The sequence below is a fragment of the Eschrichtius robustus genome, chromosome 13, assembly GCF_028021215.1.
Source record: "Eschrichtius robustus isolate mEscRob2 chromosome 13, mEscRob2.pri, whole genome shotgun sequence".
NCBI lineage: Eukaryota > Metazoa > Chordata > Mammalia > Artiodactyla > Eschrichtiidae > Eschrichtius > Eschrichtius robustus.
The window spans coordinates 15,138,095-15,625,681 of record NC_090836.1 but is presented as its reverse complement, the minus strand read 5'-3'; the positions used below and the strand labels follow the sequence as shown (position 1 = coordinate 15,625,681).

The following is a 487,587-nucleotide window of genomic DNA, read 5'->3' as shown; positions in this document are numbered from 1 at the left end:
AACGCATGTTTGATTTAAAAGACACATTAAATGTCCTTTTTTTAATTTTATACATTGAATTTTACACAATCAATTGGAAAAAAGGTTCTAAGAAAACAATGAAACACAGGTAGAGAATAAATAACTATAAAAGACTGATTCTGATTTATTTTCTTTGTGTCCTTAGTACACCATCATGCTACCTTTTTTTTTTTCTTTAATTTATTTATTTTTGGCTGTGCTGGGTCTTCGTTGCCGCGAGAGGGCTTTCTCTAGTTGCTGCAAGCGGGGTCTACTCTTAGTTGTGGTGCGTGGGTTTCTCATTGCGGTGGCTTCTCTTTGCTGAGCACGGGCTCCAGACGCGCGGGCTTCAGTAACTGTGGCGCGTGGGTTTAGTCGCTCCGCGGCATGTGGGATCTTCCCGGACCACGGATCAAACCCGTGTCCCCTGCATTGGCAGATGGATTCTTAACCACTGCGCCACCAGGGAAGTCCCCACCATGCTATCTTTGATAACAAAAATGTCCTGATCTTGTGGTAGAGAGGCCCCAAAGTGAAAAAAATACAAGTAATGAATGCGTATGTTCACAGCAATGCTTAAATTATACTGTTTCCTAGTGGATACCATTTTTCTTCCTTGAGTGGGACACTACAGAGTTGGATATTAATTGCTCCTACAAAGGTGGTTTTGCTCTTTACAATAAGCATTAAGACATGTCCTTGGAGCTCTGTGACTTCATCATATACTACCTAAAAAGGGAGAGAATAATGAGAATATAAATCAGATACGCTTAAATGCATCTTTTAAAAAATACTGCTTTTAACAAAAATATTTGCACGCTGATATCTTGTACCTTGGAATGGACAGGTTAATGTTAGAATCTTTCATTTCTAACTCTAATTCTGAAGAGCTAAAGTTTCTGCTAACATAAAGGAGTTTTAATGACAGAATATTTCTCTAAGAAGCTTAGAATTTACTCTGATTCCATTAAAAATTGTCTATCCCAAATTTAATAAGACTGTAAATCATCCTCTAGGAATAAATTTAAATACCTGTCACCTTTCAACTGTCCTTGGATTTATTGTGCAACATGGGACCTTGAACACTATCTTTCTTTGTTGAAGGCTAATGAGGAAAGCAGACCAATCTCCATGATTTCCTTGTGTTAATTTAATGTAGTACAGTATTTCCTTCTACATGTGAAGCAGTCACTCTATGGTTACTTTAATTTATTTAAAATTGTTTAATTTTTAGTTATGAAAATATATGCTCATTAAATAAAATATGGGGATGAAACAAAAGAAAGAATAAAAAAGAAAGGAAAGATTTCTATTTCTACCATTAGGAGATAAGTACAGTTAACACTTTGATGTGTTTTTTGTTTTCTATATATAATTACTTTTTAAGAATCTGAGCTGTAATTATGTTGTGTGTATAGTTTTGTGTTTTTCTCTTTTTCACTTACTAGTCATGTAACTATTTTTAAAAAAGAGAGCTGTTCAACTGTGTGTTTTATAACATCCAAGAAGTAAGTCACAGGCATTACCACTGGGTGCCTGCAGTGGTAAAGAAGCTTTAAAAGTGTAGTACTATCAAGAAATTAGTTATACATCAGAGGAGGGGAGAGCTGTGTAAAGACCCAATATGGTTGCCAAGGAAACTCCTTATAACACATTTGGAGGAGTTTCATATGATGATACAAACATGCTTGCTTTTTACAGCTAAACTACAAGATAGAAAGAAGCGTTCTCTATATATACAAAAAGGAATCAGAGGAAACAAATTGAGAGGAAAGGCCTTGGAATCCACTGGGAGGCCTGCTTGGTGTGTATGGATGCAATTTCTAGCCCATCGTACCGCATTTGCCTACCATTTACGAACCCATTAATTTATCAATGAAATTCCATTCAAGATCAATCTGTTAGCTGCTCTGAACAATGATTTACTTATCAAGTAAATAATAATCCAGTCAAGGGAATGAGATACAATATAATATGCTAATCCAGTCTACTCTGCTTCGTGTGACATCTCCTGGCTACCAACTCTTCTAGAATCCTGCTCCCATTCCAGACAGGAGATTACCTTTTAAGTTTCTTAGGACAGCTGATTCAAATTATTCCATTTAATTTATTGAGTTCCCCTGAATAGTAAAGGATTTTAAGGGCTGCCTTAAAAATTTCAAAAGCCTACCAATGTAATTCATCTTTCATCGCAAAGGGATGCTCAACGTGGACCCTGTGAACCACTCTCGTCTCCTGAATGCTTATCTTCCCAGGACTTCAGAGTAAGCGCCTTTCCTTTTCTTTACAGTGGTTATTTTGAACTGTCTAAATTATCCTCCATTTTCCTCCCCACAATACGTTCAGCAGATGAACTCATCTCCTACTTTACAGAGAAAATAGATGAAAGGGCCCTCGAAGTGTTAGTGTGTGTGAAGAAAAATGGAATAGTTCTAAGCATTAGGCCTTTGGAAAAGTCTGGCTTAAGAACTCTGTGAATCACATAAATTAGTGCTAAAGATATAACTTTCTAAGAAACATATCAGTATCAATGATTCATATTTATATAAATCTGTTGTCAACTCCAGTTCTTCCTCCATTTACAATGGGGTTACATCCTGATAAACCTATGGTAAATTGAAAATATTGTAGCCGAAAATGCATTTAATATACCTAACCCACCAAACATCATAGCTTAGCCTAACTACCTTAAACGTGCTCAGAATGTCTCATGTAATTTACTGAATACTGTACTGAAAGTGAAAAACGGAATGGTTGTCTGGGTACCAAACGGTTGTAAGCGTATTGGCTGTCTACTCTCGTGATTGCGTGGCTGACTGGGAGCTGTGGCTCGGCATCAGGAAAGAGTATTCTACCACATATCGATAACCTGGGAAAAGAGCAAAATTCAAAATTTGAAGTATGGTTTCTACTGAATGTATATCTCTTTTGCACCATCGTAAAGTAAAAAAAAATTCAGGTTGAGCCATCCTAAGTTGGGGGCCATCTGAATGTGTTTTCTCATTCAAATATGGTGATAATAATATTTACCTTCTGGCATTGTGAGAAAGAATAAAATGAGATAATAAATATAAGCCTTATTACAAAGCCTGATACATAGTAAACACTAATGAATTACAGCTGAAAAAGATCCATCAAATACGCAAAAAAAGAACAGTTGTTTCTTGGTATTTTGCCTTCCCTGACTGGAGATAACAGTTGTACACAAAATTGAGTCTCCCAGGTATTTAACAAGCTGAAATTCTTTAATAAATGACAGGAATTAATTGCCTTCCTGGTTAAAATACAAACATTTGAACTCCAAAGTTTATATTACTTCATGGATTTTTTCCCCCGTGCTTCATTATGCAAAAGCTATTTTCTTGAAAGTGACTGAGGTTTTATAAACATGTAATCATTGTACATTATAGAAGATATATATATATCTGTTCTAATTGCTTTACTGCATCCATAACGTTGTTTAAAAAAATAAGCGCTTTTTTCTTCCAATGCAATGAATAATTAGTGGGTAATGCTAAAGAAGTACACAGATGATTATATTCTTTGAGTCTTTTCACCAAATGATTTAATATGTACTGTGCCTTAACATAAACAGAACCAAAAATGCACAGCTCTTTTAATTTCACTTTATAATACTTTTTACCCATAGGCATGTGTCAAGTCTTCATTGCCTTCTGACAAACATTGAATTTGTAGGTTTGAAATTGTCACATCAAGTAGAAAAACACTGTTTAGGGTAATTTAATTAAGTAGGATAATATCTAAGAAAGAAATACAATGTAAACTATTATATACAGAATGGTTAAACAATAAGGTCCTACTGTATAGTACAGGGAACTATATTCAATATCCTGTGATAAACCATAATGGAAAAGTATATAAAAAAAGAATGTCTATATGTGTATAACTGAGTCACTTTGCTGTACAGCAGAGATTCGCAGAACATTGTAAACTGGCTATACTTCAATAGAAAAAAAGGAAGGAATACAATGTACAACATACATTGAGTATAACAATATAATTCTGTTTTAAAATAGAATCTGTATTTCTAATGAATCATTAAAAAAATAATGGTTCTTAACCAGATGCCAAAGGTCGTAGAGTAGAAAGAGCAATGGCACTGGAGTCAGAATCCCAGCTCTGCTTATTAAAGGCTGTAGGGCAATTCCAGCAGCGCTCGGACCATCAGCCCCGCCCCATCCTGAGCCCAGTCATGTCTACCACAGGGATTTGCATGGGAGAGGGGTTCTTAGGAAGACTGCTGGCAATCCTGTTGGGAATCACTCTGGGAAGTGTCAAGGTGACAAGTTTGGCCCTGTATCAGAGCTTTAGTATCTGCAGGGTGGATACTAAAGGGACACTTGGCAGTGGTCCTGACCCAGCCACTCTCAGAATATTAGGGAGAAAGAGGGTTATGAATAACAATTGAACGGACTATTTTCATGAAAAGCTTTTTAAGGTGACGCGATGTAATATTCACTTTGTATTCCTCTAAGAGACTTAGATAAGAAGGGGAGTGAGGTTGTTCTCTCCCACTTCCCAGACCATCGCCTGGCTTTGGCAGTTTGAGAAATCCCAGAGTGGCTGATGTAGCAGTACACAGGAAGCAAAGCAGGGGGAGAGGTTAAAAACAAGGTAGGTGCCATGTGATAATTTACTGGGCTCCTTAGAAAGCACATACAGTTGGCCCTCTGTATCCATGGGTTCTGCATCCATGGATTCAGTCAACCACAAATCAAAAATATTCAGGGAAAAAATTCCAGAAAGTTCCAAAAAGGAAAAGTTGAATTTCCAGCAACTATTTACATAGCATTTACATTGTATCAAGTATTATGAGTAATCTAGAGATGATTTAAAGTATACGGGAGGATGTGCATAGGTTATATGCAAATATTATGCCATTTTATATAAAGCACTTGGGCACCCATGAATTTTGGTATCCTCGGGGCTCCTGGAACCAATCTCCCTGCAGATAAAAAGGGATGAGGGACGACTGTATAAGGTGTTGCTAAGAATGCACAGAAATAATTGAGGGATTTGGCACAGAGATGGGGGTCTATATCACAGCTGAGGGGGAGAGAAAGTAAAACCACAGTTAAAACTGGTGCACTTTTTTTGCATTTCTTATAAATAAAGATTTTTATATTGATACACAGCATAATGGGAGAAAAATTAAAATACTGTTAGTGTTTTTCTTCTCATGGCTTTCTAAATTCAACCAGCTTCCCTGTCAAATTTGTTTATATGATGATCATTACTATTAGTCACTTATCCATACACTAATTCACATTTCCTCTCATTTGGGTTATGTATAAATTGGAGTGTGCTACGCATAGACTATGAACTATTGTTTTTGAAACAATTTTAAATGTGTTCAATGTATAAACAGTGTGTGTCCAAGCTACAAGTATGGGCTGATGGAGAAAAGTATTGCAGTGATTTCTAATCAATGGGCCATGAATGTGTGGGACTCAGAATTATTGCAAGCCGTGAGACAATTTATGGACACAGCAAGCATCATAAAATAATCTCCACACATGTGCATTTACTACTGGTTTTTATAGTACATATAGCTTGAGATAAATAAAACACAAATTTATTTAAACTCCTGGATTGTTAGTGGCTTTTCATCATTATGTGTTTCCTTAGATACAAATGCTGAAGTACAGCATGCAGTCTGAGAAGTTTCTTGATATTCATGTAGGGGGTCTTATACCCAGAACGTAAGGAAACTAGGGATATATAGTTGGGAGGTGTATACCTCTAGCTGTTGACATCATGACAAATAATAAAATGTCAAAATATATTTCCTTACTAAAATATCTATTATTTGAATATATATAAATGTTTGATAGTTTTACATTTTATACAGTACACATAAAGTGTCACTTATAAAACTATCCCAAATATTTAATTCCACAAATCTTTTTAGAAGTAGCTAAGTTTCAAAGATACTAAGAAAGATAAAACATTTTCCTTGTCCTCAAGAAGTTTTCAATGTACTAGAAGAAAAAAGTCTGTGTAGGAATAAATAAGAGATGGTAAATGTGGTGTAAGAGACAGGGAAGAGAGACTGGTTCTCAGAGTCCATATTTGAGGTAAACCTCAAAGTTGGCAGAGAAGGGCAGGAGGGTGAACAGCTACATGAGCTCTATCACAGAGGTCATAGGGATTATTCAGGGAATGACAAGCTGTCTGATGTGACTTGAGAATATGACTAAGTATGGGGCAATGGAAGGGCATGAGCAAACAAATGTTCCTTACTTATTGTTGTCAAAGGTGCAAAAGACATTTAACATAGGAAGAATTGCTTTTTCAATAAATGGCGCTGAAATAACTGGCATTCATAGGCAAAAAAAGTGAACCTCAACCTAAACCTCACACTTTCTTCAAAAATCAACTAAAAATGAATAATGGACTCAGATGTAAAATGTAAAACTATAAAACATTTAGAAAAAATATAGGAGGAAATCTTTAGAACTTAGTGCTAGGTGAAGAGTTCTTAGACTTGCCACCAAATATGCAGTCTACAAAAGAAAAAAAATTGATAAACTGGGTCTCATCAAAATTGAAAATTTTTACTCTGTGAAAAACCCTGAGAAAAGGAGGAAAAGTCAAACTACAGACTGGGAGAAAATATTTGCAAACCACACATCTGACAAAGGACTATTATCCATAGTATATAAAGAATCTCAAAAGTCAACAGTAAAAATGAGTAAAAATGCAAACTATCTAATTAGAAAATGAACAAAGACACAAAGAGACATTTCATGAAAGAGGGTATGCAGATGGTAAATAAGCACATGAAAAAAATTCAGCATCATTAGCTACTAGATAAATGCAAATTAAAACCACAATGAGCTATCACTCTATACCTTTCAAAAGAACTAAAATTAAATATAGTGATAACACTAAATGCTGGCAAAGATGTAGAGAAATTGGCACAAACATTGCTGGTGGGAGTGTAAAATGGTATAGAAAAGGAGTTTGACAGTCTTTTGAAAAACTATGTATGGCATTACCATATACCATATACCCCAGTAATTACATCTTGAGCGTTTGCTTATGTTTACACAAAAACCTATATATCAATGTGCACAGCAGCTTTGTGTGCAATAGCCCCAAGCCAGAAATAACCCAGATGTCCTTTAATTGGTAAACAGTTAAAGAAACTGTCATACCTCCATGCCATGACTGCTACTTAGCAGTGAAAATGAACAAACTATTGATACATGCAGCTACTTGGATGGATCTCTAGGGAACTATGGTAAGTGAAAATGTAACAAACTGTATGATTCCATTTACATAACATTTGAAATGACAAGGTTATAGAGATAGAGAATAGATTAATAGTTGCCAGGGTTTGGGGATGGGGCGTTAGAGGGAGAAGAGTGTCTGCGGCTATAATAGGGTAGCACCAGGAATCACTGTGATGTAATGTTCTGTACCTTGACTGTGGGGGTGATCACACAAACCTACACGCGTGACATAGATGCACAGAACTAAACATGCACACATATACATAAGAACACATATAAAACTGGAGAAATCAGAATAAGGTCAGTGGATCGTATCAATGTCAATTTCCTGGTAGTGATATTGTCAGCAGTCAGGCAAAGTGTTACCATTGCAGGAAAGTGGTTAAAGGGTATTTGAATTCTCTATATATTATTTCTTCCAACTGCTTGTGAATCTACAATTACCTCAAAACAAAAATTTTTTTGAAAAAGTATATAAGGATGATATTGGTCCAGAGACAACTCAGGAAAATTACTGAGTCAAATTTGAAAGGCTGTGAATGCCACACTTGGGATTTTGGATATTATTCAGCAGGCAGTAAGGAACATTTGAAAAAAGTTAAGTAGGAGAATAATAAATATGAGTAGTTTTTGACACCTTAGATAGAAATTTGAATGATTTAATTGAAAAACACAAGATAGGAGGCTGATAGGAGGCTATTATATTAGCGAAAGTTGCAAGGCCTTCAAACAAAGAAGTAGCGATGGGACACAGAGGAGAAGATGGATTGAAGAGGCAGGTGGCTGCACAAGTAGAACTGACAAAACTTGGGGATTAACTGGACTTGTGAGTGAGGGAGAGGGTGATGTCATTAGAAAGTTTCTTCCGAGGAGATGGCAAACAGAGTAGGAAAGCCTGGTTTAAAAGTGCGTAGGAGGCATCCTAAAGGGGCTCTTTAATAATCAGGTAAGAGTATAGGTTTAAAGCTTGGGAGAGAAGCCAGGGTTTGAGGAATAAATTCAGATGCAACCTTCAAGTGATAAATGAAAAGTTATCAACAAATGAAAATTTGTAGATACATAAGATGCTTTTGAGTGTATATATCAAGAGATGAGGGTAGGTCATGGAACTCCAGCAAATAAATATTTTCAGAGGAAGAATGGCAATGAAGGAAAATGAGAGAGTGGTTAGAGAAGATAGAAGGGAATTAAGAAAAGGTAGAACTCAATGAAGTAAGTCAGAAACAGAAAAACAAATACTGTATAATATTGCTTATATGTGGAATCTAGAAAAATGGTACAGATGAACTTATTTGCAAAGCAGAAATAGAGACACTGATGTAGAGGACAAATGTATGGACACCAAGGGGGGTAAGGACAGGTGGGATGAACTGGGAGATTGGGACTGACATGTATACACTACTATGTATAAAATAGATAACTAATGAGAACCCACTGTATAACACAGGGAACTCTACTAAATGCTCTGTGGTGACCTAAATGGGAAAGAAATCCAAAAAAGAGGGGATATATGTAATACCTATAGCTGATTCACTTTGCTGTACAGCAGAAACTAACACAACATTGTAAAGCAACTATACTCCAATAAAAATTAATTATGTTGATTAAAAAAAGAGAAAAGGTAGAACTTAAGAAGCAAAAGGGAGGTGTAAAGAAAGAGGAAGCAGTTAACAGTGCTGCCGTCTAACTGTTCCGGAGAGGAGAGCCTGATGGCTCATTGGATTGAGCAATTAGGAGTCTTTTGATGCCATTTGAATAAAACAGCATCAGTCAAGGTCAGAATCCACACTGCAGAGGATTAAAGGGCGAGAAGGAAGTGATGAACCGAGAGCAGGAAATGTGTTAATTTTGCAGAAGTTTGGAGGTGATAGCGAGGGAAAGAAAATTTGGATGCTTTAGAAAGGCTGACTTGAAGGGTTTATTTTGTTTTGTTTTTTTAAGATTTCTGAGTTGAGGATCCAGTGGATGAGATAGCCTTAAGAAAAGGTGAGCAAATAATTAAGTGAGCAAGGTATAGAGGAGATGGGAAAGGATGGAATCAAGAGAATAAATGTAGGGTTTGCCTTAGAAAGAATTAGGAGATCAGATGTTCAAATCATATACTACAAATGAATTAGAGAGCTATATAAAATATAAATTAACTTCAATGTAATTTGTACTTTGTACTTCTTTATTTTTTTCAGTGTTTCAAAAGAGATTTTATAAAGTTTATTGCTATACACAGGTTAGACTATGATAAAGTTATTAGGTAAGGAAAACCAGGTAAAGAAAAACTTGTTAGAGAAAATGAGGTGGAGTCAGGGATAATGTTAGTAGGTGAAACAAATGCTGTAAAGTCTTGGGCTCTTGATGGAGGCTAGCCACAATTTGAAAATTGGTTCATAAGCACTTTGAAAGCAGTATCTGTATTTTCCAGTTCCTATAGCATCAAGAACGGTGATGGGCAGACAGTGGCTATTTTGGGAAATGTCTTCCCTTTATGGAATAATGCTGCCAATTACTGTAAATTTTCCATATTTGGTCAAGCTGAAAAATGGCAAGAAAAATACAAAACGACTGGACAAGAGTTGACTCATACTTACAATTTCATTGTAAGTGGGGTCGGTACATTTTGGAACAGATTTTGTTTTCCTCCTCCGAACTTCACTGGGATACGGTAAAAGATAAAATTCAACATGTGCACTGGGCGTGGAGCCATCTGGGAGATGCTGCAAAGGAAAATGGTTATAAATATTAATGTGCATCACTATTAAAGAAAACAAGTACACAGCTACTAAATTTATCTAGACCAAAGGCAGGATCAAGATTTATTACAGTCACTGTTTATCAGAAAATAAGAGAACAATCAAAAGAAATACATCATTGCTCAAAAATAATCCCAAAATACAGTTTAAAAGAGTAAAACTGTCCATCTTAAATTAAGTGTTGTGTCAGAGAACTACATTTAAAAGTCCATTAAATGTGATTGGCTTTAGCTTTTTATAGTAAAAACTAAATTTGCATTTTTTTTTATTGGAGTATAATTGCTTTACAATGTTGTGTTAGTTTCTGCTGTACAATGAAGTGAATCAGCTATGTGTAAACCTATATCCCCTCCCTCTTGGACCTCCCTCCCACCCATCTAGGTCATCACAGAGCACCGAGCTAAGCTTCCTGTGCTTTATAGCATGTTCCCACTAGCTAAATTTGCATTTTTGACAGAAATGGTCAAGAGATGAATATAACCCACAGGCACAGCCAGGAACTGAGTGCCTCAGGAGACTGTACACCACTTGAAAATAAATAATTCAAGTTTAGCACATAAGATGTAGCATTTAATGATATGTAAATGCATATTATATAATATCACATTTTCAAACAGAAAAATATCAATTAGACCTACAAGTTTAATATATTTATAAGACTTTAAGAGTTATAATAATTTTATTATCTAAATTATCCTAAAATATATTGGATAATCCTTTTAAAATTGTGTCCTGTGGAGGTCCCAAAGTTGCCTAAGTTGCTGCCTGATGGGTAGATCAATGATGTCAAATGAGTAGATCTCTGGACCCCCTCTCTCTAGTTTATCCTAACACCCCTGCTCCCCCATCCTGGTTTCAGAATGTCTCTCTTCCTTTTCCACTTTTTTCTTATGGATATTTTTATTTCTTAATAAATTTGAAGAATGAATACTCTGTTTTAAAAATTTGGAAACCACTGTACTTCAGAGAAATGTGTTCTATCTTTGTGACCAAATGGAGAACAAATTGTACTAAAAAACTATGCATATCTAGTTTGATAAAATGAGAAATGCTTGTGTAATTTATATTTAAGTGGAGATTTGAAAGTCACAATTGAGGAATTAAATGGTTCTCTTGGTGAATACATTCTAACTATTAAATCAGTAATTTCCAACAAATATTTTTATATTCTGAATCACAGCGCCATTCACATGTAAACATCCAGTGCCACCCCCAATGTCGTTAGCTTTAATTTTACATCTTTCTTTGGCATTCAAAAAAGCATACTGGAAAGTAAGAAAATGTGACATATATTATTATAGGACCAACTTTTATTCCATTCTAATTTACATGGTAAAAATTATGTCATTAGGAAAATCTGGCTCTTTATTATTATTTGCAAATTAGATAAAGTGCATCTGGACACACCCACATGTCAAAACGCTAAGATTGTCAAACCTGCTGCTTTAGATGGTGCTCAAGGTATCCCTGTCCCACGCAAAACCCTCCCGCAGGAGGAGCTCTGAAATGTATCAATGGCACAATGGAATTTTCTGTGACACAGAAAAAAACATTGCTATTAATATTTGAGAGTTGATTTGTGTGTGTGTGTATGTGTGTGAGAAAAATGAAGGGAGAAAAGTGTTTTTGCTCTGTGTAATTGTCTCTCTTTTCTACCATTGGGCACTGGGCTTGAGGATACCATACCTATAATCATTGTATGTTTCATCTTAGTGGTTAGAATCATGGTTCTGGAAAAGGACTTTTTGGTTGCAATCTGGGCCTCCAAATTTCCCAGCAATGTGGCTTTTGGTAGATAACTTTTCTGTGGATCAGTTTCCTAACCTGTTACATGAGGATAAAGGTGATATCTGTCTCAAGGCATTCAAAAAATTAAATAAAATAAACCATGTAATGTGAGTATAGTGCCTGAAATAGAGTAAGATTCAATAAGTGCTTGTTACTATTTTTATTTTCTATAAATTGAACAAGAATACACTACATGCATTGATTAGACAAGATATGCCTAATGTACTATGACATTTATGAGCAGGGTTTCTCAATCTTGGCACTAGTGGCATTTGGGGCCAAATGATTCTTTGTTGTAGGGGGCTGTTCTGTGCATTGAGGATGTTTAACAGCATTACTGACCTCTACCTACCAGACTGCAATAGCACCATCCTCCCAGTTGTGACACCAGAAAAGTCCCCAGCCATTGCTAAATGTCCCCTGGGGAGCAAAACTGACCCCAGTTGAGAACCACTGATGACTCCCAAATAAGAATCTGTAATTCATCCTTAGGATCCCAGCCTAGTGACCTGTAAAGAGTTCTACAGGTACCTTATACTCTAACCAAAATCTATCTTCTACCTTTCCTCACCACTCCAAAACAGATTTTTTCAACTTGTTAAAATTGCATTAAATGATACAATATCATTTCTCCAGTGTCTCCCTTATCATTGATTTTCAAATCCAAGTATGTACCAAGATCAACATCCTCCCTTTTTGCCCTAGCTCATCTGCCACCACAGATCTTTATTTCCTGACTTATAATTAGATTTTAATTACTTTTTTATGCCCCAGTCTTCCCACTTCATTCCTTCATTCATCCTGTATATCACTGTTGCATTTAACCTTCCTGTAAAGCAGCTTTTTTTTTTTAAATAAATTTATGTATTTCTTTATTTTTGGCTGTGTTGGGTCTTTGTTTCTGTGCGAGGGCTTTCTTTAGTTGCGGCAAGCAGGGGCCACTCTTCATCGCGCTGCGCGGGCCTCTCATTATCGCTGCCTCTCTTGTTGCGGAGCACAGGCTCCAGACGCGCAGGCTCAGTAGTTGTGGCTCACGGGCCCAGTTGCTCCGCGGCATATGGGATCCTCCCAGACCAGGGCTCGAACCCGTGTCGCCTGCATTGGCAGGCAGATTCTCAACCACTGCGCCACCAGGGAAGCCCTGTAAAGCAGCTTTGATCCTGTCACTTTCCTTCTCAAAACATTCAGGGAGTCTCCACTGCGGTAGAAACTCCCAATCACAGAAGGGAAAAAGTATTTTGTATACCAGCCTTCACCAAGCATTTAGCAATTAAAGGTTTGGGCTTCTGTTTCCAATTAGTGTCTGACAAGATCCTTGAATATCCTGTTGTTTTCAGAATAATAGAACAATTTAAGTCAGGGATACATTCGATCTGAGCAGCTCACTTAGTCTGTCCTCCGCGGCTGTAAATGCAGACATGGATTTCTTTTTAAGAGAATCCTTTCTCCCCCTATAGCAGCTGTCTTATCAACACTTTTTTTTTTCCTCTTCTTACTGGCACTGTATCCTGATCCTTAAAGATCTTATCTAATTTATTAAAGAGATCACTAGGTGTCTTTTCATCAATACATTTTACTGTTTGCCCTTATGTTTATGTGAATTAAATTTTATTTTTAAATGATTAAATAGCTCCTACTTGTCCATCTTACCCCAGAATTTTTACTCTGGTTGTGTTTTAGACCTTCACAAAGACTTAACACTTTGACTTGAAGAGTCATAAGGCTTGGGGTTACAGAGTTCTTAGTCTGAGGCTCAATCTAAACAATGAGAAGTTTCCTTATGTCACCCAGAGGCTGTTTTTATTCACGGTGGACTGAGGTCAAGCAGCACTACCACTTTTTTTAGAATTCTGGCTAATATTTTTACTGTGCTCAGGTGATGTGAAGTCATCCAAATTTGATTTTTTTTGCTCAGACTAACTCAGACTTATATATTCTAGATTTCCTGTTAAAATGCTTATCATTTTCTATGTTTAAAAATGGTTTTATATATGTGTTAGCTTCCTTATGAGATGAGAAATTATTTAAAAGGAAAATCCATGTCTTGTTCCATACCTCCCCTCCCCCCATATTTGCTTTGTGTTTTGCTCCATTGGTTACTGTACTCTACTACCTTAACCCCACCCTCATTTCTTTCTTCCTAAGCTTTCAGTATGTTTCTGAATCTCCAATTAAAAATTTTAAATCCTCACTTGAGATTGGGCTTTCCTTTACCTTATTCGTTTCTTTCTTTTCATAGCTATGTCTTCCTCACAGCATTCTTTTCTTTTATAGGAGTCCTGTCCCTAACACAGTACTTGGCATATAGTGAATACTCAATAAACAGTTATCAAATGACTGATTAAATGAGCTATATATTCATAGTGCCTAGCTCTTTGAAAGTACTTCGTAAGTATTTGCTGAATCATCATTTATAATGCAATATAAAAACCAGAAGTCTTCCTAACTTCCTAAGATTTAAGTAATTTCTCTTACCTATTGCAATATTTCTTATTGTGACCAAACAATAAAAAGCCCACTGCAGGGTAAAAAAGATGTATCTTGGGGTCTATTTCCAAGGTCTGTCCTAGGTGCTTACCCTGAAGTCTAAGCTGTTTGAAGGCATCTCTCTGCTAGAGCTGATCTTCTCAAGCACATCATTGCATCAGGAATATATGTGTTAAGTTCTGTTTGTTATGTCCAATATCTTAATGCTCCACTTCGAAAACTTTGACTTTATCTCACCTCTCAGATCATGTTACACAATTAGATGCTTACTACCTTTTCTTACTCATTTTTTCTCCAACTGGAGCTAGACTGAATTTGTAACATAATTACTTGCACTCCTTCTCAGAACGAATCCTTGGTCACCATTTCTTCCACCTGGAGACTTGATCTGTAATTGCTGTCCTCTTCCTGAGACCGTGTTTACTCTTCTGTGATAGTCCTCTCCACCTCTCCAGACTTCTCCCACTAACTCATTAAAAATCTCCTTAACAAAAAGCACAGTGGGTTATTTAAATCTCCTTCTAGGAGTTAATGATGACCTGACAATTTCTTGGGGGCTTAATATACGGTGAAGTGTGAACTAAAGTCATATTTTTGTGCTACATTCCTATGCCCTCTCTCAACTTCCTATAAGTTTTCCCCTCCATGTCCTGCTTTGTGGAGTACATGGAAGAAACAGAAAGAGGTACATTCAATTTAATTGGAGGAGTGCCTTATGGGGACCTTTGTGTGGAGGCAGGGAGCTGGACCCACATTAGCACCAAGCACTCCCTGCAGAGGAAATAAATATGTCTCATACATGTTTACTACTATACTATTTTTTTTCACATATCCGTAGGTGCTTTTGTTAATACAATTTTATAATTTAAAAACACTACTGCATTTATAGTAGTTTTAAAAATTATTTTGTATTTCTTAAATTTATCAGATAGCAAAAGGACTTAAATGACATCTGAGAAATCAAATTTTTTTTCATTTGTTTTGTTTGTTTAAAGAGAGGTCCCTCTAGTTGAAAAGCCTTAGGATATTCTTAGCATTCACTGGTGGAAGAGACTTCTCTCTTAACTGAAGAATGAAATATAGGGGATTCTTAGCTAGATTATTATTTTAGGTTATAAACATTAAAATTATGTATATTAGTAAATATTCACAATGTTGACGTCTAAATAATATTGTTAATAATTAAATATACCAATTTTCTGCCTTCATTTCTTGCCTCAGTTTGCACGCAGCATTTCAAATGGTTTTCAATGCTACTTTTTTTTTTTATGATCAATGAATGAAAGTATCTTGAAAATATGGTTAATTTATCAAAACTGAGAAAAAAAAAGTAAGCAGTAACATGTTGGTATAAAGACAAAGCAGAATATAAGTTGTTTGTAAAGTAAATAAAACCATCTCACATTGTAGGGTATGCCAGCAACTCTTTGGTATTTTCATATGAGTATATGAGAAATATATTTATTTTTCATACATAGTAGTTATAGCTACCACATACTGAATATTTAATTTATTTAAAGCACTCTCTTAAAATAATCCTTGAGCCAGTATTGTCTTTATTTTATTTAAGAGGTTTTTCTATAAAGCCTATGCTCTTAACCACTACCCTACACAGACTCTCTACAAAGAATGCAAAGGAAACTGTCAGATTCAAATTAAGAGCACTTCTAGATCAAATTTTATCAGGAACGTGATGAAGGTACATGGTTTAAAAATATCAGACACTTTGGAAACGTCTGTAGATTAATTCAGAGTTTAATTGTATTTAATAGGTTATCTTTTTTATGAATAATTTATGAGAATTTTCCATCAAGTTTTTTTTAACTTAAATGTTTCCAATCATAGGATAATATAGGCTTTGGAAGAACTCAACCGACAATGATTAAAATATGATGGGACTATCAAAACCTGAGGTCTATGCCAGAAACAAAACAACATAATAAAAAAGCATTTTCCTCATCTATGTGCCTGCCAAATTTCAGTTCTGAAACTGAGGCTAGCCATCATGAAGAGGGTCTTTTTATAAAATGACAATGTACAACAAAAGTACGGAAGTACAATAAAAGTGTTTCTGATATGTGGTTTGCTGTATGCTTCAGTTAAAGAAATGGTGGAATGGTCTTTCCAATCTTTCTGTGTGTTAATGCATACAGAATGGGATGATTTAAGGTATTCATGAATTCAATTAGGATGGTCTGCTTCATTTCACACCAATTTAAGCCTTTAATAGAACTTTTATCATCAATAGGTGATTTCCAATAATTTTTTAAAAAAATCAGCTCAAAAATCAAACTGCCATGTGTCTAGCACTTTGGATGGTCTTGGAGAGGACACAGAAAAGTGATCAAAATAGTTTCTGCTTTCAAAGAAATAACAAATTCTTTGGCATGATCATCTGGTGTTTTATATATATATATATATATGTATATATATATATTTAAATTTTAATCCTCAACTTGATGTAGTTAACAACCAAACAGAAGTCACAGTCTAGTAGATAGAATTCCTTTTCTGACTCAATACATACAGATTGAATTGCTTCTAGAAGTCCAGAATTCTAATTATGGCTCCAGAATTTATCACTGAAATGTCTTGTTTGAAAAGTTTTTCCATTTCTTAATAACATGTAACAAGTAAGGCATTAAACCTCATTTATTTTTCACAGTCTACTCAATAGCAAATCCTGAAGAACTGTTTGTAAGTTAACTGGTAATTAATTTTTTTTCCTTTTTTCTTTTTCTTTTTTGTTTTTTTTACAATTGCACTGAACCACTCTAAATGATTGCAAATTTCCTAACCCTTAGCCTCTATCCGCAAGTGCTGAGAAAATTGTACAGATAAGAGACAGAATATGTTTTGTTAGAGATTGCTGAGGAATTGTGAAGAACAGATGAAATACTGGAAGATTAGCTTTATGATATTAAATTTGATAGTATGGGAAAAAGATGGATTACAAAAAGCAGAAACTAGTAATTTAGAGGTAAAATATGAGTTTTTTACCCATATACCTCAAATATTTGTCTTGATCGTGTCCAACTAAACAGTTTTATCATGATTTAAATAAAGATATAGATATATGATGTACAGGTGTTAATAATCTGAGTGTTATGGCCAATATGCTGGAACAGATCATCAGGACTGAGTTATGAGGGGCTGGAAGGATGAACTATATCTAACAAAGTTGAAAACAATAGACTGAATGTCAGGTTCTTCTTTTGGGAAAACTCACTCTGCAAATCCAGGGTATGAAATTCTTGTTGCTTTCCTTCATTGGAATATGTATTTTTCTTTTGTTGCTGAAGGGTATATTCCCTGGCTATAGAATTCTAAGTTGACAATTCTTCTCTTTCAACACTTTAATGATGTTCCACTGTTTTCTCACTTCAATTTTTTCTTGCCTACATTGTTTTATTGTTCTCCTATATGCCAAGTATTTTTCTCTAGCTGTTTCACTATTTTTTCTTTGTCCTTGGTTTTTAGCAGTTTGAGAACAATATATAAATTCATGCTTTACTTTGAGTTTTTCCTTTTGGTACTCACTAAGGTACTTAAATTTATAAATTTATGTCCTTCACTAAACTTTGGAAGTTTTTGGCCATTATTTCTTCAAATATTTTTCTGCCCCTATCTCTTTCTTCTGTCCTGGGAGTCCAGAAAACAAATGTGACCTAATGTTAGATCTTTGGGTATTTTCCCACAGACCCCTAAAATTCTATTCTTTTTTCCAATCTTTTTTCTCCACATTCTTTAAATTGGATCATTTCCCTTGATCTATCTTCCAGTTCACCAACCATTCCTCCCATCATCTCCATTCTTTTCTTGAGTCCCTCAAGCAAGATTTTAAATATTAGATATTTTATATTTCAGTCCTTAAAAGTATATTAGTACTTTTAAAATGAAGCTTATAATTAACTTTAATATAATTAATAGAACATGAAAATAACATAATATTAATATAACATTATATTAGTTTCAGGTGTACAACATAATGATTTGATTATGAAGTCTAGTTTACATCCATCACCACACAGAGTTCCAAATTTTTTTTCTTATGATGAGTACTTCTAAGATCTACTCTCACCAACTTTCAAATACACAACACAGTATTGTTAACTATAGTCAGCCTGCTGTACACTATATCCTCGTGACTTATGTATTTTATAACTGATAGATTATACTTTTTGACCACCTTTACCCATTTCACACCTCCCCCGACCTCTGGCCGTCACCAATCTGTTCTCTGTATCTATGAGTTTGGTTTCATTTTGTCTAGATTCCACATACAAGTGAAATCTAGTGGTATTTGTCTTTCTCTGCCTGACTTATTTCACTAAGCATAATGCCCTTAAGGTCCATCCATCCATGATGTCACTAATGACAAGATTTTCTTCTTTTTATGGATGAATAATATTCCATTGTGGGTCTATACAACATTTTCTTTATTCATTCATCTTTTGATGGACACTTAGGTTGCTTCCACATCTTGGCTATAGCAAATAATGCTGCAATAAACATGGAGGTACACATACCATTTTGAATTAGTATTTTCATTTTCTTTGAATAAATACTCAGAAATAGAATTGCTGGATCATATGGTAGTTCTATTTTTAATTTCTTGAGGAACCTCCATACTATTTTCCATAATGGCAACACCAGTTTACATTTCCACCAATAGTGTACAAGTGTTCCCTTTTCTCCACATCCTTGCCACCCTTGTTATTTCTTGTCTTTTTGATAATAGCCATTCTATGTGTGAAGTGATATCTCACTGTGGTTTTGACTAGCATTTTCCTGATGATTAGTGATGTGGAACACCTTTTCATGTACCTGTTGGCCATCTGGATGTTTTCTTTGGAAAAATGTCTTTTCAGATCATCTGTCCAGTTTTTAATTGGCTTGTTTGGTTTCTTTGCTGAGTTGTATGACGTCTTTGTATATTTTGGATATTAGTCCTTTACTAGATATATGATTTGTTAATACTTTCTCCCATTCAGTAAGCTGTCTTTTCATTTTGTTGATGGTTTTCTTTGTTGTGCAGAAGCTTTGTAGATTGCTATAGTCCCAGTTTTTTATTTTTGCTTTTGTTGCCTTTATTTTTGGTGTCAAATCCGAAAATCATCACTAAGCTCAATGTCAGGGATCCTTTTTCCTATGTTTCTTCTAGGAGTTTTATGGTTTCAAGTCTTATATCCAAGTCCTTAATCCATTTTGACTTAATATTTGTGTAGGGTATAAGATAGTGGTCCAGTTTCTTTTTTTTAGCATGTGGCTGTCCAGTTTTCCCAGCACCATTTATTGAAGAGACTGTGTTTCCCCACTGTATATTTTTGGCTCATTTGCCATAAATTTGTTCTTTCTCAAGATTGCTTTGGCTATTTGTCCTCTTTTGTGGTTCCATACAAATTTTAGGATTGTAGGTTCTGTTTCTCTGGAAATGCCATTGGAATATTGATAGGGATTGATTCAATATTGATTCAATACTGATTGAATCTGCAGATTGCTTTGGGTAGTATGGACATTTAAACAATGTTAATTCTTCCAATCCATGAGTAGGGAATATCTTTCCATTTACTTTTGTTTCTTCAATTTATGTTGGTGTCTTATGGCTTTCTGTGTACAGGTCTTTCACCTCCTTGGTTAAATGTATTCCTAGGTATTTAATTCTTCTAAATGCAGTTATAAGTGGAATTGTTTTCCTAATTTCTCTTTCTGATTGTTCACTATTAGTGTATAGAAACGCAAGTGATTTTTATATATAGGTATTCTCTGCTTTTTTGGAAGTTTGCTTTAGGCCACTTTGCTTTTAAGAAAGACTTACATTAGCACCTGTTTTTGCTAATTGAACAAAATCCGAAGAGGATTTTCACTTTTACAAGTAAAGGTGAAAAGCAAAAACAGTGTTCAGCGTTTCTTGGGGGGCAGCAAGCTGTTATAGAGGTAGCGTGAACCCTGAGCAGTGAGAGTGGCACTGCTAAGCGCTTTTCCCAAGTGCTACACTCAGCATCTCGGCATCAAGCCGCTGTAGCTTTGACCTGTGTCTGTGAGCATGTGTGCTTTATCTCGATTTATTCTGTGAATTTGTTAGCAAGATGTGGCCTAAGGTAATTGCTTCTTCATTTTTGCCATTTTGGCTTACTAAAGATTTTGTAGGAATGCTCTATTTTTGGATATCGAGGGAAACGTATTGATTTATTATCTTGCAATTTTACTGAATTCATTTATTAATTCTAATAGTTTTTTGTGAAGTCTTTAGGGTTTTCTATATGTAATATCATGTCACCTATAAATAGGGACAGTTTTACATCTTCCTTTCCAATTTGGATGCCTTTAATACCTTTTTCTTGCCTAATTGAATAAAAGTGGTGAGAGTGGGTATCCTTGTTGCTGATCTTTGAGGAAAAGCTTTCAAGTTTTTACCATTGAGTATGATGTTAGCTGTGAGCTTGTCATACATGTCCTTTATTATGTTGAGGTACACTCTCTCTATATCCTCCCTATTGAGAGTTTTATCATGAATGAATGTTGAGTTTTGTCAAATGTCTTTTCTGCATCTTTTGGGATGCTCATGTGACCTTTAGCCTTCATTTTGTTAATGTGATCTATCACATTGATTGTTTTCTGGATGTTGAACCCTTCTTTCACCTCTGGAATAAATCCCAGTTGATCATGGTGTATGACTTTTTTAACGTATTGTTGAATTCAGTTTACTAATATTTTGTTGAGGATTGCTGCATTTATGTTCATGAGGGATACTGACTTGTAATTTTCTTTTCTTGTAGTGTTCTTGTCTAGTTTTGGTATCAAGGTAATGCTGGCCTCATGAAATGAGTTCAGAAGTGTTCTCACCTCTTCCATTTTTTGTAAGAGAAGGATTGATAGTAATTGGTGCTAATGTTTGGTAAAATTCACCTGTGAAACTTTCTAGTCCTGGTGTTTTCTTTGTTGGGAGGTTTTTAATTACTTATGTGATCTCCTTACTTGTTAGTGGTCTGTTAAGATATTCTGTTTCTTCATGATTCAGTCTTGGTCGGTTGTATGTTTCTAGAAATTTATTCATTTCCTCTACGTTGTTCAATTTATTGGTGTATAATTTTCATAATTTCTGATTATGCATTTCTTTGGTATCACTTTTAATATCTCTTCTTTCATTTCTGATTTTATTTGAGTCTCTCTCTTTTTTTTAGTCTAGGCAAACGTTTGTCAGTTTTATTTATCTTTTCAAAAAACCAGCTCTTAGTTTCATTGATCGTTTCTATTATTTTCTCCTCTTTATTTATCTCTGCTTTGATCTTTGTTATTTCTTCCTTTCTGCTAACTTTGGGTTTAGTTTGTTCTTTTTCTAGTTTGTTGAGATGTAGAGTTAGGTTGTTCATTTGAGATCTTTTTAAAAAATATTTTATACCATTGTGGCTGAAGAGATTGTTGGTATGAATTCTATCTTCTTAAATTTGCTGAGGTTTTTTTTGTGTGTGTGTGAAATATAATATGTTCTATCCTGGATTATGTTCTGTGTTTGCTTGAAAAGAATGTGTATTCTGCTGCTGTTGGATGGAATATTCTGTATATATATGTCTGTTAGGTATATTTGACCTAAAGTATGGTTTAAACCCAAGATTTTCATATTGATTTTCTTTCTGGATGATCTATGCATTGTTGTAAGTAGCGTATTGAAGTCCATACTATTATTATATTGTCTATTTCTCCCTTCAGATCTGTTAGTATTTGCTTAATATATTTTGGTGCCCCCATGTTGGGTGTGTATATATTTATATTTCTTATACCTTCTTGATAAATTGATCCCTTTATCATTATATAATGAATTTGTCTCTTGTTACCATTTTTTGGCTTAAAGGCTATTTTGTCTGATAAAACTACCTCGCTCTTTTTTGGTTTCTAATTACACGGAATATCTTCTTTCATCACTTTACTTTGAGATTATGTGTGTCCTTAAAGCTGAAAGTGTCTTATAGGTGACATATAGTTGGATCATTGTTTGTTTTTCTTTTTTATCCAACCAGCCATTCTATGTCTTTTGATTGGATAATTCAATCAATTTGCATGAAGAGTAATTACTGACAGGTAAGGACTTACCCATGTCATCTTACTGTTTTCTTGCTGTTCTTTTGTTCCTCTCTTCCTCTCGTGCAGTCTTCTTTTGTAAATTGATGATTTTCTGTAGTGGTATGCTTTGATTCCTTTATCTTTATCCTTTGTGAATCTACTGTAGGTTTTTGCTTTGTGGTTACCATGAGGCTTACAAAAAACATCTTATAGATATAATAATATTTATGCTGATAGCTTTACTTCAATCATATACAAAAACTCTACCCCTTTATTCCCCCCATTTTATGTTATTAAAGTCACAATTTACCTCTTTTTATGTTGTTTGTTCATTAACAGGTTATTGTAGCTATACTTATTTTTAGTACTCTTGTCCTTTAACCTTTATACTAGAATTAAGTGGTTAACACTCCACCATATTATAGTATTAATCTAACTTTGACTATATACTTTACCAGGGTTTATACATTTTCATATATACATGTTACCAATTAGTATCTTTTCATTTCAGCTTGAAGAACTCCTTTCAGCATTTCTCGTAAGGCAGGTCTAGTGGTGGCAAATTTCTTCAACTTTTGTTTGTCTGGAAAAGTCTTTATCCCTTCTTCATTTCTGAAAGACAGGCTTGCCAGGTAAAGCATTCTTGATTGGCATTTATTTTAGTTCAGTACTTTGAATATATCATCTCACTCTCTCCTGGTCTATAAGGTTTTTGCTGAGAAATCTGCTGATAACTCTACGGGGGTTCCCTTGTAAGTTACAAGCCTTTTATCCTCTTGTTGCCTTCAAGATTCTCTCTTTATCTTTGAATTTTGACAGTTTTATTATCATGTGCTCTGGAGAGGATCTCTTTAAAGTTGAGTTTGGTGACCTATGAGCTTCATGAACACGAATATCCAAATCTTCCCTCAGATTTGGGAAGCTGTCAGCCATTATTTCCTTAAATATACTTTCTGCTCCCTTTTTCCTCTCTTTTTCTGGAACTCCAATACATCACATAGGCTTTCTTCACTCTCCTCTTTTTTTCCTTTGTTCTCCCCTGACAGGATAATTTCAAAGTTCCTGTCTCCTATCTCACAGATGCCCTTTCTGCTTGATCCATTCTCCTGGTGATGCTCTCTGTTGCATTTTTCATTTCATTCATCATATTCTTTAGCTGTAAAATTTCTGTTTGGTTTCTTTCATAAAAAATTTCTATCTCTTTGTTAAATTTCCCATTTTGTTCATGTATTATTTTCCTGATCTTTTTGAATTGTCTTTCTGTGTTTTCTGTAGCTCATCAAATTTCCTTTAAATAGCCATTTTGAATTCTTTATATCAGGTAAATCACAGATCTTCAGGTCTCTGAGTTCAGTTACTGGAAGATTAATGTCATCCTTTGGTGGTGTCTTGTTACCTTGATTTTCATGTTCCTTGAAATTTTGCATTGTTGTCTTCCTATTTAAAGTGGCAGTCACCTCCTCCAATCTTTACTCTCTGCCCATTTCAATGTATCCAAATTCATATTTTTTGCTACCACAGTGTGGTGGAACTTCTTCTCTGCATACCTGCACTTCCACAAAGGCTCTTTTATCCATGGATGATTGTCTAAGACAATGCTTTCCAGGAGCTCCTGCACCATGGCTGAGAGGAGCAGGAGTCAGTTCACAGGCCACTGCAGGGTCCTCAGCTGGGACTGAGGTCTGTGTGTCTAGTACCTGAAGCATAGGTAGGTGAGACTCCTCCTTGATCCCTTGGTGGATGGTGCTGGGTCTCACTTTGTCTGTGGATGGATGCTGAATTTTTGTTGTTGAGTGGGAGACAAAATGAGGGATGTCTTTTGCCACTATTATGCTGATGTCACTCCTAACGGGACTTCAGAAAAGTCAGGAAGGAACCAAATTATGAGAACCAATGTCAGGGCCTTAGCTTATGTTTTTTTGTTTGTTTGTTTTCTTAAAGTTAGAATGTAGAATTAAGGGAGATTTTGGATAAAGGATAGAGATTAGGGTAAAAGGCTTTCATTAAGAAGAGAGACTGATTAAATAAAATTTACATCATGTGGTGTCCTGTACATTGATGGCTATGTCATCTGGGGAGATGGTGAGTGTCCAGAGCTGTTGAATATTTAGAGCAATAATTCTCAGCAGGAAATCACTTTATTCTTAAGTGAGACAGATGTGATGATCAAATATTTGTCACTTGACCATTCTCAGTTTAGTATCAAGTATTATAGAGAGCAAAATTCACAGAGAAAATCTATTCAATTGTAAATACAGCTTAAACTAAACTGCTGTGGACTGTGGCTATTTTTCACAGTGACATACACTTAAGCAAACATTTACTTATTTAACAAACATGTATTAAGGGCATAGTATTGTGCTAGCACTATGAAGTATACAAAACATATTTCCCACAGCTTTTACAATCAGTAAATTTTCAATACAATTGAAACTACAGGATGAGCCAAGATGATAAGTTTCAAGAGCTGAGATAAGGCAGTGAATATCAAATGGATGGTATATAGAGTAAATGTAACAGGAGGCCAAAGAAGGAATGATAACTAGGAACAAGAGTGGCCCAGGAGCTTCAGAGAGAGTAAGAGGTTTGAGCTGAGCCTTGAAGTTGAGTTGGACGTAGAAGGTAAATAGAAGGTAAGCAGAAGTATGATATAGTGAGCTAGAATGACTGACGTGTGTCTAGTCAACAGTGAATGTACCATCTAGAATATAACACAAGTTTTGTACTGTGGATGGTGGACATAAAAAGCAGGTTATAGCTAGACTGCATAGTATCTTAAATATTAGGCTAAAGTTTTTTAAATTTACAGAGACTCTATTAAAACTTTTTATTGATATGATTAAAATGGAGTTTTAGGATGTTTTAGGCAGAATAGAGAAGTAGGAAACAAGGAAAGGAATACAACAGGAATCAACTAAAATAATCTATAGATGAATTAACAGAGACTATAGAGTCAAATTTTAACAATAATAAAAGTAAAAGGAAACTAAAATGATTTGTTGATGATTACATATAGGAGTACTGGAATAAGTTAAAATATAGAAAATAAATTATAGAGAAGTTTTCATCAAGAGTTATTTGGGGACGGTGCAAGTAGTTCTGAGTGAGAGTTGGTTTTAGTGGAAAGTAGAGGACTATAATTTAGGATTGTTGAGTTTAAAGAGATGTCAAGATATCAGAATGTAAATGCCTATCAGGCAGTTGGAAATATGTAAATTGAGTTCAGAGAAATATTAAAAGCAGAGACATAAATTTAGGAGTAATTCACATAATCTTTGAAGTTTCAAAACTGAATAAAATTTCTTAGGAAATTAGTTTGAAGAGTTAAAGCCCTGAACACTGCAAAATCTTCACATTTAAGGGCTAAAGATGAAGTCAACATCTATTAAAGCACTATGTACCTTATCTAGTTTAAATTTATAAGTGCTAAGGAAGCCTCAGAAAGAGATTTAGAGAATGTACAGGCAGTGAAGTTTTATGGAGAGCCTGAGAAGAGAAAAGTTCAAGAAAGAAGAACTACAGATGTTGGCTATTGGAAAGAGATCAATGACCATTATCATACCAATTATCATAGGTCTATAGAACAATTTATGGTTTGTTTTATTAAGAAATAATTGGTAATCTTTGAGGGTTAATGTTTCTTTAGTTAAAAAAAATCATGAAACACAATAAAATATCTATATCTGGGCTGGGTACTCTTCACTATCCATTGCTTTGCATCTTATTCTTTGAAACAGGAAATCAATGTTGTAATAGGCCAACTCTGGAAGAACAATTTTTTATTCATGGAATATAAACCAAATATAATCCATGAGATAATTATTATTAGAAAATTGCCCTTTATCAAGAAATTGACATTTATTTAGATAAAGTGAATCTAGGATGGGGCAGTGACAAATTTCTTTTACAAATCTAGATTTTAAAAAATTGAAAAGAATTGGGATAGTCAGAGAACTTAGCCAAGTTAGTTTAAAAAGATGCACAAGATTGATGGGCCAAGACAGCAGAGTAGAAAGACCCTAAGCTCACACCCCCTCACAGACACACCAAAATTACCACTATTTACAGAACAACGATCAACAGAAAAGACTGAAACCTACCAGAAAAGATTTTCTACAACCACAATGAGACAGGTAGGAGGGGAGGAGTCACAATATAGTCTAGTCCTATACTCCTGGGTGAGCAATCCACAAACGGGAGAAAATTAACAACTTATTGACCGGAGATGTATCAATACGTTTTCAGAGAGTGATACAATTAATATCACCATGTGAAGTTGTTAGAGCTTAAAATTGATCAAGGGTTCATTATACAATTTATGACTGTCATTATCATTCACATTTTGCCCCATTAGGTTTTTGTTCCAAACTTGTGTATATTATAAATTCAAGTTTATTACCGTAAAATTTTCAAAAATGACACATAGCAAACCTTTGAGTGAAGAAGAAATTTTCGGTGAATTTTATGCAGATACTTTCTCTGATTGTCAGAGCGACATATACACTAGTGTCTCAGAAGATGACAGTTCTTCGGAATATAGTTCTGATTCAGACAATGTGAATATTAGACCAATAAAAAGACAAAAAACCTTAGTGGTTTATTCTGATATGGAAAGTGAAAATGAAACGGTGCTGGAGAGTGCTCCTTTGCGTCTACAGAAGAGTGGATTGAAGACAACATTTCAGGAAAATTAGATGACTTTACAGATATGTCAGGTGTAACTACTGAATGTAATAACCCGCAAAGTGTTAGTGAAATAACAGAATTAATTTTTGGTAACGACTTTTTCGAGTTGGTCGCTTCTCAAACAAACTTGTATCCCCGACAGAATAAAAAACCATACAAAAAGTATGATAAGGCTTTAAAATGGACTGATGTAACCAATAGTGACAGGAAGATGTTTCTTGGATTAATAACTTTGATGGGACAAATAAGAAAGTCACACTGGAAAGAATATTGGTTGACTGATCCCTTACTTGAAACACCTATCTTTCCAAAGATTATGACAAGAAGAAGATTCAAACACATAACGAAATTTCTTCACTTTAATGATAACTCGGAAACTCCACTTCCTGCGGACAGAATTTCAAATGTTAAACCTCTTTTGGATTATTTTCTACCAAAATTTCAATCTATCTATATACCCAAACAAGAGCTATCACTTGACGAGGCAATGATAAAGTGGTGAGGATGCCTCAGATTCAAAACCTATAATGCCAGAAAACTTACAAAATATGGAATTTTGGTCAGGATGGTTAGCGAAAGTGAAACTGGATATATATGCAACCTTGAGATTTACACAGGTGAAGGAAAGAAACTGCAAGAAACAATATTATTGGCCCTACAACTTTACCTTGGTTCATGGCACCAAATTTACTGAGACAATTTTTACAACAGTGTGTCCACATCTGAAATACTGTTGAAAAATAAAACCAGAGTTCATGGGACTATAAGAGAGAATCGTGGTCTACCAAACCAATTAAGGAGAAATCTAAAAATATACGGAGGGGAGAAATGACATTCTTACAGAAGGAAGAAGTGGTTCTTCTTATATGGAAAGACAAGAGGCTAGTTCGCATGGTGACAACTATTCATGACGCCTCTATAGCATCTACAGGAAAGGAAGACAGGAGGACTGGCCATCAGATAACTAAGCCCACTTGTATATTAGAGTATAATAAATAGATGAAAGGAGTTGATCGAACTGATCAATATCTGGCAAACTTCAGTGTCCTCTGGAAAACTAGAAAATGGTATAAAAAAGTGGGTTTCTATTTGAGTAATTGTGGTTTATTCAATGCGTTTAAAATTTATTGTAGCCTTAATGCACAGAATAAAATGACTTACACTCAATTTTTGTTAGCAGTAGCTAGAGAATGGGTAACTGACCATCCTGGTGAATGCAGTGGTAGTCCTGCACCTGGTCCTTCTTGTGGTGTTTCTAAAAGAGCCTCCCGCAAAGACCCACCTTGTCGACTATCAGGTAAAATAAAAGAACATATTCTAGAGGGAATAATACCCACAGGACTAAAAAAAAAATTGCCGCCAGAATGTGTGGAGTCTGCTCTTCCAGGGGAAAGTGCAGTGAAACACGGTATATTTGTAATAGATGTTCTGTTCCCCTGCACAGATGTGCCTGCTATACTGCCTATCACACTCTAACGAAATATTAGAATGCTTTAGTAAGACATGTACAAAGTTTCAAGTAAATACATTAAGTGCAAAAAAAGTGGTTGATATTTACTCAAATGCAGGTGTTTCGATATTCACTTAGGTAAAAAATCGTCAGCCACAGGCGTTAGTTTCTGCAAAAATCCACTGGTCAATAATGTGTTAAAATTGCAGAAGTTCTCCCAAAGGAGTAAGAGGTCTGAGCCCCACATCAGCTCCCCGGCCTGGGGGTCCTGCATCGGGAAGACAAGCTCCGGAAGGCCAGCCAGCAGGTCTTACTTTTGGGAGTCCCAGAGGGCTGAGGGAAATAGACTCTATGCTTAAAGGGTGCACACAAAATCTCACAAGCTCTCGGATCCAGGGCAAAAGTGATTTGAAAGGAGCCTGGGTCAGACCTACCTGCTGATCTGGAAAGTCTCCCAGAGAAGCAGGAGGCAGCAGCAGCTCTCCCTGATGACACAGACGCTGGCGGCAGTCATTTTGGGAAGCACATTCTACCACATGGACACTAGTGCTGGCAAGTGCCATTCTGGAATCCTCCCTCTAGCTTATTAGTCTCAGGACCCAGCCCCGCCCCCACTCCCAGCCTGTAGGTGCCAGCACTGGAACGCCTCAGGCCAAGCAACTAACTAGGCAGGGACACAGTCCCACCCACCAGCAGACAGCTGCCTTAAGACCTCCTGAGCCCATAGCCTCCACTGGACACAGCCCTTCCCACCAGAGGACACAGGAACCAGCCCCACACACCAGTGGGCAGAAAGCAACACCAGAATCTTTGGCTCCACCCACCAGCGAGCCTGCAGTAGCCTCAGGACCAGCCCCACCCACCAGCAGGTGGACCCTAGCCACAGGACAATGGCAGCTCCACAGTCTACAAACCTAGTGCGCCCACCAAGGCCAGAACCTGCCCTGGGACCAGCTGGGCCCTGGCCCTGCCAACTAACAGGCCAACAGAAGCTTCGGGACGGCCCAGACCCTGTACCCAACTGTGTCAGGAGGCCTCTTCCCCATTCCCCCCCTTCCTTCCCAGCAATCTGACATCAACTCTGGGATTCCTGGGTGCTACAACCAGAATCCAGAAGCCAGCTCTGCTTGACAGTCGTCCAGCACTAACCCCAGGACCTGGCTTCAGCCATCAGTGAGCCAGCACTAGCCTCAGGGCCCTGGGGTGCTGCAGCTGGCTGCCTTGTGACAGGCCCCATAAACCAGTGGCTGGCAGCCTCTGCACAAGGCAGGGCCTGGCAACCAACCAGACTGGGGGCCAACCAAGCCCACCAGACCACCCTCAGTAGTCAGCCCACCACAACAGAAGGACCCACACAGCCCACATAGGGGGCACCCTTAGAACATATTGCTCTGGTGACAAGAGGGGAGTGCACTGCCGGGATGCATAGGACGTCTCCTACAAAAGGCCACTTCTCCAAGGTCAGGAAACATAACTAACCTACGAGATACATAGAAATAAAAACGGCAAGTTAGGCAAAATGAGGTAGCAGAGGAACATGTTCCAAATGAAGGAACAAGATAAAGCCCCAAAAGAAGCACTAAGTGAAATGGAGATAGGCAGTCTACCCGAGAAAGAGTTCAGGGTAATGATTGTAAACATCTTTTAAAGAACTCAGGATAAGAATGAATGCACAGAATGAGAAGTTAGAAGTTTTTAAAAGGATACATAGAACATTGTTATTTTTACATGTCAAATATTGCCATCATCTGTGATTTATTTTCACAACCCTCTTTTGTTACCTTCACCAAGTCTATGTGTTGTCTCTTTTACACCAGTGGGCAACACAAGTCACTTGGTGCTAAGTACAGAACTCCCATTGTATGCAGAGTGCCATTTATAGGGTAATTAGCCATGAGATATGTTTCTCAAAGTGTGTCCATGGACCACTCGTGTCAGAGAACCTTCTGAAATGCTCGTATTTGGGAGCAGGAGAGAAGAAAACAAGTCTAGACATGAAAGAGTAGAGGAATCCATGAGACCAGGAGAAGACTGTAAAAGGCAGATGTAGAAATTCCAACCCAAACTACAGAATCATAGTCACTGGGAGTTGCATCCAGGAATGTGGATTTTAAAAACAAGAACCCCCAGACTATACATACATAGTAAAATTGCAAGAATTCTTTAAAATAAAAAATAAAACGTAATAAAATTTTAACGTGTGTGTGTGTGTGTGTTTAGCCTGGGTTCTTGTTGTGTTTGACTACTTCTCTCTCTCTTCTGTTAATTTCCATACAGTAATGATTTTCTGCGATTTTGTGTCTTATGAAAGGATTAAACAGCACTCCATTTGAGATATATCCTGATTTCCCTGACATGACTTGCTCCTCATTTGAAATGACTTCTTATTCCGTTACAGAGTAAGAGACTCTCATAATGTGAGCGTATTCAGTATCAGAAGGGAGTCTGGCATCCTTATTGATTACTTTTAGAGCCTTCTGGAATGGGCTTATTCTGTAGCAGGTAGAAGAAAACAGTCTAGAAATGAGACAAAACTAGGGGAATCCATGAGACCAGGAGAGACATTGTAATATATAGAGAGACATTGCAGAAGTCAATGGAAGAGATCATTTTAAAGTGGGCTACATGGGAAAACACTAGAAAGATTTAAAAACATATTTCAAATCTAAATGGTTTTTCTATGTTTCTCTGTTAAATAAACTGAAAAATTATTGAAAATAATCTTGGCCAAGCTTCTAGATACCTGCATTACTTTGTCAGTCTCTGTTCACTAGGATAAATCATATTGTGCTGCTTTGAAAGGAAAAAATTTTAGCAATTTTTTTTAGCTTGTGAATTCACAGGAGGGAAGTAATTCTTAGAGAAAGCTTCAAGGATTTAACATAAGAACCAATTCTTTTCATCAAACTCACTATTAAATATAACAGAACTGCAGGCAGAATAATTCATTTTAATATTAAAATCAAGCACAACTTCTTTAGTCTGATTACTCAAGCATGTGAAAATACTAAAGTTTAAAAAAATAAACAATTAGTTAAAACTTGAAATGAGAAAGAAAATATGATGAGAATTTACAGATAGATTTTTCTGTCATTTACATTATAATGTTATCTCTGTCTTCAGATAAGCAGAAGAAATAAAACAGTCATTTAAGAGAAGCTGTGAAAAATGCAAAGCGTGAGAACTTTGTTGTGATGATTTGGGGAAGGTGAAAAAAGTCTTAGTTCTTAGTTGTTCACATTAGAAGTAATTTAACATTCTTTCATTTAACACAGTATTCATTGAGCACCTACTATATACTTGGCCTTGCTTTAGCCTCCAGGTTTACAGCAATGGTACAGGGCAGTGGAGAAAATAAAGTAGGAAAGGAAGTTTGGAAGCACCAACCAACAGGGGTGGTTTTGCAGTTTTACATATGGGAGTCAGAGAGGACCTCACAGAAAAGGTGACAGTTAAACATAGTTGTTTAGGACATGTGAGATTGAACCATGAGAATTTGAGTCATGGGCCTGGGGAAGAGCAGTCCCGATAAACTGAGTAGCAGGTACAAATGTCCTGGGGCAGAAACATGCAAAACCATTCAAGTCATAGGAAGAAAATCACTGAGGCTGGAGTGGAGTGATTCAGGGAGTCTGCAGCATGAGGTGAGGTAGAAGAGGTCAAGGACGCCAATACTTGGCTTTCATTGTAAGTGGTATGAGATTCCTTCCCCAGAGGCGTATGAGAGAGGAACGACAGGATTTGACTTTTATTCTCAAAGGAGTATTCTGGATGCTAGGTTAGGAAGAGACTAAAAAGATATAAAGGCAGAAGCAGGGAGACCTGTTAAGAGGCTACAGCAATAATTCAAGTGACAGATGATGGTAGCTTGAACCAACGGTGGTAAGCAGTGGAGGTGAAACATGGTGGGATTCTGGGTTTATTTTGAAAGCTGAGCTCACAGAATTTGTTGATAGATTTGGATGTAGTTTGTGAGAGCAGTCAAAAGGACTCTAAGGATTTAAACCTGAGCAACTAGTAGGATGAAGGTGCCATTAAGAGGTGAGACAGGCTGCCAAAGAAGCAGGTTTGGGGGGGCGATAATCAGAAGTTTGATTGGATGTATATTAAATTTGTGCTGCCTATTGAATTTCTACTAGAGTTGTTGAGTAATCAGTTGTACATATAATTCTGGATTTTAGGGAGACTTTCAAGCTAGAATTATAAAATATGGAAGAAAAAGACATGTAAGTGATATTTAAAGCCACAAGCCTGGAAATAAAAAAAGAGGAGTTCCAGGGCTATGTTAAAAGATTGAGGAGGAGAGAAGAACCAGTAGGGAGCATGACTTCATTATTAACAGCTTTCCTTCCGAGGGCACTGGCAATGTACAGGCTCTAGGGGCCCTAAGTGGTTTTCAAATTTTTATAGGATTCACCTGCTCATCTTCCATTTACCCATAACTTGATCTAAATCTTAAACTCTTGCTCTTAGTCACTTACTCCCCACCTTTATGCCTGCATCACACTGGTTTTGAATATACTTATTGGTAGTGCAACTTCATCTGAGTGTAAAATGCATTTTTGAAAACTGTCAAAAGTAATTGGGCGATTTAGCTGATGAATAAAATGGGTGACCAAGTTGGTTAATACTGCTTTTGATCAAACATTAGGCATGACTATTGAATAGTATCAACAAGTTTATTGTGTGATTTATATGCAGATCTAAAAGCAATGTCAACAGGCATGTCCTAAAATGTTTTGAGCAATGGCATTACTGAAATATATGTATAGTTTCCAAGAGGACTGTTTTCAATTGACAATTATACATCATACACATATATAAGTTCTGTTAACTTGATTAACACTATTTCTTAATAGTCTATTATTTTATCATGTATATTTATACAGATGCTTAAAGTCCACGAACACACATGCAGCTATAAAAAATATCTAACTTAATCTTCATTTCCCAGCCTAACAATTTCTTAAACAACTGCTATTCTCAGCTAAGCTGATTAATTTATCAAAAGCAATCGAAAATAATTATTTTAATGAGTAAAAGTTCTACAAAAACACATTTAATAATATTTGCCCAGCTCTTACAAAAATTGCTGATTGCAAACGCCACAGATTTACAAACAAGCATCCTTGGATATCTGGCTAATTTGTAAAGGATGCAATCCCTGAAAGTTATGCCAAATATTTGTTCAATGAACAAATATTTATTAAGTTCTAGTGTGTTCCAAATGCACGTCATGTTGAGAAGAGTTTGCTCCTTTAAGTCCTTCAAAGTGCATCCTTAGAGATTTATATGCATAAAGGAGAGAGCTAAAGTAGTGCTTCTGACTTTCTCCACGTTGGTGGAGTCTCCTGGGGAGTTTCACCATGTGGAGGACCTGTTTTGCTAGGCTAGCAAAAGACCAGAGAAATGGGTGAGGCTTAGAGTTACCCTTTTCTGTTTGTTGCACCCAGATTCAGACCTTTAATCAATTACCTTGTGACAAAGAAAGCTCCCTCTCTTAGTTAATGACATGGCCCAGCTGCCATCCTTACCTCTCTGACTCGACCAATCTTCAGGAAGGAATGGGGTCTAATAGAGAAAGCAGCTTTTAGTTTTCCTTAGAGGCTAACTACCATTGACGTTCTTGGTTCTGGGGATGCAAAGATGGGGTCCCTGTCATCAAAGAAATTATTACTTTTTGAGGGAAAAGAAATATCCTTGGGCAATTACATCAGAATATGATAACTGATACTCAGTGGCAATCTGTGGGAAAACACTAAGAGCTCCTGGCTTCCCAGAGAAGGTGCTGGCACTATTCAAAGAGATGAGTCAGTCTTCCACAAAGCTCAGCGTGGTGAGAGAGGTGTAAATTCTTGGGACATAGCTTTTTTTCTTTTGGCTCTTAATACTCTAGCTAGTCCTGCTTTTTCAAAGCTTTTTCACTAGATTTGTCCTGACACTTCATTTTGAATAAAGTCTGGGTTTCATTCTAGGACTTTCCCTGTGAAATATTTTATAGCCTTCCCCCAAGGATCACAATCACACTGAGGCAGAACACTGTAACTGGTCCATTGTTCCTTACTTACACTCGGTGGCTGGCCCCATTTCTCTCACGAATGTTCACATTAATTGCTTAAAGGAAGAAAGTGATTTCTAAATGTAGGTTTACATGTTTCTTATTAGATAAGATAAACTCACAACGTTTTTCATGTGCTTCACAAGTATGGTCAGCTTCGCATCCTCGTATGTTATGACTAACTGCACCTTAGGCTTCTTGTCAGGAAACTTCTCACCTGATGAAACAGTAGAGTTTCAGTGGGTTAAATTGGAAGTGGCTGATCACAGGATAAACTGAACATTCAAAGACTAAAACAGGACCAATGAATAATATGAAAAAGAAACATTCTTCATATCACACTGAAAACATAATACTCTTCAGGAAACTGGGTTGGTTAAGATAGGATTTGTGTCTAATCTTCCTGAATCTATTCTACCTCCTCATATTCTATGTTTTGTTTCAATCGATACCATTATTTTCCCGATTATTTAAGCCTGAGACCTCAGTGTCATTTTTGGCCGCAATTTTCTCCTCAACATTCAGTACAATGAGCTTAAAGTATTAGAGAACATAGGGGTTGAAAGTGTTGGCTTTAGAAGTCAGTGAAGTCTGGGGTGCAGGTCCCAGCACTATACTAAAGACTGTGTCAACATGACTAAGTTAATCGACTTCTGTAAAATGGAGATAATAGTTATCTACTTCAGGACAGTTGAGATGATTAACTGATAACATTCAAAAGTTCTCACAATGTAATCTCTCAATGAATGTTTGCAACTACTCCATATATTTACACTCAGCTCTTCCTTTCCAGTTCTGCTGTGCCTAGTTCAGATGCATATGGATCTTTTGCCTGAACTACTAGAACATTCTCTTCCCCTCCTCCAGAACCCAAATGTATTTGTACACAATTACCAGTATAATCTTCCTAGGGCAACTTTTATAAAATTACTCTTCGATCAAAGTACTGTTCATAGCTTTCCATAGCTTATGAAAAAGTCTGAATTTTGCAGCTTTGTATTACTGCTTCTTATTGAATCTGTTTATTTCCCATTATTATTATTTCATACTGCAGTCCGTATGTTCAGTTCTACAGACATGCTCTGCTATTTCCTTCCAGACATTGCTCATATTATTCCCTTTATTTAAAATGATCTCTTCCACCATTTTTGGCTATTGAATTTTTACCTATCTACAAGGCCTAATTAAAATGCAAAAGAGTTTCTGTGGTCACCACCCTCTGAACTCCCCTAGCACAGCCCTTATCACTTAATATTTATATTGTAATTATTACTTTACATGTCTCAATTTGCTTAGTGGATTACAATCTCCCTTAGGGCTTACTTTTTTTCCTATTTCCCCAAGGGATATATAAATCAGTGCTTGCTCCATAAAGTTGCACTTAACGTTTACTTAATGACAAAAGTAATCTCAATTTTCCTTTCAAGTTATATCATTCCAACATTTAAACGAAGGCTTTAGTTTTGTTTTTTGTTTTTTTTTTTTACCACTCTGATGTTTAACATTTGGATTCTGAATCACCCAAAAGGAAAAAGAACTCCCATTACAAATGATATTGATGTTGTAATAATAGTAACACCACATACTTTTAGAAACCAGAAACCAAAATGTATAGAGGCTTTAGTTTTTTAATAAAAAATTTCCAGTTTATAGCCCAAGGATTAAGCATAATTCACAGTTTTCTAATATTTCCCTTGGTAATCTCTGATTGTACGTTTTCTGAGGGAACTCAGAAAGAAGAAATTTACTACTAATAAGGAATTTGGCAATGTTTTGTGGTGGGCTCATTGGGGTCCACATTGTTTTCTGATAGTCAGTTTTAGCTCTCTAATCCTAACATTTGAAAATTAAACCTGAGCATTATGTTTCTTCTCCCAAAGCCTTTTGCATGTTTATTAGAATAGTTTACACATTCTAAATAGGTAATATTAATTAATTTTATTGTTAATGTGGATTATTGACATTGAAATAATTAAAATTCACACTGAGTGTTTCTTACAACTGAAATGGTAATTACGTAAATATAATAAAAACATTCTTCCTTAAAATATCTTGATTTTGATGACTGAGTGACGCTGTGAGTTTGAGACACTACGAGATAATTTTGACTGTAGTACTTGCGTAAATTGTATTTCATAATACAAAAATGTAGTTGAACTTTTGGTATGAGTATGCTAAAAATGCTGATACTTTTTGATGCACAATGAACATAATTTTTGAATTAAAGAGTGAAAGGATTATTAATTAGAAACAATGTGTTTAATTAGAGGAGCTTTAATTCAGACAGGAAATTAGCATAAATTTATGGGTGAGTGTCTAAATGATAGTCATACAACTGTTACTTGAATTGACTGAAGATGATATTCCACCCTAAACCTTTCATGCAAGATTAGTAATCACAGTATCCATCAAAACATGTCAGACTTTAGAACCCACTGAAAATACAGGCCACTAGGAAGTCTTAGTAGTCAATGTAGTAATAGTAGAGGTACTTAGGATTTTTAGAATTCTTATTGTGTGCCAAATGTTGGGCTAAGAGTTTCACGTACGTAAACTCACTAAATCCCCACAGCAAACCTACAAAGTTTGTGTTACCTCCATTTTACACATGAGGGAGCTGAGGTATTTTGGTCCAAGTTTAGGCAGGGTCAAATGATCTCTAAAGACTATGTTTTTGAACATCATGCTGTAAGGGGCAACAAGGGGTCAATAACCTAAGGGAAAGAATTTAAATGAAGAGCCCAGAGAGGGAGACTTTTGAGAATAGCTTCACAGGGACAAGAAGATGCTAGAATGTCTTGATTTTTCTGCTTCAAGTTATTCTGGGGGATCTAATCATGCTTAATCTAACCATTTATAGTAACCCCAAGAACTGTTAAAATATTATTGATCCAAAGAATGACTGTGTTGAAACGCTTGAATGCATGGTACTACAGCAGCTAATACGGGCTTATTATGCATAATGTGTCCATTAATGTTAAAAAATATCATTTCAAAATTTAACTTCCTTTCAGATATAATATATTCATATGATTCAAAAATGAAAATTTATTTTTAAAGCATACAGTAAAAAGCCTTCCTCCCACTCCTAACACCTATTCACCCACTCCTCCCATTATTATCATTATGTTTTTTTAACATCTTTATTGGAGTTTAATTGCTTTACAATGGTGTGTTAGTTTCTGCTTTATAACAAAGTGAATCAGCTATACATATACATATATCCCCATATCTCTTCCCTCTTGCGTCTCCCTCCCTCCCACCCTCCCTATCCCACCCCTCTAGGTGGTCACAAAGCACCGAGCTGATCTCCCTGTGCTACGTGGCTGCTTCCCACTAGCTATCTATTTTACATTTGGTAGTATATAAAAGTCCATGCCACTCTCTCACTTTGTCCCAGCTTACCCTTCCCCCTCCCTGTGTCCTCAAGTCCATTCTCTACGTCTGCATCTTTATTCCTGTCCTGCCCCTAGGTTCTTCAGAACCATTTTTTTTTTTTTTTTAGATTCCATATATATGTGTTAGCATACGGTATTTGTTTTTCTCTTTCTGACTTACTTCACTCTGTATGACAGACTCTAGGCCCATCCACCTCACTACAAATAACTCAATTTCGTTTCTTTTTATGGCCGAGTAATATTCCATTGTATATATGTGCCAAATTTTCTTTATCCATTCAGCTGTTGACGGACACTTAGGTTGCTTCCATGTCCTGGCTATTGTAAATAGAGCTGTAATAAACACTGTGGTACATAACTCTTTTTTGTTTTTAACATCTTTATTGGACTATAATTGCTTTACAATGGTGTGTTAGTTTCTGCTTTATAACAAAACTCTTGTGTCTCCCTCCTACCCTCCCTGTCCCAACCCTCTAGGTGGTCACAAAGCACGAGCTGATCTCCCTGTGCTATGTGGCTGCTTCCACTAGCTATCTATTTTACATTTGGCATGACTCTTTTTGAATTATGGTTTTCTCAGGGTATATGCCCAGTAGTGGGATTGCTGGGTCATATGGTAGTTCTATATTTAGTTTTATAAGGAACCTCCCTACTGTTCTCCATAGTGGCTGTATCAATTTACACTCCCACCAACAGGGCAAGAGGGTTCCCGTGTCTCCATACCCTCTCCAGCATTTACTGTTTGTAGATTTTTTGATGATGGCCATTCTGACTGGTGTGAGGTGATACCTTGTAGTTTTGATTTGCATTTCTCTAATGATTAGTGATGTTGAGCATCCTTCCATGTGTTTATTGACAATCTGTATGTCTTTTTGGAGAAATTTCTATTTAGGGCTTCTGCCCATTTTTGGATTTGGTTGTTTGTTTTTTTGATATTGAGCTGCATGAGCTGCTTGTAAATTCTGGAGATTAATCCTTTGTCTGTTGCTTCGTTTGCAAATATTTTCTCCCATTCTGAGGGTTGTCTTTTCGTCTTGTTTATGGTTTCCTTTGCTGTGCAAAAGCTTTTAAGTTTCATTAGGTCCCATTTGTTTATTTTTGTTCTTATTTCCATTTCTCTAGGAGGTGGGTCAAAAAGGATCTTGCTGTGATTTATGCCATAGAGTGTTCTGCCTATGTTTTTCTCTAAGAGTTTGATAGTGCCTGGCCTTACAGTCAGGTCTTTAATCCATTTTGAGTTTATTTTTGTGTATGGTGTTAGGGAGTGTTCTAATTTCATTCTTTTACATGTAGCTGTCCAGTTTTCCCAGAACCACTTATTGAAGAGACTGTCTTTTCTCCATTGTATATTCTTGCCTCCTTTATCAAAAATAAGGTGACCATATGTGCATTCTATTGATCTATATTTCTGTTTTTGTGCCAGTACCATACTGTCTTGATTACTGTAGATTTGTAGTATAGCCTGAAGTCCGGGAGCCTGATTCCTCCAGCTCCATTTTTCTTTCTCAAGATTGCTTTGGCTATTCAGGGTCTTTTGTGGTTCCATACAAATTGTGAAATTTTTTGCTCTAGTTCTGTGAAAAATGCCATTTGCAGTTTGATAGGGATTGCATTGAATCTGTAGATTGCCTTGGGTAGTATAGTCATTTTCACAATGTTGATTCTTCCAATCCAAGAACATGGTATATCTCTCCATTTGTTTGTAAAATCTTTAATTTCTTTCATCAGTGTCATAGTTTTCTGCATACAGGTCTTTTGTCTCCTTAGGTAGGTTTTTCCTAGGTATTTCTTTCTATTTGTTGCAATGGTAATTGGGAGTGTTTCCTTAATTTCCCTTTCAGATTTTTCATCGTTAGTGTATAGGAATGCAAGAGATTTCTGTGCATTTATTTTGTATCCTGTTACTTTACAAAATTCATTGATTAGCTCTAGTAGTTTTCTGGTAGCATCTTTAAGATGCTCTCTTTACATAGTATCATGTCATCTGCAAACAGTGACAGCTTTACTTCTTTTCTGATTTGGATTCCTTTTATTTCTTTTTCTTCTCTGATTGCTGTGACTAAAACTTCCAAAACTATGTTGAATTATAGGGGTGAGAGTGGACCACCTTGTCTTGTTCCTAATCTTAGAGGAAATGGTTTCAGTTTTTCACCATTGAGAACGATGTTGGCTGTGTGTTTGTCATATATGGCCTTTATTATGTTGAGGTAAGTTCCGTCTAAGCCTACTTTCTGGAGGGTTTTTTTCATAAATGGGTGTTGAATTTTGTCCAAAGCTCTTTCTGCATCTATTGAGATGATCATATGTTTTTCTCCTTCAATTTGTTATATATGGTTTATCACATTGATTGATTTGTGTATACTGAAGAATCCTTGCATTCCTGGGATAAAACCCACTTGATCATGGTGTATGATCCTTTTAATGAGCTGGTGGATTCTGTTTGCTAGTATTTTGTTGAGGATTTTTGCACCTATGTTCACCAGGGATATTGGCCTATAGTTTTCTTTCTTTGTGACATATTTGTCTGGTTTTGGTGTCAGGGTGATGGTGGCCTCGTAGAATGAGTTTGGGAGTGTTCCTCCCTCTGCTATATTTTGGAAGAGTTTGAGAAGAATAGGTGTTAGCTCTTCTCTAAATGTTTGATAAAATTCGCTGGTGAAGCCATCTGGTCCTGGGCTTTTGTTTGTTGGAAGATTTTTAATCACAGTCTCAATTTCAGTGCTTGTGATTGGTCTGTTTATATTTTCTATTTCTTCCTTGTTCAGTCTTGGAAGGTTCTGCTTTTCTAAGAATTTGTCCATTTCTCGCAGGTTGTCCATTTTATTGGCACAGAGCTGCTTGTAGTAATCTCTCATGATCCTTTGTATTTCTGCAGTTGTTACTTCTCCTTTTTCATTTCTAATTCTATTGATTTGAGTCTTCTCCCTTTTTTTCTTGATGAGTTGGCTAACGGTTTATCAATTTTGTTTATCTTCTCAAAGAACCAGCTTTTAGTTTTATTGATCTTTGCTGTTGTTTCCTTCATTTCTTTTTCATTTCTTTCTAATCTGATCTTCATGATTTCTTTCCTTCTGCTAACTTGGGGTTTTTTTTGTTCTTCTTTCTCAATTGCTTTAGGTGTAAAGTTAGGTTGTTTACTTGAGATGTTTCTTGTTTCTTGTGGTAGGATTGTATTGCTATAAACTTCCCTCTTAGAACTGCTTTTGCTGCATCCCATAGGTTTTGGGTCATCGTGTTTTCATTGTCATGTGTTTCTAGGTATTTTTTGATTTCTTCTTTGATTTCTTCAGTGATCTCTTGTTATTTAGTAGCGTATTGTGTAGCCTCCATGTGTTTGTATTTTTTACAGTTTTTTTCCTGTAATTGATATCTAGTCTTATAGCATTGTGGTTGGAAAAGATACTTGAAACGATTTCAATTTTCTTAAATTTACCAAGGCTTGATTTGTGACCCAAGATATGATCTATCCTGGAGAATGTTCCATGAGCACTTGAGAAGAAAGTGTATTCTGTTGTTTTTGGATGGAATGTCCTATAAATATCAATTAAGTTCATCTGGTTTAATGTGTCATTTAAAGCTTGTGTTTCCTTATTTATTTTCATTTTGAGTGATCTGTCCATTGGTGAAAGGGGGTGTTAAAGTCCCCTACTAGTATTGTGTTACTGTCGATTTCCCCTTTTATGGCTGTTAGCATTTGCCTTAGGTATTGAGGTGCTCCTATGATGGGTGCATAAATATTTACAATTGTTATATCTTCTTCTTGGATTGATCCCTTGATCATTATGTAGTGTCCTTCTTTGTCTCTTGTAATAGTCTTTATTTTAAAGTCTATTTTGTCTGATATGAGAATTGCTACTCCAGCTTTCTTTTGATTTCCATTTGCATGGAATATCTTTTTCCTTCCCCTCACTTTCAGTCTGTATGTGTCCCTAGGTCTGACGTGGGTCTCTTGTAGACAGCATATATACGGGTCTTGTTTTTGTATCCATTCAGCCAGTCTATGTCTTTTGGTTGGAGCATTTAACCATTTACATTTAAGGTAGTTATCGATACATATGTTCCTATTACCATTTCTTAATTGTTTTGGGTTTGTTATTGTAGGTCTCTTCCTTCTCTTGTGTTTCCTGCCTAGAGAATTTCCTTTAGCATTTGTTGTAAAGCTGGTTTGGTGGGGTTGAATTCTCTTAGCTTTTGCTTGTCTGTAAAGGTTATAATTTCTCCATCAAATCTGAATGAGATCCTTTCTGGGTAGTCATCTTTGTTGTAGGTTTTTCCCTTTCATCACTTTAAATATGTCTTGCCACTCCTTTCTGGCTTGCAGAGTTTCTGCTCAAAGATCAGCTGTTAACTTTATGGGAATTCCCTTGTATGTTATTTGTTGCTTTTCCCTTGCTGCTTTTAATATTTTTTCCTTGTATTTAATTTTTGGTAGTTTGATTAATATGTGTCTTGGCATGTTTCTCCTTGGATTTATCCTGTATTGGACTCTCTGTGCTTCCTGGACTTGTTTGACTATTTCCTTTCCCATATTAGCGAAGTTTTCAACTATAATCTCTTCAAATATTTTCTCAGTCCCTTTCTTTTTCTCTTCTTCTTCTGGGACCCCTATAATTCGAATGTTGGTACATTTAATGATGTCCCAGAGGACTCTGAGATTGTCCTCAATTCTTTTCATTCTTTTTTCTTTATTCTGCTCTGTGGTAGTTATTTCCACTATTTTATCTTCCGGGTCACTTATCCATTCTTCTGCCTCAGTTATTCTGCTATTGATTCCTTCTAGAGAATTTTTAATTTCATTTATTGTGTTGTTCATCATTGTTTGTTTGCTCTTTAGTTCTTCTAAGTCTTTGTTAAACGTTTCTTGTATTTTCTCCATTCTATTTCCAAGATTTTGGATATCTTTATTATCATTACTCTGAATTCTTTTTCAGGTAGACTGCCTATTTCCTCTTCATTTGTTTGGTCTGCTGGGTTTTTACCTTGCTCCTTCATTTGCTGTGTGTTTCTCTGTCTTCTATTGTGCTTAAGTTACTGTGTTTGGGGTCTCCTTTTCACAGGCTGCAGGTTCATAGTTCCCATTGTTTTTGGTGTCTGCGCCCAGTGGCTAAGGTTGGTTTAGTGGGTTGTGTAGGCTTCCTGGTAGAGAGGACTGGTGCCTGTGTTCTGGTGGATGAGGCTGGATCTTGTCTTTCTGGTGTGCAGGACCGTGTCCAGTGGTGTGTTTTGGGGTGACTGTGACCTTATTATTATTTTTGGCACCCTCTCTGGTAATGGGTGGGGTGGTGTTCCTCTGTTGCTAGTTGTTTGGCAAGGTGTCCCGCACTGTTGCTTGCTGGTCCTTGAGTGGAGCTGGGTCTTAGTGTTGAGATGGAGATCTCTGGGAGAGCTTTCACCGTTTGATATTACATGGAGCTGGGAGGTCTCTGGTGGACCAGTGTCCTGAACTCAGCTCTCCTACCTCAGAGGCACAGGCCTGACACCTGCCCGGAGCACCAAGACTCTGTCAGCCACACAGCCAGGTATGTGGGGAGTTTTTTGCCTTTTGGGAAGTCTGAGGTCTTGTGCCAGCGTTCAGTCGGTGTTCTGTAGGAGTTGTTCCACATGTAGGTGTGTTTCTGATGCATTTGTGGGGAGTATGGTGATCTCCATGTCTTACTACTCTGCCATTTGAAGGTCTGCCTCCCCATTATTATTTTATTCGTTTTCCATATATTTCTCCAGATGGACACATATTCTTCCAGAATTTCTCCATATAAGTAAATATGAATAAGTATTTTTATTCTTCCCCGTTTTTCCAAAAAGGAATAGCATATTTACTATTCTACACAACAGTCTTGGAGATACTTTCATGCCAATAATACAAAGCTTCTTTATTTTTTAAATATACTTTCACATTATTCCATCATGAGGAAATAGCATAATTTATTTAACACTTTACCCATTGACAGGCAAGTGGGTTGTTCCGAATGCTTTCCAGATGTTACAAACCATGCTGCAATAAATAGCCTTGAATGTGTATCATTTTGTACCTGTGCACAAATACCATAGGATAGATTTCAACAGCAGAATTGCTGGGTCATAGGGTATTAGCATTTTAGTTTTGGTAAACATTCCCAAATTGTCTTCCATGGAGATTGTACCAATTTGCATTATCACCAGCAGTGTATGAGTGTCTGCTGATTTATAACCAAGCTTGTTAATTAAATTTTTGAATTTTTGCCCATCTGATGAGTTAAAATGGTATCAGTGTAGTTGTAATTTGCATTTTTCTTATGAGTGACCTTGAGGATTCTTTCATTTGGTTAAGAGCCACTTGTATTTTGTGTGTGTGTGTGTGTGTGTGTGTGTGGATTATTTTTTCGTATTCTTTACACAGTTTTCTATTTGGTCATTGGTCTGTTTCTCACCAATTTATAGGAGATTGTTACATGTTAAATAATTAACCCTTCATATGTGATAAATTGCAAATATTTCCCCCATTTTGTCACTTACCTTTGCTTTTCTTGAGCTTTGCTACAGTGTTTTATATCATGCAGAATTGTTATAGCTTCTGAATTTGTAGTCATAGCTACAGCAGCTCATTCCAAGATTAAAAAGGATTTTTTCCATTTTTTCTTTGTCATATATATGGTTTCATTATTTACATTTAAAATCTTTCACTCATTTGGTATTTATCCTGGCATATGGTGTGAAGTGTACTATGCCAACATTATTTGTTGAATTTTCTCTTATTTGTTTGGGCAACTATTAAATTCCTGAATATATCTAACTCTATTTATGGACATTCCATTATGTTTTACTTGCTTATCTACTTATGCACTGACACCACACTGTTTAATTATTGATGCTTTGTAATGTGTTTTTATATCTGATAAGGCTAAACTCACCTCTTTGTTTTGCTAATTTTCCTGGCTTTTCTTTGTTAATTTTTGTTTATGAACTGTAGAATTAGCTTATGTAATTAAAAATAAATCTGTTGGAGATCAGTCAAAATGGTGGAGTAAGAGGATGTGGCACTCACCTCCTGACATGAACACATCAAAAATACATCTATATGTGGAACAATTCTCACTGAAAACAACTAATTGGCAGAGGACTCCTGTACAACCAAGGCTGTAAGAAAGATATACATGTAATCAGGTACGAAGGAAAGAAAAGCAATTGGGTTGGGATCTTTGTCCCTGAGAGGGGCCCAGAGGAACAGGGAGGATTCTTGGGCAGACACCTGCCCTTGGGAGTGAGCAGTGAGAGCCAGATTGGGCACCCCAGTCCTGGGGTCCTATACAGGGGAGAAGCGCCCCCTTGGCTGGTTGGAGGACCACTGGAACTAACAGGGGAGCTGTGAGAAGCCTGAATTCTGCTCCTGAGGAGCACATGCATGCTGGCTTGACCCCAGGAAGGGCAGAAAGATCTAGTGGTTGCTGGGTTTCCTGCAACCACCTTGGTGCATGCCCCAGCCCATGTTGAGTGAACACTCCAGCCCCATTCACTTCACATCATCGTGTGGTATTCGATCTGGGGCAACCAATACTGGGGATAAGACACAACTGAGGGATACAGAGACTACCCAGAGCTTGGGCAAGCCTGGGTGGAATGGCAGAGGCCATCATTTGTGCTTCCTCAAGAAGCACATCACAAGCAGCCCAGATCTCTGAGAGCAGCCACTCCACCACAGCTCATGCCCTGGTACATGTTGAGAGTCCACGCAGGCCCTGCCTGTCCTGTGCTGTGGCTCCACAGTGGAAAGGAGGGTGGTGGAGGCTGGTGACAGTGACTGATTGAGAAGGATGACGAAGACTTGCACCTAAGGCTGCACCTGAGCTGAGTGAGGGAAAAAATTGCAGGTGCCTGCACAGGCAGTGCAGCAGAGACAGCTAGGACCTCTGCTGTGGCTGACACAAGCTGACAGCCTGCGTGGACCCCCTTGCTTCAACATTCCCTCACTCTGGGGCAAGGGTTCCAGTGTGGGGCTAGGGGAAAACCCACACTTAAAGGCAACTGTAATTTTTTTTCACACTCGACTCCAGCTCTAAGACCCTCCATTTCCAGCCCCACCCTCTACCAAGGTGGTAGCTGTCAGCACACCCTGAGGAAAGATGTGATTTGCATCCATGTCAAATCCAGCTCTCCCACTAAAGGCACTGGGCACATACAGTATGTTTAGGGATGTTCCCATATAGGAACACCCCTTCAAGACTGCAACAGGTAACTGTTTCATCTAAATTCATAGAGGCAGAGAAAGTTAAGCAAATGAAAAGGCAAAGGAACTGCTCTCAATTGAAACAGCAAGAGAAAACGGTTGAAGAAACAAATAATGAAACAGAAATAAACAATTTACTAGATAAAGAATTCAAAGCATTGGCAATAAAAATGTTAATTGAATTAGGGTAAAGAATACATGTACACAGTGAAAATTTTAACAAGTAACTAGAAAATATTTTTTAAAAAATCAGAAATGAAGAATTCAATAGCTTAAATTAAAAAACACACTAGAAGGAATGAAGAGCAGATTAAGTGATACAGAAGAAAGCATAAGTGATCAATGAAACCAAGATTTAGTTTTTTTAAAAGATAAACAAAATTGATAAACATTTATCCAGGCTCACCAAGAAGGAAAGAGGGAGTACCCAAATAAACAAAATAAGAAATGAAAGAAGAGAAATAACAACTGATACCACAGATTTTTAAAAAATCATAAGAAAATACTACCAACAGTCATATGCCAACTAATTGGATAACATAGAAGAAATGGACAAATTTCTAGAAACATACAACCTGTCAAGACTGAATCAAGAAAAGCAGACAATTTGAACAAACCAATCACTGCAGTGAAATTGAATTTGTAATTAAAAATCTCCCAGAAAACAAAAGTCCCGGATGGCTTCACAGGGGAATTCTACAAAACATATAAAGAACGACTATTACCTATCTTTCTCAAACTATTCCAAAAAATTGAAGAGGACAGAAAACTCCCAAATTCATTCTATGAGGCCACCATTACCCTGATATGAAAACCAGACAAGGACAATACAATAAAAGAAAATTACAGGCCAATTTCTTTGATGACTGTAGATGCAAAAATCAACAAAATACTAGGAAAGTGAATCCAACAATCTATGAAAAGGATGATACACCACGATCAAGTTGGATTTATTCCAGGGATACAAAGATGGTTCAACATTCACAAATCAATCAATGTGATACACCACATTAACAAAAGGAAGGATAATAATCACATGAGCATCTTAATAGATGCAGAAAAAACATTTCACAAAATTCAACATCAATTCATGATAAAGCTTTCATCAAAGTGGGTAGAGAGGGAACATATCTCAACATAATAAAGTCCATTTATGACAAACCCACAAGTAACATCATACTCAATGGTGAAAAGCTGAAAACTTTTCTTCTAAAATCAGGAACAAGACACTCTCACCACTTCTATTTAACATAGCGTTGGAAGCCCTAGACACAGCAATCAGACAAGAAAAAGAAATAAGAGACATCCAAATTGGAAGGGAAGAAGTACATCTGTCACTATTTGCAGATAATATGATACTTTATATAGAAAAACCCAAAGTCTACAGCCAAAAACTATTAGAATTAATAAAGGAATCCAGCAAAGTTGCAGGATATAAGATTAATATACAGAAATCTGTTACTTTTCTATATAGTAAAAATGAACTATGAAAGTAAAAAAAAACAAATCCCATTTACAGTTGCATCAAAAAGAATGAAACACCTAGGAATAAGGTTAACCAAGGAGGTGAAAGACCTATACTCTGAAAACTATAAAACACTGATGAAGGAAATTGAAGGTGATACAAAGAAGTGGAAAGATACCTCATGCTCTTGGATTGGAAGAATTAATATTGTTACAATGGCTGTACTATCCAAAGCAATCTAGAGATTTAATGTGATCCTTGTTAAAACACCCATGACATTTTTCCCAGCACTAGAACAAATAATCCTAAAATTCATATGGAACCCCAACAGACCCTGAATTGCTAAAGCAATCTTGAGAAAAAAGAACAAGGCTAGAGGAATCATACTTCCTGACTTCAGACTATACTGCAAAACTACAGTAATGAAAACAGCATGGTAGTGGCACAAAAACAGGCACATAGATCAGTGGAACAGGATAGAGAGCTTAGAAATAAATCCATGCACCTGTGATCAATTAATCCAGGACAAAGGAAGCAAGAATATACAATGGAGAGAAGACATTCTCTTCAATAAGTGGTGCTGGGAAAACTGGACAGATACATGTTAAAGAATGAGATTAGAACATTTCCTCACATCATATACAAAAATAAACTCAAAATGGATTAAATACCTAAATGTAAGATGTGAAACAATATATCTCATAGAAGAGAACGTAGGCAGAACACTCTTTGACATAAAGTGTAGTAGTCTTTTTTTGGATCTGTTTCCTAAGCCAAAAGAAATAAAATAAACAAATGGGACCTAATTAAACTTAAAAGCTTTTGCACAGCAAAGGAAACCATTGACAGAACGAAAAGGCAGCCTACTGAATGGGAGAAAATATTTGCAAATGATATGACTGATAAGGGATTAATACCCAAAATAATATAAACAGCTCATACAACTCAACATCAAAAAAACAAACAACCTGATTAAAAAATGGGCAGAAGGTCTGAATAGACATTTTTCCAAAGAAGACACACAGATGGCAAACACGCACATGAAAAGATGCTCAACATCATTAATCATTAGAGATATGCAAATTAAAACCACAATGAGATATCATCACCTCACACCTGAGAGAATGGCTATCATCAAAAGGTCTACAAATAATAAATGTTGGCAAGGACATGGAGAAAAGGGAACCCTCATACACTGTCGGTGGGAACATAAATTGGTGCAGCCACTATGGTAAACTGTGGCGATTCATCAAAAAACTGAAAATGGAACTATCATATGATCCAGTATTCCACTCCTGGGTATATAACCAGAGAAAACAAAAACACTAATTCAAAAAGATACATGCACCCCAATGTTCTTGGCAGTAGTATGTGAGCCAACACATGGAAGCAACTCAACTGTCCATCAACATATGAATGGATAAAGAAGATAAAGAAGATGTGGTGTATATATATATATATATATATATATATATATACACACACACACACATACACACACAATGGAATACTACTCAGCCATAAAATGAATGAAATTCTGCCATTTGCAGCAAGATGGATGGACATAGACAATATTATACTTAGTGAAATGTCAGATAAAGACAAATATTGTATGATACCACTCATATGTGGAGTCTAAAAAGTAAAACAAAAGAATGTATATAGCAAAACAGAAACAGACTCACAGATACAGAAAATAAACTGGTGGTTACCAGTGGGGAGGGGGAAAAGGGGAGGGGCAAGATAGGAGTACGGGATAAGAGATACAAACTATTATGTATAAAATAGAGAAGCAACAAAGATATGTTATATAGCTCAGGGACTTAAAGCCATTATCTTGTAATAACTTTTAGTGGAGTATAATCTATAAAAATATTGAACCATTATGCCATCACATGAAACTAATATAATATTTTAAATCAACTATACTTCAATAAAAAATACTTAAATCTGTTTGTAGTTTAAAATTTTATATTTCAAAATTAAATTGGAAATATCTGACATCTTTATGATGTTGAATCTTCCTACCCAAAGTATGCTATGTCTTTCCATTTGTTCAAGGCATCTTTCAATAGTGTTTAAAGTTTTCTTCATTTGGTATGGCACTTTTCCTGTTAAATTTATTCGTAGGGTTTTTTTTGTTTTGTTTTGTTTTGGTTTTCTGGGGGGTTTTTTTGCTGCCATTGTAATGGGGGTCTTTCTTCTATTATATATTCTAACTAGTTATTACGTATATGTAACAATATTATATATATATATATATATATATATATATATATATATATATATATATGCAATAGATATATATATATGAAGTTGGTACCTGATACCTTTGTTGAATTTCATCATTTGTGATAGATTTTTAGTTGATTCTCATTTTTCTAGGTATGTGATCATATTACTGGCAAACAGTAATTAGTTTTGTCTTCTCTTTGCCAAAGTTTATGCTTCTAATTTTCTTTCTATTTAAAATAGCTTAGTCAGTTCACAGATATTTATTGACCTATTATGGACAAGGCACTGTTCTAGGCCTTTGGAACATATTAGACAAAATCCCTCTCTTGGCAATTCTATAGTATTGGGGGAGATGTAAAAAAAGCAATAAACATAATAAATAAGTAGAATTTATAATATGCTGAATATGATTAATGATAAGGAAAAAAACACAACAGGATGAAGGCACTGGGAGCTTCCAGAATACGAGGCAGATTGCAATATTAGATGGGATGATCAGGGTACTTCTCATTGAGACGGCAAATTTAGAGCAAAGACCTTCAAAAGAGGGGACGGAGGAATCACATGTTGGCTAATACTTTCAGTACAATGTAATGTAATCGTGATGCTCAAGGGCATAGTGCCTTATTTTATACTCTAGTGGAAATAGTTTTCCACTATTTCTCTGCATTCCTTATGTGGGCTTTGGATAGCCAAGATAGATACATTTTCTCCTGTTAAGGCATTACCCATTTATTTTTATTTGAGTGTTTTATCAGGAAAATTTATTGAAATTTATCAAAAACCTTTTCAGTGTCTATAATGATGACGATGCTATTTTCTCCTTAAATCTATTAATATGATAATGTGTATTATATACTATGTGCATTACCAGCATTGAAATGTTCTGGCATTTATGGTCATGGTGAATTATATTCCTTTAGTGTGCTGATGGATTATTTTGGCTAATATTTTATTTAGAGTTTTCCATTATATTCAGAAGTGAGGTTAACCTGTGATTCCTTTTTTTTTTTTTTTTTTTTTTGCAATCCTTGTAATCCTTGAAGCTACTGGCATAACTACTTTATTTGCTTCATAAAAGTAATACAGAAAATTTTCCTAACTTTTCTCTGTTCTGGAATTGTTTAACTAACAGTGGAATTATCTGCTTTTTAAAAGTTTGGCATAGTCCCTCTGGAAATCATCGGAACTTGGTACTGTTTTAAAGGTTGCTTTTTGAAACTTTTTCTATTTATTCTATCTAATTTGATCTTTTCTGGGGTAAATTGGGTTTTCCTAGAACACTGCCTATTTCAGACATTTACAAATTTATTTTTGTAAAGTTGAACAGAGTCTGGTACTACTCTTCAATTTCATCTCTTTCTATGGTTACTTCTTGCTTCTCCTTTTGTATTTTGTGTATTTGCATTTGCCTCCATTCTTTTGATTAGATTAGCTAGTGGCTTATTTATTTTATTGTTTACTTTTAACTTCCAGATTTATTTAATCTACTGTTTTATGTGTTCTAAATCATAAATCTACTTTTATCTTTGTCCATGTTTTTCTTTTTGTCGTCCTTTAGTTTGTTTTGTGCCTCTTGTTCCAATTTCCCTCTGAGCACTGCTTTATCTTTCTCTCATGGTTTCTGAGATGCGGTATTTCATTACTGCCCTTCTTTGGAAATTTTGCAATTTTGATTTATAAGTCCTTTTGACCCAAGAGATGTTCAAGAGAGCTTAATTTTTTATGTCTCCAAATTTAAGTATCATTTAGCTTTCTGAATTTTTCCATTGATTTCTCACTGTATTGTCTCATGATTAGAGAATATGTCATACTATTTCTACTTTTGAGGATATATTGAAATTTCCTTTCTGACCTAATATATAACCTCTTTTCATGAATGTTCCATGGGCACTTAAAAAGAAGATATATTCTCTATTTTTAGGATAAAGAGTTTGACACAAATTAACAAAATTTGCCTTATTAATTTTACTATTTAGTTTTTCTATGTGTCACTTATGTTTTTCTACTCAGTCTTTCATAAATCAAGGGAAGCAAACTAGAATATCCTATTACTAGTTTGTTTTTGTGTGTTTCTCCTTGTATGTTCCATAATTGCTGTTTTATACATGTTGCTGTCATATTTGATATGTTGTCCTAACTGCTTATATCTTTATTGAGAATTGTACTTGTTATAGTTAAGTTCCATTCCTGTTTAATTCAAGGCTTCTTGGACTAAATTCTGCCTTTTTTATATAAGACTGTGGCTTCTGGTTTCCATGTCCTTGCATTGCCTAATATACCTATGTCTTTATTTTAATTTTCAATCTTTTAAGATCACTTTAAAGTGATTTCTTTTAAGTGTGTTTTTACATTAGAGTTACGCTTTTCACTTTCACTCCAATTGGAATATTCTTAATAGATGAGTTAAGCCTATTTATACTTATTGATATAATAGATATGTTTTCTCTTTGTTCTTATTGTTTTAAGTTATTAAAGAAATAGAACATTTTTGTTTTTAAAGAAAGTCTTTCACAAAGTAATTTGTTTTTATTTTTATGTACTTATGATACTTAGGGAAGTTTTAATTTTTGTTCTAGAGGTTACTTTTATTTAATATTCTTTTCACAATATTTGTTTCCTAATAGAAACAAAGATAAAATTAGTGTGCATAATCTTTCTCATCTACTTTGATCTACCACCCAATTATTGATATATTCAATGTTGTGATCTTTCTCAGTGTTTCTCTAACACTAATATTACATATGCTAAGATTTTTTTATTGCTTGATTTGTTAGATTTTAAGTGATTTCTTTTGACACCAGCTATTAGACATGGGGTAATTAGAGAAAGTCCTCTAACTCTCATCTTTTTTCCATCTTTTCCTTCTCAGATCAGCCACAAGTAAAAATCTAAAATAATCTTCTAATTAAAAACATGAGATTATATGATATAGTATAGCAAAATGCATATTTTAAAGCTCTCAGTTGAAAATTTGAAAAACAACTTAATACAAGCATTTATTTCCAAGTAGTCCTAACCCTTCACCTCTTGTCCTTCCATATCATTAAAATTTAAATTGAAAACCTGGATAAGATACTTCAACCTACAGATAATTGGTCTGGGCTTTGCCACAGCAAGTAGCTAGAACATTAACCAGAGAGACCCTGCCATGGAGACTGCATGGCTTCAAGCTCCCTTTTAAATTAACATCTCAAAGGAGAGGTAGTGATGTGAGGTAATGATTGAAAACTCCTGTTTGCCATCATTTGTAATTATCAATGGAGTCTAAACAAGCTCATTAATTCATCCTCTTAACGCTGGCAACTGTTGTCTTTGATCATGTTCTACTCCATTACCTATGACATTGTTTCTATATCTTGACAAAAATCAATCTTCTGTGTGTCAGAGTTGTGTACTGGTGGATAATTTTTATTTTTCTGGAGGTATTGTTTGGCATGAGGGCAATATTAATTTGTGGGGAGTTTAAACAGTCTGTCATTAAAGAATATACAAGATAAAATCTATCAACTTTCTGGTTAGTGCCCTGGTTGGGTGTAGTGTCTGTAATATTTAATGCAGTAACTTATAGATTTTTTTTCCAGGTGATAGTTCAAGAGAATTCTAGTGGTTGGGAAGCACTGAATTCCTTGTGCCAGGGCTTTTCCACATAAAATGGTGAGTGAAGTAGCATAAATTTGGGTTTTGATTTCTTCTCTCTTGTCCTTTTTAAAAAAATGGCAAGCTACCTTGACAGAGAATATTAACATATCTCGCATTATTGTTCTTTCTATCATCAGTTATTTGCTCAGTAATTCTTTATGAGCACGTAGAGAAGGCCAGGCACTGCTATGCACTGGGGTTACAATGTTGAGCCATAAAGACATGGATTATGTGTTCATGGATTTTTAGCCTACAAAGAAGCACACGACATAGTTATCATTGCAATACATATTTTGAGGAAAAAACATTATAGGACTATATAGCAAAGACAATTGAGATGAGATCTGAAGGATGCAAAAAATGATGGGGATGTTCTTGGATTGGAAGAATCAACATTGTGAAAATGACTATACTACCCAAAGCAATCTACAGATTCAGTGCAATCCCTATCAAATTATCAATGGCATTTGTCACAGAACTAGAACAAAAAATTTCACAATTTGTGTGGAAACACAAAAGACCCTGAATAGGCAAAGCAATCTTGAGAAAGAAAAATGGAGCTGGAGGAATCAGGGTCCCTGACTTCAGACTATACTACAAAGCTACACTAATCAAGACAGTATGGTACTGGCACAAAAAACAGAAATATAGATCAATGGAACAGGATACAAAGCCCAGAGATAAACCCACACACATATGGTCACCTTATCTTTGATAAAGGAGGCAAGAATATACAATGCAGAAAAGACAGCCTCTTCAATAAGTGGTGCTGGGAAAACTGGACAGCTACATGTAAAAGAATGAAATTAAAACACTCCCTAACACCATACACAAAAATAAATTCAAAATGGATTAAAGAGCTAAATGTAAGGCCAGACACTATCAAACTCTTAGAGGAAAACATAGGCAGAACACTCTATGACATAAATCACAACAAGATCCTTTCTGATCCACCTCCTAGAGAAATGGAAATAAAAACAAAAATAAACAAATGGGACTTAATGAAACTTAAAAGCTTTTGTACAGCAAAGGAACCCATTAACAAGATGAAAAGACAACCCTCAGAATGGGAGAAAATATTTGGGAATGAAGCAACTGACAAAGGATTAATCTCCAAAATATACAAGCAGCTCATGCAGCTCAGTATCAAAAAAACAAACAACCCAATCCAAAAATGGGCAGAAGACCTAAAGAGACATTTGTCCAAAGAAGATATACATATTGCCAACAAACACATGAAAGGATGTTCAACATCACTAATCATTAGAGAAATGTAAATCAAAATACAATGAGGTATCACCTCACACCAGTCAGAATGACCATCATCAAAAAATCTACAAACAATAAATGCTGGAGAGGGTGTGGAGAAAAGGGAACCCTCTTGCACTGTTGGTGGGAATGTAAATTGATACAGCCCCTATGGAGAACAGTTTGCAGGTTCCTTATAAAACTAAAAATAGAACTACCATATAACCCAGCAAACCCACTACTGGGCATATACCCTGAGAAAACCATAATTCAAAAAGAGTCATGTACCACAATGTTCATTGCAGCCCTATTTACAATAGCCAGGACATGGAAGCAACCTAAGTGTCCACCAACAGACGAATGGATAAAGAAGATGTGGCACATATATACAATGGAATATTACTCAGCCACAAAAAGAAATGAAATTGAGTTATTTGTAATGAGTTGGATGGACCTAGAGACTGGCATACAGAGTGAAGTAAGTCAGAAAGAGAAAAACAAATACCATATGCTAACACATATATATGGAATCTAAAAAAAAAAAACCAAAAATGGTTCTGAAGAACCTAGGGGCAGGACAAGAATAAAGACGCAGATGTAGAGAATGGACTTGAGGACACAGGGAGGGGGAAGGGTAAGCTGGGATGAAAAGAAACAGTGGCATGGACATATATACACTACCAAATATTAAATAGATAGCTCATGGGAAGCAGCCGCATAGCACAGGGAGATCAGCCTGTTGCTTTGTGTCTACGTAGAGGGGTGGGATAGGGAGGGTGGGTGGGAGACACAAGAGGGAGGAGGTATGGGGATATATGTACACCTATAGCTGACTCACTTTGTTATACAACAGAAACTAACACACCATTGTAAAGCAATTATACTCCAATAAAGATGTTAAAATGATGGGGAGGACTTCCCTGGTGGCGCAGTGCTTAAGAATCTGCCTGCCAGTGCAGGGGACACGGGTTTGAGCCCTGGTCCTGGAAGATCCCACATGCTGGGGAGCAACTAAGCCTGTGCGCCACAACTACTGAACCTGCGCTCTAGAGGCCGCGAGCCACAAATACTGAGCCTGCGTGCCACAGCTACTGAAGTTCGTGCACCTAGAGCCCCTGCTCTGCAACGAGAAGCCACCGCAATGAGAAGCCCGTGCACTACAACGAAGAGTAGCTCCTGCTTGCTGCAACTAGAGAAAGTCCATGCACAGCAATGAAGACCCAACGCAGCCAAAATATAAATAAATAAATAAATTTAAATAAATAAATAAATAAATAAATAAATATGTGACAAATAGCAAAAACTTCCTTATTAAAAAAATAAAATGATGGGGAGGGTGGAATAGGAGTCAAGTGATCTAGGCAGAGAAAGTTGAATCTGTGAGGTACTGAGGATCTTGTCCTAGTTGAAGAATTGGAAAAAGACAGGAATCAAGATGGGGAAGGACCTGATAGACTGGAAAGGGAAATTGGTGGGTGCCAGATTCTGCTGAGATGCATCAGGAGGATTTTGGTCTTTTTCCAAAGAGCTGGGCCAGCTACATAATTTGTGGGGCTCAGTGAAATAAAAATGCAAAATGAAAATTCAGAGCCCTTTTTACAGAAATTATTAAGAATTTCAGTATAGTGACAGCAGAATTGTTCTAAGCACTGTGCTTTGTGTGACTGCATAGGTTACAAGCCCATGATGTTGCCCCTGCCTAAAGGCAATGAGAAGCCAAGGAAAAGTGTTAAGTAGAGGAGAGAAGTGATTGGCTGGCACTTGAAAAAGATAAATTCTTCTGTTGTTCTACCGAGGCACATTTAGTTAGTGAGTAAAGGCAAAGGAATATGAGTATCTCCCAGATGCAGGACTACAAATGATTTCTAATATGATCTTTATAAGTCATGTGCCTAGATACATAGGTGTCCAGAATCCACTCTCAATTCATTAGTTGCGGTAGTAAAATGGTAAAGTCTGGGATTTTTGCTTAAGGTCATCCTATTTAAACCATTATTTTAATACACTTGAATAATTTTATCCTCTAATCATTTAACAACATAAGCTCAAAGTTTCAACTAGTTGACAAGAATTATGCTTAAAATAATATTGTGCTTCTTGTTTAGAATCAACTGATATTCTGTGACAGAAGTATTAACATTAAGAATTCATAAGTATGAAAGAGGAAATAATTTAAAGAATACAAGAAGGAACAACTTCCTGCTAATCCTTGTTTGTTGTAATGATTTAGAAGGTGTGTTAGAATGATTTAGAAGGTGAGTTAGAATGATTTAGAAGGTGTGTTAGAATGATTTAGGAGGTGTGTTCTGTTGTTTTAAGATAACAAGCTGTATTTCATAGGCAGCCTGTATTTAAAAATATTGAGAATCAAATCTTTTGCTCATTACCACTGACGAAACAAATCCTGAGTATTGTATGATGTAGTAAGATATAAGCAAACCAGACAAAAAAGAATTCTCAAGCAACCATTTTAGTTTTTACAATAAGAATCCTAAATTTTTTGTGTGTATGTATTTTAAAACACCTTATAACAATCACCAAATTTAAAAACTTGATAGTGATCTACAGTTTACTTTTTGAAACACAGAGAAAGAATTTTCTTTAAGGCATTTAATGACAAAATAGAGGGCAATCTAGTAGCTTTTTCTTAAAGTTTGACATCTCTAGAAATTGGCAACTTTATTATTATTGGTTTTTTTAATCTGTTTAAGGCAAGTTTATAAATATTGATTATAAAAATCTCCCCAGCAAATACTATTTTTTAAAAAAAGATATTTGCTGTATAATTTGTAAATTATGACAATAAAAATATTTTATATTGTGGGCATCATTTTTCTTTAGATACATGCTATAAAATGTAAGAAATTACCTTACCATATTGTTTATGGTTTGGCTATATAAAGCAACTTAGAGAGTAACGTTACATGAGTAAAATGTGGGGAATAAAAGTGGTACAATTCTCATATATTAAATTAGGATTTATTAGTATAGAGCAATGCATAGTAGGGAAGTGAGTCCTTGATTTAAAGTTACTCTCAGTCTAACAGGAGAAACAAGGCAGACACAAAAATAAATATGTAACAATAAACAGTCACACTATAAGACCTGACCTGGCTGTACAGAACTGTACACCTGAGGGTTAAACATCTAGGATGTCAGATACAGGCAGAGGTAATGAGCAGATGGGCTTAATCTTAAAGGCAGAGAATTGGAAGGTGGATAAAACTCAGACTGGGAGTTGCAAAGGAAAGGGGGGTGAGCCCTAGCAAATTATGGGTTTGCAAATTTTATGTGAGATAAAAACCAATATCAGTATTAGATGGCCACTGGCAATGGAATTATATTACGAATGCTTAAGATTGATAGGACATTCTAATATTTTAACGGCTGAGATGCTCTTGGCTTCACATAAGAGAAAACTACAGATAACTTAAGCAAAAACGGAGATGAACAAATGGGTAAAGACCCATCCCCAAGCATGGAATTAAACCTAGGCCTCTCAAAAAAGTAAATAATATTTTAAAATGTCAAAAAAAAAAAAAGATTGATAGGACATTCAAAAAGAGTCTCTGCCAATCTAGGAGAGATGATAGAAAAATTAATTAGAATTAACATACATTTGGCAGAGAATAGGGTGGATAATTGTGCTGGTCTAGTTTGGGATCCTGGTAATAAAAGAAGACTTCATGAGGGAGGTGGAATAATTATTGAGCTTTAAAAGATAAGAGTGAAGCTGCCAGATAACTCATGATCATTATTATTGCCTAATATTTATTTTTGTTGCTTCCAAATATGTTGAGTAAACTGTAAGAATTACCTGCAGGGGAAAACAGGACTTCTGCCTCTGAAATGCAATTCCATCTCAATGCACAATGAATTGAAATGAGTTAATAGTGTGATACCATGTAGTTATTATAATTGGACAAATATATCCGGGTTTAATTTAACTTGATGGACATATTCTGAGGAGTTAAAAAGATTTTGAAGCGGTTAGAAAAGACTCTTAAGGCCTTATTCTTAAAAAGAGATTTTAATTTGAAAAATAAAAAAATATAGTTATGATTTTTTGTACAATTATATTGAAACAATAATTGTACATAGAAATAATGATAAAATTACTTGCCTAGGTCCACAGGTGATGATTCTTCCATTGTTTGTTCCACAGGCTCAGAGAGGAAAAAACTAAGTACACAATCACTCTGAAAAATAAGGCAAAATTAAATATTTTTTCATATCTTACATTTACTTATTGTTCCTGTTCCCTAGTATTTAAAAACATTGACCCTAATATATAATGTTTATAGATACCTGTTTTATTTATAGATATATCTATATTTACAGATTCCATAAATAGAAAAATATATACTGGGAAGTTTATTAAGTTAATGCTATAACTTTACCCCAAGTTAAACTTAACTTTCATGAGATTAGATATCTGGTTATTTTATATTTCTTTAAGAGGCTCAGGTGTGCTCTGCTTTTAGAGCTCACCATAATGTTTACATTCTTGAACTTTACAATTATGCACGAATCTCACACCTCCTTTTCCTAGAAAATGTGTACCATTGGACAAAGCTTTTGAAGAAAAATTACTCTCAGTAGGACACAGGTACTCAGTGAAAACCCATTACTCCTCAAGGTTCAATTCTAGAAATGCTCACTAATTACTGGCTACACCAATGCCATAGAGGAATGTTAGGGGATATTTAGAAACAGAAAGATGCAAAAGGTGACCCCTCTCTTTAGAACACAATCTAGTGGAGGAAACAGATTGTATTGAATGCTTTAATAGAAATTCTAGTTCTGTTTAATTTTAGAACAAAGAAGTGAGTGTGCTTCTCTTTTAAACTGAGATTGTCACAAACAAACTGACATTTAACCTGGGCTCCAAATAAATGGGCTAACTGGTGAATCAGAATAACTTTTCCTTAGTGACACTGACACACATTTTGTTTTAAGCCATTATATGACCAAAGCAGCCCTTCCTATATTATTATCTGAAGGGCACCACTAAATAATTGATTATTTCTTTTGACTATCATAAGCTGATGCCATAGTACCTGCAAAGCTGCCTGACATTCTACCCAGTTAGCCTTCATTCTGTGCAATGGCTCTTTAAAACCTCTTCAAGAAACTTAAACTTCCAACTCTGACTCCTTCTTTGCTGATGATTTTGTCTCCACTCTAGAGAAAATAAAAGGCAGATGGAAACTCCTATATTTCCTGCTACAAAATCTACAGCTGCACAAAGCCACTTTTTCTCTTTTTTTCCTGCTACACGGGAAGAAGTGTCTCTCTTCTCATCTATTATAAGTTGAATTCTACCCTCCGAAAATTTATATGTTGAAGTGCTAACCTACAGTAGCTCAGAATGTGATCTTATTTGGAAATAGGGTAATCGCAGATGTAATTAGTTAAGTTAGGATGAGGTCATACTGGTGGAGGGTGGACCTCTAATCCAATATAAAAAGGGAAAATTTAGACACATTCATGTAGCAAAGATGCTGTGAAGAGACATAGGGAAGAGATGGCCATCTACCATCTGTAAGCCATGGACAGAGGCCTGAAATAGACTCTTCCTCAGAGCAGTCAGAAGGAACCAACCCTGTCGACACCTTGATTTCAGACTTCCAGCTTCCAGAACTGTGAGACAACGCATTTCTGTTGTTTACATCACCCAGTTTGTGGTACTTTGCTATGGCAGCCCTAGCAAACTAAGACATCATCCAATGCTGATCACGTCTTTCTGTGTCCTAGATTCTATTCCTTCCTCCTCAAGAACCTTGTAGAATATCCCAATCTATACTTTAGTGTCTTTTTCTTCCTCCCTTCCTCCCTCCCTCTTTCTCTCTTTCTTTCCATCCTTCCTTCCTTCCTTCTTTCTTTCTCCTTCCCTTCCTTCTTTTCCTTTCTTTCTTCCTTCCTTTCTTCCTTCCTTCCTTACTTCCTCCCTCCCTCCCTCCCTCCCTCCAATATCAAGTATGGCCAACTCTCTCCATTTTAACAACTAACAAACAGATGAGTCAAACCACACAAAGTACACTCACACAAAAATAATGTCTTGTCACTAGTGCTCCTTTCGAGTCCTATTATTTATCTCCTCTTTGACACAAACTTATGGGAAGAGTTGTCAGCACTCACACTGGTTCCTCTTCTTCAACTTCCACTCACTTTATGATCTATCACACTCAGGTTTCTGTCATTAATCGTCCTCTGAAAATGCTCTTACCGTCATTTCTCTTTTTTAAGGTCATTTTTTCCCCTAAATCCAATGGAGATTTTCTTGGCCCTTATATAGCTACTCCATTTTTAGTGAAAAGTTCTCTTTCACTTGCTTTCTTGATAGTAAGTTCTCCCAGTTTTTCTTCCATTTGTCCTGCCATCTCTTCTTAGACTTTTCTCAGGCTCCTTTTCCTTTTGCTTATAACTTAAGTTCTAGCATCCCTCACTTCTAGGCCCATCTCTCTCATTACTCTAACACGTTCTTTCCGTGTGATGTTATCCCTTTTGGTGGCTTCTATAATGATGCACAAATCTAGACATTTATCTCAGATCTATGTCTTGAGTCTCAGCCCTCTACATCAAAGTGTCTTTTTATTGGCTTCTTTGACCTAAAGATAATTAAAACCCCCAAACTACACAACTACATGCATTTTCTTTCCCCTCGATTTGCTACTTCTTCCTGTATCCAGGCTCAAAATAAGGTATATCGTTTTGGACTCTCCATTCTCCCTACCCCACACAAAAAGTTAAATGATAAGTCTTATTAATTTCACCTCCTAAATATCTCACTTATCCATTTCTTCCTTCCAGGTATACTGTCGTCTTCCTTGTTCTAGTATCATCACTTCTCACCTAAGTTACAGCAAGTGTTCCCGACTCTTATCTTGCTACCCTTTCATCCAGTCTATTCGTCACGCAATTGCGAAACTGATCTTTCAAAACAAAAATCTAATAATTTACTGCTTAAAACCCAGAAGTGACTCCCCATTGCTCTTAAGCAAAAAGATCAACTGCTTAACAAGGCTTGTAAGACCTTTCTTGAATGGGATCTTGCGCATTTCCCTATCTTCATCTCTCACCATTTCTCTTCTACTATATTAACTATACTGAATTATATTTCCTCAAGTGTGTCATGCTCTCTTATCTCTCTGTTTTTCTACATGCTCCTTTCTCCATCCTTTCTACCTCTATCCACCTATTTGCCCAAGTTTTATCACATTCTCTCTTCTCTACTCTTTTAGCCTAGTCAGTGAGATATCAAGAGCAGAGATCATTTATTCACTCATATTTAATATAGTATTTTTACTCAATAACTATTTATTAACAGAAACTGAGATCTGTCTTCAGATATAGAATACATTGGTCTTCTAATGCAAATATTTTTATCTATGTAGCAGTTTTATGCATCATTGTAAACTAGTTAATTAGCAATTTTTATCTCTACATATTGATCTCTTGTTAACTTGTATAATAATCTATCCTCGAGAAATATATGCATCTTCAGGAAGCTGACCAAATCAGGTTTTTTAGTTTGAAAGTCTGAAATCAAATTTCAGAATTTGTTGAAGGAAATCTGACCTTCTTTGGCTTTTGACAACCAGTCAATTATTATTCTCTGGCAACATTTTGACCTCACCTCCTAATGGTTATTAAACTTCAAGAGTAGGCAGAATATCTTCCCAATTAGTGTCTGAAATGTCACCAATAGCTAATTATTCTCTTGTATTTACACTGTCCTATCCTTGAAACCTACATTTGTAATTCCAGGTGTGGGTGACATGCTGAATACTAATTTCTTATTGTAGCAATATTGTTTTCATTCTTGAGGAGAAGCATGAACCAGTGTCAATGGAAGGAAGAAATCAATAAAAATGATTAAGAAGATAGAAAAAGTAGTATTGCTTGATTTCAAAATAATCAATTAAATTTTTTCCTCAGATTTGGTTTTACTTATATACATGTATCCCACAGCTTTTTAGCACATTGCACTATTGGATAGTTTGAAGAATTATAGAAATGTTAGTGCTACAGTTGCTTTCACTGATAACCTGAACCTGTGTTTTCAGTTGGGTTTGTACTGACCACCAAGCAGTGTGGCTACATTTAGTTGTGTAGGTTGTATACTGAGCAACTCTAGGGGTGCCATTTTTACATTGACTACAGATATAATCCTAGTCCGCAGGGCTTTCCATATGTAGAGCTGCCAGATATAACAAATAAAAACAGATGATGCCCATGCAATATTTGCAATATACTTACACTAAAAAATTTATTTGTTTATCTCAAATTCAAAGTTAACTGGGCAGTCTGCATTTTATCTAGCTATCTGACAATTTGAGATGCTTAAAGATGTATGGGCACACTTTTGGTTGTCTCAGTGACTGGAGGGTACAATTGGCAATTAATGAGCAAGGCCACTTATTTTAAATATTCTGAAATACCTACAATATTCTCCCATTATTAAGAATGTTGTTTTTCTGGGGACTTCCCTGGTGGTCCAGTGGCTTGTGCTCCCAATGCAGGAGGCCTGGGTTCGATCCCTGGTCAGGGAACTAGATCCTACATGCTGCAACTAAGACCTGGTGCAGCCAAATAAGTAAATATTTTAAAAAAAGAATGTTGCTTTTCTGTTTAATTCTTCAAATGGTAATAGTTTTCTGGAGGAAAAGCTCTGAATTTAACTACTTCATTCTAGAAATGAGAAAACTGAATGCCAGATAGCATAAGTGGTTGACTGATTGTGATTAGTATAAAAAAAAGAATGTAGAGTGTAATCAGTAAGCCCAGGCCCACCTGTGTTACCACTGCCAATGATCTATAGACGTGAAGGATATATATGGGGATAGGTGGGAGATGTGCCTAGAGAGAGTTTTGTAGGAGTCCTAGAGCATGCTGGTCTTCTGCACAAGCTTAAATGTACTGGGACCTATTGATGAATTTTAAACAGAAAAACATCGTGATCAGATATTTCTTAGAAAGTTGACAGCGCAGCATTGTGGAGGAAAGAAAAAACAGCAGTCAGCCTTGGAGAATGTCATCAGCAAAGCTCCTTATAAGCTCAACATATTATATTCTCTGAACAGTCCCTTCTGCTTTCCTTTTAAGTTCCTGAAATGGTAGTAGTGCCGTCTCACATTCCCTTTATAACCCTGGTCCTGGGGATGGGGTAGGTAGCCTCCTTGCATCTCCTTGATCTTCCAATCTCCACACTTTCTTTCCGTATAAAAATGCCCTGCTTTGAATATCCATGTCTACTGACTATACAGCCCTCTCCCTCTTGTTGTTGCACTTGTCTACTGATCTCTAGGTCACTGACCTTCATTCCTACAACATTTTAAACCCTGGAACATTGTCATTTTCTGCAATAATACTTGTCATAATTCACACTTATTTTAACATCGACACAAAGCATCCTTCTTTATGGTAGATTCTTTGCTTTTAACTCATCTCATCCAATAATCTTGTTCTGCATCTTACTCCATCACTCACTCCTGTTCTCTTGATCTTATCTGGATCGGTGACTGAAGTTCTTCCATTGTCTTGATTTCTAGCCTCTGAGTCTACAGCCACCCGCTCCCTCCTTTTCAGCTCTCTTCCTCTAGTTATATAACTCGAACAATCTGTTGACCTTTTCACTGAACCTAACTCCTCTCATTATTCTCATATCTCTCCTTGGCCAATATGGATCTCACGGTCAATACTTATAATAACTCTCTCGTATACTCCTTTTAACTCCTTTGACCCTTTCTCCCGTTATTTTATTATTCACTTGGCAAAAAACAAAAACGAAAACAAAACAACTCTGGTTCCTCTCTGCCAACTCTGCAACTGTAACAGGTGTGCTGAATGTTGCTGGAGAAAAGCACTCAACCGTGCTTACCGATCTTACTTTCACCTCATGCCCACTACCCACAAGTTGGTGCTCAATTTTCTGGCAATTTTTCACATCACTACCCCATTTATTCTTCCATTCACCCATAGGACTATTTAATACCGTAGCCTCACTCCTCAAAATGCCAACATGCTTTTCCCTTCTTTCAATCTGCTCAAGGCTGTCTTTTTTTTAATTGGCTGCACTGTACGGGCTTGAGGGATCTCAGTTCCCTGACCAGGGGTTGAACCCAGACCATGGCAATGGAAGGGAATCTTAACCACTAGGTCACCAGGAACTCCTATGGCTGTCTTCTTGTTTACAGAAAAAACAGAAGCAGAAAAGAATTTCTATAAGCGCCCAATATCTATCATCTTACCTTACCTCTGCCATTTCGTCCACTACATAGGTGGACTGCCTGTGCTTTAATTTGAGACTGATTTGGGCACTAGATCGCATGCCCTCTTCTCTAGTCAAGGTCATCGCTCCGGTATCTGGCTAACTGCATCACCAGTTTTTGCTTCTTCAGTGGATTTTCCTACCAGCATACACATATGCTATAATTCATTTCAGTAAACAAAATTCTTACATTTCCCTGCACACTGTTTTTTTCCTATTCATCTTTAGTAAAGATTCTGCAAGGATTGTTTTCCACTTTCTATCCCAAATTTCTCTCTTCACATTCTCTTTTGAACCCATTCTAATACGGTTTTTGTTCCCAGCACTCTCACCAAACTGTTTTTGTTAAATTCACCAATGACATCTATTCTGCTAAAATCCAGTGGTCAATTCTCAATTTTTGACCCATTAGTAGCATTTGAAACAGCTTGTCATTCCTTCTTCTTTGAAATAATTTCTTATCTTGGATTTCAGGCACCACGTTCTTTTTTTTTTTTTTAAATTAATTACCTCCATGAGTCATTTATTTATTTATTTATTTATTTATTTATTTATTTGTTTGTTTGTTTGTTTGGCTGCACCACATGGCATGCAGGATCTTAGTTCCCCGAGCAGGGATTGAGCCTGTGCCCCCTGCAGTGAAGCGTGGAGTCCTAATCACTGGACCACCAGGGAATTCCCAGGCACCATATTCTTTTGGTTTCCAACAGATTGGTCTTTCTCAGTCTCTTTTGTTGATTCTCTTCCATCTTCTCAAACTTTAAAATTGGTGTGCTGCATGGTCTCGTCTTCAGACCTCTTCTCTTTTATATTTACATTTTCACCCTAAGTAACATCCAGTCTCATGGCAATGAAAACCAATTATTAGCTGAAACTCCAATATTTATATTTCCAGCCTCTCTTTTCCCCTCAACTCAAGACATTCAACTTTCCACTTGACACCTCTACTTAGAAGTCTCACAGGCAACTCAAACTTAACATATTTTGATCCAAGCTCCTGAAAACCCTCATTCTGCACTGCTCTTACTACAGTTTTCTCCATCCATCACAGCAAACATTCAACCAATGCAAGCTTGTATGGCCATGAAGGTGGGTTGGTGGCCTGCACTTATTCTGATTAATCAGTTCCTGTGCCCTAACAGTTGTTAAATATTTGGAACATCCCTCCTATGTAAAACATTATATATTTGGTGAATAAATTAATACATGGTTGGTATTTGTCTTAAGGACTCTGAAGTTATTGGACTTTGATCTCAATGATCCATGTAAACACATTAGGTTATATTAAACACTCTATGAGGTTATACATATACATTTTTTTGCTAGAGTAGATGTTTATCTAACTAATATAGGATTCTTAATGTCTAAAAATGTGTTCTTAAATTAGAAATTCAGTCAATAAAGAGCAAACTTGAAAGCCAAGTGAGCAATTTTAAATCAAAATCTGCATCAGCTTATATTTTAAATTCAGAGCTCGCATTAATATTTTGTTTACCAATTATATTATTAAGACATTGGTAATTTAAAATCATTGATTTTTGAGACAGTTGATCAATTCAAAGTTGCTCAAAACCTAAGTGTTTTTCCAGTATCCTATGAACATATTCTTATTCTCAAAGACTACAGAGAGTTAAAGTCCTTGCAAAGATAAGAAATGATGTAATATAACACTGAAATCAATTTTTTCCTTCTTTAAAATAACACATTAAGAATTCCCATTTATTAACAGAGCAGCCAACATCTAGAACTGACTGCAAGATTTAGTTTCAGTGAGTTAAAACAATAAGCTAAATCTCTCTCAAACTCCATGAAGCGCCGTAAAAATGTGAATTTAAAAATGAATTCCCATAAGCGTTTTAAATCAAAGTTGAACAGTAATTGTATTTTATTGCTTTTTTCATAAAGCAGCTTGTCATAATGTCCAGTCTTTAATGTAGTTCAACCCACTGTATTTGTAACGGAGTTACATGGAAGAATGACACTATGAAAAATAGTGAACTTTTAAGGAATCTTTTATAATTCTGGTTCTCAAATGTCATCAGCATTTTACCAGACTCTGAAAAATAATCTTGGTTTTACTGATGATACACATATGACATTTATCCTGCCTGCATCGTAATCTCAGCCAGCTCCAAATAGGAAAAGAGCAATGTACTGACAAATGTAGTAATTAACATCTGGGTTTAGCAAGCAGGGAACAAGAAACATATGTTCATTATTAAGGTAGGATTTACCCATTTGGATTTATTTTGACATATGATTTCTGCTTAAAAAAATAATATTGCTTAAGCCATGATAGCATTCCTTATTTTAAGGGACTTCTAGAAATAAGCAACAATACTGAGAAGAGCTAAAAATCACAATGAATACATGGCTTTAAAAAGTTTTAAAGCAACTGCTGTTTGTATGTCTCAGCTAAACTCAAATGTGGGTACACATTTCTTTAGGTACTGCAATCATTTGCTATAACTTTTATTACATATTTATATTGCCCTTTATAAAGATCTTAATTTAGTTCACAACACAATTCAACTAAAACAGAGCAAAATTTAAAAAAGCAAAAGGAATTCCTGTTATCACAGCTTGTGGAATGAAACTACAAACACTTCAAGAAAAAAAGAAGTTTCAATGAGTTTGGGAGAAGGGAGTCAAGCTAAACAAACAAAAACCAGGTAGATATAGGACTAGAATGTCTAAACTGATGCTTGCAACCTCATTAGAAGAGATATTAAAACAGTGTATAATTGTAGTCCTCATTTATATCTGTTTTCTTTTATCAACCAATTTGTGTGCAGGGATGAAAGGGGAGATAAGAGAGATGAGGAGAAGAGAGAGATGGTCTCAGGGATTTACAGTCATCCCTCTATTTGGGCTGCTCTTGTGTTTTTAGATCAAACCCCCAGAGACATCTCTCCCACCTAACTTAACTCTGATACCTGAGACTGGGCTACAAACAGACTCTGCATCTCATTTCCTTGACAAAAAGCAAGACTGCTTACAATTGAGTATGCCTCAGAAGGGTATATAATACTTGATTTTAGTAAGGTAAGGTTGTTCAATTTCATATTCAAGCTACATCTTCTACTTTCTTTTCTCTCCCTTTTCCACTCACTGCTATGTATTATTTATGTTCATGTCTGTATTTATCACCATATTATAAACTCACTGAAAGTAAAGTGTATATTGCATTACTTTAATCTTTCCAATTTGTTCTCTACAACTAAGTTAAAGCTTTTAATCTAGAGTGTTATACATAGTAAGTGATCAGTAAAAATTAAAAAATCGTTACAAAGTTATGTACAGTGATATAAAATATTTTTTAAAAGTTACAAATAAATGTATCACATAACTAAAAAAGAATGTGAGTTTTAATGTATAGACATAATAGGATTATTTGTGTTTCCTATACTGTCATATGACAAGCAGCTATGGAAGAAGAAAAGTGTTTTTATAAGGATTTTTCTAGGGTCAGAGATGAGGATTAACCTATCACAGGAGTATTCAGCACAAATATAATAAATTTACTTTAAATCTCTTATTTTATTAGAAGAGGAAAAAAACTTACGTGTGTTTAAAAATTTCCTCTAAGTTGTTCATATCATTTAAAATAATTACAATATTTATGTTACATACCTGGTTTTATATATTTTAGTGTTTATAGACATAACTGTTAAAACATATGAGGGAAGAGAAGAACCTCATCAATAATACAAAATTTTAAAAAAGCTCAAAATAATGTGAATTATTTTGGGATTATTTATGTGATTTTTAGGCCAATAAAGTTTTATTTAGTTGATCTTAACATAAGTTTTTATTCCTTGAATATAAACAAACTGAATCAGGGAAGCATCCACCAGCATATGGAGACAAAGCTTTCACTGTGGTCAATCCATTTGAAGATAATTGAAAATTGATGACATTATGCATCAAGGAGAACCAGGGTGATTAGTCAGGTCACATAATTAAGGCTAGTCAGCATCTGCTTATGTCCCTGTCAAATTATTACTGTTCAATGACTGTGTCATATGTAGAGTGAGTATTGTATCAAGACCCATAAAGTTCCTTAGGAAGAAAGGAAAGAAAAACCCAATGTGTGAAGTTGTGAAAGGCTTTATGAAGCCACTAGAACACATCAACATAGAATACTGACAAAGATTGTAAGCTTCTCAGAGCAGTGTACATATGCGATTCAGCTTTTGAATTTCGAGAATAGAATTTCCCAAACCTGGCTGTGTATTGGAATCACTTACGTTCTTAAAAAACAACACATACAAGGGAATCCCCATAAGGTTAACAGATCTTTCAGCAGAAGCTCCGAAAGCTAAAAGGGAGTGGCAGGACATATCCGAAGTGATGAAAGGGAAAAACCAACAACAAAGATTACTCTACCCAACAAGGATCTCATTCAGATTCGACAGAGAAATTAAAACCTTTACAGAAAAGCAAAAGTTAAGAGAATTCAGCACCACCAAACCAGCTTTACAACAAATGCTAAAGGTACTTCTCTAGGCAGGAAACACAAGAGAAGGAAAAAACCTACAAAAAACAAGCCCCAAACAATTAAGAAAATGGTAATAGGAACATACATATCAATAATTACCTTAAATGTAAATGGATTAAATGCTCCAACCAAAAGACATAGACGGGTTGAATGGATACAAAAACAAGACCCATATATATGCTGTCTACAAGAAACCTACTTCAGACCTAGGGACACATACAGAATGAAAGTGAGGGGATGAAAATAGATATTCCATGCAGATGGAAATCAAAAGAAAGCTGAGGTAGCAATTCTCACATCAGACAAAACAGACTTTAAAATAAAGACTATTACAAGAGACAAAGAAGGACACTACACAATGATCAAGGGATCAATCCAAGAAGAAGATATAACAATTGAAAATACTTGTGCACTCAACATAAGAGCACCTCAATACATAAGGCAAATGCTAACAGCCATAAAAGGGGAAAATCGACAGTAACACAATACTAGTAGGGGACTTTAACATCCCACTTTCAACAATGGACAGATCATCCAAAATGAAAATAAATAAGGAAACACAAGCTTTAAATGACACATTAAACAAGATGTACTTAATTGATATTTATAGGACATTCCATCCAAAAACAACCGAATACACTTTCCTCTCAAGTGCTCGTGGAACATTCTCCAGGATAGAACATATCTTGGGTCACAAATCAAGCCTTGGTAAATTTATGAAAATTGAAATCATACCAAGTATCTTTCCTAACCACAACGCTATGAGACTAGATATCAATTACAGGGGAAAAAAACTGTAAAAAATACAAACACATGCAGGTTAAACAATACGCTACTAAATAACCAAGAGCTCACTGAAGAAATAAAAGAGGAAATCAAAAAATACCTAGAAACAAATGACAATGAAACACAATGACCCAAAACTTTTGGGAGGCAGCAAAAGCAGTTCTAAGAGGAAAGATTATAGCAATACAATCCTACCTCAAGAAACAAGAGAAATCACAAGTAAACAACCTAACCTTAAACCTAAAGCAATTAGAGAAAGAAGAACAAACAAAACCCAAAGTTAGCAGAAGGAGAGAAATCATAAAGATAAGATCAGAAATAAGTGAAAAAGAAATGAAGGAAATGATAGCAAAGATCAATAAAACTAAAAGGTGGTTCTTTGAGAAGATAAACAAAATTGATAAACCATTAGCCAACTCATCAAGAAAAAAAGGGCAAAAACTCAAATCAACAGAATTAGGAATGAAAAAGGAGAAGTAACAACTGACACTGCAGAAATACAAACGATCATGAGAGATTATTACTACAAGCAACTATATGCCAATAAAATGGACAACCTGGAAGTAATGGACAAATTCTTAGAAAAGCACAACCTTCCAAGACTGAACCAGGAATAAATAGAATATATAAACAGACCAATCCCAAGCACTGAAATTGAAACTGTGATTAAAAATCTTCCAACAAACAAAAGTCCAGGACCAGATGGCTTCACAGGCGAATTCTATTAAACATTTAGAGAAGAGCTAACACCTATACTTCTCAAACTCTTCCAATATATAGCAGAGGGAGGAACACTCCTAAACTCATTCTATGAGGCCACCATCACCCTGATACCAAAACCAGACAACGATGTTACAAAAAAAGAAAATTACAGGCCAATACCACTGATGAATATAGATGCAAAAATCTTCAACAAAATACTAGCAAACAGAATCCAACAGCACATTAAAAGGATCATACGCCATGACCAAGTAGGGTTTATCCTCGGAATGCAAGGATTCTTCAATATATGCAAATCAATCAATGTGATACACCATATTAAAAAACTGAAGGATAAAAACCATATGATCATCTCAATAGATGCAGAAAAAGCTTTCAACAGAATTCAATATCGATTTATGATAAAAACTCTCCAGAAAGTGGGCATAGAGGGAACCTTCCTCAACATAATAAAAGCCATATATGACAAACTCACAGCCAACATCATTCTCAATGGTGAAAAACTGAAACCATTTCCTCTAAGACCAGGAAAAAGAAAAAGTTGCCCACTCTCACCACTATTATTCAACATAGTTTTGGAAGTTTTGGCTACGTCATCAGAGAAGAAAAAGAAATAAAAGGAATCCAAATCGGAAAAGAAGAAGTAAAACTGTCACTGTTTGCAGATGACATGACACTATACATAGAGAATCCTAAAGATGCTACCAGAAAACTACCAGAGCTAATCAATGTATTTGGTAAAGTAGCAGGATACAAAATTAATGCACAGAAATCTCTTGCATTCCTATACACTAAAGGTGATAAATCTGAAAGAGAAATTAAGGAAACACTCCCATTTACCACTGCAACAAAAAGAATAAAATACCTAGGAATAAACCTACCTAAGGAGACAAAAGACCTGTATGCAGAAAACTATAAGACACTGATGAAAGAAATTAAAGATAATACCAATAGATGGAGAGATATACCATGTTCTTGGACTGGAAGAATCAACATTGTGAAAATGACTCTACTACCCAAAGCAATCTACAGATTCAATGCAATCCCTATCAAACTACCAATGGCATTTTTCACAGAACTAGAACAAAAAATTTTACAATTTGTATGGAAACAAAAGACCCCAAATAGCCAAAGCAATCTTGAGAAAGAAAAACGGAGCTGGAGGAATCAGGCTCCCTGACTTCAGACTATGCTACAAATCTACAGTAATCAAGACAGTATGGTTCTGGCACAAAAACAGAAATATAGATCAATGGAACAGGGTAGAAAGCCCAGAGATAAACCCATACACATATGGTCACCTTATCTTTGAAAAAGGAGGCAAGAATATACAATGGAGAAAAGACAGCCTCTTCAATAAGTGGTGCTGGGAAAACTGGACAGCTACCTGTAAAAGAATGAAATTAGAACACTCCCTAACACCATACACAAAAATAAACTCAAAATGGATTAAAGCCCTAAATGTAAGGCCAGGCACTATAAAACTCTTAGAGGAAAACAGGCAGAACAGTCTATGATATAAATCACAGCAAGATCCTTTTTGACCCACCTCCTAGAGAAATGGAAATAAAAACAAAAATAAACATGTGGGACCTAATGAAACTTAAAATCTTTTGCATAGCAAAGGACACCATATACAAGACAAAAAGACAACCCTCAGAATGGGAGAAAATATTTGCAAATGAAGCAACTAACAAGGGATTAATCTCCAAAATATACAAGCAGCTCAATATCAAAAAAACAAACAACCCAATCCAAAAACGGGCAGAGACCTAAATAGACATTTCTCCAAAGAAGATACACATATTGCCAACAAACACATGAAAGGGTGCTCAACATCACTAATCATTAGAGAGATGCAAATCAAAACTACAATGAGGTATCACCCCACACCGATCAGAATGGCCATCGTCAAAAAATCTACAAACAATAAATGCTGGAGAGGGTGGGGGGAAAAGGGAACCCTCTTGCACTGTTGGTGGGAATGTAAATTGATACAGCCCCTATGGAGAACAGTTTGGAGGTTCCTCAAAAAACTAAAAATAGAACTACCCTACGACCCAGCAATCCAACTACTGGGCATATACCCTGAGAAAACCATAATTCAAAAAGAGTCATGTACCACAATGTTCATTGCAGCCCTATTTACAATAGCCAGGACATTGAAGCAACCTAAGTGTCCACCAACAGATGAATGGATAAAGAAGATGTGGCACATATATACAATGTAATATTACTCAGCCATAAAAAGAAACGAAACTGATTTATTTGTAGTGAGGTGAATGGACCTAGAGTCTGTCATACAGAGTGATGTAAGAGAAAACAGAAAGAGAAAAGCAAATAACATATGCTGACCCATATATATGGAATCTAAAAAAAATGGTCTGTTGAACCTAGGGGCAGGAAAGAAATAAAGACGCAGATGTATAGAACGGACTGAGGACATGGGGAAGGGGAAGGGTAAGCTGGGAGGAAGTGAGAGTGTAGCACTGACATATATACACTCTCAAATGTAAAATAGATAGCTAGCAGGAAGCAGTTGCATAGCACAGGGAGATCAGCTTTGTGCTTTGTGACCACCTAGAGGGGTGGGATAGGGAGGGTGGGAGGGAGGTGCAAGAGGGAGGGGATATGGGGATATATGTATATGTATAGCTGATTCACTTTGTTATACAGCAGAAACTAACACAACATTTTAAAGCAATTATACTCCAATAAGTATGTTAAAACAAATAAAAAACCCCAACACAGATACCTAGATACAGTCATACCTTGGAGATATTATAGGTTCAATTCCAGACCACCACAATAAAGCAAATATCGCAATAAAGCCAGTCACATGAACCTTTGGTTTCCCGGTACATACAAAAGTGATGTTTACAATATACTGTAGTCTGTTAAGTGAGCAATAGCATTATGTCTAAAGAAAACCAATGTTTATAACTTATTTAAAAATACTTTACTGCTAAAAAAATGCTACCTATCATCTGAGCCTTCCGCGAGTCAGAATCTTTTTGCTGGGGGAGGGCCTAACCCTGCTGCTGCTGCTGCTGACTAGTCAGGGTGGTGGTTGCTGAAGGGCGGAGTGGTTGCAGCAACTTGTGAAAATGAGACAGCAGTGAAGTCTGACCCATTGATGACTCTTTTTGACAAACGAGTTCTCTGTAGCAGGCAACGCTGTTTGATAGTGTTTACCCACAGTAGAATGTATTTTGAAATTGCAGTCAATCCTTTCAAGCTGTGCTGTTACTTTATCAACTAATTTTTTTGTTGTCACGTCAACAGTCTTCACAGCATCTTCACCAGGAGTAGATTCCACCTCAAGAAACCACTTTATTTGCTCATCCATAAGAAGCGACTCTTCCTCATCTGTTAAAGTTTCATCATGAGATTACAGCAATTCAGTCCTATCTTCAGACACCACTTCCAATTCTAATTATCTTGCCTATCACATCTGTAGTTACTTCCTCCACCGAAGTCTTGAACTCCTCAGTCATCCGTGAGGGTTAGAATCAACTTCTGCCAAATTCCTGTGAATGTTGATATTTTGACCTCTTCCCATGAGTCATGAATATTCTTAATGGCATCTAGAATGGTGAATCCTTTCCAGGAGGGCTTCAATTGACTTTGCCCAGATGCTCAGAGGAATCACTGTCTATGGCAACTATAGCCTTAAAAAATGTATTTCTTAAATAATAAGACTTGAAAGTCAAAATTACTCCTTGATCCATGGGCTGCAGAATGGATGTTGTATAAGCAGGCATGAAAAAAACATTAATATTGTACATCTCCATCAGGTGCATTGTCAATGAGCAGTAATATTTTGAAAAGAACCTTTTATCTAGGCAGTAGCTCACAACAATGGGCTTAAAATATTTAGTAAACCATGTTGTAAACAGATGTGCTCTCATCCAGGTTTTGTTGTTTCATTTATAGAGCATAGGGCACAGTAGATTTAGCATAATTTTTAAGGGCCCTAAGTTTTTTGGAATGGTAAATGAGCATTGGCTTCAACTTAAACACCAGCTGTATTAGCCCTGACAAGAAAGTCAGCTTGTCCTTTGAAATTTTGAAGCCAGGCATTGACTTCTTCTCTGTAGCTATGAAAGTCCTACATGGCATCTTCTTCCAATAGAAGCCTGCTTTGTTTAAATTGAAAATCTGTTGTTGAGTACAGCCACCTTCATCAATTATCTGAGCTAGATCTTTTGGATAGCTTGTTTCAGCTTCTACATTAGCACTTGACGCTTCACCTTGCACTTTGATGTTTTAGAGACTTTCCTTAAACCTCATCTACCAACCTCTGCTAGCTTCAAATTTTTCTCTGCAGCTTCCTCACCTCTCTTAACCTTCATAGAACTGAAGAGAGTTAGGGCCTTGCTCTGGATTAGGCTTTCGTTTAAGGGAATGTGTGGCTGGTTTTCTATCCAGACCACTACAACTCTCTTTTATCAGCAATAAGCCTATTTCTCTTTCTGATGATTCATGTGTTCACTGGAGTAGTACTTTTAATTTCCTTCAAGAACTTTTACTTTGCATTCACAACTTTACTAAGTGTTTGGTTCAAGATGCCCAGCTTTCTGACTATCTCATCTTTCAACATGCCTTTCTCACTAAGTTTGATCATTTCTAGCTTTTGCTTTAAATTGAGAGATGTGCAACTCTTCTTTTCACTTGAACATTTAGAGGCCACTGTAGGTTATTAATTGGCCTAAATTCAATATTTTTGTGTCTCAGGGGATATAGGGAGGCCCAAGAAGAGGCCGAGAGATGAGGAAAAATCAGTGACGTGGACCAGAACGCACAACACTTATCAAGTAAGTTCAGAGTCTTATATGGGTGCAGTTTGAGGCACCTCAAAACAATTACAATAGTAACATCAAAGATCATTCATCACAGATCACCAAAACAAATATAATAATAGTGAAAAAGTTTGAAATATTGTGAGAATTACCACAATGTGACACAGAGACACAAAGTGAGCAAATGGTGTTGGAAAAATGGCACCAATAGACTTGCTCAAAGCAGGGTTGCCACAAACCTTCAATTTGTAAAAAAAGCGTAATGCCTGTGAATGGCAAATAAAGTGAAGTACAATGAAACGAAGTATGCCTGTACCTCCCTTTACTGATATGATGAGCATCTCTAAGGATGGGCCTCAGAACATACTTTTTAAAACCTCTTCATGTTATTCTCAAACAACTGATCACTAGGTACTATTTTTGCACCCTTGGCCAGAAAGTATACAATATAGGCAATCAATAAACATTTGCTGAATGATGGAGACAGTAGATTTTGAAAGTGGTCCCTATTGTGCCAGTGCCCACGTTTAATTTTTGTTGATTTTATCTTCGTTGATATAGCACTAACTTATTTACTTTGTAGTATAGAAAGGATGACTAATAAACAGATGTAGGATTTACATCTTAGGAAGATATTTTCTTGTACTCCAAATACTCATTGTACAAAATTCAATTAAATTATTAGGAGGTTGTTACTTTGGGAGAAACTCCTATAATATCAGCTTCCTTTTGTTTGATACTATTATGGGACAAAATGGGATTGCTCTCTTTGGGAGTCCAGTGTTAGAAGATGGTTGACATATTCTCACTTGGAGCATTTCTGGAATCTGTGATTTCACAGTCATATCTCATGTTTGATGATATAAATATCTCTTCTGTTTTCTTCTATTTCTTCTCCTTTTTTTTCCCTCACTCAAATCCTAGATCTTAATTCATCCAAGATAAAAACAATGAGGTGTTTGAAATTTCTTCAACCTTCCTTTCCCTAAATATTGACCAACAGAGTTTAAGAACAATATAAAAACAACTCTTCTTGGGGCCTCTACAGTAGTACTTATTAGCACATTAGCAAATGTGAATGTGATGAAAACTGTGAGGTACACGTTTGGTGGTCTTGTTCAGCTTTCTCTATGTAGCTGTGATTATGATAAGCAACAATATTCATTAAACCTTGTTGTGATAAACTGCACTTTGCAAGTCTTCCCTACCTGTATATGTCTGACCCCTTTGCTTTTCCCCTTTCATAACAATCCTCTGCTAACAGTTCTATATGAAACCATACTCTAGGCAGATATACTTAGGAGTTCCCTATTGAAAGCCTGCTGCCATCTGAAGACAGATCTCAATATTTATCCTACTCACACTAGGACCAGAAATCAGAAGCCTCTCCACTTTGCACTTACTTGCCTCTGCTTAAATAGGCCAAAGCCTAACACTTTCAATGGTTACTAGATATTTTGTCAATTATCCTGAAAAGGCACAATCTTTAAAACAGCTTTAGTATAATCAGTAAGGCAGCTCTCAACATAAAGATGACAATCCCATCCACTATCCCCTCAGCACTTACCCTTACAGACTGTTGCCATATCCAAGTGCCCTTCACTATAGCAAAGTGAATGGACATGACCTTCACAGAATGTCAGTTAGTAAAGAACATTAAGATTTCAACATACTACATTCCTGAACATGCAAAAAAGCACTTGAAATCCAATGAAATAAATTCAGTTGCCTTGATCCTATAGGACAGAAGCTTATCTTATAACTCATTTCCCATTACTCACTGATTGAGACCTGAATACTAAATATATTCAAAAGATATAATACAATTTATATTGAGCATGCTAATACAATAGATAAATTCATGAATATGCAAGATACCTACACATAATTATTTAGTATACTGTAGCTTTCCTATTGTCTAATGCTGTTTTCAACAATCATTTTACATCTTTGTTTTCAGTTGTCCTATTATTATACACGGTTCTGTTCCCATGATGAACAGATACTGTTCATTTTTTCTCTTTGTTCATAACAGATATATTACAGATGTGCTCTGAGTGATCTTTCTGAAGGGTAAAATCATGAACCAGTGCACTATTAATGCTTATCATTTAGAGCATGGCCAGGCAGTGTTCCTGGGCTTGGCACTAGGTAACCTGTGGAGACTGTCCTCAAGCTTGCAGCTAGCAGGATTCTCAAGATCATTCTCTACCAAGCCAGAGGTCTCTGTTCATGGGGTTCATGTGGGATTATACAGTGGGGTGAGAAAAAAAATCAAAATTACATTCATATTTATTTTATAATATCATCCAAAATTTTTTCCAAATTTTGCATTATTTTTCTACAAATTTTAAAGCATTTATCATTTATTAGTGTAGTAGTTTATATATTAAAAATAAATAAATTGTATGTTTTGGAAACATGTGCTAATTTAAAATAAAACTGGTAAGGTATAAGAATAAATAAGTTAAGAGACTGCTAAATACTTTCCGGATGCAAAGTTTCACTCTCCTAGGTTTTGAAAAACAACATAAATCCTATAGGTTAATATATGTTAATAATTCTGTTATTTTTCATTTAAAATATATATTAAATGTTGATGAGATTATAAGTTTGCTATATACATGGGTAAAAATTAAATGAATATAATCATTGAGTTCTTTAAGCTTCCAAACAAGAGAAAAGCATGTAACCATAATGCATGCTTTGTCCTTGTAGTTCCCCTTGTCTAGCATAATTTTTCCCCAGTTTCCATTTACTAACTTCTATTTGCCCTTTAATAACAACTTGAATGCCATACTCCCTGGGATGGCTTCTCTACTTCACTGGGAACTGGGTTAAGTATACCTTCTTAAGTGCTCAGGCACTTGTCCTTTGATACAAAACAGCATCTCTAGCTGAGCTACCAGCCTGGAAATAATATTGTAGCACAATGTGCTTGAGTCCAGATTTGCAAAAAAATCAATGATATAGTAGGGTACCTTAGTATCTACTACATTGGAAACCAAATGTCTGATCATGTCCAAACTGGGGGAAAAAAAAAAAAGGAAAGATGACCAGAGTCTGAAATAATGGTTCTCAAACATTGTCATCGATTAGAACTCCCTAGAGGGCTTGTTAAAACACATTGCTGGACCTCATCCCCAAAGTTTCTGATTTAATAGGTCTAGGATGGGACTGAAATTTTGCATTCTTATAAATTCCCAGATGAGGTTCTAACCACAGTCCAAGAGCTGAGCTTTGAGAACCACTAGTCTTAGGAGCTGGTGATAGGGATTTAAAAGCTTCTCCTCTTGACCCTGACTATATGCAATCTAAAGCAGTCATTATTGACAATTGTGATTTTTTTCTAATAGCCTTAGGATGCTTGTGATCTGAACTGTGGAATTTTCTTAAGTGGGTCTATTCATCATCAAACCACAATATTACCCAACTGGGAGGTATAGCAATAAGCCAACATCCTGAATCAGCAAACCTACAGTTAGGAGACAATTTTGAATACATTCATTAATATATTTTATTTTTAAATTTCAGTAAGGTTTCCTTGATATATACTGACTTAATCTACTATACAACATGTAATTAAAACAATTCACAATCTGACTGGAAAGTAATCTCATCTAATGTCTTTCCCAAGCTCCACATGGAGAAGGAAGGCTGTTGAATTGACCACCGAGAAAAATAGGGTTCTTTGACTCAATTAAGTCCTGGTTATGGGGTCGGTTGTAGTCCTCCTGTTACAGTGCCTGTAACTTACTGAAGTTCAAAGTATGTCTGTATATACAGCATGATATTATATATGTGTTTCTTAGGTCAAAGTATAACCAGAGTGCTGGTAGGATTTAATCAAGACTGCAGAAAAATGATCAAGTCACTATGTTGTACACCTGAAACTAATATAATATTGCAAGTCAACCATACTTCAATAAAAGGAAAAAAGACTAGAGTCCAGGAATGGTCTGTTAATGTCCTAATCAAGGCTGCACTATCGGGGTGCCTGGATAGAGCAGGAGGAAATAAGAGGTTCTCAATATTTTAATCAGGCAACCCATACTAGAGGCAGTCAGTGTAAGTAGTTCTGTTAAACTCTCACAACTCAATCAACAATAGACATTTAAAAAATGCTAATTATTGATATAATTAAAAGCATGCTAAATGTGGGGGAGAGGATGAGGAAGAAGAAGTAGAGCTATTAAATCTTCATCTTATGACATTTATAAATTTAAAAGTTGCTTTTTTCTTTTCTTTTTATTGTATCTATATGAGATGATAGATGTTAACTAAATCTACTGTGGTAATCATTTCACAATATATGTAAATCAAGCCATTGTGCTGAACACCTTTAAAAAACGGACATTATTAATTAGCATACTGAATGTCAAAGGATTTTGTTCATAAAAATGGTAGCTTGTTGACTAGTACGATTAATATTAGAAATGGGCTCTCACTGGTGACATTAAAGTTATTCCAGACATGTGGATTAGCTAAAGATATTCCATAAATAGTCTCCATTCTTGAATCAAAAGGCAAAAAACCTAACAGGCCTTGTACCTTTTACCCTTAGAGATGATGTTTTAGATAAATCGCTAAAAGATCCTATGTCTAGCCAAGAACTCTGGAGGATTCTGTTAGCTTGGTACCTGCCTTTGTAACTTACATTTGTCTCACAGGACCTTGCAAGCAAGATGGTGATAGGAATTTAATAGTAAAGGGAGCTAATCCTGCCTTGAGTCCTCAGAAGGAGTTGGAACAGTTGTGTGCATGTGTAGGTTGTATGCACATGTGTGTATGGGGAAGGATCTTAAGTCTTTTTTTGATGCATATGACAGAAGGGAGCAAAATTGGGGTCTGGCATGTCTCTTCAATTTTCTAGGCCACTCAGAATCACTGATGAGTAGTACCAAAACCTCACCAAGAAATCCTTAAATACTTTTTTTCAGATGGGAATTGACCACAGACTTAGATCCTCTGAAATAGTTACCTATGAGAGACAAGGTTCATCAGAACACAGGATGTGGGGGAGGAGGCAGAACAGCAGATATTTCTGAAAGCTGAGGGGTAGCATGACTGCAGCTGTAAGCTCCTATTTTTAGTGATATTAGATTTGGTCATTTAGTCCAGACCTCCTACAGAGAATAACTGGAATAATTAAACAATTTGTTTTTAAACTTTGCTTGAAAGCATCAGAGAGCTAACAAGATAGTGAAGAATTACCAGGCTAGGATCTGGGGCAAGACAGTCTTGGGGAAGTGAGCTTGGGTTTTGGCACAGCTTTTCTGTTGTGGGTTTTTATTGATATAGGTTGGAGCAGTGGAATGGCTGGGAGGTAGAGCAGCACTTTTGACCACCTTGCAGAGTTAAGAGGAAAAGGAATGGAATCCAGAGCTGCCAAGTAGATTCTTGGTGAGTCTGCCTTACCTTGGGTTTAGATCCAAAGTGGTTACATCTAAGGAATAAGGATGAACCAGTAATAGTGCTTCACAAGAGCTACAGTTCAGTTTTGAATAATCTGAATCCCTGCAACTGAATTTCAGCAACCCTAGATTGTTAATGTACTCAGATATTATAATTCTCTAGACCAGGATAACAGTAACATAGGCATCCAGTTTCTACAAAGGACATTGCAGTACAATATGTGGCCACAATAAAAAGGAAAATAACCAGGCTCACAATGGAACAAGACTACATGATTAAAAACCAGCAGAAACATTAGAAAATAAAAATGTACATGCAGTAGGTCCCAATATTAGAGTTTTTAGGAAGATTTTAAATAACTGTGCTTATGATTTTTGAAGAAATAATAAAAAGAACAGATTTTCAGCAAAGAACTAGGAACTGAAAAAAAAAAAGGAAATTCTGAAACTGAAGAATAATTGAAATTAAGAACTCAAAGAATGGACTTAACAGTATGTTAAACACAGATCATTAGAGAATAAACAACCAAAAAGATAAGTTAGAAGAAGCTATTCAGAAACTAAGTCATAGAGGACAAAGAATTAAAAATACAGGAGTAAAAGTATGAGACATAGAGGGTACAATGAAAAGGATAGACATATATGTGATTACAGTCCCAGAAAAAGAGGGGAGAGGAAATGGTATGAAAAATATGTGAAGTGATAACGACTGAGAACTTTCCAAAAGTGATGAAAGACATCATGGCACAAATTGAAGAAGTGCTGAAGCTCAAGCATCATCAGTAGAAACAAAGTCATATCTGAGCAACTTAAAGTAAAACGGCAGAAAACCAACAGTAAAAAGAACAATATTATAAAGAATAAAAAGACTTTTTCAAAGAAGCAACAAATATAACAGATGGATTCTAAACAAAATCAATGGAAGCGAAAAGACAATGAAATGATAGCCTTAAAGTTTTTAGAATAAAATCATTGCTATCCAAATGCTCAAATACCAAATAGTCAGCAAAAATATCCTCCAAGAATGAAGGTAAAATAAAAACTTTTCAGACAAATGCAAATTTAGAGGGTTTTTTTTTTTTAGCAGCAAATTCATATTAAGGGGAATAGTAGATGGTGTTCTTCAGGTAGAGGGAGAACAATCCCAGACGGAAATTCAGAGTTACAGGAAGCAATGAAAATGAGATGTGTGAGTAATATTAAATATTGATTGCAAAAACAACAATAATAATTACTTATGAAGTTTATGGATACAGATACAGATATATATTTTTAGTACAGCATATAAAACTCAAGTGGGTGAAATAGACTTAATCCATGGTCCAGGAAAATTCACAGTGAAAATTTTATAAATATTTTAAAGGAATGATAAAGAAAATATAATACTGTATATAAAAACTTGTGGGGTGCTATTAAATCTTGATTAGGAGAGAGGATTTAGAGTTTTAAATGGGTAAGTGAAGATAGGTTGAAAATAAACAAATTAACTATCTGAGGATGTTATAAATAGAAAGGAAGCAGAAGGAAGGAAATAATAAAGATAAAAAATAAGTGAAACAGAGAAATAATAAAATAGGGTCAATAAATCCCACGTTTCATTCTTTACAAAGATTGGTAAAATTCATAATCCTCTGGAAGTATGGATCAGGAAATATGTGTGAGAAATTGAAGAGTGAATACCTTTTCAGATCCTATAAATGTTAAAAAGATTATGATAGGATATTATGAATAACTTTATGCCAATAAATTAGCACAAATTCCTATAGAAATGTAACTTAACAAAGAGACCCAAGAAGAAATAGGAAATGTGAAATGTCTTATAGCTCTTAAATAAATTGAATCTCCAGACCTATATGACTTTACAAATGAAAGACATAAAACCAATTTTATACAAACTGTTCCAGGGAGTAGGGAAAAAAGCAGTAACTCTTTGCAACTAATATTATGAGTCCAGCATGTTCTTGATTCTGAAACCTGGTAATGACTTTATAAGAAGGAAAAACTCCAGGCTAATCTCTGTCATAAATAAAGATGAAAACAAATGCTAAAGAAAATGTTAAATCAAATCCAATAATACATAAAAAGTATAATACATTACGTCCATGTAGAGTTTATCCTAGTAATGCAAATTTGTTTAAAATTAGAAAGTTCTTCAGTGTAATTCACCACATTAGCAGAATAAAGGAGAAAACTAGGATTATTGGTGATCATTGTTCAGCCCAGTAGATTCAGAAAAAAAATTTGATACATTCAACCTTCTTTGTAAAAACTATTGGCAACCTAGGAATAGAAGGAAACAAAATAATAAAGGGTACCTACAAAATCTACATACTTAATGAGGAAATATTAGACACTTCTTCCCTGGATTCAAGAATAATGTAGGTATATCCACCATTACCACTTCAATTCAATATCTATTGAAAGCCCTAGAGAGTACAAAATAGCAAGGAAAAGAAATATAATATATGAATATTGGAAAGAAAAAATAAACTCTTGTAATCTGCAGACAATATGATTGTAAGTTGAAAATTCAAAAACAATACAGATAATTATTAGAATTAAAAGTGAAGTTAGTAAGATTGTTGGGTAAAATGTCAACATACTAAATCAGTTCTATCTATATACTGGTGAAAAAACAGGAAAAGGATTTTTATAAAAAGTACGATATCTAGTATAACAAAATACTTCTAAGCCCTCTATGCACAGAAAAATAAACAATTATTGAGAAAACATTCTAAAAATACTTGAATAGGTATATGATAATGGATTGAAAGATATTAAGATGCAATTTCAACTAAAGTCCTGGTTGGTTTTTGCATGGAATTGACAAGATAATTTTAATTTGTACATTTGTTGAATAAATGTAGGACTAAAAATGTTATCATAAAGTATTTAAAAAATATTCCCAGTAATAATACATGAAAGAGTCCATATTTTATGTAAAAATATAAAAGTAAATTGTAACATACGTTTGCAACTTCGTACGATCCATTTAGTATCTGTTCCATGTAATGATTTAGATCTCTGAATCTTTTGTGATCTGAATTTGTAAAAGGTAAGTGCCACCAATGAGGAAACCTATTTTAAAAGAAAAAAGTACATCTTCATTAGTTTGAAAATTGGCATCTGTATCTTAGAATTGTTCATAAAGTTAAAGCTGCATCAGATGGAAGGGCCACTGAAAACTTTTTTAAAAAACCATAGAACGCATGATTAATTCTGAGAGTTTTATTAACATGGCTGTGGTCACTTGTGCTATTTTAACTATCATTAATATTAATACCAATTTAATTTAACATACTAAATTAATATATATTTCCCTTCTTACTCTATTTATGGCAGACCACACAATTTGTCCTTTAAATACATGTGGGGAGTTAATAAATACTTTCTGAAGTTTAATGATTCATAATTTTTCAAAAAGGTCATATGGTATTGTTTCCTCTGGGTTCACGAGGGACATTGCTACACTAAGTAGATTAAACATTTTACCAAGCATATGCTTCCATCTGGTCTTAGTCTTTTGGAACAAAGTATCACTTCCCCCAGGGGTCTAGCTTGCAGAATTTCCTCTTCACTATCTTATGATTCATCTTGACAGGCTAGACGTTGATTAAGACCAATTATTGGTGGCATGACCTGTTAATGGGAAGCATTTGGCAACGCGTTTTGCTGGTTAAATGTATCTTTTTAGGAACTATCTAGCAGCTTCCTCTGACTGCAGTCTTGCTGTTGCTTCCTTCCTCTTCTGCTTCTTTGGTACAGACCTTCCTCTGGGCAAAGAAGCATGGGGGATGGTGAAGGGTTGTTAGCAAACACACAGAAGTATGTGACAACTGCAGGACATCCCATCCATTGCTTCCTGTTGGAAGTGTCAGGGAAGTCCAAAGTAATATTTCTGTGTATTTAAATAACTGACATTTTACTTTTTTACTCTTGCTTTACTCTTACTAAGGCTTAAAGTATTAAAAATTTTCATCCAGATTTAATTATCATAAAAATTATTACCATATATAATTAATCAAAACATAGAAATACATTTGATAAATAGGTGGATTTTGCTGGTTTTAAATATTAACTTGTATATCTGTGGGTTAATTTTCTTTATTGTTAGAATAAAATGGAGTTCAACATTAGTTCTATTCCTTTTTTTATAGATGTATGTACTAAAAAAGTCTTGTGTGTAAATAAGTACATAAGAATTAAGGAATTCAGCTCTAGTAATGTCATTCAGTTGTTTAAAATGCTTTTGAGTTACATGTCAAATATAACATAATAATCAGTTCTTGAAAATGATTTTTTAGGATATTTTATCTGACGTTGCTACCATGCCCTCCCTCAATTTTGTTCACACCAAAGATTAAGAAACACACGACCTGCAAACAGATTTGATACCTGGTTATTAGAGTAATTCATTTTCTCAATACCAACACCAGTATTTTGATTTGCCCTTTATTTAATCCTCAGAGATTTTTTACTCCCTGGGACAGTGTACCAAAATAAAATTCTGGATGGCTGGGAGAAGAGCAATGGTGAAATTAGGAGAGGGAAAGGAAATCAACCTTTCTCAAGCAGGTGACTTTTAAAGAAGACCATTAATTTCAAGGAAGACTCCTATGCCTGTGTATTCTCAGAAGTTGGAAGAGGTACAAACAGCCTGATTTGAAGACCACTGTTACATGCTATGACTAATTTGAATTTTATTCTTTATGGCTCTAACTTTCTGATCATACTTTCCAGATTGGGTTTACATAATTCTCATAGAGCTTCTCTTAGTAAATTTAGGAGTCAGAGGAAATCTTGCCCTCATCCTTCATCTGTATGCATCGCTATAAGCCAGAGCTCCTTTGGGACTGTTAGCATACAAATATTGTTCAAGGCACAAAGGACTAAATATTCCTCCTCTCCACACATTGCTTGAATGGTTTTAAAATCAATTAAGGTCCCATTACCAGGCAGGAGTTGTTGAACAAAGCAGAATCCTAACTAAAGCTGAAAATCGAGAAGAGGCATATGGAGAGAGATTATTGGCACTTTAAAGTTTTACAAGTTATACTAATATGTATTGGGGAGAGAAAAGAGTAAAACAGAGACATTTTTGAAACATAAAAGGACAGCCATTTTACAAGAATGAACATATTTTTAAATCATTAATTATTAGGGTGCAATGGAAACCACTAATGTTGAATTCAATATTTGCAGTCAAACTGAATATTTTTGCCAGTATTTCCTTTTCCTCAGTTATTACATTAATGTTTTCTGATAACTCTTAAAGCTGATGTTGTCTTTAAGTTTCCACAATGACATCCTTCCCTCTTAGTCTCTTGAACGTGCTCTTACTCTGATGACTTTCTGATGTTTAAAGCATCTGTATTTCAAAATCTCTGTGACATCTGCAAGTATAGTTTTTCATGAATGTGAACTACACAGTCTTCAAAATAATGCACACTCTCTCTCCATCCATTGGCAACGTTGTTTAGATTTACATTTTGGTAAGTGACTAAATCCTGAAAGTCTAACAAAAATCCACATGTACAAAGTATGTCAGGTCTGGTATGAACACTCATATTGTTAAAGGACCATTTACTCAACAAAAATTCTGGTACAGCTGGCTTTCCCTGTCTGCAGGTTCTACATCTGCAGATTGAACCAACTGTGGATTGAAATGTTAAAAAAAAAAGCCCAGAAAGTTCCAAAAAGCAAAATTTGAATTTGCTGCATGCCAGCAACTATTTACATAGCATTTACGTTGTCTTTACAACTGTTTACATAACATTTATATTGTATTAGATATTATAAGTCATCTGGAGGTGATTTAAAGTATACAGGAGACTGTGGGTAGGTTATTTGTAAATACTACGCCATTTTATGTATAGAACTTGGGCATGCAAGGATTTTGGTATCCGTGGGAGGGGTCCTGGAACCAATCCTGTGGATACCAAGAAACTACTCTATAGATAAGATAACATTTGATTTGCCTAAGTGCAAATATCATAATTTCTAAGAAGTTCACCTTTTTAAAGTCAAGGTACACCTCTGGTCAAGATACACACTCAAGTCTATAACATAAATTTGGCTAGTTCTAAATAATGAATTTTAGAAGGTTTATTTGAACAGAAGTATTTTCAATTACATTATTTATGCTTAATATTTTTAAATTATAACATGAAATGAGCAATGGTTTTCAAGACTGCAAAATGAAGATAATGACAAATTAAATTTGGATAACCCAAGTCCAAGTTAATAATTAACCATAACAAAAGTGAGTTGATGTTAATAAGTTTACTTGTATACTAATTGATATTGATAAATTTTTCTGGTACAGCAAATAAATATATCAGAGCTTTTTATTGCCGTTACCTGTTGAAAGAGAAGAAAATATCCAATTTTGTTTTGCATTTTCAATTTCAATTTTATTTTTATAGAAAACACTAAAACAATTAAATTTAAAAACAGGCAAATAAAACAATTTCCCTGATAATCAATGAAAAATAAAATTGGTTCTGATTTTTTTTGTCTACAAAATCAATGGCTGAAAGCAAACAAAATTGAAAACCTTTATTCTGTTTTATGAGACAAAAGTTTCTTTAGTCTGAGAGCAATAGAGACTCTGCTGGGATAGGTTCAGTGGCACTGGAATCAGAATGCTGTGTTGTGTTGCCCACAAATAGAAAATCCCATAACCATGACTTTTCCTTACGATCAGGGACAAGTACTAAAGACAAAACACTGTGGAGGACAGTCCTTACTCTGGGAGGGCCAATGATGCAAACTGCTTTTGAAGTTGGCTGTGAAGTTTTGAAAACTGGTCAAATGATTTTTCTGTCAGGCTTGTTTCATTGTTACCATGAGTCACCTGGATTAGATAAAGCTGCAGAAAATAAAGAGACAAAATCAGAAGATGGCAATATCAACCTTCAATACATTCTAAAATTCTGTTTCATGTAAACTAAACAAAGTAAGAACCTCTCTGCAAAAAAAAAAAAATCATCACAAAAGATAAGAGATGCAATTTGTAAAGGCAAAATTACCTATAAACACAGTATATAAAAATATCATAATCTTAGGTGCTGGGAACAGACTGCCTAATTTCTGATCTTTTTTTCTTGTGGACATTTTAATTAGGTCTTGATTTATAGCCTACCACAGGGCAGAAACTGTTCTCTTTGGTGGTTCTCTACTAGTAGCTCTGGTTATCATGATTTCTCCTTGGAACATCCGCCTTAATGGCACTTCTGTTCAACTGTAACTGATTTTTCAGTTGTGTAGCAAAAAAAAAAAAAAAATCATGGTATGAGGAATGTGTAGCATAGTGAAGGGAAGTGTGAGATGTAGTCAAATGATATTTAAGTCAAGATGACAGACTTGAGACTTACATGCCTAGTTTTCTTGCTGAACCCTAAAATTGTCACTCTTTGGATTGACCTGGTTGCACTCATCGTACAGGATTCCTGGGAAAAAGTCTGCGAAGTAGATTTGGCAGGATTTATGGCTGTCATTTGTGCGAGCGTGTGGATCAAGTTATTCAATTTAACAGGGAAACACTCCAGACTTTCCTTTATTTTCCTAGAGAAATGAAAAAGAAAAGATAGTGAGTAACATTCCCCTGAGTTGACTCATTTCATTTGAGTTGTTTCCTTGTGTTAGATGTGGAAGAAAAAGTCAAGGACCATGCCTATTTATTTGGAGTGCAACTATTAAACATTATTTTTATAAACTTCAAATTCACATCTTGAGCTGTTAGCAAATATAAAAGAAACTTTTGTGGTGAAGTATAAAACTGTAATTGCAATATTTGTATTTTGACTTATTTTAAGTTTGTTTTTGATTTTTAGGGATGATTTTTTTAAAAATCAATTTGTTTATAATTATTTAAAATATTTACACAATTCCAAAAGTTAAATCTACAAAACCGTATATTCCAAGAAGCCCAACGTTTAACCCTGAACTCTTTACACTACTCCCTTCTTCCCCCATATGTAGACATTTTTTAAAAATTATGATTTAACATTCATTGTTTTATTTTTAATTTTATTTTTGTGTTTATTTTTGTTCCTCTGTCAACTATCTTACAAAAAAGTTGTATAATATAATACTATATTTAATATACACATATTTTATATGGAATGCTTTTCACTCTGTTTTCTTTTTCCTTTTTTTGGTTTGGTTTTGGTTTGTCTCTGCTTTACTATTATTATTTGTATTTAAGAAGGTTTGCAATTGCGTTCTAATGGTATAATAAATACCTTTAGATAATATCCTTTATCCCCTCTGCACCATCTGGTCCAGTATATGACTTGCAGTGTTATCCTTTTTATCCCAGTTAATACAATAAAGCAAACATTATGCTCATTCTACTTTTCATATGTGCTTCCTATTCCACTTCCTTTATAGAGCTATTCTATCCACATCATATGGTATCTATACTATACATATTATACAGTCTCTCTTCTAACTATCATTAAATATCATCTGCTCTACAAGTCTTTATGTCACATCCCTCCAGTCATTTGGACTATCTGATGGTCATTTTCCGATACATTCCTCAGGAAGTGCTCAAGGAAATAAGTTTCTGAGTTCTGGGTGTTGATAACAGTTTTTCTGTGGCCTTTATGCTTGAAAGTCAATTTTGCTGGCTAAAATGCCCTTGGCTCACATTTTCTTTTTTGAGGGTCATAAAAATATTATTTAACTTTCTTTTGGAATAAAGGATTACTGTCCAAAACTCTGATGACATACTGACCTTCTTTCCCTTACAAATGACTTGAACTTTTTGCTTAGATGCTTAAAGGAAGTTTTTTTTTTTTTTCCTAAAAGTCCAATAGTTTTTCCAAAAATATGTTTCAGGTTTGTTATTCGGGGTAACTTTTCTCAATATGCAAAGTGCCCTTTCAATATGTAATTTCAAGACTTTTCATTTTCCAGAAAACTTCTTGAATTATGATGCTAGTATTTATTAAAATACTAAATATACAATTCAGTTTTGATAATTTTTTTAACATCTTTATTGGAGTATAATTGCTTTACACTGGTGTGCTAGTTTCTGCTTTATAACAAAGTGAATCAGCTATATATATACCTATATCCCCATATCTCCTCCCTCTTGCGTCTCCCTCCCATCTTCCCCATCCCACCTCTCCAGGTGGTTGCAAAGCGCCGAGCTGATCTCCCAGTGCTATGCGGCTGCTTCCCACTAGCTATCTATTTTACATTTGGTAGTGTATATATGTCCATGCCACGCTCTCACTTCGTTCCAGCTTCCCCTTCCCCCTCCCTGTGTCCTCAAGTCCATTCTCTACGTCTGCATCTTTATTCCTTTCCTGCCCCTAGATTCTTCAGAACCATTTTTGTTTTTAAATTCCATATATGTGTGTTAGTATACGGTATTTGTTTTTCTCTTTCTGACTTACTTCACTCTGTATGACAGATTAGGTCCACCTCACTACAAATAACTCAATTTCGTTTCTTTTTTATGGCTGAGTACAATCCCATTGTATATATGTGCCACATCTTCTTTATCCATTCATCTGTCGATGGACGTTTAGGTTGTTTCCACATCCTGGCTATTGTAAATAGAGCTGCAATGAACATTGTGGTACATGACTCTTTTTGAATTATGGTTTTCTTAGGGTATATGCCCAGGAGTGGAGATGCTGGGTCATATGGGAGTTCTATTTTCAGTGTTTTAAGGAACCTCCATACTGTTCTCCATAGTGGCTGTATCAATTTACACTCCCACCAACAGGGCAAGAGGGTTCCCTTTTCTCCACACCCTATCCAGCATTTACTTTTTGTAGATTTTTTGAATAATGGCCATTCTGACTGGTGTGAGGTGATACCTCATTGTAGTTTTTTTTTTTTTAATTTTTGAATTTTATTTTATTTACTTTTTTATACAGCAGGCTCTTATAAGTCATCAATTTTATCCACATCAGTGTATACATGTCAATCCCAATCTCCCAATTCATCACACCACCACCCTTACCCTGCCACTTTCCCCCCACTTGGTGTCCATATGTTTGTTCTCTACATTTGTGTCTCAATTTCTGCCCTGCAAACAGGTTCATCTGTACCATTTTTCTAGGATCCACATATATGCGTTAATATACGATATTTGTTTTTCTCTTTCTGACTTACTTCACTCTGTATGACAGTCTCTAGATCCATTCACTCTCAACAAATGACCCAATTTGGTTCCTTTTTATGGCTGAGTAGTATTCCATTGTATATATGTACCACATCTTCTTCATCCATTTGTCTGTCGATGGGCATTTAGGTTGCTTCCATGACCTGGATATTGTAAATAGTGCTGCAATGAACATTGGGGTGCATGTGTCTTTTTGAATTATGGTTTCCTCTGGGTATATGCCCAGTAGTGGGATTGCTGGATCATATGGTAATTCTATTTTTAGTTTTTTAAGGAACCTCCATATTGTTCTCCATAGTGGCTGTATCAATTTACATTCCCACCAACAGTGCAAGAGGGTTCCCTTTTCTCCACACCCTCTCCAGCATTTGTTGTTTGTAGATTTTCTGATGATGCCCATTCTGACTGGTGTGAGGTGATACCTCACTGTAGATTTGATTTGCATTTCTCTAATAGTTAGTGATGTTGAGCAGCTTTTCATGTACTCCTTGGCCATCTGTATGTCTTCTTTGCAGAAATGTCTATTTAGGTCTTCTTCCCATTTTTTGATTGGGTTGTTTGTTTTTTAATATTGAGCTGCATGAGCTGTTTTATATAGTTTAGAGATTAATCCATTGTCCGTTGATTCATTTGCAAACATTTTCTCCCATTCTGAGGGTTGTCTTTTCGTGTTGTTTATGGTTTCCTTTGCTGTGCAAAAGCTTTGAAGTTTCATTAGGTCCCATTTGTTTACTTTTGTTTTTATTTCCATTACTCTAGGAGGTGGATCAAAAAAGATCTTGCTGTGATTTATGTCATAGAGTGTTCTTCCTGTTTGCCTCTAAGAGTTTTATAGTGTCCAGTCTAACATTTAGGTCTTTAATCCATTTTGAGTTTATTTTTGTGTATGGTGTTAGGAAGTGTTCTAATTTCATTCTTTTACATGGAGCTGTCCAGTTTTCCCAGAACCACTTATTGAAGAGACTGTCTTTTCTCCATTGTATATCCTTGCCTCCTTTGTCATAGATTAGTTGACCATAGGTGTGCGAGTTTATCTCTAGGCTTTCTATCCTGTTCCATTGATCCATGTTTCTGTTTTTGTGCCAGTACCATATTGTCTTGATTACTGTAGCTTTATAGTATAGTCTGAAGTCAGGGAGTCTGATTTCTCCAGCTCCGTTTTTTCCCTCAAGACTGCTTTGGCTATTCAGGGTCTTTTGTATCTCCATACAAATTTTAAGATTTTTTGTTCTAGTTCCATAAAAAATGCCACTGGTAATTTGATAGGGATTGCGTTGAATCTGTAGATTGCTTTGGGTAGTACAGTTATTATCACAATATTGATTCTCCCAATCCAAGAAGATGGTATATCTCTCCATCTGTTGGTATCATCTTTAATTTCTTTCATCAGTGTCTTATAGTTTTCTGCATACAGGTCTTGTGTCTCCCTAGATAGGTTTATTCCTAGGTATTTTATTCTTTTTGTTGAAATGGTAAATGGGAGTGTTCCTTAATTTCTCTTTCAGATTTTTCATCATTAGCGTATAGGAATGCAAGAGATTTCTGTGCATTAATTTTGTATCCTGCAACTTTACCAAATTCATTGATTAGCTCTTGTAATTTTCTGGTGGCATCTTTAGGATTCTCTATGTATAGTATCATGTCATCTGCAAACAGTGACAGTTTTACTTCTTCTTTTCCAATTTGTATTCCTTTTATTTCTTTTTCTTCTCTGATTGCCGTGGCTAGGACTTCCAAAACTACTTTGAATAACAGTGGTGAGAGTGGACATCCCTGTTTTGTTCCTGACCTTAGAGGAAATGCTTTCAGTTTTTCACCATTGAGAATGATGTTTGCTGTGGGTTTGTCATCTATGGCCTTTACTATGTTGAGGTAGGTTCCCTCTATGCCCAGTTTCTGGAGAGTTTTTATCATAAATGGCTGTTGAATTTTGTCAAAAGCTTTTTCTGTGTCTATTGAGATGATCATATGGTTTTTATTCTTCAATTTGTTAATATGGTGTATCACATTGATTGATTTGCGTATATTGAAGAATCCTTGCATCCCTGGGATAAATCCCACTTGATCATGGTGTACGATCCTTTTAATGTGTTGTTGGATTCTGTTTGCTAGTATTTTGTTGAGGATTTTTGCATCTATATTCATCAGTGATATTTGTCTGTAATTTTCTTTTTTTGTAGTATCTTTGTCTGGTTTTGGTATCACGATGATGGTGGCCTCATAGAATGAGTTTGGGTGTTTTCCTTCCTCTGCAATTTTTTGGAAGAGTTTGAGAAGGATGGGTGTTAGCTCTTCTCTAAATGTTTGATAAAATTCACCTTTGAAGCCATCTGGTCCTGGACTTTTGTTTGTTGGAAGATTTTTAAACGCAGTTTCAATTTCATTATTTGTGATTGGTCTGTTCATATTTTCTATTTCTTCCTGTTTCAGTCTTGGAAGGTTATAGCTGTCTAAGAATATGTCCAGTTCTTCCAGGTTGTCCATTTTATTGGCATAGAGTTGCTTGTAGTAGTCTCTTAGGATGCTTTGTATTTCTGTGGTGTCTGTTGTAACTTCTCCTTTTTCATTCCTAATTTTATTGATTTGAGTCCTCTCCCTCTTTTTCTTGATCAGTCTGGCTATGGTTTATCAATTTTGTTTATCTTCTCAAAGAACTAGCTTTTAGTTTTATTGATCTTTGCTATTGTTTTCTTTGTGTCTATTTCATTTATTTCTGCTCTTATCTTTATGATTTCTTTCCTTCTGCTAACTTTGGGTTTTGTTTGTTCTTCTTTCTCTAGTTCCTTTAGGTGTAAGGTTAGATTGTTTATTTGAGATTTTTCTTGTTTCTTGAGGTAGGCTTGTATAGCTATAAACTTCCCTCTTAGAACTGCTTTTGCTGCATCCCATAGGTTTTGGATCGTCGTGTTTTCATTGTCATTTGTCTCTAGGTATTTTTTGATTTCCTTTTTGATTTCTTCAGTGATCTCTTGGTTATTTAGTAACGTATTGTTTAGCCTCCATGTGTTTTTGTTTTTTACGTTTTTTTCCCTGTAATTCATTTCTAATCTCATAACGTTGTGGTCAGAAAAGATGCTTGACGTGATTTCAATTTTCTTAAATTTACTCAGGCGTGATTTGTGACCCAAGATATGATCTATCCTGGAGAATGTTCCATGAGCACTTGAGAAGAAAGTGTAATCTGCTGTACTTGGATGGAATGTCCTATAAATATCAATTAAGTCCATCTTGTTTAATGTGTCATTTAAAGCTTGTGTTTCCTTATTTAGTTTCATTTTGGATGATCTGTCCATTGTTGAAAGTGGGGTGGTTAAGGTCGCCTACTAGTATTGTGTTACTGTCGATTTCCCCTTTTATGGCTGTTAGCATTTGCTTTATGTATTGAGGTGCTCTTAGGTTGAGTGCATAAGTATTTTCAATTGTTATATCTTCCTCTTGGATTCACCCCTTGATCTTTATGTAGTGTCCTTCTTTTGCCTCTTGTAATAGTCTTTATTTTAAAGTCTGTGTTGTCTGATGTGAGAATTGCTACCTCAGCTTTCTTTTGATTTCCATGTACATGGAATATCTATTTCCATCCTCTCACTTTCATTCTGTATGGGTCTCCAGGTCTGAAGTAGGTTTCTTGTAGACAACATATATATGGGTCTTGTTTTTGTATCCATTCAACCCATCTATGTCTTTTGGAGGGAGCATTTAATCCATTTATATTTAAGGTAGTTATCAATATGTATGTTCCTATTACCATTTTCTTAATTGTTTTGGGTTTGTTATTGTCGGTCTTTTCCTTCTCTTGTGTTTCCTGTCCAGAGAATTTCCTTTAGCATTTGTTGTAAAGCTGGTTTGGTGGTTTGAATTATCTTAGCTTTTGCTTGTCTGTAAACGTTTTAATTTCTCTGTCGAATGTGAACGAGATCCTTGCTGGGTAGAGCAACCTTTGTTGGTTTTTTCCTTTCATCACTTTAAATATGTACTGCCACTCCATTCTGTCTTGCAGCGTTTCTGCTGAAGGACCAGGTGTTAACCTTATGTGGATTCCCTTGTATGTTATTTGTTGTTTTTCCCTTGCTGCTTTTAATATTTTTTCTTTATATTTAATTTTCGATAGTTTGATTAATATGTGTCTTGGTGTGTTTCTCCTTGGATTTATACTGTATCGGCCTCTCTGTGCTTCCTGGACTTGTTTGACTATTTCCTTTCCCATATTAGGGAAGTTTTCAACTATAATCTCTTCAAATAGTTTCTCAGTCCCTTTCTTTTTCTCTTCTTCTTCTGGGACCCCTATAATTCGAATGTTGGTGCATTTAATGTTGTCCCAGCGGTCTCTGAGACTGTCTTCAATTCTTTTCATTCTTTTTTCTTTGTTCTGCATGGCAGCAGTTATTTCCACTGTTTTATCCTCCAGATCACTTATCCCTTCTTCTGCCTCAGTTATTCTGCTATTGATTCCTTCTAGAGAATTTAAAATTTCATTTATTGTGTTGTTCATCATTGTTTGTTTGCTCTTTAGTTCTTCTAAGTCCTTATTAAACGTTTCTTGTATTTTCTCCATTCTATTTCCAAGATTTTGGATATCTTTACTATCATTACTCTGAATTCTTTTTCAGGTAGACTGCCTATTTCCTCTTTATTTGTTTGGTCTGCTGGGTTTTTACCTTGCTCCTTCATCTGCTGTGTGTTTCTCTGTCTTCTCATTTTGCTTAACTTACTGTATTTGGCATCTCCTTTTTGCAGGTTGCAGGTTCGTAGTTCTTGTTGTTTTTGGTGTCTGCTCTCAGTGCCTAAGGTTGGTTTAGTGGGTTGTGTAGGCTTACTGGTGGAGGGGACTGGTGCCTGTGCTCTGGTGGATGAGGCTGGATCTTGCCTTTTTGGTTGGCAGGACCGTGTCCAGTGGTGTGTTTTGGGGTGTCTGTGAACTTATTATGATTTTAGGAAGCCTCTCTGCTAATGGGTGGGGCTGTGTTCCTGTCTTGCTAGTTGTTTGTCATAAGGTGTCCAGCATTGTAGCTTGCTGGTCATTGAGTGGAGCTGCGTCTTAGCGTTCAGATGGAGATCTCTGGGAGATCTTTCGCCATTTGATATTACATGGAGCTGGGAGGTCTCTGGTGGACCAATGTCCTGAACTCAGCTCTCTCGCTTCAGAGGCACAGGCCTGACACCTAGCTGGAGCACCAAGACCTTGTCAGCCACATGGCTCATAGCACATGCTGAACTTTAGGCCTTTCTGATACTGTTTTGATATATTACTTTGGTTTTATTTTTCAGGAAGTTCTTTATATGTATACTGGATCTTTATTGACTTCATTTCTTTTTGTTTTAAAGGCCCTCCTTTGTTTTTTTTTCATCTTTTTTTCCTCTGGAGGTATTATCTATTGTGCTGTTTTTATTTTCTTCCGTGTTCTTTCTAGTTTACTATTTTTAAAAGTATGCTTTCTTTTATTTTCTAATTTTTTGGAGGTTCAATCACTTCATTTCTGAGTTTTCTCTAATTGTAATCTATATTGTTCCAGCATATTTTATCATTTTCTTAATTTCTTTTAGATCAATTTGAAATATAAGGATACAGTTTATCCCTTGTTAGGAATGTCTTTCTTGCATATTTTCATTGAAGAGATTTTATTTTGCATCTTATTTCTTTTTTAAAATTATAATTCTGTATGACATTCAGATATGATCCATTTTGCTTACTCATTTTAATATAAAATTAAACTTTCAGGAAGGAGTAGAGGGTTTTCAAGGGTCTGAAGCTTTCTTTTCTGTTGCTATCACAGTGGTAAAAACACTGTTTCATACTTTCTGAGATATTCCTCTTTGGCTTCTCTCTTTGCCCCCAATTTTTTCTGGATTGTGGTTTTCCTTTGCTCCTATGATCTTTCTCCTTTCATTTGGATTATAGTTCCAGCAGTTTCTCTTCAGCATACGACTTTTTCTAGGCAGGAATCACCAGTTGCCTTTGAGAGTTTATAGACTTCTCCAACCTTTTCAGATTTGCCATGGAACCTTTGCCCTTCCTTGTGAATTGAAGTGTGTAAAAATCCTTCCCAGTTTCAGCTGCTAAACAGCTTATCAAATGGACCCGCTCAGGTTTCCAGTGAGTACCTGTGGGCTCTGTGGAGTCCTGTTCTCAGGTCAATCAGATTAACATGTTGCTTCCTTAGCTTCCTCCCATAAGATGCTGTTACAAAAGCCTTGTAACTTGATTTGCCCCATCTGCTTGTATTTTAGGGTTCTTAGGAATACCTTGTTACTTAGTTTTGTTATAGATGTTGCCCATAGTTTTGGGGTTTTGCTGCCCTGTTTGATCTGTTTTATGGAAGAAATTCCAGGGACACTAAAAAACTTGATTTTTAAAAAATAATATATAATTCAAGCCATACAGTAAAATATTAAGTAAAATGTGAAAAGTTCCCTTCATCCATCTTCCATTGTCACTCTCCTCCCCCAAAATAACTACTACGAACAATCTGGTAGTATTCTTTTGAGCTTTCTCTATACACTTGCACAAACCAACAGACACACAGCCAGACACACTATTCTTACTCCTGTTACATGCCAGGTGCATGTTGGGATATAGCAATGAAAACAAAAACAGACGGAAATGTCTCCCGTTAGAGAGATTATATAATGTGGAATTCAGACCATAATGAAATAACCATGTAAAAATATAGGATTTGAGAAAGTAATATATACCATAGAGGAAACTAAAATAGAAATTGGGGAGAGGGAATATGGGGTAGGGAACAGTGTTGCAATTTTAAGTAGGATGGTCAGGCATAGTCTCACTAAAAAGAGAGTTGAATGATTTGACAAAAGCCTTAATTTGCCAAGAGCATAGGCCACGGAAATTTCTGATAGAGGAAATTCTAAGCAGAAACAACAGCTCATCCAGAAGCTCAGAGGTAGATGGATGACTGGTGATTAACAGACAGCAAAGAACAGCAGAGTGGCTGACAGAGTGAGGAGTGGAAGAAGGGAAACAGACAGATAAAGGGAGCATGATTTTGTAAGAATTTTGAAGTTGTGTGAGATGGAAGTAACAAAGACAGGAGTCAAAAATCACAATTACATGAAATGTTGTAATTTGCTTTTTTAACTTAGTAATATGTTCTGGAAGAAAAGCTTTATAGCAACTCATGCATAGTTAAGTGGCCCCAAAATATATGTTGAATGAACAATCTAATTCAGAAAATAGAGTTAACTGATTTTTTTTTAATGATCTATCTGGAAGTATAGATGTACAATGATTAATTTAACCAATTTTGTTTTTTCATTGCAAAGACCATTCTTTCCTTACTGATTCAACTTTGTCCAGTACCAAGGGTATATATGTACATAGGCTTGTTTCTGGCCTCTTCGTTCTGTTGTACTCTTCAATTTGTCTATCTCTGGGTTAATACAACACTTTCTTAAATAGCTAGAACTTACAATAAATCTTGAAAATTCTTTTACCTTGTTCTTTTTCAGGTGTTTTTTTTCATGATTTTAGGTCCTTTGACTTCCCGAATATATTTTAGAATCACCTTATCAAGCTTACCAATACACAAAATAAATGTGTAAGGATTTGTGTGACATTTCATTAAACTATAAATTAATTTGGGGAGAATCAACATCTCTGCAGTATTGAGACACGCAACCACTAAACATGGCATATTTCTCCATTTAGTTGGGTCTTATTTTACATCTTTCTGTATAATTTTAGAATTTTTTTCTGTGGCTGTTTTCCATATCTTTTGTTGGATTTATTGTGAATTGTAAATTCTAGCTTTTTCTAAATTTTATTTTAACTAATTATTTGTTAATATATGAGTAGATTTTTAAGTCATTAACTCTAACAATACACTGTATATTCTTTTGAAATTTGCATGGACACAGTCATGTTATCTGCAAATAATGACAGAGTTTTCTGTCACCCTTTGCACTGCTAAGACCTCCAGTTCAATGTTAAATGGAAGTGGTGATAGCAGGCATTTTTCATTTGTTTGATTACAGAGGAAAAGCTTTTAATGTTTTACCACTAAGTATAATGTTTTCTGTAGGTTTTTAGCTACAGGTTTAAGGACATTCCTTTCTATTTCTAGAGAGTTTTAAAATAATGAGTGATTCTAAATTTTAATAACTGAATTTTCTGTATCTATTTAGGTGATCATATAATATTCCCTCTCTAATTTTTTCATTACTGAGTGTTGAATGTTTATCTTGTAACCACTTACTGTACTAAATTCTTATTTCAAAATTTAAAAAAATTATATGGAATTGTTTTATTTGTTTTCTTATTCAAGTGGAAAATAACAATATAACAAAGCTTAAATATAGAGCTTTACTAACAAGATAGAGGCATTATTATATTTTTCCTGACATTAATGGGAATGCTTATAATTTTTCACTTAAAAAAGTATGTTTATCTAAGTTTCCTTCTCTTCTGAGCTTACTAAAATATTTCCATGAGGAACAGATGTTGAATGTAATCAAACACTGCTTTTCTTGGTTGGCATCTATCAAAGTTACCAAGCAATGCCTTCTTTACAACAAATCAGCCATGCCCTCAAAGTTAAAAATGTAGTTCAATAATGTTTAATAATTTCCCCCTCATTTTTATAAAACTTCAAGCCCATTTATCTTGTTCTGGTATTAGACCTAAAAAAAAATCCAAAATTTTCCATTATTATACATCAACATTGGACAAAATTTGCTACGAAGGGTTAAAATATGACCCTGATCATTATTCATTTCCACAGTGTTCATTATTTTTAAAGATGTCCTTTGACTTTATGAATTTATGGGTACATAATGCAGTATAAAACATTCCTTTCTTTATCAGTAGTTCAACGACATGAAGGTAATAATAGCAGTAAGAGTATAATACTAATCATGATTTACAGAGACCCTACCATTCTCTCACTCATTCAACAAATAGTTACTGAGCATATTTTATGTGTTGAGGTGGAAAGCTCTAGGATGACAGCATGTACTCACTTTTCATGAAGGTAGGCTTATGAACCATAAATCTTAAGTTCTGATGTACTCACACTCACATAATCTCAACTATGTCTAGGCCTTATTCTTACATTGCCCAGCAGTTAAGATGCAAGAAAGCTGGAGATGAAGGATGAACTTTTACGATAAACTTGGAGTTTTAATGCAGACTTTCATCTAAATGCATCTCCAGTTTCTCAAGTGGCAGATTTAACAGGTCAGATAAAATAATGTTGTTAAATATGACCCAATTTAGGACTGGGGACCTGAAAGCAGTAAGTTTCAGGCCTCTACGAGGATCTGATTTATCCAAGAGGCAGCTCTCTGATTTATCTATTTTAATGGCAGCTTCAGCGGGATTATGCTTTGGAGTATCCTTATGTTATAAATCCAAAGCAGCATGTAGAAGGATTCAGTTCTCAAATTTCCTAAGGAAATCCTCCAGGCAGTCTTGATAAACACTTCTAACTTCCTGCTAGGCACTGTTCTTTGTAATGGGACATAGAGGTGAAGGAGAGAAATCAGATTTCTGCCCTCAGGGAGTATATATCCTTTGGCAGGCACTGCACTAAATGCCTTATGTTAATCTTTTCATCCTTAGAGGTGAGCAGTAAAATTATTTTGGCAACAGATAAGAAAAAGACCTCGAGAGGTTAAATGCATACCAAAGGTGACATCATTTAGAAAGTAGCAAGGAAAAATTCTAACATATTTAGAAAGTCTTTGCTCTCATTGTGGATTATTTATAATGAACAGTCTTCCAACTTTGTCTTTAAGTGAAAAATAAGCCAATAAATGAGTATGGAATTCCCAGGTGGAACAAAGTCACTAAAACAACGATCCTTTAATTTTTACATAGGAATAACCCTTAGACAGAAAAAAAAAAAAAATTAACAGTATTTCTTGCATCTAGGGAACACAGTCCAAAGGGGCATACATTAAGATAAAATTTCTTAAGCCATAGGTCCCCTCTTAAACATGTGTACAAATTGTATCCTACTTCAGAACAGATGTGCCTTTTTATAGGATACAAATATTTTAAATTGCTTATCATCAGAAACAACTGCTACTAATAGGTTTCCTAGCTATGTGTGTGTGAATGGGCAATGGAGTTTATCAGTCTCAGAAAACTGGGTTAAATCCAAGAGGTCTAATCTTTCACATCAGGTTTAGCCTATAGGCAGATTTGTTTCCTCAGGTTAAATATTATATTTTTTGAACTCACATTTATATTAATATGTGACTACAAATGGCAAACGTTTCTTTTCGTTTTTTTTTTAAACACCTTTATTAGAGCATAATTGGCAAACGTTTCCAACTGCTTCATGAGCTACATCAGAGTAACCATTGAAGAGAGATGCCTAAATGTGTGAAGTGGCGATCAAGAGAAGGTTCTCGGGCAACCCTTGACAGGAATTTCAACAAGAGCATATTTCTATTGCTGAAGTCGTTGATATCATTTTGCGGTTTGATAGAACACTGACCTATTTCACTGGTCAGTTTCTTTAAGAGTCACAGGGAAATATTTCTCAAGTGACTTTTTCTGTGAAGGAATTTGCATGAGAATGTTCTTATTTTACCATTGACACTGTAATTTTATCATATATAAATGGAAGAGTTTCAAGTGACTCACACTCCCCACGAACAGATTTCTTCATCTAACTCTCAAACTTCATTTTTGCTGCAGTGAGTGATTTTGGCACATGTAAAGAAGACATTACTTTTCCTTTTCTTTTTTGTATTGGAGTTACTGAGTGTCTAGCTCTGAGAGTCATTCTTAACTATTCAGAGGGAACAATGAATTAATACAACTTTGTCATAATTTCTTTTATTCCATGAAGAAAAATAATGGTTCAGTGTTGAATTTGTAATCTATAATATATCTGACCAGTACTTTCTCATAGCTAAACCAATAAAATATGCTATCAAGATAATTCCTATTTTGTTACAAATTTATATTGGACCAATAAGTATTCAGAATTACTCAAAATATTTTTTAACCAAAAAATTAACATTTTAAATGAATTCAATGAATAATCATTGCTGATGCAGTCTTAGTACACAATTTTTTAAAAAGTCCCTCTCTATGCACTTTTATTTAAAAAAATTCAAGGTTGTCTGACATGGAAAAGAGAGCACCTGATGATTTTGGTTGCATATTTACGTAACATGTATGTACATTTGTGTGAAGACAAAAATTTAAGCTTCATGTTCTAATCTTTTAAATAAAACATACTGAAAAAGGGTATCTCACGTTAATCCTTGTAGCTTTGAAGGCATGGTACCCTAATTTGGGAAACACAACTTTAAGCATTTAGATTTTTTTTACTATATTCTTTCAACTAATCCAAAGACACTACAGTTAAAGAACATCTATATTATCTGAGATTATCAGTTTTGTATGTAGGACTTTTTTTTCCATATGATTTTGTTTAGGGTCCTGGGAAGAGAACCCATTATGCAAGAAATCAACTTCGTTCTCTTTTGAACTCATCAGTTCTGCCCGTGATCCAAGAAATTCAATTAGCTTTCAATCATTTCATCTAGGAAACACAGTTGATGACTAGACCATGCCATTCCCTGGGATTATCTATAGAATCAAAGGAAGTAACATATAAAAAGTTATTGGAAATAGAATAATATTATGCAAATATTATTTCAGAAAGCTTACTACCAAATAAGTAAAAAAATGAATATATATATGAGCCCAAAAGGTAGTAAACTACAGATAGAGAGATACAAAGGAAAACACATGTACAGATTTATGGTTCTGTGAAAACTGACTTGTGGTAAACTCTTTTGAAATCCTCTTTCAAATCCTTTTGAAAGAGATGTTAGGGATTAAAACAAGAGGCAACTTTAGAGTTTCTTATCTTTTTCTCTTTTCTTTTCACTTTTTCTCCTGCTTCATAGTTTAGAACTTGGCTTAAAAAATGAAAGATTTTGCTGTTTTCCAAGTTGAAGTTTCAAGTCTTCATAATTCATCTACAAGGTCAGCAAGTCTCATGCAAATGTCATCACAGGCCCCTAACTGCATACAAACAAGAATTCCAGGCTCCATGGCTTTGAATACAATAAGTAATTCCTACACTTTCTTATGGAGGCTCCTTACAAAATTTAGCCAAATCAGAGCAAATGGAATAAAGAAACTAGGGAAATATTGATGGGCTGGTCTTACTATGTATAAGTACTATGCCAGTGAAATGACATTCCAGGCTTCTATCCTCACCTCCCCTCCAAAAGCTACCTTATTTTATTGATGTATTGTAAAAGCTGTCATATCTGCAGTTTAAAAAATGTAGTTTAAAAAGTCAATTTAGTTCAGATTAGTGCTTATAATGAAATTTTTAAAAATGGGACACTATCACAACGAAAGGAGAAATGCCACTTATTTTAACTTGCATTTCCCTTTGAATCTGCTTTCTTCATTTAAGGAAAGTTGGACGTCATGATTGTTAGTTCCTCTAGGTTCTGTTTTTTTGTTTGTTTGTTTTTTCTTACAAGTATTTACTTCTGTAGGTATCCACGGTTAAGCTAAGGCAAAGAAAAACTTTGACCCACATTTATGGAATTACAACAATCCATGAGATGACAATTTGCAAAGTACTAAAAAAAAATCAAGAAACTTTAATGATAAAAGAACCCAGGGATCTGCATTCCTGTCCTGTACTCCGTTTCTCAATTCTGAAGAGAAACCAGATAGAAAGCCATTGAATTATGTTTTGAGACATTTGAGCATAAAGAGTCTTGTCTCACCCTATAGCCGTGAGAAATAAACAGGAAGGAATACAGGGAAAACTGGGAATTTCTGGCATTGTGTCTGCACACTCTAGGTGGCTCAGAGACTCTTGACTCCTGTGTTTGTGAAGTGAAGTCCAGAAGCACTCTCTCTGGATGCTATCAACATTTTCAGCAGCTTCACAGTTGTACTTGTTGGGACAGTCATTGTGTCTGCTCTTCCCAATGGCCCCTCATAATTAAGACTGTTCTTTCTAAAGCTCAAAGTTCAGAGAAGAAGCTCCAGGCTGTTCTTTGTGATGGGGTGGCCCATGTTAAGAATAAGGATGGGCAACAGAATCCATGATGGCTTGGCATGAAGGACCCTGTCCAGTAGGGTCAAAGGCAACTAGTTAAGTCAATTAGACTGTCTCTCTCTGGAATTTATATCAGAGAATACTGGCCAGTAGGGAAAAAGAAGCAGAATATGCTAGGTAGAGATAAGCAGAGGAGAAGGTCTTCATTTCCTTTAGAAACTGGTCGGCCATATTGGTTTCTGGAGTTTGTTACGTTACAGTTTGAGTCCACGTATACCCTGTTCCCCAAGGAAACCAGATAGAATCTAGTTCTTGCTATCAAAATACCTCACTAATGCAAATAATTTGTTATTCTGAAGTCTGGAGTTTTGTTTTGCTTCAAGCTGTCTTCAAGCTGCTCTTCTCTTTAGCTGAAGAGCGGGGGATCTTATACTTACTAAACCAAAGAATCTGCCTGGCAGGCCAAATGGAATATAGGGGAATACATGGAAAATTTCTTCTCACACTTCTGGAGGAGGAAATGGGTAAAGTAAAAAGCATAATCTGCATGTGGGAGGGGAGGTAGGCCAGGAAATTTATGCTTAATGGTCCGAGTCTGGTCTGTGAAATAGGTTATCTGTTTCTAAAGACAGCTAACCCGAGGTGTGAGAGTGATTGAAAATTCTGAAACAACCCATTTGGACGGCATTTTAATGGATGGTTGCCTTTGTTGCCTAGCAGTGGGCTCGGCAGAGATATTACATGAGAATATCAATTTGCAGGGACTGAGTCATGATACTTTCTTGACTCTATTCAACAGAACTCAGCCGCAAGGGGACTAAAAGAGTAAGGGAAGCAGAGAGAGGAGTTGGCAAGGATGTGAAAAACCTTTGTGTCCAGTAAACCAATTTTATTTTCATTTTTCTCTAAATGCCATTCATTGTAATATAATTTTTTAATGCCACGCAGAGTACAGCATCCTCTGAAACTCTTATGATCAGCTCTTAACCCAGAATGTGAATACCCAAGAGTGAAGTAAGATCCTGTATTGTTCATAAATAGAGGACTCCCTCAGAGAGGCAGGAAAAGCCATTTCTTTCTTTCAAGTCTCAAACAGGGTCAAGAGGGGCAGCCTCTTAATGCTAATACTGTGGTCAGGACTCGGGCACTTAAGGTATCCACACATGCTGTGTCTCAGATGGCTTAGTCCTTATTCATGACCCAGATCTGTGAGCTTAGTGGTGGTGGTGAGAGTGGGTGGATTTTTGTCTCATTTTTATCTGTATCTTAGTAGTATCCAAATAAAAAGTGGCATAAAACACTTCCAGCTTTTCAGAACAAAGAGAACAAGGTATTTAAATATACGGGGCCTCTCAAAAGTATATCCGAGTTAATGACACTCATTGAAGCACCAAGACCAACGTTGGATCCATTAATGAACTTGATTTCTTTTTTGGTAAATTATGTGCACTGACATTTACACTTCAAGTTTTTCCTTAAGTTTTGATATCCATATAATATCAGAGAACATAGCTTAAGATAACAGTATTATTTACACAGAAAAGTAAACAAGTGCACATAATTTTTAAGGTTCCCTTATTATTTTTAATTCACCAGCCTACTTTTATAAATTCACTCTATACATAATGTTTAAGAATTAACAAAAGAAATATTGTATAATTTTCTTTAGAATTTTAAATATCTAAATAACAGAGAGTTTAAGTAACTTTTTTAAATGGTAAAGAATCACAGTCACATTCAACTGAGGCTTCTTGAACCTCAATAATAGGTTCTTCAAAGTGCTGGATGGAATGTGTGATAGAAAAGATCCTCAACATTTGATCTACATATGCTGACCAAGGAACTTAGAGAAGAGCTGAAAAGGAAATCACAAAACATATTAAATCATATCTAAAAAATAAAGGTACATAATTGAGATTTTAGGATAAAAGATACTACTGAGACAGGCTCTTGGAAATTAATGGTAGGGTGAGTCTCATGGGAGATTTCTCTGAGAAGAAAAGTGGAAAACAATATAGAGAGGTTCAAGGCACCTGGTAATGGGCCAAAACAGAAAAAAGAAAGAAGGTGACAGCCTTGGCATCATCAGTCAAATTATCCCATGGGGGTCTCCCAGGGCAGTCGTTATAGCAGATCCTGAACCAAACACCCAGGGGACACTTGGTGGTAGCACAGAGATAATAGTTCTGGGAAGGGACTCTGTCCACCAAGGCTCGGGATATTCAGGAAGGAGGATTAGTGCCCAAGGAAGGTTATACGGTCACCTTGGTGAAACTGCAGCCAACGTGGGCTCTGAGGAACCTTGAGAAAACTGTGGTCTGAATTATGAAGCAGCACATACCCGGAAGCCTGCATATGGGAGGGGTGGATTTGAGCACACAGGGTAGAATTTAAGACCCCACACTCTGGAGCATGACTCCTGGATTCGAATTGTGGCTTTGTCTCCTGCAGGCTGTATCCTCTGGCAAATCATTTTATTTCTCTGGGGTCTCAATTTCCTAATCTAAAAATGTAGATAAAAGTGATACTACCTCATAGACTTGTTATGATGATTAAATAAGTTACTGTATGAAAAGTACTTAGAGTAAGGCTTGAAATATAAGAAGCACTGTATTAAATGTTAGCCATTGTTATATGACTTCTATACACTTAATGTTTCATGTTTAAATTGTATTTTCTGTTAAAGTAAACTTTTTAATATATTTTAAGGGACTAGAACTTGTTTCACATTCAGATACTTTTGGACTTTTGGAAGTGGGGAAGAGGGAATATGTCCCCTGCTTTACTTGGGACATACTGATATAACCAACAAGCATATTTACTTAGGTGATATACTAGACAGTATGTAATTCAGTAATAAATGAAGCATATCATGAAATAATTCATGTTCTGTAGAATTAAAGAAGAAAAGAGTAGTTGGTACTAGAATAATCTGAGAAGATTTTGTGGATGAGGTCCAGAGTCTCAAGGGATGGGTAGGACTGAATCAGACCTAGATCAGACACCCCCTCTATTCTAGTAATTTTATGATTCTTAGGGAGCGTTTTTGATGAGGCTATGCATGTGAGTTAAACAGACAAAGCAGGAATGAATGTATATTGACAACGTGATCTATCCTGACAAGAATTCATCTGGGAATAATAGAGGTGGTGTGGATGAACCTTGATAAAGACAATCAAATTTATAAGGTCCTCAAAAGTAAGAGGTAAGAAATGGCAAGTCAAAGACAATTACTGAAGAGAAATGACGTGCCCTAATTTAGATGACTAGATGCCTTTTAAGTCTGCCATGGAGAACAAGTTATTTACCATAAAGTTGTAGAAAGAAGTTTAATTAACAGAACATACTACATAACATCTGAAAGTGAGAAAATTAGCCTGGCAGAGATATGCAGGCAGGATACTGAGGTCTAGCTCACTGCTAGGAAGATACTGGCTTCAGCTCTATTTGCTGTATTAGTTCACATCCTCTTAAACAGGAAGGGAAGCATGAGTCAACAGAGGCAAGCTCACCCATCTCTAAGACTCTGCCCCTTACAGATCTGAGTGTGTCAGATGAAGTTGGAGGATGTGGAGGGATGGGACTCCGGCAGACAAATAAAGCCTATTTATCTTTTTCCTGTGGCCATGGCCTGAAAGAGCTTTTTTCGTCCAATATATAGTTTTCTCCTTTGTTTTAAATTGTAGGAGGGATAATTTGTGAACTGCAGCACTATGATTGCTTTGTCCAAGCAATGACATGTCAAACACAGGCTGCAGCCCAATCACGTTTTTAACCTCCACCTTTCCTGGCCCTCTCTATGCTCCTCCCGTATCTCCCCACCCTGTCTCAATGACATGTCAATAATTGTGCCTGCCTTACTGCCACCCACTTTAAAGAAAGGCATCCCGGTCAGACCCTGATGGGATAGCCTGAGGGGACTATTTTTGGTACCATGTTAACCCATCCACCTCGGGTATAGTTAATGGGACAAGGGATGGCAGCTAGACTGAAAGGCTGATTCCTACTCATGAGATCCCCAGAGCTCTCTTGAACTCCAAAGGACCTTCCAGGCTCTGTGACAGATGTCCTTCTGCTTTTCCTGAGGCAGGCTGTCAGCCCTTCCTTGGGATTTCTCATACAAGTCCCTTGTCTCCATTAGTTGAGGCAACTTGCGAGTCCCTCATCCTTGAAACCAAGGATCTGAAACAGCTCTGCCAGTCTTCAAGCTAGTGTCTTTGGCCACAGACAGTTGTCAACTAATATTTGTAGTTTTCTAAGTGGATATAAACAAAAGCTTCTTTCAGAGGTAACTTTACTATTAAAGGGCATTTTCAAGACTCAAAAAACCTACCAGACTCACCGAAAGAATTTCTAATGGTAGAATTTCAGAAACAAACCAGATAGCAGGAAAGAATATTTTTGGCAGGGGCTCTGCCTGGAGTTCCTTAATCATATATACTTTCCAACAGTAAATGTTGAAAAAACCCTAGAGCATGCGATCAAAGTCTTAGCTTTGGGCCCTAGTCCTAGCTCTATTTCTTGCTACTTCTTTTAATCGTGGGCAAGCCTCTTAATTCTTTGGATCTCGGTTTTCTAGTTTGCATATTTATTGTCAGAATAAATTAACTATAAGGGCTCTTCCTGCTCTAATATTCTGTGATTCTGTCATATTGCTTCTACTCAACCACAAGAGCAGCCTATACATTCAAGTTCATGAAACAGAGATTCCTTGCAAAAGTGAAATTCTCCAAGTGTTTAGGACATGCATCCCCATGAACTCCCCTGACTCCCTTGGAATGGAGACAGATTCTGCACTATACATTCTGGAAAAAGGAGAGAAAAGTAATACCTGTGTGGGAACTATAAGTACTGTTTTCTTCTAAAGGGCAGCGCATATATCTATTAAAAACTATAATTTGTGTTTCCAAATTTCCAGTTGAAAATATTAGAAAAATTAAAAATTAGACTCAAATAAGTTTCAATATCAAGAAATTATAGGAAAGGACACTGTATTTCTCTATTTAAAATATTTACTAGGATAATAATTACAGCTAACATTTATTGAGCACCTAAAATTTGCTAGCAATTTTGCTATACATTCAAAAACTGAAGTTCAAAAGAATCTTATATTATAAAATGTACCACCCTTCTGACAATAATTTTGAGTCTAACCGATCATCACTGTGTTGTGCCCAGACTCTGAACTTGATGTACACTAGTGTTGCCCCAGACTTGCTTAATAAAAACTATATTAAAAATAGAAGATAGTCACCAAATATTCCAATATTTGTATCATCTTAGAGATGAAATTAGTGAGTCCATATCTCATCATAAATCTCTTTTATCCAAATTATTTTTCTGGACATAGTTCAAGTAGAACAACCAATTTATTTATGTCAGCTCTTGCTCTTTTCAATGACCTCTTATTGAGTAATGTATTATATGAGGAGGCTGGTTAGCAAACAATAGCTTGCTACAGAAACACTGACTCAGGCCTTCTGCTAGACATTCACATTGCTCCTTTTCTATCCCTTGGCAAAAAGACACAAACTTGTTGTAGAAATGACAGCTTCATACCAATGACTGTTCACCCTAAAATCATCTCAAATGTGAAACATGTGTCTGCATTCATGCATACTCACACATTCACTGCTAATCTTACTTGGTAAAATGACTTGTCGCTTCCAGGTCTGTGTCTTGTGGACGAAGATTATTATACACATATTTCAGGTCTTGGATTCCACTTAGCTCAGGCAATCCTGCAGGTAGCATCTTAGCAACACAAGCAAACACACAAACAAAACAAGATAAATAAAACAGAAACAAAAAACCTCAGAATAAATGTAAATCAAATCTCCATCTTGTCTTCTTGTTGAAGAGACATATTCAGCGTGGGAGAATAGAAATAATAAGAGCTCTAATGTCAGAATTTCTGGACACATCATTTAAAATCTAAATGATCTTGAAAAAGTCTCTTAACCTGTTTGAACCTCTATTTTCTCATTTTTAAAGTGGATATAAAAATATCCAAAAAAAAAAAAAAATATCCAACATGTTCTGGGAGAATCAAATGCTAATGACTAAGAATAGAGTATAGAGTATAGAGATACTCTATATAATACTCTATAGAGTATAGAGATACATATAAATTATAACACAAAAATTATATCACAATACCTATTTTCAAGAAGAAAAACTTAATGCCCTAAAACCTGTAAGTGAAGTGTCCAGGTCAAATGGTGTGTAAGGACAGAGAATAAAACTCATCTTTCTGGTTCTTAATCTTAGGCTCCATTCCTTTGCTTTTTAATCTTATGTTCTTTCATGACTCTATGACTCATACTACAAGAACACAATTTTCCCTAGTTAAGTGGTGACTGAATTTACTAAAAGTTATTAAAACAATGAAACAATTAAAGATTAAATTGTACAAAGGCTCAGGTATCTTTTCTGCCAAACTTTGGAAAAATCCTACGCTTAAATTACAGTATAGATTGAAGGGATAATATTCTCTTTAGTTATAGGCAAACATCTTAGAAAAAAAAATAGACCTTTCTGAGATAAATTTGAACCCTGAGAAAAAAAAGAATATCATCAGTGTACCTCATGACTAAAATAAATTATTCCCTGCTCTGGGAACAGAGGCACTTTTACAGCAGTGGGAAGTTAAGAACAATGTTGTTGATCCTAAAAATAATAGATAAACTGAGAATACAGCTATGGAGGATGGGTGAAGTTGTGATTGACTTGATGAAGTTCAAGTGAGAAAAATGGGTTTGAAACTGTTTTCCTTTCCTACTCTTCCCACCCAGACTGAGGGGATAGAATATATAGGTGGACAGAGGAGAGCAAGATACCTTCCATTTGTTTGCAGAAGAGATCCAGGATAGCTTTCTGGAACATTGGGTATCCTGTGGGTGAGCGACAAGAGATGGGGCTGAAAAGGCAAGTAGTGCAGGATGTTTTAGCAATCAGAAAGGTTTTGTACTTTGTCCCAATGGCAAGGAAAGTTCTTTTAATGTTTTAAGATGAGCATTAAAAGAATGAATTGTGTTCGAGAAAGATCATCATGGTTATATGTGAAAAGTAGATTGAAGTGCGGCCAAATAAGAGGCTGGACTAGTAGACTGTTTAGGAATGAAGAAAAGTTATTACATTTTAAATATACGTAGGAAGTAGAATTGAGAAAACTGGGTGATTGGATATATTTGGAGGGTTGGGTGGGGTCTAAAGCATGAATATAGATTTGGGAGTCATTAGCACGCAGATGGTAATTGAAACCATGGGAATGGATTAGGTAGTCCTGGGAAGTTGTCAGCTGTCTTTCCTCATGGATGTCTTTCCAATGGATGATATCAGATTCATGATATCTAAATTTGAGCAAATTTTCTTCTCCCATAAACTCTTCCTCCTTTTTCCTGTTTCATATTTCACTGCCATCATTGTCCAAATAACAAGAAATTCGTATCTTCTTTGATTCTCTTTTTCTTGATTCCCAATGTCAATCACTTAATTCTATAAAAACCATCTCAACAGTCTCATGTATTCATTCCCTTTTCCACTGCAATTATTGTCCTAGTTCAGCTCCTCATCTTCATTTGCTTCGATAACTTGAATAGCGCTTTTCTAGTTCTTCATTTGCTATCTCTCTAATTACATAATTTCTGAGTTATCTGTCTAAAATCCAAGCTAGATGATGGTACTCCCTTCATCAAAAACAAAGAAACTTCTAGGTTCTCAGGTGACTATATATAAAAGTCCAAAATGTTCATTCTGTTCTAAATGCCTTTCTTAATCTACCTGCGATCTATCACTTCAACCTCACCGTCTACATAGGTCTCCATCTGTGCCACAGACTGGGTGCACTTGATTCCCCCCATTTCCCACACATGTCACGCCCATGCTCTTTAAGCATCCACAGACACTTATACTTTTCTTTCAGCCAGGATCCCTTTCCTCTCCTTCCTTGTCTATTGAAATTCTTTTTGAAGGCTCATCTCAAATACGTCTTCCTCCGTGAAATCACCACAGATCCTCTTGATAAGATTTTATAACTTGCTTTCTTTGTACAGTAATCCTATTTTGGTTACATGTCTTTCATAGTATTTATTTCTGCCTAGCTTTAACTACGTTTTCTCATGTGTATGTTTGTCACGTTAGATTTTAAGTTCTTTGAGAACATAAATTAGGTTTTTATTCCATGTTGAATTGTCTATATTGTTAACGTGGTGCTTTGTAAGTAGTTAGAACTTAATGAATGTCTGTGAAATAATGAATGCATGAGTGAATGAATGAAAATATATCTGTCAGGCATTTAAAACCTATAGATAGCAAGTTCAACCCCAACTAATAAACTTAAAATCAACCATAGGGAGATACATTGCCAATAGCAACTAGAGTCTAGATTAGGTTTTATCTTATCAGTTCTGTACTTAGAGTTCTAGAGACATGTGTGTATTTATTGTGGCAGTTTCCCCCGTTATCACACTATGACTGTCCATTTACTACGAATAAGCTTCTTCCCTAGATATGAATTGCTTTCTAGTTTCTCTGGATATTCTGAATTCACACCTGCTCATTTAGGGCTCTGTCAAACATTTCCTTGGGAAGTAGACCCTATACTTATCCCTTCCTACACACACACACACACACACACACACACACACTACACACTACACACCAGGTGCCAAGTGCATATGGCTTCAAACCCAAGTTCTCTCCCTTTCATGTGGCTGATTAAAGGTAACAAGTGCTAACTTTGCCCTTGTTGATGTGCTTCATTCCTTAGAGAGGAGGCTTTGAGTGATGTGACTCTGCACATCAGAGTATGGATGGCCTCATACCTGGGTCCACTTAGTCAGGTCTGTTCACTGACCCACAGAGATGTGGTTCAAGTGCCTCCCTGGCTTAGATTACATGGGTTATAACTTTAATTGGGGCAGTAAGAAAGAAAAAGCATGGCTAGCACAGATAATAAACAGATAAGTTCTTTTTTAAAGGATAGGAATATTAATTTTTTTTTTTTTACTTTTGCTCTTCCCCTACTAAATCCAAATCTATTTTGATAGTTATGCTTAGGGAAGCAGACACTCTTTGCCACCACGTAGAGAAGTTAGAAAGATTTGTGCTTGGAAATATCTGATATAAAAATGGGTGTGATAAACATTTTAAACTGGGTGAATGGTCCCTATGTTCTTTGGGAGACTTCCATAATAATTGCTACTGATTTTTTAATAAGAGAAAAGCTGACGAAATACAGGCTTTTAAGTTAGTGAATTCAGCTAGCAACATTCTTCGGTCTCTACAGATGTTTTGCTTTTAAGCAAGATGGGAATTTCATGGATTATTTTCCCCAGATTTTCCCAGGAGTAAACAAAAAGGACTGTGAATATGTGGAAACATGCTGCTCTCAACCAAGGATGAACAATTAACTCCATAGCAGACTCACCAAACACTTGTGGCTCATAATCCTTTGTTAGTGACCATTCATGGAAGGTAGAATTTATGACCCATATCAAGTATTTCTCAAGTTGTAACTAGGTTATGGCACAGTAGATTAACTTCTTTTTAAGTAAATTAACACAAAAAGAGTTAGTTTGAGAGAGAATTGAGGGAAATATAGATTTCCCACATAGGTAGAAAATAATCTTTTGTAAATTTAAATTTGGTTTTTATTTTATAAGAAGCTCTACCAGAGAAGGTGTGGTCTTGAAACCTTTACTGATGCTTTGGTTATCTACAGAATCCCATAGGAAAAAAATGTGAAGAGAAGAGTTTCAAGAGGTAAATAACCAGAAAGAGAGATAATAACACACTGCTGTTTTACATATCTTTATTCAGTGGTCTAATTGGTCCACATTGCTGCTTAGCTCTGCTTCAATTTCTGTAAAAGTTTAAATCTAAGATTATAAGATTAATCTGAATTAGTGCACTTCATTGCCAAAATTTCTTCATTAGCCTAAAAGTCATGCTTGAATAATTAAAACATAGGGAAATTTTTTGCAAACACTATATACCAGAAGCCTTCAACATCTGATTTTAATATTACTTCATGAGAAATTATTTCAATACTTGATTAAAATACCATATATCTACCTCTTTTAAATGAAATAACATCATACAAACTCTTCAATGACTATTTAATATATTATGACTCACATGCTAAAAGTTTTCTCTTTAGGTAGGTAGAAACATTTATTAAACAAAAGAAAAAAGCCCACCAATAGCTTTTAGAATCATTTTTTTTCCCAAAAAGCTGTCCTTTCACGTTATTTTAACATCCTTACTTGTCATTCAGCATAATTTTACTGTCACCTGAGAAAGAGTATGAAACGATATTTGTGCTTTTCTGCTTCGAGTTTATTTTTGAAACGTCTGTCACTGGTTGAAGTTGTTGTTAGAATATGGTACTTACTCCTAGTATGCAGTTATTTATATAGCATTTTAGACATTTAGAAATGCTGGATACCTCATTTGCCTGTGTACATGAATTTTACCTTCCTTATTAAATTAAAAATTTTAAGACCGACTGGGTCTCATATGTTAATGTATCCTCCACAGCTTCTGGCACATATTAAGTACTCAAGAGCTCATGGATTCATGAGTTAGACCCTGCTAGAGCCCAAAAGGATATTAGAGTTGATAACTACCTGGATATTTATTATGAAATGGAGTCAAGGTCATGGACTCAGTCTTTGTAGGGTTTTACCCTTGGTATGAATGCAGATTATGAACTATAAACCATCTCATAATTGCAATATGACCTAATAGAATTGGGATACAGAATGAATTTCTACCAATATGAATCATTGGCTGTTACTGGAAAGCCAATTTGAAGACTCTGGAGATGCGCAGGACCTTATATATCCAGTTTATATGTGAAGTGACCAAAGTGTCTTTCTAAATGAAGGACTACATGTATATAGTATATTTAGAAATCCATATTTTTCAAGACAGAGAGGAAAGAAGTAAGGTGTGTATGTTGTTTGAAAAATGAAACACGGATCAAAATCAAATCTTCACTGCAACAAGGTCAACATTTATTTAGCACTACCCAATAGAACTTTTCTGCTATGATGGAAATGTTTTGTATCTGTGCTGTCCAATATGGTACCATGAGCCAGATGTGGCTATTGAGCACTTGAAATGTGGCTAGTGAGACTTAGAAGCTGAGTTTTAAATTTTATTCAATGTTAATTAACTTAAATTTAAATAACCAAGTGATTCGGGGATACTGTATGGACAGTGCTCTTATAGGTTAACAAGGATCTAGTATAATAAATTAATTGGATTCTACTATGTGACAGGTACTGTGCTAAGTGTTTAGATTAATTATCTAATAGGGTTATTATGAAATGTAAATCAGTTAATACACATAAAGCACTTAGCATAATGCTCATGCAAAGTATTCACTATTAGGTCATTTATCAGTCCTACAAGGCAGATGTTATTACCTTCATTTAATAGATGAAGAAACATGAGTCCTACTGGAGTTAAGTAACATACCTGAGGAATGTACCCAGTAAAATGCCAAGCTAGAATTCAAACCCAGGAAGGCCCTGCACCAAGTCTGTGCCCTTAACAGCATCTAGTAGAATTGTCATTTGAAGGCTCTAAACCAGTTATTTTTGATGATTGTATTGACTCCAAACACCATGCTGATTTACAAAAGATGTATTTCTCTCCTACAATTTGCTGCAATTACTAGTGTATGTATGTACCCAAAGGAACCACCACATTTTTGTCCCAGTAGATATGTCTATCAGATCCTTCTCCTCTCACCCTGACTATCTGGTCTGTCCATTGGACAGTGGAATGAAACATTAAAAATTCCCCTGTTGGTCAACAGAGAGCACCCAGGAACATGACTCAGTAGACTCAATGTAGTAAATGTACTACCCTCGAGTCAAGTTGCTAGGAAGTCACCTTACATTTTTGGATCTCAGTTTCTTAATCTGGAAAATAAGCAAGTGATCAAAGGCAGAGATTGGGAGAGAAACCAGGAAAAATCCCTGCTTGTTCTACATCATTGGGTTGCCATAATTGAAAATGAGATAGTATTTTAAAAATACCTTTGAAAAAATTCTAAAGCACAGTGCAATTGGTATAATATTCTAAATTACTATCCTTGACCTTTAATCAAAATATACTGAGATAACCCCTGAATACATCAATATTATTGTGAAGAGAAAGGTTTGAGACAATAACTGTGAACAAATGTTATGAATTATTAAGAAATGTATTTATAAGCTGTACAATGGTACTTTTAGTTTGTTCATTCCATTCTGTTTTGAATAGCTCTTTGGGGAACTCCAAGCCATTAGCAAAGATAGACTACTGAAAGAGAGCCATAAAGGAAGCTTATTATTTCTGTTATTTCCCCAAGGGACTTACCATTTCTAGCAGGTTCAAGAGCAGGCGGCTGTGTCTTCTGACAATATTATAAGCTCGGCAGCAAAGCTCCACAAAATCTTGGAAATGCTGTGGGTTTTTCCCACCCTCTGTAATAAAGTACTCCATCTCTGAAGTAAAAATAAAAGGGGCTCTGTCCCTATAAACCAAAAAACAACACCAACCATAAGCAGGAAGAGAAACGGTTTGAAGGGTTAAATTAGGCAGTGACAGCAACTTATTTCCATTTGAAATTTTTTGTTATTTTCTCTCTAATGCATGAACCTCCTTCATTGTAGGACAGCTGGAGAAACTTACTAACTGTAGACTTTGAATAATGTAGCTGAACTGCAACAGAGAAGGAAGGGTAAGTTATTTTACAAAGTTGACCTATATTGGCTCAAATAGTTAATTCCAAGTTATAGTTGATGTGAATATTATTCATTAAAATTAATGTAAGGCCCAATTAATAACTAAGGTGATTTTACAGAAAGTATATTTATTGCTAAATTTTGAAATGATAGAACAGATCATGTATTTAACCTCATGGTGCTTTTTTTTTTTTTTTAAACCTTTCTTTTTCCCTTAGATGGTATGCTGACCCTTTAGGTAAAAAGTTTCAGGCAAAAGCTAAGATATAGTGGGCCAACATCAGTCCCGGGATCCCCCTTTTGGGCCCCACAGCCAGCCACCACTGGGATCCTGTCCTGCCCACCAGTGGGTTGGCAGCCTCCTCTTGAGCCAGAGCTGGGCAGCCAACCAGATGGGGGGCCAGCCCTTCCTACCTGTGCACCCACAGTAGTCTGCCTCATCACAAAAGAAGGGCCCACTCAGCCCACATAAAGGGCACCCCTAGAGCATACAGCTCTGCCGACCAGAGGGTAGTGTGCTGCTGGGCCCCAGAGGACATCTCCTACATAAGGCCATTTCTCCAAGGTCAGGAAACATAACTGACTTACCTAATACTTAGAAATAAACACGGAGAATTAGGCAAAATGAGGAGACAAAGAAATATATTCCAAAGAAGGAACAAAACCCCAGAAGAACTTAGGAAGTGGAGATAAGCAATCTATCCCATAAAGAGTTCAAGGTAATGGTTGTACAAATGCTCAACAAATTGGGGAGCATTATTTACAATAGCCAAGATATGGAAGCAACCTAAGTGTCTATCGATAGATGAATGGATAAAGAAGATGTGGTGTATATATAATGGAATATTATTCAACCATAAAAAATAATGAAATTTTGCCACTTGCAACAACATGGATGGACCTAGAGGATATTACACTAAATGAAATGAGTCAGACAGAGAGAGACATACATACCACATGGTTTCACTCACATGTAGAATTTAAAAAACAAAACAAACAAACATAGCAAAACAGAAACAGACTCAGAATCAGAGAACAAAGTGGTGGTTGCCAGAGGGGAGGGAGGTGGGGGGATTAGTGAAATAGGTGAGGGAAATTAAGAGTTACAAACTTCCTGTTATAAAATAAATAACTCACAGGGATGTAATGTATAGCATAGAGAATATAGTCAAAAATATTGTAATAATTCTGTATGGTGACAGATGGTAACTAGACTTATCATGGTGACCATTTTGTAATGTATACAATATTGAATCACTATGTTCTACAGCTGAAACTAATTATGATGCTGTAAGCCAGTTATAGTTCAAAAAAAAAAAAAAGAAAAGCTAAGATATGTAATGACAAGTTCTTTCAGAAGGTAATCTGAAAAAAACAGATGTTACCAACTCACTGTGATATGCTTAGTTAAGGGAAAAAAGAGGTAACTATATTTCATTTCTGGAAAAACAGAAAAACAAAGGACCAGAAAGAAAGACCAGAAGATCCTGTTTTCCCTTTATTTGTCAGTTTTTTCTCATGTTATTTGAAACACGAAGAGACCTGAGATGAAGTGTTAGTGCTTCTAATAGAGAGAGCAGAGAGAGGGCTGCTCACCCCCTCTGTGATGAGGTCTCCCTCACTGAATAAGAGCAAGGATGAGACAGAGTTTCAATACTGATTTGGCCAAACGTCATCTAGAACAGCAGTCCCCAACCTTTTTGGCACCAGGGACAAGTTTCATGGAAGAGAATTTTTCCACAGACCAGGGGTGGTGGTGGTGGGAAGGGATGGTTTTGGGATGATTCAAGTGTGTTACATTTACTGTGCACTTTATTTCTATTATTATTACATTGTAACATATAATAAATAATTATACAACTCACCATAATGCAGAATCAGTGGGAGCCCTGAGCTTGCTTTCACTTGCCACTCACTGATAGGGTTTTGATATGAGTCTGCAAGCAATTGATTTATTATGGTCTCTGTGCAGTCAGACCTCTCTGCTAATGATAATCTGTATTTGCAGCCGCTCCCCAGCACTAGCATCACTGCCTCAGCTCCACCTCAGATCATCAGGCATTAATTCTCATAAGAAGCACACAACCTAGATCCCTCGCATGCACAGTTCACAGTAGGGTTCGCCCTCCTATGAGAATCTAATGCCGCCGCTGATCTGACAGGAGGTGGAGCTCAGGCGGTAATGCGAGCGATAGGGAGCGGCTGTAAATACAGATGAAGCTTCGCTCACTCACCCGCCGCTCACCTCCTGCTGTGCGGCCTGATTCCTAACAGGCCACGGACTGGTACTGGTCTGTGGCCTGGGGGTTGGGGACCCCTGATCTAGAAGCATTTGAAATGCGAATACAGTTTTGAGTAAAATGTTGTTTAAAACATAAAGATTTTTGAATGAATTGAAGACATTTTAAAATTTGAGCCTAGCAGCCTAGATATAACTAAGTTCAGTTCAAGCAGTAACTGAGAAAAGTCAAGGATTATTGAGGAAGCCTCTTAATTTTTTTGGTTAATTTTATGTATATATGTATATATATACATATGTATGTAATTGTTTGTTTGTTTGTTTTTTGGCCATGCTGTGGGGCTTGCAGGATCTCAGTTCCCTGACCAGGGATTGAACCTGAGCCTCGGCAGTGAAAGCCTGGAGTCCTAACTTAGACCACCAGGGAACTGCCAGGATAATTGTGTTCTTTATTGTTGCTATGCTTAGCTATTTTAATAAAAACATAGTAGTGAAACTGCACCTCAGATTGGGTCTTGAACCCACTTGCTGGGACTTGAACCCAGCCTAAACCCAGATTGGGACTTGAACCTCCGAGGCCGGAACTTGAACCTGGCCAAAATCCTGATTGGGACTTGAACCCATGCGACCGGGACTCGAACCCGGCCAAAACCCAGGGTCTTCCAACTGAGATCACACACCTGGTTTCAGGACTTAAGGAAGCTCAGATTCTTGATGTCTCATTGCAGAAAGAATTCAGTGAGAGACAAGTGATACGTAAGAAGTGGATTTATTTAGAGAGAAACACACTCCACAGACAGAGCGTGGGCCATCTCAGAAGGTGAGAGCGGCACCAGGGTATGGGGCTGTTAGTTTTTATAGGGGTGGGTAATTTCATAGGCTAATGAGTGGGAGGAGAATTCCAGCTATTTCGGGAATGGGCGGGGATTTCCAGGAATTGGGCCACCGCCCACTTTTTGATCCTTATGGTTGGCCTTGGAACTGTCATGGCGCCTGTGGGTGTGTCATTTAGCTTGCTGATGTGTTACAATGAGCGTAGACTGAGGTTCAAGGTCTAGTAGAAATCTACTTCTCTGCCATCTTGGACACATTTGGTTCTAATCAGTTTATGTCATGTCCTTGGGCTATGTCATTCTTTCAAAGGTTGTGCCCTGCCCCCTTCCCTCCTGTTTCAGTAGAGCTGGAAATCTCACTAATTGAACTTAGTTAACCAGACCTTTCAGAAGTGTGTATATTCAAATCAGAAAGCCACAACTCAGGTATTTTGTAGCTGATCTGGGGCAGTGGAATCTAATTGCAGGCAAAGTATTTTAATGAAAATAAGTAAGCTACCTCTGTCTGGCTGTGGTTTTTAAATTTTATTGTGTGATCCATGCTACCACTAAATGTCTGGAGGAGAAGCTGATGTAATAATTTCCCCACTTAGCTTTATATTCATTCATTCATTCATTCATTCATTCAAGAAAATTTATTGAGCACCTAGACACTGAGGAATTTCTTAAGAATCAAGTCCAAATTTAAAAAATTTTGCTCAAAATCCTTTTATATTTGGCCTACATTGACTTATCTAGCCTATATGCTATGAATTTACTTTACAGCCCTTTACTTTGGCCAAGCTGGGAGCACAGATGTTGAAAACATGAGATACAGCATGGGTTCTAATCCTGGACCTGCTGTATCTCAGTTTCCTCATCTCTGAAATGGACAAGCAATACCTAGCTCTTAGAATTGCTGTGAGGATTAACTAAGAACATATACACAAAGGCCTGACACAGAGAGGACTACACACTTGTGAATGGCTCTATGAGGTTCTATGCAGAGGGCACAGACTGCAGGCCTGCCAGCCAGGCTTCAAACCATGTTCTACCACTTAGTAGTTCTGCAACCCTCAGCAAGTTACTTATCCTCTGTGTGCCTCAATCTCTTCCTCTGTAAAATGGGGATAAGAGCACTTGACTACTGGGATTGCTGAGAGGATTAAATGAGCTAAAGCATGTAAAAGTACTTAGAACATAGCCTGGCACATAGTAAACACTCAATAAATTTTAAATACTCTAATTAGTCCCCAAACTAATAAAAATGTTCTAGAGCTGAACCTAGTCGAAGCTAAATCTCCCTTTCTCTTCAAAAATGCCATCTGTAGAATCCCATCTCTCCTTCAAGGTTTAATTTACTCCCAGCTCTTCCATGTAACCTCTTTGGTTGCATAAGCCCTTAAGTGGACCTTTGAATTTGGTAGCATTTTTTACATATCACTCTCCCACAGAGTCATCACTACTGCTAACATTTTAGTGAGTTGTAGCAATATCCTAGACTTCCATAATCAGAATAAAATCTTAATTTTGTATATAAAAGTTTTCCAACTCTTTTTTCTTACTCTCTATACTGTTGTATATTTGCTATATTGAATGAAACTTTTGAAATAATTTTGGAAGAGCACTAAATTTTACAACTTCCTGAAATTTTCTTTTCTAACGTGATAGATAACGCTTTTCTTTTCAATAGAGAAATGTATGTTTGACCAAAGCGATTTCTCTTGGAAAGTTTTTGTAGTTATGCTTAAGTTCATGTGATAACACATTTCCTTCTTCCACGGTAACCACCATTATAAATCAGATGAAGAAACATTATAGCAGAGAGTCAAATACACAAAGGAAACATATCCGTTAGAGAAAATATAAACTAATAATAAGAACCCAAGTTTAGCTGTGTTTAAATTATTATCATAGTTTAAAATGCTGCATCTTTTCTATATGATTTGCATGGCTCACTTCTGAGCAATTTTAAAAAATAACTCAGAATTAGACTAAAATTTTTCTAGAAATGGAAAGAAGCCTCACGTGTGAAACAGAATCCTATCCCATCCCTACAGGCTGTAAGAGCTGTAGCTGGTACGTGATTTATCAATCTACTCAAATGTGAACCTAATCCTAGGTTGCAGAATTAGTGTACTGGAGCCTATGTCTGAAGTTTAAGCAGGACTTATAAACCTGAGATATAAATTGGCTGTGGCAAGAGGGAAGATTGGAAATGATTTCATCTCTTAGAATCTATACTGTGTTGCATTCTGAATAAAATGTTGAAAATCTCTCATTTATAGCTGTGCAAATAAACCAGAAATTTCTTGTTGTGACTATCCTACCTTTTCTTTTTTTTTTCTTTTCCAGATAAGTGGTTTTACTATTACCTGCCTAAGTCCTAACTATTCATGCTTCTGTACCTTTTACCTGTATAGTTTCCCACTTCTGGACATCTTTTCTATTTCTCTCTCTCTCTCACCTGATGTTGTAATACTAAGGGATCAGGATCAAAAATTTTTTCTTTTAAGAAGTCTTCTTCTTCTTTTTTTAATCCCAAAGGCTATGCATTTATTCCTTTCTAAATGGTATATAATTTCATTTTAGGACAATTAAATATGTGTTTGCATTAATGAATATATGAAATGACAAAATTATTGAAATGGAGAACAAATTAGTAGTTGCCAGGGGTTAAGGATAGAGGGGGATCGGGGGGTGAGAGGGAAGTGGGGTAACATGAAGCATCCTGGGGGTGATGGAGCTGTTCTGTATCTGGATGGTATCAATATTAATAAGCTGGTCATGATATTGTACTGTAATTTTATAAGATGTTACCATTGGGGGGAACTGGTAAAGGGCACATGGGATCTCTTTGTATTACATCTTAAAACTGCATGTGAATCTACAATTATCTCAAAATAAAATGTCTAATTAAAATTTGTATAAGACATATGGATATAAATATTGATGGAAGCCTTGGATGTAACTGATACCAGTTTGCTGGAGACAGTACAGTGAGAAGACAAAAGGACTAAGATAAATCTTCAGGAATCTGACATCTAGTGGCTTGGTAGAAGGGAATCATCCTGCATTGGATACTGAGTAGGGGAGAAAAACTAGAGGGTGATGATGTATCATAGAAGGCAAGCAAAGAGGGTATTATGAAGAAGAAATAGTCAACACTGTTGAAATCTGCTGCTAAATTAGGTAAAATGAGGAATAAGTATTGTTGGGTTTAGCATTATGGTCATCACTGATTTTATCAAGTAATGAAGAATAAAGCCAGATTGAAGTGGTTATGGAATAGGAGGTAAGAAAAGGAGACCAGGAGTTTAGAACCTCCTTCAGGAAATTTGGGAAGGTGAGCAAAATGGCATAGAAACTATTTTTTTGAGGCAAGGCTAAACTTTGGAGCGATAAGCATATTTAACAGGATTATTTAAAGGAGAGAGGAGGGAATTCCCTGGTGGTCCAGTGGTTAGGACTTGGAGCTTTCACTGCTGTGGCCCAGGTTCAATCCCTGGTCAGAGAACTAAGATCCCACAAGCCACACAGCATGGCTAATAAATAAATAAATAAATGGGAGAGGAATGCAAGGAAAAATGGATTATTGATAGCATAATGTATGTAAGAAGATGGGAGGGAAATGGTTCCAAAGCACAGATGGAGGTATTGGCTTTAGAAATGAAAAACTAATCTTCTATTATCACAAGAAAGAAGTTTATATGCAGATATAAGTTTGTGAGTTTTGTACAGAGTACAAAAGCAGGCTCTGTTCTGTTTCTTTTTATTTTTCCCCAAAAAAGTAGGAGGTGTGGTTGTCTGTCTAAAATAAGTAGTAGTAAATAATGGGTTGGAGAGATCTGAGGTTTATCCTGTGAGGATAAGTATTGTGGGATTGCTGGGCCATGAGGATGGCCCATTTGAAACTGAGGACAACATCTGCCCTGTTGTGTCAATGCTTTCTTGCAGTGCTAGGCTGCTCAGTGTCACTAGCCCTCACAGTGGACACTGCCCTATTCTGAAATACATTATTAAGGTAATGGACCAAGCATGCTAACTGTAATGGATGCGCTCTGAAATAGCAGAGGTGCTGTATCCTTAAAATGAGCATTCTTTCATTTATTGAACTATTCCTTAAACAAATATGTACATACTTGAAAAATGAATGATGTTTGATTTTAAAGTATCGAGCACATAAGCTATTTGAGGACATAATTATTCACAGAAGCAACTTCCTTATATGTGAATTATGCAGTCTAAATAGTACCACTGGGCTTCATCCCAGCAGTTCAGGGTGGTCTTTGGCCATACCGAGTTCAACAAAACAGTCCCTGGCGAGCTCGGAAAACTGGAGTCACATCCCATGAGCATTTAACTTCTATTAGATTAATGATTCCTATTAGATGTATTTTTTTTAATGTAAGAAAAAAATTAAAAGAGAGTGAGCAATTGTGCCTGATTTTTCAGTCATAAAAGAGCATATGGCCCATAGATGGGAGAGTGGCCCTGCTATTGTAACACCTGGTTTTAATGTCTGAATGCCTCCCATCATGCAAACATCTTGCAACACATTTGATTATAGTTGTTAAAGACATGAATTTAATATATATCATGGCCATAAATGCGGATAACTATGTCATCTGGTACTAACTAAAGAAACAGCCATCTTTCCCAATGCTGAAGAGGAAACAGTGTGTTGGAATTACTGAGAAATGGAATTACCAGATTCCCACATGGCACCTGCCCAAGGTGGACTATAGCAATGAAGACTTGTATCTTAGTTTGTGATTCGTAAATTAGAGAAAATAACAGTAGCTACCGCAAAGAGTTCCTGTGAGGATTAATTAAGCTAATGCACATCAAGTATTGATAAGGCTTTAAAGGGTAATTTCGACTTTTCCTTTTAGAATCTGATCCCATATACTGGATGACACAGCACCACCCTAAGAAGCACTGCTTTCTGCCACTCCCAGTGACATTTCACCACAATCTGAGAAAAGCTATGTGTTTCAGTAGTGGTGATGTAGGCAGGGGATATGGAGAGAGGACTGGAAAGACAGAGAACTCAAGCAAGGATTCATGATGATAGAATCTGTCTTCTGTGCTCTGCGAACATACTTATTTCTTCCTTTTATAGGATAGTTCATCTAATATTTACTCGAGCAATGGATAAAGCCTGTAAATGGACACATACAAATGGACATGGAAAGGCTCGAGGGCTGAATATGTATTTGTACCCTGAACTGAAATGTGGGACTCAGTAATGAGGCGCATTTTATGTTTATTATTGAAATTATTATTAATTTCATGAATTAAAAATGTTTTGTCCCCAGGAAATATCATAGTAACATTAAAATATATTGTTTTAAAGATTCCTAAAAGCTGCAGACTCCCGTCATTGTGAATGGTGATATTAGCATACAAATAAATGACTACAGAGTACATTGGGCAATGTTTAAGCCTACACTTTTCCTGATATCACAAATGACCTACATTTCAGAGAGCACATTTTGCTGTCCAACAGAAAGAACACAAGTCTCTTGTCTCATATCCATGAGTTATTTGAGAAGGCAGATTTGGAATCTCCATTGGATAGGATAGAACCTTGTATAATTAGACAACACAAGAAACCTCATATGTGCAATATAATAAGAACATAAGGGTGCATGTACTATTACAAAAAGAACATTTAACACCCTGTGAGAGCTCCAAGCTCTCAGCAATTATTAACTAAGGAGACCCTCACCAATAATCTCTTAAGTGTAAAACATGTTTTTTCCCTGGTCTAGCCTCTTTTATAAATACACTGTGGGTCCTAAGTTAGACTCTGGGAGGTCCCTGATCTTTAACTGCTTAATAACTTTAGATACTGACTCTGGAGTTCCTCCCAGGCTCAGGTACACTGTCTCTCTTATTTGAAGAGGGTAGTTAAAACAACTACCTCTTCACAAGGCCTACTTTCCTAAGTCTGATATTTTGGGTGTGAGTTTATAGTAGATCAGGATTTTATGAGAATGGCAACAGAATGGTCAGTTCCTCCAAATTCCCATGTTTCCCCGACCTTGAGCTTGAGTTCAAGGGAAAGTGCACAGTTATGCTTTGCATGGAATTCCAGTGTATGCTTGGAACAGAAATTAGTCTGGATATAGGGAAAAGATTATTAATGCTATAATGCTTGGGTGACAATGAATGGTAGTATCGCATTTTAAATACGATAAGATTTTAAAATCAGGTTGAAGGTATAAATCAAGAATAGCCCAAGTTACCTCTGAAAACATTTAACTCATGATCAATATTTATGTATAAAGCTTGAAATGGACCTTTTATCTCTTACTAAGTTTAACATCAGGAGTGTCTCCCCCAGCACAGAAGCAGGTACTGTTTCTTCATTTGGGTACCAGAAGAAGTTCTAATACTAGGCTCATGTTTAGGAGATATCTGTAGTCTTTCTTCAAAAACTAGACTCAGACTCAGGGTTATGAGATGCTTATATTGACAGGCACATTGTACCTTAGACCAGCTAAGGAGTCAGCACTCATGTCTGCCATCTTAAGCATGCTTTGTTCTCACTGGGTGCAGGAAAGCAGAATCCTTACACTATTTAAATTGTTTTCTCTCTCCCCTTCCCTCCTTCCCTATCTTTGTTCCCCTCTGTGTCACAAACTTTTCTTCCTTTCTCAAGCACCCTTCACTCTTTTCATCTGAAAATGTGCAAGTCTCTTTTTGAAGAAAACTCATGGTTGGGTGGTTGGGTTTTTTAATTAGAGAAACTGTTTTTTTTTTTTTACTTATAATGGGAGGGAGGTAAACATAAAGGAAGTTACTCAAAAGAAAGCAGGTGATAAAGCATAGTGGAATGATAAATTGAAGTAGAAGAGGGAAAAACAACAGTGAGAAGATGGGAATGACAAAATAAACTTCATTTCTTGAAATAGTGAGAGTGCTTTGGAAAATCCAAAGCCCTATTCAAATGCTAGGTGTAGTTTGCCTGAGATTGACTTTGTGACTGGAGAAGGCCTTTGTGAAAATTACAGTGTACCAAATTTTTTCTTCAGTTATTTCGCTGTGGTAAAATACATATAACATAAAACGTACCATCTTAAACCATTGTTAAGTGTACAGTTCAGTGGTATTAAATATATTCATCATGTTGTGCAACCATCACCACCATTCACCTCCACAATTCTTTTCATCTCTTAACACTGAAATTCTATACCCATTAAACAATAACTCCCCATTCCCCCCTCCCCAAGGCTCCTGGTCACCACCACCTTAGTTTCTGTATCTCTGTAGCTATGATTTGGACATCATGTAAGTGGAATCATACAGTCATTTGTCTTTTTGAGACTGGCTTATTTTGCTTAGTGCAATGTCCTCAGGATTCAACCATGCTGTGGAGTGTGTCAGAATTATTCCTTTAAGAATGAATAATAGTCTACGGTACGTATATTCCATATTCTGCTTATCCATTCATCTGTTGATGAACATTTGGATTGCTTCCACATTTCAGTTATTGTGAATAATGTTGCTATAAACATGGTTGTACAAATATCTCTTTGATACTCTGCTTTCAATTCCTTTGGGTATATTCCCAGAAGCAGAATTGCTGGATCATATGGTAATTCCATTTTTAATTTGGTGAGTAACAGCCATACTGTTTTCCACAGTAGCTGTACTATTTTATATTCCCACTGACATTGCACAGGGGTTCCAATTTCTCCACATCCTTGTCAAAACTTATTTTCTGTTTTTTGACAATAGCCATCCTAAATGGTTATGAGGTAGTATGTATCAAATTTTGAGTCTCATCCCCCAGACTCCCACATGTAAAAACCATCAGGTAAAAAAATCCCTGGGTAAATTTCCAGTTAGAATAACAGAATATGGCAAATTCTTAATAATTTTATCTTCAGAAAAACTGCTGCTTCTCAGGTCAAGAAAAGTAAATTGTATGGCATTTTTGTAGTGATCCTTCACTTAACCAAAATTGAGCCTCTGCTAAATGTCAGGCACTAGCTAGGCGCTTAAGATACAAAGATGTTCTTATGGCACTCACAGTTGGAGAGGTATTAGATAGTGTGCTTTTCTTCTAGAAAGTTCAGATGAAATTGAAACCTGCTTTGAGTTAAAGGAACCAGAGTGTTTCTTAATAAACAATCTTGTGAAAACAGACCAGTGAAACATCGAATTTCAAAGAACACTAAGGTAGTAATTAAAGCATGTGGGAGATCATTAATACCTATATGGCATTTGGATTACTATGAATATTGTACTAAACCAGAATGACTGGAGTAAGACAAAAATTAATCTTTTAATCTGCTAATGGAGTTTTTTCCCAAAGATGGTTAAATTGAGGACATTTAGAATATAAATAATATAATACTCAAATTAGAGCTTAAACATTAAACATTTTTAAATTAATGGTAATTAAATATGGAAGACAGTGTCAAAACGATTATAGATACAGATAATTTTTATGACTAATATTGAGATGAAAATTCTGAGGTCAATTATATTAGGTGATTGTTGATCTGTTGGGATAAAACTTGAAAATCGGGTATAAATCATGTTGTTAAAAAGACAGATATATAATATTTTGATCACCCAGGTGTATATATTTTAATAGGAAAAGAACAGAGTTTGACTTTTGTTGAGTTCTGGAATGATTTTTCATCTGTTTTAAATGGATTTATGTCCTAGAGTGTGGTGGTAAATATTTAATAACCAGCTCACTTACTTTTTTTAGGAAAAAAAAAAAAGCTCTGATTTGTGACATTTGCCAATTTCCATGGTGTATATTCTCCCACCATGGCTGATTTCAGGCTACCAGTGGAATGTCATTGAATGTGGAGTTGAGAAAGAATACACATAATAGGCTCTTCCAAGCCAGTGTGAGCCAGCTCCAGCACACCTCTGCTCATGTCTAAAATTGTATCAGAAGTCAAAAGTGACTTGGTGAAAAACATTACAATCCAAATAAACCTAATAGTGCAATCTAATCTATCAGGCAACAAACTTCAAAGTCAGAGAAGTTCAATTTATAAATTTAAAAAGTACCAAAAAGTACTTTAAAAAGTACCAAAATAAGATATTTAGATAACTTTGAACAAAAAGAAACAATAATTACCTAAAGATGCAATCTCATTTCTTGTCACTTCATTTGGAATACTTACATTATAATTAATTCCAACAAACATTTATAGAGCCTTTACTCAGTGCTAGGAACTCTTCCAAGCATTTTACATATATCAATTAATTTAATCTTCAAAACAAATCTGTTTTTCATAAAAGATTAAACTGAAGCATACAGAGCCATTTGTTTAAGGTCACATCATTAGTAAATGATAGTAAGGGATTAAAAAAAAAAAAAGCTTAGTCTATCTCCAGGGTACCTGCCTTTAACTACTGCTCATACAGCCTCTAAAATTATCTAGAAATAAGGCTGCAAGAAAGACTTCATGCAAGTCTGGCATTACAAAGTGAAAGACCATACAGACTGGAAATATAGTCTGAAAAAATAAAAGTATGAAACAATGAGTTAGGAGAACGATAAACATCACCAATAAAGGCCTTCCTTAATTTCTCCTCCTCTGTAAAAGAAAGTCACCATCAAGAAATTATTGAGTGGAAATTTAGAGTTTATTACAATAATATCTTTTATGCAATGAAAAAATTACTATATGGAAATCATTGTTACAGGGGAACTTTGAGTGAAAAATTGTGGATGTATAATTTGTTAACCACTTTAATTTGAATCTCTGTAAGAGAAAATAAAGAAATGAAGATAATAATTAGGCAATACTTCAAAAGAAAAACCAACCGGTTTCAGAAAGTTGGTGAAATTTCTCATTGTTTTCATTGTAGGGATTAGCCATTGTTTTCCCCAGAATCATTAAATAATGCTGGGGCTGAATTGTCCTGTGATTTAATCTGCTGGTGTAAATCCTCTTCATCTAATCTCATAATTAAAACCGGTAGGGAAGAACTTCTTGTTTATATACAAGATGTGAAATCCTTCAAATTCATAACTGAGATGTAATTTTTTTTCTTTATTCAAAGTTAGAAAGTTAGAGCTTCAGATTTGGTCTAAGCATGAAGATGGGCTTTCCAGATTTCTGGACAACTGAATTAAGAGCAGTGGTTCAGGGAAACCTGAGCAAAGACTCCTAATGAGAGTGTTGCTGGGATGACTCCACATAATTCAAAAATCAGGACAGCCCAGTGTTTATAAACATGTCTTAAGCAGAATCACACGGACGATTAGTGTAAGATGTTCTGGAATGATGATATAAGCATCAGTACAAAGCATGAGTACAAAAGGGCAATGGCCCAGCAAGAAATCCCTTTATTTCTCAAGATCTTCCTTGTAAGGAGAATATCACTTCATTGCTGCTTCCTCTTAAGGAAACCAAGGGAAAATCTCTCCCCAGATATACTGCATTTGCTTTCGCTTTGTTGGCCTGCTAATTTCCACTATTAAGTGCTGTATCCTTGGCTAAGGGTTAAATCTTAGAGAGGGATTTTATGTTATGTATGTGATTTCTTTTTGTCAACCCCAAACTTATCCACAACTGGAAACTGTATTTATGTGAGGTTGAGCAATTGTATTATGAAGTAAATCAGTTAATGTATGTTAGTGACACTTTGTAGACCATAAAAAGTCACACAAATACTTTCCTTCCCCATGTTTTTAAGGAGTAGACAATAGGAGAAACACATGTGTCTGGGATACATATGCTCTTTACTCCCTGCGGGCGCTGCATTTTATGTTAAGGAGTATGATCCTGGCTTATTGCTGTTTATCACTGGGGCATTTATATGGCCTTGCTAGGCTATGGGAGATTAGGATAGTCATAGGGCATGATTTACAAACCTGGCTTTGTACATTAGGGAGTGTTTATTAATATATCTAGTATGTGTACAGAAGAAGCTAGGTGGAGCTGGCTTTTCTCTAGAGATCAGTTTTATACGTAATAAGTGTAGTACAAATAAGAATGTTCATTTATCCTAGGGGGATTCAGAGGCCTGATTTATGAGACCTTTGTCCACCTAGCAACGAAGAAGAACAACCAGTGGACCTAGGATGGAAGACATCAGTTGCTTAATGAAACAACAATCAAATGAACTCCAGAAACAACTGAAAGAGACTTTGAAGAAAATTATAAGATGCTGCCTATAATTCAAAATATATAGTGAGTAATAGGGAGTAGACATAGTTCAGTTTAACCATTAAGGAAACTCAGGGCAGAAGTATCAGTATCAAGAAAGAAATCCAAGGATACATTGCCAATGAGTCTTACATAGCCATTGGTGGAGACAGAATCCTGCAAACAATAATCCAAATGGGTCATAATGCTGCAGTTGGCCTCCTTAGCTGGTGCTCAATAATCAATAATCTCAAGGGAAGACAGGGCCAACTTCATTTTCTTTCATCCAATTAATAATTATTGAAAGGTTGAAGGCTGACCTGTGAATAGTTTATTGGCTGGCTAATTCAGAAAACAATATTAAGAACCTACTATAAGTGAGGCTCTGTGCTGGGCACATTTTCATGACCTCCATAACGGTTGCATAAAAAAGATTTAAATTGCTGCACTTCAGAAGTAGCAGTAGCTGCTGTAACATCAACAAACAAACAATTGGGCTCCATCTTTTCTACAGACCTTGGTGGATATCTTTATTATAGCACTTACTATATTGTTTAGTAACTTGTTCTTTACTTTGTATGTTTCCCCAACCGAAACTTTTTCTGTAGAGCTGGAATATCTTTATGCATCTTTTAACCACCCCCAAGGTCAGCACAGATGCTGGTCGAATAAATGAATAAGGGGGTTAACCCGAATTCTCACTGGACAATACAGCAAAATAAATAAAGATGTTACAGCTTTAATCTAATCTTTAAATTTCTAGGAAAGAGTGGATTGAGGGAAAGTGTTACATAAGTAAATTATGCAATATGCTCGTATATGTTAATTAACATTTGTCCTTTATAGACCAGATATCCCTCCTCTGTGATGTTCTAATTGTCTATACATCTATCTCTGCCCTCACCACATTCTGGAGTAATTATTTATGTGTCTGTCTTCCCAGTATTTTAAAGAAAGAGTAAGCCCCAGTGAGGTGGTAAAAGTGTATTATTCATCTTTGTATCCCCAAGGTTTATCACAGTCCTTGGCACACAGACCATCCTCAACAGATGTGTAAGGAATGAATGAATATGTGGTGCCTCTTCCTGAGCTTAGTCATTATAGAAGGCAATGTACTGAAAATAATAAAAAGTGAGACAATTCCATCTGTATGCCTCCACAAAATAGAAGCTATCAGTTTATAAGAATTAAACCTTATTATGTAGTTTATATTGGTATTTTAATACCAGATTACGACAATCTGGTGAAAATTCATCTTGTTATATTGTAGGAGACTTTTATGTCCTCTGTTGAAGAGCTATTTTTAGCTAAAAGTGACTGATTAGTCTTTGGAATGGTCTGATCCCATTTCTACTTTAATATGAAGTATCCTTTTGGAGCAAGGGACTTTTAGATTTCTGGTTCCCTTGCCCCCAGCTCAAATAAAATAAAACAAAAACCTATTCAACAACCAGTCTTTTCCTTTTCAGTAAATGATATAATTGTTTGCTAAGAACAAAAATCCAGGAGTCATCCTTGAATATTTTCCTTTCTTCTTCTACCCACCGGGCCCATTTTCCCAGCCCATTAATGACTGCCAATGCCAATCAATTAGCAGGTCCTGTGGTTCAGATTCCAAAATATATTCTGAATCTGTCAGTTTTTGCCACTTCTTAACCATTAAGGTCTTGCCTTAACTATTGCAATAGCCTTCGAACTGGTCTCATTACTTGACAGGACAGCAGGAGAGAGCTTTGAAATCCACTGAAATCCATCAATGGTTTGCCTCTGAACGTAAAGTAAAAGCCAACCTCTACACCATGTCCTCAGTGCCCTACTTGATCTGGCCTCCACCAAACCCTTTATCTTTCCCTCCTACTACCCACCCCTCTTTATTCCACCTCCAGGCCCCAGGCCTTCTTGCTGTCACTGGAACATGCCTGCTTAGTCCATGCTCATGGATGTTATTTTTGCTGTTCTCTCTTCCTAGAATACTCTTCCCGTGGATCTCCACAAGGTGATTACTCACCATACAGCTATCTCTCATTTCTTTAAGGAGGCCTCTTTAAAATAGCATCCCTGCCCCTGTTAATTTCTATCCCATTTCTCTGCTTTAGTTTCTTAGTAAGAAATGAAACTCCTCATTTCCTCGTGTTATCTTTTTTAATGTCTGTCATCCCTACTAAAAAGACATCACGGTTTGTATCTGCTTTGTCCACTGTTGTATCCCCAGAGTCTTGAATGGTAGATGCTTACTAAATATTTTTGGAATAATTCAAGCCTAATTCAGTGCAGTAAGTGTGCTCCTTTTACATGTAGACCAGGCTGGTGATTGTTATGGGCAATATACCAGATGTATTGAGACCATGAACTCAGGCCTCGTTGTCCATTCAAGGCTTATAAGAAAATGAACAGATCATATTTCATACAATTCAGACTGGAGCAGTATTAGTACCCTGTGGGAGAAGGCCAATTTAATCTACTAACAGTTTGAGGAAAGCTGATTTGTTCCATTAACAGTCTATCAAAAAAAATCTTTCCCTCAATATTATTAGATATATAGTCATGTTTACGTTATCTTGGGGAATTTGAGAGATGGGGAACAAGTCATCTGCTGGGTTTCTACGCCATTACATGTTATATATCACTCCGGGAGATTGCTTAATTACATTAATAAACATTATTTGAGCACTGACCTTTTTATCCCTCCAAATGTTTGTGCATGACCCAGGAATTTTCCAAAGTCAATATGAAACATGTGGCCTGACTTTGTCAGCATGATATTGTCGTTGTGACGGTCACAGACTCCCAGGATGAACGTTACCACACACCAGCCAGCGCAGGAATAGAAAAAGTTCCTCAAGGCCTAATTGGTTGAAAAATAATAACACAACAATGACACACACAAAAAATGAGCAAACGCAGAGGTAATGGTAAAAATACGATAAAAAGCAAAATTATATAATCAAGAACCAATTCTACATCTCAGTTGAGTGGATATGATTAAATGGTTGGTTCTTGACACGCTACAGAAGAACATGAAGCAATCTGTTCTTTAGCCTAATGAGTGTTTTTGTTGAAATGGGAGAAAATAACTTTCATTCGGTTAAAGCTAATTTTCACAGTTTATTAGAGAGGATTCTTAGTGTTATTTTTTAATGTCACAAATATACAATAGTGGATACCTTTTTTCAAGGTAAAAGAAGAAGGAACAATATGGTCCAGTATTGCCTATTCCCATAGAAATTTAAAATACCAATTTTTTAATATTTGAAATTTTTAACACAGAAAAAACTACACTGAGATATCTGTAACATTTTATGTTTATCCTACAAATATGTCATCCAGTTAATGCCCCAAAGGGTTTTGGTACAGTATATACCAGTGAACTCTTGTGCGGGTAGAAGCAGATTCCACTAAGTTAGTTGTGGCTTATGTTTCTTTAATAGACAGAGGTTTCTTGCCAAAATTACTCTTTTTTCAAAAAAACTGTCCCCTGGGTATTCATTGTTTTGATCGATGATGCAACGATGAGTGTAAGCACGAGTGACTGGCTGAGCCACAGGTATGGGCCTCCTCAACTAGCGAGTGGAAGACCACGTGGCTGGACTACATACCAGGACACCTTATTTCCAGGTATCCCAGGTGCCTGAGCAAGTCTTTAATTTGTCTGTCTAGATTTTCTCTACTTGTAAAGTGAAGATAATAAAATATGTCCTTCACAGGGTGGTTAAGAACATCAAATGTACATGGAAACACCCCAAACAATATAACCCCAGGGGTTTGTGCCTAACTCAAGCTACAATTTGGGGAAAGGCTAAAAACTAGATTTCTAGATAATCGCATCTAATTCCCTGTTACCTGGCCTCCAAAACCTGTATTTTGCTCTATTCCAATCTCACAGAAGTCTGGAGTAGATGAACTCTTGGATCTCTCCTTCATGGCCCAGGCCAGCTAGGGTGACCACGCCTGCCAGTTTGCCCAGGACTGAGGAGTTTCCTAGAATGAGGGATGTTTAGTGCTCAGGACAGTTCTGAGCAAATCTAAAGCTGGCCCATATTGCATCTTTGTGTGAATTAGCATAAAGGTGCCCCTGCCTCTGGGGCAGCTGTACCAGTTCATGCCTTGGCAAGTGAAACAAGGCCTGGCTCTAGCCAAATCATCCCCTAATCTGGGAGCCCTGGTAGAGGGTGGAACCTGTACGATTGTAGACTGCAGGCTAGATGCCAGGGCATAGTGGGAAAAAATGTTGGCAGTCAAATGGAATAGTATACATTTTGTAAAGTTCTGAGATACAAAAAAATAAAAACTCTATTAGGCATTCTGCAAACATTGAAAGAGTGAGGCATGAAAAAACAGAACTTGGAGGAAGAAATATATTGCAATGGAAGGAGGGAGATATATAGAAATTATAGGTTGTGTACAAAAAGGCACAAGTAACTTGAAGGAGGTAGTTTTCAGGAGCATCACCTCAGGTGATATTGCTGTAAGGGAAGCAGCTGAGCAAAGAGAGTCTTTATTGATAGCCCAGAATTCCACCCAGAGGGAAAACCAGACACAGAAATTGTTATCTAGGTAATATACCATTTAAACTCTGTCATGATTACTATGCTGATGACTGAATGAATTAGACCTCAAGATGGACTTAATTTACTTTTTCATAAATCAGAATATCTAATGAGCCAGAGTATATCCTTATTTAAGTACATTATTTAAAATTTGCTGCAGAAGGACAAACCTTTTCATAATCCACCTTTAAATGGTTGTGCTGACTGAACCATTTTTTGATTGTATTTTCTTTCAGTGGTCCTATCAGTCCAGAATGGCGATGGATTTTCGCGAGGGTTATAGCATCGGGCACCATCTGCACCAATCCTGGTTGATAAAAAAGAGGTTATGGAAATACTTCTTTCTTTACAGGATGAGGGATACTTAGGAAAGGCATCTTGATATAGATAACAACATCAATAGTTGCCAGCACTACTCGGATTACCCTTTTTATTTCCCAATCTTCTTCTCTGAAGGAGTCTTACCTAGATGGTATTGCTTCTAATTTTTCCTAAATCCTAGGGAGCGATGAGGCTACTTGTGTTTGGATCAGATGTATCAGAGCAGCTTTAATATTTTTTCTAGAACTACAGTAGAGAGCAAATCTAGATGGTCTCCCAGAGACTGCACTGAGTCAATAGAGCAGTGAATTAAATAACATATGGCTTGTGCATTCATTTAGTTTAAGGGAGGACATTCAAACTTGTGTAACAAGCATATTTATGATGTAAGTGAATCAAATACAACCTCTGTGACAAACATTTCAAATATATTATAAAAATCAATGTTCAGGTTAATAAAAGCTTCACTGTTCAATGTGTCATTTCTAGGAGTGAACAGAGTAACTCTGCAGTGAACATGTGCAGAACCACCTGCTTCTTCCTTCTCAGTCCGCATTAAAGTGAAACTATGATAACAATCTTTTTAAGGGAGCATATATTGATTGAACTTCAATAGGAGCTTTGCCCCACTAGCCATGCATCCATCAAGGCTTCTTTTCATTGTGTTCCTAAGGTTATTGGAATGTAAATATTTTCAAGCCTTCTGATTTTTATTCTGTACAGAACAGCAATTTAAACCCGGTATTTAAAATTCTCCCAGGACTAATGTACACAAAACAACCTGTAATGTACAGTTCTGTAAATAAAGTCATTGAAAGAAATTAAAGTCTAGAATTTCTGATTTCCACAATCTTGACAACTGCAAGAGTTGCAAACACAAATGCCCAAAGGGACCAGGGACATAAATGTAATTATGTGAAAAGAGAGAAGATTAAGTTTTAAAAATTGACTATTTCATGGTCTACCTTAAAAATATTCAAATTAAACAACAAACAAGAATATCACAGTAATGGTAAATGAAACATTTCTCAGTGCTGAATTTGGCCAGTGGCAGCTGGTTGCAGGCTTAATCTCTCTCTCTCGCTCTCTGTCTCTCTTTTTTTGCAGCCTTAACCAATAGCCCAGCCCAGCCCAATCATGACCGTTAGGCATCTATTGATACATTGCCTCATCAGAAAGAAATTTAAACATGGAGAGTGGGAATTCAATGTTGCAAAAATAACCTATTAAAATCTATTTGTTAAAAACAAAAAGAAAGAAGGAGATGTAACATCCCAGAGATAAATCCTGGGCATATCTTTAATATCATAACACTTCTCCCTTCTCCCCCAACAGTATTAGGCTCTTGTGCTAGTTTTCTTGTGCTTATTAAGTGAGATAGCAAATGTAAAGCACTGCATTTAACAGTAATATAATTACTCTAAAAAGAGTAATATAATTCCACTTTCTAATCCTGAAATTTTCCCTCATTTTTCCAGTTCCTCCCTTTAACACTTCCTAACAGAAAACCACCTTCTACCTGGTTCCTGCGTGCCTCATTGCCACCTTGCATCTGACCATGCCCCAAATTAGGACTTAGATTACTGCACCCTTTAGATAGGGTGCTGTAGCAATGTCAGTTACTCTTCAGACCACATTTGTCTTCAGGGAGTTAATCATTGCTAAATCCCAAGCCATTTGTCATGTCTTTCATTGTTGACTACCCAGAAAACTTTGCACTAATTTATAACAATCATGGTGGCTAAATTCTGCTCATTAATTAAAACCATAAATTACATTTTATACATTTTAAGCTAGTATGTATCATACACTTTTTAAATACTTCTAGCATAATTCTGTGCACAATAATATGTGTGGCTCCATTCCCATAGTTCTCTAATGCAGATTCCTCAAAATTTAATGCCCATATGTATTACTTGGGGATCTTGTTAAAATGTAGGTTCTGATTTAGTAGGGTGGGAGTGGGGTCTGAGATTCTGAGTTTCTAACAAGCTCCCAGGTGATGTCAATGCTCCTGGTCCACTGGTCATACTTTAAGTAGCAAGGTTCTTAGGGACAAAACTTTTCAAGATGGTATCACACAAAGCAGTGGGTCTCAAAAAGGTGTGCATGAGAAACTCCAGAGCAGCTTTTTGCAATCACTGAGACTTGAGCCTCAGTCCCCCACCCTCCATCTCCTCCCCACCCCTCCCCAATGAAGAGCCTGATATAGCATCCTGCTTGGGTCCTAGATATAGCTGCTCCAACTCTCCTAAGTAATTTTTATGTCCATCAAACCTGGAGCAAATTTAGAGCAATGAAATAAATCCTAAAGAATTTTTATCTGCTCTGATAATCTCTCCCAAAGTTCCTACAACATCATATACAAAGTAGTCATGAGAATTATAGTCAACAATAATGTTGATAAAGCCATGTAAACTTGTGGCCTGGAGTATACTCTCCTTAAGGGCAGCAGCCCTGTTTAGGTTGTTTTAGTATTCCCTATCTTACTTTGTGACATTTCTTGAGAACAGTAGATATTCAATAAGCCTTGGAACCTGATTAAAAATGGAACCTAATCTCTTAAAAGAAGACATTTACTTTAATGATCTCCATTTTTCTTGAAGAAGTATTTTTCCAGTACAACCTTACAACCAAAAGAAATTGTTGGTAGATAGCGGGAAAGAATAATTTGTTTGTCTTATGACATCTGTAACTTTGGGCAAGTCTAGAGTTATTTCTGCTGGATTATTTTATTAACTTTAAAAGTCTTAGCCTCCATTACTTCTTATGATTATAAACAGAGAAATGAGTAGATGGAATTGAAGAATTCCACTGAGGTTGGTGTTGTATTCAATTTCTGAAGAAAAAGTAATCCATGTGACACCAAAAAGCTCAGCTTGGTTCATCTAAGGTTTATTCTTACCCTTTCAACATATTAGGATATGAAAGAATTAGGTCATTTACACGAGAAAAGGGAGAGAAAAACTCAAGGAATAATGATCTCAGAGTAGCAGTAATAAAAGACTTTTAGGAACTAGAACTTTATGAGTTCGGGAGTGGGATACTTGGCATGGAAACAAGGGCCCTATTATCAGAATAAAAATAATTGGGCAGTATGACTTGTAACAGTAGTCCTGAAGTATCCAATTGCAAGTTAAGCTAACTAGGAGGTGCTTCCATGCTTAGTTTCCAAAATCTTGGGTCACAGTTGGCTGGGGTACTGAGCCTAGCAGTGGGACCTCAGGAACTGGAGGGCCAGGCAATGACAGTCTCTCTTTTGAGATGATGGGTTTAAACTGTAGTTCTGTCTGAATTAAAAAAGAAAAAAAAAAAGACAACATAGTTCTAGGTCCCCTTTCCAGTTCTATGGTTTTTTTATCCCTTTGTTTATGCAGATGCATCTGCTATAATTCATACTAATTAATTTAATGAAAAGCTAAGTGGCAATGGCCCCATGTAAAAAAACTTATATGATTTCCTAGAAATTACTTCTTCAATTTAGCATGACTGTAATTAAGTACAACTTTTACCTCTGATGTTTGAGTAATTATTAGGGTGGATCTTCAACATTATTTTCATTGAAAATGTGTATAAGTGTAATTATATTTCCATATTAGTGGCTTGGCTTTTATCAAGAAAGAGAAATGCTGAAGTATGCTCAAAGTTTGCATGAATGGTCATCTTTGACTGTTGATATTACACTTTACTCAAGTCTTTTAGAAACTGAATGCATGTTTATAATGTATTTAGAATTTTTAGAACTCCTTTAAGCATTTGCAACTTTGTAAATTTTGTGTTAACAGGCAACAATTATATTTTTTTGAATGAGTAGACTTTAATATTATCAGCTTAGAAAAAGAGAAAAAAATATGTGTTAATCATTAATGTAACTAACCCTTAAGGACACACAAAAGGATATTACAGTTAACATTTGAGTGGTCAAGAGTCCTAATTAATATCTTGAAGGACATTATGCTTTACATAAATCATTTTGGCTTATTGTTTTTGAAAATAATTCTTTGTAAAAAAGAAGAATGACCAGGTTTAGTTCTTTGGATTTTAAAATTTGTAATCTAAAATGAAAGCTGTGGCAACTCTGGGGGCATATTACTGATGAATGCGTGAGATAAATAATGTAAGTCAACCAGCTTTCTAATCTATACTGACCTTGGCCTTTTCCTGTGGATAGACATCTGTAAATGATCATTTGCATATCCAGGCCCTCCTGCAGCCAAATATTGTCCATCACATGAATAATCTGCAGAACAAGCATATCCTGACGAAGATCATCTCCAGCCTGTTAAAAACAAAATTATAGACTCCGGGTTTCTCCTTGAATTCCATTAAAAGCTTTCAAATATGGTATATGTCATTTCCTTCCTTGAATAATTTTCCAGCCTGACTTAGGGTGGTTTCAATTGTTTTATTAGCACTAAGAATACCTTGTGTTTCTGACAGAAGATCAAAGAAAATGAGAACTTTCTTTTAAATGATTACAGAAGCTTTAGCTATTAAATTAGAAGCTGCTTGGAATGTTGTTCCCTGATAATAATCTTTCAACTTATTATCCATGTGCAATGTCTTAACCTCAAAGTCTGGTGAAGAGAGGTTGGACGAATGTTTATGCAAATTTCAAACTCAGCCAAGTGAAATCTCTTTCTAAGGGAAACATTATTTGATGTGCCATAAATTTATGCACTGATAAACAGTTAGCCTACCAAGAGCTTCTTGACTGGGAGTATAAATAGCACACATATAATTCATCAGACTTTGAATCATTGACTTCTCTTGTTATGAAGGCAGTTAAGAAGTTTTCAGAGTAAACAGCCTTTGATAATAATAAGAAATGATAAAGAGGTGTTTTTCTAGCATAGGTGAAGGACATAGAATATGTCCAAAGGGGAAGGACAGTTCTATACTTTTAACTAATAAGAGGCTTGGTTTTGAAAATGCTTTCTAAATTATAGAAAACTATGCCAAGATGAGATTTTGTGTTCTTCTTTTTTCTTCACCAAAAATGCAGTGCCGGGGTAACATTAATGCTTGAGGTTTACACAGATAACAGCAAAAGTATAGGTGTGTTAATCATTATCTTCAAAACTAGTCAGAATCTAACAAAAATGCCACTCTGCGACCTTGTTGTCTGGTTTGGCTGAATAACTTATCAAATTTAACTGAACAACTGGCAAATGCTTACTTTTTACTTACAGCTCCTTTTTCTGTCCCTTTTTCCTACTTGACTTTTACTCTTAACCTTTTACTCTATTGTCCCATGGGATTCATGACAAAGACTGATATGGCCCTTATTTATATTTTATTTAAAAAGAAGACAACAACCCAAATTACTAAAATAAGCAAGTGCTTACAGATAAGAATTTTATGCTAAATCATATCATTTGAGTTTCAGCTAATTTTGATTTGAACTTAGGTTAGTATCTAGGCCAAAGGAAGACTCTCCCCCTTGGAACTTTACCACAATTCTGCTTTCTGTATTACTCAAAAGTGATTGCATTATTTCATTTATTGAAACATACCTCCCGGAGTTTTGCACTGAAGATTCATTGGCTTTGAGCCAGTAATGTTTGATTTATTGAAAATCATAGTTTGGCATGTACTATAATTCTGTAAAAATGCAGAATCAAAAATAACTGGAATCTTCTGTGCTGCTGCCAGAGGAAAAGAGCTATAATAATTTCTTTTTGTGAGTAATAAATCAATAGTTCTACCAATGGAATCAATTTGATGTTTCAGGAGGGCTACTGTACCTTAAAAATGACGCTGATGTTTTTGCCCATTGGATTAGCATTAATGAAAGTAATCTTCAACGGCAAAGCATTAGATGTGAAATATGAACATGCCTATGGGACAAAAAGAAGAGAAAAATGGGTAGCAAAACAAAGCAAAAAGAACAGTTTCCTTGCAATCATGGCCCCTTGCAGAATTTGTTATATGAGCATGTGTAACACATATGAATAATTCTCACACTTTAGAACAAAGAAACATATTTATTAAAAAAAAGACTTTAGTCTACCAACCAAAGCCTTTATTTGTAAACTAAAAATGCCAGCTTTTCGGCAGGTTGTAAATCTTCAACTACATTTTTTTCTCACTAAACAGTGATGATGTGTAGGGAGTTTAAATAAACTAAGTAGTATGTAGGTATTGTGCTTATTGTGCTAGTTAGTTAATACCTAAAAGATGAAATCGCTATTTAAAAAAATATATTTCCTTTTCATTCTTTCTGCCCTGCAGCATACTTTAAGGAAACATGCATATAGAATTAACAAAGACCTGAGTTCAAATTTGGACTCTGTAACTTATCAGCTGTAAGACCTTGGACAAGTTACTTAAATGTTTGTATCCCACTGTAAAATAGGGATAAAACTCTTACGTCACACATTTTTGTAATAGGTATATGAGCTAATGGATATAAAATACCTTTTACAGTGTCTGACACTAATCGGGTACTTCAAAAAGATTAATGCATTCTTCTTCACTTTTTGCTAATGAACATTTTCTTATCTTTACAAGTAACAGTACAACATATATTTCCTATTCTCGTTTCTTTCATTTGTACTTTACATTTCTATTTTCAGTTTTATGATATCGACTACTGTCCATTATTTTCCTTTTATGTGCTTACCACTGTTTGAGTGTTAAAAGGCTGTATGTCTTTAGGTTATTAGAGAGTTCACGTTGACAGCGAAGAATTAAATCAATAGTAAAGAAAGGAAAACGACTTGATACTTTCAATTAATCAACTTAGTAAAATATGACATCAGTTGAATATCAGTTTGAATGACATCAGTTGAACATCAGTTTGAATATCATTATTTCTGATAAGTCTGAAATCAGTAGAAGTTGAGAGGAAAGGATCTATTTCTTAATCTATCAACACAAATCTAACCTAATCCCTAAGCAAACAGAAACCCTTGTTTACTGAATCAATTTGAGTTTTATAGTAAAAGGATGAGGCTGCTTGTTAAGTAATGAATTCTCGCTGCAAGAATCAGTCAATCAGGGACCATATGACCTTCTGTCACGGTATTGAATTAGGAAACCCTGTATTAGGCCAGAGTCTAGATCAGTGGTTTTCAAATTCTCCTCATTCAATTCTGGGGGCTGGGGTGGGAGAGTGATGATCTCTCTGAGGTATGCCAAGTCCAGGGAAGAGACAAAGGGCTAAGAAAGGCTGAGGGCAAGGTTTGGTCCCTCTTCTTAATTATATCACTCAGAGCTATATTGCTTTCATTGCTTAATATTTTGCTTTTCACACGCAGTATATTTTTTGAGAGTCATGGCAAAAATACTATACATTTGACAGCTAGTATGCACAAAGCATTATCTATATGCTAATAGAAAGAGACACCATATCCACCTCTCATAGAGCCTGCAAAAGTTGGTATGAATGTATACACGCATGCATTTCACAGCTGAATGAAGAAGCATTTGAAGAAGAGAGTCTTTCAGAGATGAGCTGAATTTGAAGATTGTGAAAGACATAGATTGGCAAACAGGTAAAAGAAAAGGTTTGCTAGGTAGAAAAAGGTAAACAAGGACACCTTAGATTAGAGTAGAAGTTAAAAGTGGATTGGGAGGGCCATAACCAAGAGATAGGAAAGAATGAATCAAAATCTTGGAGGATATTTTATGTAAATGGTGAGATAAAAGATCTGGAATAGAGAAAGGAAGATAAGAAAAGCTAGAATGGAGAAAGGAAGATAGGACCTCTGGTCTTAAAAAGTGAAAATTAGTGAAATAGACTTAAAACAGTTTTTAAAAAGGAAAAGAAACCTATTAGTAAATGAAATGTCTGGTCTTTACTTTCCCAGGAGGGGAGGAGGATTGCATTCAGTTATTCCCACTCTCTCATATGATCTACCCCTTAGTGAAACAGGAAATGGTCCATTGTGATTAGTGGTTCCAAGGAGAGACGGGGGTGAGAATTCTTCTTATAAAGAAAGTTTAACCAAACCTAAGACCGTTGCTCGCTGTCTTGGAGACCCATGCTTTAAAGAATGGATTGAGCCAGGCCTGAGTACTTCTCCCTAGTGTAGTTTACTGATGGTGATTAAAGCAGAATGCTGACTTTACATGCAGGCTTTCCTACACTCACTACAGTCACGGGACTTCTCTCCAGAGCGAACTCTAATGCACGATAAGCTCAGTAATGACTTTCCCCAAATCACTGCATTTATCAGGTTTCTCCCCAGATGGGCTCTCTGATGTACTGTAAGATTGGTGCTATAAACAAAGACCTTCCCACACTCACTACTACTTTCATAGGACTTCTAACCAGTGTGAATTCTCTGATGTGTAATGAGGTATGACTTTTGACGGCATATTTTCCACATTTACAGGGCTTTTGCTTGTGTGAAGTCTGTGATATAAAATAAGACATTTACTAGACTGAACGTTTTGCCATGCCGCATTCAAAAGGCTCTTCTCTGGTATGAATTTGCTCATAGTCAACTAGTTGAGAGGTCTGACTGAAGGCTTTTCTACACTGCTGACATGTATGTGCTTGTTCCCTGGCATGGAGGATCCAGTGTCAAATAAGACATATACTCTGACTGAAGGTCTTACTACATTCCTTACCGCCGTAAGGCTTCTCCCCAGTGTGAACTCTCTGATGGTCAGTACGGTCTCTAACGGAACAGAGAGCGTTCCCACACTCGCTTGAACATGACGTTTCTCACTTGTGTGAAGTGTCTGATGCTGGAAAAGGGTTCTACTCTGCATGAAGGCCTCACACTCGTTACACTCAGAAGGCCCCTCCCCAGTACAGGCTACCCGATGAGCAATGAGCAGGGAACGCGGAGTGAAGGCTCTAACACATTCGTCACCTTGATGAGGTTTCTCCCAGTGATGGAGTCTCTGGTATTTATTGAGATGGGAGGAGTGATGACAAGTCTTCCCACACTCTCACATTCATAGGGTTTGTACCCTCATTGGTTTCTCAGATGAACCACTGGCTGAGGGGTTTGTCTGAAGGTCTTACTACACTCATTACACTCCCAGAGGTTCTTCCCAGTACGGATCCTCTGATGGCCAACCAGATGCGGGCTCTGACTAGAACTCTGCCGCATTTACTGCACTTCCTATGTGATGCGTGTCCCTTCAGACCTCCTCGTTGTTCAGCAGGCCTGGAGGACAGACCAACATGTTCTGCAGGTGAGAGCACCATCCTCCACATCCGCCCTGTTCATTGCTGTACGCTCAGGCACAGCTGACCAGAGCAAATGGGACAAAGAGGCGGCTCTACTTGGGGCACTTCCCAGCCTCAGGGAAAGTGCCGATGGCTGCAGGTTGCTGTAGGGAAGGAGTGTGGTCCCGGCCACAGCACTATGGGTGATGACTCCTGAACTGGTGATGCCCCTGGCATGGTCTGCTCACCTGGACACTCACAGCAACGATCCACTAGAGCTGGTGCCCCACATCACCAAGGCCTGCACAAGCCACAACACATAAGTAATTTTCACCAAGGCCTGCACAAGCCACAACGCATATGTAATTTTGATTGAAAACAATCTTTCTATTCCTTAAACAACAATGACAAACCAAGAAAGCAGAAATAAAAAATAACATCTGGACTCAATGAACTATTGATATATTGTTCTTTCTACATTAAGATACTCTGTGTTTTTGAAATGTTTCCATGTATCTTTAGCATCAATCAGTGCATACTGCTAATGATTAAAAGGTTACACAGGGCTTCCCTGGTGGCGCAGTGGTTGAGAGTCTGCCTGCCGATGCAGGGGACACGGGTTCGAGCCCTGGTCTGGGAGGATCCCACTTGCCGCGGAGCAACTGGGCCCGTGAGCCACAATTACTGAGCCTGCGCGTCTGGAGCCTGTGCTCCGCAACAAGAGAGGCCGCGATAGTGAGAGGCCCGCGCACCGCGATGAAGAGTGGCCCCCACTTGCCGCAACTAGAGAAGGCCCTTGCGCAGAAACGAAGACCTAACACAGCCATAAATAAATAAATAAATAAATAAAATTTAAAAAAAAAAAAAAAAAGGTAACACAATTTTTTAAAATCAGTGACGATTTGGATTTTAGCCCAGATAGACATATCTCAGCTTATAAAATTGATGCCTTATTTTGTTATTATTCAAAGTACGTCTATGCAGCACATTTGGAAAATTTGTAGGGTGTCTTTGCAGCAGCATAATTGTAAAGGTGACAGTATTAAGCTTCTAGTAAAACTTCTTCTATTCATACTAATGGTCTGATTTTTCTCCTAATTATTAAATCTGTTTTTCTTGACTGCGTTCCGACTTTAGTTAAGTAACACTTATTGTGCATGCATGAGAGTTTAACCTCTTCATTTTTAAATCTCACTTATCAATCCTCTTTATTAGAGTCTTCTACTCTTGGACTTTTGAGAAGGAATATAATAAAGTTCATGGAGAAAGAATGATTCTAAGTCAGAGAAGGGTGGCTGATAGAGACTTAGGAAGAGAAGGAGTTTGTGAGTACAACAATGCCAGGAAGGGCTTTCCAGGCATGAGTAAAATCACAAACATATATGGCACAGTGACTCATAAGCATCAATGAATTTTAAATTGAATCAAAACTGAGATGTTATAGCTAATGATATACTAGTGTCCTAGGCATGGGCATGCACATAATCTAAATAAGCATGAAATTAAACTAGCCTGCATGGGGTCGCCAAATCAACCATTTTGAATAAGTCAAGAAATCAATTCAGTGAGAAATGTCTTCATTTTTCCCCACTGAACTGTGGTTAGTGTGTTTCTAAACCAACGAAATATCTGATGAGGTTAATGTGATACCAGCTGGTCACAGTGCATCAAATAGAGCACACACAGTTTGGATGGGACTCAATTACTTTTTTCTTAAATAATTGCAATAACAATTTATAAATTGTTTTTGCCATTTCAAAAACATCCAATGAACTAAACAATACACAATAAGAATACTCAACTTATCTACTGAATACATTGACTTACATCTCCATCAATTCCCTTTATGCACAGGGCAGGGTTCAGAGGAAGGTGACAGGTATTTGTACACTGAAAGAATTCTTCTAGTCTGCCAAGTTCTTTCTTCAGGACCTCCTGTGAAAAATCATTAGAAGAAGCATTTTCGAAACTGAAAAGAACTGGACTTTTCCTTCAAGTTATAATTTCTTTTGTTGATTAAATAAACTCCCTAATTCAGGGGTTGCACACTTGGGTGCTTTGGGGTCAGGTGGGTGATGTAGCCACATATGAGGAGGCAGTGGGCTAAAGACAATAGGGAGTACTGGGGAAAATGGGGAAGTAAAGATTGCATGTCCTTTCTGAAGAACTTTAAATTCAATTAAAAACAAAACCAAAACAAAGCACTGTTCTGTTCAAACGAAACACGATGGGTTGGACTTGACCTGTAACCCACCAACTTGCAACCCCTGCTTTAAGTAATTATTAACATGATCCATTTATCATAATTCCCTGAAATCTTAGTTTGTAACTCTCAAGGTTTACACTTAATAGTATAATACTTTTTAGAAAAAAATTTACATAGAGTAGGAGACAAAATAATGACAAAAAAGATAATTATAGACCATTGATAAATGTCAGAAGCAGTAATACATATGAACAAATAGTTTACTAAATGCCAGTAAGTGTATTTCTGATACTTGACTCACTCCCTTCCATAGTCCTCTGTACATGTGGAAGGTCTGAGACCACAAATGATACCTTTAGAATTGTGTATCCCCTGACACAAAAAGGAGAAAAACAATAATTCAGAAATAATAATAATTCAAAATTAAAAAAAAAACTCCTTTTAGCCTACTTTGAAAACTGTTTAAGCCCAATTCTAAAAATGAGGATATCAGATTAATAGTGTTTAACTAACTCTCAAAAGTTTCTTAGCTCTTACTCCGGGTTCACTGCCAAACAATAGAATCTACTACTCCCAGAATCCAGCAAAACAAGGTGGAGAAATGAGGCAAAGCTCCACAGTGGCATTCTTTTTGTCTTCCTCTTTTGTCTTTTCTATACCTGGATTTGCCTGAAGAGCACCATGGAGGGGAACCTCTGCTCTCTTTAACTAAAATCTCTTCACTTCATATAGTTAGGTTTAACTGGGCTTTAGAAAAAAAAAAAGAAGAGAAAAAAAGCTTACAGTAACTTTTGAGAAAATATAAATGCTTCTCCCACCTCTTTCTTTTTCTCTTTCTATTTTCATGTGAAGATGTGTTATCACAAGAGCAGCCAGTCAAGGTGAGAGAAATGCATTTATCTGAGAGAATAATGTCAGTATCACTGGAACGTGATGTAAATAGTCAAAAAGGCACTGTATTAACTGTAGCATGCATCTTAAATACATGAGGGAGTTTGAAACATAAGAAATAAAGACCAAACCTATACACAAATTTTGTAAATTTTAAGCCAAATTTATTTTACTTGCTTTCAACTTTTTGTCTACCATTAGAAAATAATTCATGATTTTGCAGTAATATGGAGAAATCATAGAACTTTTTTTTTTTGCATTGCCTATCATGTTACTAGCCTTAAGGCTCTTCTGCGCATACAGAGTTTATATGTCTCCCATTTAAAAATAAAGTCCCTGCTTATGCTTTTTATTTTCCAATTTCTCCTAGGTAGGTGAAGTAGCATAGCTTCTGGCATTACTGCCAAATGAAGTGACTTCCAGCAAGAAAAATCTTGTGCTAGGAAAAAATTCTGGGACCCTTTGCCTATTTTCATATCATTTTGTTGAAAAGTCTTGTTGATTTTAAACAGTGGGTGGAGAGAAACTATGAGCTCCCTTGAGGACAAGATTCGTGTTTTAGGCATCTTTCTATCCTTATCTCCTGGTCTGTAGTAAGTACTTGTTATTGAATGAAATTCTTAATACAGTGAATGGATGTCCACTATCTCACTGCATCTAGAATGTTGAACTTAAGAGAACCTACTTAATGATCTATATCAGTGAAGGGAACTAGTAATGCGGTTAATTAAGAAGAGCAAGTGTTTTTCCATTAGAGCAAGAAAAAGAACAGCCAGATCCATTATTATAATCAGTGATGAAAGAGGCACAATATTTTGACTATCATCCATGGATGTTAGAATAAAAGTATTATTCAATACTATCCACACCACTATTGATTTCTTTCATTTAATTCATTTAATTTGTTGTGGAAAAAAAAAAGTCTTTAAAAATGTGACTTTGATCAGTGCAGTGTGAGAAAAATCTAGACCTAGATTTTGTACCTTGGACAAGGGTGCTCTGAAAAGTCCCCTTGTGTACTTCTTCCATGAGTCTGAATTGTGCTGCCTTTCTGAGTAAATTACTTCATCTGGTCATTTTAATCAAATTGCCTTTAAATTGGTCTCTTGTCAGGTACTGTCTATGCTACATGGCTATTTAGATAAAAAAATCATGTCCTGGTGATAGATATTATCATTAACATTAGGATAGTAAATTGAAAAAAAAGTTGATCAAAAGAATTGATTTAAGTGTCTTAAGACAAAGTGTAGTCAAGGAATTTACCTCCTGTGTTATGAAATTCAAACTTAATTGAACCAGGTTTAAGAAATAAAACAAAACTTTATTACATGAAGATTGATTTTGCAACAAACCTGTCTTTGAGGGTCACTGGCAGATTTGACTTTTTCACCAATGTCTCCCAGAATTTTGATGAGTTTCTTTTCCTTGGAAAACTCATCACTCAGGGCTTTTCCTGCACAGAATTGGAGAGCAGCCAATAGCTTCTGATACCAGCTTTTAAAATAAGCTTCATTCTGCGCATCCTTTAGCAGCCTGAAGGAAAGAGAGAAAACGAATTCTTGTATCTAAAGCTGATTTTTAAAACACCTCTAGCAGGAACAATAAGTGTGTTTCAGACTAATCTGTATGTGGTGGCTTTGGGCAGTTTAACAGGCCAGGCTGGGGAAAATGCTGTTTATTTGTTGGCAGTCATCATTTCACCTGATAGTTAATGAGATTCCAAGAGTGAAGAATCAATAAGAGACCTGCCTTTTCTCATTTCAGTTCACAGTGCACTTTTTCCTCTTTCAGGCTTCTTAAATTCTATAGCAAATACTTATCTTAAGAGCATATATTTGACTTCTTATTAAAATACAGACAGAGCATTTTAGAAATGGTATTTATTAGTCACTACACTATATGGCAACTCAACCACCAACCCCACATTTTTCTGCTTTTCTTCAAAAGATAATGTCTCCACACTGTCACATACGTAAGTATTGCTCTTTCTTCCAACACCTCCCTTTGATTACCTGGAGGAAGATATTGTAAAGGCAAGAGCATGGTTTTTGTTTTCAGGCATTTCTGGATTCAAATCTCAGCCCTACAACTTAGATGTAAGTTAGGCCAGTTACTTAACCGGGCTGAGGTTAAAATAAAGAAATAACTCTGACTCCATAGAATTGTATGGAATATAGAATAAACTAATGCTATTCTAATTTGAAAGGGCTTAGCACAAAGTATATACTAGTAGTCGAAAAACATCAGTTTATCTGTATCCTGCAGCCTCCCCAAGCCAACTTCTGTCACTGTCTGGCAGTCTGCTTGTATCACGAACACGGGAGGCATAGAACAAAAAAAGGGAAGGATACTTCGCTAGATAATGGAGCAGTGACAATTATTTGATTACGCTTTCTGCCATGTGACAATTTCTATTGCCTTGAAATTAATTCCAACATGCTTAAACTTTACTTTTTATTATGCCCTAAAACACTGAAATAAAAGACTGATTCCCTTGAATGTTAACCTCTCTTTGATTGATTCTTTAATTCTTAACTTGTCTCTAATCTTCTTCTCTTCTGAAAAATAATTATCATTCAAAGAACTAGAAGAAAGTTATTGTGAGAATGAAATACTGAAAAAAAAAGGATTAAATACCTAGCAGCCAAAATATATATAGATGAGTTTCATTCTGCATTCCTAATTTTGCATCTCTGCCCAATATGTATTGTGCTACAGAGACTCTAAGAAACACATCATTTTCATTTGTTCTATGTTCTCTGTTCCTACACATCTGAGTTAAAAAATTAATTCAATGAACCTGGCTTTTTTTTTTTTTTTTTTTTTTTTTTTAGGTAAGGGCTTGTTCCCTTGTCATTGTTACAAAGCTAACTTATCTCCGAGCACCTCTTTTACTTTACCAAAGGGAATATAATAATGCTGGAAATAATGCTGGAAAGCATTAAAAAACAAAAAAATTCTCAAGGGTCTAAAGATGTATTGATGGAAAATATAATCCATTTATACTTATACCTTCAATGTAAGAAGAATAGTTGACAATGAAAAGTTTTCCAACCCACCTGTATGGTGAGATTTTTGAAATGTCAGATGTAATAAATGTATCACATCATTATTTGGAGGCTCTAAGAAAACGAGTGTTATGTGAGTATGAATTGGAAAGCCCCAAAGAAAGCATCCACGTCTGAAACTTCAAGATATTTTATGCAGAATTATACCTCAGAGATTTTCACAGTATTTTGAGGACTTTGGTAATATACCATTGTACAGTCTACTTGGTTTTCAGTGGAGGTAGGAAATTGATGGGTAGAGTATTTCTATATCCCATATCAATGCTTGCCAGCATTTTCATACACTTTGAATATTGAGTTACTTGTTTTTAAAGATATTTAAAACCTGTTCTGGTACATAAATATAACTCTATAACCACCTGACTGCTATATACATGATAAAAGGAAAGGTTATTCTGCATAAAGTCAACTTTTTACTAAAATTATTAAAGAAAATATATATTTTAGGGGTGGGGAGTCATAGGAATTGTCAAAATTATATAATTAGTATTCCTAATACTCAATTCTTATTCTATGAGAAATGTATTTGCTTCTCTCATGAGCAGCTGATTCAAGGAGGGAAAAAGAATCAGTTTGATTCCTTGCTCAAAATAAAACAGAGCAGGGGAGATTTGCAGAGAGAATATGTGACTGTGTTTTAAAAAATTTAAAAGTGAAGAAAACTCAGTGCACTCCATTGTGATTATTTTCCCTATAGAACATACCTCATGCAAACTCTCATTCCTGCCATGATGACATGCTCTCCTGGTGAGATTTGGTTCAAGCTCTATGGCTTTTTATCCAACTTTAAAGTTTTTTACAAATTGCAGAATTGAAATCATACTGTGTTACAGATGACCACAAGAGGTCAGTTAGTCTATTCCTGTGTCTTTAGGCACAGTCACTTTAACTGATGAGAGAAATTAACATGTCCTTTAATTTTAATCAATTCAGAGAAAGTTGGACTATACAGTTTTGGGTGGAGAGTTAGCCAATTCTACGTCAATGACCTTCACCATCAGCAAGTGGTTAAAACCCTCATGTGGTAGTTTTTACCCATTGCCTCTGTTTGTTAAGACTGTGGAAAACAGCTAGCCACTTTCCCTTGAGCATTACAGGAACCCTTTTCATAAGGCACTGTCACTGGGAGACACAGAATTGCTTATGCCAAATTCAAAAAAAAAATTTTTTTTTTAAGTTTAGGTCAAGGGACTGAGAAATATGAAGTAAGACTTGGTGTTGAAAGATTGGGCTTTTAAGATGCAGACAATGTGACCACGTACAAACTGTGAGGTAAATCTCAAAATGTCAGAGACCTGTTTATCCTAGTGTATGCGAGATCCAGGAATGGTTCAACTTGATATTATTTTGTATAGGTGCCTTATGGACTGTAAGTAATGACAACATTAAAATGAGAATAAATGCATAAAATCTAGCTGATTAAAGGTTTGGGTAGTGTTGAGTATGAGAGGCAAAAAGCAAGAAGAGAGGCAAAAAGCAAGAAGAGAAGCAAACATAACCCAGGTGACTGAGCATATTTGTTATAGGATATCATAAAGGCATTTGCCTAAGTTAAGGAGCTAGTGGTGGACTCAGATACACAAACCCCAGCTAGCATGAAATGGAGATTTTCCTTGGAAATTAGAGCTTTTCTCCATTTCTTCATGCACAAAGTGCTTCTGATCCCATGGCGAGTGACTTGCTGGAGGCCCAGGAAAAGTACAGATAGTTCTCATTTCATCAGTCTACCAGCAGGATAGAACAGACTAATCATGCCAACCCAGCCCTCCTTGCCTCATGACTCCCTTCAGTGTAGGTCTTAATTTTAGTTCTCAACAGCACAATATCACAAATTAGGGGTTGCCTTAAATTTTTTACCCACTTGTGTATTTCTGGTGAGTGAAGAGGGGAAACAACATCCAGAAGAAAACTGAGCTACACATGAAGATGAGTGATTTCAGGTCACTCCAGGACCTCCCCTTTCCATTTCCTCTATTGGTGGCTACTTTATGGGGAGTAAGATGTGTGACTCAATAGACCAGGTCTTAGTGAGCACAGGTGGATTTTAAAATGTGACTTCTTCAAGTGTATTTATAACCCTGGGACATATAAAGGCTGAAATCCAATACTTGATATGGAATTTTTAATTTTAAGGTTTCAATAGTGTGTTACGAAGTGAAAAGCATATATCTCTTTAGCCTTTACAACTTTATTTTACTTCTCATTGGTTGAGAGATTTATTTAATATTTCCCTAAACTGAGGAACTTCATACATTTTATTGTCTTGCAAAGATAACTGTTTCCTATGACTAGCTCATTTTTAGAATACTGATTTGCTCTTTCAGAAATATAGCACTGAACTTATTTTGAATTTTGTATATAAGGAGCATTACACGGTCCAAGTCTGTAGAAATGTGATTTCCAATCAATAGTTATTTTGCAACATATGTTTGTCAATAAGCCACTTTGAAACAACTTGAATATAAAACTATTAAAAGGGAATAAATTCAGAAAATAACGAAATCCATACTCTAGAGATTTTATACATTTTTAGAACACTTAAATATATGAGAAGGGCCCTTAAGGTATGTAACTGACTTAATTTTATCCCAATATTTCAATTTATATATCTAATATTTATTACCACCTCAAAAACAGTCGTTCAGAATGTTACAGTTCATACTTATGATTTTTCCATTGTGTTCATATTATGTGGTAGATTTATTTTTCCCAACTCCATGCTTTCTTCCCTGAAGCTTATACAACCACAGTCTTTGCTCTGTGACTTCCAGTGCCTTCCCAGAGGCAGCATCTACTTCTCCACCCCTTGTCTGGATTGGCCATGTGACTCACTTTAGCCAACAGGATGTGACTAGATAAAATGTATGCCCAAGTCCATGGGGATGCTTTAAATGTGCTATCATGGATTGGTCTGCTCTCTTGTACTTCTGTTATCTGTCACGAGGACAGCGTGTCCCCGCTGGGGGATGTTCCTTCAGTGCTGGAATGGGAGAGCAGAGCTGAGCATTGCTGTGAGGAGCCCAGTGCAGCCAAGTGGAAGTACAGCAAGTCTGCAGCCTGCATGCTGCATAAGTGAGAAATAAGTTTTTTTTGCTGTAAGCCACTGAAACTTTGGGCCTATTTGTTGCTATGGTAAAAATTAATGAATATGCCAAGTTTCATATTATTTCTTTTTCCCTTTTCTTTGTTTTTGTTTTCATTTGCTTGTTTGTATTGCCTTTAGAATATGGAGCATATTTTTTAAACCTCCCCAGTGTTAGCCCTGAGGATACTTTGGGGCAAACCTAATTACTGAAAATAAACAAAAGTCATCTGGAGACAAGTCTGGTGAATTAGATGGGTGATCAATTTGAGTATAACATTTTAGATCAAAAAAACTATAAAAGTAATAAAAATGGCTTTCTTCTATGGATCCTAAAAAGCCCCAAAGTGTATTTCAAAAATGATTTGATCTGGTTCATTTGGACATGTATATTATGTTATACTGCTAAAATTTTATTGTTATTTTATTACACTAACATACTGTTTGGCTCATTTAAAAGTGTGAATAGGCTTATGTACCATCTGCTGTCTGTCCAGCCAAGTGTTTGAGTATCGAATAGGAAATTCTCTCTGAGTAAAAATGCACTAATGAGTGCAATAGGGCAATGGCAAGTCTTTTTTAAAAGACTTACATAACACAGGACTAGACAAATCTAACACATTACCAGACAAAGGGTCTGATGGCTGAGGGCAGTGAGGGAGGCAGTACACCTGGCAGTTTGGGAAACTGAGCTCTGCTCTAATGGTAACAGCTGGAAGACTAAGATGGCTAAATAGGGAGGGGATCAATGGTTTTGGACAAGGAAGCATCTATCTATATCAGCATTTAATGGAACTCCCTTTATTGCCCTGGAGTTGGCGACCAAGACCCAAGATTAAAGAAAAGAGAGTATCCTATGTTTTAAGGATAGCCAAAGAAACAACCGGAAGTCAGAGAACTCTTCGAGGTTTATTGGGAGATGGCCAAAATGGCTATGATACACCAAGTGTTATTGCCCCTCCTGGACCTTAGTATATATTTGCAAGTGGGGGTAAAGGAAAGGGCTGTTTGAGAGTCATGAGTCATCAGCTTAGTGAGGAATAGAGTGGATCCGCTATCCCCACTCATCCTTGCAAAGTCCAGTGAGGAGGGAAGCTCAGAGATACCCATTGATTCAGATGTGTGCAAGAATGGGAGACTATTGCCTCATTCCCAGGTTAGATTTCTGCTCTAAAAGAGGGTTTGTTGAAAGACAGGATAGCAAAGGAGCAGCCTGCATTTTTGCACCCTAACTGGCCAAGCAAGGATGTGTGAATTTCTCAAGGTTCAAATAAACACATGTAAGGTAATTAAATGTGATCCACTCCTGTGTAGGAAGAGGTTGAGCCAAAGGCAGATCTCCTGGTGGGAAGCCCTGCAAGGCTACCCAAGATACGCACTCAGATGAGGTAGCCAGCTTTGACAGTGAACCCAGAGCGGGCCTTGATGGAAAGTCAGAGACAACAGACAGGGGATTTTACTTGCTTGCCTCAACAAGTGTGAGGGTCACTTTCCTCTTTCTCTTTTTTTCCCACTCCAAAGTCAAGAAAAGCTAGAACTAGAAGACAGAGAGAAGAGGAGTGAAACAGCAGACAATATTCTCCCCACCACAAGTCCCCTAAGCTAAAGCTTGGCTGGTGCTGGAGGATGGGGAGGAGGTATGTGTCAAACTGGAGAAGAAAACAGAGTTTTAAATTGGACAAAAGTGGTGAAGAGTTTTTTGTTATCGAAAAGTGATCAGGAAACTATGGAATCTACCCTGGTTTTAATTAGAGAATGTAAAAGGGCAAAAGTAGTATTTTTAAAATAATAAAAACTTTTATTGGAGACCTACCAATACCAAGCTCAGCCAGTTTAAAGAAAACTAGGCGAGACCGTTAAGCATCTACAAGTCAGTGCAGGAAGAAACATAGCTTCGGAAAATGCACTGATTGCACTGCACGAGAGAAAAAGCCTCAACATGCAGAACGAAAACTGGGGAATCTTGCCCCCCAAATCTTCAGAGAGTTGGCTGAGATTTGTCTTTTTGCCTTTCTTCATCCCCGTGCAGCCACTCGCTGCTCTTATAGAGCATTGCCGATTCTGGCTTCATTTGTGGATGATCATTGTTAAGCACAGAACTGTGTTCAAGAAATCAAAGTTGTTTCGCCAAGAAATAGGTTATTAACACTGAATATATGTGGATATATAGGTATATATTTACTGTTATAATTGATACTTTATCATCATATCAAAATCTTTAACAGTTATGACCAGTTGCATAGTTAATTATAAGCTTAAATGGCATTTTTCTGAATGAAAATTAGCCATAGATGGTACCCAGTTTGCGTACACACTTGTAATCAGGATGACTGTTAACACTGCAATGTTGCTCTATTAGGATCATCTGGAAGCTATGAAGGAAAAAAAAAAAAACTATGCTGAGCAGGTAAGTTTCCCTGAATAAGATTCTTAAATCTATAATTAGGAATCAGAGCCTGTTCCCACTCATCTTGCTGAGGGATATAGTCAATTTGGGAGATACAGGTAAATAAATAAAACTCCTTCCAATCCACTCATATGTATTCAAATGTTCACATGTTTAATATACTGAATGATGTGATATCAGAGAGCAGAAACTCTCCTCCTCCTCTCATTCCAACACACACTTCTGCTTTAGGGTAAGTTATTTTATTCAAATCATTTTCCTTAGCTTAGCACCAAGCTGTGAATGGCTATCAGTGACCTCTCTCAGCCCCCACTGTTATACTCCTTACGTGCTTACTAACCCTAAAACAAACAAAACAAAACAAAACAAAACAGGTGGGATTTTGGCCCTGGGCACACTTTAGAAGAGATAGCTTTCTATGAGACCCTCCTGTAATGCCTTTCGCTTTTTTCTCATTCTGGTTTTATCCCCTCCCTGATCCCCAAGAATCCCTCAGATCCTGCCACTCTTCCTTTGCCAAAAACTCCACCTAGCTCTGCTCTCTCCTGTTGTGTCCTGGGATCCCAGTTAGTCCTTGTTTTCCTTACTCCAAACACATGTCTCTCACTGTAAATTACACTCATATTCTCAGAGAATTATATTACATTAGCATAGAGCTGAACCCCATTTTGAGATAATCCCTCCCACCCGTCCCGTCACATTTATTAGGTGAGGAAACTGAAAGATTTAAGAGACCTGCCTAAGGTCCTGAGGACTAGAACCCTCAGTTCTTAACCATTGCTCCAGGCACTTTCCACAGCACCATATTTTGTGTCTGTTATGGACCAAATGTTTGTGTCCCCACAAAAATTTGTGTGTTGAAGCTCTAATTCCCAATGTGATGATATTGGAGTTAGAACCTTTGGGAGGTGATTAAGTTTAGATAAGGCCATGACAGTGGGGTCCTATAATTAGATTATTGCCCTTATAAGAAGAAGAGACTGGAGCTCTGCCAGGTGAGGATATGGAGAAGGCATCCAGCGTCCATCCCTGAACCAGGAAGAGGGCCCTCACAGGGAATTCAAATTGGCCGGCACCTCAGTCTTAGACTTCCCAGCCTCCAGAACTGTGAAAAATAAATTCCTGTTGTTTAAGGCACACAGTCTATGTTACTTTTTATTGCAGCCTGAGCTGATTAACACAGTGTCCTAAAAACCAGTAAAACATGACTTGGAAGATGATTTTCCACTTGCATCACCTCTGGCAAGAAACGTAATGCTTTAGCTCTTCACTTTCCTACTCTGTAAAATGTTGGAGTTTGTGAGGTTCGGTAAGATACCTTCCAGCTCTAGGGCTCCATGACTGTAATACTTAATGAACTTATCCAGCATTTATGCCAGGCATTTTCCAAGCATTTTACGTAGCTGTGTTAGGTAATCCTCACATCCGCTCCAGGTAACGTGATTCCTTCCATTTTACAGATGAGGATATTATGGTTTATAGAGGTCAAATAACTTGTCCAGAGTCACCCAATCTGTGGACCAGGGGTTCAAATGCAAGTTTATCTGACTCCAAAGCCTTTGCTGTTCACCATCATGCTGTACCACCTCCTGATATCCTAACACAGATACCAGCTGACGATTTAGCCCGAGACTAACACACAATCTAGAAATTCTCTTTTTGCTACTTTCTTATTATGTTTCTCTTTAATATCTTTCTCTTACTTCCTGTTTCCTAACCCTCAGAAATCTCATGCTCTCCTTACTTCTTTCTTTCCAAAGTTCCTCATTTAATTTTGGCCTGCTACCTACAAATTCCCTGCCAAAGCCACCAACAAATGCTAATAATGTTTTCCTTTCTGCTTTTAACATTTTTTTGAACTTTTAAAGAAGAGCTTGTTAACCTAAATATATCTTTGTGTAAAATACTTATAAGCAGGAATACTTTTCTCTCCCCTACCTCGCCTGTAAAAAGAACAGAATATGTGGATCTACTTTGATAATGCAAGTAATACACTCACCTCTGCTCTGTCCTTCCTCACTTTAAAAAGTGAGACCAACCCCACAACTTCAAAGGATCTGGACTTTTGTGGTTTCTTTATACAAGTGGTGGTGCTGAGTGGGGCTAGGAGAGCGGAAGGAGAAGATGCTGAATTGAAAGTAACACCCTGCTTGCACTTGGGGACCTAAAAACCCTGTTGAGCTGTGCACACACAACAGATGTGCCTTGAGCTACGCACCTTAACTGGGCCTGTGGTGCCAGATAACTCCAGGTTGTGGCAGGAGAGAAATACGGAGTCATTAACAACAGCACGTGTGCCAAAATAAAATAAATTCTGCTTGACATCTAATTAATGTTCAAATCCATGCTTGTGGAATTTTAAACTAGTCCAATAGATGTCTACATTTTCCCTTACTTACATTTGAAAATATGGTTCTGAACTGAGTTCCTAAACTCAGCCTTTTTATATATATATATATATATTTTTTTCTGAATACATACATAGTTACTTTAAAAGCAGTGTAAGCAACTTTTTCATAAAGTTTCCTTAACAAAATTTCTTTTAACGGCAAAGCAATTCCTTTGCTATATGAATGTCTCATAAGAACAGCAACCTAATAATAAAAATCCTCTTTACCCCTCGGCCTTTTGTTCTTGCACAGCTCTCTGGTGAAAGTTGAATAATCATTACACTGTGCAGTGAGCAAGTCATGTGTTTGAACACAGCCGGAGGGGCAGGTGTACAGGGCTAAGGCAAAGCTTGCTTTGAAATACCTAGCTTCCCCAGAACCCGGTCGCATCAGAACCTCAGTTTCAAATCACAGCTGGGGCGGCCGTTTCGCTCTTCATTCTTCAGAGGCACGGATAGCGTGGTTTATTCTGCCAGGATATTAAAGATTCCCTGAGATACTCTCCATAAGATCTGGAGCTGTGTTTGATGTCCTGAGAAAATTTCTGGGACATTCTTGCTCACTGTCATGAAACAGCGTGTCTCCTGAAGTCAGCAAGCACCATTTAATCCCTCTCCTTTTAGAAATTCAATACAGCCTTACAGATGTTCTAGGAAGCCTCTATAACCTACCTGGTTAATTTTCTGTCGATTTCTGTGATGCTGTTGTTGTTGTTTTGGCTGTTGTTCAGGTTGTACTTGCCAGCCAGGGATAATCGCCCTATCCACTATATCGTATGAATGTGGAAAGAGGACTAAGCCTATTCCATCTCCAGTGCTCTCTGTATGCACAAGTAACTTAGCAGTTCTAACCTCAGTCTTTCCATTTCTAAAATGATAATAATGATTGCCCTATCATCAGATCTACGTTTCTGTTATGGACTGAATTGTGTTCCCCAAATTCTTCTGTTGAAGCCCTAACTCCCAACGTGACTGTAAGGAGGTAATTAAGATGAAATGAGGCCATAACGGTGTGGACATAATCCAACAGGACTAGTGTTCACATAAGAAGAGGAAGAGACACCGGGTAAGTGTGCACACAGAAAAAAGGCCATGTGAGGACCCAGTGAGAAGGTGGGCTGTCAGTAAGACAGGAAGTCTGTTTTCAGGTCTTACCAGTAACCAACCCTTCAGCACCTTGACCTTGGACTTCTAGCTTCCAGAATTGGAAGAAAATAAATTTTTACTGTTTCAGTCACCCGGTCTGTGGTACTCTGATATGGCAGCCCTAACAGACTAATATAGTTTCCAACCTAGAGCTCATTTTTCCAATCCAGACCTACATGTTCATCTGTCTACAAGATATCATTCTTGGATTTTCTTAAGGCATCTATCTTAACCTTAACATGACTAATTTCATCATCATTCCCCCCAATACCTGCCTCTTTACCTGAATTACTGATCTCCATGAATATAACCGCCAGCTTTCCATCACACTAACTAAAAATGAGACATGATTCTTCTCTCACCTTCATCCCAATATCAAATTTGTTACCATGGCCCATTTTGTTTATCATCTAAATAGCTCTCAAATCTAATTTCTTCTCTCTGCACATACTGACAGGATTTAATTGAGGCCTTAATTTCTTGAAGGTATTACCTGAATCTACTGGTACTTGATTTTCCTACCACCTGCATTTTTACTTTTTTTCTGACTTAAATTAGTTCTCTTAGTCTAATAAGTCCTGTTCTAGTGATTAAAATCCATATAGCCTCAGGATAAAATATAAAATCCTTAGTGTAACAGGGCACTTGATGATTTAGTGCATCTACATCTTAAAGTCCTATCTCTTATTCCCATTCATGTTTTTCCATCCCAAACACAAAGTACTACTTATAAAAAGTTATCTCCTCTGCTTTCACAGGCTATAATGCTTTTGTATTGCCCCATCCCCTGTGTCTGAAATGATATTTCAATATGCCAACATCTGTTTATCCTTTAATATTTAACTTAATTAGCACTTTTTCTAGAAAGTCTTTCTTAATTTTTTCCAATCTTGGGCACGTGTGCAGCATCCTCTCTGTAAGGGTGAAGTATTTTCCTGTATCCATTATTCTTACCACACTTACTGTGTTTGTTAAAAGGGTGTTTTAATTGCTTGTTTTTTTTGATCTCTCTCTTACTAGACTTTAAATTCTTTTTCTTTTTTAAAAAATTTTATTGGAATAGACTTTAAATTCTTTAAGGGAAGGATTATGATTTTACACTCTTGTGTTCTAACAGAGTTTCCGATCATGACAATAGCCAGTCAATATTTGTTGAAAAAATAAATTGACTACTAAATTAAATAAACTTTGTCTTAAAATCGGTTTCTTCTATTTCTTGATTAAAATTTTAGGATGTGAACTAATTTGTTAATAACTCTGGAATTATAGCATCCTTTTAAATTATGTTTTCATGTGCTATTTCCTCTAATCTCCAAGAAGTTTAATATTACACATATATTTAAACTATATTTATTAACCTACACATTAATTAATATATATTTGAGAATTTTGAAACATTCCAAGCAATTACTAGAGATTCTCCATCATATTGTGATTTGAGAGCTCAGATCATGGGGAAGAAGTATTGGAGGAATTTCTGCTGAGCAGAAACAACTAAGTCCTCTACACATGAGTGAGTTCCGTTCCTGAGAGCAAGTTTGTAAGTCCAATTTGTTCGTAAGTTCAACGAAGTTAGTCTAAGTACCCAACTAACAGAATCGGCTATATAGTACTGTACTGTAATAGGTTTATAATACTTTTCACACAAATAATACATAAAAAACAAACACAAAAAATAAAGAAAACATTTTTAATCTTACAGTACAGTACCTTGAAAAGTACAGTAGTACCAGCTACATCACTGCTGCTTATACGCTTGCTTCTGGACATCCTGGGTTTGAAATAAAGATACTGTACTAATGTACTCTACACAGTACTGTACAGTAAAGTACACAAAAGCACAACCACTTGTAGAGGATCATGCTTGTGACAATGTACGCCAGACACGTGAACTAACTTACATGATTGGACATGCGAATGCATGTTCACATCTTTGAAAGCTCACAACTTGAAGGTTTGTATGTAGGGGACTTCACCTAATTAAATGGACTTAGTTGAGGATGGTCATATTGAAAGTACTTCACTGGCAAAGGTACATGAGCTACGAGGCAGGTAATTTGTAGAGAAGCTATCTTCCAAAGCACTTTTCTGTTTGATAAACCATGCCATTTTAGAATTGGATTTTCCTGTATCTCAGAGGGAAAATTACAAATGTAAGAAAAAAGTACTGTATGGTTGTGAGCAAGAATGTGTCTGTGTGGGAGAGTGGATCTATTTAGGTGAGTAATCAGAGCATTTATTTCCAGAGAATTTCCAAAAGCTTGTTGTATGATATTTAGATTGGATGTTAAAAATAATGTTGGTACAAAAAAAGTCAGACTGTAAAATTTAGTCTTAAGATGTGAGCAGTTATAATAATTAAAAAAATGTTTATCTACCCAAATTAAAATGGCCTGTAACAACCTAAGGGTGGATTTTATTCCTATTGTTATTTTGGGTGGGGGCCTCCAAGTCTTTTCCACTTTGGACAACCAAATCATCTAGTCTTTTATGGGACTCTCCTTTCATAACTCATCCTTTAAGAAAAGTTTCAGGAGCTTACTTTAATGAGACTCTCTATTTGTCTCAGAAATCAACAGTGGAGTTTGGATGATAGTGCTCAAAGGGTTGATAACTGAAATTGCTTTGGAATAAATTAGTTAGGAATTTTCTATTTTTTTTTTAATGATACACACATTAAAAAAAAAAGAACAAGTAGTTTACTGTTCACATTTCTTAGGAAATAACATTTACTCTTAGCCAGGATTTAAAAATTATTCATTTGAATTCTGAATCAAATATTTACATGCTCTATTTTTGGAGGTGTTCTTCCCTAAATTAGTATTTTATGTTAGCCAAATCCAATAATGCTTAACTTCTTATTTTCCTTTTTTCATGCTTTAACATTTTTTCTGTTTCCCTCTATTTCAATTAGCAGCAGAACAACATAACTGATTTATTTTAATGATTTTTCTGTTTACAGTGTAATGATTTTTTCACAAATGAGGAAAACAGGCTGATGAGAGGATAAGTTGATAATTAATTTTGCTCATTTCGTTTCCTAAGAATTCTGGAAAAGTATAAATAGACAAAGAATCCAGCAAGAGAAAGTTTATTATTTTTGCATGATAAATTCTGCTTCAGGGAACCTCATTCATGGTCTCATTTCTCTCTCTCGGATTGGTAATACCATTGGTAATCAATTAAGAAGTTGTAATTTCAGTTTGAAGGCTTTGAAATATAAGCAAAAAACAAGCCAAGAACTCAGACATATCTGAGAGTGTAACGTCGTTGGGCCATTTAATTGCTGTGTGACTTTCGTTCTCTGATTTAACCTCTCTGAGCCTCAACAGTATCTAATGACTGCTATGAGGGCTAAATGATACAATTCAGGAGAGTATTTAGTGAAAATCTGACATTACTATCAGCTCAATAGTAACAGTAGTTGTTCTTGCTATTCCTAGAAATACGCAGTTTGAATTCTAGTTTATATTTCTCTAGATTTCATAAATATTTTTAGTTACAATGTGGCTCATTTTACAACAAATGTTTTTCTAAACATGACCTAATGGAAAACTTAAGCTTTTCTCAATCAGAATAGCTGCTGAATTAAAGATATTTCTTATTTGAATGCTATTTAGCCAACATGCTCAGTTTAATAAAAAATTAGGAAGAATGGTGGAGAGCTTTCTCCACTGTTCAAGACCAGTCTGGTCCCAAGGATATTCAAGTTCAGTATCCTCAGTTTGTTTTATATCATTATCAAAAGTACTAGCAAAACAACCACTGGAATAACAAAGAGAATAAACATATAGTAACAACAACAATCACGTAAGTCAAGGCACCAATGTACGAACAGTAATGTAACTGATTCAGCAGGCACTCTAAAGTGACCATTATTACTGATAAGACTTAATATATATGAGTATTTTTCTTAGTTTCAAAACATATACTGAGTAGTTGCTCCAGACATATTTACACTTGACCCACATAGCTGTGCTTGTTGTTTTTGATATTTGACCTGAATTGGTTGAGCATGCAAAGAAGTAGCAGTCGAGCATAAGATAGAAATCAACTTTGGAAACTCCCACATCATATAAATGGCTAGACTGGCCCAGATACGTGAGGGCATTTTGTCTTTTCATAAGACACAACCTATGACTTGTAGGTTAACATTTGCACAGTAGTGAGAAAATAAGTATTTCTTTCAGTGTTTGCCCAATAAAAAATACCCCGAAAACATAAGCTGTAAAATGGGAGTTGGGCTATAGAAAGTTTTATGGAAATGATTTTATTTGGAAGTTTTTGTTTTTTTTTTAAGCAGCACACATTTTTAAACAAAATCTTATTTAGAACCATCTTCTTCCTCCCACCTCTCTCTTATTAGGAAAACAGGTAAAAAGAGATTTGCCCAATTGAGAATGAGGTAGGCAGCTGCCTAGACCAATGGTTGGTTTTGGTCTCCCCTTTCACACTCTTGAGATAGCTCCAGGGAATTTTGTGGTTTGAAAGAACACATGTTTAAAACATACTGGAATAGATAAACTTTTCTATTTTTATAGATTTAATGGTTGAGGCCGAGAGAGAAATAGTGATTTGTTCTAGTTTATGCAACTACCTTATTTATTTTATTCAAAAGATAGATACTAAGCATCTACACAGACCCTGATAATACAGTAGTGACCAAAACATGACAGTGCAACAGTGACCAAGACATAGTGGTGATCATGATGACCAAAATTCTTATGGCCATGGAGTTAACATTATAGTGGGGAAAGACAGATGTTAAACAAATATGAAAATGGATTAGCAAGATAATTTTAAGGTGTCAAATAAAGTGACTGGAATGCAGACCTTTAGATAGCTGATAAGTACAGCCAGTAAAAGAACATCTTTAGACACAAATCCAGAGTCCCCAAAATACAATTAAAATATCTGCAGATGTTTAATTTCTAAGATGGGGATACACTTTAAAGAAAGATACTTTAAGCAAAAGAGAAAGAATTACAAACATGTAATTACAACCACTTCTTGAACTAAATCAACTGCTTAATCTGTTTCATATTTTTATACATTTGAACATACTTTTTGAATCAAGAAATGCAGAATGTTCCTTCAAATTTGAACATAAGGGAAAGTTGAATTAGTTTTTATTTTGAATAAGTTAGTGACTGAGAAAGTTCACTGTAGCAGTATAAAGTAATAGAATCACATTTCTCACGGCTTTTTAAGGATATGTCATTTTGATTTTTGTGATGCAGCTTTGAATTTGATATAGGCTTTCTTATGGATTTAGAGATCTTCCATAATTAATTAGTATCCAAATATTCATAAATATTAATTACTGACCATGGGTAATATATTTTATTAAGAACTGTCAGAAAGCCATTGAAGTATAAGAATTCCTTGTCCAAGGGGGCACATCTAGCTTAACATGGGGAATTAAGATACACTTAAAAACATAAGATCTTACACTATGAGGATCAAATAATGGCATACAAATTTTTGGTATAGAAAATTGATTAGAAAAAAATAACTGTTGTTCAGAATGATTGCAGAAAGGTCATACGTAAATTAAACCATAAGAAATAAGTAAGACATGGATGGGGTACGTGTTGGAAAAGTAGAAAGTTTCCAGAGATGAGTCATTTATAAGCAATGACTCTGTGATGGGAATAAGCAAGGATTATTCAGGAACTAGTAACCTGAAAAATCTGACAAGAACAGAGTTTATGGAGGAGACTAGTGGAAACGAAGTTGTAAAGATAGTTTTGTGATAGATTATGGAAGATCTTAAATACCTAGCTAAGAAGGTGAGATTTGTTCTATAATTAACATCAGGGACAGTAGTATGTGCATTCAAGATTTAGGAGTAGGGAAGAGATGTTATATTCATATAGGTTGCAATTTGTCTTATCCTGTTCACTCATTTTGCAGGGGAGGAGACTAAAGTCCATAGGGAGTAATTGTCTTGCCTGAGGTCAGGCAACCTGTTCTTCTGTAGCAGCCCCTTGGTTTCCAGTGCATTTTTATAGCTTCTCAAGATGAGGACAAGTTTTTGTTTATTTCTTTTCAGATAACTGCATTGCTGAGAGTGGCTATGGTACATGGGAGGGGCAGAGAAACAGATTAGACTAAGTCTGATACAATGCTTGAGGTCTCACAATGGTGTTTCTTGATTTCTGAAAACCTATTTGCTCTTCTGATAAATAAAACCAATCTCATGCCCTTCTTTAATTCTTTTTTGGAAATTTTGAAACCAAGTAAATTATTTTAATGATGAGCAATTAAATATAAAGTTCAATTTGAGTTTTGAAACTATGCATAATCCTGTTGATATGAGCTATGTCTCTTTCTCCTCATTCATACTGACATTGAGAACCTCTAACCTGAGCACAAGTGGTAGCAGGAAGGAAGAAAGAGCTGCAAGAGATTCTTTGAGGAAAGAATTGCTGGGCCTTACAGAACTGGGTGACTGGATATGAAGCTAACAGAGGAGATGGTAAGGATGCGTCCAAGGCTTTAGTTTCCCAAGAGTGTTCATTCAAGGAATGTCAACAGGTCAAATGATTTGGGGAAAAGCTACATAAACAAAATTGTTCTAAAGCACAGGATTTTTCAGAGCCTTAAACATCTTGAAGTGCACCATGACTTTCCAGGATTGGAACAGAGCATTCGGCCCTTTGAAAATTTACCTGACCTCTGAGCTTTACCTGTGTGGGACTGTGATTCCTTGGAAGACATTTTGGTGTCTACACCTCTATGTTACCAGAAAGTTTCTACCTTAAGGCTCTCTGACCAAGTGGCAGAGATGAGGGTCTCTGTGTCTTCCTACCTTGACCTTGTGCCCTAATTTTAACACTTCTACCAATCAGCAACTTTGACAAAAATCTTGGCCTTGACTAACTCCCACCCCAAATGCTGGTCTGGATCCATTTCTATTATGATTTTAACTGCTCCCCTGCCAGCCACCTACCTTTACTCATGCTTATATTATTATAATTAATAATTTCCCAATCTATAATGTTATTATAGATAATATACCATTATAAATAATAATCTTCCAAATTGATTTCTACCCTATTATGCCTTAAAGTGGAAGTCCACTTCCCACAATGGTCAGAAACAGAAGATGAATGGAGTAAAAGATGAGATGTAATAGTAGAATGTAATAAAGAAGGAATGGATGTTGGGCTATAACTCAGGTCAACTCTATGTGGCTCCAAATCGTCTAACTAAGTTGGCAGTGCCAGGTCTCATAAAGCCTAAAGGGAAAAAAAAGAGTAGCAGGTCACTACACTATGTTTTTTCATACTTAAAAAATTTTAAGCACGTAGGGAAGATAGCTAGAAGGTAAAAAGTGCTCATATTTAATATTACAATAACTAGTTGGTCTAGTAAGTTTTTTTAAAAAAGAAACTCCATAGGTAAATTAAGCATGCAAGTAAATTTTAAATTTTAAAATTTTTTAAAGAAAAAATAAAATGAAATATCAGAAAATAATATAAAAAACCAAATATGGAAGGTAGGAAGGGTTGGAGGGAAGAGAGAGAGAGAGAGAGAGAGAGAGAGAGAATGATTTGGAGAGTGGAGGAAATTTGGGGAAAATGGATTATTAGAAAGTATTTAAAGGGGCTAAGGTGTTAAATAAGAGATGAGCAACTATAGAATAAAAGTCAGAGTTTTATATATATATATGTATATATTTATAATAGCTAGTTCAAATAAAACCTCAACTACAATCTGAAATGTGATTATAAGTATAGTATAATTTGAGCATATTCAGCATGTCTTTGAAAAGGTCATAGTTAAAATAAGCAATTTATTGCCATCAATTATCAAGTTTATGAAAGTATTTCTAAGAAAACATTCCCATTCTCTCCTTCCCCTGTGGGAATTACTCCTTTATTTCCCATAAGAAATGATTATTTACATTTTATGCAGAGTCAAAAGCTTCATTGCACTGGTATCAAAGAAGCTACATACTGCTTTGCAGGTAAGAGCCTCCCTATCAGAAATGGGCCTCTCAGGCAGCTCCAAATTAGGAGCAGTAGTTTAGGGACTGAGGGGAACAGAGGAGCCTCTAGTCACATTTCCGTATGAAGCACATTTAACTCTGATTTGGAAAGAAGGTTTGAAAATACAATACAAAGGCTTTATCTGAAAAGTTGATTGAAACAATCTAGGTGTATCATCAAATAACATATTCAACAGTTTCTAGAGACCCTTTTGCTGGAAAGACAGATTACAGGTTTAGGATGTTATAATTTCAGGGAAATAAAACCACGTTGGCTTTTTTCTCTCCCTAAGATACATTTCAATCATTGCTTTATCTTATGCATTATTTACCTTCAGCCAATGAAATTAAGCTGTTCAGTTTCACATGAATACACTGACTCATGTTCTGGTTGTTAAGCACATGGCTTTTTTGTTCACAGCAACAAGGGTAAGATTAAAATATTTTTTAAAAAAGGAATTCACAGAAGCACTTACATTCATTATTTTTTATGAAACTCAATCCTTGAGAAACCAATTTTGAATCACAAATGGTTGAAAATTGTTCTTTAATCACAGAATATTACTGCTCAAAGATCATAAGGCATAACAATTAATCACAGTGTATTACTTACAGTCAATAAAGGGAGAAGATGTCACAATAATTATTTATTCCCTGTGGTCTCATAATCCATGACCTTACCTCACACCGAACCTAAGGAAACCATGTCAGTCAGATCAATTGAACAATCAAATGATCCAAGATGTTCAAGAATTTCCTTTTAGCATTTAAAGAACAGGCCCATGAATTTAAAGATGAGGCATTCCTGAAAGCAAGAAGGAAGACTAGCTGGCAGTTGTGAGGTAGTGAGTAGAACCTGGCAGAAAGATGAATAAGAAAAGGGGCAGTGATCCTTGTGAGAGGCTGATAGGCTGAACATTTGATGATGGGAAGTGAGGAGACTGTTTCCGCAGATTCCCAGGGAAGAACCTTATTTATCAAATGTGAAATGTTGTCAGGATTCTTGTCAGGTAAATCTTGTCTTACACTGGCTCCTGATCCAGGTCTCCTTTGCTTCACATAGTTGAAAAAATTTTGAAAAATTCTCTATAAATGAAACTTTATAAACCAAACAATATTTTAAAGATTCTGGCAGGAGAGAGCATTCCAGAATCAACAAGGAAGCCAATCAAGGATAAATTTTTGAAATGAGAAATATCGCTCCCTTGCTCCCATGCTTCTTGGTTTTAGAGGTCAGCATTTTGTGTGTCAGATTTCCTACCAGAGTAATAGGAAAGCACCAGGAAAGATCCTAAGAATAGGAGTAGAATCAATTCTCTGAAACAGTGTCTATGTATTTAAAATCTGTTTCCTAGCTTTGAGCAAACTGACATAGTCATAACTTGTTTGACTGAACTGGTGAATCAATGAATAACTGGACAGTTCAGTTTACAATATCAAGTCATTTGTATATGGCTTCCTATCTTTCAGCATTTCAAAAATAGTACACTATGAATGACAAATGTAAGGTCATTTAGTACTTGTTCTTCTAAAACATGGTAAGCTCCAAAAGTGAATGCAGTAAAAATAGTAATGAAAGGTAAAAATGAAGAGTCCTATTGATTGTGTTTTGTTTTTAAGAACAGTTCTTGCATTATCATATTATTTCTATTAAATTAGAAACATACAAAGTGAAAAAAGAGGTTATTAATTCTATTTGTGTCAAATGTTAATACTGTGTTCATGTGTGATTGAATTAGAAGTTTGCAGCAGATGAAGGTTAGGGAAGGGTAATGTTGATTATCTGACCCTGGGGTTATCTTAACAGAGCTTTCTCCTTTCTATGTTAAAGTCAAGTGGTTTGCTATTCACTTTTTCCCATGTGCTAGTTCTTGAACTTTTCAAGCTTCTCTAAATAAATTCATCCATCCATTCAGTCATCGTGCCATCCAAATAAATGTTTAAACTTCATGAAGGCACTAACGTTTTTCAAGTCTATTCTTAAAATAGCTTTTTATTAGTTAACTGATTAAATTTATTACAAGTGTTACAAGCTTGGATTTATGTAAAACATTTATACAAATAAAATACAGCTATGTATTTTAAATATTGTGGTATGGTGTAGGACATCATTTATAAAAGTTCTACAAATAAAGAAGCTTGAAACCAATATTTTGGTTCCAACCCTAAAGATAATTGGTGTTGGAAGCAGAAATTCAAATATTTCAAGATGGAATGTAATAATGCTTAAGGATATTATTCCAGTTTTTATTGACATTTTTGCTTTTAAAAAAAGGTTCATTAAGCCCACTATTTCTTTGTCTGCTTCCACTGTTTATGGAAATTTCACTTGGTTTCATGTTCACATGAGAAATCCACTTTAATAAATTGTGTTGTTTCTACCTTTAATGTATATCCTGAATCTGATTGCTTTGTGCCTCTTTCATCACTATTACTGTACTCCAAATTTGGGCTATTTGAACTGTTCTGCCTGTTTTCATCTTTACATCCCCATTGCTTTCTCCAACCACACATGCATGTGTGTGCACACACACAGACACCAACAAAATCTGTTACTGCACAACAGCTGTTAGGCTTCTAAACTAAATCAGTTTATATCCTTTCCTGTTCAAAATCCATCAAGGGATTTCTACCTCATCTACAATAAAATCTAAAATTCTTGCCATGGCCTATGATGATTTGACCTCTACTGACCACCGTGGCCTCACTTCCAACTACCCTGGCTCACTCCACTCTACCACCTGGCCTTCTCTAGTAACGATGTATAGTCCCAGCTCTCATTCTTAAGGGTCATCTCCTAGGCATTCAAATGGATCCCTCCTTCATTTTGTTCAGATGTTTGCAGAATATCTTACTATCCCTACCAGCAGCATCCTGAACACTGTTCTATTTGTCCTGATAACACTTGTCACCACTTGACATCATAGATTTATTTGCATTTTTTCCCTTCTAGAACGTACACCCCTAAAAGCACAAATTTTGTTTTGTTCACTGATACATCCCAGCAACTATGAAGTACTCAATAAAGATTAAGTGAATGAATAGATAACCAAATGAATGTGCATGCCCTTTCTCTTATCTTGCTGATATGGACTAACTAACTCCAAAGTAAGCCATAGAAATAATGCTTACTATTTTACACTATTTAATCCTGGAATATCTTCACAACTCTGACAGGGTGATTTTCTTGAGATGTGAATTCAAGGTTAAAGCAATTAGAAATCAAAATTTTAGAAACATTGACCCATTTAAGATTATTTTCAGTCTAATTCTATGATAAGGAATTTTTAAACTGTATACTTCTTCAAAGACAGTCTATAATAAGTCTCATGCGGCAACAGTATTTATCATAATTTATTCTGTATCAGGTAGATCTTCAATTTTTTTTGTCTATCATACCAAAGAGACATAGTCGTTAGGAGTGTCTGGAATCACACTGCTCAAGTCCCAGGTTCAGCAGGTATTAGCTGGATAACTTTGGGCAAGTTACTTAGTTTCTCTCAGACCCACTTCCTTTATCTGGAAGAAGAGGATATTAATATAGTCCGTTCTACAATAGCACATATTTCTGTAATGTGAACTAACTCATATTAGATTAGCATATGGGGGAATGATGTTAACATAATGCAGAAGTCACATTGGTTCATAAGCAATTTTTTTCCAGCACATTAATATTTTGTGCCACTAAGAAGCAACTGAATGCAATGTATAGCAAAAGAGTTGAATACAATAAACCATGGAGGAATAACAATAGTATTCTAGTAGTTTCGAGTAGTATCCAAGTTCTCTGCTCAAAGTGGCCACAAGCTTTCTCATGAAAGAGCCTTACACTTGTTTCTATCAAGGTAATTTTATCTTATATTTTTAAGTTAAAATATTATACTTACTTTATTATTTCGTTATTAGGAATTTAACATCTTTTAAAACTGTTCTGGTATTTATTACTAAGATTGTTATTGTTTTGTCTAGTTCTCTAACAACAATATTCATAGAAATTTTGAATAGTCAGCCTCAACACTTTTCCCCCCATAATCCTTATTTCCTTTCAGTAAATTATTCTGCAGAATGTGAATTTTCTTTAGGAATGCATATGGCTGTGGTGAGGATTACATGAGATAATCCATATGAAACTTACTAGAGTGTCTGGCATCTAGTAAATATTCAAAAAAGAATGCCTGTCCCACACTCTTGATGTGTGTGTGTGTGTGTGTGTGTGTGTGTGTGTGTGTGTATGTGTATGTATAAATTTTGTTGAGAGACTACTAAATTGCTAAACACTGGAAATGCACAGATAAGTAATGATTTATCATATGCATATTGCTTCTTATAACAGTATTAAAGATATATTTTAAAATTGATCATTGACTACTGTTTCTGGCAGTGCAGCAGTTTAAATATCCTGACCAAGTCTATTGCAAAAGAAAACCCCAATGCTAGATTATATTAAAATATTTATTTTTAAATGTATTAAATGCATTGATGAGCCAGCAGGAAGGTAAAGATTTTTCAGATACCAAAAAATAAGGGAAAGCAGAAATATGGAGAAGTAAACAGGATTCTGAAGCCAGATTTTGCCTGGCATTTGCTGAACTTGAGTAACATGGAATTTTATTTTTCACATGGGGAGATAAGGAACAAAGATTGTACACTAAGAAGAGGAATTTAATAAGAGATTTACACATAAGTCTTGGAGCCCAAAGGGATAGGCCTTTAGTGTAGGAGTGAACTAAAATCAATTAGACATTTTCCAGAGCACTGCAAGGAAAATTAACTTTCTGAAAACTTGGTGCTGGGTGGAGAATTCTTTTGGCTCCTTTCTGAGTATATATATCTCATACATATATACCCCAGTGTTCAAAAAATCCTTAAGCAAATAACTTAGTTAATATCATTATGGATTGAGAGAGCTTTCAGCCACACAGCAGAAGCAAATGCAAATCCTCTTTGAAGGAAACTAACTTCCATCCAGGCAGGCCTTATACCAATGGATAGAATTCTTACAGATAAGTTTCCAGAAAGTAATATCTCTTAATCAAATACCCTAATATACATAAGGAAACAGGACACCATGAATCAGAGTCAGCAGCAATAAAAAACAGAAAAATCAGACCCATAAAGACTTCAGCTATTAGAATTATCAGACATACTATAGAAATGTTTATATCTCATATGTTTAAAGAACTAAAAATAATAAAAATGATGAATAGGAGAAAGATGGTGTAATAGATAAATAATAAAAATAATTTTCAGAAATAAAAATGTAATTAAAATAAATTTAAAGCTCTCTCTCTCCACACACACACACACACACACTCTGCAAAACATTAGAATTAGCTAAAGAGAGAATTAATGAACAGAAGGAAAAATTTGAAAAACATTATTTAGTGTCCCGTACAGAGAGATAAACGAAAAATGTGGAAAAGCAATAAAAAATACAAATAAAATAGAGTGAGAGGATGTAATGTATGTTTAATTGGATTTCAGGAGGAAAGTAGAGAAAGAATGGGGGAAAGACAATATTCAAAGAAATGAAGATTGAGGAATTTCCAGAACTGATGAAAAACATTAATCTTCAAGTCAAAAGGCCCAAATTCCAAGCAGGATAAATAAAAACAAGTCAACATCTAGACACATCATAGTAAATCTAAAGATAAAGAGAAGATCTTAAAAATGACCAGAAAGGAAAAATAAAACTACAAAGAAAAAACTAGAATGATGAATGATTTCTCAACAGCAACAGTTGAAGTCAGAAGATGGTAGAATATCTTGGAACTTCTGAAAGAAAACAGTTGTCAACCTAGAGTTGTATATTTAGCAAATATGTCTTTCAAACATGAAGGTAAACTGAAGTTATTTTAGAAATTAAAAATGGCCAGAGTTTGCATCAATACATCTCCACAAAGAATTCCCTTTAGATAGAAAGTGATTCCACGTGAAAAGTAAAAGACATGAGAGGGACTGATGAACAGTAAAGTAGAAAATATATTTATTGAACAAATAATAACATATTTAGAGCTAGATATAAAACAAATAGAACTATAATGTATAACAACAATAGCATGTAAATTAGGAGGCACATTGTTTGGATATAAAGTGTGCTAAGGTCACTAGATGTAAGTTTCCACAGAACCAGAATGTAGTTCCAATAGGGCATGGCTTCTGTCTGTTTGTTTGTTTTACTGAGCTATTTCAAGAGCTGTATCAATGCTTTGAAGGGATAAATACATGAATGAAGTTCCTTATTTTTCAATCTTAGAGTCTAAGTTTAATATGGATGTTATAATTTCTAATATAGCTGTTATAAGATTTGACAGAGTTTAAAAGTGTCAAACTACTTAAGGGGGAATAATAGAATTTTAAAAAATCATTCAAAAGAAGGCAAAAAAGGAGAGAGAAATAAACAGAAGATGAAAGCACTTAAAAAACACAAAATAAAATGGTAAAAATAAATTATGTATCTATGCATATTTACAATAACTATCCATGGCATCCAAAGTAGAATAAATAAGTTGTGATACATTTATACAATAGAGTACTACGAAGTAGTGAAATTTAATAAACTAGAATTACAAGCATGCATGAATTTCAAAATCATAATATTGTACCAAAAAAGCAATTTGCAGGAGATGCACACAATGATTCCATTTACACAGGGTTTAAAACACATAAAACTAAATTTATTTTTGTAAGGCTAAGGTAAGTGGTAAAATCACACAGAAGAGTAAGTGAATTTGAATAATTAACTTCAAAGGCATTCCTTCTGATAGGAAAGATTAAGTGGATGTGATTGGAATAGGTCACACAGGGGTGTTAAGGTTCATATTCTGACATATCTTTAACTTGATGGTGGGTATATGAGTGTTTGTTGTATTGCCATTTATAGTTTAGACCTGTCTTATAATCCCTCATTTTATCTAGTTAATATAAAACAATTAAAATAAGTCTATACAAAATGTTTGTGGAACCTCTAAATGGTGCTTGCTGATCCACTCTAGGTTTCTGAGGCCAACTCTTTTTTTTTTTTCATTGCTTAAGGGCATATGGGGCCAGCTTTACACTTCAGAGGCAGCCAATTTTCAAGTTTCGTTGCCTCATACATACACTAATGTCAGACAATTCTTCGCTCCACAATTTCACAGTTTATGATTTGTTAATGCAAATAATCCTGGGGAAGGTAATAATGGAATTAAGTACACAGCAAAGTGTAAAGGTCTGAGATCAGACCTGTGACTGACTTTGATATGGGGAAGAGGGGAAAGCAAATGGGCAGGGAGGAAGTGAGACCAGGTAAAGGGCAGAGTGGAGAGGCTGGAGAAGCAAAGAGCCCTATGATCGTCATCAATTTGCATATTGTCAGCTCTGAGACCATCAATAAACTCACTTAGGGCTAACACAAGGGGGTCTGAGGTAGGAAGACATTGTGTCTCTCTGGGTTTGTTTCCTCATTTGTAAAATGAGAGACTAGGTCATAAAGACATATAAGGTCTCTTCCATTTCTCATGTTCTATGCTTCTGTGATTCCACAAACACAAAAACTCTTAATTGCCTTGGTTTGCACCAGAGAATAAAAGCTGCTAAACTACCTCTGCTCATTAAATTCCTTTCAAATTATGAACACCTGCATCAGAAACACAACCAACACATAATCACCAGTGCAGTCCACGGGTGACTAATTAGGGAGCATTCATCCCCTTGTGTAAACATTTAGCAAGAATCCTCTCTGTGGCCTATGCCAAATTTATCTGTGAGAGGAGAAATCTGGACTGAAGTATTAAAGAAGAAAGATTTTATTATGGGGAGCAGTGGCGAACAATTTCTTTTTGAAGCATTTTATTCAACTGCTGAGCTGTCGTCGTCTAAGGGAGATAATGCTTTGGTTTCTTGCTGCCTTATATTTAATTTCCCTTAGATATGTTATTAAAAACTGTTGTGCTCTACTATAAGTATGCTTGAAAATCACATGGTGAAATAAACTATTCTGTATGTTATCAAATTTTGGTATATAAGGTATACCATGACAATGAATAGCTAAGGCAAATCTTATGACTCTAAAAGAATGTTAGAAATCAGACCACAGCAATCAGTGTTGATGATGGTGACTATTAACAATAATTAGCTGAGTCAAAATCAAATATATCCTTATCAATTACTGAATTTTCCTATGCTGTATAGAAAAACTGTATCTTTAAGCACAGTTGATAAAGGCTGTGGTATTCTTGTACAAGTAATGATACTATGCCAAAAGAACATTTTATAAATGACAGCATTTATTTATTCTTTTAAAAGCTGTTTCCAAACCATTGAAAATAATGCAATGCTGGATAATTTAGTTTTATTAGTAAAGAGAATAGATTTTATTGTTGGTAAGCAAGTTGGTCTTTAGAAAGCAGCCAAAATTATGTGTTGAAATGAGGCCAATTTAATCAGTGAGAGGAAATTCCTGAGACAGAAATTCAACTTGCAAAAAAAAAAATGACATTACTTGGGAAAAAAACAGAGGATCCATATTTATGACTTCTCTTGTAAACTTGGTTAAGTTTTTAGATTTTTCTCACAGGTTAAAAAAAAAATGCAGTTGTTTCATTCAGCTTTCCCAGGGGTGCTGGTCCAGATTTCAGAATCATCAATGCCTTTTGACTTATCCTCTGTCAGTGATCTACAAAACAGGTCTGAATTATAGTGGAGATAATGCAAACAGAAGGGAATGAGAGGAAAAAGGACTGCTTACTTGATTTCACTCTAGTCTACCCTACTATCAGCTATAATATGCATGCAATATCCTTAAGGGAAAGTCAGGTTTTGTTTTTTTTTTAATTGTTGTTGTTGTTATTGTTCTGTAGTTCTCCAAAGTGTGTTATTTATCTTTTGCAAAAGGGCTGTGTTTCAATTTGAATACTATCTCTGAGTGGCCAATATTCTGTAGACCATTTATCAAGTTTAATATTAGAATTAAATCTCTTCAGCATTTTCTAAGGATTAGCTAATACATGGTGGGTTAAACTAAAGGCTACCCAGGGAAAAAATGAAGGTAATTTCCTATGGTAAGCTGAATAATGCACTCCTTCCCCCTATTATGTCTGTGTCCTTATCCCCTGAATCTGTGAATATGTTACCTTAAATGGTAAAAGAGACGTGTTATGATTAAATAAAGATTTTGAGATGGAGAGATTATTCTGGATTATCTGGCTGGACCCAATGTAATCACAGGGTACTTACAAACGGGAGGTTAGAGAGTCAGAGTGAAGAGAAGGAGATATGGAAACAGAGGTAAGAGTGAGGCCATTGCTAGAAAAGGGTCATGAGCCAAAGGGCAGTCTCTAGAAGCCAGAAAAGGCAAGGAAGTAGATTCTCCCCTAGAACCTCTGGAAGGAATGCAGTTCTGCTAATACCTTGATTTTAGCCTGATAAGACCCATTTTCTGATTTTTAATCTCCAGAACTAAATTGGTGGTAATTTGTTACAGCAGCAATAGTAAACTAATACACTTGCTGTTGGGCCTTACTGAGAAATGGAATTCTTTGTAATGCAAGTTGTATAACATCCCTCGTAAAATAAATATACCATTCAAAAATTAAGAAATACTAAAGAAAAATTAACAGAAAACCACACCCAAGTTCCTTTGTAATACGATGAACTGAACAGTTAGACGTTATTATCAAACCAGTTAGAGTACAAGTATGGGTGAGGGTCCAGGAAACAGTCATTCTTGTGCACTGCTAGTGACAGTGTAAATTCCTACAATCTTACTTAATAAAGGGTAATCTTGCAATGTAGATCAAAAGAAGTATAAACATTTACAATCTCTATTCCAGCAATTTCACTCTTGGAAAATAGCCCACAGAAATAACTAAGGACCTATGCAAGCATTTAAGCACAAGGAAGTTCAACTCAATGTGACTATAATAGGAAAATACAGGAAACAATCTAAATTTCCAATAATAGGGGGTTAGCTAATTGTATCATAATAAATTTTATATAATAAATTAACAATATTAATTAACAACAGAATACTGGTCAGTTGTAAAAATAACATTGTGAATGTGTACTTATTTTTTGGAAAGATGCTCAGGGCAAGTTGTATTTTTAAAATAAAGCTATGTACAACACAATATCTGCAATATAATATTATTTTTAGAGTGTATATACTACACACAGATTATACACATAATACACATAAACACACAAATTTAGGAGAATATTTGCCAGCAAGGCCTACTAATGGCTAACATTTACAGATCACAATTGAATTGCAGCATCTATTCTAAGCATTCTACATATATTAACTCGTTTGATTCTCCCACCAAACCTAGAGAGTAAGTACTATTATTAGTTTCTATTCTACACCTGAGGAAATCAAGGCCTAGAAAGTTTAATGTGTTCAGTGTGATATAAATAGTGAGTGGGAGATCTGGTAATTCTACCCTGGTAATCAATGTGCAGGATCTATGTGCCTAACCACTGGAAATTCTGCCTTCTCCCACAGGGGCTAGCCTTAAATGCTGGGATTAGTGACACTTGAAAAAAATATTTTTGCTGATCTACATTTTCTAGTTTTGATATAACAACAACAAAAATAATAAAAAAGATTAAGATATATTGAGAGCTTTAATTATTCTAGGCATTGTGCTAAGTGCTTTATATGCATGATCTCAATTAATCCTAATTAACATCTTATGAAGCAATATTTTTAATCATCCTGTTTTGCATAGTAAGTAACTAGATCTTAGAGCGGTTAAGATACATTTTCACAGTCACAAAACTACTGAGTGTCAGATTGAAGTTCACATCTACCTGAATCCAAAGCCTCTGTTTTTAACTACAGTCATGCTGCCTGAATAAATATAACATTGTAGAAAATTCATTAAAAGAAAAGAAACCCTCCCTTTCTGGCTTTAGGTTCTACTGAGCACTTGTCACTGATCTATTTGAAAAATTCATTCAACATTTATACATAATAAGCATCTACAACATGCCAGGCACAGTACTAAGCATTTGATGTAACAAGACTAACGGTAAAATTTACTTATTCTCTTGATTTAATCCATTGCTTGTTATATAGGCAAATTGTTTGGAGGGATGGAAATTTGTTCTAAGTAATACAGTATGGCTGGACAGCTGTTAATTCATGTTAACATTTCTTTCATTCCTTAAAGGATGTAATATATTAAAATGTTCAATCCACTTTTGAAAATTAAAAGCAATTGGAAGATCTATCCCTAAAAATTTTCTATCCTTTCATCTCTATAAAATTAACCTTGATTACGGTGGATAAGATGAAGGTAGTAAATGGGAGGGGCTAGCCCATAAAATTTAAGATGTTTAAATCTTATCTTGTGAACACTGATATAAAATAAATTGTTAACATTAAAAAGGAAAAAAAAGATTGTAAAAGGAATGCGTGGTATAGTTTTTTTTTTTTATCTTGTCGAAAACTAACCAACCAACCAAACAAACAAAAAATACCATACCATATATTGATTCGAGTTAAATAATGCTAAGCTTCTGATTAGGTTTTATTTACTATCTAAATAATTAACACAACTCTAGATCCATGTACAAAGTCTAATTTGCCATTTTGCATGTTAGAAAGTCCAAGAATTGGCAGCTCTGCCATGAGTATCACTAGATTCATTCTGACTGAAAGACAGTCTCAAATAAAAGATGTGGTCTTCCATTAAAAAAAACTCAGCCCACCTTATTCTTACTTAATAGAGATTGAAAAGCTTTAGAATCAGCACAGATAAACACATTACAAAGAAGGAGAGTTTGGGACCCTATACTTGCAACATAAAACACTGGGGAAGTTTTTTGGAACTATATGAAGAGACATACATTTTCCAAAATCAATGATGTATGTGGTTTAGTCAGGTAGAAACGGGCTCACACAGAACTGAGGCCAATGCTAGTAGCACTGAAGAATAAGCTATATCATTGATAGTCTACATAATAGTGTAATTTCCCGATGGCCAAAAGCCATCGACAGTATAATTTCCTGATGGCCACTAAAGAAGGATTGTTAAATTATTTTTCTGTATTGAAGGGATGATGCAGGAATACCCTGTGTTCATATCTGTTTTTTCTACTCCCTCAGTTACCACCATAAATAAAAGTAAATTCAGAAAGAGAGAGGTAATATGTAACTTTGCAGAATCAAGCAAAAGCATTTCACTATTCTCTGCTGATGTTAATCTTACTTTCACATTTATCTAATAATTTCCTATGCACAAACCACAAAGGACATATTAATATGCATATTTTATCCTACCCATTTTTCAAGGTTCCATTTTGTCTTGTTTCCTTCCAGCCAATTTCTCTACTCCAATCCACCCTGCTTGCTCCTTTTTCTTGGTTTCAATTTTATTCTCATTTCACATTAAAATGCATTGCAAGTAACCACTTTTCCATGGCTTCAAGGGTGTTGGTTTTGTCTCTCAGGAATACAAAACTCTTAAAAACTGAATTTTGCTGTGTAAAGAGGATGGACTGTAAAATAAGAAAGGCACAGACGTACAGGCTCAAATCCAGATCTGCCTTACTAGCAGTATGGCCTTGGACAAATTATTTAACCTTTTAAGAACTTAATTTCTTCCTAAACTTGTGTCTAGCTTTCCTTAAATCTCTGACTAGTAAACAATTGCCTCTGTTGAGTTCTTTTTGAGGTCAAGGACTCTGTGATACTGCTCTGTAACCCAATAATGAGCACATTTGAACCTCAATCAAAATTTCTGGGCCACTTCTGGGGACTCCAGAATGGTTAAAAAAAATGGTGAAGAAAAGATGGCACAAGGCAAATGTCTCTGACATATTTTGAATGGAGGCAGAAAGTCCTTAAATGAAAAGGTATCATGAAGATTTTGAACTTAAAATCAATTGCAATTCAAACCCTGCAATTCAAGAAAAAAAAAAAAAAAACCACACAAGATTTTAAACTCCAAAATAAACTTTGTCAAATAAGATGATCCTATTGACTATTATTTACATTGAAGCCATTCCTGGCTCCTGGCTCTTTTTTTCCCCCTCATACCTCTAGTGGGAGGCATCTTCTGATATGGTTCTCAATGATGCCCTTCTGGTGTCCATGCCCTTGTGGAATCCTCTCCCTTGAGTGTTGGCTGAACCTAGTGACTTGCTCCCAACTGATAGAATATGACAAAGGTGATGGGATGTCACTTCTATGATTATATTATAAAACTCTGACTTTTGTGTTGCTGGTATTTTCTCTGGCCACTTTTTTATGCTTGCTCTGACGAAGAAGGTCTCCCAGCAAGGAGCTGAATCTTGTCAACAATTACTTTGAGTCAACTTGGAAGTAAATTCTGTTCCAGCTAAATCTTGAGATGACTGTGCATCCCAGGCTGACACCTTGATTACAGCCTCTTGAAAAAGAAACCCTGAAGCAAAAGGTCCAGCTAAGCTCTGCCTGAATTCCTGATCCCCAGAAAGAGTGAGATAATAAATATGGTTTTTAAGCCAGGAAGATGTTGGAGTAATTTGTTACCCAGTATTAGATAATGAATATACCTCACTTTCAATTCATCAGTACATTCTGTTGGCTCTACGTTCGCATTTAGAATAGAAAATTCTGAAATTTTCTGAATTCTAAATACAAAATTAGAATATAATCTTAGCAATTCACTGCTACACATTCATCTAATGCAGTACAATTTCTCACCTGATTATTGTGGTAGCCTCCTAAGAACATGTGACTTTTCTGCTTTTGCCCTTTCCCCCTTGATTCTATTTCAAAACAGCAGACAAAATGATCCTATTAATGGAGTTACTCTAATTCAGATACTCAGCCACCGTACAGAGACTATAAGGGCCTGCCTGGTCTGTTTCCTTTTCCTGTGCACACCTAGCATGACCACACCAGCTTCTCAGAGTTCCCTAACATGCCGTCACACTTTGATACCTGCCACTCACACTGTGATACCTTTGCATTTTGTTTTCTCAGCATAGAATGCGCTGCACCTAATAGCTTCATGGCTAGTTCCCTCAAAGATCTTTAACTCAAAAGTCTTCTTCTCAGAGAAGTCTTACCTGGATACCCCACCTAAAATTGCAACTTCTCAACATGGTTCCATTTTAGTATTTATCACAATGGAACATTTTATACATTTTATTTATCTTGTTTATTGTCTGTCTCCTCCATTAGCATGTAAGCCCTATGAGGGACAGAGTTTTTAATTTGTTTACTACTGTTATCTCCGGCACATGAAATAGTGCTTAATATATAGTAGGCATTCATTAATTCATGTGTTAATTAAATGAATGAATGAATGAGTGAATGAATACTACTAATTTTCACTTGCTGGAAGAAATTAGTACAAAAACTGTTTTGAAAAGAAGATGTGTATCATATAAGTATGCAATGGCATTTCTATGGCACTTAAGGCCACAAGGAGCTTTGCATTAATAAGCTAAGCACTGGGGTGGAGTTAAGCCAACTCTTGGCTCTTCCTAACAAACAGGAGTAAACCTTGGCATGGAATACTCCAAACCACAGACAACTGACAACATTCAAATTAGGCACTGAGTCAGAACACTAATTAAAATTTACATTAAAAACTAACTGACCTGTGTTTACTTGCACAAATTATTTCAATAGCAAATTACTTCGTTTTTCTTTTTTTAATTAAAAAGAATAAAACAAAGATGACAGAAGGTCTCTCTTTGTTGCTTCACAATTGTTCTTCAGAATCAACACCTGTAAGAAAATTCCTAAGGGCAATTTCCAATGTTCAGTATTGCCATTAACTCAAGATAAGAGTGTTACCTTGAACTACTGTGTTGAACTTTAGGCTCTAACCCCAACACTCAGGACCTATAAGCCAAGTACTACAACCACAGGTCACCAAACTTTTACATCATACACTTCTCATAAAGAAAAAATTGTGGAGCAACTCTCAGATATACAAGTTCATTTAAGAGTTATATGCATATTCTTCCCTACTAATATGTTACATTATAAAACATACAGAAGATATATTAGAATAGGATAAAAAGAAAATAGTATTTAAAAATAATTTTAATTCCATTGTATGTATCAACCAAATTGGATTTTTTGCTCTTTCTAAACATTATTACTAATACTAATTGGTGAGAATTATATTATTGAATATTCTGCATTATATTTTTTTAATAGATCTTTATTGGAGTATAATTGCCTCACAATACTGTGTTAGTTTCTGTTGTACAACAAAGTGAATCAGTCATATGCATACATATATCCCCATATCCCCTCCCTCTTGTGCCTCCCTCCCACCCTTCCTATCCTATATCTCTAGGTCATTGCAAAACACCGAGCTCATCTCCCTGTGCTACGCTGCTGCTTCCCACTAGCTATGTGTTTTACATTCAGTAGTGTATATGTGTCGAGGTTACTCTCACTTTGCCCCAGCTCCCCCCGCCCCCCCGTATTCTCAAGTCCATTCTCTATGTCTACGTCTTTATTCCTGCCCTGCCACTAGGTTCATTAGTACCATTTTTTTTTTTTTTTAGATTCCATATATATGTGTTAGCATATGGTATTTGTTTTTCTCTTTCTGACTTACTTCACTCTGTATGACAGACTCTAGGTCCATCCACCTCACTACAAATAACTCAATTTTGTTTCTTTTTATGGCTGAGTAATATTCCATTGTATATATATTTTAAGGTCTTAAAGTTTACTGCTTTATGGTGCCAAGGTCTGGCTTCAATATCTGGTCTACTTGGTTTCATTACTGGGAAAGACCCATCACAAAGATGCATAGATCCAAGTGGGGGAAAGACATCAGAGTCTGCACTATCATAGGTGTATTTTAATAATAATAATTTATAATAATACTATCTAACAGCTAAGCAAACATTTTTAAAATTTTGCTAGAGATTTTTAATTTTACCTGATAGTTGCTAGTTGTTCTTACAAGCTAGTGGAAGTTGTTGCACTTTTATACTTTTAAATTCTTTATTTGGAAAATTTTAATACAGGTTAGAAAATTCTATCCTCAAGTTTTAAACGTACACAGATATGAGAGATTTTGAAGGTAATACTTTTATATAATTTTTGGCAACAAATCCACTTAGTTTTGAAAACATATCCAAACAAACACAGCATTTTCGAAATACTCCCTCTGTAGCACATTTAAAAGAATAACATCTGCTTTTCCATTACTTTAAAAAATTACCTTTATCTTGAAGAGACACATAAAATGCGGTGTGTGCGTGTGTGTGTGTGTGTGTGCGTGTGTATTTTGAGAAAATATCTGCCAAGTAACATACTAGACATCACAGAAAAAGCTGAAAATTTGGAACTCATATTCTGATAAATGAAAATGCACAACACACTTTTATGTTTGCCAGCTTTTTAAAGTGTTCTGTCACCAGATAACCACTGTCTGTCTGGACCATCTGTCTGGACAAAAATTCTTCATGGTTACTTCCTATAATATTACAAAGAATTGTAATGATAGGATTCTGCCATCCAAAATAACATAAATCTACTTAACCAGGCACAAGTAAAAAGCGCCACTGACAATTGCTATATGTTGTGGAATTCATTCTTCTTTCATGATGTTATGTGGTCATAAGAGAAAAATGATCACCTGATACTCGAATCAAGTGAGGGTACCAATGAGTACCCTTATATTATAATGCAACAGTTACTGCAGTATGTAGTTCAATATCTGCATTTAATCACTGAACCAAGGTGAAGCACCATGGAGCATTGGGAAGAAACTGAAGAGGTTTAAGATCTCTACCTACAAGGAGATATTCATATAATTTTTGTCCCTTCTAAATGAAAGAATTTCATTCAACTCCATCTACTCTTTATTCTATATATGTGCTATTAGATAGCAAAAACATTTAGCAATCAAATAAAAAAAAAGAAAGAGAAAACAAGGCCTGTGAAAACCAGCAGACTAAACAGAGTGTACTTTATTTTGAATAAAGACTATCTTAACACATATATACTTTTGAAGTTAACATAAACCTCTCTGACTGTGATGATTCATGGTACATGGTTCATGACAACAATTAAATATTTACTTTTGCTCATTCCTATATATTAATTGTAACAAAACAACAACAAGCAACACAAAGCCTACTTCCTTCGCTGTAACAGTCAGGGTCCAAACAGGGAACAATGCCCATTTAAATAATTTGAGGAAAGTGTTATGAGACTACTGAAAAAGATATGAGTGGGATGATGAGAAACCACTTTGAACAGGCAATAAGTTGGGGCCACTAACAGTGGAATTGTTAACACTCTTAGGCCTGAGGTGTGGGAGCAGTTACGGGACCTCAGGAGAGAGTCAGTGACCATGCGAGGAGCAGTGAAGACACAGTCAACTGAAGGAGAGCCTCACAGAGGGAGACAGGGAAGGAACATATACCCCAACTTCACTTTCTTCTTTCCCTGTAATAGCCTGCTGAAGCTGCTCATTGGCTGTATCCAACCCAAGGCAAAAGAGACTCTGGAAGCTGTCCATGCAGGTCAGCCTCACAGTGCAGAGAGCAGGGTGAAGGGTGGAGAGTGGGTCTGGAGAGGCAAACACAAGACACAAGGCCAGATCTTCTTCAAGTTTATTCCCTTCTTAGGATAAAATAATTAAATGACAGACTGGCACTAAATTCTATGTTAAAAAATGTGAATATGAAAAAGATATGAAAAAAAAAAAGATATGAGGTCAATTAAAAAAAAGAAGATATGGGGAGATTACACAGTCTGTTGCTGTTGCCCTAAAGCATGACTAATTATAGGGTTTTAAAAAATTACCTACTTCTTTTACCATTTTGAATAGGTGATGTTTTTACTTTACAAAATCCGAAAGATGTAAATGGGACTACAGTGAAAATTAAGTCTCCAATTCTCCTTCCCTTGTTCTCATTTTCCCTCCTTACACAAAACCATGGCTACTAGTCTCTTTTGTATACTTGCAGAGATTTTTCCATGCATTTGTAATCAAGGGTAAGTAAATAAATATATATTTCTTATTGTTTACAAGAATAGTAGCATATTATACACAGAGAATGCATGTTCCTTTTGAAATGTAATAGTACATCTTTAGATAGTTTTCAATCAGTACATAGAGTGCTTTCTACAGTATGTAGGATTTTATTTGTATGGGTGAAACAAAACCTCCTTTATTAGTTCTCTATTGATGAGTATTTGTTTCCGATTTTTTTCCTACAACCGAAGATATAGTGAATATTATCATATATACATCATTTTTCACATGTTCTACTATATTTATAACAAGTACTTAAAAGCAAAATTGCTTTGTTAAAAGGTTAGTGCATTTAAAATTTTAAATTATATTGATAAATAAATCTCCACAAAGGTCATAACAATTAAACTTCCAGCTGCAGTTTGAGAGTCTGTTTTTCTACATTTTCACCAGTAGAGTGCCACCACATTTTTATTGTTGTTAATTTGACAGGTTAAAGTGGTATATGATTTTATTTTAATTTCTATTATTATGACAGGTTGAGCACCAATTCAGGTGACTAGGGACCATATGTATTTATTTTTTAATTGATTATTTGTTTATATCCTTTAACCAGTTTTATGGATTTGTAGGGGTTCCATATTCATTAGGAAAATTAGTTCTTTGCCACTGAAAAGAGAGGATTTATAAAACACTTTGATTTATTAAAAAGTGTTTTTCTATTTAAAAGAAAGTCTATCTTTTGTCCTAGAAATTTTATGGTCTCTTTCTTTTTTACCCTCTTTCTCTCTCTCTCTCCTTATGAATCTTTGATATACTTGAAATTTATTTAAGTGTATTATGTAAGATCCAGCTTTTATCGCCCAGTTGGTTATCCAAGCACCATTTATTGAATGATCTATCTTTCCTCCACTGATATAAAATTCTTTTTATTAAAAAAAAAAATCTACTAAATCATTGAAGATAATTTGGTATTTTTGTTTTTGGCAGTACTATACAGTTTTAATTATGGATAATAATTCATTTTGATCATAAATGTACTAAAATTATAACAAAATCATCTACTGTGCTGGAGAGTGTTCATGAACATATCAAACTTGGAACATAACTTGAATGAGTTTTTGGATTTTAGATGAAACAAGTGGCCTCAGAGAAGTATTTTTAATAAAAATAAAAAATAAAAATATTCATACTGTGTTGGCTAAAAGATCAGATCAATTTAAGCACACTGAAAATAATAAAAGAAAAAATAGTCATTGTTGACATTGTCATATTTGTCATTGTCACCAGCAGTGGCAATAGAAACATCAGCATTTATTGACTATTATACGCAGGACCTGGCCATGATTATCCCCATTCTACACTGTGGAAACTGAGGTCGGGAGAATTTAAGATTATGCAGCTAGGAAACATCAGAACCACCACCCCACCTCAATAAAAATGTTGATGAGTGTTTGCTACAAATATTAGGCTAACTGTGAGTATTCATAAGATTCAGGCCTATATACAAGACTAACACATAAATATCAAATGATTGATAAAGAAAAAGTATGATATAGGATTTCAGCAGAGTTAGAAATTCTCGAGATTGGAGTTGTTCAAGTACAACTTCATATTACTGATGGAACTGGTAAAGAGGATGATTCAGGAAGTAAAGATTATGACTCAAGAGGTCACTCCAGGGAGGGGGATTGAAGGTGAAACATAATGTTTGGAGAATAGGTGTATAGATTTCAGCAGAACAGGAGCTTTTATATTCGTTTATTCATTTATGTATTCATTTTGTAAGAGAATAGTGCTTTGGTACTCTCTGATGGACAGGATGAAAGCCAATATTTGTTTCTTATCAAATGAAATACATTCAATACATATGAGAGTTATGAATAGGAGTCAGGCCTGGTGTGAATATCTGCATGGTTATATAATGCTCATGAACTGGGAATGCTGAAGTGGCAACTGTGTAAATAAACAGCTCTTGGGTGGCCAGGAGAAGGTCATTACATTCTAAAATGTTTTCCATCAAAACTTTACTGTTCTATTTTAAGATAATCCTTGGATCTTTCTTATGACTAAATAATTAGAGATGACACATACAATTATTAGAATTATTAAATAGTAAGAGGTTAGGAATAGACTTGAGTAGTTACACATTTTGATTTAGCAATTCTTCATTGTCTTATTATAATCATAATACAATGTAATTCACTTTTGCCATGAAATGGTTTTCTGTTCATTCTGCCTCTGATTTGCTTCTTTCCTTGTTTTTTAACCAAAATTTCAACTTTTGACAATAGAATTTCTACTATTTTTCTACCATTTCTACATATGGAATTTTCCAATGCTTATGGAAACAAAAGGGTAAACACGTTCTTCAGAGGTTCCTTTAATTAAACAAGGAAACAACCCAATAAATGGTTTTTTATTTCCTATGTGCTGTGTAATGAACAGAAACACTTTTCCAAATCATAACAGCACGTGAAATAAAGTAAAATATATTCACATAGTATGGAACAAAAGTAAAAATATTTAATACACAAGTATACGTTTCCTTTTATTACTTATTAAAAATACACATATACATATACACTCACATACATACATATACACACACTCACAAACATAAACACAGAGACAGCACAACACAGAGTACCCTGTTGATTTCTGAATACTAATTCTATTTCTTAATTTGTGAGATCAGGCTCTAGGTAGTCATTCCAAACTAAAAATTAACACATTGAGCGTACAGAGAAACTTGTAGCCTGTATTATTCAGTTCTAACTCACTTCTATTTGAAAATGGTAGGTACAAAAAAACACGTAGCTTTTCTTGTCATTTTAAAAGAAGTACTCCTAGATAGTTTAATAAATTGTGAATGTAGTTGGTAATAGCTGAAGAATTATAATGCTATAACTTGGTACTCTTCCTCTCTTTCTTCCCTACAATGAGCCCAGTTTCAGAAAGTTAATCTGGCCACTCCTTTCTCATTTCAGCCTGTGTCTTTCTATCAGGTTCTTGGAATCTACTCAGTTTATCCTTATCCATAGCCTCCTTGAAACACAGTGTCAAAACCTCACTTCCAAGAATTCATCTTAACTAAGCTCACTTAACACAGAAGACACTTTTATTTTCCATTCCCTTGACGGTTATTGTAATTATCTTACAATTATTGTGATATTCCTTTATAAATGTTCTTATATTGTTTTAGATTTAATTGCTTGTTTATACTTATTCATTTAAGAAAGAATGCAAACTTTCTGAGGACAGGCAATAATACTTAGTATATTTTTAAAATTGGTCCACTGCATATTTTACAGTGCTCCACACTCAGTATCATTAAATGTCTCTGAGTGAGATGAATATAGTTGTTTCTCATAGTTTGGGGGTTAATATTATCAGTTAAAACAAAGCAACCATGACCATTCATTTTAATATAGCTTTTATTTAAATGTTATTGTGCTAAAATGTATCATACATTAAAGCCTAATCTGATGTTTCTAAACTGATAGAGTACAGATCTTAAATGCTGCTGATACGTGGTCAAAATTTTTTTTTTCTCCGTAATGGAAACTGGTATTCAGTCCCACGACTGAATTAAAATTTTGTTTACTTAAAGTTTTACATTTTTATAACTTCATTTGAATAATAAAATGCACAGATACAAGTAGGAGATTAAAAGAAAGCAAAGCTTAAAGAATAGTTAAGTCAGGGGTTTAAGTAGAACAATCTGCATTGCTGCACTTGGCATTCATGTCTCTAGAATGTACTTCTGTCTTTAGCACACTGTTCTCGTACTTTTATTTTGTCTTTATCATCTGCTCCACTAGCTTGTCCTTTGCCGTATCATTGAAAAATCTTGGAATTCTCCTATTACCACACATGATTTTAGAGTTTGTAGCATAGAGGAAATAAATAGGCCCAGAGACAGTATTTTTGCAAATGAGTAGGTGAATGAATGAACAAGCCAACTAAGCATTCTGGGGAAATAAAAATTTTGAATTATAGTCTTAGATAGAGGTGGTTATTTAATATATCGGTCAGAAATTCAATAAAGAAACCATAGTGTAATTGGAAGAGTCAATGTTCATATATATATTAATTGAAATAAATGTACCAAGTTCATGACCTAACCCCAAAGCTTTTTTATCTTTGAATAAGCTATTTAGCTTTTTGGAGGCTTAATTTTTTTCATGTGTAAAAATAACACCTTGCAGATAGAGTAGCCAGAGTTGCCAGGTCTAGCAAATGAACGTACACAACACCCAGTTAAATTTGAATTTCAGATAAACAATAAATATTTTTTAGCATAGGTATCTCATAAATATTGCATAGGATATACTTGTACTAAAAATTATTCCCTGTTTATCTGAAATTCAAATTTAATTGTGAATCTGGTAACCCTACTCAGAGATGACATGCTAAGTACTTGGTACTTGGTACATACTAGATAATGGTAAGAGGTGGTGAAGGTATTGGATGATAATACTTCTGTGATTGTGAGAGGCAACATAGTTTAATTAGTATTCAGAGTGGGAGCTCTGGAGTCAGACTGATTCAAATCTCATTGTCCCACTAACTGTTTGTGAGTTCCAGCATATTACTTTTTTTTTTTTAACATCTTTATTGGAGTATAATTGCTTTACCTTGTTATGTTAGCTTCTGCTGTATAACAAAGTGAATCAGCTATACATATACATATATCCCCCTATCTCCTCCCTCTTGCGTCTCCCTCCGACCATCCTTATCCTACCCCTCTAGGTGGTCACAAAGCACCGAGCTGATGTCCCTGTGCTATGCGGTTGCTTCCCACTGCTATCTATTTTACATTTGGTAGTGTGTATATGTCCATGCCACTCTCCCACTTCGTCCCAGCTTACCCCTCCCCCTCCCCGTGTCAAGTTCATTCTCTACGTCTGCGTCTTTATTCCTGTCCTGACCCTAGGTTCTTCAGAACCATTGTTTTAGATTCCATATATTTGTTTTAGCGTAAGGTATTTTTTTCTCTTTCTGACTTACTTCACCCTGTATGACAGACTCTAGGTCCATCCCCCTCACTACAAATAACTCAATTTTGTTTCTTTTTGTGGCTGGGTAATATTCCATTGTTTATATGTGTGCCACATCTTCTTTATCCATTCATCTGTCGATGGACACTTAGGTTGCTTCCATGTCCTGGCTATTGTAAATAGAGCTGCAATGAACATTGTGGTACATGACTCTTTTTGAATTATGGTTTTCTCAGGGTATGTGCCCAGTAGTGGGATTCCAGCATATTACTTACTGTCTCAATTTTCTTATAACAATAGTATCCAGTGGTGGAGCTATTACATGGATTAAATGAGTTAATGCTGGTAAAATATTTAACATAGTGCCAGACACCATCAATATAAGCCCTGGATACATGCTAGTTATGACTGTGGTTTAGGGTGAACCACAGTCCCACTTTGCCTGGAACTGAGGGGTTTCCTGGGATATGAGACTTTGAGTGTAAAAACCCAGAGAGTTCAGGACAAACCAAGACATGTAATTTACAATTTTAGCCAGGGAAACAGAAGTCACAGATATGAGAATACATAGCAGTTAAATAATAATAATAGCAAATAATAACATCATCATCATAATAAAAATAATAGCAATTTAAGTGTTAAGGGCATTGATTATATTTCATATTTACCAGCCCCTGACTAAAACAATTCAAGGAAATCATGTTGAACCGGTTACTTTTAGGAGGATTTAAGGAGGGTAAGATACAGCCCTTGCCTTCAAGGACCGGTCAGAAGGACAGACTTTAAACAATTAATTCCCAGACAATTTGATAAGTAACGTAAACAGAAGGCCTTTGGGAATCCAGAGAAAGGCTTAACCGACTCTAGCAAAGGATGGAGAAGATTTAGAGAAGATATTTAAAATGGGTATTGAGAAATGCCAAGGAGTTTTCCAGGCAAAAGGGAAGAAAAGCATTTTTAGTATCTTCAGACAGCAGAGAGATGTGAAGGTCGGGGTATCTCCAGGCAGCAGCAGCAAGTATGCTGGTATGGTCTGACCATCAGTGCATTGAGCAAATAGTAGAAAATGAGGCTGAAAAGGCACGTGAAGGACCAAATGTAAAGGGCTTATATGCTTTTCTACTTATGTATCTGCTATGTATCTCTGTAATGTAAAATGAAAATTTAAATTAAATATGAAGCATGATGCAAAGGGAAGGTACAGATAGGAAAGATGGACCCAGGAGTCAGGTTAGTATTCAGAATTCATGCTACGCGCTCTTGTTAAAGGTCAGCTAAATTTTTGACCCCAAGTGTGTATGCAGCCAAAGGGGAATAAGGACATTTAATGAATGTTTACTATGTGCCAAGCACTGTTCTTAACAGTATCAGTCTTCTGGTGTCTTCAGTTTTTAGTCTTGCAAAGATTTTTCAAAAATTAATTTGGCTTTAAAAAGTAATATTTATTTTATTAACTTTTTAATTTAAAAAGCCAGTTTTTCTTAAGCTTTTAAGTTTAGTTTACATTTCTTATACTATTTATAAATGTAGTAAATTTTAACAATCACTTTTGATGGGGGGCGGGGGGCGTCTGTGATTAATGTTTTCCCAGTTAGAAACCTAATGCTCTTAAACATTTTGAACTTCATTTATAAATTTAGTATATTTAACTTTCTTGTTGAATAGCTCAGTAATCTGTCTTGAGAGAGAAAAATTTCCCAATATATCTTGTACATAATATTATAAATATAGTGCACTGTTTACTCAAATATTTCATATTATTTATATAGTAGTACCATTTCAACTTAAAAAATCACAAGCCTATTTGATTACTTGGCTAATCTGTTACTCTAAAGGCTACATTCTCTTAAATATTAAAAGGAAATTAAAATGGCATATGTATACATGTAATAATAATTACTACAGTGCAATTCAAATATTTCCAAATCCAGTTATAAGTCTAAGAATTAAATAATGCTTTCTTAAATGTACCAAAATCTTGGTAATTGTTGAAACCTGGTGATGTATATGTGAGTAGGGGCATGGTTATGGTACTATTCTATTTTTATAAATATCTGAACATTTTCAAAACAAAAATATTAAAATGCTTTGTCATTGAAGATGCAAGCATGTTATTCCAAACAATCTTGGGATACCTTTTAAAGCAATTTTTGTGTTGCTTTCTCAGCTCAGTGAGATTTCCTAACTACCAGAGTGGTTTCGGGGTAGAACGCTGGCCAGTTGAGGCTTATTTTGTAATTTCTAGGTCAATAGCTTCCAATTGAGGGAGTCTTTAAACCCATGCTCCATAGATGCACATTAGAAATTACATAATTTTTCAAACTGACATTGGCATTCTACTACATCCTCTCATACCTGCCTCTCCCTGCCATTCCTGCCCTGCCAGCTCCCTCTCCACTCCCCACCTCTGCTCCCACAAGCTGCTTTGCCGCTTAAATAAATTTTGCTTTTCTCTGGATCTTAAAATATTTAAAGGACTTTCCTTTTGGGTCCAATGACCATTACTGGTGAACCCGAGCAGGACACTGTTGGGCCCTCCTGGGTACAAAAGCCTTTCCGAGTCCTCAGTTTCTTGTTTGTAGGAAGAAGGCTTTAGCGTTCTAGACCTTCCCTGAGTTCCAAAGGGCTGATTCAAACAGTTACTAATTAGGGAAGGGAGGGACTACAGAAACAGAGGAGGAGCAGGCAATAAACAATAGTGCAGTAGGGTCTTGGTTCCTCCTCAAGGGATATACATAACACTATGTATATATGAGTCCTTCTGCAGGAACTAAGACCCCCACCCAGGTGGAGCATGGGAACTTCAGGCTGAGCACAAGAGTCCTAGAATACCACCCTGTTACCTCACCACCAACCAATTAGAAGAAAGTCACACACCCAGAAGCCCACACCCCATACTTTGCCTTTAAAAATCTCTTGCCCCAAAACCATGGGGGGAGTTCTGGTCTTTTGAGCATAAGCCACCAGTTCTCCTTCCTTGGCCCTGCAATATGCCTGTCTCTGCTCCAAACTCCAATGTTTTGGAGTTTGTTTGGCCTCACTGCACATGGGCCATAGGAACTTCTGTTTGGCAACACTACGTCACCATCACGCCCTCCAATACCACTTATATCATAATTTTGGGTGATTTCACTATCCATTTAGATGATTTGTTCAATATCCTGGACTCTCAATTCCTTAATCTCCTTTTCTTTAATGATTTTATCTTCAGTATCAGTCGACCCCTTGTCATATACTTGATGTTGTTAATATCAAAAGTTGAAAACTCTCCTTAATTTCAATTTCAGGCATCTCACTCTCCACCGACCACCTCCTATTTTTTCAGTTCACTGCTTCTGAAACTGAGCAGGACCCTATGGGGCTCCTGGGCACGGAAGCCTTCCGGTGTCCCCTGTTTCTTGTTTGTAGGGAACAGACTCCAGCCTCCATGACCTTCCCTGAATTCCAAAGGGCAGATTCAAACAGTTGCTAATCAGGTAAGGGAGGGGGTGCACAGGCAAAGGAGGAGCAGCCAAGAAACAACAGTGCAGCCTTGGGGCAGGGTCCTGGTTCCGCCTCAAGGGATACACATAACAATGTCTCTGAGCTCTTTACAGAACTAAAACTCCAAACAAATGGAAGGCGTTAGCATTCTTCATTCCAGAGAAGACAACCTGAGGCCAGATTAGAGGAACAAAAGAAGCTCATGAAGAGATTACCTGAGACGAGAGGAGGAGCTTCAAGATGGAGGAAGAGTAAGACGTGGAGATCAACTTCCTCTCCACAGATACATCAGAAATACATCTACACATGGAGCTGCTCCTATAGAACACCCACTGAATGCTGGCAGAAGACCTCAGACCTCCTAAAAGGCAAGAAACTCCACACCTACCTGGGTAGGGCAAAAGAAAAAAGAAAAAACAGAGGCAACAGAATAGGGACGGGACCTGCACCAGTGGGAGGGAGCTGTGAAGGAGGAAAGGTTTCCACACACTAGGAAGCCCCTTCGCGGGCGGAGACTGGGGGTGGCGGAGGGGGGAAGCTTCGGAGCCATGGAGGAAAGTGCAGCAACAGGGGTGCGGAGGGCAAAGCGGAGAGATTCCCACACAGAGGATCGGTGCCGACCTGCACTCACCAGCCCGAGAGGCTTGTCTGCTCACCCGCTGGGGCAGGCAGGGGCTGGGAGCTGAGGCTCGGGTTTCGGAGGTCGGATCCCAGGGAGAGGACTGGGGTTGGCTGTGTGAACACAGCCTGAAGGGGGCCAGTGCGCCACGGCTAGCCGGGAGGGAGTCCGGGAAAAAGTCTGGACCTGACAAAGAGGCAAGAGACTTTTCTTGCCTCTTTGTTTCCTGGTGCGCGAAGAGAGGGGATTAAGAGTGCCACTTAAAGGAGCTCCAGAGACGGGCAGGAGCCAACGCTATCAGCGCGGATACCAGAGACAGGCATGAGACGCTAAGGCTGCTGCTGCAGCCACCAAGAAGCCTGTGTGCAAGCACAGGTCACTATCCATACCTCCCCTCCTGGGAGTCTTTGCAGCCTGCCACTGCCAGGATCCCGTGATCCAGGGACAACTACCCTGGGAGAACACATGGCACGCCTCACGCTGGTGCAACGTCATGCCGGCCTCTGCCACAGCAGGCTCGCCCTGCACTCCGTTCCCCTCCCTACCCCCGGCCTGAGTGAGCCAGAGGCCCCGAATCAGCTGCTCCTTTAACCCTGCCCTGTCTGAGTGAAGAACAGACACCCACAGGCGACCTACAGGCAGAGGCAGGGCCAAATCGAAAGCTGAAACACAGGAGCTGTGAGAACAAAGAAGAGAAAGGGAAATTTCTCCCAGAAGCCTCAGGAGCAGTGGATTCAATCTCCACAGTCAACTTGATGTACCCTGCATCTGTGGAATACCTAAATAGACAATGAATCATCCCAAGTTGAGGAGGTTGACTTTGGAAGCAATGATATATACATATTTTTCCCTTTTTCTCTTTTTGTGAGTGTGTATGTGTATGCTTCTGTGTGTGATTTTGTCTGTATAGCTTTGATTTTACAATTTGTCCTTGGGTTCTGTCTGTCCGTTTTTCTTTGTTGTTTGTTTTTTTGTTTTTAGTATAGTTTTTAGCGCTTGCTATCATTGGTGGATTTCTTTTTGGGTTTGGTTGCTCTCTTCTTTCTTTTTTTTTATTACTTTTAAAAAAATTTTTTTTTAAGAATTATTTTTTATTTTAATAATTTCATTTTATTTTATTTTATTTTATCTTATTCTTCCTTTCTTTCTTTTTTTTTTCTCCCTGTTATTCTGAGCCGTGTGGATGACAGGCTCTTGTTGCTACAGCCAGGTGTCAGGGCTCTGCCTCTGAGGAGGGAGAGCCAAGTTCAGGACATTGGTCCACAAGAGACCTCCCAGCTCCACGTAATATCAAATGGCGAAAATCTCCCAGAGATCTCCATCTCAACGCCAAGACCCAGCTCCACTCAACAACCAGCAAGCTACAGTGCTGGATACTCTATGCCAAACAATTAGCAAGACAGGAACACAACCCCACCCATTAGCAGAGAGGCTGCCTAAAATCAAAATGAGGCTGCCTAAAATCAAAATAAGGCCACAGACACCTCAAAACACACCACCAGACGTGGACCTGCTGACCAGAAAGAAAAGATCCAGCCTCATCCACCAGAACACAGGCACTAGTCCCCTCCACCAGGAAGCCTACACAACCCACTGAACCAACCGTAGCCACTGGGGGCAGACACCAAAAACAACGGGAACTACAAACTGGCAGCCTGCGAAAAGGAGACCTCAGATACAGTAAGTTAAGCAAAATGAGAAGACAGAGAAACACACAGCAGATGAAGGAGCAAGATAAAAACCCACCAGACCTAACAAATGAAGAGGAAATAGGCAGTCTACCTGAAAAAGAATTCAGAATAATGATAGTAAAGATGATCCAAAATCTTGGAAATATAATGGAAAAAATACAAGAAACGTTTAACAAGGACCTAGAAGAACTAAAGAGCAAACAAACAATGATGAACAGCACAATAAATGAAATTACAAATTCTCTAGAAGGGATCAATAGCAGAATAACTGAGGCAGAAGAATGGATAACTGACCTGGAAGATAAAATAGTGGAAAGAACTACTGCAGAGCAAAATAAAGAAAAAAGAATGAAAAGAATTGAGGACAGTCTCAGAGACTTCTGGGACAACAATAAACACACGAACATTCCAAGTATAGGGGTCCCAGAAGCAGAAGAGAAAAAGAAAGGGACTGAGAAAATATTTGAAGTGATTATAGTTGAAAATGTCCCTAATATGGGAAAGGAAATAGTTAACCAAGTTCATGAAGCACAGAGAGTCCCATACAGGATAAAGCCAAGGAGAAACACGCCAAGACAAATATTAATCAAACTATCAAAAATTCAATACAAAGAAAAAATATTAAAAGCAATAAGGGAAAAACAACAAATAACATACAAGGGAATCCCCACAAGGTTAACAGCTGATCTTTCAGCAGAAACACTGCAAGCCAGAAGGGAGTGGCAGGACATATTTAAAGTGATGAAGGAGAAAAACCTACAACCAAGATTACTCTCCCCAGCAAGGATCTCATTGAGATTTGACAGAGAAATTAAAACCTTTACAGACAAGCAAAAGCTAAGAGAATTCAGCACCACCAAACCAGCTTTACAACAAATGCTAAAGGAACTTCTCTAGGCAGGAAACACAAGAGAAGGAAAAGACCTACAATAATAAACCCAAAACAATTAAGAAAATGGTAATAGGAACATACATATCAATAATTACCATAAATGTAAATGGATTAAATGCTCCAACCAAAAGACAAAGACTGGCTGAATGGATACAAAAACAAGACCCATATATATGCTGTCTACAAGAGACCCACTTCAGACCTAGAGACACATACAGACTGAAAGTGAGGGGATGGAAAAAGATATTCCATGCAAATGGAAATCAAAAGAAAGCTGGAGTAGCAATTCTCATACCAGACAAAATATACTTTAAAATAAAGACTATTACAAGAGACAAAGAAGGACACTACATGATGATAAAGGGATCAATCAAGAAGAAGATATAACAATTGTAACTATTTATGCACCCAACATAGGAGCACCTCAATACATAAGGCAAATACTAACAGCCAAAAAAGGGGAAACCGACAGTAACACAATCACAGTATGGGACTTTAACAGCCCACTTTCACCAATGGACAGATAATCCAAATTGAAAATAAATAGGGAAACACAAGCTTTAAATGATACATTAAAAAAGATGGACTTAATTGATATTTCTAGGACATTCCAACCCAAAACAACAGAATACACTTTCTTCTCAAGTGTTCATGGAACATTCTCCAGGATAGATCATATCTTGGGTCACAAATCAAGCCTCAGTAAATTTAAGAAAATTGAAATCATATCAGGCATCTTTTCCGACCACAACGCTATGAGACTAGATATTAATTACAGGAAAAAATCTGTAAAAAATACAAACACATGGAGGTGAAACAATACACTACTTAATAACCAAGACATTACTGAAGAAATCAAAGAGGAAATCAAAAAATACCTAGAAACAAATGACAATGAAAACACCACGACCCAAAACCTATGGGATGCAGTAAAAGCAGTTTTAAGAGGGAAGCTTATAGCAATACAATCATACCTCAAGAAACAAGAAACATCTCAAATAAACAACCTAACCTTACAGCTAAAGCAATTAGAGAAAGAAGAACAACAACAAAAAAAAAACCAAAGTTAGCAGAAGGAAAGAAATCATAAAGATCAGATCAGAGAGAAATGACAAAGAAATGAAGGAAACGATAGCAAAGATCAATGAAACTAAAACCTGATTCTTTGAGAAGATAAACAAAATTGAAAAACCATTAGCCGGACTCATCAAGAAGAAAAGGGAGAAGACTCAAATCAATAGAATTAGAAATGAAAAAGGAGAAGTAACAACTGACACAGCAGAAATACAAAGGATCATGAGAGATTACTACAAGCAACTATATGCCAATAAAATGGAAAACCTGGAAGAAATGGACAAATTCTTAGAAAAGCACAACCTTCCGAGACTGAACCAGGAAGAAACAGAAAATACGAACAGACCAATCACAAGCACTGAAATTGAGACTGTGATTAAAAATCTTCCAACAAACAAAAACGCAGGACCAGATGACTTCACAGGTGAATTATATCAAACATTTAGAGAAGAGCTAACACCTATCCTTCTCAAACTCTTCCAAAATATAGCAGAGGGAGGAACACTCCCAAATTCATTCTACGAGGCCATCACCCTGATACCAAAACCAGACAATGATGTCACAAACAAAGAAAACTACAGGCCAATATCACTGATGAACATAGATGGAAAAATCCTCAACAAAATACTAGCAAACAGAATTCAACAGCACATTAAAAGGATCATACACCATGATCAAGTGGGGTTTATCCCAGGAATGCAAGGATTCTTCAATATACGCAAATCAATCAATGTGATACACCATATTAACAAATTGAAGGAGAAAAACCATATGATCATCTCAATAGATGAAGAAAAAGCTTTTGATAAAATTCAACACCCATTTATGATAAAAACCCTCCAGACAGTTGGCATAGAGGGAACTTACCTCAACATAATAAAGGCCATATATGACAAGCTGACAGCCAACATTGTCCTCAATGGTGAAAAAGTGAAACCATTTCCACTAAGGTAAGGAACAAGACAAGGTTGCCCACTCTCACCACTATTATTCAACATAGTGTTGGAAGTTTTAGCCACAGCAATCAGAGAAGAAAAAGAAATAAAAGGAATCCATTTTGCAAAAGAAGAATTAAAGCTGCCACTGTTTGCAGATGACATGATACTATACATAGTGAATCCTAAAGATGCTACCAGAAAACTACTATAGCTAATCAATGAATTTGGTAAAGTACCAGGATACAAAATTAATGCACAGAAATCTCTTGCATTCCTATATACTAATGATGAAAAATATGAAAGTGAAATTAAGAAAACACTCCCGTTTACCATTGCAACAAAAAGAATAAAATATCTAGGAATAAACCTACCTAAGGAGACAAAAGACCTGTATGCAGAAAAGTATAAGACACTGATGAAAGAAATAAAGATGATACAAATAGATGGAGAGGTACACCATGTTCTTGGATTGGAAGAATCAACGTTGTGAAAATGACTATACTACCCAAAGCAATATGCAGGTTCAATGCAATCCCTATCAAACTACCACTGGCATTTTTCACAGAACTAGAACAAAAAATTTCACGATTTGTATGGAAACACAAAAGACCCCAAATAGCCTAAGCAATCTTGAGAAAAAAAAACGGAGCTGGAGGAATCAGGCTCCCTGACTTCAGACTATACTACAAAGTTACAGTAATCAAGACAGTATGGTACTGGCAGAAAAACAGAATGGAACAGGATAGAAAGCCCAGAGATAAACCCACACACATATGGTCACCTTATCTTTGATAAAGGAGGCAAGAATATACAATGGAGAAAAGATAGCCTCTTCAATAAGTGGTGCTGGGAAAACTGGACAGCTACCTGTAAAAGAATGAAATTAGAACACTCCCTAACACCATACACAAAAATAAACTCAAAATGGATTAAAATCCTAAATGTAAGGCGAGCCACTGTCAAACTCTTCGAGGAAAACATAGGCAGAACACTCTGTGACATAAGTCACAGCAAGATCCTTTTTGACCCACCTCCTACAGAAATGGAAATAAAAACAAAAATAAATAAATGGGACCTAATGAAACTTAAAAGCTTTTGCACAGCAAAGGAAACCATAAGCAAGACGAAAAGACAACTTTCAGAATGGGAGAAAATATTTGCAAATGAAGCAACTGACAAAGGATTAATCTCCAAAATTTACAAGCAGCTCATGCAGCTCAATATCAAAAAAACAAATAACCCAATTCAAAAATGGGCAGAAGACCTAAATAGACATTTCTCCAAAGAAGATATACAGGTTGCCAACAAACACATGAAAGAATGCTCAACATCATTAATTATTAGAGAAAAGCAAATCAAAACTACAATGAGACATCATCTCACACCACTCAGAATGGCCATCATGAAAAAATCTACAAACAATAAATGTTGGAGAGGGTGTGGAGAAAAGGGAACCCTCTTGCACTGTTGGTGGGAATGTAAATTGATACAGTCCCTATGGAGAACAGTATGGAGGTTCCTTAAAAAAGTAAAAATAGAACTACCATATGACCCAGGAATCCCACTACTGGGCATATACCCTGAGAAAACCATAATTCAAAAAGAGTCATGTACCACAATGTTCATTGCAGCTCTATTTACAATAGCCAGGATGTGGAAGCAACCTAAGTGTCCATCGACTGATGAATGGATAAAGAAGATGTGGCCCATGTATACAATGGAATATTACTCAGCCATAAAAAGAAACGAAATTGAGTTATTTGTAGTGAGGTGGATGGACGTAGAGTCTGTCGTACAGAATGAAGTAAGTCAGAAAGAGAAAAACCAATACCGTATGCTAACACCTATATATGGAATGTTAAAAAAAAAAAAAAGGTCATGAAGAACCTAGGGGAAAGACTGGAATAAAGACGCAGACCTATTAGAGAATGGACTTGAGGATAATGGGGAGGGGGACGGGTGAGCTGGGACAACATGAGAGAGTGGCATGGACATATATACACTACCACATGTAAAATAGATAGCTAGTGGGAAGCAGCCGCATAGCACAGGGAGATCAGCTCGGTGCTTTGTGACCACCTAGATGGGTGGGATAGGGAGGGTAGGAGGGAGGGAGACGCAAGAGGGAAGAGATATGGGGATATATGTATATGTATAACTGATTCACTTTGTTATAAGGCAGAAACTAACACACCATTGTAAAACAATTATACTCCAATAAAGATGTTAAAAAAAAAAAAGAGATTACCTGAGAGCAGATTAAAGGAGTGCAGGCCCTGCATACACCCTAATCTTATCAGCAACCCCGCACTGAACCATTGCTATAAAACTCCTCACCAAATCCTCCCAGGTTGAGATACGCAGTTTTTGATGGCATGAGCCCGCTGTGTCCCCCTTTGACTGGCAAAGCAATAAAGCTATTCTTTTCTACTTCACTCAAAACTCTGTCTCAGAGATTCGATTTGGCACTGGTGCACAGAGGCTGAGTTTGCGGCATCACTTCTATTACCCGAGTGCTTACAATCTTTTGTCTGCAAGGCCCCTATACTTTGTCAATTCTTTTTACTCTCCTTAACCTAGCTCATGTCCTCACTTCCTTCCTTATACAGTTTATATTTCATGGTTTATCATTATCATCTATTGTAAGCAGACAGGGTAGGGGGTCCCCAGAGAAAGAGAATCAGGCATGGCTTTCTTGACATAAGAGAAGCCATTTTTGGCCTAAGCCATTTTGTGACCTAAGCCTGGCCACGATGCTTGCTGTTAAACAGGGCTCAGTAATTAATGATCTTAAGGGAGCAAAAGAATCCAGAAACAAATGACTGTTATCAGCCAAGTGAAGTAACAATAGCAAAGACAATATATCAGTTGTAAAGACTCCCAGTTCTCTTTTAATGGTAAAGATTAGCCTGAAGCACTCAACCACCAGATCAACTGGACCCTAAGGGATGATGATGTTGACCTTTTCTGACCCTCATGATTTCAATCAACTAAAGCTTAGACTCTGTTCACCCAAGCCCCTTCTTGAATATGCATGTACCCTTAGCTTAATACTTCTCCAACTGTTCAAGAAGACACTGCTTTGGGCTAGATCCCCAGTGTTCTCCTTACCTGCTGCAAGTAATAATAAATCCTTCCTTCTCCTGATCTTTGGCTTGGTTGTGTCTTTTGGCTCAACACTCACCAAGAGGAAAACCCAGTTTTGGGGAAACATTCTCTTGCATATACCTTCAATTTCCTTGCCTCTCTTGCTTCATCATATGTTATGATAAACAATACTTCTGGTTAAATCCAGCTCTCCACCTATTTCTTGGACAGGGAGAAAAACACACAAGCATGCTGGTTGTCCCTCTTTTTAATTATAAACTGTAATTTCAAGTAGGCCCATTCCTCAAACCTCCAACATCAACTACCCCATTCAAAGACGGTTTTGTTTCCTTCATTCCACAAGCAAGTACCACTACCTCTACCCACCTACCTGTTCCTATCTACTCCTCATTTTTTTTCCTGTTACTTTGTATGAACTCTGTGTATTAATCCTCTTGTGCCATAGATTCTGTTCCTTATCATTACTTAATGATGTCGCATCAGAAAATTTCCCACTTTCTCTTGTCTCATAAATGTTGCCCTATTTGATTCTTCCCATCAGTATATAAAAAAGCTGTTGTTTCTCACATTCTAAGAAAAACCACAATGCTCATTTTTGTTATCCCATTTCTCTTCCCCCTTCCCAGCAAAACTCCTAAAATCATTATCTTTGATATCTCTCCTTCCATTATTTCTTGAATCTATTCCTATGGGCTTTTATCTCCACTGCACTGCAAACTGCTTTTTCAGTGACCTGCAATGACCTCCATGGTACTACTCTGATCTCAGTGCTACTTAACCTATTAGTAGCACTTACAAAGTTGGTCATACCACTTTTATTTCTATACTTTATTTAATGTTGCAGGAGTCCATGTTCACTTGGCTTATCTTTTACCTCTCGCCTTGCTTCTGCTTCTTTTTAGTCTTCATTTCTGCTTCTGCCTTATCTCTTTGAGTTTTAAATGTTGGCTTGACCATGACATCATGTCTGCTAATAGCTTTAAACCTCATCTTTGTGTTGATAATTCCCTCATTTTTATCTGTAGTCCAGATAAAGACGTCCAGCAGTTATTTCAGATTTTAATAGGTCCAGATTGATCTTTTGATATTTTTTTCCCACCCTTAGAAATATGCTCTCTTGAAACTCTTCTTTCAGTTGTTCAAGCAACAGCCTTGGTATCATAATTCAATTGTGTCTCTTATACTCCTCATCCAATCCATCAGAAAATTCTGTTGGCTTTATTTTCAAAAATATATCTAGAATTCAACCATTTCTCACTCCTTCTGCTACTATATCCTAGTCTAAGACACTACGATCTCTCATCTGGATTACTGCATTAGGCTCTTAATTGGTTCCTTGTTCTTGCCATTACTTTTCCTCAGTCAATTTTCAACACAACACCCAGAATAATTCTGTTAATATATAAGCCAAATCATGTCTTTCATCTTCTCAGAACCCTCTGATGACTTTTCATCTCACTTAAAGCCAATATTCTTATAACAGTGCGGCAGAAATTTTTATATAACCTGCCCCCACCTTCACCTTTTTCCCAGCTGACCTCATTTCCCACTATTCTTCCCCCTTTTCAAGTTAATCCAGCCACACTGGCCTCATTGTTTTTTCTCTAACACCCCAAGTACACTTTGAGTATGCTATTTCCTCTTCCTGCTATCCTCTCCTTTTAGATACTTAGATAATCCATTTCTGTACTTCACTGAGGTCTTTTTCCAAATACCACCTTTTTAAAAAGGCCTTTCCTTGCTACTCTACCTTAAAATTGCAATTCCCCTGACTCTTGTATTCCTGTATCTCCTGATTGTTTCATTTTTCTCCCTAGCTCATATCAACATCTTTTAAGCATATATCTTATTTCTCTCAAATGCTACATAAGGAAGGGCAGGGATTTTTGTCTGTTTTATCCATTGCTGTATCCCTGAAGACTACAGCATGACCTAACTAATGGAAGGTGCTTAATAATTACCTATTTAATGAGTAAGTCTTCCTATGGGAGAGGATCACATTTCTTACAGATATAAGCCTGACACCTGGTTGGATTCTCTGTATCACAAGGCTCTCCAACTCTGTCTTCCCAAATCTGATATTACATTAATTCTCACAACAACCTTCTGAAAGTAAATATTATTATTATCATTTTTTATCATTTTTAATGCCTGAGAAAAACTGGTCTCATAAAATTGAAGTACCTTGCTGGAAGTCAGACACCTAGAAAATAGTAGAAACCAGGTTTTCCATCCAGGTATATTGATGTGGATACTAAACTATTAAGTATTACCCTGTGAGTTAAGAGAGCCAACATTTTCACATGTTGAAAACAAACTGGTTGTTTTGGAGAAGCACAAGCTTTCCTGATATTGATAATAAAATAAAATTTATCTTATGGGTCATTATATATAGTTTAGGATTAATGAATTTGATCTTTATCTTACAGACATTTTTGAATCACTGAACTGGGTGGATGAAATAATAAACAATAGCACTATTAGTAAGGAAATGATGATGTCCTAAGCTAAGGTTTTAGTGGAGATGGAGAGAAGTGTACTAATTCATGAGACATTTTTTAAGTGACTTGGTAGATATAGAGGGTGTTGGAGGAAATCAACACAGATACAGAATGAGTGGATAGGAAAATTGATAGGTCAGTCAAACTATGAGTGGTTGGATGAGCCTGAAGAAGGGAGTAGAGTTTCTATTGACACTGAACACCAGGTTTAGTATGTGCAGTAAAGTCAAAATGTGAAAAGGTTAATATGAGGTGCCATTCCTAGTGATGACAAGATTTAATATGTCGCCATGGAAAGGAGTTACTGAAGTGTGAAGGTGCTAAATTTTATTGGTGAAAAAGGATGTCAAGGGTTCTTGAGGCTCGGGGTTTTTAGCTGAATCATCCATTTAGAAACGAAACCATCCAGAATGGTGGTAAGATGTGGGATAGTGAGAAACACAAGGAATGGTGCCCCAGAAGTTTTCCCACGTACATAGTTTTCCCATTTACACTTAGGTGAAATGTGCGTGAACTAGACCACAGAGTTACAGATATATGCCCACTTATCTGACAAAATACTTCAGTTGGGGAGTGCTATATTCCAACAAATAAAATATCATCATTTGATTTAAAAAAAAGGGAAAGAAGGAAAGCCAGAAGAAGAAATATTTGTTAAGGCTAGAAGCTGTACAAGGAATATTGCATAATTTTATGTCATTTCACCCTCAAAAATCTCAATTCTTTCAATTATTGACTTATTCAACATATATTTATTAAGTAGCTATAATGACAGGTCCTATCAGGTACTATGGTAAGTATTGTATTTACTTACTTATGGTAAGTATTTTATTCTTATTTTGCAGATGAGGAAATGGAAGCTCAGAAATTTTAGGTCGATTGCCCAGGACCAAAAGTGCTTGATATGTCATATCAGAGATCCCCAGGTGTTTCAATATAAAACACCAGAAATGCGGCTTCCCTGGTGGCGCAGTGGTTGAGAATCTGCCTGCCAATGCAGGGGACACAGGTTCGAGCGCTGGTCTGGGAAGATCCCACATGCCGCGGAGCAACTGGGCCCGTGAGCCACAATTACTGAGCCTGCGCGTCTGGAGCCTGTGCTCCGCAACGAGAGAGGCCGTGATAGTGAGAGGCCCGCGCACCGCGATGAAGAGTGGCCCCCGCTTGCCACAGCTGGAGAAAGCCCTGGCACAAAAACGAAGACCCAACACAGCCATAAATAAAATAAATAAATAAAATTAAAAAAAAAAAAAAAAACACCAGAAATGATAGGTACAGTGTCACGCAGAATTTGGAGCACCTGTTGGACCTAACTTTAATCTATGTATAGGAATAACAATAATTTCTTCAGGATAGTCATTGCTAAGGCTCCTGGTTACAGGAAAGAGAAAAGAGAAATATCCAATCTTCACTTCTCATTAACCAATTGGAAGGAATTGCCAGCTATAACCCTGAAAGTGAAACCTGTATAAATGGTGCTATTTTACCTCCAGAACAAATTATCTCAGTTTTGTCACACGCTCAGTAATAAGGTTTATTATAGACATTTTATACCAAATGAATAAGTCATTCAAGATTTAAAAATCTGACTAAATTATGAAAAAGTCCACGACAACCACCAATCACATTTTCTTCCCCATTTCATGAGATGTTTCAGTGATTTCCTATCTTTTCTTGGATAGTCTACAATGCTTTCCTAGTGTGGAAGGTTTAGCAATGTTTTAGTGATCCATTCTCCTGCTGTTGTAAGGGGTTCTTTCTTTAGTTCTTTGCCTTTGAAATTCCCAACTTCTTAAGTGGGTACAATTTTGCATTTGCAGTTCACAGTCATAACCCTTTAAAATAACCAAAGGATTGATGAAAATTTTTACTCATATCTTCTTCTTCTGAATTGTGCTAGCAGGCAGTTGAGTGATGTGAGTGATATAGATGTTGGCTGTTGAAACGTAAAAGCATGTATCAACAGGCAATCTGTGAATGTTGCTAGATTCCTTTGTCTGTTAAATTTCTCTGAAAATAAATGATGCACATACTCCCAACTTTTTCTGACACTTAAAATGTTTCAAGATACTTTTCTCAACAGGTCTCTAAACTAATTTGTCTACACAGTGATTTTTCTTGTCCCACTTCCATGCATTTCAAATTCTATTATTGAACTTCAGTTATAAATTTGAAATGGAAAAAAAGAAAGAACAATGGTAGGAGTGAGGAGTCAAATGACAACAATCCAAGATCTAAATTCAATGCAATTATTAATTAGTGATATAGCCTTGGGAACTGTAATTTTATGTTTCTAAATGAATTCTTATGTGTTCTAAATGACTCAAAAAATACACCCTTTAGATGTACTAAATATATATTAAGGATTTTGATATATATGATCTCAATTAATTTTAACAACTATCAGGCACAATTATATTTCTTTTACAGATTATGAAAAAGATCAGGCAGGTTAAGTAATTTTTCCGAGACCATTCAGCTAGTAGAGACCTGAGTTGGAATTTCCATTCAAGTACATTTTCCTCCAAATCTTGTTCTCTTACTATGACATTATTCTGCCTTTTATTGTTATTGTTATATCTTTCATAATATTTAAGTGGCTTGGCAGATCATAATGGATGAGGTGCAGGGTCAAATTTTGGCTCTTCTACTTAGTAGCTTTGCATATTTAGCCTTTTGAGTGGTATTTTTTTCATCTGAAAAGTGGAGATAACAGAGTTGTTTGAATTAATGAAAGAGTATTTGAAACGACTAGCATATTATTTAGCATTAATCATATTATACCATGTCTACCATAAGGCAATGTTGTCATGACAAGAACGAGTATTGAAAACAGAGAGTTGAATGATGAGAATTTTTAGTAATACTCTCCAAGTCAGAGCCATACTAGAGCTGATAAACCTTAGTATTCTAGTCTCCATAGCAGAGAAATGACAGTAAAATATTCCGAAGGATTATCCAAGTCACCATCTGGTCACCAATTCAGTTCATGAAGCTCCTTGATCCTGGGATGGGGTTCTCTGGACACTTAGCACAACTCTTCCCAAGAATGAATAAGTGTGGATGAACACACTGAATTTGGTTTCATAATCCAGTCAAAGAGGACTTAAAAATCGTTGAGTGAAATGTTTATAATTAATTTGTCGAGACAACAGAGTTGAAAAATAAACTCCAGCATCTCTAGTAGCTGCCTGAAATAGCTAGGAGGGTTTAAGAAACCACATTACTTAAACCATGTTTATTATAACTTGTTTATATTTTCCATTCCTTTCACAAAATAGCTATAAATTTTGTATATAATAGACCCTCAAAAAAAACCTTGGAGAATAGATGAATGAAAGAACGGATGACTAACATAATACTCTTTATCCTCAGTATACTTCTTATGCACTTTCCTGTCTCTGTTCTCTGAAGTTCCCTTGTCTACCTGTTCAGCTGCTGCTACAACATCTAGTAACTGAAGCTCTAGATTGAGTCTTGAGATATTTTCAGTCATCAATCAATTTACGTCAATCAATCAATTTATGAGCAGCAGCCTCTCTAAAAGTGATGTTAAATTTTACTTAGAAGAAAATAATAAAAGTTCCATCATTTTGGTAAATTAATGACATTTACAGTACCTTAGGAAATATACACAGTGCCCAATTTAAAAAGGAAAGTGATGCATACATTAGGATTCCTTCCTTTAACAACTTCAGATGACTAAACTCAAGCAAGATACACCAATTATTTGACATTCTGTCAAGAGTGGTTAGTGTACCAGGCAGACTGTCAAATCTGAAGACAAACACTATTTGTGCAAGCTGTTCACTCATCTTTGGTCAAAAGTGAATCATACATGCCAAAACAAGAACAAGAATTTTAAGTTATTAAACATGACAAATATTTAATTGAAGTATCCAAGGCTACATTTTCTTACAGATAAAAGCAACACACATGGAGCTCTTTAGACAAGAAAAATAAAGCAACTGTCTTTCTGTTGTAACTACAATAATTGTACACAAATGAAGTAGAAAATTGAGTTAGAAGAAAAGCAAGAAAAATCTCCATTCAACTTTTTCAAAGAGTGATCTTTGATGAGCAAAGATAGGAAGTAAAATAGGGCCTGATAAGAAAGGACTTACTCAGTAACTGACACAAAACAAAAAGAACTAAGAATCTTCACAGTCCAGAAAAACAAATAAACAAACAATCAAACAAAAAAAACCCTGGAGAATATAGGAGCCAGCAAAAATCAGAAACTGTTCAGTAATTCCCCAAACCTCAAAGAAAGTCTCAATACAGAAAATTATATTTTAAAAGTTTGTAATTGGCTGCTTGGCAGGGTCTCCCCATAAAACACTTCTTGCCAAATCACTAGATATAGCCTTTCATTTTCAATCAGGGTCTTAAGAAACAGCATAGTTAAGTCAGTAAAAGCACCTCACACCATGAACCCAATCAGTAACACCTGACACCTCTTCAAAAAATTTATTCCAGACTCTCATATTTTTCCATAAGCCATTTAGCTCAACTTCCTCCAATTCCAGAGCAATAGGGGAGTCTATTATTTAAAGGGAGCAAAAGTGATTAGCAGAATACCAATGGCCAACTCTATATGTTTAGTATAGTATGACTTGTGCTGATTGCTTGCTGTTTTAAAATGCAGTGGTCCAGATAATTTAACCTGTAGGCAGTACAAATGTATGTGGTATGATTATTTTTTAAACTTCATTCAAGTACTTACTGAGTGCCAATAATATGTACTATGTGCCATGTTCTGTGTTAAGGATGTATGGTCAGGATAGAGCCTCACACTCCAGAAAGGGAACATAGGGTTTTATCTACACCAAATCTATTCTCCCCTTCACACCTGAATAAAGAATCTGGTTTTGTTCAGATATCATAACCTTCAGAGAAGATGACCAGTTTACAGATAGACTCTCAATATTCTAAATCAACTGGGTAAGCCAACTCACTCAGTTGCCATCTAATTAGGTTATTGGTTCAGGATGACATGCAGCCCAATTCTGGCAAATCATATAGGAAGTTAACTCTACTACGGGATTTATAGAAAACTTTTCTTGTTGGAGAGGGATCAGTGCCTTTTCTTTTGCTGTATGGTGTCATGTATGCATGTGATACCAACTATGGCAGTCTTCTTGTAACCATGATGTGAAATGAACTAACTAAAGACAAGTCAACACACTAAGGATGACAGAGCGGAAAGATCAAAGAAACTGAGTTTAACACAAAATCAGGCAGCTGCTGCAATAATAAACTCCAGAACCACCCTACTAGCAAACTTCTTGTTATGTGAGATAATTAATTTTTCATATTATTTAAACCAGTTGAATCGGGATTTTCTGTTTCTTGCAGCCCAAAGTGTCTTAAAGAAAAGGGAAACGGTGAAGTAAATGAAAGTATGCAAAATGTTAATAAGTGCATTGGCAGTGTGTATAAGCGCTGAGGTTGGAGACATTTTCAAAGAGGATAAAAATTTGAGTTGAGTCCTAAAAGACTCTGTAAACAACAGGACAGTTGCATTTCAAGCAGAGGGAAATGCAATACGCATAGTCATCAAGGCATGAAAGACCTGAAAATTTGAGTAACTACTTGAGAATAGAAAAGACTATTTTGGTTGTAGAAAACCATACAAGATGGGAAGGGAGGTAGATGGAGTTGAGATCATGAAAATCTACTGCAAGGTCATATTAAGGGAGAAGAGATTAATGTCATAGTTTAATAATTCTAAACCCTGTAAGCAGAAAAAGGTGACTGGAATTATGGAATTATGCTAGCCAGCTGGAGGTTCCCTAGGAACTAGAGCCTACTTTATGAGTTAGGGATCAAGTGGTATTACACAAATATTTTTCTCAGAGCAGTGTGAAGGATGGATGGGCTGAAAACAGGAAAGAATGGAAGGGAAGAAAAACAATTAGGAGGCTGTAGTCCAAGTAGGTAACACTGAAGGCTTGAGATAAGGTGCTGGCCATGGAGATAGAGAAAGGACAAATCAAAATATATTTTTGAGAACAACAGTTAGGACTTAAGGACTGCTGAATGAGGAAGATTGCTGGATAAGAAAAATGCCTCCCAGATTTTCTATGTTGGATGATTTGCTGGTGAGCATAAACCAGGACACTGCACATAAAAAAAGACAGTTTGGGAATGGTAGGGGCAAGGACTGAAAGAGCAGAGAGTAGAAATGTTTGGTTCAATTTTGGACCTCTTGAGCTAAGATATCAGTACCCACCAAGCTACATAAATATCTTAATAATGAGCCCTCCAGGTAAAATGGTTACAAAATGTACCTATAGGTTAAATCTCTTGGAAATATTATAGAATTGTTAGAGAAAAGCTACTTTTAGAGGATGTCTGTCAAAATGATGATTCTTAATCAGGTAGTTAGGTAGCAGTATTTTTTATCTGTTGAGACAATTTCAGTTTTTGAAAAGAAAGCCAATTAATACATGTAAAGGTGAGTACTGGTTTTCTTTTCAAGTCCTCCTTATCACTTAATGGCCAAATTTCTTGAGTCATCTATATGGCTTTTACCTCTGTGGCAGACCCTGCTCTGGGTTTACCAGATCCAACAGCATTTTGCTTCTGTATATAGATGTATACCTGGTCTGCTTTCCTATACTCCCTTGCAGTGGGTGGGGCCTTCTTACTGACTTCCCACCTATGGAATATAGGCCAAAGTGGTGTGTGCTACTTCTAGGCCTGGCACCTAAAAACATCTTCGACATGATGCTCTGATTCTCTCCCTTTCTTTATCTGGGTCCAGCACCATCAACGTGCTGATACGTTCCTATTCCTTGTCACCAATCCAGATCTTTTTCCTGCTCTTCTTCATTGACAAACAACAAAAATTAAGCAGTATAATGATGTTTTTCAAGGTCTTAACCCAAATCTGTAACATAAACTATGACAGAGAGGAGCTGATATTATTATAAGGAAATCAGATTACTACCTAAGGAAGCAATGATGTAATTGTATGTGGCTATTAAACGAAAAATTGCGAGAGACTGGATTAGAAAGTTTAGTTCCCAAATGCCAGATGTCTGAGTTCCAACTTTTGAGGTCAGTACGTATATACAAAATGTGCATTTTTACAACTCTTCACTTATTTAACAAAATAGAAGAACTTAAAGGGAAAATAATTTAAACTAGGTATACATTTAAGGTGGAGCTCTGTTCCTGGTTTTTGCATGGATCTATGGAAGAGCTTTGTATCAGATTCTATTTTCATATACATTTAATAGGAGTAATAAGACTTAAATGATATTAGAAAATAACTTAAAAAGTGTATTCTGTTTTTTAATAAATATTTTTTACTAAAGGAACTACATATAACCTCTATTATCTAAAATAAAAATAAAACAGACAGAAACAATTGTTCTTATATTACACCTTAACTAGAAAACTGTGCTAATGAATTTTACAGATTATTATGTAAAATGTAAACTTTCTTACAAATAGCCATCACTATTTTTTTCAGGTTGGTTGGAGTACAGAAAAGCTGTCGTTAGTTTAGTGAATTGCTCATTGTAGGGATTTTATCTTGTGTATACCTTTCTGAGAATGACAGGGTGAAAGATGATTATAACAGATCGATATTAAATGACAACAAGACATATCTTCCCCTTACAAAAAAGTGAAGCAATAATTTATTATTTATTACACTGTAAAGGTAAAAAGGTGAATTAGTAGCAATATAATGATTCTAGAAGGTAAAGGATTGAGGCTTTAAAACCTCCTATTGATTCTGTATCATGCGTGCCCTATTACACCACAGTAACTCCCTGAAGTACAGCTCTTTACTCTCATTTCAGGGAGTGTTCTAGACATCAAAGCAGAGAGAGCATTTACCTCCTTTATATATTCATTTGTATGCCTTTATCAGTATTTAACTCTGACAGAATGGGAGCGCAGTTTAGGCTTTTTTATTTACCTGATGGCCAGACTTGCCTCTCTGCCTTGTGCTTATATTTGGAACAGGTCATGGGCAAAACTGTAAAATGGACAGAATCTGTTGTCAGCTTCCTCCTTCTACTCTGTCCCTGCCACAGAGCCTGTGGGCTTTTTCCTGCTGCCTGGATGCTAATGTGTTGTTAGCCTGTGAGCTTCTTTAGGCAAGGACCATTCTAGTCTATCCTTTTGTTTAAAATTAATTTTTATTGGAGTATAGTTGATTTACAATGTTGTGTTAGTTTCTGCTGTACAGCAAAGTGAATCAGTTATACATATACATATATCCACTCTTCTTTAGATTCTATTCCCATATCCTTAATAGTTCAACAATGTCTAACGTCTCAACATTTGTCACATAAATGAACAAATGATAAACTAATTCATCATAAGCATTATGTTCTGAATATATATACTTTTTACATGAGAAGAGAAATTCTGGGAGGGAACAACATTAACCTAAAGGAGTGACTTGCTAATGAGAGAATTTCAGGCACTGGGGAGACATATTTAGGAGAGGGGGTGAGGGGAACATAGGACTTCAAATCACATGATGCAAAATTTCCACATTATTTTGCTTTATTTAGAGTAGTCCCTGATTTCAGAAATTGCCCCAAAATTCTAGATAAGTTTAGATTGTTGAGAAAATGAATGGGCAGATTTTGCATCATCTCAATTTTATGCATAGTATATTACAGCTCACGTAGTCCTTTAATACCATAGGCCACCTCAGAAAGTCCTCGTGATCCCAGAGACACCACGGCCTTAATTCACTCCATGGTTCTCCCAACTGGCCCAGCAGACATTGCATCAGCTTGTTTTTCAGGCCCTAATTCCCTACTCAGGTTAGTCCCTGACTTCTGCTCACATTCTCCCTCCAATCCAGTTTTGACTTCACTAGTGATATGCATTGCCTTGTACCTGATTGGGCTAATGTTCTGACATCGTTCTAGTCTTGCCAAATTTGTTTGGCATCAAGACGCACTGACTGCTCAAACAGCCCTCTTATGTCACAAGTCTGCATGTACCCAGTTGGGCAACTTTGTCCTATTCATTCATTCAGTAAAGATTTATTTAGTATTTGTCAAGTGCCAAGTACTGTCCTAGGTGCTTGGCTATATCAGTGAATAAAACAGAAAAAAATTGCTGCACTTAGAGAGCTTGCAAATGCGTGTTTCATCTCAGGTTATCCCCACACTTTGAAGGGAATGCTTTCAGAGTTCTGTAGGATAGGCCTTAAAAAACAATTTATACGATTTCGATTCAAAATGGTTCTCCTGGAGCTCATTCAATCAAACTAGTATTAGGAGTATGAAAGACTGCAATATTGCTGTTACATTTGTGACACATCCCTAGCATACTGATGTTCCAATTTTTAAAAAACACATATTTAAATTCTTTTTCTTCAATAAAGAAATGCTTATCTTAGGTAAGCTTCCCTAGAACAGACTATGAGACAGGAATTAAGGTGAATGTGATTTACTGAAGGAGTGCTCTTTAGGAAAAAACCTTTAAGGAAGTAAGAGAAGCACTGTAGGGGAGGGGAAGGAGTTAACCAGGAGGTCAGGTCAAATCTAGCTTTGATCCATCCCTGGGGAGGTTCTGGAATGTAAATTGTACCTTAAAGATTTCCCACTTCCCAGGCCAGGTAGCTATGTTAGCAGAGAACAACTCTCCAGAGAAGAGGCAGTCGTCAGTTTGCAGTCAATATTCACAGAAACTGCAAGATGGGTCCACCAGCCAGGTAAAGGGGATTTGGCTAGAGCACTAACACTGCCTTTGAGAATGCACTGAATTCCCAGCATGTGAAAATACTGACAGCCTTAAAGAAATTTCTATGGTTTCGTGATTTTAAGAACATTTTTTCCAGCACCTCTTGAGCTCCCGACATTGGTGTGATTAGTATGCTGATGAGTATGACATGACTGCATCGTTAGCCACTCTACGGACTAGGAGTGGAAGCAGACAGGGGAACAGAAGCGTTAAGGTCGTGTGACATGACATCGGCTGCGTCATGCAGAGTATACTCCGGGACACAACATGGGAGCAATACTCAACCAACCCTGGAGAGTGGCTGCGGAGAGGGTCAGGGAAAGCTTCCTGCATGATGTGACAGCAGAGCCAATCTAGTCAGAGCCCTTCATACAGTCCTTTCCTTGCTGTATATTTCCTGTGGCTGCCATAACAAATTAATACTAACTGATGTCTTAAACAATAGAAATTAATCTCACAGTTCTGGACACCAGAAGTTTGAAATCAAGATAGGCTGTACTCCCTTTCAAGGCTCTAGGGGAGAATCCTTCCTTGCCTCTTCCAGCTTCTGGTGACTCGGGACAATCCTTGGCTCTGGGCTTTATTGACTCCATCTCCACATGGCCTTTTCTGTTTGTGTGCATCTTCTCCTCTGTCTCTTATAAGCACACTTGTCATTGGATTTAGGACCCACCCTGATAATAAAGGATGATTTAATCTCAAGATTTTAAATTTAATTACATCTTCAAATACCCTTTTTCCGAATAAGGTCTTAGTTACAGGTTCCTGGAGTTAAGATGTAGGTATATCTTTTGGGGAGCCCCATTCAACGCAATATCTCACTATCAGCTAGTGACAGCTGTTTGTTTCTTATTCAAAACGGAAAGGGGCACTGAGTTTGAGTTTCTATAACTGTTATATGATGGGGGAGGGGCCTCCTAGTTGTGAACTCCAGATGCTACTGTGCCCATTTACAGTCACCTTTTAGGGTGCAAATTGTGATTGAAAGCTCTTAAACCTTCCCAATCCAAAGCTTACTGTTAACTCCCGTTCCATGAAAAATAGGGGATACTCATCCTACATCACCCTTCCAACAGTAACTCCAAGTCAGTTTCCCTTTTCAGGAAGGCTACCCACAATGATGGCAAGTAGTCAAGATGGTTTCTGTGCAAGCCTGTTTATTCATAACTCAGTATCTGATGAGGCAACCTTCTGATCAGTGGCAGTGACAGGTGGAAGCAGTGGATGGGGGGAGAGCTATTTAGGAGGTATAGGATTATAGGGCTTGGTAAACAACTGGGCATATTCGTGAGAAACGGGGAAGATCCAGAAAAGCCTCCAAGACCTGAGTGAGCAGGGTAAGTTGTTGCGTTCAGTGTTGAAAATGCTGAATATGAGGAAGCAGGAGCTCACCCGAGTGGAAAAAAATCATTAAACTGATGTCTGATGGATCTCTACCTTTTTTTTTTTACATTACAGGGTATTGGCTTTTGTTGTTGTTGTTTTGTTTTTTAAGGAAAGATATATTGAGAATATTTTTAAGTGTATCATGCAGGGTCTGAGCTGCATCTTTAAAGTTTTAACTCAATACTTTACACACAAAAAATCACTATTCTACAAACAAATGTCCCCTAAATATGATGCTATGCACCAGCAGCTATTATTTTTTAACTCCAAGATATATTCTAAATATATGTAATGTTCTTTGATGCTTAGGATATTTTGCCTGATTCTTAATTTTTATTTAAGTTTTAAAAGAATGTGGGTATTTTAAAATTTCCCTCCATGTTTTCCTTTTCCATATTTTCACAAATTAAGCATTCAGAAATAAGCAGTCCATTTATAACTTATATTCTTTTCTACCCCTTCTTACTCATAACTTATATTCTTTCCTAGCCCTTCTAACTTACTCACTTTCTTAAATCAGTGAGAAGAGAAACGGGCTTTGTTATTGGTTTTTCTCTTTTTTATAAGGGTGAGAACTATACTTAGAAAGTCTTTCCTCCTAACTTCTTTGGAAACAGTGACATTATTGTATTTATTGTGAATCTGCAAGTATGACATTGATTGACAACTTTGCACTCATTGTTGTCTTTCAAATTACTCCACTTTTCACACCCTTTTAGCAGGTGAAGAACTTACTAAGGTGGCTCTAGAATTAGTATTATAACAATCAATGTATTAGGATAAGTCCTTAATATTTTATTCTATTTTTTAAAAATTATCTTTCTATATGCTTTTTTACTTTATATATTTTATATTATGTTTTGGTTCAAATATTTAAATCAAGATTGTTAGGTGGTCATGTTATTTTTTAATATACCTTCATTTGAATAAACATATGTTAAAAAAAGTGAAAAGTGAAAAAAATTGAAGTTTTAAGGGAAATAAACATTGGGGTTAGTGGCGTTCTAGCATTATTATGACAGTGAAACACCAACAAGTGTATCCATTTAACTTCCCTTAGCACCAAAGTAGCTGATCGAAAAATGGTAGGGAATAAGACTTAATTCAGAGCTGGATAAGAGAGTCTATTTAGTGAAAGGCCCACTGTTGGCCAATGTATCTGATGCTTAATTATACTGACATACTAGAGGAAAATGCCCTAGCATTTCTATTAGGAATTTGAAATGAAATTCAGCATCAAATCAAATATTAGTGCTTGACAATTCCTTGTATTTCTATTTTGCTATGAAATCCTTGAGTCATTTTCATGGGAAGAGTGATGTCAACATGAGTAATGTTTTTTGAAGCAGAAAAACATGATATTCAAAAATGATATTGACTTCCTTTTTTTCTTATTAAAGTTCTCCACTAGCAATTGAAGCCAATAAATGATGCTTGTTATACATATGTGAGGACAAAGGATAGATTCAATTTCATCCTTAGGTCACTGACATTTGTAATTGCTAAAATTTTTGTGTGGATTTACAATGTTATAATAAAAGTAGGGAGAACAGCATCCAAAGAATATCTTGTTCAGTAGGATCAGGAGCGGGTTATGATGGGAGGAATTCTGAGATCTCTTAAATAAGTCTGACTTCTCCACTAATAATATTCAAAATTTATGCTTTGGGAAAAGTTTAGTGCTGTAGGAATTTTTACCTTAAAGAGCACATATTGGTCTTTAGACCCCACTGTTTATAACTAATGTCGTACAGAAATTGCTTTTAAAGCATACATTCTTCCAAAACATACACAGTCTTATAACTAGATTTTATATTGAAATATTCAGCAAGTAGACGTGATCACACGTAGACCTTGTGATTTAAAGCTATAGGAAAGGTAGCATCCAGATTTAAAATTCTGGTTGGATTTAAAGAGCAGCAACGGTACGAAAGGAAGATTTTGAAGATGATGACAGTTAAATTATACTCATAGATAAAAATAACCTTGACAAAGACTCAAATTTGGCTGAATTTTAAGTGGAAGTTTGTATCAATTACAAGGGAAAGCTGCCCCACAGAGAAAAGTTGACAATAAAAGAAGGCATCCTAACCTATTTTGGTTAATCTTACCAGTAAAGACGATGGGCAATCTGGATGCTTTGCAGTGAGCGGTGTAACAGAAGTTGCACTAGAGGACTTTCAAGGTTCCATTCAAACTTGACAGCCTGAAATAAGAGATACAATTAGTTTCCTTTTTTTTTTTTTTTCTCAGTAACAAAATTATAGCAGAATACAAAGGGACCTAAGAGTCTTGAGAAAGACAGGGAAAACAGCATCAACGTTTTAACAAAATGTTTATATTTGATAGCTTTATTAGCTGGTGTATAACTAATAACAGAGCATACACACAACACACAATTGGGGGTGTGTAGTCTGCTTCCTTTCCTTATTTTTGCTTTAGTATCACAGGATAATAAATAGGAGCAGGTTGTTCGTGGAGTTCAACCATGCCTAGGAAGAGAATCTTGGCACAAAAAATAATATCATGGACAGTGTCTTGGATATAAAAATGGCATTATTAAGCAGTAGATGTTTCTCTTCTTTTGGAGATGAAATTAATACACACTCAAAGCCTTAACTGAAATCACCAACTGAGTATTAATCTGCAGGCTTTGAAGCTTTCCTTATAGGTTTCAAAGCTGACTGTTGCCACCATAATTCACCCATCCCCCAATCTCCCATGCCTTCATCTGCACTGGGAACAACTTTCTAATGTTTTCTAGTATACCCAACCTGGTGGGAAACACAATCATCAATAGCAACCTTTGATCTCCTTAGGGACCTAATTCAGACCTCCACCCACATTCTATAGGGACTTTACCATCGGCAGTCAGTATCTGGGCCCCCATCATCTCAGAAATCTGAATAAGTTGTGAAAATGAAAGTCAGGTTTTCTTCTTATCTTTCTAAAAATGCTTATTCCTGCTTGAGAAGCAAAGCTTCTACGGTTTGTTGCCCAGTAAGTCATTTAAGTCTCTCACACACACACACACAAACACACAAACACACAGACACACACACACAGAGTTTAAGCCAGGTTTTATATCACAGTATAGACAGCAGAAAAAAGTGGGTACAACATTCATTTAATGCACACCTGAAGAAACACCTCAGTATGCTAACCATCCGCAAGGATGGGAACATTTATGAATTCCCAAAGTGTGAGAATGTCAAAGATGATTTCAGAAAATTTGCATAAACTCTCAATGTTGTCTGAATATATAAAGACCATAATGTGTGTTGTCTTAAACTGCAGTTGCGGGCTTCTTTAATTTACATGCTAATACTGGACTGACTAGACCACGGGTTGTGTTCATGCCCTTATAGTGAACATATCCTATGAGCATATGACCAGGAGAGATGTCTCAGAATTTACTTCTGTGCTTGTCTTTCAGCTTTCTTTTCAGATTTCCCTGTGGTTTCTTTCTGAACCCAGTAACTACTTATTGATCTTGAATTGCCGTCCTTGCTTCCAAACTCCCTGCTCACTCTGTCTACTGCTACAATTTCCACCTGCATCCTGCCTCACCATCTAGGAGGCAGGCAATATTTTTGGTGCATACTGCATTATTTTGAACTCTCTTCTTGAAACGTACCTGCATTTTTACGGCTTGTGGTTTGCAGTACCTCTGGGTCTGTGTCTTATTTGATTTCTAGCTATAAGCCATACCTTCTGTTTTCATTATGGTCTTAAAGTCCATTCTTATTGCTCTTTAATATAGCCTGTTTAATTCTAATAAAACAACGCATAACAAAAATTACATTATTCCAGAAAATAATCAGCAGGGTAGGATTTTTTTATGTCTTGGAAAGTTTTTTTTTTAACATCTTTATTGGAGTATAATTGCTTTAAAATGGTGTGTTAGTTTCTGCTTTATAACAAAGTGAATCAACTATACATATACATATATACCCATATCTCCTCCCTTTTGCGTCTCCCTCCCACCCTCCTTATCCCACCCCTCTAGGTGGTCACAGAGCACCGAGCTGATCTCCCTGTGCTATGCGGCTGATTCCCACTAGCTATCTATTTTATATTTGGTAGTATGCATAAGTCCATGTCACTCTCTCACTTCGTCCCAGCTTACCCTTCCCCTTCCCCTGTCCTCAAGTCCATTCTCTATGTCTGCGTCTTCATTGCTGTCCTGCCACTAGGTTCATCAGACCTTTTTTTTTTTTTTAGATTCCATATATATGTGTTAGTATATGGTATTTGTTTTTCTCTTTCTGACTTACTTCACTCTGTACAACAGACTCTAGGTCCATCCACCTCACTACAAATAACAATTTCATTTCTTTTTATGGCTGAGAAATATTCCATTGTATATATGTGCCACATCTTCTTTTATCCATTCATCTGTCGATGGACGCTTAGGTTGCTTCCATGTCCTGGCTATTGTAAATAGAGCTGCAGTGAACATTGTGGTACATGACTCTTTTTGAATTATGGTTTTCTCAGGGTATATGCCCAGTAGTGGGATTGCTGAGTTGTATGGTAGTTCTATTTTTAGTTTTTTAAGGAACCTCCATACTGTTCTCCACAGTGGCTGTATCAATTTACATTCCCACCAACAGTGAATAGGGTTCCCTTTTCTCCACACCCTCCCAGGCATTTATCGCTTGTAGATTTTTTGATGATGGCCATTCTGATTGGTGTGAGATGATACCTCACTGTAGTTTTGATTTGCATTTCTCTAATGATTAGTGATGTTGAGCATTCTTTCATGTGTTAGTTGGCAATCTGTATATCTTCTTTGGAGAAACGTCTGTTTGGGTCTTCTGCCCATGTCTGAATTGGGTTGTTTGTTTTCTTGATATTGAGCTGCATGAGCTGTTTGTAAATTTTGGAGATTAATCCTTTGTCAGTTCTTCAATGCAAATGTTTTTTCCCATTCTGAGGGTTGTCTTTTCATCTCATTTATGGTTTCCTTTGCTGTGCAAAAGCTTTTAAGTTTCATTAGGTCCCATTTATTTATTTTTGTTTTTATTTCCATTTCTCTAGGAGGTGGGTCAAAAAGATCTTGCTGTGATTTATGTCATAGAGTGTTCTGCCTATGTTTTCCTCTAAGAGTTTTATTGTGTCTGGCCTTACATTTAGGTCTTTAATCCATTTTGAGTTTATTTTTGTGTATGGTGTTAGGGAATGTTCTAATTTCATTCTTTTACATATAGCTGTCCAGTTTTCCCAGCACCACTTATTGAAGAGGCAGTCTTTTCTCAATTGTATATTCTTGCCTCCTTTATCAAAGGTAAGGTGACCACATGTGCGTGGGTTTATCTCTGGGCTTTCTATCCTGTTCCATTGATCTATATTTCTGTTTTTCTGCCAGTACCATACTGTCTTGACTACTGTAGCTTTTTGTAGAGTCTGAAGTCCGGGAGCATGATTCCTCTAGCTCCGTTTTTCTTTGACAAGATTGCTTTGGCTATTTGGGGTTTTTCGTGTTTCCATACAAATTGTGAAATTTTTTGTTCTAGTTATGTGAAAAATTCCATTGGTAGTTTGATAGGGATTGCATTGAATCTGTAGATTACTTTGGGTAGTAGAGTAATTTTCACAATGTTGATTCTTCCAATCCAAGAACATGGTATATCTGTCCATCTCTTTGTATCATCTTTAATATCTTGCATCAGTGTCTTATAGTTTTCTGCATACAGGTCTTTTGTCTCCTTACGTAGGTTTATTCCTAGGTATTTTATTCTTTTTGTTGCAATGGTAAATGGGAGTGTTTCCTTAATTTCTCTTTCAGATTTTTCATCATTAGGGTATAGGAATGCAAGAGATTTCTGTGCATTAATTTTGTTTCCTGCTACTGTACCAAATTCGTCGATTAGCTCCAGTAGTTTTCTGGTAGAGTCTTTAGGACTCTCTATGTATAGTATCATGTCATCTGCAAACAGTGAGAGTTTTACTTCTTTTCCAATTTGGATTCCTTTTATTTCTTTTTTTTCTCTGATTGCTGTGGCTAAAACTTCCAAAACTATGTTGAATGACAGTGGTGAGAGTGGACAACCTTGTCTTGCTCCTGATCTTAGTGGAAATGGTTTCAGTTTTTCATCATTGGGAATGATGTTGGCTGTGGGTTTGTCATATATGGCCTTTATTATGTTGAGGCAAGTTCCCTCTATGTTTACTTTCTGGAGGGCTTTGTCATAAATGGGTGTTGAATTTTGTCAAAAGCTTTTTCTGCATCTATTGAGATGATCATATGGTTTTTCTCCTTCAATTTGTTAATACGGTGTATCACATTGATTGATTTGCATATATTGAAGAATTCTTGCATTCCTGGGATAAACCCCACTTGATCAAGGTGTGTGATGCTTTTAATGTGCTATTAGATTCTGCTTGCTAGTATTTTGCGGAGGATTTTTGGATCTATGTTCATCAGTGATAATGGCCTGTAGTTTTCTTTCTTTGTGACATCGTTGTCTGGTTTTGGTATCAGGGTGATGGTGGCCTTGCAGAACGAGTTTGGAAGTGTTCCTCCCTCTGTTATATTTTGGAAGAGTTTGAGAAGGATAGGTGTCAGCTCTTCTCTAAATGTTTGATAGAATTTGCCTGTGAAGCCATCTGGTCCTGGGCTTTTGTTTGTTGGAAGACTTTTAATCACAGTCTCAATTTCTGTGCTTGTGATTGGTCTGTTTATATTTTCTGTTTCTTCCTGGTTCAGTCCCGGAAGGTTGTGCTTTTCTAAGAATTTGCCCATTAATTCCAAGTTGTCCTTTTTATTGGCATATGTTTGCTTGTAGTAATTTCTCATGATCCTTTGTATTTCTGCAGTGTCAGTTGTTACATCTCCTTTTTCATTTCTAATTCAGTTGATTTGAGTCTTCTCCCTTTTTTCTTGATGAGTCTGGCTATTGGTTTATCAATTTTGTTTATCTTCTCAAAGAACCAGCTTTTAGTTTTATTGATCATTGCTATTGTTTTCTTTGTTCCTATTTCATTTATTTCTGCTCTGATCTTTATGATTTCTTTCCTTCTGCTAACTTTGGGGTTTTTTTCTTCTTCTTTCTCTAATTGCTTTAGGTGTAAGGTTAGCTTGTTTATTTGAGATGCTTCTTGTTTCTTGAGGTATGATTGTATTGCTATAAACTTCCCTCTTAGAACTGCTTTTGCTGCATCCCATAGGTTTGGTGTCGTCGTGTTTTCATTGTCATTTGTTTCTGGGCATTTTCTGATTTCCTCTTAGGTTTCTTCGGTGATCTCTTGGTTATTAAGTAGCGTATTGTTTAGCCTCCATGTGTTGGTATTTTTTATAGATTTTTTTCCTGTAATTGATATCTAGTCTCATAGCGTTGTGGTTGGAAAAGATACTTGATATGATTTCAATTTTCTTAAATTTACTAAGGCTTGATTCGTGACCCAAGATATGATCTATCCTGGAGAATGTTCCATGAACACTTGAGAAGAAAGTGCATTCTGCTGTTTTGAGATGGAATGTCCTATAAATATCAATTAATTCCAACTTGTTAAATGTATCATTTAAGCTTGTGTTTCCTTTTTTATGTTCATTTTGGATGATCTCTCCATTGGTGAAAGTCGGGTGTTAAAGTCCCCTACTAGTATTGTGTTACTGTCGATTTCCCCTTTTATGGCTGTTAGCATTTGACTTAGGTACTGAGGTGCTCCTATGTTGGGTGCATAAATATTTACAGTTGTTATATCTTCTTCTTGGATTGATCCTTTGATCAGTATGTAGAGTCCCTCTTTCTCTCTTGTAATAGTCTTTATTTTAAAGTCTATTTTGTCTGATATGAGAATTGCTATTCCAGCTTTCTTTTGATCTCCATTTTAATGGAATATCTTTTTCCATTACTCACTTTCAGTCTGTTTGTGTCCCTAGGTCTGAAGTGTGTCTCTTGTAGACAGCATATATATGGGTCTTGTTTTTGTATCCATTCAGCCAGTCTGTGCCTTTTGGTTGGAGCATTTTATCCATTTACATTTAAGGTAATTATCGATATGTATTTTCCTATTACCATTTTTGTAATTGTTTTGGGTTTGTTATTGTAGGTCTTTTCCTTCTCTTGTGTTTCCTGCCTAGAGAAGTTCCTTTAGCGTTTGTTGTAAAGCTAGTGTGGTGGTGTGAATTCTCTTAGCTTTTGCTTGTCTGTAAAGGTTTTAATTTCTCCATCAAATCTGAAAGAGTTCCTTGCTGGGTAGAGTAATCTTTGTTGTAGGTTTTTCCCTTTCATCACTTTAAATATTTCCTGCCACTCCATTCTGGCTTGCAGAGTTTCTGCTGAAAGACCAGCTGTTAACCTTATTGGGATTCCCTTGTGTGTTATTTGTTGTTTTTCCCTTGCTGCTTTTAATATTTTTTCTTTGCATTTAATTTTTGATAATGTGATTAATATGTGTCTTGGCATGTTTCTCCTTGGATTTATCCTGTATGGGACTCTCTGTGCTTCCTGGACTTGGTTAATTATTTCCTTTCCCATATTAGGGAAGTTTTCAACTATAATCTCTTCAAATATTTTCTCAGTCCCTTTCTTTTTCTCTTCTGCTTCTGGGACCCCTATACTTGGAATGTTCGTGTGTTTAAAGTTGTCCCAGAAGTCCCTGAGACTGTCCTCAATTCTTTTCATTATTTTTTCTTTATTCTGCTCTGCAGTAGTTATTTCCACTATTTTATCTTCCCAATCACTTATCTGTTCTTCTGCCTCAGTTATTCTGCTATTGATTCCTTCTAGGGAATTTTTAATTTCATTTTTTGTGTTGTTCATCATTGTTTGTTTTTCTCTTTAGTTTTTCTAGGTCCGTGTTAAATGTTTCTTGTATTTTCTCCATTCTATTTCCAAGATTTTGGATCATCTTTACTATCATTATTCTGAATTCTTTTTCAGATAGACTGCGTATTTTCTCTTCATTTGTTTGGTCTGGAGGGTTTTTACCTAGCTCCTTCATCTGCTGTTTGTTTCTCTATCTTGTCATTGTGCTTAACTTACTGTGTTTGGGGTCTCCTTTTCACAGGCTGCAGGTTTGTAGTTCTCCTTGTTTTTGATGTCTGCCCCCAGTGGCTAAGGTTGGTTCAGTGGGTTGTGTAGGTTTCCTGGTGGAGGGGACTAGTGCCTGTGTTCTGGTGGATGAGGCTGGATCTTATGTTTCTGGTGGGCAGGATTGCATCTGGTGGTGTGTTTTGGGGTGTCTGTGACCTTATTCTGATTTTAGACAGCCTCTCTGCTAATGAGTGGGGTTGTGTTCCTGTCTTGCTAGTTTTTTGGTATAGGTTTTCCAGCACTGTAGTTTGCTGGTCGTTGAGTGGAGCTGGGCCTTGGCGTTGAGATGGAAATTTCTGGGAGAGCTTTCACGATTTGATATTATGTGGAGCCGGGAGATCTCTGGTGGACCAATGTACTGAACTCTGCTCTCCCACCTCAGAGGTACATGGCTGACAGCCAGCCGGAGCATCAAGACCTTGTCAGCCACACGGCTCAGAAGAAAGGGGAGAAAAAAAGAAAGAAAGAAAAATAAAATAAAATAAATTTATTAACATACCAATTAAAAAATAATTTTTAAAAATAAAAAAATTGTAAAGTAATTAAAAAAAAAAAAAGGACAGAACCCTAGGACAAATGGTAAAAGCAAAGCTATAGAGACAAAATCACCCAAAGTAGCATACACATACACACTCACAAAAAGAGAATAAAGAAGAAAATATATATATTGTTGTTCCCTTAGTCCACCACCTCAATTTTGGGATGATGTCTTGTCTATCCAGGTATTCCAGAGACGCAGGGTACATCAAGTTGATTGTGGAGATTTAATCCACTGCTCCTAAGGCTGCTGGGAGAGATTTCCCTTTCTCTTCTTTGCTCGCACAGCTCCTGGGGTTCAGCTTTGGATTTAGCCCCGCTTCTGCGTGTAGGTCGCCTGAGGGCATCTGTTCTTTGCTCAGACAGGACGGGGTTAAAGGAGCAGCTGATTCAGGGGCTCTGGCTCACTCAGGCCAGGGTGAGGGAGGGGTATGGAATGCGGGGCGAGCCTGCTGGCGGCAGAGGCCAGCATGACGTTGCACCAGCCTGAAGCGTGCCGTGCATTCTCCCGGGGAAGTTGTCCCTGGATCACGGGACCCTGGCCGTGGCGGGCTGCACAGGCTCCCGGGAGGCGCGGTGTGGAGAGTGACCTGTGCTCGCACACAGGCTTCTTGGTGGCGGCAGCAGCAGCCTTAGCGTCTTATGCCCGTCTCTGGGGTCTGCGCTGATAGCCGCGGCTCGCGCCTGTCTCTGGAGCTCGTTTAGGGGGTGCTCTGAATCTCCTCTCCTCACGCACCCCAAAACAATGGTCTCTTGCCTCTTCGGCAGCTCCAGACTTTTTCCCAGACTCCCTCCCGGCTAGCCGTTGCGCACTGGCCCCCTTCGGGCTGTGTTCACGCAGCCAATCCCAGTCCTCTCCCTGGGATCCGACCCTCGAAGCCCGAGTCTCAGCTCCCAGCCCCCGCCCGCCCTGGCGGGGGAGCAGACAAGCCTCTCGGGCTGGCGAGTGCTGGTCGGCACCGCTCCTCCATGCGGGAATCTCTCTGCTTTGCCCTCCGCACTCCTGTGGCTGCGCTCTCCTCCGTGGCTCCAAAGCTTCCCCCCTGCCACACCCCATCTCTGCCAGTGAAGGGGCTTCCTAGGGTGTGGAATCTTTTCCTCCTTCACAGCTCCCTTCCATAGGTGCAGGTCCCATCCGTATTCTTTTGTCTCTGTTTTTTCTTTTTTCTTTTGCCCTACTCAGTTTCTTGCCTTTTGGGAAGTCTGACGTCTTCTGCCAGCGTTCAGTAGGTGTTCTCTAGGAGTTGTTCCACATGTAGATGTATTTCTGATGTATTTGTGGGGAGGAAGGTGATCTCTACGTCTTACTCATCTGCCATCTTGAAGGTCTCTCATGCTTGGAAAGTTTTAAAGTCAGGGTGGAGCACCGAAGTATAAGGGCAAACCCCACAATGAATGTTTTGAAAATTCTTCCCAACTTTCATTTATTTTCCAGTCACATTATAGATTTTCTTCCATCTCACATGCATTTATAATCATCATTTTTAATTAGGGAATAGTTGCAATGTTACTTATCTTTACCTCTGTGTATTTGCTATGTTGGATCCTGTGTGCACCTTGTCTACGAATTTGCATTTACAGGCATATGGCTCTCAGCGACATTCCTGGTGCCAACTGTTATTGATTCAGATTGGGGTTTTTAAATGGATTTAATCTATATAAACTTTTGTAAAAACTTACTTTTTTGAGTTGGGTTAGATATAGCAGGTTGCCCATATTCATGAGGCATGAGATGAATGGTGTTCCTGCAAGTTGCATTAATCTTCATTTTCACTACACTATCCTGGCAAGCCTAGGGAAGTCACAACTATAAGGAGTGGTAGAAGCAACTGTATGGTATATATATTTCTAAACCAGCTCTCTCTTTAGGAGGCCTTTAGAGAAGTGCATATTCTGTTTGTAAAGTAACATGGTATTCAAGTCTATTCATAGAAGCTCCCCACTTCAGTCTTAGGGTCTCCTGTCTTAAATTCAAAACCTGAGGCACCTGGCATTTAAAATAGCTTGTAACTACAACCTGACATTTCAGATAAGAAAATACCTGTGTTAAAAGCAAGACAAAAGAGAAACATAAAGACCACTATTTTAGACCTATTCAGCATTCAGTATACAGTTAACTTAGAAAAAAAATCATTGCTTATATTTTGGATATTCAATCATATATCAATACATGACCATTTGTGTAATTGTTTATATTTCAACATATTTAGACTAAATCAATCCTTGATCATATTTCTAGATAAATTTATATTATTTTCCAAAATTACTCCAATATTGTGATATTTGATGTCATGAAAGTGTACTATCTGGCAGCAGAATTTGGTTATTAGAAATTACTTTTATAAAATCTGTAATTAATATTAGAATATGGGAAAAGCAAGAAAAATATTATGAGCAGATGCCTAGTAAATGACTATTTTCTACATAATATTTATTTGGTTAATTTTTTATTGTTTTATATATACAGTTGGATACAAATATTTTATCACAAGCATTTCTATTTTTTTCTAATTAATAAGTGAAGCCGTTTTCTAAAAATTTTCCCTTTTGGTGTTTATATACCTTTTTTGTAACTGTAACCAATTTTGGCTAGAGAATGTCTGCTGTACCCATATTGACATATGATCTATAATTTTTTAGCCCCCTGGCTGGCCAAATTGCAATTATCACTTTTATGTAGTCTATTGTTGATTCACTGGGAACTGTTTTAGAGAATTATTGGTTAAAATCCTGGAATCCCTTGGCAACTCTGCTGTTCTTACCTGAACTAGCTGTGGGAGATATTCCAGTAGTTCATCATTCAAGAGGTTGTCTAACTGTTGAACTGCCACTTTACGAATTTCTTGATCTGGAAAACTAATACAAAGTAAATATATCTACTAAGCTGTTAACAGTATAAAATAATGCATGAGAAATATCAAGAAAACAGAGAATTAATTTCACCCCCAATGCGTTAGATAAAATAATCTCACAATCTATTAAGATGTTCATTAGCACCAAATAATCATTCTTTTTTCATATTCTGTACTCTCCTATGAACTGCAGTAGAAAGTTGTTTTGACTTTCAGATCCCTGCCAGCTTTCCTGCCTATAAAATGTGGATTATAGAATATAAAAGATATTTTCTAAAACATATGAAAATCTTTGCTTTTTAGCCATGTATTTATGAAAACCAGAAATCTAAAGTATCTTACAATAAATAAGCACAAATAACTTAATACAGCTAAATCTTACTAGACGGTTAAGTTCTTGAGGGTAACTATGCCTTACTCATTTTTGGACTGCAAATGCCTGTTGTAAGATTTAGCACAAATCAGACACAATAAAAGTTTGTTACTGAACTAAATTTAGTTAGCATTTGAAACCCTGTAGTTGCTCTTCATATTGGCAGGTTTCTCCTCTGTGGGTACATAGGGTTGACTGTACTACACCATTTTAAATAAGGGACTTAAGCTTCTGCATTTTGGTATCCGCAGGGGTCCTGGAACTAATCTCCTGAGGATACTGAGGGACGACTGTGCTCCTCCGATGGGCTCCTCCGATTACCATTCTCTTGCTCCATCAGTAGAATTAGATTCAATTATCTCTAGCTCCTGGGAAGTGCCTAGATATAACTTTGACACCATACTTAGATGTAGATTAGTAGATATAACAAGGGTATTGATAAAAGCAATTAATTTTAAACAAGTCTTAAAAAATTAGTATGTATAATTTAAAACTTGAAGGAAACTTTTTATAGTAATTCACATAAAAACAAAGACATGAATGAACAAAACCCCCAAATCCTTTTGTATGGGAACAAACAAAATGCTTTTCAACCACTCAGGTGAGAGCTCTAAAGACTGGCTCTCAATACTGTGGAGGTCAGAAAACTTTAAAGTCTCCAATGCCTAGTCTCTTTTCAACATGTCAGGTTACTGAAGGGTGAAATGAATACTATGCAGCTACAGTGTAAAGGAAAAAATGGCATTACTCAGTATCTCCCAACTGTCCTTTATAGCAGTTTGAAATGCACTGCTTAAACAGGTTACATATTTTTTCTTCATTTAAACTGAGCATTTTAATTGCAACAAGAATTTCACTTCCAAGGTTAGTCATCCAAAACCCTTATTTCTGACCTGCAAATACTTTTCCAGTAATTTTCTCCCTATGAACATTCTAACAATAAGACCTAGTGAGAATGTAGTCCAGGCACATCTCAAGAAGTACCGCTAAGGTCAGAAGATCTTAGCATAGCATCAAGCACAGATGGAGAGTAGAAATGGTGTAATAAAAATGCAAAGCTGGAAGAAGGTCAGCTTGTTTTAGCACACTAAGACTTTATTTTCTCCTAACGAAATGTGATTGACTAATTTATTATTCTCAATTACTAAACCATTTGTCTGTGGCTTGTAGATGTCAAGGTCAGTTTGAGGACAGTTTGAAGTCTTAGAGGGAATAGTTAGTTGGTATATTTTGTTGCCTCAGCGATGACTTAGGTCCGATACTAGTCATCCATGCTTTCCTGTGTGCCTGTTTTATCTTATTGATGTGAATGACAACAAAGAAGGAAAAACAGAAAACAAACATCACAACAAAACAAAAACCTTTGGTGAACACTATACTGGTAATTATGTACTTATTTCCAAACACTAGAAGGTAAACACTCTGAAAGCAGAAAAATTTTGCCTGTTTCATTCATGTGTGTGTCCCCATTGCCTCTAGATTGGTGGACACTCTCCACATATTTGAGAAATGTCTAAGCTGAATTAATTATCATTCCACCTAAAACATCTCTACTATCAGACTTCTGTCTTGCAGTCTGTGTTATCACCTTTCTCCAGTCATGCAGGCCTGAAATTTTAATGGTTATATTTTCTCCCTCTTTGCCCTCTTCATTTAATTCTTCCCCCTTTCCATCTGGTGAAATTCTATTCATCCTTAAAGTCAAAGCTCAAGCATCAGTTTACCGGTGAAGCTGTCCCAGCCACTTTATAGCCCCCTGTTGAGTTCATCACACCCTTCTTTATGGGATTCTATACGCATGGTTGAGGATAGGCTCAATCATTTATATCCCTAGTCCAAGCATAACTGAATATATTTGTGGAATTCCTAGTAGTCTCTTATCTTTATATGTCATCAGTTGCCAAGTTCTGTTGATTTTTCTATCCCAATGGCTCTAGCATCTACACTTGTTTCAATTTCTTCTGCAACTGTCTATGCCAGGCCATAATTATCTGATGCTGGTATTAGCATTTTTCATAGGAATACCTTATAAAATTTCCTGAATTATTTTGTAAGTTCATTTCTCATAAACCATTAAATGGTTTTCTATTTTCAAATGACCTCTCAGGCCCATACTATTCATTTCGATATTCAAGGCTGGCTGAACACTCCAGATTTTTCTACTACTGTAATACTGAATAAACTGCTCTGGCTTATTGTATGTTATTTTTATTTTGAAAATGCTATGCTCATTCTCACCTTTGTGAGCACTGTAACCTCTGCTTGGAACACGCTCCCTTCTCTTCTTAAAGTTTTAGTCCTCCTTCAAAATGTGGATCAAATCCCCTTGAAGGCCACTACGCCAATCTTTAGTAATCACTTCTCTGAACTCCAAGGGGCTTGAGTGGTTAAATCCACTGGGCAATTAGGATATGCTAGTGTATATTAGGATTTATCATTTTATATATATGTATCTTCATTCCTCAGCTAGTGAATATATAAACTGAAGATAAAGATTGTTCTAGATTCTTGTTTTTATTTCTAGAATTTAGCACCATGCTCCATACATGTTGAGTGATTAATAAAAATGCATTGGCCATGAAGATAAAAATGAAGAAAATCATACTATGGAGCCCATCTTATTTCTTGTGCTCTGAGATAATTTACATTGGTAGCAATAGGCTTAATTCCACAAACACCACTCATACAAATTCCAGATTTTTTTTTTCCTCTCAGTCAAACAGTAAGAGAAAAACAAATCTGAAGGTAATGGAAAAGAAGGGTTTATTTTCTTTTTTTTCAGGCTCCTCAGGAACAGGAGAACAAAACACTAGTAATATCTGTATAGTATAGTCCAAAAGGAAAATTATGTATTGTATTAACATGTGCAAATGCTGGGAAGAATGTTTTTGCACCTTCACAGAAAGGAATGTCTCTTTTTATTCATCACTGTTACGTGAAGTTCAGGAAGAAATTGGAAGAGAAATTGCCTAGAAATGAACCACAAGACATCTTGAGATGTGACTAAGGCCTAACGACATTAAAACATATCCAAATATAACTTGAATTTGACTATTTTAGGAAGAGTTGGCCACATTAAAAGAGATGCTGGCAGTGTTGGTGAAGTTCCTGGGAAATGGGCTCTTTCATATATTGCTGGCAATATACGGGAACATGTATTTGAAAAGAATCTTTAAAATGTGCTTACTCCTGGACATAGCAATTCTACTTTGGGAATTTTTCCTAAGAAAATAATCAAAGGTGTGTGTGAGGATATATGTATGCAAATAAAATTGGAAATAATATAAATATCTAAAAATAAGCAGTTAAGTTAAATGTGCTATGACCATATGATAAAATACATGCTGTCATTAAAATATTAAAATAATATTTAATAATATGAGAATATGATGAAAAAATTGTGCAATTTGTGCAGTATAATACCATTTAGAAAAATGTGTGCATTTTTCCATATGCTTAACAAAAAAGATGGAAAAGGAAGGATCAAAATATGAATACAAAATTTCTGGATGGAAATGTCATGGATGACTTTAGTTTTCTTTTTTATGCTTAGTTTTTCAAGTTTTCTATATGAAAGTTCTATTGGTTACTAAAAAAATAATAATTTTTAAAGTAAGTCTCATTCAATTAACTATGAAAATATATTAATAATTGCACATATATTACCACTACAAAAAAGATCCAAATCATATGTCCTTTTAAGAGTGCACATTGTTGAGTAAAAGAACAAGCCTCATATCTTGTAGTTGATTGAGAATATTCTTTTAACATGATAGGCCCAAATAGGGATCTCTGCCTCTGAAGAATTTATGCTTAATACCTTTTCAGGGCCATGAACTTAGCCACAGATCAATGGACAAACATGTTCCACAAATCCTGGCATTTCTTTCCTGTTATGTTGTCTAAAACTATGTAAACATTCTTTGGGGATATAGTTGTTGGCATTTCATGCTCAGTAACTCACTCCTCAATGACGTGAGGGCTACCCATATTAGTTCTCTGACTGTGGTGTGATATTTACACACTGAAATGTCATATGTATCAGAAGAAATGCAACCTATTTTGAATTTTCCACAAGCCAGGTTGCTGTACTTTCCAATGACCTGATTTGCTTGAAAAATAAGTATAATTTTTGCTGATAATAAACCAGAGCCACTCTCTAGTGACCCTGTTAACCTTGGGATTACTAATTACTGTAGGCATGGACATAACACCTTGAGTCTGGGGAATAAACAAAAGTCTCGTTAGAAGATTCATCAGGCTTATGTCAATTAGGTCCTTGTTTACATTTATAAGAAATTTCCTTATAATCAATAAGAAAACAGATAATCTAAAATGTAATATATGGAGATCTGTTTTGAGATATTAAAAGGATACAAGATCAGTAAAATTCCATTACTTGTTGGGGAGGAGATTATGTAAGGTGAAACATATTTTCATTTATTATGAAATTTTAAAAAATTAGGCATAACAAGAGTCCAGTGAAATAATCACTTATTTAAGGTTATTCATAATTTGTTAAATGTCCATTTAAGTAACTTTATGCTATCTAATTTAGTTTCCCAAGCATCTCTGAATAGAGGAGCAAAAAACAATTATGGTCAAAAGCAAAAACATCAAGACTGGCTTACTATTCAGTTTTATATGAGTTTTGTGAGCAGTGATTCTATATATTCAGGGTTTAGTTGCTTCCGAATTGAGCTAACAATTGCATCTCTGGGATTTCTAAAAGGACAAGATACCATAGCTAAGGTAAATATAACTGGGTATGGCAATTGTTAAGGAATTACCTAAAAATAGCTTACTGTCCAATGAGGACATTTGGACACAAAGAAAAAACACTCCTTGAAGACTGACTGTAAAAGTTGATAGAATCTAAGACGTGGCAAAAACCTTCAAAATGTGAAAAAATTAAGTAAAATTAAAACAACTTCAAGATAAATATTTTTCAAAGAAACTTCAGTGAAATATCAACTCTATATTTTGCCAACAATGTAGGGTAAACACAAAGTTTAAAGTCAAGCAGAGAAATAAGTTGGAATTGAATCTTTACATGGGCAGGAAACGAAGAGTATCAAGTATTTAGGTAATTTTTTGGCTCAAGGTAGAAGCAGAAACTGACCTGTGGTTAGAATTTGCTGTACAATAAAAGTTCTCCAATTCATTTTTTGGTATCTGGACCCTTTTACACTCTTAAAAATTATGGAAGATTCCAAAGAGTTTTTGTTTATGTGAGTTATGTCATCAACAATAACCAATTAGAAATAAAACCAGGACATTTAAGAAATATTTATCGATTCATTTTATATGACATTAATAAACCCATTACTGGCTAACATGAACATTATGTTTCTATGAAATATGTCTATATTTTCACAAAGAAAAAATTTAGTGAGAAGAATGATCTTGTTTAACATTTTTGTCTCTAATGTCTGGCTTAATGGAAGACAGCTGAATTCTCTATCTGCTTCAGCGTTAACTTTGTTGCAATATCGCATGTCATGTAGTCTCTGGAAAATCCCACTCTACACTCATGAGTGAATGAGTGTGACAAAGAGAAATGACATCTTAGAATTATTATGGAAATAATTTCGATCTTGTGACATCGCTGTAAACATCCTTAGGACTATAGACATCACTTTGAAAACTCTGGATATACAACATAGTTTTGGCATGTGTTATTGTAGTGGGGCCATAAGTCAAGGAATCAGCACTTGTGCCCTGTTTCTAAGACAGCAGCACATCAACCTATGTCTTCCCTGAATGAAAAATTGGCTTTGCAGTCATCTGACTTGGGAATTGTCATTCCTCCTCTTTTCCCTCAAACATTTATAATTTCTCTCATCTCAGAGGGCTATAGGAATATCACAAAGGATTCAGACAAGCTTCAACAGGACCAGTGGAATTGTGAAGTGAAATTTCAACAGAAAAATACATCTTTCAACTTTTTCCATTTGACTTGTTATTTTGTCATTTCTACTTCTTTCTTATCTTCTTTCTTTTTCTCTTTTGTTCTTCTTTCTCTAGTTTGAAAAACGATATAGGGTCAATACCTTACTCAAAGAACTTTTGAAGTGACGGGTGAAAGCCAAATGCAATGTAACAAATGACCTTAAAAAAAAGCAGCTTGGAGTAAACTGAAAAGCAAAGAAATCTGAGGTCAAATTTAAGTGTAACAGCAATGTCAGACTTCTGAAAACACTAAGAATTCAGGCAGAATGCCATGAGGCTATTCACAGTTAAAAGCCCCAATGTCAGGTTAGAATTAGAAAACCATCAGAAGTACAGAACTGTTTTTCCAACAGGTTTTGAGTCTGATGACACACTCGGCATCAACTTGGAAGAAAAATGTCAATATGAATATCTTTGCTATTTTTCAAAAAACAATCAGACGTGACAGAAGAAATTTTTTTCTGGGAAAAATGGTGAATAAGGCTTCTTTAAGATGATCGTAAACTTCTATCTACTGAATGTTTCATGTTCCTTCAAAAATTTTCACATGATTACAAAATATTAGAATTCAAGGAAACTTGGAGACCTGGTTCAACCTCGTGATTGTACAGATGAAGAAACTGAAACTCAAGAGAGTTTGAGCTGTTTTCTTAAGGTCATTCATGGTGACACTGCAACTAGACTCCAAATATCCAGAATACTAGGTCAGTTTTTCTAGCAAGGCCTTCTAATCTTTTGACTAGATATTATCATATATGCTTATATGATATGCAAAAGACTAATTTGGGTGTATTTTTAATTTTATTTCATTCTAAGTGGATCAAAGAGACATATAATAGTGAGCAGTGTAATTTGTCTGTTTGGATCGGGGCATTGATCCAGTCATGAACCAAAAGGAATAAGAATGAATCATAGGCCCAAAGGGACAATAGGAACTGTACAGACATTTCCTGATGGATAGTCTATGGTCTTATGCATGGATATTGGGAATTATCTATATAGTCATGGTATTAATTAAAATTATTATTTAAAATTAAAGAATAGTTATTGATTTTGTTCCTCTTTATGATTGCATTTTGATTTTACTTATAGACAAGCTTAGAAAGGTCCTATCTTAAGCAAGTGGTGTATTGAAAGCACAATGGAGAGATTTTGTGTTTGGATGCATTAGACGTTACATGCAAAAGCAGCATGATGTTAAGAAAAAAAATAGGGATTTTGAATCTAAATATAAAGGTTCTTCTTATCTTATGTCCTCTCTCTCTAAACAAATTTATCTGCACCCTTAACTTAATTCCCATTCTTCTCTGGATGATTTCCAGATCGGGGTCTCTAGCTTAGATATCTTTGTTGAACCACCACCAGTCATCTCAAGCACACCTCAAAGCCAACATACAAAGCCTGAACTGCAGGGTTCTTGTTCTTCTATAATCTATTTGTCACCCAGCATGCCCCATCTTAGGGAATGCTTCTATTATCCTCCTACTTACATAAGACAGAAACCTAAAAGTAATCCTTGACACCTCTCTTTTTCACTACTCCTCCCCATTCAATCCTGTCATTTTTACTTCTAAATGTTCTGATTCTCTTCTCTTTTATTATGTCACCACCACCACCTTCTAAGGCTGACTTGCCATTCTCAGACACCTGGACTACTTCTATAGCTTCCTAGCTCATCTTCTCTCATCTACTTTTGCTTCCCTCACCAAATCCATGCTTCACTCAGAAACCAGAGGAATCTTTGAAAGATGAAGATCAATTCAAAATATTCTCTCACTGAGAATCATTTATAGCCTTCCTGTTGCTATCAGAATAAAGACCAAGTTGCTTAACATGGTCCTGTTTAGAAGACCTTAACATGATCTTCTAGTTCCATCTGAACATATCTGTTCATCTTATATCACACACTCCTTCCCTGGATTCCAGGCACACTGGCTCTCTTCCCGTTTCTTAAACACAGTTTCCGCATTTCATAGATTCCCTCTTCCCAGGAAGCTCTTCTCTTACTCTCCTTTTTCACCAATTCATTCCCACTCATCTTTGATCTGAAATCAAACATAACTTCCTCAGGGAAGAATTTTCCCACTCTGGAGAAAAGATTTGGTTCCTTTATGTTATCACGGAACCATGTGCTTTTCACTCAGAGCTGTTATAACACCTGTTATTTTACATTTATAATTCGGTAGTGGCCTATTTCTCCCCACCTCCAGTAGACTGCAACTCCATAAAGGCAAGATTATGTATCTTTTTGCTTAATATGCTTGCTTCAGGGCCAAGCATAAGTAGGCCATCAATAAGTACATATTGAGTGAATGAGTAGACAAATTGGGTTATTTCCTCTCTCTTTTTCACTCTCCTCTGAAATGTTTCTCAAATCTGTTCTGTAAATTTCTAATGATGCCTTGATCAGGCCCAGACCATTTTTCAAGTAGACTATTTCAATACTTGCATCTATCTAATATCCTTGCTCTTATTCTATTCTTTTTTCAGTCCACCCTTCACAATAATTCACAGAATTATCCCTGTATAAAATAAATCTGATTGTATCACTCCCATTCTTAAAATTCCATGGGCTGCAGTAAAGTTAGTTCCTAGTAATTACCTGACTCATGAGGCCCAAATGACCTAAACTGAACCACTCTTTTCAACCTTGTCTCCCAGTACAATTCCCTTCTAATATTATATTAAATTACTATTCTCTGAACCTCCATAACTGTGACCATGTTAGTCTTTCTTCCTGGAATGCCATTTTCTCTCTTCTCCGTTCAGGAAATTCCTATGAATGTTTCAACTCAGAATTTAATTCCTTTGTGAAGCTTTTCTTACCTTCCCTGAGAGAATTTGCCTCTCTCTTCCTTGGGGGCATACAGCACTTAATACTTTGATTATAGTATAGAGTATATTGTGTGATCTTCAGTTTGAGTCTTTCCCTCTAAACTGTTTTAGAGACAGTCATTATGAGCTATTCGGCTTCTTTGATTCATTGCATGCCAATTTCCATGTACACATATTTTTGCTCAATAAATAAATAGAAAGGATACACCATCATCCATCACTTGATTACTTAGTCAGATGTGGAAGTTATAACTGTCTACCTTTTCCATATTCTATTCTGCCTGCTTACAATGCTAGTTAAGAATGCATTTTAGCGTACATTAATTAATCTCTACAATAAAGAATATAGTGGTTTAGTGCAAACATTTTTGTGGAACATTTTTCTAAGGAAACTGATTTTGAAAGCTAAGGCACTGCCTATTAAGTATTGCTCTTTTTCCTGCAAAACAATAATTTCACATCACGTAGGATGGCAAGTTCTGGTACCTTGTCAAATTTTTATTTAAGCTTCTGATGTAATCCTCTGATGCCAATTTAGAGTTACTATTTTTAAATGAATACTTCCCTTGAACTGCCTTCTAATTCCTTGGGTAATTTCTGCTTATTATTAGTACTTGAATAGTTGCACCTGGGCACCAGGGTTCAAGAAAACAGCAACCATCTGCCAAGAACTACAGACCTTAGTTAGCCCTTGGTCTCTGGTATTCTGACAGTACTGCCTTCTCTAATGGAAGTATCAGTACCTGGTGAACACACTGCTAACACTCAGTCATGGAAATATTAACACCCTATGGCCCACACGAGCTAAATCAAATCTCAACATGTCTCTTGCTAAAAATAAGCCAAAAGGAGGTGGTGAACCTTCAAACAGGATTAAGTAATCAACAATAGTAAAAATTATCCAAGCTAGAAATGGAGCACACCAGTTCTCAGGAGGTTAAGCCATCGAAAAAATAAGACTATTCAAGGGAGAAAAAATACAGACCTCTGAAGAACTCACCCTGACAACTCACTTAACAAGCACAAACTGTTTGTTCTCAGAGAAGTCAGCTTTTGAATTTAGAGAAGTTGAAAGGTTCATTTCTGGAAACAGCTTGTCCTCAAGTTTTTTAATAGTTCAGTTAAACTGAGAGTGGGAGTCATAGGATAAGTACAGTGGAAATACTCCAACCTTTTCAGTGACCTGTTTTGATGCATGATAAGGAACTGTTCAATGTGCAAATAAATCCAGTTTCTACTAAGTTCCCTGAATGACACTTAATAAACAGCACTCTACTTTGAAACCAGTCCCTATAACCTCTAAAAATCTGGTTATTCAGAAAAAAAGAAATTACACAGTGAAGTAGAAACATCCAAGCATAAGACGGTAAGTACTGCTATTTACTATAATCAAACTACTTTAGGATAGTTTTATTTACATATTTAGTATGTAAACAAATAGTATGTATTTATGTAGGAAGGCTGTAAGTCAATAGTGTTAAGATTGCAAGCTCCAAATCTCTGGATTTAACTCTAGCTCCTTAACTTACTAAATGTCAGTTGGGCAACTTAACCCCAGTAAGCCTCAGTTTCCTCAATGGTAAAATTGGAATAATAATAGCATTTGCCTTAAGGTTATTGTAGATAATAAAATAAGGTAGTATTAAGGAGCACTAAGTAAAAATCTGATCTTTATATTTAAAACATTAAGTGAATCAAATAGATGTTCAGCATCTCTTTAAGTAGAGAAGGCTCCTATAAACAGAGTTATGCTTAGTTATCAGGAATCAGAATTTTGAAGTCCATCTAGTGAATCCTCTTATTTTATAAGCAAGAAAACTAATCAGTATTACAGGCTTCATTCTGACAAAGATTTTTGTAAGAAATATTACATGAACTTAACAAAAAATATTAGTTAACACATTTAAATGTCTTTAAAATAGACCAAGGTACATCTTAATAAAACAATAAGTTACCAAAAAAAAAAAACCAAAAAACCCCCACCAGTTAATGCTTTAGAAACTTTAGAAAGTTGCCCCGTAAGAAAATTATGCTTTAGAGATATAGTCATAGTTTTTACCTTTACAATTACTCTTTAAATATTTTTAATAGTTTTATAGAGATATAAATACCATATAATTCACTCAGAGTGTACAATGTAATGATTTTTAGCATGTTTCCAGAGTTGTGGAACCATAATCACAAAAAGAAACCTCATATCCATTGGCACTCATTCCCTATTTTCCCCCTCCTCTAGCCCTAGGTGATCACTAATCTACTTTCTGTCTCTATCCATTTGCCTATTCTGGGCATCTCTTATATATGGATCATACAATATGTGGTCTTTTGTGACTAGCTTCTTTTGCTTAGCATGTTTTCAAGGTTCATTCATGTTGTAACATATATTAATATTCGTTCTTTCTTATTATTGAATACTGCTACATTGCATGGATAGACCACATTTTATCTATCCATTCATTAGCTGATGGCCATTTAAGTTGTTTCTACTTTTTGGCTATTATAAATAATGCTGGTCTGAACATTCATGTAGGAGTTTTTGAGTGAACCTACTTTTTATTTATCTTGAGTATTAGCTAGGAGTAGAATTGTTGGGTCATATGGTAACTTGATGTTTAATATTTAACAAACTGACAAATTGTTTTCCAAAGTGGCTGCCCCATTTTACATTCCCTTGAGCAACATATGAGATTTCCAATTTCTTCACATCCTTGCCAATGCTTATTGCCTTTTTGATTATAGCCATCCTAGTTAGTGTGAAGTGGTATCTCATTGTGGTTTTCATTTATATTTCCCTAGTGGTTAATGATGTTGAGCATCTTTTCATGTGCTTACTGGGCATTTGTATATTTTCTTTGGGGAAATGTTGGATCCTCTGACTATTTATTTATTTAAAAAAATATTTATTTATTTGGCTGCGCCTGGTCTTAGTTGCAGCACATGGGATCTTCATTGCCATGTGCGGGATCTTTGTTGCGGCACGTGGGATGTTTTAGCTATGGCACGCAAACTCTTAGTTGCGGCATGTGGAATCTAGTTCCCTAACCAGGGATCGAACCCGGGCTCCCTGCATTGGGAGTGGGAGTCTTAGCCACTGGACCACCAGGGAAGTCCCCCTCTGACCATTTAAAAATTGGGTTATTTATTGTTTTGTTATTGAGTTGTAAGAGTATTTATATAGTCTGAATACAATTCCCTTATCGGATATATGATTTGCTAAATCTTCTCTTACTCTGTGAATTGTTACCTTCACTTTTTTTTTTTTAACCTTCACATTTTGAGCCAAATTTCTAAGAGCTAATCAGTTCAGGAATGACAAAATAATAATTGTGCTAATATTCTAAGTCTTACTTGAGCCAAAAACAACTAGAATTTAGCAAAAAATTTTTGTAGATATTGGCTATTCTTATCTATCTAAATCAGAAAAAGATGTTAGGAGTAAGGTGGAAATGAGAACTTATTTTTTTCCAGAAGGTTCTTGAAATACAAGTAAGAACTGTAAATAATTCCAATGAAACCAATCAATTGTTAATTGATTTTCTTATCATAGCATTATTTCATTAATTCATTCACCTGTACAAGGAGATGTAGGAAATAAAGATAATTGATGATTCCCTCAAATAATATAATTTAAATATTAAAATAAAGTAGTATAAATAATCATAATGTATTTTTGAGAGTGATTTAGTCAATACTGAGTAATTACTATGCCCCAGGTATTATTAAGCCCTTGGGAAACAGAAACACTATGATGAACTGTTTTGCCTTAACTAGCTCTCAGTCCAATATGGGCAAATTACATGTTTCACATGTTGCATGTAAACACATTGCAATAAAATGTAATTCATAAAGAAACAAAGCACTGTATTAGGAAGATGTGGTCAATTTTACTTGGCAAGATCAAGGAAGGATCCACCTAGAAGAAGCCTTATAAAAAGGGGAAAAGCTGCAAGGTCAACTAAAAGAAAAATTCTCTATCTATCTATCTATCTATCTATCTATCTATCTATCTATCTATCTATCTCTATCTATCTATCTATCATCTATCAAGGAAGAGTGGGCATCTGGGCATGCAGTAATTAATGGAAGACATCAGAAAACTGAATAAAATATTCAACGTGAGAGGCACAAAACATGTAGGGTTTTAAGATAATTTGTAAATTTTCAGCTTGGAAGATTGAGAGGAACCTATTAACTCTTACAAATAATAGAAAAAGAAAACACTTTCTCTTCCTTTCCCATGCTAGAAGTTTTATAAAAGACACAAATTTTAAAATAAACCTAAATAAATCCTTTGAAAAGTCCTTTGTGTCACTTTCTCTCCCTCCTTTCTCCTTCATCAGGATCTTGAGAGAGAATTTAGAACAGAACTGGGTGTCACAATTCTTCTCTGACTCTAGAGATTGCAGACTTTCTTCATGGCATCGGTGAGCTGATGCCATCAAGACAGACTTAAAATATCTCTTCTTGGCTTTGAATATGAAACAGAAGCCAAGGAAGAGCTGCTTCCCCAAACCAGAGCCAGACACCACACTTGCTCCCTCATGCTTCTCCTTAACTAGAAGATGACATCATTGCCCCACCCGATCCCCTACCCCCATGCATTTTATTCTGAGGGAAGATCTGGAGAATATATAAGGGATAGCTTTTCCTTTTATTCTTGTCATCATCATTGGCTTATTAACTGAAAACCTACTGTAAGCAGGGTATTTTGCCAGGCTTTGCATTTTTCAGTAGTAAAAGATATTGTTTTAATTTTTAAGGACTCTTTTCTTTTGAGAGGGGGACAAGTAGAGAATTTCATTTTTCCCTATTCAATATTTTTTGTTGTTATTTCTCTAAGAGCAACTAGACTCTCCATTTAAGATACTATGGCCATTAATTATACTTCAAGTTTAGTACAGAAGACACAATTATAGTTTAGATTTGTTTAAAATTTATATTCATAGTTCACATTTATCTAAATTTAATATTCATAGCTACTGAAATTGGAAACAAACGGAATTGCTATTGAATTAATCATATAGTCCTACAGCTTTTCTCTTCAAATTTTTCTCATTAGTAATGTCATGCCTGTCAGGCAATTCTTACCTGGAAGTCAAAAGTCCAAGTGCCTCCAAAGGGTGAGAAAATTTCCATCTTCTCAAAATGGTATGCATTTCTGAAACAGTTGTTTCATCCCATCCAGGGGCACTACCCAGGACCAAAGGAAGGGAGCAATTTTCATTATTGCAGTAGAGGCGATAAAACCATAAGTATCTTCTCTTTTCCTCAGAGAGTCTGCAAAACCAGATTGGAAACTATAATTTACTGGAGTTTGCTACACGAACAAATGTTTGCTGTAAATACACAGTACAAAATGTTAGTCTAGTTCTTTGACTTTTATTTTAGTTTATTTTGGAAAACAAGTCCTTTATCTTTTGGGGACAGTTTGATAGGTTATTTTATCAGCTTATTTCCCACTAAATTTATTTTTTTATAGAAAAATAAAATGAAATAAACTTCAGTTCAGATAATTCACATTTATTTTTCCTCACTCTTATGCTTGCCACTTTTTAAAAAACGTCATTTTGGTTAGCAAAGTCTCTGTCTCCTTTAAGGCAGACCAAGTTTATCCGAATCCTGCAACGTGTACTACTTAGAACAAAGTTGCTTAACTATTTACTTTCTTACATTCTTTATAAATTAACTTAGACCCAAGTGGGCCTGTGGAGAAATGCCATATTTCAAAGACCATATTCCTTCATTTCAAAGCAAGTTTCAATCAGAGTTCAGAAAACTTTTTGCTCTGAACTTCAAAAACAAAGATCTCAATTTATCCCTGGATTCTGGCTTTAAATTCTCAGAGTTTGCTGGAAGTTTGGGGTTAAAATGCCAGTGAATAGGACTTCCTTAAGTGCTCAAGTGTTTCCCTCTGGAAAGTGGTCCCAACAGAAGATTTAAGTCTAGGACAAGGGCCATTGATTCACTGACAGTTTACCATGTTTTGCTTACACTCGAGCAAAAGCATTCAAGACCATGGTTCAGCTGAAGGACAGCATTTCTCACATGACAATGACAGCTTTTCAACACTGTCTCCTCCAAACTGATACTCTGTTGCTCAGCTTAAATTAACTAAAACTCCCAAGCAGGATAATAAGAATTATTGAAAGATTTTAAATATCGATATTTCTCTACAATTTCTTCTGAAGCCATCTTCATCTGCAAAGTGAAAGAACTGGATTATAGAGGATGATTTTTGAGGTACATTTAGGCTCCTTTTCTGTTTTGTCACTACCTTCCTCACCAGAAAGCCCTGGAAGAAAAAATTCCATAACCAAATTATTTCTATGGTATTAAAACAAGTTATTTTTTCCTAACTGAATTCATTTTTTCAATATTGAACAGTGATTTTTTTCTCTTTTTTTTTTTTTTTAAACATCTTTATTGAAGTATAATTGCCTTACAATGGTGTGTTAGCTTCTGCTTTATAACAAAGTGAATCAGTTATACACATACAGTATGTTCCCATATCTCTTCCCTCTTGCATCTCCCTCCCTCCCACCCTCCCCATCCCACCCCTCTAGGTGGTCACAAAGCACCGAGCTGATCTCCCTGTGCTATGCGGCTGCTTCCCACTAGCTATCTATTTTACATTTGGTAGTGTATATATGTCCATGACACTCTCTTACCCTGTCACATCTCACCCCACCCCCTCCCCATATCCTCAAGTTCATTCTCTAGTAGGTCTGTGTCTTTATTCCCGTCTTGCCACTAGGTTCTTCATGGCCTTTTTTTTTTTTTTTTTTCCTTAGATTCCGTATATATGTGTTAGCATACTGTATTTGTTTTTCTCTTTCTGACTTACTTCACTCTGTATGACAGACTCTAACTCCATCCACCTCATTACAAATACCTCCATTTCATTTCTTTTTATGGCTGAGTAATATTCCATTGTATATATGTGCCACATCTTCTTTATCCATTCATCTGTCGATGGACAATTTAGGTTGCTTCCATGTCCTGGCTATTGTAAATAGAGCTGCAATGAACATTTTGGTACATGACTCTTTTTGAACTATGGTTTTCTCAGGGTATATGCCCAGTAGTGGGATTGCTGGGTCGTATGGTAGTTCTATTTGTAGTTTTTTAAGGAACCTCCATACTGTTCTCCATAGTGGCTGTATCAATTTACATTCCCACCAACAGTGCAAGAGTGTTCCCTTTCCTCCACACCCTCTCCAGCATTTATTGTTTCTAGATTTTTTGATGTTGGCCATTCTGATCGGTGTGTAATTTTAAGTTGATGTATTTTCTTTTCCCCTTTCAAAATGCAAGATAATGTTATAATGTCTTTTGGCTTCCATTACTTCTAATGAGAAATCCTCAGTTAATGAGTAATCTGCTGAATTATAGTTGTTCCCATGGATGCAATTTGTTGATTTTCTCTGATGCTTTAGAAAAAATTTATCTTTATCTTTAGTTTTCAGAAATTTGACTATAATGTGCTTAGGTGGTGTGTGTGTGTGTGCACATGCACACACGCTTGGGATTTGCTAAGCTTCTTATATCTGTGGGTTGATTTTTTTTTTAATCAAAGTTGTAAAATTTTGGCTATTATTTCTTTCAGTTTTTTTTTTTTTTTTTTACTTCAATCTCTCTCTTCTCTCCTGTGTGTCCAATACACACATATTATATTACTTGATATTGCCCCACAGGTCACAAGGCTCTATCACTATTTTCAGGTTTTGTTCTTTCTGTACTTCAACATGGATAATTTCTATAGCCCATTCTTCAAGCTCACTGTTCTTTTTTTCTTCATTATGCAATCTATTAAGCTTTTCCAGTGATTTTTAAAAATTTAGATATTGTGCTTTTCAGTTCCTAAGTTTCCATTTTTCTACTGAGACTTCATTTGTTCACTCATACATATCTTTTTATTTAAATCCACAGAAGTCTTTATAATAGTTGTAAAATATTTGGATCTGTTTCTGTTAACTGCTTTCCCCCATCTTGGGCTATGGTTATATATTCCTGACTCTTCCTATGACTAGCAATTATTGATTGTACACTAAACCTTTAAAATTCTGCTTTTTGCTATCTTTTGAGTGTTGAATGTTTCAATTTTTTTAGTAGTCCGTTTAATTACTAGCAGATCAGCTTGATCCTTTTGAGGCTTGTTTTTACAATTTGTTAGGCTAGGCCAGGTATAGTCCTTAATCTTGGGCTAGAGCACAATTACTCCTAATATGCACCTTTCTGATTTCTTTATTGAATGCTGGGGTGTGGTGATCTTTCTCTATTATTACTAGTCGGAATTTCTATGTCTCCCAGAATTGGGCAACCTCTAGAATCTGCATTTATTTCACATCTCCCTGTAGCAGTTCTTTTGCAGTCCCTACAAAATCTCTATCTGCTCAAGAGTAGCTTAGTACTCAGCTAAATATAGAAGGGGACACCAATACATATTTCTGTAGCTTCTATCCTGTACATCTTCCTTTTCTCTACTATTATGCTTTGTAAATTCCAGCTGCCTCAGCATCATTAAACTCCGATCTCTGCCTTTTTTTTTTTTTTTTTTTTTAAATCTCAGCAAGACCTGCATGCTCTTCTTGAATTATATCTCCCAGATCTATGGTACAGAAAATGCCTCTGGGCTGAAAGTCACTTTATTAATGGGTCCACCTCAAGGCCTGTCTGTTCAATTTCTGAGAGCAGTTGTTTCATATGTATTTTTCTTGTGTAATACTTCTTTAATTCAGGAGGATTAGTCTAGTAATAGGTAATCTTCATGGCTAGAAGTGGAAGCATAATTTCTTTCATACCAAATTATTTTATACCTTATGTTCCAGGATTTTCTTTATATTTGACATATTCTTTTAGCTGTCATCAAGAAGGTGTTTTTCTTATTTTTACAAATATTATAGGCACATTTTCATTGAATTTCATTGAGTCTGAACTTTTTGACTGATTACATTTGATCAATTTGAAAGAAGGAATAATTAAGTCACCAACTAAATGATAAAATGTGGTATTTTGAAAATGAATTTAATCTGTTTCTAACACAAGTTTTATCACACTGAAGGCTGGTCTCCATCTGTTTTCACAGTCCAGAATGAAATTGTACTCTACTGAGCATTGATAATTGTATTTGAGTGGGTGAAACAGAGGAAAATGTTACTTATTTTATAGTATAAGTTATTCTCTTAAATAGAAACTGAAGTATAAAACCATTTAGAAATCACTGGGGTTAATTTAAAAACATAAACCTTTAATATTTAAAGGCAGTCACTGTGATTATTATTTGTTGCTTTTGATATTTTTTGTTTGAATATTTTAAAATTTCAAAGTATAGTATCTTTTTTATATATTAAAAATCTCTCATTACAAATATATTAGCCTCTGATATGTGACACACTTGTCAAATGCAAGGTTTTATATTTTTGATTAAGGAGTATAAAAAGATGCTTCACCTAGTTAAGAAGACAATAGTCTAGTATAAAAATGGATCATCAAAATATGTGTCTTGAGGACTAAGAGAGTCTTTCAACATTTTCAATCCTTAAGGTAATTTTTATACCAAATTCTATGCAAAGGAACTTTATTCATTATAACATTTATTTCACATATATTATTTATCAGGCACAGTGTAGAACACTGGAAATATAGTGATAAACAAGATAGATAGGTTCCTTGTTCTCTCAGTTCTTACAAGCTAGTACGAAAAAACACATTAATAAACAAGATGATAATAGATTTTGCTAAGTGTGATAACATAAAAGGTAATAAGACAGATTGTAAAGAGAGAAAAACTCCATTAGGTAGGGTGATCAAAGAAGGGCTCTTTGAGAAGATCACAATTAAGTGAAGACCTACAGGGTGAGATGATTCAGTCATGTGAAGAACTAGGAAGGAGTATTTCATGTAGAGGAAACACCAAATAAGAAGGCCTTGAGATGGGAGAGGGAATATAGCACATGTGAAGTATGTGAAGCAAACTGATGTCACTGGCTTGAAGTGAATGAGGAAAAGAGTAAGACAAGTTGAAATTAGAGATCAGGGGAGTAACAAGATTACCCAAAATAGAATGCTTGATCACATTCAACACCTCAGTCTGGACGGTCTCAAACTTATTCCTCCTCCAGAAAATGACTCTAACATCTGCCCAGTTCATCAATTCAAAACCCTTAGATTCTCCATTGACTTAACTTGATTCTTTGGTTTTTCAATTGACTTAACTCCTATTTACTAATAATCATGAAGTCACATCTTCTCAACTTCCAAATATGCTCCAAATCTAGCCATTACTACCAGTGTCCACTGCCATCTCCCTAGTTCTAGTGACCATGACCTCTTGCCTAAAATATTACATAAGCTACTCTGCTGTACTGCTTGCTTCCACTCTTACTTCCTCTCCAATCCATTCTTCAACTTGTAGTCAAAAGAATCACTCAAAAAGATTATTCAGATCACATGATTACCCCATTCAAAACCTTTAAATAATTTCTTATTCTTGGAATAAAATGCTTTATTATGTTATATATATATTATCACCATAAATATATGTGTATATATATATATATACACACACACACACACACACATAAAGAGTTGCTTTCTTAGTTTTATGCTTTTGCCATGTTAGTAATGAGAACCATAAGCTGTGGCTTAGATATTACCAAATATTAAAGTCAAGCAGTAATTACAAAGAGAGAATTAGTATTCTCTTATAATTCTTCCCGGTATTTTTTTTTCCCCAGAGAATTACTGTTCGACAAAATTTAAGTACTCCTTAGTTACTAATTTAGTGCTATTAAAACACGATTTATTTCTGTTCTTTTTTAATCTGCCATTATAATTAAATTTTGCATTTTCCTGTTTACTACCTACTTGAAGGACTGAGCAATGGTTTATCACTGTTAAATGCTGATCTATATTAGTCTCTGCTTTGTTGTTTTGAACTGAATGATCTCCAATCCTTTTATTTTTCCTTTGACCAAACTTAAAGTTGCTAAATGCCCCAAGGGGAAAAAAAAATCTTTAAAAAAACATGAAAAATTACTAATTTAGTTCCTAAACATTAGTTGATCATCCAACAGGCATGATTTTAGGAAATGAAAGGAGTTACGTGGGAAGGAAGGTTCACTCTTGAAAGATATGAGTGCTTCTAGTATGACTGCTGGTATCATGAACAGCATGCAAAATTCCCTCCCAAGAACTGGGTCACTTACAGTAAGGGAGACTGTTTCTGTGAAAGTCTGGCAATATGTTTTAAACATTCTTTTGGTGGTTCTTCAAGATCACTTCTATTCTCTTCAGAATCAAGTTTCGTATATTCCCACTTAGTAGCTGGAAAATCAATCTGAAATAAATAAAATGGTTTGCCATGTATCAAACGCCTGAAAAATGCATTATTAATTTAATGATTTCTTTCTTAGATTTATAGAAACTAAAGTAAAATAAATACCCTATATTTTCTGTGCTTTTTATTATTTAAAAATAATTTTAAAAGAATCATTACGGTTTGGACTTGGTGTTTAAATATACATGATATTTGGCAAATCCTCAATTATTTATATAAATGGTATATAAATTAGTAGACTGTAACATTATCTTAGAAAAAATGAGAAAAATAATAACATATGAACTTTTCATACAGTTAAATGTTACATTTTTGTTTAGTGCTGAAATTACATCCTTTCCAATTTTCATTACTAAAATGTCTTTCTATTATTAAATGATGAAAATTATAGATGGTAATTACACTTTTTTCATATAATCACTTGATAAAATAAAAAGAGTTACTTTATGTTGGTCTCTACTACCTGAAATCTGTAAGTCTGTGAACCACTCTGTAGACATGATAGTGAAATCTTCTCTGGTAAAGATCTGTTTCACGAGTATAAAACCAAATAGAATATTTTTGCTGTGGCTCTATAGTTCAGCTTTATAGACAGAACTAGAATGCAGGCCTTCTTTTTTCCTGGCTCAACATGCTTTCCACTAAACCATGTTTAAGTGATAATCTGATTCTTGTAAATAAAATAATAGTTAACAAAAAATAGTTTCCAAGTATGTAAATGAGCTAAATATTTTACTGCCCAAAATAATTGCTTAAGAGTATCATATATTATTTTTCATCTTCATATTGGAAAATCTAAAGAATTTATTTTTCTCTGCTGAACTATCTTAGGTTGTGATCTCAGAGAAAATGGAAGAATATTATAAGGTAGAATGTGAGATGCAGTTTAATCTATTTGGGCTCTTATTTGAAAAAGTCTTAGCAATTTTATTCTGTAACCTTTGAAATTTGTTGCAAAATTTGTTTTTATATAAAAAAACAAATTTGTTATAATTTTGGTATAAATTTGTTATAATTATCACTTATAAATTTGTTATAATTATCAAATTTGTTATAATTATCAATATAAATTTGTTATAATTATCACTTATTATTCCAACATGAAAAATGAGTAACAGAAATGCTAAACCAAAGCAATATTACAGTAAATTTTGCCTCTTGACAGAAAGAGTAATTTTGATGCCTTGGAGGGAAGTGCCTGCAGTATTAGCATGTTACACTTTACTCTTTATGTATCCAAATATTTTAAACACATAAAACAAAAATACTAGAAATAGTATTTAATGAGCTAATTCAATTTTATGTTGGTCCTCAGTAAAGGCAGGGTAGATGAGAAACTAAAGGTAGTAGATGAGAATACAGTAGTAGATGAGAATACAGAAGTTCCCTGTGAACAATCCATAATAAATTATTTGATATATTTCAATTATGAAAAATTTTTTTCATTTCTGATACAGGAATGAGGCCCTATACAAACTGCATATCTTCGTATATTATGAAGGCAAACAGTTACTGATTCTTGAGCCACTTATAGAAAATATTAGGATTTTCCCCAATTGTCTCTTGTTCTAATTTTTCACAAAAGAGAAAATCCCCCAAAGTATGTGTTAATGTATTTGCACTAGAATTCTTCTTTTTTTTTAACACCTTTATTGGAGTATAATTGTTTTACAATGGTGTGTTAGTTTCTGCTTTATAGCAAAGTGAATCAGCTATTTTTTTGATAATAGCCTGGTTTTCTCAGGGTATATACCTAGTAGTGGGATTGCTGGGTCGTATGATAGTTCTACTTTTAGTTTTTTAAGGAACCTCCATACTGATCTCCATAGTGGCTGTATCAATTTACATTCCCACCAACAGGGCAAAAGGGTTCCCTTTTCTCCACACCCTCTCCAGCATTTATTGTTTGTAGATTTTTTGATGATGGCCATTCTGACTGGTGGGAGGTGATACCTCATTGTAGTTTTGATTTGCATTTCTCTAACGATTAGTGACGTTGAGAATCCTTTAATGTGTTTGCTGGCAATCTGTATATCTTCTTTGGAGAAAGGTCTATTTAGGTCTTCTGCCCATTTTTAAATTGGGTTGTTTGTTTTTTTGATATTGAGCTGCAGTGAGCTGCTTGTAAATTCTGGAGATTAATCCTTTGTCAGTTGCTTCATTTGCAAATATTTTCTCCCATTCTGAGGGTTGTCTTTTCATCTTGTTTATGGTTTCCTTTGCTGTGCAAAGGCTTTTAAGTTTCATTAGGTCCCTTTGTTTACTTTTGTTTTTATTTCCATTTCTGTAGGAGGTGGGTCAAAAAGGATCTGGCCGTGATTTATGTCATAGAGTGTTCTGCCTATATTTTCCTCTAAGAGTTTTATAATGTCTGCCCTTACATTAAGGCCTTTAATCCATTTTGAGTTTATTTTTGTGTATGGTGTTAGGGAGTGTTCTAATTTCATTCTTTTACATGTAGCTGTCCAGTTTTCCCAGCACCACTTATTGAAGAGGCTGTCTTTTCTCCATTGTATATTCTTGCCTCCTTTATCAAAAATAAGGTGACCATATGTGTGAGGGTTTATCTCTGGGCTTTCTATCCTGTTCCATTGATCTATATTTCTGTTTTTCTGCCAGTACCATACTGTCTTGATTACCGTAGCTTTTTGTATAGTCTGAAGTCCGGGAGCCTGATTCCTCCAGCTCTGTTTTTCTTTCTCAAGATTGCTTTGGCTATTCGGGGTCTTTTGTGTTTCCATACAAATTGTGAAATTTTTTGTTCTAGTTATGTGAAAAATGTCATTGGTAGTTTGATAGGGATTGCACTGAATATGTAGATTGCTTTGGGTAGTATAGTCATTTTCACAATGCTGATTCTTCCAATCCAAGAACGTGGTATATCTCTCCATGTGTTGGTATCATCGTTAATTTCTTTCATCAGTGTCTTATAGTTTTCTGCATACAGGTCTTTTGTCTCCTTAGGTAGATTTATACCTAGGTATTTTATTCTTTTTGTTGCAATGGTAAATGGGAGTGTTTCCTTAATTTCTCTTTCACACTTTTCATCATTAGTATATAGGAATGCAAGAGATTTCTGTGCATTAATTTTGTATCCTGCTACTTCACCAAATTCAGTGATTATCTCTAGTACTTTTCTAGTAGCATCTTTAGGATTCTCTATGTATAGTATCATGTCGTCTGCAAACAGTGACAGTTTTACTTCTTCTTTTCCAATTTGGATTCCTTTTCTTTCTTTTTCTTCTCTGATTGCTGTGGCAAAAGCTTCCAAAACTATGTTGAATAATATTGGTGAGAGTGGACAACTTTGTCTTGTTCCTGATCTTAGAGGAAATAGTTTCAGTTTTTCACCACTGAGAATGATGTTGGCTGCGGGTTTGTCATATATGGCTTTTATTATGTTGAGGTAAGTTCCCTCTATGCCTACTTTCTGGAAGGTTTTTGTCATAAATGGGTATTGAATTGTGTCAAAAGCATTTTCTGCATCTATTGAGATAATCATATGGTTTTTCTCCTTCAATTTGTCAATGTGGTTTATCACATTGATTGATTTGCATATATTGAAGAATCCTTGCATTCCTGGGATGAACCTCACTTCATCATGGTGTGTGATCCTTTTAATGTGCTGTTGGACTCTGTTTGCTAGTATTTTGTTGAGGATTTTTGCATCTATGTTCTTCAGTGATATTGGCCTGTAGTTTTCTTTGTGACATCTTTGTCTTGTCTTGGTATCAGGGTGATGGTGGCCACATAGAATGAGTTTGGGAGTGTTCCTCCCTCTGCTATATCTTGGAAGAGTTTGAGAAGGATAGGTGTAGCTCTTCCCTAATGTTTGATAGAATTCGCCTGTGAAGCCATCTGGTCCTGGACTTTTGTTTGTTGGAATATTATTCGTCACAGTCTCAATCTCAGTCCTTGTGATTGATCTGTTTATATTTTCTATTTTTTCGTGGTTCAGTCTCGGAAGATTGTGCATTTCTAAGAATTTGTCCATTTCTTCCAGGTTGTCCATCTTATTGGCATATAGTTGCTTGTAGTAATCTCTCATGATCCTTTGTATTTCTGCAGTGTCAGTTGTTACGTCTTCTTTTTCATTTCTAATTCTGTTGATTTGAGTCTTCTCCCTTTTTTTCTTGATGAGTCTGGCTAATGGTTTATCAATTTTATCTATCTTCTGAAAGAACCAGCTTTTAGTTGTATTGATCTTTGCTATTGTTTCCTGCATTTCTTTTTCATTTATTTCTGATCTGTTCTTTATGATTTCTCTCCTTCTACTAACTTTAGGGTTTTTTTTTTGTTCTTCTTTCTCTAATTGATTTAGGTGTGAGGTTAGGTTGTTTATTTGAGATGTTTCTTGTTTCTTGTTTCTTGCGGTAGGATTGTATTGTTATAAACTTCCCTCTTAGAACTGCTTTTGCTGCATCCCATAGGTTTTGGGTCATCGTGTTTTCATTGTCATTTTTTTTCTAGGTATTTTTTGATTTCCTCTTTGATTTATTCAGTGATCTCTTCGTTATTTAGTAGTGTATTGTTTAGCCTCTATGTGTTTGTATTTTTTACAGATTTTTTAATGTAATTGATATCTAGTCTCATAGCACTGTGGTTGGAAAAGATACTTGATATCATTTCAATTTTCTTAAATTTACCAAGGCTTGATTTGTGACCCAAGATATGAACTATCCTGGAGAATGTTCCATGAGCACTTGAGAAGAAAGTGTATTCTGTTGTTTTTGGATGGAATGTCCTATAAATACCAATTAAGTCCATCTTGTTTAATGTGTCATTTAAAGCTTGTGTTTCCTTATTTATGTTCATTTTGGATGATCTGTCCATTGGTAAAAGTGGGGTGTTAAAGTCCCCTACTAGTATTGTGTTACTGTCGATTTCCCCTTTTATGGCTGTTAGCATTTGACTTAGGTATTGAGGTGCTCCTATGTTGGGTGCATAAATATTTATAATCGTTATATCTTCTTCTTGGATTGATCCCTTGATCATTATGCAGTGTCCTTCTTTGCCTCTTGTAATAGTCTTTATTTTAAAGTCTATTTTGTCTGATCTGAGTATTGCTACTCCAGCTTTCTTTTGATTTCCATTTGCATGGAACACCTTTTTCCATCCCCTCACTTTCAGCCTGTGTGTCTCCCTAGGTCTGAAGTGGGTCTCTTGTAGACAGCATATACACAGGTCTTGTTTTTGTATCCATTCAGCCAGTCTATGTGTTTTAGTTGGAGCATTTAATCCATTTACATTTAAGGTAGTTATCAATATGTATGTTAGTATTAACATTTTCTTAATTGTTTTGTGTTTGTTATTGTAGGTCTTTTCCTTCTCTTGTGTTTCCTGCCTAGAGAAGTTCCACTAGCATTTGTTGTAAAGCTGGTTTGGTGGTGCTGAATTCTCTTAGCTTTTGCTTATCTAAAAAGGTTTTAATTTCTCCGTCAAATCTGAATGAGATCCTTGTTGGGTAGAGTAATCTTGGTTGTAGGTTTTTCCCTTTCATCACTTTAAATATGTCCCGCCAGTCCCTTCTGGCTTGCAGAGTTTCTGCTGAGAGATCAGCTGCTAACTTTATGGGGATTTCCTTGTATGTTATTTGTTGTTTTTCCCTTGCTGCTTTTAATATTGTTTCCTTGTATTTAATTTTTGATAGTTTGATTAATATGTGTCTTGGTGTGTTCCTCCTTGGATTTATCCTGTATGGGACTCTCTGCACTTCCTGGACTTGACTGACTATTTCCTTTCCCATATTAGGGAAGTTTTCAACTATAATCTCTTCAAATATTTTCTCCGTCCCTTTCTCTTTCTCTTCTTCTTCTGGGACCCTTATAATTGGAATGTTGGTGCATTTAATGTTGTCCCAGAGTTTCTGAGACTGTTCTCAATTCTTTTCATTCTTTTTTCTTTATTCTGCTCTGTGGTAGTTATTTCCACTATTTTATCTTCCAGGTCACTTATCTGTTCTTCTGCCTCAGTTATTATGCTATTGATCCCTTACAGCAAATTTTAAATTTTATTTATTGTGTTGTTCATCGTTTGTTTGCTCTTTAGTTCTTCTGGGTCTTTGTTAAACGTTTCTTGTATTTTCTCCTTTCTATTTCCAAGATTTTGGATAATCTTTACTATCATTACTGTGAATTCTTTTTCAGGTAGACTGCCTATTTCCTCTTCATTTGTTTGGTTTGCTGGGTTTTTACCTTGTTCCTTCATCTGCTGTGTGTTTCTCTGTCTTCTCATTTTGCTTAACTTACTGTGTTCGGGGTCTCCTTTTTGCAGCCTGCAGGTTCGTAGTTCCTGTTGTTTTTGGTGTCTGTCCCCAGTGGCTAAGGTTAGTTCAGTGGGTTGTGTAGGCTTCCTGGTGGAGTGGAGTGGTGCTTGTGTTCTGGTGGATAAGGCTGGATCTTGTCTTTCTGGTGGGCAGGACCGCATCCAGTGGTGTGTTTTGGGGTGTCTGTGACCTTATTATGATTTTAGGCAGCCTCTCTGCTAATGGGTGGGGTTGTGCTCCTGTCTTGCTAGTTGTTTGGCATGGGGTGTCCCGCACTGTTGCTTGCTGGTCATTGAGTGGAGCTGGGTCTTAGCGTTGAGATGGAAATCTCTGGGAGAGCTTTCGCCATTTGATATTAAGTGGAGCCCGCAGGTCTCTGGTGGACCAGTGCCCTGAACTCGGCTCTCACACCTCAGAGGCACAGGCCTGACACCCAGCTGGAGCACCAAAACCCTGTCAGTCACACGGCTTGTTGTCCAAGCCACTAGAGTAGAAATGAGGTGGTAAGTAAAGAAGCGAAAAGGCTTCTGCTAGCCCCACAGAGACTGCGACTGCTGTAGCGGGGCTGTGCCGCCACAGCTCGCAGTCTGCGGAGCAGTTGGAGTCACGAAGGCTTCCTGTGAGGCTGTTTGGGCCGCCCGGGTTGCCTGGGTTGCCTGCGTCATGGCTGCCAGTGCCACTCTGCGCACTCTGTTCAGCTGGCTTTCTGCTTTGCCGTGCGGGCCGCTACGTGCAGTTCGGGCTCACGGCTCCTCCTGCCCTGACAGTTCGCCGACAGCTGCCCTAGAATTCTTTTGAGTACTATGCATTATGGAGGAGGAGAAAGGTAAACATTAACAATTAAAATAGGGTACAATATGTATATAGCACCCCAAAGCTGTGTTTCAAGTTATTAATGGCAAACATGTGACTCTTCTCCTTCTGTGGTCATGACCCACTAAGTCTGGCCTTGGCCTCAGTCTTTTTTTTTAATGGAGTGCTCCAGGAGCCTTCTTTTAATGTGTGCACTGCATGTGCCATGACACCTATTTGTCAAGTGTTGAAGACAGACTCCTGTTTTCAAGCAAAAAAATTATGAAGCTCTTTCTTCTGGGGTACAGGCAAATACTCAGACCCAGTCATCCAAACTTCTAATTCATACCTCCTTAAACATTTGAATATTATCTTCTTGTGTTCCATTTATCCATCTTACTTTACTTCCTCCCTCATCCTTTTCCACTTACACTTGGCCACCACGGTTTCTACTATGACTTCATGTCTTGGAATTCCTTGAAGGAGCTGCTGTGAATGTCCCTAGTGTCCATGATCCACAACCATGCCAATAAGGTGTCCATGGGCTTGCTCAGACCCCCATGATTCTGTCAGTTTGTTTAAAGAAATGCAGCCTGACTGTAGATGTAGCTTGGATATTATAAGGCACACGGATATTGGACCGTAAGTTCTATGCAGTTCAAGGGAGGGAAGGATGCCTACTAACTGGATGGCAATTGCTGTGAGTCTCAAGGAAGGAGTTGTAAAAGAGGGACCCATATAGTGGTTCAGGAGTGAAAAGAACCTATGCTACATTAGGACACAAAATGTACTGTGGTCTAAGGACCAGGTACCAATAATAAGACTGTTGCCTCCCCATGACATTGCTGATAATTAGGGATAAGCAGGTAATGAAATGTTAGGTAAAGGAAAATACTTTGCATGAATGAGTAGGTAAGAACTATGGTTTAAAGAGAAGGACTGCTCACACAAGAAGAAAAACTGAACATAGTGGTATCTATCAGAATTCTAACAAGCGGACCAAAGTGCTAAGTTTAGAAATATTTGTAGGCTTGATTATTGTAGTGATCAGATGTATGGACACATATCAGTAATTTACAAATACTGTAATCCTGGTGCTATGCTAGATTCTGGGGATAAAACACTGTCAATGTCCCCAAAAATCAAGAAGTCAATGGGAAAGAAGTTCTTGAGAAAGAAATATAATGTAAATGTGTTGATAAAAATCTTATTGGCTATTATGTGAATATAGAGGAAGGGCACTTAACCCTGCTTGGAGTGGAAAGAGAGGAGGGGGTAAGGGAGAGATCCCTAGAGAAGGGTCCATGGATCCTAAAAGGTGAATAACAATTACAGACACTAAGCCTGAGAGATGGGCAGTAGACAGTGAAGGGAAGATGGTAGATACATTGCAGGCAGGGAATAGTATTCATAAATGCACATAAGGTAAAAGCAGGACAGTGCATGTCAGAAACTATAACTCTTTCAGTGTTGCTGGAGCAACATTGTCAGTCAAGGAGTGGCAGGGGAAACAGTGGAGGGGGCTACGTTGTATTGCTCGTCCTTAATTCTCTAGGTAGCGCTGAGTTATTGAAGAGTATAAATGGGAGAGTGGCAGGTTCAGATTTACGTTTTAGAAGGATCACACTTGTGGATTTTGGATTAGAGAATAACAAAACTAAAGACAAGATAAAAAACATCTAAACCGTTGTAACCTAGGAAGGAACTGTTGAACTAGGGCAGATGAGGCGGGGAATTGTGAGGACAGACATGAGGAACACATGGAGATAAGTTGGCAGAATACAGTGTGGACTGAATATGAGTAGAGAGAAAGAAGGAGGAGACAAGTGAAACAGCTCGGTGTATCTGGGGGCATGAACAGACATAAATAATTCAGGGAGTGAAAGCATTTTGAGAGGATGGTGAGCTCAGTTTGGGATGTGTTGTCTTTGAAGCTGTCTACAGAATATCCAGGTGAGAAGCTAGGCAGGCACGTGCTTATATTTGTCTGAAGCATGTGGTGTAAAGGAGTCTGAACTAAAGATACAGACTTAGAAGTGAACCTGCAAGATACTGTAAATTAAACCTTAAGAATGAATGAGACCCAGCAATTCCACTGCTGGGTATACACCCAAGATAAATGAAAACATATGTTCACACACAAATTTGTATATGAATGTTCATAGCAGCACTATGCTTAATAGCCAAAAGGTGGAAACAATCTAAATGCATATCAACTAATAAGTGGATAAAGTGTGGTATATCTATATAATGTAATATTATTCAACAATAAAAAAGAAATAAATACTGATATACGCTACAAAGTGGATGAATTTTGAAACATTATGCTAAGTAAAAGAATCTAGCCACAAAAGAACACACATTGTATGATTCCATTTATATGAAATGGGCAGAATAGGTGAATCTACAGAGACAGAAAGTGCATTAGTAGCTGCTTAGAGTTGGGACTAGGAAGTGATAGCTAAAAGTTATGAGATTCCTTTATAAAAATGAAAATGTTCTAAAATTGACATTGGTGAGATTAGTTGCACATATCTGTGAAAATACTAGAAAACACTGAATTGCACACTTTAAATGGGAGGATTGTATGGTATGTGAAGTATATCTCAATACAGCTTTAAAGAAATTCTCTCAGGGAGAATATGTCTACTGAGAATAGCAATGGGCAGCAGATGGAATCTTTGAGAACTGGCAACAGTGGGGACTAGCTGAAGAAGACAGAGAAAGAATAACCAGAGAGAGTGTGAAGAGAAACCTAGGGCAGCAACAGAGGGGAAGAGTGTTCTGTAATGGGGAAGAGACAGTGCCAAAAATTGCAGAGAGAGGGCTAGTATGAAGAGGAATGAGAACAAGCACTGGATTTGGCAACTAGAAATTAGCGGCTTGCCTGACAATAGTTCAGTGTGGTGAGGACAAATAAACCAAAATATAGTGAATTTAGACATGAATGAGAAGATGAATAAGTAGAGAAACATAAAACAAAACAAGAGCAACATTAACTAAAACAGCTCTGCTCTTAGGGCTTAAATTATGAGTCACTCTACTAGATTGTATACAGAGAGAGGGAGGAAGTTGAGGGAGATACATGTTGATGGAATCATATAACAATTTGCCTCCATGTCTGAACTCAGATCTACTTCACTCTATCCACTGCTTCCAGTCAGCAGCACAGCATGAAAAAAACAAGACTGACTTGAAGGAATCAAGTTCTGTAACATATATCCCTTATCATAGTGTGGTGGCAACAGTGTGGCAGTAATTGTCCATCTAATGTAGACAGTCAGCAAAGTACAGACCTGAAAGAAGTTGGACAGGCATAGTACTGTACAATTCTTTCATTGCACGTAGGTGAAAATAGAAGGTTAAATGACTTGTTCACAGTCATAAAGTTTACTATTAAAGAGCTAAGACTAGACTCCGATTTCCTAACTCTCAGCCTGACCTCTTTCCCTTGAGACCCACCCTGACTCCTTAACAACACTGGTTGCAGAACTTGCTTCTAATTTCCTTACCATCTCATAATCTTTAGATTGAAAATTCTGCTCTAAATTTAGCTGTGTGTAATTAGAGTGATGCTGGTTATTAAGGCTTTTAATACTTTAGTAACTCCTATTTTATTGTGTATATTTCATCATCAATTAAAAACATCTGAGACGTTTCCCTCTATGTCTACACCATTTGAAATTATTTTGTAAAAGCAGGTAATTTAACGTTTTTGCATACTGTTGAATTATTTCCATGCCCTCTCTCCTTTTTTTGTAAGATAAATTCTGTCATGGCTCCAGGTCTCTGCTTCGAAATCTATGCTGCTGTCGAATGCTCGAAACTTTGCTTCAGATTCCACTTCCAAGATCTGTGTTCCTAAAGCAGCTGTTCCCCTCATCTGAGAAGAATCAAGGCGAGTCTCATCTGATAGTCTCCCTTACATCCTCCACCCCACCGCTGCTGCTAAAGGCCCAGATACTCATAAATTTATATCCACAAAGCTCTGGCAATGGTCAGACTTGGAAGATTTTGGTTAAGCTCAGGTGGTTTGGATCTGGCAAGAAATAGTCTGATAAGAAATGCATTCATCCTCTCAAAGAAAGGTAGCTGTCCTGTTACGAGGAAACATCTGCTAATCAGTAAGCCATCACATGCTGAGTGTTAGGATGTTGTGCCGAGATCCACCCTGAACAACCACTCTTTTTTATCATCATGTCCATGGATTCGAAGTGGATCTTTGGCTACTGTCTGGGGGGGACATCCTCCATCTTTCAGAGTGAAAGCCACATTTTTATTAGTGTTATTTTTCTTTACCGTTTTTAACATCTTGCTGTCCATTTTGCTAAACTTTGTCCCTCACACCCCTCACCCCAAACCTGGAAATTTTACGAACCTCCAGACTTCACTAGTTCCCTCTAGTGTAGTGATCCTCACTGAAGGCAAATTTACCCCTAGAGATCATCTGACAATATTTGGAGGCATTTTTGATTGTCAGAACTGGGGAAGTGCTACTGGCACCTAGTGGGTAAAAGTCAAAGACACTGCCAAGTATCCTACAATGCACAGGACAGTCCCCACAACAAAGACTTATCCTGTCCAAAATGTCAATAGTACCGAGGTTGAAAAATCCTGCTCTACAGAATGCTGCTCAGTTTTCCCTATGGAGATGGAAAGTCCATATTCCCTGCATTGCCATGTATGGGAGTGTCCATGCTTCAGGTATCTGATGAATCTGATCACTTATAATCATGAAAAAATGAGGAAAGTGAGAAAAAAATCCTCTGAGTAGAAAGGACCAAAGCCTGGAATCATTAACCACCTTTCATTCATGATTACAAATAGCAGAAAGTAGAGAGCCTTTAAGGAAAAAGAAAGGATTTTTGTTGGCAGTTTCTTCCCCACTATCCAGCTAATTGCTAGTCATTTAGGAAACACACAACAAAAGAAATTTTAAGGAAACATGACACAATGAAGAGGCAGGTGTGAATAAGGTACCAAGTTAATAATATATACTAACGACTGTTTTTAGACAATGGAAAGAAAAATGAATACGTATAATGAGTAGATTCATGGCAACACTCCATCCCTCTCCTTCATGATTGTGTTTGATAGAGAATGGCTTGAAATTGCTATTATGTAAGCTGAGAGAAAAGTGCTTTGAAAATACTGAATGCAAAATAAAAGCAATAGAGATTTTACAAATCCCAGAAGGCTGGAGAAAGAGAAGACTATTAAAATATGTGATCCTGGAAGAAAACTGTTTCTATAATTGACAACAAGCTACTTATCAACCAGTACTTGCTGTGTGTACTTTAATCTCATAGCCTGACACTTACCTGCAGGGTCACTGGGGATGGCTGACTTATATCCCACACTCCTGGAGCTATCAGTTCTTTGGGAGGCTCACTCTGTAATGTTGTGCTGAATAACATAGACCTGAGAATTGATTTGCTGCAAAAGACAACACATATGGACAGGCAGAAGTCACTTCAAAAGGGAAGCTATTATTATCTATAAATTTCTTTTGGAGTATAAACATAATCAGCTATTTCAGTAGCTTCATTCAGTAGCTAGAAGATAAATACAATATTCCTCAAGCCTAGGTACTGATCAGTGGTTCATTTCTAATATACTGCATGCATGGCTACGTCCACAGACACCTACATTTATTTTCCACATAAGAAAATTGTTTCCACAATGGTTTCTAACAGGTAGCATTTACTCTTAATTTCCAACAATGTTGATTATAAGATGGGACTAAGAATCTCAAATTTATATTCTTGGAGTTATGACTCCCTTAAAAATAAAGATGTTAACTCTTAAGCACATTTTTTTGCTCCAGGGTGACTAAATTCCTTGGGCATCTTTAAAGATATGAGCTCTAAACTTATAGAAAGAAAAGATTTAAATTAGCGTATGATTTGCAGAATCAAAATAGTTGTGGGACTTCATAGAGGAAATGATTCTTTAAGCATAAATAGAAAGATTATTCATATTTTGAATATTTAAAACTATGCTGTAAATTACCATAGTAAGTGAGAGTGAATACAGGAAAGACTTTAGACAGGAAGAATTCATGGATACTTTTAACAGCTTCAGTAACATCCAGATCCACAGAGGCTTATAGGAATTAAAAAACAGGCTACACCTGGCTTGTATATATGAATGAGATTATTGGTAAAATGTTCTATGATCACTAAGAACAGTCTTTGATCAACATACCAAATTAAAACTGTAGAACTTAAAGTCAATAAAATTAAGTTTATAAAGAACTTTAAAGCAAAATAAGCCTTTTTGAAAATAACATAGAATTCTACCTTGCCATTTAATGGAAAAATATGCAAAATATGAAGGAAAAAATCCAACAAATAAAGTTTTTAAATCCTGAGGCTTGGCTTCTTTATTTTTCATATCTAAAGATATTGTTAAAAAGTATCTTTCCAAGGGATATATTTTAAACATTTTAAACATTTATAATTTTAAACATTCTGGGCAGATATCTTTATATAACCCAAGAATATTCTTTTAGCAGAATGAATTTTAAGTCATTTTTTTTCCCCTTTGTTCTATTCCCTCCTCATCTGGAGAAAGTTGTTTTTGTTTTGTTTTGTTTTTTGGTATAACAATACCAGGGGCCAGTATTAGCAAGCTAAAAGTTAACTCAATGAGGTAAAGATTAGAAAATTATGATTGTGATTTTCTCTTTTACTTTCCAGAGTATATAACCTTGCCTTAAATGGTCTGAAGCATCCATCCTCTTGGGAAAAGTTTTGGCCTAGTTTCAGCCAGAATGCGAAAAGAAGGTCTAACACTAAGTTTGGAGGGCTCAGATGTTAATGTCCTCCACAGTATTTACAGAAAATATTCCTATCCACAGTAGAATCAATAGGAGTGAGGAGGGAGGATGTGGCGTATTGGAAGGGGAATGTGGCAAAAGAAAAAGCCACGACTTTCTGGCAATTTGAGATTGTGGGAAGCAGAAGACAGAGAAAGAGGGACAGAGTGAGTATGGTAGACAGAGGTATCCCAATTTCCCCCTCTTCTGCCTATAGGAAGACCCATGGGGAGGAGTGTTAGATAAGTGAGCATAGCCTAATGATGAGGGCAGAGTGGACTCCATTCTGTACCCCATGCTTCAGATCCTGGAAGAAAGTCACCTATTGAGCTGCTCTTGTACCAACTTGTGGAGTGACCTTAAACTGCGGGCCATGTGACATACAGGTAAAAGGAACTCCTGTGTTTAGCTTTATTGGGTCTTCTTTGGTTTCTGTACAGAAGAGATGGAGTCTAGGCACAGCTAAAAATATCTGTGTGAGGGTGTTTTCATAAAGGGGGTCACATGGTGGGGACAAAGGGCTTCTGTAATAAGGGCATCTGATTGAACCATCTGAGCTGAAGTCAGCTGGATGTCCCATATGGGTCTATAGTGCCTGCGAGAGCCCAAGTCACCCAGGGAGTGTCAGTAAGCCCTGGTGAAGCTGGGAGAGCACCAATCACAAGCTACACAAGATATAACAAATAACCACCAGCTTAAAAATGCCTTCGATTTGGATATCATAAGTAACTAGTTCAAATAATCTGTTTCTTTTCTGATCCTTTGTATCCAGATATCCTCTTAGAAAGAGAAGGTGTCGGGAAGCTATCTGAGTGACTGAGCATTTTATCCGAAGGAGGGAGACTGCATAATTCTAAAAGGACTATTTAAATTATTGAATTGACTAATTTTTTGTAATTGATGTAAAGTTTTTTTCTTCTCATTAGTTACAGGGTAGGAGCTCATGAGGAAAAGTGTGATATATTAAGTGCATTTTTCTTCACATTTGTGTAATGAGTTATATTTATGGCCTTACTATATTTATACGTCTTGGCCATATTTCACTCTTAAAATCTGAATGACCTAAGCTGATTCCTACAAAAATGAAGGGACTCATTTCTCTCCTTTGATGGAGTCTGGATCAACAGTCACCCTGGCCTTAACCCTGAGGCATACAGGGCAGAGTGAAGTCAGAACTCTTGATTCAGGTACATGTATGAAAGGATGTATCAAGCAATAGGGCATAGAGAGAATGAGCTTCTAGCTGTCCAACTGAGGTTGATATAATACATACTTTAAGGCAATTTGGGGGAAAGGATGTTTGGCACCATTCTTTGGGTTCTCTGTGTGCTGGATATTAGCTAATTTATATTCTGATAAGGGACTATATCTAAACATCTTTTTCGATATTGTAAGCATGATGGGGACTAAATTTCCATAGACTTCTGTGAATAGAAAACACGAGGATAAGGAAGATGATCAGTGGAATTAAGATGTTAAAAGGATGCATCTAAGAGTGTTGATGGTCTCAGAAAGAGGATGAAATGGAAACTTTTAATACTCAAGTTGGTGGGGTTCACCAGTAGTTTTTTTTTTTTTAATTGGGGTATAATTGCCTTACAATGTTGTCTTAGTTTCTGCTGTACAATGAAGTGAATCAGCTATATGTATACCTATATCCCCTCCCTCTTGGACCTCCCTCTCACCACCCTGCCCCCCATCCCACCCATCTAGGTCATCACAGAGCACCGAGCTGAGCTTCCTGTGCTTACAATGCTGTGAAAAGGTTTATTAAGTCAGTTAAAATTAAGCAAACAAACAAAAACATGGCAAAAGCAAAACATGCCAGAAACAGTTTCATATAGTGGAAAGAGCACCAGACGTTATATCAGGACATCTGTACCCTGTCTTCATTAACTAGCCTTAATTACCTTAAGTTCTTTGAGCTTCTTGCACAAAATCAGTGGTTTTCGAGAGTTTTATATTTGTTTTCATATGGCTTGGTTGTTGGGGGAGTAGACTTTAGAAAGGTGTTGAGAAGATGGCAAATAGATTTGACTCCAGAATTTCAAATGCCACCCTGCCCACCCCCCCCCCATCTAGCATGTGTATAGACTGTTCATTGATCTTATACGTGGAGAGTTTGAATAAGATGTCATTAGAAAAAGACCATGCTGATAAATATAGCATTTCTATTCTTAAGGATCCTTTTAATTTCAATATTGTACAAATTCCTATGCCTAGAAAAACCAAACCAAAATTTGTGGCACCAGGAGAACAGATGGGTTGGTTTACCCTCTCTGGGTCCCTGTTTCCTCAGACAATAAAAAAGTGGTTTGAATACATTAATTATTGTCATTTTTAGCTAGGCTTCTATACATCCATGGCTTGGCATTCTGGAACCAGCACTTCCAGAAGATCTCATACTGTAAAACTCTTTGGGACTCTGACTCTCATAGGTCTAACAGGTTTCATGCCCAAGAGCAGAGCCCAGGTAAGGCTGAGAGAGGCAGTGAGGTTTTCACAGTGCATTCATGGAGTAGGGCATGGCACATAAGGGCAGGAAGGGAGGCAGCTTGATGTAGTAACATGTGTGGAGAGGAGAGAAGTCAGCCCTTCATTCTGGTTCTTGTTCTATTCCTAAGTAGCCCAATGACCTCTAGCAGCCCCTTTAACCTTCCTTCATCATAAAGATCTTCACATATAAATGAGATATTTGAATTAGTTGAGCTCTGAGGGTCTTTCTTGTACAGGATGGAAGAATGATAAGGAATTTTCATCCACAACTTGCTTCTATTATTTGATTTTAAGGATATACCTGAAATGATCATTTATAGTGGGATCAGGGTTGGTTACTCAGACAACAGTCTAAGGAATAAAATTTTATTAAGATTAAGATTTATTTAGACCTCTTTTGAAATTCCGCTAAAGATTCTGATTTTCCTGGGCTTTAACGCATCTCAGGAGCTCTGAAAATACTGATGCTTGGCCCCTCCACAGACCAGTTAAATTAGAATCTTTGGGAACACATGGGTTTATTTTCAAATCTCCCCAGGAGATTCTATTGTTCAATAAAGGTTGAGAATCTCTGCACTGAAGGAGTTTACCACAATTTAGAAATGCTAAGTAACTACCACACTATTTGTTTTGAATTTAAGTAGGGAAGGTAGGTCATAGAAATTATTGAGGTGAGAACAACACTTTCTTACTGCAGTGTGGAGGCATTGTGAATATAGATATGGTATAAGTCCTGTCTGCAAAGGAGAGGATTATAAAACTTTCGTGGGCAAAATTTTACCTTTGTTTTTGAAACATTTTTTAATAGGGTTGAAGGTGAATTTGTGTGCTTGAAAATGTTGAAGTTTATTTTTATTTGTACACACCCTCGATGCAGCTATAACCAATACATCTGAGTTTAATCTTCATTGGTTCTTCTGAAACCCACTTCTGGAAACCACAAAGAGATAGGAAACCTTTAATTCTGCATATTTTCAGGTTGTGTGTATCTTGGAAAAAATAGAGACATAAATGCTCATTACAGCTCCACATGGTTGGGTATCAGAAATTCAAGCTGTAATAAATGATAGATTCAATACCAAATGTTTATGGGCAGGGGTCATTCCGTGAAAGAAAATGAAATTAAGTGACTTATTTGCTGTGATCTGGAAATACCTCCATCAAATAAATTGGGTTAGAATCTCTGTAACTCAAAGCAATGAGCACAGTGGGAGTTATTACATCTCCCCAACCGGCCCACATGATGGATTTCTGATGTCTTAAAAAGATCTGGATTTCTTTAAGTTGTTTAGCCCAGGAGAGAGGCAGATTTTCTGATTTTCGTAAGAAATAGTCTTTTGGAAATACATTTACAAATCCTTATTGAAGCTCTCTTTGAAGTAAGTTGTGTTTCTGTGATGTCTCATCATCCACAATTTTGCCACTTTCTCTTAGGAAAACCATTTAGTATCAGTCCCATATGGCATTTCTTAAAGATGCCCATTGTCCACGATCACTCGCATATAAAATGTTTATCAGAGGTTAAGTGACAGATGACAAAACAACATGGAGGCAGTGTTTTAGTATCATAACCATGTAGAAAAAAGCTTTGAAGAGTAGCTTGAAAGACAAAAATATTCCGAACTTTTTATGTTTAACATTTTTTGATTACCTGCTATGTGAAAAGTAGTATGTTAGATGATGAGAGGGCATAAAATGAATTAAATTCTTTTTCAGTGAATAGCTGGAAATATATTCTACAAACATGCTGGATATTACAAATACTGCAGTTGAAACTTTAAAGAAACTCACTCATGAGATGGAAGGGCACCTGCATAGCTGCTCCTAGTGAGAAAGTAATGAAAGTTCTTAGCCCACAAATCAGATTTTTGAAATATCCGCTAACAGCAGTTGGTATTCCTTTTAGGGCTGAACTGTTTCTTATAGACTTTTGAAATTTTATTTCATTCTAAATCTCCTACAGAGATTGATATTTTTTCCAATTCAATTTAATAAACAAACCTGTACTGATTGCCTATTTATAAGAGGTACCATGTTAGATGATAGAAATTACAAAGAAGATACATTCCCTGTCCTCATACATGTGGAAATTGGCTATAACATGAAAACTAATAAAAGAGCAACACACACACACACACACACACACACACGTCATAATTAACCTAATAAAAAATGATTTTAAAAATGTATAACAGTTGCTTTGATGATAATTTATTTATATTGACTAAATGTGGGAACTAAAAGCTGATGAATTTTCCTAACATTTTTATATTACCAAATCTTTCTAAAAGAGCAGGGGCAGAAACATCCTTTGTAATAATATTAAAATAACAACATAAGTTCTATTTCTTCGAAAGTCATGTAGTATACAATTTGATTCTAAAGCAAGTCTTGCCATGGAAAAGTAACTAAGATGTTTTATTTAAAATATTTTTTCCTTAATAACACTGAAAAATCATGTAATCGACTTTATCAAATATTCTAAGTATTAATAATTCAAAATCCTTATGGTTAAATCAACAGTTAATTTTTCAATGGCAATTAGTTCTGATAGAATATCAGAACTCCTATTTGGCTTACTTTTCTGAAAAATATCCTCTTAAAGTTGACATATATTTCTTCTTGGCAATAAAAGGTCAGTAAACCAATTACATTGAATAATTTTACTTCAGCCAGAATTTCATGACTTATATTGTTTCTAAATGACAGTACTGATCTAAATCATTTTAAATTAGTAATTCCAGAGAAACTGGCTGGTGACATAAGGAAAAGAAATTGAGATTGGTCATGCCAATACCTTTTCATGACCCAGTTGACAAGCTGAGCATGAGGCCTGTTTCTAAAGCCACTTCTACATTTTGCTTTTCAGTCCCGCTTTCAATAGTCATGATTTATATTGAGCTACCTTAATTTTAGAATAAAATGTCTTCTTGATTTTCTCATTATGCCATATACGGCTCACTATCCAGTTCCAAGGAGGTTTTTATTGAGATGGAAGTTTTATTAATCACAAATGATATACTTACTGTTTTGGAAACAGTGGAAGACAAGTCCAGGCCAATAAATCTGCATTGTTCGTTGCACAGGTAATCCCAAACAATTTTATAGTGAGCATGGATTCCCTTGGAAGTGACTTTATTTCAAGAGGAAAATTGATTCTTAAAATAAAAGAAAGAAGTAGGTTATCTACCCAATTGCAACGATGTTTTCATAAATATTTCATTGTAATATAATGTTATGTGACAAAAATATTTTAACTATTTGAATCGAGGCATCCTCTTAAATTTTGTATTGTATCTTGTAAAAGTAGAAATATAGAAGTACATAGAGTAATGAGATTGATTACTCTAAGGGGATTGCTATGATTTTGTTATATAAGCTTATTTTTTTAAAATTACAATAACTTGAGCATAATAAAAGAATGATTAACATTGTCTTAGGGAATGGGGGGAAGGCAGGAAATAACTCATAATGGGTCTTAAAGAGTAAGTTGGTTACAATCAGATGGAGATTTGGAAAAGAATATTCCAAGAAGAGAAAAGCGCATAGACAAGGGCATATATGCATGTAGCTGAGGAGTGGTGAGCAGCTCATTGTGGCTAGAACACAGAATGTAGTCAAGTTGATCTGGAAAGTTATGGAGGATGCAATTAGAAAGACAGGTGGTTGCCAGGGTGTTTAAGAACTCTGTATGCTAGGCAAAGGGATCTGAGATTTTTCCTAATGGCAATAGGAAATGTTTAAATGAAAGAGCTAAAAGCATAGAAAGTTGTTTATAATTTTAAATGTGGACTATTCTGGGTGATAATGAGATTCCAGGAATTTGGGGGTTGATTGCTGAGACGTAATAGACAATACAATTCCTGGATATGTCAAGGTGAATCAAACTCAGACCCCGGATGGATTGTAGATATGGACAAAAAAAGGGGCTAAGGATAAATACAAGATTGTTAATAGTGGAAAAAAACTTGAATTGGGGCATTGAATCCATCAATATATATGAGACTGCTTAGAAGGTTATAAATGATACTGTAAGATTGGGAGGGGTACACCTGGGTGGTAGAAGTATCTAAGAAGAAAGGGCTTTTGACAGAAAGTTGAGAGTGTGATCTGAGGTCCCTAATCATGGACAGGAAGAAGGATACAAGAGCCTCAAGAGAAGTATGGGGTTTAGGAGAGATCTACTATGAGACAAGAAGTCATTTTTCAAAAAGTTGAGATGGGGGGAATATGTTTACCAGAAGATGAGAATGCTATGAAGAAATGGGAAAATTGGAACAGACGTTAGCATGTAGGGGAAGATTAATGGGAACTGATTCACCAAGGAATGGGAAGAAGTAAAAGGAAAGTGACTGGAAGAGCAAATGCACAGTTTGTATTGGATGATATTTGATGCCATTAGGTATGAGGAGTATGAACAGAATCCACTGGCCTTGTAATTCCCAGTTGAACTTTGAAATCAAGTTGTTTCAGCAGTGGGTGATTATTAGAGGACTGATTGTGACCAAAGTCTATTATCCAGTTGGAAAGTGCTTACTGAGGTTGGCCCAGGTGAGGCCTCAGGTAGTATCAAGTGTCTTCTCACACAAGAAGTTGGCTGTCTAATCTGGATATGGGGAGCAGTCCTTACTCAGGGTGTAAAATAAGACTTTGGTGACCTCCTTTTGTGTGTGGCTAGGCAGCATGCAGCCTTAGGAATGAGGAGGAGTTAATTCAGCCCAGTGATCATAACTGATTTTTGAGGAAGTACACATCTCTCCCCTCAACATGCTGTTCTCTGAGATGGAGAGGTCCAGACCCAGGTGGTGGTAAGACATCTAACAAAAGGAAAGACAGAAGGGCTATTTTAGAGTTTGAATGGATAACTGATATTTGACTAACAGCATATTAGTGGAATAGGACAATGAAGAATTAAAGATGAATTCCAGGCTTCCAGATTATGTTGTAGTGGATTACCTATAACAGATAGAAAACACAGAGGAGGAGTATGGGGTAGGGGATATATGTGCAGTTTAGGGCATGATGTCATTGAGTTAATAATAACTCAGAGATGTCAATATGTAAGCTATGAGTGGAGAAGATGAATCAGAGGTTTGGATTTGCATATATGTGCATTCAAATATTGGCCCCATGACTGAACAGATGTTCTTCTTTGAGTGATGAATTTAACCTTTCCAAGCCTTGTTTTTCTTATCCATAAATGGAACGAATATTACATAACACAGTATGTGGCAAATGGTAGGTTGTATATCAGCCTTATATTCAGTATTCTATCAACAATGTAATAACTTATATTAGCCATTGTAGACAGATAAAATATAATTCTAGCTAAAAGTAAGGAAGGGAAATAAAGACTAGAGTAAAAAAAAATTATTTTTCAAGATTAGCAAAATTTAGACTATTGAAAATTAAATTATTACACATTTAGATATCTAAAACTAAAAGTCTCTTTTCTTTCATATTCCTTCATGGTCATAACATTCATTCAATGTAATGTGAACATATTTCTCAGCTTAAAAGAAGCTCTGAAACTCAACATAAAATGTTGATGATTCTGTGGAATGCACAGTAATTTCTTGAATATTCTCTCTTTTACCTGTAATTGACTTTCTATTCAGTTTTCATATTGCTGTGGTAGGATGGAAGCTATAATTTCACTTTATTTCTCACATAATCTGGAATGTTCTTTTTCCCATTGAGTCTGGCTTCTTCATGTATAACTTCACTTATTAGTGAGCTTTTCATATCAAGAATGACAAAAAACTCGATAAGTTACAGTGGATAGTTACTGCCAATCTCCATTCTGTCATTTTTATGAATAAAGGTAAATTCTTCTAGGGTAAGAATACATGCTTTACAAATAGTTATTTATTCATTTCTTGAATAGATATGGATTTTTGAAGCCAGAATAATCTCAGAGTCACTGAGAAATCTTTTTTTATTAACTTCTACATGGCTATTGAAAAATCAAAGGAATGAACTTTTACCCAAAAAAGGAAGAAAAATACTTTGAGACAATTCAATAAGTGAAGTCAGATTGCTTCTTTATATCCAAGCTGTTGGCACAGACCTCAAGTTTTAACCAGATGTTTGCCTTACTCTGCTGTTAAAAATGAGTAAACACTGAAATTTTTCTTAAACATTCTTTTCTTCTATATAAGACAGCTTTTCTAAAATCAGAATAAGTTTTTGATAGTGAAAATGGAAGATTTAAAAAGTCACATTGTATAGAACTCCCTTATTAACACTAATATAAAATAACAGACCATGGTAAGGACTTTGACTTTTATCTGAGTGAAAAAGGGAGCCATTAAAGGATTATAAAACAGAAGAATGATGTGGCCTGACTTACATTTTAAAAGAGGTTACTTTAACTGCTGTGTGAGAAGGATTCTAAAGGTGCAAGGGAAGTAGGGTGACTATTACAAGGCTACTGTAGGAATACAGGGGAGATATGATGGTGGCCTAGACCAGTGAAAGTGATGAGAAGTAATGTTCTGGAAATATTCTGAGAGAGACAGTAGGATTCCTGGACATCGGGTTCTGAGAGAAGGAAATTCAGGCTAAGGATCTGACCTGAACAACCGATACTGGAAATGATCATCCAGAGTGGCCATCCATGGGTGGAACAAGTTCGGAGTGTAAGATCAAGAGTTTAGTTTTAGACATGTTGAGTGAGTATGTGTGAAGTTTGTGACTGAAGCCTGTGTTGGCGATATAAATTTGGGAGTTGTTGGCATATAGATGGCATTTAAAGCTATGTGACTATAAGAGAAAACTAAGGAGTAAAGATAGATACAACAGCAGAGGCTTTAGGTTAAGACTATGATCAGTCTGGGAGAAGAAAAGAATATGGAGAAGGAATGCCCAGTGAGGGAGGAGAAAAGCTTAAAGAATGTGGGAGTCAGCTCCTACCAGATCATGTAAGATGAAGACTGAGAAACAAACATCAGATTTAGCTCTGCAGGTCATGAGTGACTCTAATGGTCAATTTCAGTGGAGCAGAGATGATGAAAGCCTGATTGGAGAATGCATGAGAGCAGAGGAAAAAAATGGAAGAACGTGAATACAGACGACTCTTCGGAAGGGTTTTGCTGCAAAGTAGAGGGAAAAATGGCATGGCTGCTGTTGAAAAAATGAAGTAGAGTTTGTTTTGTTTTTTAATTTAAGATGTGAGAACTATTTGTAGAATATAAATACTCAGCCCAAGATTTTATATGTTGTAAGAAACAGTAAGAAAATCACAGTAAAAACCTCAGCTTTGGAGTCAGAGTGGGTCTGAGCACTAGGTCTGCCACTTACTGGTTGTGGGACCTGGGGCAAGTTAATTAAGTTTCATAAACATTAATATTCTGATCTGTAAAATGGAGATGACAGTATCTGTTCTGGATTTTTGTTATTAAGTTTAGATGAGATAATATATTTGGGGGGTATACTCTGATGACTGGAATACAATAAGCGGTCAAAATCTATGTAACATATTATTGTTAAATGAAGTTTCTGTCCTTAAGTTTACAGTCTAGTAATAAAATGTATGATTAACTGTAGAGTAATGGGTACATGTTAATAAAATATATAAAGAATGCTACAGGCCAAGCACCTAGAAAAATGGTAAATAAATATTTTTAATGGAAATAAAATGAGAAGAACTCTGGGTTAAAGTAACTAACTCTTGAGGGAATCAAAGAAACTCTCATAGGAAAGATAACAATCATGCACTCTCTTTTTTTAATTTATTTTTAAAATTTTTTACTTATATTTTATTTTATTTTTTATTTTTATTTTTATTTTTTTAACATCTTTATTGGTATAATTGCTTTACAATGGTGTGTTAGTTTCTGCTTTATAACAAAGTGAATCAGCTATATATATACATATGTCCCCATATCTCCTCCCTCTTGGCGATGAGCTCAGTGCTTTGTGACCACCTTAGAGGGGTGGGATAGGGAGGGTGGGAGAGAGACACTCATGCACTCTTGAAGGAAGAGAAGAAAAGTATACCAATGAAGTTATTCCAACAACACTAATGATTTTCAATTTATTTTGAGATTTTTTTTCTTTGACTTTAGAATTAGTAGATTTTTCCCTTGAATTGTTTAAATAATAGCACATATCTGTCAGTTGAAAATGAATCTGACTTTTTGAAACAACCAGGAATAAGTTTTAATTAAGTCAAAAGAATAATTCTAGTAATTGAGCTGGTTAATGCATTTTTGAGGAATCACTTATTATACAAAATTCATTCACTTGCCAAGCTACACTTCCTGGAGTCTTACTCTGTCTGGTGCTGCTAGGGATAAAATTTGAAAATTTGAAAATAAAAAAATAAAAATCTTTGTATCCTTTAGCAGAAGCAAACAGAAATGTAAACAAACACATTCAGTAAGAGACCACAGGACAGTACTTTGAGGTTCAGACCCAACGAAAAAAGAAAAGGTGGCCAATTTTTAAAGAATGATACAGGAAAGGGTTTATAGAGAAGGTGGAGGAGTGTTCTGGGAGATAATTGGGAGTTCCCAAAGTAGGCAGTGAAGACAATGTTCTCCTGACAGATGGATGACCCCTAGCAGAGGCGTGATTTCTCAGTTCATAGGGTAAGTAGATTAGATGCAGAGAGTGGCTGGGTGCACGGGCAGACAGTGGGGCTAACTCCAGAGATGAAAGTGCAGAGACAGGCAGGGACCAAACCACAGAGGGCCTTGTGTGCTATGCTAAATTACTTGTATTTTACCTTACAGGAACTGGGGAGCCACTAAAGAATTTTACAAGCAGAAATGATTCTGTGCAATGGAAGGGGATTTTGTAATTGAAGGTCAGGTTTTCAAGAAGAGATAAAGGTTGTCACAGTCCTAGAAGAAGGAGGATTTGCTTTGGAGTATGTAAGAATTGAGGAACACATGTTATGTCTCAGGACTCAGTCTCCATTGATTGTGGTAACACTAAGAGTGGGATAGATGGTACTATTCTAACACCATCTTCAGAGCCCCAGAAATTTTGGCTCATATATATCAATAGGACAGTACAATATTGGGAGTCAAATTATCTCCTAAGAAAGCCTGACCTTCTGAAAGGGCTGATGGATAGTAGGCTGGGGAGTTTCCTTCTACTTGTGGTGGGAAGAAAATTGGCTCTCAGTGGATCAGTGGAGACCCCAGAGAAAGGACAGCAGAGCAGTGTCATGGGAATAGCAAGGAAAAGCAACGGTAACCATATAAAAGCCATAGATGGAGCCTAGGAGCCCCCTGAGATTCTGAGTAAAGCAAAGGCTTGAGGTGGGAGGCAGAGAAGAGGAGGAAGGCATGGATAGTGTCAAGAAGGTACTCTTCCTTCTTGATTTAATAAATCTCTATAAAATGAAGAAGTAGGAGTTGATTACCCCAAATTAGGTGACAGTTTACACAACTCATAGATAATAACTGTTCAAAAACTTGATTGTTTAAACAAATTTATAACTGGCTTTTGGGGAAAAATGGAGATTACATATGTTATTAGGTGATTTCTTTCTTCTTTGTTATATCTGGAATCTACCTCCCTCTAACCCCAAGTATTCCTTTTATCCACAGTCTGTGAATGATTAATAATTCTCCCTTTCCCAATTTCCCTCTTTGAGCAGTTCAACACACGTAGATTGGACACTTATCTGGATTTTTAAATGGACCTTTAATCTGCTGAATTGAAATCAGTTATCTATTATGCCTAGCATATTTATCACATCACTGAATCAAATCAACTGGCAACGTTTAAAAAAAATCATACCCTTCACTTAAGAAAAGGGGGAGAAAAACCCTGATCTTTATTAGACAAATGATCCTGCCAGAATAAAGATTAAACTTACGTTTCATTCCAGTTGACCAAGAAAAAAAACAATTTTTTGACTGGAATATTTCTGCAGTTTCTCACTTGGCACAGTTTCTTTCCAGCATATGTAAGCCAACAGGAAAAAGAAAATGCTTTATACCTAAAAAGAAACAACATTGATTCAATAAGCTGAATGCTATAAAGGAACCAGTTTTCTATATGGGTCAATTACTTTTATAGTTAAAAGTCAAATGAAATGGTAAAGTGTTATTTGCTTGTATAGAGTGTACTTTAAAAATTACTAAGAATTTATGTTTGGTGACTTCAGCAAGATTGCAGAATAAGAAGCCCTAGACCCTCCTCCCCCCTGGAGACACCAATTCAATTTCCTTTGCGAGAAATCCAGAAACATGTTAAAACGCTCTTGCACCACAGGCAAGTGCAAAAACAGCCACATAAAAATCAGTAGGAAAATTCATGGCATTCATTTTCCAGAGCTCCTCCTCACAGCAGAGTGTTGTGGGATCAGGAGGAAACTCCCAACTCCCAGCTTCTCCCTTGGCTGGGAAAGAGAAGACTAGAACATATGCCTAACATTTAGACTTTTTAGAGGTCTATCCAAGGGACTGGTTTCTCTCTTGCTGCATCTAAGTGCAGAATAGGAATGGGTGTCAGTTTGGAGGACTCTGAGAACAAAGGCAATGGTTTGAACTAGCATAAACTCACTCACCACTTCCCCCCAGCTCAGTGCAAAATGAATAGGAGAATACCCCCAACTCCCAGCTTCTCCCTTGGGAAAGATTTGGATTGTGATTCCAATGTTGCAGCTTTTTTGGGGGGTGCTGCCTGAGGGACTGGTTTCTGTCTCAGAATGCTGACAGGGTATGATACACTCTAGATGCCTGGGGACCATGGACTTAGGAGAACAAAGAAGAGCTGGGAGGCTTGCTGCCACTCCAGAGGATATGTGGGGCAGCAGACAGAGGCTGATGCAGCTTGATGGTCTCTGCATTGGCAGGAAGAGAGGGAAGCAGGGAAAGTGTAGTGTGCATCCAACATTTTGGCTTTTTCAGGGGGCTGTATGAGGAACTGGTTTATGTCTTATGCAACAGAGCACTGATGGGACCTGGCACATTCTGGATGCCTGGGAGCAACTGAGAACAAAAAAGAGCTGGGCAGCTTATGGAGCACCAAAGAACCAGCAGTGCCACAGGTCAACCCTAGATGAAACAAGAAATTCAACATCTTGAAGAAAGAAGAAAAACCTCTCTGATTGGGAATTTACACACAGAAGCCCAGGGAATATGCATCTACAGAAAAGATTTGAAAGGCCCCCCAAATCTCTAGCTGGACTGATTGGTAACATTCTTCCCCTGTATGAAACCACTCCATAAAGACTGGGAGAGGTAGCTGTTTTTTTCAAATGCTCAAATCCCAATACAAAGTAAAACAAAGGTATATGAAGAAAGAGGAAAACATGGCCCAACCAAAGGAACAAAATAAATCTCCAGAAACTAATCTTAAAGAAATGGAAGTATATGAACTACCTGACAAAGAATTTTATATATAACAAAATGAGAACATCAAGAAAGAGATAAACATATTAAAAAGAACCACACAGAAATTTTGGAGCTGAAGAATACAATAACTGAACTGAAAAAAATCAGTAGAGAGGTTCAAGGGCAGACTTGATCAAGCAGAAGAAAAAAATCAGTGAGCTCAAAGATAGGTATTTGAAATTATTTAGTTAGGGAAGCAAAAAGAAAAAAAAATGAAGAAGAGTGAAGAAAGTGTAAGGGACTTATGGGACACACAGGACAAATATACACATTATATGAGTCCCAGGAGGAAACGACTGAAAGAGGCAGAAAGCTGATATGAAGAAATAATGGCTGAAAACTTATTAATTGTGGGGAAGGAAATGGACACTCAGTTTCAAGAAGCCCAACAGACCAAACTAGGATAAGCCCAAAAAAGACCACACTAAAACACATTAAAATCAAACATCAAAAGTCAAAGACATAGAGAGAATTTTGAAAGCAGCAAGAGAAAAGTGATCTGCCACATAAAAGAGATCTCATCAGTTTTTCAGCAGATTTCTCAGCAGAAACCTTAAAGGCCAGATGGAGTGGAAATGATATATTCAAAGTTCTGAAAGAAAAAAATATAATTATATCTGGCAAAGCTGTCCTTCAAAAATGAAGGAGAAATAAATACTTCCTCAGGTAAAAAGCTGAGGGAGTTCATCAGCACTAGACCTGACTTACATGAAATGCTAAAGGGAGTCCTTCAAGTTGAAATGAAAGGATGCTAAACAGCAACACAAAAGCATATGAAAGTATAAAAGCTTACTGGTAAAGGAAAATATACAGACAAATACAGAATACTGTAAGACTGTAATGGTGGTCCATGAACAACTTTTAACTCTGGATAGAATATAATGGACAAAGTATGGAAAAACTTTAATTATAAGAATATATAAAATATAAGAAGATGCCATTTGTGATATCAGTAACATAAAGTGTGGTAAGGGGAGAAGAAAAGAGTAGAGTTTTTGTATCTGATTGAAGTTGTTATCAGCTTAAAACAGTGTTTTAAATATAAGATGTTTTATGTGAGGCCCATGGTCACCACAAAGAAAACACCAACCTATAGAAGATAAAAGAAAATAAGAAAGGAATTGAAGTATGCCATTACAAAAACTCAGAAGAACACAAAGGGAAACGGCAAGAGACGAAAAGAGGGACAAAAACGCTACAAGATAGAAACAATGAAAAAAATGGCAATAGAAAGTCCTTCCCTATCATTAATTACATTAAATATACATTAAATTCTACAATCAGAAGACATAGCATAACTGAATGAATTAGAAAACAAGATCCAACCATACGCTGTCTACAAGAGATGTACTTTAGATTTAAGGATACACCTGAAAGTGAAAGGACAGAAAAAGATATTCTATGTAAATGGTAATCAGAAGAGAGCAGCAGTGGCCATACTTATATAAGACAAAATGGACTTTAAGTTAAAACTGTCACAACTGACAAGGACATTATATAATGATAAAGGGGTCAACTCATCAAGAGGATACAACAGTTGTAAATATACATGCACCCCAAATTGAAGCAAATATATTAAGCAAACATTGACAGAATGAAAAGGAGAAATAGACAACAACAAAATAATAACAGAAGATCTCAATACTGGTTATAACGAATAGAACAAACAGACAGAAGCCCAATAAAGAAACGGAGGGTTTGAATAATACTATAGCCCAAGTGAACCTAACAAATATTTATAGAACATTCCACCCAAGCTTAGGGCAATACACATTCTTCTCAAGTGCACATGGATTACAAAATAGGTCACAAAACAAGTCTTAACAAATTTGAGAAAATTAAAATCATACCAAGTATATTTTCTGAACACAATAAAAGTAGAAATCAGTAGCAGAAAGAAAATTGGAAAATTCTCAAATTAATGGGAATTAACACTTTTTAGTTTCTCTTTTTTATTTTATTGAAATATAGTTGTACAATATTATGTTAGTTACAGGTGTAATATATAATGATCTGATATTTGCATACATTATGAAATGATGACCATGATAAGTTGAGTAACCATCTGTATGGGTAACAAAGTTATTACAATGTTATTGATCATATTCCTTATGCTGTATATTACATCTCAGTGACTTATTTATTATATAATTGGAGGCTTATGCCACTTAACCCCCTCACCTATTTCACCCCCAACCCCACCCCTCCCTTCTGGCAACCACTTGTTCTCTGAGAGTCTGTTTTCATTTTGTTTTGTTTTGTTTTTTAGATTCCACATAAGTGAGATGAATAAGTAAATGAATACTTTTGAACAACTAATGGGTCAAACAGAAATCAAAAAGGAAATTAGAAAATATCTTGAGACATGAAAATGAACACACACCATACCAAAACTTAGGAGATACAGCAAAAGCAGTACTAAAAAAAGAAGTTTAAAGTAATAAATGCCTACATTAAAAGAAGAAAGATCAAATCAAAACTACAATGAGGTATCACCTCACACCAATCAGAATGGCCATCATCAAAAAATCTACAAACAATAAGTGCTGGAGAGGGTGTAGAGAAAAGGCAATATTGTTGGGAATGTAAATTGGCACAGCCATTATGGAGAACAGTACGGAAGTTCCTTAAAAAATTAAAAATAGAGCTACCATATTATCCTGCAATCCCACTCCTGGGCATATATCCAGACAAAACCATAATCTGAAAAGATACATGCACCCCAATGTTCATTGCAGCACTGTTTACAATAGCCAGGACGTGGAAGCAACCTAAATGTCCATTGACAGATGAATGGATAAAGATGTGGTACATATACACAATGAATACTACTCAGCCATAAAAAATAATGAAATAATGCCATTTGCAGCAACATGGATGGATTTAGAGATTGTCATACTGAGTGAAGTAAGTCAGACAGAGAAAGTCAAATATCATATGATATCGCTTATATGTGGAATCTAAAAAAATGGTACAAATGAACTTATTTACAAAACAGAAATAGATGTAGAAAACAAACAGATGTAGAAAACAAACTTATGGTTACCAGGAGGGAAAGCTGGGGGGGGGGGTTAGGTATAAATTGGGAGATTGAGATTGGCATATACACACTACTATATATAAAATAGATAACTAATAAGGACCTACTGTATAGCACAGGGAACTCTTGTCAATACTCTGTAATGACCTATATGGGAAAATAATCTAAAAAAGAGTGGATATATGTATATGTATAATTCATTCACTTTGCTGTACAGCAGAAACTAACAAACCATTGTAAATCAACTATACTTCAATAAAAATTTTTAAAAAGGCTTAAAAAAAGAATAAAAAATTTAAAAAGAAGAAAGATCACAAATAACCTAAATTTATACTCAAAGAACTAGAAAAAGAAGAACAAACTCAGCCCGAGGCTAAAAGTAGAAAGAAAATAATAAAGATTATGTGAAATAAATAAAACAGAGAATAGAAAAACAATAGAAAAAATAAACAGAACTAAATTTCCCACCATGTATAAATACTGAATACATGCTCTATGCATATAGCTTTATCTGTATTTATCTGGCTACATAGTTTTTCCATGTGAATTAAAATTAATAAGGATATAGTAATGATCTAAAAATTATGAGAACATTCATTAGAGTGGCAATTTGTTAGATTATACATCAGCCTCTTAAAATTCTTCATAAAATTAAGAAAAAGCATAAGACAATCTTCCCATGGGTTTTAAAGAAATGCATATGTGAGACAGATAGATGATAGAGTTTTTCTTTTTTACATATGAAGGTAAAATTTCCTTTATAATTAACTCTATAAATATTCTTACAGTTGTTATTTGCAAAAATACAGTCCAAGATAAAAATTATTTCTCTTTTTACTAAAATTGTTTCTTTTAGCCTTTCTTTGAGATGCTAAATGCAGTGGGTACAATAAATCCATTAGAAAATTACTATTCTCTTATCAAGTTTAATTGATTTAATCAGTATTTTCTTATAGATTTAATCCATAAGGAATTTAAAATAATTATTATAATATTACTCTAATTATGTTATTCAAGAAAATACTATATAACAGAGTCAACCTAAAATCTGGCAATGTTCCATGCATAAATGTGGTTAATTTCTATTGTAACTCAAATAACTCTTGGCTAATTCCCACTTTATCAATGTACTAATCTCACAAAATATTTACTGCTCACAACTTGATAGGGATCAAAGTGATTTTTTTTTTCTACTTTTAAATACTCTCCATCACCCTGTATGTGTGTGTGCTATCTTGCTCTGTGTTAATTGGCATTAGTCATTTAAACTCAAACATAAAAAATGAAAAATTTAGGGCAATCACTAAGTAGGATGAGCATTTTCTGTTTCCATAATGATACATGGACAACATGCAGTTATTTTTAATATGGAGAATGGGGGAAGACTTGAGGGAAAAGGAATGTGCACTGGAAATAAAGTTGTAAATGATTTTAAGAATATGGATAAATCCATGCTGATTAAATTTCAAAATAAAATATTTGCTCCTGCAAATAAGAACGAGGCAAATTATACTCAATTAGAAGCTACACAAAATTAATTAACCCTTTTGCAAAAAACTCATCATTACTTACCTGTGCACCCAGGTCTCTGGAATATTGTGAGCTGCATACACTGTGAAGCTAAGGTGGGAATGGAGCCCAAGATTTACACAGGAAACACTATGCACAGGTGCATTTAGAGGTTGGAAATCTGCATAAAAGCTGCTGCAATAGATGTCAATTAGGTGGTAGATGGAGGTGGATAGTTCAGTTGTCACTTTTTCTATCAAACCTAGGTGGGGAAAGGGATAGAAATCAGGTCATCTGTGAAGGGCAATATTTATCATAAAACCATCTGTTACAGCTTTGAAAATTTTTATAACAAAATTTAAAGAAAATTTATTTTAAATGACCCTCTACCAACTGAAGCCAATTAGCCATCTGTGCCTCTGTATGCAGCCTGGGTTAGCTGCTAGTAGTACAGATACTTAATAAGCTTTCATATCTTTAGTTGCAGAAATTTGGGAAGCACAACCTTTAATCACAAATCAGAGTTTTGGGTTATTAATTTGGCATTCTGATCAACTGTAATTTGCAATATTTTTGTTTTAGATTATTATTGCTTAGAATTAATTTTCAGACAAGGAACATGTTATCTACATGGCTTATAAGTACTTTAAACAAACTCCATCTAAAGAATTAATCATAATAAGTTTGATTATGCTATGATGTTTGCTATTAACTGAACACTAATCATATACATTGTGCTGTTATAAAAAGAGAATAGTATTAGTACATGGCTGGGATCTGAAGTAAGTTTAAAGTGAAAGATTTACTACATTTCTTCAAAATCAAAGCCTTACTTGAGTTTTACCATAAGTTATTTAAAGGGAGTCTATTGATTATTCCCAGAAGTGACTTGTCATGAAGGAAAAAATAAATGAAGAAAATTGTTTAAGTACAGAGGCCAGGAGTTTCCAAGCGTCTGCTAAATGAAGGCATGCCAATTTACTGTAGAGCACATGAAAAGTGTCCCTTAATCATCGAATTTAAGGTAAATTTTTCTGAGAATGGTGTTCTCTCTCCCAATAGACGCGTTGCTGGAAAAACTCCTGAGGGGAAGGAAGCAGGAGAGGCTGATGAAATGGACCAGGAAGAACTGGCGGACTCGGATCCAAATCAGGAAAGATGGCGCCATGACAATGGAGAAGGATATGAGGATGGTGAACGTCATCCTGGGGTAGGAGTCACTGTCAGACTCTTAATGGGGCCAGCGAATAACACTCACTGCTGATATTTTGTATGCAGTAGTGAATGAGTGAAGGCCGATAATCATAATATGCTCACAACTTGTAATTATTTTTAATATTCAACTATAATGTTTTAGAAGTTAAATGAATGTCAAATATAAAAATTATATTAAAAAAATTTTTTTAACGTAGAAGAGGAAAATCTTTAATTGACACATATTTAAGTGACAAAGGGTCTTAGGTGAATGTATAAAGCGAAGTGTCATGAATGGAAGCTCTGGCGCCCTCCTGCTCCTCTGAGTCACCCGTGCCTGACTTTGCTGACGAAGTCTCGAGGGTCGGGGGTCGCAAGGCTCCTGTGGTCATGACCAAGACCCCTTGATACCTCAGGCCTCGTCCAATCCCCCCAAAAGGCCTCCTTAAACCCCACAGGTGCGTCTTGATAGATGAGAGTGACGCAGAAAACCCTGCGAAAGATACGACCTGAACGTTCCCTTTTCCATCCTGGGCCAGAAATATGTACCGATATGCCGAATTTTAGATATTTCTACTTTTCCGCCGCCTTGTCCTGGAGAAATGAAACGAAACGGCAGTACAGCCCATGCGGGGAAGTCAGCGGGGAGAAACCGTGTCATCGGCGGCTCCCACGCAGGTAGCTGGGCGCAGGGCTGAGGAGGAGAGCGGCCCCTCGAGGCGGCCCTCAGAGGGAGACACTTCGTCCGGAGGCCTGAAGCCCGTGTCCCCGAGCGTCCGGACAGCTCCTCGGCCTTCGGGCGGGAGCACCGGGTGGGAGATGCGGCCGGATGGGCAGGGCCCGCCTGTGGAGGGAACGGGCCGCGCCCGCTCTAGGTGTAGCGGCTGAAGATGCTCGCCGTCCGCCCGTGGATGCAGCTCCAGAAGTCGGCCTGCATCCGAGCTCCGTCTCGTGATTCCGCACAGCCTCCGTTTCCCGCGAGACCCGGGCGGGTCGGCTTCGACGGGCCGCCTTCCCCCGAGCAGGGCTGTGCTGACTTTCCAGACGCCTGGCAGGTGTTAGCTGATGATGTTGGAGGTTTCTATAGCGCTGGTCACAGACGGACGGACGATTTTATTGAACTTCAACTCCAAGCTTGTGAGTCCCAGGTCAGTTAGTTCTTCCGGTTCACGACTCGGGGGGGTCAGAGCGCGGTTCCTTCCGGGGAGGCGTCCGCGTAGTACTGGGAGTGTCTGATGAGGAGGATGTGCCGCGTGGCCTTGGCTTCGTAGTGGTCCAGCCTGAACACAGTTCTTCTCCAGATTGCAGGCCCTTCTTCCACAGGTTGAGCAGGGCTGGTGGTGCTCACCTGTCCCAGGTGGGGTCCTCGACGCCAGGCCCGGGACGGGGCTCCGCCGCCCCGCCCCGCTCCGCTCCCAACCCCGCGGGAGGCTGGGCCACGTGCAGCTCCGAGGCCCCCGGGGGCCACAGCCCAGGAGAGCGAGGTGGCCGAGCCCTGGGAAGCTGAGGAGACGTTGAGAGAACAAGTAAGCACATCCTTAAAACTTATGTTCTTAAGATCTATTTTTTTTTTTTAATTCACACAACGTGTTTATTCACTGTACCATATTTAAAGGTTTTCATATTTTAAGTTATAGAAACAGAAATGTCCATTAAGATTAGGAACGGAACAGGTCACAGATTTGGTGTAGTCATGTTCAGTGTTAAGTCACACAGTACTGCTGTTTTTTCAAACACGTGCACTTTCTCGTAAGTAGTTTACAAGCATAAATTGCTTTTTGGTTCCTAGTTGGTTTGAAAAGAAAATAGTAGGAAGAGCTTGATGTTTCCTCCAACAGTCTGCAGTGTTCCAGTGCCCAGGCGTTTGGATACTCAGGAAAGAGGCCAGCTTCAGCATGAAGCTTCTTCCCACATCCTGTCCCTCAGTAGCTCTGCCCCTAATTAAACATGTTGTTGTTGTTCAACACATGCTATTATTCCGTTATTATAAATTTGTACAAAATTCATGAGATGGCCAAATTTTCCTTATTTGCTGTATTTCTAAAATTGTGTCCTTTGTTGAAACAGCCTGAGGTGACAAGCAGAGTGAAAGAGCTGTAATTAAAATTCTCTGAGAAATCAGCAGTAGCAATTAATGAAACAGAAGAGTAAAGCAGCATAAAAATAGTCTTTAAAGAGGCCTCCTCAAACTCTGGAGGCCAACCAACTGGGATTCTGCTGAACAACAGGAGGCAGAGAATTATAAATTTATAGAAACATCTTGTTTCTCTGGTCCCCAGATTGTACTGTTGGTACTCTGAAGCGGGAAGCACAAACTTCTCGTTAATAATTCCCAATCTTGTGCAAATGAATACACAAATCATAAACTTGAGTGAGAGAGTTCATTAATTCAAGCTCCAGCACACATTTTGGAGAATCTTAATTATTTGGATAATTACTCAAACTCTACTCTTTACTTTTTGTGCTGAAATACAGTTTTAGGTTATAATTTGCGTCTTTGAGGTAGTATAGGGATGTGTGCTTCTGCATTATGCTTTACTTCCAGAACTCTGGGTGAAAAATGCATGTCAGATATCATCAGAAATGTATTAAGGACTCAAAGTACTGGGCTTGGTGGTGAAATATGGAGAAATAATACTTATCACACCTGATTTTGCAATGAGAAAAGAGTTATAGTTATCAGGAAATAAAGAAACAATGACAATATATAGGCAATTCAAATGCATTAATTAGAATCTGTTTTGGTTTTTTTGGAAATGAAGGGGTAAGAGTACATGACTTTACTCTAGTGTACATTTGAAAGGAAAATGGTCTCTGTAGCATTGCTGTTTGTCACATCCTATGTCCAATGCTTCTTGTGTCCAATGAAGGCTGTACTTTCCTTGCAAACATGGTCTGCATTAAAATCTGGGGTTTTTTTTCATGTTCCCCAAAAAACTTTGTTTACACGAACAGGCAGCATGCCAGATTTGTTCACCAGTGGTGTAGAGCACAGGTATGATCAAACCTCTTAGCTTCAAGGTATATTGAGGTTAATCAATAAGAATATTAAGTATAAGAATCATCAATAATAGTGGCTTATTGTTGGATCAACATTTTGTGTAAAGAGTGTTCTAGACTTTTATTTCAGAGTACCCGAATAGAAAGCAACTGCATGTATATGCTGGCAAATGTTCATTTCATTTTGTTGTCATTTCAGCAAACTCTTCCTTTCTGCTCCATAAACTGCTGTAAGGTGCTTCTACGTAATAAAATATTAGAAAAAAATATATTTATCTTGCAGAATGAGAATTCTGATTTATCAAAAGCTTATGAGAGCTGTGGATGGGAATTTTTAATCCATAGAATTAATTCCTTCTCTGTGATGACTTAGCATAGAATATAAGTCCCTGGGAACATTTCTGTGCAGTTTTGTGAGATCTCATATCCCAACCCCTGAGGAACATGGGATGAGGGGATTTTATTCCAGCATTCCTAATAGAAAGGAAGAAAGGGCCAGATTCATATAGGCATACCTCCAGCTTGTTCACTCCGCACTTTCACTTGGACTCTGTGTTAGAAATATTGTTGGGGGTGTCTATCTCTCCCTTTATTCTGTCGTGTTCTGGAGTTTTATGAATGCCTAGATTTTTGCATTAGCACAGGTTTGTTTGTCCCATATCCTTTGCTGTTCCATTTTCCTCTATGATGTGAAGTGGGGGAGTTCTTCCCATGTAATTGAATGTCTTCTTTTGAGTGGTGGGAATAGAGTTGAGGGGGTATTGCTCTGTACATAACTTTCTACTGAAAACCACTAAGGGTGTGGAGGGCAGATTGGGGTTATCATTTGTGCTTCACTGTCACCTTTGAATCCAAGGGTGTTAGTTGCACATCTGTGAGTCAGACCATTTCCTTAAAGATACTCTTAAGTGTTCATAAGCCAAATACCATCTGCCTGTGCAAACAAGAACAACCCTGACCACACCCTGCACTGTACATACTATCCTATCTTTTATGCATATTAGGAAGACTGGGGATCAAAGAGTTTATTTCTTTACGATCAGAGTCAAAAAGTGGGCAGAGTGGGAATTCAAAACCAGTTCTGCCTGATTCCAGAAACCAGACTGCTCTACACCACACTGTCACAGTCTGCTCTTTTCTACAGAGGCAAAGTCCTCCTGTGGCTTGCAGTTTTGTAGGCTCAGAGCTTCTGTGAATACTAATTATTCCAGAACCGAATCCTCCTACCTGTTAAGTTAAATTGGTCTTTCAAATAGAGCTTGAATTTAAATTTGAAATTTGTGACTTTGAAGAAAGACATCTGCTACATTTCTGACTTCTCTTACTTCAAAATATAATTAGCTAAATAAAATTTTATAGTTTCTTGGAATTGTTGTAAGGATATTTTCAGTATTCCTTTAATTTTTATAGCTCTCTTGACTTTCCCTATTGTTAAAAAAATCTCAGGCCAAAAGTCTAGGGAGTGTGGATTTTTATTCACTTGCAGAGTAATCACTTCCATCAGTAAATAAAGTTTTAACAAAGCATTTTTTCCCTCAAAAGTATTTTGTGTGTGTGTGTTATAATATTTGGAGAAAAACTGAAAAATATAAATTATTTTTGGTTTTATAATTTGTTTAGTATGCATGTGTGTTTTACCTTTTGCTGAAGTTTCTGAATATTGATGAAAACTCTGAAAAAGAAAAACAGGTCCAAAGATACACTTGTTATTCAGAAAACAAATTTGGGAAACCAAACCAATAATATCCAAAATCTACATACAGAAATTTCTCTGGCATGATAAAAAGGAAATGTATTTCTTGGTGTCATATATCAATGTTGCTTACTAAACAGAGGAAATCTAAATTGTAACATGAAAGAAAAGCCTTCTGACTGTTGTAATCAGCAATCTAGGTTATTTGATTCAGAAAAAAAAAAAAAAAAGAAATCTCTAGCATAAGCTCAGCCTTTTTTTAGTATTATTAGAACAGTTCTACAGATATTGCCTAAACTCAATCCCCCTTCCACAACAGTGACTAAACTTTTAATATAAAAGATTTGTAATTCTCTTTGTTTAGTGTGTCCAGTTCTTATTTTAGCTGTCACTTCAGATACAAGCTTTGGGCAGCACAGAAAGAAGGCTGGATGGAAGGGTGCAAAATCATTCAGATTCACTATATAGTTTCCTTTATTTTTTAGGATTAAAAAGAAAATGATAGTCAAACACTTGAGATCATATCCTGAATTTTAAAAAAACACTATCTGAAATTTTTGTTGTCATTTAAGTTCATATACATTAGCTTGGTGGTTTTATTTGTTTGCTTGTTTGTTTATGTTTATCTCTATTGTAGGCTTGGAATTACTTTAGTGGTTTAGGATTTACTGGTTATAACTTTATTATCATGAAAACTATATAAGGTAGGTGATTCACAGGTTCATTGGAAATGACGTTTCAGTCCAAAAGCAAATTCAGTTTTCTAATAAGATCCATTTTAATTGACACTAGATTTTTTTTAATATTTTGCTTTGACAAGTTTGCTTTTAAGGAAATCCAATTAATGAAAAGCTGGATTTTCACACAAATAAACTAGGGAATAATCGTTTTCCTGTAAGAAAGAACTTGCTACAGTATTCCTTTTAGAGAGAAAACACTTCTGTAGTGTTTAGAATGTAATTAAATTTATATACAACTTTTCACTTAAAAGCATCATTCACATGAACCTTTTCAGAAGCATTTCTCTTAGGTAAAATATTTCATCTGAGCATAGTTTCAACCACTGGGCTTAACAACTACACATAAGATCTTTACCCCAGCCATGTGGGTGCGACTATTAAACATGTCAGCATGACTTAACTAGAATTCAGTTTATTCAGAAATGTAAACTTGTATTTTAAGATCACCATGACATCCACCTACAGCACAATGCGTAAGACCGTATTTTTTTATTTTGTAGTTCATTTATTGTGTATTTAATGGAAATATGTGAGCTTCTAGAATATAATTCTGAAAGATGGAAAATTGTTTCCAGTGCTGAGTGGGAGCATGCAGTAGACAGAGTACAACTGCATTTGTGATACAATTTTTCATTTTGCCAAAACTTACATTTAATAAATACTTAATTACTTCCATGTATGGCAGGAAATAGTCTCTTGCTAGTTGACCAAAAAATGCAGCCAAGAAAAAAGGAAAGCTTCTGAATTTTGAGTTTGTTGGCAGAAGACATATTTCTCAGTATTTCTTTAATCTTAGGTTATGGTGGGTGGATAGATTGAACTCCTTTGGCATTATTAGCTGCAGTTGGTTAATGCACAAATTCTGTAAAAGGTACTTATTATTCGTGCCAATTTTTTTCTTATATAGGTGGGCCTATAGTTAAGATAGGATGGAAAAATGGATGGAGAAAAAAATCTGAATGATGTGAGACATGTGAACTTTTAAAGTGCCCTCAAAATAAGTAGAATCTGGAGTAGAAATTTATTTGGAGATATTGAACTATTTACTTTGGCCATTGACATATATGGAATAAAACTGTTAATTGTCAACTTTTTTCTTCATTTCTATGCATGAATAATCACATACAATTTAGTGCTCATAAGTCTATAAGAAATGTGAAATGTGAATATGAGCTTCTCTTGATAATTATAATTGTTCATAGCTTTCCTAGGAAATATCAATACTTAATTTCTCCTTGAAGGATTCTTTTGGCTTCAGATATATTGAAAGTTTGATATTTCTGAGAAAATTGTCATTTTCATTCTTTTAGGGAGTTTCAGAAAATGAATGTTTAAAGGTAAAGCTTTTTATAGCTAGTACTAGTTTAACAGCATTTGAAGTGCTTCATCCTAAAATTAAATTTTCCTCCTTCTTTGATCAGTTTGTTTCTACTGATTCACCAAGAGCAGGACATAAAAATTGAAGAACAACCAAGTGGTCTTAACAGATGGAAAGACATGTGTCCACATTCATACATCTGGTCTCCTACTCTAGCAAAGGCTCATATTTGTTGTGAAGCTGGCTGTAACCAATGGCCCTGAGAAAAGAGGGTCCTAAGTGGTGCTTGTGTGAATTAAAACTTTCATCTTGTCCTCATGAGGAAGAGTAAAAAACTACCACCAGCATCATCCCTACAACTTCCAGTAATAATAATGATTCTCATTCAAGATGCACTATCATCTGGCCCCTTTATTAACGTTATTTCTAATATTCACAAGAACCCTTCAAATTCTGTTTTCTTTTTCTGTTTTAGAGATGAGGAAAACTGAAACTTAGAGAAATGAATTAATTTTCCAAAGGATATTCATCTAGAAAGTTGTAGATCTTGAATTCAAATCATCTTTGTGTGACCCTGTGCTCTTTGTGTTTTATTATCAGCTCTAGGTATCTGTAATATCTCCAAAATGCGATAATCTAAGAGAAACGAATGCCTTGTTGAAAGTTAATTCTCACTACCTTGGTATCCTGGCTTAACTTCAAGTGTTGGAAAATCTTTTGGTGGTATAACTCTATTGCTCCTTAGTTATCACTATCACTGTTCATGTAATGCAAATAAGGTATTTGAATTTCTATATTCATTATTACATCTAATCGCAAAACCCCACAATTCTAATTATAATAAGACATAGGAAGTCCAACATTAGGAAATTACTGATTTTTATCAGTCACCTATTTGAAAAAATAAGCATGGCGATTTACATATATTAGTATAATTGTCTACTTTCTAAATCTATCTTTTTGAAATTTCAAGGCTGGCACATTCAAGGTAATATAATCTCTGCTGTTCCTATCCATCCAGATAAGGAATGAATGCAATCACTCTCTCATGAAGTTTCATATGTACTGGAGTGTGTTTAGAGGCCTGGATTCAAATCTCTGTTTTGCCACTTATTAATCCTCTGTACACAAGCACTCTAAGCATCAGATTTTAATACTAAAATGAACTTTAAAATATCAATTTCAAGGTATTGCTGTGAGGATGAATTGAAATTAAATAAAAATTAAGTGAAATGAAGTAATACATAAATGAAACTATTATTGCAATACACTATCAAGTATTAGTTATTATTATTATCAGCAGCATCATATCTTTTGGCTTTATCACGTGCTAAACTTATAACAAGATTGAATGATTTGTTGTAACCAGATGTCCTAATCTTTTTCTTGGGCAATAATCACACGTAATCTACATCATATTTCTGAGATTTAAAAAAACAATCACATAATACTCATTTTTTAAACTGAAAAACCAGGAAATCATCACAGAATGTGAGATCATAGAAGCAGAGTGCCTTGAAGATTTAGCAAAAAATACCACATGAACTGATCTCTTCTTTCCTGCATATGTGCTTGTCCATGCAAGCATGGGTGCTTACATCTGCATACTCTGGTGTGCATGAGAGCCATTAATAGACTATACAAACGCTTGCCTGTGAATATTATTATATAAGCATATTCATCTAGGTAGGATTGTAGAGTTGATTTCAGTCTCACTTGAAGGTTATATTGTAGTTACACTTCAAAGGTATAAGAAATTTCCTTTTAATTTAATTAAATCCTTTTGGTATAATAGAATTGAGTTTCCATTACCCGCGAATGATTGAAATGTACATGTACCCACACACACTCACACACCACATATATGCTAGTTAGTCAAAAGTCTTTCACTCTCCTTAATTAATTATTGAACTTAGGTTTAAAATAATTACTGTGTAATAAATGAGTGTATTTACCTCTGCTTTTCTCTGAAGAATAAGATTTAGTTCATTTACAGCATCTGTAATTTGTTTGGTCTCCACACATCCCAGAACAATGCATATATTTTTAACATCTTCAATAATATTATCCACATTTTGCTGTAGATGAAAAGATTGACATCTTACAATTTATTGCAATCAAGGGGACACTAATTTATCTTTAAACTACCTCTCTTTCCAGGAAGAGGAAATGGAATACAATGTGGTTGTTTCCATGTAAAGTGTTCTCAAGACTGGTTATCCTGTGGCCTAAGCCATAATTTGCATTAAGTAAATGCTGGAAAGTAGGACTATTAGTATTTTATATATATCAACTCTAATTTAACATTATCTGATATAAAATGGGAAGGAGGGGGAGAGAGAAAGAGAGAGAGAGATTGAAAGTCTGTGGCTCCCGCAGAATACTTTGAAAGCAAGACAACTGATGGCAGACCTATGTAGAGTTTCAGAAAGCATCTGTGTTTATAAGCAGTGTACAGGAGGGCAAAATTATTAAAAATCCGATTTCAGAACAAATTTGGGACAATGAAGTTTGGTGCTGGGGTGTTTGGTAATCATTTGATTGTATTGTCTTTTAAGCAACTGATGTTTCAAAAAAATCACTGATGACAAGTACGGTCTACAGTAATGACCAGCTATTCTTAAAATCAAAATTGCTGGCTTTGCTTAAGATAGTTATACACAGATTTTGTGGTCACAGTTCTAAGAGCTTTTCATTGTTTTATTTTTTATTTCTCAGCTTTCACATGTTCTTAAATTAGCTTTCATTAAAAAAAAATGCCCTATTTTGTCCTTATTCTTTTTTTGTGTTTTACCAGTAACTATGTTGAGAAGTATCCTTTCTTCTTTAATCCGTGCTAATCACCTTTCACTCTATAATATTTTAATGTATTTTATATGTATCATTAATAATGTTGGCTTTTCAAAACACATCAGCTCTATCAATTCCAGAATCACAGTCATTCCAATGGAGGATTTCAAAATGGAGTTTATTTCAAAAGAGGTGGAAAAATATTTTTCCTTTTTTTTTACACAAAGATATGAATTCATAGCATAAAAAGAATTTAACTCTACTTATTCTATATCATTTTCTTAGCAAAACATTATCAATATAAAGACAGAAAACAGGTATTATATTTAAGGAACATCATTTTGTGTCTTTTGTGGAAAAACAAAACTTTTTAATATGTTGTCAGTACCTTTTATAAGATTTTATAAACACTGAAAACTGATGACAAAACCTACAAAGAATGGCTAACTAATACTTTGAAAGACACAATCAGGACTCCGGAATTGTCAACAGACTTGATTAATGAGCTAAAAGGAAAAAAAATAAAAATGAACTTAATTGGGTTTCATTTTAAATCTTTCACAGATTAAGAAAATACAACTACTCAGTTATAACATGGGAAGAAAAATTTATGAGTAATTCATGTGGAAAAAGCTCAGTTGTTTCATTTATGTGTGAATTCAATGAGTCAACATTGTGACGTGGCTGCCAGAAGAGCTACTTTATTATTAAATTAAATTAGAAGATGTGTACTCTCCATAACCAGAAAGTTAGAGCTCAGCACATGTATATAATCTGAACTGGAGTTTAGTGTTGAGTACCACATTTGAGACTGACTATTAACAAATAGGGCTTTCCCCAAAGAGAGCAACCCAATTATTAATATAATGTTAATATACTCATTCACAACAGCATAGGAAACTCTGTTTCCAGCTCTGCAATAAGGTTATGTGTGATAAAATCCTGATTCTGCCCCATTTCTACCTAGGACCATTATCAAATTATTTAACTTCCATGGGCCTGAATTCCCTCTTCTGTAAAATTGGAACAATAATAATTGATTTTTGGTTAGTTGTAAAAGTAAGTAAGGTAAAATAGAAAAGGTGCCTAGCAGAGAATGAGGGCTAAATTTTAGTTAATTCATTTTTAATTAATTCCTTTTTATCCATTCACACAGACTTTTCAGTTTATAAGAGAAATCAGACACTGTACGTGCCCAGATAACAAATAAGATGAAAATTAAAAAATCATTAAAACTATGAGAGAGGTATGTATTAGGTGCTAAGTTTAGTGTTCATTCGTACATTCTTAGTAGATATGTGATATATGTGAATTTGCAGGAATCCGTAAAATATTACTAAAGTGCAAATGCTGGGTTGACTTGGGTCACTCGGCTAATTTGCTCCATCTCTTACTGCAGTCTTGCAGTGCTTCTTATTTGATCTCTTTATCTCATTTGATCTACATAAAAATTCTGAAAGATAAATAATTACTTCATTTTTGAGTCACTGAGTTTGCTAGAATACGTTAAGTGAAATTTTGCAGTTGTAGAATTAACTTGGTGATTAATTGGATTGAGCACCAACAGGAAGACTGGATTTAAGATGATTCCAAAACTTCATACTTGGAAAACCAAAAGACAGAGTGCCATTAATTATGGCTGGAAACACAGGCAAAATGGGAAGAGTTTTGGTGGAATTGTGATGCGTGTATTTTTTGATACACAGAGCTTGAGTTGCCAATGGGACAACCAAGTAGACTCAGCCTTCATCCGAAATGCAGTGGGGTTGTAGCTCTAGCAATTGTTGGACTGAGAAAACATAGTCACCTTAAACACACACACACACACACACACACACACACACACAGTGTGTGCTCACATAAACATTAGCTGAACCATAGAAAAAAATGTAAATCCAAACTTTAGCCCAAAACAAAGATAGGATAAGTCTCTGGCTGACAGAAATTTAAGGAGGGAGCTTAAAGCCTGAGCAGTAGCTTCAACATTGATATGTCAGTGGCCTGAAGAAAATGTTGGCGGGCTTAGAGATTGGTGTTTACTGCTTACAGTGGGACAAGTGCTGAAATTTTAGACCTAAACCAATTGGTTGAGGTAGGGAAGGGGCAGACCTGGAGCTGAGATCCCTGAATAAAGCCCTGACACTGGATAGACTGTCACCTGGAGAAGGTGGGAGAAGAAAAACAATGCCTACTGATCAAGAGAACTTTTGAAGAATCCTCTCTCTACCCTGGGGCTTTGAATGAGGAAAATGATTATCTGAGAAATCGTGTTGTGTGTAATTGTGAAGTATTAATTTACACTACCCTTAGCAGGAAGTTATGCTAGAAATAGTGCCAGAGTGTTGTTACTATTTTGGACTCAGGCAAAAGCAAATGCAGAACTTTTCTGACCCCAAACCATTAGGTTTCCCCCCCAAATATACATACATGTGTGCACACACCCACCCACACATACACATACATCATGTTTGGTGGGGAATAATCAGCCTAAAATTTACAAATCCTATGATGGCTGATCCATCATATGAGATATTCTACAGACACAAAACACAGGATTAGTCCCTGATTTCAAGAGATATCAAAGCTAGATTTGGGCATTATTTTCATAGAGGTGATACCTGGCCAAGAAATTGGATTTGATTGTCCAGAAGGAGAATATAGATAGAGGAAAGAAAAATGGAATCCTGGGTATATAACATTTCAGAACATTTAATATTTAGATGATGGGGGAGGAAGTATGGGTCACAGTTGGAGCATACAGAGTACTGAGGCATAAGCCATAAAACTACAGTTTAATGGGCATAAAGGAAAGATAGTTGATGGTACTAGGAAATTTCAGTTTGAAAAAAAGGAAGAAAAAGGAAACAATCACTTTCAAGTATGTGATGATCTTTCAACTGAAAAGGGGATTAGATTTACTGTAAGTAGCTCTGGAATGATAAATTAGAACAAATGGTTGCAAATTTAGAGACATTCATTTTGGCTCAATAATTTTTGTAAAAATTATTTTTTCCAAAAATTGAGTAGGCTGCCCTGTGAGTAGAGAGTTCTTCCACATTATAAGTATGCAAGCAATCAGGAATGTTTAGAGGAAATTTTTGCATTAAATAGGAGTTTGGACTAGACTACCTCTAAATTCTTTCTAACTCTATGGGTTAACGAAAACTAACAATAATGCTGTGATGTTATTTTATGTGCTATATTCCAAACTTATCTTAGAAATATTTGACGTGTCATAGAGTCTGAAGGAGCAGCATTCTAATACTTCAGATATTAAGCATATTTTTAAAATATTTTGAACATTGGTGAAGATTGATAACAAACTTTTCTTATCTGCATCTTTCTGGAAAACAAAACAAAACAAAAGAGCAAAAGGTTCCCCTGCTACCCCATTCCCTTCATTTAGGTGTGATGGAGACCAAAGTAATATGTGTTGAAAACAGCCATGTAACAGCTTGCCATTTTCCAAGTTTTATATAAATCTTAATGAATTTCTATTTCTGTTTACATACTGAAAATTATCAAATTCAGTTAATGAATTTAGAGACAAATTGAGAATTTAGAATTATTTTTATTCCAGGTTCAATAGTGCTATCACAAACTGCTCCTTAAAGATTAAGAATAGTCTTTGGATTTTCATTTCAGCTTAAAATGTAGAACTTTGGAGCCACTGTAACAATGAAAAAAGGCAGATAATATACAAAAATCATAATTTTTGCTGACCCCACTAGAGATCTGAGGTCAAAAGGTGACCAAGTATACTGAATTCCAAAGAGTGGTAAGGGGGGATGGAGCACACATTTGACCTTTGGTAGAGCACAGGAAAACTAGGCGGCCACTATATACGAGGGTAAGAATAAATCTGCCAAAATTTTAAAAATTCTTAAAGGCTAGAGTAAGCAGGTCAGTTTGGAATATCTGGGAGTCCAAGACACAAGGTTAGTTACCAATCATTTGTAAGCTATTTTCTGGACACCTACCAGTTGTTCAGGGGAAATAAGACAGTGCAGGAAGCTGAAGGTCCATTCAGCGGTGCAGTATGTAGGAGGTGATCAGCTTTCTGGGAGAGAGGTATGAAAGATCTCATTCTGTAGATCTTTCTCTCATAAGAAGCAAAAGCTCTAAGTTGCTGGTTTATGATACTAGAAAAAATGATGATACTAGAAGAGATAGAAATCCTCTGTGACCCTGACCCCAGGCAAAAATCTCTTGCTTTTTGAGCAGGGGAGAAAAAGCAAAACCTTTTCTGAGGGAGAGGTAGGACATGGGATAAGATCCTTTGCTGATGAGAGAATGGTAGAAGCAAAAACCTTTTGCTCCTGGGGTAGGAGCAGGAGACCTCTCTTGAGTCCAGGATCCTACATGGATACCAGTCAGCAGTCAGAAACCACGGAGGAGGGACAGAAAACTCTCTCCTGTACAAGACTAAGTGCAGATATAAGGTACAGTTTGGCTGCCAGAATGTTCCAATCTTGAGGCAGAAATGCTAAGAAAGTTCCAATCTTGAGGCTCAAAAACAGTCTGCCTAAGGCTGTGGTTGATCATTACCACAGAACTCCCTTTACCCTACTACAAAAATGAGTCTATTTTGAATAATAGACAAGAGCAAAGCACTGCTAGGAGAGAGACAAAAAAGTATTGCGAGAGATCATCTCTGCAGCATAGGCAATCGGGGACTGTTGAAAGCTGAGAGTGAAGCAGGAACAGAGAAAAAGACGCTAGTACTGCAGGCCCTCTATATAAGTACAGGTAATAGTAACTAATCACTGGAGGAGTTTGAAGCTTGATGTGCCCTGACGATAATGATAGCAACAACAAAACTCAAAGCTCAAATCTTGACTAGATTTATCAACTCTACATAATAAAAGCATAACAGAATATATAACCCAGCCGTTAGAACAATCAGACAAGGACTTTTAGTAACTATGGTTAGCATGTTACAGGATCTAGTGGAAAATGTGGATGACATGCATGAACATGTGGGGAATTTCAGCAGAGATATGGAAACTATATACAAGAGTCAAATGGAAATCATAGAAGTATAAAAGTATATTTGGTATTAGAGATGGGGAACTCTTTCAATGAACTCATCAGCAGATTGAACACAGCTAAGGAAAGTATCAGTGAAATTGAAGATAGGTCAAGAGAAATGATCCTAACCAAAACCAAAGGGGAAAAAGAGTGGGAATAAAAACCAGAACATACCATCTAATACCTGTTATAGTCATACATGCATTTGGAGTTCTGGAAAGATAAGAATGGGGCAGAGAGATATTTAAAGAGATGATGGCCAACATATCAGAATTTGTGGGATGCCACTAAAATTTAGAGGCAAATTTATGGCTTTAAAATTTGAATAATTCTATGTCAAAGAAATTGAAATTATAATAAAATCCTTCTTATAAGGAAAACTCCAAACAGATGGTTTCATTGGTGATTTTTATCAAACATTTAAGGGAGAAATAAAACCAAATCTACTCAAATTATTTCAGAATACAGAGTCAGAGTCAGAGGGTATATTTCTCAATTTATTTTATAAAGCCAGCATTACTCCAATGTTAAAATCAAGCCACAACATTATAAGAAAAGTATAGACTGATGTCTCTCATAAATACAGATGCAAATATCCTTAACAAAATATTAGCTAATTGAAGCCAGAAATATGTAGAAAGGGTTCTAAATTGTTACAAAGTGTGGTTTATCCCAGTAATGCAAGGATATTTTTAAAATTTGAGAAGAATACATGAAAAAAATCATATGCCCATCTGTATAGATACAGAAATAGCATTTGATAAAATTCATCACCCAGTTATGGTATAAACTCTTAGCGAATTAGGAATAGAAGGAAACTTCTTCAGCCTAGCAAGGAGCAACTAATTTCATGCCATAAGCATGTAACTTCCAAATAACATCATACTCAGTGGTGAAAGACTAACTTTCTCTCTAAGTTTAACAAGAAGGCAAGGATTCTGCTCTTACCACTTGTCACTTCTAGTAAAATTCTACTGGAGATCAGGTAAAAGAAATACATATTGAGAGAAAGTAAATCTTTAGTTCCATGATGTCTAGGATGGCAGGGTTTTTACTGCAGGTAAGTACTGGGGCACTTTTTTTGTAACGGAAATGTTTTATATCTTGTTTTCCATGGTTTTATAGGTATATACGTTTTCAAAACTAGTCAAAGTATACAGTTTACATGAGTGTATTTTATTTTATATATATAAACTTCAAGAAAGTTGATTTAATAAATATGACATCATAATGAAAGTAAGATAGAAAGTAAACAGTTTGATGTTATGTTTAAAAAGAGTGAAGAATTACGAAGGCATTAGTAGTCAGCAAGATAAAAATTAAAACTGAAATAATATCTCATTACATATACCTCATGTAGGCAAAATTTTTAAAAGTTGGACTATACCACACATTGGTGAGAAAATAAAGCAATGGGAACTCATATATTGTGAAATGTGTATGACCAAACGAAGTGTTTGGTATTACCTTGTAAGTCTATGGCCCTAGTTATGTACCCTAGAAAACCCCTTAGATTAGCTTGAATGTACATCAACAGTAGAATAGATAAGCTGAAGTTTGCTAATCTAACTGAGTAATGTACAGCAATGAAAATAATTCAAAAGCATATATAGAATAATATGGATAGATCACAAAAACGATATTGAGTGAAAAATACGGGGCACAAAAAGTACATATAGTTTGATTCCATTTAGGTTCATTAAAAAGGAAACCTAAACCTTAAACAGGCATACCTCATTTTATTATGTTTCACTTTATTGCACTTTGCAGATATTGCATTTTCTTACAAATTAAAAGTTTGTGGCAACCCTGCGTTGAGCAAGTCTATCGGTGCCATTTTTCCAACAGCATTTGCTCACTTCATGTCTCTGTGTCACATTTTGGTAATTCTTGCAATATTTCAAACTTTTCATTGTTGTATTTGTTATGGTGATCTGTGATCAGTAATCTTTGATGTTACTATTGTAATTGTTTTGGGGCACCAGGAACCTCACCCATATAAGATGGCAAACTTAATCTATAAATATTGTTTTGCCTGCTCTGCTTACTGGCTGTTCCCCCATCTCTCTCCCTCTCCTTGGGCCACCCTCTTCCCTGAGACACAAAAATTTGAAATTAGGCCAATTAATAATCCTATAATAGCCTCTAAGTGTTCACGTGAAAGGGAGGGTTGCATATCTCCCACTTTAAATCAAAAGCTAGAAATGATTACGCTTAGTGAGGATATCATTTGACATTAAGCATGTCGAAAGCAGAGACGCACTAGAAGCTAGGTCTCTTGCACCAAACAGTTAGCCAAGTTGTAAATGCAAAGGAAAAGTTCTTGAAGGAAATTAAAAGTGCTACTCCAGTGAACATAGGGATGATAAGAAATCGAAACAGCCTTATTGCTGATACGGAGAAAGTTGCAGTGGTCTGGATAGATCAAACCAGCCACAGCATTCCCTTAAGCCAAAACTTAATCCAGAACAAGGCCCTAATTCTTCAATTCTAAGAAGCCTAAGAGAGGTGAGGAAGTTTCAGAAAAAAAGTTTGAAGCTAGCAGAGCTTGGTTCATGAGGTTTAAGGAAAGAAGTTGTCTCTATAACATAAAGGTACAAGATGAAGCAGCATTGCTGATGTAGAAGCTGCAGCAAGGTATCCAGAAGATCTAGTTAAGGTAATTAATGAAGGTAGCTACACTAAACAACAGATTTTCAATGTATGTAGACAAAACAGCCTTCTCTTGGAAGAAGAAGCCACATAGGACTTTCATGGCTAAAGAGGAGAAGTCAATGCCTGGTTTCAAAGCTTCAGAGGACAGGCTGACTCTCTTGTTTGGGGCTAATGCAGTTGGTGACTTTAAGTTGAACCCAATGCTCATTTACCATGCTGAAAATCCTAGGGCCCTTAGGAATTATGCAAAATTTGCTCTGCCTGTGCTCTATAAATGGCACAAAAAAGCTTGGATGACAGTATATCTATTTACAACATGGTTTACTGAATATTTTAAGCCCACCGTTGAGACCTACTGCTCAGAAAAAGAGATTCCTTTCAAAATATTGATATTATGCATATGGTCACCCAAGAGCTCTGATGAAGATGTACAGTGAGATTAATGTTTACATATCTGCTTGTACAACATCCATTCTGCAGCCCATGGATCAAGGAGTAATTTTGACTTTTAAGTCTTATTATTTAAGAAATGCATTCTGTAAGCTATAGTTGCCATAGATAGTGATTCCTTTGATGGATCTGGGCAAGGTCAATTGAAAACATTCAGGAAAGGATTCACCATTCTAGATGCCCTTAGGAACATTTGTGACTCAAAAGAAAAGGTCATAATATCTACATTCATAGGATTCCAACATTCATAGGAGTTGGAATCAAAAAGTTGATTCCAACCCTCGTGGATGACTTTGAGGAGTTTAAGACTTCATTGGAAGAAGTAACTGCAGATGTGATAGAAATAGCAAGAACACTAGAATTAGAAGTGGAGCCTGAAGGTGGGATTAAATTGCTGTAATCTCATGATAAAACCTGAACAGATGAGGAGTTGCTTCTTATGGATGAGCCAAGAAAGTAGTTTCTTGAGATGGAATCTACTCCTGATGAAGATGTTGTGCAGATTGTTGACCTGACAATGAAGGATTTAGAATATGAAATAAACTTAGTTGATAAAGCAGTGGTAGGGTTTGAGAGGAATTGACTCCAATTTTGAAAGAAGTTCTACTGTGGGTAAAATGCTGTCAAACAGCGTTGCATGCCTCAGAGAAATCGTTCATGAAAGGAAGAGTCAATTAATGTGGCAAACTTCATTGTTATCTTAAGAAACTGCTGCTGCCACTCCAACCTTCAGCAACCACGACCCTGATCAGTCAGCAGCCGTCAACATCAAGGCAGGATCCTCCATCAGCAAAAACGATTACAACTCACTGCAGGCTCAGATGATGGTTGACATTTTTTTAGCAATAAATTATTTTTTAACTAAGGTATGTACATTGTGGTTTTTTTGACATAATGCTATTACGCACTTAATAGACTACAGTATAGTGTAAACATAACTTTTATATGCGCTGGGAAACGAAAAAAAAATCATGTGACTCAACTTTATTGCCATATTTACTTTATTGTGGTGGCGTGGAACTGAATCTGAAATATCTTTGAGGTGCCTGTATTGATAATGGATGCATACTTTGGTGCTGAAATGGCAAAGAAAAGCTACAACATGGCTTTTCACCAAAGGATATCTCTTATGTAGAAGAAAAGAGATATGAAGTGGTGTAAAAGCAGATCCTATGATACTGGCAATATTTTGTACCAAACTTATTGTGTAATAAGATTGTCTGCTTAGTTCTTCTTTAATCGGTGTGTGTGTATGTGTGTATGTGTGTATGTTCTTCGTATATTATATAATTCACTGCACAAATCTTAAATCATCAGATCATGTCATTCTTTTGACAAACACTTTAATTCTGTATCTCACTAGGAATGCAGATTATGTTGGTTAGTGATTATCTTCCTTACTGAAGATCTTTCAGTTTTCTTCTTCTTCATGTCTGGCAGTGTTCTATACATAGGTTTGACTTTTAGTAGTTTCAATATGCCCTTTATTTCTGCTAAGGTAGGTTCCAGTTCTGCAAAGGTGTTTTATTTCCTTTGTAACCTGACTTTATCTCCTTCATGTCTTTGACTTCTCCTTTTGTGACCTTTCAGCTGGTCCTTGTTACCAATTCATTTCACCCTATTTTCTTCTTATGATTTTTTTACTCCTTTCCCACCTCTTATACTCTGTTGTGAATGCAAATCAGTTTTGTGACGTTTTTCTTCTAGATCCTATACAATCCTCTACTTTAGTAATAGTGTTAAAAATAACAACTCTAATAGCAATAAAATAACACTTGTACTTATCTTTTCTTGAACATTTTTTATCTTCCAGCCACTATATAATATTAAGCACATTACATCTACTGTTCAGTTAATTTTTAAAAAATCACATTATTTTATTATCTTCACTCTAGTGATGAATAATATAAACTCAAGGATGGCTGAATAAAAGCTTCCCTAGTGGCAGAGGGTTTGCAAATACGTTTACCTGACTTTGGAATCTCTGCTCCTAAATTCTGTCTTTACTGCCACTCTGATTAAATTATGTTTGATATCGAAACTTCTGAAAATCCAACAGTTGATCTGCTTGTTACTAAGAAAGCTTCAGTTCTAAAAAAGTAAATATATATTATCAGATCCCTATGTGCCCCCTTTCTTTCTCCTTATAAATGGAATTTTTGGTCTCTCTCTAGAGGCTAGATATTGTTGGATTTGGGTCTTGAGGAGAGGAAAGTGTGAGTTAAGAATTATTCTGCCTTCCTCATTGAATTACTTATACCTGAATAATAGAGATGCCATATTTTTCTGATTATCTAGTTGGTACATCCTCTGAGCCATGGGCTTGATGGTAAAGGGTTTGGAGGCTTTTAGCTCATTTCACACCAGGCAGATGTTTCATGAAGCCAAACTACATTTTGAAGCATGAATAGATTTTTCTCAGTCCAGATCCATCTGGTTTACAATTAGTGCATCAGTTACTAGATCCTAGTGTAGGTTTGTCATCAGTGATAGGCATTGCTAACTGTCTCTAAAGGTCCTACTTGGCATTTAAATAAAATTTTGGAGACAATGCACTAGAGGCTACTAGGAAAAAGCAAGTTTGAATCAGAAGCTGATTCTTCCATCTAGATTGAAATCTGGTTTTACATTGCTTTGTCCTGTACATACACCGCTCTATGTGCATTATGTGAACATGCTGTCTTTCCAACTAGATCATCAGCAATTTCAGAGCATGGTTCTGACTTTGATTTCTGTTGAGTCCAGTGAATAAATAGTTCAGTAATTTGTACTAAGTAAGCATTAAGTAATACCTTAGGGGAAAATTCTTTCTCTTTCTTCTATTCTTAATTTCTCCTAAATGTTAGAGATGAATTCAGAATATAGCATGAATACAGAAAACATTCCTTAATTATGAGTAGAAGAGAGGAAAAAAAATGCCCAAAGAAAAAGCTCTATGTATATTACTTACAAAATCAGCCATTTAACAAACATAATAGTTAGGATGCCCAATCTGAAATGTCAAGTCTAAAATATGTTAATAGCCATTGCTGAGGAAATAAAATATTTGGAAATTTAAGTTATCCATATTATTCAATAATATTCATGGCATATTTATTCAGCCTGCTTGTTATTTTTTTTTCAAATCATGTAATAATCCAAGTTTGAGAAATATAAAAATTATTCTTCAAATTGGTACTGTTTTCAAGGCTGATGAAATGCTACTTAATGCACTTGTCAAACAAATAGAAAGTGCAAAATTGTGAATTGATAATATCACAGTCTGTTCTCATTTCTTAGATATTTAGCTATTGATGCTTAGTAGGAAGAATGTCATTTAAAAAGTTCATTGTTTTGGGGGGAGTTCCTGTGGAAAGTTGCAGACACTGTGGCCTATTTATAAAATAATTCAGATGTGGGTGATAATAACTATTTGCCAGTGATAATATAAAGACAGTATTTCTTTGATGTTTTGCCAACTTTTCAGTCATTTTGGAACAATTGGTTTCTTTCAAAAATCGTTTCTTTCAAAGTGAAGACATTGAAGGCTTCATATGTAAGTGGTATGATCAAACTTCTATATTTGGAAATTAAGAACTGTTACAGATTCTCAAAAATTTGTGCATGTGTTTGTGTGTTTGTAAAAAGATATCTATGATACATGAGCAGTACTGAGACATTTAGATAATTAAAATTCATCCATAAGTAAGTTATGATAACCTCAAAAGTATATCTGTGTCTAGTCAAGAGACGTAAATGATCTAGGAATGAAGTCTTAATGTGCCCTGGGTACCTGGTAAATTTCAAATTCTATGCTAGAAAGAATGACTATGACAAAGAAGTAGTAATTATGACACTTTTATGAGACTTAATTTAATTGTGAATTCTTTTCACATTCCACATTTTAAACTTCCAGATTCAGGCCAGGCTCAAGAAAGAAAAATGGAATTAGAGTGAGAGGATTACAATTTGGGAAGGACTATGAGCTGTGTATTTGTCACCACCATATCTTTACATATTTATGTGGAATTCACGTATGAGTTTGTTATCTACATCAAGAAATATAACTTATTATTTTCAGAACCCTTTACTGTTTTTTAATATTAAGAGTAGTTACTTAAGATCTGTATCCTTTTATATATATCAAGAGTCATTTTTTTTAATGGAAAAAGGAGTCTTGTTTTCAATACTTTCTCTTACCTCGTTTTCTGTAATCATACAATGTTTTATCTGTGGAAGACTGATCCTTCCCTGGAAGAACAAGCTATAAGAAATGATCTGCTTAATGGTGACTACAACTTGGATGCCTAATAGGTGGCCAAATCTCAGTAGACTTGGACTGAATCCATTATGTTCCCTGCCAAGCTAGCTTCTCCTGTCTTCACTGTTTTAGTTAATTGACGTCTCCATGCAGTCAGTCAGCAGCCAGGAATCTGGAGGTATTCTAAACACTGTGTTCCTTCATTGCTCACAGTTTTTCAGCAAGTCATGTAAATTACAGATCTTCACCTGTTGTGAATCTGTCTCCTCCTGTCCTTCCCTATAGTAGAGCTTTTGTCCATGCCCTCCTCATTTCTTTGGGTTAATGAAATGTCCTATAATCACCCATCTGTCATTCTACCACCCTGCATAATGGCTCTATGTCATCAGCTGATAAATTAGAAAATCATTAAATTGTCCATAAAATGTCCTTAAGACCCTGTGTAACTTGGTTCCTGCTTGTCCCTTTCATCTGGTCTTTTTTCCAGGCTCTCACCTTGAACCCTAATTGTAGCCATTGCAAAGTACATACAGTTTCCTAATCACACCAGGCTGTTTGCTACCTGCTCTGTTCATGTTGTTGTATGCTTAAAGTTATCCCTACATCGCACTTTCCTTACCACGCTCCTTCTCTGGCTGGCTTACTTATTTTTCAACACTCAGATCAAATAAGTAAAACTGATAACCCTCTTTTGTGTGTCCTGTATACACATAGGTCTTTCATAGTACCTATGACACTTTATTACACACATCTGTTTACTTTTCTGTTTTGCCATGATAGAATGAAAGTCACTCAAGTGTAGACCCCCTGCTTTATTCATCTTTGTAGCTTCAGAAACTTGCAAAGCTTTAGAAAAAAGAGTAGAAAGTTAATAAAATCTTATTGAATTAATTAAAGAAGTAACAAAAGTTAATACCTGGGTTTTCAATAGGTATTTCAGGTGGGAGTCATATTTTTTGATTACTGTTGAGAGACATTGTCTGGAAAGAAAAAAAGAACTTTGGTTAAAGTTGGGTAGGAAAACTTATATTAACTTTAGCACATTTATCACAAGTTCTGCTTTGTCCATGTTTCTATAGCAAACATGGTTTAAAAAGGATTACTGTTGACGTACTTTTAAATGTCATTTCAGATGGATGCCTTATAAACTTGGTATAACTTGATAGACTACAAACGTATTTGAAAACTTTAGAACTCTAGAGAAATCCATGACAACTTAACCAAACCTCTGAAAGACTGTTCATTATCTCAAACTACTCTCAATTTAAAATATAAGTTGCAAAGGGATTCATAAGCGGATAATGACAAATAAATTGAGAAATATTAAATATGCAAAACTTTTCAGAGAATTGCTTTTAGAATTAATGACATATACTTATCATAAATGGTGTTGTCTTTGACACCAAACCTCTGTGTTTTCTGGTATTTTTGCTTTTTTCTCTAAGCTTCTCTTAATGCGTCAGCTTTATCTATACTTAGGTGGAATAGACATGAGTTGAGCAGAGATTCTTTTGGCTTCACTGTTTAAAATTATTTTCCCAAATGTTATTAACTTTCCCTTCCTGTTTGTCCTGAAAACTCCTGAATTGAATTGAATAATCAGTCATACAACACAAAACACAGGGTTAAAAACACACCAATATATTTTACAGGAGCTGCCTTCTCAGTCTTTATTAAGTTACCACTTTAGTTAGACAAAATGCATAGAATATGTAAAAGTCCATGGAGGTGTAGGAAAGGAACTGTGAAAGATTTTGGCTATTGGAGGATTTTTATATAAAACCTGATCCTAAAATTTAAAAAGAAAAAACCCTCAAGAATTCACCTGCTTCAGAACCTTTCTATTAGGTATTATATCTATTTTATAGAAAACTCCTAGGAACCAATGAAGGTATGTGATTTGCCCAACTTCTAAGAGGAAGTCGAGTCAGAGAAGAGGGACACTGAAATCAAAGAGAAGAGGGACACTGAAATCAAAGCTTGTGCCCTCTAGTGCTTGGTCTCGTCACATCATAAAGTGGTCTGAGGAAGGCAGGCAGAGTAGCATTGTATTTCAGAAAGCAAAGTCCTGGGGGTTACCAAGATGGCGCAATAAGAGATCCCAGCCTCTCTCTCCTCACAAAGATCAACGGATAGCTATCCACGGACAAAAACAGCTCTGGGGAGAGCTCAGGAAACCACCCAAGAAACTTCAACAACACAGTGGGAAACAAAAACCCCTGAGAATAATTCCATAAAGAGGGAAGAGAGAATAGCTTAATTTTGCCTGCATCATCCCATCCTCCAGGCCAGCACTGCTCAGTGCCAAGAGGGAAATCCCCTGCTAGAACGAGTTCCCATCTCTTGGAAAAGAGGAGTGGGGTGAGCGAGCAGCTTCCCCAGCCTTTTGGGACACTGCATGAAGGACCTGCATTGCTTTCACCTCACCCAGAGACCAGCAAAGCTGAGACGGATAAAGGTGGCTAGAACAAGGAAGAAGGGCGGTGGCTACCAGCATCAGCCATGCAATGGGAGTTACCATGGTTCCCAGCCACCTGCTCTGCAGAAAGCCTCAGTAGCTTTCACTACTGAAGAAACCAACAGCCAACACAGCTGCCACAGACCCCCCCATAGATTTCATTGGTTTTGTTTTCCTCCACTGCACCGCCCCTGCCAGACCCTGAGATCCACACCTGCAGCTAGCCCAGGCCTCAGTGGCTGCTCAAGTGCAAGGTGCAAGTCTATTCCCCATGACTGACCCCTTCCAACAGCCCCTCCAACTGTGCACCTGCATGCCACTAGCCTGACCTCTGTCACTGGCGTCCACTGCCATGTACACATCTGTGGTGAGATCTGGCACCTATGAGAGTGCACACTGACAGCCAAGATACCCACAGCTGTGTCTGGGGCAGATTTGGCCCTTTCTCCTGTCACTGGTCTGCACCACTGGGCTCATCTGCAGCTAGCCCCCAAGCTGTGCACCTGCACACCCTTGTCCTGACTCTCGTCACTGGCTTTCACTGCCATGCACGTGCCCATGGAGAGAGACTGCAGCCACAGAGGTGCACACCAACAGCCAGGATCCCTGCAGCTGCCAGTGCCCCCACAGTTAGTCCTCACCCTTGAGACTGGCCCTGCCCCCCACCCCCCCAACTATATGAGTGTCTGCAGCCAGCCCCTGCCACTCCACAGGCGCCTGCAGCTGGCCCCCAGAGCTGTGAGTATGTACACCACCAGCTCCAGCAGCAGCTGCTGCCTGCCCTGGTCCCTAGCTGCTGGACCTGGAGGCACCACTGAGCATCGCAACAGCCCTGGCAGCTACTGCAGATCCCCCCACAGTGCTTACCAAGGACCACACAGTTGTCGATGCTGTGGACCCCAGTGACCTGAGCTGAGGAGACATCGTGCCCCCCGACCCCCCGACCTGGCATTGTCTCACAACCCTGCACTTGGTGCCTGGCACCACTAGGCCCAGGGTCACAGCACGTTCCAGTTGGCCCTCGCCTGTAGGTGAAGGTCTTCCCGTACTGAAGGCAGCCCATAAAGTCTGGAAGAGTTGACTGCTTCTTCCTGCATACAGACAGCTATGCAAGGCTACAAGACCACAATGAATCAGGGAAATATGACACCACCAAAAGAATACAGTAAACTTCCAGCAACTGACCCCAAAGAAATGGAGATACAAGAATTGTCTGACAAAAAATTCAAAATGATTGTCCTAAAGATGCTCAGAGGACCACAAGAGAACACAGAAAAAGAATTTAATGCACTTAGCATAACAATACAAGAACAGAATGAGAAATTCAGTAAAGAGGTAGAAAACATAAGAAAGAACCAAACAGAAATCTTTGCACTAAAGAATACAATGACTGAGCTGAAGAATTTGATAGACTAGACCAAGCAGAAGACTCAGTAAACTCAAAGACAGATTTCTTGAAATTACCCAGTTGGAGGAACAACAAAAAGAAGAAAAGTAATGAAGAAATATTGTCTGTCAACTATACTTCAATAAAAAAAATACAATAAAAAAAGAAAAGTGAGCGAATAAATCCTATGGGACTCACAGCCTCCTTTTGTCTCTCTGTGCCCCAGGTAGCAGCCACCTACAAGTCACCGCCCTCCACAGAACAGTTCAAAACAAGTCTCTGATTCCCAGGGATTCCCCAATTTTTAAAGAATTTGTCAGGTTTGATGTCTCTCTCTGCGTTTGTTGTTGTGGTAGTTGTTGATTTATAAATTTATTTTGGAATACAACCTTTGTTTAATATGCCATTTTGATGGGGACCTATCTGATGCATGTAATTAGCAATACAGTAAAAATTTGAATTAAATTATATCAAAAGTCCTCCTAAGTTTTACCCATTCTATGATTTTATGGTATGAGGCCGAATACTGGGGCGGGGGGAGGGGGGGAGAGAAAGACACAAAAAAGGAAAAAAAAATGGAAAGATATGATAGTTTAATGAAAGAATGTGGCCTTTGCAAATTGCAGACAGCGATGTGAATCCTACTACTAACAAACTGAGCGGCCGACCCCAGGCAAGTTATTTACCCTTCCAGAACTTCAGTTTCCTTGATTCTGAAGTAAGATAATATGTATTGTTATGGGGTTGTGGGGAGAATTAGATGCGACGATGTATACAAAATGTATTAGAACTCCAGGAAGTGATAGCTATTATTAATAGTCACTAAAAACAATTTAAACTCATTCTTATATCGGGCTGTGCTTTAGAGATTTATGACATATACCTCCCACACTCCATTTTTTGCTCATTCAGCTCAGAACAACTTTAATTCCAGATAAAGGCACCCTGTAGCACTGATATCTTCTCCCAGGTTAGCTTCCTGATAGGTCTGTTCTTTCAAATAATACATGTATACGTTGAGATATCAGACTCAATTAGGATATGTTCATTTGCTGTCACTTGAGTCTTCCAATTTGAAGTCACACTCCTCTGTTTATAGTGTACCAATTATTTTCACGGTGTTCCAGAAAGGAATTTAAAGCAGGAGATGGTGACTTTCAAACTATGGGAATTCAGTTATACAAAGAGCTTAGTGACACATGCACAATCAAATTTACAAAATGAATGAGGAAAAAAATCCTTGAAAATGTAATAACTGGTAGCAGAGATATTTTTAAATGAATGTTAGATTGTTCTGGAAGGTGTTAGCAGCTCTTCTATGTATCTGAATAGCTGTGAAGAATAGATAATTATTAACAGAATTTGCCAAAGGGAGATATCTATTAAAAGTACAATAGCTTCCACAGTACTAGTGAAAGGACAGTTATTACAATCGACTGAAAAATATTGTGATTTGGCACTTGAGAACTCAGTCAGAAAGTAGTCGTGGAACAGGAATAAAATGTCTTACCTGGATACTTTCCAAATATGCATAAATTCTAGAAGTTGGTTCAGATAAAACTGACTGTGGTCATCTTCAGGCTGTAGACAGCAGAATATATTAATATTTATAGAGTGAATAGGAACGAATACCAGATAAAAATAGGTCCATAACTTCCTGCTGTCATTTTATTCACCTCTTTTGATAACTCGCATTTATCATTTTAATACTTTGTTTTAAAGACCTTATAAGACTCTCCTCAACTGTATAAGCATTCTTTTCAAAAGTAAAACAGAAAGCTGAGCTTTGGTTGAGGATAAACCCCAAGGATAGTTGAAAAACATACTGCCATCACCAAGGTCAAACATTAATTTCTCCTAGCAGGAAGGCAGTTTTTCAGACACCAGTTCTCCCACATACGTGCACATTTTCTTTACATGTAGGCCACGAATCCGTGGCAGTATAAGACTTGACAGCTTGCCAGATTGGCCGGCAGACACAGAATGGACTCCTCCTTTTTTCAGATTTTCCATACCTTGCCACCAAAACGTCAGCGTAAGAGAACCTTCCATCTCATGAATATTCAATTATGCGAATGAAAGACAACTACTGATAGGTGTAAATTCCAGGAGTTATCAGATGGCACTGTATTTTTCTGGCAAGATGAGCAGGAACTACTCATCTTAAAATATGAGTCCTCTGGTCCACATGTATGCATGCACACACACACACACACACACACACACACACACACACTCTCACATCATAACTCCTTGATTAGCTCTTCTGGAATGGGCATCCATGAAAACCCTATGCAAGTCTGCAGAAAATGCAAATATACTCCATCATAATTGCACTTTTTCACCACACAGTGACGTTAAGTTTGACAGCTGAATGAGTTCCTCCATGCCTGGGATGCATGTAATCCTGTATGTCAGTACACACACAATGTATTTTTAAAACTGCCTATTAGAATTTCTGACAGAAAACATCAGAAGGAAAACCTTTACATGGCTTAAGGTCAAAGGTAAATTAATTTTTATATTGGGTTGTATTGTGAGAAAGAAGAAGGAAGCTAGGTAACATGGAAAGAATAAGGTTATTGTTATAGTACCTTGAGTGCATGCTATGAAAAAAGAATGCTTTGTAGAAATGCTAAGGAACTTGAAAACGTGAGGCTTACTCAGTAGGAATTTACCTCTAGAGTCACTGGCTGATGAAATCTGAAAGTGTCATAGTGGTTAAGACAAATTTTTCTGCAGTAGAGAAAGCAAAACTTTAGGCATGGAGAGGACAGTGAAAGGGAAGGGAAAATAGAGAGTGAAAACCAGAGTGAGAATAGAGGTATTAAGATTTGAAGTGTAGTATTTGGCATTTGCCTTATTTCAGAAGTTAAAACCAAAGCAGCATATAAATAATATGACTTATTTGCATCTTTCTGAATAACATAATCCTATTCATTTAAAAACCACTTTACTTGGCTTCCAGAGATACTTTTGGGGGAGGGGGAATTGTCCATTGTCATAGAGTGACTTACAAGAAAAAAATTTTATCTAAAAGATCTCAAAGGGTTGGAGGAAAGTTTGAGCAGTTGTCCATGGAATATATTGTGCAATTTACTTTTCTCCAAAGGTGAGGGCCATACCTTTGTCTTAAGAAAAACATTAAGGTATTTTTTTCCTTTTTTTCATACAGAAATCTATTGCTGTAAATGTTTTGTGAATGTTTTCTTGAACTAGAAAGAAATCTTAATTTTACGATTAATGTCTACAATGTTGGCAATACTTTTGATCAAACTTGAGAGAAAGGAAGAAAAAATTTTTTAAAAAGTCTCAGCCATTCACATCACTTCTAATCAAGACAGGAATTTAAAAATTTTGAAATATAGGATGATTTCTAAAGACTTTCAACATGTTTTATGAATAATCTCATGGAACATGAATTAAATCACTATATATCAGTGTAATAGGAGTGAGTTTAAAATAGAAAAGCCATCTAAGATGAATTGAGCTTTGCAATGCCTTTTACAATTAGAATACTCTGAAATATCTACTGAAAGTTAATGGTGTCAATAAATTTAATAGAATGATAGCTATCATTATATTCCTAATATTATATAAAAAGAATATTATCAAGCCAATTTTATGTTGTTTTACTAGAAAGAAAATTTAATTATTCATAAATGTTTAGCTTACAGCTGAAATTATGAAAATCATAGATAATTTTGACATTATTTTAAATAATAAGAGAGAAGACCATTCACCATTCCCTTACCATAGATATATAAAAGAAAAAAAATCATTGGTCATTTATTTTAAATATAGCAATTCAGACCATGAAGAAGGGTCACAAATTGATAAACTTTCTCAGTTATATTGAATTAATCAGCATACTATGTCTATTCCTGAAAGAATATTTTATAAAACAAGGCAATTATTATTTTTTTAAATTTTCTTCAAATACAAGGTTTTCAATTGAAATTATAATCTAATCTACTCAATGGGTATTAAAAGCTTACAACAAAAAGTGTGATGCATCAGATTGCAACATATACATCATTTTGACATAACACACCAATGTCTGTGCTCCTCAATATTTCCAATATCATGAGTAAATTTTTGAAATTTTAAGTGTCTTAACTAACATTAATAAAGTTTTAGAGTTTTAATAGTAAAAGACTAAAATATCATATAGTCTAACATCCTATTGTATTTGCTTTAGGGCTGTTACGAATTAATACATGTAAAGCCCTAATAACAGTGCCTGGCACCTAATATATACTTAATGTGGTTAATTATCATTGAATACCTATCATGGCCCAGACTTTGGGGTATGTGGATAAAGCTGTGGAAAACAAAACAACACCAAAAAAGAATATAAAGGTAGAATTTTGACTAATTGCTCTGAAACCACATCTAAGACTTTTGAGTGTAGCCCATAAGTTCTAAGTGTTTTTGTAATATAAATTGGTAGCATAAGGTATGTGAAGACTCACTGACTGGGCTCAAATCCAAGGTCCTCTACTTACCAGTTCCATGAATGTGACCTGAGGAAAGTCATGAGCGCCCTGGGATTCAGTGTCCTTATTTTTAATAATATTTGACACATGGAATTGTTGTAAAGAGTAAATATGATAGAAATATTAAAGTTTCAGATGTAAAATATATGCTGGATACATATTACATCAAAGTAGTGGAGTTATATGCATTTCAGAATAAACCTTAATTTACATGAAACTGAAATATGTATGATTTGTGGATTACTACCAATGAGATAGTTTTTTTTTTCTTTAGCAATATGCAACTTCTAAACAAGAGTAGAAATTTGAACTATACATTTTCTCTCCCACCCCCCATTGAAATGAAACATGATAATTTCAGCTTTTTCATCAACACTGAGGACAATTTGAAGACTCTTAGATTTATTAATTCTGAGGGTATTAGTTGTACTTTATACTGTTTCTTTGTGGAGAGTTCAGATGCATGGCCCTGGAGCTGTCAACACTGGCTGAGCTGGGTACCAGTTCCAAAAGACATTTCTAAACAACTCTCTTTTGGCCTCGTTATGTTATGTTCCACATAGATATATTGCAACCTAATGCACCACCTGACACTTTTTATGATGAAGCACCTCAGACTAGAAAAAAAAAGTCATGCACTGCAAGTCTGTTATCTGATGTAAATGACAGGGTGATGGGATTTTTGCCTATAGCAGGTAACTGGAAGATTCTACAGATAAAAACTGCTAAAATATCAAGGTTTACTGCATACTGTGCAATTTGGGTTTGAAGTAACTCAAGACATCACACAGGGAATAAAATTTATATCTAACACCATGAAACTGTCATTAAAGCACAGTAATCCCTTTCTAAGTAGTTTTATTATATATATTATGAATATTAATCTGTCCTGATTTAAACTGTGTTGATACCACCGTAGTCTTCAGATAGGACAAGAGTTGTGTTATTTTTCTTCCTTCCATGGTTTCCCCTTCACTTTTTCTGTTCCATTCATTTCCTGGTGGATTCATGGATAGTATGAATAAGATAACATTAATAAGTTACTCATAAATGATTTTTCAAGAGACTAGTAGATTTATCATACTGAGGTTGCAGTAGTGTGTTCATGTAGTTGCTTCAGTCCAAATTGTTAACAGACATAAAGATAAATATTTCATTATGTTTCAGTAAATATACGCAAATATGTATTCATTAAACATATTTTAATCACAAAATGGCAATAATCCATAAGGATGGGAATATTGTCCTTAAAATAATACATTTGCTAATTGAAACCAAAGCTAAGAAAGTCTTACCTTTCGAGATAACTTTCCTGGAGATTCCCTATTTTTCTGTAGATTAAGTTGAATAACGGATTTATTTTTCTGAAATATTCTGTGGCTTCCCAAATAGTGATCACTGAAAGAGAAAAAAAATAATACAGTTACTTCCTCCTATAATTTCCCCAAGTATATGTTCTCCTCCCTGACTTCATTTCCTTTTATTTTTGAAACTTAGTCTGGTTAAAAGTTTTATATCTATCCCTAGTTTTATTTATATCTATCTATCTACCTATCTATCTACTATCTATCTATCTACCTATCTATCATCTATCTAATATATGTATATAGATATATATCTCTTCATATTGTTTTTCTAATATTTTATTTATTTATTTATTATTTATGTATTTTGGCTGCACCGGGTCTTAACTGCGGCATGCGGGATCTTTAGTGGCGGCATGCGGACTTCTTAGTTGCAGCATGTGGACTCTTAGTTGTGGCATGCATGCGGGATCTAGTTTCCCGACCAGGGATCAAATCCCGGGCCCCTGCATTGGGAGCTCGGAGTCCTACCCACTGGACCACCAGGAAGATCCTTCCTCATATTGTTTTAAATGACAAGATATTACACGTATTTTCAAATGCATTACATTAGAAAATGACTAGACACATTTAGAATAGACATAATAAAGAATACTTAACATATTCAAAGTTACTTTCACCCAGCCATCGCAAAGCTGAGGACAACATGCTTCTGGGAGGTCTAAGTGATGCCACAAAGTGTTTGTGGGGACCACTGTATCAAGGAAGCAGAGCCGTGTGGTAGAAATGTCATTGGCTTTAGAGACAGATTTACTAGCTTTGTGACCTTAGGCCAATTAAACTGTCTGAAACTCAATATTTTCCTTTTTAGAGTTGGGATATTAATGTCTACATCAAAGGTTTGACAAGCAGATTAAACAAAAAATATCCTTACACATTTCAGAAATTTCTAATGGTGTAATTATATTTTCCCGCTGTCTCCCTCCCTCCCTCCCTCCCTCCCTTCCTTCCTTCCTTCCTCTCTCTGTAAATATTTCCTAATCACAAATTAAATGATGAGCAGAATGAATTACTGATTCACCACATAGTGTTTGGAATACAATCTGATTCTACTTCTTTTAAATGAAAGGCTTTTATTATATGATCTCCTTTATAGATTTAAATTTTGATATTTATAGTGACTTAGTCATTAAAAGGGATGAATTATGTTAATGTAGCACTTTAAGGATTTTGGTTAAATACATGAAAGATTTCAGGGAAAAAAAAACACTCATTAAAAATTTGGGGCCCTTCAGGTGATGTATTCATTTATCTGGAAAACCCATTAGATGTTTGGGACCACCTATTTCTAACAATGTCCGACAAATAGAGCATTACTCTGTTGATATCTACTATATTCTCTGTAAATGTTATTTTGACAACTGCTATTTTTTAAGAAAATCCAACACCTATCCATTTTGGTGAGTGTTAGTGTTCACAGCATGTGTTTCCCCTTCTATTCCCATTCCTCCCATTAGTCTAAACTAGATTCCTGTTCCATTGCTATCTATAGGGCTCTTATATTGTTCCTTGAGTTATTTCTACTGTGAGTCCAGACATAAGACATGGCCAGTGTATTCCCTGAGTTTCTGGAATCATTGATTCCTGCCTTCCTCCAAGGGCCATTCTCATATTCTATCACATATACTCAGGTTCCTCTCGTTTCATTTCCCCCAACCCTAATTCTTCTTTCCATGCTTAGAGTTCTATTTTCCTCTTTCTATTCTGGGAACCACTTTAAGAGCAGTGACCCACCTTGCTCTCAAAGCTTCCTTTTCTTCAATGTGTTGAAGTCTGGACTCTGGTCCCCAGTACAGTGAATTCAGCCTCAGATATGGCTACTGCTTTCCTGAACTACCTTATTTTACCCACCTGTATGTATGTCCCTTAGCAGGCTTACCAGATAAAATAGATGTCCAATAGATATGAATTTCAGATAACAATGAATAAAAATTTTTAGTATAAATACGTTTTGTATAATATTCGATCCATACTTATACTAAGAATAATTGGAATTTTTGAAATTCAAATTTAACTGAACGTTCTATATTTTTATTTGCTGAATCTGTCAGTTCAACTCCCTTCTAAAAGTAGGTCCTAGTTCTTCCCTTATCTTTGCCTCACTCTGTATTTGTGGGTGTGTGGCAGGGGTAGGGTCTGGGTAATTATCAGATTTTGGCTAATTAACAGACTTTGGAAGGAATTTTTCCTCTATAAATTTTCTTTTTTTTTTTTAAGTTACATTATAGGAATATAGTCTAAGGGAAAACATTTGAATTGTACTAAATTGTGCAAAACAGAAAAGGTTTGAAAATTATTTCCCTTTTTCCAAAATAACAGTTACCAAGAGTTTATTGTACTTTTTTATATAGGCTGACATAAATGGCCAACCACACATACATTTATGTTAAAAATGAGATCAATTTTATTTTAGCTGTGTCTCTAACCTTAGATAAACTTAACTTATTTTCTGAGACTTTGCTTCCTAATCAGAAAATTTAAAGTACTCCATTCATAGCAATACCATCTGCTATGTTATTATAGGTTTGTATTAACCATATTTGTTTTTAAATTTTTTTCCTCCATTTTTTGGGTTTATTTGAGTCCTGAGTCTCTTTTTTCTCTTATCTTTAGAGGCTTAGGAGACATAATTAATTTTAATCTTCTACTGGTTACCTAATTTTTTTCTAGTAAAACATATCTTAAATCTTTTCCATTGCAACCTCAATCATTATTAATATCACACTCTCAAATAAATCTTAGAGCTTAATATGACTTTAATTCAGTTCTCTTTCATTATGCTACAATTGCCCAAGTAGAAATCATTTCAAAATTTTTCCAGATTCTTTTATAATTTACCTGATGAAATCGAGAAAAGTAGTAGATCAGTTGATCCAAAAAGTTATGAGATGAGAATTATAAAAAAGACAGATATCTTAATATACTTTATTTTTAAACTAAAAATAGTTAAATAGCCTGTCAGTAAGCAAAGTTTTGTTGCTAGAATAAAGAAAGCTGTTGATATAGGTGAAGGGTCTGTTGATTACAATTTTGTGCCTTTCTGTCATAAACCAAACCTATAAGTAATTATCTTTAATTTCCAGCTGCAGCTTCTTTAATGAGGAACATATACTTGAAGTTGAGGAACAACCTGAATGGAGAATTGGTTTAGATTCCTGATTATTCTAATCTTTTGAAGTTGTTTCTTCCACACTTAATTCAGCAGTAGTAGTTTTTAATGATCTATCTGGAATGCATTTGTTGAGTAAAGAGGAATATACAGCTCCAATTTTAGACATTTTTTTCAACATAATAACAATTTGCCTGAACATCCCTAATTAATGAGGACATCTTTTCATCTCTGACTTATTATATTTATCACATGAACAATTTTCATAAATATCTGATCTGTTTCTGGACAACTTTATTTCTTTCCAATATTTTTGCTTCCTTTAACTTTCTTATCCTAATGTGATGTCTAGGATGCTTGGCACACTGTTGAATAGTAGTAATGAAAATAGACATCCTTCTCTTTTTTCTTGACGTTATAGAGAATGCATAGAATGATTAACAAATACGATATTTACTGTGTCCCTGGTACATACTTTTGTTGTCTGTTTTGTTAATGATTTTTTAAAATTATGAATAAGCTTCAGATTTTATTTAATGAGTTTTCTGCATCTACTGGATACATCATATTGAGAAGATCATTTTTTCTTTGAATATGTTAATATGTTAATTGTATCAGTAGATTTTTCCAATGTATAAGTATAATTATCTTTACATTCTTGGGTAGGTGCATCCACTGGTAGATTTAATTTGCAATTTTTAAAGTTTCTTTTTTCTACATAGCAAAATTTAGATTGGCCTATAATCTTAATGTTTTGTGTTTAATCTTTGTTTTAGGCATTGCAATTAAACTAGCCTTGTAAACTGCATACACCTTTTTCTCAGTCCTGGAACAGTTCATATAATTGAGAATTATCTATTCCCTCAAAGTTTGGTGCAATTTGCCTAAAACTTCATTTTCTGCTCCCCACTGCTCTTTGTTGTATTTCACATTTATACTTCTTGAGCTAATTTTGAAATTCATGATTCCTTAGGAAATTGTCTATTTTTTTATAAAGCTGTCAAACAGATGTCCCAAGTCCCTTCTATTTTAAATATCTTTTGACATTTACTTGGGAGCTCTACAATCCGCTTGCAGTCATTCTGTCCTTTGTGTGCTATCACTCTTTCTTGTTTTACCAGAAGGTTTTTTATTAATATTTTTTCCTGTCATTTCATGAGAATTTTGGTGGGCTGGTGGGTGTATTCGCATTTTCAGTCTAATGTATTAATCCAGTTCTGAAGATATATAATTATCATTTTAATTATGGGAATAATTTTGCATGACGAGAGAGCTCAAAAACTGGAAAGGAAGGACTTTTCTGGTCCAACTCTCTCATTTCACAAGTAAGGACACTGGGTTCAACCAAATAAGATCAGAGATTAGAACATAAATATTTGGAGTAAATATAGCATACTTGAAGTTTATTTATAGATTCAAGCATTCCTGTTATAATGTGATACATGTGTTTCTTCTTGTAAAAGGGGGGATTGAGGTGTTCTGCAAATTGTGGACTAAAAATAAAAGATCTCATGGGAAAATAGGGCTGGAAGAGACCACTCAAATCAATACAGGTCTCTAAGCAGAGTGTGTGCGCTTGTGCACACACACACACACACACACCCCTTAGTACAAAAAGGCATATCTAATTTCAAAAATTTAAAGACATACTACAGTAAATAACAGACCTGGCTTTTAAAAATGTCTTTAGCTTGGTGGAAGAGGATGTAAGAAAGTTTTTTGATGCTGCTGAATATAGAGATGAGGGCAAAATGTACAAAAATTGTGGAGAATTCTTCAATAAACATTTTCAAGACAGAGCCTGAAGCCAAGTTGAGAAAAAAAATGCATGTTGGGTGAATGGTCACTGGTCACTGGTATACTACTGTCGCCCTCAGCAGCTTCATGTGTACTTTGCATTCAGCCACTGTTACTTAGTGGAGCAAAACATTCATATGCCAGAAAAATTTACCTGTATGAAGGTGACTACTCTGAATAAACTAACTCATGTTACAGAAATATGTCATATTGCAGAAGAATTTGTATTTGGTACATCTTTTTGGGGGATATCATGTTTAAAATACTAAACAGTCCTTTTTGTGTGTGTTAGCAATAACAAAAACTATTACTGTGCTATGTCCCTTAAGGTTAAGTCTCTGATGTTATTGAAAGGACTACAGACCCTCCAATAACCCTTGCACTTTCTAAGAGCTGGAAACTACTGTTCACCACTTTGCCATCACTCTATTTGGCAAGACCACCATTTTGATTAATTTGTCTTTGATGATCTAGGGCTACACTATCCAGTATTGTAACTCTTAGACACTTATGGCTACTGAGCACTTGCAGTGTGGCTATCTGAATTAAGATGTGCTGTAAGCGTAAAATACACACTGAATTTTGAAGACTTAGCATAAAAAAGGAATATAAAACATCTCAATATGTTTTTAATTCTGATTACATGGTTAAATGATAATATGTTTGGTATATTGAGCTAAATAAAATATTACATTAGGGAATTCCCTGTCGGTCCAGTGGGTAGGACTCAGTGCTTTCACTGGCAAGGGTGCAGGTTCAATCCCTGGTCTGGGAACTGAGATCCTGCAGGCCAGGTGGCATGGCCAAAACAAACAAAAAAATTACATTGAAATTTATTTCCACCTGTTTCTTTTTATTATTTTTTTTAATGTGGCTAGTAGAAAACTCAATTATGTGGCCCACATTATATTTCTATTAGACAGTGTTGATCTACAGAAAATGAAAGAGAAGAGAGAAAAAGAAAATAAAGCATTAAAGAATAGAAAGGTGGTAGGTAGAATTTAGTTAGTAAATGGGATAAGGAAAATTAAGTTTCTGTTTGAGGACTCTAGGTATTGGAAAAATATAGGAAGAAAGACTACCACACCAAGAGAAAGAGAAATGAAAAATATTAAAAATATTGCTGCTAAGATGGGTAACGTGGAGAGCAGAGTTCGAGCACTGAGAGAACAGGCCACAGCAGGTATTACTATGCTTATAATGTGAACATTGGTATTTTCTATCGCAGATTATACACACCAGGTGTTTTTCTCAATCTGGTAACATTTCAAATGTGGGTGCTTAGTTTTATTTAATAATAATGTAGAAAACTTCAACTGTTAAATGAACTCAATCTCTATGATACAATCAGAAGTTTAGTTTTTTCTTCATATATACTCGTAAATAAAAATTCTGCACATCCATTTATTTATTCTCTCAACAAATATTTGATTCCAGCTATGTGCTTGTTGCTATCTTAGGAACTGTTTTCTGAATATGACTGTCATTTAAGATGAACACCAAAAGGCTGAATCCTTGCACATAATTACTCCTATTTCCTATTCATAAGTAGCTCATATTATTTTAAAGTTTATCACATGAGCAGTTTATACATGGCAGTATGTATATATTAAGAGATTAATAACATTAACACCAAAAAGTCGCGTGCAGATACTTTAAATTTGTCCTACAGGCAAAAAAGACATCCTAAATAATGTCCAACCTATGAATACTGATTCAGCCTAAGAACTCCTTGAAAACTCACATTTATCAACATTACTCTTTCATCAGGATGAATACATATTCTTATTTTATAGGATCACTAGATCTAAATTTTCTCCATTCTGATGTATAGGAAGTAGTCACAGAGATGTTTTGTGAAATATTACAGTCATAGATCGAAAAAAGTATTTTAGTTTTATCTTACAAATATTGAGAGCCGGGATTGCTGACAGCTATTAAATATGTTTCTTTAAGAAAACTCAGTAATTAAGCTGACTTTTAATACTTTGGTTGACTAAGAAATGTAAGGTGAGTACGACAAGACATTAAAATATTAATAATACTGTAGTACTCCACAGAGCATTTTTCAGGTACTTATGTACACACACATGAACACACACACATGCACACCCACACCTTCCTTTGGTATTTGCCACTTAAAAATTTCTATGATGTTATATTGATATCTACCATATCTTTAGTTCCAGTGAGCTTTGTAACTAGTGGAAATGACCTGGATTTTATGCTTAAAGTGGTATTTATTGCTGGCTCAGCATAGATAAATATCAGCGATATGTTGTTTTCCTCAACCAGTGCTCCTCTCATTTATAGTTATTTTGCTTTCAGGGGAAACTTGAGTAAGAAAGTTAAACTTCATGACTTGGAGAGACAAGCATAGGTGAAATTCTAAAACTATAGCTCACAGCCATGGGGTGGTTAGTAGAGGAGGGTCATGGTTTTGAACAGAGGCCTTCGATGGAGCATAAATGGATACCAACAGCAACTACTCAAGGGAAAACTGGACCTAAAAGATCTTGCCGCATTTTTCTTAATTCCCTCCAGCCTGTAAAAAGGCAACTATCCCTAATGCTTCTTCACTTGAATATGGCTGTATTCCTTTACATATATAGTATACATACTTTTTTAAATTCAAAAATAAAATGAAATTGAACATATTGCAAGGGATTTTTTTTTTTTTAATCTAGAGGAAAAGTTTTATAACAACTTCCAATTTTACAGTGCCCTCTCTATTAAGCTATGTATGCATAAAAGAAAAGTAGGGCTTCCCTGGTGGTGCAGTGGTTAAGAATCCGCCTGCCAGTGCAGGGAACACGGATTCGAGCCCTGGTCCGGGCAGATCCCACATGCTGCGGAGCAACTAAGCCCATGCACCACAACTACTGAGCCTGTGCTCTAGAGCCCGCGAGCCACAACTACTGAAGCCCGCGCACCTAGAGCCTGTGCTCTGCAACAAGAGAAGTCACTGCAATGAGAAGCCCGTGCACCGCAACAAAGACTAGCCCCCGCTTGCCACAACTAGAGAAAGCCCATGCGCAGCAACAAAGACCCAATGCAGCCAAAAAAAAAAAAAAAAAATTAAAAAAAAAAGAAAAGTAACAACAATCTATATAAATGAAGTTAATTAAGACAGAGGGTCAGGACTTCCCTGGTGGCACAGTGGTTAAGAATCCACTTGCCTAATGCAGGGGACATGGGTTTGATTCCTGGTCTGGGAAGATCCCACATGCCACGGAGCAGCTAAACCCGTGAGCCACAACTACTGAGCCCATGTGCTACAACTACTGAAGCCTGCGTGCCTAGAGCCTGTGCTCCAAAACAAGAGAAGCCACCACAATGAGAAGCCTGTTCACCGCAACGAAGAGTAGCCCCTGCTCGCTGCAACTAAAGAAAGACCGCACGCAGCAATGAAGACGCAACGCAGGCAAAAAAAAAGAAAAAAAAAAAGAGGGTCAATAAGAAAGAAACACAGCAGTGAAGCTGGAACTTTGTATCTTTTGCAAAAATATATACTGAGCTCCAGGGAGGTTTTTTTTGAGTTGTTTTATGTAAAATTTGTAATATAGTCACCAACTTGGAGGATCAAAAATATGGATTTTATTCCATTTCAAGTTTCATTATTTTTCCCACAAATGTCCAGTGAAGAAACATTCTGTGGACTTTCCTAATACAAAACATTCAAGAACTAAGATTAAAATAGCACATGTAAGCCTTATTAAAGTGATATTGGCTAATTTGAAATATTACGTAATTCAGGTATTCTTAGCTAATAATTTCTTTACCTTATTTAAGATAAATAGAGCACTAGGCTATTTAAAGCTCAATTAATTCAAAATTAGGGGGATTAATAATTCTTAGCTTTTAGAAGTAAACAAGACTTGAGTAAGCAAAAATAACTTGATAGATGCATGTTGGCTACTATAGTTTTAGGTATAATGAAATTAAATTATGTACCTGCATTTAGTTCTGATTTGCCTTGTCTTCATGGAAAAATCATGCAACAGCTTTGTGACTCTTTTTATCAAGTCTGTTGGTTAATGATGCTTGCACAATCACAAAGCTTTAAAAAAAGCATGGAGCTGAAATATGCTATAATTTTTACATGTTTCTTTCAATAATAAGCATCTTTATTTAGTGTAAGCCCTTTGGGGAATTGCTTTCAAAGGAAGATATGTATAGAGTATTCACAAACTGGGACATTAGTTCTAGTACAGTTATTGGCTAGAACCAAATGCAAGTTTGTATATATTAGTATTATTAATTTTTAGTTAACTATTTATTAAAGATAGCAACCGAAGTTAATATTAAAGTGTTAGGAAGAGTACTTTGAAGGAGATCCAAAACTAAACTGAAGTAACTCAAGATACTCTTAATGAATGATTTATTAGCAGAACATGTTTTCATTATTGTGTGTGAGAGCTCTCAAAGTGATGATGTTCTTTCCTATGCTCTGACATGGTTCTGTGATTTTATAAGAAGAAAGCAAAGTTATGTAAAAGAGAAACACACCTTAATCTGTTTATTTGCTCAAAGTAAATCTAAAAAGTTACAACAGATTAGATTATAATATTGGAATTCTTAGCTGTTCTGAATGTGCTGAAACTAATCAATTTGTTCAAGTTTGCTAAATGAGATCCTTAATTTCATTGAGAATAAAAAGACTCATTCCACACCACCCCAGGAATATATGTAACTGAGCTTTTACTGCTAATGAGTATAATCTATTACTTTAAACTTTATAAAATATTACCTAGCCTTTTCCTCACTGGTAATTAATAGTCTGATTTTTACTTTGAATAAAAGACAATTCCAATTTATAATCAAATGTTTAAAGAATAAATTAATACTAATTGTAATGGGATTAGCTAAAACATTTTTTAACCTAGAAGTTTTCTTAAGATTATTTAAAAATTCTAATTAGATTTAATTTTTGAAGAGGATTTTCTTACTCTAATCAAAGGAATTCAACATTTTCTCTCCTAGGAGAGGTCAGGAGAGAAAAAAGGGACGCCAGAGTAGATAACCAGATCAGACTAATCAATGCTGGTGGTGAATCAAGAGGTAGATACTGTTTCTTAATTTAGATTTAAGAATATATATGACAATTTCAAAGTAAGATTTTTAATTACCATAGGTTTTCTTTTTCTTTTCTTTTACATTTTTTTAGTACTCTGAGTTCTAGAATTCCTTGACAAGACTCAATTAAATTATAAAGAAAAGTTTTGTTTTGTCTTGTTTAAGTCAAGGATGTAAAACGTGGCCATAACTGTAAGCAATAGGCCCAAGCAGAATTTTCAAGAAAGATTATTTACTTTCTCCTTATGCGCCTTACTATTGACAATGCAGTCATGATTTATTCAACTATAGCTTTTAGGTGCAGTACATTTTATTTATTCTGCAGTACAGAAGCTGGTAAGGAAAATTGTTTTTAAGTTGAATTAGAAAGTAAGACTTATAGCAAGACTTTATTTTTTTTAGTTTATTTCTTTATGTATTTATTTATTTATGGTTGTGTTGGGTCTTCCTTGCTGCACGTGGGCTTTCTCTAGTTGTGGTGAGTGGGGACTACTTTTCGTTGTGGTGCACAGGCTTCTCATTGCAGTGGCTTCTCTTGTTGCGGAGCACGGGCTCTAGGCACACGGGCTTCAGTAGTTATGGCACACGGGCTCAGTAGTTGTGATTCACGGGCTCTAGAGCACAGGCTCAGTAGTTGTGGCACACAGGCTTAGTTGCTCCGCGGCACGTGGGATCTTCCTGGACCAGGGCTCGAACCCGTGTCCCCTGCATTGGCAGGCGGATTCTTAACCACTGTGCGGCCAGGGAAGGCCAAGACTTTTGAGAAAAGAAATTACTCAAATCACATAGATTAGGAGTAAGAAACAGGAAAACCTGCACTCCTAGTAAATATCAGGCTCTTAGATCATAAAGGATAAAATTATGAAGTAGTATTATACTTCATGTATTATAAATGTATGAGTCTAGGAGAAGGTACAACTACTCTTACTCTCTGGAAAGAGAGCAGACACAGGAACACTCTAGGAAACAGTCTTTCTGTCCCTAGGCCTTTGTATCTGTGCTGCATCTCATGGAAAAGACAGGAAGTTAGAGTCCCTGTCCTCACGTCTGCCACTGCATCAGCCCGAGGGGGTCTGTCTACTCAGTAAGGTCATGAGAACTAGGGAAATGGGATTACCAAGGACACTCCTACCATGGCAGTTAACTTGGGGGCTAAAACCAGGAATGTAATGGAAGATGCTAATATTTTTTATTATTTCTCAGTCTAATTTATTCTGATTTGCTGATTCAGTATCCGTGCTTCATATTGCTCACAACTTTGTTTTAAGCTGCCAACAGCCTGTGATAAAACTGATAAAGTTGTAATGCTTTCATTTACTCTTTGCTTATAATTTAAAAACCCTGTTTGTAAAGCAGTTTTTGAGGAGAAGACTGATACTTAATGAAACTCTTTTTGATGGTAATTGAAGTACCTCATAAGACTAGCATGATATCCAGGTATCATGGTCAGGAACTTTCTCATTTAGAGAAGAGTTATGGAGATGTGTTATTAGAGTGAGTTACTGGATTTATAAAAGTGTTTAACAGGGAGAGGGAGTGCCAGAGCAAGAGCCAGAGTGAGAATGGAATATTTTAATTGACAGAAAGAGTTTGTCATACTAGATTAAAATGAGTATTTAATGAGCTGTAAAAATAATATAGTTGACCTTTAAAAAGGGGAATTTTGGCTTGCTAAGAAAGTTATCTTTCTTAATTTTTAAATATGCTATGAAGTATAACATCTTATTTTGTTGATTAAATTCAATATTTGTGCAAGGTACTGGTATTAAAAAAATGTGTCAATTATTTTTTCATTGAGTCAAAATTCTTAGGTCACTAGTATCCCTGGTCTGTAATATCTTGCTACTTGAAATGTCAACCATGGACCATTAGCATGAGCATCACCCAGGAGTCTGTTAGAAATGCAGTCTCCTCCCCATCCCAGACCAAGTGAGTCAGAATCTGTTTTCTAACAAGATCCTCAGGTGATTCATATACAAATTAAAGTTTGAGAACACTGTTTTAACATATCAATATAAATATAGATTTATGTGTAATTTATGTCTATCTATCCTCCTCTTTATTTACATTTCCCCCCTTTCCAGGATTTTATTTATTACTTGACTAACCCTGGTTAAGACAGATGAATTCAATAAAATAGCAAAATATGACTTAAGGAGGAAATTAAAAAATAGAGAATCACAAAAATACTACTAGCAAAGTAGTGAAAAAGTATCCTGACCATTGACATTTAATTTTGATGATGAAAGGTCTTAGCTACTTCCTCAAAACTTGGTTAGTTCAAGTAGTTACTTTTTTGTGACTATTTTAACAGACTGATACACCTTCTGGAAGAAACCAAGGAGTTTAAATTTTAAGGATTTGCCCTTATCTAATCCAAAGTAGATGAGAAACTGCAAAAGTAGATAAATATAATTTATTACTATCTTCATAAAACAGGTTAAGGAACATAGTTCTGATAACATAAGGGAGTTTAAAATGAAAAATCTTTCTACATCATTCTACAACAGTAATAGTGGGGTTTTTTTGGAGGGGGAATACTTATCCATTTTTTAGTTTATTATATTTTAACAACCATATAATATTTTTAATTGATTTAGAACTATGATTCACAGGAGCTCATAGCAATCCATATATAATGAAAGGACTAGTAGAGGCTTAATAAAATTTTACACTTGGAATTAAAAAATACTAAAATATAATCCTACAGCTTATTTTTTACAGTAGAAAAATATATTAAAAATGCAGTTTTTAAGAGGAAAAGAATTTGAAGTTAAAGGAGGTTAACTCATTTTGCCAAATCAACGGTGTTAGAGAGTAGTGTTACAAATAGTGGGAAGGATTTGTTTTCATATTCTTCATTTGCTTAAACTGTCTCAAGATACCAAAAAGAAAGTCAATTTTTACCTAATCAGAAATTTGGAAATGACAGAAAGTCCATCTTCAGTGATTATGATTTAACATTATTTTAGTCAAAGCATTTCTAAACACTTCCTGATTAAAAGTTTTAAAAAATTTTATACACGTCAGAAAATGAGCGTTCTGTAAGTTATGTATCTTTTCCTTGAGTTTGACCTAAACGCTATAAGTTGAATTATAAGCTCAACATATATTGTGTTTATTGCACAATATATGGTCATTATTCTTAATGAAGCGTTATCCTGTAATTTTTGTTTTCAAGTGGCCCTTTATCATGAAAGGAGGCTTTGTAATAGAGTGGAAAGACTGTGGGCTTCAGAGTCAGATAAACCTGTGCCATCCTGACTTTGCTGCTTCCAATTTTATGACCTTTAGCAAGTCATTTAATTTCTTTTAGCCTCAATTTTCCCATATGCAAAATGGGAATAATTATGCCTTTCTTATATGAGAATGGATGGTATTACATGTGAAAATTCTAGCCCATAAGAGGCTTTTAATAAGTAAAATCGATTTTCTTATTGTTTTTATTGTTATAATATCATTATTTTCATTTCTATGCAACTTGCTTAAGCATTCCTGCTTTTATCAGAGATCCAGTTTTCCAAATGCATAGTTATCTTTCTGGTTATTAAAATTAAAAAAAAATTATATTTGTTTGAACTCCTGCTGATCTTTCAGGGAAGGAAAGGTCCTCCTTCAGGGCACTGCTAACTTCTTTATCTGTCTTTTTGATCCCATCTTCTCTCAACTCCTCACCATTGATATATTCTCTGCCTTCAATACTTCCCTCTCCATTGGTTCTTTCCCTTCAGCTTATGAATATTTTCAAATCTCTCTTATCCACATTCCCCAAATCTCCAGACTGATTCTCCTCAGCATCTAAAACCCCATTTTTCTCCAGGCTTTTATCACCACACATTACTTCTGAGAGAGTAGTCTGCTTATGTGTTTCTGTTTAACACCTTCCATTCTCCTTAGCTCATTGCAATCTTGCTTTTTTCTCCTCCGTTTTACTAAACTTGTTCTTATTTGAATCACCAACTCATTTTGTAATTGCCATATTTAATGATGATTTTTCAATCCTCATCTAATTTATTTTCAGAATTTGACACTATTTACTTAGTAATTGAAACTTTCTCTTCCCTTCTTCTGAAAGGCACGTTTTCCAAGGTGTCCTACAATTTGAATTGCTTTTTTCCAATTTCCTTTTTCTGCTCCTCCTCCTCCTTCCGTCTTTTATATGTTAATGTTCTCAGGATCCTTTCTTTTGTCACTTTCCCTACGTGATTGCATCTGTCTCTAAGACTTCCATTCCTTCTTAGAGCTAACAGTTCCTTAATCCACACCAGATTTCCTAAAATCTGAGCTATTTCCTCAATAACAGATGACCCTTGGCACTCACATACTCAATGTGTTTCAAACTTGATTAATTATTGTATACCCTCAAACTTCCATTTCTCTGATAACTGTATCGTCGTTACTGAACTCACATCAAAACTAGTCATCATCTTCTACTCCCTCCAGGCAATCCCGCTGTCAACTAAAGAATGTTGCTCACCACATGGCTCTACAAGGATTGAGTCATTAGCCACTGCAGTTGCCGACCTCCACACCGTGAAAGGAGTTCAGGGCAGAGATCAGGAATGAGGCACTCTGTGCTCTGGGAAAACTGGCAGAGCTGGCTTTCAGATAGTTAGATATTTTCAGGAGAAAATTTTATGATTCCAGTTTCTTGCATCTTTCCATACTTAGAAATGCACGAAAATCATTAACTAAGATATCTGTGCCTCCTGACTAGCAGTAACCTTCTACTGAGATGTGTTTGATTGCATGTACCCTTTCTCCAAAATCACATATAAGCTGATCTCTCCATCGTAACTCTTCAGAGCAGTTCCTCAGAGATAGCTGAGAGGCTATAGTCCTCATCAAGTCCCCCCCAAAAATTGTAACGCACAGTTTTCACGTTGTGCGTTTTTATTTCAGGTGACATCACATATTTAGTTGCCAAGTTACATTAATTCCACTGTTTTAATACTCCAGGGACTTAATACTTCCTGTTTAGCCCCACTGCTGCTACTTTAGCACAAGCTCTGTCATCTTTCATATGTTCAGTTATGTTCTCCTAACTCGAGTTTTTAACTCTTTTTAAGCATACATTACTGTTCATATGATCACTTAAATGCTTCTCCCATCCTCCAAAATAATTTATTTCCTTAATCTCCTGATAGCAAAAAAAGACATGTTTATTGTAGACATTTTGTAAGTAAAAAAAGAAATGAATAAATATTATCTGTATTGTAGTTCTTTTTCAAGGAGTGGCTACTCCAACATTTTAGTGTATAGGATTTCATTTAGTGTATAGGATTACATTTTCATGTATAGGATTTTTATTTCTTTTCCAAATAGTAATATACTTATTTTAACAAATATTAATATATTAAAATGTGGTTTGAAAATATATCTTGTCACCCTTAAAAACTATGATACGTGTTTTCATATCAAGATATATGATATTGTATTTTTATTAATTTATAAAGTCTATGGCATATTATAATGAAATTATGTTCACAATTTTACCACTATTTTTGAGTACTATTGGAGAGTTAGTTTTTTTGTTAGTATTAGAAATTATGCTATGGTGAATGTAGAATTTTGTATTTAAGTCTTTTTGTATAATTATGATTGTTTCTTAGAAATATTTGTAGAAGCAGAATAGATGAAACACATATATGTTTTCGACACATTTCTATAGACTTCTGACACATTTTTGACAAAATTCCCTTTAGAGAATGCTATATCAGTTTAAATTGCTAGCAGCTGTTTGGATTTTGTCCATTTTCCCACTGAATTTCATCATAATAAATATTTTAACAATTTGATAGGCAAAGATGGCATCTCATTGTTTTAACTGCATGTTTGTCGTTAAACTCTTTAAGTAATTTCTTGACCACTGAATTGCTATTCACGTTCTTAGCCTGTTTTTTAATCTTGATAATTATTTTTTTTGTAATCTATGCACATTTTATATGTTCTAAAGCTATTAACATTAACATTTAAGCTGTTAAGTACTTATTTCTTTCCTCAGTATTTAGTTTAAATATATATTGGTCATTGACTTTCCTTTGCACCATTTCCTTATTCTTGCTGTTAATCCTTCTCTCTTTGATCTACAGGTAGTTGGTGTATAATAAAACTAATACTGCACTCACAATAGGGCATTGTAATAACTGATGACATGGCTTTATGAATTCCTTAGCCAAGGAAAAAGGCAAGGATTATATCTAAATCGTCTTTGTATTCTCAGTGATAAACCAAATCCCTTGCACACGTGTGCGCTTATTTAGTAGGTGTTGAATTGGACTGTTATAAACCCTGCACAACTGTGTATAATTTCCACCCCATGCTCCAGCATGAAGAACCATTTGCTATTTTCTGAATCCTGCTTACGGGATTTTTAGTATTGTTTTATAGTTAAGAGCCAAGGTTATGCAGGCAGCCAAACCTGGGTTTGAGTTCAGGCTTGACCCTACCAGCTTCCTAGTTGTGTCACCTTGAACAAAGCCTCAGATGGCCCATCTGTAAAATGGGTTATTATAGTATCTATCTCATTGATATATTGTAAGACTTAGATGTTTACCCAATTTGAGACTAGGAAATAATTAGCACTTCATAAGTGACAACTATTATTATTATTATCATTGCAATCAAAATTAGTTGGGTACTTCAGATGAAGTGTAGTACTGTAACTGTTAGAGTTTAAATTATTACTTATTGCATTATTAACTTATTACATGTTACCCGTGTTCCCTCTACAGAAAAATATGAACAGATTATCCAAGTCTTTAAGGACATATTTTTAAGACAAATTACATAGGAATAAATGAAAAAAAATCTGAATAAAATATATATTCCTTTAGATATTAGAAAGAATAGTAATGAATATTCTGCTTACTAATATATATCAATACTGATAAACTATTACTCTTAAAAAGTAAGCAAATTCCAGATATGTACATATCCTTCAATTTCCATTAGATAATAACTGACTGTAATTAATCTACACTAATACTTGGCAACTTTCCTAACTTCATAAACCCACGTAAATGAATTTTAATAAAAATAAATGAGTATAAAAACTTTTCAGAAATCTATTATGTTTATGCTAACAAGAAAAAAAGAGTGAAATGATTTTGTTGTAACTGAGAACACAAAAAGGAGAAAACCAGTCTTAAAAGTCACTCATAGTTAACATTACATGATAAAAGAAAATTACCGACAAGATATTTTCAAGCACATTCATGGTGGAATAACAGTGACAGTAACAATGGATGTCTCAAAAGAAATACATTTTTACTTTCATAAGACTGTTGTCAATCTTTAGGTACTTGTAGAAACACAAAGAGGAAATGTAAATATCAGGAGAGAAATATTTCCTTTCTTAAAGTTGTATTATATTTTCAAAGTTGGTCTTTAAGGAATTTTAGGATAAGAGTTATTGTGGTACACTAAGTAAGTTTTCTATCAAATAAATATTTGCAGTTGACATATATGAGAACAAACTTTTCTAATTGTTTTAATGAGCTGCCTGAATAAAGAATTGAAGATGGTGTTTTAAAACTTAGACTTTTATGAAAATGTTATAAATATAATACTCAAACCCTCTGTGATTTTGAAAAATCAGTGTTAATCAACATGCTAATATTATTCCAAGTCAAAAAAACTACTTATTACAAAAGAATTTATTTTTTAAATTGTGATCAGTCCTACTAAGCTTTGTTACAAGTAAAGTAACTTGGGTTGCCCAGGATTCTCTTGATTTCAAAACTGAAACTCACATGTCCTGGGAGCTGCTTCAGTCCTGGGCAAACTGAGATGGTTGGTCACCCTAGTTACGGGTAACTTAAATACGTGTTGCCATAAATACACAAAATACAAAAGAAAACCAAGAATAAGACTGTCAATATGACATGACATTTTAAATTCACCTTAAAGGGAGGAAAATTGATTATAAGAGTATAGTGTTTGTACAAAGTCTATTTAAAAGAAAAGAAAGTGCTGCTCAATATAGATTATAACAATGATCCAAATTTACCTTAATAAGATACTTACTTTTGTAAAAATTCTTCATAGCCACATACACTTAGAAGATAATTTTGGGGTGATAACTGGTCATTTGTACAAAAATGTAGAATTTCTGCTATTAGGTCTTTGACAAGATAATTAGCTGAAAACAAAGTTGAATAACAAAATGTTAATAAGAGCATATTATATATTGGCTGGGAGAAAGATTTTGAGCACAAAAAGCGATACATGCTTTATGAACTATTATAAGTTTCTAGCTCCATCAAGAGGAGTTAAAATGAGATGCATCTCATTTATTAGTCTGGTTAGATTTCGAGATTTAAAAAAAAATATTCTTTGCATTTTCTTTGATCAATCTGTCTTCAAATAACGGAACAGAGCTAGGTATTTCATTCCTCATTCTAAAATCTTTGGTAATTGGAGCTCTGCATAAAAAATATTCTACTGTGATTACCCTTAGGGATTTGGGAAATGCCAAAAAGATTACACAGTGAGTGCTAAGTGGCAAGCCAGGAATCTAAATCTGTCATCTTCCAAAGCCTGTGCTTTTAATAATTCCACATTTTCACAACTCATCACTCTTCCTTTCCTGTGTAGGAATCACCCCAGGTTCTGTCTTGGACAACGTTATAATGACCTTGAAGAACATGTATTCTCTTTCTCCACCTTCTCTGGGACTCAAAGTGTCAGCATATTATAGGGTAAAGTTTGTTGCCTTCTCATATTCACATTCCATAATATCCCCCTACCAAACTCTTACATGCATATGCCATTTAATAGTGGCCAGAACCATGCTGACTTGGTACGATTATATTTGTCTGTGAAATATTTTTCTAATTGTAAATGATAAATCGTATGGGATTCATTTATTATTATATGTGATAATGGAAATTATCTGTTATATATATTATCTATCTATCTATCTATATCTCCATGCTTTCAACGTGATCTTGAATGAAAGTTAGTGCAACAGATTGTACTGATGATCCTTAATGAGGATTTGAACAGCATACTGCAAACACTTATTTGCATTTATTTGAGTTGAGTTTTGTTGGCAATTATGTGTTTAATTTGCTGTGACTTCTTTTATACTGCCACACCTTTTTGTTTGGGAAAGGTTTTTGACACAGACTGGTTCATAAAAAATAGTGCAAGTGATATTGTTGGACTTGCCATGAAGAAAAAAACTGAAGAGTATTATAATGTCCGATTTAAAAGTGTAGGTTTTACGGTAGATCAAGTTGTTACCAATAAAATGGTTGGAGAAACAAATGGTAAAGATCATCATAGGAATTAGAGATTGTGGAAATGCCCTGACACAGAAGAGAGTATATTAGACATGCTACTGCTTGGGAATATTAACTGAAATAGTATGAATTGAAGCTAGAAGAAAATATGGCCACAGGCAAAATCATGACTATAAAGGCTTTGACAAGAAGGGGAGAGCATTGCCAATATAAGATGGCAGGAAAATATCTCTAAAGACACCAGTTTATTTTAATTCATTTGACTTTTCTGTTTCCAGGACTGTGTCCCCTATGCTATTTGGGGCATGCATGCATTCATTATTTCACTACAGTCATCTTTGCGGTTTACATGAAAGACTCCATAATCCAGTTTCTAGTTATTACTCCTCTCCTGTGCTTTGGTGTGATATCTCCTACTATTTGCTTCATGTTACTTTTTGGTTGTCTCATTATTGCTTCAAATTCAGCATGTCTAAATCTGGAATTATCATTTTTCTCCTTGAACCCAAACATTAAATGTCTATGAGTTAAACTTCTCATCCATATTGTAAGCCAACAAGTACTATGGCTTCTTTTAAGTAGACTTTATACCTGTATCTTCAATTTGACAGCTAATATAACACTTTTTCCAGTTTCTCCTAGTCTCCAACTTCATACAATCCTTCTCAATCTGTTGACCATATTGCCTACCATACTGAAAAGACTAAGGCCCATTTGAGATTCTTTAATTATGCTACTCTGCACCTTAAATCTAGTTTTCTTATGCATCCTTCTCTATCCCTTTACACCTCTTGATTCATAAGTATCACTGCTTTTTACTGCATCTTACTTCTTCACATGTGATCCTTCCATCACTGGTTTCCAGTTCCAGCAATTTAAAGCCCCTCTCTTTTATATATTTAATACCCTCCACTCTAAAGATGCTTTTGTCTTTTCTTTAGGATGTTTTGTTTCTATTTAATATTCCAGTAAAATCACTCCTCTTCCATTCTATTCCCTTAATATAGTATCTTATTTATTTATTTATTTTATTTATTTTTACCTCCTCATTACTGCCAAATTTCTTTAAAGTGTAGATAACTTCTGCAAATCATTCTCAATTACTCTTTAATCTTGCAAACTGACTTCTACTTCTACCACTTTGCAGGTCACAAACAGCTTCCTAATACTGTTCCAACTATGTGTCATCTAAATCTAGAAGGTAGTTGAAAGTAAAGACACTGGCTCTAGAGTAACTTTGGAATTGGAAAAAAGGACAGGGCAATCATCTTCATTGAAGTGATAGCTGAAGACTGTAGAACAGAGAAGTCCTTGTTCAAAACACCTGCTCTTCCAGAAGGATTCTATTTTCTCACTCTGGGAGAAACAGAATTCTCTTTGGATGAAAACCTCTCATTGTCTCCTCCTCTTTGCTTATCTAGATTTCATTATTCCTGAAGTTTCTAGCAACTTATTGGTCATTCTTGAAATACTTTTCAGACTTCTGTTCTCTAGAGCACACCTATATTATTAGTAAAACGCTCATTTAAAGTGGTGAAGGGATCACAGTTTTGGCATAAAGATTAGCTTAAAGTGAAAACATTTGAAAACTTATCTTCACTTTTCTTATCTGACTATAGCCAAGACTCCCTAATACAGGTGCTATCAACTTTCTTCTGAGAGAGTTTCCTGCAACTTTGGGAAGGAGACCGACTGCCCATCCATTAGCATAAAAAGATATCTATGTATTTCCTTACTGAAGCTCTAAACACGCCCCTCCTCACACACACTTTTACATTAACTTTTTATGTAAACCTTTACCTCTGGGTTTCATCAGGTTACTCATTACTGAGTAACCCCTGCATGTATGTATAAGGAAACCTTGTCTTTTGTCCTGTTAATTTCTCTATTGTCAGTTGTGTCACAGCCTAACCCCTCTTCAAATTTAAATGGGCAGAAGACAAATTTTCCTCCTAATAGCAGCATATGCTACTCTGTATATTTTCATAAATGTGTCCTCTCCCCTCCCCTGCTTTTTCCTCCTTCCCCTCTAATCATCCCTTCCTCCCCCTTCTTCTTATAGACCCTTTTACTATCTTTGAGGCCACAGACATCCTCTTTACCACTGTACATCTCTAACACTAAACACAATGACCTAATCACTTTACTGAAACTTCTTATAAAAGTCAAAAATGGCCTCTGTTTTGCCAAATCTAATATTGGAAATTAAATATTATAAATTGGAAGATTAAGAGTGGTCTCCCTCGTTCATAATTATTTCCTCTTCTCCAGCAACTGAAGTCAACATAACCCAGATGCCATTCTGATTGCATCAAGGTACAGCACTATTGATCTTGGCTGTGCAATCAGAACTCTGGTTTTAGAAATTTGAAAGTGGATCTGAAAGCAGCTCTTCTGCCCCTTTCCTGTTTGCCCATTTCTATTCCCCTCTAACCTTGAAAGAACTTAATTAACCTGTTGATTCTTTTCCTAGATAAAAAGAAGTAAGATAAAGAATTAAGTAGTTAAAGAATGACTAGTTCTCTACCCGCAATGGCCTCCTTAGCAATCCTGCAGGCACATCACACAGGCAAGATAACATCTGAAGAGAGAGTCAGCCTGCCTGCACAGAATGGAGAACAATGCATAACCCAATCTCCTGCCTCCACGATTCACTGAGATTCTTCCTCCCCTTTTTTGCCTTTAAGAACTGTCATGGCTGAGCAGAATCTTTGGAGTTGGTCTTGGAACATGAGTCTACCTTCTCCCCAGATTGCTGGCTTTTCTGGTTAAAACACCTTTCCTTTCTATTGACGTTTGCCTCTTGATTATTGGTTTTTGAGCAGCGAGCAGCCAAACCTGAGTTTGGTAACAGATCCAATGGGGAGGTTGAACTTTCTTTCTTAGATCGCTGGCCAAATAGCATTTAAGCTTGAGAGCTTAGCTTTCCATGTGTTGCAGAAAAGTAAGGGAAATGAGTCAGCAGAAAGCAAGAGAAACATAAGAAGCAATTATACAGAGAGGAGATGAGGTGAGAGACATACAGGAATTTTGGACTGCCTGTACATCAGTGTTTTATTCCCAAATCTTTGCTGAATTCCTACTCTTAAATTCTATAAGAAATCCCTGTAATCTTTAATTTTTTTTTTCTGCTTACATCAGCAGGAGTTGGTTTCTGTTAGTTTCAAACCAGATGGTCCTAACTAATATTCCCACATAACATTGTTATGTTTGCAGTCATCTGTACTAAGTCGGAGCCTTGGCTAGAGTAAGAAAGAAAATAAAGCAAAATACAGTGATAATAATAATAATGAAAAAAATTTATTGGACCATTATTTGTCAAGAAACAGCAGTTGATACATAGAAACTTGGTAGCAACTAATGTGTGAAGAACTAATATTGTTTTGCAAAATGGTTGATGGTAACAGTGAAATAAATATTAAACAACTTTAAAGAGATTCTAAAACTTTAGAGAAATGAGAATCATCTGGTGAGTTTGATAAAATACAGGTACCTGGCATCCATCCAGAGACTCCGATTCAGTAGAGCTGCTAACTATGCTGGGCTGTACAGGGCTATTATAGTTCTCACTGTGGAGATAGAGTCTGTGTAACAGCCATTTTCACTTACATATAGTCTTTATCTAGAATCTTTTTGAAATTTAGCTTTTATTTTTAATATGCTAAAAACTTGCTATACTTGCTATTTCATAGCAGGAAAATAAGGTGTCCTGGGGTGAGCTCTGAAGAGAGTTCTAAAAAACAATAGCCAAACAAATGTTAAAAGATTTCCAGCTGTTTTCCTCTTACTTCACTTCAGGGCAAAATACTAGCTAATACTGCTTCTTTTAATGACTTCAGTCTGTGGACTCAAGGCAGCTTATACCAGCTTTATGCAGATTTTTATACTTATTTGCAAGATTGCTTACCATATGGCATAAAATGAAGTTGTTGTGTTGAGTCATCAGTAAAAATATTTATATTAACCTTAGTATTAGAAAAGAACTTGTATGGAAATGCTGTAGTCGTGCTCCAGATCTTCCCCGAATTGGAATTAATGTCAGCTGCATGATATGTTTCTCTTATTCTGAAAAATATATGTGAAAAAATACTTAGGACAAGATTATAAGAAACTTCATGCAGGGTTTGCTATAGAAGATTTGAAATATGAAAATAACCAGCAGCTGAGTTGTGGTATAGTGCTATTAGCTAGGCTAGATTGGTAAAGATTACAGTTAAACCAAAAGCAACTGTAAAGCTCTGGTCTTTACGTTTTCCCTGGGGCACCTCATTTGAAGCAATTAAGAATACATTGTCACTTATAAAACATGAAAATTCACTCTGAACAGTGATTGCTTGCTTCACTGACATTGCCTTTTGAGGCATGAACTCCTCCCCTTGGTTTTGGCTCATGCCTTTGTCAAGGCAGAAGTCACTCATTTATTATTTATTCATTTATTGATGAATAAATTCTCTTGTGTGTGTCAAATTGGTAAACACCATTCTTGGCAGCCCATTTTCTTTAAATTTGGGTTGTTACACAAATCTTTGGCTTTTACGTAAATAATTGAGCCCAGAAGTCATTTGTACATTCTGAACAATTACTGTGTCAGAAAGTTAGAGAATTGGAAAATAGTTTATCCTTGGAGTCAGAAGCCTTGAGTTTGAATACTGACTCTTTTTTAATTTTTAAAAATTTTTTTAACATCTTTATTGGCATATAATTACTTTACAATGGTTTGTTAGTTTCTGCTTTATAACAAAGTGAATCAGCTATACATATACATATATCCCCATAACTCCTCCTTATATTCAGTAGTTTTATGGTCAGAGGCAAGTTATATGACCAGTTTCTTTGTTTGCACAAATGAGGATATTTATATCTACTTTAAAGGCTTATGAGAGAAAAGGCATATAAAAGACTTTTGTAGAATGTAGAGCAATATATCCACGTAATGTATCATAATTATCATTATATTATTACAGCTGAATCCCTGTAGAGCCATATTTTATGCCCACATGTAGAATTTAGCATAAAATTATTTGTAACTAGATATTTAAAATGCTTTTGATGATGAATATGAAGTCCTAGGGTTTTTTCTTTTTTTGTTAATTTTGCAGACCTCTAAACTTTGTAGTGCTTTTCCTGAATGAAAAATTATGCATTCTGTATATGCATTCTATGTAATGTATCATATATATTGCATCCTTGGCATTTATTCTAACTATTTTTGCAGCATTAAAGTAGTGTAGGCCCATTGAAGTAGCTCTATCTCTATGCCCTTAAACTCTACCAAAACATCCCCTCCTTGAGGGACCTCACAAATGGAAAAGTGTGTATACACCCAATGGGTCTGGCATGTATCAAAATCACCTTTTTTTCTGGGTTCCATCCCCAAAGTTTTTGATTCAGTAGATATGTGGAGGATTCCCACCCCCCCCCCCCCGCAATTTTTAGCAGTTTTCCAGATAAGCCGATACTACTGCTGCTCCAGAACTGCAGTTCAAGAACCACTGCTTAGGATAAAGGTAGGGGCCACTCTTCCTTGTTATACCCTACAACAAAGGTTTGAACTCCAGTTCTGAATTGAGGAGCTTTATGATCTAGCATTCAACCATATGATAAGGTACTACTCAATGTATACATACATGATTTAACCTTCTACCATTTTGGAGAGTTAAATTTAAAATGTAAATTCATGACTCATTCTTTCTTAAACCTTCGCTGAGCATCTACTGTGGGCCAAAAACTTTTTTCATGTGCTATGACATTTTATTGTATTTTTAATAAAAATATGACATATTTCTTGAGAGATGTGCCTTAAAAGTATGTCACAACAAGAAACCAAATCCCACAAATTGGAGAGCCTCTTTAAGGGTGTATGGCGGGAATTAGGTAAGGTTATTTAAATGTTAGAAAAAAAAACACTGATGAAATTGGATATATAAATCCATTCTATATGGCTTTCCAGAAATTTTGGAGACCCTCTTAAGAAACTTGGCTTTCAAATTCAGTTCTGTCTTCTTCTGAATTAAGAGCTTTGGATAGCACCTAGCACATATTAGGTCCTCAAAAATACTTGCTATTGAGTGAATAGTGTGTTTGTGTACAAAATAATTATGCATATATAAATTTAATTATCTTTATATGAGTATTTGTCAACAAAAATTATAGAAAACCAAAACAATGTGTAAATATAACCCTTATCTTCTTTTTACTACTTTAAAGTTTATTATTGTTTGGTTGTCTTTTTTAGTACTCATGGTTACTTTGAAAGAAACCATTGGAAAAAAATTCCATTTAAGAATTTAAAAATGTACCATGAGCTACTGACAAACCATCACATAAAATATTTTCATGTCACTATTGCATTCACAAGAAGATTTCATCAAAGAATATTACATTCTCTTGAAAAAAAAAAGTGATGGGAGAGACTAATAATGAGTGTTTTTTGATGGAGCTATACCAGGTATTACCTTGTGATATTGAGAGAGCTATTTCTTACACTTAGAGGGTAGAAATTATCGCATCTTAGATTTAAAGTGTCAAGTTCCTGGCAATGCTTGTCAGGTTGTTACAGTGGGTAGCTCATTCCTGACAGAATCAATATTTATAGCTGTAAAGATCCTAATTAGGAATCCAAAGTGCCATTTAAAATATTCTTCTGTGAACTGGAGCAAGAAATTAATTAAAGATTGAATATAGGTTCATGGATTTGAACCGCTTTGTTTTGTATTTTGTATGTGTGCCTTTCGGTTCTTCCAATATGGTGACAAGTTTTTTAACTTGACTTTGCTTTTTTGTTTGCTTGCTTGTTCTTCATTTGAATATCTGCCATGCATTGACTAGTTATTAGGCATTCAGATAGCCTTTTAAGGTAGTGATTAAATAAATGACTCAAATCTTTAATCCCAAATGATTCTTTAGCAGGCCGCTGCTATAGCTGATAAATAAGCTAATGTTTATTTATATGTATATTTATTATATTTAAAACAGCCAAAAAAGGATAAAAATCAAGATAACTAAAATGTAAGTGCATTAATTTTTCAAAATTTTCAGGAATCTTAGCAATAGAAGAGATGGCATTATATAAATTTTAATTGATAATAAGAGATTGGTCTTTAAAAAAGAGGCATCTACCTTTATAAGTTCTTTTTTTAGATTAGCAAAAAGCGGATCTGGGATCTGGGATCCCCTTGTGATCAAATTTGTTTTTCAGTGGACAAACACCCATGCACTTGTTCAACATTCTGGCAGCCCATTCAGGGTAAGATTGAGTTATTAAGCAGAAGGTACTCTCATCATTCTAAATAGTATATCCCAGGTAAGAAGGATAAATCTATGCTAATTTGGGACAGAGCCAAATAAGTCAGTCACTTATGTGCCATTAAATGAGAAATTAATTCACTGCAAACTAAGCTATCAACAAACAGCAAGGGCAAGACTGAAATTGTAAAACATTCGTCTGTAGCCAAATTTTCAGGGGAAAAATTTATTTGACTATAAACAACAAAAGCAATACCAGAAGTTGATTAATGAACTAATTTGTCATAAATTTATACTTCTATGTTAAAAAATTATAGAGCTTTAACATTTTATATGCAAGATTAATCAGTTCAGCGATGTTAAAATAGACAAATTTATGCAGGTACAGAAATTTCTAAGTTCAATGGAATAGCAACACTTACTTTTTTACTTTGTTGCAAAAGGAGGCCAGACTTCTATTACTGCCCTCAGGTACTTCAACCAGCTGAATGGAACAACCTGTCAGCTTAAAATAAAAACTGTTAAATTAAAATAGCTTGGTGTGGAGAAAAGATTAATACAATTCTAAAATTTTTATTTTGTTTTAAAAAGCCATTATGTTTTTAATTTTATTTTTAAAAAGTTTACTGAAGCAATACATATGGAAAAATACATAAATTTTAAATATATAATTTGAGTTTTGAGGAATATATGCAACTGTGAATATTAATATCCAATCAAAAAATATAGAACATTTCTATCACTTTAGGAAGTTCCCCCATATCTCCTTCTGTCAATCTGAACATCTATTTGGTAACTGTTAATTCAGATTTCTATCACCATAGATTAATGAATGTGCTCTTTTGTTTCTGGCTTCTTTCATTTATTTTATTTTATTTTATTTTTTTAAAATTTATTTTATGGCTGTGTTGGGTCTTCTTTTCTGTGCGAGGGCTTTCTCTAGTTGTGGCAAGCGGGGACCACTCTTCGTCGTGGTGCGCGGGCCTCTCACTATCACGGCCTCTCTTGTTGCGGAGCACAGGCTCCAGACGCGCAGGCTCAGTAATTGTGGCTCACGGGCCCAGCTGCTCCGCGGCACGTGGGATCTTCCCAGACCAGAGCTTGAACCTGTGTCCCCTGCGTTGGCAGGCAGATTCTCAACCACTGCGCCACTAGGGAAGCCCCTGGCTTCTTTCATTTAAATGATATATGTTTTAAAATTTATGTTGTCATATGTATCAATAGTTCATCTTTTTTTATTGCCTATTAGTAGTCTATTGCATGAATATTCCATAGTTTGTTTATCCATCTTCCTGTTGATAAACAGTTGTGTTGTTTGTGGTTTTGGGGTATTGTAAAGAAAACTATTAATTTTCATATACAAGTGTGTTTTGGACATGTGCTTCACTTCTTGTGAATAAATCCATAAACGGCTCAGTTAAAGAAATAATTTTGCTTTATGTATTTTGGAGCCATTATTAGGTACATCTACATTTAAATTTATTAAGTCTTCCTGATTGACTGTTTTATTATTATGAAATGACCCTTTTCTTTCTCTAATAAAACCCTGCCTTAAGCTTCGTTTTCTGATATTAATAACCACACACAGATTTGTTTTGCTGGTTGAATGTTAAATATTTTTACTTTTTTTAAACTTTCAACCTGTCTGTGCCTTTGTTTTTCAAATTTGACTCTTGTAAAAAATAAAGCCTTTCTTTTTTATCTAGTTTGTCAATTTCTCCCTTTTATTTGGAATATATTTAGTATATTTATGGGTATTGTTAGATTTAAGACTGCCATGTTCATATGTGCTTCTAGTTGTTTCTTCTGTTTTATTTTGTTCTTCTATTTCTCCTTCCCTGATTTTTGCAGTTTGATTTTTTATCCCATTTTATTTAATTTCTCTGTTGGATTTTTAGTTTTTCTTCTTTGTACTATATTTTTAGTGATTATACTAGCTTAGAACTTACAATATGCATCGTAAATATTTCACAGTTTACTTAGAGTTAATATTGTGCCACTGCATTTAAAATGTAAGAATTTCCAATAGCAGATAACATTTACCCTCCCTTCATCTTTTATTCTCTTGTTGTCTTTTATCTTTTGTTTACGTATACAACTCTGACAATGAAATGCTGTTTTTTTGCTTTAAACAGTCAGCTGTCTTTCAAAAAATTAAGATAAAAGTAGTTTTTCATATTTACTAACATATCTACCATTTCTGCTGCTCTTTTTTCCTTTCTAGATTCCATCTGGTATCATTTTCTTTGCATCCAAAGACTGACTTCAGTTTTTTTTGTGTGCATGTGAGCTGACTGATTTCTCTCAACATTTGTTTATATGATAATATATTTATTTTAAATTTTCAAGCATGTACTCAATGAGTTATAGAAGTATGGATTCTTTTCTTTTTTTATAGAGCTTTAAAAATGCTATTCCACTGTCATCTGGCTTCCATCGTTTCTGATGAGATAATGCTTTAATTCAGATTGTTGTTCCACTGCATGAAATTTTTTTTCCCCTTTCTGCCACCTTTTATGATGTTCTTTTCAACTTTGGTCTTCATATGTTTGAGTATAACATGTCTACATGTGGTTGTCTTTGCATTTATTCTGTTTGGGATTTATTGAGTTTCTTAAATCTGTAATTTGATATTTTGTACCGAGTTGGAGAAAATTTCAGAGCATTATTTCTTCAAATGAATTTTTCTCTCTTTCCTTTCCTCTCCTGCTAGCATTCCAAAATTATCCAAATATTAGGCTCCTTATCTCCTAAGTTTCTTAGTCCCTGCTCACTTTTATATAATTCTTTTATTTTCTCTTCTTCAGTTTGGGTAATTTCTATTCTTTTTCTTTTTTTTCTCTTTTTTAAGTAAGTTTATTTATTTTATTTATATTTATTTTTGGCTGCATTGGGTCTTCATTGCTGCGTGCGGGCTTTCTCTAGTTGTGGCGAGCGGGGGCTACTCTTCGTTGCAGTGTGCGGGCTTCTCATTGCAGTGGCTTCTCTTGTGGAGCACGGGCTCTAGGTGCGCGGACTTCAGTAGTTGTGGCTCATAGGCTCAGTAGTTGTGGTGCATGGGCTCAGTAGTTGTGGCACATGGGTTTAGTTGTTCCATGGCATGTGGGATCTTCCCAGACCAGGGCTTGAACGCGTGTCCCCTGCATTGGCAGGTGGATTCTTAATCACTGCGCCACCAGGGAAGCCCTATTCTTTTTCTTTCAAGTACTGTTTTTCCCCTGTCATCTTATATCTGTTTTTAAGCACACCCAGTGACTTTTTAACTACAGATAATATATTTGTATTACTAAATTTTCCATTAGTCTTTGTTTGTTTTTTCATAGTTTCTAATTTCCTTCTGAGATTCCTCATTTGACTACTCATTATGTTCATCTTTACTTCATCTTCTTGAACATCGTTTTAATAATCTCCTTAAAGTCCCCATCTGTTAATTCCAACATCTGTTCTATCACAGAATCTCTATTCACTGGCTTATTTTCTTGATTATGGTTCAGAATTCCCTGTTCTTTATGCATCTGTGCGTTTGTTATTAAATGTTGGATATTGTAGATGACACATTAGGAATTGTTTTTACAAAGTGCAATTTTTCTCTGGTAGGCAGGCAGTTAAGATCGTTTTGGTCTTGTCAGCCTCGATTTTATTTTTTTGTGGGGCCACATGTAAGTTAATAGGTAGAACATTTACTTTAGAGCACAATTTTTACCCTTAAGAGATAGCTTTGTGTGATCTCAAATGAATGCCTGAAGTTCTCAGCTCAGTGTCTTCTCTCGCTGGGTCAGAACTTTGGCACTGCATAACTTCTACTTGTGTGTGGTGAACACAACCTCTTGGCCAATAATCTGTAGTAAATCTCACATAGACTCCTGACCCCCCACGCATTGCATAGTTCCTTCTGCGGTGTGCCCTACGAATTACAGCTTCCTTTGCAGCCTGGAACTGCAGTCTCTGCCTCCTCAGTTTAGTGATACTGCTGCTCAAATTGGGCTCCACTAGTCTGCCTAGCAGCAGGAAAGAGCCCTGAAGACACCAGGATGATCATAACAACACGTTGGTGTTTCCCTTCTCTTAAGGATTGATGTCTATACTGGCTGTTGTTCAATCCTGAAATCAGTTGCTTCATATATTTTGTCTAATTTCATAGTTGTTTTCAGTGGTAAGGGAAAGTTTAGTACTTGTTACATTGTCATGATCAGAAGTAAAGGTTCCTAAAATTCATGCACTTTTAATTCAGATCATTTGAGGTATTACCTCTTCTGCAAGTGCCTCAGACACAATTAGTTGTTTCTTCTCTTATGAACTCATCCTGTCTATTATTTTACTGTGTTGCCATTATTGGTTTACAGGTTGATTTAAGCAATATGCTATTGCTGAAATCAGGTATTATGCGTTTTCTTCTTTGCATTTGTTATGCCTAATCATATATAGTTTGAGAATATGATAAATAGTTGTTGAATAAATGAAAAATCCTCTTGTCTAACCCTGTAAATTACAGCTGAAATAATGTTTCATCATTTTACTGTTTAATTCTGGTTTCACTTGTGTTTAGACTCCGTATAAGCAGAGAAATGTTCAAATATTATACAAGAACCTCTGTGGTTACTAAATGATTGGAAAACTACTAATGAAACCATCAGGATGAATTGCACAATGATTACTTAATTTCCTACTCTTGGAATGTTCCCAAAAGAAGTTGCCTGCCAACAGTATAATTTAGTAGCCTCTGAGTAAAGGGACATTTTTCCTACCAATAATGATATGAAGTTTTAATTCATGGTAATATAACTCACAATATAAATGTAATGAAATGTATGTATGTTTCTATGTGTGCATAACGACACAATAAGAATAGAAAATACTATCATTTAAACCTCCAACTATGATATTTTTATCCAACAAAATGTAAATACTATAACATTTTATTTAGTTTTGATGAAACCAGAACTTTAAAAATATTATAAAAAATTTTCTCTTTCTTTAGAAAAAATCATTAATTCAGGAACACGGAATTTGTGAATAAGTTTTTTTTTCCCCAAAAGTATTAATAATATTAATACATTCCCCTAATTAAGGTTAGTTACTCTCATTACCAAATTAACCCAGCACATTATTGAATGATTCTTTCAGATTCGTATTTTTAAGTTGACATATATGACACATACCTCTTTGTTCTTTGGCCATGTACTTTCCCAGGTCCTGGGTAGAAAAGAACCTTTGAAGAGCATCAGAGATGGTTCCACAATGTTCATATTTCTATTGCTTTTATTTTCTTCTTTTGGCATCAAGTCAGTTGAGAAGGATGGATATATAGGAGGAATGCTACATTCAAATCCTATATGGTAGTTATCCAGTTCACTCCGTGAATTAATTTCATCCACACTAGTGGATGATGGAGGTAAAATATTGAATCCGTAATCATCAGCACCATGGTATTTTCCTCTGGGGTTTCCCCAAAAGCTTTCTATATTTATGTTTTGAGGATTTGGTAGCATGGAATGCCTAAAACCAATTACTCCTGTTTTATTAACTTGGTGACAGGAGAGTTCTGTGCTTTTAGAAGTGAATTCATTCAAGGATATTTGGTCTGCTTCATCTAATGAATGCCTTTTTGAGTCCCAGTGTGGTGCACTGGGCACAAAAATGGTGTTTTCTTCAATTTCTCTCTGATTGAGTGGGATTTTATTACTGATCTCATCTACTACATGATCAAAACCCAGACTGGTATGGCTAGGAAAAAGAGGTTGATTTACAGAGTGAAATTCTTGGTGCTTTTGCTGCTTTTCATGTGATTCACTGGGATTTAGATCTGTTTTCCAACAATATGCCATTCTTTATTTTATGTAACTGAGAGGGTTGACTCTGTTCCAAATATCTCCTAGATGATATTATAAAAGATGATAGGAATTTTCCTAGAAAAAGCATACAAGGAAACAAAAAAAACTTTAATTAGAAATAAAAGAGCTTGCAAGAAAGAAATATGTTGAGTAAATACAAACAATTGTTATGAAGTTTCTCCTTAGCAAATGAAATAATTCCATGAGTAATATAAAACTCCATCAGGGCTCACAATATTAAAGTCCGAGGGGGAGTATTGACTTCAGAGACATTCATGAAACTCCTGTGATAGAAAAATAAGTCCACTTCAATTATGACAGGCGTTTCATGAATCAATCCAAAGACAATATTCCCCTTTGGACTCCTTTTCCTACTGAAAATTCAGTTGCTGACAGCAGCATTATCTCCCTCAGTATTCAGTCATCTATCAGCATGCTAATATGCTAAAGTCTTTTTATTATCTTAAAAGTGTCTTCGTGATCAGCAGTTATTCCATCCCTAGATACAGTCTTAACTTCTTTCTTCTCTCCATAACCAATCATCTTATAGGTTGGCTAGATCCTTTTGTCTCTTCTCCAAAACTTCTTTGAATAATTGCAAACTTCTTTCATCATTTCTCCAGAACAACTTTCATTAAGTTTACTAATGAGTAAATTCAACTGATGTTTATCAGTCTCTGTTTTATCTCTCTGCAAAATTTGAGTCCGTTCATTCACTATCCTTCTTATTTTAAAATTTCTTGCTGTGTCCTACTTTGGTTCTCTGTGACACTGTACTCTCTGAGTTCTTTGTTAGCTGTTTCTCAAGACTCCTTTGTCTATTACTCATTTTCTACCTGACCCTTGTCAGAGCTTCTTTTCTTCTCAATTATTTTCCTCTTGTAAGTTATTTCATACCTCCTGTGGTTTAAATTACCATCTATATGCCAGTGACTCCAAACTAGACCATTCTTATTATTATCTGCTCAGTGTCTCCACTTTGAATTTTTTTTTAACCTCTAAGAGAAAGTCCAAAACCTAAATCAAAATTCACCCAAGAACCTGCTCCTATCCTAGTGTCCTCTGTGACAGAAAATAACCCAGCCATTCACTCAGTTGTTTAGCCCAGAAACCAGGGTTTTATCTTTGAATCTTCCCACACCTTTATTCTTCTACATCCAATAAACCACAAGTTCCTGTAGGAAGTCTTTCTTCCTTTCTCTGTCTACCATTGCCACAATCCTAGTCTATAGTTTTCATCTTCTTACCTGCAATGTTACATTGTCTCTGAAACTGCTTCTACATTTTCTGCAATTCATTCTTGTGTCCTGTAGTCCATTTTTTAATATTATAGTGTTATGTTTAAGAGACTAACCATGTATCTCTCCTGGATATAGCTTTTCAGTGGTTTCCTACTGCCTCAGATAACATGTATAGATGTTACATATGTAAGATTTCTCTTTCCCATTAGGTCATTAGGCCATGCTAGTGTTTCTCACTTACAACTCAGTACCTAGTACTTTGCTTTACTCAGACTAGTTACTCATTTATATTTATTGATCAAGTGATTTAATAAATTAGAAAAATTATAATAGAATTATAAGAAAATAAAATTGAAAAGTATTTGTGTCATTTTATGGATTTAATAATTCACCTAACAATTGTATGTCTGTTAAAGACAAAAACATTTTAAAGGATAATTATGATAATTGTTATCTATCAAATATTATTTCCTATCAATGTGTTTTACAATGGCAATTCATTTTTATTATATTGGCACCAAATTTTACTTAAAACTCATGATCACCTGAGAAATAAGTGAATTAGATTTATTTTACTTAACTCAGGAAATTGGTAGGTTTGAGAAAGATTTTCAAGAGATGTAAATAAAATGTGTATAGAAGGAAATATAGCAGAGGGAGGAACACTCCCAAACACGTTCTACGAACCCATCATCACCCTGATACCAAAACCAGACAAAGATGTCAAAAAGAAGGAAACTACAAGCCAATATCACTGATGAACATAGATGCAAAAATCCTCAACAAAATATTAGCAAGCAGAATCCAACAGCACATTAAAAGGATACTACACCGTAATCAAGTGGGATTTATCCCAGGAATGTAACGATTCTTCAATATATGCAAATCAATCAGTGTGATAAACCATATTAACAAACTGAAGGAGAAAAACCATAGGATCATCTCAATAGATGCAGAAAAAGCTTTTGACAAAATTCAACACCCATTTATGATAAAAACACTCCAGGAAGTAGGCATAGAGGGAACTTACCTCAACATAAAGGTCATATATGCCAAACCCACAGCCAACATCATTCTCAATGTTGAAAAACTGAAACCATTTCCTCTAAGATCAGGAACAAGACAAGGTTGTCCACTCTCACCACGATTATTTAACACAGTTTTGGAAGTTTTAGCCACAGCAATCAGAGAAGAAAAAGAAAAAAAAAAGGAATCCAAATTGGAAAAGAAGAAGTAAAGCTGTCACTGTTTGCAGATGACATGATACTATACATAGAGAATCCTAAAGATGCTACCAGAAAACTACTAGAGCTAACCAATGAATCTGGTAAAGTAACAGGATACAAAATTAATGCACAGAAATCTCTTGCATTCCTATACACTAATGGTGAAAAATCTGAAATAGAAATTAAGGAAACACTCCCATTTACCACTGTAACAAAGGGAATAAAATACCTAGGAATAAACCTACCTAAGGAGACAAAAGACCTGTATGCAGAAAACTACAAGACACTGATGAAAGAAATTAAAGTTGATACAAACAGATGGAGAGATATACCATGTTCTTGGAATGGAAGAATCAAAATTGTGAAAATGACTATACTGCCCAAAGCAATCTCCAGATTCAGTGCAATCCCTATCAAACTACCACTGGCATTTTTCACAGAACTAGAACAAAAAATTTCACAATTTGTGTGGAAACACAAAAGACCCCGAATAGCCAAAGCAATCTTGAGAAAGAAAAACAGAGCTGGAGGAATCAGGCTTCCTGACTTCAGACTACACTACAAAACTAAAGTAATCAAGACAGTATGGTACTGGCACAAAAACAGAAATATAGATCAATGGAACAGGAGAGAAAGCCCAGAGATAAACCCACGCACATATGGTCACCCTATTTTTGATAAAAGAGGCAAGAATATACAATGGAGAAAAGACAGCCTCTTCAATAAGTGGTGCTGGGAAAACTGGACAGCTACATGTAAAAGAATGAAATTAGAATACTCCCTAACACCATACACAAAAATAAATTCAAAACGGATTAAAGACCTAAATGTAAGGCCAGACACTCTAAAACTCTTAGAGGAAAACATAGGCAGAACACTCTATGACATGATTCACAGCTAGATATTTTTTCACCCACCTCCTAGAGAAATGGAAATAAAAAAGAAAAATAAACAAATGGCACATAATGAAACTTAAAAGCTTTTGCACAGCAAAGGAAATCATAAACAAGATGAAAAGACAACCCTCAGAATGGGAGAAAATATTTGCAAATGAAGCAACTGACAAAGGATTAATCTCCAATATGTACAAGCAGCTCAATATCAAAAAAACAAACAACCCAATCCAAAAATGGTCAGAAGACCTAAAGAGACATTTCTCCAAAGGAGATATACAGATTGCCATCAAACACATGAAAGGATGCTTAACATCACTAATCATTAGAGAAATGAAAATCAAAACTACAATGAGGTATCACCTCACACCAGTCAGAATGGCCATCATCAAAAAATCTACAAACAATAAATGCTGGAGAGGGTGTGGGGAAAAGGGAACCCTCTTGCACTGTTGGTGGGAATGTAAACTGATACAGCCACTATGGAGAACAGTATGGAGGTTCCTTAAAAAGACTAAAAATAGAACTACCATATGACCCAGCAATCCCACTACTGGGCATATACCCTGAGAAAACCATAATTCAAAAAGAGTCATGTACCACAATGTTTATTGAAGCTCTGTTTACAATAGCCAGGACATGGAAGCAACCTAAGTGTCCATCGACAGATGAATGGATAAAGAAGATGTGGCACATATATACAATGGAATATTACTCAGCCATAAAAAAAACGAAATTGAGTTATTTGCGGTGAGGTTGATGGACCTAGAGTCTGTCATACAGAGTGAAGTAAGTCAGAAAGAGAGAAACAAATACCGTATGCTAACATATATATATGGAATCTAAAAAAAAAAAAAGTTCTGAAGAACCTAGGGGCAGGACAGGACTAAAGATGCAGACGAGAGAATGGACTTAAGGGGGAAGGGTAAGCTGGGACGAAGTGAGAGAGTGACATGGACATATATACACTACCAAATGTAAAATAGATAGCTAGTGGGAAGCAGCCACATAGCACAGGGAGATCAGCTCTGTGCTTTGTGACCATCTAGAGGGGTGGGATAGGGAGGGTGGGAGGGAGAAGCAAGAGGGAGGAGATATGGGGATATATTTATATGTGTAGCTGATTCACTTTGTTATTAAGCAGAATCTAACACACCATTGTAAAGCAATTATACTCCATTAAAGATATTTTTTAAAAAAAGAAGTGTTAACTAGAAAATTAATGTATAAAATGTTACTCCAAACTATTCTAATCCATGGGTCACATAGATACATTATCTAGCCATAATCCCTTTTTCAGGAATTGCCATTTTTTCCCCTCCACGTTAGTAGTGAAAGCTCTGCTTCATTATAGCAAATTATACTCTTTCATCTATCTCTGTCATGGAACTCAGAATTTGTCAGCAGGTGTGACTTTACTCTGACGACCGTAGTTAATATCCTGTTCCAGTCTTCCTTAGCCTAACCTGCTCTGGCTTAGCTTAAATACAGTACTTATGGCTATCTTATATTGACTTTTAAATTTTTTGTGGTTTCAAGAGAACTGACTGTTTTTAAATTAATTTTAAATTTTTTGTGGTTTCAAGAGAACTGAGTGTTTTTAAATTAATTTTAAAATTGTCTAGAGCCATAAAGGAGGTCTTTAAATGAAGTATGAATGGTCTAATGCTGAAATTAAAGATTCACTTAAGCTATACCACCTTGTTATTGATAATAATGATACTTAACATTTTTTGAGCACCTGCTCTGAGCTACTGCTCTATATACACGAACATGTTTACATATATTAACATATCGTCTCAACCTGTGATATTATTACTGCCATTTAACAAATGCGGAAACTGAGGCACAGAAAGGTGAATCAACTTACCCAAGGTCTGAGGGCTTGTATTCACAGATTTGTTTTAAACAGGAATTAAAGACAGCATTTGGGTGATAACGCCATACTAATATGACATCTAGAACATGCCTGAATTTAGGTACTGAAACACAGCATTAACTCAACTCAAACTATCTTTGCTGAAAAGAGTTGAAAACTTTAAAATTTTTATTAATAATAATATTTTTCCATGCATTTCTTGCAGCACTGTTACTTGAAATGGGTTAGAGGCCTGTCTGAAAGAAATCTCATTATAATGAATAAGAAATACTTATTCATATTGAAAATGTAATAAAACAATCCAGATTCATTTTTTTCAATATTAAATTTGGTGATTTTAAGGGATTTCTAATAATTTTACGTCTTCTCTTTACCATCACAATCTAGAAGCTAGACTATTTCTTAGTTTATAAACAAACAAAAATGTGATTTAGTGCTAGCTGGTAAATGTGTGCACTCTGCATTATGAAGTAATGCATGAAATAGTAAAAATCATATACCTTGACTTTGAGGCAGAACTATACATACAACATGGTAGCAAATATGTCATAATTGAGAGGGCATGGCTATTGGTTCCTGATTTAAATAAGACTCTGCAAAACTATAGAAAAAAATCTGTGTAGTAAGCAGAATAATGCCCCCCCCAAGTATTCCCATATCTTAATCCTTGGAACCTGTGACTATGTTAGATTAAGTGACAAAGAAGAATTGAGGTTGTAAATGGAATTGTTTCCTAGTCAACTTACCTTAAAATAGGAAATTATTTGAATAGGCTCAGTATAATCACAAGGATCCTTAAAACTAGAAAAGGAGGCAGAAGAGGTCAGAGATTCAGGGAGGACTCAACCTGCTTTTACTGGCTTTAAAGATGGAGAAAGGGGGCCATGAGCCAAGGAATGTGAGCAGCCTCTAGAAGCTAGAAAGGGCAAGGGAATGGATTTCCCCCTAGAAGCGTTGAGAAAGGAACACAGCCCTTATAGCACCTTGATTTTAGCACAGTGAGACTTGTGTTGTATTTCTGGCCTACAGAATTATACGATAATAATTTGTGTTGTTTTAAGTAACTAAGTTTGTGATCATTTGTTACAGTGGCAATAGAAAATCAATACAACATGAAAACTGGAATCTGCTTCCTGAATGGACTGGAAAATCAGGGGCTAGTAGAAGGATAGCAGACCACACAAAAATACTCCTCCATTCTTTGTTGGTCAATTCAGCTAAATTCGAACAGGGATGTTTAAAAGGTGTTAGTAATGACAACTTAGTATTCTGCAATAGCTTATAACTTTCTATTCAGTTCCGCTTCCAAAAGATCTGTTTTTATTGAGGGTTAATTGCTCAATTGTCTTCAAAGAAAAAGTAGAGACAAAATTTGGGTACCTATCAGAGAAAGGGCAGCCCCTGCCAGCTGCTTCCACTTTCTAAATCTACTAAGTTGCAAATATCCTCCAAATAGCCCCAGTGTTCAGAATGGGAACAAAAAATGTTTATTTTACAGAAGAACAAAGAACTTTTCTGAAAATGTCTGTTCTTGATCCAAAAAGTCCTGGCTACATTACTGAATAAGCATATCTATCTGCAGGGGTGAGATGAGAAGAGTATGAAAGGAATAGATTATGAGATTGAAGAAAAATGATCTTTTTCTTCATATAACAAGTTGTAGGCATTGAAAACTGACCAGTTTTTACAATATATATTAATGTCATGGGAGGTAAAGATCATGCCAACATAAGCCATGTCAAAGTCTAATCAAACTAAACCGTCTGTATTTCGGTAAGGTGGAGGGTAAGTCCATATATCTATAGCAGCTAAGCTGGGTCCTGAGAAGACTCTGAGTTGGACACATGGCCTGAAATTCCCATCTCTCCATCTTCTGAGCCAATTTTATGTATCATGCAGACACTCATATTTTAGATAGACATAAGTATGATCTTCTTCAGCTCAATTTGCTGAATGAATACAGAGACGAGCACAACTGTATATATATATATATATATATATATATATAGTGTTTATATAATTTAATGAAATGTATATATAATTAATCCATATTATGTATAAAATTTGCACTAGCTTACTTTTTCCATTTCTAATTTGGAATTAAGTGGTAAGGTAAACATATTATTTTCATGATCTCTAATTATTTTCACCTAGGTGCAAACAAGAGATGCTTGGGAAAAACATTAATTTCCGAGGAGTCTCTATCAGGTGCCTTTTTGTGCAAACAATTGACATTTTCTTAATCATGTATAATCCTATAGAAGACTCACTTCCTATTAGACTGCCTAAAGCTCTTGGTATATGGAAAATTTGAAGCTGTCACTTATGCTTATGTTTGAGAGATATTGACTTGAATAAATCAATTCATTTATTCATACCTCTATTTACTCATTTGCACATTTATTTATTCAATACCTATTTTAAAATATTTTGTGTCAAGTGCTGTGCAAAACACTGGGAATATAAAAATGATAAAGCACAGCTCTTGCCCTCAAGTACTTCACAGACATAAATTTATAATACGGTATTATGTGACAATGACTTTAACAGATGCAGTCTTCATTTTGTTTGGGGGAATTTCATATAGAACACTGTTAAGATTATTTTGCCTTAGAAAAAGCAGAAGTAAAATTCATGAAGGACATTTAAGGTTTATGTATTGGGTATGTTCTTGTTTAGAATGTGCAATATATCAGAGCTAATTTTATGCAGGTCATTGAAACCTGGTTTCAAGAATACTTTGATTCCTAAGTATTGTTAAGTGTTCAGCCCTAAACATGATAAAGCAGTTGAAACAGTAATTCATTCAGTTCCTCTGAATGTGTCTTAGGAGTAAATATGACAATGGAAAGTCAGCCTCCAGCTCTGATGTAACAACTTTGGGGGAAATGATCTAGTGGGAATGAAACCTGTTTCAGGGGAGGACATGGACAGTCAAGGAATATGACATCAACTCTTAAGGGAGGAGGTCCTCAGACCCAATCCTGGGGGCTCCATAAACGCAGCCTAGTGGTATTTGGGAAGAACCAACAGTGCTTCACCTATTGTCAGACAATCTATTCTGAAAAATCAGGACTTTGAGAATTTTTATGTGATCGAAGCAGTAGTGGCTGCTGTTTTCTTTTTCTACTGCAACCAATATGTAGGCCCCCATCCCCTATTTGAGTCTCTGTTATTGAATTTTCTATTAGTAATGAATGGGTAAGTTAGAGAGTTATTTTCGATAATTTATTTGGTTTTCAGAGAAATCCTTTACATTAAACCTTTAAGCAATAGCATTAGGAAAAGACAATTGCAGTTTATCAAAGTGAGTTGGGTAAGGTTTCAGGAAGAGAAGATTCCTAAACTGATAGAAGGAAGAGTAGCAGTTTTCCAGACAGGTTTGGGACAAGGAAGAGGAGGTCCTTTGTTTTCCAGACAGAGACTATTATTTGTGAAAAGTCAAGGAGAAAAATAAGAAGAAAGAAAAACAAGAATAGGAAAAATGAGATAAAGAAACTGTGGAATCCAGAAGAAGCAAGATGAAGAAGATGGTAGAAAGGTGAAGACGTGAAAAGGTACTCTGCTGGGAACAGAGTACTAGCTACTCAGTTAGAGCAGTGAAAAGACTAACATAGTCTTGTAACCTAATGGAAAAGAGAATTGTCATCACATTTTTTGGCAGCAACACCTTGTGCCGGAAGAAAATTGAGTTACATTTTTAAGATATACAAGAAAAGAAGTTGTGAACCAAGAATATGTGTTCACTTAAACTGACTTCCAAATTAAAATTCCTCAAACTGCCATGGCCACGCAAGAACTTAGGGAATATTGTTTTTATGGACTATTTACTAATCAGCTACTGGAGAATAAGCTTCAGATAATCAAAATAACAGAGATACATCAACATTAAGATTATCGATGTGTATTGAATATATACATATTTTCTTGAAGAACTGAAATAGATGAGGGATATGGAGACAGTTTAATATGGCTGTCTGCACTGAAAATGTAGATAGGGTTCAGCTTTAATAAAAGGCAGGGGAAATGAAGAGAACATATACACATTTTTTGAAAACTTTTTATTAATCATATGGGTGATTGTGTTAGAATTGTTATCCTTAGAATACTTGTATGTAATGCTAGGTAAAGCAAATGAGTAATTCTGGCATCCCCAGTGCCCTTAAGAACCAGTATTCTTAGTAGTATAAAATTATACCTGAAAGTATCAGAATGAACTCATCAGGTTTTAAAAAAAATCTATAATTATCTATCCATAGCTTTTTTCCTTGGAAAGGCCTAGAAATAATGCCCATCTTAATAGCAGTGAGCATCCCTACCATCCAGACTGTTTGAAATACCACTTCCTCCTAAAAGAAAGAAGCCTACTTGGAGTACCACCTGATTTTGAGAAAAGGACAGCTAATGTAAGATGAGCATAAGATATCCTATTATTTTAGTTAATAAGTAAGCTATCACAGAATACAAGGATGCACCAATAGAAGTTGAGCGCCAGCTTGAAAAGGCTCACATTGGCCTAAAAGTATAATAAACTGAAATGGATGAAAACATATCAAACATGTTAAATGCATGAATTCATAATGATACACATACACACGTACAATTAATTAATTGCCTTTGTACAACACAGGGTTAATAAAATACACAATAAAACATGTTTTGTCTTTTTTATATGAAATGAACCCTGGATAACTAAGTAATAGATGAGGCAAAGTTTCTCTTTGTACAAGTATTGCAAAACATAAGTAAAGAAAGAATGATGAAGTTGGGTTATCAATATTTTACAGTACGTCATGAATTATAAAATCTAGGCATCAAGCATTGGTGGTTGCTAACATCACAAAAAGTGGAGCAGCCAGCATTTTGTGCTTTCTGATAAAGAATTCAAAACTACGATGAAGAAGTCTTGCCAAAAAATCTAACCTTAATCTATCTGATTAAGCTTCTAGATCCAATCACCATGCACAAGAAACACAGGGTAGAGGAAACATGTTAAACTAAATCAGGATGGAAATTGATATAGAAAAATAAGCTGGCTTCTTCAACAAATAAATTAGAAGGGAAAAAAAAGAATTGGGGATGAAATGCATCAATTGAAAAAGACTGTAAACCACCCCCCCCCCAAAAAAGAAGGTAAAACAAAGCCATACACTTTAGGGATACACACTTGAATGATGAAACTATATAGAAAAGTACAGAAGTGACATCAGAAGAGCTATTGTTCTTGGGGAAAGGAAAGGTATTGTAAGGGGGGAATGGAGGGCTTTTGGAGGGCAGGAAAGGTTTATCTCTTGACATGGAGGGTGGTTAGAAGGTTGTTCAATTTATAATAGTACATTAAGCTATACATTTGTTTTATGTAGTTGGTAATATCATAAATTTTTTAAAAGGAATAGATAGCTTGATTTCTTGCTATCCAGTGAATCCCACTTGAATCCCAGTTTGGGAGAAAACCAATATTTAATGAATGAATCTAAAAAGAAAAAGTACAAAATAACCTGAAAGGTAGGAAGAGGAACTATAAGCCACTATCACTTCACTTTGTCCATTTCTGGTCCTGGTGAGAGGGAAAGAAGTGAAAGGCAAGTGGCTTCCTTTCAAGAACCTGATTATGAAGTTGCACATATCACTTCTGCTCACATACATTGGCCTGAATATATACCTGTAAGGAAGGCTGGGAAATGTAGTTCCTTATTGTGTTGCCAGGAGACCAGAAGAAACACGGATGTTGTATTACTAAAAGGAAGAAATAATGGAGAACTTGAAGTTCTCTGGGAGGCCTGGAGTTGGAATGGGAAATGAAGATGCTGAACCAGGTGCAACTAGGAGTAAAAGTCCTTAATGGATGTGGAGGAACAAGGTCAGAGGATGTCAGTAAGTAGAAGGGACACCGGTAGGAGAGCAAGATGTTATTGAACCCTGGTTGTCCTTGCCTCTTGTTCTTTGGTATGAGGGGCATGAGAGAATGAACAGCTTCCACAAGAGAGCTACAAAGAAGCAGAGTCCTTGGAGAGCCAGGGTTCCCTTTCGGAAAAGGAAGTGAAGAGGGCTAAAGAAATCCACAATACGTCTTGCATAGATTAAATCTCAACTGGACAAAGACCTCCCACTGCACATTTTACAAGCTGGGATTTCTGTCACTCCTTTTACTTTGAGGAGATATGGAATACAAAACATTAGTTAATCAGTTCAGCTCTAGTTCTTAAAATTATCTGTTTAATTTAAATATTTGATTTTTTAAAATAACAGCGAATATTAGTATGTTTTTAGTAAATAACTTGAGGCATGTCAGAGGTACCGGTTTAGAATATGAGATGCTTCATTGTTTTATACTAATATAATTTACAAAGTTTTCCATACATGCAAAAGATTATTCTTTCTGTTATATTTGACTGAGAATGGAAATAACTATCAGGAACAAGTCAGTCACAGTTTCTTCTTCGGGGGAACCCTAATATGGGTCTGAAACTGAAGGGGTAAATAGTATCTCATAAGTGAAATCTCATTACCTGGTAGTGGCTTTTCAGGACATGGTTTGAGAATTGTGCAGCTGAGCAAAACTCAGGGAGCAATGATGCTCCATTACTGCAGTTGGCGTGGATGCAGGAGGGGGAGGAGGCATGCACGCCACGTGGTATCCATCCTATTCCAGGAGCTAGAAACGTGTCCGTGTGTTTCACTGAATAAATTTAAACCTCTGGGTGAATTAAATATTCAAAGTATCACAGATACGAAGAGATTTCTGCTTAATGATACTTGGCAATCATTAGCACAAGGTATAAGTTCACAAGAAATCTAGGTTTTAACTGAATCTTTGATAAAGTCATTGATATGATGAATTTGATTTGAATGTGAGTTAGAGAAAGATCCCAGAAATTTTTTATAAGCCAAGTGTAGGAGAAACCAATGACAATAGGAACATATGGGTAACTTCAGTGCTTCTAAGGACACGTTTATTGTACCAGCTCATGCAGTGAGATATACGACAAGGCATTCCTGTCAGATATATGGCTAATATATACATGGTTTGAATGACCATATTTTATTTTCATCATTTAAAACATATATCTGTGGTGCAGCCACCATGGAGACCAATATGGAGGTTGCTTAAAAAACTAAAAATGAAGATACCGTATGATCCAGCAATCCCACTCTTGGATATATATCCAGAAAAGATGAAAACTCTTAACTTGAAAAGACACAGGCCCCCCAGTGTTCATAGCAGCACTATTTACAAGAGCCAAGACATGGAAGCAACCCAAGTGTCAATCGACAGGTGAATGGATAAAGAAAATGTGGTGTGTGTGTGTGTGTGTGTGTGTGTGTATATGTATATATGTATATACACACACACACACACACACACACACAAAGTAATATTACTCAACCATAAAAAAGAATGAAATAAAGCTATCTGCAGCAATGTAGTTGGACCTAGAGATTATCATACTAAGTGAAGTAAGTCAGACAAAGACAAATCACATGATATTACTTATATGTGGAATCTAAAAAAATGATACAAATGAACTTATTTACAAAACAGAAACAGACTCACCAACATAGAAAACAAATTCATAGTTACCAAAGGGAAAAGGGGAGGAGGGATAAATTAGGAGTTTGGGATTACCATAAACACACTACTGTATATAATATAGATAAACAACAAGGACCTACTGTATAGCACAGGGAACTATATTCAATATCTTGTAATAACCTATAATGAAAAAGAATATGAAAAAGAATATAGATATATGTGTGTATCAATGAATACACACTGAATACACACCAAGTATCACTGAATCACTTTGCTGTACACCTGAAACTAGCACAACATTGTAAATCAACTATACTTCAATTTAAAAAATAAATAAAACACACATCTGAAAGGTGTACGTCATATGATTCACTGCATAAGAGCTACAGCAATAGGAATGCATCTAAAAATCAACATAGTGTAAGAATTAAATGAATTAGTGTGTAAAGGCTGAATGAAAAAAACAGACAGGCAAAATCAGAAAACTTTAAAACAACCTGAAAAAGCTTGTAAATTATAAAAAACGAAAGCTGGTTGATAGACTGTGAGCTTAGTAAATGAGTTCAGTTCCCTAATCTTAGAACAATGATAATAATAAAATACGTTGAGGTTTTTAAAATAAGTCCAGTTGACTTTCTTTAAATGGAATCTGGCTGGTAGTGTGTGACTTAAAAAATTAACCAAATATTAAAAAAATGAAAAAACAAAGTCTATTCATTGTATAACATTGCCAGCAACAAAGACTGGCAACCATTCATTTGATTACCCAAATTTTTACCATATGTAAGACAAAGCAGATCAATCTGAAATAGAAGGAAAAAAAAACCAAAAACTGGATGGCACTTTCTTTATTATCTTAAGGATATGACTTGCTTTATTATCTGAAGGAGAATAAATCTCCCAGTCTGAACAGTGTTAGGGAGATGACCAATTACCCTGCTACTGCCTGACTCGGAGATCTAGTGTCAGATCAACTCTCCCCACCACCCAAAGAAGGGTATCTGCAGGCAGGGCCACTTTACCATCCCCCTTTCTACATGTTTTCTAAGACTAAAATTTGTATTAATGCAAAATATTCAGAGTCTACAGTGGCTAAGCATTTGGTTTGCTGCATCTGAGAATGTGAGAAAAGAAAGTGCCATAAGAAAGTACAAAGGTAGACCACTTCTGGCAACAGAACTATATACATTGTTTAGAATTACCTGGAAAAATGCTTCTCAAAGTAGTCAACTAGACCACAGAAGCAAGACTGGTGAAGTACAGAATTTAGAGAAATTAAGTGACTGCCAGTGACCAGTAATTAGACTAAGTTTGTTCACATTTACCATTGCTCTAGCTAAAAATCTGAGAAACGTGTTTTAACAGCAACCAGGAAAACGAGAGTAACCAGAAGAAGCTACAAACATTATTTATGAGTAATCAGTGGGGAGAATCTTCATTCCTAAAGGATGAGTAGTTGGAAAAAAATCAAATTAGAGATGTGAAAATATTCTGCAAGAAGTAAAACGACTGACAAGACACAAGTCATTTTTGAAAAATATATGCTATAGTACACCTAAGTAAATTTTATAAAAACATAAGCATTTTTGTTTTTATAAAATTAAGAAATGTGTTCAGTGAAATAAGATATAAAAATAAAATTTTAAATAATATAACAATAAAATGAAGAATAAAGATATGGAGGAAACGGATAAAAGGGATATGTTAATAAAAATGGGGCTTAATGAGCTACTAAGATGTAAAGAAACTAAAAATTCAGTGACACATTTCAAATATTCATTAAAAGCAGAATTGACAAAGCAGAAAATGAAATTTTGAGATGAACATTGAGAACCACTCTATGAATACAGAGGAAAAGGAACTAGTGATAGAAATGAATGAGAGGTACTCTTGAAATTGCAAAAGTCAAAGAAAGGACATCTGACATCATATACTGAAATGAAACAGAGGTAACATTGAAGATTGCCAAAAAAAATCTAACTGGGCTGAATAAAGCTCTGCATATGCATATGAAACCTGAATACATATATGACACACATGCAACCAGGAAAAATTAAGGAAATGTGTAAACTTTTTAAAGGAGTAGGGGAAGAGGAGGGAAAAAAAATAAAGTTAGTCTGGACATAGACTTCACTTTTAAACACTAACTGTCCCAGGACAAGGGGACAGTAGCTACGTAGTTTTGAGAGTAAATATGTCAGTCATTCAGTTTGCCATTTATATGTGAAAACAGCTAAAACATATTTGCATGTATGTAAGTGCTCAGAAATCTTTGTACCCTTCTAATGGAAAAGGTTCACCAGTTGACAAAATTTTAATCAAAAATAAGAATTCAAGATCAGGGACCCAAGAGTAGGTATTAACACGGGGAGATTGGCTCGGTACTTTGCAATGACCTAGAGGGGTAGCATAGGGAGGATGGGAGGGAAGCTCAAGAGGGAGGGGATATGGGGACATGTGTATGCATATGGCTGATTCTCTGTGTTGTGCAATAGAAACTAAAACAGTATTGTGAAGCAATTATACTCCAATAAAGATCTATTAAAAATTTTTAATAAATCAGCTAATGTTGACTTAGTCTAAATAATTATTAAAAGCATAATTTTAAATATAATAATTGCAAAAATTATTTGGTATTAATAAGCTAGATGAGAAATCATAGACCATTCCAAAACTGAAAGGCATGCTAAATTTTCTGCCTTAAAAGAAGAAAGGGGATTAAAGTATGCTATTTCCTTTTCAACAGTGATTAAGAAAAAATAAATTCATTTATAATTATTTGTACAAATATATAATTGTAATGTGTCGCAGAGACTTATTAGTTGATGAAGAGCAGCGTGTATAACTTCCAAACCACCAGAAGAATCAAAATTTGGTAACATGTGCATTATACTCATCAGGAAAATGGGAAAAGTATGTATTAAGAATAAAAACCAGAATAAGGCAAGTAAGATCAGTGGCATTTCTAATGACAGTAGTATAAATAGTTAATTGGAATAAGAAACATTATCCAAATGTGTAATTTTTAGTTGTGTGGTTTTTGTAACAAAAACATGAAAAGTATCAAAGCAAAGTTAAGAGAAAAGTGTTGCCAAGCATATAACTCAAGCACAGAAACACACACTCTCACACACACACACACACACACACGCAATGAAACAGAATAGGCAAAGTATCTAGTATCAGAAAACAGAATATAGGGTAAAAAAAAGCATCAAGATGATCTTATTGCAATTTCTAGAGACGTTATAATAGATGTGGACATTTATGTGTTAAATAAAAGTGTGTTGTGTGTATACTTTTTTTTTTAACATCTTTATTAGAGTATAATTGCTTTACAATGGTGTGTTACTTTCTGCTGTATGACAAAGTGAATCAGCTATACATATACATATATCCCCATATCTCCTCCCTCTTACGTCTCCCTCCCACCCTCCCTATCCCACCCCTCTCGCTGGACACAAAGCACCGAGCTGATCTCCCTGTGCTATGCGGCTGCTTCCCACTAGCTATCTATTTTATATTTGGTAGTGTATATATGTCCATGCCACTCCCTCACTTTGTCCCAGCTTACCCTTCCCCCTCCCCGTGTCCTCAAGTCCATTCTCTACGTCTGCATCTTTATTCCTTTCCTGCCCCTATGTTCTTCAGAACCATTTCTTTTTGTTTTAGATTCCATATATATGTGTTAGAATATGGTATTTGTTTTTCTCTTTCTGACTTACTTCACTTTGTATGACAGACTCTAGGTCCATCCACCTCACTACAAATAACTCCATTTCGTTTCTTTTATGGCTGAGTAATATTCCATTGTATATATGTGCCACATCTTCTTTATCCATTCATCTGTCAATGGACACTTAGGTTGCTTCCATATCCTGGCTATTGTAAATAGAGCTGCAGTGAACACTGTAGTACATGACTCTTTTCGAATTATGGTTTTCTCAGAGTATATGCCCAGTAGTGGGATTGCTGGGTCGCATGGTAGTTCTATTTTTAGTTTTTTAAGCAACCTCCACACTGTTCTCTATAGTGGCTGTACCAATTTACATTCCCACCAATAGTGCAAGAGGGTTCCCTTTTCTCCACACCCTCTCCAGCATTTATTGTTTGTAGATTTTTTGATGATGGTCATTCTGACTGGTGTGAGGTGATACCTCATTTGTAGTTTTGATTTGCATTTCTCTAATGATTAGTGATGTTGAGCATCCTTTCATGTGTTTGTTGGCAATCTGTATATCTTCTTTGGAGAAATGTCTATTTAGGTCTTCTGCCCATTTTTGGATTGGGTTCTTTTTTGTCTAATTGAGCTGCATGAGCTGCCTGTACATTTTGGAGATTAATCCTTTGTCAGTTGCTTCGTTTGCATATATTTTCTCCTATTCTGAGTGTTATCTTTTCGTCTTGTTTATGGTTTCCTTTGCTGTGCAAAGCTTTTAAGTTTCATTAGGTCCCATTTGTTTATTTTTGTTTTTATTTCCATTTCACTAGGAGGTGGATCAAAAAGGATCTTGCTGTGATTTATGTCATAGAGCATTCTACCTATGTTTTCCTCTAAGAGTTTTATAGTGTCTGCTCTTACATTTAGGTCTTTAATCCGTTTTCAGTTTATTTTTGTGTATGGTGTTAGGGAGTGTTCTAATTCCATTCTTTAACATGTAGCTGTCCAGTTTACACAGCACCACTTATTGAAGAGGCTGACTTTTCTCCACTGTATATTCTTGCTTCCTTTATCAAAAATAAGGCGACCATATGTGTGTGGGTTTCTCTCTGGGCTTTCTATCCTGTTCCATTGATCTATATTTCTGTTTTTGTGCCAATACCATACTGTCTTGATTACTGTAACTTTGTCGTATAGTCTGAAGTCCTGGTGCCTTATTCCTCCAATTCTGTTTTTCTTTCTCAAGATTGCTTTGGCTATTCGGGATCTTTTGTGTTTCTATACAGATTGTGAAATTTTTTGTTCTAGTTCTGTGAAAAATGCCGTTGGTAGTTTGATAAGGATTACATTGAATGTGGAGATTGCTTTGGGCAGTATAGTCATTTTCACAATGTTGATTCTTCCAATCCAAGAACATGGTATATATCTCTCCATCTGTTTGTATCATCTTTAATTTCTTTCATCAGTGTCTTATAGTTTGCTGCATACAGCTCTTTTGTCTCTTCAGGTAGGTTTATTACTAGGTGTTTTATTCTTTTTGTTGCAGTGGTAAATGGGAGTGTTTCCTTAATTTCTCTTTCAGATTTTTCATCATTAGTGTATAGGAATGCAAGAGATTTCTCTGAATTAATTTTGTATCCTGCTACTCTACCAAATTCATTGATTAGCTCTAGTAGTTTTCGGGTAGCATCTTTAGGATTCTTTATGTATAGTACCATGTCATCTGCAAACAGTGAGAGTTTTATTTCTTCTTTTCCAATTTGGATTCCTTTTTCTTCTCTGATTGCTGTGGCTAAAACTTTCAAAACTATGTTGAATAATAGTGGTGAGAGTGGGCAACCTTGTCTTGTTCCTGATCTTAGTGGAAATGGTTTCAGTTTTTCACCTTTGAGAATGATGTTGGCTGTGTGTTTGTCATATATGGCCTTTATTATGTTGAGGTAAGTTCCCTCTGTGCCTACTTTCCGGAGGATTTTTATCATAAATGTGTGTTGAATTTTGTCAAAAGCTTTTCCTGCATCTATTGAGATGATCATATGGTTTTTCTCCAATTTGTTAATATGGTTTATCACATTAATTGATTTGCATATATTGAAGAATCCTTGCATTCCTGTCATAAACCCCACTTGATCATGGTGTATGATCATTTTAATGTGCTGTTGGATTCTGGTTGCTAGTATTTTGTTGAGGATTTTTGCTTCTATGTTCATCAGTGATATTGGCCTGTAGTTTTCTTTTTGTGACATCTTTGTCTGGTTTTGGTATCACGGTGATGGTGGCCTTGTAGAATGAGTTTGGGAGTGTTCCTCCCTCTGCTATATTTTGGAAGAGTTTGAGAAGGATAGGTGTCAACTCTTCTCTAAATGTTTGATAGAATTCGCCTGTGAAGCCATCTGGTCCTGGGCTTTTGTTTGCTGGAAGATTTTTAATCACAGTTTCAATTTCAGTGCTTGTGATTGGTCTGTTCATATTTTCTATTTCTTCCTGGTTCAGTCTCAGAAGTTTGTGCTTTTCTAAAAATGTGTGCATTTCTTCCAGGTTGTTCATTTTATTGGCATATAGTTGCTTGTAGTAATCTCTCATGAGCCTTTGTATTTCTGCAGTGTCAGATGTTACTTCTCCTTTTTCATTTCTAATTCTGTTGATTTAAGTCTTCTCCCTTTTTTTATTGATGAGTCTGGCTAATGGTTTATCAATTTTGTTTATCTTCTCAAAGAACCAGCTTTTAGTTCTATTGATCTTTCCTCTCATTTCCTTCATTTCTTTTTCATTTATTTCTGATCTGATCTCTATGATTTCTTTCCTTCTGCTAACTTTGGGCTTTTTTTCTTCTTTCTCTAACTGCTTTAGGTGTAAGGTTAGGTTGTTTATTTGAGACGTTTCTTGTTTCTTGAGGTAGTATGTATTGCTATAAACTTCCCTCTTAGAACTGCTTTTGCTGCATCCCATAGGTTTTGGGTCATTGTGTTTTCATTGTCATTTGTTTGTAGGTTTATTTTGATTTCTTCAGTGATGTCTTGGTTATTTAGTAGTGTATTGTTTAGCCTCCATGTGTTTGTAGTTTTTAGATTTTTTCCTGTAATTGATATCTAGTCTCATTGCGTTGTGGTTGGAAAGGATACTTGATATGATTTCAATTTTCTTAAATTTACCAAGGCTTGATTTGTGACCCGAGGTACGTTCTATCTTGTAGAATGTTCCATGAGCACTTGAGAAGAATGTGTATCCTGTTGTTTTTGGATGGAATGTCATATTAATATCAGTTAAGTCCATCTTGTTTTATGTATCATTTAAAGCTTGTATTTCCCTGTTTATGTTCATTTTGGATGATCTGTCCATTGGTTTAAGTGGGGTGTTAAAGTCCCCTACTATGATTGCGTTACTGTTGATTTCCCCTTTCATGGCTGTTAGCATTTGCCTTATATATTGACGTGCTCCTATGTTGGGTGCATAAATATTTACAACTGTTATATCTTCTTCTTGGATTGATCCCTTGATCATTATGTAGTGTCCTTCTTTGTCTCTTGTAATACTCTTTATTTTAAAGTCTATTTGTTCTGATATGAGAATTGCTACTCCAGCTTTCTTTTTTTTTAATTTTATAGCTACTTTATTTATTTATTTTTGGCTGTGTTGGGTCTTCGGTTCGTGCGAGGGCTTTCTCTAGTTGCGGCAAGTGGGGGCCACTCTTCATCACGGTGCGGGGACCGCTCTTCATCGCGGTGCGCGGGCCTTTCACTATCGCGGCCCCTCCTGTTGCGGGGCACAGGCTCCAGACGCGCAGGCTCAGCAGTTGTGGCTCACGGGCCCAGCTGCTCCATGGCATGTGGGATCTTCCCAGACCAGGGCTCGAACCCGTGTCCCCTGCATTAGCTGGCAGATTCTCAACCACTGCGCCACCAGGGAAGCCCTCCAGCTTTCTTTTGATTTCCATTTGCATGGAATATCTTTTCCCATCCCCTCACTTTCAGTCTGTATGTCTCCCTAGGTCTGAAGTGGGTCTCTTGTAGACAACATATACATGTCTTGTTTTTGTATCCATTCAGCCAGTCTACGTCTTTTAGTTGGAACATTTAATCCATTTACGTTTAAGGTAATTATTGATATGTATGTGCCTATTACCATTTTCTTAATTGTTTTGGGTTTGTATTGTAGGTCTGCTCCTTCTCTTGTGTTTCCTGCCTAGAGAAGGTCCTTTAGCATGTGTTTTAAAGCTGGTTTGGCGGTGCTGAATTCTCTTAGCTTTTGCTTGTCTGTAAAGGTTAATTTCTCTGTCAAATCTGAATATGATCCTTGCTGGTTAGAGTAATCTTGGTTGTAGGCTTTTCCCTTTTCATCGGTTTAAATATGTCCTGCCACTCCCTTCTGGCTTGCAGAGTTTCTGCTGAGAGATCAGCTGTTAACTTTATGGGGATTCCCTTGTATGTTATTTGTTGCTTTTCCCTTGCTGCTTTTAATATTTTTTCTTTGTATTTAATTTTTGATAGTTTGATTAATATGTGTCTTGGCGTGTTTCTCCTTGGATTTATCTTGTGTGGGACTCTCTGAACTTCCTGGACTTGGTTGACTATTTCCTTTCCCATGTTTGGGAAGTTTTCAATATAATCTCTTCAAATATTTCCTCAGTCCCTTGCTTTTTCTCTTCTTCTTCTGGGTATAATTCTTCTTCTTCTTCTTCTGGGTATAATTTGAATTTTGGTGTGTTTAATGTTTTCCCAGAGGTTTTTGAGACTGTCCTCAATTCTCTTCCTTCTTTTTACTTTATTCTGCTCTGAGGTAGTTATTTCCACTATTTTATCTTCCAGGTCACTTATCCGTTCTTCTGCCTCAGTTATTCTACTGATGATTCCTTCTAGAGAATTTTTAGTTTCATTTATTATGTTGTTCATCATTGTTTGTTTGCTCTTTTGTTCTTCTAGGTCCTGTTAAACATTTCTTGTATGTCCTTCATTATATTTACAAGATTTTTGGATCATCTTTACTATTATTACTCTGAATTCTTTTTCAGGTAGACTGCCTATTTCCTCTTCATTTGTTTGGTCTGCTGGGTTTTCACCTTGCTCCTTCATCTGTTGTGATTTTCTCTGTCTTCTAATTTTGCTTAACTTACTGTTTTTGGGGTCTCCTTTTTGCAGGCTGCAGGTTCGTAGTTCCTGTTGTTGTTGGTGTCTGCCCCCAGTGGCTAAGGTTGGTTCAGTGGGTTGTGTAGGCTTCCTGGTGGAGGGCACTGGTGCCTGTGTTCTGGTGGATGAGGCTGGATCTTTTCTTTCTGGTGGGCAGGACTGCATCTGGTGGTGTGTTTTTGGGTTTCTGTGACCTTATTATGCTTTTAGGCAGCCTCTTGCTAATGGGTGGTGTTGTGTTCCTGTCTTGCTAGTTGTTTGGCGTAGGGTGTCCAGCACTGTAGCTTGTTGGTCGTTGAGTGGAGCTGGGTTTTAGTGTTGAGATGGAGATCTCTGGGAGATTTTGCTGTTTGAGATTATGTGGGGCTGGGAGGTCTCTGGTGGTCCAATGCCCTGAACTCGGCTCTCCTTCCTCAGAGCTCATGCCTGACACCCGGCTCTAGTACCAAGACCCTGTCACCCACATGACTCAGAAGAAATGGGAGGAAAAACAAAAGAAATAAAATAACATAAAATAAAACCGTTATTAAAATAAAAAATTTTTTAAAATCATAAAAAAATATAAAAAAGGAATAAAAAAGAACGAAAGAAAGAAGAGAATAACGAATCCAAAAACAAATCCACCAATGTTAACAAGCGCTAAAAACTATACTAAAAAAAAAAAAAAAAACACGGACAGATAGAACCCAGGACAAATGGTAAAAGCAAAGCTATACAGACAAAATCACACAAAAAAGCATATACATACACACTCACAAAAAGCGAAAAAGGATAAAAAATATATATATTAAGAAAAAAAAAGAAAGAGAGCAACAAAATCAATAAACAAATCTACCAATGATAATAAGCTCTAAATACTAAACTAAGATAAACATTAAACCAGAAACAAAAATAGATGCAGAAGGCAAATCCCAAGTCTACAGTTGCTACCAATGTCCACTGCCTCAGTTTTGGGATGATTCGTTGTCTATTCAGGCATTCCACAGATGCAGGGTAACCTCAAGTTGTTGTGGAGATTTAATCCTCTGCTTCTGAGGGTGCTGGGAGAAATTTCCCTTTCTCTTCTTTGTTTTCACAGGTCCTGGGGTTCAGCTTTGGATTTCGTCTTGCCGCTGCATGTAGGTCTCCTGAGGGCGTCTGTTTCCCCACCCAGAAAGGACAGGGTTAAGTAGATGCTGATAGGGGGCTCTGGCTCACTCAGGCGGGGGGAGGGAGGGGTACGGAACACGGAGCGAGCCTGCGATGGCAGAGGCTGGCATGATGTTGCAACAGCCTGAGGCTTGCCGTGTGTTCTCCTGGGGAAGTTGTCCTTGGATCTCAGGACCCTGGCAGTGATGGGCTGCACAGGCTCCAGGGAGGGGAGGTTTCGATAGTGACCTGTGCTTGCACACAGGCTTCTTGGTGGCTGCAGCAGCAGCCTTAGGGTTTCATGCCCATCTCTGGGGTCCGCGCTGATAGCCGTGGCTCGCACCCATCTCTGGAGCTCATTTAGGCGGTGCTCTGAATCCCCTCTCCTAGCGCACTCTGAAACAATGGTCTCTTGCCTCTTAGGTAGGTCCAGACTTTTTCCCGGACTCCCTCCTGGCTAGCTGTGGCGCACTAGCCCCCTTCAGGCTGTGTTCACGCAGACAACCCCAGTCCTCTCCCTGGGGTCTGACCTCCGAAGCCTGAGCCTCAGCTCTCAGCCCCCACCCACCCTGGCAGGTGAGCAGACAAGCCTCTTGGGCTGGTGAGGGCTGGTTGGCAGTGATCCTCTGTGTGGGAATCTCTCCGCTTTGCCCTCTGCACCCCTGTTGCTGCGCTCTCCTCCGTGACTCTGAAGCTTCCCCCCCCACCCCCCATCCGCCAGTGAAGGGGCTTCCTAGTGTGTAGAAACTTTTCCTCCTTCACGTCTCCCTCCCAGAGGTGCAGGTCCTGTCCCTATTCTTTTGTCTCTGTTTTTTCTTTTTTCTTTTGCCCTACCCAGGTATGTGGGGAGTTTCTTGCCTTTGGGCAGTCTGAGGTCTTCTGCCAGGGTTCAGTAGGTGTTCTGTAGGAGTTATTCCACATGTAGATGTATTTTTGATGTATTTGTGGGGAGGAAGGTGATCTCCACGCCTTACTCCTCCACCATCTTGAAGGTCCCCCCCATGTATACATTTTTAATGGTGACTTAATGGAGACCTCTGGGATTTTGTAACCAACTCAATTTATTATTAAATTTTATACTTATATTTTATATGTTTTTCCTTTTCATCTTTCCAAGATTGAATCTTCTAATAAATAGTTCATTAATAAATCATAGCAGCAAAAAACATTTTTGGATTTAATTTTTTAATCCATTCATGATTTTGTAAATGGTGAACTATGAATGAATAGAACATACTTAAAAAATACAAAAAATAATTTGTACACACTAACAACCAAATTTTGTTTCATGAGGAAATGCTTATGAGCTTTCTCTTTCAAATCAAGAATAGGATAATTATTCCTTCTATCAAATTATTTTAGGACTTCTAGCTAATAAGATAAATGAGGATGTAACCATTAGAAAGGAGAATAACATTATTATGTATAGATGATATATTTATGTATGGATAATGTGTTAAATCGTTAGGATATTTGGAGATATAATATTCAACATGAGAAGGTATAAAGTTATAAAAATATAAATAAACTTTGGAAGAATTTATAAACTTAATCAGAACCCTTAATTGGGAAATTGACAAGCTGATTCTAAGGCACTTTTGGTAAAGAAAAGGATAGAAAAAAATATTGGTGGGATTTGAAAAATAATACACCTTTTAAAGACACAATAGTTAAAACAGTGTAGAAATTGAGCAGTTTTAGACTTACACATCAAAGAAGCAGAAGAGAAAATACATGAACAAACCCTAGCATATATCACTTTTAGTTTAAGTTAGACATGGAGAAAATATTGGGTTACTTAATAGATGGGGTAGGCACACCTGGTTAGTCATTTGGATAAAAAAGAATCTTAGCACCATTAAGTACGAATTACAATCCTCCCAGCCAAGGACCACCTCAGAGGAACCTGCACACTCTCTTCCTCAAAACCGCCAGGGGAGGCTCAGGAGCAGGAAGGGACTGTTTGCCAGGCTCGTCTGTCCCTCATAAGGACACCCCCACTTTGTCCTTGTGTATCTGTCCAGCCCCACAATATGCACCTGACTTTCTTATTATTAAGGATAATCCTCTTTAGCTCTTTCTTGGTTTCTGACAGCAAAAAACAAACAAAATAAAGGGGCACTTCCCTGGTGGTGCAGTGGTTAAGAATCCGCCTGCCAAGGGGACTTCCCTGGTGGCTCAGTGGTTAAGAGTCCACCTGCCAATGCAGGGGGCACGGGTTCGAGCCCTGGTCCGGGAAGATCCCACGTGCCGCGGAGCAACTAAGCCCATGCGCCACAACTACTGAGCCTGCACTCTAGAGCCCATGAGCCACAACTACTGAGCCTGTGTGCCACCACTATGGAAGCCCGTGTGCCTAGAGCCCGTGCTCCGCAACAAGAGAAGCCACCGCAATGAGAAGCCCGCGCACTGCAACGAAGAGTAGCCCCCGCTCGCCGCAACTATCTTTATATAGGGAATAAAGATCTATAATGTGGAATCATGAGACTCCTATATCTGTGGTCTCAAAACCACTGTGAAACACAGGTTTATTCTGTGAAACACAAGTTTGTCATTTGTTACAAGAAGTTGTCAGGAAAAATGTCCAGGTATGTTTGAGAGATGCTGAGTTATGCTAAGGTAGGCCTGCCTTTTAAAAAAAATTCTTCTAGAAGTATTGATATATAGAGGCTTTACTATACTTTGCGATAACGTAGTGTGCTTTGTAGAATTTCAAGAAGGGGCTATAATTTGCATTACTTTTAAAACTAATTTACTCAGGATACTTCTTAAGAGCTTTTTTGTTTTGGTCAGGACTCTTGGTCACAAATGGCAGAAGTCAATACAGGAGGGAATGTGATGTGAATTGAGGACGTGAACACTGTCACAATGAAGCCTCTCTTTCTGTCTCTTGATTCTCTTCCTTTCTCAGTATATTGGCTTCTGTGTTTTCTACAGTAAATGGATTTTTCCTCCAGGATGGGGAATATGGGTAGAGGCTTCTGGGAAACATGTTCTTCCTGCATAGCAAATGACGTACGTTTAAAAATTTTAAGCAGGAATTTGATTGACTAGCTTGAATTGTATGCACATCCTTTGGGTAAATCCCAGGGGTCGGTGGTAGGCAGAGGATGAAGTACTAGGATTAGCACAGACTGAACCATGAACCTAACTTTATGTCCTGTTAACAGAAGAATGAAAGCCCAGACATGGCCACACCTCTTCCAGTCACACTCATTAATATTTTCTGGAAGATTGTCCTTTAGAATATGTTCCGGAAAATGCTGAAGTGGAAGAAAAAATGTAATTTAATAATTACATTTACAAACATTTATTGAGTGCTAACTTAGAATGTGCAAGGTATTAGTCTATCTAAGTGCTTTCTACTTTTAACCTCTTTAATCCTCATACAAAACATAAGCCTCATGACAGTCTTTTGAATAGGCATTATTATTGTCTTCATTTTAGAGGAAATTGAGGCACAAAGAATGTAAACATCTCGCAGAGTTCCTATATAAATAGGAAGTGGAAGAGTTGGAATCAACTCTTTTCATCAGAAAAAGATTATTATATTTTAAGGATCAACTTAACAACCCACTCTTGATGCCAATGATTTTGATGTAATCTTTTAGAAAACTAGTATAAGACATTATTGATTTGTAGTAACTTGTAAAATTAATGCATGGGGTGAAAACTAATTATATGGTATTGAAATATAAAGATTAGCAAGCCAAGTACTGTTCTTTCAAAATATATATCAGGAAGGTTTTTAGTCTTGATTTTTATTTTGGATGCTACTTATGGTTTTATGATTTTAAGAAATAGTATATGTATTATTCAGTTGTTAACATTTAGCAGTGGAAAACTATTTGGTAACGCTCAAGTAGAAGTTTAAAAATAATTTGAAATAGCAAAGATGCATAGTTGGCAAAGTCATTGGAAATTAATACAAATTAATGAAAATTAATACAAACAGCAAAATTACAATTTACTAAAGTTGATTGTTTTCCTACCTGTAAAAAGGCCAGCTATGGGAACACTCAGTGAAAGGGAAAATTAAGGTAAGTCTTATGAAAGGTATAGGAAAGATCTGTACCTTTCTGTCTCTAAGATCAGAAAAAAATTGTGCCTCTGTGTGTATGTTCTGCTTTTTTGGGGCAATCAGAGTTTGTGTCCTTTTATTCATAAAATAAAAGGTTATTGAATACATATTCTACTAGATCAGTCACCATGGTAGATACTGGCGATATGTCTGTGGATGGTGCTGAAAGTATTAAAAACCATATAGGTAGGTAATTTTGAATGTTATATGCATGTTAGAAAAAGATGCTTTTTTTCCTTCTTCAAGTCTGAGGCTCCAACCAAGTGAAAATAATGAGCTATAAAGTAGTAGCAGAATGTGGCTAATAATGGTGAATTGCACTGAAGAGCGTACAGAATTCTTACATAAAAATCACCATAAGTTTGAGACAAAGATGAAAAAACCTCCTGACAGAAGATTTTGCTAAGGATGTGTGTGTGTGTGCGTGCACGCGCACGTGTGAGAGCACGTATGCAAGCATGCATGGTTGTGTGCATGCACGTATGTGTGTGTAATAATGTATTTTGATAATCTGAAACTAGGTATGGGTGTATGGAATTATTCCATTTTAGTTCCTTAAACTTGGATAAATTGAAAGCTCCTTAGAAGCTAGAAAATAGTCAAGGCACATCTGAGGGGGTTCAAACAGAGCCCAAATGGTGAGAGGGTAGATCAAAGGAAAACACACGTATCACTCATTTCTCACCTTTTTCTTCTTGAAGGTAGAATACACAGACTTGTAGGTGTATACACAAACATATAGACTCACACACCCGTGTGCACACACACACAATGAAGAAGTAACCAATGTGATGCTTATAGAATTAATACTGTGGGAGAAGAGCATCATCTTGAAGACCCTAAGAAAGAATTCTCCAAGTAATTGGGGACAAGGGTTGCTGAGTGAGCAAGTGTGCAGGCCCCGCCTCCCCCCCCCCCCCGCCACCATGCATGCTTTTAGAGAATATTAGTCTGAAAAGATAGAGGAGAAAAATATGGTGACACAGATTTCAGTCAGTTGAAGACAAACAAACGCCTTTGGTCCATCTGACCATGACATTCCGAACTTCACTGTGAGACAGGTAGGTGTCTTTCTGTCCCAGAGGATGCCTACCCAAGAGGTAGATTGTTAATAAGAAAGTGTAGAACACAGATCTGAATCCAGGCTAACTGCTCACACAGCTAGTTTCCTGGTTTCCCTCACACACAGTCCTTCAAGAAGTAGCTGTCTCAGAATCATCTTTGTCTCCTATTCAAAGATGCACAATTTTAAGAAGGTAATTAGAATGCGAACTAAGCAAAAATATCACAACAAAAGAGGAAGCCAGCATGATGGGGAAAAAAATCTGATGAGGAATGTAAGCCTGTCTTTCAAGAAGCAGAGCAAAATAAGATCATGTTCTCAGAAAGGAATGAATACAGATTGTGCTAAATATGTTGATAATTCTAAACTAATATTGGCTGTACAAATAGTAATAATTTCTAATATAGAGATCAAAATAAATTAGATATAATTAAATACTAGGCCACAAGGCTATATAAATTGGGATCAGGTGATCCAGGTTTTTTAAGTTGCTTGTATTGTCTAGGAGGAAGTATAGATATAGATAACTAGATTTTTCAAGAATTCATGTTAAATTTTTAGATATAACCACTAAGATAATAGAGGGTGTATCTTTCTACAAGTAGAAAGAGAAAAACAAATGAAAAAAACCCCAGAAAACCAGCAACAGCACTTGATCAATTAGGAAGAAGGTCCAATGATGACAGGAAAAAGATAGGAAATGGTACAAATATAAACATTCTCTAAGATGGTAGGAATGAAAAAGTGTATTTCAGAAATCCATAAATGTAAATGGACTGAATATATTATATAAAATCTCTGGATTGTTACATTGTTTTTAAAAGAGGGGAAAAAGCTAAAGAGACATACCAGAAACACAAGGATAAGTATTGCTTAAAATTAAAAGGATGGAAAAAGATATCCCAGGCAAATATTAATAGTAAGAACAGCAACAACAGAAACCTGGTGTAGTTATATTTAAAACAGGCTTACTGGCAAAAACAACCACAAATCAATCAACCAAACAACCGCACCCCCCAAAAAAACATCTGCAGGTGAAGAGGAGCATTTTATAGAAGTAAAAGATTCAGTTCACCCGATGGGTATCTCAGATATGTACTAAAAATAATTCCTTCAAAATTGATAACACAACACATTACAGTTCTATCAATACAAGAGAAACTGACAAATCCACCTTCATAATGGAAGGATTTAATAAAAATCCCACATGATTTATAGATAAATTAGACAAAAATATCATTAGGCATATAAAAAATTGAAAAAAATTAACAGGCTTGATGTAATGAACATATATAGAATATTGCATTCAGTAAATGGATATTACATATTCTTTTCAAGAACATGTATAACTTAAGAAAACTGACGGTATATTTGGCTACTTTTAACATAATTCAAAGTCAGTATGACATAGACTATTCCCTCTGACTCTAATGTAGTTAAATATTAGTAAAAAGAAGATAATTTACAAAAGAACTCATGTTTTCAACTTCAAAAACGTTTCTAAATAACTCAAGAAGAAAAAGAATCACAATAAAGTTGGAAAATATTTAGAAATACAAAATAAAGTGGTCAAGAAAAGCATTTTGTGTAAGAGAAGTTCAAAGATACACATTACCCTCATTCTGTAGCTGAAAATAATTCTTGAAAATATTACATCCAACAAAAAAATAAAGGATAATAACTTAAAATGGAAAATTGTGTCATAAAAGGACTATTGCTAGTGGCTGATAGCAGTTAAAATTGATTTATACCTAAATAATTATAACTCATTTTCTGCTATGATTATGGTATATCATTTCATCAGATCATAAATTAAGAAAAAAAGGTAGTAATTTAGTTAGAAATACAATGCAATACTTTTCTATATAGGAAATGACTATTTCTTTCTAAGCTCCAAGAGAATTATGCTCTGCGTTTTTGCTTACTTAAAGAAGGCTTCCTCACGACCAAAACAATTCCAGCTCCGACAGAAAATAACATGAAATCAGGGCCTGAAGTTTCACCCTGGCAACATATGAGCTTGTTCATTCCATCTGTGAACTCACCTACTTAATATGATCCTTTTCTATAGGAGCTGGATGAAGAAAGCTATCTTGTTTTATTTTCCCAGCTCAATCACAATACTCTTTTCCTTATGCTCATTTCACAAACTTGCTTTGTACGTTGTGTAAATGGCAGTATGAGTAACACGTCATGGAAAGAGCCCTTGAGTTGGAATAAGAAAACCTTGATTCGAATCCAAGCTCTTGATGCTATTAATGACGTAGATGATGTTATTTATAAGGTAGGCAATGTGCTCTTGAACCTCTCTCTGTCTGTTACTGGATATACAGTATTGCAATTAGATAATTAGATAATTCATTTTAAAAGTTTAACGGTATCACATGTATATTTTGATTATTATTTTTTTAAAGTGGGGCCTATCATTTCTATCTTCAAACTCAAGTATCAGAAATGTAGTTGTTTGCCAGGTAAGAATGTAAGGGGACAGTTGGGTCCCATACCCTGTTAATATTGGTCTTCATGAGCTGCCAGTACAGAGATAGGCAGACAGAACAGGGCAGGAGCCCAGTATGGAGTAACAACAGAAAGAAAGCAGCTGCTTCCTCAGCAGGAACTCTTGCCAGTTTGGAGCCCATTTGTTAAGAATATCCACCCTTCATTTAATAAGAATTTCTTTCTGGAGTCATCGGCAGCACACAGTGTATAGACTACAGGCAGTGGCTCAAGACATTGAAGAAAATGTGCACGAAGAAAAAATCTCCCAGCAGACATGACTAATTGGCCCAAGACTCGGACAGACATGAAAGTGAGCAGTTAAGAGATGTTATAAAGGAAATGATCTCAATGCAGTCTGTGGGGTCAGTCGGAGAGAGAGAGGGAAGGAGAGAGGAAGAGAAGGCATAATCAAGGTGCAGTCAGTTCTTCAGGAAAGATCTATCTTCTGGAAAATATTTACAAACCTACTGAGAATTGAAACTCATCTACCATTAAGTTTTACAGTATAATTAAAGAGCTACTTCACTTCAGCAATACATTTGAATTCAAATATTCTCCTATGTATTCAGTTAAGTGTAGAAAGTTTGTTTCAGTCTCTTACCTGAAGCATACGTCTTCCTGAAGCGAAACATGATCTCATTTCTTTCCAAGAGTGAAATATGCTTATACAAGCTACAACACTCCTATTTTAAAGGAGCATTATGCTTCCACTGAAAGCTTTTATTCCTGTTTGGCAGGTTGGACATGTTTAGGAATCTATTTTCATCAAACCTTGGAGGGTTATGTGGATTAAAGGAGTTTACATAATGAATACAGGATTTAAGCCAAAAACCTAACAATGAATTAGCTTCTCTGTGCTAAACAGATTTTGTGCCAGAAGACATTGAACATCAATATGCAAACAAAAATATGTATTTGAAAAAAACTGTGTAGGGTGAACATATCTCCCCTCAAAGTACTTTTGCTCATGTTATCATGCCTTTGAATGTGGGAGTGGATGGGGACAGGGGGACCAGTGGTTTCAGTTCGAAGAAGCAGAGTTGAGCCCTTGAAAATGCTACTCTAGCCCTTCTGTGAGTTTAACTGCTAAGTTATTTTCTTTACTTAATTAGGATTTAATATGTTCATTTTTTTTTCTAGTTTAGGAAAATGTCAATTTTTTTTGGTTCAAGCTCAGAATCCATAGTAAATTTCAACTTAAAAATAATTTTTAGGGGACTTCCCTGGTGGTCCAGTGGTTGGGACTTTGCCTTCTGGTGCAGGAGGTGTGGGTTCAATCCCTGGTCGGGGAGCTAGGATCCCACATGCCTCATGACCAAAAAGCCAAAACCTAAAACAGAAGCAATATTGTAACAAATTCAATAAAGACTTTAAAAATGGTCCACATCAAAAAAAATCTTAAAAAAATAATTTTTATTATCTAAACATATTTGAAAGAAACAGAAATAAAAAGGAATATTTACAAGGTTAGCAAGAAAGCAGATGTGGATAGTTTGCTGTTGTTTTGGTATGTTGCTGTTGAAAATGAACAATGTGTGGAGATTTGGGGGCAACACGTAAAATTATCTAGTTGGATCCAGGAACTAGGTTCAGCCAGAAGCATGTTTGCTTCACTGGGGAAAGTTTTAGGAACCAAAAATATATCAGGTAACTTTTTTGTTACTAAGATGAATGATAGGATCCTCATCCTTTTCTCTTTTTTCCTTCCTTTTAATTTTATATTAGTGTTTTTTTTTTAAGATTGATATCTTGAATGGAAGGATAGACAACAGAAAATTAAAAATTACATTCACTTTCAGAGCTGCTTAGGAAAGGCTATTTATAACATGAAAGTCACAAAATTGTACATTTCCCCTTGCAATCCTTTCCTTATAGTGCAACACAGGTGTGAGAGGTCAAGACAGAGTGGAAGCTTAAGTAGAAATGGACAGTGGTGATACATGGAAATGTTTGCACCTTTATATTTTAATAATAGCCTAGATTGTAATTATTAACTTTGGAACTCTGGAGAGGTAGAGGGGCTTAAAAATCACTTTACATGTAGTGATTTTTTTCAATACATTTATGCTAAACATTTAGTCTCTCTTTAAATTAATTCCTAAACTATACCACTAATTTTTAAGAAAATAAACCCTTGAAAAATCGGAAATTTTTGTACCTACAAATCTCTTATGGTATACTCGTGCATTTTGGAGGAGAAGCTAAGATAGCTAGACTGTTTGAAAAGTGACAATCTAATCTTGGCAAAACTGAAAGATTAGTGTTAACACAGTTTGATAGTCATTATTTATTAACAAGAAAGGGTACCAAAATGTTCCTTGTACTTTGATTTCTTTGAAAATATGCCCTTCAATACCATCTATGTCCTTACTTAATATGTATGCATACCTATTTTAGTAGATCTTTTAATTAAAAATTAAATCAGATGGACAACTATGCCATTTCTACAATTTATTTTTCCATGACTTTGTTCTATGCCTACTACTTAAACAAGTAAAGCCTTCTCTTCTACATAGTAGTCTACTCATTTTCTAGACAAACATTTAAGACAAAGTGATCAGCCTTCAAAACTGAAATTGCACATATTTCAGGAAAAAAAGACAATCTTTACAGTGTCAGTTTATTTCATTTTCTCTGTGTTGTGTTAACATTACTTTAGGTTATTTTGTTTATGCATTTTGTTTTGAGGCAAAGTTTTAAAAATGTTAGAAACAAGAGTTTTAAGTGGCTTGGTGAATAGCCTCCTAAGACTTTCCTGCTTGTTGGATTAAGAAATCAATGTCCAAGTACATATAACTGATTAAATTTATTGTTTCCCCCCCCACTCTATAGTAAAGATAATTTATTTGTTCGAAATGACTTAATTTTCAGAACACTCATTCCAAGATAAGTTCTGTAAGTGTCCTTGCTGGTCAGTCTGCAGTCTTGCCTCAGACCTGAGAAAGAATCTTCAACAGTGACCTTACCAGCAGGATAAACTTTAACAGTCATCTTGAAAATTGACTACAAAGAGTTATGATCCAGAACCTTGAGACTAGCTACATGTGTGTTTTATATATGCTCAGCGTTTTCCTTACCCCTCATTATCTTCCTAATATTATTTGTATAAACCGTTTTGAAAGTAGGACCTCACTTATTAAGTCAAGAATTCTTAAAAAGTATCTAGTGGGTGCTTAGCAGTGCTTGGTGCTGGGTATAGTGTGATGAACAAGACTGGCAAGGTCCCTGCTATCATGGAGGGTATAGAACAACTTTCTACCCCTCACTTTGCTTCCTAGTAGAGTGACCTGAATCTAGCTAGCACCTCTTTGAAAAACAAATAAAGGCAGTTGCAGATATGATAAAGTTATTTGCATATTCCTATTTCAAATATTAGGAAACTGACAAATAAAGGGAAATGTCTATTAAGTTTTTTTTGAAATTAAATGCTAGCTGCATTGCTACTATATTAAAAGTAAATTCCTTGTCTTTCATTCACTTTAGCTTGGGAGAAGGGAAAAAGTGAATTAATAGAACATGAAGTCTTTATAAAGATAGAACTTTCAGACCTTTAAAAATAGTATTTGTTTAAAGTCTAGTATAAAGGAGTGAGAAATTGATATTGATATGTCCAAACCTTACACAAGCTGAGTTTCTTGACATTTTTTTGGAGAAATTAATCCAATTATTTTATTTTAAAGGATGATTCAGTTACTAAAGGATAGACACAGATGAAAGGTTCATTTAGAGTATTCAGTTGGAATAAAATAACATTTTAACAATATCTGCGCTGCTGGAGTGCCTGTTGTTGATTAATAACACTGGTGGTGCCGTGGATTGATTCATTAAACACCATTCCAACCTTCTTCTTCGTGTGTGTGTCTGACTGAAGTTTCTGAAAAGTTTAAAGTGATACTTCCCATGTGCCTTTGCAGCCAAGAGTCAGGAAGAGAATTAATTAGATTCTACCAAAAAAATGTATTTGCACAGATTTTAGAAGGTGGAAGCAAAGAATATTGGCATTGCTTTGGATTTTTTTTTTTTTTCTACTAGCAAAATCTTGGTTTCTAAAGCAATACTCCAGTGTACATTATCCACTTCCCTCCATGTTGAGAGGCAGCTGTTGCAAAAGTAGTGATGACAGCTAGTTCCCAGCTTTCTGATTATGGAATTGCTTTTAAAGTGGAATGTTGCTTTTAAAGTGGAATGTTTGTACTCAGTTGTTCCAGTGGTGGCCTCAGTCCCTGGATGTGTCAGTTCTGTAGTGTTGTGTTCCAGTCCAGAGCCCACAACTTTGGCTCTTCCTGCTATTAATTTTGAAAGTACTTTATTCTCTGTATTAAATCTTTCTTCCCTGCTTTAAATATTTAGATTTGTTTTTGAATAACACAATAGTGTGTCAGACTGTGAGTTGTTGCCCAATATCTGGTCACCTCTTTCTAATAGTAGAGTTTCAACTGGTCACATATACAATTAAAGACTGCCTTTCTCAGCCTCCCTTATTGAAAGGTATGACCATGTGTCTGTTTTTTAGATAATAGAATTTAAACAGATATTGTATTTGGTACTTCTGGTTTTTGTCCTTAAAATGACAGATCATACAATACTCTGATACTTTCTAGTTGCTATGAGATGGCAAAAGTTGAATACCTTCCCTGAATCTAGGGACAGAAGCCACATGTTGAAACTGTACAGTGTTCTGCCAGTAATGAACCACCTACCTTTGAATTACTTTATGAGACACACATTTCTATCCTGTTTAAAATGCTGGATTTTAGACTCTCTCTTGCTTTTAAAAAATAACATCTTATTCTTAAATAAAACGTAATTCAGTTACTAGAAGTGGAATTCTACCAAAATAAAAAAAAATGAGGCATTGGTCTAAGAGTTGGGTAGTGGGTGGCAAGAATACCAATATTGCAGGCTGTAAAGCCAGTGATCCTTCTTATGTCATGATAAAACATTTGGTAAAACTGTCACTTCTAATCCTTAAAAAGGCAGACTACTTGACAAAAGAACATGTAACCTCTGTGAATTGTTTGAAAATCTCAGAACGTTAAAAAAACACAGAATGTTTATATACGTTGGCTCTTTCTTGTCGTGCAAAGTTCTGTGACAAGATGTACTTGGGCTGGTTATAAGACGTGATTTTAAAGAAGCAGCTTTACTAGTAAATAACCTCTGGTGTCCTCAAGTGCTTACATTAAAACATCTCGGTTAATTGGGGTCCATTCTAGTTTCAAAGGTTAGATTAAGGGTGATGCTTTCTTAACTCAGCTAATATTTTCAGAGAACATCAAAGTAGACACTACTAAATTGAGGGAAAGCAAAAATGTTCTGAACAAAGAAACCGGAAAATATAAGAGGATAGTCTGTAAGCATAGGAACATTCTCTAGATTAGCTCTCTGGTTATGGTTATGTGCCTGTGGATCTGACTGTCAGTAGAACAAAAGCATACTGAGTTTTTTAGGGATTGTATTGATCTGCAAAAACCAATGCATGTTTGACCTTTAAAGCAAATCCAGAAGCCTCCCAACTGACCTTGCAGAATATAGCCCAGAAATCTGTACAGTCTCCAAGGAGAGAATAGAGTGCAATTCTCTCTTAAAGAGATAATTATAAGGTATTCAGACACTTTCAAGAGAGAAAGGGACATATATTTAGAACAAATAATTCATTCATTCAATATTGATATTCCACCAGGACAATGCATATAAATCAGAACTGTCACAAGCAAACCAGTCCTTATGGTAATAGAAATAATGGACAAAGAAAAACATCCCAAAGTAAAGAAAACAGGAACTATAAATTACAAGGGACAAAGAAATTTCTTCCAGATAATATAATCAGGACCTAGTCAAGGAAATTATTTCACTGCCAGAGCAGGGAATGTTTAAAATTCATATCTGGTAGGATTTGATCATTGCTTTGAAAAATGACAGCTGTTATTTTCCTATTCCATTTTTTTGGAAGGCAGCTGTGCTCACCACTATACCTCCAACACTGTACTGTTCCTTTTTTTTTTTTTTTTCGAATGGGACTTTATAATATTGGGTGTATGTGTGTGTAGAGGGGGTAGGTAAGTGGGAAGAAGTGCACGCCTGGATTTTTGGTGGCAGGTTGCAAGTTGTGTCCCAGTGTCTTTTTCCGCTCCCATAGTAAACGGCCAGCCAGTCAAAGGCCACATTTCCCAGCCTCCCTTTCAATGAGATGTGGGCAAGTTACTGGTTCTATTCAATGAAATGTGAAATATGTGATTCTTCCAGTTGTGCCCATGAAAGGATGGTGTGTGGACCCTCCTGTCTGCCCCTCCTTCTTAAAACACACACACACACACCTGGGAGATGACGATGGATAGAGTAGCCACCTTGGAAATGGATACCTGCTCCTGACAATGGTAAAGCTGATTTGGTGGTTCTCATTCTTACCTTAGTTATAAAGAAGAGAGAGAAAACACAAGAGAGAACATTCTATCTTGTTTATACTGCTGTATTTTGAGTCTTTGTTCTAGAGTTTAAGTTAATATGACATTAACTACCACAGTATACATAGATTGAAATGATTATTTTCCCTAAAATTTTACTTAACGTTACTTAGAAAAATCGAATCAGAGATTCACACTATTTCTAGGTGCATGTTTAAAATAAAAATTACACAAAGTACTCATATTCCACAAATTTAGAATAAAAATTTAATTGTTCTCGAATTATTATTTCCAGATAATATTTACAATGAAGAATTCATCCATTGAATATTGATGCCAATAATCATTAAATTCATTCTAATAAACATTTTATCACAGGTTCACACATTAGACTACTACAGCTTTTCATGTGGCTTGGTATAAAGCTGAGAAATATGGTCCGTACATGGACTACTTGAAATGCCATTTTATAAAGTCTAATTTCCATTCTGGAAAAAACAATATAAAACAATAACAACTGAAAAACTATCTTAGCTTGTTAAGTGTATGTAAAGTTAATGTTCAGAGTATGTATAGAGTGCACAAAAAGAAATAGTGGATTGATTTTAAAAGGAATTCAGACTTTTATTTCCCCTCAGCATAATATGATGAGAAGATTCCTCTACATTAAAAAATAAATAAAAACAAAACCAAAACATGTATTCCATCTCTATTCCCAAATTTGTCGATTAAAGTAAATTGCTCGTTTTCTTAAATCCAAGACCAAAGGGCTTAATATGCACTCTTTTTCTGTTGCTCGGGTTTGTCTCTCCGAAGCAGCCTGAGAAAATTCTGCCTTATGGCTAATAGGGCTGCCAGGGTGAGAGCAGAGCTCAAGGATGAAGCCTGAGGAGGGGAGACCAGAAGACAAAATTTGGCTAAACTGTTCTTTTGAAAGCAAAGGAAATTAGTTGAAGTTGTCAGACTGGTTTTAGCTAAATTTTTTTACTAATTGTTATATTTTACTGTATGGTAGCTGATTAGAATTTGAAGCATAAGGGTTAGTGATCATCAAACTGGCATTACATTGTGGGCATTTGGGAAATACATGGATACTTTTAGGGCTTCGAGGATATCGTTGTGCTACAACTACAGAGGACAGTGGCCATGGACATCAGGGTGGCTAGTTTCCTTTATGAGTCTATATTTATTTACCTTTTTGTTATCCAAACCCTTCTTGATATCTTCTCTTGTTCTTCTGAAATTGCATTGCTCTCATATCATCAACTTTTGAGGCATTTACTATTTTCTGCCTTGTATTATAATGTGTATATATGTATATTTACTCTCCTATATTATAGAGTCTCTGTCTTATTCACATCCTCTTGTTTTTGAACATACTAAGCACCAATACATTTATTTTAAGAATTCATTGTCAATAGATCTTGATCCTGCTTCTGGGTCTTTTTGTATTTCCATACTTTTATTGTATTATTTCTACTAACTATGTGCATTCATAAAAAAGGTGTTTTTTCAGTTACTGACATTTATTCCTTTATTCATTTTGTTACCTTCTGAAACCAGAATTAATACAGCAACGCAGGAAATTCCTTTTCCATCCCATAACAATTTTTAGCACAACTTTAAAAATTGCCCTCTCTTTTTCTCTATTACCTTGTTTAACATTATCTTTTTTGAGACATAATTTACATGCAGTGAAATGTACAGATCTTAATTGCACAGTTTGATGAGTTTTGAAGAACAGGTAGGTCTGTTTAACCCAAAGCCCTGTCAAGATATAGGACATTTTCATCATCGCAGGGAAAGTTATGTCATGGCCCTTCCAAAACAATTCCCACCTCTCCTCCCCGACACAATTACAGTCCCAAATTCTATCACAATAGATTAGTTCCACCTTTATAGATCTTCTGGATTATGCCATAAGACTGTGAAGAGTCTTTAATTTTGCTCTGGCATCCAAGGGACTTTACTGGTGTCTCAACTTGATCATTTTGGGCTTTATTACAGTAGGGGGATAGACTAGCTCTGCTCCTAAGTTCTGGCAACTCTGGAGTTTCAACTGAATTCCTGGCATGTTCAACAATGCCTCTTCCCTCTGGCTAATGAGATCTATAATGTATCCTAGCACTGCCAGGCCCAGTCTCTGTTGGGTTTATGGCTCTACAGTAGCAGTGTACTAGGTCTGTGGATCTCTTCTCTATGCACATACAGCTTAGAATTTACACAAAGACTCGAGGACACTTCCTCAGATTTGTAAAGTTCTCTGTCCAGCTGCCTTCTCTCTGGTACCCTTTTCCTGAAAATAACAGCTACGTTGGTGGCCCAGAACTCCAGTCTTTATTTCTTCTACTCAGGGAGGTTACTGTTCTGTGTTTGGCTCCACTTCTTAAATTGGAAAGTGATCCCCAACAAAAGCTAGGATGAATGTAGACCTCATTTTGTGTATTTCCTTTCTCTCAATGATCATAGCCCTGGGTTCTCTGTATTCCAGTTTTGTCGGGCTTCAGAGTTATTTGCAGCAGAATTGTAATGCTGGTGAACATTACTCTATCATAGCCAGAAGTGAAAGTCCCATATCAGGTTAATTTTTACTTTTTTTTTTTTTTTTTTGGGACATTTTGTCTTGATTGATTTGCCTCTTTTTAAAGATAGAGTAAAAATAATGCATTTCATATCAATATTCTATAGTTGTTTGGGGAGCAAATAAAATACTTCTTGAAAAAGCTCTCTCCATACATGATATAACTAAAGAGTATTTAAAATCTTAACTCTTAGTGTAACTCTTTAATATAATTAATGTCATAACTTTATGAACATACACACTGTATGTTAAATTGACTTAAGTAAAGAAGGAGAATGCAATTCTGAAAAATAATATAATTTAGGGAATAAAATACACTCATCAATTTCTCTCAAACTTTTCCATTAAAGTACCTTATTGACAAAGGGAGTCTGTACTGGTCTATAGCAAGTATAAAATTTATTTAAGATGTTACATTTTATCTTAAAATTGTATTATGCAGTGTATAATTATGTTAAACTTCATGAAAATATAATGTTTCCTCCTCACTTCAATCTTGGGCAAAATTAAGAAATTTGTACTGTACTAGTTCTATAGCTTCAGTTGTAGCCTGTACATAAGTAGTTGTACTCTGCCTAGAGAATTGTTGTAATGTGTGTTCATATTTGTCTGAAAACTGGAAACACTGATTTGAATCTGAATATTTGATATACTTAATTCCAAATGTTAATATTTGAAAGAGTTTTGTTTCATAGCTTTTTAACTGAATGTTTCTTACATCCATTTTTCTGGGAACAACCCTATTTTAAGGTAAATTCTAGTTTATCATATTCAGAGATGGATTATCTTTACAAATGGGTGTGATGTGTATACTTCTATAATTCATTGTGATACTAGTTGCTTTACTAAATACATTTTACATGATGCATTTCAAATATGCTTTCTAGTAAGCCTGTAATATGGTCACATACAGTTATATTACTGATGCATTTGTGGCTTGTGCAATATAACAACTGGCAAACAACAATACTCAAAGAGACAAATAGTTCTCAGGATATAAATGATTATGATTAAAACTTCCAATTCTTTCGGAAAACTATTAGCCGACAGTTTAAATGAACTTTGACACTCTAAACATAATTTTCCTATGACCATTGAATAAATTCTTATTGCTGATAGAAATAAATAAAAGTGCTGGAAATATTCATAATCTCAGGCAAGATCACAAATGTTCCCAAATTGTCTCTGCATAGAAAATGGATCAATTTACTGTATTTATTTAATTTAATGTAGTCAAACTTCATTACCTCTGTGATGCTACATACATTCTCACCAGGAGAAGATTTCTAAAATCTCTCTTTAGAAAACTCAAGAATTAACAGAAATCTCCTTCCCTAAAGAAATTTTTTTTATGTCTCTTCTAATTTTTTACTCTTTTTCAGCTTCTCCATATGCTTATTACAGGTCAAGGATTTTATAATTTCAGGTATATTTTAAATAATCACTGGGAAATCAAAAATTTCCATAATTAATTATATAGTTTTGCATATATTTTTCATATAATATAATTGTGTGGCATCAAATATTATTCAAATACATTTATAAATGAATGTTATTAAAAGTGAAAACAGAAGCTGGTATACTCTTATGTAAAACTGGCCTAGTTTCCTATGTCCCTTTATATCTTTGTCTATTTTTTTTCCAGGTTTATTGAGATATGATTGACATACAGCACTGTATAAGTCTAAGGTACACAGCATAATGATTTGATTTACATTCATCATGAAATGATTATCACAAGTTCAGTGAACATCTATCATCGCATGTAGATACAAATTTAAAGAAATAGAAAAAAATTTTTTTTCTTGTGATGAGAACTCTTAGGATTCACTGTCCTAACAACTTTGACATATAATGTACAGCAGTGTTAATTATATTAATCGTGTTGTACATTACATCCCCAGCACTCACCTATCTTATAACTGGGAATTTGTACCTTTGGACCACCTTCATTCAACTCCCCCTTCCACCACCCCTTGTCTCCGGTAACCACAAATCTGATCTCTTTTTCTATGAGTTTGTTTTGTTTTTGGAGTATAATTGACCTACAACACTATGTTAGTTCCTGTTACACAACATGGTAATTCGAAATTTCTATACATATCAAAATGATCACCGCAGTAAGTCTAGTTACGATCTGTCACCATACAAAGGTATTTCATAGTTATTGACTATATTCTCCACATTGTACATTTCATACCTGTGACTCATATATTTTGCAATTGAAAGTTTGTACCTCTTAATCTTTCTCACCTATTTCTTTCCTCCTCCAACTCCCCTCCCCTCTGGCAACCACCTCTTTGTTCTCTGTATTTATATAGCTCTTTCTGTTTTGTTAGGTTCGTTCATTCATTTTGTTTTAATGCTTCAATATCTAAACTGTTGCGTTGCTAGTTTTCCCAGACAATAAGTTAGGTCATGGACATAGAAAAATACTTGTAGTTTTAAATGCTATCAAAGAAAGGACAGCAGGACATTTTTTTTTTTTTTTTTTTTTTGGTTTGAATAGCCACTCTGTGTTTCCAGAATTTCGGATAACTTAAATGTTAATTGAATGCACCTCTGCTTTGTTTGAAATGGAAGCAAACCCGTTTCCAACTGTTCTAGAACGCCACCTTCTGGAAATGAAATGCTTCTTTAAATGTCAAGAAGCAGTTCATTGTGATTGTGGTAGAATTAGGGCTTGGTACTGAGAAAACTCATGCGTCATCAGGAACATATGTTCCTTTCAACCAAATATTCCCCGCCTCCAGCCCAGGGGAAAGACACTGATGTGTGACAATTGCAGAATAAGTGAAAGTTTTTGACTGCTTGTATCAGGAATAAAATTCTATTTTATTTACTTTTTTCCCTTGTTAGAACCAAAAACAAAGTTGTTCTGCTTCTGTAATATGTTGCATTTTTACATGTAGTAATAGGACATAGAAATAAGTAACACCATTGTTAACACCATTAAGAATGAGCTAAGCTTTAGTGGTTCCAGTTAATAAATATGTTCTAAAGGCTAGTTAATGAATATGCATTTTGTTTGCCATAAGACACAAGACAGTCAGCCTTTTTCTGACTAATTCTAACTTTTAAGTAGCTAGAGTTCATATTTAAGTGCAGGGCATCCCACATTTGCCACCTCCAAAAAATGATATTTTCGCTGTGATAGTATTAAAACTTTTAAAAGAAACTATTGGTATTTCTCTATTGGAAACTTATTGGGGTAGAGGTATATATAAACAGATCTTTTTAAATGGAAGTTTTATTTCTGAAATTTCAACTTTGTAAAATATGTTTCTGAGGTTTCACTCTTTAAATAAAAAATCTGCTGAAGATTTAAAAATTCCTAGTTCCTGTCTTAATTTCTAATTCTGGCCACTTGAAGACTTTGTGGATATATGCTAGTCAGATCATCTTAATGGTTTCATACAAACATTGGCTAAATCTGGAAGAGCAAATTTATCATACATGAGTAACCACTCATGCCCACAGCAGATTTTACTAACTAAACTCGGCCCTATTTTTCACAAATCCAGGAAACAGTATATACAATGCTTTGCTCCAGACGGTTACCCTCAGTAGAATACAGTTATTTATGAGATGAAACTTACTGATTATTGAGGCCCTAGAGGAACCACAAGAAGGATGAAAAGTAAAATACTTGCAGTTGGGATGGGAAAAAAAGATGAGCAAGAGAAATACCAATTTTAAGGAAAAGGTGGAAAGACAGTTGCTTTAATGATATAATTTGAGTAGGCAAATAGTGCTAATAGTCTTAAACTATCTTCAATTAAATTTCACCACTATATATTCATTCTTTTGAAAGTAGTTCTTATTCAATAGGAGTGACTATTGAAAAGTCAAAACCATAATACCATACCAGTCATTAACAATTTTACTATATTCTTAAAAACATCAGTCATCACAGGAACATCTGTTCTTGCGAGGAGGAGAAGATAGAGAGGCAGACCAAATGTTTGAGTACATGTGCAGTCCAGGAGAGCAAAAGCCAAAACAAGAGAAAATAGTAGATTGATTATTTTGTCTAGGATGAAGTCCAACAACCTTCAAACCTATTAGGTGCTAGATACTGGTTATGGTGCTTAAGACACAGAGAATATGTGCTAGAGTCATAAAGTGCCCTATAGAGTCAGAGAGATTGACATAAAAGAAGATGGTTGGAACTATTTCATTGAATTCATTATTATTCCTGCAAGTGGTACAGGAGGAAAAAGTTGAGGAGAACTTGCAAATAAAACAAAATTCCCTTGAGAAATAAATTTAAGACCAACATAATAAGTCAGAGAAGGGATAAATCATATCAAAGAGATTAATAACAAGGGCAAGTGCTGCCCCAAAGTATTGTCTTTTATATAATGTATGACCTTGGTATATACAAAGAACATGATGATCTTAAGAGGGGTTGTACAGTAATAGAAACATACAGAAAGCAGCTGTGGAATCAAAGTTGGGGGAACCTATCCAGATGTTGCCCATGTTAATCAGTAAAGCTAGTTTTGGTTGCAGTTTGGTTTAGAAGTGCGGGGGGGGGGGGGGAGGAAAGAGAGAATTTACAAGTTTATATAACTTAAAAATTAAGAGGTACAGTTGACTTCAGACACTGCTTGATGTAAGAATTCAATACTATAATCAGAACTTGGTCTTTCTTTTTTCCTGTCTCACGTTTGCTTTCCTCTGTGTCTGCCTTATTTTCAGGTGCCCTTGGTAGCTGTCAGGTACCACCTCCATAGCTCACAATCCAGGAAGTTAATTTCTGCTTCCCGCCAGTTCTCACAAATTGAATTCTCACTGATTCTGATTGTCCTGGCTCCCCCTCCCTATAGATGTTGGGCATGACACAAAAGAGATGTCCACACATCTTGTGAGAAGAAACTGGAACCTTTTCAGTATTACAATTCCGTAGTCTGAACCTGCGTTTCCTGGAACACTAATTCCAGGAAAGCAAATTCTAATTTGTTTAGAATTTCTAGAATTTGTTGAGTACACATTATGTTTTACACAGCATATCGTTTTTCTTTATCAGCCCATTGTGATATGATTTGGGAAGTTCAGGAATAGACAGTCTCCAACATAAAAATAAATGATTCTCATCATCTTAGTCTATTGCCGTTAAATATTCAAACTATAACATTCCTCTTTTTCTGCTTCAGATTCTGCCAAGCAAACAATTGATTATAATCATAATTTGAGTTTCTATATAGGTCAGCCTGTGGGGGGAGTATGTCCTAGTTTTGACCATCAGAGAATTCCAATCTGCGTGACAGTCATATTCCTAATGATAAATTACTAAATTGGACTCCGCTTTATACATCAATGATGTAATGGAATGCTGCGACTATTTTATGATATAATACTGAAATGTAAGTAAATCTTTCACTGTGAAGTAGGATTCTTCTCAGTGATTAATTATATTACACCAATATCAAAAAGTATAAAGTGCAGATGTTAACTTTGAACTAAAATAAGAATTCATTGGAAATAAGTGATAGTAAAATATAAAGAATAAAGCACTGTGCTTGTTAAGTAATAAATACTCCCAAACTTGAACTATATATTATAGAATATGCCTTTTTTCTTCTTCCATAAGCTTTTCCCTATTTTTTTTGGCTCACAGCACCTCCTTAATCGAGTACCTTAAAATACATATGCCCAATTAATGTCTTATAGTACTATTCAGTTCTTGTGTTTTATCTCTTGGTATTCACAAAAATTCTTGAAAAAGTCTGGGCATATGAAAATACATTCCCTTTATAAAAAATTGAGAGCCAGAAGGAATGTAGCACTTCTATGACAGCACATGGAAAAACTATAAATCTGGAAATCTCACCCAAATCTTTGACTTCAAAACAAATCTTTTATTATAATCTACCTTGCTAAATTTTAAAATATATTTTGCTTTCTTCCTTCCCAGACACCATCAATATTATGTATTATCTATACTACACACTTACATGTTTTGAATTTAACTCCATTTCTCATACATCATTTCTGAATTGTTTTTTAAATTAATGTTTGTTGTTAAAAAGCTATATAAATGTCCTGAGGACAAGACTATGTCTTCTTAGCTATTCTCCACAGCTCTAAGCAACTTGATGGCATTAGAGGTGCTTAAGATGTACCTCATCCAATAATGATTGGGAATCCTAGTACTCTTTTGGCTTGGTTAACACTTTAATTATGGTACGGATGAACCTAGTGGCAGGGCAGGAATAAAGACGTAGACATAGAGAATGGATTTGAGGACACGGGTGGGGAGGGGGAAGCTGGGGCGAAGTGAGAGTAGCAGAGGCATATATACACTACCGAATGTAAAATAGTTAGCTAGTGGGAAGCAGCAGCATAGCACAGGGAGATCACCTTGGTGCTTTGCGATGACCTAGAGGGGTGGGAGAGGGAGAGTGGGAGGGAGGGTCAAGAGAGAGGGGATATGGGGACATATGTATGCATATGGCTGATTCACTTTGGTGAAACAGAAACTAACACAGTATCGTGAAGCAATTATACCCCAATAAAGATCTATAAAAAATTTTTTTAAATCACTTTTAGAATGATAATGTAAGATATCAGAGAAAATTACCGGATTCATGGGTCTTCTGGATTAAGGTAGTTCTCAGAGACCCAGAAATTAGGTATGACAAAAGCTCAGAATTCCACCAAAAGTCATGTAAAATTCATGCCTACCAAGTGCTCTGTTTTATTATACTCTTTTAGCAATCCACTAAGAACCTCCAGAATCCCAATGTGTTATACTGCCTAACTATTAGAATCTATGTCTCCTTCTACAAAGGGTTTGACCAGAGCTGATTATACTGGAATTATCTTAGGTTTTATATTCTTTTATTTTCTTTTTAGGTTCTGTTATTAACTTCTGATTATCTTGTTATCTCTATTGGCAGTTAGTTTTCTACTTTATTATATATTATGGAATTTGGGGAAAATGTCCTTTTCTTCCAGACGTTTTCTTTGGCAGATAAAGTTATTTTGCTTGATTCCATATCTTTAATTTACCAAGATCACTGTGGCAGCCAATATTCCTCTATCGCTATTTTTACACTAAACTCTTGTATTAGAGGTCTGTGTCTCATAGTTATTAGCACACAGTACCTTGAAATATAATTCAGTTTGTTCTCTCCTACTGAACATAAGATCTTCAAAGCAGGGATTCAGTCATAATTTTCTCAATATTTCTTTTATCTGTAGTAATATCTAACAATAAAAATACTCAGAATATTACATTAATGAGCTTGTGAGAATGCTCTGTAAATATTGTTACAATGAGAGATTCAGGGTGAAGCCCAGTGTCGCATTTAGATTTTCCGAATTTGAAATTCTATTTAAAAATGCAAGAACTGTAGGAAAAGAATGTACACATTAAAAATGAAAGCTAGTTTCATAAACTAGAAGATAAAAATAATCCAAAGTGATAGCTCTGTAATAAGGACTTTATTATCTTGCCACTGGTTTCTTAAGGGTTCAGCACTCTCACTGCTGTTCTTCAACTGCACACTCTGTTTGTGACTAAAATGTCTAGAGTGATCTATCTGTGTTTTTAAAGTTTCTATTTTACCTCTTTTCTTTGAATTGTTCTTTGGACCAAGTGGAAATCAAATACTGACCTTGACCATATCATTTAACCTTTCTGGGTTTTATAGTCCCATCTCTAAAAGAAGAGTTTTGAACCAAAATCCTCAACAATTAAATGATTAAACAAAGTATTCTTGCTATATTTCGTTTTATTTTTACCCAGAAAAACTATCCCTGAAATTTAAATAAATGTACATTGTAGAAAACTTTGCTTATGGGAATTCTAATGCCATTTATGAATTAATAATTTTTATAATTATTTAGGCATTTCTATGAATATATAAATATAGATAATATTTCACAACACAATGTACATCAGTATTACTTACCTTATCATTTCTTCTTTATTTTAATTTTATTTCTCTCATCATTTTATTTCTCTCTCAAGGCAATCAGGGTGAGCTCAGAAGCTCATTTCATGTTTAATGATTCACTACACATTATGAAAGGAGTTTTGTTCACCCTTGATTTTATCTTATCAGTTGCTACACAAATAAAATTACATGTTCCCATGCTTTGTTTGAGCACCTTGAATGATTGGCATGACCACTATCAAAATCATTTTCTCCAATCTCTTCCGGTAACTGTTACTGTTGACACATTTAATTTATACAATTAAACATTACCAGTAACAATCTAGCTGTTTAATGCTCCCTCTTTCACTAACTCCCAAGGCCTGGACAGGGGGATCAAGGCTTGAAAGGACTTTTATAAACTTTTTTTAAGAAATTTTATTATTTTCCTGTCACCCATATAAAATCTAAAAGTTCCATTGATAATTTAGTGGAGTTGGAATTAAAAGTGTGCTATAGCTATGTAATTATATTTCTTCCGTATAAAGAAATTACTAGATTCATTTGTCTCTTGAAGAATTGAGTTCAGTCTAATGGAACAATTCTCAGAACTTTTTTGTCTCAAGAATATTTTATCCTCCTAAAGATAAGAACCACTGAATAACTTTTGTTCATATAGCTTATGTATATTAAAACATCATATTAGAAATTATAATTGAGAAATATTTAAAATATATATATTAATTAATTTTTTCTTTGAATTTATTTTTCCCAGCTTGATTGAGATATAACTGACATATAACTTTGGGCAAGTTTAAGGTGGGCGACAAGTTGATTTAATACACATACACTGCAAAATGATAACCACCTAGTATTAGCTAACACCTGCATCATGTCACTTAATTGCTAGTTCTTTTTTGTGGTTAGAACATTTAAGATTTAATCTCTTAGCTACTTTCAAGTATATAATACAGTATTATTAACTATCATGACTGTGCTGTATATTAGATTTCTAGAACATATTTATCTTATAACCAGAAGTATGTACCATATGACCAATATCTCCCATTCCCCTGCCCGCCCCCCCCCCAGGACCTAGTAACCACCACTCTACTCTCTGTTTCTATGAGTTGAGCTTTTTTAGATTCCACATACAAGTGATATCATACAGTATTTGTCTTCCTCTGTCTGACTTGCTTCACTTAGCATAATGCCCTCAAGACTCATCTATATTGCACAAATGACTGGATGTCCTTACTCACAGCTGAATAATATTCCAGTGTGTGTGTGGGTGTGTGTGTGTGTGTGTGTGTGTGTATCTTGCCTATTGTGAATAATGCTGCAGTAAAGAGGAGAGTGCATGCGTCTCTTTGAGATTTATTTTTTCATCTCCTTTGGATATATACCCAGAAGTGGGACGTGCTGGATCATATGGTAATTCTATTTTTAATTTTTTGAGGAACTTCCATACGGTTTTCTATAGTGGTTGCACCAACTTAACATTCTCAACAACAGTACACAAGGATTTCCTTTCCTCCACATCCTAGCCAGCACTTCTTATCTCTTGTCTTTTTAATAATAACCATTCTAACAGGTGTGAGGTAATATCTCATTGTAGTTTTGATTTGCATTTCCCTGATATTTAGTAATGTTGTGCATCTTTTCATGTACCTGTTGGCCATTTGTATGTCTTCTTTGGAAAAATATCTGTTTAGTTCCTCTGTCAATTTTTTAATCAGATTGTTTGGTTTTTGTGCTATTAATTGTGTGAATTTTTAATGTGTTTTGGATGTTAAACCCTTATCAGATATACAACTTGCAAATATTTTCTCCCATTTGGTATGCTGTCTTTTTATTTTGTTGATTGTTTCCTTTGCTGTGCAGAAACGTTTTAGTTTGATATAGTCCCACTTGTTTATTTTTGCTTGTGTTGCCTTTGCTTTGGTGTCAGTACAAAAAATCATTGGCAAGACTAATGTCAAGACTCACTCCCTTGTTTTCTTCAAGGAGTTTTATGGTTTCAGGTCTTACATTCAAGTCTTTAATCCGATTTGAGTTGACTTTTGTGTGTGGTGTAAGATAGGGGTCCAGTTTTAGTCTTTTGCATATGGTTATCCAGTTTGCCCAACACTAATTATTAAAGAGACTATCCTTTCCCCATTGTATATCTTGGCTTCTTTGTCATTAATTAATTGACCATATACGTATGGGGTTATTTCTGTGCTCTCTATTCTGTTCTATTGATCTCTGTGTCTGTTTTTATTCCAATATCATTGTTTTGATTATTATAGCTTTGTAATATATTTTGATATCAGGAAGTGTGATACCTCCAGCTTTGTTTTTCTTTCAAAGATTGTTTGGCTATGTGGGGTTTTTTGTGGTTCCATATAGATTTCAGGATTTTTGTTCAGTTTCAGTATAAAAGGACATCAGAATTTTGATAGGGATAGCATTAAATCTCTAGATTGCTTTGAGTAGTATGGACATTTTAACAATATTAATTCTTTCAGTCTATGAGAATGGAATATCTTTCCATTTATTTATGCCTTCTTCAATTTTGTTCATCAGTGTCTTATTGTTTTAAGTGTACAGATCTTTCACCTTCTTGGTAAAATATATTCCTAAGTATTTTATTCTTTTTGATGTTATTATAAACAGGGTTGGTTTTTATCTTTCTGATAGTTGTTAGTGTATAGAAACACAGGTGGTTTTTGTATATTGATTTTGTATGCTTCTAAGTGACCTATTTTGTTTATTAGTTCTAACAGTTTTTGGTGGAGTCTCTATATATAATCCATCTCATTTTTCTTGTTTAATTGCTCTGGATAGGACTTCTAGTACTATTTTGAATAAAAGTGATGAGAGGGAACATCCTTGTCTTGTTCCTGAACTTAGAGGAAAGCTTTCAGATTTTCACCATTAAGTGTGATGTTAGCTGTGGGCTAGTCATATATGGCCTTTATTATACTGAAGTTTGTTCCCTCTGTACCATGTGTGTTCCCAGTTTGTGAAGAGTTTTTATCATGAAAGGATGTGGATTTGTCAACCCACAAATCTTTCTGCATATATTATGATGAGCATATGATTTTTATCCTTTTTATTAATGAGGTGTATCACATTGATTTGCAGATGTTGAACCATCCTTGAATCCCTGAAATAAATCCCACTTGGTCATAATGTATGCTTCTTTCAATATATTGTTTAATTCAATTTGATAATATTTTATTGAGGATTTTTGCATCTATGACATCAGAGATATTGGCCTGTAATTTACTTTTCTTGTAATAATATACTCTGGGCTTGTAATTTACTTTTCTTGTCTGGTTTTGGTATCAGGGTAATGTTGGCCTTGTAGAATGAATTTGGGAATGCTTTTTCCTCTTCAGTTTTTTGGAATAGTTTCTCAACTATTGGTATTAACTTTTCTTTAGACGTTTGATATAATTCACCAGTGAAGCCATCTGGTCCCGGACTTTTGTTTGTTGGGAGGTTTTTGATTACTGATTGAATCTCCTTACTAATAATTGGTCTGCTTATTTTTTCTATTTCTTCATGATTCATTCTTGGTAGGTTGTATATTACTGAGAATTCATCTGTTTTTTTCCTCTAGGTCATCTAATTTGTTGGTGTATAATTGTTCATAACTGTCTCTTATCATCCTTTATATTTGTGTGGTATCAGTTGTAAGTGTATAAATTTATTTTAAAACAGTAATAATATACTTTTAAATGACAAATAGCATATTTATTTTAATTTAAAAAACTATATTTTCCAAAAACTATAAAAGAGAAAATTGGCATTTTTAAAAACATTATTGCAAAACTTCTTAGTGTCTGGTTCAATAGAAGATTGATGGACTCTGGTAAATGCTTCTGCATTCCCTTAGCCTCACTCAGATATGTAGTTGGAAAGGGAAAAATATAAATATTTTCATAAATATTGGTGATATTCTTGTATACTTCCACTTACGAAATCCTGCTGTTGCAGTGCTCTCTCTTTTCTGTACCATGGCAACGGAGATATATGTTTGAGCAGCTTCCTCACTGCTCACACCAAGTATTAGTGTAGTAAATTACAGCCCTTTCACATCATTGTGGCCATTATTCTTTGATACCAAAACAAAACTCATCAGGTAGTAGTTTTCTAAATGTTAGTTGCAATATGGAATCTGAAACCCTATTAATAAAAATTTACATTAAAATTGATGAGTTTATCTTTCAATGGATCTTTTACTCATGTATGATTTTGTAATGCCATGCACTTTTTATTTGGAAAGTACTGATTTACTGAGTTATGTGTATGTTTCAAGTGGTGACACATTTCATTGAACAATATCCAAAAACAAATCACATTTGTTCATATCACCACTCACCTAAGTCTTCAGGTGTTGCAATATACTAAGCTGAGTGGTGGGTACAAATTTTTGAAAATTTAAATTTTTGTTTCAAATATTGAATTTGGTTGTTGGCAGCAAATAGTTCTTTTTTTTTTTTTTAATGACAATCACACTTAATTTAGTTTTTAAAATAGCAAATGCCCAATACCCAAGTTTGACTAGCCAAGGTTTCTGGCAGTAATTCCTATAAGTAAAAATGGTGTTCCTTTGAAAGGTGCGTAGTTCACCTTTCAGTTCAAACAATTGCACATTTGCTTTTCTTCAAGATAATCGTTATACTTTGATATGTAACAAATATGCTTTGTGTAATTCTCATTTAATTATCCAGAATATGAAAATAACTCATATCCAAAGGCTGAGGTTTTATAAAATTAATGAATACAGCTTCATCACACTTTATAAAAAATATTTTTTACTGATTTTATTCTTAATGAAACTGACTTTTTTTTTTTTACTGTCCCTCGGTTTCAGTAAAGAGCATAGTAACTACTAGAACAATTTATACCAGTTCCTTGTTTTGTGATAGCAGTTTTACCTGCAATTACTTTTGTACCATCAGTGCAAATGCCAACAAAGTGTAAAAGGAATATAACGTTTTGTATTGTTATGAAAATATTTTAACCTCATGGACCTCCTCAGAGTCTGGAACCTCAAGGTTTATAGATGATACTTTGAAGACTATTGGTCTAGTGAAAAGAGCTTCCATCCAGAGTTAGGAAACCAAATGGATAGCTCAGCTTTGCTGAAATTATTTTATAACTTGAGGTAAATTTCTTAAACTCTTAATCTCTTAATTTTCGTTTCTTCATCTATAAAATCTATAAAAGTTAAAGGGTTAATGGTTTTTCATGTCCCTCAGAATACTAAAAAGTTATATGAAATTTAGTGTAGTGTGAGTTTGTTATAGCTACATGATAACTTCACATTAATTCAATATTAGTATAATTAGAAATGTGATTACATTAAGGTACAATTCTATTTTTCCATTTTTTGTTTAATTAAAAAATTAGGGAAATTTATACCTAAAATACTTTGAAGCCTCTTTAAAAAGTAGTAATAGCATTTTTGAGTTAATTGAATTCCGTTCCTAAGTAAGGATTTTTATTAAAAAATAATTCCTAAACATTCTGTCTTTGTTAACAGTGCACCTCTACCATTCTCTTTCATAGATCTAGTTAATAATCATTTTTTCCCTTTCTAGTATATTATAAAACACACATTGATTCAGAAGCATCATTTGGAGGCCTTTTTAAAATCACTTTATAGAGCTATAATTAGTCTTGATAAGTAAAATTAGGTTGAATTCCCAATATTTACCTTGTGAATATACAAAACTCTATAATATTTTCATAAATATTGGTGATATTCTTGTATACTTCCACTTACGAAATCCTGCTGTTGCAGTGCTCTCTCTTTTCTGTACCATGGCAACCGAGATGTATGTTTGAGCAGCTTCCTAACTGCTCACACCAAGTATTAGTGTAGTAAATTACAGCAACAAAACTGTTTCCATAAACTTGCCACTTAAACTAATGCAAAAAACCTATCCTTTATCCCTACAAAAAATTGGAAGTACTGAATAATGTGGATTGCTCATCTGACTTCTTACAAAAGGGAAGAAACCCCCAGTGGGAAGGGAGAAAAACTAGGGTTAAGAGCACTAGGGTTAAGCTGACCCTATGATTACTTTGAGGTGTGATTTTAAGCAGACTCTTGCAATAAGACTTGAACCCATAAACATCTGCCCCACAAGTTTTGGGAGAAAAGCAAATCAAAACTTTTCCCTGTTAAGGAGAAATGTTTCCCTGTGAGAAATCAAGACCTGAGGTCTATGTCTCAGGTGATATCAAGTACGAATAAAAGGCGCTGACTGTGTGCTGAAGTCCTCAGTCCAAGAGATTAGCAAAAAAAGTTGTCCTGGTCCAGAGCTACCCTTGAAAAACCTGTAGCACCACTCTAGAGCCACCCTCTTATAATCAAAGCTGGAAAGAATTCAGTAGGGAAAAAATACAAGCCTCACTAAAAAGCAGCTTGCAGTTAAAAATAAATCACAACACAAGTGAATGAACAAAGTGTCATGAACAAAGCATCAGTTCTAGCAAAAAGAAGCCAGAATTTTGAGATAATAGGACTAAATGAAAATAATAAAGCTAATATGTTTAAAATGATTAAAGCAATAAAGGAAAGCATAAAACCTGTAAGGGGATAGAACAAAATACTGTAAGGATAGACAAAATAAAATAAAAGCAGAAAGTTACACACACACATATAATCTGGAAGAAACAGGTTAAAAAAGAATATATATATATTTGAAATTAAAAGAAAAAAATAATTGAAAAAATATAAACACTTATTGAATGGATTAAATAGTACCTTAAACTCAGCTAAAGCAAATATTAGTAATCTGGGTTCATAGTTGTGAGGGAATAGCCCAGAATGGTAGCACAGATGTATAAAAAAACAGAAAAATTCAAGACAGTTAAGAGATATGAAATTAGAATATATCTCATAGGAGATTATAGGACTCATTTAGAGTCCTTAAGAAAGAATAGAGACATTTTCAGACAGAAAATTTTCAAAAATGTAAAGCCAAATATTTTCCAGACTTGATGAAAAGTAAGAAATCTGGCTTTGTAGAAGCAAATCAGGGCCAAGAACTATAAATAAAAATGAATCCAGATATATATAATACCAAAATTGAAGAAAAATCTTAATAGCAATCTTAAATAAAATAAAAAATGAACAGCCAGAAGACTTATATAAAGCAACAAAATAAGGCACGTAATTAATGAAACAATATGCTTAAATTGCTCAGGGAAATAATAGAAAGTTTTAATTTTATAGCAAATTAAATTAGCTTTCAAGAATTAGGGGAAACCACCAGAAACCTACTAGAGCTAACAATGAATTTGGTAAAGTTGCAGGATACAAAATTAACACACAGAAATCTCTTGCATTCTATACACTAACAACAAAAGATCAGAAAGAGACATTAAGGAAACAATCCCATTCACCATTTCAACAAAAAGAATAAAATACCTAGGAGTAAACCTACCTAAGGAGGTAAAAGACCTGTACTCAGAAAACTCTAAGACACTGATGAAAAAAACTCAAAGATGACACAAACAGATGGAGAGATACACCATGTTCTTGGGTTGGAAGAATCAATATTGTGAAAATGACTATACTACCCAGAGCAATCTACAGATTCAGTGCAATCCCTATCAAATTACCAGTGACATTTTTTACAGAACTAGAACAAAAAATCTTAAAATTTGTATGGAGACACAAAAGTCCCTGAATAGCCAAAGCAGTCTTGAGAGAAAGAAACGGAGCTGGAGGAATCAGACTCCCTGTCTTCAGACTATACTACAAAGCTACAGTAATCAAGACAATATGGTACTGGCACAAAAACAGAAATATAGATCAATGGAATAGGATAGAAAGCCCAGAGATAAACCCACACACCTATGGTCAACTAATCTATGACAAAGGAGGCAAGGATATACAATGAAGAAAAGACAGTCTCTTCAATAAGTGGTACTGGAAAACCTGGATAACTACATGTAATAGAATGAAATTAGAATACTGCCTAACATGATACACAGAAATAAACTCAAAATGGATTAAAGACCTAAATGTAAGACTGGACACTATAAAACTTTTAGAGGAAAACATAGGAAGAACACTCTGACGTAAATCACAGCAAGATCTTTTTTGACCCACCTCCTAGAGTAATGGAAATAAAAACAAAAATAAACAAATGGGACCTAATGAAATTTAAAACCTTTGGCAAAGCAAAGGAAACTACAAACAGGATGAAAGGACAACCCTCAGAATGAGAGAAAATATTTGCAAACGAATCAACAGACAAAGGATTAATTTCCAAAATATATAAACAGCTCATGCAACTCAATATTAAAAAAAACAACCCAATCAAAAAATGGGCCAAAGACCTAAATAGACATCTCTCCAAAGAAGACATACAGATGGCCAAGAAGCACATGAAAAGCTGCTCAACATCACTAATTATTAGAGAAATGCAAATCAGAAGTACGATGAGGTATCACCTCACACAGGTTAGAATGGGCATCATCAGAAAATCTACAAACAACAAATGCTGGAGAGGGTGTGGAGAAAAGGGAACCCTCTTGTACTGTTGTGGGAATGTAAATTGATACAGCCACTATGGAGAACAGTGTGGAGGTTCCTTAAAAAACTAAAAATAGAATTACCATATGACCCAGCAATCCCACTACTGGGCATATACCCAGAGAAAACCATAATTCAAAAAGACACATGCCCCTCAGTGTTCATTGCAGCACTATTTACAATAGCCAGGTCATGGAAGCAACCTAAATACCCATCGACAGATGAATGGATAAAGATGTGGTACATTTATACAATGGAATATTACTCAGCCATGAAAAGGAACGAAATTGGCTCATTTGTAGAGACGTGGATGGATCTAGAGACTGTCATACAGAGTGAAGTAAGTCAGAAAGAGAAAAACAAATATCGTATATTACCACATATATGTGGAATCTAGAAAAATGGTACAGATGAACCCATTTGCATGGCAGAAATAGAGACACAGATATAGAGAACAAACGTATGGATACCAAGGGGGGAAAGTGGTGGGGGAACTTGGTGGTGGTATGATGAATTGGGAGATTGGGATTGACATATATACACTAATATGTATAAAATAGATAACTAATAAGAACCTGCTGTATAAAAAATAAATAAAATTAAATTTAAAATAGAATTAGAGGATAAATAAGGGCATTTTCAAGAAACTTTGAGGGAATATACTATCTAAATACTGTCACCAAAACAAATATTGAAGTGTATATTGCAGGAAGAAGAAAACCAAACACAGGAAGGAGTAGCATGCAAAAAAAAAAAAAAAGAGGTGGGAGAATAAATTAGTGATGTGCACATCTATAAGAATAAACATTGACTGTAAAAAATAATAATGGGGCCAACTTTGGGAGGTTTAAAGACAAGGTAAATTAATATAGTAGATAAAAGTTAAATAAAAGATGAAAAGGGTGATTAAAGTTTAATATTGGGGTGGAGTGACTGGTTTATTGGTGACTTTAAACTAATGAGAACATACTCTGTGGCACAGGGAAATCTAATTAATGCACTGTGGTGACCTAAATGGGAAGGAAATCTAAAAATGAAGGGGTATATGTATATGTACAGCTGATTCATTTTGCTGTACAGTAGAAACTAATATAACATTGTAAAGCAACTATACTCCAATAAAATTAATTTTAAAGAATGACATATACGTTTAAAATTTTTTACTGTAATCCTTAATTAAATAGAAATAATATGTATATTTCTAAACTAGTAAAAGGAAGTAAAGAAAAATCAGGTAAAATAAGAGAAGAAAGAAAAATGGGTTTAGAAAAGCAGGATTTTTTTTTAAAAGCACAGTGAATAGCTTTGAAGCATAGAAAGCACAAAATAAAATGTAGAAATAAATCCAAATACGTTGATAATTATGGTACATAACAAAGGAAGATACTTTCAAGTTAAAAGACAGAGACTCTGGTTTAGATTAAAATAGAAAGATGTCCAACCAGTTAGAATGGGCATCATCAGAAAATCTACAAACAACAAATGCTGGAGAGGGTGTGGAGAAAAGGGAACCCTCTTACACTGTTGGTGGGAATGTAAATTGATACAGCCACTATGGAGAACAGTATGGAGGTTCCTTAAAAAACTAAAAATAGAATTACCATATGATCCAGCAATCCCACTACTGGGCATATACCCAGAGAAAACCATAATTCAGAAAGACACATGCACCCCAATGTTCACTGCAGCACTATTTACAATAGCCAGGTCATGGAAGCAACCTAAATGCCCATCGACAGACGAATGGATAAAGAAGATGTGGTACATATATACAATGGAATATTACTCAGCCATAAAAAGGAACGAAACTGAGTCATTTGTTGAGACGTGGATGGATCTAGAGACTGTCATACAGAGTGAAGTAAGTCAGAAAGAGAAAAACAAATATCATATATTAACGCATGTATGTGGAACCTAGAAAAATGGTACAGATGAACCGGTTTGCAGGGCAGAAGTTGAGACACAGATGTAGAGAACAAACGTGTGGACACCAAGGGGGGAAAACCGCGGTGGGGTGGGGATGGTGGTGTGCTGAATTGGGCGATTGGGATTGACATGTATACACTGATGTGTATAAAATTGATGACTAATAAGAACCTGCAGTATAAAAAAACAAACAAAAAAAACAACTAATACTAAACTTTCTTTGGGTTATTTGTATGGAAACATGTTAATATAAATGTTTCAGATATTACATGAAATTTCTAAAAATCTTATGTTCTGGTATAATGTTATAAGTCATAATTCTAGTTGTTACTTCAAAATGTATATCAGAAATAACTAAATTTCCTTGTCAATTGCATTATTATGAGCTTTCACCAAATCTTTAACTGTGGTCATTTTTAAGTCTTTTGTCATTTACAGACAGTTCTGGGTGTACTCTGATGCTTTTGCAAAAATGTTCCTGTAAAAGGGTTTCATCTTCAAGGAATTCATGGAAAAGACTGACAAGTACAGGTTTCTGGTAACTGATTATACTGCTGAACTGAATGAATAAGCATTTTCAGAACTCTAAAGGAAAACTGATGAATTCATAAAAGTGCTAACAAAAGATCAAGATGAAAAAAAAGTTAATTACATGGGACTGAGTGAACTGATGAAGATGATTATAATTTTTGTGACTTTCTGTTTGAATAAAAAAAAAATCCCACAAGGACTCAGAGGCAAAAAATATACAAATCAATTTTCACTGCAAAGTAAAGGAGCTGTTACAGTGGAGGATTACTGGACCAAATATCAATATTATGACATAGTATGAGTGTGTTTCATGTTTAGTAATTGCAATCATTGTTGCTTTTGATGTGGTCATCCATTTACAATGCTTGGTGTCAGTTTATTTATCTCTTGTAAAAATAAAATACAGTGTGTGTGTGTGAAAAAATATATATAATAATTAGGGCTTGTGTGTGACGAAAAAGTACAAGAACAAAAGATGACAAAGGTTTTCCTAGCAGTGAAGTGGTGTCTTGAATTCTCTCATTTTCCACAGGGAAAGAGGAAATCACTAGAGAGAAAAGAATATCTTAGTGGTGTATATCAACTGGCAAAGACGTATTAATATATGTGAATGAATTTTAAATAGTCTTCTTCAAGATCAAATTCAAAGATGATAGCAATAAATGCCTTCATTTGTTTATTTTTTTATTAAAGTATAGTTGATTTACAATGTTGTGTTAGTTTCTGCTATACAGCAAAGTGATTCAGTTTTACATATATATATATTGTTTTCCATATTCTTTTTCAAATTCTTTTCCATTATGGTTTATTCCAGGATACTGAATATAGTTCCCTGTGCTATACAGTAAAAAAAAAAAAAAAAAAGATGTCCAGTTAAATATAAATTATAAGCAACATCATAAAATTTGCTCAACAAGTATCTTTTGAGATCCTATTATGTGCCAGGCGTTGTTCTAGATGTTTCAGTACATCATTGAATCAAACATACAAATATTCCTGCCCTCATGAAATCAGTTTCTAGTGGGAAAGGGAAAATAAGCAGTAAGTAAGTATATTATATAAAAGGTGAAACATATGAACTAGGAACACAGAGAAGGTTTAAAGTAAATAATATAAAATATATGTCAGCAGATACTTAGTGAAAGAAAATTGTGATATCTATATTAGTATGAGAAAAATTGAAAGCCAAACAATTATAGTGAATAAAGATATTCTGTAGATATGATACAAAAATTCTACAGAAACACATAAAAATCTTTAATCTGATCACACCTAGCAACATAACTTCAAAATTTGCAGAGCAGAAGTTAAAATAATTAAAATTTAATATTTAAAAAGCCACAATAATACTAATATTATGAGATTTTAGTGCAACTCTTAAAAATTTACTAAAGGAAACAAGAAATAGAAAGATAGAGAATATTTGAACAACAATCATGAAAACAAATTTGATCAAATGAACATGCCTCCAACATAGAATACAAGTTTTTTTGTTCCTCTCTTTGGTTTTTCTGAATATACAACACCTTGAAGAAACAAGTAATTGATTATGCATAAACTTTATCGGAGTATGGAAAACTTACTGACTCTTTTATGAGGTTAATATATCCTGAATTGCCAAAACCACCCTCCAGAAAAACAAACCCCCACTTCAGAAAAACAAATAAGGGAAGAAAATATTATAATCCAAGTTTATTTATTAACATAGGAACAAAAATCCTAAAACAGTATGTTAAAAAGCAAACAGGTACTTAGAATTAAACGCTGACTCATAACCAAGTTGATTTTAACCTAGGACTCTTTCACCATTGGAAATCTACTAAGATTTCTTTCCATTTTAACAGTCAAATAGAGGAAAACTATATGATTATCTCATTATATTTAGAATATTTTTAAATTAAAAATTTACACTGATTCAAGATAAAAAGTCCTAACAAACTTGGGCTAGATAGGAAAATCCTCACTCTAATTAAGAGTACCTAACAGAAATGTACATCATCATTCTTCATCAAATATGATGTATTTAGAACAATTATATTTTCATAAGGCAAAAGAACTATTAACACCAATTCTGTTCAACTTTCAGTGGAGGTCTTAGCTAGCACAATGAAATAAAAAATAATAAATGATAGTGATTAGAAGAATAGCTTTATTTTGATGATGTGATAGTCTATGTAGAAAAGCCAGGAGACTACAGATAAACTTTTAGAGCAAATAAGAGAATTCAACAAATTTTCTGGTTATGGAATAAATAATTTTAAAAATGAATAGTGGTCCAACATTTGTAATTAACAATTAAAAATGTAACTTAAAGACAGATACAATTTATGCTAACATGGAAACAATACTATGCCTAGGAACAAATGTAACAAAAGATGTAATCTTTACAGACAAAGCAGTTACTACTGAAGAACATAAAACAGGGCATAAGTAACTGGAGAGGCTTATCACTGTCATGGATATAAACACTCAATACCTTTTTTTTTAACATCCTTATTGGAGCATAATTGCTTTACAATGGTGTGCTAGTTTCTGCTGTATAACAAAGTGAATCAGCTGTACATAAACATATATCCCCATATCTCCTCCCTCTTGTGTCTCCCTCCCACCCTCCCTATCCCACCCCTCTAGGTGGACACAAAGCACCGAGCTGACCTCCCTGTGCTATGCAGCTGCTTCCCACTAGCTATCTATTTTACATTTGGTAGTGTATATATGTACATTCCACTTTCTCACTTTGTCCCAGTTTACTCTTCCCCCTCCCTGTGTCCTCAAGTCCATTGTCTACATCTGTGTCTTTATTCCTTTCCTGCCCCTAGGTTCTTCAGAACCTTTTTTTTTTTTTTTTAGATTGCATATATATATATATATATGTTAGCATACGGTAATATATGTGATATATGTTATCTATTGTAATAGATGTTATTCTATTTCTGACTTGCTTCACTCTGTATGACAGTCTCTAGGTCCACCCACCTCACTACAAAAAACTCAATTTCATTTCCTCTTATGGCTGAGTAATATTCCATTGTATATATGTGTCACATCTTCTTTATCCATTCATCTGTCGATGGACACTTAGGTTGCTTAATATCCTGGCTACTGTAAATAGAGCTGCAATGAACATTGTGGTACATGACTCTTTTTGAATTATGGTTTTCTCAGGGTATATGCCCAGTAGTGGGGTTGCTGGGTCGTATGGTAGTTCTATTTTTAGTTTTTTGAGGAACCTCCATACTGTTCTCCATAGTGGCTGTATCAATTTACATTCCCACCAACAGTGAAAGAGAGTTCACTTTTCTCCACACCCTCTCCAGCGTTTATCATTTGTAGATTTTTTGATGATGGCCATTCCGACTGGTGTGAAGTGATACCTCAATGTAGTTCTGATTTGCATTTCTCTAATGATCAGTGATATTGAGCATCCTTTCATGTGTTTGATGGCAATTTGTATATCTTCTTTGGAGAAATGTCTGTTTAGGTCCTCTGCCCAATTTTGGATTGGACTGTTTGTTTTTTTCATATTGAGCTGCATGAGCTGCTTGTATATTTTAGAGATTAATCCTTTGTCAGTTACTTCATTTGCAAATATTTTCTCCCATTCTGAGGGTTGTGTTTTCATCTTGTTTATGGTTTCATTTGCTGAACAAAAGCTTTTAAGTTTCATTAGGTCCCATTTGATTATTTTAGTTTGTATTTCCATTTCTCTAGGAGGTGAGTCAAAAAGGATCTTGCTGTGATTAATGTCACAGAGTATTTTGCCTGTGTTTTCCTCTAAGACTTCTATAGTGTCAGGCCTTACATTTAGGTCCTTAATCCATTTTGAGTTTTTTTTGTGTATGGTGTTAGGGAGTATTCTAATTTCATTATTTTACATGTAGCTGTCCAGTTTTCCCAGCACGACTTATTGAAGAGGCTGTCTATTCTCCATTGTATATTCTTGCCTCCTTTATCAAAGATAAGGTGACCATATATGTGTGGGTTTACCTCGGCTTTCTATCGTGTTCCATTGATCTATATTTTTGTTTTTGTGCCAGTACCATACTGTCTTCATTACCGTAGCTTTGTATTATAGTCTGAAGTCAGAGAGCCTGATTGCTCCAGCTCCGTTGTTCTTTCTCAAGATTGCTTTGGCTATTCGAGGTCTTTTGTGTTTCCATACAAATTGTGAAATATTTTGTTCTAGTTCCATGAAAAATGCCATTGGTAGTTTGATAGGGATTGAAATGAATCTGTAGATTGCTTTGGGCAGTATAGTTATTTTCACAGTGTTGATTCTTCCAATCCAAGAACATGGTCTATCTCTACATCTGTTTGTATCATCTTTAATTTCTTTCATCAGTGTCTTATAGTTTTCCACATACAGGTCTTTTGTCTCCTTAGCTAGATTTATTCCCAGGTATTTTATTCTTTTTGTTGCAATGGTAAATGGGAGTGTTTCCTTAATTTCTCTTTCAGATTTTTCATCGTTAGTGTATAGGAATGCAAGAGATTTCTGTGCATTAATTTTGTATCCTGCTACTTTACCAGATTCATTGATTAGCTCTAGTAGTTTTCTGGTAGCATCTTTAGGATTCTCTATGTATAGTATCATGTCATCTGCCTACAGTGACAGCTTTACTTCCTTTCCGATTTGGATTCCTTTTATTTCTTTTTCTTTTCTGATTGCTGTGGCTAAAACTTCCAAAACTATGTTGAATAATAGTGGTAAGAGTGGGCAACCTTGTCTTCTTCCTAATCTTAGTGGAAATGGTTTCAGTTTGTCACCATTGACAATGATGTTGGCTGTGTGTTTGTCATATATGGCCTTTATTATGTTGAGGTAAGTTCCCTCTATGCCTACATTCCAGAGGATTTTTATCATAAATGTGTGTTGAATTATGTCAAAAGCTTTTTCTGCACCTATTGAGATGATCATATGGTTTTTCTCCTTCAATTTTTTAGTATATTTTATCATATTGATTGATTTGCATATATTGTAGAATCCTTGCATTCCTGGGGTAAACCCCACTTGATCATGGTGTTTGAACCTTTTAATATGCTGTTGGATTCTGTTTGCTAGTATTTTGTTGAGGATTTTTGCATCTGTGTTCATCAGTGATATTGGCCTGTAGTTTTCTTTCTTTGTGACATCTTTGTGAGGTTTTGGTATCAGGGTGATGGTGGCCTCATAGAATGAGTTTGGGAGTGTTCCTCCCTCTGCTATATTTTGGAGGAGTTTGAGAAGGATAGGTGTTAGGTCTCCTCTAAATGTTTGATAGAATTCACCTGTGCAGCCATCTGGTCCTGGGATTTTGTTTGTTGGAAGATTTTTAATCACAGGTTCAATTTCAGTGCTTGTGATTGGTCCGTTTATATTTTCTATTTCTTCCTGGTTCAGTCTCAGAAGGTTTTGCTTTTCTAAGGATTTGTACATTTCTTCCACATTGTCCATTTTATTGGCACATAGTTTCTTGTGGTAATCTCTCATGATCCTTTGTATTTTTTTCAGTGTCAGTTGTAACTTCTCCTTTTTTATTTCTAATTCTGTTAAGTCTTCTCCCTTTTTTCTTGATGAGTCTGGCTAATGGTTTATCAATTTTGTTTATTTTCTCAAAGAACCAGCTTTTAGTTCTATTGATCTTTTCTATCATTTCCTTCATTTCTTTTTCATTTATTTCAGATCTGATCTCTGTGATTTCTTTCCTTTTGCTAACTTTGGGGTTTTCTTCTTCTTCTCTCTCTAATTGCTTTAGCTGTAAGATTAGGTTGTTTATTTGAGATGTTTCTTCTTTCTTGAGGTGAGATTGTATTGCTATGCACTTCCCTCTTAGAACTGCTTTTGCTGCATCCCATAGGTTTTGGGTAGTCGTGTCTCCATTGTCATTTGTTTCTAGGTATTTTTTGATTTCCCCTTTGATTTCTTCAGTGATCACTTCGTTATTAAGTAGTGTATTGTTTAGCCTCCATGTGTTTGTATTTTTTACAGATCTTTTCCTGTAATTGATATCTAGTCTCATAGAGTTGTGGTCCGAAAAGATACTTGATACGATTTCAATTTTCTTAAATTTACCAAGGCTTGATTTGTGACCCAAGATATCCTGGAGAATGTTGACTATTTCCTTTCCCGTATTAGGGAAGTTTTCAACTATAATCTCTTCAAATATTTTCTCAGCCCCTTTCTTTTTCTCTTCTTCTTCTGGGACCCCTGTAATTTGAATGTTGGTGCATTTAGTGTTTTCCCAGGGGTCTCTGAGACTTTCCTCAATTCTTTTCATTCTTTTTCTTTGTTCTGCTCTGTGGTATTTATTTCCACTATTTTATTTTCCAGGTCACCTATCCATTCTTCTGTCTCTGTTATTCTACTATTGATTCCTTCTAGAGAATTTTAAATTTCATTGATTGTTTTCTTCATCATTGCTTATTTGCTCTTTAGTTCTTCTAGGTCCTTGTTAAACGTTTCTTTTATTTTCTCCATTCTATTTCCAAAATTTTGAATCATCTTTACTATCATTACTCTGAATTCTCTTTCAGGTAGACTGCCTATTTCCTCTTCATTTGTTTCGTCTGGTGGGTTTTTACCTTGCTCCTTCATCTGTTTTATATTTCTCTCTCTTCTCACTTTGCTTAATTCAGTGTGTTTTTGGTCTCTGTTTCGCAGGCTGCAGGTTTGTAGTTCCCGTTGTTTTTGGTGTCTGCCCCCAGTGGCTAAGGTTTGTTCAGTGGGTTGTGTAGGCCTTCTGGTGGAGGGGACTGGTGCCTGTGTTCTGGTGGATGAGACTGGATCTTGTCTTTCTGGTGGGCAGGACCGTGTCCGGTGGTGTGTTTTGGGGTGTTAGCAGACAAGCCTCTCAGGCTGGTGAGTGCTGGTTGGCACCGAGCCTCTGTGTGGGAATCTCTCCGCTTTGCCCTCTGCACTCCTGTTGCTGTGCTCTCCTCTGTAGCTCTGAAGCTTCCCCCCTGCCACCCCCCATCTCTGCCAGTGAATAGGTTTCCTTGTGTGTGGAACCTTTTCCTCCTTCACAGCTCCCTTCCACAGGTGCAGGTCCCATCCCTATTCTTTTGTCTCTGTTTTGTCTTTTTTCTTCTTCCTTACCCAGGTACGTGGGGAGTTTCTTGCCTTTTGGGAAGTCTGAGGTCTTCTGCCAGCGTTCAGTAGGTGTTCTGTAGGGGCTGTTCCACATGTAGATTTTTTTTGATGTATTTGTGAGGAGGAAGATGATCTCCACCTCTTACTCCTCTGCCATCTTGAAGCTATCTCTCAACACACAATATCTTAAAGATAGTAATGCTCCTTAAATTAAACTATTAAGAGCATGCAATTCTTATTTAAAATCTCAACATGTTCTTTCGTGAAACTTGATAAGCTTTTCTACAGTTCATTTGGAAGGGCAAAGGAACAAAATTGACTAAGATAATTTTGAAAGAGCACCGACCAGCCACTGGTGGGGGACCCTGACACCCAAGGAGATGAGAGGACCCCCAGGTGAATCGGTAGGACATGGAGGGACTGAGGGGGGGGAGGAGAAGTGGAGGCCAGACTGGATCAGTGCTCCTGAGGCCTGGGAGATCAGAAGAGGCAGGTGGGAGGGACCCTCTGGGAAGAGCAGGATAGGAGCAGAGGGTTATCACCTGGCCCACTTGGTCCGGGGAACCTGCTGAGCTCCCAGGCCGGTACCCTCCCTCCAAAGCCCCCTTAAGGCTGCGTGGGTCCTGGGGGCATAGGAGGGAGGACGGGGAGATCAGGAGAGACAGGCAGGAGGGTCCCTCCAGCTCCGGAGGAGCAGGAGAGGAGAGAAGGTTGTTTACCCCTGCAATTCGAGCCCAGGAAGTCTGCTGGGCTCCCAGGTGAGGTCCCCCGCCCTCTGAGACGAGTGGTGCAGGGCATGCCTGGGCCCCTTCTGTTCCTTGAGCCTAAACCCCACCACCGATAGCCCCCAGTGCCTTTTCCAGCCCTGTGGGTCCTAAACATAGTACCCGTCCACTGCCCAAACCTCACCCTTGCTTAGGCCCTGCCCTCCACAGCCAAGGCCTTTTCCCTCCTTTTTTTTCTTTCTCTCTCTTTTTTTTTTTTCTTTTCCCTCCTCTTTTTTACTCTTATGGTACTGATGTACCTTCTGGATGTTGATTCATCTATATATGTATTGTAATTTATTTTTGGCTGTGTTTGGTCTTCGTTGCTGCACAGGCTTTCTCTTGTTGTGGTGAGTGGGGGCTACTCTTCATTGCTGTGTGTGGGCTTCTTCTTGCAGTGGCTTCTCTTGTTGTAGAACATGGGCTCTAGGCGCACGGGCTTTAGTAGTTGTGGCTCGTGGGCTCCAGAGTGCAGGCTCAGTAGTTGTGCCGCATGGGCTTAGTTGCTCCACAGCATGTGGGATTGTCCCTGACCAGGGCTCGAACCCATGTCCTCTGCATTGGCAGGTGGACTCTTAACCACCGCGCCACCAGGGAAGCCCTCATCTATATTTTTATTTTTATATTCTTTCTAACATATCTGTTAGTTTCCTACTCTAATTTTATTTTTTACTTTGTTATTGTTCTCTCTCTCTTTTTTTTTTTTTTTTTTGCCACCCTCCTCGGCTTGTGGGATCTTGGTTCACAAGCCAGTGTTGGGCCAAAGATCCTTCAGTGGGAGCTCTGAGTCTGAACCACTGCACTAACAGAGAACTTCAGACCCCAGGGAATATTCTTCAGAGTGAGGTCTCATGGAGGTCCTCATCTCAGCACCAAGACCCAGCTCTACCCAGCAGCCTATAAACTCCAGTGTTGGAAGCCTTAGGCCAAACAACTAGTAAGACAGGAACACAATACCACTCGTAAAAAAAAAAAAAAGACAGCAAAAAGTATGTCACAGATGAAGGAGCAAGGTAAAAACCTACAAGACCAAATAAATGAAGAGGAAATAGACAATCTACCTAAAAAAGAATTCGGAGTAATGATAGTAAAGATGATCCAAATCTTGGAAATAGAATGGAGGCACGGATTGAGAAAATACAAGAAATGTTTAACAAAGATCTAGAAGAAATAAAGATTAAACAAACAGAGATTGACAACACAACTGAAATGGCAAATACACTAGAAGGAATCAATAACAGAACTGAGGCAGAAGAATTAATAGGTGAGCTGGAAGACAAAACAGTGGAAATAACTGCTGAGGAGCAGAATAAAGAAAAAAGAATGAAAAGAATTGAAGACAATCTCAGAGACCTCTGGGGCAACACTAAACGCACCAGCATTCGAATTATGGGGGTCCCAGAAGAAGAAGAGAAAAAGAAAGGTTCTGATAAAATATTTGAAGAGAGTATAGTTGAAAACTTCCCTGACATGGGAAAGGAAATAGTCATCCAAGTCCAGGAAGCATAGAGAGTCCCATACAGGATAAATCCTAGGAGGAACACACCAAGACACATATTAATCAAACTAACAAAAATTAAATTCAAGGAAAAAATATTAAAAGCAGCAAGGGAAAAACAAAAAGTAATATACAAAGGAATCCCCATAAGTTTATCAGCTGATTTTTCAGCGGAAACTCTGCAGGCCAGAAGGGAGTGGCAGGATATACTTAAAGTAATGAAAGAGAAAATCCTACAACCAAGATTTCTCTATGCAGCAAGGATCTCATTCATATTCAATGGAGAAGTCAAAAGCTTTTCAGACAAGCAAAAGCTAAGAGAATTCAGCACCACCAAACCAACTTTACAACAAACGGTAGAGAAACTTCTCTAGGTGGGAAACAAAAAAGAAGAAAAAGACCCACAAAAAAAACCCAAAACAATTAAGAAAATGGTAATAGGAACATACATACCAATAATAACCTTGAATATAAATGGATTAAAGGCCTCAACCAAAAGACACAGACTGGCTGAATGGATAGAAAACAAGACCCATATATATGCTGTCTACAAGAGACCCACTTCAGACCTAGCAACACATACAGACTGAAAGTGAAGGAATGGAAAAAGATATTCCATGCAAATGGAAATCATAAAAAAGCTAGAGTAGCAATACTTATATCAGATAAAATACTTTAAAATAAAGACTGTTACAAGAGATAAGGAGGGACACTACATAATGATCAAAGGATCAATCCAAGAAGAAGATGTAACAATTATAAATGTTTATGCACCCAACATAGGAGAACATAAAGCAATACATAAGGCAAATGCTAACGGCCATGAAAGGAGAAATCGACAGTAACACAATCATAGTAGGGGATTTTAACACCCCACTTACACCACTGGACAGATCATCCAAACAGAAAATAAATAAGGAAACACAAGCTTTAAATGACACAATAGACCAGATAGATTTAATTGGTATTTATAGAACATTCCACCCAAAAGTGGCAGAATACAGTTTCTTCTCAAGTGCACATGGAACATTCTCCAGTATAGATCACATCTTGGGTCACAAATCAAGCCTCGGAAAATTTAAGAAAACTGAAATCATATCAAACATCTTTTCTGACCACAATGCTAAGATATTGGAAATCTGTTACAGGAAAAAAAACTGTAAAAACCACAAATACATGGAGGCTAAACAGTGCACTACTAAATAACCAAGAGATCACTGAAGAACTCAAAGCAGAAATTTAAAAATACATAGAAACAAATGACAACGAAACACGACGACCCAAAACCTATGAGACACAGCAAAAGTAGTTCTAAGAGGAAAGTCTATAGCAATTCAATCTCACCTCCATAAACAAGAAAAATCTCAAATAAAAAATCTTACCCTACACTTAAAACAACTAGAAAAAGAAGAACAAAGAAAACCCAAAGTCAGTAAAAGGAAAGAAATGATAAAGATCAGAGCAGAAATAAATGAAATAGGAACAAAGAAAACAATAGCAATGATCAATAAAACTAAAAGCTGGTTCTTTGAGAAGATAAACAAAATTGATAAATCCTTAGCCAGACTCATCAAGAAAAAAAGGGAGAGGGCACAAATCAATAAAATTAGAAATGAAAAAGGAGAAATCACAACTGACACTGCAGATATACAAAGGATTATAGGAGACTACTACAAACAACTATATGCTAATAAAATGGACAACCATGAAGAAATGAGCAAATTCTTGGAAAGGTACAATTTTCCAAGACTGAACCAGGATGAATTAGAAAATATAAACAGACCTGTCACAGGTAATGAAAATGAAAGCATAATTTAAAATCTTCCAACAAACAAAATTCCAAGACCAGATGGCTTCACAGTTGAATTCTACTAAATATTTAGAGAAGAGCTAACACCAATCCTTCTCAAACTCTTCCAGAAAATTGCAGAGGGAGAAATATTCCCAAATTCATTCTATGAAGCCACCATCCCCCTATACCAAAACCAAAAAAAGATATCACAAAAAAAGAAAATTGTAGGCCAATATCACTGATGAATATAGATGCAGAAATCCTGAACAAAATACTAGCAAACAGGATCCAACAACATATTAAAAGGATCATACACCACGATCAAGTGGAATTTATCCCAAGGATAGGATTCTTCAATATATGCAAATCAATCACTGTGATACACCACATTAACAAATTAAGGAATAAAAACCATATGATAATCTCAATAGATGCAGAAAAAGCTTTTGACAAAATTCAACACCCATTTATGATAAAAACTCTCCAGAAAATGGGTATAGAGGGAACCTACCTCAACATAATAAAGGCCATATATGACAAACCCACAGTGAGCATCATACTCAGTGGTGAAAAACTGAAAGCATTTCCACTAAGAATAGGATCAAGACAAGGATGTCCACTCTCACCACTCTTACTCAACATAGTTTTTGAAGTCCTAGCCACAGCAATCAGAGAAGAAAAAGAAATAAAACAAATAAAAATTGGAAAAGAAGAAGTAAAACTGTCACTCTTTGCTGATGACATGATACTATACATAGAAAATCCTAAAGATGTCACCGGAACACTACTAGAACTAGTCAGTGAATTTGGTAAGGTTGCAGGATACAAAATTAATGCTTAGAAATCTTTGACATTCCTATACACAAACAATGAAAAATCAGAAAGAGAAATTAAGGAAACACTCCCATTTACCATTGCAACAAAAAGAATAAAATACCTAGGAGTAAACCTGACTAAGGAGGTGAAAGACTTGTACTCAGAAAACTATAAAACACTGATGAAAGAAATCAAAGATGATATAAACAGATGGAGAAATATACCATGTTCTTGGATTGGAAGAATCAATATTGTGAAAATGACTATACTACCCAAAGCAATCTACAAATTCAATGCAATCCCTATCAAACTACCAATGACATTTTTCACAGAATTAGAACAAAATATTTCACAATTTGTATAGAAACACAAAAGACCCTGAATCACCAAAGCCATCTTGAGAAAGAGAAGCAGAGTTGGAGGAATCAGGCTCCCCAGCTTCAAACTATACCACAAAGCTACAGTAATCAAGACAATATGGTACTGGCACAAAAACAGAAATATAGATCAATGTTACAGGATAGAATGCCCAGGGAAAAACCCACGTACATATGGGCACCTAACTTACGACAAAGGAGCAAGAACATACAACGGAGAAAACGCAGCCTCTTCAGTAAGTGGTGCTGGGAAAACTGGACAGCTACATGTAAAAGAATGAAATTAGAACACTATCTAACCCCATACACAAAAATAAACTCCAAATGGATTAAAGACTTAAATGTAAGACCAGACACTGTAAAACTCTTAGAGGAAAACATAGGAAAAACACTCTTTGACATAAACCACAGCAAGATCTTTTTTGACCCACCTCCTAGAGTACTGGAAATAAAAATAAACAAATGGGACTTAATTAAACTTAAAAGCTTTTGCACAGCAAAGGAAGCCATAGCAAGACAAAAGACAACCCTCAGAATGGGAGAAAATATTTGCAAATGAAACAGCAGACAAAGGATTAATCTCCAAAATATACAAACACTAATGGAGCTCAATATCAAAAAAAAACAAACAATTCAGTTAAAAAATGGGTGGAAGACCTAAATAGACATTTCACCATGGAAGACATACAGATGGACAAGAGGCACATGAGAAGATGCTCAACATTACTAATTATTAGAGAAATGCAAATCAAAACTACAATGAGGTATCATCTCACGCCAGTCAGAATGGCCATTATGAAAAAATCTAGAAATATTAAATGCTGGAAAGGGTGTGGTGAAAAGGGAACCCTCCTGCACTGTTGGTGGGAATGTAAATTGATACAACCACTATGGAAAACAGTATGGAGGTTCCTTAAGAAACTGAAAATAGAACTACCATATGACCCAGCAATCCCACTACTGGGCATATACCCTAAGAAAACCATAATTCAAAAAGAGACATGTACCACAATGTTCATTGCAGCACTATTTACAATAGCCAGGACATGGAAGCAACCTAAATGCCCATCGACAGATGAATGATTAAAGAAGATGTGGCACATACATACAGTGGAATATTACTCAGCCATAAAAAGAAACGGAATTGAGTTTTTTGTAGTGAGGTGGGTGGACCTAGAGTCTGTCATACAGAGTGAAGTAAGTCAGAAAGAGAAAAACAAATACTGTATGCTAACGCATATATATATAAAATCTTTAAAAAAAAAGGTACTGATAAACCTAGTTGCAGGGAAGGAATAAAGATGTAGGCATAGAGAATGGACTTGAGGACACAGGTTGGGAGGGGGAAGCTGGGGCGAAGTGAGAGTAGCATCAACATATATACACTACCGAATTTAAAATAGTTAGCTAGTGGGAAGCAGCAGCATAACACAGGAAGATCAGCTCAGTGCTTTGCAATGACCTAGAGGGGTGGGATAGGGAGGATGGGAGGGAAGCTCAAGAGGGAGGGGATATGGGGACATATGTATGCATATGGCTGACTCACTTTGTTGTACAACAGAAACTAACACAGTATTGTGAAGCAATTATACTCCAATAAAGATCTATTAAAAAAGTAAGAGCAGTGTAAGAAAAACTTAACCCTTCAGGTCTCTAGAATTATTATAAATGATACAGTGTTCGAACAGGGTTCGAACAGACAAATAGGACAGTATATATGCAGATATATTGTAGTGATATTACAAATCCATTTACTTTTGATATGTGTCTTTATATTTAAAGTGGGTTTAAAGTGGGTTTCTTATAGATAGCATATAATTGGGTCTTGTTTTTTGATCCAGTCTAACAATCTCTGTCTTATAATTGGTGCATTTAGATCATTGACATTTAATGTGAATGTTGATATAGTTGGATTAATTTACCTACCATATTTGTTACTGTTTTCTATTTGTTGCCCCTGTTCTTTTTTCTTACTTTTGTCTTCCACTCCTTTTCTTCTTTGTGTGGTTTCTGGTATTAAATTTTAAGAGAAAAATTTCAACTCTTTATAGCTATCTTAGTAAATTACTGAAAGGGATTTGCTTTCTGATGAGTTGTTTTATCCTCCAAGATTTCAAATGCAGAAAATCATTATGTTGGTGGCTGACAATGGTGAGTGAGGTAAAAAGCAGTGAAATCCTTAAATATGAATTCCGTTTTCCCAGCATTTGCCTCAGTGCCTAGCTTGATAAAATGGCAATTTTAATGATAATGACAATAAATCATCATGTGAAATAATCATTATGCAGTCTCTAAAATTAAGAAAGTATAAATATTTAAATGACAAACATAAGGAGGCCTCTTATTTTTCATTTTGTGTACTTACTACCTATTTTTAACTTGTTAACATTTTGTGGTGTTAAATGGGGTTTAGTATCTATAACCTGGTGCTTTGGAGTCCCCCATTTTAATTGACTTTCAGTGATTGATAATGCTTGTTTATAATTTTGTCTCATTTCAGCAATACTAATGTTAAGAATATAACTCTATTTACACTAAATTCTAAAGACTTGCCAAAAGAAATACCATGAAAGAAAAGTAACCACTGGATCATAAATTTAAATTCCTTAATCTTAGTCCTTTACTGGTTCTTGAAATTATATTTGCTCTAACATGTCAATATTTTAGCATACACCAAGAATATAATATATAAGTAAAGATTCACAGCCTAAAATATTAAAAAGTGTTTGCTTGTAGATATTTTTGTTATGAATGTAGTGTTGTCTTTCAGCACTAAATTTAAACTAATGCATATTTTAATTATCTAGGTAAGATTAATATGTTAATTTACTTTACAAGTGTGTATTTAAATTCATCATTTTCATAGCCTTTCATTTTCCATATGCCTTTCTAATTCCTGCAAAATTCCTCTGGAGGGCACTATTATCATAACTAATACAATTAGCTCCAGCTGGCTGTGACAGGGAATGGCACTGCGTCTTGGCTGGTGCTTTGCTTACCTATTTCAAATCTTAATGTTCAGCATGACTTTGACTTTTCCACCTTCTTAAGGGTAAAAATAAACTCTTCTATCTCTTTTGAGGATTATAGAAGTTATCCCCAGTCACATTATACCCTATTTAAAAACAAACACCATTTCTGCCCTCCTTATTACTTCTTGATAAAACACCCTGGAAAGCTAATGAGGTGCTAGTGTGAAATGTGAGTTCTGTGTGGGAATTTTTTTTCCTAATTGCTTTAATAAAAGATATATAGGAGTTTGAATGGCAGTATAGAAATCAGCTAAATAAAAAGTCTCATCCAAATTTAATTTTCTTTCACACAATCTTTTGCTCACTAAATGAGAATTCAAGGTAAAACCAAATTAAAAAAGAAAAAAACCCTTCAGAGGTCAAAGTTGTTTTCATATGTCTGTAGAGACTGCATGTTATTTTAGGAAAGTGAGTCTGCCCAGAAAGCTGTGTTTGATGACTATAACCTTGATAATCAGTTCATTAAATAATTATATGATCTCACTCAGAATTCTAATTGAAAAGGAATGCATTTCATTTAAAGTCAATTGAGATAAGTACCTATATAAATAACATCTGGGTCACTGAACTATTTGTAGTCTTTTTTTAGTATATTTGAATACTTTGTGTTTTTGAATCTTTTTCATTAACTGCTTAAATAGAAAATCAAATGTGTTTGAAGATTTCATAAGTTTTGAAATTAAAATCAGAAATTAAATATTACCTTCTAGATAAAAGTTTTCAGAAATACTGTCTTTCATTTTCATGATGTATAATAGAAATGCAGAAACTATACTTTTTATTAAGAAAGTAATGCATATAGAAAGTAATTTTCTTCTTTTCTTGGGGGGGGTGCTTATTTATTTACTTTTTAAAGGTTCTATTTTGTGCTTATAAGGTGCTTAGTCGGCAGTGTTTTGATTGCCTGGATTAATAGCAGAATGGTAAAAAACAAAACAAAACAAAAATCAAAACAAAATACAAAACAAACAAAAAAAAATAAAAAATTGAAATCCAGATATAATCTCCTGGATAGTACATGAGGTTAATTTTAAATGCATAATATTCCTTTTATTATATCCAAGTTTTAGAATATGATGATACAGTTCCACCCCACTGCCCTCCCTACTTCTGGAATAGTATTCCTCTTCCTTTTGGAAATGTCTCCAGTCTCCACTTGTATCATGTGTTCCTGGTGGAAGTTTTGCATCTGTTATGCCCTGTCTGGGTATAGGGGTGGGCATGGGCCCCAAGCTGAGCCAGTCCATTCAGGGTCTAGAAAGTAATTTTAAAAAGGAGAAAATATGTTTCTTAATTTTCCAAAAAAAGTATATTTTACCTAAGTATATTCCACATCCATTCATATTCATTTCTGAAGTACTAGAAAATATGTTAATGTTTAACATTGACTGCTCTGTCTTAAATGAATCATTACATATAGATGACATTGATAAGAGGTAGATTTTTTTCCTTTAAAGAAAATAACCTTTTTCTTGTCCTTAGCAGATTATACAACTCTACTGATCAGTGGCTGATCTCATTGTGGCATTGTGGGCATTTACTCTAAGATAGTGGTATGGGAGGGGGCTCTGGGAGTGAGTGGGCTCTGCTTCCTACCATTTTCTAGTGCAGTACTCCTAACACAGAGTGATCCCACATAGTGTGAAAGCTATGTAGAGCTTAGCCTCTTGTAGTCTTAAGAATTCATTTAATTTTGCATTGTACTTTATATAATTCCATTTTTGTTTTAAAAGAAAGAAAATATCCAAAATACTGTGTGATGTTTATCTCTGACTTCAGTACTCTTGAGATTCCACTGCCAAAGCCATATTTGAGAAGCAAGAGATAGAAAATGGCATTTGTAATTAAATATAAGTTCAAATCGTACAGTTATTGCTTACTGGTATTGGGCTTTGTACAGTGTATTTAATTTCTCTAAACCTCAATTACCCCTTGTAAAATGGAGATCATATTCTACTGAACCACATGAAATTGCTATTTATGCAGGTTAAAAATAGTGGAGTACTGAAAATTTCTTCTGATTCAGGCTAAGAATAGCCTTACCTTCCCACATATATATGACTAATTAATATACGCAAAGCTCCCAATAAAGTACTTGACTGAAAGTAATTTTAATTATACTAGGAAAATTGTTCAGAGCTGTATGTTAACAACATAAATAAAAACACTCTATTACAAATAAACATACCCTCTACTGAGGTGAGAAGTCTATACAATTAGAAATCATAGTTACATTTTTTACCACTCATTAACATTGAGAGTAAACATCAACATTGTTATTTCTTAAAAAACTAGTTCATGTGATTGTTAAATGACTGTATATATGAGCATATCTGTTGTGTATTTATTCAGTAAAGAAAGAGTAAAGTAGTACAAATAGGTATTATGTAGAAATAGTACAAACAAAATGTGTCAGGTACTGTTCTATATGTCGGGAATACAGCAGTTAATATGACAAAATCCATTCTCTCTGGAGGAATATACACTAGTAAGTGGAGACTGATAATAAGCAAGTAGATACATTCAAAAACCTAATAATTGCATATAGAGATATGAAAGAAAAATTAAAATCTTAGCATGTAGTAGGTACTTAACATAGATTTTTACAATTCAACTTTTTGTTAATCATTGCATATCCATACCATTAAATCTCAGCCCATCATTCCTTTCCTTTGTAGCTTAATTTACATGGATATGTGATAAGATGGTCTGTAAATTTGGAGAATTCAAAGAATTCTGAATTATTAGCTTCTCTGGATAACAAACATCCTGTGAAAAAGCCTCTCTCTTCTTTTTCTTCATTAATACATTAGCAATAATACTTGCCTCTGGTTAAAAGGTGGTAGCACCATAAAATTTTAAGGCTAAATCTAGTCTAGGTTAAGAAATATGGTAATTGTTACCAAGCTATCTGACTTATATTTCCCTAAATAACCAGGCTTCCTAAATGAAACATTTTTATTTCAACTTCTCTTTTTATAGCTTCATCCCCTTGGAATCTTTTATCATTTTATTGCATTTGAAGCGCTTTCTTTTTTGGGAAAAAAAAGAACTGTTTGAACTTTACAAACAGATATAAATGGAAAGAAAGAAGAGGAAGGTCAGATTTTGGGTCTGCTAACCTTGGCAATGTCCTTTGAAAGTTGTCCCCGGGTAGCTTTAACTTCTGCCAGCACATGTGAGCCTGAGATCACCCCCGGGCCCAGCCTGCTTGGCAAACTGACAGAGGTCACATTTTCACACAAATGAACAATTTCCCTGATAAAGTGAAACTGGTATTTAAGCACAAGCTCTAATGAGCAGCCCCCATCTTTAGCTCCCACTTTAAAGTATCCCCAAGGTTTTCAGTATAATTTCATTTGACCTTTAGCTAAAGACCGTATTTTACTAGATCACCAATTTCCCCTGATCCCTGGAGTGTTTGCCTGTGTCAGCACTTATGAGAAACCCACACTGCACACAAGGCAGATGTTCTCATCCCTCTTTAAGACCATCAGTCCTCTCATCCACTCCCCCTGATCCTATCTCTCCTTTATCCGGATGATAGAAATTTTCACACTATTTCTTCAAATTCCCCAAACAGTATGCTTTGGATTGATATATTTTGTCCTGGGAGCAAACCATAATTATGGGCTATCTAAACTACTAGTATTTTTTGGACAAACTTAATAAACTTTCTTAACATTATAGTGAGCACAGAGCCTCAAATCGTTTATGAAACTCCCCGTTTTCCTATTTTGTTTCGTAATTAGGACTGTATAAAAATTAGTGTAAGTAATTGATCATATTGATATTTTTTGGTGCTAGTAACTGCCTTTAATCATGCAATATTGTTATTACTAAAAAAGACATCCTTTTTGAATCAACTGATGCACAAATTATATCATAGAGATTATTAGGGGTAAACACTTATTCCCCAGTAATTATATCTGTATAAGGGGGGAGAATTTCCATTCTGCTTCCAAGAGGGAAAAGCTTGGACGGGACACCTTCATCTTTGCTACACTTTCTCACTCCTTCCTGCCAAGGGAATAATGGTGAGCTATTAACTTAGTGCTCTGTAGGTACTGAGGAGACATTGTGATCTGGTTTTCCTGCCGTATGATAACTGTAATAGGATGGGCTTTGTCCCTACGAGGTTGAGGTCTGCGGTTTGGTAGAGTAAGTGAATTCTAGAATGAAATATTAGGAAGAGCATCGTAGCTCTACATGGAAGATGTATGCACCAATTTATCAAGAAAACTGTACCTTGATCTTCGTCTCTCTCATTCGTGTATATATCTTTCAATCAGTTGCAAATGTGTCAGGGAAAGTAAAGGTGGTATTTGCTCTAACGAATACACCTTTTAATCTGTAACATGATACATGTTACCACAATCACCATTTTATTTTTTAGCTGTGCCACGTGGCTTGCGGAATCTTAGTTCCCCAACCAGAGATCATGGATTGAAACCTCCTTCAAACCCGTGAAAGTACCGAGTCCTAACCACTGGACCACCAGGGACTTCCCCACAATCACCATTGTTATGTTTATTCATTCTAATGAATAAAAATTGGAAACACCTAAGTTGTTTTTGGATGGAACAAGTTCAAAAGCAAAATCAAAACTAAATTTGAATGCCCTTAGGCATCTTTCTATTCTCTAGCATTTTCAATCCTCACTGTTCCCAAGTATCAAATTCATTCCAATGTATAAAATTTTAAACAACTTAGTCAGAATTTAAATTTAAATTGTCAGGTATTTTAGATCTGACAATATATAAGTTATACCTTTAATGATTTAGATATTTGAAACAGATATAGGAATATGAACGTAGTGCACATTTTGTGACCTTTTAGTTACGTACATCTATCCAGACACTGGAAATACAAATTCATATAAAATGACTACAGCAAGAACTACTGGAATCTTTCAAGGATCTGCCACATGTTATTTAAGGTATCAAATGCTTAATTAGTGATATTTAATTCACAGAAATCTGTACAGTTAGATGTTATTCCTGTTTCACAGCTAAATGAGCTACTGAGATGATCAAATTTTGAAGGGTACATAGCTTGTAAGTCTTTAAATTCACATTCATGTCAGGATTATCTCCAGACCTGACTCCTGTGCTTTCCTGCCCTCAGAAAGAAGTATGGAAATTTTTCTCTGCCCTCAGACTAAGTTTGGCAGAAAAAGATGATTATTGTGCCTTACTCCTAGCTTCAGTATTGTTGTATTTCATTAATATTACAAAGTTTGGCAGCTTGAGTTGTACAGATTAGTCTTTCACAATATTTTCTAACAAATACTTCTGACATATATGAATTATAAATATATAATTTTTTTCTCCAGGAATCTTTTCAACCACACAACTAATAAACTTATGTCATCAGTAATGAAAAAGCATCTGACAATTTGGATACATCATCTTACGGTGTATAGTTTCTTTGCAGTAAAAGCAAAATTTAATTAATATATAATACACAGGAAAGAAAGAAGAGTTTATGTATGACTCATATGTCTAGGGGGGATTTAATACATTAGGGCCTAGAGTATGAATTTGGGATAAAAGCTCTGCAGGTCTTAGGTCCATCCAGTTTTACTCCATATCAACAGGAGGAACATAAACCCAAGTAATTTTCCACTTCCCCCATTTTATCAACAGATTACTTGTCAAAGTCCTCCCATTAAAAGTAACTATCGATTCAACAAATATATATTTTTCCAGGCCAACAACTCCATAATTTGGTACTTGAATTCTTCTATGGAGTTCCTTTAGTTATATTTTCCCTAAAATAGGGTACTGCTTTGGAAATTGAGGGCACAAAAAAATTGTAAGTAATTGGAATTTGGGGAAACAGACAAATGTTACACGACACCAAACATGTATAAAGTTCTATAAAAAAAGAAGTGTGAATACTGTACAAAAGGAGCCCTGAGATGGAAATGATTGATTCTGTTTGGGTATATTGGTAGGGCCAACAACTGTTGTGGTTTGTCTGGGACTGAGAGATTTCCCTGGATGTAGAACTTTCAGTGCTAAAAATCAGGACAGTCTGGATAAATCAGGACTGTGAGTCAACCTAAATTGGAAAATTGTTCAGTAAGAATATACATTTGACAATAAATGTTTAATAATAATAGTAATAATTACTGTATTATTTTGTCTAATAATAATTAGCCTTATTGTGTGCTAGATATTGTTCTATGGTAACTAATGTGACCATCCAGTGCTATAAAGACAATTATTATCTCCCTATTGCAAGGAAACACAGGCATATAGAAGCTCATCAGGTAGCATAAATGTGTGAATCAGGATAAAATGAGATGCTTGGTAATAGTGGGGATTGAAGGCACTAGAGAGCAAAAGTGTATCTAAAGGCCTTCAGATTTAGTTTTCTTTTTGAACTTGTTCCATCCAAACAAGTAACATCTACTGTGTCTGCTCAGTGTCTACCAGTTTGAAAACTTCTGAGGGATTAATGTTCCACAATGAATACGGAAAGGGAAAGGCATTGCAAGAAAAGAGAGTACTCCATGCCAAGTAACAACAGTGCAAAAGAGACAGATGCGGAAATGTTCAGCATGGCAGGGACACTGGCTATCATGAAAGGAGAGAAAACAGGTACGGGTATTGTTAATAAAATGGATTAAGGCCAGATTTATGCAGGTATGTGTTGTTTATATTGTGAGCAGTGATAATTTATTAGAGGTTCTTATGTAGGAGCGTGACACTATTATTTTTGAAAGATAAGTTGGACGTTGGACGCAGCATTGCCAATAATTTGAAGAGAAGAGAGGGAGAGAGAGAGCAGCTGAGATGTTATGACTATTGTCTCCTAAAATCATAATGACCTAATGAAATCAATGACAGTGGAGTTGAAGAGAAGAGAGTCAAAAGCACACAGGAGGTAAAACTGAGTACTCTTACTTAGTACATGACTGAATATGGTAGCCAAGGAGAAGCAAAATAAGATGGTTTGAAGCCTTCTTGCTTGAATGAATGAATAAAGTGTGAGTGATTTGAAAATGCAGAAAGTGGAGCAGATTTGAGCTAGGGAGACATCAGGGAATCTAGTCATAGTCAGTTTAAATATGCATGTGGTTTTATGCTCCCCAGTGAAACAGTGAGTTGGAAAGTTGTTTTTATCATTCTTAATATTATAAGTCCTAAGGTGAGCATTCTGGTAGAAATGCTATAAACTTGGTAGAATGAGCATGGCTTTACAACAAACCCAGGTATAGAAGCTGGCAAATAACAAAGTGGAACTCTGCCAAATAGGTTAAGGGTCCTGAAAACCATGTTACCCCAAGATAAAACAAAATGTGGGGGTGAATTAATGAGCTAGCAGCCTTTTAACTTTAGAACAAGTAATATTTCATAGTCTTACAGGATGCTATTTGGGGAATGTTTCATCAGGCTACTTCACCAACATTAATTATTATTTATCTCATATCTACAGTACAGGACATTTTATTACATAATTTGCTAGATAGGAAGATGCACAATTCCTTCCCCCATGGAGGGTATATTGCAAAATCGAAGTGCCCCAAACCATTATCAATTATGCGTGACTCTCAAAATGATAACTTATTGATTTTGACCTAGTAAAGTTATAGTCCTCCAGTGCTACACACACACACACACACACACACACACACACACACACACTATATCCAGGTCAAAATAATTGGAAAAGAATTTCAAGAGCAAATGAATAGCACAATTCAATTTGAAAATACATTTATTGTACATCTATTACATGCAAACCTTTGCTCTAGGTACTGCCTCTTAAAAGTAGAGATTAATAACATATTTTGTGCTTTAAAAACATGTCATAATTTATCAATATGCAATTTGTATGGCATTTTTATACATACTATCTCATTTGATTTTCACGAGTATTTTCTGGAATAGGTACATGAAGTATTGTCCCATGTTTTACACATGATGCAGTTGTCTTGTAGGTAAGGCAATATCATATCTTTACACCTTGAGATAAAGAAAGTTGTTGTTAGATAAACAAGTCAGCATCACAAATGGGGGATAAAAAATAAGGAAAGGTTAAATAGAGAAGAGTCTGTGGTCTGGAGTGAAACGTTTGGATCAGTTTCAGCAAACACACAGCAGTTTCCCCAGACTGCCCATTTCCTCCAGCACAGCAAGCATCACTAATCAACTCCAGAACTCTTTTCTATTACACTGAAATTGATCTTAGAACAATCTCTACACAGCCCTTCAAACAGCCATTATAGTCCACTGGGAGTGGGATTTGTCATGGAATCTATTTGTCACTGGATTTAGCAAAGACAAGAAGACAATTGAAAAGCCAGGGGGGGACCTTCAAGATGGCGGAGGAGTAAGATATGGAGATCACCTTCCTCCCCACAAGTAAATCAAAAATACATCTACATGTGGAACAGCTCCTACAGAACACCTACTGAATGCTGGCAGAAGACCTCAAACTTCCCAAAAGGCAAGAAAATCCCCACATAACCTGGGTAGGGCAAAAGAAAAAAGAAAAAACAGAGACAAAAGAATAGGAATGGGACCTGCATCTCTGGAAGGGAGCTGTGAAGGAGGAAAAGTTTCCACACACTAGGAAACCCCTTCACTGGCGGGGACGGGGCCTGGGCAAGGGAGGGAAGCTATGGAGCCATGGAGGAGAGCGCAGCAACAGGGGTGCAGAGAGCAAAGCAGAGAGATTCCTACACAGAGGATCAGTGCCGACCAGCACTCACCCGCCTGAGATGCTTGTCTGCTCACCTGCCAGGGCGGGTGGGGGCTGGGAGCTGAGGCTCGGGCTTTGGAGGTCAGACCCCAGGGAGAGGACTGGGGTTGTCTGCGTGAAGACTGCCTGAAGGGGGCTAGTGCATCACAGCTAGCCAGGAGGGAGTCAGGGAAAAAATCTGGACCTTCCAAAGAGGCAAGAGACCATTGTTTTGGGGTGTGCGAGGAGAGGGGATTCCTTCCCTATGTGCCCACAGAAGTCAGAGCACCGCCTAAGTGAGCTCCACAGACAGGAGTGAGCCACGGCTATCAGCTTGGACCCCAGAGATGGGCATGAACCGCTAACACTGTGGCCACTGCCACCAAGAATCCAGTGTGCAAATGCAGGTCACTACCCACAACCCCCAGCTGGGAGCCTGTGCAGCATGCCACTGCCAGGGTCCCGAGATCCTGAGCCAACTTCCCCGGAAGAACAGGTGGTGCACCTCAGGCTGTTGCAATGTCATGGAGCCTCTGCTACCGCAGGCTCGCCCCCCATTCCAATTATGACAATCGTACCCCTCCCTCTCCCCAGCCTGAGTGAGCAAGAGAGCCCTAATCAGCCTATGCTTTAACCCCCTCCTGTCTGGGTGGGAAACAGATGCCTGAGGGCAACATACATGTAGAGGCGGGACTAAAACCAAAGCTGAACCCCAGGAGCTGTGCGAACAAAAGAAAGGGGAAATTTCTCCATGCGGCCTCAGGAGCAGCAGATTAAATCTACACAATCAACTTGAACCCTCCATCTGGGGAATACATGAATAGTCAACGAATGTTCTCAAAATTGAGGCAGTGGACTTTGAGAGCAACTGTAGACTTGGGGTTTGCTGTCTGTGACTGATTTGCTTCTGATTTTTATGTTTATCTCAGTTTAGATTTTAGTGCTTGTTATCATTGATTGATTTGTTCATTGGGTTGGTTGCTCTCTTTTTTTAAAATTTATTTTAAAATTTTTATTATTTTTTTAATTTTTAAATTTTTTATTTATTCATTTTTTTTCTTCCTTTTTAATTTCTTCCTTTTTTATTTCTTCCTTTCTTCTGAGCCACGTGGCTGACAGGGTCTTGGTGCTCTGGTCAGGTGTCAGGGCTGAGCATCTGAGGTGGGAGAGCCAAGTCCAGGATACTGGGCCACCAGAGACCTCCTGGCCCCACATAATATCAATCGGCGAGAGCTTTTCCAGACATCTCCATCTCAACACTAAGACCCAGCTCCACCCAACGGCCAGCAAGCTACAGTGCTGGACACCCCATGCCAAACAACTAGCAAGACAGGAACACAACTCCTCCCATTAGCAGAGAGGCTGCCTAAAATCATACTACACAGACACCCAAAACACACCACCTGATGTGGCCCTACCCACCAGAAAGACAATATCCAGTCCCACCCACTAGAACATAGGCACCAGACTCCTCCACCAGGAAGCCTGCATAACCCACTGAACCAACCTCACCTACTGGGGACAGACACCAAAAACAACGGGAACTATGAACCTGCAGCTTGCAAAAGGGAGACCCCAAACATAGTAAGTTAAACAAAATGAGAAGACAGACAAATATGTAGCAGATGAAGTAGCAAGGTAAAAACCCACCAGACCAAACAAATGAAGAGGAAATAGGCAGTCTACCTGAAAAATAATTCAGAAAAATGATAGTTAAGATGATCCAAAATCTTGGAAATAGAATGGAGAAAACACAAGAAACGTTTAACAAGGACCGAGAAGAACTAAAGAGCAAACAAATGATGATGAACAATGCAATAAATGAAATTTAAAATTCTCTAGAAGAAATCAATAGGAGAATAACTGAGGCAGAAGAAGGGATAAGTGACCTGGAAGATAAAATAGTGGAAATAACTACCACAGAGCAGAACAAAGAAAAAAGGATGAAAAGAATTGAAGACAGTCTCTGAGACCTCTGGGACAAGATTAAACACACCAACATTTGAATTATAGGGGTCTCAGAAGAAGAAGAGAAAAAGAAAGGGTCTGAGAAAATATTTGAAGAGAGTATACTTGGAAAATTCCCTAACATGGGAAAGGAAATAGTCACCCAAGTCTAGGAAGCACAGAAAATCCCATACAGTATAACTCCTCAGAGAAACATGCCCAGACACATATAAATCAAACTATCAAAAAATGAAATACAAAGAAAAAATATTAAAAGCAGCAAGGAAAAAGGAACAAATAACATACAAGGGAATCTCCATAAGGTTAAACAGCTGATATTTCAGCAGAAACTCTGCAAGCCAGAAGGGAGTGGCAGGACATATTTAAAGTGATGAAAGGGAAAAACCTACAACCAAGATTACTCTACCCAACAAGGGTCTCATTCAAATTTGACAGAGAAATTAAAACCTTGACAGAGACATTAAAACCTTTACAGACAAGCAAAAGTTAAGAGACTCCCTTAACTTTTCGTGGTAAAGCACCACCAAACCAGCTTTAAAACAAATGCTAAGGCTTCCCTGGTGGCGCAGTGGTTGAGAGTCTGCCTGCCAATGCAGGGGACGCGGGTTCGAGCCCTGGTCTGGGAGGATCCCACATGCTGCAGAGCGGCTAGGCCCGTGAGCCACAACTACTGAGCCTGCACGTCTAGAGCCTGTGCTCCGCAACAAGAGAGGCCGCGTTAGTGAGGGGCCCACGCACCGCGATGAGGAGTGGCCCCCGCTTGCCGCAGCTGGAGAAGGCCCTCGCACAGAAACAAGGACCCAACACAGCCAAAAATAAATAAATAAATAAATAAATAAATAAATAAATAAATAAATAAATAAATAATAAAAATAAAGGAATTCCTTTTAAAAAAAAAAACAAATGCTAAAGGAACTTCTCTAGGCAGGAAACACAAGAGAAGGAAAAAACCTACAAAAAACAAACCCAAAACAATTAAGAAAATGGGAATAGGAACATACATATTGATAACTACCTTAAATGTAAATGGATTAAATGCTCCAACCAAAAGACATAGACTGGCTGAATGGATACAAAAACAAGACCCAAATATATGCTATCTACAAGAGACCCACTTCACACCTAGGGACACATACAGCCTGAAAGTGAGGGGAAGGAAAAAGATATTCCATTCAAATGGAAATGAAAAGAAAGCTGGAGTAGCAATTCTCATATCAGACAAAATAGACTTTAAAATAAAGACTATTATAAGACACAAAGAAGGACACTACATAATGATCAAGGGATCAATCCAAGAAGAAGATATAACAATTGTAAATATTGATGCACCCAACATAGGAGCACCTCAATACATAAGGCAAATGCTAACAGCTATAAAATCAGAGGCTTTATTTATTTGTGTTTCGTGTTTATTCGTGTATTCGTGTTTATAACATCTTTGTCCTATTGCCCAGCAGAATGGATCATTGTAACTTACTCATCCTTTAACTGAATAGTTGTTTTAAAGGAATGCAGCCATTTTGTTCTGAATTTTGCTTAAATACTAAATAATCATCCAGGGTCTTTAAATGCTTAAAAACAAAATCCCCTCACAAGATTATTTTAATTGAATTTACAAGGGAACTGACTATCAAAAACTTATATCTGCTTTCATAAAATTATGGATAGAGGTATTTACTGAAGGAGAGAAAGAAGAGAGACTGATACAGAGAATGAGAAAAGAAAAGAGGAGGAAGAGAGGAACAAAATGAGGAGACAGAAAATTATGGGATAAAAACTGCTTAAAGCTTCAATATATTTGTGTTAATAAAAATACAAATTATAAACAAAAGTTTTGCATATGAAGATTATTTAGCTCTAAGAGCTAACTCTTAGTTATTAGATAGCTCTAAGAGCTATCTTATTATATTACATTTATTTGCCTAAATTACTGATCATTAAAAAGTATTAGGATTTATGTGAATTAATAAAATAAAACCCCCTTTACTGTCTTTTTTCAATCTGATTGTGGAATACACAATAGCAGATGGAAAATCAAAATATTACACTAATACTTGGTGATAATTTTTTGGTCTGACACCAAAATAAAGGCAACAACAACAAAAAAATAAGCAAGTGGGACTACACTAAACTAAAAATGTTCTGCACAGCAGGGGAAACCATCAAGAAAATTAAAATCAACCTACCAAATGAAAATATTTGCCAACTATATGCTGGATAAGGGGTTAATATTCAAAATCTATATTAAAAAAGTCATACAGCTCAATAGCAAAAAGTCCTAACAATTAGATGTAAAATGGGCAGAAGATTTGAATAGACGTTTTTCCAAAGAAGACGTACAGATATCCAACAGGTACATGAAAAGATGCTCAATGTCTAATCTTCAGGGAAATGCAAATCAAAACCACAATGAAATGTCTCCTTCATTTGTTAGAATGACTATAATCAAAAGGACAAGAAATACCAAGTGTTCAAGAGGATGAGGAGAAAAGGGAACACTTCTGCCCTGTTGATGGGAATACAAATTGGTGCAGTCACTATGGAAAACAGTATGGAGGTTTCTCAAATGATTAAAAATAGAACTACAATATGATCCAGCAATTCCACTTCTGGGTATCTATCCAAATACTAACTCAAAAAGATATAACCACAGCCATGTTTATTAGAGCATTATTTGTAATAGCCAAGATATGAAAACAATCTAATTGACCATCAATTATTGATGAATGGATAGATAAAGAAGACATATTTTATATATATGTATATATATTTCGGTCATAAGAAAAGAATAAAATCTTGCTGTTGCCATTTGTGCCAACCTGTTTGGACCTTGAAGTCATTATGCTAAGTGAAATAAGCTCACAGATACAGAGAACATATTGGTGATTACTAGGGGATGGAGGGTGGACAAAATGGGTAAAGGGGGTCATAAGGTACAAACTTTCAGTTGTAAAATAAGTCATGGGAATGTAATGTATAGCATGATGAGTATAGTTAATAATGTTATATCAAATATTTGGAAGTTTCTAAGAGTAAATCTTAAAAGTTCTCATCACAAGAAAATATTTTTGTTACAGTATATGGTGATGGATATTAACTAAACTTATTGTGATAATCATTGTTTAATATATACAAATATTGAATCAATATGTTGTACCCAAATCTAATATAACATTATATATCAATTATACCTCAATAAAATATTACACTATAAAAAAAAAATGAAAAGCTAGGAGATACCAGTGAAGGAAAACATGTAACACATATGACAAAAAAAAGAAAAAAAGAAAAAAAAAAGACAATAGAGAAAAAGAAAAGAAAAAAACTTGGAAAGCAGAATTATAGCCCTAGCCTCTTAAACTTGTCAGCCTGAGGTTGTTGGTCTCTTTAAGTAATCAAGAGTCTTAGTTCTTAATTGTGAACGATGGGTGAATTTGAAACTGAGACCACTACATAAAGCTAGGATCTTCCAGACCTCCCTCATTGAAAAGGACTATGAGAATAAATCTACCTGCCTGCAAAATAAGACTACAAAGAGATTTGTCTGTCTTGGCCTATGTTCTGGATGGGAGAAACATCATGTTACTTAATAAGAACCACACCTTAAAAATGTATAGGTATGTCTATCATATTACAATTGGAGGTGAATTTATATACAAACTGGAAATTGATTTTACTGAACAGAATTAGTTTTCCAAAATTAGTTTATAATTTTGTGACTACATATAAGAAAATAACATAAACTTCTAATATATTTAAAAGATCATTTGTAACTAGTCCTTTCCTTGATTCAACCTTTGAAATGTTATTGAGGATTAAATTAGATCATATGCATAAAGGTCTTAGATTAATGGCACAAGGGAAATGTTCAATAATATTGATTACTATTATTATCATTATTATAATTACATCCACATTAAATTTTCATGCCTAGACACATATAGAAAATAGGGAAACTAACAATTACTGAGCTTCTACTATTAGTCTAACACTATAGAGCATGCTTTCATGATCTTATTCTTTGAGGCAGGCATTGTTATGTAACTTTCTGAGAGTTGAGGCTCCAAGAAAGTTAATGTTCTAAGATTATTGGTAAATAGTAAATCTGGAACTCCAAATTTTGTGTCTTTGACCCCTAACCTTTAATTTTGTTCTCTATATAAGAAAACCATCCACAGTACTATTTTCTCATATTTATTAGTGAAGCTTTAAGTTTCAAGTTTATATTCATCAAGATTGGATGCCAGATTATTTTATTGATAATTTCTATTTAAAAGTAAAACAAACATAAAATGGAAAACATATACTGGGCCTAACCCCCTATCAAAGTAAATCAGAATTTTTTTTTTCTGGATTTTCCAGCTCATTGCTTTGAGGCTTCTACAGCCACTAACCTTCTAGAAACGAATTAAGACATAGACAGTTATCTGAATTATTTAATCGTGATTATTATTTTTAACTTTGTCATTTAAAAAAATCTAAATCTAGCTTCAAACTTCTTTGCTATAGTTTTCCCATGATGGTAATAAAACTGTATGTACTCCCATATGTGTTTAACTAATGTATGGCTGTAATGGTAATGATGATGAAAATGGTACTGAAATTGTTGGTGGTGGTGGTTTGGATGCACTAGGTTAGTAACAGGGTTGAAGAGACAAGTAGGAGCCAGGTAGCAATGGCTTTGAATATAGACATCCTAGTTACTTCAGTCTCTGTCTTAAAGGCTAGTAGAGAAACTAAAGGATTGGAACATGTGAGAGACTTGAAAAGATTTTCGTTTTAGAAAGAGAATTCTGATCATGTGGAGAGCCAATTGCTGAGGATAACTAAACAGGGAGACAAGCTAATAAGTTTTTGCAATAATCCAAATAAGAAATTATGAGGACCTGAATTAAGACGACAGTGGTGATGTAGAAAAGAAGAGAGATTTGACAGATATTAAGAAGATTGACATATACAACCAGGAATGACTGGAAACAGGGGAGTAAGGATTCAAAGATGGGTTCCAAGTGTAGCTTAAGTGAGTGACTGCAAGGTGATGGCATGTAAAGAAATAAAATATAGGGTGAAAATAAGAGGAAAGATAATGAATTCGGCTTTGGACATTGGAGTAGACACTTTCCCAGCTTCAATGAACCAGGACGCAGACATGTGATCTTGGCTCCAACGATTTCTTGCAATGGACTTTGATTCTAAAACTGGTGAAACAAGCTGGTTAGTGGTGGGGTTGATCTCTCTCTCTCCTTGTCTCTCTTCCCTCTCTCAAGTGCTGGTAGTAGCAGCAACACTAACAGCAGCAGTAATAATAGTAGTAATAGTAGTAGTCGTCATATAGGGTAAACTGGCAAGGTCAATTGCCCGGTGCAAAAAAAAACCTGGCTGGTGTTTAGTGCTCAGCTGTGTTGGCAGAGGAATCATTCTACACCACTGTTTTCGTAACTATTTCTGGGTGTTTAGTCTCAATCCACGTCCTTTGGCCCTCTCAAAAAATTTGTTGGACATTTTAATGACCTAGAGTCAGCTTCTGTGGCTTGCAACTACTGATTCTTACTCAAATAATTTAAATTTAGGTGACTGTAGGATATACAATTAGAATTGTCAAATAGGAAGTATGGATTCATGGGTCTTAGTTCTTGAAAAAATCCTGATCAAGAGAGTAGATTTCACCGTGATCATTATTTGACTTTTAAACTACTAGAATTAAGGTCCCTGAGGTGGCAGGTGGTGATGGAATTCCAAACACAGGTGAAGATTGTCCTCAGATGAGTTATGGATACTTCATTCTCTGAGACAAGAAAAAAAATTCTAGAGGCAATGACAGAAGTTGAGCACCTGCCTTCCCATAGAATCTTTAATAATCATGATCGATTTTCTTTCTTCAAATGCTTAAAGTTTTGTAATAGCAGAGCTCTCTCCTACAACCCAATATTTCAGCCCAAAGAATTTCCTTTTAATCCAAGCTTTTAAATATGCTCTTCTGAGTATCCAGTTCATGTAAATGTTACATTCACAATTATTTATTCTACTAGAGGTATGTCTTTATGATGAGAATACTTGATGTTTTCACAGGTCCTAAACAACTTTTATGATCAGAGATCTCTGCTTTACACCTGAACTCACTAGTACAGTAATATTGGCAGGGTTAAATAAAATAGAAAAAAAAATCTACTTTTCAAGAAAATGCAAGGATTAAAGGAACTCAGTAGTTTCCAACACAATGTTCAACAGAAATTTCTATTAATAAACTGTGACAAAAACCAGGAACAAATTAACTAAGATTGAGATAAGTGTAGATTATTAAATGATGGATTGCAATAATCTTTTTTTCTGGATTCTTATTTTCTCATCAACTATCTCTAGCTCTACTATTTATCTTGAGTAACAAACATTGATTGATCTCTAATAATTAAGAGCTGTATATTTTAAGGGTCTGTCTGCTCTTGCCTTAGTATATATTTCTCTTCTTATACAAAAGAAGAGGAATCAACCATTTGGAATGAGGACAAACGTATTATCACTTATCATTTTGGTCTTGTGACTTTGCAGATAATTTCTTTATTGCTATTATAAGATTGTATTTTCATGTTTTTCTCCCCCACAGATTTAAGATCCCCTAAAGTGCAGATAACATGCCTTTATGATTTTTGTAAATCCAGATGCTAACATAGGATCTAACATGTAGCAGATTTTCAGTACATATTTGTTGAAGGAGAGATTGAAAGAATCATGAACCAATCAAGAGAAATTTTGCCCATACAGAAGTTAAAAGAGGTACAATATATTAAGAAAATTATTTCAGGTACAGAATTCATTTTTAATAACACATGTTTATTAAGCGCCCACTAAAATGATAGACATTGTGGTTACAAAGAAGTGATGAAACTCTTTTTGTAGGCTGCATATTAGGGAAGGGAATATTTGAGAGATTGTCAGGAAAATTCAACCTACACCATCACAAAAGGTGGAAAACTGAACACATTTCTTAGTATAACAAAAACATTTTATTTAATACTTGTGAGAATGGAATGAGAAGAAAGAAAAGAAATACATTCTAACAAGATTTCACTAAAGGAGTTCTATATTGAGCAATTTGAGTTGTTAGTCTTTGGAAGCATTCCCAGTCATAAGAATTAAGGCACATAACATCTGTTTTGCATAGTATTCACCTTCTTTGTGAATATGGATTGAAAGTAAATAAACCATGATTCTCCTGATTTCTTTTTGAAAAGTAAGGATCATCTCTTTCAGAACTTTGACTGACTCCAAGTGTTGTCACTCCAAAGGTTCAATATGAATTAAGGGTTTGTGTAAGGATGCTTTGAAAAATAATGTCTGTTTATAGGGTCTATTTGAAATTAGCAGATGACACTAGAATGATTAGATGAAAATGCTAATTTTATGATGCTTGTATCCTGCTGTTTAATGGTTGATTCTGACAATATTGTAATTAATTTTTTGCATCTATTTTGTTAGAGTTTCTAAAGCCAAGGGCATAATTTATACAATTAAATAAAACCTTGGTGTTTTCAATCAAGAAAGAAAAACACTCAAAATAATATGGGTCAGACTTTGTGAAAAAAGCAAGTTGCTCATAAGATAGCCACTTCACTCTGAATAGTTAGTATCTCAGCTCTGAATTTCAGTTAATGGTACCCCTCAAAAGGCTCAGGCTTTGATAATTAGTGTGGTCAAATTCACTTAAGTGAGAAACCAGCTTTCAAAAATAAAACATGCTTTAATTTAGAGGTTGGCTTTGTCATTTTTAAAAGTTTGTCCTTTATTTTGAAAATTTTCAAAAGGTCATGAAAGTTGAATGAAGAGTAAAATTTAAACCTGTGGTATCATCACCAATGTTGACCAATTACTAAAATCCTATCCATCTGCTCCATTTTCCCCTTTCTCTGTCCAAATGGATGCTGCAAACATCAAGACATTTCACTGCTAACTACTTCAGCATGAATCATCCAAGACAAGGACATTTTCCTACCCAACCACAATAATATTACACTGAAGAAAATTAGCATTAATTCAAAATCATGATGCAACATGCAAAATTTCCTCAATTGTAGCAAAAATGTCTGTTAAGGGTTTGTTTTACCCTGCTGAGGATTCTGTCAAGATTGATGAATTATCATTGGTTATGTCCCTTCAGTTTTTCTCATCTGTAAAAATTCGAGGTTTCCTGCCATTCTTCATATCTGATTCATTGAAGATTCCAAGCCTTTTGTCTTGTCATATTAATAAGTATGTTTATGGCTTGATTTAGTTCAAATATTTTTGACAAAATTACCGCATAAGTGATATTGGTTACCTCTTACTATATCATAGGAAGGGATCATAAACCTTCAAGAATCTCTGCTGAAAGCCTGAGGTCTTTACCAGAGTCTCTTGAACTTCAACTTCTGTTTTCCCAGAACTGTAAATCTTCGGAAAACTTCTCAGCTCTTTAGCATTTCAGCTGCTGCTTTCTGGTATTTTTTTTGTGTGTGTATCTGTTTGTTTTTTGAGACATGTCCTTCCCCTGAGCAGCTTTGGCATCCAAACTTTTCTAAATAAAATTTCATGCAAGTTTTTGGATTTACTTTTCAGCAGTTTCCTCACCTTCATTTTCATCTGTTTGGAAATCCTAGATTTCATATCTCTGCTTCCTTAGCTCAGTGGGACTGGGCCTTTCTGTTCGTGCTGTATTGTCCTTCACTGACAATTGGCAAATGCCCTCAAGTTAGAAACAAAGGTGAACACGGAGCTCATATCCACACATTTCCTTTCTCTCGAGGATTACAGGCCCTGGAGTTCTGACTGTGTTGGCTAATCTACAAAGCCTTCAAATAGGTGTTTTATTGTTTTTAGAGTTGTTTTGGCAGACGGGTTATTTTTACACAAGTTATTCTCTAACAGCCAGATTTAAAGTCTACTCATTCTTTTAATAATAGTCGTTATGCAGACTCAGCTTCTGTTCCTTGCAACCTAAAATGTCATCCAATAAAAAAGAAAATGAAATGAAAATGCCCATAGATGAGATAACTTCTTTATTGAACTTAGGGAAACAGAGAAATTTGTGGTTTAAAAAGTGTTTTGATTATTCTTCCTTTTCCTCTTCCCCCAAACCTGCCATTTTGTGCCATATTCTATGCTCTTACAGACTGAATTCTGTGGACTGCATCATCTGGGCTTCTTCCATTTTAACTTCTAGTTGGGCCTAGACACAAGGAGTCTCTGGCAGTAGAATGTAAGCTATTAGGATAGACAAAGTGGGAATTTTTTTTCTCTCCTCTTTCTAAGCCTCATGACAGTTCTGACAAGGCCTGCATTTCTCTATGACTGTGCTTATAGTTCCTACAGACCTTACCTTCTTTTACAGCATCAGCACTTTCTGTTTCCTAAAACCGTTCTCTTCCTTTGTTTGTTTAGGCCTCAAATTATGTTTCCCACTATTACTGCTCACTGAGTGTTTCATCATTCATAGTTTCCTTAGGCATGCCTCACTTCTGAAAATAGCTGATCGATTAAATACTTTTCAGTTAAAGACTTGAAATAAGCCATCAGTTTCTTAGAGAAGCTTTCACTGAAACATTAGTAAGTATTGAGAAATACTCCCAGAGGGGGGAAAAAATCAAAAATATAAATAGAATGTTTAAAACAGGGTAGACTGAGAAATTTGATGTTTGTTTTCATAGGTTTTTATAAAGCAGATTCTGTTAATACATACCTAAGTAAAAATGACTGAAATGCATTAAAAATAACAAATGTTGAGTTCTCATTCACAGAACATGTCCATGAAAGCACGATGCCACCATGTCATTGCTCTTAATGCATCTGCTCAGAATGTGGCACATGCCACACTCCCACTTAAATGTTGTTGGCCAAAGCAAGTCCCATGGGCAAGCCTGACTATAATGTGGTAGAGATAAATAAGCCTTCCACAGAAAATTGTGAATGTTGTGAATATTTAGTACACTAAACATAGGGTACTGCAGAAGAAGAAAATGAGAAAAAGAAATATATAAGTGGACAACAACTTAGAATCTTCCACAATTGAAGGAAGTTATGAGTCCCCAAATCAAATGTATACTCTGTGTACTAAGCCAATTAAACTAAAGTAAAGCCATACTCAGCAAATCAGAGTGAAATTGTAAAATACTAAAGGTGAAATGAAAATTTTAAAATATGTCAAAGAGAAATGACATTTTCTGCAAAAGTATGACAACTTGATTAAAAGATTTTGTCTCATTAACAACAATAAATACCAGAATACTTTACCAGGATATTGTCTAAGTTCTAAGAAACTTAGACAACTTAGTATTTTATGATAGCTAAACTGTCATCCATTAGACAGAAAAATAAAGGCATTTGTGAGTCATAAAATAGTAGGCAAATTTTCTCCTCTTAGACTCTCACAGAAAGAACTAGTAAAGATGTTAATTGAGCATGAAGAAAATGAATCCAAGTTGAAGGAGAGGGTAAACAGAAAAATATTAGCCAAAAAATACCTGATGTTGCAGTATTTCTATCAGACAAATAAGATGATAAAGAAAATACAATTTAGTAATCAATGAATATACAAAGAAGATATAGTACTATTGAATTTGCTTGCACCTAATAACTTGGCTTTGACATTTATAAGACAAAACTAAAAAAAAAATTGAGAAATTCTTAAATCCAGAGTCATTGGAGAGATTTCAGTATATTTCTAATAAAAATAAAGAAGTTATGAATAAAGTTTTAAGACAGACTCATCTAATAGAAATATATTAATCCCTAAAGCCTAATATACATTTATTTTTAATGAAAAATACATTTATTTTTACATAAAAATATATTTACAAAAAAGAACATGCACATTTTCACAATTATGTCTCTAGAAATTTAAAAATAAATATTACAGAGACCTCATTTTTTGACATAATGTAGTTAAGTGAGACATGCAAGAATAATGAATATAGTAAAACAAAATCCCTACAGTTGACCCTTGAACAACATGGGTTTGAACTGCACTGGTCCATTTATATCCAGTTTTTTTTCAATAAATACATACTGTAGTACTACATGATCCATGGTTGGTTGAATCCACGGATGCAGAACCACAGGTACAGAGAGCCAACTATAAAGTTATATGCAGTTTTCAAATGTGTGGGGAGTTGGTATCCCTACCCCAACATTGTTCAAGGACTTCCATTTGTTGCATATGTTGTAAAATTTAAAATGCCTTGAAAAAAAATACCATGGCTTTGAGGGAAAGAAAAATCAATGGACATTACAAAATAAAACTGAACGGTTGAATGTATTAAAGGCATGGCAATATTCTGGAACATTTCCCTCCATAATTTCAATTGTGTTTTAAATCAAGAAAAACTGCAATTTCATGACTAAGAATCTAACGCAGGAAACGTAAAAGGACAAGACTGTAACCTAAAGAAAACACAAGCATGAACATGATACAGATGACAGAAATTAATAAAATATAATATAGTGAAATACACAACATACACAAAATGATGACCAAAACCAAAGCTGATTCTTTACAAAGGATAAGATAGAGATCAAGTGTGTATATATATATATATATATATATATATATATATATATATATATATATATATATTGAAAAAGTTCACGTCAATAAATTTGAAAAATTCCATGCAATGAAATGTATCTATTACTAAAATTAATAACCAAAATTATTTCAAGAAAAGAGAGATTTAAAGTCTCCTAAGCACTAAAACTTTTAATTATTAATCAAGATAAACTGCTTAGCCCCAAAGGCAACAGAACCAGGCAACTTTACAGGTTAAATTTACGAAAGCTTCAAATAACTGATAATGTCTTTTCTATACAAACCATTAAAACTATATATTGCAAAGGTGGGAATGCAAAATGCAATCAGATGAAGCTAGTCACAGATTTTACACCTTCACAAAAATTAATTCAAAATGGATTGTAGACCTAAGTGTAAAATGCAAAACCATAAAACTTCTAGAAGATGACATAGAAAAAATCTAAGTGGCATTGGCTTTGGTGATGATTTTTTAGATACAACACCGGAAGCACTAGCCACAGAAGAAAAAATTGACAAGTTAAAAAAATTAAAATTAAAAACTTCTAAAAAAAAAAAAACTTCTGCTGTCTGAAGGACACTGCTAAGAGAATGGAAAAACAAGACACAGACTGGTAGAAAATATTTGCAAAACACATAGCTGTTAATGTATTGGTATTCAAAATATACAAAGTACTGTTAAAACTCCACAATAACAAAACAAACAACCCAATTAAAAAATGGTCAAGAATCGGAAAAGACACCTCTTCAAAGATACACAGATGGCTTGTAAGCATATGAAAATATGTTTAAAATTATATGTCATTAAAGAATTGCAAGTTAAAACAACATTGAGATACCACAATACTACACAGTTATTACAAAAGCCAAAATTCAAAAAACAAACAAACAAAAAAACCCCACCAAACCTGAAAAATACCCAGTGTTGGCAAGAATGCAGAACCATAGGAATTCTCATTCATTGCCAGTAGTAATGTAAAATGGTACAGGCACATTGGAAGACATTTTGGCAGTTACTTACAAAGCTAAACGTAGTCTTGCTGTATGATCCAGCAGTCATTCTGCTTAAGTTATTTACTCAGTTGAGTTGAAAACTGTCGACACAAAAACCTGTCGACACAATTGCCCCAAACTGAAAGCAACCAAAATATCCTTCGGTAAGTGACTAAACATACTGTGTTCTATTTATACAACGGAATGCTTTCAGTGATTTAAAAAATTAACTATAAAGCCACACAAAATAAATAGATGAACCTTAAATGTGTACTGATAAGTGATAGAAGCTAGTCTGTAAAAGCTACTGTATGATTCCCGCTGTGTGACATTCTGAAAAAGGGAAAACTCTAGGGACAATAAAAAAACAACAATGGCTTCGAGGGGCTCAGGGCTATGAGGAGGGTTGGAATAGGTGGAGCACAGGGGGTTTTTAGAACAATGGAACTATTCTGTATGATACTGTATGGTGGATACATGACATTATGCATTTGTCAAAACACATAGAACTTTATAACACAAAGAGTGAACCTTAATGCTAACTATGGAATTTAGTTAACAATAATGTATTAATATTGGGTTAATTAAACATAAAAATATACCATATTAATGAAAACATTAGTAATAGGTGAAACTGTATGAAAACATTATTAATAAGTGAAACTGAGGGCAATATATGGGAACTCTGTACTGTACTATCTAGTAACTTTTCTGTAAATTCAAAACCATTCTAACAAATGAGTCTGCTAATTGAAAAAACAAATCCAATATGCATTTGTATGAAAAGCATAGAATAGGGCAGAAAAGGGTGGAGAGTGGTAGTGGAAGGATAAATGAAATATATCCAGCATTTGAGGAATGGTTTGATATTTAGATATCAAGATATACTCTAAAGCTATATCAAATCAGGTAGGCTGGTGTTGGCACAGGGAAATGTTTGCTAGAACAATTTAATTAGTGAAACCTCAGAAATAGACCCATGGACAAATGGAACTTTAATCCCATGAACTAAGAAGCACTGCTGATCAGTGCAGAAAGGATGGATTCTTCAATGGTGCAGGAAATGTTTTTCTATGTGGAAAAGAATGTTAAAATCCTACCTCATAGCAAACATACAAAAAACAATTCCTGATGGATAAAAGAGCTAAATGATAAAAACAAAGTTTTAAAATTTTTAGAAGAAAATAAATGACCTTCTGGTAGTTAAGCATTTCTTAAACTAGACTCAAAGTCATAAAACCTAAAATAAAATTTGTGATAATTTGACTATATCAACAAATGTTTTTATAAAATATATAATAAAAATTAACGAAAAACCACAGACTGGGAGAAAATAATTACAACAATTATATTTGACAGAGGACTAGTAATCAATGTTTCTAAATTATTAAGGAAAAATTAACAACAGAATAGAAAAGTGAGCAAAATATGTAATAGAAGATCCTAGTGAACCATATAAATAAATTATATAAATACATGTTTAATTATATCATTTATAATATTTGGGGAAGTGCAAAATCAAACAATAATAAGGTGCTATTTTACACTTATTAGAATGGAAAAATGAAAATATTTGCTAACATCAAGCTTTTGTTATTTTGTGGAGAAACAAACATTTCTAAACCATGACAATGGGAGTGTAATCAGCACAACTTGGTAAGTAATTTGGTAATATCTGGTAAATTTGAAAAATGCACATTTTTTTACTCAGAAATTCTACTCTCAGCTCAAAAATCACTACCTATTTTGTCAATGTTATATTCTTATTAATATGTATTGTTTTGTGTGCCTAGTAGAACTCTAAAAATTCTTTTGGTTGTAAAATTTACATTATAGTTTGACTTTGTGTCAAGACACCTTTCCCAGGCAGAGAAAGTGTCAGTCATTGGAATAAAATATATAGTATTTCAAACATCTCCTAATGTCTATTCAGAAATGTAACTATTCAATAACATTATTACAATTCTTCAGTATAGTTGAAAATAGAAATTGTCCATTTTAATTTACTAATAAAGATCAAAATCACTGAACTCTTTATTTACATGGTTTGTTTTTCTTCCCAAAGGAGAAAACAGTTTTGAAAGGCAAGTAATATTTGATTCTTCTTCTTGAGAATTCTGGGTCGTAGACAAAAATCCCACAGACAAAAATCCCACTGGCATTTCCATCATCCACAATCTTACTCCTTTCTACATTCTTTTGTATGGGCTCTGACTCTATAATGACATTTCTTAGCCTTTTATTCTTGATCTTGAACAAAAATCCTGGTGTGCCTGTCAGAATTGCAAGGGAAAGTATAAAGAAATTATGCATTATGATGCCAGAAAATGAGAGGCAAATGAATAATTTGAAATGGTAGATTTGAGAGAGAGTGAATGGAATTTGCTATTCTTAAGAAAGTTTACTAAGGCATTTAGGAGAAAAAAGATCTAAATCAATATATTTCTCTAACAGCTGAACAGTAAATACAACTTGTTGACTGTTATATTTATCTAGTGATATACAATGCTTTTTACTTCACCTTCAGGCATTGTAGACATTACTAAAAGCAGATTATTTGATTGTTATAGTATTTATCAAAATATACTTATTTTGTCAATATAAAATATCGTGAGAATACTACATTATTCAGGCAGTACAAAAATAAGAAATTCATTCTGACAGCTTCATGAATTTTATGAGTTTTAAGGAAACATTTATAAAGAAGTCTAATCCAAAATTAATGTCCAAATGTAAAATAATGATGTTATATTTCATTGTGAATTTACTATATGTCAAACACTCTGATAAGTAGTTCACCTGCAATAAAAAATAAAAATCTATTTAACCCTCAAACAACCCTATGAGTCCTTAGGGACTACTATTATTCCAATTATATGAATGCAGTACTGGATTTAGATAATATAAGATCACATAGATAGTATCAATAAAACTAGTAAGTGGCCTGACTACTGTAGCAGTTATCCTTACTATCTATCTATCTATCTATCTATCTATCTATCTATCTGTCTATCTATCTGTCATGTACTGATTTTCTGCAAGTTTGATCTATTACTGACAGAGATAGTTTGAAGACTCCAACTATAATAGTGTATTTATCTATTTCTCCTTTCAGTTATGTTGGTTTTTGCTTCACATAGTCTTTGATGCTCTGTTGTTAGGTGCATACACATTTAAGATTAACATGTCTTCTTTTAGAATTGACCCCATTGTCATTATATAATGTTCCTTTTTATCCTGAAGTCTGCTTCATCTGAAATTAATATTGCTACTCCAGCTTTCTTTTGATTAGTGCTAGCACTGTATACCTTCTCTCTTTTCCTTTATTTTCTGTTTGAGTCTTTTATTTTAAGTGGATTTCTTGTAGACAGTGTATAGTTTGGCTCTTAAATCTATTCTGATATTCTCTGCCTTTTAATTGGTGCATTTAGATCATTCAAATTTAAACTGATCATCTGTATAGTTAGATTAACATCCACCATTTTTGTAACTATTTTCTGTATGCTGCATTTGTTCTTTGTTTCTTTTGCGCCTTCTCATATTCTGTCTTTTCTGGGTTTAATTGAGCAATTTATATGATCTTACTATATCTCCTCTCTTAGTGTATCAATTTAGTTAAAAATATTTAATCATTGCCCTAGAGTTTACAATAAATATTTTAAGCTAGTCTAGTCCACCTTCAAATAACATTGTACTGCCATCCATGTGATGCAGGTACCTTATATCAGAGCATTCCCAATTTTACCATCCCATTTCTTGTGATATTGCTGTCACACACTTGTTTTTTCATATGCTATAATCACACAATACATTATTATTGTTATTATTATAAAAAGTTATCATTTAAATTAAGAATAAGAAAAACAAAAGGGTTTATCTTTACTTATTCCTTCTCTGACACTCTTCCTTTTTTTAATGAGAATCCTGTTATCATTTCTTTCTTCCTAAAAAACTTTTTTTAACATTCCTTGAAAGGCACATCCATGGGCATTGAATACATCAGTTTTTGTTTGTCTAAGAAAGTCTTTACCTTTCATTCCTTGTGAAGGATAATTTTACTGGATATATAATTCTAGGTTGGTGGCTTTTGCTTTTTCCTTTTCAATATTTTAAATATTTTATGTTACTCTCTTCTTTACTGTATGGTTTCAGATAGAAATCCACTGAAGTTCTTATCCTTGTGCCTCTACAGGTAAGATGTTTTCTCCTTCCTCACTACTGATTTCCTTCAAGATTTTTTCTTTTTCATTGGTTTTCTTCAGTTTGAATCTGATATGACATGATATGGGTAAGTTTTTTTGTGTTTATTCTGTTTGGCATTCTCTAAGTTTCCTGGATTTGTGGTTTGATGTTTGTCATTAATTTTAGAAAATTTTTAACCATTACTATTTCAAGTCTTTTTCTGCTATAACTTTTGTTATTGTCCCTTTTTGCATTCTATAATTTCAGATTAAATCTCAGTGTTTTCATGGGTCTGTGTATCTGGGCTGTGACATTCAAAGTATTCTTCCAGTGGGATAACTTTCTTTCCCTTGTCCTTACTTCATTATCTGGTTGTAATATTTTCAGTCTACTGAAAAGTCCTGACTTCTGTTGAATTCTTTTCATCTATAGGTGAGACAGCAAAGCTAGAGGGTGCTCCTCCCCATTCTAGAAGGTTCTGGTAAAGGTCTTTTTCCTGGAAAGTAATCCTTTGTTATGGAGGAGGTTCTGAACATATTTCACAACGGTTGTTTATTTCCTCCCAGCCAGAACCATCAGGAAATCTTTCTCAGATCTTCATAGTGACAAACAAAAGTTTGTAGGCCCCTCTAAGATTGTGGCTCAGAGGAGTTTCTCAGTCTCAAGTTAGTCTTGACTCAGTCTCCAGTAAATTGTAAAACTTACCATGAAAGTGTTCCTATCAATTTATGATTTCAGCAGCTCCTGCTCAAGATATGTAGATCTTGACTAGACTCTCTACATTCACCTGTCCCTCCAGATTTCAGTGTGGCAGTTTGCTTGCAACCTCAGTTTTCTGATGGATCTAAGAGAAGTTATTTTTTTTTCAGTTTGTCAAGCTTTTTCTTGTAAGGATGACATGGCAACTTCCATTCTCTTTAAATGTAGGAGCTGATGCCAGAATCGAAGTCCGAGCATGTGCTTATACACATACATAGACACACACACACACATTTTACAGATGAGTTGCTGAATCTTAGAGACTCTTATAAAGAGACATTAATTCAAGGCCTTGCACCAAAGTCACATAGCTATAGAATGGCAGTGCCAGGCCTAAAAATTCAAATCTTCTTACTCAAATTCGAGATACTTCCTGCTATAACACAATTCATTGCTTCTTTTCTCTTTAACCGTAAGTAGGATCATGTGGCATAAAATCAACAGCTTCTATTCTTTGTGCTTCCAGACTTTGTGGAGATATTATATATGTTTCAAGCCTAATTTTCAACTCACAAAAATGAATGTATTCAAGGTTACATCAAGATACTTTTACAGTTTCTTATAAATAGCTTCTACTTTTTCTATATTACTCCACCTCAGCCATATAAGAGAATCACTTGAATATTAACAAACATTCAGAATAATTAATTTTTTCAAATGGCTGTGCTCCGAAGCTCATCTTTATCAATAGGTGTTTGTCACTGCAGAGGTGGATCAAAGCACTCAGATGGAAAGGAATTTTAAAATTTCATTCCAATATGTAACTCAATCTTTCTATAAAGAAAGTGAAGCTCACGAATACATTGCAGTTCTGAACAAAAGGACAATACCAAAATAGATGATTTAATATTGTATCAAATAATCTGGAGATAAAATTACCATATGCTGTCATCTTTGCTTTCATATGCAAAGATACTGAAAACCTTTTGCATCTCACTATGATTTCTATAGCAGTAGAACATATCTTTTCCGTTCCCTGGGAGTGAGTACTTCAGTTATGTGGACTGCAGTACACAGAATACTTAGAGTTGAATTGAATGTTAATGAAAGATATGATCATGACAATTATAAGAGTAATCTTAAAACAGCCTTTTACTTTAACTCAGTGTTATAAAAATCTCAATGAGAAATAAATGATCAGATTACATTTTAGAGAAATAGCAAGAAAAATATCCATAATTTATTTTAATATTCTTTTGTCAAAAGTAAAAGTTCCTGTTTGCCTTAATATGACAGTCTTACTAAACAGAACCTCCACCAAGGCAAAGAAAGGGAGATTTTTTTCATGGACTTTGAAGCAAGGACTGTTCCAAACACTCTACATATGGATACTTCTCTTCATTAGATATCTAATGTTTCCGCCTGGCATTGCTTGATTCATTCTTTATTATGTTACCCTATTTAGTTTTCTACATGGCATCTGATACGATGTGAAGGATTTTTTTACTTGTTTAGTGACAAAGTTTCATAGTAAGAATTGTTTTACTGAAATCCTGTCTGCTATTTTGAGTAGACTAAGGCTTCATGTTGGAGGGTAATTAAAGATAATGCTAAAACGGCAGAATGAAATGAGCTTTAAATGCCAAGGTAAAAAGTATAGACTTCACCCTATGGATAATGACAATTTATTAAAAGTTTTGGAGTAGATGAGTAATATAATTAAAGAAGTGTTTTATGGAGATTAGTTTGGACATGCAATTTGTATGGAATGAAAAAGATACAGCAGATACATTAGAAGAATATTTTAATTGTCCATTGTATACATGTGTAGTTTATATGGGAATGAAAAAAGAAAGGAACATAACTGACAGACAGTGTTAAATATTGACCTGCCTGAAGGGTTGGGTTGGGGAAAGAGGGAAAGCATAAACCTTAAATCACTTTTTAGCCATGGAATTTTAGAATTTATATTATCAAAGCATATTTGTACCCCCATGAAATTCATCCTGTTATTGAAAATATAAATAACTGATCTTCTGAAGTCTTATATTTGGGTGAATCTAAATTAGTTTTAGCTATGTAAATAGAAATAAATAACTTTATACTGAGAACTGAATTAGATGTACTATTATTAATTATTGCTATTTCCATGACACCAATTACATTCACTGTTTTATTTGATATAAAATCCATGAAACAGACTGAAGTCCCCTATTAAATGGGAGCAAAAGTAAGTGGGAGATTGTAAAAGCTAAACTATATATTCTCATAGCTGTCTTGGATTTTCATAAGGTAATTACCTTGCTATCATCAAAACAAACTCAATAAAATTCTTTATAAGAAATGTGTAAGAAGAAATTTTGATACATGTTCTTTCAGTATAAGAAATATATTACTATCAGTTAAATTCTACATTAAATTTTTATATAGAAATAACAACTCTAGTCTCCCAATGCTTTGTAATAAAGTATAATTTAAGCCAATGATTCCATGAATTAAATTTTTCTTCCTGCAAAATACTCCAGCCAGAATATTTACTTGGAAACTGACAGCATATTTATTAGATTGCCAGAAAATTCAACCAAACATTTCCTGAAATTCTTCTAATTCCCACTTGTAAAGAACATGAGTGATATTGACTGAGTGTAATGTTTCACTATATTAACTGTCACAAAGAATGATGAGAATTGATGGCTCCTTTGTGAAACCAAGCTCACTCAAGAATTAAAGAGGCTTTTAATATAAATTTTCAAGAACTCTGTTTAAGAAGTATTAAGTTTCTTAAGAAAACAAAAATATGAGTTATAATTCTAAATTAAATTTCATGTATAAAATGTCAAATTATCATTAGAAATACTGGACATTAAGTACTTACTAACGTATAATAAATGCTTTTGCTTTGATGTTTATCTTTTTAAATTAAAAATATATTTTAAACTTATATTTCCAATTTATTGTCTTGACTGTTATACATTACAATCATAGAACTGGCAAGTAAATATAACTATATTTTGTCTCTTTAATTTTTATATCTTGAAATATTGCTCTAACATAATTACAGTGGTGATTATACCACAACACTGAAAACAAAGTGGTGCTAGGGTACGTTCTTGTTTTGTTTGTGACTTTAATTAGATTGCTGCAGTCTTTTCCTATTATATGTAAGACTAGCTTTTTGTACTGTATGTATCTACATAATGTATACAAGAACATAAGCATACTCGTTAGACTCTAATCTCAATTTCTGCAACATTCAGACCTTAAATATTCATGGATTAAGCAAAATAAAAGTTTATTTCTTGATTGGCTATGCTCTGAGAAGTTGTAAGGGAATTGATACCTGTCTTGTTACACTATTTTTCCTACAATCTTGCCCTCACTTCTCTGATGCAGCATGTTTCATTATCACAGAAATGGAAGGGGGAGAAAGGTTGCATTGGACTTACTGCAAGCAAATCACAAAGAGATAATTAAAACTCAGGTTTCTCTGACTTTAAAAACCTGCAGTGCGTTCCATATTCCCACACTGAACTGAGCTGCTAAGCAGTTATTTCAATTCAGATAGAAAAGAAGAAGGAAGAAAACATTACCGGCAGGGTTAACCATGTAAGCAATGGTTCTAACATCATGCTTTCCAGACCCCGATGACTTCTTATAAGTACAACTCACAGAATCCTGTACTGTTCAGGTTCCAAGGTAGCAAAAAGCATAGTGGGAACATTTGAGGTAGAGAAAAAAATTGTTTAAATTTGGCAACTTCATTAAAAAAGCATAGTTTGCCCTGAAGCCGTGCTGAATTATAGTGCTTGATGGTAGTTTGTGAATCCATCTACTCACATATTCTAGGTCAGGGGCATATTTCAGCACCTGCTACATATTTTATTTTGCCTTTTTATAAAAATAAGAAAATGCAAAACAAATCATTGAAAAGCTTTCAGTATCTTGTGAAAGTAAACTTAACAGTCTTTTGAGGGGACATAGAATGTAGAACAGTATTTCTGAAATACCTTAGAGTGGTTCAAGGATCAGGAGAGGCTCGGAACCCTGGCATGGTACTGATTTACAACTTAATAACTTCAGTTTCTAGAAATAAAGTGGAGTTCTTATTTAAAGCCTGAAATTCTACCATTTCCTCTGGATACTAGTAATAATTTAAATTCATGACTTCTGTATTATTCATGCAGCCCAATTTAATATGAACAGTGTTTCTCATGTTCAATGATTATGAAGGGTATGTCTGGAGGGTACACTGAGCTTTATAACAAGCAGATGCTAAAAGTAACTACCTCATGTGCTGCCCTTACGAATCTGAGCCTGAAATATATTACATGTATTTGACAACCTGAGTATAAGAGGAAATGAGAATGTTTTCTTGAAATTTAAAAAAAAAAAACCCTTACTTTAAGAAGATGCATAGTTTAAAAGCAAATATATGAAAAAAAACACTGTTTACAAAAGGAGATTTCTCTTTAGGGCAGGAGTCATATTTTGGAATTTGAGACATATTGATGGTGATTTCTTCAATTTAGGCACTGACATGTTTGTTGATAACAGAGAAACAATGTTTTAGACATTATTACTAACGGAGATCCACTAAAAAAATTAACGCTTTTACAGACATGTCATATAATTCAGTAAGAAAATATGACATGTTGGGAATGCAATTTAAATGCTAACTATTATTTTAGATATTATACTAATATAGTTGTATAAAGAACATTGGACATGACTGGAGATATTAAATATCTGTTGCATAAAATAGGAAACTCCTTTATAAAATTTTGTTTTCAGAATACTTGAGTGATAATTAGTGATTTTTATTTATAAGAATTTGGTATTTATATCAGCCTCCCAGATGGGTAAAATATCACTGTATTAACGAGTATCATTAAAATTATATAATTTTCACTTTTGCCATATTGTTCCCATCATATGATTTTTAAAGAAGTTAATGAGGGGTCTTTGAAGCAACATGACCCTAAAATTACTATGGATAGTTAAGGTTTTATTTGGAATGTGCTAGTAATTATTTTCAAGAGAAAACATTAGTTACTAAACTATGTAAGAATTTTAAAACTATTGTCAAATAGTATTTGAAAACTCTTTAGATGTTCTCAAATATATCAGTTCAAGAATATCTGCTGGTTTAAGCTTATATTCTGAAAAATGTGAAAGTGGTTAAAGACTAATTATATGAAACGTTTATTGTAGTTTTCCAATGGCTCTGATTGTTGGTGAAAATATAGATGGACCTTGTTGGCCAGAAACCTGTGCTCAAATTCTAATTCTTTTTATTTTTTACTGAAGGAGTTTGGTCAAGTTATTTGATTTTTTTGAACCCACATCATCATCTTCAAATTGGAGATAATAACAAATAAATAAACGGTTTTTCATGTAGAGTAAATGAAATAATCTGTATAAGGCCTTGATTCATAATAGGAATTCAGAAAATAATATGTAACTTCTGCCTCCAGTCTTCTTTCATTTAAATTGTTTTCCAGTTTAAAAAGTGTGTTGTGGTAACAGCAAAAACTGGGTTGCAATGCCAGCAGAAAAATAACTGTCTGAAGACTCTGAATATAAAAGTAAAGAAAAAATAAAGAGTAGGCTGATTGAGGAAGGGGGTAAAAATCTGGAGAAGTGGAGAAGTGACCCAAATAGGAGTCACTGATTAAAGAAATTGAATTTGTAGTTTAAACTTTGAACAAAGAAAGCTCTACCCATCCATGGCTTCACCGATGGATTCTTTAAAACATTTGTGTAAACTGGAAAGGACAGAACTCTTTCTAACTTGTTTTATGAGTCCAGCATTATTTTGATACTCAAACCAGGTAAGAACATTACCAGAAAAGAAAACTGCAGGCTAATATGCCTCACGAACATAGTGGTAAAAATCTTCAATGAAATATTAGTATATCAAATTAGCTAGCAAATCACAACAGAATTATTTTTAAAAGATAATATATTTGGATTTGAGCTGAGTTTTCTTACCAAGATGAAGGACAATGTCTATGGTTAGCCAGGTTGGCCTACATTCCCCAAGTCATTAATGAGAGTGCATTAATAACTCTCAAGCATTTGCAATTGCTTAGTCTATAAGTTATTCATACAGAAAATGTTAATATCTAAAAAAATCATTGGATGAGATCTCCATATAATCAAGGAGGGGAAGGTCAAAACAGTCCTTTTATATAATCTCTAATGAAATATCCCTACTTATTAGGGCATGAAGGTTGTAATGGAAAAAGGAGCTGGAGACTGAACGGAAGAAGACTTCAAACGTCAAACAAATGTGATTTGCACTATCCTGTGTCTAAGCTTATTCACTTGGCTGGACTTAACGGTTCCATCCAATGCTTCCATGGTGTTGGTGAACACTGGAAGTTCAAGAAATATATCTAGATTTCTTTCAGACAGAGTGGCTCTGTCTTCTCTAGGTCACCCTGGAATTCAAGATATTCAGAGGTATTAAGTGTGGGTCTCCAACAATAGTCTAGTGAATTGAGTTTTTGAGTTTTAGAGACACCGGACAAGAACTCTTTTAAATGCTAATTGAAATTTCTGAGCATGAATATTTTTATTTTAATTTTTAATATAAATCTTTCTAAAATACATAATATGTGCCTCAGACTTCTCAACCTATTCAACATAAAATAATATAACTTAATACCTGCCTCAAAAATTCAGGTCCAAGGTAAAAAATAAATACACACACACACAATTTCTGGATGGCTCAGACATACTATTATAGACATGTTTATAATTATAGCTTTAGGTACAGAGAAATAAATAAGTACAGAGGAGGCCCTGTAGTTTATTTTACTGAAAAAGATCCTGATGTATGTTTTTTTCAAGTAATATATCATATCTCCCCAAAAGTCAGAGTAATTCATTTCTATCACCTCTTCATCCTTCTCCCCACTCCACATATCACATATTACAGAAGTCTTCTATTATTGATTTGTCTTTATGGTGGAATATTGATTGTCCTAGAGGCTTCTTGCCTTACTTCTATATGCAAATATTTCTAACTTTTGGTTATTCATTGCTGGATCATCTTTTCTTCGATCCCTTCTTCTGAGAACCTTGACTGCCGATGAGCCACACTGTTTTTAGCTGTCACTTCTGCCAACAGATTTAATTTAGGGCACCATTTCTATTACCTGATCACTATTTCTCTTCACTTTTCTCCTTCCCTTGTCTGTTTTTGCCGGTAAAACTTCATCTTCCTATTAGTTGTTTTAGAAAGCATTTTATATTTCCAGTTAGCAAACATTAAACATTCAATAATAATAACTTCTGAGTGTTAGTATTTACTTACCTTTGTAATTTAAGAGTGTGGCTTTTGGAATTTGACATGGGTGAGACTTTCCCAAACATTTATGCATTTACTTAATGAATATTTATTGAATTCCTGCTATGAACAAAGGACTGTGCTAGAAGCTGTAAATAAAGTGACCAGTAAGATGGAAATGTTTCATCCTTAAGGGAATTATGGTGGTGGTGGTGATATTGATATTTAATGTTATATAATGTTTTAGAAATTGCTTAATTTTCCTAATCCTCAGTTTATACCTCTGTAATGAAAATAATAATATGTACCACAAGGTTGTACTTGAAATTAAATACGGTTATGTATCAAAAGTGTTCATTTTAGTTGTTAATAATTAAGCACTCAATGAATTATGGTTATTTTTATTAATCTATTGTCATTATTTTATTATGTGCTTTTATATACATATTTCTAAACCTCTTGACAATTCTAGAAGTACTACAATCATTTCTTTACAGATAAGGTGACGAAAGCTCAGATAAGTTGTATTCTGACCTAGGATCACAGCCAAAATGTTAGAACAGGGTCCTGAATGGTCATGACCTATAGGGTGGGACACCACTCTGTCCACAGTCATTAACCCAGTTGTACTCTGTCCCCTACAAAGACACAGGCTCTTCCCTCTGTCCTCAGAACCCAGGTCAGCTGTCCTCTCCTCCAGGAAGGCTTCCTGTCTCCTAGGTAAAGTGAATATTTTTATTCTATAGTAACTCTATGTACATATTTCAATTGTGCTGTGCCTCTACATCTTCAGATTTTATTAGTTTATTTTCCTGTCTTCTTTGCTTGGCTAGGAGCTTTTTGCAACCCTTAGTCTAACTCTTTATCTGTGTGTCTGCAGTACCTTTCACAATGCCTAGTAGGTAATAGTTTTTTTAATAAATGTGTGTTGAATTGAATTGAAAAGAACCATGACATTTATAGCGCTTTATATATTGATTAAAAGACATTATACATCTTTGTCTTCGTGGTGAACAGCAAGTCCCTTTCCAAGTTTAGATAACTATCCTTTTTTCTCTTTATTATGTACTTGATGATATCTTGGTTTATTCATAAGTATCTGATAACCTGAAATCCTGACATTTCTTTTTTCCAATATCCCCTTACTCTATCTTTCTGCCTGGTTGAAATTAATAAATCAACATGTTATCTGTCTTGTTAAGGACTGATAACTAAAGCAAGGAACTTGTAATTTCATCATGTTGTGCCTTAAGTATCTAGTCCATCCATCAAAATGCTTAACTTAAACTCCATGTTGTGAATTTACTTCATAGCATATCATGGGGATTGCACAATACTTGTTTACTGTGGAAATGTTAATTTCTTAAGTTTATTGTGTGCTAAGTTGTTTATAGACCATTACAGAGCAAAAACTTCATGTAATGCTAGCATTTCCACAGACCAACCTATTTTCCCATATGTCAGTAAGGAAATATCTATGTTATATTAAGCTATTTTGATTTGAGGGCCAATTTATCTTCTGAAAAGTACAGGTTTCAAATTTTAGACTCTACTTTTCTACCACCACCTTACAAACAAATATTAAAATAATCAAAAATTTTTGTAAGAGAAATTTTACACATCCCTCCTCAATTTAAATTCAATATAATTATGATACCTCTTAGAACTAAAATAAATCACCTCTCACTTATTTAACACACCTATTTTGTATCTGGCCTGGCTTTAACTATTGTGAGATGTGGGAGATGGTATAAAAATATTTTGGATAAAAATTCTTTGTATAATACCAGTTGATTTTATTATGCTACAAAATTATAACACATTCATTCAAATATATAGATACAGAATCAATAGAGAAATCATCACACATAAGTATACAAACACAGGGCAATTTTACACACTCACATGTATGGGAATATACTTAGACACATTAAACAAGTACGGATATATCAGCTGCAATAATAATTACCCTACTTGCTCCAATATATACTTCACACAGGGCAACTGACATAATATTCCTTTCTTGCTCTTACATTTGTTTCTGCTATTTAGTGCTAAGCAAGTCCACCAGGCAAGGAGAGAGCCTTTAAAATTCTCCTATTAAAACTTTCTTAAATTTTTTACTTACTATTAAAAAAATACTATAATTACATATTATTTCCTTCTCCTTTAGAATATAATTTATTTGTCCATCACTTTTTTTGTTGTTTATCTGTTTTACTAGAGGTTTCAAATAATCAGGTTTTTAAATTATTTTATCTTTCCTCTTGTTTCTTAAAATTAATTTATACTATTTGTTTTGAATATTATTTCTTCCATTTTCTTAAGATGAGGTTGCTTCTGGGTTTTTTTCCAAGTCTCTTGAATTGACTGGTTAACAATTTCTTTCAAAATTTCTTGTTAAATTAATGAATGCATTTAAGATTATAAAATTTCGACTAAAAACTATTTAGCTGCATTCTAGGTTTATTGCTATGCATTATTTTTATTGTCTACAATTCTGAAGATTTTGGAAAACCATTATCATTTTTCTTTATGAGTCATTGAGGAATTTATATATATATATGTAATATATTATATATATATATTTTTTGTTTCCAAACCCATAAGACTTTTATCTCTTTTTTAGTTTTTTATCATAATATAATCACATTATGTTGAGAGTAAATAGTCTATATAATATTGAATTTTTTAGTTTTATGGATAATTCCTTCAAGAGTAGCACATAAAAATTATAAAGAAAATGCTTCATAAATGCTTAAAAAATAGTGTCTGTTTGTGAGATATAGGTTCCATATTATATGTTCATTAGAATAACTGTTAATTCAAAGATCCTATAACTTTAATAAATTTTAAGCTATGTCAATAACTTTTTCATAGACATGCATAAAAGCCTCTTTGAATCAAGATTTATAAATTATTCTTGAGAGTATATCAGTTTTTGTTTTATATATTTCAAAGCTATATTTTTATGTGCATAGGAAGCCATGATTGTTGTTATCTTTGTATTTTGTGATACGTAAAATATGATGCAGTATAAAGAATTCCATAATTTTCTGTGTTAACAAGGATTTATTTCTTTCTCATACAAAATATATTGTGGATCTAGTGGATTTCTCAAGGAACCTGTCTTCTGTAACATAAGTCAGCAATTCCAGGTCAAGTGGGCTCCACGTGGCAACCCCACTATGTAAAACTATGCTGTCCAATACAGAAGGACTCATAGTGGTTACTGAGTGCTTGATATGTGGCTATCTGATCAGAGATATGCTATAAGCATAAAATAATTTCAGTTATTATAAAAAATGTTTTTATATTGATTATATATGTTGAAATGGTAATATTTTGCATATATCTTGGGTTAAATAAAATCTATTATTAAAATTAATTTTATTGGTTTCATTTTACTTTTTAAAAATGTGTTAAAAGAAAATTTATAACTAACTATGTGGGTCACACTATATTCCTATTGGAAAGTTCTGATCCAAAGCATATAGCCTCCTTAGTCCTTGTGGCAGGATCAGAGGCAGACTGGAGAATCTTGCATGGGCTTGTCTTTGCCTCTCTCATAAGGGGCACACATCTCTTCTGCTCACATTTCAGTACCTAGGACTAGTCACATAGGGCCATCTCACTGCAAGGGAAATGGAAAGTACAAACTTCCATGTGTCCAGAAAGACAGGATAACAAGCTATCTGTGAGCATGTGTAAGCTTAGCACAATATTTTGATGAATTATGCATTTTGTTGTTAGGTACTGTGTCTGTTTACTTCCCTGCTTTTTACTTTAAATTCAAATTTCTCTCTTTTTATAGTTAATATGTAAGTTTTCTATATTGATCTCTTTTTGATATCATTATATGGGCTCTCTTTTGAAAAGTATTTTTCTGAAGTTTTTTGCTTAATTTGTTTTTTTGTTTTTTTATTTTTCAAATTTTCTATGAGGTATGGATTTATCATAAATCTTGTGAGCAGATTAAATATAGATTTTTTTAAATAGGTGGATATAACTAGTTTATATTTATTATGATTATATATATATGAATTTATTTTGTGTTTTCCATTTGCCAGTTCCATTTTTTATTTAAAAAAAAAAACACACACACATTTCCTTACTCCCTTTTGTTTTATGCATTTGGGTGGACAGAAAATGTAATTTCTATCTCTTCCTCATGCTCCTGTTTTTTAGAAGTAATGGAGTATATAACCATTCTTACAATAGTTAGCTTTAAATATATAACATACATACATAACTAAATTTTTTTCTAACACAATCTAAAAGTATGCAACATCATTATTCTCTTTAAAAGACAAAGAAGTTTATTTCCTTTACCCAGTATTTGAACAATCTCCCTCTTATTACTATTGATTAGAATCTTGCCTTTATCATTTTTTTTACTCTCTAATTGGCCATAATATGTCTTACAAATCAACTTCTAATTCTATTTATTATTATCATTATTATTATATTTTTATTATTCATCATATTTTTCATATGGCCAGTCCTTACATCTGAGCTCAATTTTCTTCCTGTTTAAATATACATTTTAATGAGTCTTTTATTACATGTCTGTGGACTATAAACTCTCGTGCTTTTTATGTCTGAAGGTATCTTTATTTTATTGATATCCTTAAATAATAATGCAGCTAGAAATAGAAATTTCAGTTGAAAGTTGTTTCCTTCAGTACATCGTACCATCGTTTTCTGGTATTTGTTATTGCTGACAGTAAGGATATTGTGAATCTAATTGTCTCTGGATTTTTTGGTGACATGACTTTCCTCTCCATTTGCATTTATAATTGTTTATCTTTAATTCTTCATAATTTGTAGCTTCAGTATAATCTGACTAGGTGAGAACTCATTTATCCTGGTTGGAACTCAGCCTGCAAGTTTTCTCTCAGGACTTATAAGTTTTCACTGTTTCTTTAGGTGATTTTCTAGTATTCACCCGTGCTTCTTGGATTCTAATTGGAGGTGGGGGGTCTCTCGATTTATCCTTCATGTCTCTTAATGCTCTTTTATACTTTTAAAATGTAATTGTCTCTGAATACTGCATTCTGAGTAAATTCCTCATTATCTTCCAGTTTATCAGTACTCTGACTGTGTTGAAGTCTCTTCTGTTGGATATTTTTCTTCTAGAGATAATATTTTGACTTCTCAGATTTTCAATTTATTCACTTTTTCATACATGTATTTGTATAGTTTATGCCTTTTCAATTTTGGAGAAGATTCTCTAGTGATGCAATTTCTTTATTTAACTTTCTAAAGACTGAACTTTTTTTAATCTTTTCAAAAACTTCAATTATTTTTATTTCATCTGGAGTGAATCCAACATTCAATTGCTGATATTTTGGGCTATCGTTCTTACTGGTGGCTTCAAATACCTTGATTCTTCAACCTGCTATTTCATTTAATAGGCTATCATGAAATTTTCATGTTATTAAATATTCTTCAGATTTTAATTGTTAACATGAATATTATTGCACTCTAGCTCTAATAGGTTTCAAAATTTTTATTAATATAGATTCCAATACACATTTTTATGCATAAAATGTTACAGGTAATAATGTGTATCTTGCTAATTCATAAAAGTTTTCACTTAAAGTGTCTGAGCATATTTAGATATATTTTATTGGGCATATTTCCAATTTGCCTTGAAAATTGTTTCAGTTTTCTCTTCTATATCACAAATTCTATGCCAAACAAGTGAGTTCAAATAAAGTAGAAATATGATGATAACAAGCACTACCAAGACAAGGGATTTTCCCAGAATGACATCACTGATAACCTTAGAGAATTTTCCATTTAATGGCCAAAGCTGATTTGCTAGAAGGAGAATGAATTTAAGAATAAAGAAAGATGCAATGGTAGAGTTATCAGTTATCTCATTAAACTGGTATCTGAATGCACAGCAATTTAACTTTCAGTATTAAATCCAATAGACAGCTCTTATATCTTACTTGACCTCTTTAGTATTATTGCATAATCCATAACTCTTTGTCTTTGACAGTCTTATTTTCTCTGACTTCTTTCTTCTAGAAATATGTAGCTAATATATATTTTTTTTAAATAAGAAAGACTAAAGAATCAATAGTCTAAGAATCCAACTACAGAAGTTGAAAAATAAACAGCAACATATAATCAAAGAAAACTGAAGGAGGAAAATGATAAAGGTGAGAAGATAAATTAGTGAAATTAAGTGAGTAAATTAATGAAATTATTAATGAATTAAATTAATGAAATAGATAATTAACATATACGAGAATCAAATTAGACAAAGATTAGTTCAAAGAAAAGACTTTGAATAAACCTCTACTTAAAGTGATCAAAAAAGAGAGAAAAATAATTTTAATTAAGAGTGTAAAAGGAAACATCAGCATTGATAGTTCAGGTATCAAAAGGCGTTAAGAAAATTTTATGAACAAGTTTAGCCTAATATATTTGAAAATCTAGATGAAATTGACAAATTCCTTTAAATACAGACTTTACCAAAACTAAGAAGAGATGAGAAATTTTCAGTCATTTACAAACTCTTAAGAAAATGAAACCATTATTAAGGTCTTCAAATGCAATAACCTCCAGTCTTTCTCAGTGAATTCCACTGAACATTGAAGGGGGAAATCTTCCCATAGAGTCAAAAAAGAGAGAAAGCTTTTTAACTCATTACAGAAGGCAGCATTTGGTATCAAGCAAGACTTGTTACAAAAACCTAACAAGGACTTTTCAAGAAAGGATCATTACGTGTCAATTTTACTTAAGAATATAAATGCAAATATCCTAGACAAAATATTAAAATACCCAATCAAACTGTGTATAAAAAGCATAATATGTCATGGGAAAGTTGAGCTTATATTAAGAATTCAAGGATTTTTTTTTGACATTCTTTGATCAAACACATTCTTTGATTCACCACATTAGTAGAATAAAGGAGAAACTTATTTGATTATTTCAACAGATGCAGAAAAAGCATTTGAAAAAAATCAATATCTGTTCATGATAAAGCTTCTTAGTAAAGTAAGAGCAGAGAGAAGCTTGCTTAATTTAAATTGTGTGTGTGTGAAAACCTACTGCCAATCTCAAAGCTGGTGGTGATACATTGATAGCTTTCTCTGTAATACTGTGAATGAATAAAGGAGCCATCACTTCCGTTCAAGACTGGACTGGCTGATGAAATAAAGCAGGAAAAAGAAATTTATAAAACAGAGTTATAGGATTAGACAAAAATAATATTGTCAATATTTTGGAAAATATGCCTTTGTATATAAACTCTAAAGATGATTTTTTTTTTTTTTTTTTGCAACACTGTGTGGCTTGTGGGATCTTAGTTCCCCAACCAGGGACTGAATCCAGGCCATTGCAGTGAAGCACTGAGTCCTAACCACTGGACCACCAAGGAATTCCCTAAAGATGATTATTTTAATTCATAAGGTAATATAGAAGTTTCTGGATATCAGGCAAAACTTCAATTATATTTTCATAGTCCAGCATCAGATAATTAGAAAATTCAATTTATTAGAGAAATCCTTGCAGTGCTGAAATATACAACTCCTTCTGATATCCAAAAAGATGCATTCAAAAATGTTCTGAGATCCATACCATATAATCCAGGAATTCCACTCCTGGGTCTATAAACAAAGAAGATGAAAACATTAATTCGAAAAGATATATGCACCCCAATTTTTATAGCAGCATTATTTATACCAGCCAAGATGTGGAAGCAGCCTAAGTGTCCATCAACAGATGAATGGATAAAGAAGATGTGGTATGTATGCACAATGGAATATGAACTACTCAGCCATAAAAAAAGAGTGAAATTTTGCCATATAACAAAAAAAGAAACAGAATCACAGATATAGAGGACAAACTAGTGTTTAGCAATGAGGAGAGGGAAGGGGGAGGGGCATGATAGAGGTAGGAGGTACAAACTATTATGTGTAAAATAAATAAGTTGCAAGGATATATTGTACAGACAGGGAATATAGCCAATATTTTATAATAACTATGAATGGAGTATAACCTAAAAAAATTGCTCTGAGTAATAACAAAGACTGGTTAAAACTCAAACTATAAGCAAAATTCAATTTAAGATGTATTTATAAAGCCCTTTAGAGTAAAAACTAAATGGATCAAGGTGGTCCCTGCAAATGTGTTCATTGCAGAAAAAGGCTCAGAACAAAGAGACTAAGAGTTTGGCTCCCCCAAAGTTATCTTAATAACTTCAGAGAGAGCTCTGTCTTGAAAATAATTGTGGCCATTATAATTGACACATTAGCAACATTTAGTTAATTACAATAAAATGGAAAAGGGCCAATAAAGTGTTTGAGAGAATCCTACTGCCAAAGTGCAATCCGCCTGAATGAAGAAAGTGAGGCTCTTCAAGGTACATAATGACCTTAGATTTCCTAAATTTCTACTGGCAAGAAGCATTGCTCTGAAGACGTGGATGAGGAGTACAAAAAAAGGAATACCCAGAAAGTGAAATCAAAAGAACAAAGATTGGAGAGCTACTCCTAGGGAACAAGACAACAGTATTCTAACTAAGGAACATTGCTTATCTTCCAGATAAGCTCTCTTGTAAAATTTGCCAGCATGAATACACAATTGCTATGGATCAATGATTGCTATGTGCCTCCCTTTCCTATTTCTAAATGGGAGTGTTTGCTATACTACAAAGCTACAGTAATCAAAACAGTATGGTACTGGCACAAAAACAGAAATATAGATCAATGGAACAGGATAGAAAGCCCAGAAATAAACCCATGCAACTATGGCCAATTAATCTATGACAAAGGAGGCAAGGATATATAATGGAGAAAAGACAGCCTCTTCAATAAGTGGTGCTGGCAAAACTGGACAGCTACATGTAAAAGAATGAAATTAAAACACTCCCTAACACTGTACACGAAAATAAACTCAAAATGGATTAAAGACCTAAAGGTAAGGCTGGACACTTTAAAACTCTTAGAGGAAAACGTTGGCAGAACACTCTTTGACGTAAGTTGCAGCAATATCTTTTTTGATCTGCCTCCTAGAGTAATGAAAATAAAAATAAAACCAAATGGGACCTAGTTAAATTTAAAAGCTTCTGCAGAGCAAAGGAAACCATAAACAAAACTAAAAAACAACCTACAGAATGGGAGAAAATATTTGCAAATGAAGCAACTGACAAAGGATTAATCTCCAAAATATACAAACATGCAGCTCTATGTCAAAAAAACAAACAACCCAATCCAAAAATCGGCAGAAGATCTAAATAGACATTTCTTCAAAGAAGACATACAGTTGGCCAAAAAGCACATGAAAAGATGCTCAACATCACTAATTATCAGAGAAATGCAAATCAGTACTACAATGAGGTATCACCTCACACTGGTCAGAATGGCCATCATCAAAAAGTCCACAAACAATAAATGCTGGAGAGGGTGTGGAGAAAAGAGAACCCTCTTGCACTGTTGGTGGGAATGTAAATTGGCACAACCACTGTGGAAGTTCCTTAAAAAACTAAAAATAGAACTACTATATGATCCTGCAATCACACTCCTGGTCATATACCCTGAGAAAACCATAATCCAAAAAGATACATGAACTCCAGTGTTCATTACAGCACCATTAACAATAGCCATGATGTTGTAAGCAACCAAAATGTCCATCGACAGAAGAATAGATAAAGAAGATGTGGTGTGTGTATATATATATATATATATACACACATATATATACACACACAATGGAATATTACTCAACCATAAAAAAGAATGAAATGCCATTTGCAGCAACGAGGATGGACCTAGAGATTATCATACTAAGTGAAGTAAGTCATACAGAGAAAGAAATATGTCATATGCTATCACTCATATGTGGAATCTAATTGAAAAATGGTACAAATGAACTTATTTACAAAACAGGAACAGTCTTACAGATATCAAAAACAAACTTATGGTTGCCAAAGTGGAAACGTGGGGGTGAGGGATAAATCAGGAGCTTAGGATGAACATACACACACTACTATGTATAAGATAGATAACCAAAAAGACATACTGTATAGCACAGGGAACTCTACTCAGTATTCTATGATAACCTATAAGAAAAAAGAATCTTAAAAAAAATGAATATATGTATATGTATAACTGAATCACTTTGCTGTACAGCTCAAACTAACACAACACTGTAAATCAACTATACGCCAATAAAGTTAAAATTTAAAAATAATTTCTAGAAAGATATATTTTACATGGAGGCTGCATGATGCAAATCTAAGTGTATTACTTTCCTTACCTGTTATCAAAGTCTGTGAAGAGGTGCAATTATACTCTTGTTCTAGACAGTAAAATAATAAAATTAAATAAATAAATAAATGGGAGGGTTTGTTGTGATTATTATGACTATACTTCAGAGGCTGTCACCTTATGTACAGTTTCACATGCTGTATTCTCATTTTATTTCTTTGGAATTTATGGGAGTGTATCAGCCTGGGTTAAGTCAGGAAAGCAGATGCCACTCTATGTATTCCGAGAGATATTAGTTTTAATAAAAGGACTTGGAGATCTACACATCCATTGAAATGGACTGGGAAGTAAAGTTCAGAAAAAATGCCACTAGAGGTTACAAAAATGACATTGCAGTCAATGATCTCAGCTGCCTCAAATGGCTTATTTGCAGAAGCTCACTTAGATGTTATCAACTTGAATGATATCAGGTAATCCTGCCTATTCCAGGTGCTTATAGCACTGAGATGGATGGTTTTACAGGATATCATTTTGGAAGTCTCTGCAAACCTTCTATCTACTTCTTGCCTATATCCCTGCTTGCAGCTGCCATCAGAAATTAAAGGCCTTTCTTTTTCTTATGCTTTTCAAATCTCAAGTGAGAGTCTCTCCTTGTCAGATCTTGACCTAAGAACACACTGGAAGGGGATTCTCCTATGATTCAGAGAATGTGAGGAGTATTAGGATGTAGAGTTAACAACAAGACAATCTGATAAATGGGAAAAAGAAAAAATATGATGTATAGGGAAGACGCACGTGATTACTTCAGGATGTTTCACTAGTTCAAATTCTTAGCGTTTGACACGTATAAATGTAAGCCTGAAACAAGTCATTTCTTTAATATAATTAGAAATCATCAATGCAGTCTCTTTGATATCAAGATTTGTTTCCATGATTTCAATTCTATTTTGCTTTTATGTATTTTACCATTTCATATAATAAAACTATCTTTTAAAATAATCTTTACAAAATCCATTTTTTATAGCTCCACATCTTTTCTCAAAGTGGTGTTAAGTAAATAAACAAGCAATCACTTATTCTTTTTTTTTTCTTTTCATTTTATATTGGAGCACAGTTGATTAACAATGTTGTGTTAGTTTCAGGTGTACAACAAAGTGATTCAGTTATACATATACGTGTACCTATTCTTTTTCCAATTCTTTTCCCAAGTAGGTTACAGAATATGGAGCAGAGTTCCCTGTGCTATACAGTAGGTCCTTGTTGGTTATCCATTTTAAATATAGCAGCGTGTATGTGTCAGTCCCAAACTCCCTAACTGTCCCTCCCCACCACCCTTCCCCCCAGTAACCATAAGTTCATTCTCTAAGTCTGTGAGTCTGTTTCTGTTTTGTAAATAAGTTCATTTGTATCAGTTTTTTAGATTCCTCATATAAGCAATATCTTATGATATTTCTCTTTCTCTGTCTGACTCACTTCACTCAGTATGACAATCTCTAGGTCCATCCATATTGCTGCAAATGGCATTATTTCATTCTTTTTAATGGCCGAGTAATAGTCCATTGTATATATGTACCACATCTTCTTTATCCATTCTTCTGTCGATGGACATTTAGGTTGCTTCCATGTCTTGGCTATTGAAAACAGCACTGCAATGAACATTGGGGTGCATGTATCCTTTCAGACCATGTTTTTCTCCAGGTATATGCCCAGGATTGGGATTGCAGGATCATATGGTAGCTCTATTTTTAGTTTCTTAAGGAACCTCCATACTGTTCTCCATAGTGGCTGTACCAATTTATTGATACATTCTTACCAACAGTGTAGGAGGGTTCCCTTCTCTCCACATCCTCGCCAGCATTTATTGTTTGTAGACTTTTTTGATGATAGCAGTTCTGACTGGTGTGAGGTGATATCTCATTGTAGTTTTGATTCGCATTTCCCTAATAATTAGCATTGTTGAACATCTTTTCATGTACTTCTTGGCCATCTGCATGTCTTCTGTGGAGAAATGTCTATTTAGGTCTTCTGCCCATTTTTTGATTGGGTTGTTTGTTTTGATGAAAACTGGACAGCTACATGTAAAAAAAATGAAATTAGAATATTCTTTAACACCATACACCAAAATAAACTCAAAATGGATTAAAGACCTAAATGTGAGACCGGACACTATAAAACTCTTAGAGGAAAACATAGGCAGAACACTCTCTGACATAAATCGCAGCAATATCTTTTTTGATCCATCTCCCACAGTAATGGAAATAAAAACAAAAATAAACAAATGGGACCTAATTAAACTCAAAAGCTTTCACACAGCAAAGGAAACCATAAACAAAATGAAAAGACAACCCACAGAATGGGAAAAAATATTTCCAAAGGATGTGACCAGCAAGGGATTAGTTTCCAAAAGATATCAAGATATTTTGTTACTGTATTTTGATATATAACCATTCTGCAATTTGTTATCAAGGACAGACAAGGGAAGTCCAAATGCTAAAACTCCACACACCCAAAAAAAAATTGTTGTGTGTAAACATAAGAGACAAGCCACAGTAATTTCAGGTCAAGAATTTTAAGGGTGAAATGTCAATATTGGCCAAAGCTCTAGTTGATTCATTTATTCACACTGCTATTTTAAACTATCTCATAGATTTTAACATTAATTTGGAAAATCACTCTTTAATGGGATTTCAACAGTTATATATTCTTGGAATCTCATATTTGCTTTCGAAACACTAAAAACAAACAAACAAAAATTAAAACAAGAACTCTTTAGCTTTTGCTTTAGGAAACTGAAGAATGTTTATACTCTGTGAGCCAAAGATTTGTTTTTAAAGAGTAATGTCACCCTCTTGTGGTGTTTTAAGATATTGCTTCTAAAGATATTAAAGGGTATTTTTATATCTATGAATAATATGAAGGTACTACGTTTTTCAGTACTTGCCTCTCAGTCAGGATGAAATGTATTTAGCCAATGCATGAGCACTTTTGTTTCAATCTTTATATAAATAACTGCTTCAAAGCAGATTTAAAAATTATTTTCTATTTTAGAAAATTCTCATTACATGGAAGGCTTTTAGTAATAAGCTGAATATCACTTAAAACTTATTTGTTTGTTTTTGATTCTTGTCCTGCTTCTCCCATATAAATGTAAGTTGCATAAAATAGAGACATTGTCTTGTCTCCTGGGTCTAGAGTAGTGCATAGTTGGCCAACAAATACCTGATGAATCAATGAATGCAAATGTGAGTGAATGGATGCTTGTTATCTTTTGTAAATATTTCAAGATAAATCTGTTCCAGAATTGTCCTGGTTTTCTAACAAACTAAGCAAGGCAGAACTTATTTTTGTTTTTGTTGTTCCAAACAACCAAATTGGTATGCTCTGAGAGATTTGTGTTTTTGTTTTGTTTTGTTTTTTATCAAGGAGTTTGTAAAGTGACCTAGTTCAGTAATATATTGATAACTTGATTTTAATTAATTATATTTAGAAAATATGTAAGTTTATTTATTTGGCTCACCGTGTGATACAATGTAGTGGATAAAGTGTAGCCTTTGGAGTCGGCGAGACCAATTTCCACTTCTAGCTTTGCTGCTACTGTGATTTGGGGGAACTAACAAACTTTCTGAGCCTTGGTTTTTCTCTTTTGATATTGGAGATAATAATAAACTCCTTCATAGCACATGGACAGGCTAGAAATGTGAGCTTTTATAATTTGAATATAATTTTTATTAGTTTTTATTAATTTTATTAAGTTGAATTATTCAAAACCCCCAAGTGAATCAGTCACCAAACATTTAAGGATGATATATTTTGTCGAGTGTCATGCTTGGCCTAAATGGGGAAAGTACAGACATGTAGGACCTATTCTTCGTTTTCAAATGCTTATAATTAATACTTGAAAAAATATTTAGGAACAACAAATTAATATTATTTATTCTGGATTGAAACTCCAGTTAAGTCCAAGCCCTGACATTTATTAAAATAAGTTTTAACTAATATAATTTTAGGAACCTTCTAATATAAGTAATTAGTATTTTAGTACCATTTTAGAAACATACAATGTCATTATTTTTAATAAATGTGATATATTTTCAATCATACAAAGTACTTTTCTTTAATCCTTCAAAAATTAGGTCACGATCATGCTGAGTAAGCAGAACTCATGACATAATAACATCCCTATTTTTTTGCCTGCCATCATCCCTTTAAAAGTATTCAGTTGGGGTAAATACTCCTTGGCCCGTATGAAAGTTTTGAGGGGGTCCCTTGTTTTTTGGTTTTTTTGTTTTTACTACTTGCTTATAGGTAAGTCTTTCAAGACATTTTAATTTGCAAATGCTATCTTAACTTAGTAGTATGAAAATAAAAACATCAAACTTGATTTGGGATTTGTCCTTCTTGCCTCAGTGCTAGTCCAGATTTTCCACAGCTCGCTTAAAGTTTGGCTTCTTCCATGTTCAAAAGAAGAGGGAGGGAGGGCAGGTAAGGTGATTGGATAATCTCTATTTGTGGATACTTTCCTGCTTCCCAGTCCTGGCAGCTGGTTTAAGCTAACTCTCTGCAGGGCTCTTTGAGGGATTTTTGCTGTCTTTCTCACTTGAAGTTCCCTGTTGTGTATGACTGTTTGTGACTCCCAGGATATCAGGAATTATACCTCCAGCTTCTTTCTGCTCCCCAGTTATGTGAGACTCTTATCCCTGGGAAATATTTGTGCAACTCATGTCTGAAAACTCTGAGTGTAGATCTATCTCATGGCAATAGTATTCCTTAAATCTGCCCCCAAAATAGTCCATCAGCTTTTTCCTTGGTCTCTAGATTTTCCAGGCAGGAGTCATGCCCTAGTTCAAAGGCAGCTTTGGCTTTCTCAGACATTAGTCAGGCCCCATTCACCTATGCCTACAAACCTCCGGGAATAGACTTCTAACTGAGGCCTCCATAGAGTCCTCCTTCTATGGCTTGAAATAGAGAGAGGATCTCATGCCTCCCCTTTGACAAGGGGGAAGGCTCACAGTGAGGCAAAAGCCCTCATCAAGAAAATTTCTTTGTGATGTTTCCATTTGACTATTTTATATTCTCAAAGTAGGTGCGAGGGTTCAAGAATCCTAGACCCAGTTATCTTTTGGAAGATTATATTTTGGTGTGGCAACTTATGGTGGAATTTCATATCTAATGTCACTTCTGCTTCAGTGTCAAATTATATTTTAACACTCGGTTATACATCTTTTGATCTGAAGTATCAAACTCTGCTGTGGGAAACTTTAATACCCTAGTAAGCAAACAGCTGCTTCAATGTTACATCTTTTCCAAGATCTGGATAAAACTAAACCTAGGGGACAGAATTAATTTCTAGCATCATCTTTTAGTCCTGTTTCTCAATATCAGTGTATATGCAGTTGAAGTTTGATTTTAAGGTAAATGATTTTACAAACTGTGTTATAGATAACTTACATGCAAAAAGTCATTTCTGCCCATTTGAAAGAAAAGGTCTGTTACAGAAGATTACCAAAGGTCAAGTAGAGAAAACATACTTGATGTTTACAAGAGACTATCAACTGCATAAGTGGACATTTAATGATATGTGAATCCAGTAGCAGAAATGAGAAATTCTGTGTGAAATGTAATGATATAAACTAAATTACAGAATAAAGCTAAAAGAGCTTAATCAGGAACATTTATAAGTACAGTGAGTCGTTAAACTGCCAACTGTCTGAAAGAGCCAAGGCAGCAAGGACATCTTTTGCCCTTTTATAGAATTCTCTAGGGACAAATCTTATTGAGGAGATTTTAGAAGAAAAAAAAATCAATAGACTTTTAAAATTCTGAAGTGCTTATTTGGCTGAATTAATTTTTTTTTTTTTTAAGAATTTAAGGGAAAAGATAAGGCAACTTAATTAAATGATCACAAGTTTTCACAATAATAAATATTAACACATACTGAAACTATCTTTATTGGTCATCATAGGGCCATCTCTCTTCTTTTCTGTGATTTTCCCATATTGATTCAAATATAATTTAAGGCAGCTAGATAATAAGACCAAATTTGCACTAGATTTCTTCTATTTGCATTTTTCTGATAATTAGACCCAAAATGAGTTTAAAGGGAGTTGGGTAATAGGAAATTTTGGACTGGAGTAAGTCATATTAGGCAAAGTCTACTTATTTTAACAAAACCAAATCAATTATTTCATATTCCCTGTTAGAGTAAAAAGCCCTAAGTTTTATATATATATTATATAGATATTTATATATATATTTCATTACTATGAAAACTGAAATGCAAAAATCAAAGTACAACAATCAGCATACTCAGTGGTGGTACAAGTGAATTTTGATTAATCAGAGGACAGCTCTCCATGAGCTCCTACAAATGAAAGCATTTTTATAGTTGAACATATTTACAAATGGGTCATCCAAACCGTCATGCATATTGAAGAAAAGGTTTGATATTCCCTAACATAGGAAAATCCTGAGACCTGTTTAAGAAGGAAAAAATTTGATTTGTTCTCTCAGAACTATTCTTAAAGCCAAATCACCCTTTCAAAGAACAAAATTATTGTTTGTCAATGAAAGTAAAGACAATAAAGTTATGATTGTTTAATGGTAAATTTTAAAACTGCAGTGCTGGATAATTATAACACAAACATGTCCAATTACTTGTTACTTGTTAGACAGTATAACTAGGCAGTCCACATCCCGAAGAGAAAGCAGAGGATGTTTCTTGTCTTGGTGACCTGATTAAGATAAGAAGGAAGGTTGGAGGATCTGAATAAGATCATGGTCCATGTCTGTGAGCTACAATCATGATAGACTTTTCCAGTGGGAAAATGAGACGGCTAGAAACGCCTCGTGACATGTAGATGAGGTCACTTGGCTATAGTCCTCAGTTTATTTTGCTTTCCATAAATTTAAAAATCTGTACCTGATAAATTTAAAATATGTAACAATACTTTCTGTGATCATGTACACTCTGTAATATTTACCTAGAAACCTACCCCTCATTCATAGCTATCTCACCTTTTGGAACCACTGATTTTTTCTCCTCTGTTTCTAAAAAGAAATTATAAGAGGTAGCTACCTCTGGAAAAGGTAGTTGTAGCTTCCCAAATCCCATGCTCTTAATCACCACTGCTGTATCATACTAAGTTCAGTTACTCACTATTTTAACTGAGCCATAGTTTCCCCAACTCTGGTTTTCACCTTCACCACAAATAATACACATATATTTTCCCCAGAGTGAGCCTCAGTTATCAGTCAACTATTACTGTGAAATAGTTAGAAAATCTCAGTGGCATACAACAATAGGATTTAACACTTCGTCTCTGAAGCTCAGTTGAGGTAGTTCTCTGGTTTTTGACTCAGATGGGTAGCTGTGTTTCCAGCTGTATGTCTGCCTGGGCATAGCTCCCTGGTGACACTTGGGCTCACTTCTGCTATTCATGTGTCAAGGGGTACAAGTTTCTTCTCATCAAAGTGTCATAAATGCAAGAGGGCAAGGTCCCTGTGCAAGTCCATTTCAAGGATTTTCTTTGGCCAAAGCAAATCATAAGTCTAAGTCCACCATCAGTGGGGAGTGAATATTTGGTGAATAATCCCAATAATCACAGCTTTCTTATTCTAATCACTACTGACATATAAAAAAATTACCCCCAAATAAGTGATTAAAAAACAAATTCCTTTTGCTGATGATTTTGTAGGTCAGGAATTTGGGAATGGTTTGTCTGCCCTGTTTTTGTTTGGAGTATCTCAGTGGTCATAGTCAGATGATAGCTGAGGCTGAAATCATTTGAAGTTTTTACTGGACTGGATGTCCAAGGTAACTCACTTGCATGGCTGCCCATTGATGCTGGTTGTTGGCTAAAACTTCAAGTGGGCAGTTGCCTGCAGAGCTTATATGTGACCTCTTCAGCATGAAGGTCTTAGGGTAGTGGGACCTTTATATGACAGAGTCCAAGCAGAGTCAGAGGGACTGGGGAGAGAGTGGCAAAGTAAGGGACAGAAAAAGCCTTACTCGATTGCCTTGTGATTGCAGGATATTAAAATTCTCCAGTCTTAGTAGGTGGTTAAAGCTGTCGTGTGTGTGTGTGTGTGCGCACGCACACGCGCGTGCACGCACATAGACATTTTCAGATTGTTAGAGATACTTTACTGTTAGAATATTCTTAAAGTTTTCTTTTAAAGGGTGATATATGTCCTCTGGAAGACACTTACAGGACTCTACTTTCATCACTTGCCGTCTACCAATAGTACTGTTTAAGTTGAGGATATTTCCCTCGGTAGAAAGCCCTTCAAAAATGACCTCTTGGCAACCTTCCACAAGGTCCAGTTAAGGTCTGCAGAAAACAAAAACCTCTGACATGCTGCTGGTGGACAGCCCAACTGGCTTCCATTATAGCTACCTCTAATCACTTTGTGAGGGTCCAACACAGCCTTTCCTCTTAAGACCGCTTCCTTCTGTTTGGCCCTATGCCACTACGATGCAGCAAACCAGAAAGTGGCCTCAGGGACAGAGTCAGGTCAATGTGGAGCCTACCTTGTATATTTCCCTTGTTTCAAGGATCACAGTCCCTCAGTTCCTGAGTGTGTTGGTTGCTTTCCAGTGCCATCAAATAGTTTGTTCCCCCTCAGCTTTTCCAATTGTTAGTAAATGAGGGTTAGATAGATTCAAGCTACTCCATCATACACAGAAGCAGAAGTCAAATCTTTATATCCTGTTCTCTGTGCCTTGGTATTGTCTAGGTGGCAACTCAGGGTCCCAATTTTTTAGCAACTACGTTCAGGACTTAATCTGGAACAAGCACTTGCTTATCTCTGCAATTTCTTCCTTGTTCCTTTCAAAATGACTGCTTTCATTAAGTTAGCAACATGTTTAAATAATTATTCTTAGTATATTTTATTTGATATTGTAGTTTTATCAATGGAGAGAGTTGTTTGGGTAATTCTAATCTGCCATATTAGATTAGACTGGAAACAGAAGTGCTAAATCTATATCCATGCCAGAATTGTGGATCTAAAAAGTAAACATAAGCATATTACTCCCATGTTTAACACTGATCAGTACCTCTCCAAATCCTTCCAAATTCTAAATTCCTCAAATGGCATACATCACCACACTTAAATGAGCGGGTCTTGCCAGCCTTGCTAGCATCATTTTGAACAACGTTTTTTCCTTCCTTTTTGACAGCACAAAAGCACCTGTGCTCAGACATACCATGCTGCCTCATAGCCCGGTACCTTCACTTTTGCTGCCTCATTTTTTTAGGAAAACTTTGCAATTTTACTCTCTTCTTCTGATAAATAAAGCCACGCATTTAAAGTACCAACTCGAGGAAGCCTTTTCTAGCAATTCTCCAAGACACACACACAGACACGCACACTTGCATATATCTCTTATCAGTGTTTTCGCTACAGTTACAGATCCTGGACCATGGACTTTCCGGTCTTTTTTGAGTGTATATGTTCTTTCTCAAACAACATTTTACACATCTTAAAATTTTAGGATGGTCCTTTTACTTCTGTTTTGCTACATATTACAGTTGCATCACACATAAACCCAAATATTTGGTTTTAATAATCACCACTGGAGAAATAGTGCCTGACATTAATTCAATCAGTATATGTTACCTTTTTTAACTTTCTCGCTCATATTGACACAATAAACCACTTAAAAAAAAATAAACCACTTAAACCATTGTATATTAAATTCTTGAAATTGTTTTTTTTAATTGAATGAAAATTGAAAAAGTAGCATAGCACAATCACCATTGATCTTCGTAAGATCAATGTTAGACTGCTCCAGAGGGCAACTGGACTTTCAGCTACTTGATTTAAAATATTTTGCAAAATATTCACCAAGCATGAATATAACTTAAAAAGAAATGTAACCTATACAAGACAGTATAGATGATGACACTTATTAATTCCTTTTTTGTCCCAAAGGAGACGTCAAAAGAGGTGGTCATCCATATCAAATAACAGTTTCCTTTATGATCATACTGACCATATGCTTGCTTTGGTTAGCCCATATTTTCTGTTTTCATAAAGTATAACTAGATATATGCTGGGAAATTTATGCCATTCTTAGCAGATTTTAAACTATGTTAGTAAGCTTTGTATTTGACACAAAAAGGGTTATTTTCAGCGTGTGGTTTAATCTTGCTATCTATTCATGTAAATTTTTTTCTAAATTGTTATCCTCGTGTATGTTCTCTATACTTTTTGCTTCTCATGTGTCTCGCTTAAGCAATTCTTAAAATAGAGCAAGTGTTTTAAAATGTGCGTTGATTGAATTCTTTCAACCCTGGCTACATTTTGCACATATATTTAATGTTTCTAAACTTTGCCCCCAAATCTTTAAATTCATAGTGCAAAAATGTAACACACATATTCTATGTCTTTCATGGTGATTACAACCTATTGAACTTTCTCGTCTGATACTTCTAGAACTTGATTAGTCTTATGGCAGTTTGCTTTTCTTCCTAATTTCTAATTGTGCTTGTCTCTCATCAATATTCTTGATCCATCTTTGTCATTATAGTTCCGTTTTAGTCCCCTAGACTATTTGATTGCTTCCAATACTCATAAGTATCTAATTTCTTCTATTGCTATACATAGTTCTGGCATTTTTACACATCTTAGAACTTTACAAACTTATTTTAAGTGATTTTATGCTGAAAATACAAAGAGATGTAGATCCTATAAGGAGCTATTACTTTTTGTAAATTATAGGCAAACATGTCTTATGTGTGCATTGATAGGATAATCACATAAAATACATGCCTGTTTAAACTTAGGTGAAAGATATTAGTGTTTATATACCAAGGTTTTAAAATTTCTGTAGATTGTTGCTATAAAAGGGTATGAAAGAGGCGGGTCAAGATGGCGGTGTGGGAAGACGCGGAGTTAGCATCTCCCTACAACTAAGCACCTGCCGGCCACTGGTGGGGGACTCTGACCTCCAAGGAGACAGGAGGAACCCCAGAGTGAACCAGTAGGACGTAGGGGGACTGAGGAGGGAGGAGAAGTGGAGGCCAGACAGGATCGGTGCCCCTGAGGCCAGGGAGATCTGGAGAAGAAGGCAGGAGGAACTCTCTGGGAAGAGCGGGAGAGAGCGGAGGGTGATCACCTGGCCCACTCAGGCCAGGGAGCCTGCTGAGCTCCCAGGCTGGTCCTCTGCCCTCCAAGGCCCCCTGCAGGCCACGTGCATCCTTGTGGGCATAAGAGGGAGGCCAGGGAGATCAGGAGAGGAAGGTGGGAGGGGCCCTCCCAGACAGGAGGAGCAGGAGAGGAGAGGAGTTCATTTGCCCTGCCCACTCGAGCCCAGGAAGCCTCCTGGGCTCCCAGGTGAGGTCCCCTGCCCTCTGAGACTAGGGGTGGGGGACACGCCTCAGCCCCTTCTGTTCCTTGAGCCTAAGCCCCACCCCCCACAGCCCTCAGGGCCTTTTCCAGCCCTGTGGGTCCTGAGCACTGGCCCCGCCCACTGCCCAAAACCTGGCCACTGCTTAGGCCCTGCCCTCCACAGCCAAGGCCTTCCCCACCCCCACCCCCCTTTTTTTTTTCTTTTCACTTCTCCTCTTTTTTTACTACTGTGGTACTGATGTACTTTCTGGTTGTTGATTCATCTATATTTTTATTTTTATATTCTTCCTAACATATCTGTTAGTTTCCTAGTCTAATTTTATTTATTACTTTGTTATTGTTGTTTTGTTTTTATGCCACCTCAGGTGGCTTGCGAGATCTTGGTTCACAAGCCCGAGGTCCAGCCGAATCTCCTGCAGTGGGAGCTTAGAGACCGAACCACTGGACTAAGAGAGAACCTAAGACTCATGGGAATATTCATCGGAGTGAGGTCTCACATAGTTCCTCATCTCAGCACCAAGACCCAACTCTACCCAATAGCCTACAAACCCCAGTGTTGGAAGCCTTAGGGCAAACAACCAGTAAGACAGGAACACAATACCACTCATAAAAAAAAAAAAAAAAATGAGATGACAAAAATATGTCACAAATGAAGGAGCAAGGTAAAAACCAACAAGACCAAATGAATGAAGAGGAAACAGGCAATCTACCTGAAAAAGTATTCACAATAATGGTAATAAAGCTGATCCAGAATCTCAGAAATAGAATGGTGGCACAGACGGAGAAAATACAAGAAAAGTTTAACAAAGATCTAGAAGAACTAAAGAACAAACAAACAGAGATGAACAACACAATAACTGAAACGAAAAATATACTAGAAGGAATCAATAACAGAACAACTGAGGCAGAAGAATGAATAGGTGAGCTGGAAAACAAAATGGTGGAAATAACTGCTGAGGAGCAGAATAAAGAGAGAAGAATGAAAAGAATTGAAGACAATCTCAGAGACCTCTGGGACAACACTAAACACACCAACATTCAAATTATAGGGGTCCCAGAAGAAGAAGAGAAAAATAAACGGTCTGAGAAAATATTAAAAGAGACTATAGTTGAAAACTTCCCTAACTTGGGAAAGGAAATAGTCACACAAGTCCAGGAAGCACAGAGAGTCCCATACAGGATAAACCCTAGGAGAAACACACCAAGACACATATTAATCAAACTAACAAAAATTAAATTCAAAGAAAAAATATTAAAAGCAGCAAGGGAAAAACAAAAAAAGTAACATACAAAGGAATACCCATAAGGTTATCAGCTGATTTTTCAGTAGAAACTCTGCAGGCCAGAAGGGAGTGGTAGGATATACTTAAAGTAATGAAAGAGAAAAACCTACAAGCAAGACTACTCTACCCAGCAAGGATCTCATTCAGGTTCGATGGAGAAGTCAAAAGCTTTTCAGACAAGAAAAAGCTAAGAGAATTCAGCACCACCAAACCAGCTTTACAACAAAAGCTAAAGGAACTTCTCTAGGCAGGAAACACAAGAGAAGGAAAAGACCTACAATAACAAAGCCAAAACAATTAAGAAAATGGTAATTGGCACATACATATTGATAATTACCTTATATGTAAATGGATAAAATGCTCCAACCAAAAGACATAGACTGGCTGAATGGATACAAAAACAAGACCCATATATATGCTGTCTACAAGAGACCCACTTCAGACCTAGGGACACATACAGACTGAAAGTGAGGGGATGGAAAAAGATATTCCATGCAAATGGAAATCAAAAGAAAGCTAGAGTAACAATTCTCATATCAGACAAAATAGACTTTCTTATTTTTTTTCTTTGAGATTTTAAAAACTTGTAATTGGTTATCAATGCATAAAAGTTGGGAGAGTTTACATACAAATTTGGATTTCTGGCTTCTCCTGAAAAGTTAAAAACTCTGGTAACATTGAGCTTGCATTTCTTCTTGAAGCCTGGCAGAGATGAGCAGCAGTTGCCTCTTTTGGAAGGAGCATGTACTCTTCAGTTTACCATTGTTTCAGTCCCCCAACTCTTGTTGTTGTTGTTGAGGGGAAATTTTCACAATGTAAAATTAATCATTTAAAGTGAATAATTTGAGACTTCCCTGGCAGTCCAGTGGTCGAGACTTCGCCTTCCACTGCAGGGGGTTCAGGTTCGATCCCTGGTCGGGGAGCCAAGCTCCCACGTGCCTTGGGGCCAAAAAACCCCAAACATAAAACAGAAGCAATAGTGTAACAAATCCAATAAAGACTTTAAAAATGGTCCACATCAAAAAAATAAATAAAGTGAATAATTCAGTGGCATTTAGTACATTCACAGTGTTTTGCAACCATCACCTCTATCTAGTTTTAAACTATTTCCAACACCTCCAAATAAAATCCCATTAAGTATTGCTCTCCGTTCTCCCCCAGCTCCAGCCCCTGGCAACCACTCATCTGCTTTCTGTCTCTGGATTGATTTACCTATTCCAGATATTTTACCTATTCCAGAAATGGAATCATACAGTATGTGACCTTTGGCTCTGGCATCTTTCACATGGTTTTTTTTTTTTTTTTAAACATCTTTATTGGAGTATAATTGCTTTACAATGGTGTGTTGGTTTCTGCTTTATAACAAAGTGAATCAGTTATACATATACATAAGTCCCCATATCTCTTCCCTCTTGCATCTCCCTCCCTCACACCCTCCCTATCCCACCCCTCTAGGTGGTCACAAAACACCAAGCTGATCTCCCTGTGCTATGCGGCTGCTTCCCACTAGCTATCTATTTTACGTTTGGTAGTGTATATATGTCCATGCCACTGTCTCACTTTGTCCCAGCTTACCCTTCCCCCTCCCCGTATCTCAAGTCCATTCTCTAGTAGGTCTGCATCTTTATTCCCATCTTGCCCCTAGGTTCTTCTGACCATTTTTTTTCTTTTTTTTGGATTCCATATATATGTGTTAGCATATGGTATTTGTTCTTCTCTTTCTGACTTACTTCACTCTGTATGTCATTCTCTAGGTCCATCCACCTCACTACAAATAACTCACTTTCGTTCCTTTTTATGGCTGAGTAATATTCCATTGTATATATGTGCCACATCTTTTTTATCCATTCATCTGTTGATGGACACTTAGGTTGCTTCCATGTCCTGGCTATTGTAAATAGAGCTGCAGTGAACATTTTGGTACATGACTCTTTTTGAATTATGGTTTTCTCAGGGTATATTCCCAGTAGTGGGATTGCTGGGTCATATGTTAGTTCTATTTTTAGTTTTTTAAGGAGCCTCCATACTGTTCTCCATAGTGGCTGTATCAATTTACATTCCCACCAACAGTGCAAGAGGGTTCCCTTTTCTCCACACCTTTTCCAGCATTTATTGTTTGTAGATGTTTTGATTATGGCCATTCGGACTGGTGTGAGATGATATCTCATTGTAGTTTTGATTTGCATTTCTCTAATGATTAATGATGTTGAGCGTTCTTTCATGTGTTTGTTGACAATCTGTATATCTTCTTTGGAGAAATGTCTATTTAGGTCTTCTGCCCATTTTTGGATTGGGTTGTTTGTTTTTATGATATTGAGCTGCATGAGTTGCTTGTATGTTTTGTAGATTAATCCTTTGTCAGTTGCTTCATTTGTAAATATTTTCTCCCATTCTGAGGGTTGTCTTTTTGTCTCGTTTATGGTTTCCTTTGCTGAAAATAGACTTTAAAATAAGGGCTATTCCAAGAGACAAAGAAGGATACTACATAATGATCAAGGGATCAATCCAAGAAGAAGATATAACAATTATAAATGGTTATGCACCCAACATAGGAGCACCTCAATACATAAGGCAAATGCTAACAACCATGAAAGGAGAAATCAACAGTAACACAATCATAGTAGGGGACTTTAACACCCCACTTACACGAATGGACAGAACATCCAAACAGAAAATAAATAAGGAAACACAAGCTTTAAATGACACAATAGACCAGATAGATCAAATTGATATTTATAGAACATTCCACCCAAAAGTGGTAGAATACACTTTCTTTAGTGCACATGGAACATTCTCCAGGATAGTTCACATCTTGGGTCACAAATCAAGCCTCAGTAAATTTAAGAAAATTGAAATCATATCAAGCATCTTTTCTGACCACAATGCTATGAGATTGGAAATCAATTACAGGAAGAAAACTGTAAAAACCACAAATACATGGAGGCTAAACAGTGTGTTACTAAAAAACCAAGAGATCACTGAAGAAATCAAAGAAGAAATAATAAAATACACTGAAACAAATGAGAATGAAAACATAACGACCCAAAACCTATGGGACACAGCAAAAGCAGTTCTAAGAAGGAAATGCATAGCAATACAATCTCACCTCAAGAAAGAAGAAAAATCTCAAATAAACAACCTAACCCTACACTTAAAACAACTAGAGGAAGAAGAACAAAGAAAACCCAAAGCCAGTCGAAGGAAAGAAATCATAAAGATCAGAGCAGAAATAAATGAAATAGAAACAAAGAAAACAATAGTAAAGATCAATAAAACTAAGAGCTGGCTCTGAGAAGACAAACAAAATTGATAAATCCTTAGCCAGACTCATCAAGAAAAAGGAGAGGATGCAAATCAATAAAATTAGAAACGAAAAAGGAGAAATCACAACTGACACTGCAAAATTACAAAGTATTATAAGAGACAATTACAAACAACTATATGCCAATAAAATGGGCAACCACAAAGAAATGGACAAATTCTTGGAAAGGTACAACTTTCCAAGACTGAACCAGGAAGAAATATAAAATATAAACAGACCAATCACAGGCACTGAAATTGAAACTGTGATTAAAAATCTTCCAACAAACAGAAGCCCAGGACCAGATGGCTTCACCGGTGAATTCTATCAAACATTTAGAGAAGAGCTGACACCAACCCTTCTCAAACTATTCTAAAATATTACAGAGGGACAAACACTCCCAAATTCATTCTACAATGCCACCATAACCCTGATACCAAAACCAGAAAAAGCTATCACACAAAAAAAATTATAGACCAGTATCACTGATGAACATAGACGCAAAAATCCTTAACAAAATATTAGCAAACAGAATCCAACAGCACATTAAAAGGATCATACACCATGATCAAGTGGGATTTATCCCAGGGATGCAAGGATTCTTCAATATATGAAAATCAATCACTGTGATACACCACATTAACAAATTAAGGAATAAAAACCATATGATAATCTCAATAAATGCAGAAAAAGCTTTTGACAAAATTCAACACCCATTTATGATAAAAACGCTCCAGAAAATGGGCATAGAGGGAACTTACCTAAACATAATAAAGGCCATATATGACAAACCCACAGCAAGCATCATAATCAATGGTGAAAAACTGAAAGCATTTCCACTAAGATAAGGAAAGACAAGGATGTCCACTCACCACTCTTATTCAACATAGTTTTGGCAGCCCTAGCCACAGCAATCAAAGAAGAAAAAGAAATAAAAGGAATAAAAGTTGGAAAAGAAGAAGTAGAATTGTCAGTGTTAGCCAATGACATGATACATACATAGAAAATCCTAAAGATGCCACCAGAAAACTACTAGAACTAATCAATGAATTTGGTAAGGTTGCAGGATACAAAATTAGTGCACAGAAATCTCTGGCATTCCTATACACCAACAACGAAAAATCAAAAATATAAATTAAGGAAACACATTTACCATTGCAACAAAAAGAATAAAATACCTAGGAATAAACCTGCCTAAGGCGAAAGACTTCTACTCAGAAAACTATAAAACACTGATGAAAGAAATCAAAGATGACACAAACAGATGGAGAGATATACCATGTTTTTGGATTGGAAGAATCAATATTGTGAAAATGACTGTAGTACCCAAAGCAATCTACAGATTCAATGCAATCCCTATCAAACTACCAATGGCATTCTTCACAGAATTAGAATAAAAAATTTTACAATTCGTACGGAAAGACAAAAGACCCTGAATTGCCAAAGCAATCTTGAGAAAGAAAAACGGAGTTGGAGAAATCAGGCTCCCTGACTTCAAACTATACCACAAAGATACAGTAATCAAGGCAGTATGGTACTGGCACAAAAACACAAATATAGATAAGTGGTACAAGATAGAATGCCCAGAGATAAACCTACACACATATGGGCACCTAATTTACGACAAAGGAGGTAAGACCGTACAATGGAGAAAAGACAGCCTCTTCAATAAGTGGTGTTGGGAAAACTGGACAGCTACATGTGAAAGAATGAAATTAGAACACTACCTAACACCATACAAAAATAAACTCCAAATGGATTAAAGACTTAAATGTAAGACCAGACACTATAAAACTCTTAGAGGAAAACATAGCAAAAAACACTCTTTTACATAAACCACAGTGAGATCTTTTTTGACCCACCTCCTAGAGTAATGGAAATAAAAACAAAAATAAACAAATGGGAGTTAATTAAACTTAAAAGCTTTTGCACACCAAAGGAAACCATAATCAAGACAAAAAGACAACCCTCAGAATGGGAGAAAATATTTGCAAATGAAACAAAAGACAAAGGATTAATCTCCAAAATATACAAACAGCTCATAGAGCTCAATATCAAAAAAACAATCCAGTAAAACAATGGGCGGAAATGGGAGGGAGACACAAGAGGGAGGAGATATGGGGATATATGTATATGTATAGCTGATTCACTTTGTTATAAAGCAGAAACTAACACACCATTGTAAAGCAATTATACCCCAATAAAGATGTTAAAAAAAAAAAATGGGCAGAAGACCTAAATAGACATTTCACCAAGGAAGACATACAGATGGCCAAGAGGCACGTGAAAAGATGCTTAACATCACTAATTATTAGAGAAATGCAAATCAAAACTACAATGAGGTATCACCTCACACCAGTCAGAACGGCCATTATCAAAAAATCTAGAAACAATAAATGCTTGAAAGGGTGTGTTGAAAAGGGAACCCTCCTGCACTGTTGGTGGGAATGTAAATTGATACAACCACTATGGAAAACAGTATGAAGGTTCCTTAAGAAACTGAAAATAGAGCTACCATATGACCCAGCAATCCCACTACTGGGCATATACCCTGAGAAAACCATAATTCAAAAAGAGACATGTACCACAATGTTCATTGCAGCACTATTTACAGTAGCCAGGACATGGAAGCAACCTAAATGTCCATCGACAGATGAATGATTAAAGAAGATGTGGCACATATATACGATGGAATATTACTTAGCCATAAAAAGAAACGAAATTGAGTTACTTGTAGGGAGGTGGATGGACCTAGAGTCTGTCATACAGAGTGAAGTAAGTCAGAAAGAGAAAAACAAATACCATATGCTAACACATATATATGGAATCCAAAAAAAAAAAAAAATGGTACTGATGAACCTAGTTGCAGGGCAGGAATAAAGATGTACACAGAGAGAATGGACTTGAGGACGTGGGTTGAGATGGTGAAGCTGGAGCGAAGTAAGAGTAGCATTGACATATATACACTACGGAATGTAAAATAGTTGGCTGGTGGGATGCAGCAGCATAGCACAGGGAAATCGGCGTGGTGCTTTGTGATGACCTAGAGGGGTGGGATAGGGAGGATGGGAGGGAGGCTCAAGAGTGAGGGGATATGGGGACATGTGTATGCATATGGCTGATTCTCTTTGTTGTGCAACAGAAACTAACACAGTATTGTGAAGCAATTATACTCCAATAAAGATCAATTTAAAAAATTTTTCTGTAAAAGTTTTTTTCCCCCCAGCAATGTCAGGTTCTCAGTTCTTAATCAATTAAGAATAAGTGCTTTTTCAGTGGTTTCATTTCATTTTACCTGCCAAATGTTTCTCTCCTACTAGTTCCCATCCACTCCGTGCTTCTGCTTGATATTTTATTAGACTAAGATAATACAAAGTAATGGATGCAGTATACATGATTATTTTTCACCAAAACTCATTTCTAAAATGAAAGATGGAGGTAATCACGTTAAACTCTCAGTAGAGCCGTTACTTGATTTTATTGCTCCTCTTTGCCTATGTATTTTTTCCCAAAACACGTCATAAGATTAAAATGAAAAGTATTTCACTCACATATAAAAGGATGCAAACATTTAATGGGTTATGGCATTCAACTTGAAATTTCCAATTTAAAACTTAAACATGATCTAAAGCAAGACAACAAAATTTTGATCTCTTGAAAATGATGCAGGGATGTGAAACTAAAGCCAATTAGCTAATTTTCAAAAATGTAAGTTCATGGACTTTAAGTGATATGACATATATTAATAACAATAAAATAACCATGCAAACCAAACAAAAACTACAGTTCAATTAAACTTAACTACAAATTTCAAGTAATACATTGCAATCGAAAATAAAAAATCACTGAAATAAAGGCATAACGTGGTATAAACATTTAAAACATCAATATTCATATACAAAGTTATGTTTTAGAAATATGTGATAAAAACAAAATAAATCAGAGATATATATGCAACGGAAAATAGTGTTTGCAAGCACATTTTCAATGAAATTTGATGTTAGGCATTTCATTAAATGAGCTGAAACTCTTTCTAGATACATGTTATAAAAGAAGTTCATCTACAAGTAATATAATGTACTTATGGGGAAAGCTCAGCGATACTCTGTGTGGCATTAGGTGTCTGAGACATACCACTAAAGCTGTTAGATCATACCGGAAACCAGCTGTGCATGAAGTAGATTGCTTTTATCTAAATGATAAAAACCTTGTAGATTGCGAACAATACTGGGTATAAAATGTAACATTTTAATGAGCGACATGGAATAGAATGAACAAGAGAAATGGTAGATTTACACGGGACACGTGCAAGTGGAGGAAGGAAAAAAGGACGTGAGAAAGGGTTGTACTGATTGTGATAAAATGTTCGCCAATTCTAACTTTTAATCAGAAAAATTTCTACATCATTTAACTAATTTATCCAACATATGCTCCTCCCCAAAGAAGGTTCTATACTAAAAGAAACTCTGTCACCAACAGTTGAAATAATATGTATTTGTTTTGCCTCATGCAAAATAATTTCGTAAATAATAAAGATTATACTTCACCCATCTGAGAAATCATTCATTATATATTATAATTAAATAAATTTAAAATCATTCAGTCGGTAAGGTTATTAATTTTTAAGGTAGAAACATAAATACCTCAAGTTACGCATCAAATTTCAAATGGATTAAGAGTCAAAGGTAAAAAATTCAAATAATTAGATGGCTATCTAAGTAATTATATGTCTAATCTTCCAATGGCAAAATATTTTACTGCCGCTAAAATACATGAAAAAAAGACTGTGAATCAAAACCTTTTTTTGGCTGATCAAGATTGTAATGAGTAATAGCAAAATAATTATACTCAGTGCTTGTGATTGAGGATTACCTTTTATCAGTATCTCAGCTAGATAAGATTCCTCTTCCATGAGGTGACCGAAACCTGCATATTTACATAGATTGAATCCTTGGTGGTTATGTCTTTATCAAGTTGTCACGTAAAAGTTTCCAATGTACTAGCATTCTCATAAAAGGAATACTAGGCAGTGCATCAGTAATAACTTCTGGTTTTCAATATATTCTCCTTATCCTCATTGAGTAACAGTGGCTCAGTTTGCCCTGAGGATTTAGAATCAGTCACACATCAGCCAATACAATGCTCCCTTATTTTGCCTGACTGAATCTGCATGGGGAGCCTAAGATGGTCAGGGCCTGTTTCAGCTTCCAATTTAATTGGACCTTGACTGTGCCCTAGTGGAAACATTTCTCTCTTAAGCACTAAAACCTCCCAACCAACTGATCAACTTTACAGATATGGGAATGTGGTTTGT

At 35.6% G+C, this 487,587-nt stretch overlaps 1 protein-coding gene across 3 annotated transcripts; it reads right to left on the bottom strand.

Moving 5' to 3' along the window:
• Positions 1–228: 228 nt before the first annotated feature.
• PIK3C2G (phosphatidylinositol-4-phosphate 3-kinase catalytic subunit type 2 gamma) lies at positions 229–347,166 on the bottom strand. 3 transcript variants are annotated; one of them, XM_068560099.1, is made up of 32 exons: positions 346,501–347,166; positions 341,764–341,846; positions 338,004–338,161; positions 332,877–332,991; positions 314,798–314,900; positions 310,514–310,584; positions 306,075–306,138; positions 291,948–292,070; positions 287,880–287,913; positions 282,111–282,309; positions 275,977–276,099; positions 269,168–269,299; positions 262,147–262,261; positions 249,638–249,768; positions 243,519–243,707; positions 229,181–229,274; positions 218,949–219,043; positions 149,748–149,928; positions 147,126–147,233; positions 141,916–142,008; positions 140,318–140,447; positions 136,018–136,154; positions 133,976–134,145; positions 116,747–116,903; positions 110,016–110,125; positions 88,594–88,783; positions 87,967–88,088; positions 84,187–84,295; positions 58,845–58,920; positions 34,656–34,750; positions 9,842–9,967; positions 229–729 (listed from the first exon to the last, which is right to left on the bottom strand). In XM_068560099.1, the coding sequence occupies exons 1-32, from the start codon at positions 347,164–347,166 to the stop codon at positions 577–579; spliced, it is 4,452 nt and encodes a 1,483-aa protein (XP_068416200.1). In that variant the 3' UTR covers positions 229–576. The 3 variants fall into 3 exon arrangements, with proteins under 3 accessions (XP_068416200.1, XP_068416203.1, XP_068416202.1); XM_068560102.1 differs by having other exon boundaries at positions 341,764–341,839; positions 346,501–346,519; XM_068560101.1 differs by lacking the exon at positions 275,977–276,099.
• Between the last annotated feature and the right edge of the window lie 140,421 nt (positions 347,167–487,587).

Coding starts and splice junctions, on each gene's coding strand:
- PIK3C2G (XM_068560099.1), bottom strand. CDS start 347,166: ATGGCATATTGTTGGAAAACAGATCTAAATCCCAGTGAATCACATGAA. Junction 140,448..141,915: donor ACATCAGCGTCATTTTTAAG/GTACAGTAGCCC, acceptor TGTTTTTAACAG/GCTGGAGATGATCTTCGTCA. Junction 116,904..133,975: donor ACATTTGGAGGGATAAAAAG/GTCAGTGCTCAA, acceptor TTTGGTTTATAG/GGACAGAGCCCCTTTTATTT.